This window comes from Scyliorhinus torazame, chromosome 12 (genome assembly GCF_047496885.1).
Source record: "Scyliorhinus torazame isolate Kashiwa2021f chromosome 12, sScyTor2.1, whole genome shotgun sequence".
NCBI lineage: Eukaryota > Metazoa > Chordata > Chondrichthyes > Carcharhiniformes > Scyliorhinidae > Scyliorhinus > Scyliorhinus torazame.
In genome coordinates, this window is record NC_092718.1 from 213536622 (window position 1) to 214003187 (window position 466566).

A 466566-nucleotide genomic window follows, 5' to 3' on the forward strand; every position below is an offset into this window, starting at 1 on the left:
ACACCCCCAGTGGAGCCTTTCCCACTTTCAGACAACAGGTGGCAGCATCGAGCTGTAAGTGAAAGAGATTTGCATTGAGGTAGCGCCTTTTTAACACCCCCCCCCCCCCCCCCCACCACCACACTAGTCATCCACAAAAGTGCTGTACAGACAGCGAAGGACATTAGAAGAGTGCTTACACCTTCTAATTGAAAGATGCGGCAACCAATTTATATGCAGCCAGCCCCCACAAACAACAATGAGGTAAATACAAGATAATCTCTTCTTTATCATTTTTGTTTGAGGCATAAATATCAGCTCAGGACACGGGGAGAATTCTCAAGCTCCTCTTTAAATAGTGAGGTGGGATAATTTGCACCCACCTGAGGGGGCTGAGGTTAATGTTATATCCAAACGACCGCACCCCCGACAGTGCAGCACTTCCCCCTGTACCGCACTGGAGTGTCGGCCTGGGTTTTGTTGTGCTCAAGGCTTTAGAATGGGATTTGAATTTAGAACCTCCTGGCAGAGGGACAAGGACACATTTCCACTGAGCTATATTTGATAAAGAGGCGGGGACGGCCAGTTGCGGTGTTCTGGGTTTGGGGTACTGTGCACAGGGAGATGGGAGATGGTCCGGGTCAACTTCCCGGGGCAGAGGATGGGAAATGCCAAAACTGGGCAGCGGCAAAGTGTGTGCCACTGAAAGATGGCCTTCATCTACAGTGCCAGTGTTGGCCGATAGTCCCTGTACCAACCTTGGAGGGAACACGAGGGAGAGAGCCAGTTATTACGGGCAAGGTTCTCACCAACTGAATCAGCATCACCCCAATCCCTCTCCATCGAGGTCTCCTCGGAGATTTCCCAAACGATGGGCTGGAAACTGGCCCTCTCTCGCAGTTGAGGTCTCTAATATTGGACATGGCTTTAGGATTAAAAGTTAGACATTTAGGACAAGAGAGGAGAAACATGGGAGGACTGTGGTGCTAAGAGATTATGTAGGATTCACAGCGCTGAAAGAGGCCATTTGGCCCAGGAGGTCTGTGCTGGTTTATGCTCCACACGTGCCTCCTCTTCCCCCATTTCCATCCCACCATATTCTTTTATCCCTTTCTGCCTCATGCGTTGATCAAGTTTCCCTTAAATACACCTATACGATTCAACCACTCTCTGCGGTAGTCAGTTCTACATTCTCATCATTCTCTACCATCTAGGACAAGGGCGAGGGTGGCACAGTGGTTAGCACTGCTGCCTCACGGCGCCGAGGTCCCGGGATCGATCCCGGCCCCGTGTCACTGTCCATGTGGAGTTTGCACCTTCTCCCCGTGTTTGCGTGGGTCTCGCCCCCACAACCCAAAGATGTGCAGGGTTAGGTGGATTGGCCACGCTAAATTGCCCCTTAATTGGGGAAAATAAATAGAAGGACAAGGGCGGCAGAAAGTTGGGAACATCACCCCTTCAAGCCCCACACACACACCACCCTGACTTGGAAATATATGGGCTGTTCCTTCACTGTCGTTGGGTCAAAATCCTGGAACTCCCTCTCTAACAGCACTGTATCTCAGGGACTGGCAGCGGTTCAAGACAGCAGCTGACCCCCCACCTTCCCAAAGGCAACAATGCTGGTCTAGCCAGTAACCCACATGCCCTGTGAAAGAATTTTGAAAAAGGTTTTTCCTGAATTCCTACTTGGATGTATTACTAACTATCTCGTATTGATGGTCACCCCACCCCGACCTCCCCACCAAATGGTCACAGCTTCTCTACGTCGACCCTGTCAGAATCCTCCCTACGTCATTGTAAAGGCTTCTCTTAGATCACCCTCACGCTGTCTACACGTGAACACGCTCATGGTGCAAAGCGAAAACCGTGACTCGTCCACACCCCAAGTGAGATGGTATCTCACTTCAGGTGCATGGAGGCTCCTTTAAGCAAATGTCAGGCCGTTGCTTAGGAACCGATACAAATGCAAAATGTGCTGCATGGAAATAAGCAAAGAATGCAAAATCCGAGCAGAGGCCAGACACGCAATTGCGGAGGTACTCAGGAAGTGTGCCCCCCCCCCCCCCCCGGCTCTCTGTCTGTGACCATAACAAACACTGGGCACCTGCACCCCGTCCGTCAGGAAGAATCTCCTGCAGGCGTTTCCACAGCCCTGACACACAGGGTCTCAGTTTAACAGCCGCAGGCCTCGCGTTCGGGGGCACTTGCGGGTGTTTTCGAGCCCATTGGGAGCACTTTTTGCAAAAGGTGTAGTCACTGCTGCGCGCACAGCAAGATCCCGCAAACAGCAATGCAATAATGACTAAGTCATCTCTCTTCAGCACGAATGCTTAAGGGACAAATATGGGGCCCCATGGACACTCAAGAACCTCTCTGCTCATCTTCAAAATAGCGCCTTTTGGATTTTTATACCCATCCGAATGCGCAGGCGGGGTTTTATCTGCAAGGCGGCACCTCGGGCAATGTAGGACTCCCTCAGGCCTGCTCTGAGAGTGTGTCAGCTTGGATCTGGTGTCCAAGTCTCTGGAGCAGGACTTGAACCCACAGAACCTTCGGACTCTTTGAGGTCAGAGCACCAGAGACTGAACCACAGCTTAACCAACACCTTTACCCTGGCTGGAGATAATCCGTCTGAAATTGAAAACCATGTTGAGGGAGCAATCCGATGCATTCTACACAAATGAAACATTCCAACATGACTGTAACTAAAGCGGCCAGAGGCAGACTGATCTGTCTTGGGGGGGGGGGGTCACCTGCTCCACTGGACCCAAACTCACACGGCATCATTGGAAATTAACCTCCAACCAAGCGAGGGTCAGATCACGTCGCGCCAGTCGTGGCCACGTGGTCACAATGGCGACAGGATCCGATCCGGCCACCACAGTCGAACAGCCCGAGGATTGGCGGTTTGGGTAAGGTAGTGAAGGAGGAACTCTCGCTTCCACCTCGGACCCCTCCTCCTCCTCCTCCCCCCACCCCACCCATCAGCCCACCATTTCAGAGGGCAGTTAAGAGTCGAACACATGGAGTCACGTGTAGGCCGGACCAGGTGAGGATGGCAGATTCCCTTCCCTAATAGGAGACTGGTTAAGAAAAGCTGACACACCCTTCTCCTCGATAATTGCTTGCTGCCATCTACATGTGTGAGAAAACGCAACCCCGAGTTTGGACGCAGGCAGGCTTCCATCCCAGGAGGAATGGACGGCCAGCTAGCTGGTTTTTGGGTGGCGTGGGAGGAACGTGGGCCTGCTTCTCAGAGTGGGTACCGTGGAACTCCCCGTCGGAGAAACTCTTTCTCAGTGTCTCTCACCGCGTCGTTTTCCCACTTGCTCCTCACTCTCTTTTGTTCTTTTTCTGACTGTAAAACCACCTGTTCCTTCCACACTTGCTGGTGCGAGGCCATCTCTCCCTGGCTCCTTTCCATCTCCAGCGGACCCGATCTTGGCGCAGTGTCAGTCTTTCTGTTTCCAGCAGCCGTTGGGGCAGGGCAGTCCAGATCATCACAACTCATTGTGTGAAAAGAATTCACAAGTCCTCTCTGATTCTTTTGCCAATCACCTTAAATCAGTGTTCTCTGTTAACCCTGCTCTTTTTAAATGAATTTGGAGTACGCAATTCAGTTTTTCCAATTTAGCGCGGCCAATCCACCTAACCCTGCACATCTTTGGGTTGTGGGGGCGAAACACACGCAAACACGGGGAGAATGTGAAAACTCCGCACGGACAGTGACCCAGGGCCGGGATCGAACCTGGGACCTTGCCGCCGCGAGGCAGCAGTGCTAACCCACTGCTCCACCGTGCTGTCCATCTCGGTTAACCTCCTGTCACTGAATGCGGTTTCTCTCTCTCTACCCTCCCAAAGCCCCTCAGTTAAGTCTTCCCCTAAAACCGGGGCTGGTTTAGCACAGTGGCTAAGCAGCTGGCTTCTAATGCAGAACAAGGCCAGCGGCGCAGGTTCAATTCCCGGACCGGCCTTCCTGAACAGGTGCCGGAATGTGGCGACTAGGGGCTTTTCACAGTAACTTCATTGAAGCCTACTTGTGACAATAAGCGATTATTATTATTAATCTCCTCTGCCTTGGGAGGACAATCCGAGTTTCTCCACACAAATCCCCTCTGCACCTTCGCCAAGGCCTTGACATCTTTCTCTTAGAGAGTGATGCCCAGAAGGGGACACTATCACCTGTCTTCAGTTGATGCAATGTGATTTTAAGCACTGGTCTCCCAGTCAGGGACGCATTTGTTAAAGTTGGCCTCAGCACCTTCTGGGCTTTGGAAGGGTTCCTGCTAGGCCGCTCCCCAGCGAGGCCTGGGAGAAGGTGTGGAGGTTCTGCTGGGACAGGGACCGGTTGTCGGTGCAACACACCCAAGTGGTCAAACAGCCTGCCGACAGGCACCCACCTTTGGGGGGGGGGCGAGTGAAGAACAAGGCTGGACTCTGCACCTCGGCCTCGTTGCGAGGAAAGAACCTTTTGTTCTATCTCAAGCAGTCTGCCCAGTACTCCCAGCAGTAACTAAGAACTAATGGCATCTGTCAGCAGTTAGGAACTTGGGCCAACAGCTACGGAACAAAATGCCCGAGGAGAGGAGGTGCATAGATGGAGTGCAGATAGTCATCCATGATCAAACTGAATGACGGAACAGGCTCGAGGGGCCGAACAGCCTGATCTTATGAGAGGCAATGATAGTGACCTTCAGACCTTGGACCTTCCAATGCTCCAAGTAGGAGAACATGGGCTCCTGCAGAAGGTGGGGAAATGTGATTGGATTCCACCCAAAGGTCTAAACAGGAAATTTCGGGGAAAGGGGAAAAATGGCCAGGAATGGTCCCAGGGCCGAGGGAATTTAGCTCAGGAGGTTAAATGGGAAAGCTGAGCTATTTCTCCTTGGAGCAAAGGAGATTGAAAGGAGATCTTATGGAGGTGTACAAGATTATGACAGGTAGACAATGAAAAGCTTTGCCCATCAGTACAAGGGTCAAGGGGGACACAGATCAAATATTTTGGGCAAGGGAATCCAAGATGGAGGTGAGGAAGAACTTTCTTTACTCAGCAAGTGGTAACGAACTGGAACTGGTGCCTTTGAGAGTGGTAGAAGTGGAGATGATCAATGATTATAAAATCAAATTGGATGGACACGTGAGGGAAACAAACTTGCAACTTTATGGGGATCGAGTGGGGGGGGGGGGGGGGGGAAAGAGAACGGGATTGACTGGATTGTTCTCAAGAGAGTCTGCATGGATCTGATGGGACAAATGCTGATGCGCCATAATGACCACAATCGTGGAACCTCCTTTTCTTTTAATAAATTTAGAGAACCCAATTCAATTTTTCCAATTAAGGGGCAATTTAGCTTGTTCAATCCACCTACCCTGCACATCTTCGGGTTGTGGGGGCGAAACCCACGCAAACACGGGGAGAATGTGCAAACTCCACACGGACTGTGACCCAGAGCCAGGATCGAACCTGGGACCTCGGCGCCGTGAGACTGCAGGGCTAACCCACTGCGCCACCGGGCTGCCCTACGTGGAACCTCCTTAACTCTCATGTGGAAACCCTCTATTCCAGATGATGGTCGGTGCTTCACTTTCAACGGAGGACAGCCTGCCTCGTTCCCTTCCTCCCCTGATCGTCTCCTGCAGGTGTAGTGTTGCCAACTCTGGTCAGACATACTCTAGGAGGTTTCATCACCTGACCTCTCACCTTCACGCCATTGGTTAGTTGATATGTCCCTCCTTGCGACTCCCCACCGTCCACCCCATAAGGTACCAGCCAGCATTGTCCCACGGAGCACCAAACACGGTACACATCCAACTGGAAGGCTAGCAATCTTCATCACCCAATTGGATAAACTTTAACTGACAATCAAATCTTCATTTGCCACCTCATAATTAAAACAATTTTAAGTAAATGCGTTCAAAGGAAACAAAAATATACACACTTTTAAAAATATAAAACCGCTGTAATTTTCCTCCTGGGTTTGGACGATGGTCTGGAGATTAATCCCCAATTACTGGCAAACTGGTGGGTGCCTTGCACTTCCAGCCTCCTTTAGAAACATGGAGTTGAATTGTCAACCGTCCAGGATTGCCGTTGTGGCTCCAAGAATAATAGATTGATCTCCAGGAGATTGCTGTGAGCAACGCTCGGGAAAAGTCACGCAAATCTCATAAATATTTGTGGTTTCTTCATTTCCTCTGAACAATCTTGCTCGTTAGTTTCAAAAATATCCAGGACGTAACGAGCAGGATAGACGAGGGTGAAGCAGTGGATGTGGTGTATTTGGATTTTTCAAAACTTTTTCCCCCATGAAGGGGCCATTCAGCGTGGCCAATCCACCTACCCTGCACATCTTTGGGTTGTGGGGGTGAGATACCCACGCAGACACGGGAGGAACGTGCAAACTCCACACGGACAGTGACCCGGGACCGGGATTGAACCCAGGTGCACAGCGTCGTGAGGCAGCAGTGCAAACCACTGCGCAGCCTGTGTATTTGGATTTTGGAAAGCTTTTTGATAAAGTCCCACATAAGAGGTTAGTAGGCAAAATTAAAGCGCATGGGATTGGGGGCAATATATTGAGAATGAGAATTGGCTAGCAGACAGGAATCAGAGAGCAAGAATAAATGGGGCTTCCTCAAAGTGGCAGAGGAAGTGAAGTCACACGTGATCAGGGGTGAGCTGGCAAGGTGGATACAGAAGTGGCTAGGTCATAGAAGGCAGAGAGTAGCAATGGAGGGATGCTTTTCTAATTGGAGGGCTGTGACTAGTGGTGTTCCGCAGGGATCAGTGCTGGGACCTTTGCTGTTTGTTAAATATATATATATATTTATATAAAATGATTTGGAGGAAAATGTAACTGGTCTGATTAGTAAGTTTGCAGACGACACAAGGTTTGTGGAATTGCGGATAGCGATGAGGACTGTCAGAGGATACAGCAGGATTTAGATTGTTTGGAGACTTGGGCGGAGAGATGGCAGATGGAGTTTAATCCAGACAAATGTGAGGTAATGCATTTTGGAAGGTCTAATGCAGGTAGGGAATATACAGTGAATGGTAGTACCCTCAAGTGTATTGAAAGTCAGAGAGATCTAGGTGTACAGGTCCTCAGGTCACTGAAAGGGACAACACAGGTGGAGAAGGTAGTCAAGCAGGCATACGGCATGCTTGCCTTCATTGGCCAGGGCATTGAGTATAAGAATTGGCAAGTCATGTTGCAGCTGTATAGAACCTTAGTTAGGCCACACTTGGCGTATAGTGTTCAATTCTGGTCGCCACACTACCAGAAGGATGTGGAGGCTTTGGAGAGGGTGCAGAAGAGATTTATCAGGATGTTGCCTGGTATGGAGGGCATTAGCTATGAGGTGCGGTTGAATAAACTCGGTTTGTTCTCACTGGATCGACGGAGGTTGAGGGGCAACCTGATCGAGGTCTACAAAATTCTGAGGGGCATAGACAGAGTGGATAGTCAGAGGCTTTTCCCCAGGGTAGGGGGGTCAATTACTAGGGCGCATAGGTTTAAGGTGCGAGGGGCAAGATTTAGAGTAGATGTACGAGGCAAGCTTTTTACGCAGAGGGTAGTGGGTGCCTGGAACTCGCTACCGGAGGTGGTGGTGGAAGCAGGGACGATAGTGACATTTAAGGGGCATCTTGACAAATACATGAATAGGATGGGAATAGAGGGATACGGACCCAGGAAGTGTAGAAGATTGTAGTTTAGTTGGGCAGCATGGTCGGCACGTGCTTGGAGGGTCGAAGGGCCTGTTACTGCGCTGTACTTTTCTTTGTTCTTTGTTCTTTGAACGGGTCCCACAGAGATCAGTGCTTGGGCCCCAGCTATTCACAACACGCATCAATGATTTCGATGAGGGAGCCAAAAATGACATTTCCAAGTTTGCTGATGACACAAAACTTGGTGGGAAGGTGAGTGGCGAGGAGGATGTTCAGAGGCTTCAAGGTGATTTAGACAAGTTGAGCGGGTGAACAAATATGTGGCAGATGTAGTATAATGTGGATAAATCCACTTCGGATGGAGAAACAGAACGGCAGAGTATTATTTTAATGGTGATAGATTGGGAAATGGAGTGATTTGGGTACCCTAGTGCAGCAGTCACTGAAAGCAAGCATGCAGGTACAGCAGGCAGTGAAGAAGGTGACCTTCATTGCAAGAGGTCACGAGTACAGGGGCAAGGGTCTTCCTGCAGCTGTACAGGGCCTTGGTGAGGTTACAGTATTGGTCTCCTTATCTAAGAAAGGACATAACTGCCACACAGCAAGCGTAGCAAAGGTTCACAAGACTGATTTCTGGGTTGGCAGGATTGTCGGACGAGGAGAGATTGGGTCCGTTTTAACTGGAGTTTAGAAGAATGAGAGGGGATCTCATTGAAAGGTATAAAAGTCTGACAGGGCCGGACAGACTGGTTGCAGGGATGATGTTTCCCCTGGCTGGGGTGGGGGGGGGGGGGATCTAGAACAAGCAGGTCACAGTCTTGGGATATGGGTTAAGCCATTTAGGACAGAGGTGAGGGGAAACCTCACTCAGGGGGTGGTGACCCTGTGGAATTCTCTATCACAGAAGCGGGGGAGGCCAAATCACTGAACATATTTAAAAGGAAATAGATAGATTTCTAGACTCTTAACGGTGTGGAAGGTATGGGGAGAAATTGTGAGTATGGCGTAGAGATTGGAGTATTAGCCCGCCATCATGTTGAACGGTGGAACAGGCTCGATGGGCCGAATGGCCTACTCCTGCTCCTATTTTCGATGTTTCTATACCAGAGTTGGGGGAAAAGCTTTGATGCTGTTTAAAATCATGAAGGTATTTAAGATGGGGGTAAATAAAGAAAAAGAGTTTCCAGTGACTGAAGGCTCAGATTTAAGGCGATTGACAAAATAATCAAAGTTGACGTGAGGAAAAACTGTTTTGCGCAGCAAGTGGTTAGGATTTGAAGCTGATTTTCCAAGCGGATGGTGGAAACAGATTCAATTGTCGCCTTCTAACGGGACTTGTAGAAAACCCGGAGGGTGAAAGAACGTAGCTGTGCGCTTACTTTCAGCGGCTGATGCACGAGGACACCACAAACTCGCTGAGTGTCCACTTCTCTCAATTTACACCCATTCAAATAATAAGCTGCCTTCTGATTTTTGCTACCGAAGCGGATAACCTCACATTTATCCACATTATACTGCATCTGCCATGCATATGCCCACTCACTCTTCCCGAAGCTCCACCGTGTGTGGTGATAGTGAGGTTCCACAGCTTTAAGGAAAAGGAGAAGGTTTTGTGATGGACAAAGGAATTTAAGTGGGAGGCCACTGTCAGGTTCTACCAGGACACCAGTGCGGAGCTGGTGAAGAAGAGGGCCTTGTTCAATGGAGTCAACGTCGTCCTGTATATTTATTTTATAAACTTAAGAGTAGCCAATTATTTTTTTCCAATTAAGGGCCAATTTAGCGTGGCCAATACACCTAACCTGCACATCTTTGGGTTGTGGGGGTAAGACCCATGCAGACACGGGGAGAATGTGCAAACTCCACACGGACAGTGACCCAGAGCCGGGATCGAACCCGGGCCCTCAGCGCCACCATGCCGTCCTAGAGGCTGTCCTGTATTGGAGTGGAGTCCAGTTTGGTTTGATCTACCCAGCTCAGCTCATAGTTACTTTTGAGGGAAAAGACTATTTCTTCGATGCACCGGGAGAGGCGGACATTGTAACTGGGATTCCGGGACGTGTTGAATGGTTGTGGTTTCATGTTTGTTCTTGTTGGGTTGAATTTTTGTTGAGTTGAATCCTTATAGATCTTGTTTAAATTTCAAGTTTTACACTCTGTGGGGTTATGTTTGTTATGATACCTTCCTTTCACTGCGCAAGACAGATGGGGTTTTGATATTTGGTTGCTTGATATATTTATCTTTATCCGGTCGGGGGGCCTTCCTGCTAACTAAAGAGTTAGTTAACAGGAGCGGTTTTGATGGATTTGGTGCAGTTCATTATATGCGTTATTTAGATAATAAGCTTCGCGTTTCAGGTTTGTTAGACGCAGGCTTTTGTAGTTTGTTTGCTTCACTTTTATTTGTATTTCTACTCGGATGTGGCTGTTGTATTCAAGGGCGATGGTGCTGGGGGTAGGGGGAGGGGTGGGGGTAGTTTGCTGACTGCGCCGTTTGATTTTTCTTTGTCCAGTCTTTTGACGTGGTTTGGTGGCCATCTGGGGTGGATCTTTTTGCTTTTCCTTTTACTTATCCCTTGGGTGATCTGTCTTGGTGGAAACGAGGGTTGGAAGATCTCCAATTCGTTTGGTCACCTGGGAGATTAGTGGTTTGAATGGCCCAGTGAAAGATCGAGGGCATTTGCTCACCTTAAGAGTTTAAACTCCGATGTGGTGCTTTTGCAAGTGACCCATTTGCAGGTCAGAGACCAGGCAAGGCTGTGCAAGGGGTGGGCAGGGCAGGTCTGTCATTCGGGGATGGTGGGGCCAGGGGTGCAGAGATTTTAATTAAATCTCTGGCTCCATCAGGGGTGGCCAGAGCTTTGTCGTATTTCATGACGCAGATTGGGGGTGGGTGGGAGGGGTGAGAGCTTAGATCCTTGGCACTTGTTGTACCTAAGCGATAAAGATTTTTAGTTTTGTTTGCATGCCCATCAAGTATATTCGAGATTTTTTTTATTTTTATTTAGATAGGTCTCCCGTACCTTCAGTGGTGGTGGCAAAGTACTCAAATTGCCATTTTGGATCATGCCCCACACTTTGTTGATTTGGCGCTAGAGTCTGGCCCACCATGAACTTAGACACAACATTGTTAGTGGACAAAAAGATTTGAGAGATGTCCACTGCCATAGAGGACTGTAAAAAATGTAACAAAACCGAGCCTCTCTCGCGTTCCATGCTGTGGGAAAACCTCAAGGTCGTCCTTGGCGTGGGGGGGGGGGGGGGGGGGGATGATCTCCTATAGAGCACATTGACAAGGACAGCGAGGGCGGAGCATTAGATGTTGGGTGTGGACCACCAGTCCTCACATGGCCCTACCCCGGAGTTGCTGGCAAGTAGGAAAAAACTGCAAACACAATTCAAACTATTGTCTTTGAACAGGGCAGTGAGCCGGTTGGGACGGTCAAGGAGGCATGTTTCACGGATACAGGCTCCGTGAAGGGTCGGCCAATATACGTCGCCTGTTAAATGTTGACCTTTTCCCCTCCTCAGTGTCCGAAGCTGAGGTGATTGTATCTCTTGATGCTGAAAAGGCATTTGATAGGGGCAGCACGGTGGCGCAGTGTCTAGCACTGCAGTCTCACGGTGCCAAGATCCCGGGTTCGATACCAGCTCTGGGTCACTGTCCGTGTGGAGTTTGCACATTCTCCCCGTGTTTGCGTGGGTTTCGCCCCCACAACCCAAAGATGTGCAGGGTTGGTGGATTAAAATTGCTAAAAATTGCCTCTTAATTGGAAAAAATGAATTGGGTACTCTAAATTTATATGAAAAAAAAGAAAAGGCATTTGATAGCATCGAGTGGGAGTATTTATTTGAGATTCTTGGAAGGTTTTGTTTTGGCCACAAATTTATTTCTTGTATTAGTTTATTGTATGAGGCTCCACTGCCAGTGTTCGTACGAATGTCCTGAACTCTGATTATTTCCCTTTGAACAGGGGCAGGAGGCAGGGATGTCCACTGTCCCTACTCCTGTTTGCTCTGGCAATAGAGCTGCTCGTCACACTGCCCAGCGCCTGGGGTCTGGCTCAATCTCACACTGCCCAGTGCCCGGGGTCTGGCTCAATCTCACACTGCCCAGTGCCCGGGGTCTGGCCGAGCCTCACACTGCCCAGTGCCCAATCTCACACTGCCCGGGGTCTGGCCCAATCTCACACTGCCCAGTGCCCGGGGTCTGGCCGAGCCTCACACTGCCCAGTGGCCGGGGTCTGGCCCAATCTCTCACTGCCCAGTGCCCGGGGTCTGGCCAAGCCTCACACTGCCCAGTGCCCAGGGTCTGGCCAAGCCTCACACTGCCCAGTGCCTGGGGTCTGGCACAATCTCACACTGCCCAGTGCCCGGGGTCTGGCTCAATCTCACACTGCCCAGTGCCCGGGGTCTGGCCGAGCCTCACACTGCCCAGTGCCCAATCTCACACTGCCCGGGGTCTGGCCCAATCTCACACTGCCCAGTGCTCGGGGTCTGGCCGAGCCTCACACTGCCCAGTGGCCGGGGTCTGGCCCAATCTCTCACTGCCCAGTGCCCGGGGTCTGGCTCAATCTCACACTGCCCAGTGCCCGGGGTCTGGCCGAGCCTCACACTGCCCAGTGCCCAATCTCACACTGCCCGGGGTCTGGCCCAATCTCACACTGCCCAGTGCCCGGGGTCTGGCCGAGCCTCACACTGCCCAGTGGCCGGGGTCTGGCCCAATCTCTCACTGCCCAGTGCCCGGGGTCTGGCCGAGCCTCACACTGCCCAGTGCCCAATCTCACACTGCCCGGGGTCTGGCCGAGCCTCACACTGGCCAGTGGCCGGGGTCTGGCCCAATCTCTCACTGCCCAGTGCCTGGGGTCCGGCCCAATCTCACACTGCCCAGTGCCTGGGGTCTGGCCCAATCTCTCACTGCCCAGTGCCCGGGGTCTGGCCAAGCCTCACACTGCCCAGTGCCCAGGGTCTGGCCAAGCCTCACACTGCCCAGTGCCCCGGGTCTGGCCAAGCCTCACACTGCCCAGTGCCCGGGGTTTGGCCCAATCTCACACTGCCCAGTGCCCGGGGTTTGGCCCAATCTCACACTGCCCAGTGCCCAGGGTCTGGCCGAGCCTCACACTGCCCAGTGCCCGGGGTCTGACCAAGCCTCACACTGCCCAGTGCCCGGGGTCTGGTCAATCTCACACTGCCCGGGGTCTGGCCGAGCCTCACGCTGCCCAGTGCCCGGGGTCTGGCCAAGCCTCACACTGCCCAGTGCCCAGGGTCTGGCCCAATCTCACACTGCCCAGTGCCCGGGGTCTGGCCCAATCTCACACTGCCCAGTGCCCGGGGTCTGGCCAAGCCTCACACTGCCCAGTGCCCGGGGTCTGGCCAAGCCTCACACTGCCCAGTGCCCGGGGTCTGGCCAAGCCTCACACTGCCCAGTGCCCGGGGTCTGGCCAAGCCTCACACTGCCCAGTGCCCAGGGTCTGGCCAAGCCTCACACTGCCCAGTGCCCAGGGTTTGGCCCAATCTCACACTGCCCAGTGCCAGGGGTTTGGCCCAATCTCACACTGCCCAGTGCCCAGGGTCTGGCCGAGCCTCACACTGCCCAGTGCCCGGGGTCTGACCAAGCCTCACACTGCCCAGTGCCCAGGGTCTGGCCGAGCCTCACACTGCCCAGTGCCCGGGGTCTGGCCGAGCCTCACACTGCCCAGTGCCCGGGGTCTGACCAAGCCTCACACTGCCCAGTGCCCGGGGTTTGGCCCAATCTCACACTGCCCAGTGCCCTGGGTTTGGCCCAATCTCACACTGCCCAGTGCCCAGGGTCTGGCCGAGCCTCACACTGCCCAGTGCCCGGGGTCTGACCAAGCCTCACACTGCCCAGTGCCCGGGGTCTGGCCCAATCTCACACTGCCCAGTGCCCGGGGTCTGGCCGAGCCTCACACTGCCCAGTGCCCGGGGTCTGGCCGAGCCTCACACTGCCCAGTGCCCGGGGTCTGGCCCAATCTCACACTGCCCAGTGCCCGGGGTCTGGCCCAATCTCACGCTGCCCAGTGCCCAGGGTCTGGCCGAGCCTCACACTGCCCAGTGCCCGGGGTCTGGCCCAATCTCACACTGCCCAGTGCCCGGGGTCTGGCCGAGCCTCACACTGCCCAGTGCCCAGGGTCTGGCCCAATCTCACACTGCCCAGTGCCTGGGGTCTGGCCCAATCTCACACTGCCCAGTGCCTGGGGTCTGACCAAGCCTCACACTGCCCAGTGCCTGGGGTCTGGCCGAGCCTCACACTGCCCAGTGCCTGGGGTCTGGCCAAGCTTCACACTGCCCAGTGCCCGGGGTCTGGCCCAATCTCACACTGCCCAGTGCCCGGCGTCTGGCCCAATCTCACACTGCCCAGTGCCTGGGTCTGGCTCAGTCTAACACTGCCCAGTGCCCCAGGTCCACAATGGTGCAGCAGGCTTGATGGACCAAATGGCGTACGCCAGCTCCTATTTCTTATGATGCATTACACGCCTGGAGACGTGAGGAAAATAGGGCACCCCAGCACTCTAGAGATCCCCGTGGCTGTCAGTACAACAGTTGGTTATGGCAGCGACTTTCATGTAGTATAACATCTGCTAGACTATGTACTAGATCCACGGCAACTGGCGCAACTGAAATTAAATTAATAAATCTGGAATTGAAAAGCTAGTCTCAGTAAAGGAGACCGCAAAACTATCATTGCTTGTGTAAAAGCCCATCGGGTTCATCAACGTCCCCAGAGGGAGAACTGCCGTCCTTCCCCGGTCTGGCCTACATGTGACTCCAGACCCACAGCAATGCGGTTGGGCGGCATGTGTCACTGTGGTTAGCACTGCTGCCTCAGCACCAGGGACCCGGGTTTGATTCCGGCTTTGGGTGTGTGTGTGTGTGGAATTTGCACCTTCTCCCCATGTCTGCGTGGAGTTCCTCCCGGGAGCTCCGGTTTCCTCCCATAGTCCAAAGATGTCAGAGTGAGGTGGATTAGTCGTGCTGAATTGTCCCTTCGTGTCTAGGGATGTGCAGGTTAGGGGGTTACAGGGATAGGGGGGAGTGGGCAAGGGTAGAGTGCTAAATGAAATAAAATGAAATGAAAATCGCTTATTGTCACAAGTAGGCTTCAAATGAAGTTACTGTGAAAAGCACCTAGTCGCCACATTCCGCCGCCTGTTCGGGGAGGCTGGTACGGGGATTGAACCGTGCTGCTGGCTTGCCTTGGTCTGCTTTAAAAGTCGAAGGGTCGGTGCAGGCTCGATGGATTGAATGGCCTCCTTCTGAAGGGCGGCACGGTAGCACAGCGGTTAGCACTGTTGCTTCACAGCCCCCGGGTCCCGGGTTCGATTCCCGGCTCGGGTCACTGTCTGTGTGGAGTCTGCACGTTCTCCCCGTGTCTGCGTGAGTTTCCTCCGGGCGCTCCGGTTTCCTCCCACAAGCCCCGAAAGACGTGCTTGTTAGGTGAATTGGACATTCTGAATTCTCCCTCGGTGTACCCGAACAGGCGCCGGAATGTGGCCACTGGGGGCTTTTCACAGCAACTTCATTGCAGCATTAATGTAAGCCTACTTGTGACAATAAAGATTATTATTAAGGATTCTATGACCCCTTCCTGAGCTCTGAAATGGCCGAGCAAGATGCGGAGTTCAAGGGCAATTAGGGGATGGGCTACAAATTCTGGCCATGAAAAAAAAACGATCCTGAGCTCAGACAAATATTCCCAGGATTCAGGTCCCTGCTTTGTTCGAGCCGAGTGATGCATGATTCCCCCTGTGGAAGGGCAGAACATTCCAGGTCACTCTGTAGGTGAATCAGGTGTGGTTTGGAATAGAGCAAGGAAGGCTGTGAGTGTGTGGTGTGAGTGTGTGATGTGTGTTTGCAGAGATAGAAACATCTGTGGACACTGGGTCCAACACGGTATTCCAAATCCCAAAGCTGTAACTATCGGACACGGAGCCATTCTCACCAACCCTGACCTCAAGGTGCAAATAACAGGGTCTTGAATACCGTGTCACCTTCAACACAATTTCTACCTTTTTGCCTGCCTTAAAAAAAAATCCAATAATTTGAATTAAGCAAAACAGGAATTCGCACAGCTTAAAATTTGAATGTTCAGACCCATTTGAATTGAAGCAATTTGGAAGAGCGGAGAGCTGAAACTGGTTTTGAATTTAATGCAAAAAATAAATCTTCGAATTTGCATTTTAAAAAGCAGCAATATAGCGATTTCTTAAAATGGTAAATTAATTGGATACCTGACGAGTGTCTATCCCACCCCCCTTACAGAGAGACAGGGTCGGGGGTGGGCAGGGGGCACCTGTCAGTTTCCCAGGACATAAGATATACCCTGAACCTGGGGGTGGGGGGGACATGTACTGGGAGGGAGGGGGGGGACATGTACTGAGAGGGTGGGGGGACATGTACTGGGAGGGGGGGGGGGAACATGTCCTGGGAGGGAGGGGGGGGGGGACATGTCCTGGGAGGGAGGGGGGGGACATGTCCTGGGAGGGAGGGGGGGGACATGTCCTGGGAGGGAGGGGTGGGGGGACATGTCCTGGGAGGGAGGGGTGGGGGGGACATGTCCTGGGAGGGAGGGGGGGGGCCTGTCCTGGGAGGGAGGGGGGGGGCCTGTCCTGGGAGGGAGGGGGGGGGACACCTGTCCTGGGAGGGAGGGGGGGGGGGAACACCTGTCCTGGGAGGGAGGGGGGACACCTGTCCTGGGAGGGAGGGGGGACACCTGTCCTGGGAGGGAGGGGGGACACCTGTCCTGGGAGGGAGGGGGGACACCTGTCCTGGGAGGGAGGGGGGACACCTGTCCTGGGAGGGAGGGGGGACACCTGTCCTGGGAGGGAGGGGGGACACCTGTCCTGGGAGGGAGGGGGGACACCTGTCCTGGGAGGGAGGGGGGGACACCTGTCCTGGGAGGGAGGGGGGGACACCTGTCCTGGGAGGGAGGGGGGGACACCTGTCCTGGGAGGGAGGGGGGGACACCTGTCCTGGGAGGGAGGGGGGGACACCTGTCCTGGGAGGGAGGGGGGGACACCTGTCCTGGGAGGGAGGGGGGGACACCTGTCCTGGGAGGGAGGGGGGACACCTGTCCTGGGAGGGAGGGGGGACACCTGTCCTGGGAGGGAGGGGGGGGCTATCCTGGGAGGGAGGGGGGGGACCTGTCCTGGGAGGGAGGGGGGGGCATGTCCTGGGAGGGAGGGGGGGAGGGGAGAACATGCCCTGGGAGGGAAGGGGGGACATGCCCTGGGAGGGAAGGGGGGGCATGCCCTGGGAGGGAGGGGGGGACATGCCCTGGGAGGGAGGGGGGGACATGCCCTGGGAGGGAGGGGGGGGACATGTCCTGGGAGGGAGGGGGGGACATGTCCTGGGAGGGAGGGGGGGGACCTGTCCTGGGAGGGAGGGGGGGGACCTGTCCTGGGAGGGAGGGGGGGGACCTGTCCTGGGAGGGAGGGGGGGGACCTGTCCTGGGAGGGAGGGGGGGGGCATGTCCTGGGAGGGGGGGGGCATGTCCTGGGAGGGAGGGGGGTAGGGGAGAACATGCCCTGGGAGGGAAGGGGGGACATGCCCTGGGAGGGAAGGGGGGGCATGCCCTGGGAGGGAGGGGGGACATGTCCTGGGAGGGAGGGGGGGGACCTGTCCTGGGAGGGAGGGGGGGCATGTCCTGGGAGGGAGGGGGGGACATGTACTGGGAGGGAGGGGGGACATGTACTGGGAGGGAGGGGGGACATGTACTGGGAGGGAGGGGGGACATGTACTGGGAGGGAGGGGGGACATGTACTGGGAGGGAGGGGGGACATGTACTGGGAGGGAGGGGGGACATGTACTGGGAGGGAGGGGGGACATGTACTGGGAGGGAGGGGGGGACATGTACTGGGAGGGAGGGGGGACATGTACTGGGAGGGAGGGGGGACATGTACTGGGAGGGAGGGGGGGACATGTACTGGGAGGGAGGGGGGACATGTACTGGGAGGGAGGGAGGGGGGACATGTACTGGGAGGGAGGGAGGGGGGACATGTACTGGGAGGGAGGGGGGGGGGACATGTACTGGGAGGGAGGGGGGGGGGGACATGTACTGGGAGGGAGGGGGGGACATGTACTGGGAGGGAGAGGGGGGGGACATGTACTGGGAGGGAGGGGGGGGGACATGTACTGGGAGGGAGGGGGGGGGACATGTACTGGGAGGGAGGGGGTGGGGGACATGTACTGGGAGGGAGGGGGTGGGGGACATGTACTGGGAGGGAGGGGGTGGGGGACATGTACTGGGAGGGAGGGGGTGGGGGACATGTACAGGGAGGGGGGGACATGTACTGGGAGGGAGGGGGGGAGACATGTACTGGGAGGGAGGGGGGGGGAGACGTACTGGGAGGGAGGGGGGAGACATGTACTGGGAGGGAGGGGGGGAGACATGTACTGGGAGGGAGGGGGGGAGACATGTACTGGGAGGGAGGGGGGGGAGACATGTACTGGGAGGGAGGGGGGGAGACATGTACTGGGGGGGGGGAAGACATGTACTGGGAGGGGGGGAGACATGTACTGGGAGGGAGGGGGGGGAGACATGTACTGGGAGGGAGGGAGGGGGGACATGTACTGGGAGGGAGGGGGGGACATGTACTGGGAGGGAGGGGGGAGACATGTACTGGGAGGGAGAGGGGGGAGACATGTACTGGGAGGGAGGGGGTCTTTATCTGAACAGCAACCACCACCCCTTCTTTCCCCCTTCTCCCTCTCCTGGGGTTGCAAACATCCCACTTGTTCATTGGGCTCCGAGTTGTATCACAAGCGGAGTTTCCCCACAATCTCAAACCCGGGGCAATCCTCAGGCCGCCACAGTCTCGCGTGACCCCGCACACGGGAAACTCCAATTGAACTGCAAGCAAAATGAACAAATCTAAACCCCTACATACAAGAGAGAGAGAGAAAAGGCTGCATCAAGAAGGGGCGAGTAAATCCTCCAAACACACACCGTTTATTAAAGAAAGACCTGTTAACATCCTGTTCCAGAGACCCACCTCCCCAGCCCAGGTTAACCGGCTGTAATATAGGCAATGTCCTTGTACAAAAGGAATGATCACCTTTTCAACACACACACAAAAGGGATACATTCTGCACTGTAACATTCTGCACTGTAACATTGACAGTGAACCTGTAACGTTCTGCATTCTCTTGCCGTGCTGGGGTTCCTGCTAACCTCAGGGACCTGGTCTGTGAAGAGCTGAGAGTAGATCAATCTGTCATCCCCCCCCCCCCCCCCCATCTGATTTAACACTGGAGATAAAGCTGGATAAATGCAGACAGTGGCAATGTGCCTTTCCTCCCCCCTTTCGCTGTCCTCTCTCTCTGTACATCTCACCGGAGTTACAGACTCGCTTCACAAGCGTCCCTAACCTCTCCCATCTCTTTAATCGCTTCTCTCTCTCCTTGGATGACCACGGCGGGTTTCAATGTCACACCGCCCCCCCCCCCCCCCCCCCGGGCAGGACATCCACCCCAAAGACAAGACTTTTTTCTAAGGCTGTACAATGAATTGACAGTCAGCGGTTTTAAAACAATTACAAAACCCTTTCGGGTTGCAAGCCCACAGATTGCCCTATTTCTCTGGGAATTGCACTCCACTCTGCACTCACAGCTACAACATTCATCCCCTCTCCCCGGTTTCCAACAGGAATAAAGGTTTCACATTGTCACCTCCAGCCCAATTCCACTGTAGTCTGGGATTTCACTACTTTGCACATTGCTGTGTCTTTCTCTCTCGATCTCGGTTTCTCTCCCTCTCTGCGTGCCTCTCAGTCTCTCTCCGTCTTTCTCCCTCTCTCTGTCTCTCTCTCCCTCTGTTCCTCTGTCTCTCTCCCCCCCCCCTCCCTCTAACTCTCTCTCTGTCTCTCTCCCGGTGTCTGTCTCCCTCTCTCGGTCTCCCTCCCTCTCCCTCCTCTGTCTCTCTCTCTCTCTGTCTCTGTCTCTCCGTCTCTCTCTCCCTCTGTGTCTCTCCCTCTCCCTGGCTGTCTCTGTGTGTGTCTCTCTCTCTCTCTCTGTGTGTCTCTCCCTCTCTCTGTCTCTCCCTCTCTCTGTCTCTCCCTCTCTCTGTCTCTCCCTCTCTCTGTCTCTCCCTCTCTCTGTCTCTCCCTCTCTCTGTCTCTCCCTCTCTCTGTCTCTCCCTCTCTCTGTCTCTCCCTCTCTGTGTGTCTCTCTCTCTGTGTCTCTCTCTCTGTGTCTCTCTCTCTGTGTCTCTCTCTCTGTCTCTCTCTCTGTCTCTCTCTCTCTGTCTCTCTCTCTCTGTCTCTCTCTCTCTGTGTGTCTCCCTCTCTGTGTGTCTCTCTCTCTGTGTCTCTCTCTCTGTGTCTCTCTCTCTGTGTCTCTCTCTCTGTCTCTCTCTCTGTCTCTCTCTCTCTGTGTCTCTCTCTCTGTCTCTCTCTCTGTCTCTCTCTCTCTGTCTCTCTCTCTCTGTCTCTCTCTCTCTGTGTGTCTCTCTCTCTGTGTGTCTCTCTCTCTGTGTGTCTCTCTCTGTGTGTCTCTCTCTCTGTGTGTCTCTCTCTCTGTGTGTCTCTCTCTCTGTGTGTCTCTCTCTCTGTGTGTCTCTCTCTGTGTCTCTCTCTCTGTCTCTCCCTCCCTCCAGTTTGTCCCGGTGTTGTTGCAGCCCCGGGCCCCGGGCTGAGGGGTGTGTGTGACTGGGTGAAGGGGTGACAAGGTCGGTACTTAACTATCTGCAGAGATGTTGGAGGCAGAGGTCCAGACAGTCTCCCTCCACCTCCTCCTCGGTGATGTGGTTGGAGACGGGCCGGAGGGGCAGCGGCTCGTCCTCGCCCAAGGGTCCCCGGAATTCCCGCAGCAGCAGCTCCAGGAACCTGCGGAAGGCTTTCTCCTCGCTGGCCGAAGCTGCCATCCCGTCGCCTGCCCGGCCGGAGTGTCCCCGCTTCCCCCTCAGCTGTTCCCCAGCCCGAGCCGATCCGCAGCGACCGTCCGGCAGCGGGGAGACAGCGCAGCGCAGCGCCGGCCGCGTCCAGCAGGGGGAGGGAGTGAGCGGGGGCGGGGAGCGTGCGCGCCCCCGCCGCCGGGCGCGCCCCCGCCCAGCCCACAATGGGCGCGCTCCCGACGACAATGGGCGCGCGGCGCCCCTGGAACACCCCCGCCCGTTATCCCGCGCGCGCGCGCGGCCCCCTTTATTGTCACGCGCGTGCACTGTGCCCCGGGTGCGCGTGCACGGTGCCCTCGGGTGCGCGCGCGCGGCCTCGCTGACTGGGCGACCTTGACAAACAGGAACCCCCCCCCCCCCCCCCAACCCCCCTGACAACCCGCAGTGGCTGCCCCGGGATAGGATGTGGGGACCGGCCCGTGGCCATTCAGCCCCTCCACAGCCTGCTCTCCCATTCAGTAAGATCATGGCTGAGCTGGCTGGGGGTCTCAGCTCCACTTTCCTGTCCATCCCCCCCCCCCCACCCACTCTTATACACCTCGACTCACTTGTCCACCATAAAAAGTCTTGTCTAACTCGGTCTCTTGAATGGATTTGTTTACTCAAGTCTCCACTGTTTTCTGGAGATGAACATTTCACAAACTAACCCACCCCTTAGGGAGATAAACCCCCCCCCCCCCCCCCCCCAAAGGGTAACCTATTTAATGAAAACATCAACTCCTCAGTGACCTGGAGTGGGAATGTACATTCACATCAAAACCACACCAACAACCCAGCGAGCTCCAGGGGCTGAATAGCCTCGCGCCTGCTCCTGGTTCCTGTGTTTGTATTTGGGTGGGGTAGGCAGCAATGTGGAGGTGCACCACAATCTGATCAGCCGTGATTTTATTGAATGGCGAAGCCGGTCCCAGGGGCCGGGTGGCCCACTCCTGCCTAATTTGTATGTTTGCAACCCAGGCTGACATTCCCAGTCCTGATTGAGGGAGTGCCACACTGTCAGACATACCCTCCTTGGGATGACATTAAAACAGAGCACCCCCCCCCACCTTCTAAGATCCTCGCACTGTTTCCAAGAGGGAGAGAATTCTCCCCAGTGACCTCGCCAATGTTAATCCCTCAATCAAAGAGTAGAATCTCTACAGTGCAGAAGGAGTCCATTTGGTCCATCGAGTCTGCACCTACCTTCTGAAAGAGCACCCTACCCAAGCCCACACTCCCACCCTATCCCTGTAACCCCATGTAACCTGCACATCCTTGGACACTAAGGGGCAATTTATCGTGGCCATCCCACCTAACCTGCACATCTTTGGACTGTGGGAGGAAACCGGAGCACCCGGAGGAAACCCATGCAGACACGGGGGATAACGTGCAAACTCCACACAGTCACCCAAAGCCAGAATCAAATGTGGGCCAAACCTGGTCAGTCAGCAGTGCTAAAAATACAGTGTTAACCACTATGCCCCTCCCCATCACAAGAGAAAAGAAAGTCTGGTCATTACCGCCTTGCTGGTGTGGGAGCTTGCTGTGCACAAATTGACTGCCGCGTTGCCTACATTACAGCAGTGACTTTACTTCATGAGTACTTTGTGAGCGATAAAGAGCTTTAGGACATTCTGCGGGTGTGAGAGGCACTGAAAAAATGCAAGTCTTTCTCAAAGTGCTTCACCAGAGTGACACCCAGTCACATGAAGAAGAAATGGATTCACTGACCAGAAGCCTGGTCGAAGATGTAGCTTTTAAGGAACAGCACAAATTACATAGAATTTACAGCTCAGAACCAGGCCATTCGGCCCAACTAATCTATGCCAATGTTTCTGTTCCACGAGTCCGTCTTAAGTACCCCTGGGCTCATGGCCTCTAGCAAAGGGGGAAACTGAGAGGTTTAGAGAGGGAGTCCCAGACAGCTGACAGATCAAAATGATGGCCCAGTGCCTACACACAGTACCCAGTGAGGGAAAAGGAGTGCACACATCTTTATATAGTATCTGATCACAGATTTAGGACATCACAACCACAATGGATCACTCTTAATTATACTTAGGTGTCAGCCTTGACTCAGTTAGTAGAGGAGAGCTCTCTTTTCAGAGTCAGAAGGTTGTGGATTCACACCCCACTTCGCAGCCTCGCATCTAGGCTGACACTCTAGTCCAGTGCCGAGGGAGTCATGCATTTTAGCAGGTGCTGTCGCTCAGTTGAGATATTAGAGAAAAACTTTCATTTCTAAAAGGCCAATCCTAGCATGGTGACACAGTGGTTAGCACTTCCGCCTCATGGCACCGAAGATCTGGGTTCAATCCTGGCCCGGGATTCCATCCCGTGTGGAGTTTGCACATTCTACCCGTGTCTGCGTGGGTCTCACCCCCACAACCCAAAAAGAGGTGCAGGGTAGGTGGATTGGCCGCGCTGAATAGCCTCTTAATTGGAAAAAAAAGAATCGAGTACCTCGAAATTTATTAAAAGGGCAATCCTCAGGATGTGCAAAAACACTCTACATCCAATTAATCCCTTTTGAGGAATAGTCACTGTTGTAATGTAGGAAACACAGGGACCACTTTGAGCACAGCAAGCTCCCACAAACTGCAATAAGCTCATGACCCTTTTTTCATGATGCAGGTTGGCCAGAACATCAAGGTGATTTCTCCTGCTCTTCTTTGTATAGCAGCATGGGACAATTTATATCTAGCTGAGGGAGCAGATATTCCAGGTACCAGGTATAAACACAGGTTAATATGGGTGAAATTGAAATGGACATTGAGAACCTCTCGAAGCATTTGTGACAGTATGTACTTTTTCAGGGCATCAGATCAGATAGTTTCAACAGTTCAGGTGAATGTTGAAAATCCCCTGCTGCTATTGGGAGAGGGACTTAGCTCCTCTATCGAATTGGCCACTATTCTTCTTTCAAGCACCTTCCAGAATAGATTCACTTGCACGTCCTCACACAGGATAACGCACCCAGTGCAGAATGGCTGCGTCATTTGCCTGCACAGCAATAGCCTCTGCACCTGCAAGGTAATGTAATGCTTTGAGGCATTTCCATGTTGTGGTGAGACACTGTATAAAAACTCTAATCGTTGAAATGTGATTTGGGGTAGCGGATTTTGGACTTGATCCAGCAACCCATTCAGGTCAAGAGGCAGGCACCTCCACATGGGAAAGGGAGAATTGAATGTAAACATTTGTTAAGTGTTGTGACATGTTTTGAAATGTTTTCATGCCATTGTTTCACCACAACTAAATGGAAATTCAAATAATGGTAATTTGATCGTAGAGAGATTTCTTGTGATATGCAAATGCAGCCTGGGGTTGGTGATTGTTAGCCTTCAGTTAGCAAGGTGCTGCTCACTCAACCATTACCCCCTCATTAGACTAGACAGGTATTTAAGTGGCAGAAGTGCAGCCATTGATACACAAAGTTTAGTTACAGCAGTGACTACACCGCAAAAAAGTACTTAATTGGCTGGAAAGTGCTCTGGGAGATCCTGAAAGGTGCTATGTAAGTGCAATATCTTTTGCACTAAAACACAAGGTGTTGGAAATACTCAGCAGATCAGGCAATGTGTGGAGAGAAACAGAGTTAACGTTTCAGGCCAATGATCTTTCATCAGAACGGCATTCTGTACCCTTGCCTACACTTATTTTTCAACAAATTTCCAATTAAGGGGCAATTTAACATGACCAATCCACCTACCCTGCACATCTTTGGGTTGTGGGGGTGAGACCCACGCAGACACGGGGAGAATGTGCAAACTCCTCAAGGACAGTGACCCGGGGCCGGGATTCGAACCTAGGTCCGTGGTGCCGTGAGACAGCAGTGAGCCACACTGCCTTGGCTACACTCTGAAGCAACCATAGCTAATTTTTTCGAGACAATATACAAAAAGTCACAAAGGCACCCACATCATCTGCTTAAAGCAGATTAGAAAGTGAGAATGAAAAAAACAGGTCCTCAAGGGTCATAATCTCCGGATTACTGCCCGAGCCACGTGCAAATTGGCATAGGGAGGCAAGAACAAGGGAAGTTAACACGTGGCTGAAAGAGTGGTGTGGGAATGAGGGGTTCCTTTTCATGGGACACTGGCATCAGTTTTGGGACAGGGGGGACCTATACCGTTGGGATGGTCTCCACCTGAACCGAGCTGGGACCAGTGTTCTGGCGAAAAGAGTAAATAGGGTGGTCAATAGGACTTTAAACTAAAGATTGGGGGGGAAGGGAAAGTCAGGGAACCAAGAGGTGAAGTAATCAGCGGGGAGCGTAGCTGCTTAGGAATACAAAAAAACACGAACAGACAAAACTCAAGAGTGGTTACGATTGTCCCCATCCCAAAAAATATGACACAGTGTATGGAAAGGCTCAGTAAACCAAGGTCCACCACACTAAGAAAACAAAAAGGGACGGTCAATAGAGAATTAAAGGTGCTATATTTAAATGCGCGCAGTGTACGGAACAAGGTAGATGAGCTTGTGGCCCAGATTGTGACTGGCAGGTATGATGTGGTAGGCATCACAGAGACATGGTTACAGGGGGTTCAGGACTGGCATTTAAACATCCAGGGATTCACAACCTATTGAAAAGACAGAGAGGTGGGCAGAGGGGGCGGGGTTGCCTTGTTAATTAGGAATGAAATTAAATCAATAGCACTAAACAACATAGGGTCAGATGATGTGGAGTCTGTGTGGGTAGAGTTGAGGAACCACAAAGGCAAAAAAACCATAATGGGAGTTATGTACAGGCCTCCTAACAGTGGTCAGAACCGGGGGCACAAAATGCACCACAAAATAGAAAGTGCATGTCAGAAAGGCAAGGTCACAGTGATCATGGGGGACTTCAATATGCAGGTGGACTGGGTAAATAATGCTGCCAGTGGACCCAAGGAAAGGGAATTCATTGAATGCTTACAGGAGGGCTTTTTGGAACTGCTTGTGATGGAGCCCACGAGGGAACAGGCCATTCTGGACTTAGTGTTATGTAATGAGCCAGACTTGATTAAAGATCTTAAAGTAAGGGAGCACTTAGGAGGCAGTGATCATAATATGGTCGAATTCAATCTCCAATTTGAAAGAAAGAAGGTAGAATCAGATGTAAAGGTGTTACAGTTAAATAAAGGTAACTACAGGGGCATGAGGGAGCAACTGACAAAAATCAACTGGGAGCAGAGCCTCGTGGGAAAGACAGTAGAACAGCAATGGCAGGAGTTTCTGGGAGTAATTGAGGACACAGTACAGAGGTTCACCCCAAAGAAAAGAAAGGTTATCAGAGGGGGGATTAGGCAGCCATGGCTGACAAAGGAAGTTAGGGAATGCATCAAAGCAAAAGAGAAAGCCTATAATGTGGCAAAGAGTAGTGGGAAGTCAGAAGATTGGGAAGACTACAAAAACAAACAGAGGATAACAAATAAGGAAAGAGAGGATCAAATATGAAGGTAGGCTAGCCAGTAACATTAGGAATGATAGTAAAAGTTTCTTTAAATACATTAAAAACAAACGGGAGGCAAAAGTTGACATTGGGCCGCTCCAAAATGACGCTGGTAATTTTGTGATGGGAGACAAGGAAATAGCTGAGGAACTGAATAAGTACTTTGCGTCAGTCTTCACAGTAGAAGACATGAGTAATATCCCAACAATTCCGGAGAGTCAGGGGGCAGAGTTGAATATGGTAGCTATCACAAAGGAGAAAGTGCTAGAGAAACTAAGAGGTCTAAAAATTGATAAATCCCCGGGCCCAGATGGGCTACATCCTAGAGTTCTAAAGGAGATAGCTGAAGAAATAGTGGAGGCGTTAGTTATGATCTTTCAAAAGTCACTGGAGTCAGGGAAAGTCCCAGAGGATTGGAAAATCACTGTTGTAACCCCAATGTTCAAGAAGGGAACAAGGAAAAATATGGAAAATTATAGGCCAATTAGCCTAACCTCAGTTGTTGGCAAGATTCTAGAATCCATTGTTAAGGATGAGATTTCTAAATTCTTGGAAGTGCTGGGTCGGATTAGGACAAGTCAGCATGGATTTAGTAAGGGGAGGTCGTGCCTGACAAACCTGTTAGAATTCTTTGAAGAGATAACAAATAGGTTAGACCAAGGAGAGCCAATGGATGTTATCTATCTCGACTTCCAAAAGGCCTTTGATAAGGTGCCTCACGGGAGACTGCTGAGTAAAATAAGGACCCATGGTATTCGAGGCAAGGTACTAACATGGATTGACGATTGGCTGTCAGGCAGAAGGCAGAGAGTTGGGATAAAAGGTTATTTTTTGGAATGGCAACCGGTGACGAGTGGTGTCCCGCAGGGTTCAGTGTTGGGGCCACAGCTGTTCTCTTTATATATTAACGATCTAGATGACGGGACTGGGGGCATTCTGGCTAAGTTTGCCGATGATACAAAGATAGGTGGAGGGGCAGGTAGTATGGAGGAGGTGGGGAGGCTGCAGAAAGATTTAGACAGTTTAGGAGAGTGGTCCAAGAAATGGCTGATGAAATTCAACGTGGGCAAGTGCGAGGTCTTGCACTTTGGAAAAAAGAATAGAGGCATGGACTATTTTCTAAACGGTGACAAAATTCATAATGCTGAAGTCGCCACACTACCAGAAGGATGTGGAGGCTTTAGAGAGGGTGCAGAAGAGATTTACCAGAACGTTGCCTGGTATGGAGGGCATTAGCTATGAGGAGCGGTTGAATAAACTCGGTTTGTTCTCACTGGAACGAAGGAGGTTGAGGGGAGATCTGATAGAGGTATACAAAATTATGAGGGGCATAGACAGAGTGGATAGTCAGAGGCTTTTCCCCAGGGTAGAGGGGTCAATTACTAGGGGGCATAGGTTTAAGGTGAGAGGGGCAAGGTTTAGAGTAGATGTACGAGGCAAGTTTTTTACGCAGAGGGTAGTGGGTGCCTGGAACTCGCTACCGGAGGAGATAGTGGAAGCAGGGACGATAGGGACATTTAAGGGGCATCTTGACAAATATATGAATAGGATGGGAATAGAAGGATACGGACCCAGGAAGTGTAGAAGATTGTAGTTTAGTCGGGCAGCATGGTCGGCACGGGCTTGGAGGGCCGAAGGGCCTGTTCCTGTGCTGTACATTTCTTTGTTCTTTGTTCTTTGACTTGGGAGTCCTAGTCCAGGATTCTCTAAAGGTAAACTTGCAGGTTGAGTCCGTAATTAAGAAAGCAAATGCAATGTTGTCATTCATCTCAAGAGGCTTGGAATATAAAAGCAGGGATGTACTTCTGAAGCTTTATAAAGCATTAGTTAGGCCCCATTTAGAATACTGTGAGCAATTTTGGGCCCCACACCTCAGGAAGGACATACTGGCACTGGAGCGGGTCCAGCGGAGATTCACACGGATGATCCCAGGAATGGTAGGCCTAACATACGATGAACGTCTGAGGATCCTGGGATTATATTCATTGGAGTTTAGGAGGTTGAGGGGAGATCTAATAGAAACTTACAAGATAATGAATGGCTTAGATAGGGTGGATGTAGGGAAGTTGTTTCCATTAGCAGGGGAGACTAGGACCCGGGGGCACAGCCTTAGAATAAAAGGGAGTCACTTTAGAACAGAGATGAGGAGAAATTTCTTCAGCCAGAGAGTGATGGGTCTGTGGAATTCATTGCCACAGAGGGCGGTGGAGGCCGGGACGTTGAGTGTCTTTAAGACAGAAGTTGATAAATTCTTGATTTCTCAAGGAATTAAGGGCTATGGAGAGAGAGCGGGTAAATGGAGTTGAAATCAGCCATGATTGAATGGTGGAGTGGACTCGATGGGCCGAATGGCCTTACTTCCACTCCTATGTCTTATGGTCTAAAGCGAGTCTCAATTCTTCCTTCAGTTTTAATAATAATAACCTTTTATTGTCACAAGTATGAAGTTATTGTGAAAGGCCCCTAGTCGCCACATTCCGACGCCTGTTCAAGTAAGCTGGTACAGGAATTGAACCCGCGCTGCTGGCCTTGTTCTGCATCACAAACCAGCTGTCTAGTCCACTGAGCTAAACCAGCCCCATATAATCGCCCATTCTGCGATTAGTCCAGTTGCATCCATCCCTATCTTAGCCTTTCTTTTACTTCCATACACCCGGCAATTGCATTGAGAACCACATAAGATTCTGAAGAGTCTTGATAGGAGGGCCACTGAGAGACTGTTTTCACCGATCGGGGAATCTTAAACATATTGGGGGTGGGGGTGGGGGTGGGGGGCAGTCTCAGGATAAGGGGGCCGATTATTTAAGACTGAGATGAGGAGAAATTACTTCACTCAAAAGGTTGCGAATGGTTGGGATTCTCTGCCCCAGAGATGCTCTATCGTTGGGGATGAAGGGACATTGGGAGAGGGTGGGAAAGTGGAGTTGGAGCTGTGATGGTATTGAACAGCGGAGAAGGCCCGATGGGCCATAGGGTTTCTCCCCGTTCCTACTTTGTGTTTAGCGGGAAAGAAAAAGGACTTGCATTTATACAATAACACTTTCCAGGACCACCTGATGGTGTCTCAAAGAGTTTTGCAGTCAATGGAATACTCTTTGAAATGTAGTTTAGACACTGCAGTTAGAGAGAGAGAGGGGGGGGGGGGGGAGTTGAATGCAGGGTGTTTGACCAGTGTGGTGGAAGGTGATGAGATCGTGACATCACAGAGATCCCACTGTCTTGAACGGGGAAGTTTGGAGCGTTACTGATTGCATTTCCTCAGAGACCTGAGCACATGACCCAGGCCGATGGTTTAATGCTGTATTGAGGGATTGTGGCCTTGTCCGAGGTGCCCCCTTCAGATGAGGCTTCAAAGCCCTCTCGGGTGAACGTCCAAGAACCCATGGCCTTATTTCAGCAGAGATTAGGTGTGCTGGCCAATGGCGCAAAAATAGATCACCTGGACATTATATCGCTGCTGTTGGAGTATTCGTGCAGTTCTGGTCACCGCATTATAGGAAGGATGTGGAAGCATTGGAAAGGGTGCAGAGGGGATTTACCAGGATGTTGCCTGGTATGGAGGGAAGATCTTATGAGGGAAGGCTGAGCGACTTAAGGCTGTTTTCGTTAGAGAGAAGAAGGTTAATTGACGCATACAAGATGATCAGAGGATTAGATAGGTTGGACTGTGAGAGCCTTTTTCCTCGGATGGTGATGTCTAGCACGATGGGACATAGCTTTAAATTGAGGGGAGATAGATATAGGACAGATGTCAGAGGTAGGTTCTTTACTCAGAGAGTAGTAGGGGCGTGGAATGCCCTGCCTGTAACAGTAGTGGACTCGCCAACACTAAGGGTATTCAAATGGTCATTGGATAGACATATGGACGATATGGGAATAGTGTAGATGGGCTTTAGATTGGGTTCACAGGTCGGTGCAACATTGAGGGCCGAAGGGCCTGTACTGCGCTGTAATGTTCTTTGTTCGATGCAATATAGGAAATGTAGAAGCCAATTTTCGCACAGCAAATAAACAGCAATATGTGAATGACCAGACCATCTGGTTTTTTTATGATGTTGAGGGATAATTCTCCCTGCCCTTTCTCAAAACAGTGCCATGGGGTCTTTGATGTCCAACAAAGCAGGCAGATTGGGCCTTGTTTCAGGTCTCACCTGAAAAGCAGCAGCCCCGACAGTGCAGCAGCTCCCTCAGTATTCCTCTGGAGCGTCAGCCTTAGTTTTTGTGCTCCAATCCCAGAGTGGGACATGAACCCACAACCTTCTCATTCAGAGGCCAGGGGGAAATTAGATCAAAATGATCAGGCCAAGCTCAGATGATGACCTAAAATGTTGAATAGTCTCCTGCTGCTCTGTCACGGTTGCGTTCGCGTAGCCCCTTTAACGGAGAAAGAAAAGCATCCCAAGGAAACCAACTACGGAGTCATATTAAAGATGGGGGGTGGGGCAGAGAATGAGAGAGAAAGAGAGAGAGAAAGTCCAGGTCAAAATGGAGGACTCAAAGCAGCAGAGGGAGGTGGAGGATTCCAGGGAGGGAATGTTAAATAAGGAGTAAAGGTAGCTGAAAGCACTGCCACTGGGGCTGAAAGGGGGGCGGGGCGGTATGGGTGATAAGCAGGAGTCAGCGGGCTTGGGGAGAATAGATAGATGGTGTGGGGGTGAGGCAATGGTGGGCATTTCGGCGAGATAGGTGTCTGGTGCACACAGATCCTCCAGGAGTCATAGAATCCCCAGAGTGCGGGAGGCCATTCAGCCCATCGAGTCTGCACCGAGCGTCTGAGATAGCATCCTATCTAGGCCCACTGCCCCACCCAACCTGCACATCTTTGGACACTAAGGGACAATTTAGCATGGCCAATCCGTCTAACCTGCACACCTTTGGGCTGTGGGAGGAAACCGGAGCACCCGGAGGAAACCCACGCAGACACGGGGGAGAACGTGCAGACTCCGCACAGACAGTGACCCAAGGGCGGAACTGAACCCGGGTCACTGGCGCTGTGAGGCAGCAGTGCTAACCTCTGTGCCATACTGCTCTTCCGGGAAGGAAGGGGGGGAACATGGGGAACAGGACAAGTACATTTTAGTAAAATCCAGATGGTTCAAGGATGTGATGAAATGTAATCAACTGATAATTAAATTTAAAACATTTCATCTTGTCTCAATTAAACATGATTAAGTTGTTTGATGGAGGAACAGCTGATGAGGGTAGGGCGGTTGCTATCCTATACATGGACTTTCAAAAGACGTTTGGTAAAGTGTCACTTAAAACTCCTGCCGATGTCCGAAGGTCGTGTTTAATTTTGGAGAGCACACTTTCAGAAGGATGTCAAGGGCCTTGGGGAGGGTGCAGAGGAGGTCTACTCTTTGGATACATCGAGGATGAGGGACTCCAGTTATGTGCAGAGAAACACTGGGGTTGTTCTCCTTATCACTGACGTTCAAGGGGCATTTAATAGAGGTGTCACAAAACGCTCTCATCATTTCGAACAGCAAATGAGGACAAACGGGTTCCGCTGAGGGTCAGGACCTAAGGGAAGTGACAAAAGAAATAGAGGGGGGCAGAACTGGACAAGTTATTTTACGCACTGAGTTGCTATGATCTGGAATGCGCAGTCTAGGTGGGAGCAGAGCTCGCTTTCCAAAGGGAATTGGATAAGTATTTCAAGAAGAAAACTTTTTCTCCTGGGCTGGTGTAGCCCAGTGGGCTAGACAGCTGGTTTGTGATGCAGAACAAGGCGAGCAGCGCGGGTTCAATTCCCGTACCAACTTACCCGAACAGGTGATGGAATGTGGCGACTAGGGGCTTTTCACAGTGACTTCATACTTGTGACAATAAACGATTATTATTATTGTTAGGTTATGGGGAAAGAGCGGGGAGCATTAAACTAATCGGATAACTCTCTCAAAGAGAGGATGATGGGCTGAATGGGTTCCATCTGTGCTACAGGATTTTAGTGTACAGCTTGCTGTGCCACATGCATTTCAAATAGCTTCAGGTTTATGACACAGCTCTGATGACTAAGAGAGTGTCGTGTTAGCTATGAATTATTTTTCATGGATTCTTAAATCCAAATTGTTCAGGGCTGCACCACAGGCGAAGCTTCATAGAGCAACAACAGGCTGTGTTCCAGAGCTGCAGCATTTGTCTCTCTCTCTGCCTCGTGTCTGACACGGCTCTCATTTCCTGAAGCAAAGTTCAGGCTTAAATTCCGCCCCCCGCCCCCTTTAAGCCAGCCGGAAACAAAGTGAAGTTGAACGAGCTTCATCGCCTGGCCTGCATTTAACTCCTCGCAATCACTCAACACAGTGGACCATGTGGCTTCTGCAGGAGAACTCTCATCGCTCGAGTCATGAAGCTCATGGGATCAAGCACCACTAGAGAGGCTGGAGGACATACTCCAATGTGTTATGGAGTGTTATCCTCTCGGAGGCACTCCCTGTCTGACCTTTCATTTAGAAAGAAAAGATCTCATTGCACTGGTCAATAGAAGATTGGGTTGGGGGGGGGGGGGGGGGGGGGGGAGTTCTCCGCAGTGCCCTGAACACTATTGAACCCTCAAACAACAAAATAATTGTCACAGTAGGCTTACATTAACACTGCAATGAAGTTACTGTGAAAATCCCTTTTGTGAGGGCCACGAAGAATCCAGCACGAGTTTTAAGGATACAAAGAAATAACATTTATTTACAATACACAACAGCAGCAGCAGCAACTTCGCTTGCTGCTCACTCCTTGCTGGCTGGTTCCAAACTGGCCAGCTTTATTTATACAGGGAGTCTGCTAATGATTATAACAATCCCCCAGTCACCACACTCCTGATGCCAGTTCGGGTACACAGAGGGAGAATTCGGAATGTCCAAATTACCCAACAGCACATCTTTCGGAACTTGTGGGAGGAAACCGGAGCACCCGGAGGAAACCCACGCAGACACAGGGAAGAACGTGCAGACTCTGCACAGACAGTGACCCAAGCCGGAATCGAACCTGGGACCCTGGCGCTGTGAAGCAACAGTGCTAACCACTGTGCTACCGTGCTGCCCATACACTATCTAATCGTTTATCTCACTGTTGTTAATGGATGCTCTTCCGTATCAGTCTAGTTGCAGCATTTCTTACATTAGAGCAGAGACGGTGCTTCAATAAAATACAGTGCAATACTTTATTGGCTTTGGGATCTCCTAAGGTTGTGACAGCGCTGTCCAAATGCATGTTCCCTCTCTCCACAGTAGCAGCAGTTGATTCCTTGGTAGTGTATAGATTTTGAAGACTCTGCTACAGCCTGACGCGCACATACACCAGCACACATTCAGCTCCCCACCCCTCCCCACACATTTAGAAATTGACTGGGAGTACCTCACCCTTGAAACCAGCACAACATTCAATACAAAGTCAGAGTCGTCGGAAGCACAAGAAAGAAAAGCAAAATACTGCGCAAATGCTGGAAATAAAACAGAAAGTGATGAAAAACCCCAGCAGGTTTGGCAGCATCTGTAGAGAGAGAAACAGAGTTCAGCGTGTCGAGTCTTTATGACTCCTCTTCAAAGCTGTTTTTCCAGCGTTTTCTGTTTTATGGTGCAAGCAAGATGTTGGATTTCGCAACCTTGGGACGTCCCAAAGTACTTTACAGCCAATTACATTCTTCTAAGTGTAGCGGCCGCTGTAATACACATAAAGTGATAGGACGCTCCCCCACGAACAACGTGACAATGACACAGATCAGGGATCTTTTCCATCCAGCAGGGGGCAGTCAGTTCCTCGGTGTAACCCCGTAGCCGAAAGATGGCTACAGTGCAGCACATCCTCAGCACTGCGCTGCCCCTGTCAACCAGGATTTCGCGCCCAATCAATCAGAGTGATTAAGATCAGTTTAAATCAGGTTGGGTGGGTGGGTGAGTGGTGGTTACAAAATACATTTAATAATAATAATAATAATAATCTTTATTGTCACAAGTCGGCTTACATTAACACTGCAATGAAGTTACTGTGAAAAGCCCCTAGTCGCCACATTCCGGCACCTGTTCAGTTACACAGAGGGAGAATTCAGAATTGTCAGCCGGTACGGCAATTGAACCCACATGAGGCAAGACGGGAGAGGAAAAAGAACTATCCTGGCGTAGAACATCAATAGTTGGAATCCAGTGAGTCGGTGAAAGGGTTTCAACAAGTGTGGCCATTTCTAAGATTTGTTGAGGTTCAGGGGTATTAAATATCGCAGCCAATGATGTAACTGGCCAACAGCATCAGTGTAAGGACAAGTTAAACTCATTCTGGGACAGAACGAAGGCTGGGAATGGGGTTGGAGACTGAAGTGGGTTCACAGTTTAAAGTCGCTGTCTCTGATATTCTGACCAGGAGAGTCCCGGCTTTCATTGCTGACTGCTGATCTGCAACAGCCCACGGTCACCTGGCCGAGACTGGGAACTCAGTGGGCAGTGGTGGGGCCACTCTCTCTGGAAAGTCACTCTCAATTTTCCGATCCAACAGGATTCACACGACCTACTGGCAGATTATCAGAGTTCACAAGGGCATCCGGTCACCAGCCTGCCACATTTGGTTGGCACGGGGTCTCTGCAATACGCCGATTCCGGCCCCTCCTGCAGAGGGTGTCACTGTCCATCCTCGTCCTCTCTTCTTGGACGTTTGCGTGGGTTGTCCCCATTGCCAGGCAAGGCTGGAGGTGGATCTGAGGGTTGGACGTCCCGAAAACCAACGGACTGAAAACAAGACAGCGGGGAGAGGAGAGCAGCAATTAAATAAAGCTAGCTACAGGATTGAGAGTCTTCGAACAACAATAAATGGCTATCTGATACACAACACCTTCTCGATCTCATCTCCATCTCTCTTTTTCTATCCCCATTGTGATCTTTCACCACCCCCCGTTGCACCATCTCACTCTCTCCTTTGACATTGCAACCTCTCTCCCCTCCCCCAGTCAAACAACCCCCCCACCCCCCCCCCCCCACATCGCAATCTCTCAGCTCCACCCGACTCTCCCTGCGCCCCCACCCCCCCCCCTCCCCAGCCCAATCCAACCCATCTCAGTCATTTACCACTCCACCAGCCACCAATACTTTCCCAGAACTGGGGGGACTCAATACTGATGTTTGATAGACTGTGCCCCATCGTCCAACGCGGATACACCTTCGGGAAAACGTGCGCAAAACAAAAGATGGAACCTCACGTTCTGATGCACTTTTTAGAAATACAGTCGCAACACTCACAGTTATCTGGTATGGCACAGTCGCTTCTTTCTGGCTTGGGGATTTGTAGAGGGAGGCGAACCTAGAGAGAGTGGGGGAAGAGAGAAGCTGGAGAAAGGGCTTTGGAAATGCAGCTTATCACGTGCCAGGCAGGTTCGTGTTACCGGTGAACGGGCAATGCTCACAGCCTTGGCCTCGGTAAGGGCACTGGGCGGGAGAAGCAGATAGCAGATCACTGCAGGGGATTTCGTCCACACGTCCCCAGTTTCCCCACACTTTCTCAGTTAGCTGCTTTGGAGATTTAAAAAGTTCTTCCCGTGTCTGCGTGGGTTTCCTCCGGGTGCTCCGGTTTCCTCCCACAAGTCCCGAAAGATGTGCTTGTTGGGTGAATTGGACATTCTGAATTCTCCCTCAGTGTACCCGAACAGGCGGCGGAGTGTGGCGACGAGGGGCCTTCATTGCAGTGTTTCATCATAGAATTGACAGTGCAGAAGGAGGCCATTCGGCCCATCGAGTCTGCACCGGCTCTTGGAAAGAGCACCCTACCCAAGGTCAACACCTCCACCCTATCCCCATAACCCAGTAACCCCACCCAACACTAAGGGCAATTTAGCATGGCCAATCCACCTAACCTGCACATCTTTGGACTGTGGGAGGAAACCGGAGCACCCGGAGGAAACCCACGCACACACGGGGAGGATGTGCAGACTCCGCACAGACAGTGACCCAATCCGGAATGGAACCTGGGACCCTGGAGCTGTGAAGCAATTGTGCTAACCACAATGCCACCGTGCTGCCCCTGCCGTCTGTTAATGTAAGCCTACTTGTGACAATAAAGATTATTATTATGAGCTGAAGTCACAGTGGGACTTACAGTAAACAGAGTCCATTTAAATAGGGTATTGAGCTCTGCAGCAAAAGAAAGCTGGTAATCAGAAGGACAGCAACATCTGATGAAGGGAGGGTGATAGTTACACAATGCAAATCTGTGAAATCAAACCAGTCACTGACAGCAAGTGATTGATGGGCGACTTAACAATCGTCACCATTCTGACTCTGCAAGGTGGTGTTAAGATATGCGATCCCTTTATTTTTTATTTATTCAATTTTTAAAACAAATTTAGAGTACCCAATTCGTTTTTTTTTCCAATTAAGGGGCAATTTAGCGTGGCCAATCCACCTAACCTTCACATCTTTGGGTTGTGAGGGTGAGACCCACGCAGACACGGGGAGAATGTGCAAACTCCGCACGGACAGTGACCCAGAGCCAGGATCGAACCTGGGACCACGGCGCCATGAGGCAGCAGTGCTAACCCACTGCGCCACCGTGCTGCCCTGATCCCTTTATTTTTGACTGGAACAAATAGAGCTTTCAAGACCAAAATTAACAGATTCAAAAACAATTGGATTAAGGGTATTAAGGGGTCCTGGAGCAAAGGCCGGTCAATGGATTTGAGCTACAGATCAGCCATGCTCTAACCGAATGCAGAACAGGCTCAAAGGGCCGAATGGCCATCTCCTGTTCCTGAGCAATTAGATTCGGCCAAGTTAATCGATGGAAGTATAAAGTGGGACCATCAGCCTCTTTGAATTAGCACACAACTCTCATCAAATGAATGCTCAACGATGGTACCAGTAACAACTAGTACTCAACGATGGTACTAGTGTTTGATGGTGTCAAACACTCCAACAGGACACGAGTGAGGGATGGGCTTGGTCTGGCTCTCCCGGCTGGGGAGTGAAAGGGTTAACGTGCGAGGACAAGTTGCATAGAATTGGCTTGTGGTTCCCGGAGTACAAAAGATTAAGGGGTGATCTAATTGAGGTCTTTAAGACGATTAAAGGAGTTGATAGTTTCTCTACCACCTGAGAGTGGGAATTGAGGGTAAGGCAAGTTACAATCTTAAAATGTGAACTGGGCCATTTAGGGATGACAGAAGAAAGCACTTCTTCACGTCACTCTGGGTGCACCTAAACCACATGGACTGCAGCGGTTCAAGAAGGCAGCTCACCACCACCTTCTCAAGGGCAATTAGATATGGGCAATAAATGCTGGCCCACGTCCCATAAATGAATATAAAATAATAATCTTTATTATTGTCACAAGTAGGCTTACATTAACACTGCAAAGAAGTTACTGTGAAAATCCCCTAGTCGCCACACTCCGGCGCCTGTTCGGGTACACGGAGGGAGAATTCAGAATGTCCAATTCACCTAACAGCACGTCTTTCGGGACTTGTGAGAGGAAACCGGAACGCCCGGAGGAAACCCACGCAGACACGGGGAGGACTTGCAGACTCCACACAGACAGTGACCCAAGCCGGGAATTGAACCTGGGACCATGGCGCTGTGAAGCAACAGTGCTAACCACTGTGCTGCCCATTAATAGCCATTATTGAAACCTTACGCTGAGATTTTACACTTGGGTGTCAAGTAGTGTCCTTGGGAGCTACAGAATGATTAACTGAGGTTAATAAATCCCTGTCCACGCGGTAGGAAGTTGGCACACTGGGTTTGGATAACCTCAAGTTCCAACCAGGTGCCCCCTGTATAACTCACACTTTTGACCTCCTACCTCTATTTGACCTCTTACCTCAGCTTGCCCTCCCAGCGGAGAATTAAGCGGATGGTGGCTGCGTGACCCCAGCTTTCCCCTGGTCAAAACAAAAAAAAACATTTTAGAGCAGCATTTTAAGTCGTGAGTGTCAAGAGTTCTGGAGACACCAGAAGAAACGGGTCGCCTCTGTAGCAGAGACACAAAACTTAGATTGCACAATAACTTTATTGAACAGCCCAAGCGTGCTTGTCACTTTAAATTTCCCCCCCACTCCAACCCCACCCTTGGCCTCCTGCACTGTTCCACTGAAGCTCAATATGAGCGAAAGAAACAGCACCTCATCTTTTGATTCGCCACTCTACAGCCTTCCAAACTCAGTGTTGCGTTCAACAATTTCAGATCATAAACAATGCTCCCCTTTTACCCCCAGACAGCAGCTATTGGTGACGATTCTGCTGTTGCCAATTACACCTTCCCTAATCCCATTTGTCTTTCTTTACTTGACCCATCATCCTTGCCTTCTGCCGTGTAATCTCCTTCCATCCTATCTCAAACCTTCCCTTTATGAATATTGCTGAAAAGAGAGACATGGGGCGTCATTCTCCGACCCCCCGCCGGGTCGGAGAATGGCCGTTGGCCGCCGTGAATCCCGCCCCCGCCCCAGTACCGGAGATTGGGCGGGGATCGGGCCGCGCCGGTTGGCGGGACCCCCCGCTGGATTCTCCGGCCCAGATGGGCCGAAGTCCCGCCCAGGAATTGCCTGTCCCGCCGACGTAAATCAAACCTGGTATTTACCGGCGGGACCAGGCGGCGTGGGCGGGCTCCGGGGTCCTGGGGGGGGGGGGGGGCGCCGGGCGATCTGACCCCGGGGGATGCCCCCACGGTGGCCTGGCCCGCGATCGGGGCCCACCGATCCGCGGGCGGGCCTGTGCCGTGGGGGCACTCTTTCCCTTCCGCCTCCGCTACGGCCTCCACCATGGCGGAGGCGGAAGAGACTCTCCCCACTGCTCATGCGCGGGAAACTGACAGCGGCCGCTGACGCTCCCGCGCATGCGCCGGGAAATGTCAGCGGCCGCTGACGCTCCCGCGCATGCGCCGCATTTCCGCACCAGCTGGCGGGGCAACAAACGCCATTTCCGCAAGCTGGCGGGGCGGAAATCCCTCCGGCGTCGGCCTAGCCCCTCAATGTTGGGGCTAGGCCGCCAAAGATGCGGAGCATTCCGCACCTTTGGGCCGGCACGATGCCCGTCTGATTGGCGCCGTCTTTGGCGCCAGTCGGCGGACATCCCGCCGTTGGGGGAGAATTTCACCCATGTTGTCAAAGTTTTTCGTCTTGCACACACACATCAGGACAAATGCAAGAATGCCAAATTTCAAACACTCACAATCATTTATACTACAGGAGAAAACAGGTGCTGATTGCTTGGAAAGTTGGCTCTGATTGGTCGAGGTGTCGCCACGGAGAAAGCGACGGGGAAATATATAGGCCCCCCCATGCTTCCCGGTAATTAAAAAAAAATCCGCAACGTTGGAACATATTCCTTTTGTTTGCAAAGAATAGGTTCTCATGTATGAATGTAGGGCGCTTCCAGCAAGTGTAAATGAGCCATTTGAAATTTGGCAGATGGAATATAATGTAGGAAAATGTGAAGTTCTGCACTTTGGTAGGAAGAATAAAGGAGCTGAATATTATTCAAATGGAGAAAGCTGCATCGCAGGGGGGTCCTTTTTAAAAAATAAATTTAGAGTACCCAATTCATTTTTTCCAATTAAGGGGCAATTTAGCGTGGCCAATCCACCTCCCCTGCACATCAGTGGGTTGTGGGGGCGAAACCAACGTAAACACGGGGAGAATGTGCAAACCCCACACGGACAGTGACCCAGGGCCGGGTTCGAACCCTGGACCTCGTGCATAAATCACAGAAAGCTAGCAGGCAAGTTCATCAGGTAATAGAGGAGGCAAATGGAATGTTGGCCTTTATTTCAAAGGGAATGGAGTATGAAAATAGGGAAGTTTTGCTAAAACTATTCGAGGCACTAGTTAGACCACACCTGGAATACTGTGAACAGTTTTGGTCCCCTTATCTAAGGAAAGATATACCGGCATTGGAGGCAGTCCAGAGAAGGTTCACGAGTCAATCCCGGTTATGGAGGGATTTTCTTATGAGGAGAGGTTGAGTAGATCAGACCTGTACTGATTGGAGTTTAGAAGAATGAGAGGTGACCTTATTCAGACATACAGGATTCTCAGGGGGTTTGACAGGGTCGATGCTGAGAGGCTGTTTCCTCTCGTGGGAGAGTCTAGGACCAGGGGACAGAATCTCAGAGTGGGGGGGTCGCCCATTTAAAATAGAGATGAGGAGGAATTTCTTCTCCCAGAGGATAGTGAATCTGTGGAATTCTTTACTACCGAAGGCTGTAGAGACTGGGTCATTAAGTATGACAAGACAGATTTGTAATCAGTAAGGGAATCAGGGTTATGGTGATAAGGTGGGAAAGTGAAGCTTTAAAAAAAATTGTTCCTGGGATGTGGCCATCGCTGGGCCGGGCCAGCATTTATTGCCCATCCCTGAGGGCAGTTCAGAATCGACCACATTGCTGTGGGTCTGGAGTCACGTGTAGGCCAGACCGGGTAAGGACGGCAGATTTCCTTCCCATAAGGACATTAGTGAACCAGATGGGTTTTTAATAATAATTGACAATGGTTTCATGGTCATCATTAGACTTTTTAATTCCAGATATTTTATGAATTCAAATTTCACCGTCAGCCCTGGTGGGATTCGAAACCGGGTCCCCGGAGAATTAGTCCAGTGACAATACCACTAAACCACTGCCTCTCCGAAATGAAGGATTATCAGATCTCATTGAATGGCGGAGCAGACTTGATGGGCTGAATGGCTTAGATCATAGAATTTACAGTACAGAAGGAGGCCATTCAGCCCATCGAGTCTGCACCGGCTCTTGGAAAGAGCACCCTACCCAAGGTCAACACCTCCACCCTATCCCCATAACCCAGTCCAACACTAAGGGCAATTTATCATGGCCAATCCACCTAACCTGCACATCTTTGGACTGTGGGAGGAAACCGGAGCACACGGAGGAAACCCACGCACACACGGGGAGGATGTGCAGACTCCGCACAGACAGTGACCCAAGCCGGAATCGAACCTTGGGACCCTGGAGCTGTGAAGCAATTGTGCTATCCACAATGCTACCGTGCTGCTCCTGCAGCTTATGGTCTTAAAGAGCACAGTCTGTATTCCGCATGTTCTAAACAACCAAACGGAGATGTTGTTCTATTTGATCAACCCAAGGACACTTGGTCATATAGACAACTAAATGGAACCAGCATTCGGATTGTCAGCTGTCAACAATGGAAGTCTCCATAATCACCGAGGACCACAGGCTACTTTTTACAAATGAATTTAGAGTACCCGAATCATTTTTTCCAATCAAAGGGCAATTTAGCATGGCCAATCCACCTAGCCTGCACATCTTTGGGTTGTGGGGGTAAGACCCACGCAGACACGGTGAGAATGTGGAAACTCCACACAGACAGCGACCCAGGGTGGGGCTGGGATTGGACGAAAAACGTTTTCGCGCAGCGAGTGGTTGGCACCTGGAAGGTGCTGCCTGAGTGTGTGTGTGCGCGAGTGTGTGTGCGCGAGTGTGTGTGCGCACGCGCGTGCGAGTGTGTGTGCGCATGCACGAGTGTGTGCCCGCGTGTGTGTGCGCGTGCGAGTGTGTGTGCGGGTGTGTGTGTGTGTGTGTGCGCGCGCGCGCGCGCGCGCGCGAGTGTGTGCGGGTGTGTGCGTGCGCGGGTGTGTGCGCGAGTGTGTGTGTGCGCGAGTGTGTGTGCGGGTGTGTGTGTGTGTGAGTGTGTGTGGGTGTGTGTGCGGGTGTGTGTGTGCACGAGTGTGTGTGCGGGTGTGTGTGCGCGCGCGAGTGTGTGCGCGCGAGTGTGTGTGTGCGCGCGCGAGTGTGTGTGTGTGCGCGCGCGAGTGTGTGTGTGCAGGTGTGTGTGCGCGCGGGTGTGTGCGTGTGCGCGAGTGTGTGTGCGGGTGTGTGTGTGTGTGTGTACGCGAGTGTGTGTGTGGTGGGCGGTTCAATCGAGGTGTTCAAGTGGGAATTAGTCAGCAATTTGAAAAGGAGGAATGGACAGGGCTGGGAGGAGAAAGCAGGAGAATGGTACTAAGTGGAAGAGCCATGCACACTCGATGGGCTGAACTTCCTCCTTGCGCACTGTAACAGTTTGGCGATTGAAGGATAAATATTGTCCAGGGGACTGGGGCAGGCTCTTCTTTTGAAATGGTGCCTCGGAATAATCTGCTTCCACCCGTGAGGGCAGATGAAGCCTCAATTTAACGTCCCATTCAAAAGCGGTACCCGACAGTGCAGCACTCCCACAATGCTGCACTGGAGTGTCATCCTGAATTTCCTGTGCTCATGGACGAGCGTGTGACCCCCAACTGAGACGAGGAAGGAGGCAAGATGTTTTTCCTCAAATAAGACTACCCCGAGACTCAGCATTGCGAGCAGCCAGCCTGAAGGAATCAGTGGGTCTCACCCCTCACCTAGCGCAGGGACCAGGGTGGACTGGACTGGTCCAAACCGTGTAGTCATCTGGTTGGTCAGCACTACCTGAAAGAGGAGAGGCTCGTTGTAAATACGGAACAGTGTATAGGATCCAGAACATTCCAGAAAGCAGCAATGGTTGCATCAGAGAGAAACAACAGATTGATCATCAGAGGAACATTAAAGCAGCTCTAGTCATTGGGATTAACAGGTCATCTGAACCTGATTATTAGATTAATGGTTATTCCACCAGTCTGCTCCTGTGTGAACACTTTCGAACAACTTGTTCATTCCAGAAAAGATTAACACAGAGTCCAGTTCCGGGGTGGGGTGCAGGGTCTGGTCCAGTTGCTTGGTTGTGGGGGGGTGGGGCGTCCAATTGTGAGTGTGGGCGGCAGGGTCCAGTTCCCGGGGGGGGTCCCTATAGGGCGGCACGGTAACACAGTGGGTAGCACTGTTGCTTCACAGCTCCAGGGTCCCAGGTTCGATTCCCGGCTTGGGTCACTGTCTGTGCGGAGTTTGCACGTTCTCCCAGTGTCTGCGTGGGTTTCCTCCCGGTGCTCCGGTTTCCTCCCACAGTCCATCAATGTGCTGGTTAGGTGGATCGGCCGTGATAAATTGCCACTTAAGTGTCAAAAAAGGTTAGGTGGGGTTACTGGGATAGGGTGGCTTAAGTAGGGTGCTCTTTCCAAGGGCCGGTGCAGACTCGATGGGCCGAATGGCCTCCTTCTGCACTGTATATTCTGTGATTCTATTGTGGCTGGCAGAGTCCAGTCCTGTCCAGTGTAGGGGGATTGGATCGGTCGGGTTTAGTCCCAGCGAGGAAGGTACGTGGTCATTCCGAGGCCGTGACAGAGGCAAGGCCCAGGCTGCACTCACCGCCACACCGTGGTCATTGGCCATGCCGATGAGCTGCTGGGCCAGTCCATTCAGCAGGCGGGTCCGTAGTGACAGGTCCTCCAGGTTGTGCCGGAATGGGAAGGCAATGCTGTCAATCACCACAATCCTGACCTGGAAAAAGCATGGAATGGACTTTAGGCCAACAACATTCAGGAAAATCCAGCTTACAATTAAACCCTCCGACTTGGAGAACTTGTAGTTTGGTGGCGTTCCTCCAATTTGGGCTGTTGACCCCGGGAATGGAGGGATTTTCTTAGGAGGAGAGGTTGACTAAGTCGGGCTTGGGCTCACTGGAGTTTAAAAGAATGAGAGGCGACCTTATTGAGACCTTTAGGATTGTCAGGGACCTTGACAAGGTGGACGCTGAGAGGTTGTTTCCCCTTGTGGGAGCGTCTAGGCCGAGAGGGCAGAATCTCAGAGTGAGGGGTCAGACAGATACGAGGAGGAATTTCTTCTCTCAGAGGGGAGTGAACTTGTGAAATTCTTTACCACAGAGAGCTGTAGAGGCCGGGTCGTTAAGTTCGATAAAGGCTGAGATAGACAGATTTATAATCGTTAAGGGAATCGAGAGTTAGGGGGATAAGGTGGGGAAAGTGGAGCTGTGGATAATATCAGATCAGCCTCGATCTCGTTGAATGGCGGAGCAGACCCGACGGGCCGAATGGCCAGCTTCTGCTCCTACATCTTATGGTCTTATTCCCAATTCCCGTTGCTCCACCTTTGGCGGCCGTGCCTTTAACTGCCAGACCCCAAGTTCTGGAATTGATTCCCCAAATCTCTCCGTCTCGGCATCGTTCCTAAAACATATCTCTGACTAAACGTTCGATTATCTGTTCCTGATATCACGTTAGCGGGCTGGGTTAGTCTGCTAAACTTCCTGTGAAGCACTTTGGGACGTGTGCCTATGTTAATAGATGCTATACAAATGCAATTTCTTGCTCATTAGTAATGTGGAGCCAGACAATATCAATGAGTGACTGGAATGTGGGGCATCACATTGGAGCCTAAACCCAACCCTATCCAACATGCGTAGATACAAAGATATGAATTAGGGGCAGGGGGAGGCAATGTGGCTCCATGAGCCTGCTCCACCATTTAATCCTGGCTGATCAGAGTGTGGCTTCAACCTTACTGCCCAATCTACCTCCTATATCCTTTGACTCCTTGTCAATCACAAATCCACTTATATCCAGGCTAATTGTATATTATTGTGATTAATTGTAGGCAGGTGCTGGACAAAACTGGGGATTTACTTGAGCCCTTATCAGTCAACTCAGATTGAAACAGTGGCTGTTGGGTTCGGTGGTGTAAGCTTGTATATTGTAACACCGTAAATAAATACAGAAGTGTGAAAATATGGGCTCCAGCTCTATCCTTCACCAATTGGTTTTCTGGAATTTCACACGCTGAATCATTACAGTGCGGGAGCCCATTCGGCCCATCGTGTCTGTCCCAGCTCTCCCAATGAGCTGGTGTCATTGATACCGAGTGTCGTTCTCTAGGCTTCTCCCCGTAACCCTGCACATTCTTCCTTTTCTGACAGCAGTCTGATTCCCTTTTCAATGCTTCAATTGAACCGGCCCCCGTCACACTCTCAGGCAGCGCATTCCCAGACCCCAACCACTCACTGTGAGGAAAACGTTTATTCCACATGTCGCTTTTGCTTCCTTCGCTAATTACTTTAAATCTGTGCCCCCTCATTCCCAACCCTTTCGCCAATGGGAACAGTTTCTCCTCATCTACTCCGTCCAGGCCCCTCGTGATTTTGAACATGGGCCCAGAATGACCAGATAGCATCGAGGAGATCGCTGATCAGAGAACAGTACAATGCAGGAGGTCATTCAGCCATCATGTCCGTGCGTTTTTTTTTTGAAAGGACCATCCCATTGACCATCCTCTACCCCTTCCCCCTGCTCTACAAATGCTTACCCTCCCGTCCCCCTGCTCTACAAACGCTTACCCTCCCTTCCCTCGGGACAGCACGGTAGCATTGTGGATAGCACAATTGCTTCACAGCTCCAGGGTCCCAGGTTCGATTCCAGCTTGGGTCACTGTCTGTGCGGAGTCTGCACGTCCTCCCCCTGTCTGCGTGGGTTTCCTCCGGGTGCTCCGGTTTCCTCCCACAGTCCAAAGATGTGCAGGTTAGGTGGATTGGCCATGATAAATTGCCCTTAGTGTCCAAAATTACCCTTAGTGTTGGGTGGGGTTGCTGGGTCATGGGGATAGGGTGGAGGTGTTGACCTTGGGTAGGGTGCTCTTTCCAAGAGCCGATGCCGGATGGCCTCCTTCTGCACTGTAAATTCTATGATTCCCCCTGCTCTACAAATGCTTATCCTCCATATATTTGATCACATTCCCTTTTGGTTGCCAGCACTGATTTATTTATTTCTTTTTGTGATGTGGACATAACGTCCCGCGTTTATTCTCCATCTCATCCCCCCGCGCACCCCCCCCCCCCCCCGCACCCCCCCCCCCCTCGGATTGACAATTAGGGATGGGCCTTCCCAGCATCCCTTTCGGACAGCGCCTCTGGAGAAGGTCTGTGACTGGCGGGAGCTCGGAGACTTTGCAACAAAGGTATCTGTAACCTGCCCAATTGCCTCTGCCTCGCAGTTTGAGTTGGGCTTCGCTGGAACACTGCAGCAGGCCGAGGATGGACATGTGGGCATGACGGTCAGTCGAAATGGCGAGCGACAGGACGATCAGGGTCACGATTCCAGATGGAGCGAAGGCGTTCCGCAAAGCAGTCTGCGTTTAGTCCCACCCCCCCAACCTAGAGGAGACCACATTGGGAACAGCGAATACAGTAGAGCAAATATACAGTATATCATCCAGCACATTTCTCCCTCTCTGTAGCTCGGAGAGAGAGTCATACCGACTCAAACTGGTAACTGTTTTCTCTCCTCAGGTGCTGCCAGACTTGCTGGGTGTTTCCAGCACTTTGTTGTTATTTATTACTATTGAAGAGTTGACTGCGGTGTTAACTCAGGTCACTTTATTGGGCAGAGAGTGGGTGTAATTTTTTGCGAGAAAAGCTCTCAGTATTATTCATCCATCCCCAGCTCTTAACTTGACAGTGACAGCAGTTCACTGCTCCATCTAGTGGACTTGCTGAGAAATTCAATCCAGAATAACGCGTACAGTTTTTGGTCGCCTCATTTATGGAGGGATATTCTTGCTCTGGAGGTGGTTCAGAGACGGTTCACTAGGCCGTTTCTTGGGATGAAGGGGCGGTCTTATGAGGGAAGGTTGAGCAGGTTCAGTCTGTGCTCAGTTTAGAAGAAGGAGGGCTGATCTTATTGAAACATATAAGGTTCCAAGGGGGGGTCTCGACGGGGTGGGGGGGGGGAAACGTTGATTCGGTCACAGCTAGAGTATTGTGCGCTGTTCTGGAATCGACATTATAGGAGGGATGTGATAGCAATGGAGAGGGTGCAGAGGATATTTGCCAAGATGTTGCCTGGGCTGGAGAGTTTTAGCTATGAAGAGAGATTGGATAGACTGGGGTTGCTTTCCTTGGAACAGAGACGACGACGGGGGGGATTGAGATGTCTAAAATTGAAGGGCACAGAGTAGACAGGGAGAAACCTTTCCCCTTGGTGGAGGGATTTGGGTGGCATGGTAGCACAGTGGTTAGCACTGTTGCTTCACAGCTCCAGGGATCCAGGTTCAATTCCCGGCTTGGGTCACTGTCTGTGCGGAACCTGCACCTTCTCCCCGTGTCTGCGTGGGTTTCCTCCGGGTGCTCCGGTTTCCTCCCACGAGTCCCGAACGTTGTGCCTGTTAGGCGAATTGGACATTCCGAATTCTCCCTCCGTGAACCCGAACCGGCGGCGGAGTGTGGCGACTAGGGGCTTTTCACAGTAACTTCATTGCAGTGTTAATGTAAGCCTACTTGTGACACCAATAAAGATTATTATCAATGGCCAGGAGGCGGGAGGTTCAGAGGGAATGTGAGGAAAGGTTTTTTTCACTCAGAGTGGTGGGGGTTTGGAACTCGCTGCCTGAAAGGGTGGTGGACATAGAGACCCTCGTGACATTTAGAAGTATTTAGATGTGCACTTGCGTTGCCAGCGTACACCAGGCTATGGGCGAAGGGCTGGAAATGGGATTAGAATAGTCAGGCGGTTGTTTTTGGCCGGCGCAGGTACGATGAGCTGAAGGGCCTTTTCTGTGCTGTAGACCTCTATCTAGAACTGGGGGCACAGTTCCAGAATAAGGGGGTCTCCCATTTAGGATAGAGATGGGGAGGAATTTATTCTTTCAGAGAATTGTTAGTCTGTAGCGTTCTCTGTCCCAGTGAGCATTGGAGGCTGGACAATTTTATTTTTGTTCGTGCCTGTGATGTGGGCGTCCTTGGCAAGGCCGGCGTTTGTCGCCCACCCCTAATTTCCTATGGACTCTGCAGCTCGCTCGTCCGTTCCAGAGGGCAGTTTAGAGTAAACCATATTGCTGTGGATCTTTAGGCCAGACCAGGCAAGGACGGCAGATTTCCTTCCCTGAAGGACATTACTGAACCAGCTGGGCTTTCACGACAATCGCCGATGGTTTTGTGGTTTTAATAACATATTCTTATTGAATTCAAATTTCAACATCTGCTGTGGTGGGATTTGAACCCGTGTCTCTAGCACACTACCCTGGGTGTCTGGATCGATAGTCTAGCGACAGTACCGCTACGCCACTGCCTCCCAGTCATTGGATTCTTTCACGGCGGATTTTTGATTGTCAAAGGGGATAGATAAACTTATAATAATCTATAATCTTTATTATTCTCACAAGTAGGCTTACATTAACACTGCAATGAAGTTACTGTGAAAATCCCCCAGTTGCCACATTCCAGCGCCTGTTCGGGTACACGGAGGGAGAATTCAGAATGTCCAATTCACCTAACTGCACGTCTTTCGGGACTTGTGGGAGGAAACCAGAGCACCCGGAGGAAACCCACGCAGACACGGGGAGAACGTGCAGACTCCACACAGACAGTGACCCAAGCTGGGAATCGAACCCGGGGTCCCTGGCGCTGTGAAGCAACAGTGCTAACCACTGTGCTACAGCGCTGCCCTAATTACAGGCAGGATGGTGAAGTTAAAGGTACAATCGATCAGCTGTGAACACTTCCTGAGTGACGGAGCAGGTTCAAAGGGCCCACGACTGTTCCTATTTTTTATGCTGTTAATCCACCTTCTCCCCGGTTAGACCTGCTGGGCATTTCCAGCACTTTCTGCATTTATTTCATTTAGGGTTCTTGTTTTTTTAATTTCTCCATATTGGGACACCTAGATAGTGGGACAACAGGGGCTGTTGGTAATAAAGAGGTTTGGGAGTTCTGAGTACGCAAACCATTTAGAACCAGTCAGCAGGTTGGGAAATATTCCTGGAATGTCTGTCTGTATCTCAAATGGGCCGGTTTACAAAGGGGAGGGAATGATGCGGGAGTTGTTACCGAGCCTTGGTCAGACTCCCATCTGACGTGTCGAGACATCGAACGATTAATGTCACAGGAGACAGCATTCAGCCCTCCTGTCCATACTGGTCGGCAGAGTTATCCCGTCTCCAGTCTCACCACACCTCCTGGTACTGGGTCACAGCACCTCCTCCTCCTCCAGTTACCAAGTGGCCATGGACTTACATTGAATTGGTCCATGATCACGCTTGGCAAAATACTGCGGTGGTTTGGCGTTGCCTTCTGCCGTACGGCAGACCAGGATACCTCTGCCGTATTTACTGGCTGAGAATCAAACCCTTTGGCCGTGTTGCGAACCCACCTTCCGTGGTCATCAGGTTCCAGAGTGAGACTTGAACCCAGAGGTTGGGATGTGACCCCACTGCGTCACAAGACCTCCTTGTCACAGCGACATGAGCGCAAATCAAGGCTTGTGTTCAGCTTTGGGAATCATTCTTGGGAATCTTGTCTGCACTCACGCTAAAGCATTCACATCCTTCCCAGAACTAGACAAAGTACTGCGCTGAGGCCAAAACCAGTGTTTTATGTACAGGGTTTATCGTAAGTCGTGCTGGTGCTGGGAGAAAGTGAAATACAAATCCAACTTCTATTGAAGAACTGTGCCATCCTAAAACTCTTCGCTCTCATTTTCCTGAAATGCATTTAAATTGGCCGTTAATTGTCTTGCACGCAAGGCCCAAGGATGGTGTGTTCTATGGAGTCCTCCCTTCTTCCCTGCTTTTTAATTTTTCCAATTAAGGGGCAATTTAGCGTGGTCAATCCACCTACCCTGCACATCTTTGGGTTGTGGGAGTGAGACCCACGCAGACACGGGGAGAATGTGAAAACTCCACACAGACAGTGACACAGGTCCTCAGCGCCGTGAGGCAGCGGTGCTAACCACTGCGCCACCGTACCGCCCAAGGTGACCTCCCTTTTTTAAAGGTTCACAACTTTCTACATCTTCCCTTCAAAGGTGTGCTTTCCTTGTAGGTACATCAGAAATTGCAAGTTCTCCAAACCCGCGTCCTCTACCACCCGAGAAGGGACAGCAGATACCCAAGAACGGCACACCATCCGGACTTATATTACTGTACCATCAATGTCCCTGGGTCAAACTCACAGAGCTCTCCTGCTAACAGCCCTGTGTGGGTGTACCGACACCATATGGGCTGTAGTGATTCAAGATAGCGACTCACCACCACCGTCTCAAGAGCATTCACATCCTGAGAATGAGTGTAACACATGGTAAAAGTCAGAGACCGAAAGCTGCATTCCTCGCCCACCAGCCCAGTCTGCGTCCATCTCAACTGAATGGTCTGTGAATGTAGGGGAAGGAAAGGGTGAACCACCACCAGCTCCCTCCGATAGCTAAAGCCCGCGCCAGGACGCACCTTAGGATGTTCCGCTAAGAAGTCAGCCAGCAGGTGGCTCTGGGCCAGCAGCTCCACGTAGTCATGGCAACGGAAATAGTAGATGCGAGAGAGGATGCTGGAGACAGAGAAGGCCTGTGCTGCTTCCAGCTGAACTGTAAGACAGATGGACAACATTCAACTCGAGCGAGTGAGAGGGAGAAGAGAGAGAGGGGGGAGTGGGGGGGAAGAGAGAGGGGAAGAGAGAGAGAGAGAGAGAGTGAAGAGGGAGGGCAGAGAGAGAAAGAGGGAGGGAGGCCAGAGAAAGAGAGGGAGGGGACAGAGGGAGAGGACAGAGAGAAGATAGAGAGAATGAGAGAGAGGACAGAAAGAGGGGAGAGAGAGAGAGAGGACAGAGAGAGAGAGGGGACAGCACGGCAGCACAGTGGTTAGCACTGCTGCCCTCAATGCCAGTGACCGGGTTCAATTCCAGCCTCGGGCGACTGGCTGTGCGGAGTCTGCACGTTCTTCCCGTGTCTGTGTGGGTTTCCTCCGGGTGCTCCGGTTTCCTCCCACAGTCCAGAGATGTGCCGATTAGGTCACGCGTTATGGGGACAGAGCAGTGTGGACGGGGGAGTGATCCTGGGTAATGTGCTCTTGGAGGGTCGGCGCAGAACTGATGGGCTGAATGGCCCCCTTCTGCACTGCAGGGATTCTGACAACTCTCCCAATCATTTAAACACCTCAGTCAGTTCACCCCTTAGTCTACACAGGTTTCGCAGGCTCCAGCCCCTCTGAACCGGCGTCAACGCGCCGCCCGCTGTTGGGGCCGGCTTCAGGACATAACCTGAAGACCCTCCCCCGAAGCTCGATCCCCGATGGGCTGACTTCCCGACGGCGTGGGGGATGTGTGGTCCAGCCGTGCAGGAACCCGGCGTGGCGGCTGCGGACTGTGGGTCCAGCACCGCCGCAGTCGGGCAGGAGCCGTGCTGCTGGCTGGGGGTGGGCTTTGGCGAGGGCTGGGGGGGGGGACGGCGAGTGAGCGTCCAGGGGGGCACTATCTGGCCGGTTGGGTCCGCACACAGCCGGCGGCATGTTTTATGGCGCGACCGCTGCAGGTCGGCGCCGTGCGACCACAGACCCGGCAATTCTCCGGCCGTTCATTTCGTGGAGGACGGGGTGTTTTACGTGGTGTGGCTGCTCGCCCCACACTAGTCGCAGCATCGGTGAGGGTGCGGCGATGATTGTTTTCCACGTTAAATGCCACGGATCCTCCACAATTAACACCAGAATCGGAGAATCTGGACCAATATCTCCGCCGATATGATTTCGAACTGAATCAGTATCTGATTTTCCATTACATTTTTTCCATAATAGTTATTTTGTTTGGGTGGTTTAAATCACAGCAGTTCGATGCAATAAAACTTATTTTAACTTTTGCAAATGCGTTCCCATAACAGCCTCCCCGAACAGGTTCCGGAATGTGGCGACTAGGGGCTTTTCACAGTAACTTCATTTGAAGCCTACTTGTGACAATAAGCGATTTACATTTCATTTCATTCTCCTCGTGTCTGCGTGGGTTTTGCCTTCACAACCCAAAAGATGTGCAGATAGGTGGATTGGCCACGCTAAATTGCCCCTTAATGGGAAAAACTTTAAGAAAAAGAATAAAAATTTTTGCAAATCTTTCTGAACTTGCACAAATTAAACATGAGAATTGCTGAAAAATATATTGTCGAAGTTTTTTGTCTTGTGCTCATCAGAACAATTGTAACAGTACCAATGTCAGTGAAACAATAGTTTTAAATTTCAAACAATGCTGGGCAGTTAACTGTCAGTCACGATCAACTGGTGAATTCCCCATGGCAATGCCTCCATCAATCAGAGTCCACTTGCCAACCAATCAGCAACATTTTCTCATACATCTAAAGTTGCTGTTTCTCCTGACATTGGTATTATTCATAGAATTTACAGTGCAGAAGGAGGCCATTCGGCCCATCGAGTCTGCATCGGCTCTCGGAAAGAGCACCCTACCCAAGCCCACACCTTCACCCTATCCCCATAACCCAATAACCCCACCTAATACTAAGGGCAATTTTGGTCACTAAGGATAATTTAGCGTGGCCAATCCACCTAACCTGCACATCTTTGGACTGTGAGAGGAAACCCACGCAGACACGGGGAGAACGTGCAGACTCCGCACAGACAGTGACCCAAGCCGGGAATCGAACCTGGGACCCTGGAGCTGTGAAGCAGTTGTGCTAACCACTATGCTACTGTGCTGCTGGTACTCTTGTGATTTTTGAAATTCATACATGGGATGTGGATATCGCTGGCTGGGCCAGCTTTTATTGCCCATCCCTAAATGCCCTTGAATTGAGTGACGTGCCAGGCCTTTTCAGAGGGCACAACCACATTGCTGTGGATCTGAAGTCACTTGCAGGCCAGGCCAGGTAAGGACAGCAGATTCCCTTCCCTAAAGTGAACCAGATGGGTTTTTAAGACAATTCACAACTTAATTCCTCATTTTTATTAAATTAAATTCAAATTTCACCATCTGTCATGGCGGGATTCAAACCCAGATTCCCAGAGTCTCTGGATTACTCGACCAGTGACAAACCACTATGCCATCGCCTGCTGATGAGTGCAAAAAGAAAAGCTTTGACAAAATGTCTTTTTTCGACAAATCAGTCAGTTTGTTCGTAAATCCCAATTTCCTCAATGATTTTCACATTCATTCTGGTGGGTGCTAATTCTCGCCAGATAAGCCCCTCAAATATCAGTCCCCCACCGAATTTACTCACTACAACAGCGACTACACTCCCAGAAGTACTTCATTGGCTACGGAGCCCCTCGGGGACGTCCAGAGCTAGTGGATGACGCTCTATGAAGGCAAGATTGTATTTTCGTTTCAATGATTCATCCCGCACAGGAGGAGGCCATTCGGGCAATCGTCACTGTGTCAATTAGTCCTGCTACCCATGGCATGGGCAGGCACAGTAACCAAATGTTCTTCCCTTGGACTCTAAGATTGTATGGATCGTTTTTCTCTCTCTCCTCCCCCGCTGATGAAATGCCAGGGACCTGCCTATTGTCCTCAAGAGTGGATGAATTAAGGGGCAGGGGTAAACCATTCAGCCCTTCGATCCTGTTCTGCCATTCAATGTGATCACGGCTGGTCCTCTGCCTCCCGCTCCCCATATTCCTTGATTTCCTGAGAGACTAACACTCTGCCTGTTGCAGCCTTAAATATATTAAACGATGGAGCACCCACAACCCTCTGGGGGCAGAGGATTCCAAAGGTTCGCAACCCTTTCTCCTCATCTCAGTCCAAAACTATCAGCCTCTTAGCCCGAGACAGTGACCCCGTCTTCTCGATTCCCCAGCGATGGGAAGTAATCTCTACCCTGTCAAACCCCTTCAGAATCTTGACATTATCTTCTTCAGGTGCCACGTTTTACAGAGTTGGCCGTCCAACTGCCATGGTCGTTGATAACAGCCGACCACTTGGTGGCGTTCTCAAATCTTATACCTGTTCTGCTTCTTAAAATGCCCGTGTATCTCCTCCTGCTCTGCCACTCTCAGGTGGTTCTAGTTTCTCTCGCCCAAATGCGTTATCAAGAGATTTGTGGTTGTCCCTTGGTGATCGCCGGCAAGGGTTCTTCCTGTGAATCTGCTTTTCTCATCGCGTCTGTTGGCCAACTAAAGTCCTCCTCATCCGTCTCAGAAACCGCACCTGTGTTTGCCTTATTTACCTTCCGATGTCTCGCTTATAATTATCTTAATCTTAACACTGACACAACTGTGACTTCCCCTTGTTTTTATTACAAGAATAGAAGAATTTTGTGTCTGCGTGGTTCTCACCCCCACAACCCAAAAAGATGTGCAAGGTAGATGAATTGGCCACGCTAAATTGCCCCTTAATTGGGAAAAAAAAAAGAATTGGGCACTCGAAATTTAAAAAAAAATAGAAGAACTTGCATTTATTTACTTTTTTAAATTTAGAGTACCCAATTCTTTTTTTTTTTAATTCCCCAATGAAGGGGCAATTTAGCGTAGCCAATCCACTTAGCCTGCACATCTTTGGGCTGTGGGGGTGAGACCCATGCAGACACGGGGAGAATGTGCAAACTCCACACGGACAGTGACCCGGGGCCGGTATCAAACCCGGGTCCTCGGCGCCGTGAGGCTCCAGTGCTAACCCACTGCCCCACCGTGCTGCCCTAGAACTTGCATTTATGTATATCACCTTCCACAACCTCAAAACACCCAATAAAGTACTTCAGAACCAATGAAATACTTTTTAAAAACCAGTGCATTCACTTCATGCATAGCAGGGTCCCTTGGAGAACAACCAGAAAGTATGTTTTTGTTCATGTTGCTTGAAAATACACACTGGCCCAGACCTTCGCTGCTCTCAACTGAAAGACACTGCAGCACTCCCACAATGCTGCAAAGAGAGCGTCAGCCTAAATTTCATGCCCAGGCCTCTGATGCGAGACTTGAGCCCGTGGCCTCCTGACACAGAGGCGACAATCACAGCTGACAGTCCACGGGGAAAGTTCAACTCAGGCCTCACCCAGGCTAACAGCGACATCGCACAGAGCGAGCGTCCCAGGCCCGACTCCCAGTGTGCCTCATGAATAGTTGCAGCCAGCTGACGGGCCTACCTTCATCCTGGCCGGCCTCAGCAATCAGGTGACAATGTTGCACGGCAGCATGGGCAACATCCATCACTCGGTCCACGATAAAGCTGCCCTCGGTGTCGATGTACACAGACTCGCCATCGAGGCCGCCAAAGCATTCAGGGATTTGTGTGTCCACGACAAGCTGAATACTGTGCAACATGGAAAAATAAAATGGATCTCGATAGATTGAGCGATTGTAAATACACACGTGCTGTGATCTCTGTAGAGATTGATAATGTTTTTCAAAATTCAAACTCCAGTTAATAGCTGACACATCAAGATTCCATATTTTAATACCTTTACTGTTACAAATGTCTAATGCCTAAAATCCACTATTAATTAAACACTGGGCTCGACTCACTGGCCGCACTGTGCTCTCGCGCGGTGTGGCCGCGAATGCTGGGAGAGAGCTGGGAGAATGCTCTCCCCCTGGCACGCGGGCACCTTGGCATTGCCCAGCTGCAGGGTGGCAGTGCAAGGGTGCCCAGGTGCCAGGGTGGCATTGCCAAGGGTCAGGGGCCAAGGGGGCCATGCCCATGAACGGAGGGTGGAAGGGAGGGTACATAGCAGGTATGTAGGGCCCTTTGGGAGGTTGGGGGCTGACAGGTGAGGGACCTGAAGAGGGGGGGACCCCTAGGAACCTCATGTCCTCATTTGGGGAGAGGGGGCAGGGTGAGGTAGTGCCCATGGTTAGGGGGACCCACAAGCTCGGTTCGAGATCGGGGCACATGTTCAAAATGGTGGCACGATCTCCGAGTTCAACTCCCCAGTGCTGAAAACAAACTCAAGTGTGGGCTAAACCGATGAGAAATGCCCCAGGGCCCAAAAATGTGAGTAAGTGTCATTGGATAGCAGTGGAGAATTCGCCAACAGAGCCGGCGGGAAACTCCCTGAGAAACCCAACAAAAATGAACTTAGAATGTTTCCGTTGAATCACACTCACTATTTTATTTTTTTGTCGGCAACTTATATTTTAATCTACCAAAATAATTGTTTACTTTTTACTGATCCCACATCACTTTCCTCATGGAATTACAGTACATGTAGCAAAAAGTTCACAGTTACTCCCAGCTTCCAACAGATTGCTTAATTTATACTTTCCCAGCCAGATAGCTTCGAGCCCCAGAACTGACTTCACTCTGAATGTCACACTGCAGATTCCTTCCATTAACTCCAATCTAGGCGAATCTTCCAGCCTCCCTATATCCAAACAAACTTGGTTTATAATCCGCCTGCGAGCTCTCACCCACGCTTTACATGTTGAACAACAGAATCAGTATTTTCTCTACTGTAGGCGTTTTTGTCTCCTGTTTTCCACCTCCCAAATTGGGACAAAAAACTACAAACTGCTGGAAGTCTGTAATATTCATGGATTTATAGGAAAGCCTGTAACCTGATCTCAGAAATCATTACCAAGCTATTCAAATGTGTAAGATGCACCTTCTTAGTGCCAAGTCTGGGACACAACCACATAACCAGACAGGGGCTGGCACAGGTGCAGAGTGGGTCCTACCTTAACTGAGTTTTCCCAACACCAGGTGCACCGCAGATTTCCACGATTTTTCCAATGGGCACCCCTCCTCCAAGGATTTCGTCCAGAGCAGAGCAGAAGGTGATGATAGAGCCTTGAGCGTGCTCTTGCTCCAGGAGCTCCAGGGCTGTGTACTTCCGAACTGACGGTAACCCCACGCTCCGTTGGGATTCCTCTCCGGAAGCCTCCCGCCTCACGATCTGCAGGACTTCCAACGCCTCCTCCTTGGAGATGCCCAACTCTAAGCAGTGAAGTAAAGGGATACATGTATAAACCATTAAACCAGGACTGATGTGAGGGAATGCTTCCCTGCACAGGGGGTGATTCTCATTGTGAAAGGACTGTAGGAAGCAAAAATCCATCAATCATTATAATACCGCGGTCCGAGATGTTAAAACATTCCAAATGGCTGAAGCAGATGAGCAAATATATTTGTTTTTAATTCATTTACGGGATGTTGGCATCACTGGTTAGGCCAACATTTATTGCCCATCCCTAGTTGCCCGTCAGAAGGTGGCTGTGAGCTGCCTTTTTGAACCGCTGCAGTCCTTGAAGCGTAGGTACACCCACTGTGCTGTTAGGGAGGGAGTTCCAGCATGTTGCCCCCGCGTCAGTAAAGGAACGGCAATATTTTTCCAAGTCAGGGTGGTGAATGACTTGGAGGAGAACCTCCAGGTGGTGGGGTTCCCAGGCATCTGCTGCTCTTGTCCTTCTAGATGGTAGTGGTCGTGGGTTTGGAAGGTGTTGTCTAAGGAAACTTGGTGAGGTACTGCAGTGCATCTTGGGTAGATGGTACACACGGCTGCTACTGTGCGTCGGTGGTGGAGGGTTTGAATGTTTGTGGAAAGAGGAGCAACTCTGAGAGTTGACGCAGATTATTGCACACTTTCAGGTATCTTCTCTTTGGAAGTCGCACCAGCATTTTTGCATTGACTGCCACGGAGGCAAACATATAATGTGGAACTGGAGCTACACGTACAGTTTCTCATTTACTTTGAAAGGAAATCGTCCTAATTTGATCAAACCGTGGAAGATAAATCCCCTCCTCTTTTTCCCCTGCCACCTGTGTAGCTCCTCAGGCAGTGGCCACCCTCCTGGGCTTCCTCATTCTTCATTGTGAATCCATCAGGCTCTGCGACCTGGGAAGGCGTCACAGCCGACCACAACCTCATCTTCACCCAACCTCCCTACAATCTCCAGTCAAAGGTGATGGATTTTTCTAAGTCCAAAGGCCACACCGTAGGAAGATAATAGCCAACTACCCTTGCTAAAACAACTACTTGTATTTGTATAGTGAAAGCAAAATACTATGGATGCCGGAATCAGAAACAAAAACAGAGAATGCTGGAAAAACTCAGCTGGTCTGGCAGCATCCATAGGGAGAGAAAAGAGAGTCATTGTTTTGAGTCTGTTTGACTCTTTGTTGGAATGAAAAGAGAACAAAAATGTGTTGATGTGTACAGTATAAGAGGGGTAGGACAGTGATTATTGAGAGCTGGGAGAGGCTGCAATATTCATGCAGCAAATTTAAGAACAATAATAATATAATAATCTTTATTATTGTCACAAGTAGGCTTACATTATCACTGCAATGAAGTTACTGTGAAAATCCCCTAGTCGCTACACTCTGGTGCCTGTTCGGGTACACGGAGGGAGAATTCAGATTGTCCAATTCACCTAACAGCGCGTCTTTCGGGACTTGTGGGAGGAAACCGGAGCACCCGGAGGAAAACCACACAGACGCGGGGAGGAGGTGCAGACTCCACATAGACAGTGACCCAAGCCGGGAATCGAACCTGGCACCCTGGCGCTGTCAAGCACCAGTGCTGACCACTGTGCTACTGTGCAGCCCATATGGCAGCAGGCCAAGGGCAGACATGTGAGCATGAGAGCAAGGTGTTGAGTTAAAATGGGACACAACAGGAAGGTTGGAGTAATGTTTGCAGACTGAGCGAAGGTGCTCCACAACCCCACCTCCCAGTCTGTGTTCAGTGTCCCCAATGTAGAGGAGACCACACTTGTATTTCTATAGCGCCTTTAACAAAGATGCTTCATAGTAGTGTTACCAAACAAAATATGACACCAAGCCACAGAAGGAGATATTATTAGGCTGGGTCACCAAAAGCGTGGTCAGTGCCTTGGGGAGGAAAGTGAGGGAGAGAGTTGGAGAGGTGTGTGTGTGGGGAGAGGGGGATTCCAGAGCTTGGGGCCTAGACAACTGAAGGTACAGCCACCAATCGTGGTGTGGTTGTAACCGGGATGGTCGTGGCAGCACAGTGGGTTAGCACTGTGGCTTCACGGCGCCGTGGTCCCAGGTTTGGGTCAGTGTCCGTGTGGAGTTTGCACACTCTCCCCGTGTTTGCCTGGGTTTCGCCCCCACAACCCAAAGATGCGTAGGTGGATTGGCCGCGCTAAATTGCCCCTTAATTGGAAACAAAAAAATTGGGTACTCTAAATTTATACATGAGGTGGAGACGCCGGCGTTGGACTGGGGTGAGCACAGTAAGATGTCTTACAACACCAGGTTAAAGTCCAACAGGTTTGTTTCGAATCACTAGCTTTCGGAGCACTGCTCCTTCCTCGGGTTCACCTTCAACCTGGTGTTGTAAGACTTCTTACTGTAAATTTATATGGAGGCTGGTTTAGCACAGTGGCTAAATACCAGCAGCGCGGGTTCAATTCCCGTACTGGCCTCCCCGAACAGGCGCCGGAATGTGGCGACTAAGGGCTTTTCACAGTAACTTCATTGAAGCCTACTTGTGGCAATAAGCGATTATTATTATATATAAATAAATGACTGTGCTCGGTAGCATTGTGGTTAGCACAATTGCTTCACAGCTCCAGGGTCCCAGGTTCGATTCCCAGCTTGGGTCACCGTCTGTGCGGAGTTTGCACGTTCTCCCCGTGTCTGCGCAGGTTTCCTCCGGGTGCTCCAGTTTCCTCCCACAGTCCAAAGATGTGCAGGTTAGGTGGATTTGTCATGCTAAATTTACCTTAGTGTCGGGTGGGGTGACTGGGTTGTGGGGATAGGGTAGAGGTGTGGGCTTGGGTAGGATGCTCTTTCCAAGAGCCGGTGCAGACTCGATGGGTTGAATGGCCTCCTTCTGCACTGTGAATTCTATGATTAAGCAGTTCCTAATATAATCGAATTACGGTAATGCTCCTGTTGCTTTAGGTGTGTTATGGTCGGAGACTGCTCTTGATTTCAGTATATTACAATAGGAGTGCCCTTGCTTCAGATATATTACACGTGGAGAGTGTTATTACCCACTTTGGGGGCCAAAGACTATGCTCCATTTGATTTCCCCCTAACACAGCGAAGTATCCACTCCCCTGGTAATTATGGGCAGACTTTCCCCTCAACAAGGGGGAACTGCTGTGTAAAAACCCCGACCTGGGTGCAGGTCAAGGAGGGTGACCGTTGGGGGACAGTAAGAGTACATAGAACATAGAATGCAGAAGGCGGCCATTCGGCCCATCGAGTCTGCACCGACCCACTTAAGCCCTCACTTCCACCCTGTCCCCGTAGCCCAATAACCCTTCCTAACCTTTTTGGACACTAAGCGCAATTTAGCACGGCCAATCCACCTAACCTGCACATCTTTGGACTGTGGGAGGAAACCCACGCAGACACGGGGAGAACGTGCAGACTCCGCACAGTCAGTGACCCAGCGGGGAATCGAACCTGGGACCCTGGCGCCGTGAAGCCACAGTGCTAGCCACTGTGCTGCCGTGCCGCCCTTGATTTGTTACTTTGTGTACACCGTAATTAACCAGTCATTCATTTCTACCCCGCCATGTGTTCCTGTTGTCGCTCCTGTTGGGGTTCTACAGAGAGTACCCTTCCTTCAGGTATACTACAGAAAGGGTGTGCTTTTGCTTCAGGTACATGAGAGAAGGGGCAGCACGGTGGCGCAGTGGGTTAGCCCTGCTGTCTCACGGCGCCGAGGTCCCGGGTTCGATCCTGGGTCACTGTCCGTGTGGAGTTTGCACATTCTCCCCGTGTCTGCGTGGGTCTCGCCCCCACAACCCAAAGATGTGCAGGCTAGGTGGATTGGCCGCGCTAAATTGCCCCTTAATTGGAAAAAATAATTGGGTACTCTAAATGTAAAAATTTTTTTTTAAAAGGTCTATGAGAGAAGGAGTGCAATTCGGGTATATTACGGGAGGGGCATGCCATTGTTAGTTACGGTAAAAGAGTGCCTCTGCTTTAGGTCAGTTACGGTGGGAGGGGAACCTATTGTGGGTGAGGTTGGGCAGCGTGCTGGGCTTTAGGGGGGTTACGGTAAAGCTCTCGCTTTAGGCACATTACGGCCGCTGACTGTATCTTTTTACCTTTGCTGAGTTCAGTGGCGCGAATCCCGCTCAGGTCCGCGGCGCTCTGGAAGCCGCAGCTGATCAGTTTGATCCTGATCCCGGGTGGGAGCGGGAAGCTGCCCAGGTCCCTCTGCATCTCCTTCCCTCCCTCCCTCTCTCCTTCCCTCCCTCTCTCCTTCCCTCCCTCTCTCCTTCCCTCCCTCCCTCTCTCTCTCCTTCCCTCCCTCCCTCTCTCCTTCCCTCCCTCCCTCTCTCCTTCCCTCCCTCCCTCTCTCCTTCCCTCCCTCCCTCTCTCCTTCCCTCCCTCCCTCTCTGCAGCTCGCACCCAAACTCCAGCAGCGTTTCCCGCCAACACACTTGGAAGCATCTCTCTCTCTCTCTCTTTCAGAGCCGCCTGCCGCTCTCTTAAAGGCACAACCCACCCCGGGGCCTTAAAGGGGCAGCACCGCCCAGGTGGTAAAATCCTGCCTATCCCCTGCTCCTCTTTCAACAGTAAGAAGCTTTGCAACACCAGGTTAAAGTCCAACAGGTTTGTTTCGATGTCACTAGCTTTCGGAGCGCTCGCTAAATTGCCCTTTAATTGGAAAAAATGAATTGGGCACAGGAAGTGCCTGTTCCTGTGCTGTACTTTTCTTATGTGTTTTTAAAATAAATTTAGAGTTCCCAATTCATTTTTTTTCCAATGCCTCTTGAACGTCGCCATCATATCTGCTTCCCCGGCAGCGCATTCCAAACACTCACTACTGTGTAAAAATTTTGCCTCATACACCTCCTCTAAACTTTCTCCCTTGCATCTTAAACCTATGACTTTCTACTCTGCTCCACCTCCTCTTCTACACTATATAATCCATCACATTTCTCCCTCTCTTTAGCTCCGAAGAAGTCATATGGACTCGAAACATTAACTCAATTTTCTGTCTCCTCAGATGCTGCCAGACCTGCCGGGCTTTCCCAGCATTTTCTGTTTTGTCCCTTTTGAACGCCTCGATCAAACCTGCCTCCACCACTCTCAGGAAGTTCATTCCAGACTCCAACCACCCCATCTCATAGATGTCATAGAATTTACAGTGCAGAAGGAGGCCATTCGGCCCATCGAGTCTGCACCGGCTCTTGGAAAGAGCACCCCACCCAAGGTCAACACCTCCACCCTATCCCCACAACCCAGCAACCCCACCCAACACTAAGGGCAATTTTGGACACTAAGGGCAATTTATCACGGTCAATCCACCTAACCTGCATATCTTTGGACTGTGGGAGGAAACCGGAGCACCCGGAGGAAACCCACGCACACACGGGGAGGACGTGCAGACCCCGCACAGACAGTGACACAAGCCGGAATCGAACCTGGGACCCTGGAGCTGTGACGCAATCGTGCTATCCACCATGCTACCGTGCTGCCCATCTGGTGAACATTATTTTCCTCAAGTCACTTCTACTGCTTTTGCCTATTGTTTCTGAATCTGTGCCCTCTCGTTCTTGATGCTCTCTTGAGTGGGGACACTTTCTCACTATTTAACCCCATCCTTACCCCTCAGCATCCTGGCTACCTCAATCGAGTCTCCTCTCAGCCCTTCTTTTCTCCAAGGAAAAGGGACCCAACCTCTGAGAACAGACATCTGAAAACGATGGATAACTTTAGAGTTATCACTAATGTAAAGTAGTTTGATAGGGAAGAGGAAATACTTAATGAGAATCTTATTGATAATCTTTATTATTGTCACAAGTAGGCTAACACTGCAATGAAGTTACTGTGAAAAGCCCCTAGTCGCCACATTCCGGCGCCTGTTCAGGTACACGGAGGGAGAATTCAGAATGTCCAATTCACCTAACAGAGATCACTTCAGAGATAGGTTGCAAGCCAAATAATTCTTCCTCATCATAGACCCTTGATACGCAAATACCGGTGTCACTAAGTGCTGAGGTTCTACCTGTCCTTGGCTCTGTGAAGGATCACGTTGCGGCAGAAGTAACCCAGTGACAGTGATGGAGCGGCGATATATTTCCAAGTCGGGGTGGTGAGTGGCTTGGAGGGGAACCTCCAAGGTGGGGTTCCCTGGTATCTGCTGCCCTTGTCCATTCTAGATGGTAGTGGTCGTGGGTTTGGAAGGTGCTGTCTGAGGAACCTTGGCGAGTTGCTGCTGTGCATTTTGTAGATGGTACACACGGCTGCCACTGTTCGTTGGTGGTGGAGGGTTTGAATGTTTGTGGAAGGGGGAGTAATCAAGTGGGCTGCTTTGTCCTGGATGGTGTCGAGCTTCTCTAGTGTTTTTGAAGCTGCACTCACCCAGGCAAGTGGAGAGTATTCCATTCCAATCCTGACTTATGCCTTAACAGATGGTGGACAGGCTTCGGGAGGAGTCAGGAGGTGAGTTACTCGCTGTAGGATTCCTAGCCTTTGATCTGCTCTGGTAGCCACAGTATTCCTAGAATGCTAGAATTTACAGTGCAGGGGGCCATTCGGCCCATTGAGTCTGCACCGGCTCGTGGAAAGAGCCTCCTACCCAAGCCCACACCTCCACCCCATCTCCATAACCCAGCAACCCCATCTAACCTAAGGGTAATTTAGTATGGCCAATCCACCTTACCTGCACATCTTTGGACAGTGGGAGGAAACCGGAGCACATGGAGGAAACCCACGCAGACACGGGGAGAACGTGCAGACTCCGCACAGAAAGTCACCCAAGCTGGGAATTGAACCTGGGACTGCCATAGTGCTAACCACCATGCTAACGTGCGGCCCCAATTAATATCATCAATGGTAACCCCCAGGATGTTGTCTGTGGTGGATTCAGTGATGGTAATGCCATTGAATGTCTTTTAAAAAATAAATTTAGAGTACCCAATTCATTTTATCCAGTTAAGGGGCAATTTAGTGTGGCCAATCCACCTAGCCTGCACATCACGCAAACACGGAGAGAGAATGTGCAAACTCCACACAGGCCGTGACCCAGAGCTGGGATCGAACCTGGGACCTCGGCGCCATGAGGCAACAGTGCTAACCCTCTGCGCCACTGTGCCGCCCCCCCTATTGAATGTTAAGGGGAAGTGGTTAGATCCTCTCTTGTTGGAGATGGTCATTGCCTGGTAGTTGTGTGGCCCAAATGTAACTTGCCACTTGCCAGCCCAAGTCTGGATATTTTCCAGGTCTTGCTGCAGTTGGACATGGACTGCTTCATTATCTACTGCCCCTAGCCTACTTCAATCGAGCCAAACCAAGACCAACAGCATGCTAGAATAGGGGCTAATAGACCAAAGATACTCACATCACTCTTATAACCAACCACCCCCAGGCAAATTTGGTTTCTTTGAAGTTTTCAAGAATCGTGCAGCAGTACATATTTCCCCCGACTCCTACAACGCCAGAAGTGCCAACAGAAATAAAAAAGGAACCCAGCCGTTTCCAGGATACATGATCTGTCTGTACCTTCATAGGAGACAAGCCAGGATTTCTTAATCCCAAAATAACAAAAGTACAAAAGAAAAACACAACACTAATAGATCTCCACACTCACAACGAGGACTTACAAAGCCATACCAATCTCCTCCATACCAAACCACCTACCCGCTCCCCACTGTGCCGCAATCATCTTCTCTATAAATAAAATGATTGTACCAAAAAATGTACTTCCTCAGTGTAAAAGCGCGGATTACAGCTCATCAAAAACAGATAAATACTGCATTACCCTCATGATACCACCTCAGCATGGTGTTCACTCTATAAGAGGATAACAGGCGACAAACTGCTCTCTGCTCAGATATCGTACACCCTTGCCAGGACAGAAGGCAGAAACATAAAATCAGGAGTAAAATCACGTGGGAAAAAAAGTTCAGGATTAATGATGATCTGCAGAAAAATGTAACCGTCCACGGAGCTAGTGGAGTGGTGTAAGGACAACAATCTATCCCTCAATGCCAGCAAAACTAGAGAGCTGGTCATGGCAGCACGGTAGCACAGTGGTTAGCACTGTTGCTTCACAGCGCCAGACTCCCAGATTCGATTCCCACTTGAGTCGCTGTCTGTGCGGCGTCTACACGTTCTCCCCGTGTCTGAGTGGGTTTCCTCCCACAAGTCCCAAAAGACATGCTCTTAGGTGAATTGGAATCGCCGGAATGTGGCGACTAGGGGCATTTCATAGTAACTTCATTGCAGTGTTAATGTAAGCCTACTTGTGACACTAATAAAGATTATTATTATTGACTTCAGAAAGCAAAGTACTGTACACACACCCCTGTCTGCCTCAACGGGGCCGAAGTGGAGATGATCGACAGCTTCAAATTCCTAAGTGTGCACATCACCAAAAATCTGTCCTGATCCACCCACTTCAACGCTACCAGCAAGAAAGCACAACAGCGCCTATCCTTCCTCAGAAAACGAAGGAAATTCGGCATGTCCACACTGACTCTTACCAACTTTTACAGATGCAGCATAGAAAGCATCCTGTCTGGCTGCATCACAGCCTGGTATGGCAACTGCTCGGCCCAGGACCGCAAGAAACTTCAGAGAGTCGTGAACACTGCCCAGCCCATCACACAAACCTGCCTCCCATCCATTGACTCTATCTATACCTCCCGCTGCCTGGGGAAAGCGGGCAGCATAATCAAAGACCCCCTCCCACCCGGCTTACTCATTCTTCCAACTCCTTCCATCGGGCAAGAGATACAAAAGTCTGAGAACACGCACCAACAGATTCAAAAACAGCTTCTTCCCCACTGTTACCAGACTCCTAAACGACCCTCTTATGGACTGATCTGATTAATATGACATCCCTGTATGCTCCACCCGATGCCGGTGTTATGTAGTTACATTGTGTACCTTGTGTTGCCCTGTTATGTATTTTCTTTTATTTTATTTTCTTCACATGTACTAAATGATCTGTTGAGCTGCTCGCAGAAAAATACTTTTCACTGTACCTCGGTACACGTGACAATAAACAAAATCCAAATCCAAGTTTGGAAAGGCCGCAGCCATGGCAGGATCATCGAGCAATAACCAGCATCGATCCAGAGTTGCATCGAAGCTCCAACATCTCTGCCATTTGTTGTCCAGAAGTCCCAGCAAAGAGACGCCTAGGCCCCGGTCAGTAATGGACTTACGCTTTGTGGGGCCCACGCTCACTTTCCTTTATGCCACCCCCCGCCCATGATACCATGTCCCTCCCGAGTGATGTCACACCCCTCCGCCAAAGACCCCACCCACCCTCGCCCAACAGAATGCAAAAGCGCAAGACATAAAAATACACAATTTGATCACTGCTAAACTGCTTTACGCTTTTTAACTCGTAAAAACACGCCTTCCAGTCTTGCCCTTTCAGTTTTGTCCCCAGAGACACAGACTGAGACAAACATGGGCCGCGGCTGGAGGATCATCAACTCGGTGAGAGACGCTCTTTAGTCTGCCCGAAACCTGCAGGTTTTCCAGTGCAAAGAATCGTCCACGGCCGAGTGCTGCAGACTGGCACATTCCAAAGTCCAGGAATGTGGGTTGAGGGACATGCTAAAGTTTGGGGCAGCCACGGAGGAGGTGCGGTGAGGAAGGATTGGTGTCTGAGACCTTTCAGCCACAGAGCACCGAGGGACTGGAATCTGTGTAACCACTCATGCTGATCACCTGACATTCCCTGTTCTTTGCGAATGTATATTTGGGGGGGAAATTCATACAGCATCTTGAACAACCTCAGAACTTTGAAATTATTTCCCCAACCACAGGTTACTTTTGAAATGCAGTCACTGTTACGTAGGCAAACCTGGGGGTCAGTTTGCACACAGGAAGGTTGTGTGATGTTAATCATGAGTTGAGTAATCGTACAGGCCAATTTCGCTCCTTAATGTGGACGCTAAGCTATTGGCAAAAGTGCTGGCCACGAGGATTGAGGACTGTGTCCCGGGGGTGATTCATGAGGACCAGACGGGATTTGTAAAGGGCAGGCAGTTAAATACGAATGTGCGGCGGCTCTTAAATCGTGATAATGATGCTATCGGAGGAGGGAGAGGCAGAGATAGTGGCAGCCATGGACGCGGAAAAGGCCTTTGGCCGAGTAGAGTGGGAGTACCTCTGGGAGGTGTTGCGTAGGTTTGGGTTCGGGGGAGGGTTTATTAGCTGGGTTAAGCTCCTTTACAGCGCCCCGGTGGCAAGTGTGGTGACGAACTGGCGGAGGTCGGAGTACTTTCGGCTGTACCGAGGAACGAGGCAGGGGGCCCTCTGTCCCCGCTGTTGTTTGCATTGGCGATCGAACCCTTGGCCATATCACTGAGGGAGTCTAATAAATGGAGGGGGGTGGTCCGCGGGGGAGAAGAGCATCGGGTGTCGCTATACACGGATGACCTGCTGCTGTACGTGGCGGACCCAATGGAGGGGATGGTGGAGGTCATGCTGACTTTGAGGGAGTTTGGGGAGTTCTCGGGCTATAAGCTCAATGTAGGGAAGAGCGAGCTTTTTGTACTACAGGCAGGGGACCAAGAAAGAGGGATAGGGGACCTACCGCTGAGGAGGGCGGAGGTTTTTTTTCGGTATCTAGGGATCCAGATAGCCAGGAGCTGGGGGGCCCTACACAAATTGAATCTGGCGAGGTTGGTGGACCAAATGGAGGTGGACTTCAAAAGATGGGACATGTTGCCGCTCTCGTTGGCGGGTAGAGTGCAGTCGGTCAAAATGGTGGTCCTTCCGAGGTTTTTGTTTGTGTTCCAGTGCCTCCCCATCGTGATTACCAAGGGCTTTTTCAAGAGAGTAGGTAGGAGTATTATGGGGTTTGTGTGGGCGAATAAGACCCCGAGGGTAAGGAGAGGGTTCCTGGAATGCAGTAGGGACCGAGGAGGGCTGGCGCTGCCAAACCTAGGGAGCTACTACTGGGCAGCAAACGTGGCGATGATCCGTAAGTGGGTTATGGAGGGAGAGGGGGGTGGCATGGAAGAGGATGGAGATGGCACCCTGCAAAGGAACGAGCTTGGGGGCGCTGGTGACGGCACCGCTGCCGCTCTCGCCATCAAAGTACACCACGAGCCCGGTGGTGGCGGCAACGTTAAGGATCTGGGGCCAGTGGAGACGGCATAGGGGTGCAGTGGGAGCCTCGGTGTGGTTCCCGATCAGGGGTAACCACCGGTTTGTCCCGGGGAAGATGGACGGGGGATTCCAGGGCTGGTATCGGGTGGGGATTAGAAGAATGGGGGACCTGTTCATCGACGGGACATTTGCGAGCCTAGGGGCACTGGAGGAGAAGTTTGAGCTACCCCCGGGAAATGCATTCAGATATATGCAGGTGAGGGCTTTTGTGAGGCGACAGGTCAGGGAACTCCCGCTGCTCCCGGCACAAGAAATTCAAGACAGGGTGATCTCGGGTGTATGGGTCGGGGAGGGCAAGGTTTCGGCAATACACCAAGAGATGAAAGAAGAGGGGGAAGTGCTAGCAGAAGAGTTGAAGGGTAAATGGGAGGAGGAGCTGGGGGAGGAGATCGAGGAAGGTTTGTGGGCTGACGCCCTGGGTAGGGTTAATTCCTCCTCCTCATGTGCCAGGCTCAGCCTGATAGAATTTAAGGTGGTTCACAGAGCTCACCTGACGGGGGCGAGGATGAGTAGGTTCTTTGGGGTAGAGGACAGATGCGGAAGATGTTCAGGGAGCCCGGCGAACCATGTCCACATGTTCTGGACATGTCCGGCGCTGGAGGGGTTCTGGAGAGGAGTGGTGGGAGCAATATCTCAGGTGGTGAAAGTCCGGGTCAAGCCAAGCGAGAGACTGTTTGAGGGGACGGACGAGCGGGGGATAACATGGAGGGTGGGGGAAACTGGCACGAACGGGCGAGAGCCAGTGTATAAAGCTATGTAAATATATCACTTTTTTGTTAAAAAACTTTAATAAATATATATTTTTTAAAAATCATGAGTTGAGTACTGAATACTACATAAGGAAACTGTCATAAATGTACGTGAATTTATTTACATACATACAAGTTGAACTTTACATAGCATCTCAGCCAGTGTAGATCCTACTGGAAGGATAGGTTTTCCAGGCACTGGTTTCGGCCTCTTCCTATCCTACATCTCAACGAGCCCCAGGTGGTGGATCTCCCCCCCCCCCCTACCCGGGGGGCTCATATTCAATGAGCCGCATCGGGAGATCGTTTTCCCATGGTGGGTTATAACACCCCTCCCCCACAGAGTCCGAAAATTCCCCATTAAAATGGCAAACCCCTTGCTGGAAAAAGGAATGCCATTATCTGTCACCAGCACCTCTGGACAGTCCAAAACACCTTGGAGCTTCTCCATGGTGGCCCTGGATGTTGTGGTAGACATCTTGCAAACCTCCATCCATTTGGAGTGGGCGTCCACCAGTGTGAGGAACATGGAGCCCGTGAATGGTCCGGCGAATCCGCGTGGTGGCGAATCCTCGGACGACCATTGCCAAGAGTGGAGAGGAGCTGATGACGTAAGATTTTAAAACAGCCGGTGCCCAGATGGCCAGCGTGTAAGTTTTGTAACTTAACAAGGGCTCCCTGACCTTGAGGGCGAATGACAACCCGAGCACCCCACAAAATCACTCCATTATCTAAACTCGGTTCGGAGAACATTTGAGCAAAGGGTCGCCGAGACTCAGGAAAAGGTTCCTTCCTACCGCCGTTGCGTAAGAGAAGGCGAAGCTTCGCCAACGTCGGGTCCCTCTCGGTCCTTGCACACACTTGTGCCACCGTCTCCGGTAAGGTGCCCATGAAGTTCAACGTTGTAATTACCTCAGCCACCACAGGCGGGGACAGGGCGCTCTAGAGCATTAGCAAACGGCTGAGGGAATCTGTTTCTTCATGGTTCTCATGGGGGTTTTAACAAATACCAAATAAAAATCACATACATTGTGATGGCTAAAATTAGATTTGTGCTAATATCCGATCAGTGTTAACATTAAAACTACACAATGTCTCCAGCCAAGGCAACGTGGCCACTGACACCTGTCTGCACATAGAACATAGAACATAGAACGATACAGCGCAGTGCGTGGTAAAAACCTAAAGCTGGATCTTGCCAATGCATGAAAACAGATGCACAAATTTAAATTGACGTTAGAATTTGAGGCTAGATAAAACATGGCCTATATATTTAGTATTCTCATTGAATTTTTCAAAAATCGGTGCAGATTCTTTATGTTCCTAATTTAGGCATATTGAATTATCCAGGTACAGAGCATTGAGAATATTGGGTGAGGAGGATCACACACCCAGATAGGAGCCAGACGATTATCCAACCCATTTTCAATCTCTGTGGCCGTGCTCGAGTCTTTCGATAGCTTCAGAAGCAGGAACGTGAAAATCTGCCCTGTTGCATATTGGGCGGCACAGTAACTCAGCGGTTAGCACTGTTGCTTCACAGCACCAGGTTCCCAGGTTCGATTCCCGGCTTAGATACATAGAAATAGGAGCAGGACGAGGCCTTTTGGCTCTTCGAGCCTGCTCCGCCATTTGTCACGATCATGGCTGGTCATCCAACTCAATAGCCTAATCCGGCTTTCTCCCCATAACCTTTGATCCCAGTCTCCCCAAGTGCTATATCCAGCCGCCTCTTGAATAGAACAAAGAAATGTACAGCACAGGAACAGGCCCTTTGGCCCTCCAAGCCCGTGCCGACCATGCTGCCCGACTAAACTACAATCTTCTACACTTCCTGGGTCCGTATCCCTCTATTCCCATCCTATTCATGTATTTGTCAAGATGCCCCTTAAATGTCACTATCGTCCCTGCTTCCACCACCTCCGGCAGCGAGTTCCAGGCACCCACTACCCTCTGCGTAAAAAACTTGCCTCGTACATCTACTCTAAACCTTTCCCCTCGCACCTTAAACCTATGCCCCCTAGTAATTGACCCCTCTACCCTGGGGAAAAGCCTCTGACTATCCACTCTGTCTATGCCCCTCATAATTTTGTAGACCTCTATCAGGTCTCCCCTCAACCTCCTTCGTTCCAGTGAGAACAAACCGAGTTTATTCAACCGCTCCTCATAGCTAATGCCCTCCATACCAGGCAACATTCTGGTAAATCTCTTCTGCACCCTCTCTAAAGCCTCCACATCCTTCTGGTTGTGTGGCGACCAGAATTGAACACTATACTCCAAGTGTGGCCTAACTAAGGTCCTATACAGCTGCAACATGACTTGCCAATTCTTATACCCAAAGCCCCGGCCAATGAAGGCAAGCATGCCCTATGCCTTCTTGACTACCTTCTCCACCTGTGTTGCCCCTTTCAATAACCTGTGGACCTGTACTCCTAGATCTCTTTGACTTTCAATACTCTTGAGGGTTCTACCATTCACTGTATATTCCCTACCTGCATTAGACCTTCCAAAATGCATTACCTCACATTTGTCCGGATTAAATTCCATCTGCCATCTCTCCGCCCAAGTCTCCAAACAATCTAAATCCTGCTGTATCCTCTGACAGTCCTCATCGCTATCCGCAATTCCACCAACCTTTGTGTCGTCTGCAAACTTACTAATCAGACCAGTTACATTTTCCTCCAAATCATTTATATATACTACAAAGAGCAAAGGTCCCAGCACTGATCCCTGTGGAACACCACTGGTCACAGCCCTCCAATTAGAAAAGCATCCTTCCATTGCTACTCTCTGCCTTCTATGACCTAGCCAGTTCTGTATCCACCTTGCCAGCTCACCCCTGATCCCGTGTGACTTCACCTGCCAGCTCACCCCTGATCCCGTGTGACTTCACCATATATTCAATGATTTAGAATCAACTACTTCCCGTGGTAACAGTTTCCTCCCACAAGTCCTGACAGACGAGCTGTTAGGTGAATTAGACATTGTGAATTCTCCCTCTGTGTACCCGAACAGGCGCCGGAGTGTGGAGGCTGCCACAGGGGGCAGTGCTGGTGGAGCTGTTTGCCGGGGGGGGGGGGGGGTAACAGGGGGAAGAGCTGGGGGACGGACACAGGGGGCAGTGCTGGGGGACAGCCACAGGGAGCAGTGCTGGGGGACAGCCACAGGAGGCAGTGCTGGGGACAGCCACAGGGTGCAGTGCTGGGGGACACCACAGGGAGCAGTGCTGAGGGACAGCCACAGGGAGCAGTGCTGGGGGACAGCCACAGGAGGCAGTGCTGGGGACAGCCACAGGAGGCAGTGCTGGGGACAGCCACAGGGTGCAGTGCTGGGGGACACCACAGGGAGCAGTGCTGAGGGACAGCCACAGGGAGCAGTGCTGGGGGACAGCCACAGGAGGCAGTGCTGGGGACAGCCACAGGGGGCAGTGCTGGGGGACAGCCACAGGGGGCAGTGCTGGGGACAGCCACAGGGAGCAGTGCTGGGGGACACCACAGGGTGCAGTGCTGGGGGACAGCCGCAGGGAGCAATGCTGGGGGGCAGCCACAGGGTGCAGTGCTGGGGGGCAGCCACAGGGCGCAGTGCTGGGGGACAGCCACAGGGGGCAGTGCTGGGGGACAGCCACAGGGGGCAGTGCTGGGGGACAGCCACAGGGGACAGTGCTGGGGGGCAGCCACAGGGTGCAGTGCTGGGGGACAGCCACAGGGGGCAGTGCTGGGGGACAGCCACAGGGGGCAGTGCCAGGGGAGCCACAGGGGGCAGTGCCAGAGACAGCCACAGGGAAAGTGCTGGGGGGCAGACACTGGGGCCAGTTCTGGAGGCAGCCACGGGGGGCAGTCCTGGGGGACTGCCACTGGGGGCAGTGTGAGGGAAGACGCAGAGGCCGTTCCGGAGACAGCCACTGGGGGCATTGCTGGGGGACAGATACAGGGGGCAGTGCTGAAGGACAGCCACAGGGGGCAGTGCTGGGGGACAGCCACAGGGGGCAGTGCTCAAAGAAGTCGCAGGCGGCAGTGCTGAAGGCAGCCACAGGGGGCAGTGCCGGGGGAGCCGCAGAGCAGAGTCAGCTCGCGCGTTTTCTGCTGCCCTCCCCGAGCCGCCGTCCCGGGGCCGCGTGTCCCATCCTGGCGTCGACGCCAAACGTTACACAAAAACAATCGGTGACATTAAGATAGAGATCCTGAAATTGTCGCCGGGTGGAAAAGCGAGAAAAGGAGGTAAAACAAGTCAATCCATCAAAATTATTAAACGGGATTGTTTAAGGTCAAAAACTTCCACCAACCGCGGATCCTCAACTGACAGTTGGAGACGATTCAAAATGGCGGCGGTACAGGCCGGGGGGATAGACAGAGGTGGGCAGAGAGAGAGACACTGGTGTGGAAGAGAGGGGGGAAAGAAAACATTGGGGAGAGGGGTCGTGAGAGGAAGAGATGGGGCTGTAAATGAAAATTGAGGGTAGGTGGGAGGGAGAGACCCTTGGGGAAGGAGAGAGACTCTTGGGGTGGGGGAGAGACCCTTGGGGTGGAGCGAGTCCTGGGGGGGGGGGGAGAAAGACTCTTGGGGTGGAGAGAGACCCTGGGGGGGGGGGGGGGAGCGAGAGGGACCCGTGGGGTGGGGGAGAGAGACTCTTGGGGTGGGGTGGGGGAGAGACCCTTGGGGTGGAGAGAGTCCTGGGGGGGGGGAGAAAGACTCTTGGGGTGGAGAGAGACCCTGGGGGGGGGAGAGAGAGGGACCCGTGGGGTGGGGGAGAGAGACTCTTGGGGTGGGGTGGGGGAGAGACCCTTGGGGTGGAGAGAGTCCTGGGGGTGGGGGAGAGAGACTCTTGGGGTGGGGGAGAGAGACTCTTCGGGTGGGGCGAGGGAGAGAGACATGGCGTGGCGTGGGGTGGGGAGAGAGACTTCGACAGGGTAGGGGAGAGAGACCCTTGGGGTGGAGTGGGGGAGAGAGAGACCCTTGGGGTGGGGGCGAGAGACTCTTGGGGTGGGGTTTGAGAGACTCTTGGACGGGGTGTGGGGGTGAGAGAGACCCGTGGGGTGGGGAGAGAGACTCTTGGGGTGGGGTGGAGGAGAGAGACTCTTGGTGTGGGGTGGGGGAGAGAGAGACTCTTCGATAGGGGGTGGGGGAGAGATACTCTTGGTGTGGGGTGGGGGAGAGAGAATCTTGGACAGGGGATGGGGGAGAGAGACCCTTGGGGTAGGGGAGCGATTCAGGGGTGGTGGGGGCAATGAGAGAGACCCTGGTCCAGGGAATGGTGAGCGGGGGAGCTCTCCAGTCAAGGGTCAGGGTGGCAAGACCCCTGAGGTAGGAGTGATGAGGATTGAGGAGATAACCCTGGATGGCACAACGCTCCCACTGTTGGGCATAGGGTGGGGGAATAATTTAAAAACCATTGCCATTCACCCCATTGGAGGGCCACAGTAGTTTTAGGGTTGCAGACAATTTGCATCTGTCTCGGGCTGTTGACACTCAGCTGGATCAGGGTGCTCTGCTGATTTGGGATTTTCCCCACAATGAGGTACCGGTGTCAAGAGCAGGTTCACAGCATTGAAACTAATAAGCATTTATCAACACTGAGCATTGCGTTATCGGGGATCTGAGCTGGAGCCCTTCTACTCTGCATTATGCAATTCAAACCCCCTCAGTACAGAATCATAGAAAGGTTAAAGCACCAAGGGAGGTCATTCGGCCCTTTAAGTCTATGAATTTTGAAAAATTAAAACCAATGCATCACTGGCCACTTCTTTTAAGGTGGAGATGCCGGCGTTGGACTGGGGTGAGCACAGTACGAAGTCTTACAACACCAGGTTAAAGTCCAACAGGTTTGTTTCGATGTCACTAGCTTTCGGAGCGCTGCTCCTTCCTCAGGTGAATGAAGAGGTATATTCCAGAAACACATATATAGACAAATTCAAAGATGCCAAACAATGCTTGGAATGCGACCATTAGCAGGTGATTAAATCTTTACAGATCCAGAGATGGGGTAACCCCAGGTTAAAGAGGTGTGAATTACATCAAGCCAGGACAGTTGGTAGGATTTCGCAGGCCAGATGGTGGGGGATGAATGTAATGTGACATGAATCCCAGGTCCCGGTTGAGGCCGCACTCATGTGTGCGGAACTTGGCTATAAGTTTCTGCTCGGCGATTCTGCGTTGTTGCGCGTCCTGAAGGCCGCCTTGGAGAACGCTTACCCGGAGATCAGAGGCTGAATGCCCTTGACTGCTGAAGTGTTCTCCGACTGGAAGGGAACATTCCTGCCTGGTGATTGTTGCGCGAATGAACGGACATCGCGCAACAATCACCAGGCAGGAATGTTCCCTTCCAGTCGGAGAACACTTCAGCAGTCCAAGGCGGCCTTCAGGACGCGCAACAACGCAGAATCGCCGAGCAGAAACTTATAGCCAAGTTCCGCACACATGAGTGCGGCCTCAACCGGGACCTGGGATTCATGTCACATTACATTCATCCCCCACCATCTGGCCTGTGAAATCCTACCAACTGTCTTGGCTTGATGTAATTCACACCTCTTTAACCTGGGGTTACCCCATCTCTGGATCTGTAAAGATTTAATCACCTGCTAATGGTCACATTCCAAGCATTGTTTGGCATCTTTGAATTTGTCTATATATGTGTTTCTGGAACATACCTCTTCATTCACCTGAGGAAGGAGCAGCGCTCTGAAAGCTAGTGACATCGAAACAAACCTGTTGGACTTTAACCTGGTGTTATAAGACTTCGTACTGCACTTCTTTTAAGACACTCGGATGAATTCCATCAGGACCCGTGGATTTATCAGCTCACCATTCTAACAATCTGTCTGCCAAGTACCAATTCTCTGCTGATTGTAATTTTTCCAAATAACTCCCTCCCTTTCAATTCAATGTCTTATGGTCTTATTCCTGATTTAGAGCCACTTCTGGGATGTTACATGTGAAATGAAATGAAAATCACTTATTGTCACAAGTAGGCTTCAAATGAAGTTACTGTGAAAAGCCCCTAGTCGCCACATTCCGGCACCTGTTTGGGGAGGCTGGTACAGGAATTGAACCATGCTACTGGCCTGCCTTGGTCTGCTTTCAAAGCCAGCGATTTAGCCCTGTGCTAAACCAGCCCTTCTAGTGAAGGCTGATGCACAATACTGGTTCAATTTTCTGTCACCTCCTTATTTTCTATTATTAATTCCCCATACTCACTTTCTATAGGACCAATGGTCACTTTGTTAACTCTTTTCTTTTTAAATATCTATAGAAACTCTTCCTCTGTCTTTAAATGTTTATAAAATATATTTATTAGAATGTCACATATTTCAAAACAGACACAACAAAGTTAGAAATTGGGTGGCACGGTGGCACAGTGGTTAGCACTCCGCCCTACAGTGCTGAGGTCCCGGGTTCGACCCCGGCTATGGGTCACCATCTGTGTGGAGTTTGCACATTCTCCCTCTGCCTGCGTGGGTTTCACCCTCACAACTCAAAGATGTGCACACCAACACAAATCCCTCAGCTCCAGGAGCACCACAGGCATCAGCAACTCGACAAAGGCATCTCCCTCGGATATCAGACCCAACTGTACTCATGCAAAAGCCAAGAGCGGATACTTCATACCCAGCACTACAAAAAAAAAAGAACGTCCACGAGAACTCCAGCTCTAAGGGGACGTTACATACATACCCCAAAATGCAATCTATCCCCAATCAGACCCGGAACAGAACTAATATCGATCACATAACCAAAAAATGAAGAGAGGACCGAGAACAAGTCCAAGTTCTCAGACCCATTGAAGAAGAGTGAAAATGGGCAGCACAGTGGTGCAGTGGTTAGCACTGCTGCCTACAGCGCTGAGGACCTGGGTTTGATCCCAGCCCTGGGTCACTATCCGTGTGGCGTTTGCACATTCTCCCAGTGCCTGCGTGGGTTTCACCCTCTCAACCCAAAGATGTGCAGGTTAGGTGGATTGGTCATGCTAAATTGCCCCTTAATTGGAAAATAATAATTGGTTACTTTAAATTTAAAAAAAACAAAGTTAGAAAATAATATACATAGGGAGAGCGGTAAAAAGGGTTCAATATACATGGGCACAAACTGGAATAGATCATCACAACTGGCTCGGTAAAATCATTGGGCAAAACTGATTATTCCCGTGACCCCACCAGAATCAAGGGAAGAACTGGGTAAAGGCATAAAAACTTGACATGACAGGTCGGTGCACACCCTCCCACGCTGCACTGCTCACGGCTAGATCAGGTGCACACCAACACACAAATCCCTCAGCTCCAGGAGCACCACAGGCATCAGCAACTCGACAAAGGCATCTTTCTCAGACATCAGACCCAACTGCACTCATGCAAAAGCCAAGAGCGGATACTTCATACCCAGCACGACAAAAAAAAAACGTCCACGAGAACGCCAGCTCTAAGGGGACGTTACATACATACCCCAAAATGCAATCTATCCCCAATCAGACCCGGAACAGAACTAATATCGATCATATAACCAAAAAATGAAGAGAGGACCGAGAACAAGTCCAAATTCTCAGACCCATTGAAGAAGAGTGAAAATGGGCAGCACAGTGCTGCAGTGGTTAGCACTGCTGCCTACAGCGCTGAGGACCTGGGTTTGATCCCAGCCCTGGGTCACTATCCATGTGGCGTTTGCACATTTTCCCCATGTCTGTGTGGTCTCACCCCCCACAATCCAAAGATGTGCAGGGTGGGTGAATTGGCCACGCTAAATTGCCCCTTAATTGGAAAAAAAAATTTAAAAAGAGAAAAGATTAGAACTTCCAGAACCAACCCTCCAGATAATAAGAGTTCAGGACCCAGCCCAGGTCCTGACTCATCACAGCACTCATGGGACCATAACCCCAAGGAAACCGCTCAACCGTCAAGACGTTCCCCCCCACACACCCACACACCAACCGGGTACCAGGCAACCCACTCCACCAACCAGGAACACCCAGGAGAAAAGCCAACACCACTATAAATATTCAAACTGGACCCAATCCTACATGAACACTGAATCCCAGCTGGCTTCAATGTGGCCAGGATTGAACTTTGTCTCCAAGTAGCTCAAGAAAAGCAAGGGCAAAGTGAGAGGTACGTGGAGACCAGAAGAGCTAATCATTAGCACTCGTTCCCCTTGGTTTCTGTGGCTATTAGCACCCCACTTCCCTGGGTTTCTGTGGCTATGACTCATCTTTCATTCTCACTCCACAGTACAAATATTCCCCACATTCCCCATATTTTCTGACTGTTAGCTTTGACAAAGAGTCATTGGACTTGAAACGTTAGCTCTTTTCTCTCCCTACTGATGCTGCCAGACCTGCTGAGATTTTCCAGCATTTTCTCTTTCGTTTCAGATTCCAGCATCCGCAGTAATTTGCTTTTATAAGAGCTAATCACATGGATAACAGGGAGACTGCATCCAACCCAAACCCCACACTTTTCAGGCAATTTCCTGACCAATGCCAACAAAGGGGAGAGCCAACCATCCAGTCTACAAGGGGGCATCTCACCTACCCTAGGGAAAAAATAGCTCATCCAAGTATCCAGACACCCAGGGGAGGGAGAGAACCCAGCCCACCAGATCCCTCCTTCCCCGAAGATACTTCCAGAGGAGGGCACCCCCGATCCCCTGGGACAACAGGATACCAACTAGGGTGTCAAACCTGGCCTAGTCCAGCACCGTCCTAAAGCAAAAATGCAAAGGAAATGATGTCCCCAGGACTTCTCACAACCCTAAACCTATATCCCACCTATGCAACCCCATCTAGGGCAAGGTACCACTCACACTCACACAAGGAGAGAAAGGATAACACTCCAGCCCTAGCCAGGAGGGAACCCCAATCCAGAATAAGAAGAACCATCAAGACATCTACTTGACGTCCTGGGAGGGAAGTCTGGTCCTCGTCCTCCTCCCCCAACCGCAAGAGACCCCCCTCCCCCCTCACCCCCGCCACCACCACCACCACCACACATTTCTAAATACTTCTCCACCACTGAATTTAAACTGATTGGCCTGTAGTTGCTGGGCTTAAATTACACCTTTATTTGTGACATGTAAAAAAAAGGAAAGGAAATTAAAAAGAATAAGGAAGGCAGGGTTTTATTTCAACAGTGTTTCTCACTGTTGAATTGTAGCATTGCGGTTAGCAGGGTAGCACGGTAGCATTGTGGTTAGCAGAATTGCTTCACAGCTCCAGGGTCCCAGGTTCGATTCCTGGCTTGGGTCACTGTCTGTGTGGAGTCTGCACGTTCTCCCCGTGTGTGCGTGGGTTTCCTCCGGGTGCTCCGGTTTCCTCCCACAGTCCAAAGATGTGCGGGTTAGGTGGATTGGCCATGCTAAATTGTCCTTAGTGTCCAAAATTGCCCTTCGTGGTGGGTGGGGTTACTGGGTAATGGGGATAGGGTGGAGGTGTGGGCTTGGGTAGGGTGCTCTTTCTAAGAGCCAGTGCAGACTCGATGGGCCGAATGGCCTCCTTCTGCACTGTAAATTCTATGAAAAACAATCACGCAATGTCCCAAAGTGTTTTACAATGTTGTAAATGTAGGGAATATGACAGTCAATTTGTGGATGATTTCCCACAAACAACAATGTGATAATGACAGGGCCCAGACCTGTTTATTGAAACTTGGTTCCTTTCTACCTCTTGCTGTTGTGTTAAAATTCTTTGTTAAAAACCGAGGAACAGGAATTTAGCCCCTTAAGCCTGTTCCCCCATTCAGTGAGATCATGGCACATCTGTGACAGAATAACCCTCTGCTCCATAACAGTTTGAGTTTCAAATGTCTGTAACACAGGAACATGTGTCATAGAATTTCATAGAATTTACAGTGCAGGAGGCCATTCGGCCCATGGAGTCTGCACCGGCTCTTGGAAAGAGCACCCTACCCAAGGTCCACACCTCCACCCTATCCCCATAACCCAGTAACCCCGCCCAACACTAAGGGCAATTTTGGACACTATGGGCAATTTAGCATGGCCAATCCACCTAACCCACACATCTTTGGACTGTGGGAGGAAACCGGAGCACCCGGAGGAAACCCACGCACACACGGGGAGAATGTGAAGACTCCGCACAGACAGTGACCCAAGCCGGGGATCAAGCCTGGGACCCTGGAGCTGTGAAGCAATTGTGCTATCCAGAATGCTACCGTGCTGCCCTACTGTCACTGATCTACTGTCAATATTAAATACATTTATAAAACAAGGTGCAGTGTTTTTTCTACACTTTCATATAAGAATTTGAGATTTCAGGTATTGTCCGTGAATTAACTTTATATTGAGTTCCTGCTTTTTATTTGACTTCTCTTAGGATGTCTCACCTGGTACCACTCCCTGTGCCCTGCCCCATACAACTTGGTACAGTGAAAGCTGATACATCAGGGTCGCAGTTACATCAATTTGTTAGAGAGGGCAACCACACCAAAGTGAAAAAAGTCCTAAAGAAAGGTGGGAATCTTGCAATTGGGGATTCTGTATTAAGGTTAGACTTGGACTTTGGATTTACTGTATAACTTTAGAGAATTTATTATTTCTATTAAGAAAGACATGGACTTAATATTATGCTGTCTCTGTAAATATCTTCATATAAATCCCCACTCCTAACAGAGCTGAACAATTTGCATATGAAACAGTGATCATGGAATCATAAAATACTACATCGCAAAAAAGGGTTGTTTGCCCACAAAGTTTGCATGATTGTTATTCTCCCGTTGGACAACCTGGTCTGAAGTCACATTCCTACTCCCTGACCACAACCATTAATTTTTCTCCTTTTCAAGCGGGAAAACTAGTTTCCTTTTTAAGTAAATCATGGACTGTGCCTCACCACACGTATAGATGATGCAAAAGAGAAGTTGATAACTTTTGTCAGGGACTCATTTGCAACATTTTATACAATGTAGCTTCTCGAATCACATTGCTTAGTCAGTTGAATTAAACTATATAGACACAGAAATTTGTTGATTTAATCCTGGTTTGATTTGAATGCAATAGGGAGAATACAATTGACCATAACACCCTGGGGAGGGGGAGTATCAGTGGATCCCCACTATTGACTGCTATCTTGCTAGAAAGCAGCAAATTGCTTGCAGACAGTTCCATTAAGATGCTTCTGTTGGCATCAGAAACTAACATCCATATTCTACCAACATTGTTTTATGGATGTGGCTAATAATATAACGTTGATTGAGGGATAGATATTGGCCAGGACACCAGGGATAGCTCCCCTGCTCTTTGAAATAGTACCATGGCATCTTTTACCTCCACCTGAACAGGTAGCTGGAAACTCGGTTTAACATCTCATCATAAACAGCCCCCAACAATGCAGTGCTCCTTTGAGTATTGCACTGAAGTGGCATACTCGATTTTATGTGCTGAGACTTTAACCAAAACCTTGTGGTTCAGAGGCAAGAGTACTACCAACAGAGCCACACCTGCCGAGGAAGAAGGGTTTTGAGAAGGACCATGGGGTTTAGGTGGCTAAAGATATTGCTGTGAAAGATGGGAACAAGGGTGTGGATGCATAAATGGCCAGAGAAACACACAGACAGTTCCAGGAATGCGATGGGTTGGCGGGGGTGGTTTGGTTGTAGTGCAGGAGGAGGTTACATGGATATGGAAAGGTGAGGGCATGGAGGGTTTGAACATAAAGACGAGAATTTTAAATGGGTGGCATTGGAGCCAATGTGTGAAATTGTCGAATTGGGAGGTGCCGGAATAATTTGGGGCTGTAATAATTCCGCTTATCTTGATAGTGAGTGTTTATGGGCTGTGAAAGCGGAGCCATTACAGCCACAAATGATCCCATCACCTCTCGACCTCAACAAGTGGCAATTAATAATAATAATAATAATAATAATCTTTATTAGTGTCACAAGTAGGACTGAAGTTACTGTGAAAATCTCCTGGTAACCACACTCCAGCACCTGCTCGGTTGCACTGAGGGAGAATTCAGAATGTCCAATTCACCTAACAGTACGTCTTTTGGGACTTGTGGGAGGAAACCAGAGCACCCTGAGGAAACCCACGCAGACACAGGGAGAATGTATAGGCTCCGCACAGCGATCCAAGCCAGGAATCGAACCTGGGTCCCTGGCGCTGTGAAGCAACGATGCTAACCACTGTGGTACCATGTTACCGCTGTGCTATTGTGGAAAGTGAGCTTTACCTCACCCACAGTCAAAAATAAAATCGATCTGTATACATACAAAATTGGCTGAGTATCTCTTTTGAGTCAGTTTCACAGCCAGTAATAAATACATGACTTGGAATCTGGGGATAGGCTGTGTGAGTTCAACTTGTTAATCAGCATCACATTGCCATGTTACAGATGGAGTAACCGATTTTATTTATTTGCTGGCCTTTCTCAAAATGAAATGTATGTGCTGATAACCATTATTTGTTACCATTTCTTGTAATGTACATGATATATTTAAGCAGTTATACTATTGTAACATAACTAAACAGCAGTGAAACAAATTCTTTCAGTAACAATAACAGCAGCATCAGCAGACACTGAAGTTAGTACAGCACTTGTTTGTTTTCAGAGAACACAGCAGAAGGGGTAAATCTGTCACCCACTGAGTTTCCGAAATATGGAATCATTGATTTAGCCCTTCTCACTGATTCGTCTAGAATACATAACTTGATTGTTGCAATATCATGAATTAAGCAACATTGTTCAGTTTGCTCTGAATTTCTAAACATACTTAACGTGCAGCATTAGAAGTGTACAGGAAATTGTTTTTGTTCATTAAAGTGGCAAAGAGCGATGCAGGCAACAGGGTCCCAGGTTTGATCCCAGATCAGTGCCTAAGTCAAGGCTTCCAATTCAACTGGAGGTTGCTGTGAGCTCAAATGAGTTGTACTGGTCATGATGTGTCGTAGGTTGTTCTTATGGCGACTTACAAAGCTGCCAACTGATAACAGAGGAGCAGGGTAATTTTATATAAGTGGATCCTTTCCTTATCCAGCGTACAACTTAGCTGCAACACGTATTTTCCAGTGCAGCAGCGGTGTGCTCTGCTCTGAATGCAAATTTGCGACAACACCCGCAAGCACTGCCGCTCTCACCAACCTGATCACAAAAACACATCAAATGCTTCCATGTCTGCACAGGGAGGAGCTCAAAAGACGACAAGATCGAGCAAGGAGAAAATATGTTATCAGAGATATTATTAAACTAGGTTTTTGACGTTTTTCCGGTTGGCGGGTGACAATTTAAGTAACTTTCGGTGTGTTGAAACATCGTTGAAACGTTGTCTCGTTGAAACATCTCAGGACATGTCTTAGTTTTATTCAGCTGAACATTCATGCTCCCAAAACCATGATTGTATGTTTAAATGTTCGCAATAGCCTCGTAAAAGGAATGCTTAATTTTGAGGTGCGGTTCCTTCATTGGCGATGACAAGAAACAATTCATTGCTTTTATTTCGAACATGCGGTGCTTTTCTCAGCAGCGAGATCAGCAACATTGAACCTAAAATGGGTTTGGCTGTGTCTGCGGGATTACTGCCTTTACCCTGGCGAAACTTTCTGATGGCCCTTCAAGTGTGTCCGGCTGCTTAGTTTACCCGCGTTTCTGTATTTTGGAGCAGCTCTCTGCAAAATAAAAAAACAATTCTTATTCATATCAAGCTAAGTTCCAAAGCAGGAAGTTTCAGTTAAGATTTTTTTTGTGAACCACGTTCAATTTCATTGGTCGTTCGGCCGTGTTTAGTGACGCACTATCACAGGATGAAACTTCCTGTTTGTTCTGTTTGAGGCTGATTTTCAATCAGGCGTCCAACGGCCCATGTAGCACGCCGTGATCGTATAGTGGTTAGTACTCTGCGTTGTGGCCGCAGCAACCTCGGTTCGAATCCGAGTCACGGCATTGCGGATAAGCAATGACACGGCAATGGGTCTTCGTTTTGATGCTTAATAAAATTCTATAATCATTTTATATTAAATAAGATGTTCAATCAGAACATTTATGTAAAACATAGTTCATTTATTACAGGCATAAAAATATGTTTAGGCTTGTTTCAGAATGCAGCCTTTTAATTTCTGCTCAGCTGCAAGACTACCGGGGTGCTGAGGTCCAGTCCTACAATAACCATTATTTCTGTCAGAATTGAGCATAGGACTTCAAAGTGGGAGTAAGCCATTCGGCCCCTGGAGCATGCTCCACTATCTGTTAAGAGCATGGCTGATGTGATTATGGCCTCAACTCCACATTCCCACTACCTTAATACTATTCAATGACCCTACCTTCACTTGGGAAGAGAATTCCAAAGACTCATGATCCTCTGAGAGAAAAATAATAGTTCTCATCTCCGTCACATGGGAGACATTTTATTACTGTCACAAGGGGAAACATGCTTTCAGCATCCACCCTGTCAAGTTCCCATAGGATCTGATGTGTTTCATTCTTCTATCTAAACTCCCAATAGATACAGGACCAGCCTATCCAACCGTTCTCCATCCCCATCCCAAGTACCAATCAGTGAGCCTGCTCTGAAGTGTTTCTATCCCATTTATGTTGTTTCTTAAAAAAGGAAGCATAAACTACCCAGTATTCCAGGTGTCTCGCCAACACCCTGTACAACTGTAGCAAAACATCCCTATTTTTATATTGCATTCCCCTTGCAGTAAACAACAACATGCCATTCACTCATTTTACCTTTCTGTGGCTACAGAAGTCTTGGCAGTCAAGCTTGATGTCTTGTTTCCAACAAGGTCAAAGTGCTTGTGAAAAAGTATATATTTTAGTTTTAAAATAAAGTAATTTTTGGAAATTTAATTTGCTACAGGCTGAAGCTCCTGAATCAATTTTCTAATGAACCAGCCTTGAAAATGTGTAACAATCTGGGCCGGTCAATATGTGGAATAGTGTCACTCATATTCTGCTTCAAGCTGAGATGTTTAGAATCAGTTTTCTATCAGCAGGTCCATAAATAAGAATGGCCCACTTTTGTAGAATTATAGAATGGTTACAGCCCAGAACAGTGCAATATGAACAATGTATGTTGATTGAACAGAATTATCTTTTTAACAAAAATATGCTAAGTTTGTAATGTTCTCTTTGCTGAAGTGGAGCATCTCAGAGTGTATCATTTTTTTCCAATTAAGGGGCAATTTAGCATACTGTCTGTGACCCGAGGCCAGAATTGAACCTGGGTCCCTGAGGCAGCAGCGCTAACCACTGTGCCACCATGCCGCCATTTGCAATTCCATTCCCCTTGGTGTACATGGCCTTTCCCCATTGAGCCTTGGCTGGCGGCAAGCATCCCAGGAGGTCCCGGGTTTTTGCACAACTGAAGAGTTTGAGAGCGGAGGTGATTTTCTTGCAGAAGACGCATTTCCGGGTGATGGATCAGGTTAGGCTGAGGAAATGGATGGGTGGGGCAAGTATTATACTTGGAGTTTGACTCAAAGTTGAGAATGGTGGCCATTTTGTTGAGCAGGAAAACGGTTTGTGGGGGCCAGGGAGGTGCGTGATCCGGGTTTGGGATAGTGAGTGGGGTGTTAGAGGGGACGCATGTGGTGTTAGTCAATGTTTACGCGCCTAACTGGGACGAGGTGGGGTTTGTAAAGAGGGTACTAGGGGCGATTCTGGACTTGGATTCGCACCAGCTGATCATGGGAGGGAATTTTAACTGTGTCATGGAGCCAAAGTTGGACAGGTCGAGCCCCAAGTCGATGGCAGGTCGAGGATGGCGAGAAAGCTGAGAGGGTTTATGGATAGAAAGGGGATGGTGGATCCGTGGAGGTTCAGAAACCTGGGAGGGAGGACTCCTTTTTCTCGCATATGTACAAGGTGTACTCTAGAATTGATTTTTGGGTGGTGAGTCGGGCGGTGCTGATTGGGGTGGTAGGGGCGGAATATGCGTGAATTGTGATTTCGGACCATGCGCCTCATTGGCTGGAGGTGAGGCTTAGTTCGGGCAGGTGCAGAGGCCGGGATGGAGGTTGGAGTCGGACCTTCTGGCGGACAAGGCGTTTTGTGAGAAAGTGAGAGTGGCGATTAGGAACTATGTGGAGCTTAATCAGAATGGGGGGGTGTCAGTGACCATGCTCTGGGAAGCTTTGAAGGTGGTGGTCCGAGCTGAGATTATTTTGTTTAAGGCACATGGGGGATAGGAGGAGGAGGGAGGAGCACCAGCAGCTGTTAGACAAGATAGTCAAGGTGGTAAGGAGATATTTGGTGGCCCTCACAAAGGAGTTGCTGGCGGAGAGGAAGAGGTTGCAGGGGCAGTTTGACAGCTTGACGATGAGCAAGGCGGTGGGGCAGCTACGGAGGTGAGGGGGTGCAGGAGAGAAGGCGAATCATATGTTGGCCCACCAGTTGCGGCGTCAGGCAGCATCTGGGGATATTTTGCAGATAAAGGCGGAGAAGGGGAAGTTGGTGTCGGAGCAGGAAAAGGTAAATGAAGTGTTCAGGAAGTACTATGAGAAGTTGTATAAGGCCGACCCAGTGGGGGATATGGGTCAGTTTCTGGATAGGTTGGAGTTCTAACAGCTGGAGGAGAGGAAGAAGCAGGCATTGGAGGAGCTGTCGGGGCTGAGGGAGGTGATGGATAGTATCAGGGGAATGCAGTCAGGGAAGGCTCCGGGGCCAGATGGATTTCAGGTGGAGTTTTCTAAGCAATTTACGACAGTTGGGGATGTTTAGTGAGGCGGTGAAGAGGGGTGAGTTGCCAGCAACGTTGTCTCAGGCGGGGATTTCGCTGATCTCAAAGAAGGGGAAGGACCCACTGGAGCAGGCATTTTCAAAGTAGGGGTCGCGACCCGCGGGTGGGTTCGGGCGGGTGTCGAGAGGGTCGCAGAGCCGGCATCGCGGCGTTCCCAATCGCGAGAATTCACATGCAACAGTGCCAGCTGTGAACGGCTTTAAACATGGTGGCCGTGACCAGCTAAAAAAATGTGGGTGCACTGCGCATGCATGCCCGCTCATCAGTGCGCATGCTGCCCGGGAGTGTTGGAACCTGAACCGGGGTCAAAGTGTGATCGCGGCATGGCGGGGTCTGACTGCGTGGTGATCACCGATGATGAACAAGGCTATGACCTCGATTTTTTGCATCACTTAACATTACTCAAATGATCTGGAGAGAAAATATATCCTTCATGGTTTAATCATGGACAGAACTGAACGTTTGGCAAGGAATATGATGGAAATTCCTTGCCAAAAAGGGCAGCACGGTAGCACAAGTTGAAAGGGCAGCACGGTAGCACAAGTGATTAGCACTGTGGCTTCACAGCGCCAGGGCCCCAGGTTCGATTCCCCGCTGGGTCACTGTCTGTGCGGAGTTTGCACGTTCTCCCCGTGTGTGCGTGGGTTTTCTCCGGGTGCTCCGGTTTCCTCCCACAGTCCAAAGACGTGCAGGTTAGGTGGATTGGCCATGCTAAATTACCCGTAGTGTCCATAAGGGTTGGGAGGGGTTATTGGGTTGCAGGGAAAAGGTGGAAGTGAGGGATTAATGTGGGTCGGTGCAGACTCGATGGGCCGAATGGCCTCCTTCTGCACTGTATGTTCTATGTATGAAATCATCACATCGTCACCCTCTCTATACTGAAGAGTGGCTATAAGTTTTTTGCTGACCTTTTAGACTACATTAAAACATTGAATTGAAACAGTGACCAGTCAATCCCAATGACGGTGGACTTCATCCGCTTGAAGAGTTACTGTAATGATCTTTCAACAGAGGAGCTACTCGGAGTTTACGAACTGAAGTACAAAGTCCACGCTTTCCTCCTTGAGAAATTGTCCTCACTGGCTGATTCGTTTGCTGATGAAACTGGGATGCTAACTATGTCTTACAGTGCGGCATCTTTTCAATTCTAAATGAACTGAACCTCGAATTGCAAGGTAAGGATGATGATTCCTTTCAGCACATGTTCACCACACTGCTACGACACATAGAAGAAAACAGCATTAGTAAGGAAACTGTCAATGGACTGGCAAACCTGACTCCAAATGAAGCTGACTGAACTTCTGCGCCTCAGTTTTGACAGCATATTAAAAACATGGCGCAAGTCAATGAAACTGTCAGCATTCTGGAGTAGCGTATCAGAGGATTATCCAGAGCTGAATAAAACAAGCATTTTGTTGCTTTTGTCCTTCACAATGACCTACATGTATGAGGTTGGATTTTCCGCCCTCACAAAGATGAAGACAGCACAAAGAAACCGGCTGAATCCTGCACCCAATATATGCATAGCGTCTCCCCCTGTAAACCTGATTGGAGTGAGATTGTGAGGACCAAGCAGACTCACTCTCGCATTAAAGGTAAGAGAAAATGGTGGTTCACGAATGTCGGCCGGCGTGGGTTACGAAGGTTGGCTGGTTGGTAAAAATGGGTCCCCGGAAAAGAAGTTTGAAAAACACTGCACTGGAGTGTGGGTTGAGCACGGATGTGAAAGCACTGGCGGAAGTGTTGGCGTGTAGGTTGGAGGGGTGTGTGCCAGAGTTGTTTGTAACAGGTTTTGTGAAGGGTAGGCAGCTCTCCAGCAATATTAGGAGGCTGTTGAATGTAGTTATGATTCCATCAGGAAGATGGGCACCGGTGGTTATTGTATCCATGGATGTGGAAAAGACTTGACCGTGTGGTAGAGTGGAGGTACCTGTTGAAATTCTGGGTGGGTTTGGGGCGAGGTTTGTGGTGTGGGTGGGTCTTTTGTATGTGTCTCTGGTGGCAAGTGTGCATAGAAACGAGACGAGTTCAGGGCATTTTGGGCTGCACAGGGGATCGAGATGGGTGCCCACTGTTGCCGTTGTCATTTGTGTGGTCATTGAACATAGAACATACAGTGCAGAAGGAGGACAATCGGCCCATCGAGTCTGCACCGACCCACTTAAACCCTGTTGCTAACTTTTGGTTGGTTCAATTGGCTCTGTTTTATAACCTTTGCTCTAGAGTTGCCAGGTATCTTTATGAAACCGCCACGAGGTTCAAGTTCAAGTAATGATCAATAACTCAACACAACAATTAGTAAGATTCAAATCAAAACACATTGATAATACACAGTCAATCGCTACTCATGCATAAATTCTACTTAATAAACTATCTCTATAACTAACAGGCCTATACTTAGCTTTGGACTGGCCCACCAGGTCAGGGGAACAAATAGCCTTTCATTCAGGTCCTGAGTCTACGGGATTCAAAAGCTGGTATGGACTGGTAGCTAGGAGCGCCTATCTCGTAGCGAGCGTTGACTTGAGACTTACTTGCTTGGAGGCCGCTGGACAGGTCACTCTCAGGGGTTGCTTCGCGTTGCTGAGTGACCCTGTCAAGAAGGACAATTTGAACTTGGGGGCTTTATTTTATAGTCCCCAGGGGCTTCCCGCCCTTCACGTACCTGGTTCCAAGTGATTGGACTACTTTCTGATCACTTGGATCGATTTCTCCAATGCTGGAGCAGTTCCCTGATCGCTAGGCGGTCCCTAAATGTTCGTTGGCCTTCCTTTGTCTTGGCTCCTGCTGGCGCCGAGGAGTCTGGCTTGGCTTTATTTACCTTAACTGTTGCCATTGTGCCTGGGAATCGCACATTACTATGTAGATGGCTGCTACATTACTATGCAGATGGCTGCTGTATTACTATGCAGATGGCTGCTGGTTTCAGTGCTGTCTGGTTTCTTACAGGTTCCAATACACATGATTTCTGTATTTGCTAGTCTTTGCCTGTGTTGGCTGAATTTCCCTTCAGCCTTTGCGGTTCTCCATTTTAAGTCGGGAAGTGGTCAACTCAGGTGGCTACACTCGAGTCTGCACCGACCCACTTAAGCCCTCACCTCTCCCCTATCCCCGTAACCCAATAACCCCTCCTAACCTTTTTGGCCACTAAGGGCAATTTAGCATGGCCAATCCACCCAACCTGCACCTGTTTGGACTGTGGGAGGAAACCGGAGCACCCGGAAGAAACCCATGCAGACAAGGTGAGAACGTGCAGACTCCGCACAGACAGTGACTCAGCGGGGAATCGAACCTGGGACCCTGGCACTGTGACGCCACAGTGCTAGCCACTTGTGCTACCGTGCTGCCCATCAGAACAGATGACCTGTAGTTTGTGTCGAACCCGCTGGAGAGTATGGGCAGAATTATGGGCCTGTTGGGGGATGTCTGGGGAGTTTGCCGGGTACAAGCTGAATGTAGGGAAGAGCAAGGTGTTCCTCATGAATACAGCGGGGTGGGGGGTCAAGTTGGAGGTACTTTTGTTGTAGCCATCTGGGATGGCCACTTCCGATTACAAAATGGACACTTTGCAAAGATTGCAGGGAAAATGGACAATACTGAGAAAACAAGCAAGTTCAGGGTTTGTCTGTTGATTAGAGCTGCAGCTCCCAAACAAGACTGAAACTGCAAAGCTATTACCATACTAATGAGCCATCTCCGGGGACGAAAGAGTAACATTTAAGTAAACGATACCAAGGCAGACACCCCGGCGCCAGAGGAAACCAAAACAAAGCAGGCCAACGGCCACCTAGGACACGCCCAGCCATCAGGGCACCCACCCCTTTATTGGAGGAAATCAATAGGAACGATTGAGAAACGGCCCAATTACTTGGGTCCAAGTTCAAGGCCCGCCCAAAAGCGCGCAAAGCCCCTTTGGGTATAAGAAGGAACCCCCAAGAGAGAATCATTTTCTTGGCTCCGGCTCTCATCGAGGAGAGACCTGCCCAAAAGCTGCACCAGAACAAGTAAGTCCAAGGTCAACACACGCTACCAGACAGACTACCTTAGCTGTTATCCCGTACCAGTTCCACCCCAGCAGCCTCAGAACCGAACAACGGCCATTGTTCCTCTGACTGAGTGGGCACCCAAAGCTAAGTATAGGCTTTAGCAGTAGTGATAGTTTAGTCTGTAGTATTTATGCATAATTATATTTAACTGTGTGTGTAAATAAATAAGCATTTGACTTTGAACTAACTAACTGGTGTATCAAGTCTTTGATCAGTATTCGGTTTGAACCTTGTGGCGGTATCGAAAGATACCTGGCGACTCTCGAGCAAAACGTAATTAGAATTAAGGAAGGCGACCATATTGACCGCCATATTCAGAGCCAAATAAAGAGAAACACAATTAGCAACACTGTTTAAAATGGCAAGAGAGCGGTTTAGGTATTTGGGGATTCAGGTGACGCATGAGTGGGCAATGATGCGAAGGTGGAACTTGACAACGTTAGTGGAGGAACTTAAGGGGGAACTCAAGAGGTGGGAAGCATTGCACTTGACTTTGGCAGGGAGGGTGCAGGTGGTAAAGATGAATGTGCTGCTAAGGTTCCTGTTTGTCTTTCAGAAACTCCCAATCTTCCTTTTTTTCTGGAGGGTGGAGTCACTAATTTTGGAGTTTATATGGGCTGGGAAGGTACTGAGGGTGAAGAGGGCCCTGCTACAGAGGCAGAGACAGAGTGGGATTGGCGCTGCTGAACCTGATATGTTATTACTGGGCTGCGAATGAGGAGAAGGTGAGGCGTTGGTGGTCGGGGGGAGTGGATTAGGTTGGAGGAGAAGTCCAGCAGGGGTTCTAGTTTGAGGGCACTGGTGACGGCCCTGTTATCGTTAGCCCTGGGGAAGTATACGGGGAGTCCGGTGCTGCAGTCGACTAAAGAGTATGGAACCAGTTGACGGAGGCATTTTAAGTTGGACAAAATGTTGGTGCTGGCGTCACTGTGTGGGAACCGCAGGTTTTAAACGAGGAGGGATGGAGGGATGTATGGGAAGTGGAGGGAAGGGGGCTGGAGCGGGTTAGGGTATGCTCTCGGAAGGGAAGTTTGTGGGGCTGGATGAGTTGAGGGAGAGGTTTGAGCTGCCAAGGGGTAGCGACTTTAGGTACATGCAGATTTAAAAAAATTAATTTACAGGATGTGGGCGTCGCTAGCTAGGCCAGCATTTATTGCCCATCCCTAGTTGCCCTTCTTGAACCACTGCAGTCCTTGAGGTGTAGGTACATCCACTATGCTGTTAGGGGAGAGTTCCAGGATGTTGCACCAGTGACAGTGAAGAAGCAGCGATATATTTCTAAGTTAGGGTGGTGAGTGACTTGGAGGGGAACCTCCAGTTGGTGCAGTTCCCAGGTATTTGCTGCTCTTGCCCTTCTACATGGTAGTGGTCGTGGGTTTGGAAGATGTTGTCTAAGGAACCTTGGTGAGTTACTGAAGTGCATATTGTAGATGGTACACACGGCTGTCACTGTTCGTAGGTGGTGGAGGGTTTGAATGTTTGCGGAAGGGGGAGCAATCAAGCGGGCTGCTTTGTCCTGGATGCTTCTTGAGAGTTGTTGGAGCTGCACCCATCCAGGCTAGTGGAAAGTATTCCATCACACTCCTGACTTGTGCCTTGTAGATGGTGGACAGGCTTTGGGGGGTCAGGAGGTGGTGAGTTAATCGCCATAGGATTCCTAGTCTTTGACATGCCCTGGTAGCCACAGTATTAATGTGGCTAGTCCAGTTCAGTTTCTAATCAGTACTAACCCCAGGATGTTGATTGTGGAGGATTGAGCGATGGTAATGCCATTAAATGTCATGGAGCGGTGGTTAGATCCTCTCTTGTTGGAGATGGTTATGGGGCGTGAATGTAACTTGCCACTTGTCAGCCCATGCCTGGATATTGTCCAGGTCTTGCTGCATTTGGAAACTTCGCGTAAAAGGAGTGGCAGGCATTCTCTAAGTTGCTGGAGAACACGTTGATGGAGCAACTGCTGCTTCCTGACGATTTGTGGGAGGGTAAGATTAAGGACATATCGGGGTGGTTGGGGAGCAAGGCAAGGCACAGGTGATGAGGATAAAGTGTAAGTGGGAGGAGGAGTTGGGGAGGGAAATAGGTTGGGGACTCTGGTGTGAGGCGATGTGGCGGGTGAACTCAACCTCCTCCTGCACGAGGATGAGCTTGATTCAGTTCAAGGTGGTGCACAGGGTTACACATGACTCGGGCGAGGATGAGTGGGTTCTTCCAGGAGATGACCAATGGGTGTGAGAAGTGTGGTCGGGGATTGGCGAATCATGCTCACATGTTCTGGGGTTGCGAGAAGCTGGAGAGCTTTTGGAGGCGGTGTTTGGGATGTTATCCAGGATAGTGGGTGCTGAGGTCACCTCTGGTGGCAATCTTTGGGGTTTTGGAGGAGCTGGAGCTGCTGGAGGGGGAAGGGGGCCGCTGTAGTGGCCTTCGCCTCTCTGATTGCCTGTTGAATTGGAGGTTGGATAGGCTGCCGGGAGTGCCGGCCTGGCTGGGGGATTGTACGTCCTTCTCCGGCTGGAGAAGATTAAGTTCGAGTTGAGGGGGTCAGAAAAGGGTTTTGAGGTGCGGTGGAGGCAATTCATTACTTTATTTGAGGAGCTGTATGTCGCGGTGGGAGGAGGAGGAGGGTTTAAAAGGGGGGAAAACTGCACAAACTTAACTAAGCTTTGATGGTCTGTGTATTTTGTTGATGTGTATGTTGTGAATAAAATATCTTTAAGCTTGAGTGCATCCCTCAGTACGTAGTGCTGAACCATGGACTGTGCCAGTCTGCAACACTGGGTCGAGGACAATTCTTTGCACTGGAAGACCAACAATCTTTGGGCCAAAAAGTCCAAAGAGCAGCTTTCATTGAGTTGATGATCCTCCAGCTGCAGTGTGCGTCCCTGGGAACCGCCAAGGAACATTAACTCCATTTCTCTCTCCTAGTATGTGGAGAGACTAGAAATATTGTGATTGTTCTCATGATGGCAGAGAAGGTTTGGGGGGATATTTAAATAGGGTTCTTCAAACTTATTAAGGATTTTTAGACAGTAAATAAGACAAAAAAACTATTTTCATTGACAAGTGGCATTGTGACTAGAGAACATGGATTTAAGAGATGTGGCAAACCAGAGGGGAGATGAGAATTTTTTTCAAGCAGTGAGTTATAATGAACTAGTATGTAGTCCCTGAAGGACTAGTGGAAGTAGATTCAATAGTAACTTTTATAAGAAAATTAGATCAATAAATTAACTGATTCGTTGCTTCAATCATTCAATTTATTAACAAAATCCAATCATTTCAAAGGTATATAAAAAGATATCCTGAGAGTTAATCAACCTCTAATTAAACTGAACATATTTCTTTGTTTAATGTTGGTTTAGTTTATTGAATTAGGTTGTTTGGTGTGCAAATTCAATAATCAAGCATAATATTTATTGTACACATTTGTAAATATTGTGTTCAGTAAGTAGTATGTCTGGAATTTTGAATTAACTACCTTAGCCAGCTGCTGTGATAATTTGAGGGAACTTTAATATTTACTTATATTTCAATGTTTTTCCTAGCATCCGTTTTATTATAAGATAATGATTGATATGATGGATGAATTTGTGATATTCATCAGCCTCCAGTATTGAACATTATTCATGTGTGATTGCTGATTGTCCAGAGAGCTCGGGCGATAGAACCACAAGGCAGAGTATTTACAGCCTACTGCCTGGGGCACAGACAAAGGTTCTGGCTTCCTCTGCACAGAAACGAAATAAGAGTAGTCATTGGTAACTGGAGGCAAGCAGAGGGAACAGATACCTGGTCAACATGTTAGGGAACTGGCTATTGTTGTAATGTGAGACAATGTATCAGTGACATAGCAAGAACGGACATATATATCATTAATAACTTAGCTGGACATATTGTGTCACTTGACACCAATTTTCAGCCGTGCACATTTGTGGCCCATGTAGCACGCCGTGATCGTATAGTGGTTAGTACTCTGCGTTGTGGCCGCAGCAACCTCGGTTCGAATCCGAGTCACGGCATTGCGGATAAGCAATGACACGGCAATGGGTTCTGTTTTTTTTCATGAATACATATTATTAATAATATGGTGAACGTCTGTACACAATTTTATTGTAGCATTTTAACCAATTCTCTCCCTTTACTCTGGATATGTGAAATGGGAGCGAAGTAACCTTTGAAACACATGCAAAATAATGTCAGTGGAGAGAATAATAGTTAATGTATGAGGGGGTATGTTGCCTGACTGACCTGCTGACTGTTCCCTGCATTTCATGCTTTAAATCATTCTTAAAATACGATTTCTATTTGTTAATGTTCAAAGCAACACTAGTAATGGAATATGTGTGTTGCAGGCTGGCCCGACACTGAGCTTTATAAAGTTCCGTGCTGCCTCAGGTTGACATTATGCTGCGATATGTTTGATCCAGTTCATAAATGTCATTCAGGTAATTTAGTGAATTTCCTCATAATACTCAGAATTAAATCTTCGTAATTGAGATATTTTTATTGCGATCTTGCCAGCGGTAGGCGGTCACAATTCCCAAACAGTAATGTGTTGCATCTAGCTTCCAGGAGGCGAGAAAAAGTTGATTAATTCCTTCATTGTCATGTTATTAAAAGTGTTACAACAAGGGAATTTTACACCAATTCAAATCCTTTAGATGACGTATCGTTAAGTGAATAAGAGTTAAGGCTCCTTTTTATCACGTTATTCACGTGTGATCGAGCGGGGGGAGAGAGAGAGAGAGCACGGAACCAGTGCTGGTCTTGTCCTCACGCCATGCCACCACTGCCAGTTGCCATCAGAAAATACTTCCAAGTCGTGAATAGGAGCATTCTGAGCTCAATAGTACAACTCCGCCCCATTCATCCTCATTTCCGATTGCACGAACTGAGTGTTATTCAGATTAGGATTTAAATATTATTAGTGCTTGATTCTCCTCTGTTTCACCTATTGTTGAAAACTGAATTTGCAGAATAGATTTATTGAAAATTATTTAAATATGGTATAGAAATAAATTACATAGGCACACTGTGATGTGCATCCCTTGCATTCCCAAGCTAGAGTGTGCCATTAAATAGTTAAGATTAAGACTCTTTGGGATCGTTTCTATCGTTTTTTTCCTCAAGAAATGTGGTTTTGCCCCCTCAAAATATATACTTTATTCATAAAATCTATCATAAACATTTTGAATTGGCTTGACTGTACATTTCCATCAGAGTTACACATTCTCTTGACTTTCTGGGCGGTAACTTCAACTGCATCATTGATGCGGCTGGACGATCCAGCAGAGCCAACAGCAAATTAGACGCTACATCCAGGCTCCTGATGGAAACGGTAAAAGACGCCGAGCTGCTCGACGTCTTCAGCAACCCTTCAGACGGAGCGCAGCGTAGATGCACATGGTCACGGCCAGACGGGTCCGTCCGCTCCAGAATAGACTTCTTTGCGTCCCGTGCTTTCACGGTCAGGTCCACCGTCGTTAAGCCGGTGTTCTTCTCTGACCATTGCCTCCTACTGGCCGACTGCCACCTGCAGGAAAACCAGGGGGCGGGCAGGGGGACATGGAAGCTGAATGTAAAACTGTTGACTCCAGAGAACCTCGAGGAACTTAAAAGGGATTACAAAGGTTGGAGAACCGTGAAACCCCTCTTTGACTCTCCACATCTCTGGTGGGAAGCAATCAAGGGGAACATCAAAAGGTTCTTCATCCTCAAAGGCATTCAAAAGGTGAGAGAGAGACGAGGGGCCATGTCCAGGCTCCAGAAATGTATGCAGAATTTGCTCCAGCTGCAGTCGATGGGGGTTGAGGTCAAGGAGGACCTCCAAGAGGTGAAGAGCCATCAAGCCTCACTCTACACCTCGGAGGCCTCCAAGGTTATCTTCCGTTCCAGAGTCCGCTCCGTGGAGCAGGATGAAAAGTGCTCACGCTTCTTCTTCCAAAAGGTGCACAGAGAGACCTCTGTGATCAGCAGCCTGAAGAAGATGGCTCTGTAAAGTCATCGCAGTCTGACATCCTGAGGATCAGCAAATCCTTTTATGCCGGACTGTATGATCTGAAGCCAACAGATAACACTGTTTCCCAGACCTTCCTGTCATCTATCACGGAGGTCTTAGGCCACAGCGAGCGGGAAAACCTGGACAAACCGCTAACTCTGGAAGAGCTGACAAAGGCCGTCAGGTCCTTTGAGATGAGTAAATCGCCTGGAAGCGACGGCATCCCGGCTGAGTTGTATTCGGCTCTGTGGGACTGGATGGGCCCAGACCTGCTGGAAGTGTACGAGAGTATGCTTCTGGACGGCAGCATGTCAGAATCCATGAGGAAAGGCATCATCACCCACATCTACAAGCAGAAGGGCGAAAGGGAAGAAATTAGAAATTGGTGACCCATTTCACTGTTGAATGTGGATTATAAAATTCTAGCCAAGCTCATCGCCAATCGGAGATTCACCCTGACCAGACCTGTGCTGTACCCGGCAGGAAGATCTCTGAGCCTCGCGCTACTCAGGGAAACGATTGCCTACGTGCAGGACAGGAAGGTGGACACCTGCCTCATCAGCCTTGACCAGGAGAAGGCTTTTGACAGAATATCGCACACCTACATGATGGATGTGCTCTCCAAAATGGGGTTTGGGGAGGGAATTCGCAATTGGATTAAACTGCTCTTCACAAACATCTATAGCGCAGTCTCAATCAATGGGGGTGGGAATCAGAAAAGTTCCAGATCAAATCTGGAGTCAGGCAGGGCTGCCCTCTCTCCTCGGCCCTGTTTGTGTGCTGCATAGAGCCTTTTGCCGAGTCCATCAGGAAGGATTCAGGTATAAGAGGAGTGACGATCCCAGGCAGCGGAGGCGTGCAAGTTAAGGCCTCCCTGTACATGGACGACGTCGTCGTCTTCTGCTCGGATCCCACGTCTGTACGCAGGCTGTTGAATGCCTGCGACCAGTTTGATCTGGCCCCGGGAGCCAAGGTAAACCGCGGCAAGAGCGAGGCCATGTTCTTTGGGAACTGGGCCAACCGGTCCTTTGTCCCCTTCACTGTCAGGTCAGATTACCTGAAGATGCTGGGGATATGGTTCGGAGCGGCTGGGGCGTGCACCAAAAACTGGGAGGACGCATTGCTAAGGTAAGACAGAAACTGGGCTGGTGGGAGCAACACTCCCTCTTCATTGCGGGCAAAACCCTGGTCAGTAGGTGTGAGGCACTCTTGGTGTTACTGCACGTAGCGCAGGTCTGGCCCATTACCCGACTCTACGCCGCAGCAGTCACCCGGGCCATCTTCAAATTCATCTGGAGGTTGTAACGTAAAGAGCGATATGTGTGTAATGTTATCAAAATTGAATGGAAGAAAGTCAAGGGAATGTGTAACTCTGATGGAAATGTACAGTCAGGACAATTGGAAATGTTCTGTAATGTTTAGTATCGATTTTATGAATAAAGTATATTTTTTTGAAAAAAACCCAATAACACTTTCTGATAGAATTTAACTGAATTGTTTAGGAACGATACAATATCTCATTGACTGGTGAATATGAAAGAGATATGTGACACTGACTGCATGTTGTGAGTGACTCATACATTAACTTTTGATTGGTGAATCGAATATATTATGTAAATCAGAGTCTGTAAATCTGATGGTTCCAATGTTACTTTTGGAAAAACTATCTATTGGTGTATAATGACGTTGGTGTATAATTGTAGATTAAATAATCAGCAAAACTATAAATAAAGAAATTAATAAATTAGAGATGCAGCCCCTGACCGTAATATGTATTTGTGATATTGCCACTTGAGCTTCTGAGTGTAGTTCATTAAGATTATACTCTTTGGGATCATTTCTATAGTTTTTTCCTAGAGAAATGTGTTTCTAGAGTGTTTGGTCTCACAAACCACGAGGAGGATTTATAGTGTTCTCTTCTGAGCAGGAAGTAGGCATTGAGTGTTGCTTTTTGCAGTTGCTCTCTGTCATTGATGAGTGTTCCTTCTCTCTCTTGTAGAGTGTTGGAGGAAGAGAACACAGTCTGAGTGGCTTGTCTTTAAATTAAGCAAAGTGTAATGTTTGTTTTGCTTCATGTTAAAATTCTTCAACTGTTTGCTTTGGTTAAGCCATGTGTTTAGCATGAAGCTGTTTTATCCATGCTGCACAACTTTATAAATTAAACTGGAAATGCTCAGCAGCCTGCATCTGTAGAAAGAAACAGCATTAACATTTCAGGTTGATGATGACCCTTCATCAGTCCTCAGCAGTTCAATGAAATGATGTGTCTGTCTGTGGATAGGAAGAGAAATAAATTACTTCTTTTACTTATTCCACATTATAGCATCATCGGCAAGGCCAGCATTTGTTTTTTTCGTTTTAAAAAAAATATATAAATTTAGAGTGCCCAATAATTTTTTCCCCAATTAAGGGGCAATTTAGTGTGGCCAATCCACCAAACCTGCACAGCTTTGGGTTGTGGGAGTGAAACCCACGCAGTCATGGGGAGAATGTGCAAACTGCACACGGACAGTGGATTTGATTTGATTGGATTGTTTATTGTCACGTGTACCGAGGTACAGTGAAAAGTATTTTTCTGCGAGCAGCTCAGCAAATCATTAAGTACATGAGAAGAAAAGGGAATAAAAGAAAATACATAATAGGGCAACACAACATATACAATGTAACTACATAAGCACTGGCATCGGATGAACCATACAGGGTGTAGTGTTAATGAGGTCAGTCCATAAGAGGGTTATTTAGGAGTCTGGTGACAGTGGGGAAGAAGCTGTTTTTGAGTCTGTTCGTGTGTGTTCTCAGACTTCTGTATCTCCTGCCCGATGAAAGAAGTTGGAAGAGTGAGTAAGCCGGGTGGGAGGGATCTTTGATTATACTGCCCGCTTTCCCCAGGCAGCGGGAGGTGTAGATGAAGTCAATGGATGGGAGGCAGGTTTGTGTGATGGACTGGGCGGTGTTCACGACTCTCTGAAGTTTCTTGCGGTCCTGGGCCGAGCAGTTGCCATACCAGGCTGTGATGCAGCCTGATAGGATGCTTTCTATGGTGCATCTGTAAAAGTTGGAAAGGGTTAATGTGGACATGCCGAATTTCCTTAGTTTCCTGAGGAAGTATAGGCGCTGTTATGCTTTCTTGGTGGTAGCGTCGACGTGGGTGGACCAGGACAGATTTTTGGAGATGTGCACCCCTAAGAATTTGAAATTGCTAACCATCTTCACCTCGGCCCCGTTGATGCTGACAGGGGTGTGTACAGTACTTTGCTTCCTGAAGTCAATTACCAGCTCTTTAGTTTTGCTGGCATTGAGGGAGAGATTGTTGTCGCTACACCACTCCACTAGGTTCTCTATCTCCCTCCTGTATTCGGACTCGTCGTTATTCGAGATCCGGCCCACTATGGTCGTATCGTCAGCAAACTTGTAGATGGAGTTGGAACCAAGTTTTGCCACGCAGTCGTGTGTGTACAGGGAGTAGAGTAGGGGGCTAAGTACACAGCCTTGCGGGGCCCGGTGTTGAGGACTATTGTGGAGGAGATGTTGTTGTTCATTCTTACTGATAGTGGTCTGTTGGTCAGAAAATCGAGGATCCAGTTGCAGAGTGGGGAGCCAAGTCCTAGGTTTTGGAGCTTTGATATGAGCTTGGCTGGGATTATGGTGTTGAAGGCGGTAACTGTAGTCAATAAATAGGAGTCTAATGTAGGAGTCCTTGTTTTCGAGATGCTCTAGGGATGAGTGTAGGGCCAGGGAAATGGTATCTGATGTGAACCGGTTGCAGCAGTATGCGAATTGCAGTGGATCAAGGCCTTCTGGGAGTATGGGGGTGATGTGCTTCATGGTCAACCTCGCGAAGCACTTCATTACGACTTAAGTCAGGGCCACTGGTCGGTAGTCATTGAGGCACGTTGCCTGGTTCTTCTTTGGTACCGGTATGATGGTGGTCTTCTTGAAGCAGGTGGGGACCTCGGAGTGGAGTAGGGACAGGTTAAAGATGTCCGCGAATACCTCTGCCAGCTGGTCCGCGCAGGCTCTGAGTGCGCGACCAGGGATCCCATCTGGGCCCGTCGCCTTCCGAGGGTTCACTTTCAGGAAGGCCAATCTCACTTTGGAAGCTGTGATGGTGGGTATGGGTGAATTATGGGCTGCTGGGCACTCGCCAGCGGATTGTTGGTTACCTGCTCGAACCGAGCATAGAATGCATTGAGTTCATCGGGGAGGGGTGCGCTGCTGCCAGAGATACTGTTCGGCTTCGCTTTGTTGCACGTTATGTTGTTTAGTCCTTACCACAACCGCCGAGAGTCTGTCTGTGACTCTAGCTTGGTTTGATTGGATTGGATTGGATTTGTTTATTGTCACGTGTACCGAGGTACAGTGAAAAGTATTTTTCTGTGAACAGTTCAACAGATCATTAAGTACATGAGAAGAAAAGGGAATAAAAGAAAATACATAATAGGGCAACACAACATATACAATGTAACTACATAAGCACTGGCATCGGATGAAGCATACAGGGTGTAGTGTTAATGAAATCAGTCCATAAGAGGGTCATTTAGAGTCTGATGACAGTGGGGAAGAAGCTGTTTTTGAGTCTGTTCGTGCGTGTTCTCAGACTTCTGTATCTCCTGCCCGATGGAAGAAGTTGGAAGAGTGAGTAAGCCGGGTGGGAGGGATCTTTGATTATACTGCTCGCTTTCCCCAGGCAGCGGGAGGTGTAGATGGAGTCAATGGATGGGAGGCAGGTTCGTGTGATGGACTGGGCGGTGTTCACGACTCTCTGAAGTTTCTTGCGGTCCTGGGCCGAGCAGTTGCCATACCAGGCTGTGATGCAGCCTGATAGGATACTTTCTATGGTGCATCTGTAAAAGTGCATCTTGGATGGCTTTGCGGAGGTCGTGCCCAGTGACCCAGGGCCAGGATTAGTTCATCCTTTCTTGTTTAATAAATGTTTCATTCTTTTGTTAAAAATTAATCAACAGTCATGTGACTGTTCATCCATTTCTCTAAACAAAACATAAAAGTTAGGATCTTTCAAGCTGGGTTCCCTTTGGGACCTGACCAGTAGTAATATTTCCCATACCACACTAGGGTAGAACGCTGTATTTCCCTCGGCTTTGTACACTAAGGGGCACAGTGGACATGATCTTCATCATGCAGCAACTACAACAGAAATGCAGGAAGACCTTCAACACTGTCAACCGCAAAGGATTATGGCGTGTCCTCCTCCGTTTTGGCAACCCCCAGAAGTTTGTCGCCATCTTCGCCTGCTTCACGATGACATGCTGTAGAAGCCAAGTATTTCAAATACAACTAGTATAGGTAAAAGATAGCTGTTTAAGCATAAATGTTGAGCCCCAGTTTTAAATACCCATTTATACAGCATAATTCACTTTTACTGAAGTCCGTTGTTCTGGCAAATGCATATTTTCAAGATAATGACACTGTCTTGTGCTAATTGTCAAGGTCAAGGGATTGAATACACAGCACCATTGTTCACAATGCAGATAACAGATAGGTCAGAAAAGCTGATGTTGCACATTGAAGATGGACGGCTTGCCATCAAATCAAATGTGTTTGAGTCTAACCCAAACCAATTAGGATTATATTGGGGTGTAATTAGACGGTTTAAGACAGATATGAAAGTGTATAACTAAAAAGTTTCTTCCGGCCATTTTAGGTTAGGTTGGGTTAGGTTAGGTTAGGTTGGGTTTTGTTGTCTTTGTGAGTATTGTCTTTGTAAGTTTTGTTTTAGGTTAGGTTTAGTTTTTAGTGTGTTGTCTGTGGTGTATTGTCTTTGGGGGTGTGTTGTGCTTAAGTTTTGTCTTTCTGTTAGTTTAGTGTTTTTTGCCTTTGATTCTAGTCTCCATTTTAGTTTATGTCTTTTGGGGGTTCTGTCAGCCTAACAGTCTGTGTCAGTGATGTTAGTCCACTTTTGACTTTGAGTTTGAGTTTAGCTGAAGATTAGCTCTCTCTCTCTCTTCATGTTTCATTGCCAGACTTTGACCTTTTAAAAGTTACTTTCGAGCTGTCTGCCTAAGCAAAGAAAGATAATGTCTGTAATTCTCTGAAAGCTTCGAATTGTCTACGAATTGCCTTTTAAATGACTTTCAAATTGTAATCAAGCGACTACAAATAAAACAATTCTTTTTGGCACCTGAGGAGTTTATACTGCAAATTTCTGCTGAGTTCCAGTATTCGCAAAGTGCTACTGATAACCGAATAGCAGAGATGATATAAATTCCTTCAACTATACACAGTCGAATAATACAAGGAATCGAACAACTTAACACAGTCTACAAATAGTACAAATCTTACAACTTGTCGTATTGCGCCAGGACTTGATTCATCAACTAAGTTTCCCCCAAACTTGGCGTATTTCGACAGGTTAAGATCCCTATAATTTAAAGTTTCCTTTAATTGGCGAGCCAGCCAGGAGTCGAACCTAGAATCTTCTGATTACAAGTTATTCCTATAAATTAAAGATTCCTTCATTTTGGCGTAGTCGGTAGGTTAGGTTAGGTTAGGTTAGGTTAGGTTGGGGTTTTTGTTGTCTTTGTGAGTATTGTCTTTTTAGCTTAAGTTTTGTCCTTTATAGTCTCCATTTTAGTTTATGTCTTTTGGGGGTTGTCAGTTTAACAGTCTGTGTCAGTGATGTTAGTCCACTTTTGACTTTGAGTTTGAGTTTAGCTGAAGATTAGCTTTCTCTCTCTCTTCATGTTTCATTGCCAGACTTTGACCTTTAAAAAGTTACTTTCGAGCTGTCTGCCTAAGCAAAGAAAGATAATGTCTGTAATTCTCTGAAAGCTTCGAATTGTCTACGAATTGCCTTTTAAATGACTTTCAAATTGTAATCAAGCGACTACAAATAAAACAATTCTTTTTGGCACCTGAGGAGTTTATACTGCAAATTTCTGCTGAGTTCCAGTATTCGCAAAGTGCTACTGATAACCGAATAGCAGAGATGATATAAATTCCTTCAACTTTACACAGTCGAATAATACAAGGAATCGAACAACTTAACACAGTCTACAAATAGTACAAATCTTACAACTTGTCGTATTGCGCCAGGACTTGATTCATCAACTAAGTTTCCCCCAAACTTGGCGTAGTTCGACAGGTTAAGATTCCCTTAAATTAAAGATTCTTTCAATTGGCGAGACAGCCAGGAGTCGAACCTAGAATCTTCTGATTACAAGTTATTCCTATAAATTAAAGATTCCTTCACATGCAAGCCGTGATCCTGACCAGTGGATCCGCCGCAGATCCAATTCATGTTCGGACCGAGGTTAAACAAGGCAGTGTCATCACACCGACACTCTTCTTGATCTTTTTTGCTGCGATGTGCCATCTCACCCTCAGCAAGCTTCCTGCTGAAATGGAGCTAAACTACAGAACAAACGGGAGTCTGTTCAACCACCGCCGTCTGCTGTCCACATCCAATGTCATCCCATCCTCTATCAATGAACTGCAGTATGCAGATGATGCTTGCGTCTGCGCACATTCACAGGCTGAGCTCCAAGCCATCGTCATCGCCTTCAGTGATGTATGCGAGAGCATGAACCTTACACTAAATGTCCTTAAGCCAAAAGTCCTCTACCAACCTGCCCCTGACGCACAGCGCTGCTTCCCCCCCGGTTATCAAAATTGGAGGCCGAGCTCCAAGCCATTGTCATTATTGTCACTGACATGTACGGGAGCATGGACTTACTGTCCTTAAGACAAAAGTCCTCTACAACCTGCCCCTGCTACACATCACTGCTCTCAGTTATCAAAATCCACCACGAGGCCTTGGACCACTTTCCATACCTTGAGAACCTCCTTCAGCAGGGGCAAACATCGACGATGAGGTCCAACACCACCTTCAGCGTGCCAGCACAGCCTTTGGTAACCTGAGGAAGAGAGTGTTTGAAGACCAGGACCTGAAACTTGCCAGGTTTGGGGGTATATCCCAAGTAAAAGTTCTATATAATAATGTACAGAGTGTAAGGAGTAAATTAGATGAGCTGCAGATGCAAACTCAAAATGACGATTCTGATGTAGTAGTTATAACGGAGACATGGGATGCAGGATGGTCGGGACTGGGAACTAAATATACCAGGTTTAAAGGAGGGACGGAAGATGGTAAAGAGGATGGAGTAGCCTTACTGATTAGAAATACTATCACCTCAATGGTGAGGGAGGATATAATGAGGGGAAAGGATCCAGTGGAGAACATGTGGGCGGCACGGTGGCACAGTGGTTAGCACTGTTGCTTCACAGCGGCAGGGACCCGAGTTCGATTCCCGACTTAGGTTGCTGTCTGTGTGCAGCCTGCACGTTCTCCCCGTGACTGCGTGAATTTCCTCCCGTTTCCTCTCATAAGTCCCGAAAGACGTGCTTATTAGGTGAATTGGACATTCTTAATTCTCCCTCAATGTACCCGAACAGGTGCCGGAATGTGGCAACTAGGGGCTTGTCACAGTAACTTCATTGCAGTGTTAATGTTAGCCTACTTGTGACACTAATAAAGATTATTATGTGGGTGGAACTGAGGAACAGAAAAGGATCTAAAACTATAATAGGTGTTGTGCATAAACCCCCTGGTAGGAGTTCTGAGGTCTTAGAATGTATAAATGCTGAATTTAGGCAAATGTGTAACAAAGGAAGGGCAGCACGGTGGCGCAATGGATAGCACTGCTGCCTCACGTCGCTAAGGTCCCAGGTTTGATCCTGGCTCTGGGCCACTGTCCGGTTGGAGTTTGCACACTCTCCCCGTGTCTGCGTGGGTATCACCCCCAGAACCTAAAAATATGTGCAAGGTTGGTGGATTGGCCACGCTAAATTGCCCCTTAATTGGAAAAAACGAATTGGGTACTCTAAATTTTTTTTTAAATTGTGTAACAAAGGTAGAATAGTAACACTGTTATTTGTGATATATATTAATGATTTGGATGAGAATGTAGGAGGCATGGTTAGTAAGTTTGCAGATGACACCAGGATTGGTCGCATAGTGGATAGTGAAGAAGGTTATATAAGATTGCAACAGGATAAGGGTGGCATTTGGCGCAGTGGTTAGCACTGGGACTGCGGCACTGAGGACCCGGGTTCGAAACCCGGCTCTGGGTCATTATCCGTGTGGAGTTTGCACAATCTCCCCATGTCTGTGTGGGTTTCACCCCCACAACCCAAAGATGGGCAGGTTAGGTGGATTGGCCTTGTTACATTGCCCCTTAATTGGAAAAAAATAATAATCGGGTACTCTAAATTGATTTAAAAAAAGATTTCAACAGGATCTTGACCAATTGGGCCAGTGGGCCGATGAATGGCAGATGGAGTTTAATTTGAATAAATGTGAGGTGATGCATTTTGGTAGATCAAATCAGGCCAGGACCTATTCAGTTAATGGTAGGGAGTTAGGGAAAGCTACAGAACAAAGAGATCTAGGAATACAGGTTCATAGCTCCTTGACGGTGGAGTCGCAGGTGGACAGGTTGGTGAAGAAAGCATTCAGCATTCTAGGCTTTATTGGTCAGAATAATGAATACAGGAGTTGGGACGTCTTGTTGAAGTTGTACAAGACATTGGTAAGACCACACATGGAATACTGTGTTCAGTTCTGGTCACCCTATTATAGGAAGGATATTGTTAAACTAGAAAGAGTGCAGAAGAGATTTATGAGGATGCTACCAGGACTTGATGGTCTGAGTTATAGGGAGAGGTTGGATAGGCTGGGACTTTTTTCCCTGGAGGGTAGGTGGCTTAGGAGTGATCTTATAGAGGTCTATAAAATAATGGGGAGCATTGAAAAGGTAGATAGTCGACATCTTTTCCCAAAGGTAGAGGAGTCTAGAACTAGAGGGCATAGATTTAAGGTGAGAGGAGAGAGATACAAGAGTGACCAAAGGGGAAACCTCTTCAAACAGAGGGTGGTGAGCATCTGGAACGGGCTACCAGAGGCATTGGTAGAGGCGGGTACAATTTTGTCCTTTAAAAAGCAGTTAGACAGTTACATGGGCAGGATGGGTATAGAGGGATATAGGCCAAATGCATGCAAGTGGGACTAGCTTAGTGATAGAAACTGGGCGGCATGGACCAGCTGGGCCGAAGGACCTGTTTCCGTGCTGGAAAGGGGGTTTTTAGCTTACACATAGATTGCAGAGGCAGACAAGAACCTGACAGAATTGTGCAGTCTCTGCACAGACAGTGACCCAAGCTGGGAATTGAACCAAGGTCCCTGGCGCTTTGAAGCAACAGTGCTGACCACTGTGCTACCGTGCTGCCCAGTAAGGATTCTCTCCTCCACTTCATCAAGCCTGTTACCAGTATTCTGCAGTTTTATAGCATGAGCATTGCTATTCTGCGCCAACAAGCTCAGTTTCTCGTCAGTGACTGTAATAATATTCTCCACATCATGTAATAATATTAGCAGTCATCAGCTGTAATGCCTTTGAGAGTGCCGAATCGAGAGCCCTTTTGAGTAATAAGTCGCCATGCTGAGGAGTTGGCTCCACCCCAGTTGTTTCTGACTGTTTTCTTTTGTGAATAATTTCCTTAGGATTTCTTGGCACTTCGTTACCAACATTTAGCCAGAAATTGTTGAATTCGCTGTTCCCAATGTGGTCTCCTCTACATGTGAGAGGCCAAACACAGACTGGGTGACCACTTTGCGGAACACCATTGCTCAGTTCACAAGCATGATCTCAATTTTCCTGTGGCATGTTATTTCAACTCAGCACCTTGCTCTCAAGCCCGCATGTCCGTCCTTAGCCTGCGATCCAGTGAAGCCCCGGCACAAGCTGGAGCAGCAGCATCTCAGCTTCCAGATGGGGACGTTGCAGCCCTCAGGACTTAACGTTGAGTTGGGCAACTTTAGATTTTGACCTATCTCCTCCATCTTAAACCCCGCTTCTCTTTGAGCTCGTCCAGAAAATTGAGACTGCAGCTCCCCAAAAAATGATGCTCCCAGGTCTGCAATCTGCAATCCACCATCCACCGAAAGAAAATATACTGGAAGTATCAGAATATCAGAAGACCAGAATTTTCAAACAATCAGAACTGAACTTTCTTCAGAGTGACTTGTATTGGAATAATGGCTGTGTCAATTAGTTTTGCAATCTAAAGTTATTGAAGTAAAATGTTTAAATTGCTAAAACAAAAAGGGGCAGCACGGTAGCATGGTGGTTAGCACATTTGCTCGCAGGTTCGATTCCTGGCTTGGTTCACTGTCTGTGCGGAGTCTGCACGTTCTCCCCGTGTGTGCGTGGGTTTCCTCTGGGTGCTCCAGTTTCCTCCCACAGTTCAAAGATGTGCAGATTAGGTGGATTGGTCATGCTAAAATTGCCCTCAGTGTCCAAAATTGCCCTTAGCGTTGGGTCGGGTTACTGGGTTATGGGGATAGGGTGGCGGTGTGGGATTGGGTAGGGTGCTCTTTCAAACTCGATGGGCCGAATGGCCTCCTTCTGCACTGTAAATTCTATGAATCTATGAATCTTTGCAGTCTGATTCAGCCCCAGACAGAAAGTAGATTGCTGTGTTTGTGAAGAGTTAAAGTTATGTTGGAGATGTAAGTTCCAAAATGGAGACTTCATTTTTTTTAACTTACATAGCCCTCGGGGTCCCTACAATAACACTTTCTGATAGTTATTTAACTGAATTGTTTAGGAACGATACAATATCTCATTGACTGGTGAATATGAAAGAGATATGTGAAACACTGATTGTGTGTTGTGAGTGACACATACATTAACTTTTGATTGGTGAATTGAATATATTATGTAAATCAGAGTCTATAAATCTGATGGTTCCAATGTTACTTTTGGAAAAACTATCTATTGGTGTATAATGATTTTGGTGTATAATTGTAGATTAAATAATCAACAAAGCTATAAATAAAGAAATTAATAAATTAGAGATGCAGCCCCTGACCTTAATGTGTTTTTGTGGTATTGCCACTTGAGCTTCTGAGTGTAGTTCATTAAGATTATACTCAAGCTTGGGGCAGCTGCTGCCAAGGCGCAATGGGGAAAGGCCACTGTGTAAGGTCTTACCAGCAAATGTACACTGAGGGGTGGCTAACAGTGTAAAACCCCTCGGTCTGTGTCATTAACACTCCAATGTATAAAAGAAACATGACGATGTAAATATTTAAGAAAGAATTGTAACATAAAGAGGGATATGTGTGTAATGTCATCCCAATTGAATGGAAGAAAGTCAAATGAATGTGTTAGTTTGATGGAAATGTACAGTCAAGACAATTCGAAATGTTCTGTAATGTTTATCAGAGATTTTATGAATAAAGTATATTTTTTGTAAATAAAATCTTAGATGGCTACAAAGATGCCCTGATACAATTGCAATATTCTTGATATTTACTATCTACATTCCATGTCAGGGTTACAGCTCGAGGGCAAAACATTTAAAATTGAATATTACAGAAAGTTTAATAGAATTCAACTTTTCTCCGTGCAGTACGTTCGACACTGAGGTACCTCAATACATTTTCAATACTGCCGATATTCACAATGTACATTCCTTGTTATGCATAGAGTTCTACACAGTTTCCTGGTCCTCGGTGTACTGTGGCTGAATGGCCTTAGACAGCGACAGTTCCCCATTGCACCTCTGCAGTAGCTGCCTCAAACGTTAGTGCGTCCCTCAACATGTTGTCTTGGATGTCAGAATGTGCCACTCTTCAACAATTGGTCGGGGGGGGGGGGGGGGGGGGGGGGTTAGTCACGTGATGTGAGCATGGGAGCAGCTGCGTTTTCATGAGCTCTGGCTGTGCTCGCCTTTATTCTGCCGTTATGTCCTGATGCATATTTCATACTTGATTGTTCTTGGGCTATGTCCCTAGAAGTCTCGATTGGTCTTTTTGTGAGAAAAAAACTAATTAAAATGCTAAAACCCTTGTTTGTTCATGGCGGTCTAAGTGGGCTGTGTGGACTCTCGTCTTGGTGGTGCTGTGTGCATCAGAGGATGGCCGCCTTTGAAGATGTTGCCTTGCCTGAGAATTTCGGCTCTGCAGTGCAGGTCGTTAGAGCTCACTTTGAGGGATTGCAGGGTATCTTTAGAAGAGTAGCCGAGGTGCATGAGTAGATTCTTGCGCTTGATAAAACACTGTCCCTGGTTAAGGGAAACTTTTGTGTCATTGAAATCCTGCTGCATCGTGTGTCAGTTATCCTGATGGGTTTGGGAGAGGGGGGCCGTACGGAATATCCCTTTGAGCCCGGTCCCCAGCAGATGGGCGATGAATTCCCAGTTGAGTTCGAGATTAGATTGCCATGCTTTGGTAATCTTGATTTGGAGGCTGGTTGCATCAGGTTCAATGGAGCACAATATATCATGTTTGCGAGGCCTGGGGTCAGTAGGGCCTGCTGATCACTGGTCCTATATTGTCCTATTCTTGATGCTTGTCGTTAGTGATTGGAGGTGGCCGAGTGAGTCAAGTTGAGTCATTCCCGCCGGCTGGGGCCTAGGCTGTGCACCGCCTGGGTGTCAGGTGATGGTGTCTCGTTCTTCGATTTATAGAATCCTGGAGAGATCCTGCCTATTGGTCGTTGATTCTGTCTTATCTCTGCCTTCCTATACATCATGTGTTAAGATCTCGGACCTAGGGGCAGCACAGTGGCGCAGTGGGTTAGCACTGTGGCCTCACGGCGACGGGGTCCCAGGTTTGATCCCGGCTCTGGGTCATTCCCCCCGTGTTTGCGTGGGTTTCACCCCCACAACCCAAAAAATGTGCAGGCTAGGTGGATTGTCCACACTAAATTGCCCCTTAATTGGAAAAAAATGAATTGGGTACTCTAAATTTAAAAAAACAAGATCTTGGACCAGAGCCCAATATTTGATCGGATACTGGACAAGAACCCCAAATACTTTTTTAAATATTAAATTGCGAGAAAGGATACTTCGTTCCAGGAATGATTCCACTGACCAATGGGTATATTTTATATTAAAACAAACTTTATTCTTAAAATATATTAACAGCACAGAAAATAGCTTACAGTGACAGTAAAACAAGTCTTTTTTCTTTAAAAAACATTTTATTAAGGCATTTGTAATTTTTTGACAACTATTTTGAATGCAAACATTACACAGTGAATAACAGCCCTCCAAACAGTAAAACAATTTTTAACAACAAAGGAAACACTTTAACTTCTAACTTATATGGGCAGCAAGGTGGCGCAGTGGTTAGCATTGCTGCCTCATGGCGCCGAGGTCCCAGGTTCGATCCCGGCTCTGGGTCACTGTCCGTGTGGAGTTTGCACATTCTCCCCGTGTTTGCATGGGTTTCGCCCCCACAATCCAATGATATGCCGGGTAGGTGGATTGGCCACACTAAATTGCCCCTTAATTGGAAAAAGTTAATTGGGTATTCTAAATTTATTTTAAAATAAGAACCTAGAGAAATACAACATCAGTTTGAGGCAGTCAGGGTCTGCCTACGGTGTGAAATGTGTGTATTTCACTCAAAGGAAGTGGTCTACTTGGGTTAGAGAATGGACCGGAATGGCTTGCACCCAGTGGACAACATGGTACGGCAATCCGACAGGCCCCTGTGCCAAAGGATCCAATTCAACTCCAGTCTTTCTTGGGCCTAATCAACTATTATGGCAAGTTCATTCCAAATTGCCGACCGTATGGGTGCCACTGCATCTGTTACAAAAGAATGGCCAAAGATGATTTTCGGACCTGCTTTCGATGAGGTGAAGCAGGGTCCACTGAAATTTTGGTGAGGCACCTCAGATGGTACCTAGTCCGTCTTGAAAAACTAGCAAGGGTTCTTGGGTCACCGCATCGCGGATGCTGCAGACCAACCAGTCTCTGATCGCCTCAAACAAGGTTGGGCCGAACTCGCAGAACTCAGCGAGTTTTTATAAACGGGCCAAGAAGCCTTAACGGACTCGCCGTGGTTTTGGGTGACTGCATGAAAACGGAAAGGGCGGACTATCAGTGACAGTTTAGGATCAAAATAGTTGTTTACCAAGAAAACCAACTCTGCAAACTGGCACGTGTCAGGCGAATCCGGGAAAGTTGAACTCTTGACGATGCGATAGGTGTCTGCCCAGCATACTGCGATTTGTCTCTCGTCACCGACAATGTTATTGAGCCGAAAGAAGTAGCGCATTCACTCGATATGTTGGGTCCAGTCACCCACCTTGGTGTTGAACGCCTTTAATTTTCTGATTAGTGGCATGTCCGCAGTAGTCGAGGTGAGCCTGGCCTGAAGGAAATGGCGTCTCCTGCACTCCACTTTACCCTCGTCGCCAGTGTAAAGTTCCAAGCGAGTGACCACATGGAAGCAATAACTAAGGAAAGCTCAAGTTTTTTTACCTACTACAATACAACTACACCCTTAAGGGTCTCCCACGCCCGGACCTCACTTGGGCCGGGGTATTATGTCCCATGAGGCCCTTGTTTTCAGGGTGTAGCTCCACACCCTCATCTCGGGATATCATACTCAGGTGATCATACTCCAATGTTTCAGACCCTGTTGCTTCAGGTTGGATTATAACATTGATTTTTTTTTTTCAAAAAATATACTTTATTCATAAAATCTATCATAAACATTACAGAACATTTTGAATTGTCTTGACTGTACATTTCCATCAGAGTTACACATTCCCTTGACTTTCTTCCATTCAATTTTGATAACCTTACACACATATCGCTCTTTACGTTACAATTCCTTCTTAAACATTTACATTGTCATGTTTCTTTTATACATTGGAGTGTTTTTAAAAAATATATATTTTTATTAAGAATTTTTCAATAACAATATTTTCCACCTTACAAACAAAACCCCCCCCCCCCCCGTAACAAAGAAAAGAAAAAGAACTCGCGTGGCAAGACATGAATATGGCAAGTCAATAAAATACAGAACTTTGTACATTGGATTCTTCCCGTACATGTCAGTTTCCGGATCATTCATGTGCTTTCTTGCTCACATGCCCCCCAAATGAACCCCCCCCCCACCACACGAACGATGTCCCCCCACCCCCCTGGGTTGCTGCTGCTGCTGTCCGGCCTTCATCTAACGCTCCGCGAGATGTTCTAGGAACGGTTGCCACCGCATGTAGAACCCCTGCGCAGACCCTCTCAAGGCAAACTTTATCCTTTCCAACTTGATAAACCCAGCCATATCATTTATCCAGGCCTCCATGCTGGGGGTCTTCGCCTCCTTCCACATTAGCAAGATCCTTCGCCGGGCTACTATGGACGCAAAGGCCAGAATACCGGCCTCTTTCGCCTCCTGCACTCCCGGCTCATCCACTACTCCAAATAGTGCTAGCCCCCAGCTTGGCTTGACCCGGACTTTCACCACCTTAGATACTGTTCCCGCAACTCCCCTCCAGAACCCCTCCAGTGCCGGGCATGACCAAAACATATGGACATGGTTCGCCGGACTTCCTGAGCACCTCCCACATCTGTCCTCCACCCCAAAGAACCTACTCAGCCTCGCCCCCGTCATATGCACTCTATGAACCACCTTACATTGTATCAGGCTAAGCCTGGCACACGAGGAAGAGGAATTAATCCTACTTAGGGCATCAGCCCATAGCCCCTCCTCAATCTCCTCCCCCAACTCCTCCTCCCATTTACCCTTCAGCTCCTCTACCAAAGCCTCCCCCTCTTCTTTCATCTCCTGGTATATCGCCGACACCTTGCCCTCCCCGACCCATACGCCCGAGATCACCCTATCTTGAATCCCCTGTGCCGGGAGTAGCGGAAATTCCCTCACCTGCCGCCTCACAAACGCCCTTACTTGCATGTACCTGAAAGCGTTTCCCGGGGGTAGCCCAAACTTCTCCTCCAGCGCCCCTAAGCTCGCAAACATCCCGTCAATGAACAGGTCCCCCATTCTTCTAATCCCTGCCCGATGCCAGCTCTGAAATCCCCCGTCCATCCTTCCTGGGACAAACCGATGGTTGTCTCTGATCGGGGACCACACCGAGGCTCCCGTCGCACCCCTGTGCCGTCTCCACTGCCCCCAGATCTTTAGCGTTGCCGCCACCACGGGGCTCGTGGTATACCTTATCGGCGAGAGCGGCAGCGGTGCCGTCACCAACGCCCCCAAGCTCGTTCCTTTGCAGGACGTCATCTCCAACCTCCTCCACGCCACCCCCTCTCCCTCCATCACCCACTTACGGATCATTGCCACGTTGGCTGCCCAATAATTACCACCCAGATTCGGCAGTGCCAACCCTCCTCTATCTCTGCTACGCTCCAAGAAGCCCCTCCTTACCCACGGGGTCTTGCTCGCCCACACAAATCCCGTAATGCTCCTGCTTACCCTCTTAAAAAAGGCCTTAGTGATCACAATTGGGAGGCATTGGAATACAAAAAGAAATCTCGGGAGGACCACCATTTTAACCGACTGTACCCTACCCACCAGCGAGAGTGGCAACATGTCCCACCTTTTAAAATCCTCCTCCATCTGTCCCACCAACCCCATCAAATTAAGTTTGTGCAGTGCTCCCCAGCTCCTAGCTACTTGAATCCCCAAGTATCGAAAGTTCCTCTCCGCCATCCTCAACGGTAGGTCGTCAATCCCTCTTCCCTGGTCCCCCGGATGGATTACAAAGAGCTCACTCTTTCCCACTTTGAGCTTATAGCCCGAAAAGTCTCCAAACTCCCGTAGGATCTGCATTGCCTCAACCATCCCCTCCACTGGATCCGTCACATACAGCAACAGGTCGTCTGCGTACAGCGACACTCGATGTTCCTCTCCCCCTCGAACCACCCCCTTCCATTTCCCCGACTCCCTTAACGCCATGGCCAAAGGTACAATTGCTAATGCGAACAGCAGAGGGGACAGGGGGCACCCCTGCCTCGTCCTTCGATACAGCCGGAAATACTCCGACCTCCGCCGGTTCGTGATCACACTCGCCACCGGAGCTTTATGCAGGAGCGTAACCCAACTGATAAACCCTCACCCGAACCCAAACCTCCTCAACACTTCCCAGAGATACTCCCACGCTACCCGATCGAAGGCCTTCTCCGCGTCCATGGCTGTCACTATCTCTGCTTCTCCCTCCACCAATGGCATCATTATCACATTTAGGAGCCTTCGCACATTAGTATTTAACTGCCTACCCTTTACGAATCCCGTCTGGTCCTCGTGAATCACCCCCGGGACACAGTCCTCAATCCTCATGGCCAACATTTTTGCCAGCAACTTAGCATCTACATTAAGGAGCAAGATCGGTCTGTATGACCCACATTGCAGTGGGTCCTTATCCCGCTTCAAGATCAAAGAGATCGTCGCCTCCGACATTGTCGGGGGCAGGGTCCCCCCTCCCTTGATTCATTGAAGGTCCTTACCAGCAACGGGGCTAACAGGTCTACATACTTCTTGTAGAACTCCACCGGGAACCCATCCGGCACCGGGGCCTTCCCTGCCTGCATGCTCCCCAGTCCTTTAACCAGCTCCTCCACCCCAATTGGCGCCCCCAGACCAGCCACCTCCTGCACCTCCACCCTTGGGAACCTCAACTGATCCAAGAATTGCCGCCTCCCCGCTTTTCCCCCTGGGGGCTGGGACCTATACAGTTCCTCGTAAAAGGCCTTAAAAGCCTCATTCATTTTCCCTGCACTCCGCACCGTAGTTCCCCTGCCATCTTTGACTCCACCTATTTCCCTCGCTGCCATCCTCTTACGGAGCTGGTGTGCCAGCATCCAGCTCGCCTTCTCCCCATATTCATATATCGCCCTCTGTGCCTTCCTCCACTGTGCCTCTGCCTTCCTTGTGGTCAACAGGTCAAACTCCGTCTGGAGACTTTGTCTCTCCCTGAGTAGTCCCTCAACAGGAGCCTCTGCATAGCTCCTGTCCACCCTCAAAATCTCCCCCACTAACTTCTCCCTTTCCCTGCCCTCGCTCTTCACCCTGTGGGCCCTGATGGAGCTGAACTCTCCCCTGACCACTGCCTTCAGCGCCTCCCATACTACTCCCACCTGCACCTCCCCGTTGTCGTTAGCCTCCAGATACCTTTCAATACACCCCCGCACTCTCCCGCACACTTCCTCGTCTGCCAGCAGTCCCACATCCAACCTCCACAATGGCCGTTGGTCCCTCTCCTCCCCCAGCTCCAGTTCCACCCAGTGCGGGGCATGGTCTGAAATGGCTATGGCCGAATACTCCGTTCCCTCCACTTTCGGGATCAATGCCCTGCCCAAAACAAATAAATCTATCCGGGAGTAGGCCTTATGTACGTGGGAGAAAAAAGAAAATTCTCTGGCCAAAGGCCTGGCAAATCTCCACGGATCTACTCCCCCCATCTGATCCATAAACCCCCTAAGCACCTGGGCCGCAGCCGGCCTCCTCCCCGTCCTAGATCTGGAACGATCTAATGCTGGGTCCAGCACCGTGTTAAAATCCCCGCCCATTATCAAACTCCCTACCTCCAGGTCCGGAATACGCCCCAACATCCGTTTCATGAATCCAGCATCGTCCCAGTTTGGCGCATATACATTTTAACCAGAACTCTACTCACATCCCCATCCATCATCCCACCCAGTACCACCTCCGTCCCCTGCAACCTACCACTCACCATCACGTATGGGCCTCCCTTGTCCGCTACTATGTTCTTGGCCTCAAATGACACCCGCTTTCCCACCAGTATTGCCACCCCTCTATTCTTCACATCCAGCCCCGAATGGAACATCTGTCCCACCCATCCCTTCCTTAACGTGACCCCCCCGCCCCGACCACCTCTTCCATTTTCAGTTCCCCCTCGGACAGTGCAGCAGCAACCCTAGAATCCCCCCCCCCGCTAGATCCACATCTCGCACTTTTGCTCCCCCCATATTACTTCCGTGAGTCAGCTGACTTCTGCTGACCCCGGCTTCCCCTGCCTTCCCATTGATCTCCCCCGTGTGGGAGTCTCTCCTCCTTACCTTCCTCCAACCCCCCCCCCCTTTTGGCGCGGGGAAAAGCCCGCGCTTTCCTGAACCAGCCCCGCCCCCTGTGGCGCAGCTCCTGTTGCGGCCATCACCCCAGTTCCCTCATCCCGGAGTCTCACCTCCCTCCAGCACCGACGCCCACATTCCCCATCATCATCATTTTGTCTACAGAAAAGAAAAAAGGAAATTTTAGGAATTTTAACCAGAACTCTACCCACATCCCCATCCATCATCCCACCCACAAAATATTCTTTACCCATATTTACAACCCCATATACAACCACATCCCCTCAGTTCGAGTCCAGTTTTTCCGTCTGTATAAAGGTCCAAGCCTCTTCTGGCGTTTCAAAATAATGGTGTCTGTCCTGATAAGTGACCCACAGTCGCGCAGGCTGCAGCATGCCGTACCCGACTCTTTGTCTATGCAGCACCGCCTTGGCCCGGTTGAAGCCAGCTCTCCTCTTTGTCACCTCCGCGCTCCAATCCTGGTACACTCGGATCACCGCGTTCTCCCATCTGCTGCTCCGCACCTTTTTGGCCCATCTCAGCACACTTTCTTTGTCCGCAAAGCGATGGAATCTTGCCACTATCGCCCTTGGCGGCTCATCTGCCTTGGGTCTCCTCCCCAGGACCCGGTGAGCCCCTTCCAGCTCCAGGGGGGTCGGAGAGGCCTCCGCACCCATCAGCGAATGGAGCATCGTACTCACGTACGCCCCAGCATCAGATCCCTCCACACCTTCGGGAAGACCCAGAATCCGAAGGTTCTTCCTCCTCGACCTGTTCTCCAGGACCTCAATTCTCTCGGCCCACCTCCTGTGCACCGCCTCGTGCGGCTCCATTTTTACCGCCAGGCCCAGGATCTCGTCCTCGTTGGTATTCACTTTATCATTCACCTCACGAAGCTCCACCGCCTGTGTCTTCTGGGTCTCCTTCAGCCCCTTGATCGCCAGCAGCATCGGCGCCAGCGCCTCCTTTTTCAGCTCCTCCACACATCTCTTGAGGAACTCCTGCTGGTCTGGCCCCCATGCTGCTCGCACTCCGCCCTCCGCCATCTTGCCTTCTTCCCCTCGTTTTGGGCACTGCTCCAGGGCCTCTTTCCTCGTAGTTCCACCGCTGATCCCTGCCATATATTGTAGGGGGGGCCCTCACTGCACCTTCCCACACGAGATTAATCCGAAGAAAGATCCGTTGGGGCTCCTCTGAAGAGCCCGAAAGTCCGTTGTCGCGGGAGCTGCCGAAACGCGCGGCTTAGCTCCGCATCGCCGCGACCGGAAGTCACATTGGAGTGTTAATGACCCAGACCAAGGGGGGCTTACACTGTTACCCGCCCCTCGGTGTACATTTGTTGGTAAGACCTTACACAGTGGTCTTTCCTCATTGCGCCTTGGCGGCAGCTGCCCCAAGCTTGAGTGCATTCCTCAGCACGTAGTCCTGGACCTTGGAATGTGCCAGTCTGCAACACTCGGTCGAGGACAGCTCTTTGCACCAGAAGATCAGCAAGTTTCGGGCAGATCAAAGAGCGTCTTTCACCGAGTTGATGACCTTCCAGCAGCAGTTGATGTTTATCTCGGTGTGTGTCCCTGGAAACAGTCCGTAGAGCACAGAGTCCTGTGTCACAGAGCTGCTCGGGATGAACCTTGACAAATACCACTGCATCTCTCTCCAGACCTTCTTTGCAAAGGCACATTCCACAAGGAGGTGGGTGACCGTCTCATTTCCCCCACAGCCACTCCGAGGGCAGCGTGCAACGGCGCTGAGCCTTCGGGTGTACATGAAGAATCTGACGGGGAGGGCCCTTCTCCCCACCAGCCAAGCTCGGCCTTGGTGCTTGTTTGTAAGTTCTGGTGATGAGGCGTTCTGCCAGATGACTCTGACAGTCTGCTCAGGGAACCATCCAACATCCTCCACAGTCTCCTTTTCCCTGAGGGCCTCGAGGACATTACGTGCTGACCACTGCTTCATTGCCTTGTGGTCAAAGGTGTTTTTCTTCAAAAGCTTTTCCACGAGGGACAGGTGGTACGGCACGGTCCAATTACTTGGAGCGTTCCGCGGCAATGAGGCCAGGCCCATCCTTCGTAACACTGGGGACAGGTAGAACAGTATGTAGTGACACTTGGTGTTTGCATACCGGGGGTCCACACACAGCTTGATGCAGCTGCACACAAAGGTGGCCATCAGGATGAGGGAGACGTTGGGTACGTTTTTCCCTCCCTTATCCAGAGGTTTGTACATGGTGTCCCTTCGGACACGGTCAATCTTGGATCTCCAGATGAATTTGAAGATGGCCCGGGTGACTGCTGCGGCATAGGGTCAGGTATTGGGCCAGAACTGCGCTACGTGCTGCAACACCGAGAGTGCCTCACACCTGATGACCAGGGTTTTGCCCGCAATGGAGAGGGAGCGTTGCTCCCACCAGCTCAGCTTCTGTCTTACCTTGGCGATGCACTCCTCCCAGTGTTTGGAGCACGCCCCAGCCGCTCCGAACCATATCCCCAGCACCTTCAGGTAATCTGACCTGACAGTGAAGGGGAGAAAGGACCGGTCGGCCCAGTTCCCAAAGAACATGGCCTCGCTCTTTCCGCGGTTTACCTTGGCTCCCGAGGCCAGTTCAAACTGGCCGCAAGCATTCAAGAGCCTGCATACAGACGCGGGATCCGAGCAGAAGACTGCGACGTCGTCCATGTACAGGGAGGCCTTAGCTTGCACGCCTCCGCTGCCTGGGATCGTCACTCCTCTTATACCTGGATCCTTCCTGATGGACTCGGCAAAGGGTTCTATGCAGCACACAAACAGGGCCGAGGAGAGAGGGCAGCCCTGCCTGACTCCAGATTTGATCTGGAACTTTTCTGATTCCCACCCATTGATTGAGACTGCGCTATAGATGTTTGTGTAGAACAGTTTGATCCAATTGCGAATTCCCTCCCCAAACCCCATTTTGGAGAGCACATCCATCATGTAGGTGTGCGATATTCTGTCAAAAGCCTTCTCCTGGTCAAGGCTGACGAGGCAGGTGTCCACCTTCCTGTCCTGCACGTAGGCAATCGTTTCCCTGAGTAGCGCGAGGCTATCAGAGATCTTCCTGCCGGGTACAGCACAGATCTGGTCAGGGTGGATCACCGACTCCATGGCAGACCTGACCCGATTGGCGATGAGCTTGGTTAGAATTTTATAATCCACATTCAACAGTGAAATGGGTCACCTATTTCGGATTTCTTCCCTTTCCCCCTTCTGCTTGTAGATGAGGGTGATGATGCCTTTCCTCATAGATTCTGGCATGCTGCCGTCGCGAAGCATACTCTCGTACACTTCCAGCCGGCCTGGGCCCATCCAGTCCCACAGAGCCGAATACAACTCAGCCGGTAAGCCGTCGTTTCCAGGAGTTTTACTCGTCTCAAAGGATCTAACGGCCTTTGTCAGCTCTTCCAGAGTTAGCGGTATGTCCAGGTTTTCCCGCTCGCTGTCGCCTAATATGATAGACGACAGGAAGGTCTGGGAAACAGTGTGTTCTCTGTATGCTTCAGATCATACAGTCCGGCATAAAAGGATTTGCTGATCCTCAGGATGTCAGACTGCGATGACTTTACAGAGCCATCTTCTTCCTTCAGGCTGCTGATCACAGAGGTCTCTCTGTGCACCTTTTGGAAGGAGAAGCGTGAGCGCTTTTCATCCTGCTCCACGGAGCGGACTCTGGAACGGAAGATAACCTTGGAGGCCTCCGAGGTGTAGAGCGAGGCTTGCTGGCTCTTCACCTCTTGGACATCAACCCCCATCGACTGCAGCTGGAGCAAATTCTGCATACATTTCTGGAGCCTGGACATGGCCCCTCGTCTCTCTCTCACCTTTTGAATGCCTTTGAGGATGAAGAACCTTTTGATGTTCCCCTTGATTGCTTCCCACCAGAGATGTGGAGACTCAAAGAGGGGTTTCACGGTTCTCCAACCTTTGTAATCCCTTTTACATTCCTCGAGGTTCTCTGGAGTCAACAGTTTTACATTCAGCTTCCGCAGGTGGCAGTCAGCCAGTAGGAGGCAGTGGTCAGAGAAAACACCGGCTTAACAACGGTGGACCTGACCGTGAAAGCACGGGACACAAAGAAGAAATCTATCCTGGAGCGGACGGACCCCGTCTGGCCGTGACCATGTGTATCTACGTTGCGCTCCGACTGCAGGGTTGCTGAAGACGTCGAGCAGCCTGGCGTCTTTTACCGTTTCCATCAGGAGCCTGGACGCAGCGTCTAATTTGCTGTTGGCTCTGCTGGATCGTCCAGCCGCATCGATGATGCAGTTGAAGTCACCGCCCAGAATGACAGGCTTGGGGGTGGCCAACAGCAGTGGGAGTTGCTGAAGGACTGGCAGCCGCTCACTCTTTACGGCCGGGGTGTACACGTTAATGAGTCTGAGAGGGACGTTTTTGTATTTAACGTCTGCTACAAGGAGGCGTCCAGCCACTACCTCCTTTACGTCGGAGATGGTGAAGTTGCCTGCCCGCAGCAGAATACCCAGGCCGGGGGAACGACGTTTCCTCCTGACCAGATGGATGGCCCGTGGGACCACCAGCTCAACCAGCGTCTGTAGTTGCTGAGGTGAGGAATTCCGCACTCCTGCAGGAACAGTAGGTCGGCTTTCACGTTTGCTAAGTAGCCGAGTGTGGCTACACACCGCAAAGTATCTTTAATGCTTCGCACATTAATCGATGCAATTTTAAACCCCATTTAAAAAAAGGTAGATTTACCAGTCTCAGAGTCCAGAGTCTATGCAGTTGGGTGTTCCAGCTGTTGAATGTTTCCCAGCATGCCGGTGGTGCTCGCAAACTGTTGCACAGTTGCAGGGCTGAGAAAGCTATCCTGGTCCGCACTGGGCCCGTGAACCCGACGGGGATGCATTGGGGGGATAGTGTAGCCCTGGTGTTCGTCGTGGCATTCAATGGGTGTTGGGGCTGCAGGCCGGTTTTCGCCTGGGTTGTTGCTGCTTGTTAATTTCTGGAGTTGGTCTGTGACTTTATTTTGAATGTCCGGCGTTTGGTGTCCGTTGGTTATATTGCTGTTCCCATCCACCAGAGGTTGATGATCTCGACGTGCTTTATTTCCTTCCCTGTCTGTGGTCTGGGGGGTCTGTGCATCCCGTTCTACATTGGTATTTTGCCTCTTTATTTGAGGCTGATTCTTGTCTTGTTTTCCCTCATCGGAGGAGGTGTCGGCGCTCCGACCACTGGCTGAAAGGTGCCGCTTTTTGCCATTCCCCATCTTGGGTTTCCTCCGTCCATTTTTTTGTTTCCTCTTTCGTTTGTCCCTGTTCACCGTTTCCCAGGGCTCTTGATTCTTCATTCCATCCTCTTCCATTGAGTCTTCCTCGTCAGATGAGGTTGGGGTTGAGTTGTCAGGTTGAGCTGGGGCTTTTTGTTGAGGGCCCTTCTGTTGATTTTCAGCATTCTGTGCTGTGGTGTCTTTGTCGATGGAGGGTGCATGAACCTGTGGTCGTCTTTTTGACTCCGCCGCTGATGATTTGTGCGTACCTTGCCCCGCGTTTTGGGCAGGCCTTGTAAAGATGGCGTTGATCTGTGTGGACAACTTAAATACCTTTGCACCATTTCTAATGACCATTTTGAAATTTCTGTATTGTTTCTTTGACTGTACTAAAGCACCTCAGAGTGCAACTTGATGTATGTGGCGAACCTGAGTATTATTGAAATATTTGTAATGTTCTTTCAGATATTTTACAAAAAGTATATTTTTGCAAAATGAAAGTAATAATATTCCTGAGGATGTATTGAAGCACCGCAGAGTGCAAAATGATCTATGTAGAAAACATGAATATTATTGCGCCATTTTGAAATGTTTGTTATGTTCTTTCAGATTCAGACGAATAAAGTACATAGTTTTGCAAAAAAAGATGGTACGGGGGTGGAAATAAGCTCTTACTGATGGTACAGGTCTGCGGTTGGAAACACATCTCAGTGTCATATATGACACCGAGTTTGCAGTCTGACTCAGTCTCAAACAGGAAGTTGATTGCTGTGTTTGTGATGAGTAAAAGTTATCTCAGTGATTTGAGTTTGCAAAATGGAGACTTCGTTTCTTTTAGCTTCCTCGTCCTCGGGGTCCCTACAATAACACTTTCTGATAGTTATTTAAATGAATTGTTTAGGAACGATACAATATCACATTGACTGGTGAATATGAAAGAGATATGTGACACTGACTGCGTGTTGTGAGTGACACTGACATTAACTTTTGATTGGTGAATTGAATATATTATGTAAATCAGAATCTACAAATCTGATGGTTCCAATGTTACATGTGGAAAAATTATCTATTGTTTTATAATGATTTTGGTGTATAATTGTAGATTAAATAATGAACAAAACTATACATATAGAAATTAATAAATTAGAGATGCAGCCCCTGACCGTAATGTGTATTTGTGATATTGCCACTTGAGCTTCTGAGTTTAGCTCATTAAGATTATACTCTTTGGGATCATTTCTATAGTTTTTTCCTAGAGAAATGTGTTTCTAGAGTGTTTGGTCTCACAAACCACGAGGAGGATTTATAGTGTTCTCTTCTGTGCAGGAAGTAGGCATTGAGTGTTGCTTTTAGCAGCTGCTCTCTGTCATTGATGAGTGTTCCTTCTCTCTTGTAGGGAGAGGGAGGAAGAGAACGCAGTCTGAGTGGTTTGTCTTTAAAGTTTGTAAAAGTAGAAAGTTGCTTTGGTGATACATTCAATTCAGTTGGCTGTGCTGGTGTGTGCATTAGTTAATGTTATAAAAATGGCAGAGTGATCCTCATGCTCTTGAGTTGTTATGGCGTTCTGTTCGCTTGATCGCCTGCTCCTATTTTTTGTATTCTTTTGATTGTCCTGGTTCTCAGCTGCAGTGATGAAACATGTCATGTGCAGGGGGACAGGATGCTGTACTCTGCCGTGGAACGTTATACTCGACGCCATAACACCTGTCCTCATAGAAACATCATCAAACGCAAATTACTCAGACAGCGGCCTGTACAGAATCCCTGTGGGAACAGGTGGATCGTATCTAAAGATTCCCTTAGTGGACTGTCAAAGTCACTTAGCATCCCACACCGTTGCCAGAGTTGTGGAACAATGTTTTTTTTAGAATGAAGGGGCAATTTAGCGTGGCCAATTGACCTACCCTGCACATCTTTGGGTTGTGGGGGCGAAACCCACACAAACACGGGGAGAATGTGCAAACTCCACATGAAATGAAAAATGAAAATGAAAATCGCTTATTGTCACAAGTAGGCTTCAATGAAGTTACTGTGAAAAGCCCCTAGTCGCCACATTCCGGCGCCTGTTCGGGGAGGCTGGTACGGGAACATGGACAGTGACCCAGAGCTGGGATCGAACCTGAGACCCCTGCGCTGTGAGGCAGCAGTGCTAACCACTGTGCCACCATGCTGCCCCAGAACAATGTTGACATGGCTTGGCTGAGGTGAGACAGACCCTTCCTACCAGATCCTTCATGCATGCTCGCTACTGGAATATGCGTTTGCAAAGAAAGCCTGGAGGGAAACACGTATTTTATTGCTAAAGTTCATATCATGTGGTTCAGACCTCGAACAACGACGAGTCAGAATACAGGATGGAGATAGAGAACCGAATGGAGTGGTGCAACGACAACAATCTATCCCTCAAAGGGCGGCATGTGGCGCAGTAGTTAGCACTGATCTACGGCGCTGAGGACACGGGTTCGAATCCCGGCCCTAGGTCACTATCCGTGTGGAGTTTGCACATTCTCCTCATGCCTGTGTGGGTTTCACCCCCACAATCCAAAGATTTTTTTTTTTCAATGTATTTTATTACAAACACGTATCAAAACAGGTTACAGCGAACAAACACCCCGGGAAACATGCTTCTCTATAATCAACTATACAGTCTGGACAGAGTTTTCCTCTTTTTCACCCCCCCTCCCCCGTGACGAACAGCCTCTCAAACACGGTCACAAACATCCCCCACCTTTCCTCAAAGCCCCCTGAAAAGCCTCTTAACTCATACTTTATCTTCTCTAATCGCAGGAAGTCGTACAGGTCCCCCAACAAAGCCGCTACCCCCAGTGGTGATGCCACTCCAGCAAAATTTGCCGCCGTGCAATCAGAAAGGCAAAGGCCAAGACATCGGCCTTCCACCTCTCCATGAGCTCCGGCTTCTCTGAGACCCCAAATATCGCCACCAAAGGATCCGGGTCCACCTCCTCCTCCACTATCCTGGCTAAGACTGCGAACACTCCTGCCCAGAACCCCACAACCCAAAGATGTGCAGGTTAGGTGGATTGGCCACGCTAAATTGCCCCTTAATTGGAGAAAAAAGAATTGGGTATTCTAATTTAAAAAAAAAACATCTATCTCTCAATGCCAGCAAAACTAAAGAGCTGGTCATTGACTTCAGGAAGCAAAATACTGTACACACCCCTGTCTGCATCAACGGGGCCGAGGTGGAGATTGACAGCTTCAAATTCCTAAAAATCTGTCCTGGTCCATTCACTTCGACGCTACGACCAAGAAAGCATAACTGCGCCTGTTCTTTCTCAGGAAACTAAGGAAATTTGGCATGTCCACACTGACTCTTACCAACTTTTACAGATGTACCATAGAAAGCATCCTATCTGGCAGCATCACAGACTGGTATGGCAACTGCTAGACCCAAGACCGCAAGAAACTTTAGAGAGTCGTGAACACCCGACCAGTTCATCACACGAACCTGCTTCCCCATCCATTGACTCTATCTACACCTCCCTTGTCACCCCCTTATTCTCACATCCTGCTTGAAAGACTCGGTAAAATGTTTGAGACAGCACATGAATAAGACAGGGGAGAGAGAACAACCCTACCTGACTCTGATTTGGTCAGAAAACATCCAATTCCCACCCATTGATTTAAAACCGCTACCTGTGTTTATGTAGCGCAGTTAGATCCAATTGTAGATTACTTCCCCAAAGCCGATTTTGAAGAACACATCCATCTTGAGATGTGTGATATTCTGTCCAAGCTGAAGAGGCAAGGGTCCACCACTGTCCCGCACAAAGCTGATTGTATCCTTGAATAGCACAAAGCTATCAGAGAGCTTCCTGCTGGTTACAGTGCAGATCTGAACAGGGCGGATCAACAATTTAAGAACAGTTGACCCAATTGGCGATGACTTGGGACAGAATTGTGTAATTCACATGAGGTAGAGAAATGCAATCCTTTGGTGCTGTCTTTCTCTTTTTTTCCTCATTGAAGCTGTTGCAGCTCCTGGCCTAATGGCTTCCCACACTATAGTTTATGGATTCCGCTACCCATGCTTTTTATCACTATCACTAAAACTGCACTTTTTCACTCATGATTGATGTTAGTTCTGTCATGTATTTCCCTGCACAAGCATTTTATGTGTAAAGCAGTCATACACAGGAAGCAAAAGAGAGGTCATGCTTTCCTGTCGCAACACTTCAAAACAATACTGTCCATATTGGAAAGTCAGTTTCTCCAAGATTCGACTATTAACCCTTAACTCCACAAGATGTCCAACATGCAATTCTCCAACACGTCTAACAGTAAAGAAAAAAAATAGAGGGGCTAAATTGTCAGGTTTTGAGAATACCCATAAATGATTGACTTGCAAAATGGGATTTTTACCATCTTTTTACTTGAAATTAATTTAAAAAATAAGACCTGTGTGCAATTTTTTTTTACAAAGTGTATTTTATTCTAAAATATCTGAAAGAAAGTGAAATTATATCCAAGTTGTCTACATAGATCATGTTGCACACTGAGGTGCTTCAATATAATTTTAAACATGTAATATTCGCTGTGCATATTCAATGTGAGCCATAGAACCCATGGGAGTGTGTACAATTCCTAGCCCCCTGATGCAGTGTGACTGAAAGATCTCATACTGCGACCTTTCTTCCATTGCACTACTGTGGCTTACACTAGGTTTTAGTGTATCCCTCAGGGATAGGGGTGTACACCAAGACAAACATCAACTGCAGCTGGAGAATCATCAGCTCAATGAAAGATGCTCTTTGGTCTGCCTGAAACTTCAAAAAAAAAAAAAAAATTTTAGAGTACCCAATTCTTTTTTTTTCAATTAAGGGGCAATTTAGCGTGGCCAATCCACCAACCCTGCACATCTTTTTGGGTTGTGGGGGTGAGACCCACGCAGACACGGGGAGAATGTGCAAACGCCACATGGACAGCGACCCGGGGCCAGGAATCGAACCTGGGACCCTGGTGTTGTGAAGCAACAATGCTAACAACTGTGCTACTGTGCCGCCCATATGACAACATTACAAACATTTCAATATTTTTGTTACAGAGAGTACAATTCTATTCAAATTATGTACATTGCTCTTGTACTCTGCGGTGTTTCAATACAGTTACATTCAGTTAGGAGTAAACACACAGTATAAGGGGTTTTACCCAGTTACGAGCCCATCGGCGAACATTGGCTGAAAGGCCTTACACAGTGGCCGTTCCCCATTGTGCCTTGGTGGCGGCTGCCCCAAGCTTGTGTGCATCCCTCAGCACGTATTCTGGACCTTGGAATGTGCCAGTCTGCAACACTCGGTCAAGAACAGTGCTGTTCTGACCTTGGTCCATGTGGTCCAACAGCACATGAATGGATTAGGCAAACTATGCTCACAGTACTTTTGTTTGTTCCTCTTCAGCTTTACATACAATGCAACTGTTCCAGCTTATTGAGATGAGCAGAAAATCTGTCCTACTTCTGAACAGGACCCAAAGGGTGTTAGTTTCTGGGATTTACTCGGAGTCTATGTTAATGAAGACTGGGCATCCTCAGTACTTTCACTTTTGCTTTTCATTCTCTAAATGAATGACAGTTGATCATGGTACAACATGTAACAATCCTGATGTATGCTAATCTTACGGTACTTGTGAATCTTATAAGGAATAAGAAACTACAGGAACATGGTGTAACAGTTCATAAAATTGTGCAATAACAGTCCCTTTAAACTGAACGAAAACGAGACGAAACAATAGTTATAGACTTTAGGAAAAAGCCAGTTAATGATAGTGTGGTCATGTGGTAGTATGTATTGGGGGTCATGTGGGACTGGAAGCCCTAATGTCATTGGCTGACAGATCCCGGGTCCTGGTTGGCCGTTGACCTCATACTCCGCCCTGAAGGCGAAGTATAAGAAGCCGGTGCCTTCCCCCGCATGCCAGTTTACTATCGGGCTGCTGGGGAACAGACACGCTTAATAAAGCCTCATCGACTTCACTCTGTTTGTCTCACGGAGTCTTTGTGCGCCACAATTTATTAAGCGTGCCTAAAAAGGACTATGGAGCTCAGGATCATTCCAGAATGCCTGAGGATCAGCCCCCACGCAGTGAATGCAGCAGCAGCATTCAAACACTGGCAGACTTGCTTTGAGGCCTACATCACATCGACCACAGGCCGAGTCTCAGATGAACAAAAACTGCAGGTCCTGCACTCGAGGGTGAGCACGGAGATTTTCACCCTCATTGAAGACACCCGCGATTTCCAGACGGCGTTCGCAGCACTGAGAAGTCTCTACGTTCGCCCAGTTAACCAAATCTACGCTCGCTACCAGCTCGCGACGAGACGGCAAGCTCCCGGAGAATCGATGGACGAGTTCTACGCCGCGCTGCTGATTTTGGGAAGAGCCTGCAGCTGCCCGTCGGTGAATGCAAACGAACACACGGACATGTTAATGCGCGATGCTTTTGTTGCAGGTATACAATCCTCCCAAATCCGCCAAAGACTTCTAGAAAAAGAGTCACTAGGACTCTCAGAGGCACGGGCCCTGGCAGCCTCGCTGGACGTAGCCGCGCGTAATACCCGCGCCTACGGCCCCGACCGCGCGGCAGGCCATTGGGCCCCGTACGTACCCGCCGCGGCAAACCCCCTACCCCCCCCCCCCGGACACCCCACAGGCTTGCGCAGTCCAAACGCCGAGTTGCACCGGGGGCGCCCGCTGTTATTTCTGCGGCCAGGCGAAGCACCCCCGACAACGCTGTCCGGCCCGCGCAGCCATCTGCAAAAGCTGCGGGAAAAAGGGCCACTATGCGGTGGTGTGCCGGTCCCGCGTGGTCGCCGCCGTCCCGGGAGAACAGGGAGCCCTAGAGGCAGTCTATGCCTCCCAACCCCCCCAGCACGCCATGTGCGACCCCCAGGCGCCGCCATTTTGGGTCCCGCGCCCCACGCCTGACCCGCCGGAGCCGCCGACCTGGGCCCTCGTCCCCGTCCCGCGCCCCACGCCTGACCCGCCGACCTGGGCCCTCGCCCCCGTCCCGCGCCCCACGCCTGACCCGCCGGAGCCGCCGACCTGGGCTTCACGGAGTCTTTGTGCGCCACAGGTCATAAGGATTTTAAACTAGTAAATGGGAGGATGGGAAGCCTCAGGAGAAGTCAACACAGTTCCAAAAACAAGAAGCAGGGCAGAGAGTAAAGAAATCGTCAGGACTCAACTTCAGGAACTGTTGGCCATGGCAAAACTGCAAGAAGTATACTCGTTAAACCAGAAGAGAGAAATGATAAACAAGTGAATAAAGCATCAGTGCTGAGAGACAGGTTTGGGGGTATAGCCCAAGTAAAAGTTCTAGAAAATAATGTACAGAGTGTAAGGAGTAAGTTAGATGAGCTGCAGGTGCAAACTCAAAATGACGATTCTGATGTAGTAGTTATAACGGAGACATGGGATGCAGGATGGTCGGGACTGGGAACTAAATATACCAGGTTTATAGGAGGGACGGAAGATGGTAGAGAGGGTGGAGTAGCCTTACTGATTAGAAATACTATCACCTCAATGGTGAGGGAGGATATAATGAGGGGAAAGGATCCAGTGGAGAACACGTGGGCGGCACGGTGGCACAGTGGTTAGCACTGTTGCTTCACAGCGGCAGGGACCCGAGTTCGATTCCCGGCTTAGGTTGCTGTCTGTGTGCAGTCTGCACGTTCTCCCCGTGACTGCGTGAATTTCCTCCGGTTTCCTCTCATAAGTCCCGAAAGACGTGCTTATTAGGTGAATTGGACATTCTTAATTCTCCCTCAATGTACCCGAACAGGTGCCGGAATGTGGCAACTAGGGGCTTGTCACAGTAACTTCATTGCAGTGTTAATGTTAGCCTACTTGTGACACTAATAAAGATTATTATGTGGATGGAACTGAGGAACAGAAAAGCATCTAAAACTATAATAGGTTTTGTGCATAAACCCCCTGGTAGGAGTTCTGAGGTCTTAGAATGTATAAATGCTGAATTTAGGCAAATGTGTAACAAAGGAAGGGCAGCACGGTGGCGCAATGGATAGCACTGCTGCCTCACGGTGTTGAGGTCCCAGGTTCGATCCTGGCTCTGGGTCACTGTCCGGTTGGAGTTTGCACACTCTCCCCGTGTCTGTGTGGGTATCGCCCCCAGAACCTAAAAATATGTGCAAGGTTGGTGGATTGGCCACGCTAAATTGCCCCTTAATTGGAAAAAAATAATTGGGTACTCTAAAAAAAATTTTTAATTGTGTAACAAAGGTAGAGTAGTAACACTGTTATTTGTGATATATCTTAATTATTTGGATGAGAATGTAGGAGGCATGGTTAGTAAGTTTGCAGATGACACCAGGATTGGTCGCATAGTGGATAGTGAAGGTTATATAAGATTGCAACAGGATAAGGGTGGCATGTGGCGCAGTGGGTAGCACTGGGACTGCGGCACTGAGGACCCGGGTTCGAATCCCGGCCCTGGGTCATTATCTGTGTGGAGTTTGCACAATCTCCCCATGTCTGTGTGGGTTTCACCCCCACAACCCAAAGATGTGCAGGTTAGGTGGATTGGCTTTGCTACATTGCCCCTTAATTGGAAAAAATATAATAATCGTGTACTCTAAATTTATTTAAAAAAAGATTCCAACAGGGTCTTGACCAATTGGGCCAATGGGCCGATGAATGGCAGATGGAGTTTAATTTGGATAAATGTGAGGTGATGCATTTTGGTAGATCAAATCAGGCTAGGACCTATTCAGTTAACGGTAGGGAGTTGGGGAAAGCTACAGAACAAAGAGATCTAGGAATACAGGTTCATAGCTCCTTGACGGTGGAGTCGCAGGTGGACAGGGTGGTGAAGAAAGCATTCAGCATTCTAGGTTTTATTGGTCAGAATAATAATAATAATTTTAAAAAAAATATGTTTATTCAAGTTTTTCCAACAAAAATTTTCAAACCAATTAAACCGCCCCCCCCGTAACAGAAAAGAGAGAGAAAAGAACAGAACAGAACATAAACTTATCAATCAAACATACTACAGAACTTATATACAATGAGTTTCTCCCGCACATAATAACCCTCCCATATGCTTTTTTACAAGTACCCCTAGGGAAAATCCCCTCCCCCGCCCACCCAAATACCCCCCCCCGAATGAAACACCCCCCTCCCCTCCCCTCCCCCTCCCCTCCCTCCCTGGGTTGCTGCTGCTGACCAACCTCATTCTAACGCTCCGCGAGATAATCTAGGAACGGTTGCCACCGCCTGACGAACCCCTGCGCAGACCCTCTCAAGGCAAACTTTATCCTCTCCAGCTTAATGAACCCTGCCATTTCATTTATCCAGGCTTCCACACTGGGGGGCTTCACCCTAACCCTAACCCTTCCACATGAGCAAGATCCTCCGCCGGGCTACCAGGGACGCAAAGGCCAAAATACGACCTCTTTCGCCTCCTGCACTCCCGGCTCGTCCGCCATCCCAAATAATGCCAGCCCCCAGCTTAGCTTGACCTGGACTTTCACCACCTTGGACATAGTCTTCGCGAAACCCCTCCAGAACCCATCTAGTGCCGGGTACGACCAGAACATGTGGGCATGATTCGCCGGGCTTCCCGAGCACCTCCCGCATCTGTCCTCCAAAGAACCTACTCAGCCTCGCCCCTGTCATATGCGCTCTGTGAATGACCTTAAACTGTATCAGGCTGAGCCTGGCACATGAGGAAGAGGAATTAACCCTACTCAGGGCATCAGCCCACATACCCTCTTCAATCTCCCCCCCAACTCCTCCTCCCACTTGCCCTTCAGCTCCTCTACCGAAGCCTCCCCCTCTTCTTTCATCTCCTGATATATCGCCGAAACCTTGCCTTCTCCGACCCATACACCCAACATCACCATGTCCTGAATCCCCTGTGCCAGGAGCAACGGGAATCCCCTCACCTGCCGCCTCATAAATGCCCTCACTTGCATATACCTGAACGCATTTCCCGGGGGTAACCCAAACTTTTCCAGCGCCCCTAGACTCGCAAACGTCCCGTCTATAAACAGGTCGCCCATCCTTCTGATCCCTGCCTGATGCCAGCTCCGAAACCCCCCGTCCATCCTTCATGGGACGAACCAATGGTTCTCCCGGATCGGGGACCACGCCGAGGCTCCCATCTCACCCCTATGTCGTCTCCACTGCTCCCAGATCTTTAGCGTTGCCGCCACCACCGGACTCGTGGTGTACCTTGTCGGCGAGAGCGGCAGCGGTGCCGTCACCAGCGCCCTCAGGCTCGTTCCTTTGCAGGGCGCCACCTCCAACCTCTTCCATGCCGCCCCCTCTACCTCTATTACCCACTTACGGATCATCGGCACGTTGGCTGCCCAATAATAGTCACCCAGATTCGGCAACGCCAGCCCTCCCTGTCCCTACTACGCTCCAGAAACCCCCTCCTTACCCTCGGGGTCTTGTTTGCCCACACAAAACCCATGATGCTCCTACCTACCCACTTAAAAAAGGCCTTGGTAATCATAATAGGAAGGCACTGGAACACAAAAAGAAACCTCGGGAGGACCATCATTTTAATCGACTGTACCCTGCCCGCTAGCGAGAGTGGCAACACATCCCATCTTTTGAAGTCCTCCTCCATCTGCTCCACCAGCCGCGTCAAATTAAGTTTGTGCAAGGCCCCCCAGCTCCTAGCTACCTGGATCCCCAAGTACCGAAAGCTCCTTTCCGCCCTCCTCAACGGTAGGTCACCTATCCCTCTTCCCTGGTCCCCTGGATGCACCACAAAGAGATCACTTTTCCCTACATTGAGCTTATAGCCCGAGAAGTCCCCAAACTCGCTTAGGATCCGCATGACCTCCACCATCCCCTCCACTGGATCTGCCACGTACAGCAACAGGTCGTCCGCATACAGCGACACCCGATGCTCCTCTCCCCCTCGGACCACCCCCCTGGACTCCCTTAATGCCATGGCCAAAGGCTCAATTGCTAATGCAAACAACAGGGGGCACCCCTGCCTCGTCCCTCGATACAGCCGAAAATACTCCGACCTCCGCCGATTCGTAGCCACACTCGTAGCCCGGGGCTCTATATAGGAGCTTAACCCACCTGATTAACCCCTCCCCAAACCCAAACCTCCGCAACACTTCCCAGAGATACTCCCACTCCACCCGGTCAAAGGCCTTCTCCGCATCCATAGCTGCCACTATCTCCCTCCACCGAGGGCATCATAATCACATTGAGGAGCCTCCGCATATTGGTGTTTAGGTGCCTGCCCTTTATAAATCCCGTCTGGTCCTCATGGATCACCCCCAGGACACAGTCCTCAATTCTCGTAGCCAGCACTTTTGCCAGCAACTTAGCATCCACATTGTGGAGCGAGATCGGTGTATACGACCCACATTGCAGTGGGTCCTTGTCCCGATTCAGGATCAGAGAGATCAGCTCTCCGGACATTGTCGGGGGCAGGGTCCCCCCCTCCCTTGCCTCATTGAAAGTCCTCACTAGCAATGGGGCTAACAGGTCCGCATACTTACTGTAAAACTCAACCGGGAACCCATCTGGCCCCGGGGCCTACCCCGCCTGCATGCTCCCCAGTCCTTTAACCAGCTCCTCCAACCCAATTGGCACCCCCAAACCAGCCACCTCCTGCTCCTCCACCCTCTGGAACCTCAGTTGATCTAGAAATCGTCGCATCCCCTCTTCCCCCGCTGGGGGCTGAGATCTGTACAGCTCCTCATAAAAGTCCTTAAATGCCTCATTTACTTTCACCGCACTCCGCACCGTAGTTCCCCAGCTATCCTTAACTCCACCTATCTCCCTCGCTGCCATCCTCTTACGGAGCTGATGTGCCAGCATCCGGCCCGCCTTCTCCACATGCTTGTACGTCGCCCCCTGTGCTTTCCTCCACTGTGCCTCTGCCTTCCCTGTGGTCAACAGGTCGAATTCCGTCTGGAGACTTCGCCGCTCCCTAAGTAGTCCCTCCTCGGGGGCCTCTGCATATCTCTTGTCTACCCTTAGGATCTCCCCCACTAACCTCTCCCTTTCCCTGCCCTCTCTCTTCTCCCTGTGAGCCCTGATGGAGATTAACTCTCCCCTGACCACCGCCTTCAGCGCCTCCCATACTACCCCCACCTGCACCTCCCCGTTGTCGTTGGCCTCCAAATACCTTTCAATGCACCCCCGCACCCTCCCTCACACCTCCTCATCCGCCAATAATCCCACATCCAGACGCCACAGCGGGCGTTGATCCCTCTCCTCTCCTAACTCCAGCTCCACCCAGTGCGGGGCGTGGTCTGAGATCGCTATGGCCGAGTACTCCGTTCCCTCCACTTTCGGGATCAGCGCCCTACTCAAAACAAAAAAATCTATCCGGGAGTAAGCTCTGTGTACGTGAGAAAAAAAAAGAAAATTCTCTGGCCAGGGGCCTAGCAAAATCTCCACGGATCTACTCCCCCCATCTGGTCCATAAACCCCCTAAGCACCTTGGCCGCAGCCGGCCTCTTCCCCGTCCTAGATCTGGAGCGATCTAATGCTGGGTCCAACACTGTGTTGAAATCCCCCCCCATTATCAAGCTTCCTGCCTCCAGATCCGGAATCCGCCTCAACATGCGCTTCATAAATCCAGCATCATCCCAGTTCGGGGCGTATACGTTTACCAATAGCACCCACGCCCCCTGCAACCTACCGCTCACCATCACGTATCGACCTCCATTGTCCATTACAATATTCTTGGCCTCAAACGACACCCGCTTCCCCACCAGTATTGCCACCCCTCTGTTCTTCGCATCCAGCCCCGAATGGAATACCTGTCCTACCCATCCCTTTCTTAACCTGACCTGGTCTGCCACCTTCAAATGTGTCTCCTGAAGCATGACCACGTCTGCCTTCAGTCCCTTTAGGTGCACGAACACTCGGGCCCTCTTAACTGGCCCATTGGTGCTCCCCCCCCCCCCCCCCCCCCCCCGCCGACTAGCCATCTCCTTTTCTAGGCCAGTCCCGTGCCCGCGCCTCCCGAACTCTCCAGTCCCCCAGACCCGACCACCTCTTCTGTTTCCAGTTCCCCATCGGCCAATGCAGCAGCAACCCTATTCCCCCCCCCCCCCCCCCCCCCCCGGCTAGATCCGTATCTAGCTCTTTTGCTCCCCCCATAACACTCCCGTAAGTCAGCTGACTCCTGCTGACCCCGGCCTCCTCTGCCGTACTATTGACCCCCCCGTGTGGGAATCCCACCTCCCCAGCAATCGGTGTGCGCTCCTCCACCCTCCCCCCCCTCTGTCCTTCCCTAGCGCGGGAAAAAGCCCGCGCTTTCCTGAGCCGGCCCCGCCCCCTCTGGCACCGCTCCTGTTGCGGCCTTATCCCAATTCCCCCATCCCCGGGCCTCCCCTCCCTCCAGCACTGGCGCCCACACTCTCTCACAGTCTCCCCATCAGATCTCTTCCCCCATCCCCATCCATCACCCAACCCGTGGAACATTCCCTACGCATAGTTAAAACCCTGTATACAACCGACATCCTCCCCACAACCACAAACCCTCAGTTTGAGTCCAACTTTTCAGTTTGTATAAAGGTCCAAGCCTCCTCAGGCGTTTCAAAGTAGTGGTGTCGATCCTGACATGTGACCCAGAATCGCGCTGGCTGCAGCATTCCGAACCTCACCCCCTTCCGATGGAGCACCGCCTTGGCACGATTAAAACCAGCTCTCTTCTTTGCCACCTCTACACTCCAGTCCTGATAGATTCGGATCTCCGTATTCTCCCACCTGCTGCTCCGCTCTTTCTTGGCCCATCTCAAGACACACTCTCTATCCACGAAACGGTGAAACCTCACCACTACCGCCCTTGGCGGCTCGTTGGCCTTGGGTCTCCTCGCCAGGACCCGATGAGCCCCTTCTAGCTCCAGAGGACTCGGAGAGGCCCCCGCACCCATCAGCGAGTTGAGCATCGTGCTCACATATGCCCCGGCATCTGCCCCCTCCACTCCTTCAGGGAGACCCTGTTGCTCGTTTTAGCCTTAGTTTAATTGCTCTTGTTCTGTCACCTTTGCTCTTGAGTCGCCAGGTATCTTTCTGATATCGCCACGTGGTTCAAGTCCGAGTAATGATCAATAATCCAACACACCGCTTAGTAAGAGTTAAATCAACGCACATTTATTATATACAGCAATCAATACTTATACATTAATTCTACTTCTAAGCTACTTCCTACAACTAACAGGCCAATACCTAACTTTGGAACTGGCCCACCAGGTCAGGGAAACGAATGGCCTTTTGTATGTGTTCTGAGCGGGATTCAAAGCTGGTACAGGTCGATGAGTCAGGAGTGCCTATCTCGTAGCGAGCGTTGGAGTAAGACTTACTATTTCTCGCGGCTGTTGCAGAGGGTCAGCAGAAGGGTCTCGAAGGGTGCGGAGAGGAGAAGAAGACAAGAGAGCGATTTGACCTTGGACTTTTCTTATACTCCCCAGGGGCTTTCTGCCTTTCGGGGCGGACCTTGTACCTGGTTCCAAGTGATTGGACTTGGTCCCAATCACTTGGTTCGATATTCTCCAATGCTGGAGCGATTCCTTGATCGAGGGGTGGTCATTTACCTCACTTTGTGTAAGCTCCTGCTGGTGCCGAAAAGTCCGAGTCGGCTTTGTGTTACTAATTTGTAGCATATTGTTCCCGGGATTGCTACTTGCTATGCAGATGGCTGGTGTGTTTTTGTGTTGATGGCTGCAGGTATCGATTCGGTCTGGCTTCCCCAGAGGCGAATACACAGTTTTACCTGCAGCTGTCTGTTTGAGTCTTGTTGGCTGATTTTCCCATCAGCCTGTTGCTCTTTTTAGCCTTAGTTTATTAGTTCTGATTATGTCACCTTTGCTCACGAGTCGCCAGGTATCTTTCTGATACCGCCACATGGTTCAAGCTCGAGTTATGATTAATAAGCCAGCACACCGCTTAGTAAGATTGAAATCAACGGTCATTTATTATGTACAGCAATCAATACTTACACAACAATCCTACTATCTATATCAAAACCTACCACTACTGGCCAATACTTAACTTTAGGAAGGGCCCACCAGGTCAGGGAAACGAATGGCTTATCGAATCGGATCTGGCCTGCGGGATTCAAAAGGCTGATATGGGTCGATGGCTAGGAATCTCTATCGGGTAGCGATCGCTGGAGTCAGACTTACTGTTTCTGGTCGATGTTCTTGCGAAGGTTGCGAGCAGGTGAAGAAGGGAGAGAGAGAGCGATCTGAACTTGGCCCCTCACTTTATAGGGCCCAGGGGCTTCCCGCCTCTCAGGGCGGCCCTTGACCCTGAGTCCCAAGTGATTGGACTTGTTCCCAATCACTGGGTTCGATATGCTCCAATAATGGGGCGATTCCTCGATCGGGGGGTGGTCGTTCACCTGTCTTTGTTTCGGCCACTGAAGGCGCCGACAGGTCTGGCCCGGCATTCAATTGCTAATATGTTGCAATTGTTCCCGGGGATAGCCGATTAAACTGCAGATGTCTGTGTTGATGTGCTGCTAATAGTCTTGAGTATCGATCTGGGCCGACTTCCCCAGAGCCGAATACGCTATTCTGTCTGCAGCTGTCCGTTTGTGTCCTGTTGGCTGCTTTTCCCATCAGCCTTTTCGGTTAGCCATTTTAAATCGGGTTTTGGCCAAATTAATAGGGAATCAGCCATTTTAGGTGGCTACAAGCCTCTTCCGTTCGCCATTTTAAATCGGGGTTTGGCCATTCTAATTGGGAGTTAGCCATTTTACATGGCTGCAACCCAGAATCCGAAGATTCTTCCTCCTCAACCTGTTCTCCAGGTCCTCAAATCTTTTCACCCACCTCTTGTGCAGCGCCTCGTGTGCCTCCATCTTCACCGCCAGGCCCAAGATCTCATCCTCGTTCTCCGTGGCTTTTTCCCGCACCTCCCGGATCGCTGCCCCTTGGGCCTTCTGGGTCTCCACTAACCCCTCGATCGCCGTCAGCATTGGCGCCGACACCTCTTTCTTCAGCTCCTCAAAGCAGCGCCTGAGAAACTCCTGCTGCTCCTGCACCCATGCCGCTTGATCTCCGCCCGCCGCCATCTTGTTTTTTCTCCCTCCCTCGCACTTTTCGCTGCTCCAAAAACGCTTTTTTGACCGCTCCGCTCCTGGTCCAATCCATATACTATGGGGGGGTGGACCTTGCTCTCACCTTCCCACACTGGAAGTCGTCGAAAAATTGCCGTTGGGGCTCCTCTGGAGAGCACAAAAGTCCATTTTAGCGGGAGCCGCCGAATGTGCGACTTAGCTCCGCATAGCTGCAACCGGAAGTCTTGGTCAGAATAATGAATACAGGAGTTCGGACGTCTTGTTGAAGTTGTACAAGACATTGGTAAGACCACACATGGAATACTGTGTTCAGTTCTGGTCACCCCATTATAGGAAGGATATTGTTAAACTAAAAAGAGTGCAGAAGAGATTCGCGAGGATGCTACCAGGACTTGATGGTCTGAGTTATAGGGAGAGGTTGGATAGGCTGGGACTTTTTTACCTGGAGGGTAGGTGGATTAGGAGTGATCTTATAGAGGTCTATAAAATAATGAGGAGCATTGAAAAGGCAGATAGTCGATATCTTTTCCCAAAGGTAGAGGAGTCTAGAACTAGAGGGCATAGATTTGAGGTGAGCGGAGAGAGATACAAGAGTGACCAAAGGGGAAACTTCTTCACACAGAGGGTGGTGAGCATCTGGAACGGGCTACCAGAGGCATTGGTAGAGGCGGGTACAATTTTGTCCTTTAAAAAGCAGTTAGACAGTTACATGCGCAGGGTGGGTATAGAGGGATATAGGCCAAATGCAGGCAAGTGGGACTAGCTTAGTGATAGAAACTGGGCGGCATGGACCAGCTGGGCCGAAGGACTTGTTTCCGTGCTGTAAACACCTATGACTCTATTAAGGGGGGATTTTAGCTAACACATAGATTGCAGAGGCAGACAAGAACCTGACAGAAATGTGCAGTCTCCGCACAGACAGTGACCCAAGCTGGGAATTGAACCAAGGTCCCTGGCGCTTTGAAGCAACAGTGCTGACCACTGTGCTACCGTGCTGCCCGGTAAGGATTCTCTCCTCCACTTCATCAGTATTCTGCAGTTTTATAGCATGAGCATTGCTATTCTGCGCCAACAAGCTCAGTTTCTCGTCGGTGACTGTAATAATATTCTCCACATCATGTAATAATATTAGCAGTCATCAGCTGTAATGCCTTTGAGAGTGCCGAATCGAGAGCCCTTTTGAGTAATAAGTCGCCATGCTGAGGAGTTGGCTCCACCCCAGTTGTTTCTGACTGTTTTCTTTTGTGAATAATTTCCTTAGGATTTCTTGGCACTTCGTTACCAACATTTAGCCAGAAATTGTTGTATTCGCTGTTCCCAATGTGGTCTCCTCTACATGGGAGAGGCTAAACACAGACTGGGTGACCACTTTGCGGAACACCATTGCTCAGTTCACAAGCATGATCTCAATTTTCCTGTGGCATGTTATTTCAACTCAGCACCTTGCTCTCAAGCCCGCATGTCCATCCTTAGCCTGCGATCCAGTGAAGCCCCGGCACAAGCTGGAGCAGCAGCATCTCAGCTTCCAGACGGGGACGTTGCAGCCCTCAGGACTTAACGTTGAGTTGGGCAACTTTAGATTTTGACCTATCTCCTCCATCTTAAACCCCGCTTCTCTTTGAGCTCGTCCAGAAAATTGAGACTGCAGCTCCCCAAAAAATGATGCTCCCAGGTCTGCAATCTGCAATCCACCATCCACCGAAAGAAAATATACTGGAAGTATCAGAATATCACAAGACCAGAATTCTCAAACAATCAGAACTGAACTTTCTTCAGAGTGACTTGTATTGGAATAATGGCTGTGTCAATTAGTTTTGCAATCTAAAGTTATTGAAGTAAAATGTTTAAATTGCTAAAAAAAAAAAGGGGGCAGCACGGTAGCATGGTGGTTAGCACATTTGCTCGCAGGTTCGATTCCCGACTTGGTTCACTGTCTGTGTCGGAGTCTGCACGTTCTCTCCGTGTGTGTGTGGGTTTCCTCCGGGTGCTCCAGTTTCCTCCCACAGTTCAAAGATGTGCAGATTAGGTGGATTGGTCATGCTAAAATTGCCCTCAGTGTCCAAAATTGCCCTTAGCGTTGGGTCGGGTTACTGGGTTATGGGGATAGGGTGGAGGTGTGGGATTGGGTAGGGTGCTCTTTCAAACTCGATGGGCCGAATGGCCTCCTTCTGCACTGTAAATTCTATGAATCTATGAATCTTTGCAGTCTGATTCAGCCCCAGACAGAAAGTAGATTGCTGTGTTTGTGAAGAGTTAAAGTTATGTTGGAGATGTGAGTTCCAAAATGGAGACTTCATTTTTTTTAACTTACATAGCCCTCGGGGTCCCTACAATAACACTTTCTGATAGTTATTTAACTGAATTGTTTAGGAACGATACAATATCACATAGACTGGTGAATATGAAAGAGATATGTGACACTGGTTGTGAGTGACTCATACATTAACTTTTGATTGGTGAATCGAATATATTATGTAAATCAGAGTCTATAAATCTGATGGTTCCAATGTTACTTTTGGAAAAACTATCTATTGGTGTATAATGATTTTGGTGTATAATTGTAGATTAAATAATCAGCAAAACTATACATAAAGAAATTAATAAATTAGAGATGCAGCCCCTGACCGTAATATGTATTTGTGATATTGCCACTTGAGCTTCTGAGTGTAGTTCATTAAGATTATACTCTTTGGGATCATTTCTATAGTTTTTTCCTAGAGAAATGTGTTTCTAGAGTGTTTGGTCTCACAAACCACAAGGAGGATTTATAGTGTTCTCTTCTGAGCAGGAAGTAGGCATTGAGTGTTGCTTTTTGCAGTTGCTCTCTGTCATTGATGAGTGTTCCTTCTCTCTCTTGTAGAGTGATGGAGGAAGTGAACACAGTCTGAGTGGTTTGTCTTTAAAAGTAGAAAGTTGTTCTGGTGATACATTCCATTGACTAGATAGTGTGGATAGTGGTATTTAGCTATGATTGTATTGAATGGCTGAGTGGACTGAATCCTGGTGATAACTGTGTGTTCTTACTGATTTGATGTGGAGATGCACCTGGTGTTGGACTGGGGTGAGCACAGTATGAAGTCTTACACCACCAGGTTAAAGTCCAACAGGTTTGTTTCAATGTCACTAGCTTTCGCAGCGCTGAGTCGGAATAACTCAGGTCATTCACCTGAGGAAGGAGCAGCGCTCCGAAAGCTAGTGACATCGAAACAAACCTGTTGGACTTTAACCTGGTGTTGTAAGACTGCTTACTGATTTGTTATGTCATTGCATTTGCTTGATCATCTGCTCTTATTTGTTGTCACGATGTGGAGATTTTTTTTCCCCAAAAAATATACTTTATTCATAAAATCTATCATAAACATTACAGAACATTTTGACTTGTCTTGAAAATACATTTCCATCAGAGTTACACATTCCCTTGACTTTCTTCCATTCAATTTTGATAACCTTACACACATATCGCTCTTTACGTTACAATTCCTTCTTAAACATTTACATTGTCATGTTTCTTTCATACATTGGAGTGTTAATGACCCAGACCGAGGGGGGTTTACACTGTTACCCACCCCTCGGTGTACATTTGCTGGTAAGACCTTACACAGTGCTCTTTCCCCATTGCGCCTTGGCGGCAGCTGCCCCAAGCTTGAGTGCGTCCCTCAGCACGTAGTCCTGGACCTTGGAATGTGCCAGTCTGCAACACTCGGTCGAGGATAGCTCTTTGCACTGGAAGATCAGCAAGTTTCGGGCAGACCAAAGAGCATCTTTCACCGAGTTGATGACCTTCCAGCAGCAGTTGATGTTTGTCTCGGTGTGTGTCCCGTAGAGCAGAGTCCTGTGTCACAGAGCTGCTCGGGATGAACCTTGACAAATACCACTGTATCTCTCTCCAGACCTTCTTTGCAAAGGCACATTCCACAAGGAGGTGGGTGACCGTCTCATTTCCCCCACAGCCACTCCGAGGGCAGCGTGCAACGGCGCTGAGCCTTCGGGTGTACATGAAGAATCTGACGGGGAGGGCCCTTCTCTCCACCAGCCAAGCTCGGCCTTGGTGCTTATTTGTAAGTTCTGGTGATGAGGCGTTCTGCCAGATGACTCTGACAACAGGGAACCATCCAACATCCTCCACTGTCTCCTTTTCCCTGAGGGCCTCGAGGACGTTACGTGCTGACCACTGCTTCATTGCCTTGTGTTCAAAGGTGTTTTTCTTCAAAACCTTTTCCACGAGAGACAGGTGGTACGGCATGGTCCAACTACTTGGAGCGTTCCGCGGCAATGAGGCCAGGCCCATCCTTCGTAACACCGGGGACAGGTAGAACCTCAGTATGTAGTGACACTTGGTGTTTGCATACCGTGTTCTACATACAGCTTGATGCAGCTGCACACAAAGGTGGCCATCAGGATGAGGGAGACGTTGGGTATGTTTTTCCCTCCCTTATCCAGAGGTTTGTACATGGTGTCCCTTCGGACACGGTCAATCTTGGATCTCCAGATTAATTTGAAGATGGCCCGGGTGACTGCTGCGGCATAGGGTCAGGTATTGGGCCAGACCTGCGCTTCGTGCTGCAACACCGAGAGTGCCTCACACCTACTGACCAGGGTTTTGCCCACAATGGAGAGGGAGCGTTGCTCCCACCAGCCCAGTTTCTGTCTTACCTTGGCGATGCGCTCCTCCCAGTTTTTGGTGCATGCCCCGTCCGCTCCGAACCATATCCCCAGCATCTTCAGGTAATCTGACCTGACAGTGAAGGGGACAAAGGACCGGTCGGCCCCGTTCCCAAAGAACATGGCCTCGCTCTTGCCGCGGTTTACCTTGGCTCCCGAGGCCAGTTCAAACTGGTCACAGGCATTTAAGAGCCTGCATACAGACGCGGGATCCGAGCAGAAGACGGCGAACGTCGTCCATGGACAGGGAGGTCTTAACTTGCACGCCTCCGCTGCCTGGGATCGTCACTCCTCTTATACCCGAATCCTTCCTGATGGACTCGGCAAAAGGTTCTATGCAGCACACAAACAGGGCCGAGGAGACAGGGCAGCCCTGCCTGACTCCTGATTTCATCAGGAACTTTTCTGATTACCACCCCTTGATTGAGACTGCGCTATAGATGTTTGTGTAGAACAGTTTGATCCAATTGCGAATTCCCTCCCCAAACCCCATTTTGGAGAGCACATCCATCGTGTAGGCGTGCAATATTCTGTCAAAAGCCTTCTCCTGGTCAAGGCTGATGAGGCAGGTGTCCACCTTCCTGTCCTGCACGTAGGCAATCCTATCCCCGAGTAGCGCAAGGCTTTCAGAGATCTTCCTGCCGGGTACAGGGCAGATCTGGTCAGGGTGGATCACCGACTCCATGGCAGACCTGACCCGATTGGCGATGAACTTGGCTAGAATTTTATAATCCACATTCAACAGTGAAATGGGGCGCCAATTTTGAATTTCTTCCCTTTCCCCCTTCTGCTTGTAGATCAGGGTGATGATGACTTTCCTCATGGATTCTGACATGCTGCCGTCCAGAAGCATACTCTCGTATACTTCCAGCCGGTCTGGGCCCATCCAGTCCCACAGAGCCGAATACAACTCAGCCAGTAAGCCGTCGCTACCGGGAGTTTTACTCGTCTCAAAGGATCTAACGGCCTTCGTCAGCTCTTCCAGAGTTAGTGGTTTGTCCAGGTTTTCCCGCTCGCTGTCTCCTGAGACCTCCGTGATAGACGACAGGAAAGTCTGGGAAACAGTATTATCTGTTTGCTTCAGATCATACAGTCCGGCATAAAAGGATTTGCTGATCCTCAGGATGTCAGACTGCGATGACTTTACAGAGCCATCTTCTTCCTTCAGGCTGCTGATCACAGAGGTCTCTCTGTGCACCTTTTGGAAGAAGAAGCGTGATCATTTTTCATCCTGCTCCACGGAGCGGACTCTGGAACGGAAGATAACCTTGGAGGCCTCCGAGGTGTAGAGTGAGGCTTGCTGGCTCTTCACCTCTTGGAGATCCTCCTTGACCTCAACCCCCATCGACTGCAGCTGGAGCAAATTCTGCATACATTTCTGGAGCCTGGACATGGCCCCTCGTCTCTCTCTCACCTTTTGAATGCCTTTGAGGATGAAGAACCTTTTGATGTTCCCCTTGATTGCTTCCCACCAGAGATGTGGAGACGTAAAGAGGGGTTTCACGGTTCACCAACCTTTGTAATCCCTTTTAAGTTCCTCGAGGTTCTCTGGAGTCAACAGTTTTACATTCAGCTTCCATGTCCCCCTGCCCGCCCCCTGGTTTTCCTGCAGGTGGCAGTCGGCCAGTAGGAGGCAGTGGTCATAGAAGAACACCTGCTTAACGTCGGTGGACCTGACCGTGAAAGCACGGGACACAAAGAAGAAATCTATCCTGGAGCGGACGGACCCCGTCTGGCCGTGACCATGTGTATCTACGCTGCGCTCCGTCTGCAGGGTTGCTGAAGACGTCGAGCAGCCTGGCGTCTTTAACCGTTTCCATCAGGAGCCTGGACGCAGCGTCTAATTTGCTGTTGGCTCTGCTGGATCGTCCAGCCGCATCGATGATGCAGTTGAAGTCACCGCCCAGAATGACAGGCTTGGAGGTGGCCAACAGCAGCGGGAGTTGCTGAAGGACTGGCAGCCGCTCACTCCTTACGGGCGGGGCGTACACGTTAATGAGTCTGAGAGGGACGTTTTTGTATTTAACGTCTGCTACAAGGAGGCGTCCACCCACAACTCCTTAACGTCGGAGATGGTGAAGTTGCATCCCCGCAGCAGAATACCCAGGCTGGAGGAACGACATTCGTTTCCTCCTGACAAGATGGATGGCCCGTGGGACCACCAGCTCAACCAGCGCCTGTAGTTGCTGAGGTGAGGAATTCCACACTCCTGCAGGAACAGTAGGTCGGCTTTCACGTTTGCTAAGTAGCCAAGTGTGGCTACTCACCGCAAAGTATCTTTAATGCTTCGCACATAAATCGATGCAATCTTAAACCCCATTTAAAAAAAGGTAGATTTACCAGTCTCAGAGTCCAGAGTCTATGCAGTTGGGTGTTCCAGCTGTTGAATGTTCCCCAGCATGCCGGTGGTGCTTGCAAACTGTTGCACAGTTGCAGGGCTGAGAAAGCTGTCCTGGTCTGCACTGGACCCGTGAACTCGACGGGGATGCATTGGGGGGGGGCGTAATGTAGCCCTTCCGTTCGTCGTGGCATTCAGTGGGTGTTGGGGTTGCAGGCCGGTTTTCGCCTGGGTTGTTGCTGCTTGCTAATTTCTGGAGTCGGTCTGTGACTTTATTTTTAATGTCCGTTGTTTGGTGTCCGTTGGTCATATTGCTGTTCCCATCCACCTGAGGAAGGAGTAGCGCTCCGAAAGCTAGTGATATCGAAACAAACCTGTTGGACTTTAACCTGGTGTTGTAAGACCTTTTACTTATTTGTTGTGTTTGAGGGCCAGTTTAGCTCAGTTGGCTGGACAGATGGCTTGTGATGCAGAGTGAGGCCAACAGTGAAGTTTCAATTCTCGTACCGGCTGAGGTTATTCATGAAAACCCTGCCTGAGATGTGGTGATCTTCAGGTTAAATCCCCACCAGTCAACCTATGGTCATCTAAGATTATTGTGACTTTACTGTGACCTATTTCTTGTGTTCTTTTGCATTACTGGGTCTCAGCTTGATAACTCTGCACAGGTAATAGTAATAATAATCTTTATTATTGTCACAAGTAGGCTTACATTAACACTGCAATGACGCGACTGTGAAAATCCCCTAGTCGCCACACTATGGCGCCTGTTCGGTTACACTGAGGGAGAATTCAGAATGTCCAAATTACCTAACAAGCACATTTTTCAGGACTTATGGGAGGAGAGCAGAGGGCCTGGAGGAAACCCACGCAGACACGAGGAAAACGTGCAGACTCCACACAGACAGTGACCGAACCTGGGAATCGAACCTGGGACCCTGGAGCTATGAAGCAACAGTGCTAACCACTGTGCTATCAGGCCACCACACTGGAGTCATACTCCTGAAGGTCCCACCGACGGCAAATTCCCACCCTGGGTTTCCCAGCAACGGTTGCGGAGGGGGGCGGGGGGGGGGGGGGGGGGGGGGATCTTTTGCCACCTGACATGCTAAGGACCAGCAGGCCTTTTGTGCTGGGCTATGCAACAGGTGAAATAAAATGACCAGACGTGGAGTGTAACAAGTTGAGCTGTACTCTGCTGTGGAGTCTTACATTCAATGTCATAACACCTGACCTTTGTACAAACAGCATCAACCTCAAATTACACAGATAGCGGCTTGCACGGAAGCCCTGAGTGAACAGGAGATGGTGAATCGTATCTAAAGATTCCCTTAGCAGACTGTCAAAGTTGCTTAGCATCCCACCCCATCTCCAAAGTTTAAAAAAAAAAATTTAGCGTACCGAATTGATTTTTTCCAATTAAGGAGCAATTTAGCATGGCCAATCTACCTACCCTGCACATCTTTGGGTTGTGGGGTGAAACCCACGCAAACACGGGGAGAATGTGCAAACTCCACGCCGACAGTGACCCAGAGCCGGGATAGAACCTGTGACCTCGGTGCCGTGAGGCAGCAGTGCTAACCCACTGCGCTACTGTGCTGCCTTCCCCATCGCCAAAGTTGTGGAACAATTAAAAAAATATATAATTTAGAAACCCCCCCCCAGTGTGATGAACAGCTTCTCAAACACGGTCACAAACATCCCCCACCTTTTCTCAAACCCCTCTGCAGAGCTCTTTAACTCATATTTTATCTTCTCCAACTGCAGGAAGTCATATAGCTCACCCAACCAAACCGCTATCCCCGGTGACAATGCCGACCGCCACTCCAGTAAAATTCGCCGCCGTATAGTCAAAGAGGCGAAGACCACGACATCGGCATTCCTCCTCTCCATGAGCTCCGGCTTCTCTGATACCCCAAATCTCACCATCAAAGGGTCCTCCTCCACCTCCTCCTCCACTGTCCTGGCTAAGACTGCGAACACTCCCACCCAGAATCTTCCCAATTTTTGCAACCCCAAAACATTTGCTGGCCCACGCCCACACCTCTCACACTCATCTGCTACCCCCTGGAAGAACTGTAGCCATGTAAAATGGCTGACTCCCGATTAGAATGGCCAAACCCCGATTTAAAATGGCGAACGGGAGATGGGAAAATCAGCCAACAGGACTCAAACAGACAGCTGCAGGTAAGACAGTGTATTCACTTCTGGAGAAGCCAGACCAAACCGATACCTGCAGCCATCAACATGACAACACCCCAGCCATCTGCATATTAAGCAGCAATCCCCGGGAACAATTGATACAAAATAGACACACAAAGCCGACCCAGACCTTTCAGCGCCAGCAGGAGCTGACACAAAGAAAGGTAAACGACCACCCCTCGATCAAGGAATCGCTCCAGTATTGGAGAATATCGATCCAAGTGATTGGGACCAAGTCCAATCACTTGGAACCAGGTACAAGGTCCGCCCCGAGAGGCGGGAAGCCCCATGGGACTATAAGAATAGGGGCCAAGTTCAAATCGACCCTTCTTCTCCGCTCCGCACCCTTCGAGATCCTTCTGCAAGAGAACGTAAATAAGTTTTACTCCAACGATCGCTACCAGATAGGCACTCCTGACTATCGACTTGTACCAGCTTTTGAATCCCGCAGGCTCAGAACCCATTTGAAAGGCCATTCGTTTCCCTGACCTGGTGGGCCATTTCCAAAGTTAAGTATTGGCCTGTTAGTTGTAGGAAGTAGCTTAGAAGTAGAATTAATGTATAAGTATTGATTGCTGTATATAATAAATGAGCGTTGATTTAACTCTTACTAAGCGGTGTGTTGGATTATTAATCATTACACGGACTTGAACCACGTGGCAGTATCAGAAAGATACCTGGCGACTCGAGAGCAAAGGTGACAGAATAAGAGCAATTAAACTAAGGCTAAAACGAGCAACATTTTGGCGACATCCTAACGGGACCCGATCTAGAAGTGGAAAACCACTCCGGGAGAACCCAAGGAACCTTTGAATTAGAATCCAATTGGAAACAGAAAACCACAAGTGTTCAAGTGGTTCTGATTAATAGTCATAATTCGGAAGTGTGTGTATGCATGCGTAACTAACAGGGCTATAAGGTAAAACTGATAGATTTTTGTTGCGTCAAACCTGTCGGAAGTCTGTATGTTCGGAAATTAGCGCAAGCCGTACCCGCATCTACGACACCGCCTTAGCCCCCTGTTCCAAATTTAAACGAAGCAAGCGGATAGGAAAGATGGCCATGCAGGCAATGCAGCGCCTCATGAACCCTGAGGAATTTGCGGTCGCAGCGACCAGCAGTAGTAGAGTGGGACAGTGTCCCATTTGGGAGGAGGAAATCCGGAAATATCTTAAGGGCAAAGCATGGCACTTGTGGAATGATTTCTGCGATAATAATGAATCAGGTCCCGGAAGTATAGGGCATACTTGGTGGGAGAACCTGAGCGAGATACAAAAAAAGAGCTTGGGAAAAGCTCGCAAGCCGATGGCAATTGTGTCCTGTTTGGCACAATTGCGAGGCACCGAGGAGGTCGTCAAGACGCTCCGCAAAGAAGTTGAGGGCATACATCGGATGAGTAAAGTCGATGTGAGCGAAGTTGAGAAAGAGAATTTAGAGTTAAGGAGGAAATTGGCAGCAAAGGATGAAGAAGTGGCTGAAGCCAAATGGGGTCACCAGTCTTGTCTGGCGCATTTAAGCAGTTTCCAATCACAGTATGAAAAGGCCGATCAGGACACGCAACGTGCAGTCCTGGTAAGGAAAGAGACAGAAAAGCAGGTGGAGACGCTACAGAAACAATGCAGTGATCTCAAGGCAGCCTTGAGAGCACTCCACGCTCCCACCACAGAACAAAGACAGAGCACCATAGATCATGCAAAGTGCCGGAAGCAGATTGCAGAGCTGCAGTCACTGCTTTCTGTTCAGAAAGGATTTCAGGAAACCTTTGGGGAAAAGTTAGACCAGGAAGACGGCCCTGATTGGGAAGAGTTACAAGAAACAACGCAGAGATATGTTCAGGGAACATGTGCGCAGGGAAAGCCCCAAAGGAGAAAAGCACCCCAACCCCCCACACAGCAGGTAGTTCAGGCTCCAATGAACCCTGTAACCACCCACCGCACAGCCACATCGGACGATGCGGAATATCTATATTCCACCCCCTTAACAGTGACCCAATTACGGGACGCGTGTGCAAAGATCACACCGTTCCTCCCCGCCGCAGACCCCCACCATTTCTTTGCCACAGTTAAACATCAGGCGAACATGTACGGCCTGGATGAGAGAGAGCATGTAAAGCTCATGGTTCTAAGTTTAGATCCATCGGTAGCAGCAGCCCTTCCCGACCCACAGAACGTAGGAGGAGGTACCCTTGCAGAAATACATACCGCGATCCTGGATGCGATTGGGTATAACCGGGGTGACCCTGTAGATGGCCTCAATAAATGTAGGCAGAATAAATCTGAGCACCCCACAGCGTTCGCTGGACGCCTGTGGATTCACTTCGCAGCCGTTTTCGGAGTCGTAGATCGTGCCCATTTGTCCCCAGACAACATGGCCAAATGGACCCGCACCCTTATCTCCCATGCCACAGATGCAGGACAGAATGCCTGTAATAGCTATGATCCCTCAGAAGAGGCCCATAACGAGAAGTGGGTAATTAAAAGATTGTCCCGTATAGGGAATTTGCAGAGACCCCGGAGGAGGAGTTGTACAGGGAGAGGAGACGACTCCAGACGGAGTTTGACCTTCTGACCACCAGAAAGGCGGAGGTACTGTGGAGGAAGGCACAGGGGAGGAGGTATGAATATGGGGAAAAGGCTAGTCGCCTGTTGGCGCACCAATTGCGAAAGAGGGCAGCAGCAAGGGAGATAGGAGGAATTAGAGACGAAAGGGGAGACACGGTGCGAAGGGCAGGAAAGATAAATGAGGTGTTCAAGACCTTCTATGAGGAACTGTATAGGTCTCAACCCCCAGAGGGAGAGGAGGGGATGAGGCAGTTCCTGGACCAGTTGAGGTTCCCGGAAGTGGAGGAGCAGGAGGTGGCAGGCCTGGGGGCACCGATTGAGGTGGACGAGGTTATTAAGGGACTGGGAAGCATGCAAGCAGGGAAGGCCCCGGGGCCAGACGGGTTCCCGGTGGAATATTACAGAAAATATGTGGACTTGTTGGCCCCGTTAATGGCGAGGACGTTCAATGAGGCCAGGGAAGAGGGGACTCTACCCCCGACGATGTCGGGGGCGACGATATCGCTAATTTTGAAGAGGGACAAAGATCCGTTGCAGTGCGGGTCCTATAGACCTATTTCACTATTGAACATGGACGCCAAATTGCTGGCAAAGGTACTGGCATCGAGGATAGAGGACTGTGTCCCGGGGGTGGTGCACGAAGACCAGACAGGGTTCGTAAAAGGGAGACAACTGAATGTTAACGTGCGACGACTATTAGGGGTGATAATGATGCCCCCAGTGGAGGGGGAGGCAGAGATAGTGGCGGCAATGGACGCAGAGAAGGCATTTGATAGGGTGGAGTGGGAGTATTTATGGGAAGTGTTAAGGAGGTTTGGGTTTGGGAACGGGTTTATTAGCTGGGTTAGACTTCTTTATGGGGCACCAACGGCAAGCATAGTTACAGGTCGACATAGATCGGAGTATTTCCGATTATATAGGGGAACAAGGCAGGGATGCCCGCTGTCTCCATTGTTGTTTGCGTTGGCAATTGAACCTCTGGCCATGGCGTTGAGAGACTCCAGGAAATGGAGAGGGGTGATTAGAGGGGGAGAAGGATACCGAGTCTCGTTATACGCAGATGACCTATTGTTATACGTGTCGGACCCAGCGGGGGGGGGATGATAGAGGTTATGCGAATTTTGAGGAGGTTCGGGGAATTCTCGGGGATAGGCTAAACATGGGGAAGAGTGAATTATTTGTGATACATCCAGGGGACCAGAGTAGAGAGATAGAAGGCTTACCGCTAAGGAAAGTGGAAAGAAACTTCCGATACTTGGGGATTCAGATCGCTAGGAGCTGGGGAACCTTGCACAGACTTAATCTGACACGGCTGGTAGAACAAATGGAGGAGGACTTCAAGAGGTGGGACATGCAGCCTCTGTCGCTGGCGGGCAGGGTGCAGGCAATTAAGATGATGGTCCTCCCGAGGTTCTTATTTGTATTTCAATGTCTCCCTATATTAATCACCAGTACCTTTTTTAATAAAATAGATAGGAGCATCACGAGCTTCGTGTGGGCAGGGAAAGTTCCGAGAGTAAGGAGGGGGTTCCTTCAGCGTAGTAGGGACAGAGGAGGACTGGCACTACCGAACTTGGGTGATTACTATTGGGCCGCCAATGTGGCAATGATACGTAGATGGATGATGGAGGGTGAGGGAGCGGCGTGGAAAAGACTGGAGAGAAAGTCCTGTAAAGGGACGAGTTTAGAGGCGCTGGTGACGGCGCCGCTACCGTTCTCACCTAAAAAGTATACCACGAACCCGGTGGTGGCGGCAACACTGAACATATGGGGACAGTGGAGGCGACAGAGAGGGGTGCGGTGAGCCCTGGTGGGGTCCCCTATCAGGAACAACCATAGGTTCGCCCCAGGAAGAATGGATGGAGGATTTCAGAGCTGGTACCTGTCGGGAATTAGGAAGGTGGGAGATTTATTTATAGATGGGACTTTTGCGAGTTTGGGAGCATTGGAGGAAAAGTATAAGTTGCCCCGGGGAAATTTTTTGAGATATATGCAGGTGAGGGCGTTTACTAGACAACGGGTGAGGGAATTTCCATTGCTCCCGACACAGGGGATACAGAACAGGGTGCTTTCAGGGGTGTGGGTCGGAGAGGGCAAGGTGTCAGAGATTTACAAAGAGATGATGGAAGAGGGGGAGGAGTCGGTGGGGGAACTAAAGGGAAAGTGGGAAGAAGAATTAGGGGAGGAGATAGAGGAGGGTATGTGGGCGGATGCCCTAAGCAGGGTAAATTCCTCTTCCTCATGCGCCAGGCTTAGCCTGATTCAATTTAAGGTGCTACATAGAGCACACATAACGGGGGCAAGATTGAGCAGGTTCTTTGGAGTGGAGGACAAATGCGGGAGGTGTGGCGGGAGCCCGGCAAACCACGCACATATGTTTTGGGCGTGCCTGGCACTGGAAGGGTATTGGAAGGGAGTGGTGAAGGCCCGGGTCAAACCAGGCTGGGGGTTAGCTCTATTTGGAGTTGCGGAAGAGCCGGGAGTGCAGGAGGCGAAAGAGGCCGACGTTGTGGCCTTTGCGTCCCTAGTAGCCCGGCGCAGGATCCTACTCATGTGGAAGGAGGCGAAACCCCCCGGACTGGAGGCCTGGGTAAATGATATGGCGGGGTTTATTAAACTGGAGCAGATAAAGTTTGCCCTGAGAGGATCGGCTCAAGGGTTCACCAGGCGGTGGCAGCCATTTCTCGACTACCTAGGGGAACGTTAGAGGGGAGATAGATGACCAGCAGCAGCAGCCCAGGGGGGAGGGGGTTAGTTTAGTTTAGGTCAATGGATAATGGGGTTTTGTTACCTGTGTATTGTTACAAATTTCTGCTTTGTTATTGTTTTGTTTGCTTTGTAAGAGGGAAAAATGTTGTTTAGAAAAATTTTTCAATAAAATATATTAAAAAAAAAAGATTGTCCCGCGTTTGGGAGCAATCTGTTCAGAGTAAACACACAGTTAAAAACACCGAAGAAAAGCAGGCCGCCGCAGACATGCAGGCAGTAAAAGCAACACATCACAACCCTGCCTGGGTAAATGAGGGAAAGAACAGCCCCCCACCCAAGTCACTAGTGTGTTACAGCTGCGGACCGTTGGGACATTTCGCGAAAGAGTGCAATGGCCCCAAAAAGCCACAGAGAGCCCAACAGACAGGCACTCTGATTAAGAAAAAGACAGAGCCCATCCATAGCGTTAGCGCCCGTTCGGATCAAACAAACTTGACCGGAACGGACTGACGGTGTACGGGCTCCCCCAGTTGGGTCTGCGGCACCCTTTGGGATAGGTCAGGACGACCCGTAGTCGCAGCGAAAATTCGGGGACAGCCTATCGAATTTCTTTGGGACACAGGAGGGTCCCGCACCACCATAAATTCCTCCACCCTATTTCAAAAAGACACGTGGCCCACTACAGCCACTATCACCCTCAGCGGCTTTACAGGCCACTCACAGCAGGGACACATCACAGCCCCTGTACCCATTCAAATCGGAACCATCACCACCAAACACCCCGTAGTTTTAGTAGACCAGCCCCATCAGCAGAACACATTCTGTGAATTGACTTCATGAATTCCCACCACCTTTCATTCGATCCAGTCAACCAGTGTGTCTGGAAGATGGCAAAATCCGCTAGAGCCCCCGCAACGCTCAACATAGGCGAATATGTGAACAAAATTAGCGCCGTAGGCGAATTTTGGTTCAACCCGACCACGCTTAGTACGGACAAGCAGGCTAGGGAAGTCCTGCAAAAGAACAGGGCAGCATTTGCGACCCACAAGCACGACTGTGGATGGATGACTGGCTCCGTAGAAGTAACAGGACCTGACCCTAGACCCCCAAACAGTACAATTCACCCTAGAGGCAGAGGGACAAATCTCAAAAGTAATAGAGAGCTTATTAGAGCAGGGCATACTTAGATCCGTAGCCTCCACTAATAATGCCCCGATTTGGCCAGTGAGAAAGCCCGATGGATCATGGCGACTGACCATTGATTATCGGGAGCTCAACAACGTCACCCCAGCAGCAGCCCCCACCGTAGCAACAAGTCCCGAGACCATGCTCAAGCAGGGACTCAATTCCCGCTACTTCACGGTTTTGGACATCAGTAATGGATTCTGGTCCATTCCATTGGCAAAGGCGTGCCAGTACAAATTTGCCTTCACCTTTAAAGCACAGCAGTACACGTGGACATGCCTGCCACAAGGATTCCACAACTCCCCCTCCATTTTCCACCGACAGCTGGCAAATGGATTAGCAAGATTTTCTCGCCCCGAATGTCTGGTACAGTATGTAGACGACCTACTACTGCAGACAGACTCTAAGGAAGAGCACATTGAGCTTCTGTCCGAACTCCTGGAATTGTTACATTCAATTGGTTGTAAAGTCAACCCCAAAAAGGCCCAGATTTTGGAAGAAAAAGTGGTATATTTGGGAACAATTATCACACATGGTAAACGCGAGATCGAGCATAAAAGGATTGACTCGATCGCTAAATTGCCCCTTCCCCAGAACGTTTCAGCCCTCTGGTCGTTTTTAGGACTGGTTGGCTACTGCCGAAACCACATTGACGGTTTCGCCAGCAAGGCAGCGCCCCTCTCAGACCTCCTAAAGAAGGGAGCCCGCTGGGAATGGCTTCCGCAGCATACGGATGCTGTGGATTCTTTAAAACAGGCACTCATAGCCGCCCCCGCACTACAAGTTCCAGACCCGCTTTCTCCTTACGCCATAGAGGTAGCGACCACAGACCGCACCCTTTCAGCTGTGCTCCTCCAGGAACGGCACGACCAGTTAAGACCCGTAGCTTACGCCTCCCGACTTTTAGATGCTGTGGAGCAGGGATTTTCAGCCTGTGAGAGGCACCTGCTCGCAGTTTTCTGGGCAGTCCATTACTTTTCATATATTACCGGACTGAACCCCATCACAATTCTGACCGAACACCCCCCCACCCAACTTTTACTGGACGGATGACTCAAGGACGGTACAGTAAGCCAAATAAGAGCAGCCAGATGGACCCTTCTCTTGCAAGGACGGGACATCACAGTAAAAAGGACAAAGACACACACCTACTTAGCCGACATTTTACAATACCCCGGAACCCCCCATGAATGTGAGATTATCTCTCCACACCACAGTATAGGCCCCTTTATCGCTAAAACACCCCCAGAAATATAGGAAATTTAACCCAGAGCCCCCCGCACACGGACACGTGTGAGCCCATTAAGATTTATGTGGATGGATCTTCCACAGTCTTAGATGGGCAGCGCATAACAGGTTGCGGGATCTATGTCGAGGATGTGCAGGGACGCGCCCTCGAGGAAATAGCGTTAAAACTATCCGGACACTTAAGCACGCAGGCAGCAGAGCTTGCGGCCATCGCATACATAGCAGAACAACCAGATTCCTTCCCCAGCCCAGCAGACATATACTCGGACAGCCTCTATGTCTGTAACAGCCTTACAGAATGTCTGCCCCTGTGGGAAGCAAGAGGATTTGTTTCCGCAGATGGGAAACCCCTCCCCTCAGCCCCATTACTCTGCCATATTTTAGTGAAAGCCCAGAACAGGACTTTTGGGATCATAAAAGTCCGCAGGCACCATCGTTCCTCCCCCGCTGGAAATGTAAAAGCCGACGCACTGGCTAAGGCAGGTTCCAGACATGGGTGTTTTTGGAAACCCCCTGAAAGCGCGCCAGTGAGTGCAGTTCAGGTCGCACAGACTAGAATTGAGGATCTTGCAGAGGCCCAGACGCAGGACAGCAATCTCGCGGAGATTGTTAAAGGAAAGTTTCCAGCCTCCTACGAGAGGTTCAGAAATACACTGACCACACATGACGGTGTGGTGTTAAAGGACACCCTTTATGTAGTTCCTGAACAGGACAGGAACCAATTGATCTGTTTGTTCCATGATGGTCATGGACATCAGGGAATCGATCCCACTACAGCCCATCTCAAACAGCTTTGTTGGTGGCCAAATCTAAAGGAAGATATAAGCCATTACATTGAAAATTACCTTATCTGTGCGCAGAATAACCCCGACAGATATGCCAAAAAGGCCCAACTCAGCCACACCCGACCCGTTAACGGCCTCTGGACTAACCTCCAGATTGATTTTGTAGGTCCATTGCCCCCTTGCAGGAATGGCTATAAATATGTACTTGTGGTCATAGACACTTTTACAAAATGGGTGGAAGCATTTCCAGCCCGCACAAACACTGCAAAAACCACAGCCAAGATTCTAACCCACCACATCTTTACAAGATGGGGACTCCCCCGCAGCATTGAATCGGACCAAGGTTCTCATTTTACGCGACGCGTCATGCAGAAAGTCCTCACGATATTTGGCATCACCCAAAAAATTCCACATTGCATACCACCCACAGTCGAGTGGTATCGTGGAGCGCATAAATCAGACCCTAAAAACCACCCTCAGAAAAATTGTCCAGCAGAACAACACCACTTGGGACTCAGTCCTCCCTTTTGCGCTGATGTTTTTGCGTAACATTATTTCTCCATCCACAGGTTACACCCCACACACTCTCATGACCGGACGCCCCATGAAAGGGACAGAATACTTACTGGGTTTAGACCTGACCAGCCCCGAAGTAACGGCCCTCACACACGAGAAAGCCGTGGAGCAATTAGTTGCTAATGTTAAAACGGCTCAGTTAGCAGCCGCAGCAAAATTGGGCACCAAAAAGAAACAGAGCAAGGCTTGTTTCGACAAGACAGTGCATGCAACGGAGTACGATATCGGCCAGCAAGTGATGCTGTCCTTATATAACCCCAGCACATTCCTGTCACCAAAATACTCGGGTCCGTATTCCATTGCAGACAAAGTAAGCCCATCCGTTTACAATATAAAGTACCCCAATGGTAAGACTGCGTGGTTTCATATAAACCAGTTAAAGGCTTATGGAACACAGTCGAACCACGCACACCACGTCATGCTTGACGCAGCAGACCACACCTTGCCCACAGCCAACATAACCCTACCAACCCCCACCACGTCCAGCCCAGCCACGGACTCGACCTCGACTCCACCCGAAATATACACTCTGCCCCGGAACGCCCACAGACTGCAGCAGCAGAGACAGCGACTGTGACTCGGACGATAGCCACAGCACGCCTCCCTACTAGCCCCATGCAACCGGACCCACACCCAGCGACTCCGACTACGATCCAAGTGATTCCTTCCTGATCACTTTTCTAAATAAACCCCACCACCGACCACTGAACCACACTGACGACCCCGACTTTGTCCCCACACAACCCGACACAAATTATTGGCACCGCGACAACTCCTACAGACTCGTCCGCAACGACGAGAGCGACCCCACCTCACACCAAGCAGCCCTTTCAGCCCTAATCCACTCCAGAGTTTGGCACCCGGGAGAAGGTGACGACCTCGGGTCTGACTCCCAAACCGCCAACCCCTTTACGACCCTGTTCGCAACCGAGAACTGAGGTGTCCACATGATGTTTTAAAGGAAACGCTTGGGAAAAGTGTTGTTCTTCCTGATGGAACCTGCAGAATGTTTCATATTGTTGGTAAGTTTGTTTAATGTTGTTTGTCCAACAGGAGAATTTTTCCACACGCTTGTTCAGCGTAACTAACTTATCTGCAGATACCTGGTCAACAGACCACACGCTTGTTCAGTGGAACTAGCTTTTCAGCTGATACTTGTTTGGGTATCAGACGCCCGATCATAACTGCCCTTCTGGTTCGAAGGATAGAACCACTATGGCAGCCCCACCACGATGACTACATTTTTGCCCGTTCTTGTCGGTTGCTCAGGCAGTGGAGAAACGGCGTGAGACCCGCCCTGCCTGAGGACCCCCCCGCTAGTCAATCACGCTCGGGTAGGGGAGATACGGCATTGGTAGCCGTCCTACCCGGGGACTCCATCCAAATCTTACCCGTCGCGGCCCATACGCACCTCATTTGACATTTTTCATTTCAAAAAGTTTTCGTTTGTTAAGGTAACCTTTAGGTTGCCGCCATCTACTTTTTACATCCTGGAACATTGGGATGATAAATCAGCACTGGTTCATGATTGGGAAGTGTGCCGTGTCCTAAAATTTGTTTTGAAAAAAAAAATGACGGAGTCACACATAGTGACCAATTATAAGGGAATAATTGGCACCAAAGGACAGACACACTAGCATACCGGATATTAAACAAAGATAGTTACAGATACTATGCTTGTTTCTACAGAACTCCAGTAGCTCCAGGAACGTAGAAAATAAAGAGAACACAAAGAAAGAAAAGGAAAGAGGACAGCCATGAGGACTTCCTTCATCGTGATCAACATTTTATTTTTGGACACTTGGTTGCGCGTGACCGCGAACCCCATGACTTCACACCTCCCAGCCGTTAATGTTTCACTGCCCCGCAGTACCTAGAGCCCAGTCACCAGCGACACTGAATCTTCCTGGTGTACCAGGTTCATAACCTGGTACTCCCTGTCCTATGTGATCGAAACACTGTTAGCGTTGGCGATACTCTGCTGTGTAGTGCAGACTATGCGCCTACGTAAATGGAGAAGGAGAGCCTACCGCGCTCGAACCCCTGTATATAGGATCAGATCCCCTATATTCGGTTACGACCAGACCCCCGACCCCCGCGATCTATAATAAAATAATAAAGTGCATTCACCTGCGTTTATTGTTACCTGCGTTTATTGTTGTTGTTGTAAATAAAGAAATGTACAAAAACTTTTTCATGAGCAAAAAATTGTATGATCCTGAGCTTGACTGCCAAGCCAGGAAAGATTATATGAAATGCTGTGATTTTGTTGTATGCTTGAGGAAGGTAAGATAATGGAATGTCTAGCGAGGGTAGGATATTAAGGATAAATTAGAGGTTCCAAGTTTGTTATTTTGTAATGCATGTCCCTGTCTGACATAGCGCCCTTAGAATTGTTAGTTAACATTTTTTGTGCATAGCTTTGTTCAGTGCAGAGGCCATGTAGGAGATGTGTCCCCCGGTCAGGGAATGGAAAGTAACAAATTGATGTGATCCTTCACGCTTCGCGTTAGGATCACAAGGAGGGAATGTAGCCATGTAAAATGGCTGACTCCCGATTAGAATGGCCAAACCCCGATTTAAAATGGCGAACGGAAGAGGCTGTTGGGAAAATCAGCCAACAGGACTCAAACAGACAGCTGCAGGTAAGACAGTGTATTCGCCTCTGGAGAAGCCAGACCGAATCGATACCTGCAGCCATCAACATGACAACACCCCAGCCATCTGCATATTAAGCAGCAATCCCCGGGAACAATTGATACAAAATAGACACACAAAGCTGACCCAGACCTTTCGGCGCCAGCAGGAGCTGACACAAAGAAAGGTAAACGACCACCCCTCGATCAAGGAATCGCTCCAGTATTGGAGAATAGCGATCCAAGTGATTGGGACCAAGTCCAATCACTTGGAACCAGGTACAAGGTCCGCCCCGAGAGGCGGGAAGCCCCTGGGGACTATAAGAATAGGGGCCAAGTTCAAATCGACCCTTCTTCTCCGCTCCGCACCCTCCGAGACCCTTCTGCAAGAGAACGTAAGTAAGTTTTACTCCAACGATCGCTACCAGATAGGCACTCCTGACTATCGACTTGTACCAGCTTTTGAATCCCGCAGGCTCAGAACCCATTTGAAAGGCCATTCGTTTCCCTGACCTGGTGGGCCATTTCCAAAGTTAAGTATTGGCCTGTTAGTTGTAGGAAGTAGCTTAGAAGTAGAATTAATGTATAAGTATTGATTGCTGTGTATAATAAATGAGTGTTGATTTAACTCTTACTAAGCAGTGTGTTGGATTATTAATCATTACTCGGACTTGAACCACGTGGCGATATCAGAAAGGTACCTGGCGACTCAAGAGCAAAGGTGACAGAATAAGAGCAATTAAACTCAGGCTAAAACGAGCAACAGAACTCACTCATTCTCGCCTGAGTCATATGCACCCTGTGCACCACCTTAAACCGTTTCAGGCTCATCCTTGCACAAGAGGAGGTCCCGTTTACCCTACGCAGTACCTCACTCCATACTCCCCAATTGATCTCTCCCAACTTCGCTTCCCATTTCTCCTTGATCTGAGTCAGCCTTCTGGGCAAGGTGTGAACAGGAGATTAAGCAGAGCATGAATCAATCTCTACTATTATTATTTATTCCCCAGTTGCTGTTTTCTGAGTTTATGTTGGATTGTTGTTTCTGTAGTAGAAGAACTTTGCACCTTTTGTCCAAAAGTGTCCATTTTGAAAGCTGCAGTTTCATTTGATAGAATTGTACATTCAGTCGTCAAGTACCGAGCACTATTGTAGATGATCATTGATAAACACTTCATGTGACTGTTCTACGGATGGCTGCATATATTGTGCCAAAACCAACATGGAACCTGATCAGGACCAATAATTTATTGACGTTTCATTTGTCATTTTGTTGAATATATCTCGCAATTTTTCCTTCATGACTATTTCAATTCCCTGGAAAATGGACAGTATTTTGGGCAAATGGGCAAATGCAAAGCTCAGTAGAGTGAATGAGAAGGCTGCTGAGTGCAGCAATTTAAAGGACATCTGCAGTTGGATTCTCCTCTATCGGGATTCTCCGTTTCCACTGCAGCCCGGGGTTTTCCCGACGGCGTGGGGCTGCCCACAATGGGGAAACCGCATTGACCGGCTGGCGAAACGGAGAATCCCGGGGGCCCGTCTCACCAGAAACCTGGAGCGGCGGGACGGACAATCCCTCCCGTGATATCAGTGATTGCGAATTACATTATCTTATCAACAGGGACGAAATTCTCCGGTATCGGCGCGATGTCCGTCTGGCGCCCAAAACGGCGCAAATCAGTCGGGCATCGCGCCGCCCCAAAGGTGTGGAATGCTCCGCATCTTTGGGGGCCGAGCCCCAACCTTAAGGGGCTAGGCCCGCGCCGGACGGATTTCCGCCCCGCCAGCTGGCGGAAAAGGCCTTTGGTGCCCCGCCAGCTGGCGCGGAAATGACATCTCCGGGCGGCACATGCGCGGGAGCGTTAGCGGCCGCTGACGGCATTCCCACGCATGCGCTGTGGAGGGAGTCTCTTCCGCCTCCGCCATGGTGGAGACCATGGCGAAGGCGGAAGGAAAAGAGTGCCCTCACGGCACAGGCGGCCCGCGGATCGGTGGGCCACGATCGCGGGCCAGGCCACCGTGGGGGCACCCCCCGGGGCCAGATCATCCCGCGCCCCCCCCCCCCCCCCCCCCCCCAGGACCCCGGAGCCTGCCCGCGCCGCCTTGTCCCGCCGGTAAGTTAGGTGGTTTAATCTACGCCGGTGGGACAGGCATTTTAGCTGCGGGACTTTGGCCCATCTGGGCCGGAGAATCGCGGGGGGGGGGGGGGCCGCAAACCGGCGCGGCGCGATTCCCGCCCCTGCCGAATCTCCGGTGCCGGAGAATTCGGCTACCGGCGGGGGCGGGATTCACGCCAGCCCCCGGCGATTCTCCGACCTGGCGGGGGGGTCGGAGAATCTCGCCCCAGATTTGGAGATAATGTAGCACACAACATTGCTCTGAAACTGACCAATATATTAAATTAAATATCACAGCTTTAGTTTTGCCTGCACTAATTTCTGTTTATGTTTCCAGGTGCTGCTGTAGACACTAGAAATAGTTTGGGGCAGACTCCACTATTTGTAGCTGCATTGCTGGACCTTGTCAAAGTTGTCGATGTTTTATTGGAGTTTGGAGCAAACCCTAACCAGTAAGTAGCTCAGCTGAGTACTGCAAGCTTGAAAAAAAGCATATTTTTATTTATAAAGCACATTTAACATGGAAAATGATTCAAATGGTTTAAAGAGCAGGAAGACAAGGGTAGAAGTCAAAAGATGATGATTGATAATAGGAGAGTTGTAAGAGGTGACTAGTCGCGGTTGAAAATATGGTTTTTGGGAAGTCTTTTTAAATGTGAGGAGAAAGAAATGTAGTACAGGATACGAGGGAGGGAATTCCAGACAGCAGGGCCATGGTAGCTGAAGACTGCCATCAGAAGTCAAGTGAGGGGAGGAGTGATTATACAGAAGGCCAGATATGGAGGATTGAAGGGTGGAAGATGTTGCAGAGAGTGGGTGGGGTGAGACCATGGAGGGAATTTGGAGATGAGGATGAAGATTCTAAATTGTCCGCAGTGTGGGACGGGTGACCTATGTAGGTTAGCAAGGGTGGGAGTGATGGGCAAGTGGGACTCGGTGCAGGACAAGTACCAGGAGGCTCAGTTTTAGAAAAAGTGAACAACGTGATAATGGAAAAATAAATTAAAATACCACCATCAATTTTTTCCTTACCTACTGAATGCTCTGGTTATACATAATTTTCATTGACGTAGTGTTCCAAATTGTAATTGTTTTCGTTTGAAATTTGTAGGACATAATTTTTTACAAAGGTCACCTGGCAGGGCTACACGTAGAGCACTTTAAAAGTTGCAGAAGGAATTCATTGCTTTGATTGGTTAATCTAAAGATGCCCATCCAGATTAAATCCGTAAAAATCAATTCATTGCTCAATTAATGCATTCCGCATAAATGCTATTCAACATCAGTCAAATATTTAAGCAGATAACCTGTCTAGAAAAGCTCCAAGGCTGTTTAATAAGCTATTTTTGGCATGCTAAAAATCCTAAAGGGAATTTAGTAGCTACTTGGCAGTTGCATTGGTGGACTAACATCTGTGGATTGATCTGTGTTTTTAAAAACAATTCATTCTATCTAGTCGGTGTGAAGATCGGAGTACTCCAGTGCACGCAGCAGCTTTTTCATGCAACCAGTGGATTCTCAGTAAGTTACTGGATGCTGGAGGTGACCTGCGTCTGAATGATGAAGATGGAAGAATACCCCGCACCTGGGCTAAGTCAGCTGGCAAGGAACGCAGTATTCGGGTATGAAGCGATAGAGTTCATTTTAACTGGTTTGTTGGTATTTAGGTAGTAGTTTAGAAGTCACTTTTGCATACCATTCCCGCACAGTGCGCCCTGCTCTTGAGTCAGTTGATAGAGGTACAGTGGCATTTTGGCACAGCAAGAGGGCACAAAGGTTAGGGAGTGAATATCCATTGCATGTCGCCTAACAGCCGGCTGCATAGTAACGTTAGCAGACATTTTCCGGTCCTGTTGTGGTGGGACCCGCCTTGAGAAATTCTGTGGCCTAGCCCAAAGTCCATTGACCTTGGACAGGGCTGGTGATCCCACAATGGACGGGACCAGAAAAACTCACCCAAGGTTTCAGACTTGCTTAGGTGGTATTGGGAAATGTGAGAAGAGAAGTGAAAATATATTTTTTCAAAAGGAAATTATTTTTTCTCCTTGTAAATTTCCAAGCCTCAACCCCTCAGTGCAGCAGGTCAACCTGGATGTCATCTGTGAGTACATTTGTCAGCCTTGGCTCAGAGGTAGTACTCTCACCTCTAACTCAGTTGTGGGTTCAAACACCACTCCATCAGCATAATCTGAATTGTTATTTCAGTGCAATACTGGAAGTTCTGCATTGTTAAAAACGCTAGCTGGAATTCTCCGGTCATTCCGATTCACTTTTCCCGCTGGCAGCACGGTAGCACAGTGGTTAGCACAGTTGCTTCACAGCTCCAGGGTCCCAGGTTCAATTCCCGGCTTGGGTCACTGTCTGTGCGGAGTCTGCACGTTCTCCCCGTGTCTGCGTGGGTTTCCTCCGGGTGCTCCGGTTTCCTCCCACAGTCCAAAGACAAAGATGTGCAGGTTAGGTAGATTGGCCATGCTAAATTGCCCTTAGTGTCCAAAAAGGTTAGGTGGCGGTACTGGATTGCGGGGATAGGGTGGAGGTGTGGGCTTAAGTAGGGTGCTCTTAAGTGGCCGGTGCAGACTTGATGAGCCAAATGGCCTCCTTCTGCACTGTAAATTCTATGATTCTGGCAGTGCACCCTTGCCCACGGGTTTCTGAGTGGCGTGGGGTGGTTAGAATGGGAAATCCCATAGGCAAGTGGCAGGAAGATAGAATCCCGGCGCCATCGAATTGCACGCAGCCGAGAAACATCCGCTGGCAGACTGGAGAATCCCGTCCACTGTCTTTCAGATGCGGCATAAACCAAGGTCCCGCCTTTCCTCACAGGTGGACTTAAAGAGTTCCATGGTACTATTTGAAGAAGAGCAGGTAAGTGTTCCTTATGTCCTAGAACAAAGAACAAAGAAAAGTACAGTACAAGAACAGGCCCTTCGACCCTCCAAGCCTGTGCCGACCATGCTAAACTAAAATCTTCTACACTTCCTGGGTCTGTATCCCTCTAGTCCCATCCTATTCATTTATTTAAATGATATCCTGGTCAACATTTATCCCTCAACCAACATTGCTAAAATAAATTGTCTGGTCAATTATCACATTGTTGTTTGTGGGATCTTGCGGCACAAATAGGCTGCCACTCATGCTTACATTATTACAATAGTCACTATAGTTCATATGTATTTCATTAACTGTGAAGTGCTTTGGGGCACTCTGAGATCATTACAGGCACTCTTTAGCTGCTAGTTTGTTCTATCTTTCTTCAATTACAGGGACTTGACCTGCCCTCACTGGGACGCGATTCTCCGACCCCCCCACCGGGTTGGAGAATCGCCGGGGGCCGGCGTGAATCCCGTCCCCGCCGTGTCGCGAATTCTCCGCCACCGGAGATTTGGCGGGGGAGGGAATCGCGCCGCGCCCGTCGGCGGGAATCCCCCGGCGATTCTCCGGTCCGCGATGGGCTGAAGTCCCGCCACTGTCAACCCACGCCAGCCAGTGTGGATGGAACCACCTTTGGGACGGCGGGACACGGCGGCACGGGCAGGCTCCGGGGTCATGGGGGGGGGCGCGCGGGGGGATCTGGCCCCGGGGGGGTGCCCCCACGGTGGCCTGGCCCGCGATCGGGGCCCACCGAGTTGCGGGCACTCTTTTCCTTCTGCCTTCGCCATGGTCTCCACCATGGCGGAGGCGGAAGAGACCCCCTCCACTGCGCATGCGCGGGGATGACGTGAGCGGCCGCTGACGCTTCCGCGCTTGCGCCGCCCGGCAAAGTCATTTCCACGCCAGCTGGCGGGGCACCAAAGGCCTTTCCTGCCAGCTGGCGGTGCGGAAATCAGTCCGGCGCGGGCCTAGCCCCTCAAGGTGAGGGCTCGGCCCCTCAAGATGCGGAAACTTCCGCACCTTTGGGGCGGCGCGATGCCGGACTGATTCGCGCCGTTTTTGGCGCCGGTCGGCGGACATCGCGCCAATATCGGAGAATGCCGCTCCTGATGTCTGCAGCTATGCATTTCCAACAGGTGTTGCTTGGTGATAAAGAGAAGGAGCTTTGACTGATGTTCCCTCCTTAACCTTGGCTTTGAAGTTCATTGGAGTGCCATCGTGCCCAGATCAGCTAACCCAAAACACTATATCTATTGAACCTAATCAGTCACTTAATAAGTAGGAACCAAGAACCTAAACAAAACAAATTGAAATGAAACAAAATTTGATGTAAGAGACAGCCGATTTCTGTTTCCCTGCTGTAGGGGTAGTACCACTCTGCATCATGCTGTTAGCATGTTGGAAGGATTCTGCAGGATGGTACTCAACCTGTTGGCTACTTTATGCACACACCTTCCTTCGCCATCAAGTCTTGGGGTGGCACATAAACCTGGAGCTTCTGGCTCAGAGGCAGGGTCACAACCCACTGCGCCACATGACCTCCATATAAATGCCTTATGAGTCGATGTTAAATAAAGTGACAGGTTTTGATTTGTTTTATTTCTGTGTTTTAAATTCTGAGATTTGTTTGTACAGTCTGATTGTATTTAAGGTTTACACACAAATTTCAATTTAAAGTAGTCAAAGCTAAAAGAGATTTAATAATGAGGGGAGAACTGGAAGGAAACTGGCATAACCATTTTTAACTTTGAGAGAAATACAATTTTTCTCACCTCATTTGGGATTGAGTGAGACAAATTGACACCCATCAAGAAAGTTCTTTTTTTTAAATTAAATATTTTATTGAAAATTTTTGGTCAACCAACACAGTACATTGTGCATCCTTTACACAATATTATAACAACACAAATAACAATGACCTATTTTATAAACAAAAAATGAATAAATAATAAATAACAAAAATGAAAACTAGCCCTAATTGGCAACTGCCTTGTCACAAGTAACACTCTCCAAAAATATAATTTAACAGTCCAATATATAATTATCTGTAACGACCTATACATACTATCCCCCCCCCCCCCCCGATCCTGGGCTGCTGCTGCTGCCTTCTTTTTCACATTCCGTCTATCTTTCTGCGAGGTATTCGACGAACGGTTGCCACCGCCTGGTGAACCCTTGAGCCGACCCCCTTAGGACGAACTTAATCCGCTCTAGCTTTATAAACCCCGCCATGTCATTTATCCAGGTCTCCACCCCCGGGGGCTTGGCTTCTTTCCACATTAGCAATATCCTGCGCCGGGCGGCTACTAGGGACGCAAAGGCCAAAACATCGGCCTCTCTCGCCTCCTGCACTCCCGGCTCTTGTGCAACCCCAAATATAGCCAACCCCCAGCTTGGTTCGACCCGGACTCCTACTACTTTTGAAAGCACCTTTGTCACCCCCATCCAAAACCCCTGTAGTGCCGGGCATGACCAAAACATATGGGTATGATTCGCTGGGCTTCTCGAGCACCTCGCACACCTATCCTCCACCCCAAAAAATTTACTGAGCCGTGCTCCAGTCATATGTGCCCTGTGTAATACCTTAAACTGAATCAGGCTTAGCCTGGCACACGAGGACGACGAGTTTACCCTGCTTAGGGCATCTGCCCACAGCCCCTCCTCGATCTCCTCCCCCAGCTCTTCTTCCCATTTCCCTTTTAGTTCATCTACCATAGTCTCCCCTTCGTCCCTCATTTCCCTATATATATCTGACACCTTACCATCCCCCACCCATGTCTTTGAGATCACTCTGTCCTGCACCTCTTGTGTCGGGAGCTGCGGGAATTCCCTCACCTGTTGCCTCGCAAAAGCCCTCAGTTGCATATACCTGAATGCATTCCCTTGGGGCAACCCATATTTCTCGGTCAGCGCTCCCAGACTCGCGAACTTCCCATCCACAAACAGATCTTTCAGTTGCGTTATTCCTGCTCTTTGCCACATTCCATATCCCCCATCCATTCCCCCCGGGGCAAACCTATGATTGTTTCTTATCGGGGACCCCCCCCAAGGCTCCAGTCTTTCCCCTATGCCGTCTCCACTGTCCCCAAATCTTCAGTGTAGCCACCACCACCGGGCTTGTGGTGTAGTTCCTCGGTGAGAACGGCAATGGGGCTGTCACCATAGCCTGTAGGCTAGTCCCCCTACAGGACGCCCTCTCTAATCTCTTCCACGCCGCTCCCTCCTCCTCTCCCATCCACTTACTCACCATTGAAATATTAGCGGCCCAATAATACTCACTTAGGCTCGGTAGTGCCAGCCCCCCCCTATCCCTGCTACGCTGTAAGAATCCCTTCCTCACTCTCGGGGTCTTCCCGGCCCACACAAAACCCATGATGCTCTTTTCAATCCTTTTAAAAAAAGCCTTCGTGATCACCACCGGGAGGCACTGAAACACAAAGAGGAATCTCGGGAGGACCACCATCTTAACCGCCTGCACCCTCCCTGCCATTGACAGGGATACCATATCCCATCTCTTGAAATCCTCCTCCATCTGTTCCACCAACCGCGTTAAATTTAACCTATGCAATGTGTCCCAATTCTTAGCTATCTGGATCCCCAGGTAACGAAAGTCCCTTGTTACCTTCCTCAACGGTAGGTCCTCTATTTCTCTACTCTGCTCCCCTGGATGCACCACAAACAACTCACTTTTCCCCATGTTCAATTTATACCCTGAAAACTCCCCAAACTCCCCAAGTATCCGCATTATTTCTGGCATCCCCTCCGCCGGGTCCGCCACGTATAGTAGCAAATCGTCCGCATACAAAGATACCCGGTGCTCTTCTCCTCCCCTAAGTACTCCCCTCCACTTCTTGGAACCCCTCAACGCTATCGCCAGGGGCTCAATCGCCAGTGCAAACAATAATGGGGACAGAGGGCATCCCTGCCTTGTCCCTCTATGGAGCCGAAAATATGCAGATCCCCGTCCATTCGTGACCACGCTCGCCACTGGGGCCCTATACAACAGCTGCACCCATCTAACATACCCCTCTCCAAAACCAAATCTCCTCAACACCTCCCACAAATAATCCCACTCCACTCTATCAAATGCTTTCTCGGCATCCATCGCCACTACTATCTCCGTTTCTCCCTCTGGTGGGGCCATCATCATTACCCCTAACAACCTCCGTATATTCGTGTTCAGCTGTCTCCCCTTCAAAAACCCAGTTTGGTCCTCGTGGACCACCCCCGGGACACATTCCTCTATTCTCATTGCCATTACCTTGGCCAGGACCTTGGCATCTACATTTAGGAGGGAAATAGGTCTATAGGACCCGCATTGTAGCGGGTCCTTTTCCTTCTTTAAGAGAAGCGATATCGTTGCTTCAGACATAATCGGGGGCAGTTGTCCCCTTTCCTTTGCCTCATTAAAGGTCCTCGTCAGTACCGGGGCGAGCAAGTCCACATATTTTCTATAGAATTCGACTGGGAATCCATCCGGTCCCGGGGCCTTTCCCGCCTGCATGCTCCTAATTCCTTTCACCACTTCTTCTACCTCGATCTGTGCTCCCAGTCCCACCCTTTCCTGCTCTTCCACCTTGGGAAATTCCAGCCGATCCAAGAAGCCCATCATTCTCTCCCTCCCATCCGGGGGTTGAGCTTCATATAATTTTTTATAAAATGTCTTGAACACTCCATTCACTCTCTCCGCTCCCCGCTCCATCTCTCCTTCCTCATCCCTCACTCCCCCTATTTCCCTCGCTGCTCCCCTTTTCCTCAATTGGTGTGCCAGCAACCTGCTCGCCTTCTCCCCATATTCGTACTGTACACCCTGTGCCTTCCTCCATTGTGCCTCTGCAGTGCCTGTAGTCAGCAAGTCAAATTCTACATGTAGCCTTTGCCTTTCCCTGTACAGTCCCTCCTCCGGTGCTTCCGCATATTGTCTGTCCACCCTCAAAAGTTCTTGCAGCAACCGCTCCCGTTCCTTACTCTCCTGCTTCCCTTTATGTGCCCTTATTGATATCAGCTCCCCTCTAACCACCGCCTTCAACGCCTACCAGACCACTCCCACCTGGACCTCCCCATTATCATTGAGTTCCAAGTACTTTTCAATGCACCCCCTCACCCTTAGACACACCCCCTCATCTGCCATTAGTCCCATGTCCATTCTCCAGGGTGGGCGCCCTCCTGTTTCCTCCCCTATCTCCAAGTCCACCCAGTGTGGAGCGTGATCCGAAATGGCTATAGCCGTATACTCCGTTCCCCTCACCTTCGGGATCAATGCCCTACCCAGCACAAAAAAGTCTATTCGCGAGTAGACTTTATGGACATAGGAGAAAAACGAGAACTCCTTACTCCTAGGTCTGCTAAATCTCCACGGGTCTACACCTCTCATCTGCTCCATAAAATCTTTAAGTACCTTGGCTGCTGCCGGCCTCCTTCCAGTCCTGGACTTCGACCTATCCAGCCCTGGTTCCAACACCGTATTAAAATCTCCCCCCATTATCAGCTTTCCCATCTCTAGGTCCGGAATGCGTCCTAGCATCCGCCTCATAAAATTGGCATCATCCCAGTTCGGGGCATATACGTTTACCAAAACCACCGTCTCCCCCTGTAGTTTGCCACTCACCATCACGTATCTGCCCCCGTTATCCGCCACTATAGTCTTTGCCTCGAACATTACCCGCTTCCCCACTAATATAGCCACCCCCCTGTTTTTCGCATCTAGCCCCGAATGGAACACCTGCCCCACCCATCCTTTGCGTAGCCTAACCTGGTCTATCAGTTTCAGGTGCGTTTCCTGTAACATAACCACATCTGCCTTAAGTTTCTTAAGGTGTGCGAGTACCCGTGCCCTCTTTATCGGCCCGTTCAGCCCTCTCACGTTCCACGTGATCAGCCGAGTTGGGGGGCTTCCTACCCCCCCCTTGTCGATTAGCCATCACCTTTTTCCAGCTCCTCACCCGGTTCCCACGCAGCTGTATCTCCCCCAGGCGGTGCCCCCCCCGCCCATCCTCTCCCATACCAGCTCCCCCCTCTCCCCAGCAGCAGCAACCCAGTAATTCCCCCCTCCCACCCCCCCGCTAGATCCCCCGCTAGCGTAATTACTCCCCCCATGTTGCTCCCAGAAGTCAGCAAACTCTGGCTGACCTCGGCTTCCCCCCGTGACCTCGGCTCGCACCGTGCGACGCCCCCTCCTTCCTGCTTCTCTATTCCCGCCATGATTATCATAGCGCGGGAACCAAGCCCGCGCTTCTCCCTTGGCCCCGCCCCCAATGACCAACGCCCCATCTCCTCCACCTCCCCTCCTCCCCCCATCACCACCTGTGGGAGAGAGAAAAGTTACCACATCGCAGGATTAGTACATAAAACCCCTCTTTGCCCCCCACATTCGCCCCACCACTTTGTTCGAACGTTCTTTTTAATAACCCGCTCATTCCAGTTTTTCTTCCACAATAAAAGTCCACGCTTCATCCGCCGTCTCAAAGTAGTGGTGCCTCCCTCGATATGTGACCCACAGTCTTGCCGGTTGCAGCATTCCAAATTTTATCTTCTTTTTATGAAGCACCGCCTTGGCCCGATTAAAGCTCGCCCTCCTTCTCGCCACCTCCGCACTCCAATCTTGATAAACGCGGATCACCGCGTTCTCCCATTTACTGCTCCGAGTTTTCTTCGCCCATCTAAGGACCATTTCTCTATCCTTAAAACGGAGGAATCTCACCACTATGGCTCTGGGAATTTCTCCTGCTCTCGGTCCTCGCGCCATCACTCGGTATGCTCCCTCCACCTCCAACGGACCCGCCGGGGCCTCCGCTCCCATTAACGAGTGCAGCATCGTGCTCACATATGCCCCGACGTCCGCTCCCTCCACACCTTCAGGAAGACCAAGAATCCTCAGGTTGTTCCTCCTTGCGTTGTTTTCCAGTGCCTCCAACATTTCCACACATCGTTTCTGATGTGCCTCCTGCGTCTCCGTCTTCACCACCAGGCCCTGTATATCGTCCTCATTCTCGGCTGCCTTTGCCTTCACGACCCGAAGCTCCCGCTCCTGGGTCTTTTGTTCCTCCTTTAGCCCTTCGATCGCCTGTAGTATCGGGGCCAACAGCTCTTTCTTCATTTCCTTTTTGATCTCTTCCACACAGCATTTCAAGAACTCTTGTTGTTCAGGGCCCCATGTTAAACTGCCACCTTCCGACGCCATCTTGGTTTTTGCTTGCCTTCCTTGCCGCTGTTCTAAAGGATCCACTGCAATCTGGCCACTCTCTCCTCCTTTTTCCATCCGTATCCAGGGGGGATTCCCTTTTGGTTTACCGCACAGTGTTTTTAGCCGTCAAAATTGCCGTTGGGGCTCCTATCAAGAGCCCAAAAGTCCGTTTCACAGGGAGCTGCCGAAACGTGCGACTCAGCTGGTCATCGCCGCACCCGGAAGTCCATCAAGAAAGTTCTTAACTGGTCCCTAGGCAATTTGCTAGAACTGTCTATGTAAATTCCCTCTCCCTCTACACTGGTCCCTGTCTCCAATGAAGACAGCAGCAATTATATTTTATATTTGATGATTGTACAAATACTATTGTCTGAGAAAATATTGTGGTCACACAGTATTCCATGTGAAATACTATACTTTCTTGTTTATCTTATAATTTTCCCAAATAATGCTGTGTTTCAGATCCTGGAGTTCATGCAGAGGTGTGCTTCACACATGCAGGGAATCACGCAACAGGTCATCTACAATAACTCCCGTCAAGTTGGCTGTTCATCACAAGCCCTGATACGGAACCCTTCCATACTCAACAAAATCACTTCTGGGTGAGAGTTTTCTACCATTTCTAATTGCAAAACGGTAGGTACGTCCAGCAGGCAGTGGGCACTGAATGCCCTTTGAAAGCTGAAGTGAGTTCTTTCAGAATATTCGTGATGAATGTCATTTGAACAGAATATAACATCAGCAGTCTGATCAAACAGACACCAAATTAAATTCCACAACTTAACGCACGGTCCTCAAAAATAAAGAATATTTTAGCAACACATATCAGGATAGAGTTTTGCCTTCACTTTCAGAGTGATAATTCTGTCAGGTGGAGGATCCCATTCCCTTTATGGAACCTGTCTTACTTTCATTTGATTGAAATAAATAGTGACAATCAAGTGGACTCTAAGGACATGTGATCATCTCCACCAGATTACTGCCCAGTAGCCAACATCTGTAAAAACAAGCAAAAATATGCATTTATATGAAGCCATTTCACATCCTCACAACGTTGTCAAGTACTCCATAGTCAACGGATTACATTTTGAAGTGCAGTCACTGTTCTAATGCAGGCAAATACAATAGCTAATTTGCACACAGTGAGATATCACAAAGAAAAAAGAGATAAATGGGCTGCTAACCTATTTTTGGAGGGATTTGATTGAGGGATAAATATTGGCTAGGACAGGAGGCGAACTATCCTACTCTTCTTCAGTTAATACCATGAGATATTCTGGGTGCGGTTCTCTGGCCCCATTGCGCTCGAACGAGAGCACATGGATGGAGAATCTGGGAGAGCCCTCCCATGGGCTCCCCGACAGCCTCCACACCTTGCAGGATTCACCCAAGTCCGCGAGGCGTCGGGATCGGAACTCCGCCCAAAAAGGAGGGGGGCCGGGCACCTGTAGCTCTCCGCCATGTTGCGTCGGGACCGGCGCGGAGAAGGCAACTAGCGCGCATGCGTGAGTTCGCGCCGGTCGTAACGCGCATGCGCAGACCCGCGACGCCCGTTTGACGCCGGTATCGGCAGCTGGAGCTGCGTGAGTCACTCCAGTGCTGTGCTGGCTCCCTGTGAGGCGCAGGATCGCGAATCCTGGGGGCCTGTTGACACTGTCGTAAATCGCGACGCCGGTTACGACGACGTCAACACTTAGCCTCAGGATCAGAGAATCCCGCCCAAGATGTTTTCCCTGGCTGCTGTGTCTCAAACCATACAAACATATGACTGTACAGGTTTGGAACAGGAATAGGCCACTTGACTCCTCCAGCCTGCTCTGGCATTCAATAAGATCATGGCTGATCTGTTTGTAACTTCAACCCCACATTCCTGCCTACCCCAAATATCCTTTAACCTCCCTGTTAATCAAGAATCTATTCGGGGGAACTTCCGGTTGCGGCTATGCGGGGAACTTCCGGTTGCAGCTATGCGGAGCTAAGTTGCACATTCGGCAGCTCCCGCACAAAAATGACTTTTGGGCTCTTTTCAAGGCCCCCAACGGCATTTTTGCGACGTTTCCCGCTGTGAGAAGGAGAGTACAATAGTTCCCCGACAGTATATGGCTTTTACCAGGAGCGGGGCGACTAAAAACGTGGTGGTGGAACCGAAGAAGGTGCGAGGGAAGAAGAACAAAATGGCGGCGGGCGGGGACCAGGCAGCGTGGATGCAGTGGGCGCAGGAGCAACAGGAGGTTATCCAGCGCTGCTTTAGGGAGATTAAAGCGGACCAGCTTGAGCTGATGAAGGCTTCTATTAATAAGCTGCTGGAGACACAGACGGCCCAGGGGGGTGGCGATCCGCGAGGCCCGACAAAAGATCTCCGACAACGAGGACGAGATCTTAGGCCTGGCGGTAAAGGTGGAGGCGCACGAGGCGCTCCACAAGAAATGGCAGGAGCGATTCAAGGAGTTGGAGAATCGGTCGAGCCGGAAGAACTTGCGGATTCTGGGCCTCCCGGAGGGGCTGGAGGGGCCGGACGTGGGGGCCTATGTGGTCAACATGTTGAGCTCGCTGATGGGAGCGGGGTCCTTCTAGGGGCCCCTGGAGCTGGAAGGGGCCCATAGAGTGCTGGCGAGGAGGCCCAAGGTTATCGAGCCTCCGTGGGTGGTGCTGGTGCGGTTTCATCGGTTCGCTGATCGGGAGTGTGTGCTCAGGCGGTCCAAGAAGGAGAGGAGCAGCAGGTGGGAGAACGCGGAACTTCGAATATACTAGGACTGGAGTGGGGAGGTGGCGAAGAGGAGGGCCGGGTACAATCAAGCGAAGGCGGTGCTGCACAGGAAGGGGGTGAAGTTTGGCATGTTGCAGCCGGCGCGACTGTGGGTCACCTACAAGGACCGGCACCATTATTTTGAGTCTCCGGAGGAGGCGTGGGCCATTGTTCAGGCCGAGAAGTTGGACACAGATTGAGAGTCGGGATGGGCGTTTGGGGATTGCGGTTGATATGTTACTTTTTGAGGGGGGGTCCTTTAACTCTTGTTTTTTTCTTTCTGGTTTGGTGAGGGTGGTTAGGGCGGGTTGGGCACTGTTTTGGTTGGGTTGGTCGGGAGGGGACTTGGAGGGGGGTAAGCAAATGGAACAGGGGTGGATGGCCGGCAGTGTGATGGGGCACCGCGAGGGAGGGGGAGGCCCGAGTCGGGGTGAGGGGACTGGGCCTGTAAAACGAGCTGCGTCAGAGGTGGCGGGGCCGGGTAAGTGGTAAGCGCGGGCTTTTTCCCGCGCTGAAGACTGGAGGGGGCGGGGCCGGGGCGGGGAAGCGAGGGTTGTTTCCCGAGCTTGGGATGGAAGGGGGAGGTGGAGAGCCTGCGGCTGGGGAATGGAAGAGGAGGGTGTGTCACACAATGGGAGGAGTCGAAGGAGAGGCGGGAGTGGCCGGTGTCAGCAGGAGTCAGCTGACTTGCGGAAGTGCAATGGGGGGAGTAAAGCAGCTAGGAGGGGTCCTAGCCCGGGGGTGGGGGGTGGGGGGGGGCGTGGGGGGTGTGATCGAGTTGCTGCTGCTATGGTCAAGGGGAAGCTGGAGCGAGTGGGGGGGGTCAAGACGGGGGGCTGCCCCCGTGGGGAACGGGCCGGGCGTGGGATGCGGGCGCATGGCTGGCCGAGGAGGGGTTATGGCTAGTTGGCGGGGGAGTTAAGAACAGGGGAGGGAGTGTGGTGCGGAGTGGGGATGTCATCAATGGGGTCTTCAGGGACTTTTATGAGGAATTGTATCGGTCCGAGCCCCCACTGGAGGAGGGAGGGATGGGCCGCTTTCTGGACCAGTTGAGGTTTCCGAAGGTTGAGGAGGGACTGGTGGCGGGATTGGGGGCCCCAATTGGGCTGGAGGAGATGACCAAAGGGATCGGGAGCATGCAGGCGGGGAAGGCACCGGGGCCGGACGGTTTCCCGGTCGAATTCTATGAAAAATATATGGACCTGTTGGGCCCGTTGCTAGTTAGGACCTTTAATGAGGCGGGGGGGGGGGGGGCTTTGCCCCCGACGATGTCCCGGGCACTGATCTCCTTGATCCTGAAGCGGGATAAGGATCCCCTGCAGTGTGGGTCTTACAGGCCGATTTTGTTGCTAAACGTAGATGCCAAGGTGCTGGCGAAGGTCTTAACCTTGAGGATTGTGTGCCGCAGGTCATCCACGAAGACCAGACGGGGTTCGTGAAGCGGAGGCAGTTGAACGCGAATGTGCGGAGGCTTCTGAACGTTATCATGATGCCTGCGAGGGAGGGGGAGGCGGAGATAGTGGTGCCGATAGATGCTGAGAAAGCCTTCGATAGGGTAGAGTGGGGGTACCTGTGGGAGGTGCTGAAGAGGTTTGGGTTTGGGGAGGGGCTTGTCAGGTGGGTCAGGCTGTTGTATGAGGTCCTGATGGCGATTGTGGCCACAAATAGGAGGAGGTCCGAGTACTTTCGGTTGCACCGAGGGACGCGGCAGGGGTGTCCCTTGTCACCCCTGCTCTTCGCACTGGCGATTGAACCCCTTGCTATGGCACTGAGGGAGTCGAGGAACTGGAGGGGGTTGGTGCGGGGTGGGGAGGACCATAGGGTGTTGCTTTATGCGGACGACTTGCTGTTATATGTAGCGGACCCGGTGGGGGGAATGCCGGAGATAATGTGGATCCTCAGGGAATTCGGGGATTTCTCGGGGTATAAGCTCAACATGGGGAAGAGTGAGCTGTTCGTGGTTCACTCAGGGGACCAGGAGAGGGGGATTGGTGAGCTCCCACTAAAAAGGGCGGAGAGGAGCTTCAGGTATTTGGGGGTCCAAGTGGCCAGGAGCTGGGGGGGCCCTGCATAGGCTTAATTTCACAAGGCTAGTGGAGCAAATGGAGGAGGAGTCCAAGAGGTGGGACGCGTTGCCGCTGTCCTTGGCGGGTAGGGTGCAGTCAGTCAAAATGACGGTGCTCCCAAGGTTTTTGTTCCTGTTCCAGTGCCTCCCCGTGTTTATCCCGAAGGCCTTTTTTAGGCGGGTCAACAGGAGCATAATGGGGTTTCTGTGGGCGTGAGGGACTCCGAGGCTGAAAAGGGTGTTCCTGGAGCGGGGTAGAGATGGGGGGGGGCTGGCGCTGCCCAGCCTCTGGGTACTACTGGGCCGCCAATGCGACGATGGTGCGCAAGTGGGTGATGGAAGGGGAGGGGGCTGCATGGAAGAGGCTGGAGATGGCGTCCTGTGTGGGTACGAGTCTGGGGGCGCTGCCGCTCCCTCCAAGGAGGTATACCACGAGCCCGGTAGTGGCGGCTACCCTCAAATTTTGGGGGCAGTGGAGGCGGCACAGGGGGGAAGTTGGGGCCTCGGTGTGGACCCCAATACAGGGGAACCACCGGTTCGTACCAGGGAGGACAGATGGAGGGTTTTCGGGGTGGCACAGGGCAGGGATACGAAGGTTGGGAGACCTGTTTGTGGACGGGAAGTTCGCGAGCCTGGGTGAGTTGGAGGAGAAGTATGGGCTCCCCCCGGGGAACACCTTCAGGTACTTACAGGTAAGGGCATTTGCCAGGCGGCAGGTGGTGGAATTCCCGCGGCTGCTGCCACGCACAGTACAGGACTGGGTGCTCTCGGGGGGGGGTGGGCGGGAGTGGGGAAGATCTCAGAAACTTACCAGGTGATGCAGGAGAACGAGGAGGCCTCGGTGGTGGAGGTGAAAGGTAAGTGGGAGGAGTTTGGAGAGGAGATCGAGGAAGGGACTGTTGCTCTTTCTAACCTTAGTCTATTTGCTCTGATTACGTCACCTTTGCTCACGAGTCGCCAGGTATCTTTATGATACCGCCACATGGTTCAAGTTCAGGTTATGATTAATAATACAGCACACCGCTTAGTAAGGATTAAAACAACGGTCATTTATTATATACAACAAGCAATATTAATACCCTAATACTACTTGCTATATAATAAACCTATCACTACTGGCCAATACTTAACTTAGGAAGAGCCCACCAGGTCAGGGAAACAAATGGCTTGTCCAATCAGATCTGGCCCGCGGGATTCAAAAGGCTGCTACAGGTCGGTGGCTAGGTGTCTCTACCGGATAGCGATCGCTGGATTCAAACTTACTGTTGCCGGTTGCTGTTCTTGCGAAGGCCTCGAGCAGGCGAAGAGGAGAGAGAGAGAGATCTGAACTTGGCCCCTCACTTTTATAGGGCCCAGAGGCTTCCCGCCTCCCGGGGCGGCCCTTGACACTGAGTCCCAAGTGATTGGATTTGTTCCCAATCCCTGGGGTCGATGTGTCCAATGGTGAGGCGATTCCTCGATCGGGGGGGTGGTCGTTCACCTGTCTTTGTTTCGGCCACTGCAGGCACCGACAGGTCTGGCCCGGTATTCAATTGCTAATATGTTGCAATTGTTCCCGGGGATAGCCGATTTAACTGCAGATGTCTGGATAGATGGGCTGCAAACAGTCCTGAATGTAACTGCAAATACCTGGGTTGATGGGCTGTTGATAGCCCTGAGTATCGATCTGGGCTAACTTCCCCAGAGCCGAATATGCAATACTGTCTGCAGCTGCCTGCTTGTGTCTTGTTAGCTGCTTTTCCCAGCAGTCTTTCGGGTTAACCATTTCAAACTGGGTTTTGGCCAGATTAATTGGAACGCAGCCATTTTACGTGGCTACAGGACGTGGGCAGATGCCCTAGGGAGGGTGAACTCTTCATCTTTGTGCGTGAGGCTCAGTCTCATACAGTTTAAATGCTGCACAGGGCACACATGACCGGGACAAGAATGAGCCGGTTTTTTGGGGGTGAGGACAGGTGTGTTAGGTGCTCAGGGAGCCCAGCAAACCACACCCATATGTTCTGGGCATGCTCAGCGCTGGAGGAATTTTGGAAGGGTGTAGCGAGGACGGTGTAGAGGGTGGTAGGATCCAGGGTCAAACCGGGCTGGGGGCTCGCAATATTTGGGGTGGCAGAGGAGCCGGGAGTGCAGGAGGCGAAAGAGGCCAGTATTCTGGCCTTTGCGTCACTAGTAGCCCGGCGGAGGATTTTTCTTCAGTGGAAGGACGCGAGGCCCCCCAAGCGTGGAATCCTGGATCAACGATATGGCGGGGTTTATTAAGTTGGAGAGGGTGAAATTCGCCTTGAGAGGGTCGGTACAAGGGTTCTTCAGATGGTGGCAACCGTTCTTAGACTTCCTGGCAGAACGGTAGACATTGGTCAATGGCAGCAGCAACTTTAGGGGACATAATCTCAGAATAAGGGGCAGGCCATTTAAGACTAAGATGAGGAGGAATTACTTCACTTACAGGGTGTGAACCTTTGGAATTCTCTACCCCTGCGGGCTATGGAAGCTCTCTCGGTGATCATGTTCAAGGCTGAAATCAATAGATTTCCGGAGATGGGATTTCCGGTGACGGGGATGCTGAGCTGATGCACGGAAGGTGGCTCTCCTACTAGGAAATCGATTTTAGGCACTATTAACTGAAAATAGCCCACTGAAAATAGAACCAAGAAAGAAAGCACCCCCTCATCACCGTCTTCAATCTACAAATAAAGATATAAAATATAAACCGAAATGCCGAAGAACAGGTTCAACAGAGGCCGCAAGGAAACGAGGCAAAAGGAGCCTGGAGAAACCGGCAAGCGAGACGGTACACCCACGAGGTGAGCAAGCCCCAGCCGCACCTGAAGGAGAGGGGCCAACAAGCCGGAGGGCAGCTGGAGGAAGTTCCTCACTAAAGATCTAAAAGAGCTCAAAGAGGACATAAGACTTGGAATTCAAGCAGCGGTCAAGGTGGCAGTCATTGAAGGACTGGCCGTCATGCAGGTGGCCCTCCACAAAGCGGAGAGGCAACTTGAGGCCAGGGGAGCACAATCAAGGAGCTGGAAAACGCCTCCATGGACCAGAGATACCGGATCGTCGCCCGAGAGGCATAAATAACAAGGTTGGTGGCAGCCCAGGGAAACCTTAATGGGAAGCTGGAAGACCAAGATCGAGGGGCGAGAACCTCAGAATAGTGGGACCGCTGGAGGGAACTGAAGAAAGGAACCCTGTGGCCCAGATTCTGGGAAACCTGATGGGAAGGGACAGCTTTCCCAGCCTGCCAGAGACAGATAGGGCTCACAGGTTGCTCCGGCCGAAATCCAAGGCCGGGCGATAATTGTGAAGATGCATCGGTACCAAGACCGGGAGAGAATCCTGCGATAGGCCAGGCAGATGTGAAACTGCAACTGGGAGGGACACCAGATACCAATCTATCAGGACATTGGGGCAGACCTGGCCAAGCGCCAGGCCAAATTCAACAGAGCAAAGGCGGCCCTGTTTAAAAGTGGGGTGAAGTTTGGGATGCTCTACCCAACCAAACTATGAGTAACTTTCCAGGGCAAGGAGCACTACTTTAAGGCCCCTGCAGATGCGGATGAGTTCGTCCAAAAAAATGTACTGTGAAGGCAGCAGCAGAAACAGAGGTGAAGCTATCACCCTGAGAGGCTGAAAGAAAATTTGCGTGGGACTGTACCGCCTCATTCTGAAATTGCAAACAAAGGCACAAAAAGGAGGGGGCATGAGCAGTGGGGAGCAGGAGAAAGGTAGGATGAGGGGAAAGGGAAGAAAAACAGGGCAGGGGAGAGGCTCAGACCGACCCCGGGAGAAGGGCCACCACACTAGCGGGAAAGCTAGCATAGGAGATATGAGTGAGGGGGGGGGGATGCACATCTCACACGGGGGTGAGAACCTGCCGATAGGGGAGGGGGAAGTAAACAACACGAGGTGGGTTAGTGGCGGGGGGAACGAGGGGAGGGAAGGTGCAGAACCATAGGGAGAACAATGTGTGTGTGTGTGTGTGTGTGTGGGGGGGGGGGGGGGGGGGGAGATGGGTTCTAGGCTGGCTGCAACAGGCCACACATGGCAACGGGGAACGATGGCCCCACTAGCAGCCACTTTGGAGGGCCCCCAAACAAAGGGAAACCCCGCAGTGCAGGGGCTCACCCACATGGTGTATACACAGTTGGTGGCCATGTTGGGTGACCCCTGGACAAAGGAAAATCCCGAGTGCAGGGGCCCGGCCTCATGGTGAGTATGGTGACCGTGGCCATTTTGGACGGCTCCCTAACAAAGGGAAACCCCGGAGTGCAGGGGCACACCAACAAGGCAAGTATGGTTGCTCCTGTAGGAGGTTGGGGGGGGGACAAAAAAAAACCCATCGGAATAGTCACCTGAAACATCAGGGGACTTAACGGCCCAATGAAAAGATCCAGAGTCTTCGCTCACCTGAAGAAATGAAAGATGACATAGTGTTCCTCCAAGAGACATTCCTGAGGGAGAAGGACCGACTGTGGGTAAGAAAGAGCTGGGTGGGACAGACGTACCATTCTTGCAATGGGACGAGAGCTAGGGGGGTGGCCATACTGCTTTTTAAAATTAAATTTAGAGTACCCAATTTTTTTTCCAATTAGGGGGTAATTTAGCATGGCTAATCGCCTACCATGCACATCTTTTTGGCTTGTGGGGTTGAGACTCACGCAGACACGGGGAGAATGAGCTAAGTCCACACGGACAGCGACCCGGGGCTGAGATTGAACCTGGGTCCTCAGCACTGTGAGGCAGAAGTGCTAACCACTGTGCCACCTGGGCATTGAAATAGATAGGGCAGCAAGGTGGCATAGTGGTTAGCATTGCTGCCTCACGGCGCCGATGTCCCAGGTTCGATCCCGGCTCTGGGCCACTGTCCGTGTGGAATTTGCGCATTCTCCCCGTGTTTGTGGTTTTCGCCCCCACAACCCAAAAAGATGTGCAGGGTAGGTGGATTGGCCATGCTAAATTGCCCCTTAATTGGAAAAAAATGAACTCTAAATTTATATTAAAAGAAAGAAATGGATGATCAGCCATGAACTAATTGAATAGTGGAGCTGACTCGACGGACTGAATGGTCTACCCCTGTTCCTATCTGTCCGCATATGTAAAATTGATCATGCAAATGGAACAAGCTGCATTTAATTTCACTATGAAGTTTGACAGCTGCAGGTCTCATGCAGTTACTTAAATGGAGAAGTTCCTTGGCAATTCTGTCCACTTTTTTGTTGACTTTTGGTTGGTTGCAGACTCTGTATTGATAATGAAAGCTGAGAGCACAGCAGCAAAATTGAATGTGAAGATTTTACAAAAAATTCTTTGCCCTAGGATGCGGGCCTGGCTCCCTAAATGCCATTGAGCAGGTGGTGGTGAGCTGCCTTCTTGAACGGTTGCAGTCCATGAGGTGTAGGTACGCCCACAGTGCTGTTAGGGAGGGAGCGCCAGGATTTTGACCCAGCTACAGTGAAGGAACAACGATAGATTTCCAGGTCAGGATGGTGAGTGACTTGTCGGGCAACTTCAAGACAGTGGCATTCACATGCACCTGCTGTCCTTGTCCTAAATTGTAGAGGCTGTGAGTTTGGAAGGAGGCTTGCTGAGTTACTGCAGGGCATTTTGCAGATGGCACACAGTGCTGCTAATGTGTGTTGTGGTGGGAATGAATGTTTGTGGATGGGATGCCAATCACGTGGATTACATTGTCCTGGATGGTGTCAAGCTTCTTGAATATTGGGCTTGGAATTGTATCACCATTCCTTCATTGTCACTGGGTCAAAATTCTGGAACTCCCTTCCTAACTATAGTGGATGTACTGACACCCCTTGGACTTCCCTTGGACTTCAGTGGCTCAAGGCTGTGGCTCACAAACGCTTTCTCAAGGGCAGGTAAGGATGGGTAATAAATATTGGCCTAGCCAGCAACAAACATCCTGCAAATAAATTAATAAAAAGGAGAATGATGGGCTGCTTGTTACGCTCTTAAAAATAAAACATTCATATGTAGTTATAAAATAATGGCGTACATAATAATACATGTTTTTATATTGGTTGTGCACTTGTAAACTATTTATCCTCTCTGTTTTTAAGGAACAAAGAGGAGTTTCTCAGCATCCCTAAAGCCAAAAGTATTTCATCACAAAGCGTTCAATCCTTCGGATTTGGGAAGGTAACCTCGAGTTGTGGGTTAAAGTGTTTGAAATGGAGTATATATCCTCATCAAATCTTGCTTTACAAAACTGTCTTTCTTTGCCACCTCCTTAATTTATTCACTGTCAAACATAAGACAAACCCGTCCAAGGGCAAAATACGTCAGATTCTGATAACCTGAAATAAAAACAGAAAATGCTGGTAGTACTCAGCATGTCTGGCAACATCTGTGTCGAGAGAAATGCCTGTGACCTTCAGAAATGGGAAAAGTTGAGAACTAACAGGTTTTAAGGCAGTACGGAGGCAGTGAAGTGGGGTCGCAGGAAAAGAAAAGTCTGTGATAGGGTGGAAAAGCAGAGGGATTAAATGAAAATGGTACAAAGCACTCGTTACTTATCAGGAATCATAGAATTTACAGTGCGGAAGGAGGCCATTCAGCTCACCAAGTCCCAGTAACCCCACCTAACCTTTTGGATACTAAGGGGTAACTTAGCATGGCCAATCCACCTAACCTGTACATCTTTGGACCGTGGGAGGAAACTGGAGCACCCGGAGGAAACCCATGCAGACACATGGAGAAAGTGCAAATTCCATACAATCACCCGAGGTTGGATTTGAACCTGGAGGGTGGCATGTGGCGCAGTGGATAGCACTGGGACTGCGACGCTGAGGACCCGGATTCGAATCCGGGCCCTGGGTCACTGTCTGTGTAGAGTTTGCACATTCTCCCATGTCTACGTGGGTTTCACTCCCACAACCCAAAGATGTGCAGGTTAGGTGGATTGGCTGCACTAAATTGCCCCTTAATTAAAAAAAATATATAATTGGGTACACTAAATTTATAAAAAGAAAAAAAAAAGAAATTGAACCCGGGTCCCTGGAGCTGTGATGCAGCAGTGCTAACCACAGTGCCGCCCATTTTGTTGACCACCCACCCTCCTTAGCCCTGGCCTGGGGGTTGAGAGTTGACTTGCTGCTGCCTTCGACAACTGCCGGCCAGCGCCTGCATCCTCGCTGAACCAATATAATGCACTTTCCTTAGCTATTCAGCATTAAATCCAGCCGCCCCATTGCACATCTTCCTACATCACCATTGTTTCCTCAGTGACACTGCCTTTTTGCCTTAGTCCTTTGGGGGATAACTTCAAAAACTTCAATTTTAAAATAAATGGAACAGAAGATTTGGATCTCCCATTTCTGTGGAGAGGGTAGGTTGGAGCTACTGTACAATGCCAACTTCAGAACCTCTTTTTCCCTTTTTTTTAATGACCTCTGCTTACTTGGAGACAAAACCTGCTTTAAAGTATTTTATTGGTAGTTGGATGTGATTAGCTAGCTGATTAGAATTGCCAAGCCAGTCTATTCTACCTACTTAGTCAGTTTCCTTGCTGTAAAGAACGCCCACACCTTCAAACTGAATCTTTTAAAAAGTGGTTAAGGAATGAAACCCATAGATGCTGCAGATCCTAACAAATAGTAGAATTATCAAAATCTTACGACGGATTTAAAGTATTTGGCAGAGAAGCAAAAGCGACATGAGGAAAATCTTTTCCACTCAGTGAGTGGTTGGTGTCTGCCTGAGAGGGTGGTGGAGACAGGTTCAATCCAGGCATTTAAACAGTGCATAGCTGTTGCCTGAAAAGTAAGAATGTGCAGGGTTACGGGGAGCAAGCAGGGAAATGGCACTAGGTGAATTGCTCATTCAGAGGGCCAAATGGTCTTCTGCGCCCAATTCTGTGCTTAAACTATTCTGTGATCCTGAAAACACCATGAGATAATGGAATTTTGACTTACTCGGCTATGATAAGCCAAAAGCTTTAATTGCAGGGAGGTACATTCCAGAATTAAACAATGTATCCCCAAAACATTCATTGAGTTCCTATAATCCCATGTAGTAGAAGTGCATTTGTTTTTTTCTGCTTACATGTGATCACCTAACAACGACCTGAAACGACAAGCATTGTAGAGGTTCTGGAGGAAGGGTTCCTCTGATCACTTTATTAATAACATTGGAAGCATAAAGGGGAGGCTGCTTCTAGTGACAGAGTTAGTCGCTTCATAAACATGATGGGAGCCTTTCCCTATTCTAGTGAAACCCTAAATATGTCGAGAAGGAGTAATGTGGGATCTAGTTTCTAGGCACAGAGAATTGTTCTGTTTTTACAATGTTTTCTATCTTTTTTATTTATACCGAGGGAAAACAGTCTTGCTTAAATATGTGTATAATATCAAAGGAAATTGAATAGTCAGTTGATGCCATCACTCTCATCAACCATATGAGATTAAAAGAGATAAAGGAAGGGTGTCACGGTGGCGCAGTGGTTAGCACTGCTGCCTCACGGCTCCGAGGACTGGGGTTAAAACCCGGCTCCAGGTCACTGTCCGTGTGGAGTTTGCACTTTCTCTCCATGTCTGTGTGGGTCTCAACCCCACAACCCAAAAGATATGTAGGGTAGGTGGGTGGATTGGCCACGCTAAATTGCTCCTTAATTGGAAAAAATAATTGGGTATTTTAAATTTATTAAAACAAAAAGGGATAAAGGAATAAAACAATAAATTATATTTTAGAAAATTAGAAAATTAAATTGAATGTTTTTTCTGGGCTCAGAGTGAGAGTGATCCCTTTCCTTGAGATCTTTTGAAAAACAAGCCTTTCTCTTTGAAACAACTATCCAGTTCTCACTATTTCTTTATCTTCTGCCTATGTATTTGCAGTTCTGTGTGTATGGACCAGCACAGTTGGCATATCTTGCTTCCATCCCAATTGTTAATGAGAAGGAATTGGTCCAAGCAGATGATGAACCAACTTTCTCGTATGCAAATGGCCCTTACACGACAATGACCAAGTAAGCTTTTACAGTAGAATATATTTTTACATTTCTGCACCATATGCATTGTGAAAATCAGGATGATCTCTGCACTGTTTATATTGTGTATACCGCAAAGTATCTTTAATGCTTCGCACATAAATCGATGCAATTTTAAACCCCATTTTATGAAGATAGATTTACCAGTCTCAGAGCCCAGAGTCTATGCAGTTGGGTGTTCCAGCTGTTGAATGTTCCCCAGCATGCCGGTGGTGCTTGCAAACTGTTGCACAGTTGCAGGGCTGAGAAAGCTGTCCTGGTCTGCACTGGGCCCGTGAACTCGAAGGTGATGCATTGGGGGGGGGGGGGGGTAGTGTAGCCCTGGCGTCCGTCGTGGCATTCAGTGGGTGTTGGGGTTGCAGGCCGGATTTCGCCTGGGTTGTTGCTGCTTGCTAATTTCTGGAGTTGGTCTGTGACCTTATTTTTATTAGTATCTGAAGTGTGGCCTCCTACAGCAGCTGACGAAATGGCTGCTAGCTGAAGGCCACGCATATTTATAACCCGGCTCCTGGGCGGAGCTAGCATGTAGGGGCCCAGGTGAACCTGTAGTGCAGGTTCTACCGTACAACCCTTAATATAGGAACACAGTGGTTTTCCACATCCAGCTAAAGCTGAAGCTAACTAATTTTATTACAGTGGATGCCTTTCGCTTTGTTGTCTGATACTTGTATTTGCTAAACTGTCAATTCTCTTTCACTGCTAATTTGCAATTTATTGTTTTTAGTGTTCCAATGAATTGTGTCATTTCTGTTGCTGTGACATTAGCTCCATGGCCAGGTGGTTATTGTAAATGGATGTGACATCTGAGCTTGCACAGTAGCACAATGTGCAAGCTCAGATGTCAGATCCGCACACTGTTGCTTCACAGCGCCAGGGTCCTGGATTCGATTCCTGGCTTGGGTCACTGTCTGTGTGGAGTCTGCACGTTCTCCCGTGTCTGCGTGGATTTCCTCCGGGTGCTCCGGTATCCTCCCACAGGTTCCGAAAGACGTGCTTGTTAGGTGAATTGGATATTCTGAATTCTCCGTCAGTGTGCCCGATCAGGCACTGGAGTGTGGCGACTAGGGGATTTTCACAGTAACGTTATTGCAGTGTAAGCCTACTTGTGACACTAATAAAAGATTATTTTATAATATAGTCCTCATCTGAGATATCCAAAAATGCACTTCAACCAGAGCTCATTGGGTAGCAAACTGGGGCAGGAAACCTGGCCAATTTATACTTCCTTAGCATGCATAGTCCAGCTATAGTCTCTTACCCTTGTCCTCGTTTACTCAGTCATCTCAACGCTGAGATCATCCTATTTTTATGACTGACTGTGTAAACTCATTGAGACCTGTGTTCATAGACTTCAAGGTGTAAAAGTAAATAAGTCGTAATCGTCATGAAAACAAGTTTTGTGTTGGTTTAGTTGTAATACATTAAATGTTATTTTTGATTCAGTTTAACGTGGAATGGAATACGGGTCACAGTGAAACACATGAATCTGCCCACACATCAAAATTGCAGCAAGCGATTGTCGACTGATTTACTGATTGCAGAACAAGAGTACAACAGGTAATTCTCCAGGGCTTTGCGATTCTCCGTCTCCATGGGCTGAGTTCCCGACGGCGCTGTTCACTTGTGCTTTTAAAAGTCATGAAGGCAGCATTGTGGCTGATGAGAGAGGAGGTAGGACACAGAGCTGCGACCGTGAACTGCTGGGCCGAACACTGGCCGACCTGACTGGTGTTGGCGGGGGCCCGGAGTTGGTGGGGACGGGGGAACGGGCTGTGTGGCCAGGGTAACCTTCCACGGGACTGGGGCGGTGTCCAGTCAGGGAATGCCATTGCTCTGCGGCCTGCAAGGCAGCCATCTTGCTGCGCACACCACTGACCACCCACTTTGACCCCTGGTTCTGCAGATTGACACCATCCATATGGGTGCCCCACTCCTGCGCCCCACCCTCTGCCATTACCCACCTGGCCACCACCCGCCAGTGGGCATCATGCGCCCCCCTCAAGGGCAACACCTATTGTAGCCCACACGGGAGCGCCGGGCAGGGGCCGTGGAGTGTACCCCTGGCGGGGACAGTGCCAGCCGACGGTACCCCTGGCATCACGGATGGACGCCAGGGCCAGAGGCACCCATGGTGCTGAGCAACGGCAGGACCAGGAGTGCAGAGATGGAGGGGGCGGAAATGCGGGGCAGAGCCTGCAGGGCCACCATGTAGCCCGGTGGAGCTGGTTGAGCACGGGGGTACACACCATGCTAACATTAGGCCCTCCCCGTCAGATCCTTCCTACACGCCTGGAGCCTCACCCCATCTGCATGTTGTCCTCAAGGTGACTGGAGGGGAAGAGACCTTTGTTCACTCCTTGGGGAACATGCCTTTGCCAAGAAAGTCTGGAGAGAGATGGGGTGGTTTTTGTTGAGATTTGTCCCGAGCAGCTCTGTGACGCAGGACTCTGTGCTCTATGGGCTGCTCCCAGGGACGAGCACCAAGACAAACATAAACTGCTGCTGGAGGATTATTAACTGGGTGAAAGACTCTCTTTGATCTTCCAGTGCAAAGAATTGTCCCTGACCAAGTGTTGCAGACTGGCACATTCCAAAGCCCAGGACTACGTGCTGAGGGATGTACTAACACTTGGGGCAGCTGCCGAGTAGGCGCAATGGGGGAAGGTCGCTGTCTAAGATTGTTCAACCATAGTGAACTGAGGGGAGTGGAATTGTATAGAACCCCCTCGTCTGTATAACTCACATTGAACATATACAGTGAATATTACATGAATCGCAATTGTATTGAAGCACCTTAGAGTGCAACTTGATCTATTGTAGGCAACTTAATTACAATTGCACCATTTGTAATGATCATTTTGAAGTGTCTGTAATGTTTCTTTGACTGTATTGAAGCACCTTGGAGCGCAACATGACGTATGTAGAGAACCTGAATAGTATACTGAATAGTGTGTAGATAACCTGTGGCACAGTGGTTAGCATTGTTGCCACACAGCACTAAGGGGCCTGGGTTTGATTCCGGCCTTGGGTGACTGCGTTGAGTTTGCATGTTCGACTCATGTCTGTGTGTTTCCTACCGGTGCTCCAGTTTCCTCCCAAAGTCCATATATGTGCAGGTTAGATGGATTGGCCATGCTAAAATTTTCCCTCAGTGTTCAACGTTGTGCAGCTTCAGTGGGATTACAGGGGATAGGGTGAGAGAGTGGGCCGAGGTAAGATGCTCTTTCAGAGTGTCTGTGCAAACGTGATGGGCCAAATAGCCTCCTTCTGCACTGTAGGGTGAATTGGACATTCTGAATTCATCAGTGTACCTGAACAGGTGCCGGAGTGTGGTGACTCTGGGATTTTCACAGTAACTTCATTGCAGTGTAATGTAAGCCTACTTGTGACACCAATAAAGATTATTATTTGCAGGTGGCTTGATACAAACAAAATTTGGTGATTGGTAAGGTGTGAATAATTTTTAAAAGGTTTTCCCAAGTCACGTATTGCATGGCCAGGTAGAGAGTAAAACTCCCTCAGTGCTGCTTGAACATACGCTTTAGCCTCAATATTAATAAAACATGACATTTTCCACCTACCACACCAGGGGCGGGATTCTCCGACCCCCCGCCGGGTGGGAGAATCGCTGGGGGCTGACGTGAATCCCGCCCCCGCCGGTTGCCGAATTCTCCGGCACCAGAGATTCGGCGGGGGCGGGAATCGCGGCGCGCCGGTTGGCGGGCCTCCCCCCGGTGATTCTCCGGCCCGGATGGGCCGAAGTCCCGCTGCTGGAATGCCTGTCCCACCGGCGTGGATTAAACCACCTCTCCTACCGGCGGGACAAGGTGGCGCGGACGGGCTCCGGGGTCCTGGGGGACGGGCTCCGCGATCGGGGCCTACCGATCCGCGGGCGAGCACTCTTTTCCTTCCGCCTTCACCATGGTCTCCACCATGGCGGAGGCGGAAGAGACCCCCTCCACTGCGCATGCGCGGGGATGCCGTGAGCGGCCGCTGACGCTCCCACGCATGCGCCGCCTGGCAATGTCATTTCCGCGCCAGCTGGCGGGGCACCAAAGGCCTTTCCCGCCAGCTGGCGGGGCGGAAATCAGTACGGCGCGGGCCTAGCCCCTCAAGGTTAGGGCTCGGCCGCTCAAGATGGGGCGGCGCGATGCCAGACTGATTTGCGCTGTTTTTGGCGCCGGTCGGCGGACATCGCGCCGTTTACGGAGAACTTCATCCCAGGTTTACTTCTGGGCTCTTGGCTATAGAAAGGATGTCGATATTCTGCCAACCCATCTGTATTCCAAAGTAGGACCCAGAGTGTCCCAACTCACTTTAGCACCCAATTCTGCTTTTCAGTAAAATAAAATTTATCAATTGATTGCCAGAAAAAGAAAGACTTGCATTTATATAGCTTTTCTTGACAGCCAGTTAAGTGCTTTTAAAAAAAAAAATTTAGAGTTCCCAATTATTTTTTCCAATTAAGGGGCTATTTAGTGTGGTCAATCCACCTACCCTGCACATCTTTGGGTTGTGGGGGAGAAACCCACGCAAATACAGGGAGAAAATGCAAACTCCACACAGACAGTGACCCAGGGCTGGGATTCGAACCCGGGTCCTCAGCGCCATAGGTAGCAATGCTAACCACCGTGCCACCGTGCTGCCCTGTTGTGCTTTTCGAGGTGCATTTTTTGTAATATAAGAAATGCAGCAGCCAATTGGTGCACAGCAAGCTCCCACAAACAGCAATGTGATATTGTTCAGATAAATGTGGTTATATACTATTGACTGAATGATAAATATTTGTCGGGACACCAGGCTCCTTCAATCTTCTTCAAGATCGTGTCATGGAGGGCAACACGTTGGCACAGTGGATAGCTCAACTGCATCACGGCACTGAGGTCCCAGGTTCGGTTCCGGCTCTGGGTCATTGTCCGTGTGGAGTTTGCACATTCTCCCCTTATTTGCGTGGGTTTCGCCCCCACAACCCAAAGCTGTGCAGGGTAGGTGGATTGGTGACGCTAAATTGCCCCTTAATTGGGAAAAAATGAATTGGGCACTTTAAATTTTATTTAAAGAAAAAAAAATTGTTCCATGGGACCTTTTGTATACATCTGAGAGTGCAGTCAAGGCATCAGCATAACATTTACTCCAAAGAGCACCTGCCACCTTGCAACACTCCCTCAGTACTGTGCTGGAGCATCTGTCTTGATTTTTGTACTAAAGTTCTACCATTGGACTGGAACACAAATTTCTGCCTCAGGAGCAAGATTGCTACCCACTGAGCCACAACTGCTCCCTAATAGTATGTCATCTATCAAGTGCCCATTATATCAAGTAACCAGGTGAACTCACTGTTAAACTATCAGCATTATTGAGAAAAAATTATCAACAATTCCAAGGTTCACCAAATCTTCAAATTGTTTCTAAAATGATTTCACTTTGACTTCTTAATGCTTTTTTGGTTTGATTGGTGGGGGTATTTCTGTCAATGACCTAGTTTCCTAGAACTGATTATCTAACTGTGAACAAATGTGGTGGGTGTTTGAAGGATTGACCCCTGTCAAGGACAAGGCTCACAGACTTTAGTATGTGTATACAGATGAGTCGTAAAGGTCCCTTTGTACAGCAGCAGTCTGCTGCCTGGGTGGGTGAAGGACATGACCTTGTTGGTCCAGCTGCACCGTTGCCTTTCAGCATTCCATGATGCTGTAAGACAGACGCGAGGGAGGAGTGATCTTGTCACTGGCTTGTTAATCAAAATGATCAATCCCTGAATGTGTCAGAGTGATGCAAAGAAAATTACCAAGCACTTTACACGGAAATGCACCATCAGGATTGTTTCCTCAGCACACTTCATTTTAAATCTACACACTAGCTGAACATCTTTGAAATAATTTGCCAGTCAGTCTGTGTAATATGCGAGCGGGCTGTCTGGCTGTAACTAGGAAAGCAATGTTCTGTGGGGGCAGACAGTGGTGTGCGATCCCTCCCTGGACATTCAGCCATTGTGAGAATACATCTCATCTGAAATAATGGCTCACATTCCTTGATATTACAAACATTGATTCCTGATTAAATATGCAACAGGTGGAAAACATTCAACTATAATTTTTCTCACTGTCTGTGTGGAGTTTGCACATTCTCCCCATGTTTGCCTCACCCCCACAATCCAAAGAAGTGCAGGCTAGGTGGATTGGCCATATCTTTTAATTAAAACAGTAAAAAATATATCCAAGGCCAAACGGTACAAACAGGATATCCTCCCCTCAGTATCAATGTACGGGGAGAGTGTGTGTGTGTGTGGGGGGGGGGGGGGGGGGGGCGGCGGCAGCCGCGACGACAGGATATCCTCCCCTCAGTACCAATGTACGGGGAGAGTGGGGGGACGACAGGATATCCTCCCCACAGTACCAATGTACGGGGAGGGGGGACGGACGGACAGGATATCCTCCCCTCAGTACCAATGTACGGGGAGGGGGGGGACAGGATATCCTCCCCTCAGTACCAATGTGTGTGGGAGGGGGGGGGGGGAGACAGGATATCCTCCCCTCAGTACCAATGTACGGGGGGGAGGGACAGGATATCCTCCCCTCAGTACCAATGTGTGGGGGGGGGGGGGGAGACAGGATATCCTCCTCTCAGTACCAATGTACGGGGAGTTGGGGGTGGGGGGGGGAACGGGACAGGATATCCTCTCCTCAGTACCAATGTACGGTGAATGGGGACGACGACGACAGGATATCCTCCCCTCGGTACCAATGTGTGTGTGTGGGGGGGGCTGGTCAGGATATCCTCCCCTCAGTACCAATGTACGGTGGGGGGGGGGACACCAGGATAACCTCCCCCCCAGTACCAATGTGTGGGGGACGACGACAGGATATCTTCCCCTCAGTACCAATATACGGGGAGGGGGGGCAGGATATCCTCCCCACAGTACCAATGAACAGCGGTGGGGGGTGGGGGGGACACAGTATATCCTCCCCTCAGTACCAATGTATGGGGGGGGGGCAGGATATTCTCCCCTCTGTACCAATGTATGGGGGGACGGACGGACGACAGGATATCCTCCCCTCTACCAATGTATGGGGGTGGGGGTGCGGCAGGATATCCTCCCCTCAGTACCAATGTACGGTGGGGGGGGGGACACTAGGATAACCTCCCCCCAGTACCAATGTGTGGGGGACGACGACAGGATATCTTCCCCTCAGTACCAATATACGGGGAGGGGGGGCAGGATATCCTCCCCTCAGTACCAATGAACAGCGGTGGGGGGTGGGGGGGACACAGTATATCCTCCCCTCAGTACCAATGTATGGGGGGGGCAGGATATTCTCCCCTTTGTACCAATGTATGGGGGGACGGACGGACGACAGGATATCCTCCCCTCAGTACCAATGTATGGGGGTGGGGGTGCGGCAGGATATCCTCCCCTCAGTACCAATGTATGGGGGGGGCGGCGGAATATCCTCCCCTCAGTACCAATGTACGGGGGGACGGGGGACGACAGGTTACCCTCCACTCAGTACCAATGTGTGTGGGGGGGGGGGGAGAGGATATCCTCTCCTCAGTACCAATGTGTGTGGGGGGGGGGGGAGGATATCCTCTCCTCAGTACCAATGTACGGGGAGGGGGGGCAGGATATCATCCCCTCAGTACCAATGTACGGGGAGGGGGGGGTGGGGGGAACAGGATATCCTCCCCTCAGTACCAATGTACCGGGGGGAGGGGACAGTATATCCTCCCCTCAGTACCAATGTACGGGGGGACGGGGGACGACAGGTTACCCTCCCCTCAGTACCAATGTGTGTGTGTGGGGGGGGGGGGGAGGATATCCTCTCCTCAGTACCAATGTTCGGGGAGGGGGGGCAGGATATCCTCCCCTCAGTACCAATGTACGGGGAGGGGGGGGGGGAACAGGATATCCTCCCCTCAGTACCAATGTACCGGGGGGGGGGGGGGGGGGGGGGACAGTATATCCTCCCCTCAGTACCAATGTATGGGGGGGGGGGATATCCTCCCCTCAGTGCCAATGTATGGGGAGGGGGGACGACGACAGGATATCCTCCCCTCAGTACCAATGTACGGGGAGTGGGGGGAGACAGGATATCCTCCCCTCTGTACCAATGTACGGGGCGGGAGGCCGGGGGGACAGGATATCCTCCCCTCAGTACCAATATACGGGGAGGGAGGGTGGGGGGACAGGATATCCTCCCCTCAGTACCAATGTATGGGGAGGGGGGGGTGGGGGGACAGGATATCCTCCCCTCAGTACCAATGTACGGGGAGGGGGGGGGGAAGACAGGATATCCTCCCCTCAGTACCAATGTACGGGAGGGGGGGGCAGGATATGCTCCCCTCAGTACCAATGTACGGGGAGGGAGGGCGGGGGGACAGGATATCCTCCCCTCAGTACCAATGTACGGGGAGGGAGGGCGGGGGGACAGGATATCCTCCCCTCAGTACCAATGTACCGGGGGGGGGGGACACAACAGTATTTCCTCCCCTCAGTACCAATGTACCGGGTGGGGACGACAGGATATCCTCCCCTCAGTACCAATGTACGGGGAGTGGGGGGAGACAGGATATCCTCCCCTCAGTACCAATGTACGGGGCGGGAGGGCGGGGGGACAGGATATCCTCCCCTCAGTACCAATATACGGGGAGGGAGGGCGGCGGGACAGGATATCCTCCCCTCAGTACCAATGTATTGGGAGGGGGGTGGGGGGACAGGATATCCTCCCCTCAGTACCAATGTACGGGGAGGGGGGGGGGGATGACAGGATATCCTCCCCTCAGTACCAATGTACGGGGAGGGGGGGCAGGATAGCCTCCCCTCAGTACCAATGTACGGTGAGGGAGGGCGGGGGGGGGACTGGATATCCTCCCCTCAGTACCAATGTACCGGGGGGGACGGGACACAACAGTATTTCCTCCCCTCAGTACCAATGTACCAGGGGTGGGGGTGGGGGTGGGGGGGGGGTGGGTGGGGGGGGGGGGGGGGGGGGGGGGGGGGGACGGACAGGATATCATCCCCCTCAGTACCAATGTACCGGGTGGGGACGACAGGATATCCTCCCCTCAGTACCAATGTACGGGGAGTGGGGGGAGACAGGATATCCTCCCCTCAGTACCAATGTACGGGGCGGGGAGGGCGGGGGGGACAGGATATCCTCCCCTCAGTACCAATATATGGGGAGGGAGGGTGGCGGGACAGGATATCCTCCCCTCAGTACCAATGTATTGGGAGGGGGGTGGGGGGACAGGATATCCTCCCCTCAGTACCAATGTACGGGGAGGGGGGGGGGGATGACAGGATATCCTCCCCTCAGTACCAATGTACGGGGAGGGGGGGGGGCAGGATATCCTCCCCTCAGTACCAATGTACGGTGAGGGAGGGCGGGGGGGGACAGGATATCCTCCCCTCAGTACCAATGTACCGGGGGGGGGGGGGTCAGTATATCATCCCCTCAGTACCAATGTACCGGGTGGGGACGACAGTATATCCTCCCCTCAGTACCAATGTACAGCGGGGGGAACGACGACGACAGGTTACCCTCCCCTCAGTACCAATGTACGGGGAGGGGGGGGTGGGGGGGCAGGGACGACAGGATATCCTCCCCTCAGTACCAATGTACGGGGAGTGGGGAGGGGTGGGGGGAGACAGGATATCCTCCCCTCAGTACCAATGTACGGGGAGGGAAGGCGGGGGGACAGGATATCCTCCCCTCAGTACCAATGTACGGGGAGGGAGGGCGGGGGGGACAGGATATCCTCCCCTCAGTACCAATGTACGGGGAGTGGGGGGGTGGGGGGGCGGGGGGACACACAGGATATCCTCCCCTCAGTACCAATGTACGGGGAGGGGGTGGGGAGGAATACTCTGATTATTAAAACAGTTCACAACACGTTTCTACAAAAAACAAATGGTACAAGCACTAAACTTTGCGCTGGAGAGACCAGATACCCTCGCCTCTGTACCAACAGAAGGGAAAGGAAGGAGGTATTGGGGAGAGAGGGGAAAGGAGGGTGGTGGGGAGGGAGGGAGTCGGGGTGTTGGTGAAGGTGGGGCCCAATAGGGCACTGCCTGAACTATCTACAGAGGCAGAAAAGCAAAAGAACCTTCAACTATGATGTGCCAGATTCTGGGAGTCCCCCAGAGGGGGTGAGGGGCGACATAGTGTCAGGCATGAGTGAGACCCGCATCCCGCTACAGAGCAAGTGCTCCTTAATTTGGAAAAGAAAAGAATTGGGTACTCTAAATTTAATTTAAAAAACTATAATTTCCTGTTTTAAAGCAACAAACTGCTTCCTCAAGTAGTCAATCCTGCTTTTGCATCGTTCTCAAGTACTAATATATTAAAAAAAAAATTTTTTTTAGAGTAAACAGTTTTTTCCAATGAAGGGGCAATTTACCATGGCCAATCCACCTAACCCTGCACATCTTTGGGTTGTGGGGGTGAAACCCACGCAAACACAGGACGAATGTGCAACCTCTACAGTGACCCAGAGCTGGGATTGAACCTGGAACTTCGGCGCCGTGAGGCAACAGTGCTACCCCTCAAGTACTAATCTTGAACATTGAATTATTTGGTTCAATTGGTTTGATGTTGCAGTAAGTTTTCAGACTTGAGTTGCAATATTCCAAATTATTGTGAGACTACTGTAAAGCCTGGAGATTTAAGTATGTATCAAATTGTGAAAGAAGATTTGACAATTGCATGTTGCCAGTGACCATTTTAAAATTCCAGATTACTAATACACTTAACGCAAACAGTTAATCCTAATAACGCAGTTAAGTTTCCCGTACCGGCCTCCCCGAACAGGCGCCGGAATGTGGCGACTAGTAACTTTATTGAAGCCTACTTGTGACAATAAGCGATTATTATTATTAAAGACAAGTACACCAGTTGCTTGCTTGCCATATTTTCAGTAAGTAAAGAACCATTAAGGATTATGCCAAGCATGTTAACATCTTTGTCTTTTAGCACAGTTATGTAAGTAAAACTTTAGGAATTTGAAACTATGCAGATGATAAATAGTTATATTACTATGCTGCAGATCAATTCTTCCCAGCGTGTACATCTTGACTGCAATATGTGAGAATTCATCAAATATTTGTATAAGTTATAAATTATTTGGAATTAAACTCTATCCAAGGATAAGGTAAATTGTTTCGATAAAATGAGGAGCTTTAGAGAACTATCATGAAATAATACCAATGTTCTGGTTGCGTTTTTGAATCACACATTTCTGTTTTATTGAGATTGCTGTTGCCTGGGTTGGATTTTCTGTGTAGTTATACCAGAATTATAAACCTTCCATTTATGAATGGATTCATAATATTGTTGCGCAAAGTAATGAGGGAATCTTTCTTCCAGATGAACTGTTTGAAAGATGCCACCATTTGTATTCAGATAATGGATCAGTTTTCACAGAAACATAGAACACAGAACGAAGCTAATCGGTCCAATGTATTTGTACCAGCTCTTTGATTTTTACGCAGGAAAATTATTGATGGGGGGATCCATAGAACTTTTATAATGCTGGAGGGAGGTCCCAGAAACAAAATAACTCTTGGAATAAAGTATTGATAAACATTGACTGTTAGTATACTGGTTTGATGCTTGAGTGTTTTGCCACAAGGGCGTTATCAGCTGTAATTACTGCAGGTTTATTGAGAACATCTGCAGTGATTACTGAGTAACTGTCAGAGTATCATATATTATAAATCAAATGATCAAGAAAACGTTACTTGGATATAGTTCATTTACATAAGATGTTAAGACGCAAAGGGACATTTTCAATCCTGACTTGTTTCCACTAGATGTGTTAGATTGAAATGACCTGATCAGTTATTTTGACAAACAATATCCTCATTCTGTTATGCCTTGCAGTCAACTTCGGCACCCGAGTTTCCTGCTACTGATGGCTGTGTGCCAGATGTCTGATCTGGATCAGATCCGTTTAGTGTATGAGAGAATTAACCTTGGTTCCCTTTATGGGGTATTGCACGAGAGGGTAAGTTAGTGTTTTCTTCATATAATTTGGATCTTTCAGTGATTATTGTGTGTTCTGTTAGATACTATTTGCTGATTGGACAGTATGTACAGTAACATTAGAATTTGACTATGTAGCTCAGGTTAAAACTTTCTAACTGCATTTAATAGAGAAAATACGAAAAAATACAGAAACAAAATAATGGGCGAGATTCTCCGACCCCCCGCCGGGTCGGAGAATCGCTGGGGGCTGGCGTGAATCCCGCCCCCGCCGGTTGCCGAATTCTCCGGCACCGGATATTCGGCGGGGGCGGGAATCACGCCGCGCCGGTTGGCAGACCCCCCCCCCCTGCGATTCAAAATGGCGCAAATCAGTCGGGCATCGCGCCGCCCCAAAGGTGCGGAATGCTCCGCATCTTTGGGGGCCGAGCCCCAACCTTGAGGGGCTAGTCCCGCGCCAGACGAATTTCCGCCCCGCCAGCTGGCAGAAAAGGCCTTTGGTGCCCCGCCAGCTGGCGTGGAAATGACATCTCCGGGCGGCGCATGCGCGGGAGCGTCAGCGGCCGCTGACGGCATTCCCGCGCATGCGCAGTGGAGTGAGTCTCTTCCGCCTCCGCCATGGTGGAGACCATGGCGAAGGCGGAAGGGGAAGAGTGCCCCCACGGCACAGGCCCGCCCGCGGATCGGTGGGCCCCGATCGCGGGCCAGGCCACCGTGGGGGCACCTCAGGACCCCGGAGCCTGCCCGCGCCGCCTTGTCCCGCCGGTAAGGTAGGTGGTTTAATTTACGCCGGCGGGACAGGCATTTTAGCGGCGGGACTTCGGCCCATCCGGGCCGGGGAATCGCGGGGAGGGGCCCACCAACCGGCGCGGCGCGATTCCCGCACCCGCCGAATATCCGGTGTTGGAGAATTCGGCAACCAGCGGGGGCGGGATTCATGCCAGCCCACGGGGGGTCGGAGAATCTCGCCCCAGATGAGGTATCACAGAATACTTCACTTAAGTTGATTCACTCTTTTCCAAAGCATTTAAGTTGACATCGTCTTTCAGCTCTCCTTGGTAACTTTTGAATATGAGTGCAAGATGCGAAACCTTACTTAAAAAATTAATTTCATGGAACCACTATAAAGTCACATAGCAGCAGAGCAGAAGAGCAAACTGAATACCAATGTGTTTTTATATAATGCCTTTATTATAGTAAGATGTGACAAGGGGCGAAATTCTCCAGAAACGGCGCGATGTCCGCCGACTGGCGCCCAAAACGGCGCAAATCAGACGGGCATCGCGCCGCCCCAAAGGTGCGGAATGCTCCGCATCTTTGGGGGCCGAGCCCCAACCTTGAGGGGCTAGGTCGGCGCCGGACGAATTTCCGCCCCGCCAGCTGGTGGAAAAGGTCTTTGGTGCCCCACCAGCTGGCGCAGAAATGACATCTCTGGACGGCGCATGCGCGGGAGCGTCAGCGGCCGCTGACAGCTTCCCACGCATGCGCAGTGGAGGGAGTCTCTTCTGCCTCCGCCATGGTGGAGACCGTGACGGAGGCTGAAGGGAAAGAGTGCCCCCACGGCACAGGCCCGCCCGCGGATCGGTGGGCACTGATCGCGGGCCAGTCGACCGTGGGGGCACCCCCCGGGGCCAGATCGCCCCGCGCCCCCCCCAGGACCCCGGAGCCCGCCCCCGACGAATATCCGGTGCCAGAGAATTTGGCAACCGGCGGGGGCGGGATTCACGCCAGCCCCCGGCGATTCTCCGACCCGGCGGGGGGTCGGAGAATCTCGCCCCAGATTCCAGCATCCGCAGTAATTTACTTTTAAACAGTCACGTGCTCCGTGGAGCTCACCTCCTTAAAGGGGCTGTGCTACTAGTTACCTTTCTGCCATTTCGGCCTTCTTCTCAGCTCTGTCTGTCTTGTCTGAAGTTTTCTGTTCTTGTAATTTTCACCTCAGATTTCTTGGAAACCCCTGTTCATTTCTCTAGATTCCTTAACTAGCTGATCTTTAAGTATTCAGCATCTCTTTTCTTAACTATTACTCCTTAGTATGGCTTTTCTTCTCACAAGACTGAAAGAGATGTTTCCTCTTTAGCCTTCTAAAATCAACTGCTTCTGGCAGAGCTGTGAGAGCTGCCTTCTCTCTCACTACCTATCTCCAACTGCTATAAAACCAGCTAAAACTAAACCTAAAAGGCCTTCCCACCCTAAGGTTGCTGGTTGCTAAGCAAGAACTTTATGCATCTACAAGCTTGTTTACTTTTCATGCCGTAGCCCTCTCTAAGCACAATTGAAGCACAGTTTTATCTGAAACCAAAAGCCCCCAGATGCAACCATTGGGCGGGATTCTCCGACCCCCCGCCGGGTCGGAGAATCGCCGGGGACTGGCGTGAATCCCGCCCCCGCCGGTTGCCAAATTCTTCGGCACCGGATATTCGGCGGGGGTGGGAATCGTGGCGCCCCGCCCCCCCGGCGATTCTCCGGCCCGTGATGGGCCGAAGTCCCGCTGCTGGAATGCCTGTCCCGCCGGCGAGAATCAAACCACCTCTCTTACCGGCGGGACAAGGCGGCGCGGGCGGGCTCCGGGGTCCTGGGGGGGTGCTCCCACGGTGGCCTTGCCCGCGATCGGGGCCCACCGATCCGCGGGCAGACTTGTGCCGTGGGGGCACTCTTTTCCTTCCGCCTTCGCATGGTCTGCACTATGGCAGAGGCGGAAGAGGCCCCCTCCACTGCGCATGCGCGGGGATGCCATGAGCGGCCGCTGACGCTCCCGCGCATGCGCCGCACGGCAAAGTCATTTCCGCGGCAGCTGGCGGGGCACCAAAGGCCTTTCCCGCCAGCTGGCGGGGCAGAAATCAGTCCGGCGCGGGCCTTGCCCCTCAAGGTGAGGGCACGGCCCCATAAGATGTGGGGAATTCCGCACCTTTGGGGCGGCGCGATTCGCGCCGGTCGGCAGACATCGCGCCGATTGCGGAGAATCCCGCCCATTGTGTCTAACAAGAATCTAACTATAGGTTTATCCCTTATACGGCAACACTGAATGAAACTCACTTAAAACAATATCTTATTTATAATATTTAACGATACAAATATAAAGCCCTTAAAACTATCTTTGTTTTCCTGACATTCTACATTGGATTTGGAGGTAGGAGAGCACTTTGGGGTCAGTGACCACAATTCGGTGACGTTTACGTTAATGATGGAAAGGGATAAGTATACACCGCAGGGCAAGAGTTATAGCTGGGGGAAGGGCAATTATGATGCCATTAGACGTGACTTGGGGGGGGATAAGGTGGAGAAGTAGGCTGCAAGTGTTGGGCACACTGGATAAGTGGGGCTTGTTCAAGGATCAGCTACTGCGTGTTCTTGATAAGTATGTACCGGTCAGGCAGGGAGGAAGGCGTCGAGCGAGGGAACCGTGGTTTACCAAGGAAGTGGAATCTCTTGTTAAGAGGAAGAAGGAGGCCTATGTGAAGATGAGGTGTGAAGTTTCAGTTGGGGCGATGGATAGTTACAAGGTAGCGAGGAAGGATCTAAAGAGAGAGCTAAGACGAGCAAGGAGGGGACATGAGAAGTATTTGGCAGGAAGGATCAAGGAAAACCCAAAAGCTTTCTTTTTTTTTTTTTATAAATGTTTTATTGAAAATTTTTCCCCAAACAACAATTTTTCCCCTCTTACAAAGCAAACGCAACAATAACAATACAGAAATTTTAAACAATACACAAGTAACAAAACCCCTTTATCTTTGACCTAAACTAAACCCCCCCTCCCCCCCCCCCCCCCTCCCCCTGGGTTGCTGCTGCTGGTCATCTGTCTTCCCTCTAACGTTCCCCTAGGTAGTCGAGAAATGGCTGCCACCGCCTGGTGAACCCTTGAGCCGATCCTCTCAGGGCAAACTTTATCTGCTCCAGTTTAATGAACCCCGCCATATCATTTACCCAGGCCTCCAGTCCGGGGGGTTTCGCCTCCTTCCACATGAGTAGGATCCTGCGCCGGGCTACTAGGGACGCAAAGGCCACAACGTCGGCCTCTTTCGCCTCCTGCACTCCCGGCTCTTCCGCAACTCCAAATAGAGCTAACCCCCAGCCTGGTTTGACCCGGGCCTTCACCACCCGCGAAATCACTCCCGTCACTCCCTTCCAATACCCTTCCAGTGCCGGGCATGCCCAAAACATATGTGCGTGGTTTGCCGGGCTCCCGCCACACCTCCCACATTTGTCCTCCACTCCAAAGAACCTGCTCAATCTTGCTCCCGTTATGTGTGCTCTATGTAGCACCTTAAATTGAATCAGGCTAAGCCTGGCGCATGAGGAAGAGGAATTTACCCTGCTTAGGGCATCAGCCCACATACCCTCCTCTATCTCCTCCCCTAGTTCTTCTTCCCACTTTCCTTTTAGTTCGCCCACCGACTCCTCCCCCTCTTCCCTCATCTCTCGGTAAATCTCTGACACCTTGCCCTCTCCGACCCACACCCCTGAGAGCACCCTGTCCTGTATCCCCTGTGTCGGGAGCAATGGAAATTCCCTCACCTGTTGTCTAGTAAATGCCCTCACCTGCATATATCTCAAGAAATTTCCCCGGGGCAACTTATACTTTTCCTCCAATGCTCCCAAGCTCGCAAAAGTCCCATCTATAAATAAATCTCCCACCCTCCTAATTCCCAACTGGAACCAGCTCTGAAATCCTCCATCCATTCTTCCTGGGGCGAACCTATGGTTGTTCCTGATTGGGGAGCCCACCAGGGCTCCCCGCACCCCTCTCTGTCGCCTCCACTGTCCCCAGATATTTAATGTTGCCGCCACCACCGGGTTCGTGGTAAACTTTTTAGGTGAGATCGGTAGCGGCGCCGTCACCAGCGCCTCTAAACTCGTCCCTTTACAGGACTTTCTCTCCAGTCTTTCCCACGCCGCTCCCTCACCCTCCATCATCCATTTACGTATCATTGCCACATTGGCGGCCCAATAGTAATCGCCCAAGTTCGGTAGTGCCAATCCTCCTCTGTCCCTACTACGCTGAAGGAACCCCCTCCTTACTCTCGGAACTTTCCCTGCCCACACGAAGCTCGTAATGCTCCTGTCTATTTTATTAAAAAAGGTCTTAGTGATTAGGATAGGGAGACATTGAAATACAAATAAGAACCTCGGGAGGACCATCATCTTAATTGCTTGCACCCTGCCCGCCAGCGATAGAGGCTGCATGTCCCACCTCTTGAAGTCCTCCTCCATTTGTTCTACCAACCGTGTCAGATTAAGTCTGTGCAAGGTTCCCCAGCTCCTAGCGATCTGAATCCCCAGGTATCGGAAGTTTCTTTCCACTTTCCTTAGAGGCAAGCCTTCCATCTCTCTACTCTGGTCCCCTGGATGTATCACAAATAATTCACTCTTCCCCATGTTTAGCCTATACCCCGAGAAATCCCCGAACCCCCTCAAAATTCGCATAACCTCTATCATTCCCCCCGCTGGGTCCGACACGTATAACAATAGGTCATCCGCATATAACGAGACTCGGTGTTCTTCTCCCCCTCTAATCACCCCTCTCCATTTCCTGGAGTCTCTCAACGCCATGGCCAGAGGTTCAATTGCCAACGCGAACAACAATGGAGACAGCGGGCATCCCTGTCTTGTTCCCCTATATAATCGGAAATACTCCGATCTATGTCGACCTGTAACTACGCTTGCCGTTGGAGCCCCATAAAGAAGTCTAACCCAGCTAATAAACCCGTTCCCAAACCCAAACCTCCTTAACACTTCCCATAAATACTCCCACTCCACCCTATCAAATGCCTTCTCTGCGTCCATTGCCGCCACTATCTCTGCCTCCCCCTCCACTGGGGGCATCATTATCACCCCTAATAGTCGTCGCACGTTAACATTCAGTTGTCTCCCTTTTACGAACCCTGTCTGGTCTTCGTGCACCACCCCCGGGACACAGTCCTCTATCCTCGATGCCAGTACCTTTGCCAACAATTTGGCGTCCACGTTCAACAATGAAATGGGTCTATAGGACCCGCACTGCAACGGATCTTTATCCCTCTTCAAAATTAACGATATCGTGGCCTCCGACATCGTCGGGGGTAGAGTCCCCCCTTTCCTGGCCTCATTGAACGTCCTCACCATCAACGGGGCCAACAAGTCCACATATTTTCTGTAATACTCCACCGGGAACCCGTCTGGTCCTGGGGCCTTCCCTGCTTGCATGCTTCCCAGTCCCTTAATAACCTCGTCCACCCCAATCGGTGCCCCCAGGCCTACCACCCCCCGCTCCTCCACTTTCGGGAACCTCAATTGGTCCAGGAACTGCCGCATCCCCTCCTCTCCCTCTGGGGGTTGAGACCTATACAGTTCCTCATAGAAGGTCTTGAACACCTCATTTATCTTTCCTGCCCTTCGCACCGTGTCTCCCCTTTCGTCTCTAATTCCTCCTATTTCCCTCGCTGCTGCCCTCTTTCGCAATTGATGAGCCAACAGGCGACTCGCCTTTTCCCCATATTCATACCTCCTCCCCTGTGCCTTCCTCCACAGTACCTCCGCCTTTCTGGTGGTCAGAAGGTCAAATTCCGTCTGGAGTCGTCTCCTCTCCCTGTACAATTCCTCCTCCGGGGTCTCTGCAAATTCCCTATCCACCCTTAAAATCTCCCCCAGTAATCTTTCCCTTTCCTTGGCCTCTGTTTTCCTTTTGTGGGCCCCAATGGAGATCAGCTCTCCTCTGACCACCGCTTTTAGTGCTTCCCATACCACTCCCACCGGGACCTCGCCGTCGTCATTGACCTCCAGGTATCTCTCAATACACCCCCGCACTCTTGCACACACTCCCTCATCCGCCATCAGTCCCACATCTAATCGCCAGAGTGTTCTCTGCTCCCTTTCCTCTCCTAATTCCAGGTCCACCCAATGTGGGGCATGATCCGAAACCGCTATGGCTGAGTACTCAGCTTCTTCCACCCTAGAGATCAACGACCTTCCCAAAACAAAAAAATCTATCCGGGAGTACACTTTATGGACATGGGAGAAGAAGGAATACTCCCTAGCCCTAGGTCTAAGAAATCGCCATGGATCCACTCCCCCCATTTGGTCCATAAACCCCTTAAGTACCTTGGCCGCTGCCGGCCTTCTTCCGGTCCTTGAGCTGGATCTATCTAGCCCCGGGTCCAGCACCGTATTAAAGTCCCCTCCTAAAATCAAGTTTCCTACCTCCAGGTCCGGTATACGCCCCAGCATCCGTCTCATAAATCCCGCATCGTCCCAGTTTGGGGCATACACGTTAACCAACACGACCTCCATTCCCTCCAGCCTGCCACTCACCATTACATATCTACCTCCGCTATCTGCTACGCTGTTCTTTGCTTCAAATGCGACCTGTTTCCCCACCAAAATGGCCACCCCTCTATTCTTTGCGTCCAGTCCTGAGTGGAACACCTGTCCCACCCATCCTTTCCTTAGCCTAACTTGGTCCGCCACCTTTAGGTGCGTCTCTTGGAGCATAACCACGTCTGCCCTTAGTCCTTTCAAATGCGCGAGCACTCGGGCCCTTTTTATCGGTCCGTTCAGGCCTCTCACGTTCCACGTGATCAGCCTCACTAGGGGGCTACCTGCCCCCCTCCCGTGTCGACTAGCCATTACCTTCTCTAGGCCAGTCCCATATCCCGCCTCCGCGCTCCCGCTCGCTCCCCCAGCGTCGCACACCATCCCCGCCCACCCACTCTTTAGCCATTTCCTTTTCCTTTTGGATTTCCGCAGCAGCAACCCAGTTGTCCCCCCCCCCCTTCTCCCTCCCTCCTCCCCTCCCCGCTAGATCTCTTTCTAGCTTGATTGCTCCCCCCATATTACTTCCGTAAGTCAGCTAACTTCAACTGACCCCGGCTACTCCTGCTCACTCCTCGACCCCCCCCATGTGGGGAACTCCCATCCGCCTTGCGCCTGTCTTCGCGCCTTATTCTTTCTGGTGCGGGAACATCCCTTTACCTGACCCGCCTCTTATGGCGCAGCTCCCTTTCCCCTCCCCCTCCCCTTCCCCATTCTCCAACTATGTCCCGTCTTTCCCCCCTCACCGGCGCCCACATTTCCCCAATGTCTCCCCCCTTCCCTGTTTACTTCTCAATTAACTTCCACCGTAACATTAACAATAACATTTCCTGCAGCATCAGTCCCTCAGTTCCGATCCAATTTCTCTTCTTTGATGAAGGTCCATGCTTCCTCCGCCGTCTCGAAATAATGGTGTCTCTCCTGATACGTGACCCATAGTCTTGCCGGCTGCAGCATCCCGAACTTCACCTTCCTTTTATGCAACACCTCTTTGGCTCGGTTGAAGCTCGCCCTCCTTCTCGCCACCTCCGCACTCCAATCCTGGTATACCCGTACCACTGCATTCTCCCATCTGCTACTCCGCACCTTTTTAGCCCATCTCAGGACCTCTTCTCTATCCTTAAGGCGGTAAAATCGCACGATTATCGCCCTGGGTGGTTCCCCCGCTTTTGGTCTTCTCGCCGGAATCCGATTTGCCCACTCCACCTCCAAGGGGCCCGTAGGGGCCTCAGCACCCATCAGTGAGCTCAGCATCGTACTTGCGTACGCTCCACAGTCCACTCCTTCCACACCCTCAGGGAGACCCAGTATCCGAAGGTTCTTCCTTCGCGCTCCATTTTCTAGGGCTTCGATCCTTTCAGTACACTTTTTATGAAGTGCCTCGTGCGTCTGTGTCTTAACCGCCAGGCCCAGGATCTCGTCCTCAATATCTGTCACCTTCTGCTCCACCACACGGAGCTCTGTCTCCTGGGTCTTTAATGTCTCCTTGAGCCCCTCAATTGCCTGTAGCAACGGGGTCAGCACCTCCCTCTTCAGCAGCTCCACGCACCGTCTCACAATTTCATGCTCAGGCCCCCATGTCGCCTGCGCTTTCTCCGCCGCCATCTTGTACTTCTCTCTTTCTGACCCTTTGGTCGACGATTCCTCGCGCTGCAGCCGCCGCCGCCGGTTTTTTCCTCCTTCGTTTGGGGGGGACTCCCTTCTCACACGCCCCACACCGGGTTGCGTCGTCGAAAAATTCCCCGTTGGGGCTCTTAAAGGAGCCCGAAGGTCCGTCGGAGCTGGAGCCGCCGAAGCGTGCGGCTAGCTAGGCATCACCGCAACCGGAAGTCCCTTCAGTGGCCTTGATGAGGTCTTTTCACAGTTGTTCCCTCTGCTGCTAGAATTCACCTTTGATACAGGCCCTCAGGTCAGCTTGCAGCTTTAAGCTTGCCCTTCCCCCGCCTGCATGCTGGAAGAGGCCCTGTTTATCCTGTAGTTGCAGCCAAATCTTTCACTGTTTCTGCGTGTGTCTGGCAACCAAGAGACATACCCTTCCTGGGGGACACTGTCGGGGGAATATTGCCGCCTTCTTCCCACACCGGGAAATGTCAAACAAATGCCGTGGGGGCCCTGTAAAAGAGCCCAAAAGTCCGTTCCAAGCAGGAGCTGCCGAATGTGCGACCTAGCTCTGCATAGCCGCACCCGGAAGTGACCCAAAAGCTTTCTATAGGTATGTCAGGAATAAGCGAATGACTAGGGAAAGACTAGGACCAGTCAAGGACAGGGATGGGAAATTGTGTGTGGTGTCTGAAGAGATAGGCGAGATACTAAATGAATATTTTTCGTCAGTATTCACTCAGGAAAAAGATAATGTTGTGGAGGAGAATGCTGAGCCGCAGGCTAATAGAATAGATGGCATTGAGGTGCGTAGGGAAGAGGTGTTGGCAATTCTGGACAGGCTGAAAATAGATAAGTCCCCGGGACCTGATGGGATTTATCCTAGGATTCTCTGGGAGGCCAGGGAAGAGATTGCTGGACCTTTGGCTTTGATTTTTATGTCATCATTGGCTACAGGAATAGTGCCAGAGGACTGGAGGACAGCAAATGTGGTCCCTTTGTTCAAAAAGGGGAGCAGAGACAACCCCGGCAACTATAGACCGGTGAGCCTCACGTCTGTAGTGGGTAAAGTCTTGGAGGGGATTATAAGAGACAAGATTTATAATCATCTAGATAGGAATAATATGATCAGGGATAGTCAGCATGGCTTTGTGAAGGGTAGGTCATGCCTCACAAACCTTATTGAGTTCTTTGAGAAGGTGACTGAACAGGTAGATGAGGGTAGAGCAGTTGATGTGGTGTATATGGATTTCAGCAAAGCGTTTGATAAGGTTCCCCACGGTAGGCTATTGCAGAAAATACGGAGGCTGGGGATTGAGGGTGATTTAGAGATGTGGATCAGAAATTGGCTAGCTGAAAGAAGACAGAGGGTGGTGGTTGATGGGAAATGTTCAGAATGGAGTACAGTCACAAGTGGAGTACCACAAGGATCTGTTCTGGGGCCGTTGCTGTTTGTCATTTTTATCAATGACCTAGAGGAAGGCGCAGAAGGGTGGGTGAGTAAATTTGCAGACGATACTAAAGTCGGTGGTGTTGTCGATAGTGTGGAAGGATGTAGCAGGTTACAGAGGGATATAGATAAGCTGCAGAGCTGGGCTGAGAGGTAGCAAATGGAGTTTAATGTAGAGAAGTGTGAGGTGATTCACTTTGGAAGGAATAACAGGAATGCGGAATATTTGGCTAATGGTAAAGTTCTTGAAAGTGTGGATGAGCAGAGGGATCTAGGTGTCCATGTACATTGATCCCTGAAAGTTGCCACCCAGGTTGATAGGGTTGTGAAGAAGGCCTATGGAGTGTTGGCCTTTATTGGTAGAGGGATTGAGTTCCGGAGTCGGGAGGTCATGTTGCAGCTGTACAGAACTCTGGTTCGGCCGCATTTGGAGTATTGCGTACAGTCCTGGTCACCGCATTATAGGAAGGACGTGGAGGCTTTGGAGCGGGTGCAGAGGAGATTTACCAGGATGTTGCCTGGTATGGAGGGAAAATCTTATGAGGAAAGGCTGATGGACTTGAGGTTGTTTTCGTTGGAGAGAAGAAGGTTAAGAGGAGACTTAATAGAGGCATACAAAATGATCAGGGGGTTGGATAGGGTGGACAGTGAGAGCCTTCTCCCGCGGATGGAAATGGCTAGCACGAGGGGACATAGCTTTAAACTGAGGGGTAATAGATATAGGACAGAGGTCAGAGGTAGGTTCTTTACGCAAAGAGTAGTGAGGCCGTGGAATGCCCTACCTGCTACAGTAGTGAACTCGCCAACATTGAGGGCATTTAAAAGTTTATTGGATAAACATATGGATGATAATGGCATAGTGTAGGTTAGATGGCTTTTGATTCGGTGCAACATCGTGGGCCGAAGGGCCTGTACTGCGCTGTATTGTTCTATGTTCTATAGGAAAGCATGTTCCTAGTGTTGGTAGAACTTTTAATTACAGCAGCCAGAACTTCCATTTTAATTTTTTTTAAATTTAGAGTACCCAATTATTTCTTTTTATCGCTGGGAGGGCCTCTGGCAATGGCCCCCCAGCCACGCCACGTAATTCAGGGACCGGAGAATCGCGGGAGTGAACGTGTAACGTTCCTTATTGAAACTGGACAGGTCTTGGGATCTGTCACTCAGTATCTAATATTGGATGCATTGTTTTTGATCATTTACATTCAAGGAATCTGGTGCAGTGTGCACAGAGAATCAGAGGAATAGAACTGGGAAATAGGTGCATTCTGGTATAATATGAAACAATTGTCAATATCAGTGCTATTCCCACCCGGTCCCAGTATAATGTGTCAGCCCCATGACTTAGTAGTCAACTTATATGAGAAAATGAAATGCTAGTAGTGTGCAGACTTGATCTCTGGTCTATGCTGGGACAGCATTTGAGGTAGAACAATTAGATCAGTGGTGCCAAGATTAGTCGAACTGTATGAGTCAACACTTCCAGCAGAGGAAAAGAAAAATTAGAAGTTAATTTGTTTCCAAACCCAATCGGCAGATCTGTATTTTGTTTGGCCTTCAGGGTCATTATTTGGGATGGTATTTTAATGTTGGGTCTGCCATTTGTTAATGGATATTTAAAAAAATATAAATGTTTGTCTTTCAGCGTTCAGAATTCCCTGTCTTGCTCGTGCAGGCAATTATACAGATGCTCCTGCAGATTACTGATGGTGTCCTTTACCTTCACTCACGGGGTTACATCCATCGAGTTATCACCTCTCACGCTGTGCAACTTGTTTTACCTGGCATTGCCAAATTAAGCAACTTTGAATTCATGGTTGAAAGGTACACATCTACTAATTTCCAAAAACTTTTATGCCTGGAGGATAGTGCCTGCCCCTGTAATTCACCATCAAAATTAATCCAGTAGCCTATGAGGTCCTCTGCCAGTAGTCTATTATCCTGTGATCTACAATAAGATGGAAAGCGGTATGGTGGCTACTGTGAATAGGGAAAGAGAGGCGAATAGAGAGACTGTCATGCAGAGCCTTATGTATGGCTCAAAAGGAATGTGTTGACAATTTAATTGAAAACAAGGAGCGAGGTGACAATGCAAAGAGACTTGTGCTTGAACCTTTAGTGATTTAAAACTATGAACACTCTTAATATCAAGTTGTGACGGCATGTTGGCGCAGTGGTTAGCACTGTTGCCTACGGAGCTGAGGACCTGGGTTCGATCCCGGCCTTGAGTCACTGTCCGTGTGGAGTTTGCACATTCTCCCCGTGTCTGCCTGTGTTTCACCACCAGAACCCAAAGATGTGCAGACTAGGTGGATTGGCCGCGCTAAATTGCCCTTAATTGGAAAAAAAAGGAATTGGGTACTCTAAATTTAAAAATATATCAAGTGGTGGAGATCGCTATTGGTTCAGTAAAACAACGGGCATTGCTGCAGTTTTAAAAGCCTCCATTGGTTTCCTATGGTACTGCAGCCTGTGGGCAGTCTGTCAGTTTAGCAGGTACTGCATGAAGAAAAACATTAAGGTGTGACAGTGAGACCTCTGCTGGTGTTATGAGGCATTCAGCTAAACGCCAATATTAGAAATTCAAATAATTCAGGCAGTGAGCTCTGTTGACTGTTTGAGGATCTGTACTTGCATCTCTCTGTTCCATACTTCTTTCTATCTGCCCATTTGTCCACATGAGAGTCTAGAGTGCGATTTTAAAAAAATATAAATTTACATTATCCAATTCTTTTTATCCCAATTAAGGGGCAAATAAGTGTGGCAATTCTTCAAAAGCTTTTCCACGAGAGACAGGTGGTACGGCACGGTCCAACTACTTGGAGTGTTCCGCAGCAATTTAAAATTTTTTAAAAATATATACTTTATTCATAAAATTTATCGTAAGCATTACAGAGCATTTCGAATTGTCTTGACTGTACCCTTCCGTCAGAGTTACACATTGCCTTGACTTTCTTCCATTCAATTTTGATGATATTATACACATATCACTCTTTACATTACAATTCTTTCTTAAATATTTACATTGTCAGTGGTATTTGTCAAGGTTTATCCCGAACAGATCTGTGACACAGGACTCTGTGCTCTACGGACTGTTTCCAGGGACACACATCGAGACAAATATCAACTGCTGCTGGAAGTGTTGCAGACTGGCACATTCCAAGGTCCAGGACTAGGTGCTGAGAGACGCACTCAAGCTTGGGGTAGCTGCCGCCAAGGCGCAATGGGGAAAGACCACTGTGTAAGGTCTTACCAGCAAATGTACACCGAGGGGTGGGTAACAGTGTAAACCCCCCTTGGTCTGGGTCATTAACACTCCAATATATAAAAGAAACATGACAATGGGCGAAATTCTCCCGAAATGGCGGGATGTCCGCCGACTGGCACCCAAAACGGCGCCATTCAGACGGGCATCGCACCGCCCCAAAGGTACGGAATGCTCCGCACCTTTGGGGGCCGAGCCCCAACATTGAGGGGCGAGGCCGACGCCGGAGGAATTTCCGCCCCGCCTGCTGGCGGAAACAGCCTTTGTTGCCCCGCCAGCTGGCGCGGAAATGACATCCCCGGGCGGCGCATGCGCGGGAGCGTCAGCGGCCGCTGACAGTTTCCCACGCATGCGCAGTGGAGGGAGTCTCTTCCGCCTCCGCCATGGTGGAGACCGTGGCGGAGGCGGAAGGGAAAGAGTGCCCCCACGGCACAGGCCCGCCCGCGGATCGGTGGGCCCCAATCGCGGGCCAGGCCACCGTGGGGGCACCCCCCGGGGCCAGATCGCCCCGTGCCCCCCCCCCCCAGGACCCCGGAGCCCGCCCACGCCTCCGTGTTCCGCCGTTCAAAAGGTGGTTTAATCCACGCCGGCGAGACAGGCAATTTATCGGCGGGACTTCGGCCCATTCGGGTCGGAGAATCGAGCGGGGGGCCCCGCCAACCGGCGCGGCCCGATTCCCGCCCCCGCCGAATATCCGGTGCCGGAGACTTCGGCAACCGGCGGGGGCGGGATTCACGGCAGCCCCCGGCGATTCTCCAACCCGGCGGGGGGGTCGGAGAATGACGCCCAATGTAAATATTTAAGAATGAATTGTAACGTAAAGAGCGATATGTGTGTAAGGTTATCAAAATTGAATGGAAGAAAGTCAAGGGAATGTGTAACTCTGATGGAAATGTACAGTCAAGACAATTCGAAATGTTCTGTGATGTTTATGATAGATTTTAAGAATAAAGTATATTTTTTGTGAAAAAAAAGGTGGGGCAGGGTGAGTGAGCAGGGTGAGTGAGCAGGGTGAGTGGGCAGGGTGAGTGGGCGGGCCATCAGGCAGCACTGATCCCTACAAATTGGGACCAGATGGAGCACTGCCCTTGAGGTTTGGAGGCCCCCAGCTGCATGCCATTTGGGCAGGGTGGTGCCAGGTTGGTTACCCAGGTGGCACCAACAGTCCCAGGGCACCATCCTGCCCCTCAAAAATTAAAAAATGGTATCCCGATCTCTAGCATCAATGGGGCGCTCCACTCGCCGGTGCTCTGTACGAAATGGGGCTACGTGCGGCCTCGGCTGCGCGTTCCCCGTTCAGGCCCATTATTCAACACGAGTCATGTTGAATAGCCATGTGTTTCTCAGCACTGCGAGCGCTGGGAAACAGGTGGCTAAACGCGCATGGGGACTTTGTTCCTTTTGGGAGAATCATGGCCTTAGAATTTATTTCATAACTGGGGAGCTGAACTCAGTGATCGGTCCTCATTCCAGGGAGAGGGCCAGAGGGGCCAACCTGCACTATATCCCTGGCCACCCAGGGGCCTCCAATGGCCTGGAAGATCCGCTGGGTGCCATTCCGCTTGGTCTGCGTTTGTGTAGACCAGGACTGAATGACGCCCAGCTGCGGCCTCCCTGGGAAGGCCGGTAGATCCTGGAAGGCCAGTAGATACCGGGTAAGTAGGCCGTTAGTAGGTTTAAGGCCTACTTACCCGAGCGCGGCTTGGTCCCCCCATTGTGGGCGGGTTCCTGATCCCGACACCTCGCGGGACTTGGGTAGATCTTACGATGCGTCGTTGCTGTCAAGAAGTCCGCGGCTGGCTTCATCCGGGATCTATCGCCCACTTCACACCCCTAGTGTGAAATTGTCACACTTGAAAATTACACCAAAAAAAAAAATCAGTTTCCCCTTTTTACACCCTGTCTGCTCTCTGCTGCCTCTATGCCTGGTCTCAGCCGGCATGGACTTATTCCTGTTCATGTTTTGAAATCCCTGGCTAATTCTCCACTTCTCAGACTCATTGTTGGCCTGACCTGCACCTATCTTTCTGCTGCCTGGCAGTCATTGACATCTCCATCCAGTCTTATCCAAGGTTGATTCTCCCTGATCCATTGTCTTATGCTTCCCTGTCTAATCTCTCAACTCTCTGCCACTCAACCTAGGGATAAATTTTAAGTGAAGAATTAAATATTGAAATGAAGACTAAAATTTTCATTTTAAAATACAGTCTAAAGGGTAAATGGGGGTGGGCAGTAAATGCTGGCCTTGCCAGTGATGCCCGCATCCCATGAAAAAATAAGAAAAGTAGATTCCGTAACCATTATAGTTTAAAAAAACTCAAAACACCATAATCAAATTTAATTCAGAAATGCATGAATATAATTCTAGTTTTTTTAAAAATACTTTCACAGCGTTGATGGAGGTGTGCACAGCAATCTCTCCCGATTCCCTATCCCTCCACAGTTTTACAACTGGCTAGCACCGGAGGTAATTCGGGACAAACCTGCCACTATCAAGTCAGATGTCTACAGCGTTTGTACACTTATTCAGGAACTGTTTACAGGTATTGTTCACAGTTTTAGTGTGTTGGATGATATTTTAATAGGCCCTTGTGGCTCATAAGCACTGGCATGGACCTATTTCTACAGTGTAATTACTTTCTAAAGTGCATAACCTTGGCAATAAAATTCTACATGAATTTGTTCATGGTGTTGAGGATTGCTAAAGTCAAATATTTTCTGCATTCATTCCCGTCGTTTGATTTATTTATGTTGGTTCATGATAATTTCAAAGTTTCAGTCAGTGCAAATAAAAATACACAAGGGCACATCATCTTGAAGTTCCAATGTACCGTGTTATAGAGTAGAACAACACAGGTATACGCTTGCAATTCCGCATTGTGCTTTTTCAGTATTGAGCAATGGCTGGTAGCTTCTTTGACAGTCAGGTCATTTTCGACATTGTTTCACCACTCCTATCCAGTTAATGTGGAGCTTCAGGAAGAAGGCTTTGTACTTTTTAACCACCACTCCCTGCAAAATGTTTGAAAAGATCACTTTAGACTCAACATTATCCCCTGCAAATTTTGTGAAGCACACCACTGTCATTTCCTTGGAAGTTCTGGAGGGGCGAAATTCTCCCGAAACGGCGCGATGTCCGCTGACTGGCGCCCAAAACGGCGCCAATCAGATGGGCATCGCGCCGCCCCAAAGGTGCGGAATGCTCCGCATCTTTGGGGCCGAGCCCCAACCTTAAGGGGCTAGGCCCGCGCCGGAGGAATTTCCGCCCCGCCAGCTGGCGGAAACGGCCTTTGTTGCCCCGCCAGCTGGCGCGGAAATGCATCCCCGGGCGGCGCAGGCGCGGGAGCGTCAGCGGCCGCTGACAGTTTCCCACGCATGCGCAGTGGAGGGAGTCTCTTCCGCCTCCGCCATGGTGGAGACCGTGGCGGAGGCGGAAGGGAAAGAGTGCCCCCATGGCACAGGCTCGCCCGTGGATCGGTGGGCCCCGATCGCGGGCCAGGCCACCGTGGGGGCACCCCCTGGGGCCAGATCGCCCCGCGCCCCCCCCAGGACCCCGGAGCCCGCCCACCCCGCCGTGTCCCGCCGTTCAAAAGGTGGTTTAATCCACGCCGGCGGGACAGGCAATTTATCGGCGGGACTTCGGCCCAACCGGGCCGGAGAATCGAGCGGGGGGGCCCGCCAACCGGCGCAGCCCGATTCCCGCCCCCTCCGAATATGCCGGTGCCGGAGACTTCGGCAACCGGCGGGGGCGGGATTCACGGAGAATGACGCCCCTGGTGTTGGAGCAGGGAATCCCAACTGGATTTCATTCCCAAGCTCCAGAATTGCACTACTCCATCCTTTTTGCTGTTCATCTGGATACAGGTTTAAATTTTCTCCTACATTATACTTTACTGTAATCCTCAAACTAGGACTAATACTTGCCATTGTTACAGCAAGGATGGAGTAACGTGCAGTACGCCTGTTACTATTTCAATTTGATTCAACATAGCTGTTAAAATGCATGGCATTTTGTGCAATATCTACCTAATCAACGTCTTTATTTATTAGCTCGGTTTGTGATACACTGATATACTGTCAGGTTTCTCATAGATGAACATTCCATGCAGATGCAGTCCCTTGGGAAGATCTGGACGGATCTGCACTGAAAGAGTTAATAACAACTGGACGATATTTAACTGTGGATGAGCAGGTCCCTCAGCCATACTATGACATAGTGCGAACTGGGATTCAACTAAAGCCTCAGAATCGGACTATGAACCTCCAGGATATTCGCTTTATTCTCCGGAATGACATCAAGGTGTGTAACCTAGTTTTCTAGTCAAAGAAACAGCCTGTGAACATTTCCAGTGGGAATGGGGAATAACTCTTGGTTGCAGTCCTGAAAATATAATTGAAAACTTAATTCACTGTAACAGTAATTCTGAAACTGATTGATTAGTTGAAACAAACGTCCCTGTGGCATTAAATAGACTTCTGGGGCGAGATTCTCCGACCCCCCTGCCGGGTCGGAGAATCGCCGGGGGCTGCCGTGAATCCCGCCCCTGCCGGTTGCCGAATTCTCCACCACCGTATATTCGGCGGGGGCGGGTATCGCGCCGCGCCAGTTGGCGGGCCCCCCCTGCTCGATTCTCCGGCCCGGATGGGCCGAAGTCCCGCCGCTAAAATGCCTGTCCCGCCGGCGTAAATTAAACCACCTACCTTACCGGCGGGACAAGGCGGCGCGGGCGGGCTCCGGGGTCCTGGGGGGGGCACGGGCCGATCTGGCCCCGGGGGGTGCCCCCACGGTGGCCTGGCCCGCGATCGGGGCCCACCGATCCGCGGGCGGGCCTGTGCCGTGGGGGCACTCTTTCCCTTCCGCCTCCGCCACAGTCTCCACCATGGCGGAGGCGGAAGAGACTCCCTCCACTGCGCATGCGCGGGAATGCCGTCAGCGGCCGCTGACGCTCCTGCGCATGCCCCGCCCGGAGATGTCATTTCCACGCCAGCTGGCGGGGCACCAAAGGCCTTTTCTGCCAGCTGGCGGTGCGGAAATTCGTCCGGTGCCGACCTAGCCCCTCAATGTTGGGGCTCGGCCCCCAAAGATGCGGAGCATTCCGTACCTTTGGGGCGGCGCGATGCCCGTCTGATTTGCGCCGTTTTGGGCGCCAGTCGGCGGACATCACGCCGTTTCCGGAGAATTTCGCCCCTTTTCTTGATTTTCTTACGGCATTTTTCGAAGGACCACTTACATTGCACTTCACATTAATTTGATATCAGTTATATATCACATTGACAAGTCTAAAAACGATATGCAGTTAATATGAATTATTTGATGGTTGGGGTGTGTGAAGATTGGGTTTGGGGTGGTAATATTGATTATATCATGTTTATGTCATTGTTATTGTTATTATTATAAGAATTTTCAAATACCTTAATAAAAATATATTTTTAAAAAATAATGAATTGTTTGGATAATATATCAGTAAATTCCCATTTATCACAGGATATAATTAACAATCAACAGAAACATACTTTTGAGGATGTCCAGTCTGAATTGGGGAATATATACGATGATATTAGCAGCTCCGACAGCATAGGCTTCAGGAGAGAGCAGGAACAACTTCAGGAGGAAAATGCCAGAAAAGGGAGAAAACCTGAGTATTTAGAAGAAGCCCAAATCACAACAGAGAATGGTATGAAAGTTGTAGCAATGAAGAATAGTTTTTCAGCATGGTACATCAAAATTAACTTTGTAGTCCACTGTTGCCAACTTCTCAAATATTTTGATTGATTTTCCCCTTTGTCCCCCAACATTTTCCCGTCCAAATACTGAAACCGGTGGCTCTGTACTCCAAGTCGTGAGTATGTAATCTAGGCTGACAAATCCACCCAGGACTGAGGAGAAACCATTGCTTGTTTTTGTAGTTCAAATGAACACCAGGTTGTCATGGCAGTATTCAAAGAGCAGGGATTTCTCTCGATGTCCTGGTTCAATGTTCATCTCATGATCATCAAAGATCCGTCTTATTGCTGGTAGTGGGGTTTCTTTTGTGCCAAACGGCACATCCAGACTTCTGATGGAAATAATAAAAGATGCAAAGCTGCACGACATTTACAGCAATCCTGCAGATGGATCGCAGCGCTGATATACCTTGTCGTGGCCAGATGGGTCTGTCCGCTCCAGGACAGACTTCCTGTTTGTGTCCTGAGCTTTCACTGTTAAATTCACTGTTCTTCTCTGACCACTGCATCCTACTTTCCACAATTCAGTAATCTCACTTACAGGAGGGCCAGTAGATTGACAGGGGGACATGATTGCTGAACGCACAACTGTTGATCTCAGAGAACATAGAGGAATTCAGAAGGGATTACAGAGGCTGGAGAAGAGGTTGAAACTCCTCTTTGAGTCTCTGACATTCTGGTGGGAGACAATAAAGGAGAATATCAAGATGTTTTTCATCCTCAGAGGTGTTAAGAAGGCAAGAGAGAGATAAGAAAAGCATGCAGAATCTGCTCTGGCTGCAGTCATTGCGAGTCAATGTCACGGAGGATCTCCAGGAGGTAAAAGACCAACAAGCCTCGCTCTTTGCCACGGAAGCCTACGGCCATCTTCCGGTCCAGAGTTCGCCCTGAGGAGCAGGATGAGATGTGCTCGCGTTTCTTCTTTGGAAAGTGTACAGAGAGGGCTCTATGACCAGCAGCCTGAAGGACGAAAACAGCTCAGTAAAATCATTGCGGTCTGCCATTTTGAGGATCGGTAAATTCTTTTATGCTGGACTATTTGACGTGAAGCCCCACAGCACGGCCTCACGGTCCTACCTGTTCTCCATCATGTAAGTCTTAGTTGGCAGCGAGAGGGAGAGTCTGGATGAACCGCTAACTCTGTATGAGTTGACTAAGGTCCTCGAGTCCTTTGAGAAGAGTAAAACTGCTGGAAACGATGGATTACCAGCTGAGTTATATTCAGCCCCGTGAGATTGGATTGCCCTGACCTGCTGGAGGTATACGACAGTATGCTTCTGGCTGGGAACATGTCAGGATCCATGAGGAAAGGCATCATTACCCTAATCTACAAGCGGAATGGAGGAAATGAGAAATTGGTAACCCATTTGACTGTTGAATATGGGTTTATGTTCCTGAACCTGGAAGGGTAAAACCTTTAGTTAGATGCATGCTGGACAAAGGTGTTTGTACGTGTGGGGGTTGGTTTCAATTAGAACTATAATTCTACTGTGCTTAGAGGGGGTTACGGCGTGAAGAGTAAATAGTATGATATTCTGTCCAAGCTGATCGAATTTTCCCAGGGGGTGCAAACCAAGAAAAACATGAACTGCTGCACAAAGGCCATGAACTTGATGAAAAATGGCCTTTCTGTCTGCATGAAACTTACTAGTCATCCAGAGCAAACAGCTGTCTAAGATTATGTTGCGTTATTGACACACATTATAGATTTTATGTACAGTGAGTATTTGATCTGAGCCAGCCTTCTGGGCAAAGTGTGAACAGGAGATTCATCAGAGCATGAATCAAACTCTATTATCCTTACTTATTCCCTAGTTGCTGCATCAATTGCACCTCAAGAGTATAACATGATATCATAGAATCATAGAATTTACAGTGCAGAAGGAGGCCATTCGGCCCATCGAGTCTGCACCGGCTCTTGGAAAGAGCACCCTACCCAAGGTCAACACCTCCACCCTATAACCCAGTAACCCTACCCAACACTAAGGGCAATTTTGGACACTACGGGCAATTTATCATGGCCAATCCACCTAACCCGCACATCTTTGGACTGTGGGAGGAAACCTGAGCACCCGGTTCTCTATATATGTAGAGAACCTGAATATTGTTGCACTTGCTGTGATGGCCATTTTGAAATGTTTGTCATGTTCTTTCAGATATTTTATGAATAAAGTATATTTATTCAACAAAAGACTTGGGAGTATGGTTACAGTTCTCCTGTATCTTTCCCCAGGTTTGTGAGTATCACGGTTATTGCATCTGAAGGACGTTAAAGCCAACCCCATTTCCATCAGGCATGTCTCAATGGTAGCGGTCTTGAGTCAGAAGGTTGTGCGTTCAAATCAATCAAATCACATCCAAATGAAAACCCAGATTTAGGCATGTAATCAATGCTCAGGCACCAATGCAATACCGAGAGACTATGTTTAAATGCGAGTTTAAAACAAGGCCCTGCCTAGTCTCTGGGTGGAAGAGATTCTATGACACTATTTTATGGAAAAGTAAACGGTTCTCCCCAAAGTCCTGGCTGCGTAAAATCCTTCAACCAGCATTTGTTGTGTAAATTGGCTGCCGCATTTCCTATATTACAACACTGCACTTCAAAAGTACTTCATTGGCTGTGAAGTGCTTTGTGACAACTGGTGGTCACAAACGGCACTATGTGAATGCAAGTCTTTCTTTGATATAAATATACTTAATTGACTGCAAAGAACATTGGGACATCCTGAATTAGTGAAAGGTGCAATATAAATGTAGCCCTGACATCTACTGACATACCTTTCTAGCAGGAGTCACTTGACAGTGCTCTGCATCAGAAGTCCAGGAATGTGAAAATGACCCAGACTGTTTTTACCTTTTCTCCGGTTGGGGTACTCTGGATCTGTAAAGATTTAATCACCTGCTGATGCTCGTATTCCAAGCATTGTCTGGCAACTTTGAATCTGTCTATATATATGTTTCTGGAACATACCTCTTCATTCACCTGATGAAGGAGCAGTGCTCCGAAAGCTAGTGACATCGAAACAAACCTGTTGGACTTTAACTTGGTGTTGTAAGACTTCTTACTGTGCTCACCCCAGTCCAACGGCGGCATCTCCACATCAGTTGAGATCAGCTAATTCAGTACAGACTGAAGCAAATCTGAGATGTTCTGCTTTCAGAGTACAATGTTAATTTGTAAGATTAGTGGTTATTGTTAAATACATAAGCATCTAACAAAGAACTATGAAGGTGGTTATGTGTGGAAATTGAAAACCAGTAGCTTCAATTACCTATGAACACGTTCTTGACAGATTGAGGCACTTACATTTGTGGGAGGTATGTCGTGGGGTAGCTGGGATTAGTGCAAAGGATTAGTGACACTCCAGCATTACTGAGGTGTCCCGGAGCTCGTTGATTGCTTTAGGTCAGCGGAGAGGAACTTCTCAGATTATTTGAGTTTGCCTCAGCTTTTCACCTTTCCCAGGACATTGGTCGAGGGGTGCTGGGGAGGCGCTGTTTGTACGATCGATATATAAAAAAAACCATGCTGTTGGCCTCACTTTGCATCACAAAGCAGCTGTCCACCCAACTGATATTACAATGTGGAAGGCTGCATTGTTTTTTCCATTCTCTTTTTTTATGTTTACAATTGCATCCGGGCTACAGAAAACCACTATCCAAGGGCCTGTGCTGAAAGTCCCCATGTTTAAAGGCGTGGTAATGGTTGTACACCTGCAGCACAGGACGCACATGTGAATGTTCACCACTTAGCTGAAGTATCATTGGGAAATTGGTATTCCTGAACTTTCACCACAGCAAGCAGTAATTGCCTCCAGGAGACGAGGGTGGGGTGAAGGAAAAATAAGAGAAATGGCAACCCAATTTGTTTCTTTTTATTTTTCAGATTGTTCCTATTATAACTTGGGTCGTCGGACTAGCTTCAGTCCAAAGAAAGATAGTGAGCCTGCTGACAAAGTCAGAGGTTTTAACACTGAACCATCGCAGCAAATTATGGTTCTCTATGATAGTTGGAAAACGGAACAAAATCAACCTGAGGGTACTACAGGATCCAGAATCCAGTCAAAGGTTTACGACAAAGTTAAACTTAGCAACAGCCCATGGAACAAACTTGAACAGTCCTTTTGCACTGAGTTAGTTGAAACCCAACCTTCCAAACGTGACACAGATGTTCTAGAACATTTACATGATCTAGACCTTGCATTAGAACAAGAAATGTATGACACCTCGGACAATCAAACAGCAGATGATGATTTAGAGACTGGACTATTGTACCGTGATTGCACAGAGGAGAATTCCGAGGGGGATAGCAGTATGTGCTTGGAATCAGCCACAGAGTACGGAGCAGATGAGGAAGATGAACTGAGTGCTGGGACTCCAAGTGAGTTTCAGAAATGGTCAGGTGTGGAAGATTTAGCCAGCGACCAGGAGAAACACAGCCCGATTTCTTCACATGTACTGACCCGCAGAGAACTGGAGGAAGCAACAAACACTGCAACTAGTCTGTCAATCCAGCACTCGATCAGCAGTTGTGCGATCAACATTCAGACATCAAAACATCTAGTGCAACAAGCGTTTAGTGCCCTTGATCACATTGAAAGAGGACACAACTCTGAAGTAAACATGGTACAGAAAGCTGCAGAAAAGGCTCAGATGCACGATGTACAGTTGTTGGATGTGGCATCTCACACTAAGCTACCTGGCTTTGATGAAGTTGACTATCAGAGGAAATGTGAAAATGGAAACGACAGAAGTAAACCATGTAGTGAAGGTCACCTTGTGATCCCTATAGCTGTTGCTCCTCCAAGATGCTATCAGCTCCCAGTGTATGAAGTGGAGAAGAGACATGGAACTGATCCTGTGGGACGTATTCAACCAGTATCAAACGTTTTGAGTTGGACTCAAGGTGACCACAGACCAGAAGTGAAAGATTGTAGTTCTGGTGTTCTAAAGACTTCGGATACTTTTGCTGATGGAACGCAAACTACCTGTTTGCTGAGGAAGCAAGTGAATGATGAAGAGTCTGATAACAGCTCTGCACTTGAAAGAAGTTTTACCTCCTTATCAGAACACGTGGGTACATTGGCAGCCAAGAGTAAGAAGAAAACAAATGTATTGAAACATGCTCACCACCAGGATACGTTCCCTGTAAGTTTCTAAAATCCCTGATGCATTGTATCCTGCCTGTTGTCATTTACGAGATTTACTATTTTGTATATACCATATGTTGTGGTGAACTGTTCTTTATTGATTTCTCTACATCATGGGTAGGCTGGGCAGCACAGCTTTAAAATCAGTGGTGAAATTCAGGAAAAAGGCTATATAGATGCAAGTTATGGCATATTAAAATATGTAATAGTAATTTATAAATACATTTCGTTGCTGCAGGCTCGTAAAGGTCGCATATCTATGAGGATCCCAGCAGAAAGCATCCAGCAAGAATATAGAAAGCAGTGCATGTACCTGTCAGGCAATAGAAAAATCCGCGTTACTCAAAGGTAAATTTCCGATGTAGTTTTGCCTTTCTGATTATGTGCAAATAGAGTACAGTTATCAGTGAGCAGTGTGTGGTTTTTTTTGGAAAATTTTAGAGTACCCAATTCATTTTTTCCAATTAAGGGGCAATTTAGTGTGGCCAATCCACCTAATCTGCACATCTTTGGGTTGTGGGGTGAAACCCACGCAGACATGGGGAGAATGTGCAAACTCCACACGGACAGTGACCCAGAGCCGGGATCGAACCTGGGACTTCAGCGCCGTGAGGCAGCAGTGCTAATCACTGCGCCACCGTGCTGCCCACAGTGTGTGTTTTTTGAGTAGCTTAATACTTTTAAAGTAACAGACCATCCTCAATTATTTGATGTTTATTCCCATCCCAGCAATTCTTCGTCCACCGGCACAAATAGCAAAATAAATTAACAGGATTAGCTTGGCCCAAGTTAACAATGTTTGCTAGATTCTCTGTTCAAAATGTCAATTTAGGCTCAGTTGTTAATGCTGTTGCAATTGGGGGTTGGCACAGCGGCGCAGTGGTTAGCACTGCTGCCCCATGACGCTGAGGACCCGGGTTCGATCCCGGCCCCAGGTTACTGTCCGTGTGGAGTTTACACATTCTCTTTGTGTCTGCGTGGGTCTCACCCCCACAGCCCAAAGTTGTGCAGGGTAGGTGAGTTGGCCACACTAAATTGCCCCTTAGTTGGAAAACAAATACTGTTACAACGGGTCAGAAGGTTGCAGGTTCATGTCCCACTCCAGATAATTGAGCACATAATCCAAGCCAACACTCCAGCAAAGTACTGAGGGGTACTGACTGTCAGAGGCGCCTTCTTTCAGAAGAGACATGTCCGCACCGGTCCTCTCAGATGGATGTAAAACATTTTGGTACTATTTAGAAGATGAGCAGGCATGATATCCATGTTCTCCTGGCTAATATTTATCCCTCAACCTTCATCACTAAAAACAGATTGTCTTATGATAGTCACTTTGCTGTTTGTGGGAGCTTGTTGTGCATACAGTTGGCTGCTGTATTCTCTATATTACTGAAGTGACTACCGTTATGATCTGGCAGGTGGTAAGTGCCATACAAATCCAACCCCATTGGGAAACTTCTCAAGCCATCACAACCATTTTCTATTTGTGTTTTACTACGAGAAGATATATGTACTGAAGCCAGGAGCCACAGATTCAGGTTACACTATTGGAGGTTTTAAATAATAAATTAAAACATTTATTTACAAAAGAAAAGTGAACTTAAACACAGAAGATTACATTTACACAGTTAAAATTGGTCTTACAAACCATTCCCCACAAAAGATTTGTATTTGATTAGACTCACAAACATTCCTTTAAGCAGCAGTCCTTATTGTGACGAATGTAGGAAATTGTCATATATTTTAATAGTTAGCCTGTTGTATTTTCTGTATATTTAATTATAATTGTTGTTATTAATAAAGTTAATTACGTTTAAATTTACACACCTCATGATTATAGTTATTGGTCAGCCAAGGACCAAAGACTTTGGGTGTTTTCTAAGAACTATTTATTAATTTCAATTGTGTTGCAACTCTGGGTCAAGTGGGGCTGGAATTGACTGTGTACTAGCCCAGAGGGTCATAACCATATACATTGCACATAAATGCAAATTCTTTCATCTTAACTGTCAGTCCTACAGGAAGGCTGCAGTATCCATTTTCCAATTTGACATTTAACTGCATATGGTGTTTAAGGTGGACATCAGTCCTCAGTCACCAATACTTTGGTTTGAAAATTGCAAAAAGAAAGACTTGCATTTCTGTAGCACCTTTCACGACCATCAGATGCTGCAATGCGTTTGTGGCCAATGGAGCATAGAGTTCATTCTGCCCAGTTCGAGGCATGCCAGATTTCAATGATTTAATCTGGTGCACAGCAAATTAACCATACTGACCTTTGTGGCTATCTTTCCAATTTGCTCTCCTGTTAACCTATGTTATGCATTGGAGCTGAACAGAATTTACTCTTAATAACTAGCCCCTGGAAGAATTCAAGGAAAAATATAGCCCTTTGTTGACCTGGTCAACATTTTTCCCCCAACCAACAGCAGTGCTAGTAGTAACTACTGTTTGTAGACCATTAAAGGTGCAAAATGGCCAATGCATTTGCTTACAGAATTACATTAATTTCAAGAATTCATTGAGAAATTATATTTTGTTTCAGTGCCTTTAAGAAACAACTAGAACTTCCCATAATCACAGGATTTTCCAAAGCACTTCACAGCCAATTAAGTACTTTTGATCTGTTGTAATACTGGGAAGTATGGCAACCACTTTGTACATGACTGCAAGCTCTCACAAACAATATTCAGCGCCAACGAACCTTTTATATCCACATAGGAAAGCAGACAGGGCCAAAACTGAACACCTCACACCACAGATTGCAACACCTCCAAACAGTGCAGCATTGCCTCGGTATTGCCTCCTTCATTAAATGTTTATAAGATAAAGTAGATAGTTTTTTGAAGAATAAAGGGATTAAGGGTTATGGTGTTCGGGCCGGAAAGTGGAGCTGAGTCCACAAAAGATCAGCCATGATCTCATTGAATGGTGGAGCAGGCTCGAGGAGCCAGATGGCCTACTCCTGCTCCTAGTTCTTATGTTCTTATTGGATTGATGTGTTAATCTAGATTATGTGCCAAAATCACTGACTGGAGTTTGATAACATGGCCTTCTAACTCAGGTGACAGTGAGCCAAGACTGCCAAATGAACAACAAATTACTTTATGAGGTAATAAGTATTGAAGATCCGTTAGATACGTTAAGATATGATAGACAGATCTATAAAACCATATCTAATTATTGTTTTAATACAGTATTAACCTCAAATATATTTTCCTTTCATTTGTGCAGCTGCAACATTGTACCAGAAGGAATGAAAGTGAAACGGAAGAAAACCCCTGAAGTTGCTCCTTTGGCCATCAGGGAAAAAACACGGCATCGACACTTTGTAAAAAAAACAAATTTAAAATCGGGACAAACACTTGGGACCAACAATTGGACAAGTAAGGAAACAAGCTCAGATTTCTGAAACAAAAGTTAGTTCTGCCAGAAGAAATCAGGTGGACCTAAAAGACCTCATGGCACTGTTTCAAAGAAGAACAGGAGGGAGTTATCCCCAGTGTTCTGGCCAATATTTATCCCTCAATCTACATCGTTAAATATAGATTATCTGGTTTATCACACTACTGTCTGTGGGAGTTTACTGTGTACAAATCGGCAGCCACATTACAAAATTTACTATACTTCAAAAGTTCTTCATTCCAAAGTGAAGTACTTTGGAATATCCTGAGGCTGTGGGAGCCACGATATAAATGCATAATTTTCTTATACATAATGGAAAGAACTTAAAAGTAGATTTTCTTTCAATTGCGATGGGAAAGTTGATTCAAAAGCAAAATACCGTAAATTCTGGAAATCTGAACGAAATAAAAACGTTAAATCAACCTAAAATCTTAACTCTGTTTCTCTCTCTGCAAATACTGCCTGGCCTACTGAGTATTTCCTGTATTTTATATTTTTACTTCAGGATGGCATGGTGACACATTGGTTAGACCTGCTGCCTCACAGAACCAGGGGCTCAGGTTTGATTCAGACTTGGGTGACTGTCTGTGTAGAGTTTGCATAGTTTCCCATGTCTCTGTGCGTTTTCTCTGGGTGCCCCTGTTTCCTCCCACAGTCCAAAGGTGTACAGATTAGGTCGAATGGCCATGATCAACCTGTAGGGTTACAGGGGTAGGGCGAGGGAGTGGGCATAGGTGGAGTGTTCTTATGGAGAGTTAGTGCTGACTCGATCAGCCGAATGGCCTTCTTCTGCACTGTTGGGATTCTATGGATTTAGATTCCCAGCACCTGCAGTATTTTGGTTTTGGAAAAGTTGATTATACTCATACAATGAAATAGGAGTGGGAGTAAACCATATGGCCAGTTCAACCATTCAATACAACCATTTTTAAAAAATAAATTTAAAGTGTCCCAATTCTTTTTTTTTCAATAAAAGGCAATTTAGCATGACCAATCCACCTCCCCAGCACTTCTTTGGGGTGTGGGAGTGAGACCCACGCAAACACAAGGAGAATGTGCAAACCTCACATGGACAGTGACCCGGGGCTGGGATCGAACCTGGGTCCTCAGCGTCGTGAGGCAGCAGTGCTAACCACTGCGCCACTGTGTCACCTCCCCATTCAATAAAACCTTGGCTGATCTTCGACTTCAACTCCACTCCCATGCCCATATCCCTTGATTCGCTGAGAGACCAAGCATCACAATGTGTAGAAGAAGAATGATAGTTTGTTTAATAATTCTATATTTAAAATTTATGGTCTAATTCTATTCTCATAGATGAGGTGACAGAAATGATTGAAAAGATGACATATGGTTGCCTGCCAGCTGCACAAGGGGAGCCAAAGGAAAATGGTAGCCCACGCACAAATGAAGAGGAATTGTTCCGCCGCTTTGCAAAACTGCCGTGGCAAAATGTGGAACATCATCAGCCCTACAGCAGACCGCACAGGACCAGCAAGGAGAGAAAGGGTCTAGAGCTGCGTCACCAACAAATGCAGTGCAGTTCACGCAAGAACTCTCCTGAGAAAACGCTGGTTGAAAGCGACAGCAGTGTAGATGTGGAGGAAATTTTCCGGAGTTTTGCAGGTGAGGTGTTTAAAGAAGAATTCCGTTCATGCCTTTGATAGTGCGCAACTGGACATTGAGGGGGAGTGTCAACTTGTTCATGAATCGCAGTGTAACGTAACGGGAGAGACATGTTGAGTTGGATGGTGGGATTGTTAGGTGATACTTTCCCCCTAAATTTCAAATGTTTTTATTATGTTTAAGTCTTAATTTAGCTGTGCAAATTCAGCATGTAATCCAGCAGTCTATGTCCAACTGCAGCAAGACCTGGACAATATGAAGGCTTGGGTTGACAAGTGGCAAGTAATATTCATGCTGCACAGGCAATGAACATCTCCAGCAAGATGGCATTACCATCACTGAATCCCCCGCTATCAGCATCCTGGGGGTTAAAATACTGTGGGCGGGATTCTCCGTCGGCTGATGCCAAAATCGGGAAACGCGATTGGGCGGAGAATCAGTTCTGACACCGAAATCGCAGTGGATGCCGATTTGACGCCAAATCAAAACTGTCTCCAGCAGTTTCAGATGTGCAATCTTGGCCAGTAGGTAGACTGCCTATTTGTGTCTCTGGCTGTCTCTTGATTGGACACAGACACGGCCAGCAGATACATGAAAATACCACCACCTGGAAGTTCCCCTCCAAGTCACTCACCATCTGGACTTGGAAATATATTGCCGTTCCTTCAATGTCACTGGGTCAGAGTCTGGAGCTCCCTCCCTAACATAAATTCTACATTTATAGAGTATTCAGCAAATGGCTGGGAATCTGTCACAGTAGATTTGGTGTAACTGACTACGATTTTTGTTTGAAATGTGATTGCAGAGAAAGTTAAAATTGGGAAGAAAAGTTTTGCGTAATATGTTTGGCGAATAATGAAAAGTGTAACAACAGCAGAAACATACCAGCTATAAACGAGAAAAGATTCACATCTTTTCACTTGAGATAATATATGTTTATGTCTTAGGACAGAGTGAATCTTTTGATAGTCAGTTGTCAGGCTGCAGCGAGGAAGAGATAGAAGTAACAAACCTGGACAAAACATTCATCACAAGGCAAGTTCGAAAGAAAGCTCAAAAGGTGTGTTATGATTCTGGGTACCTTTATAAAGCCGTTTTACAGCAATCTCTGTTAATTGTTCTTGTCTGTTACGAATGAAAAACCTCCCTGTAATCTGTATCAACAGTAGGCCAGTTTGAAATTGCCTACAGTAAAAACAGAAGATGTTGGAAGTACTCAGCACGTCTAGCAGCATCAGAGAGAGAAAACAGAGCTAACATCTTGGGTTGACCTGTTGTAAGAACTGAGAACATCGACATAACAAATTGTCTGGATCAAAAATGGCTCATTAAACATTGACCAAAATCTGCACATGTTAAAGCCATTAAATTATTTATTTACTGTTACAGAAATAAGAAGCTCCAAAATTCCCACATGTGTTATTGATACAATCCAAGAGACAGATTATGTAATAACACAAAAGCAAAATACTGTGGATGCTGAAAATTAGAATTTCTGATGAAAGATCATCGACCTGAAACTATTCTGTTTGTCCCACAACATATGCTACCTGTCCTGTTGAGCATTTCGAGCATTTTCTGTTATTTAGATCCAGTAATGAATTTGTTACATTTAGAAGAGATATCTTTGGAAAATAAAGTACTTTCTAGATTGCCAATATCTGTCTAATGGACACTACTTAGTGCAACACCATTGCATATTCACCTATATATTATCTCGCTAACCTGAGTAATATCAAACAGTAGCCTGGGCATGAGTAGCAAATCTTAGTATTGGTAATTTTATATTGTGCATTCATCTCCTGAAGCTGTAATCACAGTGAAATGAACATTTAGAATAATTTAGAATCTGGTTTTGAATGGTTTTCTCCAAAATATGTATTTATAATGTCTGCATTAACCCTACCCAGTGTCTATTTAACAACTCCAGATTTGTAACCTTAAAAACACAGACATTTCAATCATGGCACATTAGCACAGTGGTTAGCACTGTTGCTTCACAGCGCCAGGGACCCGCGTTTGATTCCCGGCTTGGGTCACTATCAGTCCGGAGTCTGCTCGTTGTCTCCGTGGGTTTCCTCTGGGTGCTTCGGTTCCCCCCCACAAGTCCCGAAAGATATGCTTGTTAGGTGAATTGGACATTCTGAATTCTCCCTCAGTTTACCCGAACAGGTGCCGTAGTGTCACAAGTAGGCTTACATTAACACTGCAATGAAGTTACTGTGAAAATCCCCTAGTCGCCACACTCTGATGCCTGTTCGGGTACACAGAGAGAGATTTCAAAATGTCCAATTCATCTAACGAGCGTGTCTTTCGGGACTTGTGGGAGGAAACCAGACCGCCCGGAGGAAACCTACGCATACAGAGGGAGAACGTGCAGAATCCGCACAGACAGTGATCCAAATGGGAATTGAACCCGGGTCCCTGACGCTGTGTAGTAACAGTGCTAACGACTGTGCTACCGTTCAGCAAGTTATCGATGAAGAATAATGCATTGTATTTGACATTGTATAAAATGCTCTTGCTTTTATGAAACAAGGCATTCTCTGATTTGCTGTGAGAAACGTCAAAGGGGACTTGCTATTATTAATATATATATGTGTGTGTATATTATCTATACAGTATATATGTTGAACGGGTCGCAACATTCCATTTCAAAATACATTTAAAACCCCAATGCCAGGTTGTATGACAAAATCTACAGAACCACAGAATTCTTAGTGCAGAAAGAGGCCATTCGGCCCAGTGAATCTGCATTGACCCTCTGAAAGAGCAACCTACCTCTTGGGCCCACTCCCCCGCCCTATCCCTGCAACCCCCTCTGACCTACATATCTTTGGACACAAAGGGGAAATTTAGCATGGCCAATCCACCTAACTTGCACAGCTTTGGACTGTGGGAGGAAACCCATGCAGATATGGGGAGAAATTGCTAACTCCACACAGTCACCAAAGACTGGAATTGAACCTGGGTCCCTGGTGCTGTAAGGCAGCAGTGCTAACCACTGTGCCACCCCACTTCAAAGGTGTTAATATTTGGATGAAGTAGATGTTTGTTGGTGTTTTAGTAGGGTTTTTCAGTCACGTAACATTAAGCTGCTAAAACTGGGTTGTAAGAAAAAGTTGAGTCTGCATGCAGTTGCAGGCTCTGGCCATGAAGCGTCACTGTGAGGCAGTCTTAAGTTTCTAAGTCTCTTTATTAATAACTGGAAGCCAGTTTGGTGTAGTTAAATAAAGGAGGTAGGTATTAATGTTTGCATATAAATTTAAAGCCTCTTTTAATATCCTGTTCATTAACAGCTCGACTGGACTACCTCACCCCAGGCTGCGAGTAACTTTTTTTTAAAGAGATAAAAGAAAGAGAAAAGAAAGAAAGAGGCAAAAAAAAAGCCCTTAGATAGCTCTGCAAACCCAGAGTCCATTCGCCATGGCCATCAGCCAGAGCTGTTGCCTCTACAACTCCTGATATAATGCCCCTGCCCATTTGCACACCAGCTTCTCTGTCTGTGGCAACTACAGTGATCTGCCACTCTTACCATCACTATTCCTTCTAATTTCAATTCACAGTGCATGGTCCATTTCTTGGACAGCGGGGACATCTTAAAGTGACTATTATTTGCACAGTTACCTGTTTGTCCCATGTCAGGAAAACAATGGTAGTTTTAAGGAATTTATATTGTATTGGTAAACATTAGAAATAAGGGGCGGGATTCTCCAATAATGGGGCTATGTCCCCACACCCACGAACAAATGCGCGCGAATCACTCTGGACTTACCTGGAGTAAGTCCAGGGTGATTCTGCGATTTACAGGGGGCTAGCAGGGACCCGGAGTGCTCCTCGCACCTCCGGCTGCCGATACGGGGCCCTGCACTTCCGGTTGGCGGTCCGTGCAAGCGCACGGCGACAGCCTGTGTTGGCCGCCCCGTGCAACATGGCTGACCCACACCGCGGACCAGCACCAAGAAGATAGGCCCCCCTCCCAGATTGCGCGTGCTCATGGATTGGTAGCCTCCGAACAATAGTCTGGCCGTCCTGGAGGCCCACCTGGTGAATGATCCCTCCACGCCCCCCACCAGGGCGGCCGCGGACTGAGTCTGCAGCCGCCACGCCGAGTGCCCGCCTGGTGGAACCATGAGAGAACCACGCCGGCGGGTACTCGGCCAGCTGCACTGGGAGAATCGGCGGCGGGGCCTTTTTCAATGGCTCCCGACTGGCACCGCGTCGACCATGCGCGCCCGATTGCCGGCGATTCTCCGGGGACCGTTCTCGTGTCCGACGCCCATCCCCGACGTCTAGCGCGATTTCAGCGCAGAGTCTCGGAGAATCCCGCCCAAGGTATAGTTTCAAGTGGATTTAATTTATTGTTTATGTGCCTGGAAGGTTAAAATCTATAGTTAGATTCAAGCTGGGCAACGGTGTTTGTATGTGATGGGATTGGTTATGTAGCAACTGTGTTTTATTGTGCTTAGAGAGGGCTATGGCGTTAAGAATAACAAAACCGGGGGCAGCATGGTGGCGCAGTTGTTAGCACTGCAGTCTCACGGCGCCGAGGTCCCAGGTCTGATCCCAGCTCTGGGACACTGTCCGTGTGGAGTTTGCACATTCTCCCCGTGTTTGCGTGGGTTTCGCCCCCACAACCCAAAGATGTGCAAGGTAGGTGGATTGAACATGCTAAATTGCCCCTTAATTGGAAAAAATGAATTGGGTACTCTAAATTTATTTTAAAAAGAATAACAAAACCAACAGGGATTGGGGCCTTGTAAATTAGAGAAGCTTTCAGTTTTAGTTTAGCTAATTTGATTGCAGTTGAAGATAGGTAATGAGAGAGAAGGCAGTTCTCAAGGCTCTGCTGGAAGCAGTTGCTTTAGAAGGCTACAGAGGAAACATCTCTCTCAGCTTTGCTGGAAGAAACGCCATAAAATGGAGTCATGATTATGAAAACAAATGCAGCGATCTGAAGAGAAGCTAGTTAAGGAAACTAGAGAAATTAAGAGAAGTTTCCCAAGAAGTCTGAAGGTAGAAGTACGAGAAAAGAGCACTGTTCAGAAAAGACACACAGAGCTGGGCAGCACGGTGGCGCAGTGGATTAGCACTGCAGCCTCATGGTGCCGAGGTCCCAGGTTTGATCTCGGCCCTGGGTCACTGTCCGTGTGGAGTTTGCACATTCTCCCCGTGTTTGCGTGGGTTTCGCCCCCACAACCCAAAAATGTGCAGGCTAGGTGGATTGGCCACGCTAAATTGCCCCTTAATTGGAAAAAATGAATTGGGTACTCTAAATTTAAAAAAAAGTCTCACAGAGCTGAGAAGAAGGCTGAGACGCCAGAAAGATAACTGAAGTGATTATCAATTTTGTGAGATTTTATTACAGCCTGTGGAACGTGAGTTTAAATAGCTATGAAAATTGGTGGCTGGTTCTCAGAGTTTGTGCAAAAGCAGTTAAGACAAAGGAAGTCTAAAAAGAGTTGGATTCCTAAAGCGGAAGCTTGGGTTATAAGTGTCATTTGTAAAACCTGGATTGTTATTTCAGAATGCAAAGCATATTTATGAGAAGATTTTAAACCGTGTTTTGGGAGTGGAGTTTGGAAACACTCGTGTGGCCATCATCTGGGGGGATTCTGAGGAGACATTCATTTGGGTTCAAAGCAGAGTGCATGTATTTGACCACAGCCATCCTGTATGCTTAAAAGGGATTTTGTATTAATGAGACCATTGTGGATTAAGATGAATTTGGTAATCCGTGTTAATCCTAATACCTTTGTGCAATTGTTAAGCGAAAGAAGGAGTAAAGACATATTGTATCATAATCCAATTTTTTCATGTTTAATGAATATTTGTTTTCTTGTGAATACTAATTTGCGGAACTGATTAGTTTTCTGTTCCTCCACGTTTTATATTTAATACGTATGTTACGGTCTCCTGAGCCAGGGTTCCATTCCAAGATCGTCTCATTCAGTCGTACCATCAACTGAGATCGTAACGGAATTTCCAGTGATGTCAGTTGAAAGCAATGAAAGGTGGCTCCCAGCCGGGTCTTTGTTTTTGATCCCTTTTATCCACTTTTTCAGGCGATTTTGGTGTCCAAACCCAGTTAGTTGATCTAGAGAAGCTTTTCCCAACAGAGGCATGTCAGAAATGTCGATGAAGAAGCCCAATGTGAAGAAACCCCAGGAGGGTAGCCTATCGAAAGAATTTGAAGGGTGGAAGATGGTGCCATGTCCATTACATTAGACAATCTGGCTGTGGTGATGGCACAGTAGCTGGAGAAATTCAGAAAGCAGATGGGCAGGCAGTTCGAGTGGCAGGGCAAGGATATAAAGGAATCATTTATAGCCACTGTCAAGGAGGCACTAGGCCCGATTCATGAACAGCTGGGATGGACCTCGAATGTGGTGAAAGCGCAAAGTGAGACATTGAAGGGTGTGGAGCAGGCCTTGTCGCAGCATATGGGATGGTTCGCCTTGTTGGAAGCAAAATTGCTGCTTGTGGCAGAGAGCGACAAGGGCCTGAGGTTAAAAGTGGAAGATCTTAAGAACAGGTCGGGACAGTTGAATCTCAGGATGGTGGAGCTGCCGGAGGGAGTGGAGGGCTCGAAGCCGAGCGAGTATTTTTACAAGATGTTTACTCGGCTGGTGGGAGAGGATCAGGTGTTCACCCCTCCAGAGTTGGATAGAGCTCATTGGGCACTCTTGCATAAGCCACGGTCAACTGAGTCAGCGCAGCAGTGATTATCCACTTTCACAGCTGCCAGAGGAAGGAGAGGGTCTTGGAGTGGGTGAAAAGGAACCGCAATATTGACTGGGATGGGCACTTGGTGCGGATATATCAGGGCATTGGGACTGAGCTGGCGAAGAGGCATGCAGCCTTCACCAAGGCAAAGGCGGTGTTTTATAGTAAAGGAGTGCAATTCGGGATGGTGTACCTGGCGCAACTGCGGGTCACAATGGATTTGAAAGATTATTTTTTTGGCACACATGATCCTGGGTGGGGACCACCTTACGAGCAGGGAGGAGAAGGGGTGGCTAGTGACCAGGAGTGGAGTGGGGGGGGGGGGGGGGGGTTGGCTACAACTCATTGGGTGGAGCTCAGTGGATCTAGTTGTTTGTTTATTTGGTGGGGGGATGGGGTTGGCTGAGGTGGCAGGTAGTTGCGAGTCTGGAGGTGAAGGGAGGAGACAATGGGCGGATGGGCAATGGAGAATTAACAGTGACCAGGGGATTCTCTTTATCTCATGCTAGAGCTGGGACTGGAAGCCATCTTTGGTAGACCTGGGACCCAGGAATCTGAGTAGGAGTATTTCACCATGGTGGGGTTGGTTGACTCGAGGAGGAGGGTAATGAGAGACCCCCGACAAGGTTAGTCATCTGGAACGTGGGTGGCTTTGGACGGCCTGTGAAGAGGGAAAGAGTTTTTTCCCACTTAAAGGCTTTGGGGGCCGATGTGGTGTTCTTGCAAGAAACTCACCTGTGGGTGTGGGACCAGACTAGGCTGCAGAAGGCCTGGGCAAGCCAGGTTTTCCACTCGGGTTGATAATAGGGCCGAGTGGGTGGCGATTTTCAGGTTCTGGCTCATGCATTTTCAGGTGGGGACGGTTCTGGCTAATCGGGGGTCGTTATGTGATGGCTACAGTGTTAGTGAACATGGCCGTGGTGTTAGTGAACATGTACACTCTGAATTGGGACAATGTCAAGTTTATGGGATGGTTGCTGGCAGCAATACCTGAGTTGGACACACACCAATTGACTAGGGGGAGATTGTAACTGTGTGTTGGATCTGAAGCTGGACCACTCCAGACCGAGGCCGCTGGCCCCTTCGGGGATGGGGAGGGTGTTAGCTGCATTCATATACGCGCCCGGTTCACAAGGTGTTCTTGAGGATTGACTTTTTTGTCATGGGTAGGACCCTGTTCCCTGGGGTGAAAAATGCGGAGTATTCAGCTCTGATTATTTCTGACCATGCGCTGTCCTTGGTGGACTTGATATTGGAGGCGGGCCGGGCACAGCGCACGGGCTGGAGGCTGGATGTAGGACTGTTGACTGATATTGGGTTTTGCGAGAAGAGGCTGGATTCTCCGATTCTGGGTCTATGTCCCCACACTGGCGTGGGAATGGTCGTGTTTTACGTCAGAAAAAATGGCGCAAAATGGCCCCCGATTCCCCGTTTTGCTGGGGGCTAGCATGCTGGCAGCGTAGAGCACCCGGCTTTAGCTGCCGATACGTCCCGGAGAATTGCCGGGTCCGTGGCTGCGCATGCGCACGGCGACGACCTGCAGTGGCTGCGCCGTGCTTCATGGCGGAGGCCACTTGCGGACCCGGCCCGCGAAATAGTGCCCCCCCTTTGGCCGGCTCACGCGCCCTGGACTACCCCCATAGTGCCCCAGCTCAGAATAATGTCCCCCCCTGCCTGTGGATTGGCCCTTGCCCGACTGTAACGGCACTGGACTGAGTCTGCAGCCGCCACGCCGAGGACTGGGAATATGCGAGTGACTCAACGCCGGAGTTATGCAAATGCAGTTCGATCTGTTGGCCAGAGGCCGCGCGTTGTGCCAGCTGAGGCACTTAAGGGGATTGTGTATGAATATGGTGGGGAGGCTAGCTGCCTTTTGGCTCAGCGGTTAAGATGACAGGAAGCTGCTCGGAAGATTATACAGTTGAGGGAGCTGGGGGGGTAGGTTGTTCTCCACCCCAGAAAAGGTGAACAGGGCGCTTTGAACCTTTTATGAAGGCCTTTAAAGTTGGAGTTGCCAGAAGACGAGCGGAGGATAGCACGATTTTTAGAGGGGTTGAGTTCCCCAAGGTGGGGGAGGAATTGCGGGAGAAGCTGGAAGTGCCGTTGGGGTTGGAGGAAGTTTGAACAGCTTTAGGAAATATGCAGATGGGGAAGGAACAGGGGCCAGATGGGTTCCCAGCAGAATTTTATAAGAACTTCACAGATCAGTTGGCCCCTTCGGTGTTGGGGATGTTTTCTTTATAAATTTAGAGTACCCAATTCATTTTTTCCAATTAAGGGGCAATTTAGCGTGGCCAATCCACCTACCCTGCACATCTTTGGTTTGTGGGAGTGAAACCCACGCAAACACGGGGAAAATGTGCAAACTCCACACGGACAGTGACCCAGGGCCGGGATTAAACCTGAGACCCCGGCGCCGTGAGGCGGCAGTGCTAACCACTGCACCACCGTGCTGCCCATTTGCTCATTCTTAACTGCTTACGTTGCTCAGAGGTTGCATGAATTACTTTGGCCCAATTTTATATTTTCAGGAGAAGGCGCAACACTCTTCCATGTCAGATTCATCCCTCAGTGTGTCAGATGAGTTTTTCACTCCCAATCCTGAAACGGTCTCCCTTGGTTCCGAAACTTCGACTAATGCAGATCTTAACTTGAATCAACTTAGCAAAGAGGTAAAATGGAAACTCTCCAGGATTTATCATTTCTACAATGCTCAATGTGCCTCTGAACTGCCTTTCCTTTTCCTTCTAACCTTTAGGTGGGCTATTTTATTCACTCTTTATCTTCCCTTCTATCGTCATTGTGGTGAAGTCTGGGATGAGGAATTTCAGTTAACTAGGGAAACTAGAGAAGCTCGACTAAAAGTAAAATACTATAATGCTGCAAATCTGAGGTTCAGCAACAGCATTGTGCCCAGCGCAGATCTGGCGCAAGGGTGAACCCGTGAGAGACACAAATCAGGCTCCATTCCAGGTGCCGGGCCAATCACAAGTCACCTGATCACTCTGCCCGGTGGTATCTGGATCTCGCCTTCACTGTGCGAGATCCAGGTCAGCATATTTAAATCAGCCATTACTCTCATTTAAATACCTGGACGCTGCTTTCTTCCGGCGCCCGGGAGTCAATGGCCATGCCTGCGCGACCTTGACAGGGCACAGTTTAACACGTTTCCACAAACCTGGGGGATAGGGGGCAGGCCATTAGAGACCCCTGGGTGGTCAGGGACAGGACAGGGTAGTACCTTGGCACTCTCCCTGGCACCCAGGCACATTAACACTGCCAGCCTGGCACTGTGGCAGTGCCACCCGGTCACCATGGCAGTGCCAAGCTGGCAGTGTCAGGCAGGCGATGCCCGGATGCCAGGTGCACTGCCAGGGGTCGGGCCCGGGGGGCCTTGCTTAGAAGAGCGGGGTGAGGGAGGAGTTCCTGAAAGCCAGGGTGGGTGGTGGGGGGGCTGAAAGAGGGCCCTAGAGATAATGGCATTCTTCCAAAATGGCACCCCGAGGAGCCGGTCCTGCAGGACGGCTACCTAAGTGTGGCCTTGATAGGGAGAAACATTGTGGCCAATGAAAAAGGCAAAATGCCGTTGAATCCCGGCGTTGCAGCCGCGAACGAAAACCCCACCAAACATGCACAAAAGCAGACTTTAACTTTTTTCCTGTGAATCGCAAAAATCCTGTGAATCATAAACAAAAAATGTGGATAGAGAAACAGAGTTACTGTTTCAGGTCAATAACCTTTAATCAAAAATGGGAAAAGTTAGAGATATAACGGGCGCAATTCTCCCAAAAGGGAACAACGTTCCCGAGTGAGTGCTTTTAGCTGCGTGTTTCCCAGCACTCGCACACAGGGAACACACGGCCAAGGCTTCACATAGCGCCATTTTTCACAGTGGGGAGCTCCACTTGCTAGAACTCTCCAATGTAGCGAGAGATTGGGACACCATTTTAAATGGCATCCCAATCTCCAAGGTCCCTGTCATGCGAATGTCACTTTAAGAAATGTTTGGCTGTTCTTGTTACTGCAGTAATGTTAGAGTGTGGGTGGAACTGAGCTCTGGCTCTGCTTTTTAGTTTCACTTTGAGAAAACTTGGGTGTGTCTTTTTTTTTGGTTTTGTTTCAGTGTTGGAGCTGAAGCCAGACAAAGTAGGTTGTTCTCTCTGCCATGAAAAGACTATCTCTTGATCATTTGGTGAATTCAGAATTCTTTATGCTCTCAGCAGTGAATTTAAACCTGATGTGCTTCTGTTAAAAGGTGTTTTTTAAGTCTTATGGATGTTGTTTAGGAATTTATTAAGAATTACTTAGTGTTGTATTCTTTGGGGGTTATACTTGAATTAATGGTTACTAAGATGTTCACTGTATGTTTTAAAAATGTTAACTTGAGTTCATAGACTAAACATTGTTTTGCTTTAAAAAATACTTTTCGATTTCTGCTGTACCACACCTGTAGAGTGGACTGTGTGCTCCCCATACCACAATCTATTAAAAGTTGTGGATCAGGTGAACTCCATGATACACTTTGGGATTTTCTAAACCCTGGCCCATAACAAATTGGGGGCTCGAGGGTAATAAAAGTCTCTATTGGATTGGCTTAGTGAACTTAAAGACAGTGAGGGGTGAGTATATTGTGGTTGCTTTTCAGGTGTGATATTCGAGTTTCCTAAGTGGGGTGTGTGTTGTGGACAATGGCTCTTTCAGAGGCTCTGAAGTTTTTGGGAGTGGAAACGGTCACACACAGTACCTTACGGACAGAGACTAAAAGCAGACTGTTAGATTTGGCAAAAAACATTGCGGTTAACATTACCTGCCAAAATGCGAAAAGATGAGGTAATTATGGCGGTGGCTAAGCATTTAAAGTTGCCTGAGATACAGTTTGACTCATTGGAAATAGAACATAGAACATTACAGCACAGTACAGGCCCTTCGGCCCTCGATGTTGCGCCGACCTGTGAAACCACTCTAAAGCCCATCTACACTATTCCCTTATCATCCATATGTCTATCCAATGACCATTTGAATGCCCTTAGTGTTGGCGAGTCCACTACTGTTGCAGGCAGGGCATTCCACGCCCTTATTACTCTGAGTAAAGAACCTACCTCTGATATCTGTCCTATATCTATCTCCCCTCAATTTAAAGCTATGTCCCCTCGTGCTAGACATCACCATCCGAGGAAAAAGGCTCTCACTGTCCACCCTATCCAATCCTCTGATCATCTTGTATGCCTCAATTATGTCACCTCTTAACATAGAACATAGAACAATACAGCGCAGTACAGGCCCTTCGGCCCACGATGTTGCACCGAAACAAAAGCCATCTAACCTACACTATGCCATTATCATCCATATGTTTATCCAATAAACTTTTAAATGCCCTCAATGTTGGTGAGTTCACTACTGTAGCAGGTAGGGCATTCCACGGCCTCACTACTCTTTGCGTAAAGAACCTACCTCTGACCTCTGTCCTATATCTATTACCCCTCAGTTTAAAGTTATGTCCCCTCGGGCTAGCCATATCCATCCGCGGGAGAAGGCTCTCACTGTCCACCCTATCCAACCCCCTGATCATTTTGTATGCCTCTATTAAGTCTCCTCTTAACCTTCTTCTCTCCAACGAAAACAACCTCAAGTCCATCAGCCTTTCCTCATAAGATTTTCCCTCCATACCAGGCAACATCCTGGTAAATCTCCTCTGCACCCGCTCCAAAGCCTCCACGTCCTTCCTATAATGCGGTGACCAGAACTGTACGCAATACTCCAAATGCGGCCGTACCAGAGTTCTGTACAGCTGCAACATGACCTCCCGACTCCGGAACTCAATCCCTCTACCAATAAAGGCCAACATTCCATAGGCCTTCTTCACAACCCTATCAACCTGGGTGGCAACTTTCAGGGATCTATGTACATGGACACCTAGATCCCTCTGCTCATCCACACTTTCAAGAACTTTACCATTAGCCAAATATTCCGCATTCCTGTTATTCCTTCCAAAGTGAATCACCTCACACTTCTCTACATTAAACTCCATTTGCCACCTCTCAGCCCAGCTCTGCAGCTTATCTATATCCCTCTGTAACCTGCTACATCCTTCCACACTATCGACAACACCACCGACTTTAGTATCGTCTGCAAATTTACTCACCCACCCTTCTGCGCCTTCCTCTAGGTCATTGATAAAAATGACAAACAGCAACGGCCCCAGAACAGATCCTTGTGGTACTCCACTTGTGACTGTACTCCATTCTGAACATTTCCCATCAACCACCACCCTCTGTCTTCTTTCAGCTAGCCAATTTCTGATCCACATCTCTAAATCACCCTCAATCCCCAGCCTCCGTATTTTCTGCAATAGCCTACCGTGGGGAACCTTATCAAACGCTTTGCTGAAATCCATATACACCACATCAACTGCTCTACCCTCGTCTACCTGTTCAGTCACCTTCTCAAAGAACTCAATAAGGTTTGTGAGGCATGACCTACCCTTCACAAAGCCATGCTGACTATCCCTGATCATATTATTCCTATCTAGATGATTATAAATCTTGTCTCTTATAATCCCCTCCAAGACTTTACCCACTACAGACGTGAGGCTCACCGGTCTATAGTTGCCGGGGTTGTCTCTGCTCCCCTTTTTGAACAAAGGGACCACATTTGCTGTCCTCCAGTCCTCTGGCACTATTCCTGTAGCCAATGATGACATAAAAATCAAAGCCAAAGGTCCAGCAATCTCTTCCCTGGCCTCCCAGAGAATCCTAGGATAAATCCTATCAGGTCCCGGGGACTTATCTATTTACAGCCTGTCCAGAATTGCCAACACCTCTTCCCTACGTACCTCAATGCCATCTATTCTATTAGCCTGGGGCTCAGCATTCTCCTCCACAACATTATCTTTTTCCTGAGTGAATACTGACGAAAAATATTCATTTAGTATCTCGCCTATCTCTTCAGACTCCACACACAATTTCCCATCCCTGTCCTTGACTGTCCTACTCTTTCCCTAGTCATTCGCTTATTCCTGACATACCTATAGAAAGCTTTTGGGTTTTCCTTGATCCTTCCTGCCAAATACTTCTCATGTCCCCTCCTTTCTCGTCTTAGCTCTCTCTTTAGATCCTTCCTCGCTACCTTGTAAGTATCCATCGCCCCAACCGAAACTTCACACTTCATCTTCACATAGGCCTCCTTCTTCCTCTTAACAAGAGATTCCACTTCCTTGGTAAACCACGGTTCCCTCGCTCGACGCCTTCCTCCCTGTCTGACCGGTACATACTTATCAAGAACACGCAGTAGCTGATCCTTGAACAAGCCCCACTTATCCAGTGTGCCCAACACTTGCAGCCTACTTCTCCACCTTATCCCCCCCAAGTCACGTCTAATGGCATCATAATTGCCCTTCCCCCAGCTATAACTCTTGCCCTGCGGTGTATACTTATCCCTTTCCATCATTAACGTAAACGTCACCGAATTGTGGTCACTGTCCCCAAAGTGCTCTCCTACCTCCAAATCCAACACCTGGCCTGGTTCATTACCCAAAACCAAATCCAACATGGCCTCGCCTCTTGTTGGCCTGTCAACATATTGTTTCAGGAAACCCTCCTGTACAAACACTGTACAAAAAACGACCCATCTATTGTATTCAAACTATATCTTTTCCAGTCAATATTTGGAAAGTTAAAGTCTCCCATAATAACTACCCTGTTACTTTCGCTCATATCCAGAATCATCTTCGCCATCCTTTCCTCTACATCCCTAGAACTATTAGGAGGCCTATAAAAAACTCCCACAGGGTGACCTCTCCTTTCCTGTTTCTAACTTCAGCCCATACTACCTCGGAAGATGAGTCCCCATCTAGCATCCTCTCCGCCACTGTTAACCTTCTTCTCTCTAACGAAAACAGCCTCAAGTCCCTCAGCCTTTCCTCAAGATCTTCCCTCCATACCAGGCAACATTCTGGTAAATCTCCTCTGCACCCTTTCCAATGCTTCCACATCCTTCCTATAATGAGGCGACCAGAATTGCACGCAATACTCCAAATGCATCCGCACCAGAGTTTTGTACAGCTGCAACATGACCTCATGGCTCCGAAACTCAATCCCTCTACCAATAAAAGCTAAGTAAGAAGTCTTACAACACCAGGTTAAAGTCCAACAGGTTTGTTTCGATATCACTAGCTTTCGGAGCGCTGCTCCTTCCTCAGGTGAACGAAGAGGTATGTTCCAGAAACATATATATAGACAAATTCAAAGATGCCAGACAATGCTTGGAATGCGAGCATTAGCAGGTGATTAAATCTTTACAGATCCAGAGATGGGGTAACCCCAGGTTAAAGAGGTGTGAATTGTGTCAAGCCAGGACAGTTGGTAGGATTTCGCAGGCCAGATGATGGGGGATGAATGTAATGCGACATGAGGTCCCGGTTGAGGCCGCATTCATGTGTGCGGAACTGGGCTATAAGTTTCTGCTCGGTGATTCTGCATTGTCGCATTACATGTCGCATTCATGTTGCATTACATGGTGGAAGTCTTTTTCATTTCATTTGAGAAGGTAGCTAAACAAATGAAATGGCCACAGGACATGTGGGTATTACTGATTCAAACAAAGCTGGTAGGTAGGGCTAGTGAAGCGTTTGCATCACTACCGGAGGAGGTATCTGGGACGTATGAGGAGGTGAAAAAATCCATCTTAGGTGCATATGAACTGGTGCCGAACACATGTCAAGTGGGCGGGATTTACATTGCAAGTCTTGCGAGATCGTGTTGGATCTCATGAGGCGTGGAAAACTGGGTAGATAGCAGGACCGGGGCCTCCCGGCTTTCATTGGCTACGCTGCACCGAAGTGAGCTGCTTTTTCAGGCACAGCGTGGCTGTTGGATCGCACCCAACATGGTTTACATTAAAAGCTGTTAAATGCCTAACCTCCTCCAATCCTGATAAAAGATAATTAATCTATTTCTGTCGCCAAGGTATTACCAGACCTGCTGCGTATTTCCAGTCTTTTCTTCTTTTATTCTGGAGAAGGTGGGCTTGTTCTCTTTAGAACAGTGGAGATTAAGGGAAGAATTAATAGAGGGGTTCAAAATTCTGACAGGGTTTGTTCGGGCAAATAAGGGACGCGGCGCGGGCCGCTGGAATCGGCGGGGCCGCCGATTCTCCGGCCCGAATGAGCCGAGCGGCCGCGCGGAAAAGCCGAGTCCCGCCTGCGCCGTTCACCCCTGGTTGCTGCCGGTGGGAACTTTGCGCGAAGGGTTGGGGGGCAGCCTGTGGGGCAGGGAAAGCGCTCTTTCACCTGGGGAGGGGGCCTCCGATGGGGTCTGGCCCGCGATCGGGGCCACCGACCGGCGGGCCGGCCTGCCCCCCCCCCCCGGCCTACTTTGTTACTCGGCCGGCCCCTGAACCCCCAAGCCATGTTGCGCAGGGGCCGGCGCGCTGAAGAAGTCCCCCACGCATGCGCAGGTTGGCACTGCCCAACTGCACTTGTGCAGTTTGGCGCTGCGCCCAATTGGCGCCGGGAAGGGAGGCTGGAGCGGCGTGAACCGCTCCAGCGCCACGCTGGCCCCCTGTGGGGGACAGAATCGGTCGTCCCCGTGCCCGTTTCGCGCCGTGGCGGCGTGAACACTTAGTCTCCATTTTGGAGAATCACCCCCTACATGTTTTAGATAGTGTTATGGGCCAGGGTTTAGAGAACCCCAAAAGTGTATCATGGAGTTCACCTAACCCACAACTTTTAATAGATTGTGGTATGGGGAGCACTCTACAGGTGTGGTACAGCAGAAATGGGAAAGTATTTATTTAAGCAAAACAATGTTTATTCTATGAACTCAAGTTAACCTTTTTAAAACATACAGTGAACATCTTAGCAACCATTAATTCAAATACAACCCCCAAAGAATACAACACTAAGTAATCATTTAAACTTTCCTTTTAACATCCATAAGATTTAAAACATATTTTACCAGAAGCACATCAGGTTAAAGTCACTACTGTTATTAGTTTTAAATCACCTTGATCGATTTACAGCCTTTAATTACAGAGAGAGACTCTAATACACCTTCTGGCTGTGACTGCAGCTATCCAGCTCTGAAAACGAAATTAAAACAGACCCTGCAGTCTGCTCAAAAACGAAAGTAAAAAGCTGACAGACAGCCCAGCTCCACCCACTCTCTGACATCACAGCAGTAGTAAACACCCATTTCTTTAAGGTACTCTCACTACAGATATTTATATACACACCCATTTACAAACACCCATTTTTTAAAGGTACTCTCACAAGACAATAGCAAACAAAATTTCTATTAAAATAAAGTTTTAATTGTTTTTGTAGTCTACTAGTTTTGAAGAGGAATTAGAAATTTCCAGAGCGATTTATCGGAAAAACACCACCTCTTTGAGAAGCTCCAGCAGTTCCGATACTGATGATGTTGGTAAGTACATCAGCAATGGGTCAAGCCATTACGTGAGTTGTATTGGTGATAAGTGTTATTCTTCATTTGTAGATATTTTGCCCCTTTTGGAATAAGCAGCTTTCTCAGCTTTGTTCCTTGAGTTTTGAATAAACAATACAGTTTGTGTCCAGATGTGTCTGCTCTCACTGGCAAATAGCTTGAAATTCTTAGAGCCATTCCAATCAGGTCTGAAAAATGATGTGAACCATAGAATTTACAGTGCAGAAGGAGGTCATTCGGCCCATTGAGTCTGCACCGGCCCTTGGAAAGAGCACCTCACTTAAGGCCACGCCTCCACCCTAACCCCGTAATCCCGCAACCTCGCCTAATCATTTGGACACTAAGAGGTAACTTAATATGATCAATCCATCTGCACATCTTTGGACAGGAAACTCACGCAGACATGGGGAGAAAGTGAAAACTCCACACAGCCAGTCACTCGAGGCCAGAATTGAATGGGACTCTGGAGCTGTGGAGTGGGCACCGCCCCGTTCTTGTGGCGACAAAGTCCCATCTTTACATTGAGGGTACCCTCCACCATGTTATGCAAACAGATAAGATCTAGCAGCTCGAAATCCAGAAGGCACGATGGCCCATCAGCAGCAGTAGAATTGTATACAACCACAATCTGTAACCTCATGGCTCAGCATATCCCCCACTCTAACATTAACGTCAAGCCAGGGGATTACCCCTGGTTCAATGAAGAGTGCAGGATAGCATGCCAGTAGCAGCGCCAGCCATACCTAAAACTGAAGTGCCAACCTGGCGAAGCCAGAACGCAGGACTACCTGCGTGCCAAACACCAGAAGCAGCATAAACAGCCAAGCGATTCTGCAACCAATGGATCAGAAACAAGCTGTGCAGTCCTGTCACATCCAAACAACTAACAGAGGCTCCACAAATGTCCCCACCCTCAAAGATGGAGGAGTGCAACACATCAGTGCAAAACAAAAGGCTGAAGTATTTGCAACCATCTTCAGTCAGAGGTACGGGTGGATGATCCATCTCGGCCTCCTCCAAAGGTCCCCAACATCATATATGCAGGTCTTCAGCCAATTGCAAAGAATATGGGCCCCGACAACATTCCAGCAATAGTACTGAAGGCTTGTGCTCCAGACTTGCGCTAACCAAACTGTTTCGGTACAGCTACAACACTGGCATCTACCCAGCAATGTGGAAATTTGCCCAGATATATCCTGTCTACAAAAAGCAGGACACACCACCTCAGTCAATTACTCATGGTGCTTTGACAAAGAGTCGCCCTGACTCGAAACGTTAGCTCCCTTCTCTCTCCACAGATGCTGTCAAACCTGCTGAGATTGTCCAGTTTTGCCGGGCGGCATGATGGTACGGTAGTTAGCACTGCTGCTTCACAGCGCTGAGTACCCGTGTTCGATCCTGGCCCCATGTCACTGTCCATGTGGAGTTTGCACATTCTCCCCGTGTCTGTGTGGGTCTCACCCTCCAAAATCCAAAGATGTGCACTTGCCCCTTAATTGGAAAAAAAGAATTGGGTACTCTAAATTTATTTTTAAAAAGAGATTGTCCAATATTTTCTGTTTTTGTTTCAGATTCCAGCATCCGCAGTAATTTGCTTTTACCAGTCAATTGCCAGTCAGTCTACTCTCCACCATCAGCAGTGATGGAAGGGGGCCATCAAAAGCACGATCAAGCAGCACTTACTTAGCAGTAACCTGCTCACTGATGCTCAGTTTGGTTTTGCTAGATCCATTCAGCTCCTGACCTCATTACAGCCTTGGCAACAACATGGAAAAAAGAGCTGGACTCAAGAGGTGTGACTGTCCCTGACATCAAGGCTGGGATGGCACAATGGTTAGCATTGCTGCCTCACATCGCTAGGGAACCGGGTTCAATTCCATCATTAGGTGACTGTGTGAAGTTTGCACATCTCCCCGTGTCTGCGTGGACTTCCTCCGGGCGCTACGGTTTCCTCCCACAGCCCAAAGATGTGCAGGTTACCTGGAATGATCATGCTAAGTTGCCCTTTAGTGTCCATGTGAAGGTAATGTGGGGTTATGGGGATAGGACAGGGGAGTAGGCCCAGCTAGGGTGCTCTTTTTTTAAAATAAACATTTTATTTTTATTTATTTATTTTTAAAATAAATTTAGAGTACCCAATTCATTTTTTCCAATTAAGGGGCAATTTAGCATGTTCAATTCACCCAACCTGCTCATCTTTGGGTTGTGTGGGCAAAACCCACGCAATCATGGGGAGAATGTGCAAACTCCACATGGACAGTGACCAAGAGCCGGGATTGCACCTGGGACCTCGGCGCCGTGAGGCTGCAGTGCTAACTCACTGCGCCACCGTGCTGCCCCCCAAATAAACATTTTATTGAAGTACTTTTGTGAGGGCCACGAAGAATCCAGCACGAGTTTTAAGGATACAAAGTAATAACATTTATTTACAATAACATATATATATATATAACAGCAGCAACTTCCCTTGCTGCACACTCCTTCCTGCTGGTTCCTAAACTGGCCAGCTTTATTTATACATGGGGTTTACTAATGGTTTCTCCGCCCCCCTCATTGGGGAAGCTCATACTCCCACAGGATTGTGGGATTGTCATTAGTCCCCAGCCAATGGTAAGTAGGCAGGTTATAACAAGTACGTACCACTTCCCTCCCCCACAGGTCTCACCATTAATTAACCCCCGAATCAACGCTAACCTAGCCCCCCCCCCTGCCGACGATAGATTTTCCGCGAAGAAGTCGATGAATGGTTGCCACCTCGGGGCGAACCCTAACAGTGACCCTCAAGGCGAACTTGATTTTCTCCAAACAGAGGAAGCTGGCCATGTCTGATAGCCAGGTCGCCGACTTTGGGGGCTTTTTTGTCCCTCCATGCTAGTTGTATCTGTCTCCGGGCTACCAGGGAAGCAAAGGCCAGAACCATCTGCCTCTTTCTCCTCCTGGATTCCCGGGACTTGCGACACCCCGAAAATCGCCACCTCTGGACTCAATGCCACCCTTGTTTTTAATACCAGGTTAAAGTCCAACAGGTTTGTTTCAAATATTAGCTTACGGAGCACTGCTCCTTCTTCAGGTGAATGAAGAGGTAGATTCCAGAAACATATATACAGACAAATTCAAAGATGCAAGACAATGCATCTCCAGGAAAGGATGTCCCGAAGCGTGGTACATTGGCGAGACCATGCAGACGCTGCGACAACGAATGAACGGACATCGTGCGACAATCACCAGGCAGGAATGTTCCCTTCCAGTCGGGGAACACTTCAGCAGTCAAGGGCATTCAGCCTCTGATCTCCGGGTAAGTGTTCTCCAAGGCGGCCTTCAGGACGCTCAACAACGCAGAATCGCAGAGCAGAAACTTATAGCCAAGTTCCGCACACATGAGTGCGGCTCAACCGGGACCTGGGATTCATGTCTTTTATACATTGGAGTGTTAATGACCAACACCGAGGGGGGTTTACACTGTTACCCGCCCCTCGGTGTACATTTGCTGGTAAGACCTTACACAGTGGTCTTTCCCCATTGTGCCTTGGCGGCAGCTGCCCCAAGCTTGAGTGCGTCCCTCAGCACATAGTCCTGGACCTTGGAATGTGCCAGCCTGCAACACTCGAGGACAGCTCTTTGCACTGGAAGATCAGCAAGTTTCAGGCAGACCAAAGAGCGTCTTTCACCGAGTTGATGACCTTCCAGCAGCAGTTGATGTTTGTCTCGGTGTGTGTCCCTGGAAACAGTCCGTAGAGCACAGAGTCCTGTGTCACAGAGCTGCTCGGGATGAACCTTGACAAATACCACTGCATCTCTCTCCAGACCTTCTTTGCAAAGGCACATTCCACAAGGAGGTGGGTGACCGTCTCATTTCCCCCACAGTCACTCCGAGGGCAGCGTGCAATGGCGCAGAGCCTTCGGGTGTACATGAAGAATCTGACAGGGAGAGCCCTTCTCACCACCAGCCAAGCTAGGTCTTGGTGCTTGTTTGTAAGTTCTGGTGATGAGACGTTCTGCCAGATGACTCTGACAGTCTGCTCAGGGAACCGTCCAACATGCTCCACAGTCTCCTTTTCCCTGAGGGCCTCGAGGACATTACGTGCTGACCACTGCTTCATTGCCTTGTGGTCAAAGGTGTTTTTCTTCAAAAACTTTTCCACGAGAGAGAGGTGGTACGGCACGGTACAACTACTTGGAGCGTTCCGCGGCAATGAGGCCAGGCCCATCCTTCGTAACACCGGGGAAAGGTAGAACCTCAGTATGTAGTGACACTTGGTGTTTCCATGCCGGGGGTCCACACACTGCTTGACGCAACTGCACACAAAGGTGGCCATCAGGATGAGGGAGGTGTTGGGTACGTTCCTCCATCCCTTCTCCAGAGGTTTGTACATAGTGTCCTTTCGGACACGGTCCATCTTGGATCTCCAGATAAATTTGAAGATGGCCCGGGTGACTGCTGTGGCGTAGAGTCGGGTAATGGGCCAGACCTGCGCTACGTACAGTAACACCGAGAGTGCCTCACACCTGATGACCAGGGTTTTGCCCGCAATGGAGAGAGAGCATTGCTCCCACCAGCCCAGTTTCTGTCTTACCTTGGCGATGCGCTCCTCCCAGTTTTTGATGCACGCCCCAGCCGCTCCGAACCATATCCCCAGCATCTTCAGGTAATCTGACCTGACAGTGAAGGGGACAAAGGACCGGTCAGCCCAGTTCCCAAAGAACATGGCCTCGCTCTTGCCGCGGTTTCCCTTGGGTCCCGAGGCCAGTTCAAACTGGTCGCAGGCATTCAAGAGCCTGCGTTCAGACGCGGGATCCGAGCAGAAGACGGCGACGTCGTCCATGTACAGGGAGGCCTTAACTCGCACGTTTCCGCTGCCTGGGATCGTCACTCCTCTTATACCCGGATCCTTTCTGATGGACTTGCCAAAAGGTTCTGTGCAGCACACAAACAGGGCCGAGGAGAGAGGGCAGCCCTGCCTGACTCCTGATTTGATCTGGAACTTTTCTGATTCCCACCCATTGATTAAGACTGCGCCATAGATGTTTGTGTAGAGCAGTTTGATCCAATTGCGAATTCCCTCCCCAAACCCCATTTTGGAGAGCACATCCATCATGTAGGTGTGCGATATTCTGTCAAAAGCCTTCTCCTGGTCAAGGCAGATGAGGCAGGTGTCCACCTTCCTGTCCTGCACAGAGGCGATCGTATCCCTGAGTAGCGCGAGGCCTTTCCATGATGCCTTTCCTCATGGATTCTGACATGCTGCCGTCCAGAAGCATACTCTCATACACTTCCAGCAGGTCTGGGCCCATCCAGTCCCAGAGCCGAATACAACTCAGCCAGTAAGCAATCGCTTCCGGGAGTTTTACTCGTCTCAAAGGACGTGACGGCCTTTGTCAGCTCTTCCAGAGTTAGCGGTATGTCCAGGTTTTCCCGCTCGCTGTCGCCTAAGGCCTCTGTGATAGACGACAGGAAGGTCTGGGAAACAGTGTTATCTGTTGGCTTCAGATCATACAGTCCGGCATAAAAGGATTTGCTGATCCTCAGGATGTCAGACTGCGATGACTTTACAGAGCCATCTTCTCCCTTCAGGCTGCTGATCACAGAGGTCTCTCTGTGCACCTTTTGGAAGAAGAAGCGTGAGCACTTTTCATCCTGCTCCACGGAGCGGACTCTGGAACGGAAGATAACCTTGGAGGCCTCCGAGATGTAGAGCGAGGCTTGCTGGCTCTTCACCTCTTGGAGATCCTCCTTGACATCAACCCCCATCGACTGCAGCTTGAGCAAATTCTGCATACATTTCTGGAGCCTGGACATGACCCCTCGTCTCTCTCTCACCTTTTGAATGCCTTTGAGGATGAAGAACCTTTTGATGTTCCCCTTGATTGCTTCCCACCAGAGATGTGGAGACGTAAAGAGGGGTTTCACGGTTCACCAACCTTTGTAATCCCTTTTAAGTTCCTCGAGGTTCTCTGGAGTCAACAGTTTTACATTCAGCTTCCATGTCCCCCTGCCCGCCCCCTGGTTTTCCTGCAGGTGGCAGTCGGCCAGTAGGAGGCAGTGGTCATAGAAGAACACCTGCTTAACGTCGGTGGACCTGACCGTGAAAGCACGGGACACAAAGAAGAAATCTATCCTGGAGCGGACGGACCCCGTCTGGCCGTGACCATGTGTATCTACGCTGCGCTCCGTCTGCAGGGTTGCTGAAGACGTCGAGCAGCTTGGCGTCTTTTACCGTTTCCATCAGGAGCCTGGACGCAGCGTCTAGTTTGCTGTTGGCTCTGCTGGATCGTCCAGCCGCATCGATGATGCAGTTGAAGTCACCGCCCAGAATGACAGGCTTGGAGGTGGCCAACAGCAGCAGGAGTTGCTGAAGGACTGGCAGCCGCTCACTCTTTACGGCCGGGGCGTACACGTTAATGAGTCTGAGAGGGACGTTTTTGTATTTAACGTCTGCTACAAGGAGGCGCCTGCCCACCACCTCCTTAATGTCGGAGATGGTGAAGTTGCCTCCCCGCAGCAGAATACCCAGGCCGGAGGAACGACAGTCGTTTCCTCCTGACCAGATGGATGGCCCATGGGACCACCAGCTCGACCAGCGCCTGTAGTTGCTGAGGTGAGGAATTCCACACTCCTGCAGGAACAGTAGGTCGGCTTTCACGTTTGCTACGTAGCCGAGTGTGGCTACACACCGCGAAGTATCTTTAATGCTTCACACGTTAATAGATGCAATTTTAAACCGCATTTTAAAAAGGTGGATTTACCAGTTTCAGAGTCCAGAGTCTATGCAGTTGGGTGGTCCAGCTGTTGAATGTTCCCCAGCATGCCGGTGGTGCTCGCAAACTGTTAATTTTCAGCATTCTGTGCTGTGGTTTCTTTGTCGATGGAGGGTGCATGAACCTCCTCTGTGGTCGTCTTTTTGACTCTGCTGCTGATGATTTGTGCGTACGTTGCCCTGCGTTTTTGGCAGGCCCTGTAAAGCTGGCTGGCCTCCCCACACAGGTTGCAGCACTTGTCGTCCTTGCAGTCCTTCGTCATGTGTCCCTCCTGCCTGCAGTTTTTGCAGTAGGTGACATTGCAGTTGGCGGCAACATGCCCTGTTTTGCCACAGGTGTGGCATACTCGTGGCTGTCCCACGTAGTAGAGATAGCCACGATTTCCTCCAATGGCTGGAGGGGGGATGCAGGATGGTTCCGTCGCCGTCTGTTCTCAGAGTCACCTTGATCTGGTGCTCACTTGTCCAGATGCCAAAGGTGTCCTTCAGTTGCACGCTGTTACTTTTCAGCTCGACGTACCTGGCAAGGAATGTGAGCTCATCAGACACGGGGACGTGGGGGTTGTACGTGTGCAGTGTAAAAACCCGGTTTTGCTGCGACGGTAGCGTAAACAGAGGCTCCGCAGTCAGGATAGACAGGGGGCTTTGGTTACCTTTTTCTTTGAACACGTTCAAGAATTTGATGCAAGCTGCGACACTGTTGAAGGTGACGTCAAAATATCCATTATTGGGGAAGTCTTGCAAGCAGGAGATATCTGTTGCTTGAAACCCACAGCACTCGAGCAGCACCCGCTTCACAAAGAAATTGCGGTCCACAGGTGACTCCCCTTCCGCCTTCTTTGCTGTGACTCGGACAGTGTTTCGCGCTCTCCAGCCTGGTGGTCGGGATGCAGCTGCAGCCATAGCTCACATGTTGAGTCTAAACTATATCGGCGTTAGGTCTAAACCAGAGGCTTAGACCAGCATGTAGATCCACCAATAGCAGCAGAGCTCTAAACGTTTCTTCTTTGACAACTTCAATCCCTCCATGTTCTCCAATCCACGATCAACAGAGACTACAGTTGATCTTAGCCAAAACCAATGTGTTAGTCTCGTCCTGGGAGAACCACCTACTTGATCATGGTTTCACCGCTGCCAGGTAAGTAAACACTCAATTAACTGCAAATGCTCGCATTCTAAGCTTTGTCTTGCATCTTTGTCTATATATATGTTTCTGGAATCCACCTCTTCATTCGCCTGAGGAAGGAGCAGTGCTCTGAAAGCTAGTGTTTGAAACAAACCTGTTGGACTTTAACCTGGTGTTGTAAGACTTCTTACTGTGCTCACCCCAGTCAAACGACGGCATCTCCACATCTTGGGCGGGATTCTCTGACCCCCCGCCGGGTCGGAGAATCGCCGGGGGCTGGCGTGAATCCCGCCCCTGCCGTGTCCCGAAGTCTCCGCCATCAGAGATTCGGCGAGGGCGGGAATCGCGACACACCGGTCGCCGGGGCGGGGATTGCACCGGTCGGCGAGCCCACCCACGCCGATTCTCAGGCCCGTGATGGGCAGCACGGTAGCATTGTGGATAGCACAATTGCTTCACAGCTCCAGGGTCCCAGGTTCGATTCTGACTTGGGTCACTGTGTGGAGTCTGCACATCCTCCCTGTGTGTGCGTGGGTTTCCTCCGGGTGCTCTGGTTTCCTCCCACAGTCCAAAGATGTGCAGGTTAGGTGGATTGGCCATGATAAATTGCCCTTAGTGTCCAAAATTGCCCTTAGTGTTGGGTGGGGTTACTGGGTTATGGGGATAGGGTGGAGGTGTGGACCTTGGGTAGGGTGCTCTTTCCAAGAGCCGGTGCAGACTCGATCGGCCGAATGGCCTCCTGCACTGTAAATTCTATGATAATTCTATGAAAGCCCCGTTGCTGGAATGCCTGTCCCGACAGCGTGGCTTAAAACACCTTTTTGAACGGCAGGACAATGCGGCGCGGGGGCGCTCCGGGGTCCTGGGGGGGCTGTGGGGCGATCTGGCCCCGGGGTGTGCCCCACAGCGGCCTGGCCCGCGATCGGAGCCCACCAATCCGCGGGTGGGCCTGTGCCGTTGGGGCACTCTTTTTCTTCTGCCTTCACCATGGTCTTCACTATGGCGGAGGCGGAAGAGACCCCCTCCCCTGCGCATGCGCGGAGATGACGTCAGGAGCTGCTGACGCCCCCGCGCATGTGCGGACCCGCGTCGCCCGGCGAAGACCTTTCGGCCCCGGCTGACGTGGCGCCAAAGGTCTCTCCCGCCAGCCGGTGGAGCGGAAACCGCTCAGGCGTGGGCCTAGCCCCTCAAGGTGAGGGTTTAGCCCCTAAAGGTGCGGAGACGGGGCGGCCCGACGCCGGAGTGGTTCCCGCCATTCCATCACGCTGGGACCCCCCGCACCGCCGTGTAGGGGAGAATCCCTCCCCTTGTTTTTAATACCTTGGACATAACATCAGCAAACCCCTGCCAAAATCCCCTAAGCTTTGGACATGCCCAGAACATGTGGACATGGTTCACTGGTTCTCGCACATTTTGCACACCTGTCTTCCTCCCCAAAGAATCTGCTCATCCAGGCCACTGTCATGTGGGCCCGGTGAACGACCTTGAATTGAATCAGGCTGAGCCTGACACAAGTTGCGGTCGCGTTGACTCTACTCAGCACGTCCGCCCAAAGGCCCTCCTCTATCTCTCCCCCCAGCTCCTCCTCCCACTTTCGCTTCAGCTCCTCGGTCTGCGTCTCCTCTGATCCCATGAGTTCCTTGTAAATGTCCGAGCCGCACCCTACTCCTACCCACCCTCTGGAAACTACCCTGTCCTGAATCCCCCTTAGCGGTAGGAGCGGGAAGATTGATACCTGTCTACGCAGAAAGTCCCGCATCTGCAGGTATCTAAATTTGTTTCCCCTCGCCAACCCAAACTTCTCCTCCAGCGCCCTCATACTCGGAAAAGTCCCCTCTATAAACAAGTCCCCCATCCTGTCAATCCCCGCTCTCCGACATATCCGGAACCCCCCATCCATACTCCCCGGGGCAAACCGGTGATTATCACAGATTGGGGACCAGACCGATGCTCCCATTGCTCCCACATATCTCCTCCTTTGCCCCCAGACTCTCAGGGCTGCCACCACCATGGGGCTGGTGGAGTACCACGCCGGCAGAGGTGCACTTACCAGCACCCCCAGACTTGTGCCCTTGCATGACGCCGCCTCCATACGCACCGATGCCCCCCTCCCAACACACACACCAGCCACTTCCTAATCATGGCTATGTTAGCCGCGCAGTAATAATTGCTAAAGTTCGGCAGCGCCAGCCCGCCCTCTCCCCGACTCCGCTCAAGCATTGCCTTCCTCACTCGCAGGGACTTGCACCCCAACACGAAGCCCGCAATAACTTTATTGACCCACTTAAAAAAGGACTGTGGAATAAAGGTGGGGAGACATTGGAACACAAACAGGAATCTCGGGAGGACTGTCATTTTCACTGTTTGGACTCTCCCAGCTAGAGACAACTGGAGTGCATCCCATCTCCGGGAATCATCTTTCATCTGATCCACCAACCGGGCCAAATTCAATTTATGTAGCCGGTCCCAATCATGCGCTACTTGAATAGTAGGGTGCTCTTTCAGTGGGTTGTGCGGACTCAATGGGCTGAATAGTCTCTTTCTGCACTGTAAGGATTCTATTTGACCGAGTGTGACTTCAAGGAGCCCTAAAAAAAACTGAAATCGATGGGAATCCGGGGGGAAATCTCTCCACTGGTTGGAAGATGGTTGCACTTGTTGGAGGTCAATTAACTCAGCCCTGGGACATTGCTGCAGGAGTTCCTCAGGGGAGTGTCCTAGACCCAACTATCTTCAGCTGTTTCATCGTTAACCTTCCTTCCACCATAAGGTCAGAAGTAAGGATATAGCTGATGATTGCACAACTTTCAGCACCAGTTACGACTCCTCAGATACCAAAAATGTTCATGTCCAATTGCAGAAATGCCAGGACAACATTCAGGCTTGGGTTGTTAAGTGGCAAGTAACATAGAACATAGAACATAGAAAATACAGCACAGAACAGGCCATTCGGCCCACGATGTTGTGCCGAACCTTTGTCCTAGATTAATCATAGATTATCATTGAATTTACAGTGCAGAAGGAGGCCATTCGGCCCTTTGAGTCTGCACCGGCTCTTGGAAAGAGCACCCTACCCAAACTCAACACCTTCACCCAACACCAAGGGCAATTTGGACATTAAGGGCAATTTATCATTGGCCAATTCACCTAACCCGCACATCTTTGGATTGTGGGAGGAAACCGGAGCACCCGGAGGAAACCCACGCAGACACGGGGAGGACGTGCAGACCCCGCACAGTCAGTGACCCAAGCCGGAATCGAACCTGGGACCCTGGAGCTGTGAAGCAATTGTGCTATCCACAATGCTACCGTGCTGCCCTTGAGAACAAATAAATCTACACTATATCATTTAACCGTAATCCATGTACCTATCCAATAGCTGCTTGAAGGTCCCTAATGTTTCCGACTCAACTACTTCCACAGGCAGTGCATTCCATGCCCCCACTACTCTCTGGGTAAAGAACCTACCTCTGATATCCCTCCTATATCTTCCACCTTTCACCTTAAATTTATGTCCCCTTGTAATGGTTTGTTCCACCCGGGGAAAAAGTCTCTGACTGTCTACTCTATCTATTCCCCTGATCATCTTATAAACCTCTATCAAGTCGCCCCTCATCCTTCTCCGTTCTAATGAGAAAAGGCCTAGCACCCTCAACCTTTCCTCGTAAGACCTACTCTCCATTCCAGGCAACATCCTGGTAAATCTTCTTTGCACCTTTTCCAAAGCTTCCACATCCTTCCTAAAATGAGGCGACCAGAACTGTACACAGTACTCCAAATGTGGCCTTACCAAAGTTTTGTACAGCTGCATCATCACCTCACGGCTCTTAAATTCAATCCCTCTGTTAATGAACGCGAGCACACCATAGGCCTTCTTCACAGCTCTATCCACTTGAGTGGCAACTTTCAAAGATGTATGAACATAGACCCCAAGATCTCTCTGCTCCTCCACATTGCCAAGAACTCTACCGTTAACCCTGTATTCCGCATTCATATTTGTCCTTCCAAAATGGACAACCTCACACTTTTCAGGGTTAAACTCCATCTGCCACTTCTCAGCCCAGCTCTGCATCCTATCTATGTCTCTTTGCAGCCGACAACAGCCCTCCTTACTATCCACAACTCCACCAATCTTCGTATCGTCTGCAAATTTACTGACCCACCCTTCAACTCCCTCATCCAAGTCATTAATGAAAATCACAAACAGCAACCTCTCTTGTCAACCATGGTCCCCTCACTCGACCATCTCTTCCCTGCCTGACAGGGACATACATATCAAGGACACGTAGCACCTGTTCCTTGAACAAGTTCCACATTTCACTTGTGTCCTTCCCTGCCAGCCTATGTTCCCAACTTATGCACTTCAATTCTTGTCTGACAACATCGTATTTACCCTTCCCCCAATTGTAAACCTTGCCCTGTTGCACGTACCTATCCCTCTCCATTACTAAAGTGAAAGTCACAGAATTGTGGTCACTATCTCCAAAATGCTCCCCCACTAACAAATCTATCACTTGCCCTGGCTCGTTACCCAGTACTAAATCCAATATTGCCCCACCTCTGGTCGGACAATCTACATACTGCGTTAGAAAAGCTTCCTGGACACACTGCACAACCACCACCCCATCCAAACTATTTGATCTAAAGAGTTTCCACTCAATATTTGGGAAGTTAAAGTCACCCATGACTACTACCCTATGACTTCTGCACCTTTCCAAAATCTGTTTCCCAATCTGTTCCTCCACATCTCTGCTACCATTGGGGGGCCTATAGAAAACTCCTAACAAGGTGACTGCTCCTTTCCTATTTCTGACTTCAACCCATACTACCTCAGTAGGCTGATACTCCTCGAACTGCCTTTCTGCAGCTGTTATACTATCTCTAATTAATAATGCCACCCCCCCACCTCTTTTACCACCCTCCCTAATCTTATTGAAACATCTATAACCAGGGACCTCCAACAACCATTTCTGCCCCTCATCTATCCAAGTTTCCGTGATGGCCACCACATCGTAGTCCCAAGTACCGATCCATGCCTTAAGTTCACCCACCTTATTCCTGATGCTTCTTGCGTTGAAGTATACACACTTCAACCCCTCTCCGTGCCTGCAAGTACTCTCCTTTGTCAGTGTTCCCTTCCCCACTGCCTCATTACACGCTTTGGCGTCCTGAATATCGGCTACCTTAGTTGCTGGACTACAAATCCGGTTCCCATTCCCCTGCCAAATTAGTTTAAACCCTCCCGAAGAGTACTAGAAAACCTCCCTCCCAGGATATTGGTGCCCCTCTGGTTCAGATGCAACCCGTCCTGCTTGTACAGGTCCCACCTTCCCCAGAATGCGCTCCAATTATCCAAATACCTGAAGCCCTCCCTCCTACACCATTCCTGCAGCCACGTGTTCAACTGCACTCTCTCCCTATTCCTAGCCTCGCTATCACGTGGCATTCCTAGAATCATAGAATCTTTACAATACAGAAGGAGACCATTCGGCCCATCAAGTCTGCACTGACCCTCTGAATAAGCACCATACCTTGGTCCACTCCCCTGCCCTAACCCTGTAACTCTGGACACAAAGGGGCAATTTTATTTTAGCCAATCCACCTAACCTGCACATCTTTGGACTGTGGGAGGAAACCGTAGCACCCAGAGGAAACTCATGCAGACACAGGAAGAATGTGCAAATTTCACACAGACATTAAACCCAGGTCCCTGGCGCTGTGACGCATCAGTTATAACCACTGTGCCACCGTGCTGCCTACGACAATCAAGAAGCTGGATATTATCTAGGCCAAAGCAGCCTAATTGATTGACACCCCATCCGCCACCTTCAACATTCACTCCCTCCACCACCGACAAACATCTACATGATTGTAGCCACCTGAGTTGGCCACTTCCCGACTTAAAATGGAGAACCGCAAAGGCTGAAGGGAAATTCAGCCAACACAGGCAAAGACTAGCAAATACAGAAATCATGTGTATTGGAACCTGCAAAACCACCAGACAGCACCGAAACCAGCAGCCATCTGCATAGTAATGTAGCAGCTATCTACATATTAATGAGCGATCCCCGGGAACAATCTAAACATTTTAAGGTAAACAAGGCAGACTCCTCGGCGCCAGCAGGAACCAACACAAAAGAGGTTAAGGGACACTTAAAGACCGCCCAATGATCAGGAAACCGCTCCAACATTGGAGAAATCGAACCAAGTGATTGGAACGAAGTCCAATCACTTGGAACCAGGTACGGGGTCTGCCCCGAAGGGCGGGAAGCCCCTGGGGACTATAACGCAAAGCCCCCAAGTTCAAATTGTTCTTCTTTGGCAGGGTCACTCAGCAACTTGAACCAACCCTTGACAGTGACCTGCCTTGTTGCCTCCAAGCAAGTAAGTCTCAAGTCAACGCTCGCTACGAGATAGGCGCTCCTAGCTACCAGTCCATACCAGCTTTTGAATCCCGCAGACTCAGGACCTGAATGAAAGGCCATTTGTTCCCCTGACCCGGTGGGCCAGTCTGAAGCTAAGTATAGGCCTGTTAGTTATAGAAATAGCCTAGAAAGTAGAGTTTATGCATGAGTAGCGATTTACTGTGTATAATAAATGTGTTTTGATTTGAATCTTACTAATTGGTGTGTTGAGTTATTGATCACTACTTGAACTTGAACCTCGTGGCGGTATCATAAAGATACCTGGCGACGAGAGCAAAGGTTATAAAACAGAGCCAATTGAACCAACCAAAAGTTAGCAACATGATGCACTGCAGCAACTCACCAAAGCACTTTCAGCAGCACCTTCCAAACCTGCAGTATCTACCACCTAGAAGGACAAGGGCAGCAGATACATGAGAATACCACCACCTGCAAGTTCCCCTCTAAGCCACACATCATCCTGACTTGGAAATAAATCACCGTTTATTTAATGTCACTGGGTCAAAATCCTGGAATCCCTTCCTAACAGCACAGTGAGTGTACCTTCAACACATGGCCAGCAGAGGTTCAAGAAGGCAGCTCACCACCTCCTTCTCAATGTCAATTAGGAATGGGCAATAAGTGCGACTCTAGCCAGTGATACCCGCAACCCATTAACGAATAGAAAAACAACACTTTTTAAAAATAAATTTTAGAGTACCCAATTCATTTTTTACAATTAAGGGGCAATTTAGCGTGACCAATCCACCTACCCTGCACATCTTTTGGGTTGTGGGTGTGAAACCCATGCAAACACGGGGAGAATGTGCAAACTCCATATGGACAGTGTCCCAGAGCTGGGATTGAACCTGGGACCTCGGTGCCATGAGGCAGTAGGGCTAACCCACTGCGCCACCGTGCTGCCCATAGAAAAACAACAAGCCTTATCAAGCAAGGCTTCAGATCGAAGTGCTTATTAGAGAACACAAGCAGGTGTTAAGTGTTTTCTGCTCACATAACCACATGGGCAGCAAGGTGGCACAGTTTAGGTATATCTGTGACAAGTAGATTGGTGAGGATGAGGTCATGAATGTATTTCCTCTTGTTGCTTCCCTCATCTTTTGCCACAGACCAAGTCGAACAACTATGTCCTTTACAACTCTGCCAACTCATTCTGTAGTCATGCTACCGAGCCACTCTTGGTGATGGACATTAAAGTCCCCCACTCAGAGTACAGTCTGTGTCCTTACCACCCTCAGTGCTTCTTCCAATTGGTGCTCAGCATGATTCATCAGCTAAGAGAATCGGTAGGTGATAATAAACAGGAGGTTTCCTTGCCCATGTTTGACCTGATGCCTCATTGGGTCTGGAGTCAATGTTGAGGATTCCCAGGGCAACTGCCTCCTGACTGCACACCACTGTGCCACCACCTCTGGTGATGGTGGTGTCTGACACATTGTCAGTAAGATATGATTCAGTGAGTGTGACTGTCAGGCTGTTGCTTGATTAGTCTGTGAGGAAGCTTTCCCGATTTTGGCACAAGTCCCAGATGTTAATAAGGAGGGCTTTGCAGGGGCGACAGGGCTGGGTTTCCCTTGTCATTTCTGGTGCGTAGGTCGATGCCGGGTGGACCCATCCAGTTTCATTCCATTTAGATTTCATAGCAGTTTAATACAATAGAGTCGCTTGCTAGGCCATTCCAGAGGGCATTTAAGAGTCTACCAGACGAGGTAAGGACAGTAGATTTCCTCCATAAATGGCATTAACGAACCATGATAGGTTCAATGTCACCATTACTAAGACTAACTTTTAACTGCAGATTTATGAATTGAATGTAAATTTCACCAGCTTCCATGGTGGGATTTCAACCCTTTCACCCAGAGTACTAGCCTGGACCTTGGGATTACTTATCCAGTGACATTACCACTACGCCACAACCTCTCCTGATGCAGCATTAATTAATTTGGTTTTCGCATGCTTTATGTGGGCATTTTGGATTAAGGATTCACTCAGGTGGGGGGAATTGTCACTTACTCTAGGGTATGGTCCTCCAAGCACCAGCAGCCCTTCAATACCTCACCCAGGTGAGAACCTCAGCACTGAGCTTATATCAGTTATTTGACCACCAGGTGGAGACATCACAGCTAAATCTGATTCTCTCATCTGCAGCTGGATTCACCGTCGGCGGGATCCTCCGTTTCACCGGCAGCGCTCCACGCCGTCGGGAAACCCCATTGGCCAGCTGCCGGGATGGAGGATCCCGCTGCTGGCGGGGGCATGTCGCACAAAAAATCGGGTCCGGCGGGACAGAGAATCCCGCCCCTGATGTTTGGTCCATGTGCACTGCCCAGTAGTCAGGTGCAGGAACACTGACTGATTTACCCTTCCCTAGGCCTAGGAGGATTGCTGCTAATTACAGTGACCCAACCTCTAGCCCAGCTGAGGTTAGAGACCAAACCTGGGATCATCCCAATCCAGATAGCTGAGTCACCAGGGAAGGTAAAAGATGCTTTTTAGAAATTCCGTAGTTTGGTGCCTGTAAGGACTGTTACTGCCACTTTACAAATAACCAACGGTTAAACATTTATTAAACTATTGTAGCAAATAGGCTCAGCTCATCAAATTGCTTCACCTCACAAATTACCTTGAAGAGAGCAGTGACCGATAAGTAGATAAATGCAGAGGGAAGACAACAGGAGTTTCCAACACGTGGGATTTCAAAGGGAACATTCCGAGAATCAATGGGAGGGTGAAAAGCAGAAAATGGAAAGTGAAACATGTTTTCTCCTTAATCACAAAAAAATCATGTTTGTCTGTCTTGTCAGTAGAAGGAAAAAAAGTCTCGCAAAAAGTAACAGTACGAAGGAGGAAGGACGGAGACCGGAACAGTGGCAACAAACCCAGTTCTATGCCATCATCTGGGTAAAGAGATACATGCCTAAATGTTTAGCTCTTGTTTTATACATAGGAATGCATCAAGGTTTGCTGGAACTATGACTAGCCCACTGATATCTTGTATCTCCAAACCTTCCTGAACATCCAGCAGCCATTGGACTCAAATTGCTGAGAGGTGGTTTACCACTTTGATTTTTATCAGGCTGCATTCTGATCCCAGCCTATATGTAAGAAACACATTTATTTATTTTATTTTCTGTGGAGAGGAAATGATCTTGACTAAAGTTGGTGTTCACTTTTCTTCCCAGCAAGACACAATTGTCTGAACTGCCACCGTTTTTACCTGCTCACTGTGTAAAGCTTAACAGCCTTTTTTCCCTGTACTTTTCATTTGGCGTTTTATAGAGAACCATTCAAGCTCTTCAAATGTCTGCAGCCCTTAAAAGATTATTTTGCTTTCTCTGATCAGATACCCACAGCTTGTTACTGTGTATCTACTGATATGCTGCTGCGACACAGGGCAATGAGAGAGGGAGCTCCTGCCAATGTGATAATACCACTTTTAGAGCTCGAGAAACGGATAATCAGACTGCGAATGTCTGATAAATGTAACAATATTCTCATGTAGTAACACTTTTGAAAACCTCTCGGGAAAATTAGGACTACTCCTCAGTAATGGCAAGATCATTGTTTATCTCATATCCTAGCTTGCTCAAAAGGAACAATTGTTTTAATAATACAAAGCTTGGGGTAGTTATCTAAGCTCTTGCTTCTCTTTGTAAACTTGGGCACACATTCCACTTGATTTAAAAAAAAATGTTTTTTTTTCAATTAAGGGGCAATTTAGCGTGGCCAATCCACCGACCCTGCACATCTTTGGGTTGTGGGGGTGAGACCCACACAGACACGGGGAGAATGTGCAAATTCCACACGGACAGTGACCCGGAGCCGGAATCAAACCCGGGTCGTCGGCGCTGTCTCCGCCTGATTTTCTGATCATTTCGAATAAAGTCATGTGCTGAGTGTGCCGGAATTATTATTTTAAAAATAAATTTAGAGTACCCAATTCGTTTTTTCCAATCAAGGAGCAATTTAGCGTGGCCAATCCACCTAATGGGGCTGCTTTAGCACAGTGGGCTAAACAGCTGGCTTGTAATGCAGAACAAGGCCAGCAGCGTGGGTTCAATTCCTGTACCAGCCTCCCCGAACAGGTGCCAGAAAGTGGCGACTAGTGGCTTTTCACAGTAACTTCATTGAAGCCTACTTGTGACAATAAGCGATTATTATATTATTATTATTACCCTGCACATCTTTGGGTTGTGGGGGTGAAACCCACGCAAACACGGGGAGAATGTGCAAACTCCTCACGGACAGTGATCCAGAGCCAGGATCGAACCTGGGACCTTCGCGCCGTGAGGCAGCAATGCTACTCACTGCTCCACCGTGCTGCCCGAGTGTGCCTGAATTGACTAATTATTTACCTTACAGAGGAGAGACCATGATCAAGAAAGTGGAAAACTCTCTTTATTCTGCCTGAAACGTGCTACGTTCCAATGTAAAGAACTGTCAACAACCAAGGGCATGATCTAACAGAAGAAAAAGTCTGTCCCGCCCGCTATCTAATGGCACTATTTTTTTCCCGGGCCTCAGTGGGGAACGGCCCTCCGACGCCGCATTCAGTCACATTTCCTGCACTGAGCAGCTCCGCTTGTCATTGCAGGAAGGGATTGGAGCACCACAATCTCTCGGTTCCGAGGGACACACTAAAATTTGGGGTAGCCACCACAGAGGAGCATTGGAGAAAGACCACTGTCTAAAGATTTTCAGCCAAAGTACACCGAGGGGCTGGATCTCATGTAAAACCTTTCAAGTTCGACATAAAATTAATATTTGGTCGTAACATCTGAGCGCCAGTGTGTCATATTAGGGGCTAAACCAAAGATGCACGGAAGAATATCGTTCTGAGGTCCCCAGGTACGGGTTGCATGGCAATTGCTCGGAAGTGCAGTAACTTCATTGAAGCCTACTTGTGACAATAAGCGATTTTCATTTCATTTCAAGTGCAGACTTCCCCTGGGCTATTGCCTTCCACTGGGAACCACCCGAAAAATGCAATTTTAATCGCAAACTTCCAGTGGTTCTCATTGGGTGACACCAATAGTTACCCAGAAAATGTCAGAAGAATTAAAGCCAATTCGAACTTCTGGGTAACTATTGCACAGACACTTCCGGTGGCGGCTATGAAGGAGTAGGTCGGACATTTGATGGCTCCTGCTCGGGTCGGAACTTTGGACCTTTTCCCCGGATTTTGTGTTGGATCTGAAGTGGAAAATTGATGTTGGATACAACTGTAATGAGGAATCCCACATCAGTGCATGGAGAAGCGGACCAGGAGTGCTCGCAAAGGAAGAAATAGGCGAATGGAGAAGGCTTTGGCTGAGGTTGCAACGGGAGAAAGCATGGCGGATGACCGCAGTTCTGGCTCGATGACCCAGCGGTGACGGAGCAGTTGATGCAGTTTATAACGGAGGGCTTCGCCAAGCAGAAACAGGAATGCTTGGACCCAATGAGGAGTTGATTGTGTGACTGGAACTGAGACTGGATACTCAAGATCGGGCGATCCTCAAAGTGGAGAAGGCACTGACTGAGCAGGAGGAGCACCAAGGTGCAGTGGAGTTGGAGGTGGGAATGTTGAGAGACCAACAGAAAAGGCTCCAGAAGAAGGTGGAGGATCTAGAGAATACGGCAGAACCTGAGAATCGTGGGACTCCCGGAGGGATCCGATGGAATGTATGCAGGGGCATACGTAGCGGCTATGTTTGAGAAGCTACTGGGGAGGGGACGTTCATCCGACCCTTGGAGGTGGACAGGGTGCACAGAGCGCTAGTGAAGAAGCCACGTGTGGGTGACCTCCCGAGAGCAATGGTGGTGAGATTCCAGAGGTACCTTGACAATGAGTGCATTCTACAGTGGACCAGTCAGACGCGGAGCTGCAAATGGGAGAACAGCGTCCTGCGTATATATCAGGATCTGAGCGTGGATGTGGCCAGGAGAAGAGCTGGGTTCAACCAGATAAAATCGACCCTTTTTAAGAAGAAGGTAAAGTTTGGACTACTGTACCGTCTTTGGGTTACGCACGAAGAGCAACACTTGTACTTCGAGTCGCCCGAGGAAGCGATGGACTTCGCGAGAAGGAAAGGGCTGGTAGCGGACTGAGGTGTTTGGACTGAACTTTGCTACAGTGCTTATGTGTTTTTTTTTCTCTTCTTTTTAGTACTTTAAACAAAAAAGAAAGGTTTTTGTCTTTGGATGTTACTTGCAATGTCTTTTGTATTTGGGGTTTGTGGACGAGCTGCTTAAGTTACAATTTGCATTTGCACTGATGGGCGATGGAGGTGTGAATGTTAGATGTTGGATCTTCTTTTTGATTTTCTTGGTGTTTTTCTTTTGGGCAATTGGGTTGGGATTGTTTACGTTTGCATATGTGTGTCCGAGCATGGGGGAGGGAACAATAGGCGGGAAAATGTCAGGCGCCATGGGCGGGGGCCACCAAGCTAGCTGGGTGGGCAAGCTCACGGAAACGCTGTGGGGGGTGACCAGATGGTATGCTTGTTGGAGGGGGCTGTGTGAATAGTGCTGTTACAAGGGTGGGAGTGGGGGGGGAATGTTCTGCTGATGGGGGAGTGACTTTTGCTGTGGGACAATAGGGAGGTCAGGGACGGAGGCTGCCTGAGGCAGGCCTGCGGATGCATTGGGCACGGGCTGGAGACTGGCCCAAGAAAGGTGATGGCTGATCGGCGGAGGTGGGGGGGGGGGAGGAGGAGGAGGGGGGGGGAAAGCCCCCCAATCAGGCTGATCACATGGAATTTAAGAGGGCTAAATGGGCCGGTTAAGAAGGCACGCGTGTTCGCGCATTTGAGGGGACTGATGGCGGACGTGGCAATGTTGCAGGAGACGCACCTTAGAGTAACTGACCAGGTCAGACTAAGGAAGGGATGGGTCGGACAGGTTTTTCACTAGGGGCTGGACTCTAAGACTAGAGGGGTCGCAATCCTGATTAATAAGCGAGTGTCATTCGAAGCGGGAAGAATAGTTGCGGACGTGGGGGTTGGTACATTACGGTCAGTGGAAAGCTGGAGGGGCTGCCGGTGGTACTCGTGAATGTGTACGCACCGAATTGGGATGATGTGGAGTTCATAAGGAGGATGTTGGGGAAGATCCCGGACCTGGATTTTTTATCTTGAACAGTGCTTTACTGATGGGGGTAGTGGACACTGAGTTCTCAGCGATCACGATCTTGGATCATGGCCCGCACTGGGTTGACCTACAGGTGAGCAAGGATGGTAGCCAGCGCCCGCACTGGAGGCTGGACGTGGGAATTTTAGCTGCCGAGAAGGTGTGTGGGCAGCTGATGAAATGTATCCAGAACTATCTGGAAGTCAATGACATGGGGGAAGTTTTGGCTGTGGTGGTCTGGGAGGCGTTGAAGGCGGTGGTTAGAGGGGAGCTGATCTTGATACGGGCCCACAGGGAGAAGGCAGACAGAGACAGACCGACTGATAAAGGAAATACTACAGGTCGACAGGAGGTATGCGGAGACCCCAGAGGCAGGGCTTCTAAGGGAACGACGGAGGCTACAGGTGGAGTTTGGCTTGTTAACCACAGGGAAGGCGGTGGAGCAGCTGAGGAAGACGAGGGGGGCGATCTATGAATATGGGGATGAGGCCAGTAGAATGCTTGCGCAGCAACTTAGAAAGCGGGAGACAGCCAGGGAGATTAAGAAAGTAGGAACAGGAATGGGAACCAGGTCGGAGATTCAGCTGGGGTCAATAAGACGTTCGAGGAATTCTACAACATGCTGTATGAGACGGAACCCCCAACTGAGCCGGAGGGGATGAGGCAATTCTTTGGGGGGCTGAAGTTCCCGAAGATTGATGAAGACTTGGTAGAAGGGCTGGGGGCCCCAATCGGATTGGAAGAGATCGCAGATGGGCTGAAGGCCATGCAGTCGGGAAAAGCCCTGGGACCGGATGGGTACCGCGTGGAGTTTTGCAAAAAGTTCTCAGGGATGCTGGGGTCACTGCTGATGAGGACCAGGTCAGACTAAGGAAGGGATGGGTCGGACAGGTTTTCCACTTGGGGCTGGACTCTAGGCAAGGGAGCGAGGGGTGCTTCCCCTGACGATGTCACAGGCCACTATCTCATTGATCCTGAAGCTGGATAAGGACCCGGAGTTATGCGTGTCCTACAGACCGACCTCCCTACTAAACGTAAACGCCAAATTGTTGGCTAAGATCTTGTCCTCAAGGATTGAGTACTGCGTCCCGGACATGATTGGGGAGGACCAGACAGGATTTGTTAAGGGGGGGCAGTTGGCGGGCCACGTAAGAAGGCTGTTGAATGTTATCATGATGCCCCCAGAGGGTAGGGATGTAGAGGTAGTGGTCGCAATGGATGCAGAGAAGGCATTTGACCAGGTGGAATGGGATTTTCTGTGGGAAGTACTGGGGCGGTTTGGATTTGGGCGGAGCTTCATTGACTGGGTCAGGCTGTTGTATCAGGCGCCTGTGGCAAATGTTCGGACGAACAGGCTGACATCGGGCTATTTTAGGCTGCACCGGGGGAAGAGGCAGAGATGCCCCCTCTCCCCGCTGTTGTTCGCACTGGCCATAGAACCGCTGGCAATTGCTTTGAGAGCCTCAAAGGGCTGGAAGGGACTGGTCCGGTGGGGGGTGGAGCACAGAGTCTCGCTATACGCGGATGATCTGCTCTTATATGTGTCAGACCCATTGGAAAGGATGGAAGAAATTATGGGCATTTTGGCCGGTTTTCGGGCTACAAATTGAACATGGGGAAAAGCGAGATGTTCGCGATCCAGGCAAGGGGGCAGGAGAGGCGATTGGGGGAGCTGCCGTTTACAGTGGTAGGGGGAAGCTTTCGGTACCTAGGCAACCAGGTGGCGCGGGAATGGGAACAGCTGCACAAGCTTAATCTGGCCTGACTAGTAGACCAAACGAAGGAGGATTTTCGGAGGTGGGACGTGCTCCCGCTGTCATTGGCTGGGAGGGTACAGACAGTGAAAATGACGGTTCTCACGAGATTCCTGTTTGTGTTTCAGTGTCTCCCCATCTTTATTCCTCGGTTCTTTTTTAAACGGGTCAAAAAGGTGATCTCGGACTTTGTATGGCCGGGTAAGACCCCGCGAGTTAAAAAGGGGATGTTGGAGCGCAGCCAGGAGGAGGGCGGGCTGGCACTCCCGAACTTTAGTAATTATTACTGGGCGGCGAATATAGCCATGATTAGGAAGTGGATGGTGGGGAGGGGGGGTCGGTGTGGTAGCGAGTAGAGGCGGCATCTTGTAGGGGCGTTGGTCAAGTTTAGGGGCGTTGGTAACACCACCTCTGCTGTTCACACTGGCATGCTACTCCATCAGCCCCGTGGTGGTCGCGGCCCTGTGAGTCTGGGGGCAATGGAAGAGACATGTGGGAGCAGAGGGAGCATCGGTCTGGTCCCAATTTGCAATAATCACCGGTTTGCCTGGGAGGTTAGATGGACGGTTCCGGACATGGCAGAGAGCAGGGATCGAGAGGGTGGACGATACGTATATTGAAGGGAGCTTTCCCAACTTGAGGGATCTGGAGGTGAAGTTTGAACTAACTTTAGGTACCTACAGGCGCGGGACTTCCTACACAGGCAGGTCTCTGGTGCACCGTCAATTACCACAAGACGAGAATGGTGGAACAATCAAGGCTTTATTGAGCAAGATGTTGTGCCTCCTGTAGCTGGAACCAGAATGGCTGCAGCATCGGAGAGCACGCACTTTTATACGCCACCTGCTGGGCGGAGCCAGCAGGCAGGGATTTACCATTGTACCCTTAATATATGGGCAGTGCCGTAATACATATAATATGCCACTAGTGGTGACTGCCACATTCACCCCCTGTTAAAAAAAGAGTCCGGCGGGATCGGTGGAAAACATTATAAATTAAGTCTGTCGGGGGCCTTGACCCTCCTCTGTGATCGCCTCAGTCCTGGTGGTGATGTGGGTGCCGACTTGGTCACCTGTGACTCCGGGAGCGTGTTATCCTCGTCTTCGTCACCCCTGAGTGGATCCAGTGGGATCTGCTGGGGTGAGGGCTGCAGTGAGGTTCGCTAGAGGGAGGATGAGTGGCGCAGGGGTGAATGAGGCAACCGGGGGGGGGGGGGGGACGGTGTCAGGTCGGTGGTCGTGGGTGGGGATCCAGCGGGTGCCAGGTCCCGGAGGGAGACTGTCCTGTTTGCATGTAGGAGGTGGATCTTTTCGACCAAGGGGTCCGACTTATGGGTCCGCACATGCTTCCGGAGGAGGACGGGTCCAGGAAGTGTCAGCCATGTTGGGAGCGAGACCCCGGAGGTGGACTTTCTGGGGAAGGCAAACACACGTTCGTGAGGGGTCTAGTTAGTTATGGTACAGAGGAGCAATCGGATGAAGTGGAGCGCGTCGGGGAGGACCTCCTGCCAGCGGGAGACCGGGAGATTTTTAGACCGCAGGGCCAGCAGGATGGCCTTCCAGACCGTCCCGTTCTCCCACTCCACCTGCCCGTTTCCCCGGAGATTGTAGCTGATCGTCCTGCTCGAGGCAATGCCCTTGCTGAGCAGGAACTGACGCAGCTCATCGCTTATGAGGTTCGCAAACGGGGAAGGTGGATTGATCTTAAGGTCGTGAGGCCGCAAACGGTGAGGGGGGATAGGGGTCCGCCGAATTTTAAAGTTAGGCTTTGGAGATGGCACTGAAAATCCAGGCCGAGTAACAGGGCAGCGCAGAGGTGGGGGAGGACGTAGAGCCGAAGGTTGCTGAAGTCTACGCCTTGGATGGCGAGGGACGCGATCCGGAGGCCAGGGAGATTTCCTGGGTGACGGAGTGTACCGGGAGGGAGCAGCGCCTTATTGTAGTGGGATGGATGAAGCTCTCGGTGTTCCCGGAGTCAAAGAGGCAGGTCGTCTCGTGTCCATCGATCTTCACCGTCGTCGTCGCGGTCGCGAGGTTGCAGGGCCGGGACTGATCCAGGGTGATTGAGGCGAGCTGCGGAAGATATTGGGAGGTCCCGGGCTGGTCAACGGTGTAGCAGCAGGCGATGAACGGCCAGACGAGCAGGGGTCCTGAGGCGTCGTCCAAAATGGCGCCGAAGATGGCGGCGCCCACGAGGCGCACATGGTGGGCGGCATCGAAGATGGCGGCACCGCACGTGGCTTGCGGTGAGGAAGATGGCGGCGCCCACAGGCCGCACGTGGCTTGCGAAGGGGAGAATGGCGGCGCCCCTGGGTCGCACGTGGGGGGGTGTAGGAACGCCGGGCCTGGAAACAGCGGTGACCAACCGGGCCTGGCAAACAGAAGTGAAGTGTCCTTTCTTCCCACACCCGTTGCAGGTCGCATCCACACCGGGCTGCGCTGCCTGGGGTGTTTGTTTTTCCCGCAAAAATAACACTTGGGGCCCCCCAGAGTTGGCTGGCTGCTGCGTGGCGCAGGCTTGCGGTGAGCTGGAGTCGGCAGCTGGTGGGGCCCATGAGGGTGCCGCGTGGTCGGGGTCGTAGGACTGAATGTTACAGGAGGCCACTTCTAACGAATTAGCGAGCTGCCTAGTTCCCGCAAGATCGAGCATACCCCCTTCCAGTAGCCGCTGGCAGACGTACGCAGACTACATGCCCGTGACGTAAGCGTCTTGAATTAAAAGTTCGGTGTGCTGGACTGCCGAAACTGCCTGGCAGTCACAGTTCCTATCTAGGATGTGCAGGGCACGCCAGAAATCGTCCAGAGACTCCCCGGGGAATTGCTGTCTCGTTGCCAGGAGGTGCCTGGTGTATACTTGATTCACTGGTCAAACGTAATGCCCCTTCAGGAGCTCCATCGCTTCAGAGTAGATGGGCGCATCCCGGATGAGGGGAAAAATGTCAGGGCTCACCCGTGAATAGAGGACTTGGAGCTTCTGCACCGTCAATTACCACAAGACGAGAATGGTGGAACAATCGAGGCTTTATTGAGCAAGATGTTGTGCCTCCTGTAGCTGGAACCAGAATGGCTGCAGCATCAGAGAGCACGCACTTTTATTCGCCGCCTGCTGGGCGGAGCCAGTAGGCAGGGATTTACCATTGCACCCTTAATATACGGGCAATGCCGTAATACATATAATATGCCACTAGTGGTGACTACCACAGTCTCAACCTTCCCGCTCCTATCACCAAGGTGGATACAGGACAGGGTATTTCCAGAGTGTGGGTGGGAGAAGGGAGGGTTTCGGACATTGATAAGGAGCTTATGGGGTCAGAGGAAACACAGACCGAGGAGCTGAAACACAAATGGGAAGAGGAGTTAGGAGGAGAGCTAGAAGGTCTCTGGGAGGATGCAGTGAGCAGAGTCAACGCATCCACAACATGTGCCAGGCTCAGCCTGATACAATTTAAGGTCGTTCACCGGGCTCACATGACAGTGGCCCGGATGAGCAGGTTCTTTAGGGTGGAAGACAGGTGCACAAGGTGTGCGGAAGGTCCAGCGAACCATGTTCATATGTTCTGGGAATGCCCAAAGCTTAGGGGATTCTGGCAGTGGTTTGCGGATGTTATATCCAAAGTGTTGAAAACAAGGGTGGCGCTGAGTCCAGAGGTGGCGATTTCCGGGGTGTCGGAAGACCCGTGATTCCAGGCGGAGAAAGAGGCAGACGATCTGGCCTTTGCTTCTCTGGTAGCCCGGAGACGGATACTATTGGCTTGGAGGGACTCAAAGACCCCGAAGTCGGAGACCTGGCTATCTTTCTCTGTTTGGAGAAAATCAAGTTCGCCTTGCGAGGGTCACAGTTAGGGTTCGCCCAGAGGTGACAGCCGTTCGTCGACTTCTTTAGGGAAAATTAACCGTCAGCAGAAGGGGGGGGAGTAGGGGGTTAGAAAAGGTGGGATGTGTGAGAGAGGAAGATGGCTTTTGCACTATATTTATAATTGTGTGTACACTGTTTCTTCTGTTATAAAACCATAAATATCTCAATAAAATGTTTATTAAAAAAAAACTATTGCACAGACCCACACCGATCCCCCACGGGCCTTCTTCCACAGCCGCGAACCCCAGGGTAGTTCACCCAGCCAACCCCTCCTACTGAATTCCCACAGCCTTCCAAACTCCCCTGGGGTCTTCCCCCAACCAAACGGATCCCCTCAGTTTTCCCCCACCATGGGGCTGCCCGGCACCTCTAGGTGTCTCCCCACCATCTTCCCCAGGGACTTCCCCAATACACCAGGGGCCTCCCTTTATCCCCACTGACTACCCAGCCTCTCCCCCACCACCATGGGACTCTGTCTGCATCCCCGCCAGGCTCCTCTCACCTCCATCACCTGACTTGACACGGCCCAACTCCCCCTTCCCCGATGTCAAATTGTAGCTAGTGCCCTAAAACTTCCCTTCGACATTGCTAGACCCTGGGGATGTGCTGCACTACTCCAATCTCGCTTGGACTGAGTCGAAAGGTAGGGTGAGATAGGATTTCAGGTAAGAAACTGATTGCCACTCCGAGGAAGTTCAAGCTGTAAATATAACCTGTATGTGCTGAGAGGTAACACAGGGTGCCACAGGCTGTGTGGAAAGAAACTGATTCATAGAATCGTAGAATTTACAGTACAGAAGGAGGCCATTTGGCCCAGCGAGTCTGCACGGGCTCTTGGAAAGAGCACCCTACCCAAGCCCACACCTCCACCCTATCCCCATAACCCAGTAACTGCATCCAATACTAAGGGCAATTTGGACACTAAGGGCAATTTATCACGGCCAATCCACCTAACCTACACATCTTTGGACTGTGGGAGGAAACCGGAGCACCCGGAGGAAACCCATGCAGACACGGGGAGGATGTGCAGACTCCGCACAGACAGTGACCCAAGCCGGGAATCGAACCTGGGACCCTGGAGCTGTGAAGCAATTGTGCTAACCACTATGCTAACGTGCTGCCCTTGTTTTGCACTTTTGGTAATGTTAAATTTGAATTCCTATATAATGTACCACAATAAAGTTTATGAATCGGGTGTATTTTGGGGGAAAATAAGCATTTTGGTTTTATCCATGGGTGTAGTACTGATTGTTTTTAACTGTCTTTTACAGTGTTGTTCAAGCAGCAGAAATTGAAATGATCACAGAGTTAAACCTCAATCAGCAAGCCCAATCAGCAAAAGGTGCTCAGCGTAAAGATGAGATGTAAGCAGTTATTTAATGTTAGAAAGTGGTTTTTCAAACTAACTGGATATGTCCGTATTAATTAATCCATCTACTAGCTGCACTGTTAGGCCGGCTGAAAGACTCCCACCCAATTTCACACTCAAGTTTCCTTGTAACAAACTGAAAGCCAGAATCTTATTTCTGGTGTTAGCGATTCTTTTTTTTAAAGTTTAGAGTACCCAATTCATTTTTTCCAATTAAGGAGCAATTTAGCGTGTTCAATTCACCTACCTTGCACATTTTTGGGTTGTGGGGGCGAAACCCACACAAACAGCGGACAGTGACCAAGAGCCGGGATTGAACCTGGGACCTCGGCGCTGTGAGACTGCAGTGCTACCACTGCGCCACCGTGCTGCCCGTAAGCGATTCTTTTATAACCAACTGTGTGACCTGTTGTCTTTGACTAGAAGAGTTCTACTGGTGAAATAATAACTTATCTAATAATTGTGAATAAAAAATATTCAGAACATAAGGAATAGGAGCAAGAATGGGCCATAGTGTCCCTTGAGCCCATTCTTGCTCCTATTCCTTATGTTCTGAATATTTTTTATTCACAATTATTAGATAAGTTATTATTTCACCAGTAGAACTCTTCTAGTCAAAGACAACAGGTCACACAGTTGGTTATAAAAGAATCACTTACAGGCAGCACGGTGGCGCAATGGTTTGCATTGCTGCCTCAGGGCACCGAGGTCCCAGGTTCAATCCCGGCTCTCGGCCACTGTCGGTGTGGAGTTTGCACATTCTCCCCATGTTTGCATGAGTTTTGCCCCCACAACCCAACGATGTGAAGGCTAGGTGGATTGGCCATGCTAAATTGCCCCTTAATTGGAAGAAATGAATTGGGTACTCTAAATTTAAATTAAAAAAAAAAATTTAATGGGTAAACCTTAACTCCACTAACCAGCCCAGTCCCCATATCCCTTGATTCCTTTTGTGTCCAAAGAATATTTATTTGCAACCTTTGCTACAATGAACAAAGATAATCTTGGTGCTCTGACCATATTCGGATCATTTCATCCTCCTTGAGAATTTAGGCAATGTATTTCTTTATTCGTGGGATGGGATGTGGGCATCACTGGTTGAGTCAGCATTTATTGCCCATCCCTGAGGGCATTTAAGAGTCAACCACATTGCTGTGGGTATGGAGGCACATATAGGCCAGACCAGGTAAAACCAGCAGATTTCCTTCCCTAAAGGACGTTAGTGAACCAGATGGGGATTTACGACAATTGACAGCGGTTTCATGGTTAGTACAAACAGTGGTCATCATTCGACTTTTCATTCCAAATTTTTATTGAATTCAAATTCCACCAACTGGTGGGATTCGAACCTGGGTCCCCAGATCATTAATTACTCTGGGTCTCTGGATTACTAGCCCAGTGATAATACCACTGCCTCCCCAGCATTTGAATTCATGGGGTGAATTCTCCATCTGTGGGATTCTCCGTTCTGCCAACAGCGCAACCCCGCCCACGGGTTTCTTGGCAGCGTGAGGTGGCCGCAGTGGGAAATCCCATTAGCCAGCTGCGGGAATGGAGAATTCCGCTGCCGGAGCCATGTACCACCGAGGAACACACGGCTGGGGGACCGGAGAATCCAGCCCCATAAATTATTTCACTTAAGTTTGTATCTTTGATTTAATTAGCGGCATTCCTCCTTTGTTAGAGTTCCAGGATTTTCACTGCCACTGGGTCAAAATTCTGGTACTCCCTCCCTAACAACATTGTGATTGTGCCTACACCACGTGGACTGCAGGGGTTCAAGAAGGCAGTTCACCAGCATTTTCACAAGGGCAATTAAGGATGGGCAATAAATGCTGGCCTAGCCAGCGACGTCCACATCCCACAAATTAATTTTTTAAAAATTGGCTGTTCAATTTATTTATTTTTGTACACTAAGCACAGTATGTGAAACAGTCGCTTCCTCCAAGATACACATCATCATATTTGTAACCTCCGTTTCTCTGTTGTTAATTGAATATGTGGTTGTTGTAGGGTTTATATCGATCTCTCCACATCAAAATTATGACAAAAATTAAGTAACTTGTCATCAACTATTATTCACTGGATTCCTTCTTGCTGGCCACAGGTACACACAAGATTTAGATTAGATAAAGGTAGCTCATTCACCAAATTGCAGGGAGTACATGTAATGGTCAATAAGATGTAGGCTTTTAAATGTGTCCGTAGTTTGCCTTGGTGAAATATAAAATGCTTTCATAAACTAATGTCTGCTAAGGACAAAGCCTGTAGCTCTATTCAATCCAGAACAGTTTTCCTGGTGTTCATTTTCTGAAGTTGTGTGCACTTAGTTAGAAGGCCCCAGAAATTCCCTGAACAAGCAAATGCCCAATGTGTTTAGCGTGCTTTCAATGGCTGACCACCTCAAGTCCTTAGAAAAAATAGAGAAATGTAATTGCTTTTCATTCTGGAAATGTTGAAAGCAGTATTGTGAGCTGCTTTGGGTCAACTAACCAATCAGGCGGAAGCCATCACCGCTGCAAGGCTAATCAGAGAGTCTATGGTAACGGATAGCCATGTGGAATGTAAGTCACCATGTTTCAAAGGCAAGTTTTATGGCAGCACAGCAGAAGAATCTTTGGTGCTATTGATACAAAAATGAGAATGATGAAGTATGTAATTACTGTAAACCCTGTTATGAACTCTGTGTGATAACATACTCTTTGAGACTGGGTTTCTGTAAGACTGCATTAAATCAAACAGATTACTGAAAAGGGATGTTGTTAATCCCCCAGGTACATCACACTGTGAGAATAGTATCTAGAAAAGATGCAGCTTTGAGATAATTGGATAAGTTCACTGCTGAAAATAAGCAACTTGATTTCTAAAACACCTTTCATGTATCAGGATGTCACAGCCAATGAAGTACTTACAAAGTGCAGTCACTGTTGTAATGTAGGAAATGCAGCAGCCGGTTTGCGGACAGCAAAGTTTTACAACAACACCTTGCATTTTTATGGCACCTTTAATGTAGTGAACCATCCCATAGTTCACAGCAGTATTATGAAACAAAATATGACACTGAGCCCCATGAGGCACCAGGCAAATGACCCAAAGCTTGATCAAAATAGTAGAATGGAGGAGCAACTGAAAGGAGGACAGTGAGGTAGAGAGGTGGAAACAGCGAATTCCAAAGCTTATGGCCTAGGCAGCTGAAGGCAAAGTTGCCTATGTTGGAGTGATTAAGATCAGGGATGCTCAAGAGACCAGAATTAGATGACCACAGATATCACATAGGGTTGAGGGGCTGGACAAGAGTACAGAGATTTGAGGTGACACAAACAGCTATGAGATAAACAACCAGCTAATTTCTCTTAGTGATGTTAATCGGGATAAATGTCTGCAAGAACATTGGGAGAACTCACCTGTTCATCTTCATAAAGTATAGTGGGATCTTTTACATTCACCAAGGTCCAGACTTCGAGGCAAGAGACTATCTACTGAGCCACACAACCGACAATAATAAAATAAATTGCAGTTATGAAAATGCCACAGTTATAACTGTGTCCAGCCCACATTTGCTGCATTTCCTACTCACTGAAATAGGGAACTCAATCTTGTGGGACCAAAACTCGCCAGCAAAGTGTCAGTGAAAATGTCAACACCATCTTCACTGTGAATATCTTAATATTAACATGTATTTTTCTGCACTCTTAAAATACCCCTTTTCTTTTACTTCTTTTCTCCCTGTACCCTAGATCATTTTTTGATATGCAGGACATTTCCTGTATTCCATGTGATGGACATTTCACTAATCACCTTCTGCTATCAAAAACACCTTCATCAACACTCACTCCTATTGATAACAGTACTCCATATTCGCTTAGCACAGGTATGTGGCATGCATAAGGAGCTGCAAAAAGCAATTACTTGCTTGTAGCTCTTTTAAATTTATAGCAAGCAAACTTGGCATCACAGGAACCTAACATGCTAGTCTATCATCACACCGTGCGGAAGGATAGCAGGAATCAATATCAAGATGCCTGCCTACACACTATGGATGCGGGGGAGGAGGGGGTGCTGGTGGGGTTGGAACACGGAGCGGGATTCTCGGTTAGCCGACGCTGAAATCGGGGCGTGCAATCGGGCGGAGAATAGTTCCCGACACCAAAATCGCAGCAGGCGCCGGTTTGACGCCGAATCACGATGCTCCACCGCCTCGAAAACAGCGTCACTGCAACGCACACCGCACGCAGTTGAAACATCGTTCACATATCATCAGCGGGTCGACGCGTGATTCTCCGCCTCCAATGGGCCGAGTTCCCGACGTTGCGGTCCACGTGTGTTCTCACAAATCGTGAACCTGCCGTGGCTGCTGAGAGAGAGAGGGCGTACGGACAGTGTCCAGCACCGTCATACTTTGTCGACAGCCGTGCAGCTGGCTGGGGGCTTCTGCCAGGGCTGGGGGTGGGGGGGGGGGAGTAGGGGGGGTTGCCAGGAGGTGGGCTGTGGGGTCAGAATGGACTGGTACGCAACACCATTACTGCAGCCGGCAAGGCAGCCATGCAGCTGCGCATGCCGCTGACAGCCCACTATAAAGCTGGTGCCCTGGGTCGTATGGGTGGGTGTCCTCTGACCCCAGCCAACCCATCAGCTTAATGGGCGTTCTAGCACAACCTGTCCCATCCTTTCGGCCCCGATCAGTGTGTGTGTGGGGGGGGGGTGTATTGTTTAAGCGCGGCTGCAGCTTGTCAGCCCTGCGAGTGTCCATCACGGATCCGGCGATTCCCACACTGTTTTTTGTGGGTTTCGGTGGTGATCCACGCAGTGCCGCTGTTAGCCCTTCACCAGTAACGGGTTTGGTGTCGATTTTTCTTCTTTTTTTTTAATAAACATTTTATTGAGGTACTTTTGGTATAGTAACAACAACAAAATAAACAATATACATGAAACCATAAACATAGTGCTGGTCCCACCCTTATTAACCTCCTCCTCTAATCTAAACTACTCCAACCCCCCCCCCTGCTGACGATTAATTTTCCGCAAAGAAGTCGATGAACGGTTGCCACCTCCGAGTGAACCTAACATTGACCCTCTCAAGGCAAACTTGATTTTCTCCAAACAGAGAAAGCTAGCCATGTCCGATAGCCAGGTCTCCGTCATCGGGGACTTTGAGTCCCTCCATGCTAATAGTAGGTGCCGATTTTTCTGATGTAAAAGTTCACTGTTATGTTATAAGGAAAAATACATTAAAATGAAAAAAGTTTATTTCTGATGAAAATTTCTTGTCTAGTACGATACAGTTGTGGTGCAACCATGTTCATTATTTACCCACTCCATAACTATGTTAAATATCCTCCTGATAAAAGTACACTGGTAGACGTTCATGTGTCACCTAATGGAAGAAGAGCAAGGTGTGGCACGCTCCGCTGCTGCACGCTCCGCTGCTGCATGTTCCGCTGCTGCAGCTTACTCCTCCTCGAGCAGCTCCAGCTTATACAGCCACATTGCATCCACCAGAGCTGCGGCGTCTATCAGAAAGGCCACCATTGCCTGCAGGGGTGAAAGGCCAACATGTTAGCATGGTGCCCAGCTGGTCCAGTGGGCTACATCGTGGCCCCGGTTGGCACTGCAGGCTCGGCCCCCGTATGTGCTCCCCCCCCCCCCCATCTCTGCACCCCTAGCCCACCATGGGGGCCTCTGGCCTTGGTGCCCATCCCTGATGCCAGGGGTACTGTCAGCTGGCCCTGCCATTGCCAGCGGTATGCTCTACGGCCCCTGCCTGACATGGGGCGTTGCTCTGAGTGGGCCACCAGGTGCTCTGCCGGCAGGTGACAGCTGGGTGGGGCAGGTATGTTTGGCCGGGGGGGGGGGGGGGGGGGGGGGTGTTAGGGGCACCCATACTGCCGTGTCATTCTGTAGAACCAGGGTCAAGGCGGATGGTCAGTGGGGTGCGCAGCAAGATAGCTGTGTTGCAGGTCGTGGCAATGATGGTCCGTGCCTGCACACCGCCCAGTCCCACCGCCTGGGCTCACCCCAGCCACTCGGCCCATCACATCCCCCCCCCTCCGGCTCTGGAAGGTCCTCCCCCACCCGGCTACTGTCCAACCCATGCCAGAGCAGATTTGGAGTCACCATTTCACAAGGATGGTATAGTCTTTTTTTAAATAAATTTAGAGTATGAATTATTTCTTTCCAATTAAGGGGCAGTTTAGTGTGGCCAAACCCTACCCACACAGACATGGGGAGAATATGCAAACTCCACATGGACAGTGACCCAGGGCCAAGATCGAACCTGGGACCTCGGCGCCGTGAGGCAGCAGAGCGAACCACTGCGCACCGTGCCACCCTTTAGTGGGACCTTGCTATGGGCAAATTAACTGCTGTATTTTCCTACATTACACCAGTGACTGCAGTTTATTGGTACATGGATGGCACGGTAGCACAGTAGCTAGCACTGTTGCTTCACAGCTCTAGGGTCCCAGGTTTGATTCCCAGCTTGGGTCACTGCCTGCACATCTGCACGTTCCCCCCGTGTCTGCGTGGGTTTCCTCCGGGTGCTCCGGTTTCCTCCCACAAGTCCCAAAAGATGTGCTGTTAGGTGAATTGGACATTCTGAATTCTCCCTCAGTGTACCCGAACAGGCGCCGGAATGTGGTGACATGGGGATTTTCACAGTAACTGCATTGCAGCATTAATGTAAGCCTACTGGTGACAACAATAAAGATTATTATTATTATCATTTATTGCTGTGAAGGGTCTGAGGTTTTGAAACATGCATTTCTTTTCTATTAGATGCAGTACTAGATCTTGAAATGGTTTGTATAAATGCGTTAGGGACAATTGGGTACTCTACCCTAATTATTGAAGTATTTTAATTATATGAAATAATTAAATTAAATTAAATTAAATTAAATTAATGTGCTCTAATCTAGGGAAGAGTGTTCCCTCAGGTCAAAGGCAGAACCACACTGGATATGAACCAATGGTACTACAGACTAAGATTTTAGAGACTTCTCTGTGGCCCAGCCATGATTCAAGTGCAATATCCCCTGGGACATTTGCTACAGCTTGCGATGAGACCAACAAAATGCAAACCTCAATTACTACACTTGAAAGTCAGTGCACAATAACAGTTGGATCTGTGAGTACATTTTTTTCTTCACCAATAACAGTATATAATCTCTATATTGTTTTTCTCTTCGTGTCCAGATTAAGCAAGATTGACTCTCTCCTGTCCTCCCATTCCCTCCACCTAGACAAGCTGCTTGCAGACCCCCAGCAACTCCAACCTGGCAATAATTCTTGCCCCATGATGTTACCTCCTACATCCCCCGCTCTCCAAAGTGGGAATGTGTTTGGCTCCTATATATATAGTTTCCAGAATGAAGTTGTATACACTGAAAGTTTTATTAAAATCCCTGCTCAAATAGTACCTGTGTAGGACCTAAAGCTTAATATGCTAGACATTAAATTACTCTACTTTGTCCTACATATGTTTTAATCTCACAACAATGCCTTGCCAGTCGATTAATAATCATTAATAAAGACTGATGTATCAGTGAGTAAATGTTTTGCATGATGGGATGCTAAGGGATAGTGTCCATCCAGGTCAGTGTTTGACTTCTACTCTTTGCTGTTATTTAATGTTAGTTGGGGCAGAAGTGGTGGCATTGCAGTTATTCAATAGATTAAAGAAGTTGGGTTGTTCTCCTTGAGTCAGAAAATGTTACAGGGAGATTTAATAGTTGCTCAGAATTATGAAGGATTTTGATAGCATAAATAAGGAGAAACAGTTTCCACTGGCAGGAGGGTCGGTAACAAGAGGACACTGATCTAATATATTCAATAAAAGGACCAAGGGGGAGATGAAGAGAAATGATTTGCCCAGTGAGTTATTATGAACTGGAAAGCACTGTGTGAAAAGATGGTGGAAACCAATTCAATAGTAACTTTAAAAGGGAATTGGGGGGGGGAGGGCGGTCACTTGATGTGAGTGCTAGAGCGGCTGTGTTTTCACAAGCTCTGCCCCTACTTGTCTTTAAATTCTTCATTATATCCTAATGCACATCCCATAATTACTTACTTTAGAGATATATGTCTTGTACTATGCCCCTGGAAAATCCTCGCTAGATTTTAGCGATGAGGAGCCAAGTTAAATCAAAACATCCTTGTTTGATTGAGGGGGCCAGAGCGGGCTGGCTTGGGGCCCAGCTCCCAGTGGTAGTTGTGGGCAGACCTATGCCTCAGTGGTGCTGTCTGCATCAAGGTGATGGCTGCTGTTGTGTTCCGTGATCTTGTCTTGCAATGATTCTACAGAACTGCTAGTGACTTAACCAGAACGATGATTTATTAATGTACACATGGTAAGGTAACAATCAGAAACTTATACAGACCAAGTTATCATACAGTTACATTAGAGTCTCCTGGAACTACCCTGATGCGCGACTTCCCTCATGTACGCCTTACATCCTTCAGCTGGTAGCTGGATGTCACCTGGCTGATCTCTGATGCCACCTGCTGATGGGAGGTCACTCTGCAGAGTATATGTAATGTTATCTACAGGCATATCACCACATCCCCCTTCCTTAGGAGATATTGATGTTTATGTACAAACATGACTGATATCTTTACTTTACACATTTAGTATATGCATAAACAATATAAGCAAATTTAACTAGTGTATCCATAGACATGATATGCCTGCTCGGTGTATGTCCTTTGCGGTCAGCTTATTGTGCTTCCCTCACGGGATCGCCCCTCTGAAAACTTGGGCTGTTGCCAGACTTTTTGAAGGCTGGTTTGCGTGCTGGTTTCTTGCTTCGTATTCTTTTGACCCAATGCCTTTTGAAGGTATGTACCCTTGATGGCCACACGTGCGTCACCAACGTTTTCTCTTTTTGCTTCTTCCCACAACGCTGTCGGTTGCTTCGTTGTATGTTCTCTGTCTCTGGTTTGTCAGTCACAACACCGACATCTTCTCTTTTGTTTTCAGCAGTGGGATGTGTGAGCTCTCCCACTCTTCTCTTCCTCCTTTTTGTTTCAATGATCATCTGGCGAGTACTGTTCTTTTTAAGTTTGGGTTTGGCAACCCCTGTTTTAGTACTGGTCTGCACCCTGTGCATAGAAGGGCAGCACGGTAGCATAGTGGTTAGCACAATTGCTTCACAGCTCCAGGGTCCCAGGTTCGATTCCCGGCTTGGGTCACTGTCTGTGCGGAGTCTGCACGTTCTCCCTGTCTGTGCGTGGGTTTCCTCCGGGTGCTCCGGTTTCCTTCCACAGTCCAAAGATGTGCAGGTTAAGTGGATTGGCCGTGATAAATTGCCCTTAGTGTCCAAAATTGCCCTTAGTGTTGGGTGGGGTTACTGGGTTATGGGGATAGGGTGGGGGTGTGGGTGCTCTTTCCAAGAGCCGGTGCAGACTCGATGGGCCGAATAGCCTCCTTCTGCACTGTAAATTCTATGATTAGAAGTGTGTGGATTCTCAGTTGGGACCTGTGGCGCCGGCTTGCTTCCGAGGGATTGTTTAGCCACGCCCATTTCTGTGCCATCAACTGGAGATTGGAGAGCCTCGCTCTCTGGTGCCTGGGTGGAGGTCACATCTATAACATCAGGTGCTGTCCCCTCTTGGCTTGTTGGAACATCTATTGATGGCTCCTCATCACTGGAGAGTACGATACAAACATTCTCTTGCCCTGACAATCCAGGCAATGGGTCACCCTGGTCTTGTGCTAGTATGTATGTGTGATCCGTCGAACTGCATTTAAAAAAATTAATTTAGAGTACCCAATTAATTTTTTCCAATTAAATGGCCAATCCACCTACCCTGCACATCTTCGGGTTGTGGGGGTGAAACCCTCGCAGACACGGGGAGAATGTGCAAACTCCACACGGACAGTGACCCGGGGTGAGGATCGAACCTGGGACCTCGGCGCCGTGAGGCAGCAGTGCTAACCACTGCACCACCGTGCTGCCCCTCCATCGAACTACATAGCGATATGGCCATCAGCTCCTCGAATTTATCTTCTGGTGGAGTATCCTCGAGAGTGATGGGAATCAACTACCGGAACCATTTCAGAGCCCTGTGAAGATTCAACATGGGCCTCTGGAGCTAGGTCCTTCACATTTGGTTTTATGTCCAGTGCTATCACCTCATCACACCCTCGAAACCATCTTACCAGCGTTTTAGCATCGCCCTCTGCTGACTCATCTCGGAGTCGTCATTTTCGTCATTATATTCACATTCTTCGTATGTGCCCTCATTGTCTTCATCAGCGGAGTTAATATCATCATACTCATCATCAATATCCTCATACTCATCATCATCTTCCATGAAGTATTACACTGCTCATGGAAGTATTTGCTCATGCAGGAATTGACCTACTTTCAAATCAGCAGCGAGTCTTGCTGCAGAGCTTCCATCTAACACTCCATGTTTCGCAACCTCAGGGGGAGTGAAGAAATGGAAAAAAGAGTTATTTAGCACAGTTCTCGTGGCAGCTTTACGAGTAGGCCGACCGTCATGAGACTGGTTCAGTTTAATGGTTTTCATGATGACATTTTTTCCATTCTTCCAGTGGATGTGGCAGCCTGTGCACCCCGTAATTGTAAATACGAAGAAGCCTGCTCCATCAGGCCGCGACTCCATCTGGTATGTTTTTACGAGCACTTTGTTCGTGAAGTACTCCTTCGATTCAAACTTCAACTCCAGAGTGAAACTCATTGGCTGCCCTGGATACGAAACGTTTATTGCAACGACCTGTGGATGCTTTAAAATGGGCTCATCATGCTTCGGTATCATTAAAAAAAAAATTTTTTAAATAAATTTAGTGTACCCAATTAATTTTTTCCAATTAAGGGGCAATTTAGCGTGGCCAATCCACCTAGACTGCACATCTTTGGGTTGTGGGGGCGAAACCCACGCAAACACGGGGAGAATGTGCAAACTCCACACGGATAGTGACCCAGAGCCAGGATCGAACCTGGGATCTTGGCTCCGTGTGGCAGCAGGGCTAACCCACTGCGCCACCGTGCTTCCCTATCATGCCCTTGAGCGTATGCGCATTCTTGAAGACAGATAACCAGAACTCTGCAAGGTCCTTCGGATTCTCCATTTCTTTCCCTGGTTGATCTTCCTCCACGTTCACTATCGCTCGTATCTCATCGGATAATTGCGCCACTGTATCTGGTTGCGAACCGCCGTGACTTTTCGTCGGCTCGCTGACTGGGACGTACAGCCGCTCCACCAGGTTCAGGGTCTCACATGCATCCGCTCCTAGGATGGATTCACGTTTCGTGTCCACAATGGAGAAAGGTGCGCCGGGGGCGATTCTCCGCGGTGCGGACCAAGTGCCCGTGCCATCGTGAACGCCGTTGTGTTTCACGACGGTGCAAAACGGGCCCGGGCAAGACATATTCAGGCCCCCACAGGGGGCCAGCACGGCGCTGGAGCGGTTCACACCGCTCCAGCGTCCTTACGCGGTGCCAAATGGGCGCTATGCCAACCCGCGCATGCGCAGTTGGGGCAGCTCAAACCTGCGCATGCGCGGGGAACATCTTACGTGCGCCGGCCCCTCACCAACATGGCGCCGGTGTTCTGGGGCTGCACGTGGAAGGAGGTTGGCCGGGGAGGGGGAGAGGCCGGCCCGCCGATTGGTGGGCCCTGATCGCGGGCCAGACCCCATCGGAGGCCCCCCCCGTGAAGGAGTCCTCCCCCCCTCCCCCCCACAGGCCGCAGCCCCCAGCGTTCCCGCAGAGTTCCCGCCGGCAGCGACCAGGGGTGGATGGCGCCGGCGGGAATCTGTCGTGTCGTAACGGCCGCTTGGCCCATCCGGGCCGGAGAATCGGCGCTCGCCGTTTGCGGCGATTCTCCGAGTGGCCCGGCGCGAATCGTGCGGCGCTGGTTTCGGGGGCGTGGGAGAATCGCGTGCGGGGGTCGGGGTGGCATGGCGCGATTCGTGCGGCGCCCCGGCGATTCTCCCCCCCCGGCGTGGGGGGGGGGGGGTGGAGAATCGCGCCCGCCGTGTCTTCTATTGTGTACCCAAGCTTCTAGGACACATTCCCCAATGTCACATTCCCCAATCGCACTGTAGTCTACTCAGCGTTAAGTTGACTGGGTTACGAATTTCGGTGGCACTCTCAGGCCGTGCAGGTCACCCCAAACTGAGGAGGTTTGCTTTAACTCCCATTTCAAGTTTGCATTTTAGCAGTGTGTCGTTTAACATCACTGGAATGGTCCATCTGCTTTCGATGGTATCAGCTGCATTGGAATTGTCGTTCCAATTGGTTATCACAACTTCTTCCTCTGTTTTTGGATTCATCGTGTCCTGGGTTGAGATGAGATTTTTTGAAAAATAATTAATCAAGGGTCATCTGATTGGACTGAGAACTTTTGAACTTTGCTGCAGCGTTCATGTTTTTTTTTCTTTTTGATTCTCTGTTCTTTTTTTTTAAATTCTCGTTTTTCATTTTGTGGAATCTGTTTGTAATGCCTTCTGTATTGATTTGGGACCAGTGGCAGAGCTGAATGAGTTACGGTTTTCATTTGCACTGTTGGGGGATGGAGGTGTGCTTGTTTAGATTTTGGTGTTTTTCTGTCGGGCAATTGTGTGGGGATTGTTTGATGTTGGAGTATGTTTGTATGAGTGAGGGGGAGGGTGGGGAGGGAACAATAGGTGGGAGACTATCCGGCGCCAGGGATGGGGGCCACCAAGCTAGCTGGGCGGGCTAGCTCACGGAAGCGCAGTGGAGGGTGTGCATATATGTTTGGTTTATCAAAGGGATTGGGTTACAGAGTGTTGTTACTGGGGGGGGGGGGGCAATGTTCTGCTGACGAGGAAGGGACTTGGGCCAAGGGACAGAGAGGAGGTTGGGGGCGGAGGCTGCCTGGGGGCGGGCCGGTGGAGGCGCGGAGCATGGGCTGGAGGTGGGCCCAAAAAAGGGGATGGCGAAGGGGGGGGGGCAATGAGCCCCCAACTAGGCTGATCACCTGGAATGTTCGAGGGTTAAATGGGCCGGTCAAGAGGGCACGTGTGTTCACGCACCTTAGGGGACTGAAGGTGGACGTGGTAATGTTGCAGGAGACGCACCTTAGAGTTACTGACCAGATTAGATTGAGGAAAGGCTGGGTCAGTCGGGTCTTTCACTCGGGACTAGATTCAAAGACTAGAGGGGTCACGATCCTGATCAATAAGCGGGTGGTGTTTGAGGCGGGTCGAATAGTTTTGGATGTGGGAGGTTGGTACATTATGGTCAAACTGGAGGGGTTGCAGGTGATATTAGTAAATGTGTATGCGCCAAATTGGGATGATGTGGAGTTTATAAAGAGGATGCTGGGGAAGATACCGGACCTGGACTCGCACAGGTTGGTCATGGGAGCGGACTTCAACACAGTTATGGACCCTGGCTTGGATCAGTGAAGCACGAAAATGGGCAGGGTGCCAGCAGTGGCAAAGGAACTAAAAGGCGCGGGGGGGGGGCGGGGGGGATGGATGGAGATTAGGGCAGCCGAGGGTGAAGGAGTTCTCCTTTTACTTACACGTGCATAAAGTGTACTCCCGCATCAATTTCTTCATTTTGAGCAGGGCCTTACTAGCAGGGGTGGTGGACACAGGGTACTCGGCGATCACAATCTCAGACCATGCTTCGCACTGGGTTGACCTGCAGGTTAGTAAAGACAGTAACCAGCGCCCGCACTGGAGGTTAGATGTGGGACTTTTGGCTGATGAAGGGTGTGCAAGCGGCTGAGGAAATGTATTCAGAACTACCTGCAGGTCATTGACACGGGGGAAATTTCAGCAGCGGTAGTCTGGGAAGCACTGAAGGCAGTGGTCAGAGGGGAGCTGATCTCGATACGGGCCCATAGGGAGAAGGTGGACAGGGCAGAGACAGACCGATTGGTAAAGGAGATACTACAGGTCGACAGGAGGTATGTGGAGACCCCAGAGGCAGGGCTTTTAAGGGAACGGCGGAGGCTACTGGTGGAGTTCGGCTTGTTAACCACAGGGAGGGCGGTGGAGCAGCTGAGAAAGGCGAGGGGGGAGATCTATGAGTATGGAGAGAAGGCCAACAGAATGCTTGCACAGCAGCTTAGAAAGAGTGAGGCAGCCAGGGAGATAGGGAAAGTAAATGACGATGGGAACCTGGTTGGAGATTCAGCAGGGGTGAATAAGGTATTTAGGGATTTCTACAGTAGGCTGTATAGGTCGGAACCCCCTACTGGGCTGGAGGGGATGAGGCACTTCTTGGGGGCTGAATTTTCCAAAGGTGGACGGGGAGCTGGTAGAAGGGCTGGAGGCCCCGATTGGGTTGGAAGAGATAGTGGAGGGTCTGAAGGCCATGCAGTCGGGTAAAGCCCCGGGGCCGGATGGGTAGCCAGTGGAGTTTTATAAAAGGCTCTCTGGGATATTGGGGCCGGTGTTGATGAGGATGTTCAATGAGGCAAGGGAAAGAGGGGTGCTGCCTTGACGGTGTCACAGGCCACGATTTCGCTGATTCTGAAGCGGGCAAGAACCCGGAGCTGTGTGGGTCCTACAGGCCGATATCCCTGTTGAATGTGGACGCCAAACTGCTGGCCAAAATTTTGTCCTCCAGGATTGAGGATTGTGTCCCGGATGTTATTGGGAGGACCAGACGGGGTTTGTTAAGGGTAGGCAGTTGGTGGCCAATGTAAGAAGGCTGTTAAATGTGATCATGATGCCCCGGAAGGTACGGAGGTAGAGGTAGTGATTGCAATGGATGCAGAAAAGGCTTTGATCGGGCAGACTGGGATTATCTGTGGGAGGTACTGGGACGGTTCGGTTTTGGGTGGGGCTTTATTGACTGGGTCAGGTTGCTGTATCAGGCTCCTGTGGCAAGTGTACGGACGAATAGGACAACATCGGACTATTTTAAACTACACCGGGGGACGAGTCAGGGATGCCTCTTCGCCCCACTGTTGTTCGCGCTAGCTATAGAGCCGTTAGCAATTGCTCTGAGAGCCTCAAGGGGCTGGAAGTGGCTAGTCTCGCTCTATGCAGACGACCTGCTTCTGTGTGTATCGGACCCATTAGAGGGGATAGAATAAATCATGAGGATTCTAGGGGAATTTGGCCGGTTTTCGGGGTATAAGCTAAATATGGGGAAAAGTGAGATATTTGCGGTCCAGGCGAGGAGCCAGGAGAGGCGATTGGGGGGGGGGGGGGCTGCCGTTTAGATTAGTAGGGGAAAGCTTTAGGTACCTAGGCATTCAAGTGGCGCGGGAATGGGACAGGCTGCATAAATTCAATCTGGCCTGGCTAGTAGACCAAATGAAGGACGATTTTCGGAGATGGGACGCGCTCCCGTTGTCATTAACTGGGAGGGTGCAGACGATGAAGATGACGGTCCTCCCAAGATTCCTGTTCGCGATTCAATGTCTTCCCATCTTTATTCCGTGGTCCTTTTTTTACGGGCCAACAAAGTGATCTCTGGCTTTGTTTGGGCGGGCAAGACCCCACGGGTAAGGAAGGTAATGCTTGAGCGGAGTCGGGGAGAGGGCGGGCTGGCGCTGCCAAATCTTAGTAACTATTACTGGGCGGCGAATATAGCCATGATCAGGAAGTGGGTGGTGGGGGAGGGGTCGGCATGGGAGTGTATAGAGGCAGCTTCATGCAAGGGCACTAGTTTGGGGGCGTTGGTAACTGTGCCTTTGCCGTTCCCACCGGCACGGTACTCCACCAGCCCCGTGGTGGTGGCGGCCCTGAGAGTCTGGGGGCAATGGAGGAGACATGTGGGAGCAGAGGGAGCATCGGTCTGGTCCTCAATCTGTAATAATCACCGGTTTGCCCCGGGATGTTTGGATGGGGGGGTTCCGGATATGGCGGAGAGCAGGGATTGAGAGGATGGGGGATATGTTTATAGAGGGGACCTTTCTGAGTATGAGGACGTGGAGGAGGAGTTTGGGTTGGCGAGGGGAAACAAATTCAGGTATCTGCAGGCACGGGACTTCCTACGTAAACAGGTGTCAACCTTCCCGCTCCTACCGCTAAGGGGGATTCAGGACAGGGTAGTTTCCAGAGGGTGGGTAGGAGAAGGGAGCGCCCCAGACAGTTACAAGGAATTTATGGGGTCAGAAGAAACGCAGACCGAGGAGCTGAAGCGCAAATGGGAGGAGGAGCTGGGAGGAGAGATAGAGGATGGTCTATGGGCGGACGCATTGAGTAGAGTCAACGCGTCCGCAACATGTGCCAGGCTCAGCCTGGTACAATTCAAGGTCGTTCATCAGGCTCTCATGACAGTTGCCCGGATGAGCAGATTCTTTAGGGTGGAAGACAGGTGTGCAAAATGTGCAGGAGGGCCAGCGAACCATGTCCACATGTTCTGGGCATGTCCGAAGCTTAGGGGATTTTGGCAGGGGTTTGCAGATGTCATGTCCACGGTGTTAAAAACAAGGGTGGCGCTGAGTCCAAAGGTGGCGATTTTTGGGGTGTCAGAAGACCCGGGATTCCAGGAGGAGAAAGAGGCAGACATTCAGGCCTTTGCTTCCCTGGTAGCCCGGAGACGGATACTATTAGCTTGGAGGGACTCAAAGCCCCCAAAGTCGGAGACCTGGCTATCGGACATGGCTAACTTTCTCTGTTTGGAGAAAATCAAGTTTGCCTTGAGAGTGTCACTGTTAGGGTTCACCCGGAGGTGGCAACCGTTCGTCGACTCCTTTGCGGAAAATTAATCGGCAGCAGATTTTGGGGGGGGGGGGGGGTGTTAGTTTAGCTTAGAGTAGGGCGTAAATAAAGGTGGGACCTGTAAGGGAGGGAGACGGCTTTTGCACTATGTTTATAGTTTTATGTACATTGTTTATTGTGTTGTCATAATACCGAAAAATACCTCAATAAAATATTTATTTTTAAAAAAGGGTCAGCTGATTCATTGGATTGATCGATTCCGCCTGGTCTACTGCAGGACGCGAAAAACACTGTTTCGCAAAATGGCTGCTGGCCATGTTGATTGCCACATTTCTGACACAAGATAGTGGCTCCTGAGTTGGCCACTTAAAATGCCCGCCCGTACTGAGACCACGTATCTTTATGACGTGCGTCACAGCGCTAATGGTGCTGCCGTCTTCTTTTATGCTGGCGCCAAAATGCTTCGAGCTGAATTTGCTGTGCAGCTAACTCACTCACATGGCAAATCTTTATTGCTTGTTCCAATATCAAATCTTCTTCCCGCAGCAACCTCTCACGGAGCTTATCATTTTTGTTTTAAATTTTAGAGTAGCCAATTATTGTTTTTCCAATTAAGGGGCAATTTAGCGTGGCCAATCCACCTAACCTGCACATCATTGGGTTGTGGGGGTGAAATCCACGCAGACATGGGGAAAGGGCAGCATGTGGCCCAGTGGTTAGCACTGCTGCCTACGGCGCTAAGGACCCGGGTTCAATCCCGGCCCCAGGTCACTGTCTGTGTGGAATTTGCACTTTCTCCCCGTGTGTGTGGGTTTCACCCCCACAACCCAAAAATATGTGCAGAGTAGGTGGATTGGCCAAACTAAATTGCCCCTTAATTGGAAAGAAAATAATTGGGTCCTCTAAATTTATTTTAAGAAAGACATGGGGAGAATGTGCAAACTCCACACGGACAGTGGCCCAGGGCCGGAATTTGAACCCGGGTCCTCAGCGCCGCAGTCACAGTGCTAACCACTGCGCCACATGCCGCTCTAGGAGCTCATCATTTGATATACCAAACACAATGTGGTCGCGGATCATAGAAGATTTCAGACGACTGAAATTGCAGGACTGGGCCTTCAGCCTGAAGTCAGTGACAAAACTGTCGAAAGCTTCACCTGGTTTCTGGGTAGGCGTACAAAACATGTATCTCTCGAATGTTTCATTCTTTTTGGGGGAGCAATGTCGATCAAAGTACCCAATGACTTCATTGTATCTCTTGCTCTCCTCTTCATTATCTTTTTTTTAAATATAAATTTAGAGTACCCAATTATTTTTTCCAATTAAGGGGCAATTTAGCGTGGCCAATCCACCCACCCTGCACATCTTTGGGCTGTGGGGGCAAAACCCACGCAAACACAGGAAGAATGTGCAAACTCCACATGGACAGTGACCCAGAGCCGGGATCGAACCTGGGACCTTGGTGCCATGAGGCAGCAATGCTAACCACTGCGCCACCGTGCTGCCCGCCTCCTCTTCATTATAAAAAGCAAAAATATTCTATATTTCAATTGCTTGTGGACCCGCAACCATGAGCAGCAACACAATTCGCCTTTCGTCTGGCTGTGCCTGCAGGTCAAGGGCCGATACATAGAGATTAAACTGCTGTTTGAAGATACAATATTAGTAAAAGTGACCACTGCATAGTCATTGTGGAGACAAAGTCCTATCTTCACATTGATGGTAGTACCACCGTGCTAAATGGGATAGACTTCAAACAGATCTAGCAACTCAAGACTGGGCATCCATAAGATGCTGTGGGCCATCAGCAGCAGCAGAATTGTACTCAACCACAATCTGCAACCTCATGGACCAGCATATCCCCCACTCTACCTTTATCACCCAGCCAGGGGATCAACCCTGGTTCAGTGAAGAGTGCCGGAGGGCATGCCAGGAGCATACCTAAAAATGAGGTGTTAACCTGGTGAAGCTACAACACGGACTACTTGTGTGTAAAACAGCTGAAGCAGCAAGTAATAGACAGAGCTAAGCGATTAAACAGACAATTCAGCCGTGAATGGTGGTGGACAATTAACTCGCTGGAGGAAGAGGCTCAACAAATATCCCCATCCTCAGTGATGGAGGAGCCCAGTACATCTGTGCAAAAGACAAGGTTGAGCATTTGGAACAATCTTGATACGAGAACATACGTTGTGGTGCGTACCCGAACATGTCGTGAAGATCTTATCCTGAGTTCTCATGGCCGTTGTGAACAATCGCCGCGTGGGAAAGTGTGCATTATTTTACCTTGTTTTCATGGCCTTATCCTCCTCTTCCTTGTTCTCTGGTAATGCATAGCGGGGCGCCAAGTAAAGTTTGGCGACTGTATTGGGCCGACTGTATTGCTGTTCTTCTGTCCTCCTCGTATCAATGTATGTTGAGACATTTTTGCTTTGCTGTACCAGTCCTGTGGTTTTGTTGTGATATTTAATAAAATGGAAAAACTTCAATAAAAATGCTTTTTTAAAAAGGGGAATTGGATAAATATTTAAAAATGATAAAGAAAATGTTTTGCGATGGCGATAGAGCTGGGAGTGGAACTAACTAGATAGCTCTTTCAAAGAGCTGGAAAAGGCACATTGGACCAAATGGCCTCCTGTGCTGTGAGGTTCTATAAAATGAGGTGGCAGAGATCCAGACCCATTGATCTATAGCTCAGCATGGGTCATTGCTTTCAGTGAAACCAAGAAAGAATTGGAAAGTACAGATTTGTTTTGCGTCATCAAAGAATCAGAACAAAACATAAGGACGAGTGGTTGCAGCTTTAAAAAGGAAATTCACTGCTCCAGGTTCAGCTGTTGCAGGCTATAAGTATCATTACAATTGGCGTCAGCAACATTTAGCAGCAGGGAGTCAGGATCAAGTGCCAAACCAATGCAGTCTCATACGTGACTTTCAGTGATTAGTTGCAGATCAGTGGGAATAAGTCTGGTGCCCTGAATCCCAGGTAGTTGGAAACTTGAACCTTGGTACAATGTTTAAGCTTAGCTTCTTCTTTGGAACATCTCACATTAAATTCCAACCTACACTGCTTCACAACAGTACTTTATTCACACAGGATGCTTGCTCCCTTGCAATAACATAGGCAGCTAGTTAAAATGTAAATCATTAACCACTGCACTAAAGATAGCAGGCCAGGGAAAGCAAACTCTCTCTTCTGTCTTTCCTTTTAAAAAGCTTCTTGGTCATGCATAAATAATATAGCTGTCCGGACACAGTATGGTGACATTGTGGTGAGTGAATGAAGATTCATGTGGTATATACAGTGAATTTTATTAATCATGTAAATGACAGTAAATCTGTACTTCCTTGTTTTTGTCCCACAGTCCAAGAAGATGCAACATTTTTAAAATTAACTGGCTTTATTGTGTTCTCAAGAATTTTTATGAAGCTTTTATACATATTGGTGCACGTACTTAAATATATATTTTTGTAGGTACTAGGACAATATTTGTCCATATATGTTATGAGGTTATACTATACATTCACACATATATTTAATTACACCAGAAGACCAGATTGAGTTTTTAAATGTTTGGACAGTCGGTAGTAGAAGACTTGAGAGGAATTGGTGAGTTAGAGTTGGAGATGGGGCAGTCAGCTGTGATCTCAGCACAGTGTAGACTCAACAAGGTGAATGTAATTCTTTTTTAAAATACATTTAGAGTACCCAATTATTTTTTCCAATTAAGGGACAATTTAGCGTGGCCAATCCACCTAGCCTGCACATCTTTGGGTTGTGGGGGTGAGACCCACCAGTCACGAGCAGAATGTGCAAACTCCACACAGACAGTGACCCGGGGCCGGGTTCGACCCCGGGTCTGCAGCACTGTAGACGGCAGTGCTAGCCACTGCACCACCGTGCCACCCCGTGAATGTAATTCTAGGAATGCATAAATGTGCCATAGCAGGAACAGAGAGGAAAGTTCAGAAGGACAATGAGCATTGCGGCATTAATTATAAAGAGAAAGAAAAAGGTTTGGTTGGATGGAGAGAAGTTATAAAGTAGAGGTGAGAGAGTGAAGGCTCAACTTTGTTGTATCCGGGCAACACGGTGGCGCAGTGGTTAGCACTCTGCCTCACGGCGCCGAGGTCCCAGGTTCGATCCCGGCTCTGGGTCACTGTGCGTCTGGAGTTTGCATATTCTCCCCGTGTTTGCGTGGGTTTCGCCCCCATAACCCAAACAATGTGCAGATAGGTGGATGGGCCATGCTAAATTGCCCCTTTATTGGAAAAATGAATTGGGTACTCTAAATTTTGAAAAAAACTTTGTTGTATCCAACAATTATAGAATTAGTCCATGGACAGTTTAGAATAGCCATCATAATAATAAAGAATAGAAACCCTTAAAGTCGGATTAAAAGAAGCAATAATGCCAGAATCTAAAGAAATGACCTGAACCTGCTCTTTGTTCCTAATCTCTTTATTTTCTGGTTTAGTTATTGGATAAATTATTGAAGGATTATGTGACATTGTGGTGAAACCTGCCTTAAAGATTTTCCATTTATACCGGGCCAGGGAATTCAGCCCTTGGGTAGAACTTAACACAGGCTGGATTTTCCACTCCCACCCAGGTCGATGGACTTTTGAATGGCTCGTTGAGTTTTCCAGCCCCGCCCCCCCGCAACTGGGCCATGAAATTCAGCCCTTTGGGTGGAGTTTTGCACCGGCCGGATTTTCCGCACCTGTGACCGGGCTAAGAAATTCAGCCCTTTGGGCGGGATTTTACACTCCCGCCCCAAGTTGATGGACTTTTAAATGGCTTGTGTGTTTCCCAACCCCACCGCAACCGGGCCATGAAATCAGCTCTTCGGGTGGGATTTTACACCAATGGGGATTTTCCACTCTCGCCCAAGCCGATTGACTTTTGAATGGCTGGCTGCGTTTTTCAGCTCCCGCGACATGAAAGTCAGTCCTTTGGGTGGAGTTTTACGCCAGCGGGATTTTACACCATCTCAAATCAATTGACTTTTGAATAGCTCACCGCACTTTCCAGCCCCCTCCCTCGACCAGGCGATGAAATTCAGCCCTTTAGGTAGCATTTTACTCCGACAGGATTTTCCGCTCTCGTCGAAGTCAATGGACTTTTTGAATGGCTGGCCACATTTTCTAGCCCCCCCCCCCCCCCCCCCCCCCCAACCACCACCACCACCACCACCCCCCTCCCACGGCAACGGGGCCATGAAATTCCGCCCAATTGTTTTACTTTTCATACCAAAGAATCCTCTTGGGCACCGCTATGTTTTAAATATGTGTGTGTGTGTTTCAGACTGAACCACCTTGCAACTTAGCAGGGGATGATGCAGCACAGGAGAAGACCATTGGATCTATAGTGCCTGTACTAGCTCTTTGAAAGAGTTCATCCCACTCCCGAGAAAGATGTTTTTCTCGCCCTAAACCTAGGAGTTTAAACTCATTAAACAGACTAATCAAGACTTTAATCGTGCTGGGTGCGGTTCCAAGTCAAGTATCTTCCGGATATCCTATTGTTTGTCATTAGCAGAAACTATAATAAAGCAATCGCCATCATGGTTTAGAAAGGCTTTTTTTTTACCTCAATTAACAGTGAGCACACACACACGCTTTGCCAGCAGGGTGGAATGTAGCTCCGTCAAGTATGTGTGATCTGTGGAGTCAAATGGTAACAGAGAGAAGTGAGCTTGGTGTTAGTGAAAGGGAGTGTGCAGTTGTGATCGTGGCCTTTTCAAGTCTTGATTTTAAAAAGTTGGGATAAAGCGGTGTTCTGTTTTCAGTTTTACACTATTTGCCAGACGTGGAAGTTGATGTCAAGTTTTCAGTTGATGTCAAGTTTTCTTGCATGTACTGGAGTATTTATTTCAACATTAAAATGTTATGTTTCTAAAGATTTTTCATTTATGACTAGCTAACACTCGTCCCAGTCTATATTTGATATCTCAGCTGATTTAGAAGCTGTTAAATCTTCATAACGATAGCTACAAATAGGAGAATTTCAGTTGTCACCTAAAACTTACCTCTTTGTCCCAATGTCTCCTTTGGCTCATTGTTGATTTTTGTCATGCTACACTCCTGTGACGTGCATGGGGTTGTTTCCCCAAGTGAAAGGCATTATGGAAATGCAAGTTGTTTGTTACTGACAGGATTCATTATAGAGAAACAGTCCTTAGGTATAGCATTGCCTGTTAATGTGTTCATGGTATAATTTAATCAAACAAAGAATAGCTCTGTGTGTTCTTCTAAATTTAGATAACATCATCAACGATTGGTGTCGTTAACGCCTCATCGGGACCAGTCAGTGAACAGCCATGCGCAATTCCTCCCAGTTACCCTGCCCCGCTGACAGGTAGAATCTCTCTTCAGTTGTTCGATTTAGTCTCAACAATTAAACAGAGGAAAGTCTAAGTACTTTATGTTTAGAGCTGCAGTGAAACCTTATCACCAGGAATTGCAGTGCAGCAGTGAATGGGTTGCACACCATAAAGCACAGTGAAATCACAGCCTGGGGCAGGTTTTTCTACAGTGCAGTTTACAGTTGCCATTACACCGAGTGAGTAACTCACTTTCAAACGAGTTTACAATTTGGAATAAAGGATGATTAGTATTTTGTTGCAAATAGCTCATTCATAATTCATGTTTTAGAATATAAGTTTTAATTTTAGGTATTAAAGTTTTAACTGCAGATATATGGCAGAAACTTGTTAAGAGGTTGGTAAGCATCTGAAATAAAAGCATTTTAATCAAGCTTGGAGTCAATTACAGTTAAAAGCTAACCGATGGTTATCTTACAAGACCAGAGGTAGAAGTAAAATTTCTACCATGAATGACCTATCTCCGGGCATGTAATCGAGCCAGAAGGTCTACACTTAACTTCAATAAAATAATTAGATTAAAAATATGGGGCTGGATTCTCCGCTGTTGGGATGCTCCATTTTGCCGGTAGCCCGGGGGTTTCCCGATGGCGTGCGGCTGCCCCACAATGGGAAACCCCATTGACCAGCTGGCAAAACAGAGAATCCCGCCAGCGTGTTGAACTAGAAATCTGGCGCGGCGGGACGGAGAAACCCGCCCATGGTTCCCAGATCAAATAAAGGAAAATCCAGATTAGAAACAAGAGGGATCCTTAGAAGAGCCAGCAATTCTGGGAGAGATGGGAAGTCATAAAACTCTATAAGCAATATAAATTATTCATATAGGTTACAGAATAAAAGAGTTGTACTGAAGGTAAAATAATTTTTTGCATTTGAAATAAGAAATGAATGAAAATCGCTTATTGTCACAAGTAGGCTTCAAATGAAGTTACTGTGAAAAGCCCCTAGTCACCACATTCCGGCGGCTGTTTTGGGAGGCTGTTACGGGAATTGAACCGTGCTGCTGGCCTGCCTTAGTCTGCTTTCAAAGCCAGCGATTTAGCCCTGTGCTAAACAGCCCCTTTCAAAGCAAAGCATGCCACGTTGACATAGAGTTAGTGATTAAGGGTAGAACCTTGATTAGAAACTTATTTTGTTTAATTTATGTCTGTGTGCTTACTGACAGAAGCAAGCTTTTCCATTTGGGGAACAGACAGAGGCAGTTGTAGCTTTGCTTTGATGTAGACTGCATCTCACCAGATTGAGAGAGCCAACAGGATTTGCTGGGCCTGCCCTTTAACCAGAGAAAGTATTAACTTTGTTGTTCATTGCATTGAATGTGGGTAGGGCTCAGTCTCAGCTTGGATTTTTTTGATGGAAAAGCAGCTGGAAGATTTGGTTTGGCTTGCAGCTAGTGGAGGAAATCTACAGTGGTCTTCACAGAGCATTGCAGAAATATAAGAACAGGAGTAGGCCATTCAGTACGATCATGGCTGATCATCCACTTCAATGTCCTTTTCCCACACTATCCGCTTATCCCATATACTAATGTCATTAGTATTTAGAAATCTGTTCATCTCTACCTCAAACATACTCACAGACTGTGGGCGCGATTCTCCGGCCTCGTTGCGCTCTCACTCGAGTGAAACGAGGTTGGTAATTAGCGGGAGAGGCCGAAAATGGGAACTGCGCCAGGCGCCAAACAGTTTGCGATGCAACCGGCCCGTTCCCATAGGCGAAATTGGGATCCCGCTGTAGCGTGGCATAAAACCAATTATCACCACTTAAACCCTATTTCAGTACAATTAACAGGAGTGACCCCATATCCAATGGCCTCCCGTGACTCACCAGCCTCCCCAGCAACTGGTCACGCAGGCGCCGATTAGTACTCCTTTTTTAAAACGTGAACCTGACGGAAGGGCTTCTGTGGGGAGCCGAATAGCCATCGTTGCTCACAGGCAAAAATCCCGGGGATGCTCGGCTTGCTGCCCCAGTGCTCGGCAGGGGGTGAGGCCCTCGGCTGGGGGGAGGGGGCAGCCTCCGCAGGGGTGGGCCGCCATGGAAAGGTTGTGGGGGAGGCGCTGGGGGGGGGGGCAACCGCACGTGGCTCCACCATGCCTATCCCTGAATCATATGTTTCCGTTCCAGGGGCAACACTTGTCCCTGCCCGTCTGCCCCACCGACCACCCAAAACCCCCACTGACTGCCGAGGCATCTGGCGGTGTGGCTGAAGGCTATTGATAATACGGAATTGGCAATCCTGGTTAAGTGAACCCTTCACACAACCCAAGTGGATTCCCCTGGGTGGGCGGGCCATAGAGCATGTGGTAATCATTGTCCAGCATTCCAATCAGACTGCGATGCCTGGACATTGTGCCTGAAGACTGCGGGAGGCAACACCACAAGCGCAGCAGCCAACATCTGAATACCCAGGGAACAGGACACAGCTCCGCAGACATGTCCACGGCCGGAGGGTGGGTGAGTGCAACAGGGAGGGGACCAGTGCCCGAACCAGGTGACGTTATGTGTGGGTGTCTGGGATACAGGGTCTGGGGTCCAGTGAGGGGGGCCCACTGCGGCCGGATGTGCGAGCACAGGTTGTTTCTGGGAGGGGGGGGGGATCAATGGGGGAATGGAGGGTCCTAGGGTGGGAGCACTGCTCAACACCCTCTCCCAATTCCTTAGATATTGAACGCTATGGCGGGGATTTTGGACCGCGCAGAACAGGCCATCATGGTGCTGCTGGTAGGCCGGGCGGCCAGACACCAGAGACGATGGCAGCAGCAGCATCTGCAGATGCTTGAGGCCGCGGCCCACATACCAGGCCCCGCCCCACACACTAAGGGCCCGGCGTCCATCAGGCCAGGGAGGGACCCAGAAGGGGAGGCCCACGACAGCCCAGGGTGCACATGTGTCGCTGGTCGTTTGAACAAATGACAGACAGCGCGTGCTGCAGGAGACTCCGCCTCAACAAGGAGACAGTGCGGCACCTGTGCCATATCCTTGCGGACTTGACACTACATGTAGGAGGAGGACATCTGCCCTCGATGGCCATCAAGGTCACCGCAGCCTGAACGTTTACACCTCGAGACCCTTCCAGGGTTCGTGTGTGGCACCTTGCGGGCTACAGCCCACAGGGGCACCCGACAGGTCACAGGTGCTCTGTTTCCCTGGGTGGAAAACTATCTACTTTGACATTGACCAAGCCCAACAGGATGCCCAGACAGCAGCGTGCTGGACGTTGGGGATGAGGAACATGTGCCCACCTCCAAAGAGAAGGAGGACGAGGAGGACAAGGATGATGAGAAGGCACCGGACCAGCAGGGGCTGGAGGATGATCCCGAGGCGGAGCCGGAAGACGAGCCGGAGGCTGCAGCGAGGGATGGCAAGCCCAGAGTGCCAGGGAGAGCCTCACATAGGACATGGCCTGGTCTGTCATTGATACCTTACCCGCCCCCATTTCCCACCCTCCCAGGGTCTGTGTGTCATCACTCCAGGGTGCTGAGATTGTGTCAGCACCGTCAGCGGGTCACTGTCGTGGGCAGGGGAGTATATAACCCGCAGAGAGCTGAGCGCCAGTGCTCCTCAATCTATGCCAGTCTGTCCGCTGCCTGTCTGCAGTGCTTGCTTACACCCATCACCTGCATGCTGTGTGCCTGGGGAGGGGGAGATGCCTGGAGAGATGGGCCAAGGGTTCGGAGGTCAGGCCGCATTGCGGAATAAAGTACAGAGGTGTCATACTGCTTGTGGTCAAGGGTTTTTAATGTGTCACAGGTGTCCAACAATTCCCCACTCCCCCTCACCCCCTACCTACTCTCCCCCAGTGCCCTCAGTGATCCTCAACGTGCTTTACCTTCTTTGCTCTACCGCTATGTCTAGGTGAGTCCCCAGGATGCGCATCTGAGGTGGAGGCAGCCAGCTGCTTACCACGTCCCGTAGCTATCGATACCCCAGGCGGGAGTCCTCTGGGGCTAGAGGGCCCAGGCGCACTTGTCAACGGCACGTGCACAGCCCTTTGAGATGTGGCCTCATCAGAGGGGTGGAATCCGGGGGAGTTGGTAGCCACCATCCCCACTCCATGGGACTGATCTGGGTTGGCACTCAGCGCCCTCTCCCGCTCGGTGCCCATAGGGCCACGGGGTTCACCTTGGGATGGAGGGGCAGCTGGTTCAAGCCTCGGCACCCCCTACATCATCTGGCTCTGCCACCCCTAGCGGCTTCTCGATGTTTTCACCATGGTGTCACGCCCTCGGCGATGCTCCTCAGTGATTGGGCCATACTCTCAAAAGTGCCTCGGCAATGCCCACCTGCGACTGCAACAAGCTCTGCAGCGCCTCGGCCATGCCCACCTGAGAGCGGAACATGTCCCGCAGCACCTCATCAAGGTCAGCCTGCTAATGGGTCACATCCCCCAGCAAGTTGGGCATTCTGCCAAGGCCCTCCGTCATGGCTGTCACCGATTGCTCTACGCCTTGGACACCTCCAACGTGTGCACCAGGCTTTCCACTGAAGTCGCCACCCTAGCAGTGTTGGCCTCTGTGCCACGCATTGCCAGTGACATCTTCTGCACCCGTAGCCTCTGGGACTCCTCCAACCGGTTATGGACCTGCAGAAGTGTTGCTGACATCTTCCACTGAATGTCCCGGCCGCTCCCTAACATCTCCATCAGCTTTGGGTATACCTGTTCCATAGGCTCAGCATCTGGCTGGGACCCAGTTGTGTCCTAGGATCCAGCAGACCTCCAACTGCTCTCTCGCCTGGGGGTTCCTGCCTCCACCTGATGTACATCAGCAACTGTGTGGTGCTCACCAGATTGTGCCCCTGAAGCCTGACCACTAACGTTTCCCACCAAGGTGCGTGTATCTGCGCTGGTGGATGGTGGGGATGACAACTGTGATGTCTCGATCGTGGCGCCCTCGGAGCTCTCCCCCGAGGTGGTCTCATGGGGGCCAGGGGAGGAGCCTACCCCGGATGGGCTGGAGCCGTCGGCTGGAGGACCTGCGAGAGAATGGACATGTGGTCAGTGAGAGGGATGGATAAGTCAGTGTGGCAATAACAACTCACGTGTGACATGATCCCCGAGTGGGGCACGGTTTAGAGTACCCAATTATTTTTTTTCCAATTAAGGGGCAAATCTAGCATGGCCAATCCACTTGCCCTGTACATCTTTGGGTTGTGGGGGTGAAACCCACGCAACCACGGGGCGAATGTGCAAACTCCACACACAGTGACCCAGAGCCAGGATCGAACCTGGGACCTCGGTGCCGTGAGGCAGCTGTGCTAACCACTGCGCCACCATGCTGCCCAGAGGCAGCAGTGCTAACCACTGTGCTGCCCCAATAGGAAATCATTCCCAACACACTCCAGACTGGTCCTCCACAGCATTAGGTTTACACAGTCTGTATGCAGATTGAAGTCACCTGTGATTACTGTATTACCCATGCTACATACTTCTCGAATCTGCTTAATACCATGCCCCATACTACCACTACCTTTTGGTGGCCTATAAACAACTCGTACCAATGGTATCTGCCCCTTTTTGTTTTTTAACGCCAAACAGGTTCCACATCGTTTTTTTCCAATCTGAGATCCTCCCTTACAAATATACTGATCCCATCCCTTACTATCAGCGCAACTATTTACTTGTTCTTCTTACATGTTGAATATCCAAGAATGTGCAAGATTATGGGGCGAAGGTAGGTGAATGACACTCACATTCAGGGAGCCAGTGCAGACACTGTGGGCTGAATGGTCTCCTTCTGCACTCAAAGCATTCTGTGATTTGCTTTCTTTTTCTCTGCCTACCAGTGAACAGCTATCAGAAAATATTGTCCTAGAAGCAGTTTCACAATGATCCACAGGTCGTTACTGAAAGCGATATTAAAGTGTGGTTAAAACAGAAATTGCTGGTAATAATCAGGAAGTATCTGTGGAGAGAGAAACAGAATGAACAGTTCAGGATGATCGTTTTTCAGAAATATGCTCCTCTGTCTGCCTGCTCCACCGCTTCAGCTGAATATTAAAGAGTCTGGGCAATGTTCAGAGAAGAGCAGGGGGAATTCTCCTGTTGTCCAGACCACTGTCCTTTCAACTCACACCAACAAAAGCTGACTTTTTTTCACAAAATGTACTTTATTCATAATATTTGTAAAAGTACATAACAATTGAACTTTAACATGACATGAAGTGCAATTTATTTCAACACTGTGATGCCTCACTACAATTACAATGTATAATATACATTTCATATGAAATAGACAGCCCACGAGGTTTTACAGGAGGTCCAGCCCTTCAGTATATTATGGTGTGAGGGCCTTAGACAGTGGCCTTTCCCCCTTGAGCTCTTGCAGCGGCGGATGTCCCAAGCTTTAGTGCATCCTTCAGCACGTAGTCCTGGGCCTTGGAATGTGCCGGTCTGCAATACTGCCCCGTCGGCAGCCCTTTACACTGCGAGACCAACTTGGTGAAAGATTGTTCTTAGAAACTGAAAGCAGATGAACGAGTCAGTTATTTTGCTGTCTGTCGTTGGACCTTGATATACGCAAAATATGCGGTTCGGCAACAAAGTAATCATCTTTTTTACCCTTGGAGTAGTATTCAAGCCTTCCTGGGATCACCAGGCTTTGGGTCTGTTCCCAGGCCAATCCAAAATACTGTCCTCCTGTGCAGTGAATGCACTTGCTGAACAACACAAAAGGCCCAATCTGATAATGTCCATATTAGAATGGGAAGTGACACTGTTGATGAGTGGTCAGGAGTGGGGGAGGAGGATTTCTGAGGATGTTGCAATAGCAACATTTCTGGGTAGTTAACAGATATATATATATTTAGTTCAGGGCAGGGAAGCAGAATATTTTGAACAGATGTGCTTCCTCAGAGACTTTCCTTCCTTTTTAATTCAAATTGTAAGTTGTGGTTCAGGTAATACTTTAGCACATGTACATCAATATTATCTATAACAGTATAAACATTATTTAACTTGTTCAAACTTGGAGGGATCTGGGTGCGGCGATGACCAGCTGAGTCGCACGTTTCGGCAGCTCCCGGTGAAACGGACTTTTGGGCTCTTGATAGGAGCCCCAACGGCAATTTTGATGGCTAAAAACACTGTGCGGTAAACCAGAAGGGAATCCCCCCTGGATACGGATGAAAAAAGGAGGAGAAAGTGGCCGGATTGCAGTGGATTCTTTAGAACAGCGGCAAGGAAGGCAAGCAAAAACCAAGATGGCGTCGGAAGGTGGCAGTTTAACATGGGGCCCTGAACAACAAGAGTTCTTGAAATGCTGTGTGGAAGAGCTCAAAAAGGAAATGAAGAAAGAGCTGTTGGCCCCGATACTACAGGCGATCGAAGGGCTAAAGGAGGAACAAAAGACCCAGGAGCGGGAGCTTCGGGTCGTGAAGGCAAAGGCAGCCGAGAATGAGGACGACATACAGGGCCTGGTGGTGAAGACGGAGATGCATGAGGCACATCAGAAACGATGTGTGGAAAGGTTGGAGGCACTGGAGAACAACGCAAGGAGGAACAACTTGAGGATTCTTGGTCTTTCTGAAGGTGCGGAGGGAGCGGACGTCGGGGCATATCTGAGCACGATGCTGCACTCGTTAATGGGAGCGGAGGCCCCGGCGGGTCCGTTGGAGGTGGAGGGAGCATACCGAGTGATGGCGCAAGGACCGAGAGCAGGAGGAATTCCCAGAGCCATAGTGGTGAGATTCCTCCGTTTTAAGGATAGAGAAATGGTCCTTAGATGGGCAAAGAAAACTCGGAGCAGTAAATGGGAGAACGCGGTGATCCGCGTTTATCAAGACTGGTGTGCGGAGGTGGCGAGAAGGAGGACGAGCTTTAATCGGGCCAAGGCGGTGCTTCATAAAAAGAAGATAAAATTTGGAATGCTGCAACCGGCAAGACTGTGGGTCACATATCGAGGGAGGCACCACTACTTTGAGACGGCGGATGAAGCGTGGACTTTTATTGTGGAAGAAAAACTGGAATGAGCGGGTTATTAAAAAGAACATTTGAACAAAGTGGTGGGGCGAATGTGGGGGGCGAAGAGGGGGGTTAAAAAGGGGGGAAAGAGGAGTTTTATGTACTAATCCTGCGATGTGGTAACTTTTCTCTCTTCCACAGGTGATGATGGGGGGGAGGAGGGGAGGTGGAGGAGATGGGGCGTTGGCCATTGGGGGCGGGGCCAAGGGAGAAGCGTGGGCTTGGTTCCCGCGCTATGATAATCATGGCGGGAATAGAGAAGCAGGAAGGAGGGGGCGTCGCACGGTGCGAGCCGAGGTCACGGGGGGAAGCCGAGGTCGGCCAGAGTTTGCTGACTTCTGGGAGCAACATGGGGGGAGTAATTACGCTAGCGAGGGGGGTGGGGGGGGGGAATTACTGGGTTGCTGCTGCTGGGGAGGGGGGAGCTGGTATGGGAGGGGATGGGCGGGGGGGCACCGCCTGGGGGAGATACAGCTGCGTGGGAACCGGGTGAGGAGCTGGAAAAAGGGGATGGCTAATCGACAAGGGGGGGGGGGGGGGTAGGAAGCCCCCCAACCCGGCTGATCACGTGGAACATGAGAGGGCTGAACGGGCCGATAAAGAGGGCACGGGTACTCGCACACCTTAAGAAACTTAAGGCAGATGTGGTTATGTTACAGGAAACGCACCTGAAATTGATAGACCAGGTTAGGCTACGCAAAGGATGGGTGGGGCAGGTGTTCCATTCGGGGCTAGATGCGAAAAACAGGGGGGTGGCTATATTAGTGGGGAAGCGGGTAATGTTCGAGGCAAAGACTATAGTGGTGGATAACGGGGGCAGATACGTGATGGTGAGTGGCAAACTACAGGGGGAGACGGTGGTTTTGGTCAACGTATATGCCCCGAACTGGGATGATGCCAATTTTATGAGGCGGATGCTAGGACGCATTCCGGACCTAGAGATGGGAAAGCTGTGATAATGGGGGGAGATTTTAATACGGTGTTGGAACCAGGGCTGGATAGGTCGAAGTCCAGGACTGGAAGGAGGCCGGCAGCAGCCAAGGTACTTAAAGATTTTATGGAGCAGATGGGAGGTGTAGACCCGTGGAGATTTAGCAGACCTAGGAGTAAGGAGTTCTCGTTTTTCTCCTATGTCCATAAAGTCTACTCGCGAATAGACTTTTTTGTGCTGGGAAGGGCGTTGATCCCGAAGGTGAGGGGAACGGAGTATACGGCTATAGCCATTTCGGATCACGCTCCACACTGGGTAGACTTGGAGATAGGGGAGGAAACAGGAGGGCGCCCACCCTGGAGAATGGACATGGGACTAATGGCAGATGAGAGGGTGTGTCTAAGGGTGAGGGGGTGCATTGAAAAGTACTTGGAACTCAATGATAATGGGGAGGTCCAGGTGGGAGTGGTCTGGGAGGCGTTGAAGGTGGTGGTTAGAGGGGAGCTGATATCAATAAGGGCACATAAAGGGAAGCAGGAGAGTAAGGAACGGGAGCGGTTGCTGCAAGAACTTTTGAGGGTGGACAGACAATATGCGGAAGCACCGGAGGAGGGACTGTACAGGGAAAGGCAAAGGCTACATGTAGAATTTGACTTGCTGACTACGGGCACTGCAGAGGCACAATGGAGGAAGGCACAGGGTGTACAGTACGAATATGGGGAGAAGGCGAGCAGGTTGCTGGCACACCAATTGAGGAAAAGGGGAGCAGCGAGGGAAATAGGGGGAGTGAGGGATGAGGAAGGAGAGATGGAGCGGGGAGCGGAGAGAGTGAATGGAGTGTTCAAGACATTTTATAAAAAATTATATGAAGCTCAACCCCCGGATGGGAGGGAGAGAATGATGGGCTTTTTAGATCGGCTGGAATTTCCCAAGGTGGAAGAGCAGGAAAGGGTGGGACTGGGAGTACAGATCGAGGTAGAAGAAGTGGTGAAAGGAATTAGGAGCATGCAGGCGGGAAAGGCCCCAGGACCGGATGGATTCCCAGTCGAATTCTATAGAAAATATGTGGACTTGCTCGCCCCGGTATTGACGAGGACCTTTAATGAGGCAAAGGAAAGGGGACAACTGCCCCCGACTATGTCTGAAGCAATGATATCGCTTCTCTTAAAGAAGGAAAAGGACCCGCTACAATGCGGGTCCTATAGACCTATTTCCCTCCTAAATGTAGATGCCAAGATTCTGGCCAAGGTAATGGCAATGAGAATAGAGGAATGTGTCCCGGGGGTGGTCCACGAGGACCAAACTGGGTTTGTGAAGGGGAGACAGCTGAACACGAATATACGGAGGCTGTTAGGGGTAATGATGATGCCCCCACCAGAGGGGGAAACGGAGATAGTAGTGGCGATGGATGCCGAGAAAGCATTTGATAGAGTGGAGTGGGATTATTTGTGGGAGGTGTTGAGGAGATTTGGTTTTGGAGAGGGGTATGTTAGATGGGTGCAGCTGTTGTATAGGGCCCCGATGGCGAGCGTGGTCACGAATGGACGGGGATCTGCATATTTTCGGCTCCATAGGGGGACAAGGCAGTGATGCCCTCTGTCCCCATTATTGTTTGCACTGGCGATTGAGCCCCTGGCGATAGTGTTGAGGGGTTCCAAGAAGTGGAGGGGAGTACTTAGAGGAGGAGAAGAACACCGGGTATCTTTGTATGCGGACGATTTGTTACTATATGTGGCAGACCCGGCGGAGGGGATGCCAGAAATAATGCGGATACTTGGGGAGTTTGGGGATTTTTCAGGGTATAAATTGAACATGGGGAAAAGTGAGTTGTTTGTGGTGCATCCAGGGGAGCAGAGTAGAGAAATAGAGGACCTACCGTTGAGGAAGGTAACAAGGGACTTTCGTTACCTGGGGATCCAGATAGCCAAGAATTGGGGCACATTGCATAGGTTAAATTTAACGCGGTTGGTGGAACAAATGGAGGAGGATTTCAAGAGATGGGATATGGTATCCCTGTCACTGGCAGGGAGGGTGCAGGCGGTTAAGATGGTGGTCCTCCCGAGATTCCTCTTTGTGTTTCAGTGCCTCCCGGTGGTGATCACGAAGGCTTTTTAAAAAAGGATTGAAAAGAGCATCATGGGTTTTGTGTGGGCCGGGAAGACCCCGAGAGTGAGGAAGGGATTCTTACAGCGTAGCAGGGATAGGGGGGGGCTGGCACTACCGAGCCTAAGTGAGTATTATTGGGCCGCTAATATTTCAATGGTGAGTAAGTGGATGGGAGAGGAGGAGGGAGTGGCGTGGAAGAGATTAGAGAGGGCGTCCTGTAGGGGGACTAGCCTACAGGCTATGGTGACAGCCCCATTGCCGTTCTCACCGAGGAACTACACCACAAGCCCGGTGGTGGTGGCTACACTGAAGATTTGGGGACAGTGGAGACGGCATAGGGGAAAGACTGGAGCCTTGGGGCGGTCCCCGATAAGAAACAACCATAGGTTTGCCCCGGGAGGAATGGATGGGGGATATGGAATGTGGCAAAGAGCAGGAATAACGCAACTGAAAGATCTGTTTGTGGATGGGAAGTTCGCGAGTCTGGGAGTGCTGACCGAGAAATATGGGTTGCCCCAAGGGAATGCATTCAGGTATATGCAACTGAGGGCTTTTGCGAGGCAACAGGTGAGGGAATTCCCGCAGCTCCCGACACAAGAGGTGCAGGACAGAGTGATCTCAAAGACATGGGTGGGGGATGGTAAGGTGTCAGATATATATAGGGAAATGAGGGACGAAGGGGAGACTATGGTAGATGAACTAAAAGGGAAATGGGAAGAAGAGCTGGGGGAGGAGATCGAGGAGGGGCTGTGGGCAGATGCCCTAAGCAGGGTAAACTCGTCGTCCTCGTGTGCCAGGCTAAGCCTGATTCAGTTTAAGGTATTACACAGGGCGCATATGACTGGAGCATGGCTCAGCAAATTTTTTGGGGTGGAGGATAGGTGTGCAAGGTGCTCGAGAAGCCCAGCGAATCATACCCATATGTTTTGGTCATGCCCGGCACTACAGGGGTTTTGGATGGGGGTGACAAAGGTGCTTTCAAAGGTAGTGGGGGTCCGGGTCGAACCAAGCTGGGGGTTGGCTATATTTGGGGTTGCACAAGAGCCGGGAGTGCAGGAGGCAAGAGAGGCCGATGTTTTGGCCTTTGCGTCCCTAGTAGCCCGGCGCAGGATATTGCTAATGTGGAAAGAAGCCAAGCCCCCGGGGGTGGAGACCTGGATAAATGACATGGCAGGGTTTATAAAGCTAGAGCGGATTAAGTTCGTTCTAAGGGGGTCGGCTCAAGGGTTCACCAGGCGGTGGCAACCGTTCGTCGAATACCTCGCAGAAAGATAGATGGAATGGAAAAAAGAAGGCAGCAGCAGCAGCCCAGGATCGAGGGGGGGAGGAGGAACCAGAAGGACTCTCAGGGTTGTTAATATATACTGTATAATATGTATAGGTCGTTGCTACAGATAATTATATATTGGACTGTTAAATTATATTTTTGGAGAGTGTTACTTGTGATAAGGCAGTTGCCAATTAGGGTTAGTTTTCATTTTTGTTATTTATTATTTATTCATTTTCTGTTTATAAAATAGGTCATTGTTATTTGTGTTGTTATAATATTGTGTAAAGGATGCACAATGTACTGTGTTGGTTGACCAAAAATTTTCAATAAAATATTTTTTTTTAAAAAAACTTGTTCAAACTTTAGCAAAAAAATGCTCTGTATTTATATTAAAATGTGCATTTAAATGATGCAATAGAGCCCAGCTCACGCACAACGTATTCTATGAAAGGGAATTAGGTTTAACTCTGGGGAGAACACACATGGACAGCAGTGAATCAGTCACCAACTAAACATCATGTCACACCTTCCTCTTCAGCAATGTCAAAGGATGGGAATGTGCAGCAGATGTTTGATGGGTGTCTAGGGCCTGTGGTTGCGCCTCTCCCAAAGTTAAATTTCACTTTCCACCTCTCCCTCCAATTTGTACCTGACATTTGTAGCTGACACTGCTTTCAATAAGCAGCAAGACTGCAGCCTGGATACAGCTGGCACAGTTACCCTATACACAGAGTTACCTTTCACCACATTCTCTTCTTCTCTGGAAAAGAGTTAAGAATGTTTCTGAATCGGTTTTCTGTTCACAGACGCTGTCGCAGGCCACGGTGGTGAAGTTAAGTTGACAGAACCCGGGACCCCCAGTGGCACAATGACCAGGGGGCAGGTAACTACCCTGTCAGCAGGTGGCAGTGCCAGCTGTGACAGCCAGTGCTCCACATTAGTCAGCAAAGCTGGTGAAGAGGCAATTGGAATGCCTGGAGAGTGGGACAAGAACAAGCAAAATCAAGGTAAGTGCTGTGAAAACGTGTTGCAGCTTAAATACATCCATCATGGCTCAATTAGAAAGTGAACTTACTGTTTGATCAGAACCCCCATCTTCTGACCTAAATATCTACTTCCCACCAACACAGTGGCAGCGGCCATGACTCTTTCCAACCTCACAGCTTCCATCACTGAGAAGGACAAAGGCAGCAGGTGCATGGGAACACCACTGCAAGTGACCTTCTGAATCACTCGCCATCCTGATTTACATATACAGTACCATTTCAAAATCTTGGGACTCCCATCTTAATCCCACATCCTGAGAATGAATAAAATAAACTGTGTTGCGGTGCTGAGTTGCACACATCAGGTGGGTCACAGGCTTGATCACTAGTACGTTCGGAGTTAACTGATCTGAGCCAGGGAGTTGGTAGCAGTACTACAACCAGTCACTGCACCAGGATTCCCAGTCCCGCTTGCTTGCCAGAGACTCCTACTCAATGCAAGGACATTGTATGCAGCAAGGATTGGCTTGGCTACCGTTGCTGTTCTGCAGTCAAATAGCCCTGTGACATTCACTATCTAGGCTTATACAGGAAGAATGGTGAGTAGCCGAGCTACTGTAATGTTACAGTTACCTGTGGAGAGGGGAACAAGTCATCAAACCTCAGCTCCTCGAATTTTGCTTCTGCAGATCAAGTTCCAGACATCAATGTAGAGTAGAGAGAGTTTCAAAAGCACATGGCCAGGAACTCAATTCCATCCATCACCTAAAATTCATGAACCAACCATAGACACAGCAGTGGATGTAAAACTACCAAATAGCTGCCAAAAACCAAAATATATTAAAATTTTACAACAAAGATAAGAGAGCTATCCATCCCACTTAGTCCCATTCCCTTGCTTTTCCCCATACCCTTTTAATTTTCAAACATTTATCCACTTCCCTTTTAAAAGCTTAATAGTTAACTGCTATTTTTTTAAGTGGCAGGTATAAATTAATGAAAGTGGTTTCGGGGATTATGAAAGTAATTTTTTCCGCCTCTGAAATCTCTCTGCTCTTCGTACTGAGAATCTGGTCTCGGGAATCTGGTCCGAAAGTCATATTAGAGAATCCGTGGCAAAAGGAAAGACCAAGACTGCCACCACAAGACATGCGGGGGTACTACAGTAGTTTGCAACATGCTCTTTACAATACATAATTTACAAATGGAAGAGAAAACGCTGGAAAATCTCAGCAGGTCTGGCAGCATCAGTGGGGAGAGAAAAGAGCTAACGTTTTGAGTCCAATGACTCTTTGTCAAAGCTAACAGTCAGAGAATGTGGGGAATATTTATACTGTGGAGTGAGAATGAAAGATGCTTTTTTACTTAATTTACAAATCTATTTCAGGCCTTTTTTATAGAATCATAGAATATACAGTGCAGAAGGAGGCCATTCGGCCCATCGAGTCTACACCGGCTCTTGGAAAGAGCACCCCATTTAAGCCCACACTTCTAACCCAGTAACCCCAACTAACCTTTTTGGACTCTAAGGGCAATTTAGCATGGCCAATCCACCGAACCTGCACATCTTTTACATGGAAAGGAAGCAGTTCTATTTCAATGTTGAGATTAACAACTACTTAAATGGCTTCAGCTGACAGTGGGCAGCACGGTAGCACAGTGATTAGCACTATGGCTTCACAGCGCCAGGGTCCCAGATTCGATTCCCAGCTTGGGTCACTGTCTGTGCGAAGTCTGCACGTCCTCCCCGTGTCTGCGTGGGTTTCCTCCGGGTGCTCCGGTTTCCTCCCACAAGTCCCGAAAGACGTGCTATTAGGTAGTTTGGACATTCTGAATTCTCCCTCTGTGTACCCGAACAGGTGCCAGAGTGTGGCGACTAGGGGCTTTTCACAGTAATTTCACTGCAGTGTTAATGTAAGCCAACTTGTGACAGTAAAGATTATTATTATTGTTGGTTGAGTGGTTGTGATACCACTGGGATTGGATCTCCCAGGGTAGCAGCTCACGTGGTTGATGGACTGACTTGGATGGCCAAAGTCACAATGAACTGCAACTCATGTTCCACTTTTGCAGCAGGCGGCCGCTTCAGCCCTGGCCTGTCCTCAAGCAGTTGAGGGCTGTCTAGACTTTTCATGGAAGGTTGAAACCCGGGTCTTTGCCATTTGGGTCAGCTACCAGATTGCATTTGTAAGTCGCAACTCAAGTGAAATTAGATTTTATTTTAAAATACATGAGGACCTTGGCCGAGTCCAATAAACTGGAGTCACCAGTTTTGTAAATTTTACACAAATAACAGTAATATAATTAAACTGACAAAAAAATGTAACAACCCGACAACACCCCACTCCTATCTCATCCCACTCCTCAGGGAGGAAATAGCAGATGCTCTGAGGATTATTTTCCAATCTTCACTAGTCACTGGGGAGGTGCCAGAGGAATGCAAATGTGCTTCCGTTATTTTAAAAGGGCTCAAAGGAAATGCCAAACAATTATAAGCCAGTTAGTCTTACTTTGGTGGTGGGCAAATTGTTAGAATCAATGCTGGGAGATGTCAGATAAACTGTCACTTAGAAAGCATTGACTAGCCAGCGGTAGTCAGCATGGCTTTGTTAAATGAAGGTTATGCCGTACAAATTTGATTGAATTCTTTAAGGAAGTGACAGGAGGATCGATGAGGGCAGTGCAGTGGATGATGGCAACATGCATTTTCAGAAAGCATTTGACAAGGTCCCACCTGGCTGATTAGTCAAAAAACTAAAAGCCCATGGAGTACAGGGTAATGTGGCAAATTGGATCCAAAGTTGGCTCAGTAACAGGAAACAACGGGTAATTAATGGTCAATGGCTGACCTTGTGAATGTAATGCTATTTCTTTTTAAAATCTATTTTATTCCAAACTTATATAAAATGTTACAAAACATAAACAATTCGGGGAACAAATTCCCCAACACACAACTACAGTTTGTACAAATTTTTCCCTTTTTCACCCTCCCCGCACCCCCGCGATGAACAGCTCGTCAAACACGGCCACAAACATCCCCCCAATCTTGCTTCGAAGCCCTCCGCTGAACCCCTTAATTCATACTTGATCTTTTCCAGACTAAGAAAGTGATGCACGATCAATGACCACTAAAATGAGGTTGTAAGTCCAACTGAAGGCTTTAATAAGCTAGCTGTTTCCCCCAGCAGCTCAGGTATAGAATGAGGGCTGCTGAGACGGCACGGGTTTGTATACCCCGCCTATCAGGGCGGAGCTATTATACACTCTAGCCAATAGCAAGCATATAGGTTCTACCAATGGTACTTCAGTCTCTCAGGTACCGTAATACCTATAATACCACATTCACCCTCTGTTAAAAAAAAGTCCGGCAGGGGTGGTGGCCAGCAACTACAAAACATAACAATATGGTATAATTAGTTATGGAGGTACCGTAATACCTCCGTACAGTGTTTAGTAACTATTTACAAGTCTGGTAGCTATGTACATTTGGTGTTTTATATTTACAGATTACGGTTAAAATTAAGCAATCAGTTGATCGGGGGCCCTGGTCGTCCTCTGTGATCGTCGGAGCCTCGGTGGTGACTCCGGTGGAGGCTCGGGCGTCTGTGACTCTGGGAGCGTGGCTTCGATCTCTATGACAGCTTCGTCACCCCTAGATGGCGCTGGTGGGGAAAACGGCTGACCTGGGGAGGGAGCGCCTGCGGGGGGCGTCGGTGGGCGGGGGGGGGCCTAGGCAGGGGCGGCGTAAGGACCGATCCTCCTGTAAGGTGCTGCGGTGGAGGGGAGGGTGTGACTGGTGGCTGGAATGTGTGTGGAGTTCCGGTGTGCGCCAGGTCCCATAGGGAGACCGTATCTTGTCGGCCGTCGGAGTACGCCACGTAGGCGTACTGGGGGTTAGCATGGAGCAGATGGACCCTCTCGACCAAAGGGTCCAACTTGTGCGCCCGCATGTGTTTTCGGAGCAGGATGGGTCCGGGTGCTGCCAACCAGGTCGGGAGCGAGGTCCCGGAGGAGGACTTCCTAGGGAAGACAAGGAGACGTTCGTGAGGTGCCTGATTGGTGGTTGTACAAAGTAGTGACCGGATGGAGTGGAGGGCATCCGGGAGGACTTCTTGCCAGCGGGAGACTGTGATGTTCCTGGACTGACCGTAAGGCCAGTAGGACGGTCTTCCAGACCGTTCCGTTCTTCCTCTCTTTTTTTAAAAATATGTTTATTCAAATTTTCCAACAACATTTTTAACAAACCCCCTCCCCCCATAACAAAAAGAAACAAACACAACAGTCAAAATTATACAAAACTTGTACATTGGGTTTCCCCATATACAGTAACCCCCCCATGTGACATTCAAAGGTACCCGTAGGGAAGCCCCCCCCCACCCACCCGAATTCCCCCCCCGAAAGAGACCCCCCCTCCCCCCCACCCTTGGGTTGCTGCTGCTGCTGACCTCCTCCTAACGCTCCGCGAGATAGTCTAGGAACGGTTGCCACCGCCTGAAGAACCCCTGCACAGACCCTCGTAAGGCGAACTTTATCCTCTCCAGCTTAATGAACCCTGCCATGTCATTTATCCAGGCTTCCACACTGGGGGGCTTTGCGTCCTTCCATAATAGCAAGATCCTCCGCCGGGCTACCAGGGACGCAAAGGCCAGGATACCGGCCTCTTTCGCCTCCTGCACTCCCGGCTCGTCAGTTACCCCAAATAGTGCCAACCCCCAACTCGGCTTGACCTGGACTTTCACCACCTTGGACATAGTCCTCGCTAAACCCCTCCCGTGCCCGGCACGACCAGAACATGTTGACGTGATTCGCCGTTTTTCCCGAGCACCTCCCACAACTATCCTCCACCCCAAAGAACCTACTCAACCTCGCCCCTGTCATATGTGCTCTGTGAGCAACCTTAAATTGTATTAGGCTGAGCCTGGCGCAAGAGGAGGAAGAATTAACCCTACTCAGGGCATCAGCCCACAGACCCTTATCTATCTCCTCCCCAAGCTCCTCCTCCCACTTTCCCTTTAGCTCCTCTGCTGAGGCCTCCTCCGCTTCTTTCAGCTCCTGGTAGATCGCCGAAACCCTGCCTTCTCCAACCCATACACCCGAAATCACCCTGTCCCGAGTCCCCTGTGCCGGGAGCAGCGGGAATTCCCTCACCTGCCCATTCTTCTAATCCCTGCCCGATGCCAGCTCCAAACCCCCCATCCATCCTTCCCGGGATGAACCGATGGTTCTCCCGAATCGGGGACCAAACCGAGGCTCCCACCTCGCCCCTGTGTCGTCTCCACTGCCCCCAGATTATCAACGTCGCCGCCACCACCGGACTCGTGGTGTACCTTGTCGGCGAGAGCGGCAGCGGTGCCGTCGCCAGCGCCCTCAGGCTCGTGCCCACACAGGACGCCATCTCCAACCTCTTCCACGCCACCCCCTCTCCCTCCATTACCCACTGACGGATCATCGCCACATTGGCAGCCCAATAATAGCCGCACAAATTCGGCAGAGCCAGCCCTCCCCTATCCCTACTACGCTCCAGAAACACCCTCTTTACCCTCGGGGTCTTATTTGCCCACACAAAACCCACGATGCTCCTACCTACCCGTTTGAAAAAGGCCTTGGGAATCATAATGGGAAGGCAGTGGAACACAAAGAGAAACCTCGGGAGGACCATCATTTTAACCGACTGCACCCTGCCCGCTAGCGAGAGTGGCAGCACATCCCATCTTTTGAAATCCTCCTCTATGTGCTCCACCAACCGCGTCAAATTGAGCTTGTGCAGGGCCCCCCAACTCCCAGCCACCAGGATCCCTAAGTACCGAAAGCTCCTTTCCACCCTCTTCAACGGCAGGTCGTCTATCCCCTTTCCCTGGTTCCCTGGATGCACCACAAAGAGCTCACTTTTCCCTACATTGAGCTTATACCCCGAGAAGTCCCCAAACTCCCTTAGGATCCACATGACCTCCGCCATCCCCTCCACTGGATCTGCCACATACAGCAACAGGTCGTCCACATACAGCGATACCTGATGTTCCTCTCCCCCTCGGACCAGTCCCCTCCATTTCCTGGACTCCCTTAGTGCCATGGCCAGAGGCTCAATTGCCAATGCAAACAACAAGGGGGACAGGGGGCACCCCTGCCTCGTCCCTCGGTACAGCAGAAAGTACTCCGACCTCCGCCGATTCGTAGCCACACTCGCCACCGGGGCTCTATATAGCAACCTGACCCAGCTGATGAAGTCCTCCCCGAACCCAAACCCCCGCAGCACTTCCCAAAGATACTCCCACTCCACCTGGTCGAAGGCCTTCTCCGCGTCCATAGCTGCCACTACCTCCGCTTCTCCCTCCACCGAGGGTATCATAATCACATTGAGGAGCCTCCGCACATTAGTATTTAGCTGCCTGCCCTTTACAAATCCCGTCTGATCCTCATGAATCACCCCCGGGACACAGTCCTCAATTCTCGTAGCCAGCACTTTTGCCAGCAACTTAGCATCCACATTGAGGAGCGAGATCTGTCTATACGACCCACATTGCAATGGGTCCTTGTCCCGCTTCCGGATCAGAGAGATCAGCGCCCCGGACATTGTCGGGGGCAAGGTCCCCCACTCCCTTGCCTTATTGAAAGTCCTCACTAGCAACGGGCCCAGCAGGTCCACGTATTTCCTGTAACACCTGACCGGGAACCCATCTGGCCCCGGGGCCTTCCCCGCCTGCATGCTCCCCAATCCTGTAACCAGCTCCTCCAGCCCAATTGGCGCCCCTAAACCAGCCACCTCCTGCTCCTCCACTCTCGGGAACCTCAGCTGATCCAAAAATCGTCGCATCCCCTCTTCGCCCGCTGGGGGCTCATATCTGTACAGATCCCCATAGAAGTCCCTCAATACCTTGTTTATTCTCACCGCACTCCGCACCGTATTCCCCCCGCTATCCTTAACTCCACCTATCTCCCTCGCTGCCTCCCTCTTACGAAGCTGGTGTGCCAGCATCCGACTTGCCTTCTCCCCATACTCATACGTCGCCCCCTGCGCTTTCCTCCACTGTGCCTCTGCTTTCCCTGTGGTCAACAGGTCGAACTCCATCTGGAGGTTCCGCCGCTCCCCGAGTAGTCCCTCCTTGGGGGCCTCTACATAGCTCCCGTCCACCCTTAAGATCTCCCCCACCAACCTCACACTCTCCCTGCCCTCTCTCTTCTCCCTGTGGGCCCTGATGGAGATTAACTCTCCCCTGACCACCGCCTTCAGCGCCTCCCAGACTACCCCCACCTGCACCTCCCCGTTGTCATTGGCCTCCAAATATCTTTCAAAGCACCCCCGCACCCGCCCGCACACCACCTCATCCGCCAATAGTCCCACATCTAGACGCCGCAGCGGGCACTGGTCCCTCTCCTCTCCTAACTCCAGCTCCACCCAGTGCGGGGCGTGGTCCGAGATGGCTCTGGCCGAATACACTGTTCCCTCCACTTTCGGGATTAGCGCCCTACTCAAAATAAAAAAATCTATCCGGGAGTAGGCTCTATGGACATGGGAAAAGAATGAAAATTTCCTGGCCAGGGGCCTGACAAACCTCCATGGATCCACTCCCCCCATCTGGTCCATAAACTCCCTAAGCACCTTGGCCGCAGCCGGCCTCTTACCCGTCCTGGACCTAGAGCGATCCAGTGCTGGGTCCAGCACCGTGTTGAAATACCCCCCCCCCCCATTATCAAGCTTCCTACCTCCAGGTCCGGAATCCGACCCAGCATGCGTTTCATAAATCCGGCATCATCCCAGTTCGGGGCATATAAGTTTACCAGTACCACCCGCACCCCCTGCAACCTACCACTCACCATCACATATCGACCTCAATTATCCACTACAATATTCATTGCCTCAAACGACACCCGCTTCCCCACCAGTATTGCAACCCCTCTGTTCTTCGCATCCAGCCCTGAATGGAATACCTGTCCTACCCATCCCTTTCTCAGCCTAACCTGATCTGCCACCTTCAAATGGGTCTCCTGGAGCATAACCACGTCTGCCTTCCGTCCCTTTAAGTGCGCGAACACCCGGGCACTGTTGACCGGCCCGTTAAGGCCCCTCACATTCCAAGTTATCAGCCGGATTGGGGGGCTGCTCACCCCCCCCCCCCCCCCCCCCCCCGCCGACTAGCCATCTCCTTTTCTAGGCCAGCCACGTGCCCGCGCCTTCCACACCCTCCAGTCCCCCAGATGGCGGACCCCCGCCCCGACCACCTCTCCTACTTCCAGCTCTCCTTTGGCCAATGCAGCGGCAACCCTATACCCCCCCCCTCTTCTCCCCCCCCCCCCCCCCCCCCCTGCTAGATCCACATCTAGCCCTTTTGCTCCCCCTATAACAGTCCCGTAAGTCAGCTGACTCCTGCTGACCCTGGCCTCTCCCGCCATTCCATCGACCCCCCCCCAGTGTGAGAATCCTCCCTCCCCCTCCATGGCAGTCAGTGTGCGCTCCTCTCCAGCACCGCCCATCCCCCCCGGCCCCCACCCCCATCCTTCCCTAGCGCTGGAAAAAGCCCGCGCTTTCCTGAGCCGGCCCCGCCCCCTCTGGCGCAGCTCCTTTTGCGGCCTTACCCCAATTCCCCATCCCCGGGCCTCCACTCCCCCTCTTCCTTCATGGGGATCTGCTCCTCCAACACCGACGCCCACACTCTCCCCATCAAATCCCTTCACCCATCCTCATCCAGCACCCAAACCAAAGGAACATTCCCTAAACGTGATAAACACCATATACACAGTAAACATCCCCCCACAACAAACCCTCAATTTGAGTTCAACTTTTCAGTCCGTATAAAGCTCCATGCCTCATCAGGCGTTTCGAAATAGTGTTGCTGATCCTGGAACGTGACCCACAGTCGCGCTGGCTGCAGCATACCGAACTTCACTCCCTTTCGATGGAGCACCGCCTTAGCCCGATTGAAACCAGCTCTCCTCAGCTACCTCTGCACTGCAGTCCTGGTAGATTCGGATCTCTGTCTTCTCCCACCTGCTGCTCCGCTCTTTCTTGGCCCATCTCAGGACACACTCTGTCCATAAAGTGGTGAAACCTCACCACCACAGCCCTTGTCGGCTCGTTGGCCTTGGGTCTCCTCGCCAGGACCCGGTGAGCCCCATCCAGCTCCAGAGGCCTCAGGAAGGCTCCCGCGCCCATCAGCGAATTGCGCATCGTGCTCACATATGCCCCAGCATCGGGCCCCTCCACTCCTTCGGGGAGACCCAGAATCTGAAGATTCTTCCTCCTCGACCTATTCTCCAGGTCCTCACATCTTTCCGCCCACCTCTTGTGCAGCGCCTTTACCGCCAGGCCCAAGATCTCGTCCTCGTTCTCCGAGGCTTTTTGCCGCAGCTCCCGGATCGCCGCCCCTTGGGCCTTCTGGGTCTCCACTAGCTTCTCAATCGCCGCCTTCATTGGCGCCGGCATTTTGGTTTTCAGCTCCTCAAAGCAGCGTTTAAGAAACCCCTGCTGCTCCTGCGACCACTGCGCCCATGCTGCTTGGTCTCCACCCACCGCCATCTTGTTTTTTCTCCCTCTCATTTTTCACTGCTCCGTGATCACTTTTTTCACCGCTCCACTCCTGGTCCAATCCATATAATGTCGGGGGGACCTTGCTGTCGCTTTCCCACACTGGAAGCCGTCAAACAATTGCCGTTGGGGCCCCTCTAGAGAGCCCAAAAGTCCGTTCCCGGCGGGAGCTGCCGAACGTGCGACCTACATAGGCATAGCCGCAACCGGAAGTCCCGTTCTCCCTCTCTACCTGTCCGTTACCCCGGGGGTTGTAACTGGTCGTCCTGCTCGAGGCGATGCCCTTGCTGAGCAGGAATTGACGCAGTTCGTCGCTCATAAAGGAGGACCCCCTATCACTGTGTATGTAAGCGGGGAACCCGAACAGTGCAAAGATGCTATGGAGGGCCTTGATGACGGTGGAGGCGGTCATGTCGGGGCATGGGATGGCGAATGGGAACCGGGAGTACTCGTCAATCACGTTCATGGAGGGGAGGGGGCCTTTGAAGCGTTCAAAGGGACGGGAAGCCTTTATCAGGTGCGCTCTCTCTGGCCGGTAGAAGTGCGGTTTGCACTCCGCGCAGATTTGGCAGTCCCTGGTGGCTGTCCTGACCTCCTCGATGGAGTAGGGCAGGTTGCGGGTCTTGACGAAATGGAAAAGCAAGTGACCCCCAGGTGGCAGAGGTCCTCGTGGAGGGCTCGGTGGCGGTCAACTTGTGCAGTGGCACATGTGCCTCGGGACAGGGCGTCAGGAGGCTCATTTAGCTTCCCGGGATGATACAAGATCTCGTAGTTGTAGGTGGAGAGTTCAATCCTCCACCGCAAGATCTTGTCGTTTTTTTATCTTGCCCCGCTGTCCATTAGCGAACATGAAAGCCACCGACCGTTGGTCCATGAGGAGAGTGAATCTCCTGCCGGCCAGGTAATGCCTCCAATGTCGCACAGCTTCTACCATGGCCTGGGCCTCCTTTTCGACTGAGGAGTGGTGGATTTCGGAAGCATGGAGGGTACGGGAGAAAAAGGCCACGGGTCTGCCCGCTTGGTTGAAGGTGGCCGCCAGAGCTATGTCGGACGCATCACTCTCGACCTGGAAGGGGAGGGACTCGTCGATGGCATGCATCGTGGCCTTTGCGATGTCTGCTTTGATGCAGCTGAAGGGCTGGCATGCCTCTATCGACAGGGGAAAAACTGTGGATTGGATGAGTGGACGGGCCTTGTCCGCGTAGTTGGTGACCCACTGGGCGTAGTAGCTAAAAAACCCTAGGCAGCGTTTTAGGGCCTTAGAGCAGTGAGGGAGGGAGAACTCCATAAGGGGGCGCATACGTTCAGGGTCGGAACATATAGCTCCATTTCGCACTACGTAGCCGGGAATGGCTAGACGGTCTGTGCTAAACACACATTTATCCTTATTGTATGTTAGGTTAACAATTTTAGCGGTCTGGAGAAATTTTCGGAGGTTGGTGTCGTGGTCCTGCTGGTCGTGGCCGCAGATGGTGACATTATCGAGATACGGGAATGTTGCCCGTAAACTGGTGGTAGGCGGACTTGAGATCCACCGTGGAGACCTTATAATGTGCGATCCTGTTTACCAGGTCGGATATGCAGGGGAGGGGGTACACGTCCAGCTGCGTAAACCTGTTGATGGTCTGACTGTAGTCGATGACCATCCTATGCTTCCCCCGGTCTTTACCACTACTACTTGAGCTCTCCAGGGGCCGTTACTGGCTTCAATGACCCCTTCCATCAGTAGCCTTTGGACCTCTGACCTAATAAAGATCCTGTCCTGGGCACTGTAGCGTCTGCTCCTGGTGGCGACGGGTTTGCAATCCGGGGTGAGGTTCGCAAACAGGGAAGGCTGGTCGACCTTAAGGGTCGCGAGGCCGCAGACAGTAAGGGGTATAGGGCCGCCGAATTGGAAGGTCAGACTTTGAAGGTTACACTGGAAGTCTAAACCCAGGAGTGTAGCCGCGCAGAGGTGGGGAAGGACGTAGAGACAGACATTTTTGAACTCCCTTCCCTGGACTGTGAGGTTTGCTAAACAAAACCCCTTTATCTCCACTGAGTGGGAACCGGAGGCCAGTGAGATTTTTTGATTAACCGGGTGGATGAGGAGGGAACGGCGCCTTACCGTGTCGGGGTGTATGAAGCTCTCCGTGCTCCCAAAGTCCATTAAGCAGGATGTCTCGTGCCTGTTGATGAAAACGGTCATCGTAGCGGTTGAGAGTGTTCGAGGTCGAGATTGATCCAGAGTCATCAAGGCCAATCGCAGTTGTTGGGAATTCTGTTCAGGCAGTGTGTGGTCGGCCGAGCTGGGGTCCTGGGGGTTCATCCAAGGTGGCGTCTCCCATTGGTTGCACATGGCCGGGGGTGCACAAAATGGCGGCGCCCATCCCTCAAGCGTGGCGTCCGTGGAACAAGATGGCGGCGCCCGGGGTCCGCACGTGGCCCTGGGATATGGGGATGGCGGCTACCACTGGCCACACGGGGCCCATGGAGAAGTTTGTGGTGGCGGTCCGGATTCGCCGCTGGAGACCGCGGCCACCGCCCGGGCCTGACATACCCCCACGAAATGGCCCTTTTTGCCACATCCCCTGCAGGTGGATGCGTGGGCCGGGCAGCGCTGGCGGGGGTGCTTGGCCTGCCCGCAAAGGTAGCAGCGGGGCCCCTCGGAGTTGGCAGGCTGCCTGGCAGCGCAGGGCTGCGGGGGAACAGGGGAAGTCTCTTGGTCGGCCGCTGCGGGGTTCCACGCTGCCCAGGGGGCTGCCATGCGGTCGGGAACGTAGGCGCAGGCGTTCCTGGAGGCCACGTCCAGGGAGCCTGCAAGGGCCTGTGCCTCCCTAAGACTCAGGGTGTCTTTCTCTAACAGGCGCTGGCGGATTTGTGATGAAAGCATACCTGCCACAAAAGCGACCCGGACTAAGAGTTCTGTGTGTTCGCTCGCCGAAACTTGCGGGCAGCCGCAGCTTCTGCCCAGCACCAGGAGTGTGCGATAGAATTCCTCCAACGATTCCCCAGGGGTTTGCTGTCTTGTTGCAAGCAGATGCCGGGTGTAGACCTAGTTTACCAGGTGAATATAGTGTCCTTTTAGCAGCTCGATTGCTGCATCAAAGTCTTCCGCTTCCTTGATGAGGGTGCAGATTTCCGCGCTCACCCTTTAGTGCAGGACGTGCAGTTTCTGCTCTCCCGTGGGTGCGTTTTCTGCCGTCTCGAGATACCCTTGAAAACACGCCAGCCAGTGCTTAAAGATTGCCGCTGAGTTCGCCGCGTTGGGACTGAGTTGCAGACACTCCGGCTTGATTCGGAGCTCCATCCTTTCTTCTTAAAATCTAGCTTATTAAATTAATGCATGATCAATGACCACTAAAACGAGGTTGTAGTCCAACTGAAGGCTTTAATAAGCTAGATGTTTCCCCCAGCAGCTCAGGTACAGAATGAGGGCTGCTGGGACGGCACGGGTTGTTATACCCCGCCTATCAGGGCGGAGCTATTATACACTCTAGCCAATAGCAAGCATATAGGTTCTACCAATGGTACTTCAGCCTCTCAGGTACCATAATACCTATAATACCACAGAAAGTCACATAAGTCACCCAGCAAGGCTGCCACCCCTGGTGGCGTTACTGACTACAACTCCCAACAGAATTCTTCGCCGAGCAATCAGAGAGGCGAAGGCCAGAACATTGGCCTTCCTCCCTCACATCAGCTCCAGCCTCTCCGATACCCCAGATATCGCCACCAAAGGATCCAGCTCAACGTCCTCCCCACTCTCCTTGTTAGCGCTGCCTACACTCCCGCCCCAAATCTCTCCAACTTTTCACAGCCCCAGATTATGTGAGTGTGATTCGCTGGTCCCCGCCCACACTTCTCACACTCTTCTGCCATCCCCCGGAAGAACCCACTCATTCTTTCCCGAGTCATATCTACCCTGTGTACGACCATGAACTGCGTCAGGCTCATCCTTGTGAACAAGGAGGTCCCATTTACCCTTCATAGCGCCTCACTCCATATTCCCCAGATTATCTCCCCTCCCAACTCCCCCTCCCACTTCTCCTTAATCTTCACCACCTGCTCACCTCCCTGCTCTCCCAACCACCCATATATGTCGCCGATCCTGCCCTCCCCTTCCACATCCGGAAGCAGCAGTCGCTCCAACAGGGTGTCCCTCGGCAAGCTGGGGAATTCTTTCCAATCCTTCCATGCAAAGTCTCTTACCTGCAGGTACCTTCCTCTCGGGAGCTCTACCCTCTTCTTCAGTTCCTCTATACTGGCAAACCTTTCTTCCAGGTACAGATCCCTCACCTTAATCAGCCCCACTTCTCTTAACTTCCTATACATAACCATCTATCCCCTCCCCGGCTCAGAATTGTGGTTTTTGCACAGCGGCGCCAGCACCGACATCGCATTGCGCAGGTCAAGGAGACACAGCCTGAGTGAGTGAGACACCGACAGAGTGAGAATTTGGTAATTTGGTGCAGTGAGGTAACCAGGAAAGGCCTAATTTCGGGAGCCGTTCGGAGGAGGAGGAGCAGTCTCTGTGAGTATAAAAACCTAACGTTACTTCCTGTTTTCCAGTTTTTTTTCTCCAAAAGTGAAGTCAGAGGGAAGCTGTGATCTGATTGGTTGATAGCAAATCTGCCCCAAATTTTAAAAAAACACAGCTAAACTCGTAAACTTACATTAAACTAATTAATTAATTAATGATGGCTGGTCAGGTGATGTGCTTGAGCTGCTTGATGTGGGAGCTGGCAGATCCCATTGCGAGCTGCAGCGACCACATCTGCATTAAGTGTTGGCTGCTCGAAGAGCTCCGGCTCAGAGTTGATGAGCTGGAGTCTGAGCTTCAAACTCTGAGGCACATCCGGGAGGGGGAGACTTACCTGGACACTGTGTTTCAGGAGGCAGTCACACCTGTCAGAGTAAGTAGTTTAAATCCTGCCAGTGGCCAGGGACAGCAGGGTGTGACTGCAAGTCAGGCAGGTAAAGGAAACCAGCAGTCAGGAACTCAGGAGCCTCAGCCCTTGACCCTGTCCAACAGGTATGAGGCACTTGCTCCCTGTGTGGATGGCGAACAGGGCTGCAGGAAGGATGAGTCAGCTGACCAAGGCACCATGGTTCAGCAGGCCATTCAAGGGGAGGGAGTAAATAGGCAAGTTGTAGTTGTAGGGGATTCTATTATCAGGGGGATAGATAGTATCCTTTGTGAGCAGGATAAAGAGTCCCGCATGGTATGTTGCCTGCCCGGTGCTAGGGTGCGGGACATCTCTGACCGGCTTGAAAGGATACTGGAGAGGGAGGGGGGAGGATCCAGTTGTTGTGGTCCATGTCGGTACCAACAACATAGGCAAGTCTAGGAAAGAGGACCTGTTTAGAGATTATAAAGAGCTAGGATTCAAATTAAAAAACAGGTCCTCAAGGGTCATAATCTCCGGATTACTGCCCGAGCCACGTGCAAATTGGCATAGGGAGGCAAGAATAAGGGAAGTTAACACGTGGCTGAAAGAGTGGTGTGAGAAAGAAGGGTTCCTTTTCATGGGACACTGGCATCAGTTTTGGGACAGGGGGGACCTATACCGTTGGGATGGTCTCCACCTGAACCGAGCTGGGACCAGTGTTCTGGCGAAAAGAGTAAATAGGGTGGTCAATAGGACTTTAAACTAGAGATTGGGGGGAAGGGAAAGTCAGGGAACCAAGAGGTGAAGTAATCAGTGGGAAGCGTAGCTGTTTAGGAATACAAAAAAGCACAAAAAGACAAAACTCAGGAGAGGTTACGATAGTCCCCATCCCACAAAATATGACACAGTGTATGGAAAGGCTCAGTAAACCAAGGTCCACCACACTAAGAAAACAAAAAGGGACGGTCAATAGAGAATTAAAGGTGTTATATTTAAATGCGCGCAGTGTACGGAACAAGGTAGATGAGCTTGTGGCCCAGATTGTGACTGGCAGGTATGATGTGGTAGGCATCACAGAGACGTGGTTGCAGGGGGTTCAGGATTGGCATTTAAACATCCAGGGATTCACAACCTATCGAAAAGACAGAGAGGTGGGCAGAGGGTGCGGGGTTGCCTTGTTAATTAGGAATGAAATTAAATCAATAGCACTAAATGACATAGGGTCAGATGATGTGGAGTCTGTGTGGGTAGAGTTGAGGAACCACGAAGGCAAAAAAACCATAATGGGAGTTATGTACAGGCCTCCTAACAGTGGTCAGGACCAGGGGCACAAAATGCACCACGAAATAGAAAGTGCATGTCAGAAAGGCAAGGTCACAGTGATCATGGGGGACTTCAATATGCAGGTGGACTGGGTAAATAATGCTGCCAGTGGACCCAAGGAAAGGGAATTCATTGAATGTTTACAGGAGGGCTTTTTGGAACAGCTTGTGATGGAGCCAACGAGGGAACAGGCCATTTTGGACTTAGTGTTATGTAATGAGCCAGACTTGATTAAAGATCTTAAAGTAAGGGAGCACTTAGGAGGCAGTGATCATAATATGGTAGAATTCAATCTCCAATTTGAAAGAAAGAAGGTAGAATCAGATGTAAAGGTGTTACAGTTAAATAAAGGTAACTACAGGGGCATGAGGGAGGAACTGACAAAAATCGACTGGGAGCAGAGCCTAGTGGGAAAGACAGTAGAACAGCAATGGCAGGAGTTTCTGGGAGTAATTGAGGACACAGTACAGAGGTTCATCCCAAAGAATAGAAAGGTTATCAGAGGGGGGATTAGGCAGCCATGGCTGACAAAGGAAGTTAGGGAATGCATCAAAGCAAAAGAGAAAGCCTATAATGTGGCAAAGTGTAGTGGGAAGTCAGAAGATTGGGAAGGCTACAAAAACAAACAGAGGATAACAAAGAAAGAAATAAGGAAAGAGAGGATCAATTATGAAGGTAGGCTAGCCAGTAACATTAGGAATGATAGTAAAAGTTTCTTTAAATACATTTAAAACAAACGGGAGGCAAAAGTTGACATTGGGCCGCTCCAAAATGGCGCTGGTAATCTAGTGATGGGAGACAAGGAAATAGCTGAGGAACTAAATAAGTACTTTCCGTCAGTCTTCACAGTAGAAGACATGAGTAATATCCCAACAATTCAGGAGAGTCAGGGGGCAGAGTTGAATATGGTAGCCATCACAAAGGAGAAAATGCTAGAGAAACTAAGAGGTCTAAAAATTGATAAATCCCCGGGCCCAGATGGGCTACATCCTAGAGTTCTAAAGGAGATAGCTGAAGAAATAGTGGAGGTGTTAGTTATGATCTTTCAAAAGTCACTGGAGTCAGGGAAAGTCCCAGAGGATTGGAAAATCGCTGTTGTAACCCCCCTGTTCAAGAAGGGAACAAGGAAAAAGATGGAAAATTATAGGCCAATTAGCCTAACCTCAGTTGTTGGCAAGATTCTAGAATCCATTGTTAAGGATGAGATTTCTAAATTCTTGGAAGTGCAGGGTCGGATTAGGACAAGTCAGCATGGATTTAGTAAGGGGAGGTCGTGCCTGACAAACCTGTTAGAATTCTTTGAAGAGATAACAAATAGGTTAGACCAAGGAGAGCCAATGGATGTTATCTATCTTGACTTCCAAAAGGCCTTTGATAAGGTGCCTCACGGGAGACTGCTGAGTAAAATAAGGGCCCATGGTATTCGAGGCAAGGTACTAACATGGATTGACGATTGGCTGTCAGGCAGAAGGCAGAGAGTTGGGATAAAAGGTTCTTTTTCGGAATGGCAACCGGTGACGAGTGGTGTCCCGCAGGGTTCAGTGTTGGGGCCACAGCTGTTCTCTTTATATATTAACGATCTAGATGACGGGACTGGGGGCATTCTGGCTAAGTTTGCCGATGATACAAAGATAGGTGGAGGGGCAGGTAGTATTGAGGAGGTGGGGAGGCTGCAGAAAGATTTAGACAGTTTAGGAGAGTGGTCTAAGAAATGGCTGATGAAATTCAACGTGGGCAAGTGCGAGGTCTTGCACTTTGGAAAAAAGAATAGAGGCATGGACTATTTTCTAAACGGTGACAAAATTCATAATGCTGAAGTGCAAAGGGACTTGGGAGTCCTAGTCCAGGATTCTCTAAAGGTAAGCTTGCAGGTTGCGTCCGTAATTAAGAAAGCAAATGCAATGTTGTCATTCATCTCAAGAGGCTTGGAATATAAAAGCAGGGATGTACTTCTGAAGCTTTATAAAGCATTAGTTAGGCCCCATTTAGAATACTGTGAGCAATTTTGGGCCCCACACCTCAGGAACGACATACTGGCACTGGAGCGGGTCCAGCGGAGATTCACACGGATGATCCCAGGAATGGTAGGCCTAACATACGATGAACGTCTGAGGATCCTGGGATTATATTCATTGGAATTTAGGAGGTTGAGGGGAGATCTAATAGAAACTTACAAGATCATGAATGGCTTAGATAGGGTGGACGTAGGGAAGTTGTTTCCATTAGCAGGGGAGACTAGGACCCGGGGGCACAGCCTTAGAATAAAAGGGAGTCACTTTAGAACAGAGATGAGGAGAAATTTCTTCAGCCAGAGAGTGGTGGGTCTATGGAATTCATTGCCACAGAGGGCGGTGGAGGCCGGGACGTTGAGTGTCTTTAAGACAGAAGTTGATAAATTCTTGATTTCGCGAGGAATTAAGGGCTATGGAGAGAGAGCGGGTAAATGGAGTTGAAATCAGCCATGGTTGAATGGTGGAGTGGACTCGATGGGCCGAATGGCCTTACTTCCGCTCCTGTCTTATGGTCTTATGACTTCTATCCTGAAATGCCTCCTCAGCTGGTTCTTTACTGTGGACTGCACCACCAGGCTCTCCACGTATTTCCTTGGTGCCATTGGCAGTGCCGCCGTCACCATAGCCCTCAAACTGGACCCCCTACAGAATTCTTCCTCCATCCTAACCCATTCCGCTCCCTCTCCTTCCCACCACTGCTTCACCTTCTCCACATTCGCCGCCCAGTAATAAGGTAGCAGGCTCAGCAACATCAACCTTCCCTTCTGTCTCTGTAACAGGGTCCTCTTAACCCGTGGCAACTTCCCTGAGGCGACAGCGGGCACCTTTGCCTTGTTCCCCTATGGAGTGCAAAGTTTCGTGAACCCATTTTGTTGGTTCACACACTCGCCATCGATGCCCTGTATAACAGACAAACTTCTGTTATAACATGCCACAAACTTCGGCCCAAACCCGAACAGTCCCAGGACCTCAAACAGGTTCCGCCACTCCACCCAGTCAAATGCCGTCTCCAAGTACATGGACACAACTACCTCCGGTACCTGTGCTCTCGACAGGTCATGATCACGTTTAACAGCCTATTTATTTGACTAGAAAGCTGCCTGCCCTTTACAAAACTTGCTTGGTCCTCCGCAACCACTCCCGGGCCACCAACTTAGCCAGCATTTTCACATGCGTATTTAACAACGATATGGGCCTATACTACCCACATTCCAATGGGTCTTTCTCCTTCTTTGGTATCAATGTGATCGTTGTCTGCGTCATCGTCTCCGGCAGCTCCCCCTTCTCCAACATCTCATTAAACGCCCCCAAGAGATGCAGTGCCAGGTCCGTCGCAAACTCCTTATAGAATTCCACTGGTAACCATCTGGCACCGGGGTCTCCTCCGACTTCATACTTAAAAAAAAAAAATTAGAGTACCCAATTCATTTTTTCCAATTAAGGGGCAATTTAGCGTGGCCAATCCACCTAGCCTGCACATTTTTGGGTTGTGGGGGCGAAACCCACACAAACACGGGGAGAATGTGCAAACTCCACACGGACAGTGACCCTGAGCCTGGGATCGAACCTGGGACCTCGGCTCCATGAGGCAGCAGGGCTAACTCACTGCACCACCGTGCTGCTCACCAACTTCATACTCTTTATACTGTCCAATACCTTCCCTCAGTCCCAAGGGCTCCTCTAGCGCCTGCCTCTTCTCTTCCTCCAACTGTGGAAACTCCAGTTCGTCTGAGAACCGTCCCATATTCCCCTCTACACCTCCCCCAGGTCTGCCCTGTACAGCTCCCTAAACACCTTGTTTATCTTCCCCGGCTCTTGACACCACATCCCCTGCCCCAATCCGTATCTTCCATATTTCCCTGGACAAGGCCTGCCTCCGTAACTGATTCACTAACATTTTTTTTTTAATTAAATATTTTATTGAAAATTTTTGGTCAACCAACACAGTACATTGTGCATCCTTTACACAATATTATAACAACACAAATAACAATGACCTATTTTATAAACAACAAAAAAAAAATGAATAAATAATAAATAACAAAAATGAAAACTAGCCCTAATTGGCAACTGCCTTGTCACAAGTAACACTCTCCAAAAATATAATTTAACAGTCCAATATATAATTATCTGTAGCAACGACCTATACATACTATACAGTATATATTAACAACCCTGAGAGTCCTTCTGGTTCCTCCTCACCCCTCCACCACCGCCCCCCCCCCCCCCCCCCCCCCCCGATCCTGGGCTGCTGCTGCTGCCTTCTTTTTCCCATTCCGTCTATCTTTCTGCGAGGTATTCGACGAACGGTTGCCACCGCCTGGTGAACCCTTGAGCCGACCCCCTTAGGACGAACTTAATCCGCTCTAGCTTTATAAACCCCGCCATGTCATTTATCCAGGTCTCCACCCCCGGGGGCTTGGCTTCTTTCCACATTAGCAATATCCTGCGCCGGGCTACTAGGGACGCAAAGGCCAAAACATCGGCCTCTCTCGCCTCCTGCACTCCCGGCTCTTGTGCAACCCCAAATATAGCCAACCCCCAGCTTGGTTCGACCCGGACTCCTACTACTTTTGAAAGCACCTTTGTCACCCCCATCCAAAACCTCTGTAGTGCCGGGCATGACCAAACCATATGGGTATGATTCGCTGGGCTTCTCGAGCACCTCGCACACCTATCCTCCACCCCAAAAAATTTACTGAGCCGTGCTCCAGTCATATGTGCCCTGTGTAATACCTTAAACTGAATCAGGCTTAGCCTGGCACACGAGGACGACGAGTTTACCCTGCTTAGGGCATCTGCCCACAGCCCCTCCTCGATCTCCTCCCCCAGCTCTTCTTCCCATTTCCCTTTTAGTTCATCTACCATAGTCTCCCCTTCGTCCCTCATTTCCCTATATATATCTGACACCTTACCATCCCCCACCCATGTCTTTGAGATCACTCTGTCCTGCACCTCTTGTGTCGGGAGCTGCGGGAATTCCCTCACCTGTTGCCTCGCAAAAGCCCTCAGTTGCATATACCTGAATGCATTCCCTTGGGGCAACCCATATTTCTCGGTCAGCGCTCCCAGACTCGCGAACTTCCCATCCACAAACAGATCTTTCAGTTGAGTTATTCCAGCTCTTTGCCACATTCCATATCCCCCATCCATTCCCCCCGGGGCAAACCTATGGTTGTTTCTTATCGGGGACCCCCCAAGGCTCCAGTCTTTCCCCTATGCCGTCTCCACTGTCCCCAAATCTTCAGTGTAGCCACCACCACCGGGCTTGTGGTGTAGTTCCTCGGTGAGAACGGCAATGGGGCTGTCACCATAGCCTGTAGGCTAGTCCCCCTACAGGACGCCCTCTCTAATCTCTTCCACGCCGCTCCCTCCTCCTCTCCCATCCACTTACTCACCATTGAAATATTAGCGGCCCAATAATACTCACTTAGGCTCGGTAGTGCCAGCCCCCCCCTATCCCTGCTACGCTGTAAGAATCCCTTCCTCACTCTCGGGGTCTTCCCGGCCCACACAAAACCCATGATGCTCTTTTCAATCCTTTTAAAAAAAGCCTTCGTGATCACCACCGGGAGGCACTGAAACACAAAGAGGAATCTCGGGAGGACCACCATCTTAACCGCCTGCACCCTCCCTGCCATTGACAGGGATACCATATCCCATCTCTTGAAATCCTCCTCCATCTGTTCCACCAACCGCGTTAAATTTAACCTATGCAATGTGCCCCAATTCTTAGCTATCTGGATCCCCAGGTAACGAAAGTCCCTTGTTACCTTCCTCAACGGTAGGTCCTCTATTTCTCTACTCTGCTCCCCTGGATGCACCACAAACAACTCACTTTTCCCCATGTTCAATTTATACCCTGAAAAATCCCCAAACTCCCCAAGTATCCGCATTATTTCTGGCATCCCCTCCGCCGGGTCCGCCACGTATAGTAGCAAATCGTCCGCATACAAAGATACCCGGTGCTCTTCTCCTCCCCTAAGTACTCCCCTCCACTTCTTGGAACCCCTCAACGCTATCGCCAGGGGCTCAATCGCCAGTGCAAACAATAATGGGGACAGAGGGCATCCCTGCCTTGTCCCTCTATGGAGCCGAAAATATGCAGATCCCCGTCCATTCGTGACCACGCTCGCCACTGGGGCCCTATACATCAGCTGCACCCATCTAACATACCCCTCTCCAAAACCAAATCTCCTCAACACCTCCCACAAATAATCCCACTCCACTCTATCAAATGCTTTCTCGGCATCCATCGCCACTACTATCTCCGTTTCCCCCTCTGGTGGGGGCATCATCATTACCCCTAACAGCCTCCGTATATTCGTGTTCAGCTGTCTCCCCTTCACAAACCCAGTTTGGTCCTCGTGGACCACCCCCGGGACACATTCCTCTATTCTCATTGCCATTACCTTGGCCAGAATCTTGGCATCTACATTTAGGAGGGAAATAGGTCTATAGGACCCGCATTGTAGCGGGTCCTTTTCCTTCTTTAAGAGAAGCGATATCGTTGCTTCAGACATAGTCGGGGGCAGTTGTCCCCTTTCCTTTGCCTCATTAAAGGTCCTCGTCAGTACCGGGGCGAGCAAGTCCACATATTTTCTATAGAATACGACTGGGAATCCATCCGGTCCCAGGGCCTTTCCCGCCTGCATGCTCCTAATTCCTTTCACCACTTCTTCTACCTCGATCTGTGCTCCCAGTCCCACCCTTTCCTGCTCTTCCACCTTGGGAAATTCCAGCCGATCCAAGAAGCCCATCATTCTCTCCCTCCCATCCGGGGGTTGAGCTTCATATAATTTTTTATAAAATGTCTTGAACACTCCATTCACTCTCTCCGCTCCATCTCTCCTTCCTCATCCCTCACTCCCCCTATTTCCCTCGCTGCTCCCCTTTTCCTCAATTGGTGTGCCAGCAACCTGCTCGCCTTCTCCCCATATTCGTACTGTACACCCTGTGCCTTCCTCCATTGTGCCTCTGCAGTGCCTGTAGTCAGCAAGTCAAATTCTACATGTAGCCTTTGCCTTTCCCTGTACAGTCCCTCCTCCGGTGCTTCCGCATATTGTCTGTCCACCCTCAAAAGTTCTTGCAGCAACCGCTCCCGTTCCTTACTCTCCTGCTTCCCTTTATGTGCCCTTATTGATATCAGCTCCCCTCTAACCACCACCTTCAACGCCTCCCAGACCACTCCCACCTGGACCTCCCCATTATCATTGAGTTCCAAGTACTTTTCAATGCACCCCCTCACCCTTAGACACCCCCCCTCATCTGCCATTAGTCCCATGTCCATTCTCCAGGGTGGGCGCCCTCCTGTTTCCTCCCCTATCTCCAAGTCCACCCAGTGTGGAGCGTGATCCGAAATGGCTATAGCCGTATACTCCGTTCCCCTCACCTTCGGGATCAATGCCCTACCCAGCACAAAAAAGTCTATTCGCGAGTAGACTTTATGGACATAGGAGAAAAACGAGAACTCCTTACTCCTAGGTCTGCTAAATCTCCACGGGTCTACACCTCTCATCTGCTCCATAAAATCTTTAAGTACCTTGGCTGCTGCCGGCCTCCTTCCAGTCCTGGACTTCGACCTATCCAGCCCTGGTTCCAACACCGTATTAAAATCTCCCCCCATTATCAGCTTTCCCATCTCTAGGTCCGGAATGCGTCCTAGCATCCGCCTCATAAAATTGGCATCGTCCCAGTTCGGGGCATATACGTTTACCAAAACCACCGTCTCCCCCTGTAGTTTACCACTCACCATCACGTATCTGCCCCCGTTATCCGCCACTATAGTCTTTGCCTCGAACATTACCCGCTTCCCCACTAATATAGCCACCCCGTTTTTCGCATCTAGCCCCGAATGGAACACCTGCCCCACCCATCCTTTGCGTAGCCTAACCTGGTCTATCAGTTTCAGGTGCGTTTCCTGTAACATAACCACATCTGCCTTAAGTTTCTTAAGGTGTGCGAGTACCCGTGCCCTCTTTATCGGCCCGTTCAGCCCTCTCACGTTCCACGTGATCAGCCGAGTTGGGGGGCTTCCTACCCCCCCCCCCCCTTGTCGATTAGCCATCACCTTTTTCCAGCTCCTCACCCGGTTCCCACGCAGCTGTATCTCCCCCAGGCGGTGCCCCCCTGCCCATCCTCTCCCATACCAGCTCCCCCCTCTCCCCAGCAGCAGCAACCCAGTAATTCCCCCCTCCCACCCCCACCCCCCCCCCGCTAGATCCCCCACTAGCGTAATTACTCCCCCCATGTTGCTCCCAGAAGTCAGCAAACTCTGGCTGACCTCGGCTTCCCCCCGTGACCTCGGCTCGCACCGTGCAACGCCCCCTCCTTCCTGCTTCTCTATTCCCGCCATGATTATCATAGCGCGGGAACCAAGCCCGCGCTTCTCCCTTGGCCCCGCCCCCAATGGCCAACGCCCCATCTCCTCCACCTCCCCTCCTCCCCCCATCACCACCTGTGGGAGAGAGAAAAGTTACCACATCGCAGGATTAGTACATAAAACCCCTCTTTGCCCCCCACATTCGCCCCACCACTTTGTTCGAACGTTCTTTTTAATAACCCGCTCATTCCAGTTTTTCTTCCACAATAAAAGTCCACGCTTCATCCGCCGTCTCAAAGTAGTGGTGCCTCCCTCGATATGTGACCCACAGTCTTGCCGGTTGCAGCATTCCAAATTTTATCTTTTTATGAAGCACCGCCTTGGCCCGATTAAAGCTCGCCCTCCTTCTCGCCACCTCCGCACTCCAGTCTTGATAAACGCGGATCACTGCGTTCTCCCATTTACTGCTCCGAGTTTTCTTCGCCCATCTAAGGACCATTTCTCTATCCTTAAAACGGAGGAATCTCACCACTATGGCTCTGGGAATTTCTCCTGCTCTCGGTCCTCGCGCCATCACTCGGTATGCTCCCTCCACCTCCAACGGACCCGCCGGGGCCTCCGCTCCCATTAACGAGTGCAGCATCGTGCTCACATATGCCCCGACGTCCGCTCCCTCCACACCTTCAGGAAGACCAAGAATCCTCAGGTTGTTCCTCCTTGCGTTGTTTTCCAGTGCCTCCAACATTTCCACACATCGTTTCTGATGTGCCTCCTGCGTCTCCGTCTTCACCACCAGGCCCTGTATATCGTCCTCATTCTCGGCTGCCTTTGCCTTCACGACCCGAAGCTCCCGCTCCTGGGTCTTTTGTTCCTCCTTTAGCCCTTCGATCGCCTGTAGTATCGGGGCCAACAGCTCTTTCTTCATTTCCTTTTTGATCTCTTCCACACAGCATTTCAAGAACTCTTGTTGTTCAGGGCCCCATGTTAAACTGCCACCTTCCGACGCCATCTTGGTTTTTGCTTGCCTTCCTTGCCGCTGTTCTAAAGGATCCACTGCAATCTGGCCACTCTCTCCTCCTTTTTCCATCCGTATCCAGGGGGGATTCCCTTCTGGTTTACCGCACAGTGTTTTTAGCCGTCAAAATTGCCGTTGGGGCTCCTATCAAGAGCCCAAAAGTCCGTTTCACAGGGAGCTGCCGAAACGTGCGACTCAGCTGGTCATCGCCGCACCCGGAAGTCGATTCACTAACATTTGACACGCCTTCTCCCGTATTCATACTGCACCCCCTTGCCCTACACAGCTGACCTACCAGCATCTGTAAAGGGCATTTATCCTGAGATTCAGGATAAATGAGTCTTTTTCTGGATGGCAAGATGTAACTAGTGGGATGCCACAGGGTTTGGTTCTTGGACCCCAACTTTTACAATATATAGTAATGATTTGGATGGTGGGATAGAATTTGCAGACGATAGCAAGGTGCAATGAGGAAATAAGAAATTTACAAATGGATATAGGGAGGTTAGGTGAGTGGGCCAAAATTTGGCTAATGAAATTTAACATAGATAAGTGTGAAGTTATCCATTTTGGACAGAAAAATGAAAATGCAACTTATCTGAATGGAGAGACACTTCAGACTGCTTCGGTGCAGAGGGATCTGGGCGTCCTCGTGCATCCCTAACATGCAGATACAGCAGGTAATAAAGAAGACAAATGGAATGTTGGCTTTTATAGCTAAAGGAGTTGGGAAGTGTTGTTGCAACTGTGCAAGATCTTGGTGAGCCTGCACCTGGATTACTGTGTACAGTTTTGGTCCCCTTATTTGAGGAGTGATGGTTGCATTAGAGGCTGTTCAGAGGAGGCTCACTAGTGATTCCAGAGGTGAGGGGTTTGCCTTATGAAGAGGGATTGAGCAATTTCGGCCCATACTCTCAAGTTTGGAAGAATGAGGGGAGATCAAATTGAAGTATAGAAGATGATAAAACGGTATTGACAAAATAGACATTAATTGGATGCTTATTCTTGTAGGGGAATCTAGAAAGAGGTCACAGTTTTAGGATAAGGGGTAGTAGATTTGAAACAGATGAGGAGAAATTACTTACCTCAAAAGGTCGTGAAACTGTGGAATTCACTCTACCAGAGTGCAGTGGATGGTGGGACGTTTGAGAAGATAGACATTTTTAATTAGTAATGGGTTGAACGGTTATGGAGAACCAGCAGAAAGTGCAGTTAAGCTGAGAGGAGAATCTGCCATGATCGTATTGAATGGTGGCACAGGCTCGAGGGGCTGATTTGCCTACTCCTGAACAGGCTTATGCTGAAACTACGAATTATGTCCCGGAAAATTTTAGACAAAGTTAGAATTCTAGTCAGATAGTATTTCTAAGGTTAGGCCAAAGTGTATGAAGAACTGTGCCAACTTTTCCACTACCACCTTAGCTGCAATTGTCCTTAAAAGTATGACTTCCGGAAACCAGGTGGCCATATCCATGACTGTAAGAATGTACTTCCTTTTAGGCAACGGTCCTACGCAATCTACTAATACCTGATTAAATGGTTCTTCAAACACTGGTACGGGTATGAAAGGCACTGGTCAAATCACCTGTTGTTGTTTATTTATTACCTGACAGGTTCTACAGAATTGCACTACATCCTTGTGCAGTTCTGGAGGAAAAATGATTGTTGACTGATGCATGAGTTTTCCAAATTCCCACATGTCCTGCCACTGGTTGATGTGCCACCCGCACTAATTCCCTATAATCTTTGGGCGGTACCACTAACTGATGAACAACCGTCTATTCCTCATCCGAAGGACCCCTTCAGCCTCAACTTCTGTTTAGCTAATGCCTTATCACCACATATGACAGAAAAATATCTGGAAACTATTCCGATAACTGTACTGTCTCCTTACGGTCAGCCCGGCCTCACTGTTCCGATAACAGTCCTGTCTCCATACCATCTCCCAGACTCTCTGTAATCATGGGTGAAGGTACAATCTTCACTCCTGCCAAATCATCCCCAAGTGTAAGTCTACTCCATCCACTGGTAACTTAACCACACCAACAATACTGGACCTGATAATAAATCACTCTTCAATGGTAGGTTATACAATGGAACTGGGATATAATCTCCACTTATCTCATTCACTAACACCTTAGCTTTCATCGAACTCTCCAGAGGGAATACCAAATCCCTCTCCAGTAAGGGTTTGCATAGCACCTGTGTCCCTTAAAATAGTTATGGGTTTGACTCCATCATTTGATGAAAATGGGGTGATCTACCCCTTAGACAAAAACCCTTCACATCTCCCATCTACCTCACCTGCTCCCACAACATTGTTTACCTCCGGTCTCCTAGTTCTCATTAGAGCTACAGTCCACGTAGTATTCTCCACTTTCATTGCCTTTTCAGAATCCCAACAAGTCCCATGGCCGTTCCTCGGAGCTTCCAACATGCTGAACGAATGTGTCCGATTTAATTGCAATGGTAACACCTAGGCCTTTTAAGTCTCACTTCCACGCTCAGTACCTTCCTTCCTGGTCTGAGGAGATGATCTCTGAGCATTCCTAGCTGTCTATTCCTTACCTCGGCTTCCTTTCACCCACCCACCTTCTATCCTTTTCAAAATTATGGCGGTGACTGCTCAAAGGTTTAAATTTATGGATCAGCTCCTAATCATCTGCCATGTCTTCAACATGGGTTATCACAGAAGTGAGTGAATTCTTAAATTCTTCCAAGAGAATGATTTCTCTTAGAGCCTCCCATGCTCGTATCCACCTATTAAAATTGTTCTAACAGACCCAAACACTCAACTAATATCATTCCAGAGCAACCTGTTATGATATTACGAACCTTACTTATGTGTGTAAATAATTGATTTTGTATTTCTCTCGTGTAGTTACCTTTTTTTCTTTTTCTTTCTCTTTGCGATTTGTGTGTGTGTGCCCTTCTCTTCTAAATATATATATCATACCCTGTGTACATAATGGCAAATATACTTTGTTCAAAAACCCAATAAAAAACATTTAGATAATGATATTACAAACCTGTTGTTTCTTTGATAAATACTGTACCCAATCATCACTGTCTACAGGAGCCCCCAAATTGTCACAACCCTTTGAACCAGTGCAGTCAATTTCAGCTCCATTTAACCATGCAACGCAAGTGAAATTAGATGATATTTTAAAATACGAGGACCTTGGCTGAACCCAATAAACTGCAGTCACCAGGTTTGTAAATTCTAAACACAAATAACCTATTATTTAACAGTAATATAGCTAAACAAACAAAAATATACCTCACGGCCTAATACCTTCGTCCCGCCCTCTTCTCTAACTACCCTCACACTCTACACACAGACAAACGGACAAAAGGTGGTTGAGAGAGAAAGAAAATAGCAATAAAAGTAATAAGATAATGGATCTTTGATGCACTCAGATGGCTTCCAGTTAATGTCTTTCTGGAGTTCCAGCTTTCATTTTGATACATCTTCCTTCTAGGCTTGAGATGGTTTCCCCAAGTTCACAGTAAAATATGCCGGGCACTCACTGGTTTTAGAACAATGAAGCAGTTCTTTACTTTAGAAGCGAGCGAGAGACTTTGCCTTCTCCTTTCAAGGTCTAATCACTCCTGTGCTGCTCGGAGGCATCAGGCAGGAATTAACCCACAGGTTGCCAAACAAAACGACTTCCTCCAAAGCTGACTCCTAATATTCACTTGGTGCCGACAAGTCTGTTTTCTCCTCTCCAAAATACAAAACCTGGAACGCAATGTCCTGACTAGCAGCCTGCTTTAGCACGAGTCCTCTGCTTAAAGGCACATTTGATTATGAAATGGAAAGAAAGAAAATCACAGGAAGGACTCTTACAGTTGTTAATGTTTGCCATCAAGCAGGTTACGTGCAATCGAGAGGTGGGGCTCTTGCCAGTTTGTAGGGTGTGGAGTGTGTTCCAATAGAGACTCTGATTTCAGACGAGTACATGGAGGTCCTGGCTCAGTGGGAGAGCTTCTTTAGCATTCAGCTTGTGTTTGAGGTGATGAAACATTATTTCAGTTGGTCAAACTCCCAGCTTTAATGCTAATAAAAGCTTTGCTCGTCAGTGACACACTGTCTCGGGAGGGTAAAGATATTGTGATATTCCATTGCACCAACCTTCCTGTGGACAACTCGCCACTCACCCCAACATCACATTTATATGGAGCATTTAATATAGAGAAAGGTGCTTCAAGTAGGCACACATTCAAAAATGGATACCAATAAGATTATGAGAAAGTGCAACAAAAAGCCTGTTTAAAGTGATAGGTTTTCTGGAAGATAAATGGTAGCAAAGCAAAGAGGCTCAGGGATGGAACTCCAGATCTTACTGGCTAACTGGTTGAAGGTACACCCAACAAATGATGGGACGAAGGATGCAGGGGAATGCACGAGAGGCTCGAGTTATAGGAACTCATCACAATGAACTGTAGGAAGTTGCTGGAGGAAGGTGCAGACACAGGGAGCAGTGAGCCCATGTAAGGATTCAAAAGCACATGATAAACATTTTTAAATCCAGGTTTTGCTGAAACAAGAGCAAACGGTCAGCAAAGACAGAGACAAAGGGTGGATATGATGAGACAAATTAGGATTTGAACAGCAGTATTTTGAATGAGCTGAAACATATGAAAGAGACTAGCCAGGAAAATATTGGTGTCTGGAGGTAACTAAAGCATGGATGAGAATCCTAATCTTTGTCCACACTCCATCTACCTTCACCATCTTCCATGGGCAGAACGGTAGCATTGTGGATAGCACAATTGCTTCACAGCTCCAGGGTTCCAGGTTTGATTCCAGCTTGGGTCATTGTCTATGCGCAGTCTGCACGTTCTCCCCGTGTCTGCGTGGGTTTCCTCCGGGTGCTCCGGTTTCCTCCCACAGTCCAAAGATGTGCAGGTTAGGTGGATTGGCCATGCTAAATTGCCCTTAGTGTCCAAAATTGCCCTTAGTGTTGGGTGGGGTTACGGTTACTGGGTTATGGGGATAGGGTGGAGGTGTTGACCTTAGGTAGGGTGCTCTTTCCAAGAGCCGGTGCAGACTCGATGGGCCGAATGGCCTCCTTCTGCACTGTAAATTCTATGATAATCTTCCAGTGTCCATTCTCTGCTTTGCAACAGCATCTTCCTCTGATGCTAGTACTCATCATGCTTAAACCTTTTTGCCTTAATAAGTCTCCTTTCTAAAACCCATTTCTTCACTACACCTTCAGTTACCTCTCCACTTTTCTCCTGCTTGGATTCTGATACTGCCCCCCACCCCACCCACAGTAAACTATGTTAAAACACACTAGAAATGAAAATTGTGCTTCTTGTCAATGGACCTGCAATGTATCTCCATTTGTGTTTAATCCTCAGTTTTTAACATTTGTAATTAGAATAATTTCCTTGATAATTTGTAAATGGAACAAGAGGAGTTAAAAACAAGTGCTTCTTACTTATTCCTTATTTTTAATATGCAAATAACTGTCCGTTCATTGGAATGTGCAAGGCTCTAAAACCAGGCTTGTTTTCAGAGAAAAAGGTGAATCAGATGCCAGAGGGAATAACGACAGGGGAGACTGTCCAGAAGTCTGCAGCGGACCAGACAAAGGACAAGATTGTACCAAAGAGGCAACAGGAAGTAAACAGAGGAATATTGGAACATCACAGTGACTGGGAAAGGTGCAGCATTCAGAAATCCATGGAAGAGACTGAGAGGTAGAGATACAAAACAAACACCCCCACGTATTCAATTGGCAGAAAATCATGATTAGCGTCATGACTAATTAACAAGTCACCACAGTCCCAGATGACTATAGGCTGCTTTCCCCTTTGAGGGGGAGAGTCGATTGGTGGTGATTTAACCGGAGGATCACCGCACCTCAGGCAAGGTTGAGAACTTTGCCTTCTTGAATAACCTCAGCCAGTACAGGAATTGAACCCGTGTGGTTGGCCTTGCTCTGCATCACGAACCAGCCAACTGAGCCTTATTAAAATTCCACACTTTTAAAAGTTTAATTTTCTTACCAATTGACTGTGGTGAACATTAGAAATCTACCCGGTGCAGTTAGAATATCCCTACACGGTGGCGCAGTGGTTAGCATTGCTACCTCACGGCGCCAAGATCCTAGGTTCTATCCCGGCTCTGGGTCATTGTCCGTGTGGAGTTTGCACATTCTCCCCGTGTTTGCGTGGGTTTCGCCCCCACAACCCAAAAAGATATGCAGGCTAGGTGGATTGGCCACGCTAAATTGCCCCGTAATTGGAAAAAATGAATTGGGTACTCTAAATTTTTTAGTTTTAAAAAATAGAATGTCCCTAATGGCCAAAAGAATTAGCCCATGGTTCCATCAGGAAGTCACTCCTGAACGTCAGTGGTCCTATATTGATATGCAGTACTGCTCAGTATATAATCTCTTGCAGCGCGATCTGGGTTGAAATTTCACCACCCCCAACCTGTAATTCAGCTTCTTTGCAACTTTGACATAACTTGCCATTAACCTTGCAAGTACCTTTGTTGCCCGTGCTCTTTACCCGTTACAACGCATTCAAAGAACAAAGAAAATTACAGACCAGATCACCTTACCAAAGGCATATTGGATTCCTAAGATTCACATCTCTTTTATACAAAAACTCTTCTGCAATTAATTTAGTTCCAAAGGCCGCCTCGCTCGTGATAAACTGGATCCTTGGAACCATATTGTTTAGTTTTGTTTGGTGTCTGAGTGCTGAATGTGAGACATGAAGTGTATTAAACAGGACATCCTGCACCAGTACTATAAAGTGTCAGCATTCTTTATTACCAATTCATCAATCACCATTGTTTGGTCAGACCAAAGTAAAATCCCCATCTGTTCTGCCCCAGCAACCTGCATGAGCCTGGATGTCCAATATTGCAGAAGCGTGCATCTTCCACTTTCCACATCAGCTATCTGTGTGGTATCTCTGACAACTTTGCACTTTGTCAAACCATGTCAGTTCACAGTGGGAGTTGCAGACTTGCCCAAATCCATTCCACTTAAAGCTGGTCATAACTTGGCAGTTCTGCAACCCAATGTAATTGAAGTATTTAATTACAATTATACACTATTCATTTTCATTTGGATAATTAAAATTTTTATGTGACTACCCAAGATTGTTTATTGCTATTAACTTGTGTATTAACTTATGGGTTGTGCTTTCCCTTAGAGCTCATTCTACACTGGACAGTGTTCTAGAGGAGATGTTGGAATTGCAAGATCAGACAAAGGAAAAAATATCCAAGATGTGGACAAGTGGAAACAATGCACATGCAGAAGAGGCCTCAAGGTTAGAACAGTTTCTACAGATTCAGATTCTACAGGTTTATTCTTTAGTTGGACATCCAATTGCTAATTACCTCCCATTGCCAGGCCCCAGGGTGGGGGGAGAGAGATCCTCATTCAATCTGAATAGAAACAAATCAGTGACGTTACAATAATGGTCATCTTGGGTGTTAGCAAATTGACAAGCCCCATTTGCATGCCAAATTTTCTTTTGTATCAGTGGAGAAAAGTGTAACACAAGACATGCCCTGACTGTATCTTTATTGTAAGAAGTCTTACAACATCAGGTTAAAATCCAACAGGTTTGTTTCGAATCACTAGCTTTCGGGGCCAGCTCCTTCCTCAGGTGAATACCTGCACTCCGAAAGCTAGTGATTTGAAACATACCTGTTGGACTTTAACCTGGTGTTGTAAGACTTCTTACTGTGCCCACCCCAGTCCAACGCCGGCATTTCCACATCATGTATATTTATTGTTCGAGACTGAAGTTCACGTTCAAGCTGATTCTACACAAGTCTAAAATCCAACCATTCTAACATCTGGAGCTGCAGTAATAGTTTGTTGGAAATATAATCATAGACAGAATTTACAGTGCAGAAGGAGGCCATTCAGCCCATCGAGTCTGCACTGGCTCTTGGAAAGAGCACCCTACCCAACCACACACCTCCACCCTATCCCCATAACCCAGTAACCCCACCCAACACAAAGGACAATTTTGGACACTAAGGGCAATTTAGCATGGCCAATCCACCTAACCTGCACATCTTTGGTCTGTGGGAGGAAACCGGAGCACCCGGAGGAAACCCACGCGCACACGGGGAGAACGTGCAGACTCCGAACAGACAGTGACCCAAACCGGGAATCGAACCTGGGACCCTGGAGCTGTGAAGCAATTGTGCTAATCACTATGCTACCGTGCTGCATTCTTGCCTTTGGGTCTGGAAGGTCTTTATAATTTGGTGCAGTAAAATTGCAACATCACCAGTTGACAACACAATTATGATGTATCCCAAGTTTCCACATCTCAAAGATTGGAAGCATGGCGACTGAAGGCTGAGCCACTGATGATGGCGAGATGGATGGGCATTAGACTGGAGTCATAGACCAGAGTGTGCATAACTGACTGTAGCGATGAAAAAGATTGTAGAGGTAGAATGTAAATATTCAACATCGAGGGAACATGGAGTCAACAAGCAATTAGGTGTGAAACCACTTAATGACACCAATTGTTAACCTGTTTCTTGCTTTAATCTCTGGATCAATTATGTAACTATATCAGTATTTGGATTGTTCAGTTTCAATCCATTTCTAAATACGGTTGTCCTGCACATTAGATGTTTATAAGATCATGTGACTGACAGTGTTTCACAGAAAGAAGAATGCAATGGAAAACAAACCAACATTCTGACTATACAGGGAACATCGAAGGGAGCCTCGGACAACAGAACACCAGGAACCGGTTCTTCAGTTGCTCCTGAAAGTAAGAATTCAATAAAAGAATTAGGAGACTTCCAATTGTGATTACAATTATTTCCCTAAACAGTAAGCAACTGGAGAATTCTCAGCTTTTAAAAAATATTAAAAAGGAAAACTTTGTTACCGGGCAAGGGGGAAGGAGACCCGGGCGGAGGCCTAAACCGGCCAGTAAACGGGAGTGAGGTGGGGGGACAGGCTGTGGCCAGCGGAGCGTGGTAGAACAGGTTTTGGTGAGTCTAGCCGGGGTGAAAAGTTGGGGGAAGGAACCGGGTTTTGGGGGGGGGGGGCAGTTTACAAGAGGAAATGGAGGGGAGGTGGATGGGGGTGGTGTCTGCAATTCATGGGTGTCATTCACAGTACTCTTTCGGGGATTAGATGCCGTTGAATATTAGGGGGTTTGGACTATATATGTCAATGGTGACCATAGGCGATTCCTGATTCCTTTTTTTTCTCCTTGGGTTTGTTTTATTTGATGCTTATAGTCAGGTGGGCCATTGTTTGGGGGGTGGTGGGAGGATGGGATGGTTGTTGTTATTAAGGGGATTGACATTGTATTCGTTACCGTTTACGGTTTGTTGGTGGGGTGAAAATGGAGAATAAAAATATTTTTATAAAAAAAGGAAAATATTGTCAACTGTAGATATTACTGGATTTGTAAAGAGGTAGCCATAATGACAACAGAAAATGAATATAAATCCATTTCACTTCTGGATAGTTAAAAGATTTTAAAGGTTCATCGTCAGTAGCTAATCAGCAACTACTACAAATCAAGCATGATAAATACTTGGAATTCCAGCAAATTGTGGTCATTTTACTGGAGTAGCAATCCAGAGGCCTGGACTAATTAGCTGAAGGCAAATTTAAATCTCTTTGATAAAAAAAAAACTATCCGTAATAATGACCATACAGCGCAGCACGGTGGTGCAGTGGTTAGCACTGCTGCCTCACTTCTCCCCGTGTCTGCGTGGGTCTCACCCCCACAACCCAAAGATGTGCAGGGGAGGTGTAGCGGCCACGCTAAATTGTCCTTTAATTGATAAAAAATAATTGGGTACTCCAATATATTACAAAAAAGTAATGATGACTACACAACTATCAAATTATCATAAAACCTTTTTGATTACCATTAGCACTTAGTGAAGGAAATCTATCACCTCTTTACACCCACCCCGGGCCTGACCTATATGTGATTTACAGGCCCTCAGCAATGTGGATTCTTTTAAAAAAAATTTAGAGTACCCAATTCATTTTTTCCAATTAAGGGTCAATCCACCTAGCCTGCACATCTTTGGGTTGTGGGGGTGAGACCCACACAGACATGGGGAGAATGTGCAAACTCCACACGGACAGTGACCCAGAGCCGGGATCGAACCTGGGACTTCAGCCACTCAATTAAAGAATGCTGGCCTTGTGAAATAATTTTTAAAATGCAGAATAATTTATTGCGACTAATAGGCGACCTCGTGGAAAGGTTTAATGAGTGGTTAGCACTGCTGCCTCAGCACCAGGGATCGATTCAAATCTGACCGTGGGTGTCTGCGTGGGTTTCCTCGGGTGCTCCTATTTTCTCCCACAGCCCAAAGATGTGCAGGTTAGGTGGATTGGCAATGCTAAAGTGTCCAAAAGGTTAGGTGGGGTCCTCTTTTGGAGGGTCAGTGCAGACTCGATGGGCCGAGTGGGCTCCTTCTGCACTATAGATTCTATGATAACTTGCATTTAATAACTCCACCTCCAGAATATTATACTGATGGAAGATTACAAGTATATGTGGAATTGAATGCTCAGTGAACGTACTCTACTTTTAAACTCTTGTTCAGTGTAAAGGTGGGTGGTGGGTCATTGATCAAATTCAGTTGAAGTACACCCTCACCAGCTGCCACATTCCAGAAGGTATGCAACTTTATCAACTGCTGTTTATTTCCTACATCTTCAGGTAGCCTAACTGAGGAGAGTTCCAACAGAAACCAGATCGAGAGAGCAGACTGGAACCAACCTCACAGGTATGGCTTTCTGCCAGAAAGACAAGCCAAAAAGCAACAAGTTGTTTCATGGAAAGGTGTGCAATGCCGCCATCCCCATTCTTTATCTTCTTGGCTTCCATTAGCAGGTGAAGGTGTCTGCACACGTCAAAATGGAAATTTGTCACCCAGCTGAACATCTTCAACTCACTTACTGCAAACTTACCATTACAGAAAAATGAATTCTTACACCCAGAGCAGTTGCTCTTCGTAGGTTTAAATGATCTGCGCTCAGCAGTTATTCAACTTGGAAACCGGGAAAGTTACACTATGTAAAGCACTATAGAATTGCAGTATACCATACAGCAACACAGACAATAAAATAGCCCACATATTGTAGTCTTTTTAGTTTTATTAAGGAAAACATCTACAGCAAAGTATTTTGATAAACAATTATTAGTACACTGGAAATTAAATAATCAAAGTACAAACAAGCGAGTGGAACAACGGTTAACATGAGGGTATATAAGATGCGGACATCGTCAAACACTGTCCCACAGTGAACCCATAAAGGGAATGGGGAGGGGTAAGGAGCAACTATTGGATCGCCAGGAATTAGTTTAATGCAATATTTCACTTGTGATTTGTTTTGGCAGAGTCATCATCTTGGAATGAACCGACACGATGTTAAATTCCACAAGCAAAGGAATTTCAGCTCAAGAAAATATATAGCAACGGAGAAGATATTTGCAAAACCCCTTTACAGAAAGTTTTTCAATCATTACGAAGCACAATAAATCTAATATGATTGCAATTCAACATGCTGCTTGGTCCAAATTATGTTAAGGGTTTGATAAACTTGATCAGAAATCAGCAAATTCAATATAGATAACAATATGTAATTTATGTTGTGTGACTTTATCAATTTCCAAGTGAAGGCTGATAAAAAGGGAAGTAGATACAGAAACTTTCCTTTGATGGGGAATCCAGAACAAGAGGACATAATAAAATAAGAGTGAAAATGGAAAGCACCCTTCCCTTCCTCCCCCACTACACACAGAAGGATCACACCCCGAAATGTAATCCATACCCCTGCCTCCATTAACATTTAACAATAGTAATCTGGATGTCCATCTGTATAATACATAAAATGAAGTTACAGCATGTGCAGAAACCACTCAAGAAGCCATTGATGAGGGTAGACAGTAGAATGGAGAGAGAACACAACGATACAAGGTTCAATAGGCAATTAAATGATAGAAAAATAAATGGATAACGTGAAATATGGATTTCACTGGAATCTCTGGCAACTATCCCTTCAAGGAAATGGTTTTACTCTGCACAACACTATTTCACCTGTTTTGTCAGGTTCAAGATGGGGAATTATCTCCACTGAATTGTGGCTGGAAACCAAATCCCATAACTGCCGCTCTCCCTCCACTTCGCCAGCGGCAGAAAATAAACATGGTCTACAAATGGGTCAACATGCACAGGAAGAGCTTTTTCCATTACCAGTGATCTGTACTTCATTCAACCTGGGACTGTAAAAATAATGCAGCCAAATTCAAGGAAAACGTTTAATTCCCCAGTGCAGCCACCCCTAACCAAGGCCACACAAAGGAAGAAAACCCGTAACAACGTCATTTCACTTTATTCAACATCAGAAATTGACGAACCACAAAATACCCTTTCTTCATATATAAAATGCTAAACCAGTTACCTTATTCGTGTGTCTGTGCAATTAAACAAAAACAACAAAATCAGTACAGTCCAAAGAATTTGTTCATCGAAGCAAAAAAGTAAAAATTAAGCAACTCTTTGCTCATTTTTCCTGTTGATTTCAGGAGAATCAAATACACAATTTAAACAGCTTCAGTTCAGGTCCTACATTTGCCTAACTTCACTTTTTTCAGCTCAGTTCAGACCAGGCAAAACAAAGTGGAAGTGTAAATTAGATTGTGTATGTGATTCTAGGAAGTGAGAAATCATAAATAAATTATCTTTCCACACACCAAAATTACCAAACCAAAAGACAATTGATGATCAATACAATTGTTGCATCTACTAATGGGATTTTAACATTTAAAAAGTTACCTCCAATTGCAAATAACTTTCTGATAGGGCTATATAAATGCTATGAAGCTGGCAGCTGCTCAAAGGAAAACCGTTTCCGTGGTCTGTGTAGACACTCTGCATCTTCCCTATGGTCTAGATCCAACATGTCAGAGTTTGGAGTGGGGTGGACAAGGGAACAATCTACAGGTAAAAACTCAGATCCCACCACCTTGCATTGCAACTCATTAACCATGTGATCTGACAAGATATGGAGGGCAACTTCACCTGTCTCCCTCCATCAATCACACTCCCTATTGTGAACAATGCAGATTCCAGAAACAAACAGCATTGAAAAGCCTGGCACATGATTCTTCTGCAGATTAAGGTTGCTTAGGATCCAGTCACCTGTACCAGCCCAGTGTCAATAACAGTTAATCCCCACACATTAGGAAGACCAGCTCCTGATGGACAGTAGGAAGATCACTCATTTCTAAGCAGCATTCTAGACCTGGATGCTGGATTTATGAGTTTAAAGCATCTCAACAGCTGTAGTTTCTGGATTGCTTCCTCCACATTTTAACTTACTGGTCCAACGATCCTTGAGACTGCCAAAGCAGACAATTACAGGGGAGTTACTTCCATCTTGAATTTGCACAGGATCCAAGTGGGAGTCCGCTCAGGTAGGAGACACACTAACAGTTCGGATATTGCATGGAGAGCCGAACCCGTCCCTTTTTGTCTAATTGAAGGATTTCAAGAGCTTTCAACGTTTTCAACTTGGATTCGGTTGCTTTCATGTTGAGCTTGCTCATCTGTACCACACTCAGTGCAGAACTGAAGGAAACAAAATTTAAAACAGTACACGGATGTTGTCAATTAAAGTTTAACTTCATAGCTTTCTGATTTAAATGTTTGAGCGCAAAAGATGACAAAAAGAAAAAATGAAATGAAATGAAAATCGCTTATTGTCACAAGTAGGCTTTCAATGAAGTTACTGTGAAAAGCCCCTAGTCACCACATTCCGGCACCTGTTCGGGTAGGCTGGTACTTGCACACCTGATTATTGTAATTCAGGCAGGCAGAACTTAAAAACCTGTAGTTTACCCCAATCCAACCACAGGAATGTCATAGATATCATGAATAGATTGATATCCTTGAACCACACAAATACTTTTGGTTATAAATGAATAGCAATTTTTATCTCCCAAGGATATCAAATTCAGAAAGTCAGTGACAATACATTTTAAAAAAAATTCTGGTTATGGATTTTTAATGACATCACCTTCTTGCACAGATCAAGAATCTACTAAAAGTGACAAAAGTCATCCATCGTGTTCATACACAAACTCCATCAGTTTGGGATGAACAGAAAATGCACAAAACAGTGAAATTGCATTCAAACTAATTGTACTTTTATTATAAAACTGCAACCCCCTCCCCTCAACATCAGAGAATGTTCTCTTGGAAGGTAGAGCAATGCACAGGGAATGAGGCAGGGCAGCAACAACCTGGTTGACAGTCAAATACATCTAATTGCCAATCAGGAACGGTGTACTAGCTGACGGCAAGGATAGCATGAGCAGATGAATCATTAAGTGACTAAATTAAAGAATAAAGCTTCGATTTTTATTTTACCCTGAGGCCAATCAATTTGTTCATTTAAAAAAGGTTCAGGAAAGGCAGCACGGTGGCGCATTGGGTTAGCCCTGCTGTCTCACGGCACCGAGGTCCCAGGTTCGATCCCGGCTCTGGGTCACTGTCCGTGTGGAGTTTGCACATTCTCCCCGTGTCTGCGTGGGTTTCGCCCCCACAACCCAAAGATGTGCAGGCTAGGTGGATTGGCCACGCTAAATTGCACCTTAATTGGAAAAAAATAATTGGGTACTTTTTTTTTTTTTATAAATGTTTTTTTTTTTTAAATTCAGGAATTAATTAATTACTGCAATTTTAACAAGTTTGATTGGGGAAAACAGGCAGCTGTTACAAACTTTTATTTTCTTACGAAAGCAACTGGTCCAATCAAGCACCAGTCACAACTGGCTAAAACTGTCAGCAAGTATGGTACAAACAGTCAGGAGGACACAAATCAGCAATTGCCAAAGTCAGATTCACAATTTTATTGCCTTTGCAGCTCCAGGAGTCCAACTAGGGCTGATCACACAAGAAATGGGAGGAGTAGACCAAATGGCCTGTCGCGTCAGCTCCATCATTCAATGTGAATGGGCTTCAACTCCCATTTTCCCAGCCATTCCCCATATCTCTTAATCCGGAGACACCAAAACTCTGTCTCATTCCAGAGACTCTCAACCCTTTAAGTGAAAGAATTTTCCTCATCCCAGTCTAAATGATTGGCCCCATATCCTGTGTAGGACTTCCCTGTAGCACTGGTTACCCTCCCAATGCACTCTTCCCAGTCACCATCAGTGCTAACCAAGAGATTACAATAATCACGCCGCACCCTCACCTATTTTTATTCTTTATGAAGTGGTCGAAGAGTTGCTGATAAAACGTGTTCAAATCGGCAAGTTTCACAGTCAATCTCACACTTTTTGGTACAGACATGAACATCTTCTCAGTGACTGGTTCAAATTCAGCTGAAACACAAGTGAGGTGGTTCACATTTCATTAAAAACAGCAGCTGATTAGACACCTATAAAGCACCAGAGTTTATAATAGCTATTGTTTGAAATTGATTCACTGGATGTTAATTCAGTGGGTAACTTCATAAATTGTTAGTGATATGCTGCACAAATGTTTAATGCACTTGTAGAATATTCCATGATCTGTTATTTTACCCTGCTGAATAACACCTCCTTTAAAACAGAAGGTATAAGCTTTTACTTGCTAATTTCAAGAATTAACTTATTTTGGAAGTTGGTCCAACAGATTTAATGTCAAACCAGGTGTTTCTGCAAAGTGGGGGGAAATCAGATCACTTTCTCAAACTGTCCACCAGGAATGGAGAAATGTGAATGGCCAGGAAGAAACACAATATATGACAAGGGTTCTCTGATACTAAGCAGCAAGAGTTGAATACTGGGCCAGAATGTCAAAAATCATCAATTAACTCTACTCCAACTTTACAGTGACAGGTTTCATAGAAAGTAAAGCATTAAAAGGGTGGTCGCATAGCAAGTCAGAACACAAAGTAGCAGTCACATGGGAGCAATCGAGTTACATAATACCATTCGATTTACAAGTACCACATGTATCCAGCAAGGGTCTGATCGCAGCCATGCCAGGCACCTGACTGAGGAAGAGAATCTAATTTCTAGTCAACCAAGTATAACCCAGGAAACTGGAGAAAAGGAGGGAGACTTCTTCTATGTGGAGCAAGGAATACATTTCCCAATGCAAATAGCTTCAGCCAGAAGGCTTGTCATGAACACACAAGTTTCTGAGGTGTGGTAGCGAGGGAGTGCTGCATTGTAAGAGGTTAAACATTGAGGGACACCTGCCTTTCCTGCAGTTTATGTACTCAAAGATCCCATGACATGGCACTAGTCAAAGAATACCAGGGAGCTGTCCTGCCCCCCAAAAAATAGTCATTAAACTGTTGTGTGGGAGAACCTACTACTCAACAAACAGCATCTATGGGCGGCACGGTAGCACTGTTGTTTCACAGTGCCAGGGACACAGCTTCGATTCCCAGCTTGGGTCACTGTCTGTGCGGAGTCTGCATGTTCTCCCTGTGTCTGCGTGGGTTTCCTCTGGGTGCTCCGGTTTCTTTCCACAAGTCCTAAATGACGTGTTTGTTAGGCGATTTGAACATTCTGAATTCTCCCTCAGTGTACCCGAACAGGCGCCAGAATGTGGCGACTAGGGGATTTTCACAGTAACTTCATTGCAGTCACTTGTGACACTAATAAAGATTATTATAAATGTGGTTACATAAAGCATTTCACTTGCAGTGACTCAAATTAATTATGATGGGCACTGCATAATTGAAGTTTTCTTTCACAAAATTAATAAAAATATTCCAGCCGATGTCAAGTTTAGGTGAACTAAATTTTTTGAGTTGCTGTTTCACATCTGAGCAATGCAGCTTTTAAAAAATAAAATGAGTACCCAATTCTCCCCCACCCCCCACAATTAAGGGGCAATTTAGTGTGGCCAATCCACCTCCCCTCCTCATCTTTGGGTTGTGGGGGTGAGACCCACGCAGACACGGGGAGAATGTGCAAACTCCACACAGACAGTGACCCGGGGCCGAGATCGAACCCGGGTCCTCGGCGCCGTGAGTCAGAAGTGCTAACCACTGTGCCACCATCGAGCAATACAGTTTCGTCAAATTTATTAACGAGTCACAGCTACCAACTTATTCTGAATTCCAGTGTTGACGTGTTTGAACTAAAAATAGAAAGATGACCAACAAAATCTTTCTTTCACTACCGTAGGTTTTTATTCATGGCTATTGCTCCAAGTTATTTTCTGCTCCGAGAACTACCAAGAATGTCTGCTATCATTAGTCAACACTCTCTTGGCACTTGGGCTAGTCACATTCCATTCTGTGCAGGACTTATTAACTATATAACTAAAGGAGAGAAAAATCAGATTTGGCTCCCACAATTCTGGGAACGGCTGAGCCACACCAATCTGGTTTGATTTCTGGTCACTGCTGATTTGTAGATGCCAGAAGAGGTCCTAGCATCTCGATGGAGATGGGGGTGCAGAGCGGAGAAGATCTCAGAAGGGGTCCTACCATATCAAGGTTTGGTGACGGGGGTGCAGAGAGGAGAAAACCACCTCAGCATTTGGACCCTCTAAATCCCGTTCACTGACCACTATTGGAAGTTTGGGGGGAAATTCACACTTCGGGCTAAGTGGTGAGCTTCACACAAATTTCAGATGGCATTGAGTCTTCCTTCAATACCCGTCTGCACACCTACCTTCCACCCGTTGTGGTATTGAAGGCTCCGCACAAGGCTCCTATTAAAAGAAAAAAAAATGAAATATCAATACTATTCAACAGACAGAATTTAATTAAAATGCACCCACTGGAGTCAAGAGTGGTAGACACAGCACAGGAAGAAAATCAAACTTTCCACAAGTTGTTTTGAGCGACAGTGCACCGAGAAAACTGTTGCACCTATTTGGTCTTTCATTTCGCCTTTTTAAAGTTAACGCTGTATTTAATTGAGAAAAACATTTTACTCAGGTAACTGCTTTCCTCATTACCTAATTTTCAACTGTTTCTCAGTTAAACATTACTGTGATACCAGTAAATATTAGATTCAAGTCAATTTTCTGGTAAAAATGACATACTGGCTCTCCTCATTTCTTTTTTGAGCAAGTGGAAGGGGCAAACAGCCTCTCTCAGGAATACACACACAATGACAGGAATTTGGTGAGTGGTGCTGAATGTTAGCAGCACCAATACTCAATATCATAGACTAAGCTGATAATAGGTAGAATGTTAATTACCAAGCTCCCAATCTGAGACACACCATATCGAGAGCAGAGATCAAGCTTAAAAAAAAAACACACACAAACATGAGATGGAAGGAAGCAGAGATAGATTTGAGAAAACAGTAAGTTGCATGCAGTCACCAACATTTGGATAGAAAAGGGTTTCTGCTAACTCAGCAAAAAAGGGTCACAAATTCAATCAGGACCATTATTATCATAAAACCATCTCAGTCTACCTATCCTATTGAAAAAAAAATAACCAAAACATAGCAAGCACGATTTTTGATCTAATTAGATCAAGAATTCCCAGCAGATTTGTTTTATATACTTTGGAACAAGGTGAAGTTGGGAAAATTTTGAAAGTGAAGTGAACAATCAAAACACCTGGAAGAACAGGACAACGGTTAATTTAAAAAACATTTACATCAAACCGATCATGAAAATGAAATGAAAATCGCTTATTGTCACAAGTAGGCTTCAAATAAAGTTACTGTGAAAAGCCCCTAGTCGCCACATTCCGGCGCCTGTTTGGGGAGGCTGGTACGGGAATTGAACCGTGCTGCTGGCCTGCCTGGGTCTGCTTTCAAAGCCAGCGATTTAGCCCTGTGCTAAACAGCCCCATTGATTCTATTGATACGAAACATTTAAGTGAGAGGAGTGAATGCAATTAAGAATGGCATTACAGTAAACCAATGTACCTCACAGGGTCCTACTTTAGTCAAGGTGTCAGATTTCAGAATCTTCTGCACAGCCCATTGCTCATCCTCAGTCAGTGGACAGGACTGGAGAAAACAATAAAACAAAAATCAAATGAAGGCAGTAGAATCCCTCTTGTGCACAAGATGAGTTGTTCCTCCAGCACTGAGCAAAACAAACACATCAGCACCAACAGGAAAAACTAACTAGCAGCCTAAAGCCTTGCTTTCAGATTATTTTCTTTAAGCTAACACACTAACTAACCTGGGCATTGCCAACATTTTTGATTTTGAAGAAAAATATTTTAAGTGGTCCCTTAAGAACCAGAGGCAAAAATGAAACACTTACCCCACTTTGCAATCAGTAATAATTCCAACTAGGAATTTTTCAGACAGCACAAGAATCTCAGTAATATTTGGAGTTTTGAGCTTCAGACAAAGTTTAGAGAGCGCTCAGTTCACCAGCGTCCATCAGAAATTCTGCTGAAATGGCTAAAACAATCTCTTTAAGGCCTACATCACCACTGCAGCGTGGCAGGACGGAGATCCAATCATGCGAGGAATTGTAAAACAAATCTCCTTCACAGAGGCAACCCAAGCCAATTTCTGCACTTCCATAAATGTGGGCAACTGATAAAGTTGATGTGGAAACTGGAGGAGGAAGGAGAGAGTGGGAGCCAGCCAGAGAGGACAAGTCCAATTTTCCTCTTCCTGGTCCCGGATGAGAATATTACCTATTGCCACCCCAACTGATTAGAGCAGCTAACTCAGGAAGGACTGAACTTGGCCGAAGCCTGTTCCTCATTAGCTTCAGAATGATGGATCTGGCCCACTCATCTTGGTTCTCATCAACTTTCCCCAAGCACTCCACACTTCGAACAGTGGCCATGCATCATGGAGACAAGTGTCAGGATTTATTTGTAGCTATATTACACTTGGGTATAGAGGGTTTCCACACAAAATAGACATCCAGTCAATTAAAAAAAAAACCACTATCAGTCAATAATATTCTCCACTTGTGACAACATAGCTGTTTTAAAAGCTTTTCCTGCCAGGATCAAGCTCACCTAAGATGGTGATTGCAAAGATTTACCTCTCGGTCAGTCTGCTCCTGCAGCTTCTGGACTAACTGCAATGTGGTAGTAAGTTGTGAACGGATGAAATCCACAGCTTCTTTTTGCTCACTGGCAATCTGATCGGCTTCCACTGATAACTCTCGGTAACGGGATTTTATTACCCTCAGTTGCTCCAGCAGTTTCACTGGATTTTCCTAAAGCACAGGTGGGAAATATATATATAGCTGTAATGTACAGAAAGTGTGCAAGCCAAAGTGGTGTTGAATTAGCCACTCCCAGAGAGAGACAGACCTCTGCTAGTGGGTTAAATACGATTCAGTGTGCAGCCAAAATAACAAGCAAGAGGGAGAAAACTATCCACGGTGCTGCAAGCTGATAAAATCAGGTAACCACAAAGGGTTCATGCTCTGCAGTAGCTCCTGCTTCAGCAAAACCCAGTTAGGTATGCAGCAAGACTTGTTCCAACAGTCTCTTCATCGCCATTCCTCACAAGAGAAAGTTCTCACTGGATAGCAATGATTGACAGGCAGGAAAAAGTGATTTTTCCTTTGAAGTTGATAACAAGTCAACAAACAGGCTCGTTAAATATTTTTTGAAATTGCACAATACAGCTACAGCTCAAGGACATTTTACAATTAATATCCTAGCTTCTTGTCACAACATTTAAAAAAAAAACTTTTCTTTGGAACACTAAGGCGTCCATATAAACTTTACAATTCATTAAAAAATGTATATAAATAATTGACATTCCTGTTTTCATGTATTGGGACAGAGCACACAACCAATTTATCACTTCAATGGCTGACCAGTCATGTTTTTTTTTAAATTTAGAGTACCCAATTATTTATTTTTCAATTAAAGGTCAATTTACCATGGCTAATCCACCTACCCTGGGTTGTGGGGGCGAAACCCATGCAGACACGGCGAGAATGTGCAAACTCCACACACAGTGACCCGGGGCCGGGATCGAACCTGGGTCTTCGGCGCCGTGAGGCAGCAGGGCTAACCACTGCGCCACCGTGCTGCCCTTTATCATTTAAGGGGCAATTTAGCATGGCCAATCCACCTACACAGAACATCTTTGGGGTGTGGGGATGAAACCCACGCAGACATGGGGAGAATGTGCAAACTTCACATGGACAGTGACCCAGGGCCAGGATTGAACCTGGGTCCTCAGTGCCGTGAGGCAGCAGTGCTAACCACTGCGTCATCGTGCCACCCTGACAGACCAGCAAGCTTTCCACACCATCAGTTTTCTGATAAGACAACATCTGTACCTACCTGTGTCGGTGTGTTTTGAGGAAGATTTTTCGCTATTTCAAACTCTAGCTTGTGCTCGATATAATCCAGGTCAGACTCTGCCTTCTGGAACTAAATTGAGGGAGGAAAGTAAGAAGTTAGATGACTGATTTTTTTTCCTGTCAAACGATCATATCACTGCTCGTTATCTCCACCATCTCTCCCTCTGGGAATTCTAAATCTGGGCCAGCTAGAGCTCAGGTCAATCCCTGAACTCCAAACCTTTGACTACCATCAGCAGAATTAGAGAGACGGGATGTCAAACTGCAGTTTTCAAATCATGTTACAGTCGGGCCCTCAAGCTTGCTTTACACAAATTTAGCGAGCAAACATCAGCTCCAATTAAGCAACTGCTCATTTCTTCCATCATTCCACTCAGGCTAGTTTAGACAGCAAACCAGATGACCAGGCCACAATAAATCAGTCAATATCTAGAATATCTGCAATTACAAAGAAGCATATAACATTTGTAATGAGGGTGGGGGGGCAGTGGTAAAGGAGTGCTTCTTTCAAACTGTACCCACCCCAGCGAAGCTCAAGTATAACTTACCCAATAGCCATCGCTGTTCTGTAACTCAGTCTACACTCACCTACCCTTGCTCTACTCCGCTCGATCGTCTCTTCAGCACCCCTACCGCAGCTCTGGCTTCCTGCCTGTGCTGCGCAGCCAGCAGGTCTAAATAAAAAAAGGTCAATCTCTCCAGAGCACTGGTTCCCAAATGTTTTTGAATAACCATCTTTCAAAAGAGTAAATCACAGATCCCCTCCTGGCTCATTTGAATTTGTATATATACAGTAAATATGAAGGGGCACGCAGAGCATTTTAACAGAGCTTTCAAAAACAACAGATTTGTTCATAGCAGAAAGATAAAGGGACTGGAACTCTTTCTGAGAAAGGGCAATCTCGCGCAGTGACCACCACTTGCATGATGTACCTGACATTCCCGCTGCTCTTCGCATTCCTCCAGTGTGCTCCCCTCAATGTGAGGCAGCCAGCCAACTCTGCACGGCATGCGTGGTGACTACTCATCACTTATGCACACCAGAGATCCCCAGACATGTATGGACCCCACTGCTCTGGAGAGCTATAAGTGAAAAATGATTTTTCCTATGTTTTGTCTGGGGGGGGTACTTGATGGGATGGCAGAGGTACAGTGGCGAGAGCAGGGTTAGGGTGGTGTGCATGAGATATTGTTGCAGTCACACCATCAAATCATAAAAAGTGTTTTAAAAATTGCTTCAGCAACAATCTAAAAAAATCACAATTAATGGGAGGTTGAAAAGTTACAGAATCAGCTGAGATCATTAGTCACGGTGCAGTTTAATCGGGAGATCGTGGTTCAACATGTTGGTGCCTGCCAGCCGCATATGTCGACTGTGTAGAAGTTTCAAATGGCCTCGAGGGGAGTCACAGATATTTGGTTAATCAGCCAGCTGTTTCACAAGGGACAGGGTGAGAAGCCCTTAGGAAAAAAGTCACAAAATCCACTGTACTCGAACACCTGGCTTTTGGCTTAAAACTGCTCAGAACCCTATTCCCAGGTGTGCAATTCTAATTTGAGCTGTGAATTCACACTCCCTCGAGCAAGGCAATAACACATACATTTTTTTTTACTGTACAAAATGTATTGCCTCAACAGGAGTTCTGGATGACCCCCCCCCCCCCCAAATGGCTCAGAATATCTGTGCACAGGTATTCCTTGTATCAGGTTAGCTGGTTTCAACAGGGGTGGAGGCTCAAGCACTATTCAGTCAAGATATGGGGCCTTGCTCCTCCACTAAACAGAGAAAAAACATTCTATTTTTAAACAGTTCAGCACAGGACTATCCAAAGTACACCACTGTTGTAATATTGGAAACATGTGAGCCAATTTGCACACCGGAAGATCCCTCAAACAGCAAGCGACCAGGACCAGTAAAGGATTTTACATAGAATTTACAGTGCAAGGCCATTCGGCCCATCGAGTCTGCACCGGCCCTGGGAAAGAGCACCCTACTTAAGACCACACCTCCAACCTATCCCCGTAACCCCACCTAACCTCTTTGGACACGAAAGGCAATTTATCACGGCCAATCCACCTAACCTGCACATCTTTGTACTGTGGGAGGAAACCGGAGCACCCGGAGGTAACCCACGCACACGGGGAGAATGTGCAGACTCTGCACAGACAGTGACTCAAGCCGGGAATCGAACCTGGGACCCTGGAGCTGTGCAGCACTGTGCTAACCACTGTGATACCATGCCGCCCTGTATGCTACCGTAGCTGACTGCTGGATACATTTAGCAGAGCAGCAGGAAATACTCCCAAGCGCTTCTTGTAAATAGCACCAGAGGATCTTTTAGATAACCGAATGAGTCAGACAGGGTCTCAGACAGCACCACTGACTGCGTAGCACTTCCTTGGTATTATTCAGGAACCCTTGCTCCAGTCTCTCTAATGCTTGGAGTCCACAGCCTTCTGACTAAGACAAGACTGCAACCAATTGACCACATCTACCACTGGAATTAGACTGCGGTCACTTGCCCACATAGACCAAACCTGTACATCATTTGGGGGAAGTGAAACATGGCATCGGCATCGGTAGTATCCAGCAAATATCAGACTTGCAAAAGAGTGTGGTGGTTGGGGGGGGGGTGAAGAAGAGGAAAAGCTAAAGAACAAGAAGGAGAATTGTCCTTTCACATTGCTCTACAATTCTTTAGTTAGACCACCTGAAAGCCAGGTTGGTGGGGAAGTTACAATATTTCCACTCTACTGCCTGCCAGTGGGTCGGGGGAGAGAGATTGTCTAGTTGTTTCGAGTTTGGAATGGTATAAAAGGTGCGCCCAGACTTGCCAAGAAATGTTTGCTATTTGATAAAACAGCAGGAGGATATTTTAGTAGCACTCTTTCCAGTCTGCATAATTACCTTTCATGCACAGTTAAGGAATATGTTGCTTACTTGACACTGAGAAATTCCTTACAGAAAGTCCTCAGAAGAGGTTGACATGACTGGAAAAGGAACATTTTCCATTTCCAAGTGTAATTGCAAAGTAGAATTAAGACATTGGTGTTCATATTAAATGTTTAATGGAAGGGCTCGGTCTGGAAGGCAATGAGACAATGTGCAGTGTTCACATCACATATTATTAAAAAGAGTTGCATTCTATAGTGTTCCTTCTATCAGATATTGCCACAATATTAATTTACAATTTGAATTTCGAAAGAAAAAGCCACTCATGGAAAAGGAGGCACCCACTGAGCAGATAGAAATTAAATTAAAACTCCAGCCTGTTAAGAAAATGCTTGGGGCGTTCCAATGAAGGAATCGAAGGATGGAATTAAAACCATTCTCTCCTTAGAGAGCCGAGATTTCTCTTCCCGCCCCCCCACCCCCACCAAAAGAGAGAAATAGGAAATAATGAAATACATTTGCTCAAACCATCTAACCAGGAACATGCAGGTTATGGAGTAATGTAGGCTGATTTCAGGCAGAGTTTTGCAAGTTCATAGCAGTGATCTTTGCTCGGATACCAGACTCTGGAAAGCACAGATCCAGATTGGATGCCAGCTCCACAAGAGCAGGTAACCCATGCATTGCACTAAATTTAAAAAATAAATAAATTTAGAGCACCCAATTCATTTTTTCCAATGAAGGGGCAATTTAGTGTGGCCAATCCACCTAACTGCACATCTTTGGGTTGTGAGGGCGAAAGTGTAGCCACCTGGGTTGGCCACTTCCTGACTTAAAATGGAGATCCGCAAAGACTAAAGGGAAATTCAGCCAACACAGGCAAAAACTAGCAAGTGCAGAAATCCTGTGTATTAGAACTTGCAAAAGCCTAGACAGAATTGAAACTCAGCCATCTGCATACTAATGAGCGATCCCCGGGTACAATGGAAACATTTAAGGTGAATAAGGCCAAGCCAGACTCCTCGGCCCCAGCAGGAGCCAAGACAAAGGAAGGCCAACGGACACCTAGGGACCGGCCAGCGATCAGGGAACAACTCCAGTATTGGAGAAATCGATCCAAGTGATCGGAACGTATTCCAATCACTTGGAACCAGGTACGGGGTCCGCCCCAAAGGGGTGTGAAGCCCCTGGGGACTATAAAATAGAGTCCCCAAGTTCAATTCGTCCTTCTTTGGCAGGGTCACTCAACAACGCGAATCAACCCCCGAGTGAACTGCCCAAGCTGCCGCACCAACCAAGTAAGTCTCCAGTCAACGCTCGCTACAAGATAGGCGCTCCTAGCTACAAGTCCATACCAGCTTTTGAATCCTGCAGACTCAGGACCTGAACGAAAGGCCATTTGTTCCCCTGACCTGGTGGGCCAATTCCGAAGCTCAGTATAGGCCTTTTAGTGATAGAAATAGTCTAGAGAGTAGAGTTTATGCATGAGTAGTGATTTACTGTAAATGTATTTTGATTTGAATCTTACTAATTGTGTGTTGAGTTATTGATCAGTACTTGAACTTGAACCTCGTGGCGGTATCATAAAGTTACTTGGCGACTCTAGAGCAAAGGTTATAGAAACAGAGCAAATTAAGTAAAGATACAACGGGCAACATTTAAGAGCCAACCAAAAGTTAGCAACAAACCCACGCAAACACGGGGAGAATGTGCAAACTCCACACAGACAGTGACCCAGAGCCGGGATCGAACCTGGGACCTCAGCGCCGTGAGGCAGCAGTGCGAACCCTCCGCCACCGTGCTGCCCTGCATTCCACTAAATTAACTCCTCGCGCACTTTATCTGTCCAGGCACATCAACCCTTCTTATGCCCCAGGGTGCTGAGTTTTCAATTTGCAAGATCTGCCAGACAAAGATTAGGACGGTCAGCAAGTGGCATACTCCTTAAGTGGGCCCACACGTTTACAAACATCTTTGATTACAACAGGCAAGAAAATATCCACAATTCAAGCTAAGCAAGTACACGTGTCAGCCTTTTCCTATAATCTGGATTTCAGAATCATCCGTTTCAAGTCATGTTTACTTCAGGGCCAGCGCACAATTTATTCAGACTTTTACTATCTTTTGGATGGCAGATTAACCAGAGACATTTGGAGGGTAGACAGTGAGATTCCACTGCATTAGTTGATTGGGAGTTCTCCCAACGTAAAAGCCGATATTCATCCCTCAAGGAATTTTGCCTAAAACAGGTTATCTGGCCATCATCTCATTGTTTATGGAATCTTGTATGCAAACTGGCTGCCATGTCTCCCAAACAGTGACTGCACAATTAACCTAGCTGATGTTCTCACATCCTGCAGCGAGTAATGAACATTCAAAACTTCTATCTTTGAGGATCGGGAGCTACCATAATAATAATTGCTTATTGTCACAAGTAGGCTTCAATGAAATTACTGTGAAAAGCCCCTAATCGCCACATTCCGGCGCCTATTCGGGAAGGCCTGTACAGAAATTGGTCTTGTTCTGCATTACAAGCCAGCTGTTTAGCAGGCCGGTATGGGAATTGAACCCACGCTGCTGGTCTCGTTCTGCATTACATGCCAGCTGTTTAGCCCACTGTGCTAAACCAGCCCGACAATGGAGCACGGTGAAGTTAGTTTGTTTTCTTAATGCAAAAGAACAGTCCTTCCACAGGTCATGACAGCGGAAGTTCAGGCCAACACTAGAAAGGTTTTCGGAAAAATTAAGAAATAAATACTGGCTGTGCAGGGCATCCCTCGGACATGAAAGGCTCTATTATCATGGATAAAAATTAAAGGACCAAAAAAGATAAAAGACTGGACTGCTAGTTGAAGACCAGTAATAAGTGACATGGTCAAAACACATGGGCACGCAACTATACTCCCATCTCACGTTTAGAAAACACTTGCAAACATTTCAGTTAGTTTGTTGACCTAACTAATGAAACGGCCATCTCCAGGTGCTGCTTGAAAAGGAACAGCCACTTTGACCAACCTTGTGAACTGGTCATTTGATACCACAAAGCCTTTCATCACACTGGACAAGGTGAACTTTATCCTTGAAGTTTGAGGAGTTGGAGGAAGAGTGGTACATACGTTAATTTATTTTAAAAATAAATTTAGAGTACCCAATTGATTTTTTCCAATTAAGGGGCAATTTAGCGTGGCCAATCCACCTACCCTGCACATCTTTGGGTTGTGGGGGCGAAACCCACGCAGACACGGGGAGAATGTGCAAACTCCACACGGACAGTGACACAGGGCCGGGATCGAACCCGGGACCGCAGCGCCGTGAGGCAGCAGTGCTAACCCACTGCGCAGCCGTGCTGCCCCGTACATACGTTCATGATGGTAACAATCAGTGATTTTAACTATTTCTGCAGACCCTAGCAAATTTGGTTATGGTATCTGAAAATTACTTCTGCCTTGCACCATCTCCTGCAAGAACAGAAAATGACACTGTTCTTCGATCACAAAGTCATTTGTGTTGCTGTTCATGGAGATCTGCACAATGCACAGTATAAATTATTCAGTGACATTAAATTATTCAACAACAAATTCAGCCAGTGTTTTCAGAAACCCAAATGCTTCCTTTGGGTTTATGCAATTATTGTTTGGAACTAGAAACAATACAGGGGAGATGGGGAGATAATGCAACCAAAATGAAAACTTGGCTTGTCCACATATATTCATCCCATTTGGTGACAAGGGATCACATAACTAATGGCAGCTGTCAATTTTCAACAAGGTTTTAACTATTACTCAAACATTTCATTGTTTTTACATACCGTAATGCAGTTTACTGACCAGTGTCCCAGATATCCAAGAGCGCTACAAAAAAAATAAACAAACCTTGGGTACCCATTCCTTCCGATATTACTGCCTCAATGAGCCAGCTGAGCAAGTTTTATGCCAAATATATACACGGCACACGTGGTTAAGAACTTAAGTACACATTGGATCAAATACAAGACACACACTGGGGCAGTTCAGCATCGGCTCCTGGACTCTGTACTTTCTTCTGTTAATAAATTACAGAAACCCAACATGATACTGCTTCTACACTCAAATGGGCCTGTTAGAGGAGACAGACTAAACAGACGTACATGGGTCTGTTTCCGGATTGGGGAGCATGCATAGCACTGTGCAATATTTGCTGACATTCCCACATTTCGGATTAATAATTCAAACAGAAATTCAGGACTCTGCCTCCCTCCAGGGTGACAATAGACTTACAACATTCATACAGACTTGGCTCTGTGGTAGCACTCTCTCCTCCAAGTGAGGTCCTTTGGAGGCACAGTCTTTGGGACAGGACTGGGTGACGTGGTGTTGGAGGGGCAGGCAGTCTTTCAAATGAGATGTTGACAAAAGGTTCTACTGTTTACCCTCATGCACATAACATCGGGTTCACCTAGTGTCCTGGCCAATATCCATCCCTCAACCAATATCATTGCAACAAATTATCTGATCATCATCTCATTGCTGTTTGCCACATTTGGCTGCTACATTTCCTCCATTACAACACTAACAACACTTCAAAATTACAGGTCCTGAAGAGGAAGGGCAGCTCACGGGAGAACATCTCAACAGCGGTCAGATTTTTTTAGAAACAGAACTGGACTCGGATGAGGCTTTCCTCATGGGCAAATTATCACAAAATAAAACCTGTATGCTCATGAGGAATTTGGTGAAGTTAAGCTGGCACTTTGATCTGGTGGTAAGTGTGGTGATATGCATCACTGTATATACACAAGGGGTTAATGTAAATACACTACAACTAAGTAACCACTAGAGGGAGCACCAGAGATGTCATGACATGCAGTCATACAGCCAATGGGTCATTACAACAGGACAACCAATGGGCAATCAGGACACCCAGAGGTGGCATTACCACGAGGGGGCACTTCACAACCCATATAAAAGGACAGAGCACACATGCTCTGCCTCTTTCCACAGACAGACATCTAGAGAGTACATCAGGGTTGATCAACAGCATCACACCCAGCACGTGGCTTAGAGCAGGCTGGTAAAGTTAGACTGAGTTACTACAGCTAGATTAGCAGAGTCAAACTCATTTAAGAACTGTGTTAATAGTTCAATAAACAAGTTAAACTCATTTCATAGTCTGGAGCTTCCTTTGTCAAAGCATTCATCAAGGAAGCAGCTTATGCTACATGAAGCAGCAGAACACAACAGGAAGGTTACAACAACTACAAATAGCTTGGCAACCATCCCCAAAGCTTGGCAGCCATCGGCAAGACTCTCCACTTGTCTGGAGGATTGCAGCTTCAGCGGACAAAGCAGCTCACTTGATTAGCATCCATCCACCACCTTCGACATTCATGCCTCTTACTACTGATGCACTGTAGCGGCAGATACCCCATCTACGAGCAGCACCTCACAAAGGCTCCTTTGACAGCACCTTCCAAACCCATAATCTCTACCAATAGAAGGAAAAGGGCAGCAGATGTCTGGGAATACCATCATCCATAAATTCGCCTGCACTGACCCTCTGAAAGAGCACCCTACATGGCTCACCCCCCACACACTATCCCCCACAACCCCACCTAACCTGCACAACTTTGGACTGTGGAAGGAAACCGGAGCACCCGGAGGAAACCCACAAAGGCATGAGGAGAACGTGCAAACTCTACCCAGTCACCCAAGAGCAGAATCAAGCCCAGGTCCCTGGCACGGTGATGCAGCAGTGCTAACCGGCATCACTGGGTGAAAATCCTGGAACTCCCTCCCTAACTGCACTGTGGTGTACTTGCATCAGGTGGACTGCAACGGCTCAAGGCAGTAGCTCACCACCTTCAAGGGCAATAATTAAGGATGGCAAATAAATGCAGGCTTTTCCAGCAACACCCACATACATCAATAATTTACAAGCCAGGGATATAAACCCTCCCGTGATGCCTTGTCGATTGCAGCACCAACATAAATCAGAGAGTTAGGTTATGGATCAAAACTAAAGACCTACGGGCATATTTACTCAAACCATCAGTCGGGTTACAGCTACTGGAAACTTTATTAGTTTAACAAATTGACAATTGCCTGTAAAAATGGCCAGCTTAGTTAGCGTTGCACTCCTCCCTCATTCACCTTCCACCACCAGAAAAATATACATGCACAGGTTTTGAAAAATATACATGCACAGGTTTGTCAGCTTTTGCACAACTTTGTTGATGTGAATACTGAAGCTTTCCACTCAAGTGAAGGGCTGTAAAGCCGGGCCGCTGCAATTCCCAAACACTGAAACCCTATAAGCAATATTGCACTACTCACAGCTATCTACAAAGCAGAGGCAATATCGATAGGGTCCCAGTACCTGAGCATCAAAAGAAAAACTGTAATTTCTTAAACAATGTTAGTCAGGATACACTTTTACAAGAAGTGCTTGCCACCCAAAGACACATCTAAAAGAGGAAAAGAAAATCATACTTTAAGATTATGTTGGAACCCTTAATTCTGTCACAAGGACAACATGTACCTGATGAAAGACCCATTTCTATTTAGAAGAGATTTTTGTTGTACATTCACATAGGTAATAAAGGGAGTACATTTGGTTAGATCTGGATGAAATTTACCTTATTGATACTGCATGGGAAATATTAATCCAATCCATTCATTTTCAGAATGTAGTCACCAAGAACATTTTGGTTGGTCAATTAGCTCGACTGGTGGCAGCATTGCCACGTATAATGGAACAGGGACCATTGTTCCTCATGCTTTTTTCAAATAAATTTAGAGTACCCAATTCATTTTTTCCAATTAAGGGGCAATTTAGCGTGGCCAATCCACCTAGCCGGACATCTTTGGGTTGTGGGGGCGAAACCCACGCAAACACGGGGAGAATGTCCAAACTCCACACCGACAGTGACCCAGAGCCGGGATCGAACCTGAGACGTCGGTGCCGTGAGACAGCAATGCTAACCGCTGCGCCACTGTGCTGCCCCGCTGTACGGTTCATATCAAGCTTTATAGGTATGAAGTGCAATACTGTCCTGGATTGAAGTAAATGCCATTTGCATGAATAAACACATTACTAATGGTCAATTGAATCTGAAGTTGTGTCGATAATCCCCAATACTGTAGTCAGCAGTTTATGGTATTGGCAATTGTTTTTTTAAAGCCAGTTGCAGAAGCAGATTTTGTGCCCCGAGTGAAGCGTGCCTTGTGTGATCCGTCACTTTGTCAGCCTTGGCTCAGCGGTAACCCTCCTACCTCTGAATCAGAAGATTGAGGTTCAAGTTCCAGGGAGTTGAGTGCATGCTGACACTTCAGAGGACTGCTCCACTGACTGAGGTGCTGTCTTTCGGGTGAGATGTTGAACCATGGGCCCCTTCTGCCCCTTGCATGGAGTTAGAAAATCCCACAACACGAGTTTGAAGAAGAACAAGGAAGTTCTCCTCCTGATGTCAGCATAAATTCCCTCAACCAACACTTAAAACAGATAATCTGGTCATTTATTTAGTTGCTGATTGAGACCTTGTGTATGCAAATTGGCGTTGTTTGCTACATTGCAATAGTCACAACTATTGGCTGCAAACCACATTGGTGACCTACGATCATCAAAGAATTGTGAATTGTACAATTCTTGGTATTATCATTGTTAATGAATGATGGCAAAAATAAGACTTACGAGTAGAAGTCGGCCATTCATTCCATCGAGTCTGCTCCTCCATTCAACGAGATCATGGCTGATCTGATCCTCATTTGCACTCTCCTGCTGTACCCCTATAACCATACTGATTAAAACCAGCAAACCAAGAACACAACGTGGTGGCTTCATTTGCTAATGTTTTATGTTTCCACACATTTCTGATTGATAAATTTTCTTTTCTCTCAAACGAGTGCATGGATTTTAGAAATTTGTTTTACTTATGTTTCTGAACTGTGATGTGGCAAATGTTAACTGTTAATTTTGCACTCCCAATCCCTTTCAATGAGGCTGAATAGCAGTAGAGTTTGGTGTTCTAATTCAGGGTTTTTCAAAATGCGGGTCACAGAGCGATCGGTTGTGGCATTCCCCTGGTGGTCCCAATCATGGGAGAAGCTCCCAAGCTGCTGCTACCATCTTTTAAATGAGGCGGTGTGCATTCTTCCGGCCATAAGTGGCAGCAGTGAGCAGATCAAGCGCCTTGCATGTATGTGCTTTTTGTGCCAAATCGGAGAGGAGAGCTTCTTCCATTTTCTAGCTGCCAGCAATCCAGGCATGTGACCTGAGAAGATGGATCGTTTTGTTACAGGACGGCCAGAGACACCAATAGGCAGAGTACCTTCTGGCCAGGATCTCTCATTTGAATCTTTTGGAGAGGGCTGCGCAGGAGAGTCCAGGCATGACAGAGCAGTGATACTGTTCGCTCTGGACGGAGCTCCAGGGCCTCTGGTTAACAGCCCACAAAGAAGAAAATTAACTTGGGAGCAAAGCAGTATAAAGATGATTTCTTGAGGTATGATTTTTTTCACTTGTGCAAATGCAAATAAGGATGCAAAGCCAGTGTGTTATATGCAGGGAAGAACTGGCAGATTTTGAAAGCAAAGTGGGTCGGTGAAAAATTCCGTTGAGACCCCAGAGTCAGTTATTAACAAGACAGCTGACTCCAAATGAATAGACTACGTTGCTGTACCTGACCTGTGTTAGCACATCAAAAACATGCCAAAGTCAGCATTCTGAAGTAGCATCTCCCAGGAGTATCCAGTGCAGAGTAAATCAAGTATTTTTGTTGCTATTGCCCTTCACAACGAGCGACATGTGCGAAGTTGGGTTTTCCGTTCTCACAAAGTTAAAGACGGCACAATGTAACTGGCTGAAGTCTGCACCTGATGCGCACATTGCCCACTCCTTCTGTGAACCTGATTGGAGTGACATTGTGAGGAGCAAGCAGGCTCCCCTTTCACATTAAAGGTAAGCGAAAGTTTGGTCAGTTGGTAAAAGTGGGTCCCGGGGGAAACAATGTTTGAAAAATATTGCTATAATTGAAAATCAGCAGTAACACAGAGCTTGGGAGCAGTTTGGGTTACTTCCCACGCCCATCGTCTTTGTGCTGGTTTGGGGAGAACAGTCGCACACATTAATTTTGAGTTAACGTGGACAGGGAGGATGAAATGGCATATGCTATTCCAATTGGTGCTTATCAAATTCGCGCATTGGGCATTATAACCACGTTGTTCAGAATATCGAAGAAAAAAATCCACAAACCAAAATGTTTTGAACTCACTTGACTTCTGAAATTTACTTCAATGATTATTTCAAAGAGTACTTGATTGTCCATCTGGTGCTGTGAACATCCTGAGGTTATGATAGGTGCTATATAAATGTAAAATAAACACTCTTGGTTTTTGGTGTTTTTTCTGGCATTGTTTAGCCGCGTCTTAGTAAGAAAGTTCCTGGATAGTTTCCAGATAATCTTGCTGTAGCTTGATATTCTCATTCCTCACCCTCTGGTAACATGCATTCCTTTTTTAAAAAAAAAATCTCTTTCCCTCCGGCGTGAGAACCTTAAACCCTTCCAAAGCAAGCACTGACTGCCCTTGTGCGCTCATCCAGGTGAGCATGATTAATGTTGGCCAACCATTGTTCATATTGAGCACAAAGTTCAACTATAATTTGAAGATTAGGGTAAAGCTTCATCGTCTCATTTCCTACAGTATCCAATTATCCATCAGTGCACATATACACACAAGGAAATGACTGAGGTGTTCCCTTTGCGGTTTTAAATAATGCGCACTCTCCAGTCCTTCATTACTGCAACACAACTCACCTCTGTGCAGCAGTTTTAGTGTAAGCAATATAGGGACAAATCTTTTTTTTTTTTTTAAATTTAAGAGTACCCAATTCATTTTTTTTCCAATTAAGGGGCAATTTAGCTTGACCAATCCACCTACCCTGCGGGGAGTGAGACCCACTCAGACGCAGGGAGAAAACCTTTGAGGCAAAGGGAGAAACTTTTCATCTTGCACTCATCATGACAAATACAGGGAGCAATTTCAGAGGAAGCACCAATTAATACTGGATAAGAAAGGGGTACTGATTGGTTGACCAGTCACCTCTGCTTGAGCATGTCACCAGGCAATGCGTCACTTTTTAAATTAAGAGCATGAGGAACGGGGCGACACGGTGGTGCAGTGGGTTAGCACTGCTGCCTCTCGGCACCAAGGTCCCAGGTTCCCACCCCTCCAGGATGTATTATGTCTCCAATGCCAGTATATCTTTCCTTGGGGAAAGGGAACCGAACTGTTGACAGTATTCCAGCTGTGATCTAACTAGTGACTTGAATCATTTCAGCACGACCTCCCTATTTTCATACTCCAATCCCGTTGAAATAAAGACCCACATCCCATTTGCTTTCCCTGCTGATCTTATATGTTAGCTTTGTGATTTATGCACAAGGACACCCAAATCCCTATGCTGCAGCTTTCTCCATTTAAATATTTAGCTTCTTTATTCTTCCTACCAAGTGCATAACTTCACAGTTTCCTGCATTTTATTCCACCTGCTAAGTTTTTGCCCACTCACTTAACCTGTCTATATCCCTCTGGCGACTAGGGACTTTTCACAGTAACTTCATTGCAGTGTTAATGAAAGCCTATTTGTGACACTAATAAAAGATTATTATTAACCATTTGCCTTCCCACCGATTTTTGTCTCATCTGCAAACTTCAGATCAAACTCGAAACGCCCACCCTTCAAAGTCGAGATTGTGAAAGCTCTCCTCAGGAGACCATGCGGAGGAATTTTCCTGCTCTGGACCCAACTCTCCAAATCAACCAGGATTTTAGACATACCATGCAGCAGGATTTCCAAGGTCTGAAGGTGATCTCCCACCGAGGAAACGTCCCTATCGACTGACTAGATTCTTTCCCCCGCTTCACTCATTTTCTTTGGGGTATCTTATAGTCCATCATGAGCATGAATAATCTGCGCCAGGGAGCCAGGACAGACATCCACAACTTGGCAGCCATCAACTCAACACCAACGATATCGCCAAAGTGTCGTCCCGCTCACCAGCAAAGTTGCCCTGGCAAACTGGGCCCACACCCCAGTCATCATGACAGCTCCAATCAAACAAGGATTTGGGTGAGCATCAGGAAAAAAATAGGATTAAAAGATGAGTAGCTCCAGAGTTCACGAAAAAGCAGCTGCTACCAAGCTCACATTATGTGGCCCTTCAAACCAAGAGAATTTTTTTAGAAATTAAAAGGGACGCTGAGAGGAGATTGGTCAGTAGATACAGGCAAAGAATTTAATGACCCACGGATAAATGAAAGCAAATCGGTCAGCTGATAAGCCTAATCAGTCTGAGGGGAAAGGTGCAGAGTGCAACCTACCTTTCCATCAACCAATGTACAAAGTAAACAGGCTGCAAAATGCCGCACAACATGCATGTCAACATAGGAACAAGCTTTCATGTAAACATATTTCACCACCAAAAAAAATGCAAAAACATAAAACGCCCCTCTCCCATTTTATCGATTGCAATAAACAGGGTTAGGAGGGGGAACCAAGTATTGAAATTATGCACAGGTTTGACACTAAATAATTAAAGACCGATACTTTTGCTTAGTGAATCAGTCATGGGTACTTTAAACATAGGACTGTACAAGGATATGAAAGAGGCTAGAAATGCTTTTCACAAAATGGTCATTAGGATTTGGAATGTTTTACCAATGTGACACTGAAACCAAGCTAATTTTGGACAGTTAAAACTGAATAAAAAGTTTGCCTAAAAGATTGTCCAGTAAGCAGTCTCTCTTTATACTAAAAAGAGCATATAATACTGCTATCCAATAAAACGAAAACAGCAATTTTACTCTATTGTTGCAAACAGCATCCTGGAGTATATATACACCAAAGTGCTTAAGCTTTTAAAACGTTTGTACTCGCCATACAGGCAAGGAAATGCTATTTTATAAAATGAATGGACCTTTTCAGTGCAGGTGTAACTGTGTCAGAGGGGCAGCACAATGGTTAGCACTGCTGCCTTACGGCGCCAAGGACCCGCGTTCGATCACGGCCCCTTGTCACTGCCCGTGTGGTGTTTGCACATTTGGCCGAGCTCAACGTTAGCACAGAGAAGGGAACTGTAACTGGCTGTGGTATACTCAAGCTGCCACAGCTCAATTCTCCAGATAAAAATGAACTGTTTCAATCCGCAGCACGTTTTGCACACAGGACATCCCAAGACACCTTCTAGCTAATTAAACTATTTTTGAAGTGTAGTCACAGTAAGTAGGAGGCTCAGTCAATTTGTGAACAGAAACAAAATAACAGAACATTTTTAAAGTAAATGTTGGTGAGACTAACCACTGGATTCTCCTTAGGTACTGCATCCTGTGAAGAGAAGAGCTAAACTGAGAGCATAAAATTGGAATACTCCAAAGTGAGACTTGCCAATACGAAGCTAATTTTATAGAATCATAGAATGATCAGCGCTTGAGGATCTTCGGCCCATCATGCCGTTGGTTAATAAATCCCACTCTGCTCTTTCCTTAGCCCAGTACCTTTCACCCTTTCACATTTTTAAAATCAAAATTCTACTTTTGAATGATACTAAATCTTCATTCACCATCCATCCGGTTAGTAAATTCCATATCACATCCACGGCATAAAAAAGTAATCTCATCTGGCCTTTGATTCCATTCATGCAGTAAATGATTACTGAGGAACATGCATCCCGTACCAGCCTCCCCGAACAGGCACTGGAATGTGGCAACTAGGGGCTTTTCACAGTAACTTCGTTGAAGCCTACTTGTGACAATAAGCCATTTTTATTTTATTTATTTATCTGATTTGAGTAAATCTTGAACAACGGACAAAATCCTCCGTCCTCATTTGCAGCTGCAATTCTCCCGTGCTGCAGTCAATGCAGATTTGACTGGAACCCCAAATTTTCTGTTCTTGCTCTCAATGTGTCCCGCCAAGGACGAGACCAGAGAATTCCGCCAGTGTTTGTCAGATCAAAGAAATACATCAGATGGAACTCCAGATTTCACAGGCATGAAAACATAGAAAAAAAACTTTTGCAAGCAGCTCAACTTCTGGTCAGGAATCACACTACCCAAATAAATGGCTGTATGAAATTATTTTTCACTGACCACTTTATAAAAATATTCTTGGAGAAAGCTATTGAACCTCTCTGCTCAGGACAGCAAATACCCATTAAATCCATTTAAATTGTTGGGGATAATAGATTTAATTTTATCAAAAGGATTAGTTACAGCTTTGCCATAATTACAACTGGTAAAGCACCCAAAACGGTCCTATACATTTCAGCCACAGTCAAAGCGCTAGGTAGGCACACCATTTTGTACTTAAAAGAGCACAGAATTTAAATAAAACTCTAATTCTCTCCCTCATTAGAAAATGATTTTATAAAAACCTGAAGAATGAAATAATTACCAACCTACTGCTACTTGCCAGTGTACTAGCGCAGCGCAATGTGGTCAATGGTGTAGCACAGTGATTCGCAGCGCCAGGGACCCAGATTTGATTACCGGTTTGGGTCAATGTCTGTGCGGAGTCTGCATGTTCTCCCTGTGTCTGGGTGGGTTTCCTCCGGGTGCTCTGATTTCCTCCCACAAGTCCCAAAAGACGTGCTGTTAGGTGAATTGGACATTTATGGTAGGAAGAAAAGGCACTCAGCAGATTTGAACAGAGATCCGCTTTTTGCATAGCATTGTTTTTTTTTTAATGTATTTTTAGTGGTGTGAGTTGTACAGAAAAAAAAGCTTTGCATGTAATGAAACAATAGTAATAATAACCAATAGGAACAAATTTGAGCCCCTCATTGTCACCATAACATTGCTACTTAATATTTACATCTATATATTAGCGTTCGGTATTTAGTGTTTCTTTCCGGGTTCAGCCGGGGCTCCTGCCGTTTGGCGGCAGGGGTCGACCCTAACTTTATTCTCACAGATGTAGTTGAGGTCCTTCTTGCTAGTCAGTAAACTCCGTTCCACTCGTTGGGGATGGGATGTGGAGGAGGTCGTCACCCCCCCCCCACGGGTTTTTGAGGAAGGGTGGGTCCATTCACTACCCCAGTTTCTCCCCATGTAGGGGAGACCTGTGATCCCTCCAGTGAGTGGCCGTCCTCCTCATTCTTCCCTGTTCCTCACAAGCTCCCCTACCTCTGGACTCTCTCTTCCCCCCCCCATCCCGGATTGGCTGCTAGTTGCAAACTGGTCTGATTTGTTCCATGTGCTGTGGAATCTTTCCTTGGACCCTCTTATTTCAAATTTTATCTTTTCTAGTTTAGCAATTCGGGGAGATTGAGAGCCATTCCGAGGCCTGGGATGGCGCTGCCGACTTCCATCCTAGCAGAAGTCTCTGCCTGGCAATCAGTGAGATGAAGGCCAGGGCGTCCACCCTTTTCCCTGTCCAGAGCTCTGGATGTCTGACACCTCAACCCCCACCACCTTGGACATAGCCTCAAAGACCACCCAAAATTCCCCGAGTCTGGGCAGGACCAGAATATGTGGGTGTAGTTTGCCGGACCCCCTGACACTCACACTTGTCCTCCATCTGCAGGAGGACACCCGCTCATATGGTGTGCTCTGTGCACCACCCTGAGCTGCATCAGGCTTAGCCCGGCACATGAGGTGGAGTTGAGCCTGTGCAGCATCTCAATCCAGAATCCTCCCCCTATCTCTACGCCCAGTTCCTCCTCCCCACTTCCGTCTGGTCTCGTCCAGTGGAGTCCTGACTCTTTCTATAAGTCGGCTATATACGTCACCGCATTAGTGATCTCCGAACCAGTCCGGCCCTATCGTTGTGTCCAGGGATGTGCGCTCGGGTCTCTGGGGGAACATGAAAGTTACGCAGCTGCAGATATCTGAACTGGTTCCCTTTCCGGGGTTTAGCTTCTGTTCCCCGAGGGTCAACAGTCTGTTGGCCACGTCCTCTACTGTCAGAATCCCACCGTCCTCACCCTACATCCCAAACATGGCACCTATCCTCGCCAGTGCTAACCTATGCTGCTGCAGAGGGGGGTCCCAATGGCCATCTCGCCCAGTTCGAAATGGGGTCTAAACTGGTTCCGCGGCCTTGGGGGTGGCTATTACCACTGGGCTCCTGGTGTGGGGGGCCGGGAATGGCGCTGAGGCAAGTGCTCGGAGAGAAGTCCATGTCCAAGAGGCCTCCTCCATTTGGACCCAGTCCGTCTCAGAGTACCATCCTCTCACCCTTTCCAAACAGAAGATTTGGTAGGGTCTGGTCTCCCACGTGCCGCCCCAGTTGTAAAATAGACTTGCGTATTCTAGGAACTCATCTCTCTCTCTTTCTCCCCCCCCCCCAGACGAAGGCCACGATTGACTTGTCGACCCTGATGAGAGGAAGGATTTGGAGATGAAGATGTAAAGTGATCTGAATACGAAGAGGAACCTTGGCAACATGTTCATTTGCACCATCTGTACCCTTGCGGCTATCAAAAGAGAGAGTGTGAGTCCCATCTTTGCAAGTCCCTCCTCACCTTCTCCACCAGGCTGCAGGAGGTCCATTTGTGGAGCCTCTTCCCCAGGATTGCACCACCTGGATCCCCAGGTACCGGACCTTGGTTTGGGTTAGTTTGAATGGCAGTTCCTCCAGCTCCACTCCTCTCTCTCCGAGGTTTACGGGGAAGATTGAGTTTGCAACCCCAGGTTGAGTTTGCAACCTGAGAAAGGGCCGAACACCCCAAGGAGTCCAGTTATCTTTTGCATACTGGCTAGGGGGTTTGACACGTCATGCGCATAGAATGAGACTCTATGCTCTCTGCTCCCTCTCCGGATGACCGTCCTTCAATCCACCGAAACCCCCCATTGGCTCCATAAAGGCATTCAATTCTCGTGCCATGCCTGACACATTAGCTGGCCTGGGGTTGGATCTGTCCAATGTCGGGTCCAGTACACAGTCAAATTCGCCACCCCATGATTAGTCGGTGGGTGTCCAAGTCTGGGATTTCGGCTATCATTTTCTTGATGAGCTCTGCGCCATCCTAGTTTGGGGCATAACCGGTTTACCAAAACTACCAGAGTCCCATCCAGGGTGCCGCTGACCATTACGTACCACTCCCCTGGGTCCATCACTGTGCTCGTCGCTATAAATGAGACCGCCCTTAACCCCTGTTGCCGGAGTGTTGAAAAATGATTTTTTTTTTGTCCTACCCAGCCCTTTACCCGTTTCAGTCCTCTCATGTGTTTCATGTAGAAGGCTACGTACACCCTCCGATTCTTGAGATGGGAGAGGACTCTGGATCTCTTCACCAGCCCGTTGTGGCCCCTCATGTTCCACGCAACTAGCCAGATGGAGAGGAGCATCCCCCCTCCTCCCGCTCCTGTGGGGGTTATTGCACAGCATACTTAATAGAGAGCTCACGCTGCTCTATTTCCACAATCATTTTTGCACTTAACTCTGCAGAACTCCAAGTGCTCGTACTCCAAGTGCTCGTCCCAGAATGTGAAAGACAAAAAAAAAATCCAATAATAGCACTCTGCTGCTGTTCCACATTCCTACCTTGACATTTTAGCAAAACGAGTGACCACGTTTGGTGTCAGACTACATAATTTACATAAAAACACAAAACTTTGACTGGTAAATTATCTATGGTGCTGCTCATGACCAGTTGACGACTTCACATCCTCTGCCTGTGGGTGATCAGAACTACCTTCAGATGCTTTGACAATACTATTGCACTGCTAGCTGTGAAACACAGTAGTGCAATAAAGTCAGAGCGTCCGTCAGCAGCAAGCCTGAAAAAAAGTACAGAACTTTCAACCGCCCCATTCCAATGAATTGACCTGTAAAGCAATCAATCTTAAAACACTAAGCCATTTCCTACATATTTCGAGAAAGAATCTAATTAGACATTCAAGTCAAGGAAAGGAGGCTTTTTGCTGTCACATTAATCAAAGACTAATTATATACTGTAGCTGTTCAAGTACATGACTAAAACAAATTTACATTTATGAATTAGATTACCATCAACATGAAGTAAGTAAAGGCCATTACCTTCTGTCTCACATAACAAATTTCTCCATCTCAGCTGGTTAACAAGATTAAGTCCAGTTGTATAATTCCAGGCCTTTTGTCATTGGCAATCTCAGTTGGCAGCTAAATGCGCACCTTGTTCCGGTAGCAAAATGTATGGCTGAGCACTCATTATTCCATGTAAGCTCACTTTGGTGTTCTAATACAGGAGTCATCCCAATTTCTTTCATATGCTACAGTCTCAACAGTTGAAGTTTCACTACTTAAAAGCAGTGAAAAATGTTTGGTCCGTCTTACCGACTTTGTGTTCCATTAAACTGGATGAAATTTTACAGCATACTTTTTTCAAATCATACAAGCTTCTAACACTAGTGATTCCATTTGGCTCATCGCCTGCACCTGGCTCTGGGTGAACAATTCACCGAGTACCACAGCTTCTCCCAGTAACCCTGCTCATTCTTCCTGCTCAGTAAAATTTCCTTCTGAATGCCTCAATTGAACCCGCCTCCACTAGACTTTAGGCAGATCTAAACAAAGAACATCATGCTCGCAGCTTGTAATCCCATGTGCAGGATCAGCTGTACAACACTCTAGGCACAAATCCAACCCATCAGGGGATGGCCGATATTTCAATGAGTGCACCACGGAAAGGGACTCACTGTCCAAATTGAACAACCTGTCTAGAATTATGATGGAATGTAAATCCAGAGTTTCACGTTTGCCAGACAGGGCTGTAAGTTGTTTCATAATGTAATATATTGGGAAACCAGTTTGCGCAAAGGATACTGTTGTGGTATAATTTCTGTCACATTGAATTTCAGTTCACCTTCCTAATGGAACAATGGGTTGATTTCTTGCAAGGATTTGCATTCTCAATAAACTCTTGACATCACTAAATTTCAAAAATGTAGATTCATGTTGACTGTCGCACCAGATTTTCCTTTTTTCCTGAACTACCTCGCCGTAAAAATGGTATCAATATTCATACGCCAAACTTACCCACCAACACACTTTCCAGTGGTGAATCACCTGTTCCTCTGTAAGCAAATCCTTTTGGATTGGATGCACCAAAAACTGTAGCTCCACAATCTGCAACATTGGCTTGGTCGCCAGCCAATGCCCTTTTAATATTGCACTGCTTTTTTTCTGTTATCACTAGTAGTACAACATAAAAAGGGCACTGGACGAACGGACAAACGGCATCAGGTTCGACGGTGGAGAATTTCCAGCAGACAGCACAAACATCAAAGCTGGAAAATAAATCGACTTTTAACTTGGTACAACTTCAGCCATCCGGGATGGGGAAGCAGAACCTTTTGAACAATATTCCAGTGTCTGTGAGGGACCACAGAACAGAACCACAATTTCAGCCCACAGTACCTGATACACATTTCCCACTTGCGTCGAAAGAACGTTTTAATTTTGAAGAGTACACATACAAACCAAGACAAGAACGCCAACAAAAAAAAAACTAGGCACACTAAAAAATACACATGAATTTAGCACGTGCAGTTAATAAAACGCTCTTCTGACGATATCAACTTCTTAACAGTGCAGTTTTGTAGGCATGCCGCTCATCCACAATGCCTATTATTTGCTTGACAGCAACCATTAGAAGGCTCCATGACGAGAAGGAGCACCATTCCACCCGCCCACATTTCCAAAAGGCCCCTGTTCATGGTCTAGTTCCCAGCACACACCCTGCTATCTCAGGCGCGACAAGGTAACTCAGCACAAACTAGGGATCAGACACACCAGAAAGATCCCACGCCTGGCTCAGTTCCTTGTTTGGACAGACTAGCCAAATCATTAATGGAGATAAATACTATAACTTGACAAATATATTGGGGCACCACATTGTTCTTTAGCTATAATCACAAATCTTCAGCATTTTTTTGACGATACTGTACTTGCAATGAATTCAATCAATGAATTAAATCAATCTTTAATGAACATTAAATAACAGAACAAACATTCACCCTTTTGACACAGCAGATGGTTCAATGTACATCTTAATAATGGCAACAGAGGGACAGCACGGTGACGCAGTGGGTTAACCCTGCTGCCTCACGGCACCGAGGTCCCAGGTTCGATCCCGGCTCTGGGTCACTGTCCATGTGGAGTTTGCACATTCTCCCCGTGTTTGCGTGGATTTCGCCCCCACAACCCAAAGATGTGCAGGCTAGGTGGATCGGCCAAGCAAAATTGGCCCTTAATTGGAAAAAATGAATTGGGTACTCTAAATTTATAAATTAAAAAAAACAATGGCAACAGAATTCATCATTAACATAGACCTAGTGACCCAAAACAGGCGATCTATTAATGCTTCACTAATCATGACTCAGCAATAGATTTTTTGAAAAGCCTTTTAAAACCATTGATCAAGGGGTATCGGCCAGAACGCAGAGCAAACAAACTCTCACTGGGAGCAATTGCCAGGGCCTCATCTTAACTTCTCATCAGAAAGTCAACACTATTGATGTACCTGCTCATCTCAATTTCTGTTCAAAGTAGCATCATTAACTGGTTAAATCTTGGCACGATTTCCAGAATTCGAAAGAATGGCTAATTCAGTGACCTTTAGCCAAAGTTCTGTTTACATTCAAACATGAAATGTTTCACACCCAGACTTTCAACCGAAAAGGTCATTTATTTGTAAAAAGGTAAGCTTTCCCATGTTTGGCCTTCCATACATTTGTCTCTCAGAATATTAGCATTAAGGAAATGAGGATTGTATCAATTCAAATAGGTTCAACACTATAAAAAGAGGAAAAGGTTATCCTTCTTTGAAATGGATGTTATAAGGACGAGATACTCAAGTCTCTCACAGATCTGCAGGTTTATAATTTTTCCTTTTACCTCACCTCATGTAATTACAGTGGAGATTCAAATTATCAAGCTCACAAATGCTGTGCACACAGATCCTACAGCTTTTCTACATACAAATCAAACAGTGGTCTTTTCCTATCTAAATAACCAACAGCTTCAAATGGAAATGATTAGTTGTAGTGTTAGAGGGTATTTTAAAAACAATGGATCTGAGACCTGATTATCTACGGCAATGGGTGTGCATTTTTAAATAAGATTTTCAGCAAAAATCAGGAAATGCTCGACAAATTGCTGGAGCAACAATTAACTAATACAGCCATTTCTCACTACAATTTTTTTATTAAATTCATTAAGAGGGCAGTTTTTATTCTAACTTAAAATACTTGCAATCAAAAAAGAAATTCTGATTCAGTTGTGCGGAAACAAAATCAAGATTTTCCCTGCTGAAATGCTCCAAAAAAACCTAATATGACATAATATTGCAAATATCTGCTTCCAAAGCTTACTGAAACAACATTTTAGATTTTTACAAACGCACTTTCAAAAATGCACCAGCTCTGCCGAGAGCAGGCACATTTTCAAAAATGCACCAGCTCAGCTGAGAGGGCCTAAAGCTTGTCATTGACATTAATTAAGACAAATGTCTGTAGGTAAATGCCCCATCTTAGGTAAATGCCCATCTTACAAAAACTAAGGCAAGAAATGGATATCAGGCGCTTTATAAATAATACAATCGCAATGGCTTCTTTCCCTCGCCAGCACTGGTGTTCCAGGGATGGATTCTTACCCCTCTATTTCTCATCGACATGCTGCAACCTCAGTATCATCCACTATTTCATGAGTAGAAATTTTAACCAATTAATTATTGGAAAGACTTTTGGTCCCTGCCACAAACTTAATTCCTCACCCAAGAACTTGGGAGGCTGAACCAGACTGCTTGCACCAGTTGTACCATATTAGACATCAAGATGAACTTTCAATCACAAGTGTCATCATAAAGAGCACCTATTTCTACCTGCATAACATCTCCTGACTAACTCACCTTAGCTCACCAACTGCCAAAATCTTCAATGCCTGGAGACGGAACTATTTCAGCACAAGCTTAGCTGGTCTCCCACATTCTACCCTCCTTAAATTCAAGGTCATCTAAATCTTTGATGTCCAGCACACTCGGGTCCCACTCATCCGCATTGCTCGCTGACTCACACCGACTCTCATTTAAGCCATGCTTCAATTTTAAAATGCTCATCCATATGTTCAAATCCTGATGTGACCTCAGCCCTCCCCATCTGTAAATCACCTCAAGAATGTCTTGCATTTATGTAACGTAGTTGACACCGACCAGATGCCTCAAAAGCATTTTTACAGCCAAAGTAGTATTTTTGAAATACTGTGGTTAAAAAAAGAAAACACAGCAGCTATGTACGTAGCAAGGCCCCACAAATAGGAATATGATAATGATACAGTAATATGTTTTGTCAATGTTGATTGAGCAATAAATATTGGCTAGGACATTGGGAAAAAGTCCCCACTCTTCTTCAAAACAATGCTACCCAAGTGGAACACAGTTGTATAGCATCTGGTTTAGTGTCTCACCCAAAGGTTCCATAACTGCACTCATCCATTCTTGGACATCCTTGATTTTTATTTCTTTTTTTTATTTTTAAATTTAGAGTACCCAATTCTTTTTATTTTCCAATTAAGGGACAATTTAGTGTGGCCAACTCACCTACCCTGCACATCCTTTTTTTGGGTAGTGGGGACAAGACCTACGCAGATACGGGGAGAATGTGCAAACTCCACACGGACAAGGATCCAGGGCTAGGATCGAACCCGTGTCCTCGGCGCCGAAGCAGCAGTGCTAACCACTGAACCACCGTGCTGCCCTTTTATTTCTTGACCATTGGTGGCAATGCCTTCATCTACCCAAGCCCCACAATTCCTTTGTTACACCTCTCCACTTGTCTCGTCTCTAGAATGTACCTGCTTGACCAAGCTATTGGCCATTTGCACTAAACTCACTTTACATGGTTGTGTCAAATCCTGCTTTATACTTCCATAAAGCACCTTGGAACTTGACATTAAAGGCACTACATAAACACAAAGTGTTGAGATTATCTAGAAAGGGAGGAGCCAAAGTTTGTTTACAGCCACGGGCTGGTTCCATTGTCAGGGGCTGGTTTAGCACAGTTGGCTAAACAGTTGGCTTGTAATGCAGAACAAGACCAATTCCCGTACCCGCCTCCCCGAACAGGCGCCGAAATGTGGCGACTAGGGACTTTTCAGTAACTTCATTGAAGCCTACTTGTGACAATAGGCGATTATTATTAAGTAGTACGCCTTCAAAACAAGCATAAAACTCTGGCTAGATATTGCCAACCAGCAAAAGCACCATGCACTTATGTACAACCATTTTCAACCTCGAAGGTTGATTACATTCATGTTTGCAAAACCTGCAGGCTTTCATAGAATCCTACAGAATGAGTCCATTTGATCCATTAAGTCTGCACCAATCCTCTGAAAGAGCACCCTACCGAGCCACCCCCCCAACAACTCCACCTACCCTGCACATCTTTGGACTGTGGGAGGAAACCGGAGCACTCGGAGGAAACCCACACAACTACCCAAGGCGAGAATCAAGCTCGGTCCCTGGTAGTGAGGCAGCAGTGCTAACCACTATTCCACCCACCTTTCCTCAACAAAGGAAACTACTTCCAAAATCTCTCCCGCCCCACCACTTTCTACTAGTGCTTCTTAGTGAACTGTATGCACGGTAGTCAGAGTTTGGGATAAAACTTATCTTTTTTCTCGCCCACACTCATGCACAATTTAGGTTCAGGAGTACTAGGTTTAAAAAAAAAAAACAGACCTCAACTTCATCCACAATTGCAGAATTAACCCCCGAAATGTCCCAGCTTCAGCTCTGTCCTACTAGACAGCTGTTGAACAGTGCATTTAAGACCCAGCAATCTTACAAGTAGAAGCAACGTTAATCACAGATCTCAGCAGTGCACAAGTGAAAATGTTTGACAAATGGACATGACCATACTTTGAGTGTATGCCTGGATAGGACATACCACATATCCCAGGCAATGTCAACAGTGGGTCTAAACTTTCATAGAATTTACAGTGCAGAAGGAGGCCATTCGGCCCATCGAGTCTGCACTGGCTCTTGGAAAGAGCACACTACCCAAGGTCCACACCTCCACCCTATCCCCATAACCCAGTAACCGCACCCAACACTAAGGGCAATTTTGGACACAAAGGACAATTTATCATGGCCATTCCACCTAACCTGCAGATCTTTGGACTGTGGAAGGAAACCGGAGCACCCGGAGGAAACCCACGCACACACGGGGAGGATGTGCAGACTCCGCACAGACAGTGACCCAAGCCGGAATCGAACCTGGGACCCTGGAGCCGTGAAGCAATTGTGCTATCCACAATGCTACCGTGCTGCCCACTTGAACCTCTCAGACATACCCCGCCCTGTCCCCACACTCCTAAAAGGTGTTTTTGTGAATTATGAAGCTGAAGAGGACAAGTCGGTGGCCCGGTGGTTAGCACTGCTGCATCACAACACCGGGGACCCAATTCAATTCCGGCCTCCGGTCACATGAGTGTGGAGTCTGGACGTTCTTCCCCGTGTCTGCGTGGGTCTTTTCCGGGTGCTCCAGTTTCCTCCCACAGTCCAAAGTTGTCCGGGTTAGGTAGATCGGCCACGCTAAATTGCCCCTTATGGTCCAGGGATACGTGGGTTAAGTGTGATTATGGAGTATAGTGTGGGAGCTTGGTTCGGGTGCCCTTTCAGAGGGCGGGTGCAGACTCGATGGGCTGAATGGCCTCCTCCTGCGCTGCAGGGGCCCTATGAAGTCGAGACATCTCTTGCATTGGTCCGAAACCAAACCGACGGTCCCACTCGAACTCCCAAGTTGCCATCAACGCTTCACATCTCTTTGAACCGGGCGAAGGAAACGGTGAAACCGCCGGTGCAATTCCACAGGGGGGGGGGAGAGAGAGTTTCTCACAGCCAAAAGCTGCAAACAAAACGGTTAAAGCAGACGGGCACGGGGGGGGGGGGGGGGGGGAGAGAATCGCCGTCGGGCCACAACCGGAGCTCGTCTCCCTCCGTCAATCCATTTCGTTACCGGGGGGGGGGGGGGGGGGGGAATCGACCCGTCGGAACCATCAATCCGGTCGACATTTTGAAAACAGGCGGGTGGCGTCGACGCGCTCGAGTCAGCGGCCGGCTGTCAAGCTGGGCGGTTAGCGGCGCGGGGGGGAGGGGAGGGGCCGCGCGAGCGAGCGCGTAGGCCAGAGGCGCGCACGCCGCGACGTCCCCTCACCCGCCGGGCGGCAGCTCCTCACGCACGCCGGGGGGGGAGGGGGGGAAAGAGGAGCAGGAGCCTCGGCGCGCGCAACGACAAACGCCCGGAACGCCTCGTTTCCCCCTCCCGCCCCCAACACAAACACGCACCCCTCCCCCCACGCACAATTCACCACACAATCGAGGCTTTCTCCCGTCCCCAATAAAACCCGATGCTCGGGAGCGGATTCAGATGGGAAACGGTGGTGGGGGTGAGCTGCCCCGCTACCCAAGCTGGGGGGGGGAAGGGAAGGAAAAATCCCACTCCCGCCATTTTCGCACCCAGTTACCCGGATGCAAATCAGGACGGGGCTTTCAAACAGATTAAAGTTTTAACCGAAAAAAAACACCGATCGCGCGCGCGCGGAATTTTTTAAACTTTTTTCCCGCGACCGCGAGGTTTTACTCTAGCCGATGCAATAGGTCGCCTCCGATGGAAACCGGCCCCCGCCGCCGAATAATTTTTTTAAAATTTTTTTTTTGGAAAAAAAACCCCTCTTACCATGGCTTCCAGCTTGTTGACCGCCGCCTCCATATTGAATAGTTTACATTCCGAAGGCAAACCGATAGAGGCCCCCCTTCAATGGTGATGAGACGGGCCCTCCGATTGGGCGGCCGCCGCCTGAGACGGAGCTTGCCATTGGAGCGGGCGGCGGGCCGCCTTCTGATTGGTCGGTCCATTCGGCCTTCCCGATTGGGCGACGAGCGGCAACCGCCTTGATTGGAGCGCCGCCGCCTGAGACGGAGCTTCCCATTGGAGCGGGCGGCGGACCGCCTTCTGATTCGGTCGGCCATCGGCCTTCCCGATTGGGCGAAGAGCGGAAACCGCTCTGATTGGACGGCCGGCGCCCCATTGGCGCAGAGGAGGGGAGGGGGGGTGGGGGCGTGCCGGCCGATTGGCTGACGACGAGGAGGGGGTCGAGGCTCTGATGAGATCCAGCTGGGGCTGGACGTGGAGCGCACCCGCCCAGCGCGCGCCTCCTCCCCTCATTGGGCAGCTCGCGCGAGCTTCCGAAATTTAAATTTCGCCGCCGTTAAAGCGCGGACAGGCCGCCGAGCCCGGGTCAGTGAGGTACGTGCGTCTTACGGCTTTGAAATTAAACGTTTCACCGACAGAGGCCGTTGAGCGAGCTGTAAATTGCTAATCCCCCCCCCCCCCCCCCCCCTCAGCCCAAGTTGCTGTTCCTTTGCTCCTGTCCCTATTCGGCTTGTCCACCCTGCTCTCTATCACCTTCTGCAATACCGCCCTACCTTTGGTCTGTCGGCTCAGCTTTACGTTAGAGGTGCCGTCAGTTCAAGTCCGACCTCTTTTCGAGGCTTGGGCATCTAATCTTGGCTGATGCCCCAGTGCACTACTGAGGGTGTGCCGCACGGTCGACGGTGCTCGTCTCTCTCGGGTAGCCAGGTCCTCTCAGGTGGGCATAAGGGCAGCACGGTGGTGCAGTGGCTAGCACTGCTGCCTCACGGCGCCGAGGTCCCAGGTTCGATCCCGGCCCCGGGTCACTGTCCGTGCGGAGTTTGCACATTCTCCCCGTGTTTGCGTGGGTTTCGCCCCCACCACCCAAAGATGTGCAGGGTTAGGTGGATTGGCCACGCTAAATTGCCCCTTAATTGGAAAAAATGAATTGGGTACACTAAATTTATTTTTTTGTAAATAAAAGACCCCCATGGGGGGTTGGTGCAGTGGTTAGCACAATCCTGGGATGCTGTCCGTGTGGAGTTTGTACATTTTCCCTGTGCCTGCGTGTGTCTCACTCCCCGCATCCCTAAAAGACTTGCAGCTTAGGTGGATTGGCCATGCTAAATTGCCCCTTAATTGGGGGAAAAAATGAATTGGATACTCTAAATTTATAAAATGAAAGTTCCCCGTGTTATTTAAAAAATAAAAAATAAAAATTTAGAGTGCCCAATTCATTTTTTCCAATTAAGGGCAATTTAGCATGTTCAATCCACCTAGCACATCTTTGGGTTGTGGGGGTGGCAAACTACCCAGCTTCAGAACAGCGACCATGACACCACACAGCCCTGCCATGGCAATCTCTGCAAGACGTGCCAGATCATCAACAGGGGTACTGCCATTACACGTGAGAACACCACCCACCAGGTATGCGGTACAACGCGACTCGACCAAAGTTGTCTACCTCCTACGCTGCAGGAAAGGATGTCCCGAAGCGTGGTACATTGGCGAGACCATGCAGACGCTGCAACAACGGATGAACGGACATTGTGTGACAATCGCCAGGCAGGAATGTTCCCTTCCAGTCGGGGAACACTTCAGCAGCCAAGGGCATTCAGCCTCTGACCTCCAGGTTAGTGTTCTCCAAGGCGGCCTTCAGGACATGCTACAACGCAAAATCGCCGAGCAGAAACTTATAGCCAAGTTCCGCACATGAGTACGGCCTCAACCGGATCCTTGGATTCATGTCGCATTACATTCATCCCCCACCATCTAGCCTGAGCTTCTGAAATCTTACCAACTGTCCTGGCTTGAGACAATTCACACCTCTTTAACCTGGGGTTACCCCTAGCTCTGGAACTGTAAAGACTTAATTACCTGCAAATGCTCTCATTCAAAGCACTGTCTTGCATCTTTGACTTGGTCTATTTTTATATATATGTTTCTGGAACATACCTCTTCATTCACCTGAGGAAGGAGTAGTGCTCTGAAAGCTAGTGTTTTGAAACAAACCTGTTGGACTTTAACCTGGTGTTGTAAGACTTCTTACTGTGTTCACAATAATCAGTCATAGTACTTTTTATTTTAAAGATTTATTTTATTGGCAAAGTGTTATAATTCAAAGTTGGGTCTCTTTATTTTTTTTCTTTTGATACATAAATTCAATACATGTATGTGCATATCATCTACACAAATTATGCATTCTGCCAGTTTGCTGAGCATTGGGTTTAGAAATGCTGATTTTTCATTTTGCAGCACCCAATAGTTTTTTTTAAAAAATATATTTTATTCAATTTTTGGCCAACCATAACAGTATATTGTGTATCTTTTACACAGTAATATAACAATATAAATAACAATGGCCAGTTTTTTAAACAAGAAATAAATAATATATAAACAACATCAAAATTATAAAACAAAACTAAATGGCAAACCAATAGTTTTAATGTTGGGCAAATTTTATTTAAAAAGCTCCACAATATATATTTTTTTAACAAGCTTACTGACCCTTGGTCTAGGTCTTGAAATCTGGGTTTTTTTCACTGAACCTCTCTGCTTCTTCCCCCTAACTTTAAGATGTTCCTTAAAATCTACCTCTTCAACCAAGCTTTATGTCACTAGTCCTAAATAGCTCATTCTTTGGTTCGGTGTCATTTTTTGTCTGATTATGCTCCTGTCAGGAGTCTTGGGATACTTTTAAAGCATTTTTTTTTTAAATTGAGTACCCAATTCATTTTTTCCAATTAAGGGGCAATTTAGCGTGGCTAATCCACCTACCCTGCACATCTTTGGGTTGTGGGGGCGAAACCCACGCAGACACAGGGAGAATGTGCAAACTCCACACGGACAGTGACCCAGAGCCGGGATCGAACCTGGGACTTCGGCGCCGTGAGGCAGCAGGGCTAACCCACTGTGCTGCCCCATTTTACAGCATTTAAGTGTGTGACTTTACAAATCAAGGCAAAGAGTGCAAAAGGTAGAAAATTGTGCTGAATTAACGCACTGGTTGAACCCAGGCTGTAATGTGCCGGCCACTTCTCAGCTCTGCATTTCAAGACAGATGTCAACAACTTTGCAGAGGAGATTTACTAGAATGGTACCAAAGCTTCAATACTTTTATACGGTGAGACCAAAGAAGTTGGGGTTGTTCTCCTGAAGAGCAGAACTTTGAGCAATAGTTACAGGAATAGGTTGTATGGTCCCTCGAGCCTGTAAGATCATAGCTGATTTTCAACCTCTGCTCTTTCTCACCCTATCCTTCGACTCCGAGTCCAAAAATTTAGCGATTTCATTTTTGAACATGACTCAACTACTGTGCATCCACTGACCTCCTGGATTAGAGACTTCCAAAGGTTCCCCAAATTCTCCTCCTCACGATCATATTGGCTGACCCCTTATCCTGAGACTAAGTCCCTTGGTTCTACACTCTCGAGCCAGGGTAAACAGCCTCTCTGCATCTACTCTATAGAACCTTTTCAGAATTGTGCACATTTCAATAAGATCCGCTCTCATTCTTCTAAACTTCAGACCTTGTTGGCCCATTTGTTCAATCTCTCATCAATGTTCTCATTCCAGACTCAATATTGTGAATCTTTGTTGAACTTGCCAGCTGCCTGGGCTCTAACATCTGGTGTGCCCTTCCTAAACTTCTGTCTTCCTTTCCTCTTTCTAGATGCTCCTTACAATAAACTATTTTGCCCATTTTAGTTGCTGGATCTAACATCTTGAGTGGTTGGTTCAATGTCAAATTTTGTTTGATAGCTTTCCTATGAGGTGACTTTGGATGTTTTATTATGTTAAAGGTGTTATATTAATGCAGGTTGTTGTTCATTTAACATTTTAAAATGTATACGGCATCTTTCATGACCGTTGTAAATCCCAAAGTGCTCAGCAGCTAAAAAAGCAAATTTTGAAATGTAGTCACCGTTATGAGAGCCAATTTGCAATCAACAAACCTCCACAAACAATAAAGTAATAATGACTGGATAATCTGTTTTAGGTGTCAGTTGAATATTGGTCAGGACAATGATAAATTGTGACTAGGACAATGTAATCGCAATGATTTGGCCTGTCGCTCCTGTGCACTTCCTGATGGCCTGTTTCAACACACCATTGACAAAGGTTATAGATGTTATGAAGGATACAAAGAAGACTTATGATGAAATGTATTTAAATCCCTAATGGATTTTTGGTGCAGTCCTGTTACAGAATTGCAAGTCCTGCTAAAATCTTTTCTGGAAATTCAAAATCCTAACTACATTGTTGATCAACCAGCTGAGAGTTTTGAAACAACAACGTTCTGTTTTGAGTTGTTTGATTTTTTTTTTTTTGCACGTAGTCATTTTGCATTACAATGCCAGTTAGCCTTCTGTAACTCTCTCTGCAGCTATGCCCAAGTTGAGTCAGCGCCACAGGAAATGGAAAACCATGAGAAAACGGCAAGCAATGGAAAAGGCATGGAACGATAGTAAGCAACGTCTACTGACAAAAAACAAAAGGAATGTATGCAAGGCAAAACCAATTACTGCCGAAACAGCAGGGTGAGCAGTTCTGTGACTGATCTTGATTAGCAAGACTTGCTTGTGAAAGTGGTGTGGATAATTTAAAAATCATCCTGTAAGTGAAGGATATTAATGTTGTTTCATGCTTTCTCCCTGCCCCAAAATACATGTAAAATGTTGTTTTGGTGATTTTTTTTTTTTTAAAAAACAACTTTGAGAACAACCACAATTCCAAAGTAGGATTTCTGTAATTCACAGTTAATCCTGTTCAGGAATGATAACATTAGCTCTTACTCAAGCACAGCTGCTAATTGCATTGTCCTCCCACTGCCCTGCTTGGAACGTAGCTGACTCAAATGGCTCAGATCCACATTGGGAATCCCTATTTTCTAATTTAATATGTCAGCTCATTGGTTGTTGCGTGGATGCTGAAGGATCTTGAGCACATAATCTAGGATGACATTTCAGTGTTTATGAAGGGTGTTTTTGACAAGACCAGCATATACTGTCCATCCCTAATTGCCCTTGAGAAGGTGGTGATGGTGAGCTCCCTTTTTGAACTGCTGCAGTCCATGTGGTGCCAGTACTCCCACAATGCTGTTAAGGAGGGAGCTCCAGAATTTTGACCCAGCAACAGTGAAGGATGATGACTTTCCAAGTCCGGATGATGAGTGGATTGGGGGGAACTTGCCGGTGGTGGTTTTAGCATGCAGCACTTGTCCTTCTAGATAGTCGAGGCCACTGGTTTGGAAGGTGCTGTCAACTGAGTCTTGCAGAGTTGCTGCAGTGCATCTGTGCAACAGTGTAGATGGTACACACTGCTGCCACTGCGCCAGTAGTAGAGGGAGTCGATTTGAAGGCAGTGGATGGGGTGCCAATCAAGTGGACTGCTTTTTTTCTGAGTGGTAGAATTATTCGGCCCATCGACCCCCTTAAAGAGCACCCCGCCTAGGCCACGCCCTATCCCCGTAACCCCACCTAACCTACACATCTTTGGACTGTGGGAGGAAACTGGAGCACCCGGAGGAAACGCATGCAGAACATAGAACATAGAAAATACAGCACAGAACAGGCCCTTCGGCCCACGATGTTGTGCCGAACCTTTGTCCTAGATTAATCATAGAGTATCATTGAATTTACAGTGCAGAAGGAGGCCATTCGGCCCTTTGAGTCTGCACCAGCTCTTGGAAAGAGCACCCTACCCAAACTCAACACCTCCACCCAACACCAAGGGCAATTTTGGACACTAAGGGCAATTTATCATGGCCAATCCACCTACCCTGCACATCTTTGGACTGTGGGAGGAAACCGGAGCACCTGGAGGAAACCCACGCAGACACTGGGAGGACGTGCAGACTCCGCACAGACAGTGACCCAAGCCGGAATCGAACCTGGGACCCTGGAGCTGTGAAGCAATTGTGCTATCCACAATGCTACCGTGCTGCCCTTAAGAACAAATAAATCTACACTATCATTTTACCGTAATCCATGTACCTATCCAATAGCTGCTTGAAGGTCCCTAATGTTTCCGACTCAACTACTTCCACAGGCAGTGCATTCCATGCCCCCACTACTCTCTGGGTAAAGAACCTACCTCTGATATCCCTCCTATATCTTTCACCTTAAATTTATGTCCCCTTGTAATGGTGTGTTCCACCCGGGGAAAAAGTCTCTGACTGTCTACTCTGTCTATTCCCCTGATCATCTTATAAACCTCTATCAAGTCGCCCCTCATCCTTCTCCGCTCTAATGAGAAAAGGCCTAGCACCCTCAACCTTTCCTCGTAAGACCTACTCTCCATTCCAGGCAACATCCTGGTAAATCTTCTTTGCACCTTTTCCAGAGCTTCCACATCCTTCCTAAAATGAGGCGACCAGAACTGTACACAGTACTCCAAATGTGGCCTTACCAAAGTTTTGTACAGCTGCATCATCACCTCACGGCTCTTAAATTCAATCCCTCTGTTAATGAACGCGAGCACACCATAGGCCTTCTTCACAGCTCTATCCACTTGAGTGGCAACTTTCAAAGATGTATGAACATAGACCCCAAGATCTCTCTGCTCCTCCACATTGCCAAGAACTCTACCGTTAACCCTGTATTCCGCATTCATATTTGTCCTTCCAAAATGGACAACCTCACACTTTTCAGGGTTAAACTCCATCTGCCACTTCTCAGCCCAGCTCTGCATCCTATCTATGTCTCTTTGCAGTCGACATCAACAAATTTGAAAATCAAGTTGATGGAGAATTTGGCCACACAGTCATAGGTAGATAAGGAGTATAGTAGGGTGTTGAGGATGATTGTGGAGGAGGTGTTGTTGCCTATCTTTACTGATTGCGGCCTGTGGGTTAGAAAGTTCACGATCCAGTCGCAGAGGGAGGAGCCGAGGCCAAGGCCACGGAGTTTGGAGATGAGTTTCGTAGGAATGATGGTGTTGAAGGCTGAGTTGTAGTCGATTAAATAAGGAGTCTGACATAGATGCCTTTGTTAGCTACGTGTTCCAGGGTAGAGTGCAGGGCCATGGAGATGGCGTCTGCTGTGGACCTATTGCAGTGGTAGGTGAACTGTATTGGATCAAGGCAATCCGGGAGGCTGGAGTTGATTTGTGCCATGGCTAACCTTTCGAAGCACTTCATGGTGATGGATGTCAGAGCCACTAGATGATAGTCATTAAGGCACGCTGCTTGACTTTCTTTGGTGCAGGGATGATGGTCGTCTTCTTGAAGCAGATAGGGACCTCCGATTGTTGTAAAGAGAGATTGAAGATGTCTGCGAATACCCCCGCCAGCTGATCCGCGCAAGACCCGAGTGCTCGGCCGGGTGCCCCATCCGGGCCAGTGGCTTTCCGTGGGTTGACCTTCGAGAAGGCTGCTCTGACGTCTGCTGGGGTGATCTCCGATACAAGTTCATCCGCGGCTTCTGGGTGGAGGGCTCGCTCTCGCTGACCTCTTGCTCAAAGCGAGCATAGAATGCGTGGAATATTGATGACACAAAGTTAATTGTGGTAGGAGACTACAAATGAGAGAGGCACAGTGCAGTGGTTAGCACTGTTGCCTCATGGTACTGAGGATTCGGATTCCGGTCCCGGGTCACTGTGTGAAGTTTGCACATTTTCCCGTGTCTGCGTGGGCCTCACCTCCACAACCCAAAGATGTGCAGGGTAGGTGGATTAGCCACAAAATTGCCCCTTAATTGGAAAAAAAATAGGAAAAACAAAGGAGACTACAAAAGGACATGGTTAAGTGGGTGGGCAAAGATCTGGCAAATAGAGTACATGTGGGCAATTTAGCATGGCCAGTCCACCAAACCTGCACATCTTTTGACTGTGGAAGGAAACCCACGCAGACACGAGGAGAACATGCAAACACTACACACAGTCACCTGAGGCCGGAATGCAACCCGGGTCCCTGGCGCTATGAGTCAGCAGTGCTAACCGCTTTGCCACCTTGCCGCCCGAGCTTGTCAAATGTCGTTGGAGCTGCACTCATCCAGGCATGAGATTATTCCATCACACTCCTGACTTGTGCTTTGTAGATGATGGACAGGCTTTGAGGAGTCAGGACGTGAGTTATTCGCTGGAGGATTCCTAGCCTCTGACCTGTTCTTGTGGTAGTATTTATGTGGTAAGTTCAGTTTCTGGTCAATGGTAACCCCCAGGATGTTGATTGTGGGGGATTCAGCGATGACATTGAACGTCAAGGGGAGATGGTTGGATTCTCTTGTTGAAGATGGTCATTGTCTGTCACTTGTGTGGTGCGTATCTTACTTGCCATTTATCAACCCAACCCTGATTGTTGTCAAGGTTTTGCTGTATTTGGTCACACATTGTTTTAGTATTTGAGCTGTCGTGAATGATGTAAAACATTGCGCAGGCATCAGTGAACATCCCCACTTCAGGAAGGTCTTGATTAAGCAGCTGAAGATGCTTGGGACATTACCTGAGGAACTCCTGCACTAATGTCCTGCAGGTGAGATGATTGAAATCCAACAACACAACCATCTGCCTTTGTGCCAAGTATGACTCCAACCAGAGGAGAATTTTTCCCCAAACCCATCAAGTCCAGTTTTGCTAGGACTTTTTGATGCCACACTCATTCAAAAGCTGCCTTGATGTCAAGGACAGTCATTCACCCAAACTGAACATCGGGTGAAAGGCTAGGAATCCTACAACGAGTAACTCGCCACCTGACAGCCCCGCCCCCCAAAAAAAGACTGTCCACCATCCACAAGGCACAGAAAACTGCTCACCATCTACAAGGCACAAGTCAGGAGTGTAAATGAATACTTGCCTGGATGAGTGTAGTTCCAACAACACTCAAGAAGCTCGACATCATCCAGGATAAAGCAACCCTTCCACAAACATTGAATCCCTCCACGGCCGACGGAACAGTGGCAGCCGTGTGTACCGTGCACAAGATGCACTGCAATAACCCGACAAGGTTCCTTGGGCAGCATCTTCCAAACCTATGCCTACTACATCTAGAAGCAGCGGATACCTGGAAACCCCATCACCTGGAGGATCCCTCCAAGTCACTCACCACGCGGACTTGGAAATATATTGCCATTCCTTACTGTTGCTGGGCCAACATGTTGAACTACCTCCCTAACAGCACTGGGTGTAGCTACACCTCTGACTGCAGCGGTTCAAGAAGGCAACTCACTGCCACCTTCTGATGGGCAATAAATGCCTAGCCAGCGATGCCCACAGACCCGTAAAATGAATTTAAAAAAAAAAAAAATCAGTAAGCAGGTTATTGCTAAGCAAGTTGATGCGACCATCAATTCAAACGAGACGGAGAGTTGAAGTGAACAGTGCATCAATTTAATCAGCTAGAACTGTGCCTGCCTGCGACTGCTCTGTACTGAGTGCCGCCTACAGGCTGCAGATCTATATACCTCCCCCGAGGGGGAGGAGCCATAGGCGGAGCCCACAAGGGCATGAACACAATACAATGTAATGTAATACAATGGTGAATGGTAGCAGTAATACATTCGCCACACAAGTGCTGTTGGAATGCCTTGTCAATGACACGTTCCACCACTTTGCTGATTGAGAGTAGACTGATGGAGCAGTAATTGGCCAGGTTGGATTTGATTTTTGTGAACCGAACATATCTGGGCAGTTTTCCATATTGCTGGTTAGATAGTGGTGCTGTAGCTACTCTTCAGGGCCCACAGCCTTTGCAGTAGTCAGCACTTTCAGCTGTTTCTATGAGGAGTGAATCTAATTGGCTGAAGACTTGTATCTGTAATGCTGGGGACCTAGGAAGCAGTGATTGATCATGCGCCTGGCATTTCTGGCTGTAGATTGTTGCAATTGCTTCAGCCTTTTGTTTTCCAGTGATCTGTTGGGCAGTGATATGCTGGGCTCTCCCGTCAATGAAGATGGGGATGTTTGTGTTTAATTGTCCACCACCATTCAAGACTGGATGTGATCTGTTGGTTGTGGGATTGCTTAACTCGATCTATGGCATGCTGCTTTTGCTGTTTGGCATGCAAATAATCCTGTGCTGTAGCATCACCAGGTTGTCATCGCATTTTTAGGTATGCGTGATGCTGTTTCTGGGAAATGATAACCAGCAGGAGGTTTTCTTACCCATATTTGAGCTGATGCCCTCAGACTTCATGGGGGCCAGAGTTGATGTTGAGGACTCCCAGCGCAACTCCTCCCAACTGCATATCACTGTGCCGCCATCTCTAGTGGGTCTGTCCTGTCAGTGGGGCAGGAAATATCCAGTGATTGTAGTGTCGGGGACGTTATACGGTATGATTCCATGACCTCTACTGGATGTTAAAGATCCCATGGCACAATTTAAAGAACGGGAGGGTAAGTTCTCCCAATATTCTGGCTGTCATTTATCCCTCGATCAACATCACTGAAAATGGATTAACTGATCATTTATAATTCATTCCTATTTCTTGTACCCTTGTGCCAATTGGCTGCTGTATTTCTTCCATTACAACCGTGACTATTTTGGGGCATCCTGAAGTTGTGAAAGACACTATATAAATTCAAGTTAATTCTGTTCTCATTTAACTGAATTTGCCTAGCAGTATGCAGCATTTCACAAGACTTGCCTGCTACTAAATACAAATAAATTATGTGACAAATATTTGTTCTCACTTTGATCATTTGTCGGATGCACATAATTCACTTGCATTTCTTTTTGCCTTGCTTCCAGGAAGAAGGAAATACCAGCATCTATTAGCAATTTCTCCCAGCATGAGTGTGTTCCCAACAGGCTCACTTCTTTAGTGAATGTGAAGAACATGCTGAATCCTCTTAAGGCTGCAATTTCCTCCTTGTACAATTGGTGGCTGAACAGCATTGGACAGGTATAAATGCAAGTCTGACCTGCTGTAATTCACATGCTAAAGGTTACTTTGATTTTCCACAGCCAGTTGTGTGATTATTTTTTGTACGACAAATTGAATGCGTTAACTCGAATTCTCAACTTTGACACCTGAAGAGAGATTATTTATCAAAATACCATTTTCCAATTGTTCACTGTCCACTTTGTTTTGTCTCCCGGTACACTGGAATCTGGGAATAAAACATGATTACTAATGTTTTGCTTCAAAATTCCTCCTTGCTGGTTTTGAGTGCGTACCTTCAGCTACTTTTCTCAAGTGACTTTTGATGTACACATCCAACAGTGAGTGTAAATGGGCTGTTTGACTACTTGGGAAGAATGTGCTGAAGCAGTTTCACCAATTTGTTCTTCAGGTTTGGGATTCTGCCTACCTATTCCTGCCCAACTTGGGTGCTGTTCAGTCTCAATGGCTCGCTGACCATGACCCTTATTTCTAACTAGGACTTTGACTTCTTTCATTCATGTGTACTCCAGCAGCTCGTGTGAGCCAGTACCAAATCCATTGTCGGTGAATAATGGTCTGAAGTAGAAGTCTCTTTGAGGATTGATTCTGACCCCACAACTTCCCTTCCCCTATTTTCCCCTCTGGTGTCCAAACCCTATTGCCAGCTTTAAAGTTCCAAATCCCAATTTCTTTTAAATATGCAAATTGCAAATCCGCACATCTAAGCAGGTACGTTTGAATGTTGTACTCTAGCTTTTTGCAAGAAATGAGATGCAATGGAAAACAAACGGGGGGACGGTTGAGATTTATTTGCAATGCATGTGAGTGGGCGTAGGGATGGAAGAGGTTTGTTAAACAAATGGTCCAATCAGAAGAGAACACGCATATGCAACATCAATATTTATTTTTATCCACAAATAGCAAGTAACATCTTGGGCTATCAGTTTGTCCTTGTTTAATAATTTGTGGGTGACATACACCTGCCTTCTTTCGACCCATCCTCTAACCGGTTGCTGACCGACCTTCCTCTAACGCTCCGCGAGATAGTCTAGGAACGGTTGCCACCGCCTGTAGAACCCCTGCGCAGACCCTCTCAAGGCGAACTTAATCCTCTCCAACTTTATGAACCCAGCCATATCATTTATCCAGGCTGGGGGGCTTCACCTCCTTCCACATTAGCAAGATCCTCCACCGGGCTACTAGGGACGCAAAGGCCAGAATGCCGGCCTCTTTCGCCTCCTGCACTCCCGGTTCGTCCACTACTCCAAATATTGCTAGCCCCCAGCTTGGCTTGACCCGGACTTTCACCACCTGAGATATTGCTCCCGCCACTCCTCTCCAGAACCCCTCCAGTGCCGGGCGTTTACTGGATTCTGATCAAACAGAAATATAAGCTACTTTTCTGCACCTCCTCTTGCCACCCCAACTTTTGTAATTATTACAAAAAATAAGCCTGGTGTATTGCCCTTTTGGTTGCAATCAGTTTAATTCACTATATTCGGAGACTGAAGCCCAGGACTTTTTTGATCTGTTGCTCAGTTGCATGCTGCCTTTATGAAATGAACCAGAAGACTGAGACGATCAATTCTTATTGCTTTGCCAATGATTTGTTTCTTCTGTGTTTGCAGGGTTTAGATGTAGTGAAGGACATATTATTTCCTTCTCGTGTTTACTTGAGGGAGCTGAATGCACTGCGGCAACACATGGAAATACTGGAGATGGAACTAACACAATTGCATAAAATCGTCAATGTAAACCTGGTAAATAGATTACCTCAACCAAGAAATGTTTCTTTTTGTGTACTGTTTCCATGGACAAAACCGTATAAAATTCTTACATTTACTAGATGTTCAAATTCTTATGTTAGGCAACCTGACGTGGATGATTTGACGAGCACCATCCAAATTTATTGGACAGGGTAGAACATTTCCACAGTTTGGATTGCCAGTGCTTAATGTGCTAAGTAATCAATCGTTTCAAATGTTGAGAACAACAGATGGCCACAGAACAGTTTTTGTGATAGAAACCAGTAACATTCCCTTTCTGGTGGAGTAATGAATTGGCAATGCATTTAACAAACTATTCCTGTGTTAACAGGTCCGAATAAAACTATATTCAAGGAAATTGTGATTCAGATTTCTTGGCTAATTTTTAAATTTGTCAAGAAATAGGATTGTTGCTATTAGTGCCTTATTAAAAATGTATTTTTCTGAAATATAGTAATTAAGCATTTTTAATGTTCTCAGACCAGGAAACTGAAATATAATTGGCTAAATAATAGGAAACCAACCAGCGTAGGTAGTTCTAATTGGACATGTGTGCAGCAGCAGATATTTGCTGTTCCTGTACAATATTTATAGAAATCTTTCCTGAAGATTTTTAAAAATAATGTTTGTTAGATGATGATGCCAAGTTAAATGAGAACGGTAGGTTTTTATTAGCATCTGATGGTTTTAATTTGTATGCAAAGACTGGACAAAGTGGGAACATAAATTGCAAATTAGATTCAAAAACCAAGAAATACAAGGATACTAGTGTGAAAATGGATGAAAGATGAATTGATGAAGATAAGTAATCTTTTCAGTTGTATCTGTGCTTGTGAAAAGATGTGGAGGCGGCAGAAAGAATCGTGTGAATGGTGATGAACTGAGCTATGAAGAGGGTATAAGGAGAGTAATCTATCTCAATTGGAGGGAAAAATATTTTTAAGAGAATGTGTACCACATTTAGGAAATGGACAAGATGAAATAACAAGAATATGTGAACTAGACTTCTGGCTTAGCTGCATGCTTACTTATTTATCCTCAATCATGGATTTCTGGAGTAGAACACCATCTACGTAGGAACATAATAATTAGAAGCAGAAGTAGGCAATTCAGCCCTTTGAACCAGCTCCACCGTTCAAACAGATCATGGCTGATCTCTTCCTGGTCTCAAATCTACCTCCCTACCTCTTCCCCATATCCCTTTAACTCGTTTTTTAAAAAAATCAGAACTATATCCATCTTCTTCTTGAAACCATTTAATGATTTCTCATCTAGAATGAGAAATCGCAGATCTAGGTTGAGAGATGGTAGATTTTTTTTTCCCTAAATTTAAAGTACCCAATTCATTTTTTCCAATTCGGGAGTAATTTAGCGTGGCCAATCCACCTACCCTGCACATCTTTGGGTTGTGGGGTCGAAACCCACGCAAACACTGGGAGAATGTACAAACTCCACACGGACAGTGACCCAGAGCCGGGATCGAACCTGGGACCTTGGCGACGTGAGGCAGCAGTGCTAACAACTGTGCCACCGTGCTGCCCTATCTCCTCTTTAATGATTGATTCCAGCAACATCCCCACCACAGAGGTCAAGCTAACTGGTCTATAGTTTCCTATTTTTTTCCCCTCTCCCTTTTGGAATAGGGGTGTCACATTAGTGTGTTTACAATCCGTCCCTAGTGGTTATTGCACCAGGTTCCTCTGCATTAACTGCAGTTTTTGGAACTTTCTGTACTGGGATGAGGGAGGCAAAATATTGGTTCAGTGCCTCCACCACCTCGGTGATTATTACCTCATCAGTATCATCCTCTAAAGGGCCAACATTTACTTCAGCTATTCTCTTCCTCTTTATATACTTGTAGAAACTTCTGGTGTCAGTGTTTGTTTCCTGCTAGTTTCCTTTCGTAGTTCATCTTTGCTCTTTTGATTTTATGTTTTGTAGCCTTTTGCTGAACCTTAAAGTTGTCCCATTCCTCCAGCTCACCACTATCCTTTGCAGTATGGTAGGCCCAATTTTGTACCTTTTATGTCCTCATTGACTTCCTTGTTTAGCCATGGAACATTTTTCTCCCTTTTACAGTTCCTCTCCCTCTCAAGAATATACTTTTAATTGCGAGGTATTTAATACCTCCCTGAACATCCGCCATTGTCCCTCAACTGTCCTACCCTCCATTATTTGTACCCAGTCTACTTGGGCCAACTCTTTCCTCAGGACTGTATAATTACCTTTGCTCAACGCTAAAGTTCCAGTATGGCATGCTGTCTTCTCTCGTTCAATCTGAATTTTAAATTCTAGCATGCTGGTGTTCTACTCCTTTCAAGAGGATCCTTAACGACTAGACTATTTATCAATCCTTCTTTGTTACTTAATACTAAATCTAAAATAACCTACTCTCTGGTTGGCTCCATAACATATTGCTCTAAGAAACAATCCCTCATACACTCTATGAAATCTCCCTTGAGACTACCCTTGCCAATTTTATTAATCCAGTTAATATGCATGTTGAAATCACCCAAGATTACCGTTGTGGAGTAAACACTGTTTGAAAATTTACCTGTTGTGCAGTTGTCTAATTTCTCCTCTAACCCACAGCATGTGGCCATTCGATATCTAAGTGAAAGAAATTATTTTTGCCTTTTGAAATGACCCTTTACCTTTTGAAATAAATGTTTTGCATTATTAATTTATAGATGTTGGATAATGTTCTGAACTCTCCATAACTAGGGTTGCATAAGGCCATTGAATGATTCATCAGAACTGGATTGGGGAAGTGCTCCGGAAATAACTCCAGTTTGAATTAGCTACTTTGTCAGTATTCCCTCCAGAAGGTGCTACATTATCAATCGAAACAGTACGGTTGATGGTAGAAGTGAATACTGACACAATACAGGCTGGAATAAGGGGTTCTCGAAACTGGTCAAACCGCTGGTCCTGATTAAGCTTCCTTGGATAAATACAAAGAAATGGAAGCTTGCACTGTAGCATCTCGGTAATATATTTAACTACTTATTAGGATCTGTGATTGTTCCCATTGACTGGAGGGAAGCACTGGACGACAAAATTATCCCTTCAGAATCTGTATCTAATCTATGATCTGGATGCCATTATTTAAGAAAGTATAATAGTCAAAACTCGGGAATTACATGCCCATTGTCATAACTTTATTTGAAAGTAATTATTAGATGGGATTATTGCAGATATTCTGTGACCCACTTACACAAGGGAGATATTAGGAACTTTGGTCCAGAAATGAGGGGCCCAGAAATGAGATCAAAGATGTAACAGGCAATCTAGGGGTTAACCAGACTGAGGGGAATAAAAACCTGCTAGCACAGAGTGAGAGGGATACATCCACACCTGGCTGAGTTACATTGTCCCAATCAGACACAAACTCATTAGTGGGAATACACAGGATGTCCCAGATCCAGTGTCTTTTGGGACACTCTTGTCTGACCAACCATTAGCCCATTACAGAGTTTGATGGCCTCTTTGTCCGTCAATAGGAGGTTAGTTGCGTATCAATATCATGGCTCTTTTCTTTTGTATAAATGGGCCATCAAATAACGATAATGGATTCAAGTCCAGAAACCCCAGAGAACCTTTGTTGAGGGGCTGGGACGAGCTTAGAGGGGGAGAAAAAAAGAATCCCTGTGAATGAGTTATTAGGTACACTTAACTTGACCTTTGGGGGGTGGGAAGGAAGGGGAATCTTATCTCGCCAGCCGTTTGAATTTGAGGAACTTGCTTCATTGGCAGATGTAGATAGCCTAATTGACAGACTTTTGACTTTCAAACATCAAGCTGCCACATAATAGACTACGCAAAGAGAGTTGTGTAGAATTAGTGGTCAGATGTCGGGTTGAATGAGAAATTGATTGCATTCCTGAATGGAGGTATGGCAGTGATTCTGCCTGGGAACAAGTAACTTATGGCGTATCAAGCTTCACAATCTGTACTACGATGAATCTTAAGAATTGTTCATGCTTTATAGTTTGTATTTTTGCAGTAATATTATTAAAACCCAAGTTAAACTGCTTATCGATGATATGATATGTCTGCTAGAGTAGTGATTAAAAGTGTGAATCAGTGATTGTTGCAGGGGGGAGTGATTTTCTAATAGTAAGTAAAAAGCCATTTTACCTGTTTGCAGGCAGAGCTAATGTAATGTTGTAACAGTTTGAGCCTGGCGAAACAAACCAAGACACAAGGACAAAAGAATGCTATGTGCTTGAATGTAGCTGTAGCTGGTTGGGAGGGTATGTCTGGACAAAGGAGTCTCTAGCAGGGCTCTAAGTTGAACACACGGTTTTCAGCTTGGTCCTAAAAGAGAGTTTCTCTCCAAGGGCTCTGCACCAAGATAAGCAAGTAAAACCTGGTTGTTAACTTTTACGTAAGTGGTATTTGAAATAAAAGGGTTGCTGTTTGATTGAAATGTAGATGTTGTACCTGCTAACAGCAAAGTTTTTTTTTGTTTTTTTTTGTTAATGTGCTTAATTTTGTGTTCATATGAAAGTTTGTTTTTAACATGAAAGCTGTCTACTGGTCAGTATTATCACTCCAGCGGTGCAGTAATATTTCCTCACAGTTGTACCAAATGCATATAGTTGGGTTCTAATCCGGGATTTTGTTTTAAATATATAAATTTAGGGAAAGTACCCAATTCATTTGTTTTCCAATTAAGGGGCAATGTAGCATGGCCAATTCACCTACCGTGCACATCTTTTTGGGTTTGTGGGGGTGAGATCCACACAGACACAGGGAGAATGTTCAAACTCCACAAGGACAGTGACCCGGGGCCTCAGCACCGTGAGGCAGCAGTGCTAACCAATGCACCACCGTGCCGCCCTCTAATCCAGGATCTTAAAACAAAATTGGGATTCTGGTCCGGACCCATAATGGTATCTAATCTATGATCCGGAATTAATGGGAATTATCTGCACCAAATATGTAAACTTAATAGAAGTATAATTACACATACACTGGAAGAATTCATTGCATTACACAGGAGAGTTTGACTTTTTGTATTTGTATATATTAATGGGAATGTCAGTTGGTTGTTTTAAATCTTGTCCACTGTTCTTGAATTTTCCTTTTACAGGTGTCTAATAATGCAAAAGCAGCTGACACGTGTTCCTGTCGAAAGTATATTGATTTCTCCCCAAGCCCTGCAAAAATACCAGTGTGGCCAGTCCAGCCAATCATTAGTTGTCGAATGCTGCTAGAACCATTTGGGGCCCTGCCTCCTCCACCTCCGCCACCCCCTCCTCCACTGCCTCCTCCCTCTGTGTTTGTACAGAAACCTCTACAGATACTGCGAAAGTCTAGGAGTGATCACTCTTTGCAAGTAAGTGTGTGCCAAGATGTGGAATGTGATTTTATTTTCAAAATATTAACATGTGATTTCTGCATTTGTTATGTTTATTTACAATTGTCAATAAATGTTCATTTTGTTTAGAAATTATTCTACAACACTTGTTAAAGTAACATTTGGGAGACTTGCGGTTTCTTTTCTCTAATAAATCTTTGGGAGGATCTCAATGGAGTTACATGACTGCGCAAGTTAAAGTGAATCATATCACAAATGCAGGATGGGGAGGCAGTCTCCTGGATGCATGAACTCTGATAAATCCTGCAGAGTGCCAACTTAGCTCCATTGTTGATGCTCCTTGAGTCTGTTCATGGGTCCAACCCTCAGGATGACCAATCGGTGCAGCGGCAAAGGAGTATTGCTTTATTAGAGGTTTTAGCTTTTTGGATGAGATAATGAGCTGAGGCTCTATCCATCTGCAAAGTATCCAATGGCATAATCCGAAGAGCGGGAAGTTCCTATTATTTCCTGGCCAACATTCATCCAGATTCAAGTCTATCCCATTCCATTCTTGACAAAAGCTGGGTGAAATGAGAGATGTAGGAGATGGCGTTTCCCATCAGCAGGCAGTTAGGAACCCAAAAAAAGTGAAGTTTCTTTGAGACAGATTAGGCATGCCATTCTATGCCGATGCTCTGTGCAGCAAAGTCATCACAAAATAGGAACCAGGATGGAACAACTAACATTTGAGAGGGGGCGGCATGTGGCACAATGATTAGCATTGCTGCCTACGGCGCTGAGGACCCGGGTTCTAATCCCAGCCGTGGATCACTGTCCGTATGGAGTTTGCACCCGTGTCTGCGTGGGTTTTGCCCCCACAGCCCAAAGATGTGCAGGCTAGGTGGATTGGCCACGCTAAATTGCCCCTTAAATGGAAAAAATGAATTGGGTACTCTAAATTTATATTAAAAAAAGATTATTCCAGATGTGGCCTCATCAAGTCACTGTATAATTGCAGTAAGATATCCCTGCTCCTGTACTCAAATCCTCACTATGAAGGCCAACATGACATTTGCCTGCTGCACCTGCATGCTTGCCTTCAGCGATTAGTGTACAAGAACATTCTGGTCTCAGGACGGCACAGTGGTTAGCACTTCTGCCTACGGCGCTGAGGACCCAGATTCAAACCCAGCCCCGTGGTCACTGTCTGTGGTCACTGTCTGTGTGGAGTTTGCACATTCTCCCCGTGTCTGCGTGGATTTCATCCCCACAACCCAAAGATGTGCAGAGTAGGTGCATTGGCCATGCTAAATTGCTCCTTAATTGGAAAACAAATAATTGGGTACTCTAAATTTAAAGAAAAGAATGCTCTGGTCTCGTTGATCATTCCCCTCTCTTAATTTATAGCATTCAGATAATCTGCATTCCTGTTTTGCTACCAAAGCAAATAACCTCCCATTTATTCACATTATACTGTATTGGCCATGCATTTGCCCACTCACTCAACTTGTCCAAATCACACCGAAGCATCTCTGCATCCACTCAACCTCCCACCCAGCTTTGTGTCATCTGCAAATTCAGGGATTTTACATTTACTTCCCTCATCAAAATCATTAATACATTACTGTGAATAGCTGAGGTCCTAGCACCGATCCCTGCAGTACCCCAATAGTCACTGCCAGCCATTTAGAGAAAGACCCATTTATTCCTATTCTTTCCTGTCTGCCAACCAGATATCTATCCATCTCAATACACTACCCCCAATCCCATGTGCTTGTGTGTGACTATTGAAAGCCTTCTGAAAGTCCAATTAAACCACATCCACTAGCTCCCCCTTATCAACTCCACTTGTTAAATCCTCGAAGAATTCCAGTAGCTTTGTCCAGCATGATTTCCCTTTTGTAAATCCATGCTGACTGTGTCCGATTCTACCACTGTTTTCCCAAGTGCTCTGCTATAAAATCTTTGATCATGGACTCTAGAATTTTCCCCACCACTGATGTCAGACTGACTAGTCTATAATTCCCTATTTTCTCTTTACCTCCCTTTTTAAATAATGGGGTTACATTGGCAACCCTCCAATTTTCCAATCTTAGGAATGGTTCCAGATTCTATAGAATATTGGAAGATGACCACCTAGTACCACTTCCTTGAGCATTCTGGGATGTAAATTATCAATTCATGGGGATTTATCGGCCTCAATCCCATCCATTTCCCCAGCACAATTTCTCTACTAATGCTGATTTCCTTTAGTTCCTCCCTCTCGCTAAACCTTGTGTTCCCCAACATTTCTGGTGTGCTATTTGTGTCCTATTTTTTGTGAAGACCGAACCAAAGTATGTATTTAGTTGGTCAGCCATTTCTTTGTTCCCCATTATAAATTCCCCTCTTTCTGACTGTAAGGGACCTACATCTTCATCAATCTTTTTTCTCTTCACATACCTAAATAAACTTTTACAGTCAATTTTTATGTTCACCTTAAGCTTACTCTCGTACTTTATTTTCCCCTTTTTTTTTAATAAACATTTTATTGAGGTATTTTTCGTTTTATAGCAGCAAAATAAACAATGTACATGAATCTATAAACAGTACAAAAGCCGTCTCCCTTCCTTACAGGTCCCACCTTTATATCGCCCTACTCCAAGCTAAACTTAAACCCCACCTTTCTCTGCTGACGATTAATTTTCCGCAAAGAAGTTCACCTCCGGGCGAACCCTAACATTGACCCTCTCATGGCGAACTTAATTTCCTCCACACAGAGAAAGCTAGCCATGTCAGATAGCCAAGTCTCTGACTTCGGGGGCTTTGAGTCCCTCCAGGCTAATGGTATCCATCTCCGGGCTACCAGGGAAACAAAGGCCAGAACGTCTGCCTCTTTCTCCTCCTGGATTCCTGGATCTTCCAACACCCCAAACATCGCCACCTCTGGACTCTGTGCCACCCTTGTTTTTAACACCATGGACATGACATTTGCAAACTCCTGCCAGAATCCCCTAAGCTTCGGACATGTCCAGAACATGTGGACATGGTTCGCTGGCCCTGCCTCACACTTTGTACACCTGTCTTCCACCCCAAAGAATCTGCTCATCCGGGCCACTGTTATTTTCCCCTTGATCAATCCCTTGGTCCTCCTTTGCTGAATTCTAAACTGTTCCCAATCCTCAGACCTGTTCTTTTCCTTGGTCAATTTCTTTGAGTCAGAGCGCCTCCGGGCTGTTGGTGAGGGAATCCACCTTTGCCCCCGTTCACAGCGCCGGCAAATCGAAGACCCTGGAAATGGTCACCAGTGGATGTGGTTCCAGCTCGATATTCCAAATCGCTGACATGGTGCTAAAGAAGGAGATTCAAAAGCTTAACAATTTAGGACATAACTAGAACATGTGTGTATAATTAGTCGGCCCCCCAGAAAAATGTGTACAAATTGTTTAGTTGTGTGTTGGTGAGTTCGCTCCCTGAATTATTTGTTTTATGATCATTTATATTATACAAGTTCAGAATAAAATAATTTATTTTTTTAACGATTAGCCGCCTCCCAAGAATATCGCTCACACTGTCACCTACCTCCGAAAATAATCCTTTCTTTGGTCAGATGAGCCCTGGGCACCACCTTGAACTGATCAAACTAAACTGAGGACATAAAGTTGACCCTAAATGGAGCCTCGCTCCACACCTCATCCAGAATAGGACCCAGTTCACCCTCCCACTTTATCTTCACCTCATCTACTGGAGCTAACTCCACTGACATGATCTGACCATAAATAACCAAGATACTCCCCATGGCCAAAGATAAAATCCTCTGAACCGCAGCCTTCTGCAAAAAAAATCACGGATCTAGAAGAATCGGAACAAATTGGTCGCTCAATTTTTCTGACAGCTCCTCAAACTGGTAAACCTACCCTCGACGAACAAGTCCCCAAACCTCTCTCGAGACCCTTCCCCATGTGCTGAATGTAGTGTCTAAGCTCGCCGTCAGAAAGAGATGATTACTAAAGATAGGGGCTAACAACGACATGGAGCTCAATAAGTGCTGCCTGAACTGCCTCCAGACCCTCCAGATGGACACCACCATCGAATTTAAGAAAATCTTGCAGGAAAGAAAGGAGGCAATGCAGCCACCAAAGCACCCAAACTAGAGTCCTTATAAAAATTTGCCTCCAAGGGCAGCATGGTGGCGCAGTGGTTAGCACGTCCTAGGTTCAATCCTGACTCTGGGTCACTGTTCGTGTGGAGTTTGCACATTCTCCCCGTGTTTGTGTGGGTTTCGCCCCCACAACCCAAAAATATGCAGGCTAGGTGGATTGGCCACGCTAAATTGCCCCTTAATTGGAAAAAATTAATTGGGTACTCTTATTTTATTTTATTTTTTTGAAGAATTCGCCTCCAGCTCGCCCCCAAATCGAGCTCGGATGAGCTGTCACAGCGAATAGGCAACATCCCCAGATCAGCACCCCTGCCCAGGGGGGCTAACTGGAAAGTATTTGTACCCAGAGAAGGAGCGAAAACTCCTAAGTAGCTTCAATATCTCAGCCATAATGGAGACTGGGTTCATTATTATTAAAAAAATATTATCGGCATACACCCTATGCTCCTCCCTTCCCGACTTATTCCACTTACTGGAGGATGTTGATGCTATGACCAATGGTTCAATTACCAAAGCAAACTGAAGCGGAGATAATGGACACCCATGCTTTGTACCTATTCGATGGGAAATACACCGACCGTAACACGTTCGTGCAGACCCAGTGGGGTCCCTTCCCAGCAAACTAATCCAAGATGTGAACTTTTGCCCAATATCAAACCTTTCAAAAATTTCAAGATACCCCTACTTCATCCTATTGAATGCTTTCTCACCTCTGGTTCGGGCACAAGAGGGGGAAATGACGATCTTCAAAAGTTGCCATATATTGGCTGACGACTGCCGACCCTTAACCAAGTTTGTCTGGTCTTCCTCAATCACCTCCAGAAGGCAGGGCTCCAACCGCAGTACCAGCATCTTTGTGAGCAGTTTAACGTCCGCATTCAAGAGCGAAATGGGACAATATGACACACAATACGTAGGTCCTTATCCTTCAAGATCAGGGAAATAGAGGCCTGTGCCTTGAGCATAGAAGGCGACATAGGCTCACTTTTTATTAAATTTGATATACACCCTAATGGTGGAAGATATACACTCTCAAAAGCCTTCTTCTACAAACAACGCCATATCCAACCTCCATGGTGGGCGTTGGGAGGGACATAACTCAAGGCCAAATCCACAAAATGTGAAGTATGGTCACCCCCCCCCCCCCCCCCGACCCCAGCACAACTTTTTAACAAAACCTGTATCATCCAATTTGGCACATAAATGTTAAGCAGGACTACTAAGGTACCTGCCAAGGACCCAATAACAATCACATCCACTATTGGGATCCGCCAAGATCCTGGCAGCTGAAAATTAAACCCTTTTATAGACCAAAATTGCCCCCGGGCCCTACCATCAAAACCCAAGTAAAAAACTTGGTTCACCCATTCCTTTTTCTTTCCCTCTATATCGTTTGTACCAATGTGTACCACGACCACTAGTTGTTCACCCTCCTCCAGAATGTCCTGTAACTGCTTGGAGTCATCCTTGACCCTAGCACCAGGGAGGCAACATAGTCTTGTTTGCAGCCACAGAAATGCCCATCTATTCCCCTTACAGTTCAGTCTCTTATAACTATTGCATTCCCACACTTTATACTCCTCCCCGGTGCAGCAGAGCCAACCATGGTGCAATAAATTTAGCTATTGCTGCTTTCCCTGAGGCCAATCCCCTTAGCAGTATATTTGTTTTAGTGGCGAATGACCATAGGAGATTCCTACTTTGCCTGCCTAGTCCTCTTGCTCTGCCTGGTGGTCACCCTTCCCTTCCTGTCTGTGGAGACTGAGCCTGCGGCGTGACTACCTCTATACGTGCTATCCACTAGACCCTCCACCTCGCAGATGCTCCAGCTCCAAAACCTGAGCTTTCAGGAAGATGCTCCAGTGTCCCGAGCTGCCGCTCCAGCTCCAAATCCAGGGATTTCAGGAGCTGCAGCTGGAGATATCTCCTGCACACATGCTGGCCCCGGGCACTAAAAATGTTCCTGGCTTCCTACGTGGAGTACACTACGACTTTGCGCTGTCCTGCCATGTCCTGCTCCTTGAAATGAACTTTTGGAAGATGCTTAATATTAGATATTATCAATTACTCCAGCGCCCTCCTTTCCTGGTCCTTACAAACTATAAATCACAAAAAGACCTTGCAACCCAGGCGCGATTAAAGTAGTAAATTCTTACCCAACCTTGCACACGACTTGCCGATCAGCTCTCTCTCCCATAGCCTCTAATGTTGCAGCAGAGCAAGACCATTCTGAAGATTTAAAAATTTAGAAAGCAAAGGAAAAAAGCACAAGGCACCACTTTTCCCTCTGTGCGACAAATTCCCAATACCCACACACTCTGGCTGTGTCTCACTTAGGATGTGCTCTCTCAAACTGCTAATAGCTTAGTTTTCAAAGGAAAAGTTCAATTTCCACCTTCACTTGCTTCATTCTGTAAAATTAGGGTCAGTTTTCTGGCACACCATTCATTCATGGAATGTGGATTTTGCTGGCTAGTCCAGCATTTATTGCCCTTGAGACAGTGGTGGTGGGCTGCCTTGAAACACTGAAGCCCCTGTGGCGTAGGTACACCCACAGTGCTGTTAGGTGGAGAATTCCACAGTGATATATTTCCATGTCAGGATGGGGTGGGGGGGTCTTGGAAGGGGAACCTCAGGTGGTGGTGCTCCCCATGCATCTGCTGCCTTTGTCCTTGGTGTGTGGTAGTGGTCATAGGTTTGCAAGGCTTGGTGAGTTCTTGCAGTGCAGCTGGTAGATAATGCACAATGCTGTCACTGTGCTTAGGTAATTGAGGGAAATACTAATAGTGAGAATCCAACAGGCTACTTTGTCCTGGATGGTGTTGAGCTTTTTCAGTGTTGTTGGAGCTGCACTCAAACAGGCAAGTGGGGAGTATTCCATCACACTCCTGACTTATGCCTTGTAGATGGTGGACAGGCTTTGGGGAGTCAGGAACTGAGTTACTCGGCGCAAGATTCCTAGCCTCTGACCTGCTCTTGCAGCCACAGTATTTATTTATTTTATTATATTATTATTTTTTTCCAATTAAGGAGCAATTTAGCATCGCCAACCCACCTAGCCTGCACATCTTTGGGTTGTGGGGGCGAAACCCACGCAAACACTGGGAAAATGTGCAAACTCCACACGGAAAGTGACCCAGAGCCTGGGACCTCGGCACCGGGAGGCAGCAGTGCTAACCACTGTGCGCCACTATGCTGCCTCTACAGCCACAGTATTTACATGGCTGATCCAGTTCAGTTTCTGATCAATTGTACCCCCTAGGATGTTGGTCGTGGGGATTCAGTCATGGTAATGCCATTGAATGTCAAGGGGCGATGGTTAGATTCTCTCTTGTTGGAGATGGACTTGCCTGGCACTTGTGTGATAAGTATGTTACTTGCCACTTGTCAGCCCAAGCCTGGATATTGTCCAGGTCTTGCTGCATTGAATATAGAATGCTTCAGTTTCTGAGGAGTCCCAAATGGTGCTGCATATTGTGCAATCACCAGTGAACACCCCAGCTTCTGATCTTCTGATGGAAGGAAGGAAGATGAAGCAGCTGAAAATGGTTAGACCTTGGACACAATTTACATACTTCTGATTGTCATTGTCATTGTTATTCACTTTACCCAATGCTAAAGTTTACTCCAGCATAAGACATGGGAGCTGGAGTAGGCCATTCAATCTTGTCCACTACTAGCTGCCTAGACAATAAATGTAATTTTCTAATTTCTGGAAACTTTATCCATGACGGCGTTAATCTCCGGCATAATTTTAATAATAATTTCTAAATAAAATAATATGAATTACAGGCACTTTATTGCTGGCTTTTATTTCATCCACAGACTCTCTCTGAGGAAATTGGCAGACTACCATCCATAACTATGAAAGATTTACTTAAAGTGAAGCTCAAGAAGACTGCAGACAGATTTGAATTAAAAAAGGTAAGTGTTATTAATATGAAGCTATTTATTTTATTGGTACGGATAGTGCTTTGTAACATTTTGTGACATTCATAGACTGTTCCTGAGAGGATGGATGGACCATTACCTGTGACTGTAAAAGATTTACTTGAGGTGAAACTGAGGAAGACCCAGAACAAATTAGAAGAACCAGAGGTGAGCACTGTGCATGCCTTTATTCCAAGTAAATATTTCTGGAATTCTCAAAAATCTAAAGGAACAGGAAAGCTGACATGAGTGATTAGTCTCATTGTTGCATTGCTGATATCAAACAAATACACACACACACAATATTGGTTCCAAGTGCTAACTAATAGTTTTAAACCACAAATATGAACAGATAATGACTTTTATCTCTTTGTTAACCATGTAATGAGAAGAATGTTATTTAATTTGACAAATCTTCACTTCAGAATTGTCCAGGCCTTGTTTTTAAACTGTTACACAATCAACATCCTGGAGGTTATCATTGACCAGAAATTGAATTGGACCAGCCATTCAAATTCTGTGGATACAAGAGCAGGTAGCGAGTAATTCTCCTCCTGATTCCCCAAAGCATATCCACCAGTCAGGAGGGTGAGGGAATACTCTCCACTTGCCTGGATGAGTGAACCCCCAACAACACTCCAGCTCGACACCATCCAGGACAAAGCAGCCCATTGATTTTCACCCATCCATTACTTTCAACATTCATTTCCTCCACCACTGATGTACATGGCAGCAATTCACCAAGGCTTCTTCAACAGCATCTTCCAAACCTGCGTTGTACTCACCATCCTTACTTGGAACAAGTTCGCATTTCCTTCACTGCAGGGTCAAAATCCTGGAACTCCCTTCCTAACAGCACTGAGGGTTGCAGTGATTCAAGAGAACGGCTCACCACTACCTTCTTGAGGGAAATTAGGGAATGGGCAATAAATACTGGTCTTGCCATCGAAACCCACAACCCATGAAAAAAATTAATAAAAATGTGTTATAGGCTGTAGGCTGCAGATATTATCAACCATGTACCTGGAAAGTCAGCTGTGTTAACATTAGTGTCATTCTTAACTATTATTGACCAAGTACTGTGATTCATATTTCGTTCACAGATAAATATGCCAGAAAAAGAAAGATCTCCTTTAGTCACAATCTCTGATCTACAAGGCTTTAATTTGCGGGCAAAAGCTAACCGACTACCAAGATCAGCAAAAATTCTGTAAGCTTTTGAGGTTCTTAATTATGATCATGGGAACTCTAAACTATGAAATAAATATATTGCAGATTTTGATTTTAATTGTACATAGCGTTTTGTAGGCACTGGGAATTCTAAAAATAGGTTTTGCATCTCGTCAGGCCACTTGACCATGTCCAACAATGTGGCTTAAATATGTAACTTGCGCTTTCACAAATTCGCTCTTAGCCAAGTTTACAACCAAATTGGCTTCCTGCAGTTGATCACCCTTTTTTGATGTTGTAAATGTTCCTCCCATGTTTGACTGAATACCACTAAGTTATCAATATAAACAGCACAATCGCTCAATCCCTCAATCACCTTTTGTTTGTTAGTCTCTGAAATGTTGCTGGTGCACTTTTCATCCCAAATTTTGCATTGATATAGACCACTCAGCATCACAAAAGCTGATATTTCTTTTTTCCTTTCCAAGAAGGGTTCTTGCCAATATCCTCGCTGCAAGTCCATTTTTGTGATAAATGTTGACTGTCCTGCTTTCCTGTTCTAATCTTCCAATTGTGGAATAGGACAGAAATCCGCCTTTGTTACTGTGTTCACTTTGTGATTATCAATACATAGCCTTTGTGATCGGTTTTGGCACCATTACAATGGGTGAACTCCAATTCCTGTGACTGGGCGCTATGATTTCTTTCTGCACTGGAGCCAATTTTAGTGGATTTGATCTATATGGGTGTTGCCTTTATTAAAACTGAATCAAAATCATGCAGTTAAATATTTTTTCCCCAGTTTATTTCCACAAATTTGTCTGACTGCAGTAGCTCTTTTAAATCACTCTGATTAACAGATTTAGATTCTTAAGTACTTCCTTTAAGTACTTCCTCTTTGTTCAGCTTAATCAGGGGAAGGTCAATTTCAGAATCCTTAATTTTAACCCCTTTCTTTATCTACAACTACCAGTACTACTATGTGTTTATCCTCTGTCAGTGAGCATATTAACATGGCTGACTCTTCTATGTGGGGTATTCACCACATACATAGTTTACCTCACTCAGTCTCTTTTTGATCTGGTACAGTCCACTAAACCTTACCTTCAATGGTTCACCTGACACTGGCAACAATACGAACCCATTTATTTTCCTTCCTACATAACTATGGGCCTTTACCCTTTCATCTGAATTTGCCTTTATTTATTGAGATATCATAAATGTTTCCTAGCTTACTCACGTGCCTTACTTAATCTTTCTCTGAATTTTATCACATTATCCAGGACAGTAATAATAGTGGGGGGAAAGAGACCAAATTTGGGAAGGTGTGGTATCTCAAAGAGTAGAGACAAGGTAAGAGAGAAAGGTATTAATATGGGAAATGATTATCAGACCGTGGCAGGAAGGGACAGAGTGCAAATCTAAAAATAAATCAGCAGGTAAGGCTAGATACTACAGAAGTAATCGAGCACAAAGTTAAAGGCTCTGAATCTAAACACGTAGCATTCAAGACAAAACAGATGAACTGATAGCATAAATAGGAATTAATAGGGAATTGAACCTGGGACCCTGGAGCTGTGAAGCAACTGTGCTAGCTACCGTACTGCCCCTTTTTTACATGCTGTAAATCCACTAACTTCAATGAACTAAGTGCCTCAGCCTCTCCCCTTTAACCTTCTGAGTAATTTCCCCAAAAATAGATCCAGCCAACTGAATCTGATCTGATCTGATAGCCATATAGCCATAAGAGACATGACTACAGGACGACAGATTAGGACCTGAATATTCAAGGATATATGACATTTAGGAAGGACAGGAACTTGAGAAAAAGTGGAGGAGTGGCTCCATTAATTCATTTAAAAAAATAATTAAAAAATTTAGAGTACCCAATTCATTTTTTCCAATTAAGGGTCAATTTTAGCGTGGCCAATCCACCTAGCCTGCACATCTTCTAGGTTTTGGGAGCGAAACCCACGCAAACACGGGGAGAATGTGCAAACTCCACACGGACAGTGACGCAGAACCGGGATCGAACCTGGGACCTCGGAGCAATGAGGCGGCAGTGCTAACCCATTGCGCCACTCTGCTGCCCTGGCTCCATTAATTCATGATGGTATTTGCACAATAGCAAAGGATGACCGAAGTTTAGGAAACCAGAATATAGAAGCAGTTTGAGATGATAAAGGCAAGGAGTCACTTGTGGAGTGATGTACAGGCTCCCTAATTGTAGCTACGTGGTAGGACAGAGTATAAAAGAAGAGATAATGAGAGCTTGTCAGTAAGGTACAACAATAATCATGGAGGATTTAATCTAAATATAGATTGGAAAAATCAATTGGAAAGGTAGCATAGATGAATTTGTTCATTATTTTGGGGATAGTTTCTTGGAACAGCACATTCTGGAGTCAACCAGAAGGCAGGCTACACATTTGTGCAATAAGACAGGATTGATTGATAACCTCATTCAAAGGGAGTACTAGGTAGCAGCTCCGCTAGGTAGCAGCTCCGCTAGGTAGCAGCCATCATAGTATGATTGCATTTTACATTCAGTTTGAGGGAAAAAAAGTGTGTCCAAGACGAGTATATTCAACTTAAATGAGGGTATGAAAAAAGAGCTAGCTAAAGTGAACTAGCAGGTGTACTTGAGGATAGATGAGCAAAGGTTCAGTCACAGACATTTAGAGATATTTCCGAATAGACACGAAAGAAAAATTCCAAGGGGAGGGCTTGTCATTTGTTTTAAAAGTTATAAAGAACATATTAAACTAAAATAAAAAGCATATACTTGTGCAAAGAAGAGTGGCAGGAAGATTGGAAAGAATATAAAGAACATCAAAGAATGACAAAAGGATTGATAAGGAGGGAGAGGTGCACGAGACAAAGCCAGCTAGTAATATAAATATAGAGAGCAAGAGTTTCTATAAATATTTAAATAAGAAGTGTTAACAAGGTGAGTGTTGGTCCTACAGAAAGTGTGTCTTGGAAAATGATTATGGGAAGTAGGGCTTTAGAGGATGAATGAATGTTATTTTTCAACAGTCTTCACTAGAGGACACCAGTAACATCCCAGAAATAGCTGTAAATCAGGAAATAGAAGGGAGGGAGGAACTAGAAAATTACAATCGCCAGGGAAAAGTGGTATTGGGCAAGTGTTGGGTCTGAAGGCTGACTAATCCCCTGGTCCGGATGGACATCACCTTAAGGTCTTGAAATAAGTGGCTAATGAGATAGTTGATGCATTGGTTTAAATTTTCCAAAATTCCCTAGATTTGGGGAAGGTTCCATTAGATTGGAAGGTAGCAAATGTAACTCCTTTATTCAAAAAAGAGACGGAGACAGAAAGCGGGAAACTTACAGGCCAGTTAGCCTAGCACATGTCAAGGGAAATGTTAAAAGGCATTATTAAAGATGTAAACAAAATCAATTCAATCAGGCAGAGTCAACATGGTTTTGTGAGAGGGAAATCATGTTGTTTGTCGAAGTTCTTTGAATGAGTCCCACATGCTGTAAATAAAGGGGAACCTGTGAGTATACTGTACTTAAATTTCAATAGACATTTGATAAGGTTTCACAAAAGTTATTGACCACGTCTTTATGTAGTCCAGGCCAATAGAAATGCTTTTGTATCTTAGTTTGTGTTTTCCTAATACCCAATGTCCAGCCATAGGAATTTGATTAACCACTCAAATTTAACTTTGGTACGCAAATAATATCCCTACTTGGTGCACATGAGGCAGTCTTCATTTCCTCATTAACACATTGTTCTTAATGTAATAACTTTCTATGTGGAATTTCCACATTCTCCCAGTGTCTGCAGGGTTTCCTCCCTCCCCAGTCCAAAGATGTGCCGGTTAGGTCAATTGACCATGCAAGAAATTGCCAGTTTGTGTCCAAAGATGTGCCGGATAGGTGGGGATAGGGCAAGGAAGTGGGCCTAGGTATGGATACTCTTTCTTTCAGAGGGTCGATGCAGACTTAATGGGCCGAATGGCCTCCTCCTGCACAGTCGGGATTCTATGATAACATTCTGTAATATATTCTGTTTGTGTTTCAGAACAAGCTGTCTGGTATAACTGCTTTCGTCCGGTTCCTTCTGCTGTAGAACATAGAATTTTCAGTGCAGAAGGAGGCCATTCGGCCCATTAAGTCTGCACCGGCCCTTGGAAAGAGCACCCCATTTAAGCCCACATCTCCATCCTATCCCTGTAACCCAGTAACTTCGCCTAACCTTAAAGACAATTTAGCATGGCCAATCCACCTAACTTGCACATCTTTGGACTGTGGGAGGAAACCGGAGCACCCGGAGGAAACCCACGCACACACTGGGAGGATGTGCAGACTCCGCACAGACAGTGACCCAAGCCGGGAATTGAACCTGGGACCCTGGAGCTGTGAAGCAACTGTGCTAGCTACCGTACTGCCCCTTTTTTACATGCTGTAAATCCACTAACTTCAATGAACTAAGTGCCTCAGCCTCTCCCCTTTAACCTTCTGAGTAATTTCCCCAAAAATAGATCCAGCCAACTGAATACGTGAACTTACTTTCGAAGATTTGAACTTTTCCAAGTTTGCTGCCACTGCTAATTAGGAATCAGATTGACAACCAAAGATGAAAGACATTATTGGTTTCAAATCTTGGCAGCAGAATGTAGAGTACCCTTTTTGTGTTTATGAAAATGCTTGCTCTTATGGTCTCTGCATAATGTACAGAGCTTAAAGTACCAAACGGGAAGGTGGCGATGAACTAACTTCAGTATTTGTTTTCTTTTTAAGAACCACTCTAAATAAACCTGTAGTGGATCTTCGGCAGCGTCTAAAAAAAGTAGCTATAGAAAGGTAATATTGGCTAATAGAGGTAATTTTGTATACTTAAATACAAATAATTTTAAACCAGCTATAATTGAGCCATATCTATTTCAATCTGTCACATCTAACTTCATTGGAAAAGTAATGAAGTGACTTCTGTTCTATTTGTTCTAAGTGCACCTTCTGGACTCAGCAAAAGTGTTACAATGATCTGGTGGCAGAATGCCCTAATGGACTGCTCTGTATTAGCAGCCGACTCACACCTTGGAAAATTACCGTAATTTCCTATTCTCATCCCTGAAGATTGTTTACTCTTCCATGGGGTACATTTCCAATTGAACTGGTTGCTATCCTGTAATTATGCCCACATTACTTCCAAGTGATCTGAGGTGGTGCATGTTTGCAAGCAGCTGGACTGCGGTTGAACATCACTGTCAAGTCTTAAACTTAAACCCTGAAATGCTACGTGAGTACTTTCCAGTCGGGTGTCACTGGTAGTTATTGAGGGGAAACCTGCTTGATTCTCACCACTCCCCATCTTCACCAAATAAGCTCTCTCTCATTCTTGCTTGAATGAGCTAGCCCAATTGTCTAGGAATATACCCCCACCCCCTTCTCAATCAGCAGCAAGGTGGCAATCCAATTTGTCTTGGATGGATCAAGTTTCAATTACCCAGGTTGAAGAAGTTAAGAAACCCTCACTCAGCATTTTCTAGTGGCTGAACCAGAAGCAATGGTTAATGCTGTGCAACTATATTGTTACACAGGATCAATCATTTATTAAAACTGTTGTTCCAAGCTTGGGATTGATCTGAACCTTGATGTCAGAAGTAGCTGTGTGTTGAAGGATGAAATTTGTATTTTGGGAAGATATTGAATACTACATTTGCTTACCCTCTGAAATATTTGGATGCAGGAGCCCTGGTGGAACACCTCTCTATAAGGAGAACAGAGACACTGGGACAGGACTGACGCCAGTTATGACACAAGCGCTAAAACGGAAATTTGAGGTACATTAGATGGAGGCAATCAACTGGTTTGTAAAGATCCTCCTCTATCCCCTTGGATAAGTTACTTTGCAACACTTTTTTTAACCTTTTCGAAATCTTATTTATCCCCAGAATACAAAAAAGTATTTGCTTTTCCTTTCAACTTTGCTCCTGGAGGGATTGAATCCTTGGGATACCATTCCATGATTGCTCACTACTATCCCCTCCCAAGTAGCAACACTTTATTATAATAATCTTTTGTCACAAGCAGGATTACATTAACACTGCAATGAAGTTACTGTGAAAAGCCCCTAATTGCCACATTCTGACGCCTGTTTGGGTACACAGAGTGAGAATTCAGAATGTCCAAATTACCTAACAGCATTTCTTTCGAGACTTGTGGGAGGAAACCGGAGGAAACCCACCCAGACACGGAGAGAACGTGCAGACTCCGCACAGACAGTGACCCAAGCTGGGAATCGAACCTGGGACCCTAGTGCTGTGAAGCAACATGTACAAGGCTAGGGGGTAACTCCAATAGACTGGTCTTTTGTTTGGATATCTGAGATGAGGTAAATAAAACACCTCCACTAGTACACTCTTCAGCAGGTGTTGCTGGTTAATGACCAGGCTCTTTAGTAAATGCTCTGCCACAGAAGATATTAAATTTAAGAAAAGAAATAATGGTTGGAAACAGACTCAAACCTTGGCTTAAACCACACATGTTTAGACTGTGTGGCTCAGCTTTCAATGTCCCATCTAGCTCAACCAAAGTCTGTGTGGCTCAGCTTTCAATGTCCCATCTAGCTCATCCAAACCTTTCCAAACTAGGAGTTATTTGAATGCTAGGATTGGGAGGATAGGCTTGCACAGAGAGAATTCATTGTATGTAGCCAAAGAATAATGGGTGCAAGATGTATTTTGTCCATTGGTGGCGCTGTAGCACTGCCTGCCAGTCCATTAGGCTGATTCCTGATTCCACTTTATACAAATTCCTATATACCCAGCAAACCGTGCTAGCTGACAAAAAAACAATAGTCTCCATTTATAGAAAGAAAAGCTATTTCCCACTGTACCTATGTGCAGCTCCAATTTATTTTGGACGTGTTCATGACCCCTTGCTGATTTGGAGAAATAAATAGAAGCAAACTGTTGCCCCATTTCAATCCATCTCACAACTCTGCCTAAAGATCTGTTAAGTTATTTTCCCAAGCTCTGCAGCACTATGGATTGTCCTTTTTGTTTTGTCCATGCAGTGAAATCCACATTAAGCCTTGTGCCCCTGATGCTTACAGGGAGTAGATAAATCAACTTTCTTTCAAAAATTTGTGTCTGTCTTGGGCAGCACGGTGGCGCAGTGGTCGCACTGCAGTCTCACCGCGCCGAGGTCCCAGGTTCGATCCCGGCTCTGGGTCACTGTCCGTGTGGAGTTTGCACATTCTCCCCGTGTCTGCGTGGGTTTCGCCCCCACAACCCAAAGATGTGCAAGGTAGGTGGTTTGGCCCCGCTAAATTGCCCCTTCATTGGGAAAAAATGAATTAGGTACTCTAAATTTTTTTTTTTTGTGTCTGTCTCAAACGTACTTCATTGCCAGTCCAGTCTTCTGACCTTTTCTGGAAAGTTAATTTTGTTCAGCTTGGATTCTTTGTTGCTACTTGCCTGGCATCATAAATTTAGAAACACCCAAACAACTCCCTCCTTAACAGCATTGTGGGTGTACCTACACCACATGGATTGCAGCGGTTCAAGAAGCCAGCTTAACACCACCTTCTGGTGGGAAATTGGGGAAGGGCGATAAATGCTGGCCAACCCAGCAAAGTCCACAACCTGCAAAATAATTTAAAATGTCAGCATTTCAGGATTCCCACTCACATCTTTGCAGCAAAAAAATGTTGGGGAACCTCTGACCTAGACTAAAAGGTAGAAAGTAATACCTGTGTATAACCGATTCTTTAAAATATCGAGTTGATGAAGTTTCTACTCTATTTCAGATGGCTCATCCCAAAAGTTCTCCTTGCTGCCTCTCTCCAAACACCAGCTTTGATGATCAAATTACAAGCTAATTTTCTTTGAGCAAAGTGTTTGTAGTTTTAAAATTGCAAAGAATGTTAATGTTTTGGTGTGCGTGTGTGTCCGTGGATGAATGGGCCCAGACTGACTGTGAATATGTTGTGCTTTCCATCCTATTACGTCACTTCATGTTTGGCCAACATAGCTGCGATATGGGATACTGTTGGACTCCTACGGTTAACTGGTGCTATTAGTCGTGTGCACTCTATCAGAGTGTGACTCTGCAAGCCTCAAGACTGGGAAAGAGGATTAAACCAATTTAAACTATGCACAAGGCAAATAGTCAAGTGCTTTCATTGTTTCTTTTTGATGAATAGCTCTCCCAGCATTGAATCCACATTTATACTGTGGCAATTAATTAATTGCCTGACTTGTGACAAGGCTGTTTTAACATTTTAAATTACAGTTTAAGAATGTAAAAATAGCTCACCTAACTGTACCCATTCTCCAAAGCCATGTGTTTTTCCTGTTTTAATTAACAAGTCCCCTACAATTTTTAAATATTAGCCTCCAGATAATTCCCATGACTATTTTGGGGTGGGGGGTATAAAGTATCATTCTGGAAATAACTGTTTTCATCTGCAGCCTGTTTCCCTTTAGCTTGATTTGTGCAATTTAGTGGAGATGATAAAATAGTGGTCCTTGGTCTTTGATCCAATACAAACTTGACTGTGACGTGGCAATACAGATTATCAATAAACCAATTGACTGTAAACTACAAATCCTCTTATCAGTGGCACTTTATAACATGTGCTGCAAAAATCTTCATAAACTGTAGTAAAACAGTTACTACTTGTATGGTGGGGTTGAAATCTGGATTACATTCTTTTTACTAGCTCTGGACTAATTGCAACATATTTAGAGAAAGCATTTTACATTTACTGTAATATTAAAAAAACACATCTGTGGCATCTTCAATATGTTGCTACCATTTGCCTCTCTGCATTTCACCTTTTTACAAAGTTGCTAAATGTTCACAAGGCATGTTTACAATAGCCAGGCTATTTACATGATGCAATTGGAAGAACTGGATATTCAGCTTTACTCCTTCAATCAATGAAAAGCAAACTTATACCCCAAATATTTAACATTGGAAACTAATATGAGTGTAGGGCTGAGAGTGTAGGGCTCTCCTCCTTTTCTATTTATATATCTATCTATCTCTGTCTCTCACTCTGTCTTCCTGCTCACTATACAGCCCAGACCTGACTTATCAGGTTATTGTGGTTTACTACTGGTGGAAATGTGCACTTCCATTTCAAAAAGTACTTGTATAGTTTTCTTAACCTCAATTTGGGGACTGAAATGCTAATTTCTCTGGTGCAGCTTTTTCTGCTGCAAGTTCTTGACTTGTGTGAAGCAGTTCTGAGCTGCAGTAGGCAGCTGTGAATGCTTTTTTATAAAAAAAAAGTGAATGCTGTGTACAAAGCTTCAGTGTGTTCACTTTCATCGTTCTGTTTTTTTAATGGGTTGGGGTAAATCGTCACTCTATCCTAAGATAGTAGTCAGGATAGAGTTACATTATTTCTTAAATGTATATATTATGACTACTGCCATTGCTGGGAAATGAATGATTTGGCTGTCTGGGTGGACATTGTTCTTTTATAGCACAGAAAATGGATGCAAATTGGGACTCTGAACAAACCCTTGATCTGTGAACATCAGGTTAATGGGGAGTGCTTGCCATAATCCAGTCATCCTAAAAATTTAAGCATTACATGTAAACCTATCTCCAGATGAGTGCTCTGCAGCAAGTTTTGTTTCCCTTTTTAACAAGGCACATACTTTAGAGGCTGAATCAAAAGAGTTGTGAAAGTTGGGGAAACTTTAACACCAATATATTGTTTCCAGTTATCAATTGCCTTCAATATTGTTTTACATTTTACAGGAACATATTTTGACAGCTGCTTGTAAAACTGAATAAAGCTGTCAGATTATAGGAAAACCTCTGAAGTATTTGTGTTATTTTCCCACAATAATGAAATTGTGTCTAAAATGCTCTGTTTCTACTGAATACTGGTGCTTTTATTTGTTTATATTGCTTGCCTAGCTACTGAGTCAAATGTCTTCAAAACAAACAAAAGATTTACTTTCACTGCCATTGTGATTTTGAGATCCTTACCTGTGTGGCCATGAAGAAAGGATATGTTTTGGAACAATTCCTGGGGTTTTCATTACTCAAGTCTCAAAATGGGGGTTCTAAATAGAATTTTACTGGGTTAGAAGTCTGGGGTACTTGATCAATTCGATCTACTAAATGCCACTAAATTTTAACTTTGAGGAAACTTCAGGGTAAGTAGTTTGCTCAAAACACACTTTACAATGGGGAAAATCTTTTTGTTCTCTTGAATCTCGGTTTGAGTGCGAGGACACGGGATTCAACACTCTACTCTGAGATCAATAGGTAGGTGCATCTTGGGACTCAGTTAACTGAACAGAAAGATGGTATGACTGCTGACCCCCTAGAAATTGCCCTGTGGATGCCACATCATAGGAGAAGAGCAAGAGACAGTCAAGCCAAAATGTTGTACTTTTATTATATAATGAGACATTTTGAATAAAGGTACTTGAGTAAGACTATTACAAAATATGATTTTGCAAAGATCTTTGACTAAAATGTGCACATTTGTCTATACAGTAGCATATAGACGGGGCTGTTGGGCATCAATAAAATTATTGTAAAATTAACCAAGGAAAACAACTAGTTTTAATGGTTGCACTGGTCCCATAGGTCATAATGTTTTTTTAAATCTGTTTTTATCTTTTTAAAATACTTTTTGTATTGACTGCCTTTTTGTGATGGTGCATTTTGAGTCTTGGCTGTACCATTTCAGTGCATTACATGTGCTTTGTATGTTTTTATTTAATAAACAGTCAATGAACACTTGTATTGCAATTCATTTCTTGATCAGTTGTAGAGCTAAAGTTTTTGTCACTAGTTGGGGTGGCACTGCTACATCACAGCGCCAGGGACCTGGGTTCAATTCCGGCCTTGGGTGACTGTCTGTGTGTATTTGCACTATGTAGTTGAACTTTCTTTCCGTGTCCTCGTGGGTTTCCTCTGGGTTCTCCAATTTCCTCCCACAGTCCAAAGATGTCACTTAGTGTCCAATGTTGTGGGGTTATGGGATCCAGCGTGGGAATGGGCCTAGGTGGGGTGCTCTTTCGGAGAGTCGGCGCAAACTCGTTGACTGGCCCCCTTCTGCACTTAGGGATTCTGTGGATTCTTGAAAGGAAACCACAATATCGTCAACTGAGGAAGCACCAGTTAAATGTTTCTTTTTTTCTGAATGCCAGACTAAGGACAGATGGCCTGAGAATATGAACACAATGTGCTGACCATCCTGCTTTCCTGCAGGTTTACCTGATGGAACAAAGATCTTTTTTGCACAATCGTTTCAATAGCACTACATTGTCTTCATTATTTGTTCTGGGCTCATTGAATTGAACAATGCTCCAATTTAGTTGCTTTGGGGGAAAATGGTGTTGTAAAGACTTGCATTCAAATCTCATGGCAGCTGGTGGAATTTAAATTCAATTAACTTTTGAATTGAAAGTGTAATAGTGACCGTGAAACTATTGTGCTCTTTTAGGGAAGGAAATCTATCACCCTTAGGTGACTGTGGAGTTTCCTCCCACAGTCCAAAGATGTGCAGTTTAGGTGGATGGGCCATGCTAAATTTGCCCCTTAGTGTCCAAAGATGTGCAGGATAGAGTGGGGGAGTGGGCCTAGTTTGGGTGCTCTTTCAAAGGGTCAGCACAGACTTGATGGGCTGAATGGCCTCCTGCACTGTAGGAATTCTGTGATTCTTCTATAATGTAGTTGACTCTTAATGTTGCAGCACGCATGAAATTTCTCAAGGTATTTGTGGAGAAGAAACTTGCCACAGCTGTAAATCCTCACAGCAACACCGCTGTTTATTTGCTGTCACAGTGGAAATGGGTTGTGACCATGTATCCCTACAGTCCCCACGTTCCTGTCCTGGATGCGCTTACCTTCCTCACCAGGTATGTCAACTAGGTTGGGAATTGCAGCAAGGTCCAAGGACACCTTTGTAATTCGGAGCAGCAAATGCCCAAACAAGGTGACTCAAAGGCAGATGGAAAAGGAGCAATCCTCCATCACTATTTGTGGTGAAGAAGGCATTCGGCATGCTTGGTTTCATTGGTCAGAACATTGAATACAGGAGTTGGGACGTCTTGTTGAAGTTGTACAAGACATTGGTACGGCCACACTTGGAATACTGTGTGCAGTTCTGGTCACCCTATTATAGAAAGGATATTATTAAACTGGAAAGAGTGCAGAAAAGATTTACTAGGATGTTGCCGGGACTTGATTGAGTTGTAAGGAGAGGCTGGATAGACTGGGACTTTTTTGCTTGGAGCGTAGGAGGCTTAGGGGTGATCTTATAGAGGTCTATAAAATAATGAGGGGCATAGATAAGGTAGTCAACATCTTTTCCCAAAGGTAGGGGAGTCTAAAACTAGAGGGCATAGGTTTAAGGTGAGAGGGGAGAGATTCAGAAGGGCCCAGAGGGGCAATTTCTTCACTCAGAGGGTAGTGAGTGTCTGGAATGGGCTGCCAGAGGTAGTAGTAGAGGCGGGTACAATTGTGTCTTTTAAAAAGCATTTAGATAGTTACATGGGTAAGATGGGTATAGAGGGTTATGGGCCAAGTGCGGGCAACTGGGACTAGCTTAATGGTAAAAACTGGGCGGCATGGACTGGTTGGGCCGAAGGGCCTGTTTCCATGCTGTAAACTTCTATGATCTACTATCAGTCGAAGCTACAGCTACCTTGTCTCGGCCAGGCAGCCCAAAGTTTGTCATTCCTCTGGCAAATCTGTTCATGTGGCAGTCAATTATAGTGCCATCATCTGCAAGCAGAAAGTCTTTCCACATAAAGTCAGAAAGGCACCTGCCTGAAAGGGTAATTCATTAGTGATTTTCAAAAGGAAATTGCATGTACACTTGAAGAGGAGAAAATGCAGGACTGGGTGGGCGATATGGGAGGAAGAGCAGGTGACAGTAGGACTAACTGGCAGATCCTTCAAGGAGCAGGCACAAACAAATGGGCAGAATGGCCTCATTGTGATGTTAGATTCTATGGTTCTAAGATGTCGGTATATAGCAACAAAAATAATATGCTTATAAATAATTGAATCGATATTTGTTTGAATTATGTTAAATTGAATGTGCAGTTAATCTTGTTGCAGACAAATCGTAATCTGTTGACTTTGCAGACACGTGGGTTATCCATCAATTCAGTTTTGGGGGAAAAAACAACCAGTCTAAACGCACATAAATGGCCAAAGGTGAAATCGCAGAGTGCGGTCTGTGACTTCAGAACCATACCCAGGAGAGGGAAAGGGGCAACAACAGCTAAAAATGCTCACTTACATCCTGTTTCCTCTTCCTCTCTGGAGAATCTTCGATCAGTTTTCTGGAGAATATTTGTAAAGGTTTGTTATGATGTGTTTCTAATGATTTTCTAGAATAAATAATGCTTGATACAAAATTATGCAATATGTTAATCGTGTTCGTTCTAAAGGAGCTGCACTTTGCAACACCGCCTTTGTGCATGAATAATTCATGTTCATAGGCGGCTCTATTATAAATATGGTAATCAGCTAGCTTTCCAACCATCCCTTCAACAATGATGTGACATTTTAGCTGCCCTATTTTCCTCTCGAATTGTAATTTCTTCCCCATCCCCCAGCAAATAAGGCTGGCGATGGAATCTTTACTTATTTACCCACTTGCCTTTTCTGGTGAAGTGTGGACTTTGCTTGGACCGTTGTCTGTGGCCAACGACCCTCACTCATAATTAAGGGAATGAATGGGACTTTCAAGGAATTTGATCTTTTTTTGGTTGAGGGAACATTCTTCCGATGTGCAGGGAATTTAAAATCTCTGACAGTTGCCTTTTGACAGAGCTGTTAACATTGGGGGAGATGTTAAGAGTAAGACTTGTGATCAGGGATAGTGACGTTTGAAACCAGTTATTGTGAGTAATTTCACGCCCAATGGTTGACTTTGCCAAGGCTGCCTCTTGTCTCTTTTTTAAAAATGTGCAATAAAAATGTTTGTCAGCAAAAGCATTTTGTAGTTTGATGCTGAGAGACCTGGAAGCACGGTTATTGCAGAAGGGCAGGGGGGAGATGGGAAGGGAGGAGAGGGTCTAACTTCCATCCTGCAGTTTCTCAAGCAGATGTGAAGGGCAGGGAGTTTTGGTGGCACTTTTTGTTTCCGGCCGGATGAGATGAACGGCCGGACTCGCTGCCAGGAACGCTTGTGGGCGCAGCGGCTCCTCCGCCGGACGGGGTTGAAGGCGGGACGGCGAGCAAGATGGCGGCGGCCAGGGCGCTGAGGGCCGCGCTAGCCTCGGACGGCGAGGAGGCGGCATGGAAGGATGAGGAGATGTGCGTGGTGGGGATCTTTGGCAAGACCTCGGAGCTGAGCGCCCAGAAACACGCCATCGTCAACACCCTGTGCGACAAGCCGGTCTTCCCCCTGTACCCGGGCCTGGCCAGCGGCCACCAGCAGGGCAACAACTTGCTGCAATGCTACTACAACCAGGACAGCAAAGTCCTCTACCTGCTCCTCACCGCCGTCTGCGACAACCAGCAGCTCCTGCACGCCTGCCGGGCCCTGGCCGACGAGGTCTCCCATGCCGAGGCCCACGAGTTCTGGAAGGGAGAGGAGAAGCTCCACTGCATCCACCTGCTGTACCTGTTCTCGGTCTCCCACATCCTCCTGCTGGTCCACCCCACCTGCTCCTTCGACATCACTTACGACCGTCTCTTCAGAGCCCTGGACACCCTCCGGCAAAAGGTCCTGCCCTACCTGAAGAACGCGATTAAGGATTGCCCGGTAGGGAAGGAGTGGAGATTGAACTGTCGACCCTGCCCCCCGAGACTCCTCTTTATTTTCCAGCTGAATGGAGCGTTGAAGGTGGAGCCCAAGTGTCTCGACCCCTCAAACCTGGATAAGCCCAAGAAGCATTCCCCAAAAAGGAGACTCCAGCATGCCCTGGAGGATCAAATCTACAGGATTTTCAGGAAGAGCAGGGTGTTGACAAACCAGAGTATTAACTGTTTGTTCACTGTCCCAGCCAACCAGGCGTTTGTTTACGTGCTGGCCGGGCAGGGGGACGACCCAATCAGTATGCTGATCGGGCAGCTGAAAAACACCTGTGCCATTAGGGAGCACGAGTCCCTCCCACTGCCTGGGTCACGGCGCTATCAGATGATGAGACACGTCCGCCAGCCATCCTTCATACTGGAAAGCAGTGTCAACAGTTCCAGTGGCCAGCTGGTGGACTGCACCATGAAAGAGTTTCTCTGGCAACATGTGGAGCTGGTTCTGACTAAAAAAGGATTCGAGGATAGTGTAGGGAGGAATCCACAGCCATCACACTTTGAACTTCCAGCCTATAAAAATTGGCTGACCGTGGCCTCGAAGCTCTTTGATGTAATGATAAGCGGGAAGGATGAAGACCTCGGATTTCTAGCCGGGGATCTTTCCTCCAAGATACAGGGTCAACTGAAGGGGCTGGAAGGATTTTTGGACGCAGATAATAAGTTTTCAGAAAACCGTTGCCAAAAGGCCCTGCCTCTGGCTCACAGCGCCTACCAGTCCAATCTGCCTCACCATTACACCACGACTGTTCACAAGAACCAGTTGGCACAGGCCCTACGTGTCTACAGCCAGCATGCCCGTGGGCCAGCCTTCCAGAAATACGCCATGCAGCTGCATGAGGATTGCTACAAGTTCTGGAGTAACGGGCACCAATTATGTGAAGAGAGGAGCTTAACTGATCAACACTGTGTTCACAAATTCCATCTACTGCCTAAACCAGGTGAGTCATAAATCTGAGACTTTCATCTTGGGTAGTGGGAGGATAGAGGCTGGAGAATCCAGTTAGTACATTGCTCATGAATGCAAACAGCCCACCCAGTTGGGGCAAACTGATGGGGCCTGGCAGTACCCTGCAATGTTTATACTCTGGGGTCTTCCTTCAGAGGGTTCAGAGTCTTTGGAACTCCTTTCCACAGACAACTGTGGGGGCAGAGTCCTTGTATATATTTAAGGCTGAGATAGATAGATTCTCAATCATTAAAGGAATCAAGGGTTACGGGGAAAGGGCAGGTAAATGGACATGAGGAATGTCAGACCAGCCATGATCCTATTGAATGGCGGAGCAGGCTTGAGGGGCCGAACGTCCAACTCCAGTTCCTATTTCCTATGGTCTTGTATATCGGCTTATTATTTGATTATAATCAAAGGAAATTTGCATACAGCAGGAAACCATGAGTCTGATATTGGGATTTGTGTTAGCTATAGAAAGGACCATGGCCAAATGCTTATCTCTGTGCATTGAGTCAGCTTCGTCCTGAGAATTTAGAAATTCTCATTGAAGTGAAACAACTCTAAAATTGCTATAGATTGGCTTTGCTTTTATGTAGCTGTATAGGTAAGACAGCCTGAATCAGCAAGAATCTGGACTTTCAATAGCAACAGCAGAGATGGATAACAAAGTACCACACCATTATTAAAATGTAATATGCTATGTGCATTGATGAGCAAGGTGTGTTAAGCCCGATATGTTTAGCAAAGTTTAATAAGCTATTTAAATAGGAAGACTATGTTTTTGTTTATTGTTTCTACAGTAAGTTCAGTAGTATAGCGGTTCTGGCACAGGATTAGCAATGAATAAATTGAAAAGGGAGTAAAATTTAATTCCGTAACCCTGGTTATTTGCAGGTTTATGCCAGGAAAGAAAATAAGAATAAAGCTGCCATTTTGTCCTTAAAACCCAACTGTTAACTAACTCCTTCAAGGAAAGGAACTTGCCTCCCTTTCCACCTTCCACCTTACATGTTGCTCCAATGTTGCGCATGTGGTTGTATCTTAAAACCCACTGCCTGACCTAGCATGCTGCAACATTTGGGGATGGGCATAAATGCAGGTTTGGCAGCATTCATAAGAAAAATGCAGCGGTAGTGTACAATATTTAAGCAGTTAAACAGCGTGTTATTTAACATTTATATGGTGTCAGCTGAGTCACGTGTGCGTCATTATTAACATTAATTATAGAGTAGAAGGTGTTGATATCTCATCATCCATACAAGGGAGACCAATTTCCAGAATCAAAGTTTTGTGAAACTCTGGTTGACTGGGAGGGCAGAGGCTGAACGCTCATCTAGTCATTAAATCTGAGCTGCAGAAGACCGAGCATAGGGAGTGACCAGTAGAAGTTGAAGACAAATGAACAGTACAGGAGTAAGAAGAAGCACCAGAGCTGAAAGACTAGGACCTTAGAGAGGCTGTGACCCAGGAAATCACCCGTCCCACAAAGGGGAAGTCCCAGAAACTCTCGCCTGCTTCCTTTACACCAGGTATTTCTCACCAAATGTTTTTAATAAACTTTTGAGGGATATGGGAGGGCACCGCTATGCAGTTGCATCACAGTCTAGGCAGTGATTCCCTACTTAGGTGGGTCACTACTCTCAGTCACAGAGAAATGAGGATTAAGAACCTGGAGAACAAGATGGATAGTCTGCACTATCTGCACTAGTCCACTTGTCTGCACCTTGTCTGCTTATTTGCATACAGCAGGAAACCATGAGTCTGATATTGGGATTTGTGTTAGCTATAGAAAGGACCATGGCCAAATGCTTATCTCTGTGCATTGAGTCAGCTTCGTCCTGATGACAGATTTATTTGAAAACCACTCACGGTGGTGCAATGGCAAAATATTGCTGGAAATCTGAAATAAAACTATTTGGATTTACTCCTCAAGTCTGCAACACCTGTGGAGAGAGAAACAGAGTTGACATTGCAGGTCAGTCAGCTTTCATCGGAACAGTAGTGAGTCTCTGCTGACAATCTGTTTCATTCCCCCTTCCTTAAAAATGTTTTCCTCTTGCTATCCTGTTGGTGAGAAACCAGGAGAAATCCTCTCATTGTCCAGGGGCTAATGCTGAACCAAAAGGTTGGCTGTCCAGCATGGAACTTTTTGGGAGATGTTCTCTTTTCAGTGAGTCTTTGAACCAAAATCCCCATTTTCTGCTCCCAGAGGTTCAGGAGAGCATTAACATGAGCTTGCATTTATATAGATATATATGTCTATATATATATATTGCCTTTAACATTGTAAAAAGCCCCAAAGCACTTCGGTGGAGCGATTATCAAATTTAGGGAACAATTTAAAAGTACAGGGGCTTAGTCAAGCCCGGGTCGAAATCCATTCCCCTAGACAATATTACCAAAAGCAAAACCGATTACCAGTCATCCATATCATAGAACCTTAGGATAATGCAGCACAGAAGGAGGCCATTCAGCCCACCATGCCTGTGCTACTTCTTTGGTAGGGCTATCCAATTTACTGTAAATAATTTTCCTTCATATATTTATCCAATTCCTCTTTGAATTCTATTGAATCTGCTGCCACCGCCCTTTCAGACTTTCCAGATCACAACACCTTTCTGTGTTTAAAGAGAAGTTTCTTCATGCCGCCTCTGGTTCTTTCTTTAATCTGTGTACTCCAGTTATCAACCCTGCTGCCACCAGAGACGGTTTCTCCTAGCGACCCCTTCAGTAATCTGAACATCTCGATTCAAACTCCCCTTAACCTTCTCTGCTCTAAGGTAAACAACCCCACTTTCTGCAGCCTCTCCACATAACTGAAACCCCAGTTCTAGTAACTTCTCATTGCAATGTCTGGGATGTCGTTGGCTCTGAGCGGAATTTACGTTTGCATACATTACAGTTTTGCTCCTTGAAAGTAATTAATTGTCTTTGAAGCCTTTTGAGACATTTTGACTTGGTGCGCGGCACCATGTTAGTGCAAGCAACACGCCATCATTAACCGAGCCTGGGTGCCTGTCTCCTCTCCCTTTGTCGACTGTGGATTGAAGTGTTGCAATAATGAAATATATAATGATACTTGAATACACTTTTTTTTGTGTGTGTGTCTGTGCGTTTGCCTCTCTCTTTGCAGGGGAAAAACCAGAAGCTGACAGGAACCCACCTGTGCTGTACCACAACAGTCGCGCTCGCTCCACCAGCTCCTGCAACTGCGGCCGCAGGCAAGCCCCTCGAGATGATCCTTTCGACATCAAGTGTGGCAATTATGACTTCTATCAGGTATGGCCAGGATGGCAGGCAGTTCTATGTGTTACAGGTAGACCGAGATATGGACAAAGGGGCAAACACCTTTGCAATTACATGTGTCAGTTTCTCCATCGCTTTCTTCCTAGTTGCAGTGTTGGAAATAAATGGGGAGACATTTTGGTGGCTGGTGATAGAAGTAGATGCCTGGGAGTGGAGCTGGGCATCATGCTGGGCATGTGCTGTAGAATGGGCACAGAAATTTTTAAAAAAAATTTAGACTACCCAATAATTTTTTTCCAATTAAGGGGCAATTTAGCGTGGCCAATCCACCTACCCTGCACATCTTTGGGTTGTGGGGGTGAAACCCACGCAGACACTGGGAGAATGTGCAAACGGACAGTGACCCAGGGCCCGGATTAAACCCAGGACCTCAGTGCTGTGAGGCAGTAGTGCTAACCACTGCGCCACCATGCCACCACGGACACAGAAAATTAAAAGAGAGACTTGAATTTGTAGGATGGCCTTTCACAACCTCAGGACATCCAAGCCTAGTTTATGGCCAACAGGGTAGCACACTGTTTTAATGTAGGAAAAGCAACAGCCATTTTCTTTTTTTCTTCGATTCATTCACACCCAATAAAGTCCCGCAAATAGCAACAAATCTGTGGCCAGGTCATTTGTTTTCGACGGGTGTTGGTTGTGGGATGAAAATTGGCCAGGAAGGGGTCGCACAGTGGTTAGCACTGTTGCTTCACAGCACCAGGGTCCCAGGTTCGATTCCCGGTTTGGGTCACTGTCTGTGCGGGATCTGCACGCTCGCCCTGTGTCTGTGTGGGTTTCCTCTGGGTGATCCGGTTTCCTCCCACAAGTCCTGAAAAACGTGCTGTTAGGTGAATTGGAGATTCTGAATTCTCCCTCTGTGTATCTGAAAGGCGCCGGAGTGTGGCGACGAGGGGATTTTCACAGTAACTTCATTGCAGTGTTAACGTAAGCCTACTTGTGACACTAATAAAGATTATTATTAAAGGAGAACTCCTCTTTGAACCATGCCAGCCTTTTACGTCTGCCTCATTCAAAAGATGGAACCTCTGACAGTGCAGCACTCTCTCAGTACTGCGATGAAATAGCAGCCTGAATTATATGCTCAGGTCCTGGAGTGCAACTTGAACTTATGACCTTCTGACTCAGCGGCAGGCAAGTTGACTACCACTGCGCCATGGATAAATCCTTGATCCTGTTTGACATGTGTACTGAGAGTGCTGCATTGTCCAACGTGCTAATCTTCAGAGGAGATCTCATGGCAAGGCCCCTTCTGCCTGTTTAGGGAGCTTGGTTGAATGTTAAAGATGTCCTCAGCCATCATTTATTTCTCGATTGTATAAACATCAAAACATGTAAGATACTGAAAGAATGTAACAGGTTAGATTCTGAAAGGCTGTTTTCCCCAACTTAGGGCAGACTCAGGATAAGGGACTAGCTATTTTGGAGTGAGAGAGGAAATTTCTTTATCCCAGCCATTGTGAATCTTCGCAATTTTCTACCCTAGAGAGACCAGTAGTTTTCAGACATCGAGTATGTTCAGGAATTTAGATCAATTGATTGTTTTGAACTAAGGGAATGAAGGGATATGGGTTTCTGTTCCAGATAGCCAGGCGGTGAAGAATCTTTTCATGCTTATAAGCTTTTACTTACAGGAGATGCACTTCACAACCATGTACCGCCAAACCCAATAACCGTAGTTTCAATCTTCCTTGTATGGGAGCATAATTGAATCTCCTGTAGTGCCCACATCCTGAACACAATTAACATTGGGGATCGAGAGTGAAGGTGGCGTTGAGGTCAAGGATCAGGTGTGATCTTGTTGAAGGGTGAAGGGGGTTACATAGATTACATAGAACATACAGTGCAGGAGGAGGCCATTCGGCCCATCGAGTTTGCACCAACCCACTTAAGCCTTCACCTCCACCCTATCCCCGTAACCCAATAACCCATCTGACCTTTTTGGTCACTAAGGACAATTTAGCATGGCCAATCCACCTAACCTGCACGTCTTTGGACTGTGGGAGGAAACCGGAGCACCCGGAGGAAACCCACGCAGACACTGGGAGAACGTGCAGACTCCGCACAGACAGTGACCCAGCGGGGAATCAAACCTGGGACCCTGGCGCTGTGAAGCCACAGTGCTATCCACTTGTGCTGCCCTTAAAGAGTCCAAAGAGCCAAACAACGTACTCTTGCTCCTGTTCTTAACTGCTGTCATCTCACCATCTGTGCATGCAATTGTCATATTTACTCACATTAGAGTAACTTGCACAATGCCAATATCTCAACGTGAAGCACTTTGCTGAGAGTTATATTAAGCTGTGTTAGGATACCAGACCAGAGCCCAACATTTGTTATGATACCAGACGAGACCCTCAAACAATTATTTTAATTTGTACAACTGAGGGGAAAGGATACTTCACCCCAGGAATAACTCTGAACCATGGATATCTATTATGTTAAAACAAACTTGAATTTAAACACAGAATTAACCACGTTAACATCACATAAATAGCTTCACAATTATCAGTTAAACAGTTCTTAACATATTAGGCTCCAGTTCAAGGAGAAACGTGAACTTATTATCTACATCTGCTACTAAATCCAATTAAGCAATCCAATACAATTCATACACCACTTATAAATAAAGTTAACAAAACAGGTTTACTGGCTGAGTTGTGTAGAGACCTTTGGAGAGAGTGCCTTTCAAGAGCAGATCCAGTACACTTCTGCTCAACCTAGCAGCATTTGGCAAAACTGCTGTTCAATTTACTTAAAATCCTTCTGTCTTGTCAGACTCCAATCCTATGGCAAACTGCACAACAACAGACAGACCATGGCTCCTCCCATTAATTACATCAATTGTATCCCACCAAGATGTCACATGACCTGCTTGGCTAGAACTAAATACCACCCCTCATAAATTATCTACATGAGAGGGGAATCTCCAGCCATTGTAACAATATCCAATTAGTATTCATCTGTAACCAAGTAAGTGGTCGGAATCAATCATGACCTCAATTTTTATGACACCTTACTTGCAGCTTTAGCAGAACACAGACTGGATACCTTAACCTAGGTCCTTTAATAACATTACTGCAACAAAAAATACCTTAACCCAAGCTTTTAAAAGCATTACTGCAACAGATATAAAATGTAATATATAACAATTTCTACATTCATCACAGGTACAATATAAATACAAGATTTCTTCCTGAAAATGAGTCACTTATGGACTATTCAGGACATTTACCAAAGAGAAAAATGTTAATTTACATTCTACACAGGGCAGTATGGTGGCGCAGTGGGTTAGCACTGCTGCCTCACAGCACGAAGGTCCCAGGTTCGATCCCGGCTCTGGGTCACTGTCCATGTGGAGTTTGCACATTCTCCCCGTGTTTGCGTGGGTTTTGCCCCCACAACCCAAAGATGTGCAGATTAGGTGGATTGGCCACGCTAAATTGGAAAAAATGAATTGGGTACTCTAAATTTTTTTTTTAAATTTACATTCTTCACTTTAGAAACGTGTCTCTAAGGGGCAACACGGTGGTGCAGTGGTGAGCGCTGCTGCCTCACGGCACGAAGGTCCCAGGTTCGATCCCGGCTCTGGGTCACTGTCTGTGTGGAGTTTGCACATTCTCCCTGTATTTGTGTGGGTTTCGCCCGCTACCCCCCCCCCCCCCCCCCCCCCCCAAACAACCCAAAGATGTGCAGGGTAGTGGATTGGCCACATTAAATTGCCCCTTAATTGGAAAAAAATGATTGGATACTCTAAGTTTAAATAAAAAAGAAATGTGCCTCTAAATGGTTTCTGAAGCAGGAGATCAATTTCCAAGATCTCTGTTAAATAATTTTGCCTTTTTTGCTCTGCAATAAGTCCCAGTTCTTCCAGTCTCTCAACTAATGTTTTATGTCCATTACATTATCCTGCTGAATCTACAGGATGCAATCTTTTTTAAAATAAATTTAAGGGTACCCAATTATTTTTTTTCCAATTAAGGGGCAATTTAGCGTGGCCAATCCACCTAGCCTGCACATCTTTGGGTTGTGAGGGTGAAATCCAGGCAGACACGGGGAGAATGTGCAAACTCCACACGGACAGTGACCCAGAGCCGGGATCGAACCTGGGACCTCGGCGCCGTGAGGCATCAGGGCTAACCCACTGCGCCACCGTGCTGCCACCTTCCACATTTTGGATCACCTCAAGACATTTATCAAACACTCTGTTCGAGCCAGAGAAGGAGCTATTTGGACAGAAGGTCAAAAGCTTGGTCAAAGCGGGAGTTTTTAAGGAGCCTATTGAAGAAGGAGAGGTGTAGAGAGGGAATTCTGGAGCTTGGAGCATGGTCAACTGACAACCAATAATAGAGCATTGGGGATGCAGAAGAGGCCAGAGTTGGTAGAGCACAGGTATTGCTTGAGGGCGGTAGGGCTAGAGGAGGTCACAGAAATTGGAGAGGACACGGCCGTGGAGGGATTGGAAAACAAGGATGAGAAGTTAAAATTAAGGCATTGCCAGAATGCGAACCAATGGAGATCAGCGAGCAGAGGGAAGAGCGAACAAGACGCGGAGCGAATTAGGACACAGGCAGCAGAGGTTTGGATTGTGGAATGTACTTCCAATACTTGATGTGGGGAAATTGTAAATTGTGTCGTCTGACTCTCTGTTTTGATATATTTTTGTAGCTTCAAGAGGAGAAATGCTGTGGGAAGCTTGAGCACTTCTATTTTCCTGTCTTCCAACCGAGCACTCCTGACCCGGCTCCAGCCAAGAACGATTCAATTGTATCGTCACTGCCCCCGCAAGAGGGCGAAGGGGAGAAAATGAAAGAAAAAGAGGCCCAGACCCAGGGGGAAAGCACCAGTCTCAGTCTGGCACTCAGTCTTGGACAGTCCACAGACAGCCTGGGCACGTTTCCCCCTGATCCCCATGCAGGGGGAGACAATCCTGAGGCCCACGGCCAGGGAGGGGAAGCTAAACCGGAAAAGCGGCCCAGTCTTGTGGATCGGCAAGTGTCAACGGTGGAATATCTACCCGGCATGTTAAATTCCAGTTGTCCTAAGGGACTTTTGCCCAAATTTTCCAGTTGGTCTTTTGTCAAACTGGGGCCTTCTAAAGCTTACAACTTTCACAGGGGCCTGGACCAGAGTGGCTTCATTCCTGGGACTAACTACCTGATGCCTTGGGACATAGTCATCAAGACCAGGTCTGAGGACGAAGTGGACATGGACAGTAATTCCTGGCCTGCCCCCAACAAATCTGTGCCGACCAAACGGGCTAGCACCGTGATTGGCCGAGGGAGGCGGCGGGACGACATTGCGCGGGCATTCGTTGGTTTTGAATATGAGGATTCGCGGGGTCGCCGGTTCATGTGCTCGGGGCCAGAAAAGATCATGAAGGTAATGGGGAGTGGGCCAAAAGAGTCTGCCATCAAAGCCCTCTCCTCTGACATGCCCTTGTACATCCTGTCTCCATCCCAAGGCCGGGGCCTTAAGCCGCACTACGCCCAGCTCACAAGGCTGTTTATTGTGGCTCCTGATGCCCCGTTACAGATCGTACTCACACCACAGGTAAGATTCCAGCGCCAAAAATGTTTGTCTCTTCCAGGCTTGTCAAGACGGCAATCTCGACCTGTAATCTAGAGAGTAATAAAAGCAGCAAAGTGACTTGAAAATGTAAACTCAATCAGGCGGGCTTGGGACCAGCTCTTGAGTCATAAAAAATGGAATTCTGCTACGTTTACAACCCATATTAAGGGTTAGATCAATTTAAACCACTCCTTGTTCTGTTTCTAGCCTGTGTTTGTTTCAGTTCCATTCAGTGTTTATGCTCAAACCGGTTGTCAGTGCAGACACTGGTTGTCTATTGAGTCCTTGATTAAGTTTTATTGCTTCTGATGGGGAACATAATAAATTGCAGACATTATCACCACTCTTTGCTAGGGTTTCAAAAAGACATCATGTCAAGTGTGTGAAATTTGCACATTTATATCCGTTTCATGTAAAGTACATCCAGCAATAGTTATCAGATGTGCATTTTCACTGTAGAGAAGACTTTGAGTGACATGCGACTGTAAAGTAGTTGTGGAAACGTTTCACCCACAAGTTACAGTGGGGACAATTTGAACTGATGTTTTAGAGCACCAAATAAGACATATTAGCATAATATTCGAATATTAACTAAAATGCCATAGTTAACGCACTATTAAACTGCCAGCCGTAAGTTGATGAATATAATTGTTTTTCAATGCATTTGGCGATAGGGTTGGTAGAGAAATTTGTCACGCTGCAGAGGCACCTAGTGGCCAGAGCTTACAACTATATTGTGACAGTTGACATGGCAAATGTGGGGGTGGCACGCGGCGCAGTGGTTAGCACTGGGACTGCGGCGCTGAGGACCCGGGTTCGAATCCCGGTCCTGGGTCACTGACTGTGTGGAGTTTGCACATTCTCCTCGTGTCTGTGTGGGTTTCACCCCCCACAACCCAAAGATGTGCAGGTTGGGTGGATTGGCCACGCTAAATTGCCCCTTAATTGGAAAAAAAATAATTGGGTACTCTAAATTTAAATTTATTTTTAAAAAAGGACATGGCAAATGTTAAAATAGCAATTTCCAACGTAAACGCTGGCACAAAAACATGACCAAAAATTGTGTTGACAGGTTGTGCATGTACTTCTGTATAAGATTTTTTATAACCTGTTGTGATGATCTGTGACCCAGAAACAGCACAGTAAGGAACATTTGTTATTTCTTTAAAAGATCTATGTACTCTTCATAATTTTAATGTTTGAAAAGGACCTTTAAGAGTTTCCATTATTTGTAAAGGGATCAATTGTAATTTTCTTGGATAATAAGAAATTCTGGTCCATGTAACCTGCAGCCCCTGACCTGGCAGCAGTGTCAGCTGAGACTAAAAGCCGAGTGGCCATTCACAAAGGAAAGTTGCAGCGGGGGAGAGAACAGGGAAGGCACATTTGCCAGAGTGTATGTAATACAGTTAAACAGTCCAGAAAGCAAAAGATAAGTGTTGGGGCGGTGATTGTGAACTGGGCAATCTTACTGCTGCTAAGTTTCCCAGAGTCGACGGGACTGCTTAACGGGGTTTTGTTTTAAAAGGGGATGGATGGATAAAGGATTCTCTTGGGAATCTGAGCCACCCAGACTGTTAGCCTAGCAAAGGATACTCTGCAGCAGTGTGCCGTTCAAGGGGACGACCGGCGCTGGAGACCTTGGATAGAATATGGTTGCCAGTAAACATGACTCGAGGTCGGATTTATTTACTGGGAAAGTGAGCGATCCTGCCTTCCGGAGGCCAAGTTAGCTAACCTTGGTATGTGGTGCCATATGCCTGCGGCGAGTGATGGGGGTTCTTGTGGGATGTATCTATTTAAAGTGAAATTTACCTTTTTTAATTTGAAGTTTTAGTTACCTGTTAATTCATGTTCACTAATTCCGATTCTTGGAAAGGTAAAAGATACAAAAAGTGGAATCACGTTGGTAATTTCTTCATTTGGGGGTTGTTTACTTAATATGGTTATTTTGGCTCCCCATCAGGATCAGAACAAAATATCCGTACGGTGTGTAAAATGCATTTGCTGGTAATATTTGAGGTACATTAGCAAAAAATGTAGATGAGTGGAAATTTTAAAATGTTTGAAAATAATGTCCAGAGTTACTTCACAATCACAGCGAGGGCTTTAATATTCTAGCAAGCCAATACAAATCAGAGTTGTGAGTATAGTGAAATTGTTCATTCGTCTGCCGAAAGGGATTAACAGTTGTGAAGTTGTTGCAACATGTTTCTTGTGATTAAGTGACCCACTTTGGTAATTGAACAGTAAAGAACAGTACAGCACAGGAACAGGCCCTTCGGCCCTCCAAGCCTGCGCCAATCCCGTTACCTATCTAGACCAACCGCCTGTATCCTTCTATACCCCGTCTGTTCATGTGTCAATCTAGATAAGCCTTAAAGGTCTCAACCACCTCACTGGCATTCCAGGCCACCACCACCCTCTGTGTAAAGAAAACTTCCCCCGCACATCTCCACTGAACCCTGTGCCCCCCTCACCTTGAACTTGTGCCCCCTTGTAATTGTCATTTCCGCCCTGGGAAAATGCCTCCAACTGTTCACCCTATTTATACCCCAAATAATTTTATAAACTTCTATCAGGTCGCCCCCTCAGCCTCCGGGAGAACAATCCCAGTTTATTTAATCTCTCCTCATAGCTAGTACTCTCCATACCAGGCAACATCCTGGTAGACCTTTTCTGTACTCTCTCCAAAGCCTCCACACCCTTCTGGTAGTGCGGTGACCAGAATTGGAAATAGTATTCCAAATGTGGCCTAACCAATGTTCTATATAACTGTAACCTAATTTTCGAGCTTTTATACTCGATACCCCGTCCTATGAAGGCAAGCATGCCATGTGCTTTCTTTACCACCATTTCCACCTGTGCTGCCACTTTTAAGGATCTGTGGACCTGCACGCCCAGATCTCTCTGTGTGTCTATGCTCCTGATGATTCTGCCATTTATTTTCAGCTCCCACCTGAATTGGATCTACCAAAATGCATCACCTCGCATTTGTCTGGGTTAAATTCCATCTGCCATTTCTCTGCCCAATTTTGCAGCCTATCTATCCTGTTGTATTCTCCGACAATTTCATCATTATCTGCAACTCCTGCAATCTTAGTATCATCCGCAAACTTGCTAATCAGACCCACTACGTTTTCTTCCAAGTCATTTATATATATTACAAAGAGCAGAGGTCCCAGTACTGATCCCTGCAGAACATCACTAGTTACAGACCTCTATTCGGAAAACCAGCCTTCCACTGCTACTCTCTTTCTTCTATGGCCAAGCCAATTCTGAATCCATCCAGCTAGTTCAGTAAGTTAATGTTATTTGAAGCTTACAAAATTCTTACAGGACTCAAGAGGGTAGATGCAGAAAGATTGTCTCCCAAGGTCTATAAGCAGGAGAGACTGTCTCAGAATACGAGGTAGGCCATTTAGGGGTGAGATGAGGAGGAATTTTTTCACTCGGAGGGCTTTGGAATTCTCTATTCCCTGAGGTCAGTGGAAGCTCAGTCATTGATCATGTTCAATATTGAAATCGATCGATTTCTAGATATTAAGGGATACTGCGGGAAATGGCATTTGAGGTAGAACATCCAGTTGAATGTCAGTGGAGGCTCGATGGGCTGAATGGCATACTCCTAATTCCTATGTTCCTATTGGTGCCCCCTGTAAAAGTGCCTGTGGGTAAATCTTATCTGAATTAAATAGCTTCCCATTTAAGAAAGCTTTTTCTTTCTTTGTTCATTTACTGTCTGTTGTAGTGTTTGCTTAGAATTGTCATTCCTTTAGAATTTAATCTTTCAGAAAGTCAGTTCTTTATTTCTTCTCCTGACTCAAGAGGGGCGAGAGTTGTCACTGAGCTTAGGGGGTCAGCGGGGTTCAGTGGGGGCACTCTCGCCTCTAAGTCAGTGCGCTGTACATTCCAGGCCCACTCCCGGGACTTGACTCCATGATTTGGGCTGATGCACTAGTGCAGGACTGAGGGAGATCTGCACTGTCAAAGGGTGTTGTCTTTTGGCGAAGACGTTTAATCCAAAGGCTCCTTCTGCCCTCTCGGCTGGCTAAAAAATCCCACAACATTGTTTGAAGACTTGCTGGAGAGTTCTAGCCAAAGTCCTGCACCAATAGTTATCCAAGTAATGACACTGAAACAGATTATCTGGTCAATCATCTCATTGCTGGTTAAATTGGCTGAATGCTGGTCTTAACGGGGGCATCAGAGGGAAAAGCTGCACGGGGCTGAGGAGCCTTCCAAAAGCTGTATAATGTTGACGGTGTCTATGGAAACATTTGTAAATTAAAGCACTTTTTTTGTGATGGGTGGAGGACGGTGGCTGAATTGGATGAAGAGAAAGAAGTTTGGAGGGTAGGTCATGTCCTATGGGATGCGTTTGAGATTTTATTTAGAAAAGGCCCAACCCCTCACCAACTCTATGCTCCAAGACCTCGAGCCGGCTGCCTGAAAGGGCATTGGAAGCACACTCAATAATTCAGTTCAGAAAGGAATTGGATTTAAGTGCTCGATACACTTGAAAAGAAACGATTTGCAGGAGAGTGGGGAGCTGGCACAGCCATGCCTCCTCCACCTGAGAGAGCAAACGGGACGCGTGGTTTATTGTTTCGTCCAAAAGACTGTGCCCCCCCTTATGCGGAAGCTCTTGGTGCTGGAGTGGGAGTGTCAGCCTGCATTATGTGCTCAAGCCTCTACAGAGGGAGTTGAAACACACCCCTTTCTGAGCCAGAAGCAAGAGTGTTTGCCCACTAAGCTGAGGGTTAATTGATGGGTGGCACGGCACAGTGGTTAGCACTGCTGCCTCACAGCGCCAAGGATCCGGGTTCAGTTCCAACCTTGGGTGACTTGTGTGGAGTTTGCACATTCTCTCTGTGTCTGCATGGGTTTCCTCCGGGTTCCCCCCACAGTCAAAATAGATATGTAGGTTAGGTGGATTGGCCAGGCTAAATTGCCCCTTGGTGTACAAAGATTTTTTTTTTTCCTTTTATAAATTTAGAGTAGCCAATTATTTTTTTTCCAATTAAGGGGCAATTTAGCGCGGCCAATCCACCTAACCTGCACCTCTTTGGGTTGTGGGGGTGAAACCCACACAGACATGGGGAGAATGTGCAAACTCCACACGGACAGTGACCCAGGGCCGGGATTTGAACCCGGGTCCTCAGCGCCGCAGTCCCAGTGCTATCCACTGCACCACATGCTGCCCTTAGTGTACAAAGATGTGTGGATTAGGTGTGGATTGCAGGAAAATGGGCCTAGGTACGGTGCTCCTTCAGAAGGGTCAGTGCAGACTCAATGGGCCGAATGGCCTCCTTCTGCGCTGTAGGAAGTCTATGGTTGCGGTAGGTTTAGAGAATCCCCATTCTGTGAAACATTTGTAGAGGTTTTTTTTAACATGCAAGTGCAAGAACATAGATTTTTTTTTTTGGTGTAAATTTAAATTTCTCTTTACCTTGCAGGTGCAGCCTGGACCCCCACCCTGTCCCGTCTTTTACCCCGAAAAGCAGGAAATACCCGTTCCGCCGGATGGACTCTGGGTGCTCCGCTTCCCCTATGCCTATGTCACAGACCGTGGGCCCTGCTTCCCTCCAAAGGAAAACCAGCCTCTGATGAGTTACCGGTTGCTACGGGGGATCCTTAAGGCCATCCCGCAGTGATGATGCTTCCCTAACCACGCGATGCTCGTTCTTTTTTTTTGAGAATAAAAGAATCCTCTATCCCCCTCACCTCCATCTTTAAAACCAGAATGGAATGGGAAGGATCGAATGTCGGACTGACCCAAACCAACATTTCGGGTTGAACCGAGAATCCTCGGTGGTGTGAATCGTCTCCTCGACCGAATAGGCCGGGCTGGTCTGCAGAATCAGTTTTTTGACTGAAAGGGTGAAGGACCGACTCCAAGCCCACAGGCACTTGCCATTGCAGTATTCCTCATGTTATAACTGTGCGTATCCTGGTAAAATGTGTTGCAATCTATTTCAGTCAAACCTCCGCATGAGGGAAAAATCCACATTTTTGTTTTTTTCCAGTAAAGTGCCTTCTTCCTGTCATGTGATGTGAAGCCATGTGAACTCGCGGCAGCCTGTTGTCAGCCAGTCAGCGGTTGATGATGCAGTGATTGGTTGGTGCCAGACGCAAACTGACCTCGGTGATTTAAGAGAAGGCTGGTGGTTTCAATTCAGGGTTCTAACGCCGACCCACCAGTACAACTACTGAGTAACCTCAGCCCAATGCTCAGCTGCACTGTACCCTCCGGTGACCACTTCCCAGGATCCTGTCGGGTCTTGGCAACCTTTACTTGGGTATGTAAATGTGGGTTTGGGGAACAGCGAATTCCTGTCTGGTAACCTCTAATTCTATTGTGGTGCTGCGAGTTACGAAAAGTGGTTTTGTCAACTTGCAGACTCCTGCAATCTGGGTAAGCAGTGCTGGGGAGGGAAGAGTTAACTGTGGTTGTGGGATTTTTTCCTGTTGGTTTTGGGTCAGAGTCCATGAGGATGTTAGCTCAGACTGGTACTGTAAATGGTGTTTGAATATTTGCTTGCTGCTAGTTGAATAGCCCAGCAGCAAACATGTGTCCCTTGATGTTTTGAGTATCTTTGCTTTCAGCTGTTGCTGGGTGAATCTGGTAATGCAGTGTTGAGAGTTCTTTCTTGTAAAAACTACGTGATTGAACTATCTTGATGGACTGCTGGACAACAGTGCAGTCCAGCATAGTGCCAAATCGGACAGAGCGTGAGGTCTCACGTTTAATCTCCTGGTCTTTGCTGAGTTGCGACAATTCAGCAAACTGCCCTCTGCCCTCCTGAGCTAGGGAAGTGTGAGAAGGGAGGATTGGCTGTAGTTCCTATTTTTGACTGTTGGCTGCAGTTGTGCGGGTGGAAAATGCCTCGAGAATAGAATTGAGCTCAATTGTGATGCTCCCCACGGGCAAATAGCCTCACTGTCTGGTCTGCCGCATGAAGAGCAATCCTGCAGGTGGAGCAGTATACCAGGGCAAAGCAGCAAGTTTGGAAAAGAAGGGATAAAATTGAGAGAGAGGAATGAAGTTGGAATTCGCTCCAGTGGGGGACGATGTTCAAATTTTCAATTAGATATTGTCATTTTCTTTTGTGTGTTCTGAAATATAATGCCTTCTCCATGAACATACTCTCCGTGAAATGGGAGTATCTCAGGGCAGAGTTCCTCCCGGTGACAGTTACTGGCTCCAGCAGCCCCCAGTAGAGCTCTGACAGGTAATGGCTACAGAACAACAACTCAAAATGTTTGGACTGGGATATTTGATTTGTGACATTAGCTAGAGCTTGTGTCAGATTGGGAAACGCTTGCTTCAGTCACAACCCAGTCACTAACAGGTGACGCTCACTTGTTTTCACTAACGGCAGCCGCAGGTTTCAGTGACTGCCTTCTCTGAGCAGGTGGATGCAAGTTCAGTGTCGAAAAAGTGTCCCTAATTTGACAAGCCCTGTTGCAGCGATGAGAACGCCCCTTTCACACCTGCCAAGGTGTGGAGTTCGTGTCTAACCTTAAAGTCTGTCAGCTAAGCTATGGGGTGAAGTTTATCTCTTATCTCTCAAAAGGGCTTTTGCTGTCTTGAGTCCTGGAGTGAGTTTTACCCCTGGGATGATGGGAGTTCAGTCTGGTCATTTGCTTTTGAGGCCAATAGAGAAGGTGCGAATCTCTAAGCAGTTGTGTGGAAGGAGGTTGGTCTGTTGGGGAGGATGGCGTGTGCGAGCTTGCTGCTGAGGCTGATAGAAGTGTTGAGCACTGCCTGAGGTCATATTAGATGTGCAAAGGTTCTTGGGGTTGAAAATTTAACGTTATGGATGTAAAATGCACCTCGTGGCTTAAGGTACCAATTCTCACTTTCCAAATTCCAAATTAAAATATAATTGCAAAAATCTACGAGTGCGGTGCCTTTTATTCAATTTAATACCTGTTTTTCTTCCAGATTAATCAGACAACCCCATTGATGAGCCCTTTCAAAGGAGATCAAACTTGAGGGGTTTTTTTTGTACGTGGGATGCAGGCGTCACTGGCGATGCCAGCTTTTAATGCCCATCCCTAATTGCCCTTGAGAAGTTGGTGGTGAGGCACCTTGTTAAACCACAGCAACCCATCTGGTGTAGGTACACCCACCGTGCTGTTTGGGAGGGAGTTTTGATCCAGCGATACTGAAGGAAAGGCGATATATTCCCAAGTCCCGATGCTGTGTGACTGGGAAGGGAGCTGGTGCTCCTGTGCAATGCAATGCACACTGATGGAATTTGGGATCGCCTCATGAGAAGGGCCCGGTGAGGTGAAGAGCTGTTAAACGTTTTTCAATCAGGATTGTCCAACGTGACTCGTGTCTCCCCTTCTCACCCCGCCTGTGCTTTTGCCTATTTACAAACGTGACTATTCAAAATTCTCCTCACCAGCCTCCCAATCTCCATAAACTTCACTTCATCCACAACTTCTTTCTTTATATTCTTACACATAGGATAGGATTATTGCTGGACCAGCATTTATTGCCCATCCCTAATTGCTGTGGATCTGGTGTCATGTGTAGGCCAGACCAGGTAAGGATGGCAGATTTCCTTCTCTAAAGGAGGTTAGTGAACCAGATGGGTCTTGATGACAATCGACAATGGTCATCATTCAACTTTTCCAGATTTTTATTCAATTCAAATTTCACCATCTGCCACAGAACCCGGGTCCCCAGAACATCACCTGGGTCTATGCATTACTCTCCCAGTGACTATATCACTACACCATTGCCTCCACTGTGCTACTTATATGGCAGCACGGCGGTGCAGTGGTTAGCACTGCTGCCTCACAGCACCGAGGACCCGGGTTCAGTCCCAGCCCTGAGTCATTGTCCGTGTGGAGTTTGCACAATTTCCCCGTGTCTGCGTGGGTCTCACCCCCACAACCCAAAGATGTGAAGGGTAGGTGTATATTGGCCACGCTAAATTGCCACTGAATTGGGGGGGGGGAAATTGGATACTCTACAAAATAATTACAAAAAATGGTTCCCTGAGCAGACTGTTGTTTCACTCCTCCTGATGTCCTCAAGGTGACTGTGGTGGTGAAGACACAGTGGCTCATCTTTTTATTAGATGTGCAGAGCAGGCCTGGGAAACAAATGTGCTACTTTTGTCAAGGTTCATCCTCAGCAGCTCTGCGACGCGAGACTCTGTCCTCTACGGGCTACGCATCAAGATAAACATCGATTCGGTGAACGACGTTCTTTAGTCTGCCTGAAACTTTTGATTTTCCAGTGTGAAGCGTTGTCCTCGACTGTGTTGCAGACTGGCATGTTCCCAAGTCCAGGACTACGTGCTCAGGGACACACGAAAGCTTGAGGCAGCTGCCGGCAGCGCATCGGGGAAAGATTGGTGTTGAAGGCCTTTCAGCCATAGTACACCAAGAGGCTGAAAAATTTGTAAATCCTTTGGCTCAATGTCTACCAGTGAATACAAACACAAAAGAAGTGGAATTTCACCGAGTCACTCATTGTATGGAGAAAAAATGAATTGTAGCACAGACTATTAAATTTTCAATTTTAAATGCTTTTCATCCAGGCTGTGTGCCTGATATGGAACGTAGTTAGAAATACGTTCTTTAAACGTATAGTTTTCCATAAGGGACAGGTGGTTTGGTGGGGTCCAACTGCTTGGAGCATTCTGCGTTAGTGTTGCCAGACCCATCCTTCACAACTCTGGGGGACAGGTAGAACCTCAGCACACAATGATACGTGTTGTTTGCACACAGCTTGATGCACATAAAGATGGCAACAGCATGGAGGTGGCCATCAGCATGGAGGCAATGATGGGTAATTTCTTTCTTCCTTTCGAGCAGAGTTTTTCAAACTTTTTCCCGGGACTCACGCCAGTCGACCTTCGCCAGCCGACCTTCGACAGGTGCCGACCGACCTTTGTGACACGCGCCATGTTCACTGACCAGGGCAGCACGGTAGCACGGTGTTAGCACTGTTGCTTCACAGCTACAGGGTCCTAGGTTCGATTCCCGGCTTGGGTCACTGTGTGGAGTCTGCACGTTCTCCCCGTGTCTGCGTGGGTTTCCTCCGGGCGCTCCGGTTTCCTCCCACAAGTCCCGAAAGACGTGCTGTTAGGTGAATTGGATATTCTGACTTCTCCCTCAGTGTACCCGAACAGGCGCCGGAATGTGGCAACTGGGGGCTTTTCACAATAACTTCATTGCAGTGTTAATGTAAGCCTACTTGTGACAATAAAGATTATTATTATTTAATGTGAAAGGGGGCCTTCTTTGTCCTCACAGTCTCATTTGAATCGGGTTCAAAGGAGCAGAGGGCAATCAGGTGCAGACATCAGCTGGTTCCTTTGTGCTGTTTCCATCTTTATGAAACCCGAAAATCCAATCTCCAATCCAATTTTTGGTCATGTTTTGTGCCAGCGTTTACGTTGGAAATTGTTATTTTAACATTTGCCATGTCTTTTTAAAAAAATAAATTTAGAGTACCCAATTTTTTTTTCCAATTATGGGGCAATTTAGCGTGGCCAATCCACCTAACCACATCTTTAAGTTGTGGGGGTGAAACCCACACAAACATGGGGAGAATGTGCAACTCCACACGGACAGTGACCCAGGGCCGGGATTCGAACCCGGGTTCTCAGCGCCGCAGTCCCAGTGCTAGCATATAACACACATCGGCTTTGCCTCCTTATTTGCATTGGCACAATTGACAAAACCAAACCTCAAGAAATCATCTTTATACTTTGTTCCGAATTAAGTTTCTTTTTTCAGGGCCGATAACGAGAGGCCCTGATGCTCTAACACTACCGATGCTCTAACACTACCAATGCTCTGTCCTGTCCAGCTCTCTCAAGCAGACTCTTTTACGAGATCCTGTCCAATAGGTAAACTGCCTATTCGAGTCTCTTGCCATCTCTTACTGTTAAGAAAACCATTGATTGTTAATAATTCACGCCTTGCTTGCCAGCAGCTGCGAAATCGAAGCAACTCTGCTCCCTGCTTTGACGCCAAAAGAATGTCTCTGGATGATGCATCATGTCGCACCCCCGAGTTTGACAATCACTGAATTAAGGGGTAATTTAGCGTGGCCAATCCACCTATTGTGCACATCTTTTGGTTGTGGGGGTGAGACCCACGCAGACACTGGGGGAATGTGCAAACTCCACATGGACAGTGACCCAGGGCCGAGATTCAAACCCGGGTCCTCAGCGCCATAGGCAGCAGTGCTAACCACTGTACCACCGTGCCACCCAGAGCAGGTGGATCCAATTGTGGATTCCCTCCCCAAACCCCATTTTGAAGTCCATCAGGAGGGTGTGCGATATTGTGTCAAAGGTCGCAGGGATACGACCTGTAAGTCCACCTAACCGGCACATCTTTGGACTATGGGAGGAAACGGGAGCACCCGGAGGAAACCCACGCAGATACGGGAGAAAACGTGCAAACTCCACTTAGTCATACAAAGCCGGAATTGAACCCGGCCCCAGGTGCTGTGAGGCAGCAGTGCTAACCACTGTGCCGCCGTGCTGCCTAAATTCAATAAATCTAGTAATTTTTGGACTCAGACCAAAGAGTGACCATGGAATCTGCCAGACAGCTGCAAAAACAACTGGTTCATGCATGTCCCACATTGAAGGGAGCCTGTTCACACCCACTCTGGTCGAGATTTGACTCCTGCCCCATTCTATACGATTGACTTTTAATGCATTCTGGGCAACAAGGAATGGATAATACATACTGTCTTTTCAGTACTGCCCATATCACGGGGACAAATATCCATCTTACCATAGTAAGTGGGCTGTTACTAGGGTGCCATCTGATCAGGGAATAAGGTTTTTCACAACGTGCTAAGTATGCAACACAAACAATGCACAAGTAAAAATGACACCCTCCACATTCTTGGTGAAAAGGCATTGTGCCTCATGACTGGCTAGCCAAATATCTGAGCTCTCGGCAAAGAGGCCTGGAGAGATTAACCTTCACAAATTGGGAGTGGTGGACAGAGTTGAGAAACAACTTTCTACTGCTAAAACAAGATTTAAATGATTACTAGCAAAGACTTTACGATACAAAATTCCATGTACTTCAACACAAGTACGCAGACTGTGACAACAGTGGCAGGACCTGACTATACATTCGGCTAAATATATTTTTTTAATCCATCACAAAGGGATGGGAAAGAGTCCAATACATGCACAAGGCAACATGCCCACACAATGACGAGGGATACCTACTATGTAAAGTGACACATCAGGTCCGTGTTTTATGTTAAGTAGTCATATTAGAATCTTATGTCGTATCCAAGTTATACAATAACATAACTCTAGTTTTCTGTTCAAAAACATCAATCTTAGTATTGTCTTGCAAGCAGACTTATGTAGTGTTATTAATATTCACAGCACAGAAGCCATTCAGTCCCAAGAACTGTTTTTTTTTAAAAACTATTTCAAGTAATGTGGGAGTAGCTGGCAAGTGACAGCATTTGTTACTCATCCCTAATTTCCCTTGAACTGAGTGGCTGTCTGGGCCATTTCAGAGGACATTTAAGAGTCAGCCACATTGCTACGGATCTGGAATCACATGTACGGCAGATTTCCTTCCCTAAAGGACACTAGTGAACCAGATGGGTTTTTACACCAATCGGCAATGGTTTCATGGTCACCATTAGACTCTTAATTCCAGATTTCATTTTATTTATTTTTAAAATAAATTTAAAGTACCCAATTCAGTTTTTTCCAATTAAGGGGCAATTTAGCGTGGCCAATCCACCTACCCACATCTTTGGGTTGTGGGGGTGAAACCCACGCAGACACTGGGAGAATGTGCAAACTCCACACGGCCAGTGAACCGGGGCTGGGATCGAACCCAGGTACTCGGCGCCGTGAGGCAGCAGTGCTAACCACTGTGCCACCGTGTCGCCCTTTAATTGATTTCAAAATCCCCCATCTGCTGTGGTGGGATTCTAACCCGGGTCCCCAGAGTATTCCTGGGCTTTGGAATGTGCCAGTCTGCAACACTTGGTCGGGGACAATTCTTTGCACTGGAAGATCAACAAGTTTCGGGCAGATCAAAGAATGTCTTTCACCGAGTTAATGATCTTCCAACAGCAGTTTATGTTTGTCTCGGTGCGCGTCCCTGGGAGCAGCCTGTAGAGCACAGAATCATGAGTCACAGAGCTGCTCGGGATGAACCTCAACAAAAACCATCTCATCTCTCTCTGGGCTTTCTTTGCAAAGGTCTCTTCCCTTCCACAGTCACACCGAAGTCAGCGTGTGGATGGGGTGAGACTCTGGGCGTGTAGGAAGGATCTGATGGGGAGGGACTTTCTCACCACCAGCCAAGCTAAGTCTTGCGGCTTGTTTGAAAGTTCTGGTGATGAAGCAGTCTGCCAAATGACCAGGACAGTGCTCAGGGAACCCATCTGACAGGATCCACCATCTCCTTTCCCCGAAGGACCTCTAGCATGTTAACGTGCAGACCACTGCCCGATGGATTTCTGATCAAAGGTGTTTCTCTGCAGAAAGGTCTCGATGAGGGACAGATGATACAGCACGATTCGACTACTCGGAGCATTCCGAGGCAGCGTGACCCATCCTTCCCAATACCGAGATCAGCTAGAACCTCAACATATAGTGGCACTTGGTGTTTGGGTACCTAGGGTCAATGCACAGTTTGATACAGCCACACACAAAGGGGACCAGCAGAATTAGGGCACATTTCCCCTCCTTTACCTTGAGCTATTGCATCACGTTCCTGCGAACACAGTCCATTTGCAACCTCCAGATGAAGCGGAAAATGGCTCAGATAATCGTCACAGTGCAAGAGTTAGGAATGGGCCAGACCTGCGCCATGTACAGCAACACTGAGAGCACCTCACACCTGATGACCAGGTTCTTACCAGCAATGGCGAGGGACCGTTGCTCCCACATAACCGGTTTTTGTTTCATTATACCTACTCACTTCTTCCAGTTTCTAAACCATGCCCTGGTCCCTCTGAACCATATCCCCCACACCCTCGGGTAGCCTAACCTGACGGTGAAGGGGACAAGGAATCGATCAGCCCAGTTACCAAAGAACGTGGCCTCGCTCTTGCCATGATTTAACTAGGCACCTGAGGTCAGTTTGAACTGGTCGCAGATGTTGATCAGCCTGCACACTGATAGCGGATCCAAGCAGAAGACAGCGATGTCGTCCATGTACAGAGAGGCTATGATCTGACTGCCTCCACTGCCTGAGATCTTATGCCAAATCCTCCCTGATGGACTCAGCAAAGGTTTCTAGAGAACAAATGAATAGGACAGGAGAGGGAGAGCAGCGCTGCCAGACCTCCAGATTGAATTGGAAAGCTTCCCGATTCCCACCCATTGATTAAAATTGCACGAATGTTTGTGCCTTTCAAAACGGGTTTATTGGGTGTAAATCGCTTTGACATGTCTGGTAGTCGCCACCCTCCTGCATGCATCAGAAACATGGACAATATGCAGCAAATACCTCGTTCCCTGGAGAGATATCACCAATGTTGCCTCTGCAAATTCCTGCAAATCCACTGTCAGGTTAGGCGTACCAACATAGGATGGCACAGTAGCACAGTGTTATCACCGTTGCCTCACAGCACCAAGGACCTGGGTTCGATTCCCGCTTGGATCACTGTGCAGAGTATACACGTTCTCCCTGTGTATGCGTGAGTTTCCTCCGGGTGCTCCGGTTTCCTGCCACAAGTCCCAAAAAACGTGCTTGTCAGGTGAATTAGACATTCTGAATTCTCCCTCTGTGCACCCGAATAGGCGCCGGAATGTGGCGACTAGGGGATTTTCACAGTAACTTCATTGCAGTGTTAATGTAAGCTACTTGTGACAATAAAAATTATTATTATAAGCGTTCTCTCCCAGGCCAACATCCCCAGTATTGAGGCACTGGGTGCCAGCTGCGATGGGCGGGCGACATTGCCCGACAAAAGACTCCCGAAACAAATGCTCTACCTTGAGCTCCGCAATGGCAAGCGATCACTAGGAGTGCGGGGGAAACACGACAAGGACACTCGTAAAGCCTCGCTAAATAAATGCAAAAACCCCACCGACACGTCGGAATCGCTGCCTCAGAATGCACAAACTGGAGAAGAAGCATCTGTGAAGCTGCCAATCACCTCGAGTGTCACTTTGTGGCTCACGGGGAGGCCAAGCATAAACAGCGGAAGGAGAGCGCAAAATCCAGAGCCTCCCATCAAACACCACCTGCCAAACCTGTGGCGGAGTCTGCGGATGCAGGATCGGACTATTCAACCACCGCAGAACCCACCTCCCCGGAGTGGAAACAAGTCATCCACGACCCTGAGGGACCTCCTGTCATGTGAGAGTACCTTTAAGAAATGGATGTTTAAGCAATGTACCTTTAAGAAAACAGTGATGTCAGCGAGTGGGTGGAGCTGAGCTCAGTTCAGCCATTTTGAAGTTTCAGTTTGAAAAAGAGCTTGGGTGTGTGTCTGTGTTTTGCAGTGAGCTGGATCTGCTGTGATCTCTGCCATGAAAGACTATCTCTGGATCATTTGGGTGACTTAAATTCATAATAGTAAAGCCTTTAACCTGATGTGTTTCTGTTTAAAGGTGTTAAGTCTCATGGATGTTGAAAGGGATAACGGAAGGATTATTTAGTGTTGTAATATTTTCGGGGTTATCTTTGAAGTAAGGGGTTGTGGTAGTCTGTGTAGAGGTATTACGGTACCTGGTAATGCTGGAACACCATTGGTAGATATTGTATGTTTCCTATTGGTCAAGCTGTATGGTAGCTCCGCCCTGCAAGACGGGGTATAAGAGCCTGTGCCGCCCCAGCAGCCTTCATTCTGTACCTGAGCTGCTGGGGGAAACATCTAGCTTATTAAAGCCTTCAGTTGGACTACAACCTCGCTTTAGTGGTCATTGATCGTGCATCAGTTTAATAAGCTCGATTTAAAAGAATGGAGCTCCGAATCAAGCCGGAGTGTCTGCAACTCAGTCCCCCACGCGGCGAACTCAGCAGCAATCTTCAAGCACTGGCTGGCGTGTTTTAAAGGATATCTCGGAACGGCCGAAAACACACCCACGGGAGAACAGAAAATGCAAGTCCTGCACTCGAGGGTGAGCCCGGAAATTTACACCCTCATCGAGGACGTGGAAGACTTTGATGCAGCAATAGAGCTGCTAAAAGGACATTATATTCGCCCAGTAAACCAGGTCTACGCCCGACATCTGCTAGCAACGAGGCGACAAACCTCTGGGGAATCGCTGGAAGAATTCTACCGTGCGCTCCTAGTGTTGGGGAGAAACTGCAGCTGCCCGCAAGTTTCGGCGAGCGACCACACTGAACTCTTGATCCGGGACGCTTTCGTGGCAGGTATGCTGTCTTCCCAAATCCGCCAGCGATTGCTGGAAAAAGACACCCTAGACCTCAAGGAGGCTCCCTGGATGTGGCCTCCAGATACGCCCGCGCTTACGTTCCCGACCGCGCGGCAGCCCACTGGGCAGCGTGGAACCCCTCTGCGGTGACCCCTAGACATCCCCCATCCCCCCACAAGCTTGTGCCGCAAGGCGGCCTGGCAACCCCGGTGGGCCCCGCTGCTACTTTTGCGGGCAGGCCAAGCACCCCTGGCAGTGCTGCCTGGCCCGCGCATCCACCTGAAAGGGATGCGGTAAAAACGGCCACTTTGTGGTGGTATGGCAGGCCCGTGCGGTCGCCGCGTTCTCTGGTGCCGAATGCGGACCGCCACCACAAACCTCTTCACGGTCCCCGTGCGGCCTGCGGGCGCCGCCATCTTCCTACTCCAGGGCCACGTGCGGCCCCCGGGCGCCACCATCTTGACCCGCGAACGCCACGTTCGATGGATGGGCGCCGCCATTTTGTGCACCACAAGCCATGTGCGACCAATGGGAGTCGCCATCGTGGATGGACTCCCAGGACCCCAGCTCGGCTGACCACACATCGCCCAAAGAGAACACTCAACTGCTGAGATTAGCCTCGGTGACGCTGGATCAGACCCGGCCTCGAACACTCAACTGCTACAACAACAGTACTAATCAACGGGCACGAGACGTCCTGCTTAATCGACTCCGGGAGCACGGAGAGCTTCATACACCCCGACACGGTAAGGCGCTGTTCTCTCCTCGTCCATTCCATTAACCAAGAAATCTCCCTGGCCTCCGGTTCCCACTCAGTAGAGATAAAGGGGTTTTGTGTAGCAAACCTCACAGTCTAGGGAAGGGAGTTTAAACATTACCGGCTCTACGTCCTTCTCCACCTCTGCGCGGCCACACTCCTAGGTTTAGACTTCCAGTGTAATCTCCAAAGTCTAACTTTCAAATTTGGCGGCCCTATACCCCCCCCCCCCCCCCCCCCCGTCACTGTCTGCGGCCTCGCAACCCTCAAGGTCGATCCGCCTTCCGTTTGCGAACCTCACCCCGGATTGCAAACCCGTCGCCACCAGGAGCAGATGGTACAGTGCCCAGGACCGGATCTTTATTAGGTCAGAGGTCCAAAGGCTACTGAGGGAAAGAGTCACTGAAGCTAGCAACAGTCCCTGGAGAGCTCAAGTAGTGGTGGTAAAGACCGGGCAGAAGCATAGGATGGTCATCGGCTACAGTCAGACCATCAACAGGTTTACGCAGCTGGATGCGTACCCTCTCCCGCGCATATCCGACCTGGTAAACAGGATCGCGCATTACAAGGTCTTCTCCACGGTGGATCTTAAGTCCGCCTACCACCAGCTCCCCATCCGCACTAGTGACCGCAAGTACACCGCCTTCGAGGCAGATGGGCGGCTCTATCACTTCTTAAGGGTTCCCTTCGGTGTCACCATGGGGTCTCGGTCTTCCAGCGCGAGATGGACCGAATGGTTGACCGGTACGGTTTACGGGCAACATTCCCGTCTCTCGATAATGTCACCATCTGTGGCCACGACCAGCAGAACCACGACACCAACCTCAGAAAATTCCTCCAGACCGCAAAGATCCTTAACCTAACATATAACAAGGATAAATGCATGTTGAGCACCGACCGCCTAGCCATCCTCGGCTACGTAGTGCGAAATGGAGTTATAGGCCCCGACCCTGAACGCATGCGCCCCCTTATGGAGTTCCCCCTCCCTCACTGCTCCAAGGCCCTGAAGCGATGCCTAGGGTTTTTCTCTTACTCTGCCCAGTGGGTCCCAAACTATGCGGACAAGGCCCGTCCCCTGATCCAATCCACAGCTTTTCCCCTGTCGATAAAGGCCCGCCAGGCCTTCAGCCGCATCAAAGCAGACATTGCAAAGGCCACGATGCACGCCATCGACGAGTCTCTCCCCTTCCAGGTCGAGAGCGACGCGTCTGATGTAGCTCTGGCGGCCACCCTCAACCAAGTGGGCAGACCCGTGGCCTTCTTTTCACGTACCCTCCATGCTTCCAAAATCCGCCATTCGTCAGTTGAAAAGGAGGCCCAGGCCATAGTCGAAGCTGTGCGACATTGGAGGCGTTACCTGGCCGGCAGGAGATTCACTCTCCTCACTGACCAACGGTTGGTTGCTTTCATGTTCGATAATGCACAGTGGGGCAAGATAAAAAAACGATAAGATCTTGCGATGGAGGATCGAACTCTCCACCTAAAACTATGAGATCTTGTATCGTCACGGGAAGCTAAACAAGCCTCCTGACGCCCTGTCCCCGCGGCACATGTGCCACTGCACAAGTGGACCGCCTCCGAATCCTCCACGAGGATCTCTGCCACCCGGGGGTCACTCGCTTTTTCCACTTTATCAAGACCCGCAACCTGCCCTCCTCCATCGAGGTCAGGACAGCCACCAGGAATTGCCAAATCTGCGCGGAGTGCAAACCGCACTTCTTCCGACCAGAGAAAGCGCACCTGATAAAGGCTTCCCGTCCCTTTGAACGCCTCAGCATGGACTTCAAAGGCCCCCTCCCCTCCACCGACCGCAACACGTACTTCCTGAACGTGATTGACGAGTACTCCCGGTTCCCATTCGCCATCCCCTGCCCCGACATGACCGCATCCACCGTCATCAAGGCCCTCCATAGCATCTTTGCACTGTTCGGGTTCCCCACTTACATACACAGTGATAGGGGGTCCTCCTTTATGAGCGACGAACTGCATCAATTCCTGCTCAGCAAGGGCATCGCCTCGAGCAGGACGACCAGTTACAACCCCCGGGGTAACGGACAGGTAGAGAGGGAGAACGGAACAGTCTGGAAGACCGTCCTACTGGCCCTACGGTCCAGGAACCTCCCAGTCTCCCGCTGGCAAGAGGTCCTCCCGGATGTCCTCCACTCCATCTGATCACTGCTTTGTACACAACCAACCAAACACCTCACGAACGTCTCCTTGTCTTCCCCAGGAAGTCCTCCTCTGGGACCTCACTCCCGACCTGGCTGGCAGATCCCAGACCCATCCTGCTCCGAAAACACGTGCGGGCGCACAAGTCGGACCCGTTGGTCAAGAGGGTCCATCTTCTCCGCGCTAACCCCCAGTACGCCTACGTGGCGTACCCCGACGGCCGACAAGATACGGTCTCCCTACAGGACCTGGCACCCGCCGGAACCCCACGCACACCCCAGCCACCAGTCTCACCCTCCCTCCCACCAGTGCACCTTCCAGGAGGATCGGTCCTTCTGCCGGCCCCGTCTAGGCCCCCCCACCCACCGACGCACCCTGCAGACGCTCCCTTCCCAGGTCAACCGTTTTCCCCGCCAGCGCCGTCTAGGGGTGTCGAAGCTGCCACAGAGATCGAGGCCACGCCCCCAGAATCACAGACACCCGAGCCTCCACCGGAGTCACCACCGAAGCTTCGGCGATCACAGAGGACGTCCAGGGCCCCCAATCGACTGATTGCTTCATTTTAAAGAGTATAGTTAATTATGAATCATAAATTGTAAATAGTAAATAGAATTGTAAATTGTTGCAGAATGGTGTACGGAGGTATTATGGTACCTCCATAGCTATAATTTCTACCATGTTACCATGTTGTAATATCAGGCCACCACCCCCGCCGGACTCTTTTTTAACAGGGAGTGAATGTGGTAGTCTGTGTAGAGGTATTACGGTACCTGGTAATGCTGGAACACCATTGGTAGATCTTGTATGTTTCCTATTGGTCAAGCTGTATGGTAGCTCCGCCCTGCAAGGCAGGGTATAAGAGCCCGTGCCGCCCCAGCAGCCTTCATTCTGTACCTGAGCTGCTGGGGGAAACATCTAGCTTATTAAAGCCTTCAGTTGGACTACAACCTTGCTTTAGTGGTCATTGATCGTGCATAGGGGTGCTAAGAGATCCAATGTTTATTTAAGAGGTTAAGTTGAGTTCATGGAATAAACATTGTTTTGTGTTTAAAAACCCACGTGTCCATAATTGTAATATCACACCTGGGGAACAAGCCACGTGCTTCAAAAGCAACAATCCATTAAAGGGAGAGGTTGGTTGAACTCCATGATACGTTTTGGGGTTCTGAAAACACCTCAACCACAACACCGCCCAAGAAGTTTGTGAAAAACACTCTATAAATGCAAGTCTTTCTTTCTGTACCACCTGAAGGTAAGAAATTGACTTTTCTTCCCCGCCACTGTGAAGGGGGTTGCTACAGTTCATGTTGCTACAGTTGTATCTCTCCGATTTACAGCTCCATGACTTCCAGGCCCTTGAATGTGGAAATGTCTGCACCTGGAAACAGACCTGGGGACTGCAAGTGTTGCTCGATTGGCTGCTTACCTATTGGAGCATTCTAACAGGACTGCTCACACACCCAGGTATAAAACTCCCTCAGTTCACAGTAAAATGCTGCAAATATGCAGTTGGTGGGATGAGTCAACATCTTAAAAGGGGTCATTTAATGCAAAAAGTGGTTTATGGTGTTTTCACGGGTCCAAGGAGACCTTTGCACACTTGTACCCTGGAATGTTAATTTAATGTATTACTTTGATGCAGAAAATGCTCGGCAGGACTCGCAGCAGCTGTGGAGGTAGAAATAACGTTTCAGGTCTGCAAAGTTTCGGTCACGTTCTGCTGCTGGGGAGTTCAAAACTAGGGGTCACGGTTTGAGGATGAGGGATAAACCTTTTGGGACTGACGTGAGGAGCAATTTCTTCACCGAGTGGAGAATATTTGGAATTCACTGCCACCGAACGTAGTTGAGACCAAAATGTTGTGTAATTTCAAGAAGGAATTCGATATAGCTATTGGAGCTAAAGGGATCAAGGGTTGAGGGGGAGGTGGGATCAGTGTATTGAACAGCCATGAACATAATGAATGGCGGCTTGAAGGGCCGAATGGTCGTCTCGTGCTTCTGTTTTCAACATTTTCTGGTTTAATTTGGCATTTGCAGCAGTCGGTGTTTTGCTTTCGAATTTTCTCCTGGTGGATTGTGTGAATGCTCATGTCATTGTCTCGCAGGGGGACGAATGTTGGGGGGGGGGGGTACCTCCCGGTTTTGGAGGTTTTAAAAATAATTATCATCGCAGTAATGTTGGAGGACAGGCTTTTTGTGATCTTTCACAATGTCCACAGTAAGAAGTCTTACAACACCGAAAGCTAGTGACATCGAAACAAACCTGTTGGGACTTTAACCTGGTGTTGGAAGACTTCGTACTGTGCTCACCCCAGTCCAACGCCGGCATCTCCACATCATTTAACAATGTCATTCACTGCAGCTCACGTGGAGCAATTGTAAACCTTTGGTTCTTTAAGGCACAGCGTTTCCTCGCTGTAAGTAATCAAGCTCGGGATCAAAACAGTTTAAATGATGTTTGCTGAAAGAAATTAGCATATTGCAAAGTGCTTACATTGTTTCGTCTCGGGGTCGGCATGAAATGTCTGCCTTTTTGAATTGTTACTGAAGAGGCACTTGGGGATGTAAGACTGGGTCAGAATTATTTTGTATTATTCTCCATTGTTTAAATTTTAAGTTGTCTGATGCCATTCAGTATAAACATAACGCAATGCATGTAATCAAACGAAAAATAAAAGAGCAAAATGTTGGAAATTTGAAATGAAAATAGCAGAAATGACAAAAATACATCGAAGTGTTTAATACATAGCTTCGTCCAAATTTAATATTGTTGCTCAGATGATCGGCAACACGTTTTGTGTCTTTAAACAGGGCTTGTGTCCAGTCTGACTGGGATTTTTGATATTACCTGCTTGGTGTAACTTGGGAAGCGAATCTCAATTTCTCATCTCACACGACGGGACACTTTCTCCTCTCCACAAGTATTCGCTGAAGGTGGAGCAACACTTTTTAAAAAAAAAAAGAAAAAAAAAATTTGGATCCATTCCACATAAAATATTTTGGGAATTATGTACGATCTCCCCCCAGCCCCCCAGGCAGATAGATGGATTACTGTGAGAGAGCCAGGCTGCTGCGTAGGAGATTGTCCTTTTTGTTGCAACATTCGGGGAGGGGCGGGGCCGGGCAGGTTGCGCGCGCAGATCCGTGGCTGCGCAACAATGTGAGATTGTAACAGAATAAAGCGACCAATGAGAGTCCAGTCGGGGCGCAGGCGCAGTTCCGGCGCTAGTGGTGGCCGGCACTCGCCCGGGGAGGACACACAGAAGCTGAGAGGCGCAGCTAGTGTCCTCCCCTCATTCATTCGGGGCCTCCCACACTTAGAATTGTCTCTGTTTTTAAAAATAAGAAAGATTTGTTTTATAATAATAACCCTGCCTGGGGAGAGGGAGTGAGTACAAAGGCTGCCACTTGAGGAAATGTCAGCCGCGATGTATGTCCTTTCCACCCTGGGTGGGTTCGTGCTCTCCTCCGCTTTGCTCTTTAAATGCCCGAACCTGCTGCACAACAAGAAGAAACAGAGCTTCAGGAGCCGGCATATCTCTCACCGCGGAGGTAAGTGAAGCTGCCGCTCTCTCCGTCGTCGTCGTCCCCCCTCCGCCCTCTCTCTCCCCCCCACCCCCCTCTCTTCCCCCCCCCACCCCCTCTCTTCCCCCCCCCCACCCCCCTCTCTTCCCCCCCCCCACCCCCCTCTCTTCCCCCCCCACCCCCCTCTCTTCCCCCCCACCCCCCTCTCTCCCCCCCCCACCCCCCTCTCTCCCCCCCCACCCCCCTCTCTCCCCCCCCACCCCCCTCTCTCCCCCCCACCCCCCTCTCTCCCCCCCACCCCCCTCTCTCCCCCCCCACCCCCCTCTCTCCCCCCCCACCCCCCTCTCTCCCCCCCCACCCCCCTCTCTCCCCCCCCACCCCCCTCTCTCCCCCCCCACCCCCCTCTCTCCCCCCCCCACCCCCTCTCTCCCCCCCCCACCCCCCTCTCTCCCCCCCCACCCCCCTCTCTCCCCCCCCACCCCCCTCTCTCCCCCCCCACCCCCCTCTCTCCCCCCCCACCCCCCTCTCTCCCCCCCCACCCCCCTCTCTCCCCCCCCACCCCCCTCTCTCCCCCCCCACCCCCCTCTCTCCCCCCCACCCCCCTCTCTCCCTCCCCACCCCCCTCTCTCCCCCCCCACCCCCCTCTCTCCCCCCCCCACCCCCCTCTCTCCCCCCCACCCCCCTCTCTCCCCCCCCACCCCCTCTCTCCCCCCCCCACCCCCCTCTCTCCCCCCCCCACCCCCCTCTCTCCCCCCCCACCCCCCTCTCTCCCCCCCCCACCCCCCTCTCTCCCCCCCCACCCCCCTCTCTCCCCCCCCACCCCCCCTCTCTCCCCCCCCCACCCCCCTCTCTCCCCCCCCCACCCCCCTCTCTCCCCCCCCCACCCCCCTCTCTCCCCCCCCCACCCCCCCTCTCTCCCCCCCCCACCCCCCCTCTCTCCCCTCCCCACCCCCCTCTCTCCCCCCCCCCACCCCCCTCTCTCCCCCCCCCCACCCCCCTCTCTCCCCCCCCCACCCCCCTCTCTCCCCCCCCCACCCCCCTCTCTCCCCCCCCCCACCCCCCTCTCTCCCCCCCCCACCCCCCTCTCTCCCCCCCCCCACCCCCCTCTCTCCCCCCCCCCACCCCCCTCTCTCCCCCCCCACCCCCCCTCTCTCCCCCCCCCACCCCCCTCTCTCACCCCCCCGCCGGAGGGGTTTCCGTTGCGCTTTTGAGACAATAGATTCATTTCTGCAGAGGAGGTCTTCACTCAGCCCGTTGTTGCCTCTCCGGTGTCACCTTTTTTAAATGACAAGCCTCGGACTGCTGATTTGTGGTGGTGTCGGGATGGTGAAAGGCATTCCCCCCCCCCCAAAAATGGCCTTGTTGACCCCCCCCCCCCCCCCCCCCCGTGTCCCAGTGGGAATGAGGAGCCTCTTTTTCCCCTTGAGGGGCTCTGCCACTGGGAGCTCTCCCGAGGCGGCAGCTCGCTGCTGCCAGCCTGTCTCGCTGCTGCACCGACTATTTTTACCTGGTGCCCACCCCGCCCACCTTTCCCTATTTATGGAGATTGGAATATTGCCCCCCCCGGGACACGGTCCGCGCCGCGCTGGCTACAAAGGGCAGATTGAGAGGTGAGCCTCCCACCGTGAACACACTTTGCACCGTCACGGTCTGTGCACCAAATAGAAATCTCAGCCTGGGTGAGTCACAGATCAGACTGTCTGAACTTGGGAGGTTTCGCTCAGGTCCTCGCTCGCACCCACCAAAGCCAGTTTCCAGATTTATTGCTGCTATTATCCAGGCAGTTTGACGCTGCCCCAGGTTTCTGCTCCATTCCACGCTCTCATCTGGATTGGGGGGGTCGGCTGTCGTGGTGCCCAAGTTATCCTCCGTACCCCTCCCCAAATCAAAATTGAGTGCATCCAGAAAGGACGATGTCCCAGGTCATTAATACTCTGGCTGTACTTGCTGGAAGGACTGGCACTTGGAAAGGGCATCCTACCCCAAGCCCCCACCTCCCACACTATCCCCGTAACCCCACCGAGTAACCTCTTTTTGGACACTTAAAGACAATTTAGCTTGGCCAAACTACCCAACCTGCAGATCTTTGGACTGTGGGAGAAAACCGGAGCACCCGGAGGAAACCCACACAGACACGGGAAGAACGTGCAGACTCCACACAGGTGGTGACCCAAGCCGGGAATTGAACCTTGGATCCTGCAGCTGTGCTAACCACTGTGCTACTGTGGTAGCTGAGTAAGATATATTAGAGGGGTAATGAAAGGCTTTGTTAAAGATGGTCTTAAAGGCAAAGGGGCATTTGGAAGGTCGTGGGGTCCACGTGCGGCATTCCAGGGTGAGGATCTAAGCCGATAGATATGGCTGCCAGGGGTTGGGGGAGTTGCACACCAAAGCCAGCAGAGTGTTTGGAAGAGTTGAAGGCCTGGATAAGATTTGGAGTTGGGGAGGATTGCGGCGTTGAAGGTTTTTTCCCCATTTTGAATTGTAGTATTGGTGAACTGGGAACCAGCAAGAGTCCGCAGGATGGGAATGGTAAGCGAGCAGGACTTGGTGTGAGATAGGGTCACGTGCTGGAATGTACAGAGGATGGGAGGCTGGACAGGATTGCTTTGGCATAGCTAGGCTTCGAGATACCAGTGAGGTGGAAGGAGGGCAGTCTCCGTGATGGAGACGGTGCAAAATCTGGAACTTACTCGGGAAAACCGGGCAGGTCCCAAATGTAAATGTCAATTGAAGCAAATACAAGCACTTTGGTGCATAACCTGCTCCTTTAGGAGCGGCCCCTTTTAATTTGTCCCTTCGTTAATTTCTGGTCTTCTATTTAGTTGATTGGTCCTATGTGGTTTCCTCCGGGTGCTTTGGTTTCCCGCCCACAAGCCCCGAAAGACGCGCTGTTAGATGAATTGGACAGTCTGAATTCTCCCTCTGTGTACCCGAACATGTGCCGGAATGTGGAGACTAGGGGATTTTCACAGTAACTTCATTGCAGTATTAATGTAAGCCCACTTGTGACACTAATAAAGATTATTATTATTATTAATACATTATGGATATTGACCTGTGCCTTTTCATGAGGGTTGCACAGGTTTGAGCGTTTTCAACACCAATGACCGTTCTATCTGTGCTCTACTGTTAAGGATCCCATTCTGTAGCCAGAGTTTCTTTAACTTGGCTGCAACTATTTGTCCCAGATGGTATCAAGGTTTGGCTCATTGGGGGACCAACACTGGATTGAGTTCGGACCTCCCTGTTCCCCATACAGGAAGGTGTGAATTGAGCCAAGCCTTTTGAGTCATCAGAACTATCTGTGCTACCTTGTGTGTCACTGCATCCATCCGTTATGCACATGCGAGAGTGGGTAGGCTATTTGACCATGGGAAAGGGCGGAATGGACACCGCAACGGGTCATTGAAAGTCTGGCCTGTTTTCCTGACTGCATCTTGACCCAAACAAGCCCTCCCAATATTAACCCAACACTAAATTCTTGAGCTCAATTGAGATCAGCAAATCAGTGCAGATTGCAAACTTTCCAATCCAGTCTGAATCAACCAATTAAGAGTCATACGCAAAGTGAATCATCTAGGTTGCTGCGTTAGACAGACACACAGGTTGGCACCGGTCTTCCTGTTTGACCTCCGTTTGCGTGGCTCTCACCCCCACAACCCAAAAAGATGTGCGAGGTAGGTGAATTGGTTGGTGTTTTGTCCTAATAAGTGAGAAAAGGTTGTTCCTTGGCTTAGGCCGACTTAGCCCATCTCTGCTAATTGGCAGCTAAACATTATTGTTTCTAAGGTCCTTTTTTGGTGTGGGCATATCCGAGAGAATTCCTGAAGGTGCTCATCCTGGTGCTAGGAGACATTGAACAAAGAACAAAGAAAAGTACAGCACAGGAACAGGCCCTTCGGCCCTCCAAGCCCGTGCCCACCATGCTGCCCGACTAAACTACAATCTTCCTCACTTCTGGGGCCCGTATCTCTCTATTCCCATCCTATTCATGTATTTGTCAAGATGCCCCTTAAACGTCACTGTCGTCCCTGCTTCCACCACCACCTCTGGTAGCGAGTTCCAGGCACCCACTTCCCTCTGTGTATAAAAACAAAACTTGCCTCGTACATCTCCTCTAAGCCTTGAATATGATTATTGGTTTTAAAAACACGTATGGACATTTAAAAAAAAAAAAAAATACAGTACCCAATTATTTTTGTCCAATTAAAGGGCAATTTAGCGTGGCCAATCCACCTACCCTGCACATCTCTTGGGTTGTGGGGCGTGAAACCCACACAGAAATGGGGAGAATGTGCGAACTCCGCACGGACAGTGACCCAGAACCGGGATTGAACCCGGATCCTCAGCGCCTTGAGGTCAACCACCAAGCTGCCCGAGCACTTGTGACCATTGGTGAGGTTGGTGCTGGGCTCAGCTATGACAATTTTGCTGCCTCCTGCGTTATCTGTTGCGGTTTAGGTTTGCGTTTCATGATTTCTCCTCTGCTACCCTCATTCTGCCAACAAGTCAATGCTCAAGTGGCTACACTCGAGCCAATGCTCACATTAAAAGCTGAGTGTGGGGGCACAAAGTTGAGCATTGCCCTAACTGCTGGAAGGAGTGTGTTCAATTTATCCCTCCGAAATCCTGTTTCATATCCTGTTTCTTGGGAAGGATGGAACTTTGTTCCGGCAGGGGCTTAGCTGTAAGTCATACCTGACCATATGGGGACAGTGACGTCTCGGCCTACTCCTTGTAGAGGTGCAAGATGGTAAAGAGACTTCATTACCCTGAGGCTATCTGCCCCCACAAACCCATATTGTGATCCCTCATCAGCTGCCGTCAAATGATGAAGCTGGGAAACTATTCTCTGTGCTCTGCTTGCACTCTGGTGGCTCCTGCTGCAGAATCTCCTCCTGTATGATTACCGGTATCATGGAAGGTTATTTACACCATTTGCTGATTCCATATTCCTGTCAGCCTCAGCACAAGACACAATGACGGTTGCCTAAACTGGTAGCTCAACTGAATGATGTGCACTGAACAAAGTTGTGTTTCTGTGAGGGGGGTGCGGGGGTCTTGGATGGGGGGGGGGGGGTGGGGGGGGGGGGGGTCTCGGATGGAAGGTATCGGTGCAGTGGAGCCGGAAAGGAATTGAGACGAGAATTAGTAACCGGTTGGATTATAGAATGAATTAGCTGGCAACTTCACAGCACAGCAGGTGTTAAAGGTGGGTAGATTGTGGTATCACGTGTTTCCTCCCACAAGTCCTGAAAGACGCGCTGTTAGGTGAATTGGACATTCTGAATTCTCCCTCTGTGTACCCGAACAGGCGCCGGAGTGTGGCAACTCGGGGATTTTCACAGTAACTTCATTGCAGTGTTAATGTCAGCCTGCTTGTGACAATAATCAAGATTTTCAAAAGTAGTTAGCACAATGGTTATGTTGCTGGGTTAGAGGGCGGCATGGTGATGCAGTGGTTAGCACTGCTGCCTCACAGCGCCAAGGACCCGGGTTCGATCCCAGCCCCGGGTCGCTGGCCGTGTGGCGTTTGCACATTCTCCCCGTGTCTGCGTGGGTCTCACCCCCACAGCCCAAAAATATGTGCAGGTAGGTGGATTGGCCACGCTAAATTGCCCCTTAATTGGAAAAAAAGGAATTGGGCACTTTAAGAGGACTGAAAATTGAATGGGACTTCGAAAGGGCATCCGGTTGAATATTCCCCATCTCTCAGCCTCACCCCAAATTTTTTTATTTTAAAAAATAAATTTAGACTACCCAATTCATTTTTTCCAATTAAGGGGCAATTTATCGGGACCTATCCACCTACCCTGCAAACACGGGGAGAATGTGCAAACTCCACACAGACAGTGACCCAGAGCCGGGATCGAACTTGGCACCTTGGCGCCGTGAGGCAGCAGTGCTAACTCACTGTGCCACCGTGCTGCCCCAGCCTCACCCAAATTGATTATCACCAACTTGTTTGAACCTGCGTCCTCTTCTGACAGTTTAAATAAAAGTGCCAGATTGGTGCTTTGCCATTCCATTTAATAATCTTGCAAACGTCTGTAAGAGCATATCTCAAAGTCTCCTTTTACAGGCCGAGAAGTCAAGTTTTCTCCAGTCATTTCTCAATATTTGGACATCTGATACTGAGGGCTAGCACAGGGCAATTCTTAGTCAGCACTGCCACCAGCGTTGAAATGTTTTTCTCTCCTCCCTGGCCAGTAGGACTGGGGGAAGTGTTGCACGGTGCATTCTGACTAGAACACTGCAGGTTTATCACTAATCTCCACTGGCTTGTGTTCCTCGTTAAGTCCTACCCCACAGTATATATGATATTGTTATAATAATAATAATCTTTTAGTGTCACTTGTAGGCTCACATTAACACTGCAATGAAGTTACCAGCCTCCCTGAACAGGCGCCAGATTGTGGTGACTAGGGGCTTTTCACAGTAACTTCATTTGAAGTCTACTTGTGACAATAAGCGATTTTCCTTTCATTTTAATTAAAGTTACTGTGAAAAGCCCCTAGTCGCCACACTCCGGCGCCTGTTCGGGTACACAGAGGGAGAATTCAGAATGTCCAATTCACCTAACAAACACGTCTTTCAGGTCTTGTGGGAGGAAACTGGAGCACCTGGAGGAAACCCACGCAGACACGGGGAGAACGTGCAAACTCTGCACACAGTGACCCAAGCCGGAATCAAACCCGGATCCCTGGCGCTGTGAAGCAATAGTGCTAACCACTGATTGATGTTCGGAATTGCGCTAACCACTGATTGTTGTTGCCACATTTCCTGCCTTATTTCCAACACTGCTGATTTTTGGCTAACTGTACTTGTGGCTCATGCTGTATTCTAACACCAGCATTTTGGGAAACCTGCGTCATGGTCTGGAGGGGGAATCTTTGACCCCCCCCCCCCCCCCCCCCCCCCCCCCCCCCCCAAACAATCTGAAGACTTGTCAGGATACAACAGACGGGCAATTTCCCCTGGCTGGGGGGCGGGGGAGAGGGTGAGAAATCTCTTCATCCAAGATTGTGAATCGTTGGAATTCTGTTCCCATAAGACATAGGTGCAGAATTAGGCCATTCGGCCCATCTAGTCTGTCCGCCATTCAATCATGGCTGATGTGTTTCTCAAGCCCATTCTCCTTCCTTCTTCCCATAACCCCGATCCCCTTATTAATAAAGAACCTATCTATCTCTGTCTTAAAGACTCTCAGTGACTCCGCCTCTACAGCCTTATGTGGCAAAGAGTTCCACAGATTCACCACCCACTGGCTGAAGAAATTCCTCCTCATCTTATCTCTGCTTTAAAGGATCGTCCCTTCAGTCTGCGATTGTGCCCTCTGGTTCTAGTTTTTCCTAATAGTGGAAACACCCTCTCCAAGTCCACTCTATCCAGGTCTCTCTCCGTTTCCTGTAAGTTTCAGTACGATCCCCGCTCCTCATCCTTCTAAACTCCCATCGAGTGCAGACCGAGTCCTCATACGACAAGCTCTTCATCCAGGGATCATTCTTGTGAACCTCCTCTGGGCCAGCACAACTTCCTCAGATATGGGGCCCAAAACTGCTCACAATACTTCAACTGGAGTTTGACCAGAGTCTTATACAGCCTCAGCAGTGCATCCCTGGTCTTGTACTCCAACCCTCTCGACACAGCAAGTGGCGAAAGCTCAATCATTGAGTATGTTCAAGATCAATAAGATTTTCAGACACTAGGGAAATCCTGGGGTGCGGGATAAGGTGCAGTAGACTTAGAAAATCAGCGGTGATCTTACTGAATGGTGGAGAATGCCGAGGTGCCGACTCTTGCTCCTAATCCTTGTAATTTGAGGTCAGTTGTAACACCTGGGTGCTCTCTGACTAAAGCTCAATATGTACTCTGCGTGAGTCACCTGGCACCTGATAGGATTGGTTGGTTTTTCCTTTATTGTGGTGCAGTTTTTCGCCACATTTGATGGTTTGATTGCAGGCGCTGGAGACGAGGATCGGTGACAAGTTCAAGGTTTCTTACCTCTTGTGTGTCCTTGTCCTGCTGATCGAACAGATAGACCATGGTCAGTGGGCGGTCACCTGGGAAAATTACACAAGTAACTCAAGAGCTTGTATTTATGAAACCCCTTTTTAATGTAGAACAAACTGCCCCAATGTGGATAAGCTAATGGTCTGTTACAGTTCACAGAGCCTAAGTTACTGTGGTAAAAAGATTTTTGTTACACGCATTGTAGTCTGGAGCTATTAACATAGAACATACAGTGCAGAAGGAGGCCATTCGGCCCATTGAGTCTGCACTGACCCTCTTAAGCTCTCACTTCCACCCTATCCCCATAACCCAATAACCCCTCCTAACCTTTTTGCTCACTAAGGGCAATTTATCATGGCCAATCCACCTAACCTGCACGTCTTTGAACAGTGGTGATAACGGCTCTAATGTTCTTTCCAGCACATGGCTGGCCAGAAATCTCTCGCGCTCTTACCCGCCTGTCACTGGAGTGTGTGGGAAGAATGGTCAGTCCGTTTGAAACACTTCCTAGGCCAGCACGTCCTGGGGGGGGGGGGGGGGGGGGACCTCAAACCCGGAGTTTCGGGCTCTGAAGCAGGAATGTTACCCACTACCCCACACGATCTCCAGTTAATGTGGATTTACGGAGGTGGGAAAGGCAAAAATATCAATCAAAGAGGTGAAATTAAGAGGTGCGGTCAGGAGCACCGAGCAGAATAGGGAGGGTTTTTTCTTTTTTTTTTTCTAAATTTAGAGTACCCAATTCATTTTTTCCAATTAAGGGGCAATTTAGCATGGCCAATCCACCTAACCTGCACATCTTTAGGGTTGTGGGGGCGAAACCCACGCAAACACGGGGAGAATGTGCAAACTCCACACGGACAGTGACCCGGGGCCGGGTTTGAACCTGGGACCTCGGCGCCATGAAGCAGCAGTGCTATCCAGTGCACCACCGTGCTGCCCTTAGAATAGGAGTTTGAAGAGTTTCTTCATGGTAGAGAGGGGCAGAGGGCTTTGAGAGGATATTCCAGAGGGTGGGTGATGACGCGAGTCTACAAAAGGTAGAGTTTAGACTCCGAAGAAAATGACCGTTTGGGGAATGATTAGAGCAGAAAGGATTTGACCCCAAGGTGGGTTTTAAATTTTAATCCTTTTGGGGAGACGAGTCAATATCGATCAATGTCTTGGACTTTCCTGTGCTCCGTGACACTTGAGGCAGACAAATTATGTGCTTTATGCCTACGTCCATGGCTACAAGTCACCGGAGGCTATAACAAGGGCTATAACTGGCCTACAGACTCTTCCTCTCTTACTGCCCATCTTGGGCACATTGGCAGGGGTCTCCCTGTGTCTGTGTGGGTTTCCTCCGGGCGCTCCGGTTTCCTGCCACAAGTCCCGAAAGACGTGCTGTCGGGTGAATTGGACATTCTGAATTCTCCCTCCGTGTACCTGAACAGGCGCCGGAATGTGGCGACCAGGCGATTTTCACAGTAACTTCATTGCAGTGTTAATATAAGCCTACTTGTGACACAAACAAAGATTATTACAATTGACCTGTTTGGTCATGTTAACCCACCTTCCTTGACCATCAAGTCCTGAAGTGGGACTTGAACTTGAAGCTTCTGACTCACCGCAAGACCCTTCCCTATCGATCAACGAGGACAGGGGTAACTAAAGTGGTACGGTCGGTGTCACCTCCTAGCATCTTCCAGTGAATATTATCCTCCTGGCTGGTTGCACCGACTCTGACTGGCTTTCCAATACTTGGAATGGGTGAAAAGGAAAACTATACAGTTGAGTTTTCCACTAATGGTCAACATGCGTTTGGCAGCATTCCAGCAGGATATCCAGGAACGGCAGAGCGAATGGGAGGCGAGGACACTGGTGCACCGATCTCTGCAAGCAATTGCCTTAGCGCCAGATGACTGTCCCTGGGATTACGTCCCTTCCCATTTCTCCATAAAGGTCATAAAAGTCATCATTCTAGGGCAGCACGGTGGCGCAGTGGGTTAGCCCTGTTGCCTCATGGCGCCGAGGTCCCAGGTTCGATCCCGGATCTGGGTCACTCTCCGTGTGGAGTTTGCACATTCTCCCTGTGTTTGCGTGGGTTTCTCCCCCACAACCCAAGTTTAGGTGGATTGGCCACGATAAATTGCCCCTTAATTGGGAAAAAAAAAATGAATTGGGTACTCTAAATTTATTTTTTTTAAAAAGTCAGCATTCTCGGGCGCAGTCTCCGACCTAACAGGAGAAGGCCATTCAGCCCCACTGCAGCCCATGTGCTGTTAGGGAGGGAGTTCCTGCATTTTGACCCAGCAACAGTGAAGGAACAACCAAGTTAAAATGGTGTGTGACTTGTAAGAGAATTTTCAGGTGGGGGGGGGGGGGGGGAGGGGGTGCTGTGATGCCTCTGCTGCCCTTCTAGGTGACTGAGGCCACGGGTCTGGGAATAGAAGCCTAGTCTAAGCAACCTGCCTATATAGCTTAATGATT

At 48.4% G+C, this 466566-nt stretch overlaps 7 protein-coding genes and 5 non-coding genes across 20 annotated transcripts in view; 9 read left to right on the forward strand and 3 right to left on the reverse strand.

The window, feature by feature from the left end:
- The window catches only part of ppm1e (protein phosphatase, Mg2+/Mn2+ dependent, 1E), a 122066-nt gene extending 101565 nt beyond the window's left edge, over positions 1-20501 (reverse strand). Inside the window, exon 1 of the mRNA XM_072469902.1 lies at positions 20350-20501. The gene's annotated coding sequence lies outside the window, so the exon portion shown is untranslated. The remainder of the gene's footprint in view (positions 1-20349) is intronic.
- Positions 20502-33897: 13396 nt separating this feature from the next.
- rad51c (RAD51 paralog C) lies at positions 33898-60689 on the reverse strand. 2 transcript variants are annotated; one of them, XM_072469892.1, is made up of 9 exons: positions 60556-60689; positions 56203-56461; positions 54672-54838; positions 50044-50177; positions 43186-43317; positions 42306-42372; positions 37768-37828; positions 35196-35256; positions 33898-34688 (listed from the first exon to the last, which is right to left on the reverse strand). In XM_072469892.1, exons 1-9 carry the CDS (start codon positions 60671-60673, stop codon positions 34581-34583), a joined length of 1107 nt encoding a protein of 368 aa, XP_072325993.1. In that variant the 5' UTR covers positions 60674-60689; the 3' UTR covers positions 33898-34580. The 2 variants fall into 2 exon arrangements, 1 of the variants encoding a protein (XP_072325993.1); XR_011933712.1 differs by lacking the exons at positions 33898-34688; positions 35196-35256; positions 37768-37828; positions 50044-50177.
- Positions 60690-83146: 22457 nt separating this feature from the next.
- trnah-gug (transfer RNA histidin (anticodon GUG)) lies at positions 83147-83218 on the forward strand. Its single transcript has one exon. It is a non-coding gene; the product is annotated as a tRNA-His (tRNA).
- A 10790-nt stretch (positions 83219-94008) lies between these two features.
- Positions 94009-94080, forward strand: trnah-gug (transfer RNA histidin (anticodon GUG)). Its single transcript has one exon. It is a non-coding gene; the product is annotated as a tRNA-His (tRNA).
- A 3794-nt stretch (positions 94081-97874) lies between these two features.
- On the forward strand, positions 97875-98091 carry LOC140387576 (small nucleolar RNA U3). Its single transcript, XR_011933911.1, has one exon. It is a non-coding gene; the product is annotated as a small nucleolar RNA U3 (small nucleolar RNA).
- A 24290-nt stretch (positions 98092-122381) lies between these two features.
- LOC140387575 (small nucleolar RNA U3) lies at positions 122382-122596 on the forward strand. Its single transcript, XR_011933910.1, has one exon. It is a non-coding gene; the product is annotated as a small nucleolar RNA U3 (small nucleolar RNA).
- Positions 122597-139893: 17297 nt separating this feature from the next.
- LOC140387577 (small nucleolar RNA U3) lies at positions 139894-140110 on the forward strand. The gene has a single exon (XR_011933912.1). It is a non-coding gene; the product is annotated as a small nucleolar RNA U3 (small nucleolar RNA).
- A 17646-nt stretch (positions 140111-157756) lies between these two features.
- On the forward strand, positions 157757-344049 carry LOC140387128 (uncharacterized). Its single transcript, XM_072470139.1, has 30 exons — positions 157757-157769; positions 160577-160691; positions 161696-161861; positions 170756-170895; positions 181182-181260; positions 183957-184087; positions 185552-185665; positions 195988-196111; positions 208071-208249; positions 212082-212233; positions 213800-213990; positions 215176-215365; positions 219301-220562; positions 220803-220912; positions 223799-223950; positions 225287-225595; positions 226543-226655; positions 234853-234993; positions 242643-242742; positions 259874-259970; positions 271060-271152; positions 274895-275028; positions 278072-278280; positions 294040-294136; positions 307238-307438; positions 338009-338192; positions 339663-339782; positions 341140-341258; positions 343188-343254; positions 343869-344049. Exons 1-30 carry the CDS (start codon positions 157757-157759, stop codon positions 343885-343887), a joined length of 5121 nt encoding a protein of 1706 aa, XP_072326240.1. The 3' UTR covers positions 343888-344049.
- ska2 (spindle and kinetochore associated complex subunit 2) lies at positions 343607-381456 on the reverse strand. Of its 6 annotated transcripts, none has more exons than XM_072469897.1 (8): positions 381334-381456; positions 353729-353818; positions 352465-352641; positions 351375-351458; positions 350692-350736; positions 350157-350196; positions 347732-347861; positions 343607-346101 (listed from the first exon to the last, which is right to left on the reverse strand). In XM_072469897.1, exons 1-8 carry the CDS (start codon positions 381364-381366, stop codon positions 345960-345962), a joined length of 741 nt encoding a protein of 246 aa, XP_072325998.1. In that variant the 5' UTR covers positions 381367-381456; the 3' UTR covers positions 343607-345959. The 6 variants fall into 6 exon arrangements, with proteins under 6 accessions (XP_072325998.1, XP_072325994.1, XP_072325996.1 ...); XM_072469893.1 differs by lacking the exon at positions 381334-381456 and adding an exon at positions 374636-374749; XM_072469895.1 differs by lacking the exon at positions 381334-381456 and adding an exon at positions 365889-365972.
- A 275-nt stretch (positions 381457-381731) lies between these two features.
- prr11 (proline rich 11) lies at positions 381732-419394 on the forward strand. Of its 2 annotated transcripts, none has more exons than XM_072469899.1 (11): positions 381732-381903; positions 385895-386048; positions 392195-392348; positions 393959-394090; positions 399195-399440; positions 407371-407469; positions 407545-407643; positions 408579-408685; positions 413419-413481; positions 414368-414461; positions 416432-419394. In XM_072469899.1, exons 2-11 carry the CDS (start codon positions 385897-385899, stop codon positions 416501-416503), a joined length of 1218 nt encoding a protein of 405 aa, XP_072326000.1. In that variant the 5' UTR covers positions 381732-381903; positions 385895-385896; the 3' UTR covers positions 416504-419394. The 2 variants fall into 2 exon arrangements, with proteins under 2 accessions (XP_072326000.1, XP_072326001.1); XM_072469900.1 differs by lacking the exon at positions 381732-381903 and adding an exon at positions 382457-383140.
- A 3343-nt stretch (positions 419395-422737) lies between these two features.
- smg8 (SMG8 nonsense mediated mRNA decay factor) lies at positions 422738-441159 on the forward strand. Its single transcript, XM_072469901.1, has 4 exons — positions 422738-424370; positions 427515-427660; positions 432356-433240; positions 438718-441159. The coding sequence occupies exons 1-4, from the start codon at positions 422858-422860 to the stop codon at positions 438913-438915; spliced, it is 2742 nt and encodes a 913-aa protein (XP_072326002.1). The 5' UTR covers positions 422738-422857; the 3' UTR covers positions 438916-441159.
- A 14614-nt stretch (positions 441160-455773) lies between these two features.
- Positions 455774-466566, forward strand: part of gdpd1 (glycerophosphodiester phosphodiesterase domain containing 1) — a 71460-nt gene continuing 60667 nt past the window's right edge. For both annotated transcript variants that reach the window (XM_072469903.1, XM_072469904.1), the window contains exon 1: positions 455774-456105. In XM_072469903.1, coding sequence (XP_072326004.1) covers positions 455970-456105 — 136 coding nt within the window. In that variant the 5' untranslated portion in view covers positions 455774-455969. The remainder of the gene's footprint in view (positions 456106-466566) is intronic.

Excerpts from the sequence above, each read along its gene's own strand:
- rad51c (XM_072469892.1), bottom strand. The coding sequence starts at position 60,673 with ATGCAGAGGGACCTGGGCAGCTTCCCGCTCCCACCCGGGATCAGGATC. Across the intron at positions 56,462-60,555 it reads CGCCACTGAACTCAGCAAAG|AGTTGGGCATCTCCAAGGAG; the intron begins GTAAAAAGATAC and ends TTCACTGCTTAG. Across the intron at positions 50,178-54,671 it reads TGAGGCCGGCCAGGATGAAG|TTCAGCTGGAAGCAGCACAG; the intron begins GTAGGCCCGTCA and ends TCTGTCTTACAG.
- LOC140387128 (XM_072470139.1), top strand. Across the intron at positions 213,991-215,175 it reads TTCTCCGGAATGACATCAAG|GATATAATTAACAATCAACA; the intron begins GTGTGTAACCTA and ends CATTTATCACAG. Across the intron at positions 234,994-242,642 it reads TGAATCAACTTAGCAAAGAG|TCTACTAGTTTTGAAGAGGA; the intron begins GTAAAATGGAAA and ends TTGTTTTTGTAG.
- ska2 (XM_072469893.1), bottom strand. The coding sequence starts at position 374,734 with ATGTTGCAGATTGTGGAGCTACAGTTTTTGGTGCATCCAATCCAAAAG. Across the intron at positions 350,197-350,691 it reads TGTCTCAGATTGGGAGCTTG|GAGCCTTGTGCGGAGCCTTC; the intron begins GTAATTAACATT and ends TTCTTTTAATAG. Across the intron at positions 347,862-350,156 it reads AATACCACAACGGGTGGAAG|CTGAATTTGAACCAGTCACT; the intron begins GTAGGTGTGCAG and ends CTTGTGTTTCAG.
- prr11 (XM_072469899.1), top strand. The coding sequence starts at position 385,897 with ATGCCCAAGTTGAGTCAGCGCCACAGGAAATGGAAAACCATGAGAAAA. Across the intron at positions 386,049-392,194 it reads ATTACTGCCGAAACAGCAGG|GAAGAAGGAAATACCAGCAT; the intron begins GTGAGCAGTTCT and ends CCTTGCTTCCAG. Across the intron at positions 394,091-399,194 it reads AAATCGTCAATGTAAACCTG|GTGTCTAATAATGCAAAAGC; the intron begins GTAAATAGATTA and ends TTCCTTTTACAG.
- smg8 (XM_072469901.1), top strand. The coding sequence starts at position 422,858 with ATGGCGGCGGCCAGGGCGCTGAGGGCCGCGCTAGCCTCGGACGGCGAG. Across the intron at positions 427,661-432,355 it reads GCAATTATGACTTCTATCAG|CTTCAAGAGGAGAAATGCTG; the intron begins GTATGGCCAGGA and ends ATATTTTTGTAG. Across the intron at positions 433,241-438,717 it reads AGATCGTACTCACACCACAG|GTGCAGCCTGGACCCCCACC; the intron begins GTAAGATTCCAG and ends TTTACCTTGCAG.